This window comes from Salmo salar, chromosome ssa29 (assembly GCF_905237065.1).
Source record: "Salmo salar chromosome ssa29, Ssal_v3.1, whole genome shotgun sequence".
Lineage (NCBI taxonomy): Eukaryota > Metazoa > Chordata > Actinopteri > Salmoniformes > Salmonidae > Salmo > Salmo salar.
In genome coordinates this window covers 22,339,133-22,795,275 of record NC_059470.1, presented here as the reverse complement: position 1 = coordinate 22,795,275, position 456,143 = coordinate 22,339,133, and the positions used below count along the sequence as shown (strand labels likewise).

General features: G+C 43.3%; 9 protein-coding genes across 30 annotated transcripts in view; 3 read left to right on the top strand and 6 right to left on the bottom strand.

Annotated features, from left to right (window-relative positions):
* Positions 1-20,275: 20,275 nt before the first annotated feature.
* Positions 20,276-33,991, bottom strand: LOC106590361 (tomoregulin-1). Its single transcript, XM_014181300.2, has 10 exons — positions 33,263-33,991; positions 26,954-27,063; positions 26,421-26,550; positions 26,236-26,262; positions 25,951-26,047; positions 25,233-25,381; positions 21,969-22,025; positions 21,605-21,725; positions 21,264-21,425; positions 20,276-20,927 (listed from the first exon to the last, which is right to left on the bottom strand). The coding sequence occupies exons 1-10, from the start codon at positions 33,414-33,416 to the stop codon at positions 20,843-20,845; spliced, it is 1,092 nt and encodes a 363-aa protein (XP_014036775.1). The 5' UTR covers positions 33,417-33,991; the 3' UTR covers positions 20,276-20,842.
* Positions 33,992-68,455: 34,464 nt separating this feature from the next.
* LOC106590362 (melanoma receptor tyrosine-protein kinase) lies at positions 68,456-118,040 on the top strand. The gene is made up of 27 exons (XM_014181301.2): positions 68,456-68,717; positions 93,660-93,811; positions 94,211-94,418; positions 94,634-94,768; positions 95,020-95,088; positions 95,291-95,409; positions 95,578-95,719; positions 98,186-98,302; positions 98,456-98,582; positions 105,156-105,229; positions 105,335-105,425; positions 105,718-105,920; positions 106,234-106,366; positions 106,482-106,569; positions 106,760-106,917; positions 107,078-107,116; positions 109,991-110,135; positions 111,961-112,083; positions 112,321-112,419; positions 112,697-112,882; positions 113,864-114,019; positions 114,225-114,300; positions 114,431-114,577; positions 114,711-114,808; positions 115,311-115,463; positions 115,764-115,893; positions 116,028-118,040. The coding sequence occupies exons 1-27, from the start codon at positions 68,639-68,641 to the stop codon at positions 116,360-116,362; spliced, it is 3,582 nt and encodes a 1,193-aa protein (XP_014036776.1). The 5' UTR covers positions 68,456-68,638; the 3' UTR covers positions 116,363-118,040.
* A 3,062-nt stretch (positions 118,041-121,102) lies between these two features.
* On the bottom strand, positions 121,103-133,339 carry LOC106590363 (regulator of MON1-CCZ1 complex). 2 transcript variants are annotated; one of them, XM_014181303.2, is made up of 20 exons: positions 133,193-133,339; positions 129,498-129,574; positions 129,328-129,412; positions 129,159-129,215; positions 128,944-129,030; positions 127,975-128,115; positions 127,604-127,707; positions 127,390-127,479; positions 126,548-126,653; positions 126,098-126,206; positions 125,733-125,777; positions 125,547-125,600; positions 124,746-124,874; positions 124,497-124,603; positions 123,957-124,076; positions 123,770-123,847; positions 123,312-123,416; positions 122,707-122,775; positions 122,075-122,300; positions 121,103-121,282 (listed from the first exon to the last, which is right to left on the bottom strand). In XM_014181303.2, exons 1-20 carry the CDS (start codon positions 133,280-133,282, stop codon positions 121,203-121,205), a joined length of 1,959 nt encoding a protein of 652 aa, XP_014036778.2. In that variant the 5' UTR covers positions 133,283-133,339; the 3' UTR covers positions 121,103-121,202. The 2 variants fall into 2 exon arrangements, with proteins under 2 accessions (XP_014036778.2, XP_014036777.2); XM_014181302.2 differs by lacking the exon at positions 133,193-133,339 and adding an exon at positions 132,759-133,116.
* Positions 133,340-133,457: 118 nt separating this feature from the next.
* LOC106590364 (serine/threonine-protein kinase RIO3) lies at positions 133,458-142,490 on the bottom strand. The gene is made up of 13 exons (XM_014181306.2): positions 142,179-142,490; positions 141,045-141,163; positions 140,637-140,779; positions 140,063-140,170; positions 139,754-139,863; positions 138,674-138,817; positions 136,692-136,819; positions 136,174-136,356; positions 135,341-135,500; positions 135,080-135,160; positions 134,858-134,947; positions 134,472-134,579; positions 133,458-134,165 (listed from the first exon to the last, which is right to left on the bottom strand). Exons 1-13 carry the CDS (start codon positions 142,212-142,214, stop codon positions 134,058-134,060), a joined length of 1,518 nt encoding a protein of 505 aa, XP_014036781.1. The 5' UTR covers positions 142,215-142,490; the 3' UTR covers positions 133,458-134,057.
* An 8,099-nt stretch (positions 142,491-150,589) lies between these two features.
* LOC106590368 (clavesin-1) lies at positions 150,590-172,383 on the top strand. The gene is made up of 6 exons (XM_014181326.2): positions 150,590-151,180; positions 153,870-154,439; positions 154,810-154,984; positions 161,598-161,708; positions 162,252-162,484; positions 171,598-172,383. Exons 2-6 carry the CDS (start codon positions 154,051-154,053, stop codon positions 171,677-171,679), a joined length of 990 nt encoding a protein of 329 aa, XP_014036801.1. The 5' UTR covers positions 150,590-151,180; positions 153,870-154,050; the 3' UTR covers positions 171,680-172,383.
* A 5-nt stretch (positions 172,384-172,388) lies between these two features.
* unm_hu7910 (un-named hu7910) lies at positions 172,389-224,138 on the bottom strand. Of its 18 annotated transcripts, none has more exons than XM_045710648.1 (21): positions 223,664-224,138; positions 213,185-213,379; positions 211,049-211,117; positions 191,514-191,582; positions 190,511-190,708; positions 188,377-188,418; positions 188,145-188,177; positions 184,450-184,503; positions 183,857-183,886; positions 179,556-179,597; positions 178,957-179,042; positions 178,746-178,832; positions 178,362-178,512; positions 177,958-178,094; positions 177,577-177,675; positions 176,843-176,932; positions 176,468-176,605; positions 176,077-176,212; positions 175,825-175,916; positions 175,356-175,489; positions 172,389-174,653 (listed from the first exon to the last, which is right to left on the bottom strand). In XM_045710648.1, the coding sequence occupies exons 1-21, from the start codon at positions 223,701-223,703 to the stop codon at positions 174,503-174,505; spliced, it is 2,073 nt and encodes a 690-aa protein (XP_045566604.1). In that variant the 5' UTR covers positions 223,704-224,138; the 3' UTR covers positions 172,389-174,502. The 18 variants fall into 18 exon arrangements, with proteins under 18 accessions (XP_045566604.1, XP_045566603.1, XP_045566607.1 ...); XM_045710647.1 differs by lacking the exon at positions 223,664-224,138 and adding an exon at positions 219,426-219,682; XM_045710651.1 differs by lacking the exons at positions 188,145-188,177; positions 223,664-224,138 and adding an exon at positions 219,426-219,681.
* Positions 224,139-225,317: 1,179 nt separating this feature from the next.
* On the bottom strand, positions 225,318-235,055 carry LOC106590370 (WD repeat-containing protein 48). 2 transcript variants are annotated; one of them, XM_014181331.2, is made up of 19 exons: positions 234,982-235,055; positions 232,888-233,028; positions 232,401-232,479; positions 231,629-231,711; positions 231,294-231,423; positions 230,783-230,871; positions 230,473-230,574; positions 230,004-230,228; positions 229,644-229,718; positions 229,347-229,449; positions 228,694-228,791; positions 228,489-228,596; positions 228,297-228,393; positions 228,090-228,182; positions 227,861-227,966; positions 227,641-227,728; positions 227,431-227,507; positions 227,054-227,246; positions 225,318-226,956 (listed from the first exon to the last, which is right to left on the bottom strand). In XM_014181331.2, the coding sequence occupies exons 1-19, from the start codon at positions 235,027-235,029 to the stop codon at positions 226,861-226,863; spliced, it is 2,031 nt and encodes a 676-aa protein (XP_014036806.1). In that variant the 5' UTR covers positions 235,030-235,055; the 3' UTR covers positions 225,318-226,860. The 2 variants fall into 2 exon arrangements, with proteins under 2 accessions (XP_014036806.1, XP_014036807.1); XM_014181332.2 differs by having other exon boundaries at positions 232,401-232,476.
* Positions 235,056-241,304: 6,249 nt separating this feature from the next.
* On the top strand, positions 241,305-438,049 carry scn5lab (sodium channel, voltage gated, type V-like, alpha b). Of its 3 annotated transcripts, XM_014181333.2 has the most exons (28): positions 241,305-241,775; positions 283,176-283,484; positions 287,649-287,767; positions 291,564-291,653; positions 297,269-297,397; positions 300,040-300,131; positions 304,141-304,383; positions 310,151-310,214; positions 324,943-325,084; positions 325,341-325,538; positions 327,159-327,344; positions 329,497-329,835; positions 333,178-333,298; positions 335,586-335,824; positions 354,643-354,816; positions 356,448-356,804; positions 390,731-390,871; positions 391,104-391,439; positions 407,105-407,228; positions 417,393-417,547; positions 423,088-423,261; positions 425,829-425,951; positions 428,158-428,430; positions 431,981-432,034; positions 432,241-432,378; positions 432,497-432,601; positions 432,827-433,097; positions 434,914-438,049. In XM_014181333.2, exons 2-28 carry the CDS (start codon positions 283,218-283,220, stop codon positions 436,170-436,172), a joined length of 5,913 nt encoding a protein of 1,970 aa, XP_014036808.1. In that variant the 5' UTR covers positions 241,305-241,775; positions 283,176-283,217; the 3' UTR covers positions 436,173-438,049. The 3 variants fall into 3 exon arrangements, with proteins under 3 accessions (XP_014036808.1, XP_014036809.2, XP_045566698.1); XM_014181334.2 differs by lacking the exons at positions 241,305-241,775; positions 283,176-283,484; positions 287,649-287,767 and having other exon boundaries at positions 291,112-291,653; positions 327,159-327,320; XM_045710742.1 differs by lacking the exons at positions 241,305-241,775; positions 283,176-283,484; positions 287,649-287,767 and having other exon boundaries at positions 291,112-291,653.
* Positions 438,050-453,629: 15,580 nt separating this feature from the next.
* LOC106590374 (exo/endonuclease G) overlaps positions 453,630-456,143 on the bottom strand; it is a 10,383-nt gene continuing 7,869 nt past the window's right edge. Inside the window, exon 6 of the mRNA XM_014181339.2 lies at positions 453,630-454,959. Coding sequence (XP_014036814.1) covers positions 454,474-454,959 — 486 coding nt within the window. The 3' untranslated portion in view covers positions 453,630-454,473. The remainder of the gene's footprint in view (positions 454,960-456,143) is intronic.

Sequence of the window (456,143 nt, the reverse complement as noted above, 5' to 3'; positions counted from 1 at the left end):
ACAAATGTCCTCTGATCTATTGAAACAAAAATAGAACTGTTTGGCCATAATGACCATCGTTATGTTTGGAGGAAAAAGGGGGATGCTTGCAAGCAGAAGAACACCATCCCAAACATGAATCACAGGGGTGGCAGCATCATGTTGTGGGGGTGCTTTGCTGCAGGAGGGATGGCATCATAAGGAAAGAAAATTATGTGGATATAATGAAGCATCATCTCAAGACATCAGTCAGGAAGTTAAAGCTTGGTCGCAAATTAGTCTTCCAAATGGACAATGACCACAAGCATACTTCCAAAGTTGTGGCAAAATGGCTTAAGGACAACAAAGTCAAGGTATTGGAGTGGCCATCACAAAGCCCTGACCTCAATCCCATAGAAAATTTGTGGGCAGAACTGAAAAAGCATGTGCGTGCAAGCAGGCCTACAAAACTGACTCAGTTACACCAGCTCTGTCAGAAGGAATGGGCCAAAATTCACCCAACTTATTGTGGGAAGCTTGTGGAAGGCTACCCAAAACATTTGACCCAAGTTAAACAATGTAAAGGCAATGCTACCAAATACTAATTGAGCGTATGTAAACTTCTGACCCATTGAGAATGTGATGAAAGAAATAAAAGCTGAAATTATTCATTCTCTCTACTATTATTCTGACATTTCACATTCTTAAAATAAAGTGGTGATCCTAACTGACCTAAAACAGTGAATTTTTACTTGGATTAAATGTCAAGAATTGTGAAAAACTGAGTTTAAATGTACTTGGCTAAGGTGTATGTAAACTTCCAACTTCAACTGTATATATTGCTTTGAGCGCCTATAGCACAATCAAGAACATGCCTTTAATTGGAAAAACCTCTATAGGTCTATCATCAAATACAGTAGACCTTTTATACTAAGGTACATGCCAACTGTTGCCCCATTTAACATTGGTATCCAGAGGTCTATGCTGTCACCTGAGAGGTCTATGCTATCCCCTGGCAGATCCCTCGGAACAGAGGTTGGGCATGCGTTCCATGAAGTGTATGCTAGTATGGATGTTGGAACAGCCCCGGGCCTCCTACATACTATGGGAGTGACATCACATGTGTGACCTTGTGATACTGCATACAGACTTAAAACATGGGTCCAACAGGATTACAGGCCTAAGAGTTCAATAACTGTGTACTCCCTTGTGTAGTGTTGTGCCTTTTATGATATGAATGCTAAGCTTGTCTTCTACCCATCATTATATTTAGGCTAGTCCAAGGGAACTTCCATGATTGGGTATCTCAGTATAGCATGGGTAATGTAATCTCTGTTAATCATAGGAAGATTATTATTGGACAAAGAATTTGACTCAATACAGTGTGTCAGTACTCAGTATCCTCAGTATGAAATAAAGTAAACTAATCAGTTACTGATTGGTCCATTCAATTCTAAAGAGTGCATGGAAACCGTTATACATTATCAGTAGAATCAGAAGCCCTTGCGAGTTGTGGATCCCTGCTGTAGATTGACTTTTTCTCTTGCCACTGATAAAAATAGGTTTGATTTCTATTTCATGTGATAAGTTACAATTGAGTTGCAAGCAGGTTGTTCAGAGTGACACACGGAGCGACCCAGGCGCAACTTCGATGGAAGAAAACAAAGGACGTGTGTTGAATGGTTTTGCCTTCATTTCAACAGGTACGCTGATTGAGAACACATTCCCATTTACAACAACGAACACATATTTTTCTAAAAACCAAAAGGTCGGGCTGGATGAGTAGGCCTCCATCACTTAGCAATCTGTGCAAGGCGATCCTTCCTGACAGGGAGGAGGCTAGGCACCTCCAGTGGGAACTAGGGAGGGAAAAGGGGACTCTCCAACTCCTAAAATGATGCCACCAGCTGTTGTCTATAATTAAACTCTTGCCATATCTATAATTATCCATGTCCTGTCATAGTAGAGGGCAGGCTTACTTCATACAAATGAACTCTTCATCCATATGAAAGTTACCCCTCACTCACTAACATAACCCAGTGTAGATAATATCCTCCAAATACCATCACCGCCTCATATCCCCATATGTCCTTCCCCGAGAATTCTTACACTGTTTCACACCCCTGTTTTAAGATGACAGAATTGAACTCCTTACAATCACAGGGTAGGATCAGAGGGTAATCCTTGACAGGATTGGCTAAACCGGTCAAGTCATAATAATATATGCCATTCAGCAGATACTTACCCAAAGTGATAGTCATGCATGTATTCAGTTTACATATGGATGGTCGTGGGAATTGAACCCAGTACCCTGGTGTTAGAAGCAGCAGTATGCTCTACCAACTGAGCTACAAAGTGTCTGTAAGTGTAATGAATGTTGAGAAATGAAAGGGTCTGCTGCCAGACACTTTTGTACCCGTCAGCATCGTACCCATCAGGGTTCTGTCCAGAAAATGACATGTTGATTGTGTGAAAGGGGTGTTACACTTCATTTAATACTGTGTATAACATAAATAGGGGCGGCAAGTAGCCTAGTGGTTAGAGTTTTGGGCCAGTAGCCGAAAGGCTGCTGGATCAAATCCCCGAGCTGACAAGGTAAAAATCTATAGTTCTACCCCTGAACAAGGCAGTTAACCCACTGTTCCTAGGCTGTCATTGTAAATAAGAATTTGTTCTTGACTGACTAGCCTAAATAAAGGTAAAAAACCCCCCGTTATTATTCAGTGATGCCTCTTCGCTCTTTAAACTCTCCTCCACTGACCCACCTTCTAGGCTGGCATATTCATCCTTATAAAAACACTGACCTGATGAGCCAAGTGTAAATTTACTGCATCTTTGATGAGTAAGGTGTCTCCCTTTAGGTAATTGGCCCCTGTCAGTTGATAGCTTGAAGCTTCTTCGTGTGGGTTCACTTTGGCTCATTGCAGCAGGTTTAGTTGTCTTTGTAATGAACAAATCAAAAAAGAATTATGACATTTTGTCATTTCAATTCAACTCAAAGTCCACATTTTGAAAAGCTAAAAAGCTCTAAGATTTCAGCACATTCACCTTTGAATAGTCATTCACCCTAATCCTATTCATTGACATGGAATCTTCAGAGACATTTTGACAGTAATGGTCAGAGGTATAACGGATACTGTATGTGGCTTTATCTCCCTCTGCTGTAGCCTTGTGTCTACTGTAGTTACAATGAGGTCACCAATGTTACGGTTTTTTACCCCTACCCAAGTAAACCAAAAACATAGTTTTATTTATTTTTATCAAATCACATTTTTTTTGTCACATGCGCCGAATACAATAGGTGTAGTAGACCTTACAGTGAAATGCTTACTTACAAGCCCTTAACCAACAATGCAGTTTTAAGAAAAATACCTAAAAATATATATATAATAATAATAATAATAAAAGTAACAAATAATTAAGAGCAGCAGTAAAATAACAATAGAGAGGCTATATACAGGAGGTACCAGTACAGAGTCAATGTGCGGGGGCACCGGTTAGTCGAGGTAATTGAGGTAATATAGAGTATACATGTACCGTAATTTCCGGACTATTAAGCGCACCTGAATGAAAGCCGCACCCACTGAATTAAAAAATATATATTATTTTGAACATAAATAAGCCGCACATGTCTACAGGTGCCTACCGGTACATTGAAACAAATGAACTTTATACAGGCTTTAACGAAACACGGCTTGTAACAAAAATAAAGAGGCTTTAACAAAACACGGCTTGTAACAAAAAATACAAAAATTTGCAGTAAGCTTTAGTTGTCTTTTTGCACTGAGTCAATTCCTCACGCTGCTGTTTCCAATGTCTTATCATCGACTCATTAAGACCAAGCTCCCGTGCAGCAGCTCTATTTCCTTTTCCAACAGCCAGATCAATCGCCTTCAACTTGAAAGCTGCATCATATGCATTTCTCTGTGTCTTTGCCATGATGAGGGTGACAAAATTAGTACCGTAATCAGAATGATGGGAAGTTTGAGAGTGCTCGATTTAATCTAAACAGTAAACAAAAAAGTTGTTTGACCTTAAACCTCTTACATCTAGACGTTCCGCTAGCGGAACACCTGCTCCAATATCCAATGATAGGCGTGGCGCGAAATACAAACTCCTAGAAAATCCCAAAACTTCAATTTTTCAAACATATGACTATTTTACACCATTTTAAAGACAAGACTCTCCTTTATCTAACCACACTGTCCGATTTCAAAAAGGCTTTACAGCGAAAGAAAAACATTAGATTATGTCAGCAGAGTACCCAGCCAGAAATAATCAGACACTCATTTTTCAAGCTAGCATATAATGTCACAAAAAACAAAACCACAGCTAAATGCAGCACTAACCTTTGATGATCTTCATCAGATGACACTCCTAGGACATTATGTTATACAATACATGCATGTTTTGTTCAATCAAGTTCATATTTATATCAAAAACCAGCTTTTTACATTAGCATGTGACGTTCAGAACTAGCATTCCCACCGAACACTTCCGGTGAATTTACTAAATTACTCACGATAAACGTTCACAAAAAACATAACAATTATTTTAAGAATTATAGATACAGAACTCCTTTATGCAATCGCGGTGTCCGATTTTAAAATAGCTTTTCGGTGAAAGCACATTTTGCAATATTCTGACTAGATAGCTCGCCATCACGGGCTAGCTATTTTGACACCCACCAAGTTTGGTACTCACCAAACTCAGATTTACTATAAGAAAAATTGGATTACCTTTGCTGTTCTTCGTCAGAATGCACTCCCAGGACTTCTACTTCAATAACAAATGTTGGTTTGGTTCCAAATAATCCATAGTTATATCCAAATAGCGGCGTTTTGTTGTGTGTTCAAGACACTATCCGAAGGGTAACGAAGGGTGACGCGCCCGGCGCGTTTCGTGACAAAACATTTCAAAATTACCCATTACCATACTTCGAAGCATGTCAAACGCTGTTTAAAATCCATTTTTATGCAATTTTTCTCGTAAAAAAAACGATAATATTCCGACCGGGAGTCGTAGATTGAATCCCCGAGCTGACAAGGTGAAAATCTGTTGTTTTGCCCCTGAACAAGGCAGTTAACCCATTGTTCCTAGGCTGTCATTGTAAATAAGATTTTGTTTTTAACTGACTTGCCTAGATAAATAAAGATGTGACCTGAGAACTGATGCCAACACTTCACAGCCTTTCTCTTTGAAATGACATTAATTCAATCTGGACAAGAGAAATGAATGAGAATTATAACATTTGGGCCATGTACAATCGACAGACAACTGAAAGGTTTGATTATGAACAGCATTTGTCCCCTCAGTGTCTCCAACCTACAGTGTGGATTCCCCAGTCCAACAGAGAGCATCTTCACCCCTGAATCCTGCAGATCATTGTGCCTCAGGTTCAACTCTGTCAGAGTTTGAGCTGATTGCTAAAGCCAATAATTCACAGCCTCTCTGTGATGTGGCATCAATTCACACTAAATAAGAAAATAATATTACTGGGTTACTCAATCTAGATTGAAATATTAGACCACTCAGAGGTATGTTAGGGATGGGTGTGAATTCTTCGAATTGAAACAAAATGTACATTTGATACAGAATGCTAGCATTGTAATAGCCTATCTAAAGTCAGTCATAATATGACTGGTAGACAGAATTATACTGTGAATTATACAGTTCTGAAGGCTTTGACTACAGAGAAAAGCCTTAGAAGACCCTTCTCAGATCTGTAGTATTTCTTCAGGTCAAAGACTTCCAGCACCTCTTCTGAAGTCAGCAATACAAAGACCATTGCTGACCACAGTGCAGGTGAGAGTTCAGCTTCGAAGAAACTTCAAGTAGCTTTGGACCTCTTCCTCCAGAGAATGGTTATTCAACAGGTTAATGCACTTTTCTGGGGAGGGATTCTCCCTGATCCTCTGCTTGATGTACTCTCTTGTATCTTCATTAGTCTGAGAGATCTTTTTAGTTTTTGTTCGTAGGCCTATAATAGTCTGAATGGACTCTAGTGAGAGGCCGAGAAAGGAAACAGAGGAGCAGGTCCAGGTGTCCATACATACTCTGTAAGGACTCATCCACTGCATTCTTGTATACAGTATGTTGATTGATGGTTGACATTTCAACAATGTTGGACATTTGGAAACTAATCTCTGGCTGACTAGTGGATTCGTATTGCTGTCATTGAAGGTGAGAAACACATATAAAGCAGACAGAAACTCCTGGATGCTCAGATGCACAAAGCAGTAGACCTTTCCATGGTGCAGCCCATAATCCTCTCTGATGATCTGTGTACACACTCCTGAGTACACTGATGCATCTCTAACACCAATGCCGCACTCTCTCAGGTCTCCCTGAGAAAATCAGATTGCCTTTCTCCAGCTGTTTGAAGGCCAGCTTTCCCAGTGCCAGAATGCTCTTTTTACACCAGACAAGGTCCCCATCATGGTCTCCGACATACTACTGATTCCTCTGTTTGGTTTGAAATATCAACAAATATATGTACATTTGAGTAAGAGTGTTGGGGATCACTCCACTCTCCGCTTCACCTAACAGTATCTTTAGAACAATTGAAGTAATCCCGTAGAAGACAGATACGTGGCACATGATGTGGAGGCTCCTTCACGTCTTTATGTGTGAGATTATTCTTCTGGCTAGGTTCTCATCAGGGTTCTCTTCCTGAAGTAGTACTCCTTCTGCGGGCCGTTGAACTCTCGTACCTCTGTCACCTGGCCAACACACTCAGGAGGGATCTGATTGGCTGCTTCAGGATGGGAGGTTATCCAGAGGAGAGCAGAGGGAAGCAGATTCCCCTTGATGAGGTTTGTCAGCAGCATGTCCACTGAGGTTGGCTTTGTGACATCGTACAAGCTCCTAATTTTCTTGAAGTCTAGAGGAAGTCGGCACTCATCAAGACCATCAAGGACAACCAAAACCTTGTATTTGTCGTAGTTAGATATTCCTGATTTTTTTATTTCAGGAAAGAAATATCCAAGAAGTTCAGAAAGGCTGTGTTTTGTCTCTGTCATCAAATACAGCTCTTGAAAAGAAATTGGGAATATGAATTGGATATCCTGATTGGCTTTTCCAATTCAGAATTCATTTCTGCACAGAGACTGTTTTTACCAGTGACACCCTTTGTCAGTACAGTTCTGATAGGTTTGTCTTTTCCAGGTAAAGGTTTGAAGAAGTTGTTGCATGTGATTGGTGTATCTTGGATGGCTGGTCTCCAGGATACTGTCTCAATCTGTCTCATCTCATGTTCATCACGGACCTCTCCATTTCCACCGTCTGTGATGTAGACCTCTGTGTGTATCTTATATTGACAAGTGTTGGGTTTCCTTATACTGCAGTTCCTTCAAATACACTTTAAAACTTCTTCAGGTTGGATTTTAGTTTATCTTGGCCCTTGTCAATAAACTAATTTGTATGATGCACAAAATATACATTTTTATAGAACATTTGTTTGGCTGTTTGGTTTTACCTGTTCCAACTGATTTGTCTCCAGTCATGCTACTTCTATGTGAAAATACAAAGTATTGTATCTCTTACTTTTCTACAGCGTGTCAGCGAGCTCCATTTGATTCAAGTTTCTAATAATATTTTATTTATTTATTTCACCTTTATTTAACCAGGTAGGCTAGCTGGGCTACTTCTGATGTTCAGTGTCCATCACTTCCTCGTCTGTCCACTCTTGGTATGCTTTACGAAGAATCCCCTTGAACCTCTTCAGGTCGTTCCTCACAAAAAAGATGACATTTCCCTCAACCAATTGAAACAAACAATTAAAAATAAACTAAATAGAGAAGATAAGGTAATGACTTTGTGTGGAAATTTAGTTTGAGGCTCTGTGTATACATTAAAGGCATCAATTAAAGACATACTGTATCAAGCATAAACAAATTTGTCAGTCCAAATTATGTCAGGTGTTTATCATACGATCAAGGCAAACAGAAAGATGTTCACTGTTTACTAAATGTCTGTTTGCTGACATATTTTTTAGCTTACACTGAATGTGGAGTCCAGGTCCGTTTGATGACTCTGGGCAGATTGACCACTGGAAATCTGATCTCTCCTGTTGGTCTCTATGTAATAACACAAATGTGCATTCATTTTGATCAATTCATTGCACTGCCAAAAATATCTTAACAGGGCCCAGTTCTCCCATGAACACAAAGTCGTACGTTGTTACCCTTGTTCAGATAAAGGTCTCTGCTTGAATTCTATTGGTGCTTTCATGGCGCTGTCACTCTTCATAGACAGACAGCTGGGTGCTGGTGATTCTGGTCTCTCCTGATTGGTCCTTGCAGGATAAAGTTTAATTTCAAGTACTTCAATTGTATTTTTGCCAGGGCATTGTTATTTCAAAGGTGATCTGAAGACAAACAAGACTTTCTTACCTTTGTTCATGGGTGAAGTGAAGGTGAAATCTCCACCCTTGAATTGCATTGGTGCTTTCATGGAGATGCCACTCTTTATGGACAAACAGCTGGGTGCAGATGAGTCTGATCTCTCCTGCTGAACCCTGTCAAACACAGACACCAGCATTCCTACATCTTCACCAAGAGATTTTGTCTGTTTTTATTTCGAGTTCAGGATTTTACCATTTAAAAAACATGTAAAAGAGAAATGCATAAATAAAATGATCGAGGATGACACAAATGCATCATAATAAAACTATTTGGTTAATGTGTCCGTATATAGTATAGTCTGTCTTCTCACCCAATAGCTTCAAAGTGGGAGTCAGTCTCAGCTTCATAGTGGGAGTCAGTCTCAGCTTCATAGTGGGAGTCAGTCTCAGCTTCATAGTGGGAGTCAGTCTCAGCTTCATAGTGGGAGTCAGTCTCAGCTTCATATTGAGAGTCAGTCTCAGCTTCATATTGAGAGTCAGTCTCAGCTTCATAGTGGGAGTCAGTCTCAGCTTCATAGTGGGAGTCAGTCTCAGTTTCATAGTGGGAGTCAGTCTCAGCTTCATATTGAGAGTCAGTCTCAGCTTCATAGTGGGAGTCAGTCTCAGCTTCATATTGAGAGTCAGTCTCAGCTTCATAGTGGGAGTCAGTCTCAGCTTCATAGTGGGAGTCAGTCTCAGCTTCATATTGAGAGTCAGTCTCAGCTTCATATTGAGAGTCAGTCTCAGCTTCATAGCGGGAGTCAGTCTCAGCTTCATATTGAGAATCAGTCTCAGCTTCATAGTGGGAGTCAGTCTCAGCTTCATATTGAGAGTCAGTCTCAGCTTCATAGCGGGAGTCAGTCTCAGCTTCATATTGAGAGTCAGTCTCAGCTTCATATTGGGAGTCAGTCTCAGCTTCATATTGAGAGTCAGTCTCAGCTTCATAGTGGGAGTCAGTCTCAGCTTCATATTGAGAGTCAGTCTCAGCTTCATATTGAGAGTCAGGCTCAGCTTCATAGTGGGAGTCATTCTCATTCAGACTAATTTTGGAGACAGTTGATGTTCTCCCTTTATCCAGACAGACTCCTGCTGAATGAATGAATGAAATTGGATTTTCGCGTCAAATCGTCAATTGGCAACCAATCCCTTGATGGGACTAATTGACACATAAACAAACAATACAATAATTCACTGTGGTAATTAAATGATCATTCTTCTTCTGGTGTTCTCTGCATTGCGCATCACATAAAGAGTGAAAAAATATGTAAGGTACAAATCTGTACATTATAGTAAATAAGGTTATCCAAACAATAATTATATCCCTAGAGCAGTAAAATGATACATACATACATACATAGGTACATACTGTGGCAAAGAAGGGGGTCGAGTGATAAATGGCAGATATGTGAGGGCAGAACTAATAAAATGGCCACCCCGATCAGAACTACAGATCACAAAATGGCCGACTGCCAAAACTACAATTCCCAGAAGCAAGGGGAACCCTCAGAAGGTGGAGCCGACCCACAGATAAAAGGTCAAGAAAAACCAGGAAGAGAGAGAGAAGGCGGGAAGGATCTATGAACCATAGAGAAAGAGACAATCTACATTGGCTGGATTTACCGTGTACGAGCTGGACTGTTTTGGACTTACCTGTTGGCGTTTAGACCTGGACCTACCGAGAACCAGATTTGTGTACCGAACCCTGCTATCCTTGACCTTACCTGCGGCCTGGGTGGACCAGGACAGCGAAACAAACACACAGGTACTGTCATGTTCGAAAGAACTTTCATTCTGGGCTGACTTTGGTGACAGTTTCCCACTTAATTTGTGACAAACGCTCCTAACTTTGAAGAGGTTTGCCACAATACATACATACATACATACATACAGTCATGGCCAAAAGTTTTGAGAATGACACAAATATTAATTTTCACAAAGTTTGCTACTTCAGTGTCTTTAGATATTTTCATCAGATGTTACTATGGAATACTTAAGTATAATTACAAGCATTTCATAAGTGTCAAAGGCTTTTATTAACAATTACATGAAGTTGATGCAAAGAGTCAATATTTGCAGTGTTGACCCTTCTTTTTCAAGACCTCTGCAATCCGCCCTGGCATGCTGTCAATTAACTTCTGGGCCACATCCTGACCGATGGCAGCCCATTCTTGCATAATCAATGCTTGGAGTTTGTCAGAATTTGTTTTTGATTGTTTGTCCACTCGCCTCTTGAGGATTGACTACAAGTTATCAATGGGATTAAGGTCTGGGGAGTTTCCTGGCCATGGACCCAAAATATTGATGTTTTGTTCCCTGAGCCACTTAGTTATCACTTTTGCCTTATGGCAAGGGGCTCCGTCATGCTGGAAAAGGCATTGTTAATCACCAAACTGTTTCTGGATGGTTGGGAGAAGTTGCTCTCGGAGGATGTGTTGGTACCATTCTTTATTCATGGCTGTGTTCTTAGGCAAAATTGTGAGTGAGCCCACTCCCTTGGCTGAGAAGCAACCCCACACATGAATGGTCTCAGAATGCTTTACTGTTGGCATGACACAGGACTGATGGTAGCGCTCACCTTGTCTTCTCCGGACAAGCTTTTTTCCGGATGCCCCAAATAATCGGAAAGGGGATATATCAGAGAAAATGACTTTACCCCAGTCCTCAGCAGTTCAATCCCTGTACCTTTTGCAGAATATCAGTTTGTCCCTGATGTTTTTCCTGGAGAGAAGTGGCTTCTTTGCTGCCCTTCTTGACACCGGGCCATCCTCCAAAAGTCTTCGCCTCACTGTGCGTGCAGATGCCCTCACACCTGCCTGCTGCTATTCCTGAGCAAGCTCTGTACTGGTGGTGCCCTGATCCCACAGCTGAATCAACTTTAGGAGACGGTCCTGGCACTTGCTGGACTTTCTTGGGTGCCCTAAAGCCTTCTTCACAACAATTGAACCGCTCTCCCTGAAGTTCTTGATGATCCGATACGTGGTTGATTTAGGTGCAATTTTACTGGCAGCAACATCCTTGCCTGTGAAGCCCTTTTTGTGCAAAGCAATGATGACGGCATGTGTTTCCTTGCAGGTAACCATGATTGACAGAGGAAGAACAATGATTCCAAGCACCACCCTCCTTTTGAAGCTTCCAGTCTGTTTTTTCGAAATCAATCAGCATGACAGAGTGATCTCCAGGCTTGTCCTCGTCAACACTCACACCTGTGTTAACGAGAGAATCACTGACATGATGTCAGCTGGTCCTTTTGTGGCAGGGCTGAAATGCAGTGGAAATGTTTTTTGGGATTCAGTTCATTTGCATGGCAAAGAGGGACTTTGCAATTAATTGCAATTCATCTGATCACTCTTCATAACATTCTGGAGTATATGCAAATTGCCATCATACAAACTGAGGCAGTCATTCTCAAAACTTTTGGCCACGACTGTACATATGTACATACATACATACATACACACACAGATAAATAAATACAGAAAATAAGAAACAGAAGGCATTTGAACCCAGTCTGGCAAAAAGAGAAGATACATATGGCAGACAAGCCTATACACAATCTACATACTGTAACGATCGTCTGGAAGAGGGGACCAAGATGCAGCGTGGTAAGTGGTCATAATTATATTTAATGAAACACTTTAAAACAAACAAGAAAACGAAAGCCAACAGTTCTGCCAGGTGAACACACACAAGACAGAAAACAACCACCCACAAAACCGCAAAGGAAAACAGGCTGCCTAAGTATGATTCCCAATCAGCGACAATGATGTACAGCTGTCCCTGATTGAGAGCCATACCAGGCCAAAACAAAGAAATACAAAAACATAGAAAAAAGGACATATAATGCCCACCCAAATCCCACCCTGACCAAACCTAAATAGAGACATAAAAAGTCTCTCTCAGGTCAGGGCGTGACAGTACCCCCCCCCAAGGGTGCGGCCGCAAAACCTGAACCTATAGGGGAGGGTCTGGGTGGGCATTTCTCCGCAGTGGCGGATCTAGAGCGGGACGCAGACCCCGCTCCACCACTGGCTCACCCCACTTTGGTGGCGCCTCTAGAGCGGGGTCCCTCGCTGCGGGCCCTGGACTGGAGGGCAACTCTGGCTGCGCCGGACAGGCGGGCGACTCTGGCAGCTCCGGACAGGACAGGCGGGACTTTCCATAGGCCTGGCTCTGCGAGCAGGCACAGGACTCACCAGGCTGGGGAGACATGCAGGAGGCCTGGCTCTGGGCGCAGGCACAGGACGCACCAGGCTGGGGAGACTTGCAGGAGGCCTGGCTCTGGGAGCAGGCACAGGACGCACCAGGCTGGGGAGACATGCAAGAGGCCTGGCTCTGGGAGCAGGCACAGGACGCACCAGGCTGGGGAGACTTGCAGGAGGCCTGGCTCTGGGAGCAGGCACAGGACGCACCAGGCTGGGGAGACTTGCAGAAGGCCTGGCTCTGGGCGCAGGCACAGGACTCACCAGGCTGGGGAGACATGCAGGAGGCCTGGCTCTGGGAGCAGGCACAGGACGCACCAGGCTGGGGAGACTTGCAGGAGGCCTGGCTCTGGGAGCAGGCACAGGACGCACCAGGCTTGGGAGACATGCAGGACGCCTGGCTCTGGGAGCAGGCACAGGACTCACCAGGCTGGGGAGACATGCAGGACGCCTGGCTCTGGGAGCAGGCACAGGACTCACCAGGCTGGGGAGACTTGCAGGACGCCTGGCTCTGGGAGCAGGCACAGGACTCACCAGGCTGGGGAGACATGCAGGACGCCTGGCTCTGGGAGCAGGCACAGGACTCACCAGGCTGGGGAGACTTGCAGGACGCCTGGCTCTGGGAGCAGGCACAGGACTCACCAGGCTGGGGAGACTTGCAGGAGGCCTGGCTCTGGGCGCAGGCACCGGACTCACCAGGCTGGGGAGACATGCAGGAGGCCTGGCTCTGGGAGCTGGCACAGGATAGACCGGGTCCTGGAGACGCACTGGAGGTCTGGAGCGCACGGCCTGCACAACCCGTTCTGTCTCGATGCCCACTCTAGCATGGCACTTGCGGGGGGCTGGTATCGACCCCACCGGTCTGTGCTTGCGGATGGGCGAGACCGTGCGCACTTCCGCATAGCACGGTGTTCTCCAGGCCAAACGCTCCCCATAATAAGCACGGGGAGTTGGCTTAGGGCTAACCCTTGGCCCAGCCAAACTACCCGTGTGCCCCCCCCAAAAAAATTGGGGGGCTGCCTCTCAGGTTCCCATAGCTCCCTTCGCTTGTCCTCCCAGAGTTGACGTTCCAACTCCCATGTCCATCCTTCCCCCCGATGCTCCAAACCACGCTGCTTGGTCTTCTGTTGCTGGGATCTTCTGTCACGATCGTCTAAAGGAGTAGACCAAGGTGCAGCGTGGTTCGAGTTCCACATGTTTAATAAATATGAAACTCACCAAAACAATACAGAAGAAAACGAAGCGTCACGTTCTGGGCTGCTCACAGGCAGCTACACAAACACAAGATCCCATAAAGCACAGGTGGGAAAAGGCTGCCTAAGTATGATTCCTAATCAGAGACAACGATAGACAGCTGCCTCTGATTAGGAACCATACTCGGCCCAAAACAAAGAAATACAAAAACATAGAAAAAGGAACATAGAACGCCCACCCCAGTCACACCCTGGCCTAACCAAAATAGAGAACACAAACCCTCTCTATGGCCAGGGCGTGACATATACACATGCCATTTACCAAATAGAAGCTAAATATTTTTACAATTTAATTATACGTAGCCCTTTTTGATTTATTCCAGGCTTTATCTAAGTACTCCGCAAATGGAAATACACAATGGACAAAAAAAAACATTTCAGTTTCTCCTCATCACTCAGCCACATAATGCCAGGGTATATCTGGTGTGCTTTCTGGAATAAGAGCAAGCATTATTCCATGTGGTAGAAAGGGCAATAGAGGATAAAATTAGTTTCATTCTCTATTCCTTCGAGGTCACAATAGTTACATAGTTGTTCCTCTTCCATTTCACCTCAATACCGACCTGTTTCAATACACAGAGGCAATATCCCTGATCTTACCTGTGCACATAGCAATCTCTTGCTTTTAGGTAAGTTATACATAATATATCTCTCACATACGAATTCAACACACAGCTCTCTGCGTCTTCCCTCAACATGCATTGTTTGTAGTTTTGGACATGTAAGAGAATCTTACAGAACTCTGTATGCAGGGTGTGAATGGGGTGTTTTTTCCATTGGGGAAATCGTGTTTTGCAAGTGGACCCCACTGCCATAAAGTGCAATTGGTTCAATTACATGTTCAATTAGTTTTGGCTAAATTTATTTATCTGTCAGTTAATTCACTGTCTCATTTAGGTGTCCAGTTGAGCTTATTTTTAAACCTAAGTAATAGTAGTGTGTGCAGTACTCTATATATTTTGTACCACTTGAGAACTTTGGTCTAGTTCCCTGAAATCTGGATATTCTTCAGAAAATCATTATTTTTGTGTTTTTGGGTTTACTGCTCTAGCACGTACAGGCTCTGCTGTAGGCCATGTGCTGTGGGTGACAGCAAGCACAGGTCATCTGCGAAGAGCAGGCATTTAACCTTTGAACTGTGAACAGTCCTGTATGCCAAATAGAATCAAATGCTTTTTGGAAGTTGATAAAGCAAGCGTACATTTTGGTATTATTTTGGTGGAGATGTTTATATATCAGGGTGTGTATGGGTGTAAATACGATCAGTCGTGTGATGTTTTGGTATAAATCCAATTTGGCTTTTACTCAGGACATTGTACTTATTAAGGAAGTTTAGAACTCTTACATTTATAATACTACAGAAAACATTCCCCAGGTTAATGTTCACACAAATGCCTCTATAATTACTAGGGTCAAATTTGTCTCCGTTCTTAAAGATTGGGGTTATGGGTCCTTGATTCCAGATGTCAGGGAAATAACCAATATTCAGGATCAAATTAAACTGTTTTAATATAACCAATTGAAATATTCCACTAGTGATTTTTTTGAGCATCTCATTTGGGATGCCATCAGGTCTGCATGCTTTTTTAAATTTGAGGGCCTTTACTCCACACACAGAGATGCGTGATCACGCTCTCCGTAGCCAATGTGAGTAAGACCTTTAAACAGGTCAACATTCACAAGGCAGCAGGGCCAGACGGATTACCAAGATGTGTATTCCAAGCGTGTGCTGACCAACTGGCAAGTGTCTTGACTGACAATTTCAATAATAATGTAATACCTACAGTACATGTTTCTAGCAGACCACCATAGTCCCTGTGCCCAAGAACACCAAAGTAACCTGCCTAAATGACTACTGACCCGTAGCACTCACGTCTGTAGCCATGAAGTGCTTTGAAAGACTGGTCATGGCTCACATCAACACCATTATCCCAGAAACCCTAGACCCACTCCAATTTGCATACCGCCAGACAGATCCACAGATGATGCAATCTCTATTTCACTCCACACTGCCCTTTCCCACCTGGACAAAAGGAACACCTATGTAAGATTGCTATTCATTGACTACAACTCAGCATTCAACACCATAGTGTCCCCAAAGCTAAGGACCTTGGTACGAAACACCTCCCTCTGCAACTGGATCCTGGACTTCCTGACGGGCTGCCCCCAGGTGGTGAGGGTAGGTAAAAACATATTTGCCACGCTGATCCTCAACACTGGAGCCCCTTAGTGGTGTGTGCTCAGTCCCCTCTTGTACTCCCTGTTCACCCATGAAACTCCATGGTTTCTGATTGAGGTATGTACATACAGTCACTGTGGGGACGACGACATCGATGCACTTATTGATGAAGCCAGTGACTGATGTGGTGTACTCCTCAATGCCATCAGAGGAATCCTAGAACATATTCCAGTCTGTGCTAGCAAAACAGTCCTGTAGCTTAGCATCTGCGTCATCTGACCGCTTCTTTATTGACCGAGTCACTAGTGCTTCCTGCTTTAGTTTCGCTTGTAAGCAGGAATCAAGAGGATATAATTATGGTCAGATTTGCCAAATGGGGGGCAAGGGAGAGGTTTGTATGCATCTCTGTGTGTAGTGTAAAGGTGGTCTAAAGTTTTTTTTCCTCTGGTTGCACATTTAACATGCTGATAGAAATTAGGTAAGACAGATTTTAGTTTTCCTGCATTAACGTCCCCGGCCACTAGGAGTGCCGCCTCTGGGTGGGCGTTTTCCTGTTTGCTCATTTCCTTATACAGCTGACTGAGTGAGGTCTTAGTGCCAGCATCCATCTGTGGTGGTAAATGTCCAGCCACGTAAAATATAGATGAAAACTCTCTTGGCAAATAGTGTGGTCTACAGCTTATCATGAAATACTCTACTTCAGGCGAGCAAAATCTTGAGACTTCCTAAGATTTCGTGCACCAGCTATTGTTTACAAATATACACAGACCGCCCCCCCTCGTCTTACCGGAGTGTGCTGTTCTAGCTAGCCGGTGCAGCGTATATCCCGCCAGCTGAAAGTTATCAATGTTGTCATTCTGCCACGATTCGGTGAAACATAAGATATTACAGTTTTTAATGTCCCGTTGGTAGGATATTCGTGATCATACCTCATCTAATTTATTGTCCAATGATTGTACGTTGGCAAGTAATATTGATGGTAAAGGCAGATTTCCCACTCACCGTCAGCGGATCATTATAAGGCACCCCACCCTGTGTCCTCTATACCTGTGTCTCTTTCTCCTGCCAGTGACAGGGATTTTGGCCTTGTCGGGTTCCTGAAGTATATCCTGTGCATCCTTCTTGTTGAAGAAAAAAATCTTTGTCTAAACCGAAGTGAGTGATCCCTGTCCTGATATCCAGAAGCTCTTTTTTGCCGTAAGATGGTGGCAGAAACATTATGTACAAAATAAGTTCCAAATAATGCAGAAAAAAACATATAATAGCACAATTGGTTAGGCACCCGTAAAATGGCTGCCATTTCTTCCGGTGCCATCTTCCTCCATTTAAGTTTATGGAAGGGGGTGAGAACCATGCCTCCTAGGTTTTGTATTGAAGTCAATGTACCCAGTGGAGTACAGAAGCTAGCTATCCTCAGGCTACACCATGGTGCTACCCCACATAGTGCTGCTGAGGCTACTATAGTCCATTGCAAAACAGTGAGTTTTAATAAATTATTTGGTGACGTGAATATATTTAGTATAGTTTTATCTAAAAAGGATAACTTGAAAATGCTTCACTATTTTTATTTTTATGAAATTCGCTAAGATTGTCCTCCCCTTTTTCGGAGGAGCCTCCACTGCCATAACATGATTTAGCCACCACTTTGCTTGAAAATATGGAGTGTGGTATTGGATTTGCCCCAACATAACACTTTATATACAGGACAAAAAAGTAAATTGCTTTGCCACATTTTTTGCAGTATTACATTTGTGCCTTGTTGCAAACAGGTTTTAGAATGTTTATTCTGTACAGGATTCCTTCTTTTCACTCTGTCATTTAGGTTAATATTGTGGAGTAACTACAATGTTGTTGACCCATCCTCAGTTTTCTCCAATCACAGCCATTAAAACCTGTTGGGGCTAGGGGGCAGTATTTTCACGGCTGGATAAAAAAACGTACCCGATTTAATCTGGTTACTAATCCTACCCAGTAACTAGAATATGCATATACTTATTATATATGGATAGAAAACACCCTAAAGTTTCTAAAACTGTTTGAATGGTGTCTGTGAGTATAACAGAACTCATTTGGCAGGCAAAACCCTGAGACAGATTCTGACAGGAAGTGGATATCTGATGTGTTGTATTACCTTTAAACCTATGCCATTGAAAAACACAGGGGCTGAGGAATATTTTGGCACTTCCTATTGCTTCCACTAGATGTCACCAGCCTTTACAAAGTGTTTTGAGTCTTTTACTGTGAGAGCTGACCGAACAAGAGCCATGGAACGGTGATGGCCGATTAGACTCTGGCGCGCGAGTTCATGTTGGGTACCCTCGTTCCAATACGTTATAAAAGAGAATGCATTCGTCCACCTTGAATATTATTCATGTTCTGGTTAAAAAGGCCCTAATGATTTATGCTATACAACGTTTGACATGTTTGAACGAACGTAAATATATTTTTTCCCCTCGTTCATGAAGTGAAGTCCGGCGGGCTTAGATCATGTGCTAACAAGATGGAGATTTTTGGACATAAATGATGAGCTTTTTTGAACAAAACTACATTCGTTATGGACCTGTGATACCTGGAAGTGACATCTGATGAAGAGAATCAAAGGTAATGGATTATTTACATAGTATTTTCGATTTTAGATCTCCCCAACATGGCGGCTAGTCTGTATCGCAACGCGTATTTTTCTGGGCGCAGTGCTCAGATTATTGCAAAGTGTGATTTCCCAGTAAGGTTATTTTTAAATCTGGCAAGTTGATTGCGTTCAAGAGATGTAAATCTATAATTCTTTAAATGACAATATAATATTTTACCAATGTTTTCTAATTTTAATTATTTAATTTGTGGTGCTGACTTGACTGCCGGTTATTGGAGGGAAACGATTTCCTCAACATCAATGCCATAGTAAAACGCTGTTTTTGGATATAAATATGAACTTGATAGAACTAAAAATGCATGCATTGTCTAACATAATGTCCTAGGAGTGTCATCTGATGGAGATTGTAAAAGGTTAGTGCATCATTTTAGCTGGTTTTATGGTTTTGGTGACCCTGTCTTTGAATTGACAAAACATTACACACAGCTATTGTCAATGTACTCTCCTAACATAATCTAACTTTATGCTTTCGCCGTAAAACCTTTTTGAAATCGGACAACGTGGTTAGATTAAGGAGATGTTTATCTTTCAAAGGGTGTAAGATAGTTGTATGTTTGAAAAATTTGAATTTTGACATTTATTTGGTTTCAAATTTGCCGCTCTTGAAATGCACCTGCTGTTGATGGAGTGCACCACGGGGGGGACGCTAGCGTCCCACCTAGCCCATAGAGGTTAAACTCTAACTGTTTCATGGTGAAATCCCTGAGCGGTTTCCTTCCTCTCCGGAACTGAGTTAGGAAGGACGTCTGTATCTTTGTAGTGACTGGGTGTATTGATACACCATCCAAAGTGGAATTAATAACGTTACCATGCTCAAAGGGATATTCAATGTCTGCCTTTTTCTTTTTTTACCCATCTACCAATAGGTGCCCTTCTTTGCGAGGCACTGGAAAACCTCCATGGTCTTTGTGGATCAATTTGTTTGAAATGTACCACTCGACTGAGGGACCTTACAGATAATTGTATGTGTGGGGTACAGAGATGAGGTAGTTATTCAAAAATCATGTTAATCACTATTTTTGCACAAAGAATCAGTCCATGCAACTTATTATTTGACATGCTAAACACATTTCTACTCCTGAATTTATTTAGGCTTGCCATAACAAAGGGGTTGAATACTTATTGACTCAAGACATTTCAGTTTTTAATTAATTTGTAAAAATGTCTAAAAACATAATCCCACTTTGACATTAATAGGGTATTGTGTGTCGGCCAGTGACAAATAATCTCAATTTTAATCAATTTTAAATTCAGGATGTAACACAACAAAATGTGCCACAAGTCAAGGGATGTGAATACTTTCTGATGGGCACTGTACATGCAGTTTTATAACTAGGGCTCAGAGTCTTTCCCAACCATGTGATTTGTCCAGGGAAAACAAAACTGCAAGCTGCTACATGGTTATTTCCATTGGATAATGCTGTCTGATAAAATACCTGTTTGATTCCAAATGTTATACAATGTAATAGATTTTTTGATTTAACAAAGTAAATCAAGAACTGCATTAAAATCAGTGCATTTATTTTTACAATAACATCATATGAATACGCCTTTTCTTCCATAACAATTTTAACGTTGTGATAAATTATTTTCTGAAAATTATTTCGGCTCCGTCATTGAACTAGTCATAATAATATGAAGGCAACACGAGTGTTTGAAACACAGATAATTTAATACTACATCACTAAACACATTCACAGCTCATGCTATATGCAACTATTTCATTAGCAATAATACAAACAACATTAGAACATAAAAAATGAAATTATATATAAAAACATTTAAATTAGTACCTAGTCAAAAAAATTGTTCCATCCCCGGAATGGTATATTGAAAAGTAACCAAAAACAACCTGTACACATCAGCTTTTACCTCATTTATAGAAAACTGCATTTGGTATATAGTTGTATTTCATTAAAAAAAAGAAAAGGTACTGAGAGAAAGTCAGAGTCCAGACCCTAGGTATCCAAGGTTTGTGTGCCTAAAGATACCAATGCCACCTTGCAAACAATGGAAGGTTTTCTGCCCGTAGGAAAAAATAAATAATGCAGCAGTCTGGAAAAAAAAGCAGCAAGAGCTGCATATGTCCAGAAGGAAGAGAAAACTAAGGCCCCATTAGAGAAAATAAATAAATAAACATCCATTCAAAATAAAGGAGACAAAACAACAGATATCAAAAAATGTGATTCATATGGTGCAAAAATGCACACAAAAAAACTGCTACATCATCCTGGATGAAGTCCCAGAGGGAAAGTGTCCAAGGTGTTGCTGTTGTCTTCGTCCCCTCTGGGTTTTGGGACACCTCCTATTAAACAAAAGACAATGGAATAACATCAAACTCTCATTTTTGACTGCCTCACAAAACACATTACTCAGCACTTTAGAAATGAGTTTGAAAAATATGAAATCAATTACGATTGTAAAAATGTGTATACCTAAGTATACACCTTTTATAGAGTAACCATCTTTTGTCAAATGACACACATTGTCACATTTGGAATATCATCTTCCATAAGACTTGCTCATTTGTGCTACTGTATGTTGTTTACAAAACACGGCTTATAAAATACAGAATATTTCAATCTGCTTATCAGAAATGTGTTAATAAGATCAGATAGGTCACTTTGGAGAGCACACCCACCTTGTGAAACACATAACAACAGCGACAATGATGGCGATCTGTACGGCTCCGATGACGGCTGCTATGAGAACGTAGTGGAGTTTCTGTCCACTGGGCACCACGTACAGGATGTTGAAGTCTTGGATTTCATCACACTGCTGGCCAGTGTAGCCCGAGTCACACCTGGGGAGACAACCAAACCGCTAGCACTTCATTTCATGATACAGAAATTACCCGGTGTTTACTAAGAAATGACATGGTGAGATGGTAATTACACAATAATTATGTATGAATTAGGTCAAAAAGAGATGAAACATAGCATACGCAGGTATGTAAGACAAAAGGACACCATGTTATCTTACCGGCAGGTGGGGATGCTATACTTAATTTCACATTGGCCATGTTCACAGAAGTTGGCGTAGTCCTCTGTGCAGAGGGTGGGGACCCCTCCATAAGCGCTATCCTCCCCTATGTCTACCGTGTCTTTAAAGGTATACAGAAAAGAACAAATATTAATATGGATGATATAAATATTAAAGAGCGAGCTAGGCCTTGTCCTCAGTTGCAATTCAAAATATAACTGACATGACGGAGCAGAAATATGCTTTGCAGATATGTAATAGTACAACAGTATTATTTCCATATAGACAACATGAACCATGGTCTGAGGTAAATCAACTACCATAACAACATCATAACAGAGTGTGGTAAAAGGGAGCAGCATACCAAAAAGATCAGTCTTGCTGTTGCTACCATCGTCTTCATTTTTCTTCTTCCCTTTTTCTGAAAAAAAAAAACATAAATATTTTTGAGTGCAAGACAGAAATTTCCCAATATTGCAAATCGGTTCAAAAATTATTTTCTGAGCAAGCCAACCTTTCAGTAGCTACAGACAGCACCATTTTAAATGTGAAAGAATTCATTAGGATAGAGGTTGCTTAAAAATAGTTTTTCAACTGTAAGAAGTTGAAAAGAAATCGAATTGGAGGGACTCAAGGAAATAGTGTTCAAGCTCCATGTTCTAATAGATCCCTAATCACAAGGATTATACGATTATCTGAGAGCGCACTATGGCTTGATTATCAGAGAGCGCACCATGGCTTGATTATCAGAGAGCGCACCATGGCTTGATTGTCTGAGAGCGCACCATGGCTTGATTGTCTGAGAGCGCACCATGGCTTGATTATCAGAGAGCGCACCATGGCTTGATTATCAGAGAGCGCACCATTGCTTGATTATCTGAGAGCGCACCATGGCTAGATTATCAGAGAGCGCACCATGGCTTGATTATCAGAGAGCGCACCATGGCTTGATTATCAGAAAGCGCACCATGGCTTGATTATCTGAGAGCGCACCATGGCTTGATTATCAGAGAGCGCACCATGGCTTGATTATCAGAGAGCGCACCATGGCTTGATTATCAGAGAGCGCACCATGGCTTGATTATCAGAGAGCGCACCATGGCTTGATTATCAGAGAGCGCACCATGGCTTGATTATCAGAGAGCGCACCATGGCTTGATTATCAGAGCGCGCACCATGGCTTGATTATCAGAGAGCGCACCATGGCTTGATTATCAGAGAGCGCACCATGGCTTGATTATCAGAGAGCGCACCATGGCTTGATTATCAGAGCGCGCACCATGGCTTGATTATCAGAGAGCGCACCATGGCTTGATAGTCAGAGAGCGCACCATGGCTTGATAGTCAGAGAGCGCACCATGGCTTGATTATCAGAGAGCGCACCATGGCTTGATTATCAGAGAGCGCACCATGGCTTGATTATCAGAAAGCGCACCATGGCTTGAAAAGTGCCCCCACTTCTGGAGCAAGCGGTGGCTTGCTAGAGAGGAAAAGCTGTCATAGTATTTTACATACATTTCAGCTCCACCTCAAGGACGGACTATAAATACTATGTCTGCTTTAATATAGTTAATATCCCAAGTAAAAATAGCAGTTAACTAGCATTCTGACATGGCCTCATTAAAATACGTTTGGTTAATCAACAAACCAGTTGAATGTTAGTTATATGATGTAGATTTTGTACAAGATACCTACCATTTCTTATTACAAACTAATAACTGACGGTGCTGTTTAGGATGCACATTTCTGATACATAACAATAAGATGACCATAGATACAATGTGAGAGGTATGGCGGGTTTCTATTTGGACCAGTCGAAGCATGAGGCTGTTGGTAACATTACTCTGACAGACAGTTATTGTCACGTGTGTGTGTGTGTAGGAACGGACCAAAGCGCAGCGTGGGTATCATTCCACATATTTACATTTTCATGTGAAACTATGCAAGACATACAATAAACCATAAACAAAACAACAAACCGTGACGAAGAGGTACAACATACACTAACTCAAAATAATCTCCCACAAACACTATTGGGAAAAACAACTACTTAAATATGATCCCCAATTAGAGACAACGATGACCGGCTGCCTCTAATTGGGAATCATATGAAAAAAACTACCTAGAAAAAAGAACCTAGAACACAACATAAAAATAAATAAACTATACAAAACACCACAACATAGAAAAAAGAAACTAGAACCAAACATAGAAATAAATAAACTAGACAAAACCCCCCAGTCACGCCCTGACCTACAAGCTCTCTATGGTCAGGACGTGACAGTTATTGTAATGAGTGCATGCCTTTGCAATGCTCATTTGCATTACAAAATGCAATAAATGACAGATAAGTGGCGAGTGACTGGGTTTAACTTGAGGGCAATTTGGCCTGTTGAGATGTAGGGTGACACACAGGCATGCTTCACTACATTTAATGGCCCTCCTGCAAGAATTGGCCAACTGCACCATCAGCAGAAATGCCTCCAAACTGATTTAAGAGATAGACACGTACATAGGGTCACATGACAAATGTTGTTAAAAAACATCTCAGGACATGCACAACAATTACTCTCTGAGAATGAATGTAATATCGCTATGGTAACAAATAATATCACCATGGTGATTTAGCAGACGCTCTTATCCAGAGCGACTGACATTAGTAATGTGAAATGATAGGAATCCCATAGTAGGAATATTGGAACATCCACAACTAGTTCTCAGATTTCCAGGTTGAGATGTATTCTATTGCATTTTGAACAAGGTATGCAAGTTCATGTAATATTTAGGGTTAATGTATGCTCTGTGAAACCAAAAATATATAGATTATTTATGTAAATAGATATTTTAGCCCTAGATTGTGGGACGTTTTTTAAAAACAGGGCCATATTTGGGGTAGTAAATCTTCGCCCTCAAATGGAGAATGACATTTTTTAAACGGCTTTAAACAGATGTTCTGGTAAGAAACACCTTTGTAGTTATCGGACCAGCTGGTTTCCCAATGCCCCTTATAATGTGGCCCAAATCCTAATTGTGTGCATCCAGATTGAGGTCATGTCCACAAAGCAGTCTGCATGTGAAAGAAGAATCTTTAGTCTTTTGATGCGCAGAAGAAAGATGTTGTATTTCGGGACAAACCAAATAGTCTCAGTCATCACCACACAGCACACGGCATTGTCATAGTGAGGATCAATCAACCAATTAGGGTGGGTGTCATAAACATCAGAGATTGACAGGAACTAGCCATCATGTAGGTCACTGGCAGTATAAAGTGATAAAGATTCAGAGGAAAGTCAACACTGGTGGGTGGGATGCTTATATAAACACAGCACATATCAGGAATATCAGGACTGGCACCAGGAACCCATGCAGGGGAGGATGTCTAGGACATTGTGTTCAACTGTTAAGTAAGATGTCGCATTACAGCAGGATCCCCTCATCTCTACACCAAAAATCTCAGTCAAATATGAAATAGTGATTTATTTTCTTTCCCTGAGATTGTGAATAATAAATCAAATCCATTGAGAACCACGATCCATAGTTTTGTCCCACGATGCAGTGTAAATACAGTGCATGGGGCATAAAATGACATGTTTCTAAATTACATTTTAATGTTAGAACGTGGCATTACCTGGACACCTCCCTAGATGCTTCACGTCAATCTTCACCTGCTTCAAGCACGAAGCCTCTCTTACGTGACAGGGGGTAATGTAAGATTTTCCGTCTGTTCCACACACCGGGTTGTCATTATGGCCACTGCAGTCAATGTTGCACATACACCTGGGTGTCGTAGAAAACATTTATATAAAAATCTGTTTAATGAACACTGTATTAACACTGCGTTCACTAAAAGTGCTAAACATACATCATCAATCAATTTGAATCGAATGTGACGACCCAGGACCCCAGTATATGGAGAAAATAAGCAAAGATATCTATGAGGGACTAGTGGTCACTAGTGATCTTCCAGATGAAGACGAGTCCTCCTTTCAGAAACTACTGAGAGCACAACAGCTGATGAAGACGAGTCCTCCTTTCAGAAACTACTGAGAGTACAACAGCTGATGAAGACGAGTCCTCCTTTCAGAAACTACTGCGAGCAACAGCTGATGAAGACGAGTCCTCCTTTCAGAAACTACTGAGAGCACAACAGCTGATGAAGACGAGTCCTCCTTTCAGAAACTACGGAGAGCACAACAGCTGATGAAGACGAATCCTCAGAGACTGCTGAGAGCACAATAGCTGATGAAGACGAGTCCTCAGAGACTACAGAGAGCACAACAGCTGATGAAGACGAGTCCTCCTTAGAGACTACAGAGAGCACAATAGCTGCAGTGGAAAGTACTCACAAAATATCCTCAGAGTCCACATCGCATTCTGCTCCAAACTTGCAGTTGACGCATTTTGTGGGCTTTTTCCCTCTGCCTGTGCCTGATCCTTCATCATCTGTAGAAAAGGAGAGTATTTCAAAAATGTTAGCTGTCAACAGAGTTAATACTGTTCTATTAGTGGTTGGATCTGCAAAGCTTTTGTTTAAGCAGGCTATGTTTAACCAGCTTTTACTGTAACATTGTAACATGGGTTGTCTAGTCAAGCTTATTAAAGTGAAGCAAGACCAAGTTACGATACTGTACCTCCGTCGCCTGATCCGGAACTGCCATCTGTGTGTTACAGCATAGAAAATGAGTTAGCGTCAGCTTGGCCTAATATGACTAATAACAAAATGACTAGGGACAGAACCCGAGTGATGAAAAATGCGCTCCATAAAGGTGATTCTGTACTCTGAGTGAAAGTGTGCAACCTGCGACTTAAGACTCACCTGCATAGCAGGCCACATCAGACACCTGTGATATGGACTTCTGCTGCTTGCATGCTGCTCTCCTCAAGAAGCACTCGTTCTGATAGGTGTCTCCATTGGACCCACAAACAGGGATGTACTTCTTAGAGCACTAAGACACAACGGGCAATGAAAGGATGTTACTGAACCATCACAGCCTAGACCAGGGATCATCAAGTAGATTCAGCCACGGGACGATTTTTTTTCTTGAGCGGATAGTCAGGCGGCCAGAACAAAATTACAAATAATTTGTAGACTGCAAATTTACTGCAAGAAGCCCAAACAGATATAATATTTGACTAACACCCTGTTTACATTTGTATACGATCACATACAGTATATCTCTATATTATGTGTGGGAATACTATGGAACAAATTTCTGAAATTAAAATCAATTGGAGCTGATTTGCTTTGGCAAAGCCATTCCTGCTTGCTTTCTTGCTCATGGCAACGGCAATGACAGTCTTACTTGACAACAGAGAACATGATAGCCTTTATTCCACTGTGTTACTTACATGGAACTGGCAGACACATTTCAGGTCAGCCCCATTCTCTTGACATGCCCCCCCGTAACGACATGTCGCAGCGTCACACACTCTCAGGTCACTTTTCTTCTCAGACAAATCTGGTAAAAACAAGGTGTTCATATCAGCAAGGCAGTGAAATAGCATTATTTTAGTGGTCCATTTGTAAAACCATATGGATATCTAGTATAGTCTATGTTATGTACTAGTATTTATGTGACATTGCTTTTCTATCTGGGAAAGACTTTCTAACGTGAAGATTGGAGCAAATAGTGTGTGAAAACGTTCAACTCAAAGCACAATTCTTTCCCAAACTACAGCCTTTGAGAAAAAACTCCTATGGTATAGTCTACTTGGAAACACTTTTCTTTACCTAAAATACAGTTAGCCTTGAATGCAAAATGATATGCTCTGTTTCGTCACAAAACAGAGTAAATCAGTCTGGATTCCAGGCTAAAATACACTACGAACCAAAGCCGTGACAACTTAAGAGTTCACGGCCACTTGAATATATCTTCACGGAATGACTTTTATCCATCCGACACACCAAAGCCCATAGCTTCCCCTTTAGCCAGAAATACACTGGAACATCTCTCACTCTCTCACACTGGGCGGAATTTATCAGAGGAAGGAGAAGAACAAATCAATGTTAGAGAGGAGTCAATGTAGCGAAGACCCGGGTCATTAGCAACACGTAGCCATCCAACTCCTTTGCCACAAGACGTCAATAGTCATCGCCTCATTTCGTCAATGGTTGGACTAATGAGAGATCTGGTACAGAGAGAGCTTAGCTACGCATCGTTTGTACAACTTTATTGAGAGTCAGTGGAATGTGCAATGTACAACAGTGACTGCCCAGCATAACTGGACTGAGAAATGTAGTCACTACTGGTCATTTGGACAAGTTGGTCCTGGTTTACACAGTAATGCCTTGGCATTGCATGATCATGGGAAAGCAAAGCCAAGAACCATCAACAGGGACCAGAAAGCTGACTTGAAAAGATTGGAGAAGAGGGTCAAGTCCGATCTGCTAATCTTTGATCAGGAGCTCAAGCACTTTATGTGTGAGAGGCATTCCTGATAGGAATGATAGGATTTCAGGTTGCCAAAGTGGGCTTACAAGGCACTTATAGTAAAGTTGGCCATCACAATATTGTTTGAATAAGTTCATCATTAGCCTGGTCATAAGTAGGGAATTACATTGGATAACATCGTCAGGGTCAATGAATTTGGTCAAAACAACTCCTCAGTGCTGCAAGTCTTCAATATTAACTTTAACCAACCAGTAACAGTAAACTGTCAAAAACATTACGGCTGAAGTGAAATTACAGAGGATTTTATTTCCCCTGTTGACATTCAGTTGTAGTATAATCTGTTTTTCAATAGCTTTGATAACTACAGTAGGTGTGCAAAATGACTGTTGTGCTACTGTGCTGGAACAACTCAAGGTTCATGGACACCCTGAGGGAGAGTGTTTGAATCTCACAGAGCTCTAATGGAGGAATGACAAGACCATCCCAGCCTTCCAGGCAGGTTTGACAGCAGCCATTTACATCCTCCTGGGGTCAACAGCATTATCACCCAGCACTCCTATCAACTATCAGAACATTGGAAAACCCCTGGTCTGGGAGATTTACAGGGAGGGGGAGGGAGAGAAGGAGAGAGAATGAGAGAGAAATTAAGACATAAAAGGAGAGGAAGAGATAAAAGAGGCGCAAAGGAGAGAAAAAGAGGGAGCGAAGGAGAGAGAGAGGGATGGATGGATGGAGGGAGAGAGAGAAAAGAGAGAATAGGAGAGGTAATGGGAATGGAAGAATCCTACCCCACTGAGGTTTGAACTGAAGTTCCCTCCTGCTCTCATCGCCAGTCCCCATGAGGGAAGACATATCTCAACATGCAGTAGGAGCATTATGTTGTCTTATCCCCACTGTTAGAGAAGGTTTAAGAAGAGGAAGCCACTATACAACTAATCCATTGTCTTGAGACAGGTAAGCATGCCACAGGGACTAATAATAACCCAACCTTTCAACAAATGGGAGGCAAAGTAGTTCCAGGCCAAAGATTATAGTCAGCCACTCCTAACAATCCCCTCCTCTTCTAAATAGATCTGTGTTAATCAACCAATGGTCACAGTCTCGATATAAAGGGGCTAGCCCCGATCCCAGTCACCCTGTACTTAAAGGACTATTGACCAAACTGTTCATTTCCTCATTACAGTCACCGTCGCCCTGGGATCCCGAAGCTAGCCCATTAAATACAGGCCATGACCTAAAACTCCTCTGTAATCAATCAATACCACCACTGTATAGGAACACTAGTCTTTAAAACACTGCAGTAGAAGTCATAGTGGGACCAGGGCTTGAATTAAATAAAACCCTAATGAAAATAGCATTGATCCTGACCTGCAAAATAGGCGCATAGGTGCAGTAATGTAAGTACGGTAATTCTGGCTGTTTTACTGATGTTTGTTCTTTACAGCAGTGCAGGTTAACAACAACCACGCTTCCACTGAATTCAACCCAATCAATGCATGCCTTGAGAAATACAATCTGTATTTCTCAGTAACAGTGGGGAAACACCACACTTCACTGCATTTAAAGGGACAGTTCACTCTAAAATTAAAATGTTGTCCAATATTTTCAGAAGTAGTCTAATGTCAGGTCAAGCTTAATCCACATCCTACATTATAATTTGGGTATCCTAGATCCAGCAACATGCCTCAACCTGAAAACCATGGAAAAGAAAAGCCCCGAATAAAGGCAAGAAATGATACAGTGATATTATTTTCCATTCATTTCTGAAATGAATCTTTATATTGTCACGATCGTCGTACGAACTGGAAGCATACTCGGACCAATGGATCCGCCAGCATCGGTGGCGACTCTGGTGCGGGACGAAGAACCCGCTCAGCTCGCGGATCCACCAGCTTTGGTGGCGGCTCTGGTGCGGGCCGAAGAACCCGCTCATCCCGCGGATCCAGCCATGGACCCGGGCTGAACACTGTGCCTGGACTGGACCTCAGTGTCAAGGAAGGCTCCTGCCATGGAGCGGGACTGGACACCAGCCCTGGCCTGGAACTCGGTGCCGATTTAAGGCTCCTGCCATGGAGCGGGACTGGACGCCGTATCTGGACTGAGCACCGGCGCAGAAGACTCTGGCCATGGAGCGGGACTGGACATCATGCATGGACTGGACACGGCGCAGAGGAAGGCTCCGGCCTTGGAGCGGGACTGGACGCTTTGCCTGGAAGCGCCGGACCGTTGACCCCCGCTGGAGGCTCCGGAACGTTGACCGTCGCAGGAGGTTCCGGACTGTGGACCGTCGCCGGAAGCTCTGGACTGGGGACCATCGCCGGAAGCTCTGGACTGGGGACCGTCGCCGGAAGCTCTGGACTGAGGACCGTCGCCAAAGGCTCTGGAATGGTGACACGCACTTCAGGGCGAGCAGGCACAGGACGTACCGGACTGGGGAGGCACACTGGAGTTCTGGTGCGTGGAGCTGGCACAGGACGTACTGGGCTGTGGAGACGTACTGGAGACCTAGTGCGTATAGCCGGCATCAATGTTACCGGTTTGATGACACACTTTGTACGGTGAGTGCGAGGAGCTGGCACAGGACGTACTGGGCTGTGAAGGCGCACTGTAGACCTGGTGCGTATAGCCAGCATCAATTGTACCGGAACTATGACATACTTCGCATGGTGAGTGCGAGGAGCTGGCACAGGACGTACTGGGCGGTGGATGCGTACTGGAGACCTGATGCATGGAGCAGGCACAGATTTCACCAGACTAATAGCATGCTCCTCAGGACGAGTACAGGGAGCTGACTCAGGTGGCATTAAACTGATTACACGCTCCTTAGGGCAAATGTCGTGCATCTTCCACCAACTCAACAACTCTCTCTGCTCTTTCTCCTCCAATATCTCCATCCACTCTCTGACGGTCTCTGACTCTCTCCGTTCACTCTCCTCCAGTTTCTCCCTCTTCTCCCAGACTGGCTCTGGTTCACTCCTCGGTTCCGCCAACCACCCCTTGTGCCCCCCCAAAAAAAAAACATTGGGCTGTCTTTGTGGCCGCGAACCCCGGCGTCGTCGCTGTCCTCCTTTCTCTCCTTGCGTCTGCTTCAACGGCAGGATTTCGTATCTTACCAAGATTTCCTCCCAAATCCAGGATATTCTCTTCTCGATCTCCTCGTAAGTCCAGGAGGCCATCTCCTCCTGGGCACGCTGCTTGGTCCTGTTGTGGTGGGATCTTCTGTCACGATCGTCGTACGAACTGGAAGCATACTCGGACCAACGTACAGCATGATCTGGGTTCCACATATTTTATTTAAGTGAAACGCACAAAACAACAAAGAATAGACGATACGTGACGCTCAAGCAGTGCTCATAGGCAACTACACAGAAACAAGATCCCACAAACACAGGTGGGAAAAATAACTACTTAAATATGATCCCCAATTAGAGACAACGATTACCAGCTGCCTCTAATTGGGAATCATACAAAACACCAACATAGAAAAAGAAACTAGAACACAACATAGCTATACTAGATCACCCCCTAGTCACACCCTGACCTACTATACCATAGAGAAACAATGGCTCTCTATGGTCAGGGCGTGACATATATCCAGAATACTTACGGTTGCTAAGGTCACATCTGCTATGGGGTTTCCTAAGCGGTTTGGGATCAGTACCCAATTATAGGTTGTTTTTAGGAGCATTGAAGAGCAACCAGGACCATGGGGAAAAGGAATGGCCTGCTTATTGACGGAAGTTAGTCAGGCAAGCAGCAAATGTAAACAGATAGCTTGACAAGAGGAAAACAATTGGCTTTATCAGGACAGCTCACTCTTCGTTATAAATCGGACTGCTATTAAATAAAAGGGGAAACGTAGCCTACTGAATGAATACAATACATAGGCCTTCATAACAAACCGTTATTATGGGAACGAGAGGACATCACTCATGGTTTATGGGATTATGGAGAGGGTGGAGCTACATCCACAACGGGTTTACGTTTCCATTCATCTTAAATATCATCAAACATAGGCCAATCTGTCAAAGTCACACTGAATGGAACCCCTTAGAAAACCACATAGCAGATGTGAACTTTTAGCAAGCATATTATATATTCCGGATATAAAGAGTAAAATTAATTTACCCTCAATTTAACCCACGATGACACTGTATACCAGTGGTGTAAAGTACTTGAGTAAAACTACTTTAAAGTAATACTTAAGTCGTTTGGGGGTGGAGGGGTTATCTGTACTTTACTATTTATATTTTTGATTACTTTTACTTCACTACATTCCTAGAGAAAATAATGTACTTTTTACTCCATACATTTTCCCTAACACCCACCAGTACTCGTTACATTTTGAATGCTAAGCAGGACAGGAAAATGTTCCAATTCACTCACTTATGCAGAGAACATCCCTGGTCACCCCTACTGCCTCTGATCTGGCGGACTCACTGAACACACATGCTTCATTTGTAAATTATGTTGAAGGTTGCCACTGGCTATCCGTAAATGAAAAAAACAAAGTGGTGCCGTCTGGTTTGCTTAACATAAGGAATTTGAAATAATTTATACTTTTACTTTTGATACTTAAGTATATTTTAGCAATTACATTTAATTTTGATACTTAAGGATATTTAATACCAAATACTTTTAGACTTTGACTCCAGTAGTATTTTACTAGGTGACTTTTACTTTTACTTGAGTCATTTTCTATTAAGGTATCTTTCATTTTACTCAATTAGGATAGTTGGGTACTTTTCTGCAACTGGTGTATATAAACAAAAGTCATTACTCCTAACCAGGAAACTGAGAAATTACTGTTTCCATTTAATAATGAAACCCAAACAAAAACAGCAGGACAATCCAGGGTGGGGTTAAAATATGGAAAATTTTCCCTGCATGCACCTCACCAACAAGAGGGGACAGATCGAGCCACCCCCCAATAAACATAATCCTATGAAATCACATTTCCCAAATGTATACATATATATATTTTCAAAAAAACATGCATTGCCTCAAAGTGATTCCTCTTATGAAGCAGTGACACTGCCTGCCTTATGTCTGTCTAATCCAGACCAATTGAGCATGATGTGCTTTGTCTGCTGGTCAAGGAGATTGCCCAATTACCGACCAGCGTTCATTCAGCAAGGACGATAAACACCTCAGGAGCTCCTATGTTGCAAAAACACAGGATGTGTGTCTGATAAACACAAATTATTCCCATAGAAGTGCTTGCTTGGGAAAAGTTAATTGATAAAGAAAATGTATTTATACTCACCCAAGCAGTCCTTGCCTTTTCCTGAGATACATTCGCTGCTCTCGGGGTAAGAGGCTTGTGCTCCAGGCAGTGTAGAGACGGCCAAAAGGCAGAGGAGAGCGAAAAAACGGCCTGCTGAGGGTCCGTGAGATGAGAGGGGATATCCTATGGACATGATGCTTACGATGCTGTGTAGAGTGGACACCGTCTTTTCTCCAAATCACAACATATGCCTTTTTTCATTCAAATGGCAGAAATACATCAACGAATCCACCAGATGTGAATTGATGGACGGAGAACAAAACGCCTTGTTGTTGGCAAACTGTTTCACCCACGGCTAAAAAAAAGGTGTAATCTCCTTTGCAGAAAGGGGATTATCTCCCAGCATAGCCATAGCAAAAAACGGCATTATATCGGACTTTAGCTCACAAATTTCACAACCGAAATGTTGGCTTTGCTCTATTGATCGCTCGTCTGGCCGTCGTACGGGATAGGGTGTGCGATAATGAGCTGTTTTGACTGTCGCATTTACCTTTGACGCGTTTGCCTCTATTTTACCCCAGCGGCAAACAGCTGGTTTAAAATGTCCCTCCGAGAATATCTCTGCATCCTTCCACAACACAATCCCACAAAGGCGAAAATAAATGATTTTGTTGTAGCAATTTACCCAGACAATGTCTGAGTGAGGTTTTGTGAATCACCATCAACAAAGGACTTCGGTGACGCTTGGGGTATCACATGACGCGAGACCACCCCCAATCATTGAAGCACCCTTTGCCGTGGAGCGGCAAGATCACACCATGAAATGTGTGGGGAGGGGATTCCGGTTGTAGCCTAGTGGGATACGTTATAAAGCGACATTTGCTAAAACTGTACAAAGGCTACAGCCTAAGCCTACTAACTATATTTCGTAATCAAGGAGTAAGACAAGTACATTAATTAAAGTATAAAAAATGCAAGCCATATGTGCTCTTTCACATATAAAAGAATAAGAGGGATAGGCCTATCTGGAAGATAGAAAATACAGATGGACAGTTTACCAATCCATGTTAAATTGATTATTCCCATGTTACTTACCAGCTAGTATAAATTACAATTTCACAAATTGTGAATCATGACATGTCTAAATAATAATTATGTTCAAAACACTCAAGCTGATTGTTCTGGCACTGTCAGAAGCAGTTGAGCTCATTAGTAGCCTAACTAGAGGCTTATTACATGGTTTATTACACGCTTATACATGTTGGAAAGGGCTCGCAAGCATTTCACGGTCAAATATTTGGTACAATACATTTTGATTGGATAACATGGCTTACATATTACATGACTTATTACATGGCTCATATTGCGTCTCTATGGTTCTCTCAGTCCTTACACTGCAGTGGTGCAGCATGCCATGTGGTGTTGGACACCACAACATCAGTGGTATTATTGATTCTGATAACACAACCACTCTTTCCATTTCATGTTCGGGCTGCTGTTCAAAAGACACATTGATGAGTATTACCACATATAACAATGCAGCCACAGTCAAGCCATTGCCAGACACCTGAGGTTTCAGGATCACCGAAGAAATCACCAATTAGGACTAGTTTGACTAAAACATGGATTCCTTTTTTCGGAGTGAAGACAGTGCCTTGTGGGGCTGTTTTCCCAAACTGAGTCAGCTCACAACTGCATCAACGAGTTTGAGCAGCTAGGACTGGTGCAATTTAAAGATGTGAGTAAAACAATCACATTTCCAGTCAAATCAGTGGAAATGTGGTACACTGTGTTAACTGTATCTACCACTTTATGTTTCTCATGAATATGTTGAAATATGAATTTAGTTAATATTCTTTTCATATTCAATTAATCAAATAAAAAACGGATTTTTGTAACGGTCACCCCAGTTTAAATAGGTCTTAAACTGAGCACAATATGGCTAATGGCATGGAGGTTACATCCATTTATCTGCACACCAGTCTATAACGTATTGATTCAACCATGTACTCTGAATGCAATATCACTCTAAAATGTGTATTCGTATTAAAATGATACTGTAAGTTGAAATCATATAGTCATTGAAGGAAAGAGCTGAAACTATCCAATGTATAATGAATGCATTGTAATGTCAAATAACATGCGAAACGTGGATGGACTGTATTATACATGGATAGGCCTTTTGATTGCCCTCTCAGGTTAAGATTAATGGTTGTTGTCTGTGAAGCCTTCTCCAAAAAGCATTCACCATGCAAAACCACTGTAACGCTCGTCGTAAGGAGGAGACCAAGGTGCAGCGTGGTAAGTGCTCATGTTTACTTTTATTTAACTCAGAACACTAAACAAAATAACGAAAAGGAAAATGAACGTTACGTTCTGCAGGCTTACACAGAGCTGTACAAAAACAAGCTCCCACAACTGAAGGTGGGAAAAATGGCTACCTAAGTATGATTCTCAATCAGAGACAACGATAGACAGCTGCCTCTGATTAGGAACCATACTCGGCCAAACACAAAGAAATATATGACATAGAATGCCCACCCCATATCACACCCTGACCTAACCAAACAGAGAAAAACGGCTCTCTCAGTTCAGGGCGTGACAGTACCCCCCCCCCAAAGGTGCGGACTCCCGGCCGCAAACTTGAACCTATAGGGTAGGGTCCGGGTGGGCATCTACCCCTGGTGGTGGCTCCGGTTCGGGGCATAGTCCCCGCTCCGCCCGCTGATCCCTCCGCTTTTGTAACACCGGACCACGGATCATTGCCGGAGGCTCTGGACCGCGGATCATTGCCGGAGGCTCTGGACCGCGGATCATTGCCGGAGGCTCTGGACCGCAGACCGCCGCCGGAGGCTCTGGACCGGGGGACGTCGCCGGAGGCTCCGGACCGGGGGACGTCGCCGGAGGCTCCGGACCGGGGGACGTCGCCGGAGGCTCCGGACCGGGGGACGTCGCCGCAGGCTCCGTGCCATGGATCATCACTGGAGGTTTTGTGCCATGGATCATCACTGGAGGTTTTGTGCCATGGATCATCACTGGAGGCTCCGGGCCATGGATCATCACTGGAGGCTCCGGGCCATGGATCATCACTGGAGGCTCCGGGCCATGGATCATCACTGGAGGCTCCGGGCCATGGATCATCACTGGAGGCTCCGGGCCATGGATCATCACTGGAGGCTTCGTGCCATGCAGGCTCCGGACTGTGGGCCGTCTCTGCAGGCTCCGGACTGTGGGCCGTCTCTGCAGGCTCCGGACTGTGGGCCGTCTCTGCAGGCTCCGGACTGTGGGCCGTCTCTGCAGGCTCCGGACTGTGGGCCGTCTCTGCAGGCTCCGGACTGTGGGCCGTCTCTGCAGGCTCCGGACTGTGGGCCGTCTCTGCAGGCTCCGGACTGTAGGACATCGCCGGAAGCACAGGACGGGTCACTGTCGCCGGAAGCTCTAGACGGGGCACTATCGCCAGAAGCTATGGATGGGTAACTGTCGCCGGAAGCTCTGGACGGGGCACTATTGTCGGAAGCTGTAGACGGGGAACTGTCGTCGGAAGCTCTGGACGGGGACTGCGCACTGCAGGCCTGGTGCGTGGGGCTGGCTTTGGAGGCGCCAGACTGGTAACACGCACCTCAAGGCCAGTGCGAGGAGCAGGAGCAGGATGAACTGGACTGGGCTGACACACTGAAGGCCTAGTGCTTAGGCTAGTGCGAGGAGCAGGAACAGGACGTACTGGACTGGGCTGACGCACTGGAGGCCTGGTGCGTGGTGCTGGCTTTGGAGGCGCCAGACTAGAGACATGCACCTCAGGGCTAGTGCGAGGAGCAGGAACTGGATACACCGGGCCATGAACAAGCACTGGAGATCTGGAGCGCACAGCCTGCACAACCCGTCCTGGCTGGGTGGTAACAGTAGCCCTGCACGGGCGGAGTTCTGGCACAGGGCGAACTGGGCTGTGCAGAGGCCTGATGGCTGCCGTGCGTAGAGCAGGCATAGGGTAGCCTGGGCCTAGGAGAAATGAATTGTATGAAATGTATGCATTCACTACTGTAAGTCGCTCTGGATAAGAGCATCTGCTAAATGACTAAAATGTAAAATGTGCTGCACAGGCATACTCCTACCTGGCTGGATGCCCACTCTAGCACGGCACTCTGCACAGGCATACTCCTACCTGGCTAGATGCCCACTCTAGTACGGCACCATGGAGGGTCTTGTCCCCTGCCATTACCTCCTCCCATGTCCATGATGTTCTCCACTCCCTTCTCTCCCTGGCCCAGGACCCTTGCTCCTCCTGGGCCCGCTGCTTGGTCCGTTGGTGGTGGGTAGTTCTGTCACGATCGTCGTAAAGATGGGACCAAGGCGCAGCGGGAATGTGTGAACTCATCTTCTTTTATTGAAGGAACGTGAACACAAAACAAAATAACAATCAACGATGACGACGAAAACAGTCCTGTCAGGCTAAACATGGAACAACTACCCACAAAAACCCATCAAAAAACACCCCTACTAAATAGGACCTTCAATTAAAGGCAACGAGAAACAGCTGCCTCCAATTGAAGGTCAAACCAATAAACTAAGCATAGAAATAGATAAACTAGACACAGACATAGAAATAGACTAACATAGAACATTGCCCAACAAACCCCGAAACACATTAAACAAACACCCCCTGCCACGTCCTGACCAAACTACAATAACAAATAACCTCTTTACTGGTCAGGACGTGACACCCTTTTGATTGATACTTATAATATTTCCTCACTAAATTGTGTGCTACACTTCTACTAGGATTCCTGAAAAAGGAGGTTGTGAAGGCAAACAGCCCCATCCCAGCAGTGAGAGAATACCTTTAGCATAAGATGTTCTGGATTCAGAGGTGAGATCCTTGCTCTCATGGTTGGCTCCTACATAATATCTTTCCCAGCTTGTGTTATCATTAGTTTTAAGTTGAACTTGTTTATGCCAAGTTATGCCAACGACTATCCTTTGAAACAAACTGATTTGAATGGCATCCACATTCCTCTATTTCTGTTACCTCAGTCTATCTTTGATAAACTGGAGTAGGATCTGAAGGAGACCAACTCAAACTGAGACACTCAGGAAGAACTTCACTCAACTAATGGAGATCAACCATCTCCTGCAGATGACTGCTGACTTTTTTGAGGAGGTAAATGACCGACTGCATTAGACTTATGCCCTCCTACGACCAATACTGGGATGGCAAGTTAAGAAAGACATAAATGTCATAAAGAATAATAACATTACCAGTCCTGTTTTTTTCTCATGTTGTGCCTATTGGCTGAGTCCCAGCTGAGCTTCCTTCTGAGGATTCAATGTACTCGTCCAGGATGACAAGCCAACGCAACAGTTACACCAACACCAACTTGGGTGGCTTTTTAACCTCATGTTACTAGTCAGGCTAACCATGGTAAAAAGCACTAGAGTAGGTCTTACAGTGTGTGTGCCTGCTACCCAATGGGCGTGGGAAGTCATTATTACATCCTTTTCAGGTTGTTGAGAAGTCAGAGAGCCAGATTACAACCAAGTAACAACATATTTTTGCCCACTGGGAAGCATGATGACTTCCTCATCTTTCCTCTGGCAGGTTTGTGGCGGTTTTGACTGTTTTCTGCTCATAGGAGTTTTTGTTGTATTTGTCCAAGGAGACCAGGTCAGAGGAAAGATCAGAAAGCTATGTGATGGGTGAGTGAAATTAACCCTTGAGTATGTCAAAAGCCTTAATAGAAGTAAAATAATAAGAAAATAAAACTCCTCTCAAAGATTAACATTATGTTCTACTCTCAACAATGCGTATGCACAAAAGGAGATGAGAACAAATGTCAACACACGCACATTGAAGAACTTTGAATGGTAAATGGTCTGTTCTATAACCCTTTCACGATGTATGTAACTGAGGGATTGAAAATGATGGGTCAAGACTATTGCTATACTGTCAATCGCTATGTATTTTCACGGTTGCACAGATCACCGGTTTCAGAATGGAAAGTGTACAAGAAGATCTCATCAAATTAATAGACTTTTTTGTTACTTTGTTTCTTTTTTTCCCCTCCCTCCCTCCCTTTCTTCCACTTCTCCTTGCTTCTATCAGGTCATGAAGAGGACAGAACTGTTCCGTGCGACTGCCCTCACTACAGCAGCTGCAGCAGCCAACCTCCCGGAGTGGATAACTAAAGAAGATGAAGACCATCTATATTACACACTGAACCTGTGTGTCACGGGTGTCGTTGTGTATTGATGACCAAAACGCAGCGGGAATGTGGATGCTCATCTTGTATTTAATAATAAAGAGAACACGGAAAAAAAAGAACAAAACAAAGAACGGCAGACGACAGTTTTACAGGCTAATATAACTAGCAGTGCAAAAGACAACTACCCACAAAACCCCAGGTGAAAACAAGCTCCTTATATATGACTCTCAATCAGGAACAACGAAGTACAGCTGTTCCTGATCGAGAGCCACACAGACAACAAAGAAATACACAAACCAGAAAACACAAACCAGAAAACCCTAGAATACCAATAACCAGAACATACACCCAAAACCCTGGACCACATAAATAAAACACCCCTCTACAATACACACAACCCCCGGACCACATAAAACAAATACCCTCTGCCACGTCCTGACCAAACTACAATAACAAATACTCCCTCTACTGGTCAGGACGTGACACTGTGTAACATAGACATCACACAGAAGCTGATTGTTGCTGAGATTTGGTGTTCAGTGTCTGACTTAAACCTGCGCACCTCCTGCACAACCCGTCCTGGCTGGATGGAACTAGTAGCCCTGTACGAGCGGGGTGCTGGTACAGGGCGAACTGGGCTGTGCAGGGGCCTGATGGTTGCCGTGCGTAGAGCGGGCGTAGGGTAGCCTGGTCCTAGGAGGCGCACCGGTGACCAGACGCGCTGTGCAGGCATCCTCCTACCAGGCTGGATGCCCACTCTAGCACAGCATCTGCGAGGGGCTGGAATAACTTGCACTGGACTGTGCGTGCGTATGGGCGAGATCGTGCGCACTTCTTCAAAACTCGGCACCCTCCACTCCATACGGTCCTCCATATAAACACGGGTAGCTGGCTTATGGCTCATCCTTCGCCCAGCCAAACTACCCGTGTGCCCCCTCCCCAAAAAATATTGGGGGTGCCTCTCCGGCTTAAACGCCAGTCATGTTCCCCTGTAGCGTTCCCGGTCTTCGCTCCACTTTCTCCACGGACCCTCTCCGGCCATAATCTCCTCCCACGTCCACTTTTCCCAATAGTCCACATTATTATCCCGTTGCTCCTTACCCCGCTGCTTGGTCCTTGGTTGGTGGGAGATTCTGTAACGGTTGTCATCGGATATAGACCAAAATGCAGCGGGGAAATGTGCACTCATCTTCTTTATTATAAACGGACAAGAAGGAGAACCAAAACAAACACGTACACAAAGGAAACACAACGACTAATCACAGGCTGGTAAGGCACAAGGCTATACACAGAACAATCTCCCACCAAGTACTCAACAAACACACACCTATATATAGGACTCTCAATCAGAGGCAACTAGAACACACCTGCCTCCAATTGAGAGTCCAACCCCAATTAACAAAACATAGAAATACAAAAGACTAGACAGAACATAGAAATACACTAACATATAACAGTGCCCAAAAACCCCCGGAATACATAAATCAAATACCCTACTAAACAAACCACCACCCCGAACCACATAAATAAAACACCCCTCTACAATACACACAACCCCCGGACCACATAAAACAAATACCCTCTGCCACGTCCTGACCAAACTATAATAAAAAATACTCCCTCTACTGGTCAGGACGTGACACTGTGTAACATAGACATGACACAGAAGCTGATTGTTGCTGAGATTTGGTGTTCAGTGTCTGACTTAAACCTGCTATGATAAAGTGATCAATAAGTACACTGAACTTGATTTAATTACAAAGCATTCTGGGTGTACACAGACAGATTTAGGGTGCACATCAATGCAGATTTCTTACAAATGAACTGTGTGCGTGTGCATGTGTTAAGGCTTGGTAATTGTGGAGGAGGAATGAGGCGCAGGAACCAGCGAACACAGGGTAGTGGTGTTTTTAATATACACTCACCAAAAAAAAACAAATGTTCCCACACACAGGGGAGAAAAATACATGCGGCGTACAACAACGTCGACATGAACACAAGCCGTCACACAAGAAACAATCATTAATCCCGCACGAACAGGAGCGGGCCAGCTAAACTAAATAGCCCCTCTAATGGCTAATTGACCACAGGTGTCACAAAATAAAAAAAGGGAAAAGCAAAAGGGAATCGGTGGCAGCTAATAGGCCGGTGACGACGACCGCCGAGCGCCACCCGAGCAGGAGGGGCGCCACCGTCGGTGGGAATCGTGACAGTACCCCCCTCCTGACGCGCGGCTCCCGCAGCGCGCCGACACCGGCCTCGAGGTCGACCCGGAGGGCGAGGGGCAGGGCGATCCGGACGGAGGTGGTGGAACTCCCTCAACATAGATGGGTCCAGGACGTCCGCCGCCGGCACCCAGCACCTCTCCTCCGGGCCGTACCCCTCCCAGTCCACGAGGTACTGTAGGCCCCTCGCCCGGCGTCGCGAGTCCAGAATGGCCCTTACGCTGTACGCCGGGGACCCCCGATGTCCAGAGGGGGCGGAGGGACCTCCGGCACCTCATCTTCGTGAAGGGGACCAGCTACCACCGGCCTGAGGAGAGACACATGAAACGAGGGGTTAATACGGTAATAGGAAGGGAGTTGCAACCGATAACACACCTCGTTTATCCTCCTCAGGACTTTGAAGGGCCCCACACACTGCGGCCCCAGCTTCCGGCAGGGCACGCGGAGGGGCAGGTTCCGGGTCGAGAGCCAGACCCTGTCTCCCGGTGCGAACACGGGCGCCTCACTGCGGTGGCGGTCAGCACTCCTCTTCTGCCGCGCACTGGCCTCCTTTAGTGAGTCCTGGACGGCTCTCCAGGTCTCCTTGGAGTGCTGGACCCAGTCCTCCACCGCAGGAGCCTCGGTCTGACTCCGGTGCCATGGTGCCAGGACCGGCTGGTAACCTAACACACACTGAAAGGGTGATATGTTAGTAGAGGAGTGGCGAAGTGAGTTCTGGGCTAACTCAGCCCAGGGAATATACCTCGCCCACTCCCCTGGCCGGTCCTGGCAATACGACCTCAGGAACCTGCCCACCTCCTGGTTCACCCTCTCCGCCTGCCCATTGCTCTCGGGGTGATAACCGGAGGTCAAACTGACCGAGACCCCAGCCGCTCCATAAACGCTCTCCAGACCCTGGATGTGAACTGGGAACCTCGATCAGAGACAATGTCCTCCGGCACCCCGTAGTGCCGGAAGACGTGGGTAAATAGGGCCTCCGCAGTCTGCAGGGCCGTAGGGAGACCGGGCAATGGGAGGAGACGGCAGGACTTAGAGAACCGATCCACAACCACCAGAATCGCCGTGTTCCCCTGAGAGGGGGGAAGATCTGTCAGGAAGTCAATGGACAGGTGCGACCATGGTCGTTGTGGAACGGGGAGGGGCTGTAACTTCCCTCTTGGTAGATGCCTAGGAGCCTTACTCTGGGCACACACCGAACAGGAAGAGACATAGGCCCTCACGTCCTTAGCTAAGGTGGGCCACCAGTACTTCCCCCTTAGACTCCCCACTGTCCTCGCCTCACCAGGATGACCCGCAGTAGGTAGCGTGTGCGCCCACCGAATCAAACGATCACGAACACCGAGCGGCACATACATGCGCCCCACGGGCACCTGCGCAGGCGCAGGTTCCAACACCAATGCCCGCTCGATGTCCGCGTCCACCTCCCATACCACAGGTGCCACCAGCCTAGACGCTGGAATGATGGGAGTTGGATCGATGGGCCGGTCCTCCGTGTCATAGAGACGGGACAGCGCGTCGGCCTTAGTATTTAGGGAACCCGGTCTATAGGAGATGGTAAACCTAAACCGGGCGAAGAACATGGCCCACCTCGCCTGACGTGGATTCAGTCTCCTCGCTGCCCGGATGTACTCCAGGTTTCGGTGGTCGGTCCAGATGAGAAAGGGGTGTTTAGCCCCCTCAAGCCAGTGCCGCCACACCCTCAAAGCTTTAACCACTGCTAGCAACTCCCTGTCCCCCACATCGTAGTTACGCTCCGCCGAACTGAGCTTCTTCGAAAGAAAGCGCAGGGGCGGAGTTTCAATGGCGCACCCGAGCGCTGTGATAGCACGGCACCCACCCCAGCCTCGGATGCGTCCACCTCCACTACGAACGCTAAAGACGGGTCCGGGTGCGCCAACACGGGTGCGTCGGTGAACAGCGTCTTCAATTTCTTGAAGGCTCCGTCCGCCTCCGTCGACCATCGCAAACGCACCGGCCCCCCCTTCAGCAGTGAGGTAATGGGAGCCGCTACCTGGCCAAAACCCCGGATAAACCTCCGGTAGTAATTGGCAAAGCCTAAAAACCGCTGCACCTCCTTCACCGTGGTTGGAGTCGGCCAATTACGCACGGCCTTAACGCGGTCACACTCCATCACCACCCCCGTGGTGGAAATGCGATAACCCAGAAAGGAGACGGCTCGTTTGGAAAACTCACACTTCTCAGCCTTAACGTATAGGTCATGCTTCAGCAGTCTACCAAGCACCTTGCGCACCAGGGACACATGCGCGGGGCGGGTGGCGGAATATATCAGAATGTCATCGATATATACAATCACGCCCTGCCCGTGCAGGTCCCTGAGAATCTCGTCAACAAAGGATTGAAAGACGGCTGGAGCATTTTTCAACCCATACGGCATGACGAGGTACTCATAATGGCCCGATGTGGTACTAAAGGCGGTTTTCCACTCGTCTCCCTTCTTGATACGCACCAGGTTATACGCGCTCCTGAGATCCAGTTTTGTGAAGAACTGCGCTCCGTGAAATGATTCCACCGCCGTAGCGATGAGAGGTAGTGGGTAACTAAACCCCACCGTAATAGCGTTTAGACCTCGGAAATCAATGCACGGACGCAGACCTCCCTCCTTTTTCTTCACAAAAAGAAACTCGAGGAAGCGGGTGAGATGGAGGGCCGAATGTACCCCTGTCCCAGGGATTCCGTGACATATGTCTCCATAGCCGCCGTCTCCTCCTGTGACAAGGGGTACACGTGACTCCTGGGAAGCGCAGCGTTAACCTGGAGATCTATCGCACAATCCCCTGTCGATGAGGTGGTAATTTAGTCGCCCTCTTTTTACAAAAGCGATCGCCAAATCGGCGTATTCGGGGGGAATGCGCACGGTGGACACCTGGTCTGGACTCTCCACCGACGTGGCACCTATGGAAACTCCTAGGCACCTACCTGAACACTCCTCTGACCACCCCTGGAGAACCCCCTGTTTCCACGAAATACGGGGATTGTGACCAGCCAGCCAGGGGACCCCCAGCACCACCGGAAACGCAGGCGAGTCAATAAGGAAAAAACGAATGCGTTCCTTATGATTCCCCAGCGTTACCATGTCCAGTGGCACCGTAGACTCCCTGACTAGCCCTGACCCTAATGGTCGGCTATCTAGGGAGTGCACGGGGAAAGGAGAATCTATCGGCACCCGCGGAATGCCCAGCTTAATGGCAAGTCCACGGTCCATAAAATTCCCAGCTGCGCCTGAATCGACTAGCGCCCTATGCTGGGAAGAGGGAAAAAATTTAGTAAACAAAACAGGTAAAAACACATGACCAACAGGGGGGTTCTGGGTGAATCTGGTGCTGACTCACCTGAGGTAACCGAGAAGTGTTCTGCCTACCATCTCGACTCCCAGACTGGCTCCTCCGGCACCGGTCGGCTGTGTGTCCTCTCCGACCACAGCTGGTGCAGGAGGAGCCACCTCCTCCGGTGCCCCTTGGCACGGCCCCCCCTACCTCCATAGGGGTAGGGGCGGGGGTGCACGGGGGTGGAACGGGCAGGACCCTCTCCGAACGCCCGCGGGCAGCCAGCAAGTTGTCCAGTCGTATGGACATATCTATCAGTTCGTCCAGGGACAGAGCTGTGTCCCGACAGGCCAGCTCCCCTGCGGACGTCCGCCCGGAGACTGCAGCGGTAGTGGTCTATGAGGGCCCTGTCGTTCCACCCCGCCCCAGCAGCCAAGGTCCTGAAGTCCAGCGCGAAGTCCTGGGCACTCCTCGTCTCCTGCCTGAGGTGGAACAGCCGTTCACCCGCCGCTCTTCCTTCCGGAGGGTGGTCGAACACGGCCCGAAAGCGGCGGGTGAACTCCGGGTAGTGGTCCCTCGCCGAGTCTGGACCGTTCCAGACCGCATTAGCCCACTCCAGAGCTCTGCCCGTCAGGCAGGAAACGAGGGCACTCACGCTCTCCTCCCCCGTGGGAGCAGGTCTAACGGTGGCCAGGTACAGCTCAAGCTGGAGCAAAAACCCCTGGCACCCAGCCGCCGCCCCATCGTACTCCCTCGGGAGCGCCAGACGAAGCGCGCCAGAGCCAGACGTCATGGGAGGCGAAGATGGCTGTATCGGGGCAGGTGGAGGTGGAGAGAGGATACCACTTCTCTCCCATCTGTCCATCCTCTCCATCATCTGGTCCATTGCCGATCCGATGCAATGGAGGACTGTCGTGTGGTGGAGTACGCGTTCCTCCATCGAGGGCAGAGGAGTGGCCGCTGCTCCCGCTGATTCCATGCCTTCTATCGTGGTGCGGGATTCTGTTAAGGCTTGGTAATTGTGGAGGAGGAATGAGGCGCAGGAACCAGCGAACACAGGGTAGTGGTGTTTTTAATATACACTCACCAAAAAAACAAATGTTCCCACACACAGGGGGAGAAAAATACATGCGGCGTACAACAACGTCGACATGAACACAAGCCGTCACACAAGAAACAATCATTAATCCCGCACGAACAGGAGCGGGCCAGCTAAACTAAATAGCCCCTCTAATGGCTAATTGACCACAGGTGTCACAAAATAAAAAAAGGGAAAAGCAAAAGGGAATCGGTGGCAGCTAATAGGCCGGTGACGACGACCGCCGAGCGCCACCCGAGCAGGAGGGGGCGCCACCGTCGGTGGGAATCGTGACAGCATGTGAATACAAACACATGCACTTGAATACAAACACATTCATGTGCGTGCGTGCACACACAACCTGATATAGCCTTCGAATTCTGTAACACTCCATTCACACAACAGACCGGTAGCTTATTAACACAATTGAAGCAGCAATGGTAGCCAATACTGATGAATGAAATCACTACCACAATAAGACCAGACTTAAACTACAGTTTTTTGATATTTACTGACATTACGTTTTTATGTCTTATCTATCCTTTACCGGGTTCAATTCCAAAACAAGTTCTACAAAGAATCTGGGTACAAGTTCACACCACTTTACTTCGACAGGATGCTCAACATGCAGTGATTTCAGATAGAGAAACATGCTATTGCTATTGCTAAAAGTCTGTTCTCATATGCATTTATTGTTTATGTAGATATGTGTTTGTGTTAGTCATTGATCACATAAAGTTGAGCTCGATATGTGTATCCTATATGTAATCTATCACTGTCGTCATTGCATAAAAAAAGATGTGCAAGCAAGGTGTATTATTTGCCACAAGATGGCAGCACACAATCCTCAGTCAGTCATGGTTCTAAAAGTAAATTCAGCAACAAGAATGACCAAATACAGAGAGATGTAGATGAGCATATATATATATATATGAAAATAAAAAGTTACATGCAACAAATCTGTGAAATGTCTTGGGATAGAATATAGAAAGATAAGTTATTCTGTTGTGATTGCCTGTAGGGATTCTTCTTATGCGTGCTTAGTGCATTGAAAGTAAAATCCCAAACCAATCAGTGTATCTGTTGTCTTGCAATAGGATTCATATCAAGAGTCTAATGCTAAATAAATACTTGTATAAACTAATTGGTCCTAATTGGCAAAATATTAAATTAGAGAGAAAAGCTTGATCTGTAGATTTGGGGGACAGATTAGTTATTTGTGGATGTGATACACTCTGTCGTCCTCTCGAGGAAAGAAAAGTGCATCCTTACCTTAACATCGACATTAGAATGTTCCATTGAAGAAACCACCAAGGAATGTAGGCTATATCTGCAGAGTTATTTAGGCCAGTTGTTGTTCAAATCTAAAAACTGTCTAAAAAGCATTGTAAAAAAAGAACTAAAAAGGTTTACAGTTTTGGCTCACCTAACTTAATTTGCTTTCAACCGCTTGAGGAAAGGGGATTCCCCCAGTTACTTTCAAGCATAACAGTTGGCCTACATGACCATTCAGATTGACAATAACAATTAACAGCTACAAAAAAATATTCATATTCATAGCTCAATTCGATAAGGATGGTCACAACCCTCTGAAGACTGACCAAGTGCATTCAGATTTGAAAATGACCACATCTATAACACAGCTGTGAAACCATACTGGTCACAGTGGGTATCCTGGCGCTAGTCCAGCCTTATGTCTGCCACAGTTTATTCTAAGCATTGCAGTATATGTCTCTTTTCCTTTGTCTTTGTAAAAAAAGAGGCAGGTTGGGACTTGACTATGATGGTAATCCCGGGGATTGACTGCACAAGTGCTTCGGCCATTATTAGAGATGGCATAGGTACATTTTTATGTCTTATTTCATTACTATGTGACAAGGTGCATCTTGTGTGCCAAGACCTCGGAGTTCTGTCAACACACAACTCCTCCAAATGACTATAACACACAGCTCAGAAGACTTATTAATGCACAACATTCAAGTGTTGAGGTCAGTTCCATCTACTTACAAATATTCAATTTAATACTAATATATGTCAAATATGTCTACAACTTTGTTCTATCTCTATGGCATATGCAATGGCCTGCCAGTTATGGGCGTTTACTTGTCAAAACTGGAAAAAGGATGACTGGTGGCTTTGCCTAAATCAGTTTTCTTAATTCTGGAGATTTGGTTAAATCATAAATCTTTGCTAGCGAGAGGGGGAGGGCAATCAGTGGTTAAAGCTGAACTGTGCTTTTGCAGTAAGTGCAAGCTGCGAGAGGCAGGTGAAAGCAGGTTAATTGAATTGGGCTTTAAAAAAAGTGGATTGAATATGAGAGCAAGTGTGTGGTCACCTCTTTGCCCTCATTCCTTATTCTCCTCTGAGGGCACTTTTCCCACTTGCTGAGCAGAATGTGCTTCATGCATGATCGAATCTCACTGAGGGGTCTCAACATAAATGTTTTATGCACAGGTTTCATTCTGTGTGTGTGTGTGGAACAATGAAAATTCTCCCTGGTGGGGACATTTCCCACGTCCACATGAGAACAAAGACTATTTTAGCTTAGGGGTTAGGATTAGGGTTACAATTAGAGTTAGGGTTAGAATTAGGGTTAGGGTAAGGGTTTAGTGGGTAGGTTTAGGGTTACAGGTTAAGGTTAGGGTTATGGTATGGATTACGGTTAGGGTTAGGTTTAGGGTTTAGGGAAAATAAGATTTTAGGGCCACACAAGGATAGAAAAACATAACGTGTGTGTGCATGTGTGTGTGTGCATGTAAAGGTTATTAATTATATTATAAAACTGAAATGATAACTAATGATGAAAAAACAACAATTTAATTATTTAGTCAACTGAAGTAAAATTATTAACAAACCCATTTGAAAAACGAAAACTATACTGAAACTATTTGACTCCAAAACGAACTAAAATAAAATAAAACAATCACAAATTATGTTCGGGCAAAAACCTAATGGGGTTTTCAAGCTACTGAATCTGTTGGGTAAATGCTACCAGGAGAAGCTGATGGTTCAAATAGACCGAGCTTGAGCATCACTATTCTTAGCTATCGCTAGCTGACAGGGGGGAAAATTCCTGCTAGGTAGCTAACTTGATTCTTCTAACATGTACTACTAAAGCACTGGATTGGTGTAAACATGGGCATGAGAGAGTTTCTTTCCTCCATATTTTTTTACACCAATCTTGACGATATTCCTTTTAAATTCAAGTCACATTGAGATTTACTTTATATCTTAAACGTAACCTTAGCTATAGCTTTCTCATTTGAACAACTGACCACGGCAAGGCCGATGTGTACAACTTTTCTGACGGTCTGTCTAACCGTGAATAATCACTGCATGCAATACGGTTTTGTAAACCTCCGAAATTCAAAGCTTAATTGTTCTCAGAAGGTCATACCATGGACCATTTAGCTATTTGGTTTAGAATTTTAGGACCCCTTTAGGTATATCCATTTTTTTTATTTAAAAAATGTTTGATAAAATATTGAATTTGGCCTTTACTACTATAGCCCATAGAGACGCATTGCATATCACATTCATAAATGGCAAAAAAAGACAGTAAAAAAAATATATCATAAGGAATAAGGTTTTGAAATAAATAAGCTCTGGAAATAACTACATATTTTTTACATTTTTGAGCACAAAAAACTACCTCCATACTTCCATTCATTTTTGTGGGTTACCTATAGATGAGTCCATCGTGTTCGTAAGAGTCTCCCCTTTCTATAGAGTCATATTATTTTGTAGGCCAAACCGTTCGGATGCTAGAGGCTTTCGGGATGTTTCCTGGTCTGACAAATAGCGATGGAACTCTGCCACTTCCCACCGCAGAGACGGAAGGGCGACATAGGTGGATGTGGTGGATTGAGACACAACCCATACAAAAAAACAGACCTCTACAGTCGTGGCCAAAAGTTTTGAGAATGACACAAATATTAATTTCCACAAAGTTTGCTGCTTCAGTGTCTTTACATATTTTTGTCAGATGTTACTATGGAATACTGAAGTATAATTACAAGCATTTCATAAGTGTCAAAGGCTTTTATTGACAATTACATAAAGTTGATGCAAAGAGTCAATATTTGCAGTGTTGACCCTTCTTTTTCAAGACCTCGGCAATCCGCCCTGGTATGCTGTCAATTAACTTCTGGGCCACATCCTGACAGATGGAAGCCCATTCTTGCATAATCAATGCTTGGAGTTTGTCAGAATTTGTGGGTTTTTGTTTGTCCACCCGCCTCTTGAGGATTGACCAAAAGTTCTCAATGGGATTAAGGCCTGGGGAGTTTCCTGGCCATGGACCCAAAATATCGATGTTTTGTTCCCCGAGCCACTTAGTTATCACTTTTGCCTTATGGCAAGGTGCTCCATCATGCTGGAAAAGGCATTGTTCGTCACCAAACTGTTCCTGGATGGTTGGGAGAAGTTGTTCTCGGAGGATGTGTTGGTACCATTCTTTATTCATGGCTGTGTTCTTAGGCAAAACTGTGAATGAGCCCTCTCCCTTGGCTGAGAAGCAACCACACACATGAATGGTCTCAGGATTTACTGTTGGTATGACACAGGACTGATGGTGGCGCTCACCTTGTCTTCTCCGGACAAGCTTTTTTCCGGATGCCCCAAACAATCGGAAAGGGGATTCATCAGAGAAAATGACTTTTCCCCAGTCCTCAGCAGTCCAATCCCTGTACCTTTTGCAGAATATCAGTCTGTCCCTGATGTTTTTCCTGGAGTGAAGTGGCTTCTTTGCTGCACATCGTGACACCAGGCCATCTCCAAAAGTCTTCGCCTCACTGTGCGTGCAGATGCACTCACACCTGCCTACTGCCATTCCTGAGCAAGCGCTGTACTGGTGGTGCCCCGATCCCACAGCTGAATCAACTTTAGGAGACGGTCCTGGCGCTTGCTGGACTTTCTTGGGCGCACTGAAGCCTTCTTCACAATAATTGAACCGCTCTCCTTGAAGTTCTTGATGATCCGATACATGGTTGATTTAGGTGCAATCTTACTGGCAGCAATATCCTTGCCTGTGAAGGCCTTTTTGTGCAAAGCAATGATGACGGCACGTGTTTCCTTGCAGGTAACTGTGGTTGACAGAGGAAGAACAATGATTCCAAGCTTCCAGTCTGTTATTCGAACTCAATCAGCATGACAGAGTGATCTCCAGCCTTGTCCTCATCAACACTCACACCTGTGTTAACGAGAGAATCACTGACATGATGTCTGCTGGTCCTTTTGTGGCAGGGCTGAAATGCAGTGGAAATGTTTTTTTGGGGATTCAGTTCATTTGAATGGCATAGAGGGACTTTGCAATTAATTGCAATTCATCTGATCACTCTTCATAAAATTCTGGAGTATATGCAAATTGCCATCATACAAACTCAGGCAGCAGACTTTGTGAAAATGAATATTTGTGTCATTCTCAAAACCTATGACCACGACTGTATTTTAAACTGAAGGATTTTTTTTTATTTGAATTTTTTATGTTACTTAGATTAACGCACCTGGGCGTCAATAGACTAGGGGTTTAAACTAAATAAAAAACGACCAAATCAGGTCTGAAAACTAACTGAAAGTAAGCTGAATTAAAAATAAAAATGGAAAAACTCATAGAAATAAATATAAACACAAATGTATAATAACTTTGTTGCACATGTGCCAATGCCAGTGTGTCAGAATCCCTGCATATGAATCTCCTTATTATTGTAAAAAGAAAGAGTATGTACTCAGTCATATAAATTTAGGTGTGGATACACAGGGTTGGGTAGGTTACTTTCTAATTGTAATCCGTTACAGTTGCTAGTTACCTGTCCGAAATTGTAATCAGTAACATAACTTTTGGATTACCCAAACTCAGTAACGTAGTCTGATTACATTCCATTACTTTTAGATTACTTCCCCTTAAGAGGCATTAGAAGAAGTCAAAAAGGTAAGTTACCAATTGAACGACATCTATTGCAGGATAAATCAATGTTAAAGTTTACATAGTTGGCCATATATCGATGTTACATTTGACTTTATGGGTTGGTTATGTAGGCTTCTTCTAACTGATCACTTTCTACTACATATAATAATACGGTTAAATTATATCTTTACATTAAAAACCAAAGTCCAGTCATTCCAATAAATGTTATACCCTTTGATCTTCAAGAAGAGGACTTGGGAATATGTGTCACGTTCTGACCAGTATGAGGGTTATTTTGTTAGTGTAGGCTGGTCAGGACGTGGCAGAGGGTATTTGGTTTATGTGGTTCGGGGTGTGTGTATTATGTAGAGGGTAGTTGATTTATGTATTCTGGGGTTTTTGGTCACTGCTCTATGTTAGTCTATTTCTATGTTCTTTCTAGTTAGTCTGTTTCTATGTTTAGTTAATTGGGGTGTGGACTCTCAATTGAAGGCAGGTGTTGTCTAGTTGCCTTTGATTGAGAGTCCTATATATGAGGGTGTGTTTGTAATTTGTGGGAGGTTGTTTCTTGAATTGCTGTCTGTGCCTTCAAGTCTGTATTCGTCGTCCATCGGTTTGTTTTGTTTAGTGTTTTTTCTCATTAAAGTTAATTATGAGCACTCAACCCGCTGCGCCATGGTCCATTCCTGACGACCACCGTTACAGAACCTCCCACCAAATCCGGACCAAGCAGCGGAGGAAGGAGCAACAGGTGGACTTTGAGGAGCAAAGGGAATTTGAGTTGGACCAACAGGAGAAATGGACATGGGAACAGATTATGGCCGGAGAGGGCCCATGGAGAAAATGGAGCGAAGACCGGGAACGCTACAGGGGAACACGACTGGCGTTTAAGCCGGAGAGGCAGCCCCAATAATTTTTTTTGGGGGGGCACACGGGTAGTTTGGCAGGGCCAGGATTGAGCCGCAAGCCAAATCCCCGTGCTTATTGGGGGCAGCCTATTATTAGTCAGGTCCCGTGCGTTGGAGTGATGTGCACGGCGTCGAGGCCTAGTATTCACAGGCCGGTGTGCGCAGTACCTGCGCCCCGCATTTGTCAGGGGAAAGCGGGCATCCAGCCAGGAAGGGTGGAGCCAGTACTGCGCTCGAGACCGCCAGTGCGCCTTCACGGTCCAATATATCCTGTTCCCGCTCCTCGCACTAGCCGTGAGGTGTGTGTTTCCAGGCTGGCATATCCAGTACCAGCAACACGCACCAGGCTTCCAGTGCATCAGCCCAGTCCAACCCGTCCTGTTCCCGCTCCACGCACTAGCCCTAAGGTGTGTGTTTCCAGTCCGGCATATCCAGTACCAGCACCACGCACCAGGCTTCCAGTGCGTCAGCCCAGTCCGACTCGTCCTGTTCCCGCTCCACGCACTAGCCATGAGGTGTGTGTTTCCAGGCTGGCATATCCAGTACCAGCACCACGCACCAGGCTTCCAGTACGTCAACCCAGTCCGACTCGGCCTGTTCCCGCTCCCCGCACTAGCCCTGAGGTGCGTGTTCCCAGGCTGATACCTCTAGTACCAGCACCACGCATCAGGCTTCCAGTGCGTCAACCCAGTCCGACTCGGCCTGTTCCCGCTCCCCGCACTAGCCCTGAGGTGCGTGTTCCCAGGCTGATACCTCCAGTACCAGCACCACGCATCAGGCTTCCAGTGCGTCAACCCAGTCCGACTCGGCCTGTTCCCGCTCCCCGCACTAGCCCTGAGGTGCGTGTTCCCAGGCTGATACCTCCAGTACCAGCACCACGCATCAGGCTTCCAGTGCATCAGCCCAGCCTCGAGAGTTCGGCAATAGTGTGCAGTCCAGAGTATCCGGCAATAGTGTGCAGTCCAGAGTATCCGGCAACAGTGTGCAGTCCAGAGTATCCGGCAACAGTGTGCAGTCCAGAGTATCCGGCAACAGTGTGCAGTCCAGAGTATCCGGCAAAAGTGTGCAGTCCAGAGTATCCGGCAACAGTGTGCAGTCCAGAGGATCCGGCAACAGTGTGCAGTCCAGAGGATCCGGCAACAGTGTGCAGTCCAGAGGATCCGGCAACAGTGTGCAGTCCAGAGGATCCGGCAACAGTGTCTAGTCCAGAACCGAGGGAGTCTGCCTGCGACCCGGAACCGAGGGAGTCTGCCTGCGACCCGGAACCAAAGGGGTCGGCCTGCGACCCGGGACCAAGGGAATCTACCTGTGACCCGGAACCGAGGGAGTCTGCCTATGACCCGGAACCAAAGGGGTCGGCCTGCGACCCGGGACCGAGGGAATCTACCTGCGACCCGGAACCGAAGGGGTCTGCCTGCGACCCGTAACCGAAGGGGTCTGCCTGCGACCCGGAACCGGGTGAGTCTGCCTATGACCCGGAACCAAGGGAGTCTATCAGCAACCCGGAACCAAGGGAGTCTATCAGCAACCCGGAACTGAGTAAGTCTATTGACGATCCGGAACTAAATATGAGTAACTGTGTTTCAAATGAGTCTGCCTACAGAGTGGAACGGAAGAGGTCTGCCTATGATCCGGAACGAGGGGAGTCTGCCTACGGCCCGAAACTGAGCAAGTCTGTCTGCATTCTGGAGGACAGTAGGCCGGAGCCAGAACCACCTCCTGTATAGGTGGGTTGGGGAGGGGGGTGTAGCACAAGGGCCGTCGGTGACGGCAGCCACCCTCCCTTCCCTCTCTTTAGTTGAGGGGGGGTGTTGCAGGAGCACCGTCGGTGACGGTGGCAACCCTCCCTTCCCTCCCATGTACTTTGGGGGATTTGTTAGTGTTTTGGGGGTTATTTGTTGTTGTTGTTTTTTTTGTGTGTGAGGTGCATCCGGGGTCTGCACCTTTGGGCGGGGTAATGTCACGTTCTGACCAGTATGAGGGTTATTTTGTTAGTGTAGGCTGGTCAGGACGTGGCAGAGGGTATTTGGTTTACGTGGTTTGGGGTGTGTGTATTATGTAGAGGGTAGTTGATTTATGTATTCTGGGGTTTTTGGTCACTGTTCTATGTTAGTCTATTTCTATGTTCTTTCTAGTTAGTCTGTTTCTATGTTTAGTTAATTGGGGTGTGGACTCTCAATTGAAGGCAGGTGTTGCCTTTGATTGAGAGTCCTATATATGAGGGTGTGTTTGTTTGTAATTTGTGGGAGGTTGTTTCTTGAATTGCTATCTGTGCCTTCAAGTCTGTATTCGTCGTCCATCGTTTTGTTTAGTGTTTTTTTCTCATTAAAGTTAATTATGAGCACTTAACCCGCTGCGCCTTGGTCCATTCCTGACGACCACCGTTACAATATGGAAGTATAGATTAGCCAAATTGTTTTACCTGAGCATGACAACAAAACGAAGGACTTATTAGCCTGCCCTACTCTGTTGTTTATGGATTTGTCGTCATGGAGGACTGATTGAGCTCATTGATTCTAGTTCAAAAATAAATGCTGTGCTCATGGAATGGCATGCTTGAGCACTATTGAAAAGTGCTATTTACATGTAAAAATGAATGCCATATGCTGCATTTGCTATAGGCCTATTGTTTACCTTTTTGTTGGTGACACTGATGTCTTGATAATATGCAGCTGTTCAAAGGGAAAATCCACAGATAAAACAATAACAAAACGGACACCCTGCCTCTATTTTGGTAAAAAGCTGAGGGATAGGCCTGGAAAAATGTAACCACTCTCAGATTAATAGACAGAGCTATGGAAGCAAGGACTGACCATCCATGATATAAAAAAATATAGTTTTAACCATGTTATGAGGCTATACAGTGTTTGTTTACATTTACAATCTTTACAAACATTGGATCAAAACAAGCTTATATTTTGGGTTATCATGGAATGTGACAGTTGAACTAAGCTCATGAGGAATTTATAAGTTATATTCTTCAAGAATCAATGGATAAATATATAGAGTCCCACTCAAAAGTTTGGACACACCAACTTATTCAAGGTTTTTTCTTTATTTGTTTACTATTTTCTACATTGTAGAATAATAGTGAAGACATCAAAACTATGAAATAACACAGGGAATAATGTAGTTGTCATAGGTGTCGAAGAAGGGAGACCAAAACGCAGCGGCTAAAGTGCTCATCTTCTTTTATTATTTAAATAAAGTGAACACTTAAACAAAAATAACAAAACAACAATAAACAGTTCCGTAAGGCACATAGGCTATACCGAAAACAACCACCCACAAAGACACAGGAAAAACAGGCTGCCTAAGTATGGCTTCCAATCAGAGACAACGAAAGACACCTGCCTCTGATTGGAAGCCATACTTGGCCACACATAGAAAAATAAACATAGAAATAGAAAACTAGAACCGAAAACCCCTAGAACCAAAACAAAACGCACAAAACAAACAACCCCCTGCCACACCCTGACCAACTACAATTACAAATTACCCCTTTACTGGTCAGGACGTGACAGTAGTAACCAACAGTGTTAAACAAATCAAAATATATTTTATATTTGAGATTCTTCAATGTAGCCACCCTTTGCCTTGATGACAGCTTTGCACACTCTTGGCATTCTCTCAACCAGCTTCATGAGGTAGTCACCTGGAATGCATTAACAGGTGTGCTTTGTTAAAAGTTCATTTGTGAAATTTCTTTCCTTCTCATTGCGTTTGAGCCAATCGGTTGTGTTGTGACAAGGAAGGGTTGGTATACAGAAGATAGCCCTATTTGGTAAAAGACCAAGTCCATATTATGGCAAGAACAGCTCAAATAAGCAAAGAGAAACGACAGTCCAACATTACTTTAAGACATGAAGGTCAGTCAATATGGAAAATTTCAAGAACTTTGAAAGTTTCTTTGAGTGCAGTCGCAAAAACCATCAAGCGCTACGATGAAACTGGCTCTCATGAGGACCACCACAGGTAAGGAAGACCCAGAGTTACCTCTGCTGCAGAAGATAAGTTCATTAGAGTTAACTGCACCTCAGATTGCAGCCCAAATAAATGCTTCAGAGTTCAAGTAACAGATACATCTCAACATCAACTGTTCAGAGGAGACTGTGAATCAGTCCTTCAAGATTGAATTGCTAGTCTGAGATTCCAAATTTGAGATTTTTAGTTCTAACCGCTGTGTCTTTGTGAGACGCAGAGTAGGTGAACTGATGATCTCCGCATGTGTGGTTCCCACTGTGAAGCTTGGAGAAGGAGGTGTGATGGTGTGGGGGTGCTTTGCTGGTAACACTGTCTGTGATTCATTTAGAATTCAAGACACACTTAACCAGCATGGCTACCACAGCATTCTGAGCAATACGCCATCCCATCTGGTTTGCACTTAGTGGGACTATCATTTGTTTTTCATCAGGACAATGACCCAACACACCTCCAGGCTGTGTAATGGCTATTTGACCAAGAAGGAGTGTGATGAAGTGCTGTATCAGATGACCTGGCCTCCACAATCACCCGACCTCAACCCAATTGAGCTGGTTTGGGATGAGTTGGACCCCAGAGTGAAGGAAAAGCAGCACACAAGTGCTCAGCATATGTGGGAACTCCTTCAAGACTGTTGGAAAAGCATGCCAGTTGAAGCTGGTTGAGAAAATGCCAAGAGTGTGCAAAGCTGTCAGCCTTTTTCAAAGGGTGGCTACTTTGAAAAATCTCAAAAAGAAAATATATTTTGATTTGTTTAACACTTTCTTTGCATACTACATGATACCATATGTGTTATTTCATAGTTTTGATGTCTTCACTACTATTCTACAATGTAGAAAATACAAAAAATTAAGAAAAACCCTGGAATGAGTAGGTGTGTCTGTCACGACTTCCGCCGAAGTCGGTTCCTCTCCTTATTCGGGTGGCGGTCGACGTCGCCGGTCTTCTAGCCATCGCCGATCCACTTTTCATTTTACACTGGTTTTGTCTTTGTTTCCCACACACCTGGTTTTCATTTCCCAATTACTGGTCATGTATTTAACCCTCTGTTTCCCACATGTCTTTGTGTGTGATTGTTTATTGTTCAGGTCGGTACGTTTCCGGGTGTTTTTTTCTGGGTGCTGTTTTCACCCGTGTTTTGTGGCAACCGTTATTGTTCCCACATTGGTATGTTTACTGTGTGCTATTTCTTAAGTAAAGTGCGTTGTTCACTCATCTCTGCTCTCCTGCGCCTGACTTCATGCACCAGCTACACCCACCGCCTGTCAGTGTCCAAACTTTTGACTGGTACTGTATATTTAAGGACATGTTTTGCATTTCCAAAAGAAGAACAACTTCTGAGATGTATGGTGTTGAAGCAGATCGCATACTGCAACACGTTTCAAACTTCACATCCTCAGTCAGACTTAACATGGGGTCTTTTCCCACTGAACTTTTCTCACCTTATCATACACTGCAGGTTCTGCTTTTAACAAAACAATTGCATGAAAACATTCCGACAGAGCAATCGATTAATGTTGCTCATACAGTAGTCATCCCACTGGATGCTCACACTGGTTAAGACATATGGTGAACCTGTTAGCGTTATGATCCAGGTGACCTTGATTGGACTGTTTCTGTTATTTAGCAATGTGGGATTATGTTTCCTTTACTGTAGTCTTTTCCCAGCAACTGTAAGATAAGTAAACAAAATGGAAGACAGAGATATTCAAAAATAGTTATCCACACATTTCTTGGATAAATGCCGTTGTAATTGTGTTAAAAGTGGACATTTCAGTCAAGATTTTTGTTCTGCGGGTCTTGACTTTTTGCTTCCGCTCAGTGGGTAAGAATGCACTTCCAAATTAATTTATTTCACTGTCACCTAATGTACTAAAAGAAAAAAGGTAACCCATTTGCCTTAAAGCTTTGTGTACTCAGAAATGCGTTGTTCGCAATGTGATTCATTGTGCATGTTGAAAGCCTTTTAAACTTGAAAAAGTATAATCGAAACAGTTTAATAATGCATTTTGCATTGAAGGTCCAGTGAGTGCCTCTCATGTTTACTCCTAATCAACACAGTAGACCTCAAACTGCATTTGATGTAAAGTGAATTATTAATAGTTTTAGTGATAACAAATTGAGTGGTTCCTACATTAAATTATGTTTCTCCCCACTGCATGGATGAAGATAGAAACTGTACGAGAAATATGAGTAAAAAAACAAAAATATAAAATTATATCATGCCCTGGTAGGATGATGTATATTGCCACAATGTACTTGTTTTTTGATTTAGTAGTGTTGTATTGAATGTTTTGATTCAGTGTTCTGCATTAAGGGCGGTGTACATACTTGTTCCGTGATTGCGCCATCAGCCTGCCATTACCTGAATCTTAAACATATTGTTCAGACTTGTGGTGTGGTATTTTTCTTTCTTTCCAAAGAACTAGAGGATGTTGACTATTCGTCAGATGCATACATTTGTTTGTGCCATCCTAATCAAGTGACCACTTGTTTGAGGTCGTTTTTTCATGGAGACTGGTTCTGTGTGGGTTGATATCAAGACTGCCATCAGAATAATAGATAGCAAATAGAATACAGATGGGTAAAGGCAGCCTACAGTAGTTGAGCGGAGCATTGAACTAATTCTGCCTGCCTTGGGGTAGGAGGGTTACACAAGCACGTGTGGTTTGACATTTACATGCTCAGAGGAAATACAGGAGTGCATTAACCTGCTCAACAACAGACCCATCAACCTAGAAGGGCATGTTGTGATAGACATTTGATATGCATCGTATGCATGACTCAGGCTATCACATTGTAGCCGTTGCATCTACAAATGGTAGTAAAATGTATCTCTTATCCCTCCACTGTGTCTGCATTGAAACCAGATTTATTGGTGCCTCCCTGTATGCAGCTTATTTACCAGATATTCTTTCAAAATAATATTTATTTTAAGACAATTATTGATGCCATAAGTCAATTGTGCTACCTGTCAATGATGTTAGAGGCTGATATAATGATGATTTAAATGGTTTAACCATAGAGATTTGTTTACGCTTGATTGATATCGAGGTACAATGGGTCCCTGACTACCTCCGGAGGTGGTCAGGAAGATCTGATCACAATCAGATCACAATGTGCCTTTAACCGTCTATACCTGTCTAAAAATGGGGGCATAATCAGAAGGTGGACAAGATCTGGACAAAAGACGTATGTTAGAACCTGGTATAAACAAGTCTTTTATGGAATCAGACAGTGTTTACTGATATTCCATTGCAGTGAGTGAGCTGAAATGCCTTAAGAAACCTAAGGCAACAAACAAAGTGTTGTCTTAGACCAGCGGTCTTCAACTTTTTCTTACTCAGGGAAACCGGCAACCCAGGGACCTCAATCATTTTGTAATGACCTGGCTAGATCATAAAAGAGCAATTGTCCAGACAGAGGACTGAGTTTACGAATTCACGGTTTATCAACCCAACTCCACACAGGCTACTGTTTGGTCATATCTCACACCAAATAAATGAAAGATATCTGTATAAAACAACCGTGACCTTCTCTTGTGAAAACCAGATGTAAGAGAGAGAACAATGGCTAAACATGGTCTTAACTGTGATGGCTGTTGAAGGGAGTAGACCAAGGCGCAGCGTGGTTAGTGCTCATCTTGTATTTATTAAACTGAGAACACTATAAACAAAGAAACAAAAATGACAGCCCACAGTTCTGTCAGGTTAGACAACTAAACAGAAATTAACCACCCACAAACGCAATGAAAAAAAACATACTTAAATATGGTCTCTAATCAGAGGCAACGAGATTCAGCTGCCTCCAATTAGAGACCAAGCCCAAACAATTCCAACATAGAAATAGATACCCTAGAATAAACATAGAAATAGAAGAACATAGAACATAACCCAAAAGCCCCAAAACACACAGACAAACACCCCCTGCCACGCCCTGACCAAACTACAATAACAAATAACCCCTTTTACTGGTCAGGACGTGACATTAACTTGCAATGCTCCCCCCCATGCATTTTGCATTGAAGGTCCAGTGAGTGCCTCTCATGTTTACTCCTAATCAACACAGTAGACCTCAAACTGCATTTGATGTAAAGTGAATTATTAATAGTTTTAGTGATAACAAATTGAGTGGTTCCTACATTGAATTATGTTTCTCCCCACTGCATGGGTGAAGACAGAAACTGTGTACGGGAAATATGAGTAAAAAAAAGAAAGATTAAATTATTTCATGCCCTGGAAGGATGATGTATGTGGCCACAATGTACTTGTTTTTTGATTCAGTGGCGTTGTATTGAATGTTTTGATTCAGTGTTCTGCATTAAGGGCGGTGTACATACTTGTTCCGTGGTTGCGCCATCAGCCTGCCATTACCTGAATCTTAAACAAATTGTTCAGACTTGTGGTGTGGTATTTTTCTTTCTTTCCAAAGAACATTTACATTTACATTACATTTACATCATTTAGCAGACGCTCTTATCCAGAGCGACTTACAAATTGGTGCATTCACCTTATGATATCCAGTGGAACAACCACTTTACAATAGTACATCTATATATTTTTTTGTTGGGAGGGTAGGGGGGGAGGGTTAGAAGGATTACTTAATCATATCCCAGGTATTCCTTAAAGAGGTGGGGTTTCAGGTGTCTCCGGAAGGTGGTGATTGACTCCGCAGTCCTGGCGTCGTGAGGGAGCTTGTTCCACCATTGGGGTGCCAGAGCAGCGAACAGTTTTGACTGGGCTGAGCGGAACTGTGCTTCCGCAGAGGTAGGGAGGCGAGCAGGCCAGAAGTGGATGAACGCAGTGCCCTTCTTTGGGTGTAGGGACTGATCAGAGCCTGAAGGTACAGAGGTGCTGTTCCCCTCACAGCTCCGTAGGCAAGCACCATGGTCTTGTAGCAGATGCGAGCTTCAACTGGAAGCCAGTGGAGTGTGCGGAGGAGCGGGGTGACGTGAGAGAACTTGGGAAGATTGAACAGCAGACGGGCTGCGGCATTCTGGATGAGTTGTAGGGGTTTAATGGCACAGGCAGGGAGCCCCGCCAGCAGCAAATTGCAGTAATCCAGACGGGAGATGACAAGTGCCTGGATTAGGACCTGCGCCGCTTCCTGTGTGAGGCAGGGTCGTACTCTGCGAATGTTGTAGAGCATGAACCTACAGGATCGGGCGAGTTTTCCTCCATTTCTGCTCGGCTGCCCGGAGCCCTGTTCTGTGAGCTTGCAATGAGACGTCAAGCCACAGAGCAGGAGGGGAGGACCGAGCCGGCCGGGAGGATAGGGGACGTAAAGAGTCAAAGGATGCAGAAAGGGAGGAGAGGAGGGTTGAGGAGGCAGAATCAGGAGATTGGTTGGAGAAGGATTGAGCAGAGGGAAGAGATGATAGAACAAGAGGATATTGACTATTTCCGTGATTGGCAGATCACAGGGTCCGATATGCCAATCAAACTGCTAACACTGGGTACTGGTAAGCACAACACAACACAAAACACACAGCTGTCTGTGCGGGTCGCTAGAATATGTTTGTAAAAAAAATAGTTTTCACATGTCTTGTACATCAGGTGAATAATAAAGACAAGGAAAAGTAATCAACATTTTAAAATGAATAGATTTGGTAAATAGTTGTTCATTATTTTGACCTCATCCCCACGTTATAATTGGAAGTTGAAGTGTAAACTCTAACATAGCCTATTAGCTAGAAAGGTAACTCCAAACACATTTCCGCTAATAACAGCTGTTAAACAAAGGTTAGCCATGTGTTTTCAAAAATGTATGTCCTATTCAAAATCAAATCAAATGTATTTATATAGCCCTTCTTACATCAGCTGATATATCAAAGTACTGTACAGAAACCCAGCCTAAAACCCCAAACAGCAAGCGATGCAGGTGTAGAAGCACGGTGGCTAGGAAAAACTCCCTAGAAAGGCCAAAACCTAGGAAGAAACCTAGAGAGGAACCAGGCTATGAGGGGTGGCCAGTCCTCTTCTGGCTGTGCCGGGTGGAGATTATAACAGAACATGGACAAGATGTTCAAATGTTCATAAATGACCAGCATGGTCAAATAATAATAATCACAGTAGTTGTCGAGGGTGCAACAAGTCAGCACCTCAGGAGTAAATGTCAGTTGGCTTTTCATAGCCGATCATTGAGAGTATCTCTAACGCTCCTGCTGTCTCTAGAAAGTTGAAAACAGCAGGTCTGGGACAGGTAGCACGTCCGGTGAACAGGTCAGGGTTCCATAGCCGCAGGCAGAACAGTTGAAACTGGAGCAGCAGCACGGCCAGGTGGACTGGGGACAGCAAGGTGTCATCATGCCAGGTAGTCCTGAGGCATGGTCCTAGGGCTCAGGTCCTCCGAGAGAGAGAACGAAAGAAAGATAATTAGAGAGAGCATACTTAAGTTCACACAGGACACAGGATAAAACAGGAGAAATACTCCAGATATAACAGACTGACCCTAGCCCCCAACACATAAACTACTGCAGCATAAATACTGGAGGCTGAGACAGGAGGGGTCAGGAGACACTGTGGCCCCATCCGATGATACCCCGGACAGGGCCAAACAGGCAGGATATAACCCCACCCACTTTGCCAAAACACAGCCCCCCACACCACTAGAGGGATATCTTCAACCACCAACTTACCATCCTGAGACAAGGCCGAGTATAGCCCACAAAGATCTCCGCCACGGTACAACCCAAGGGGGGGCGCCAACCCAGACAGGAAGACCACGTCAGCGACTCAACCCACTCAAGTGACGCACCCCTCCTAGGGACGGCATCGAAGAGCACCACTAAGCCAGTGACTCAGCCCCTGTAATAGGGTTAGAGGCAGAGAATCCCAGTGGAGAGAGGGGAATCGGCCAGGCAGAGACAGCAAGGGCGGTTCGTTGCTCCAGAGCCTTTCCGTTCACCTTCACACTCCTGGGCCAGACTACACTCAATCATATGACCTACTGAAGAGATGAGTCTTCAGTAAAGACTTAAAGGTTGAGACCGAGTCTGCGTCTCTCACATGGGTAGGCAGACCATTCCATAAAAATAGAGCTATATAGGAGAAAGCCCTGCCTCCAGCTGTTTGCTTAGAAATTCTAGTGACAATTAGGAGGCCTGCGTCTTGTGACCGTAGCGTACGTGTGGGTATGTACGGCAGGACCAAATCGGAAAGATAGGTAGGAGCAAGCCCATGTAATGCTTTGTAGGTTAGCAAAACCTTGAAATCAGCCCGTGCCTTAACAGGAAGCCAGTGTTGGGAGGCTAGCACTGGAGTAATATGATCACATTTGTTGGTTCTAGTCAGGATTCTAGCAGCCGTATTTAGCACTAACTGAAGTTTATTTTGTGCTTTATCCGGGTAGCCGGAAAGTAGAACATTGCAGTAGTCTAACCTAGAAGTAACAATAGAATGGATACATTTTTCTGCATCATTTTTGGACAGACAGTTTCTAATTTTTGCAATATTACGTAGATGGAAAAAAGCTGTCCTTGAAACAGTCTTGATATGTTAGTCAAAAGAGAGATCAGGGTCCAGAGTAACGCCGAGGTCCTTCACAGTTTTATTTGTGACGATTGTACAACCGTCAAGATTAATTGTCAGATTCAACAGAAGATCTCTTTGTTTCTTGGGACCTAGAACAAGCATCTCTGTTTTGTCCGAGTTTAAGAGTAGAAAGTTTTCAGCCATCCACTTCCTTATGTCTGAAACACAGGCTTCTAGCGAGGGCAATTTTGGGGCTTCACCATGTCCAAGTCAAGAAAGCTTACCAGCAGCCAGTGGCACTTGCGTCAACTGGTACTTACAGTTGCTTTTTCAAAGCCTATTTCAGTAGTTGCCAACCTGTGGTCCGCGGATATATGATATTATAAGCAATTTTACATTACTTTCACAATGCAAATTGTTTAACAAACGTCTATCTGTAATATGTCTTAAAGGTAGACTCAGGGAAAATGTCACTCTCACACCCGGCATCTATCTACACATGTGTATGGGTTCGCTTCACGTTCTTACAGCGTGGGATCCACGACACCAAAACAGTGGAGAAGTTGAGCCTCATGCTTCAACGCTCTTAGTTGTTGCGGAAATTGACCTACTGTGCTGTTTACTTTCTGCATCTACGTCATATTGCTGAGTCTACCTTTAACTCTGTTACATTCACTGATAAAATGTACTCTAAATTTGACTGCTGATATTTTATGTTAAAGGCCCGGTGTAATCAGAAACGTGACTGTTTTATCATTTTTGTCACACTATGAGGTTGTAATCATACTGTGAAATTGTGAAAATTATGGTAATGTGCTTTTAGTGCAAGAGCTGTTTGAAAAGTTAAAAACAGGTGAGTCTAAGTTTGTAATAGTCGCAAAGTTGTCTATTGACTGTAAAATGTGAGCGCAACCAGAGGCGTCATGCCCATGCCAAGATTTGTCCTCTTAAAAATAAAAATATTCTGCATTTAGTTTCAGATGCACTACATGACCAAACGTGTGTGTGGACACTTGCTCGTCGAACATCTCATTCCAAAATCATGGCCATTAGTATGGAGTTGGTCCCCCCTTTGCTGCTATAACAGCCTCCACTCTTCAGGGAAGGCTTTCCACTAGATGTTGGAACATTGCTGCGGGGAATTGCTTCCATTCAGCCACAAAATAATTAGTGAGGTTGGGCACTGATGTTGGCCGATTAGGCCTGGCTTGCAGTCGGCGTTCCGATTCATCCCAAAGCTGTTCGATGGGGTTGAGGTCAGGGCTCTGTGCAGGCCAGTCAAGTTCTTCTCGACAAACCATTTCTGTATGGACCTCGCTTTGTGCACGGGGGAATTTTCATGCTGAAACAGGAAAGGGTCTTGCCCAAACGGTTGCCACAAAGCTGGAAGCACAGAATCGTCTAGAATGTCATTGTATGCTGTAGCGTTAAGATTTCCCTTCAATTGGAACTAAGCGTCCTAGCCCGAACCATGAAAAACAGCCTCAGACCATTAATCCTCCTCCAACAAACTTTACAGTTGGCACTATGCATTCGAGCAGGTAGTGTTCTCCTGGTATCCGCCAAATCCATTTAGTCCGTCGGACTGCCAGATGGTGAAGCGTGATTCATCCCTCCAAAGACACTCCAAGTTTCCACTGCTCCAGAGTCCAATGGCGGCGAGCTTTACACCACTCCAGCCGATGCTTGCCATTGCACATGGTGATCTTAGGCTTGTGTGCGGCTGCTTGGCTATGGAAACCCATTTCATGAAGCTCCCGACTAACAGTTCTTGTGCTGACATTGCTTCTAGAGGCAGTTTGGAACTCGGTAGTGAGTGTTGCAACCGAGGACAGACAATTTTTACGTGCTAAGCGCTTCAGCTCTCGGCAGTCCCGTTCTGTGAGCTTGTGTGGACTACCACTTCGCCGCTGAGCTGTTGTTGTGGCCTACCACTTCGCCGCTGAGCTGTTATTGCTCCTAGATGTTTCCACTTCACAATAACAGAACTTACAGGGGCAGACCGGGGCAGCTTTAGCAAGGCAGACATCTGACTTGTTGGAATGGTGGTATCCTTGACGATGCCACGTTGAAAGTTACTAAGCTGTTCAGTAAGGCCATTCTACTGCCAATGTTTGTCTATGGAGATTGAATGTCTGTGTGCTCTATTTTATACACCTGTCAGCAACGAGTGTGGCTAAAATAGCTGAATCCACTCATTTGAATGGGTGTCCACATACTTTTGTATATATAGTGTAGGTTATGAGTAGGCCTGTTGTAAAATAAATAACATTAGCCTAATTGCTGTCATTTGTTGGGTACGGTAGGCACTAGCCTTTGTTGGTAATTCATGCAATATAGCCTGTTCAAAACGTTTGGGAAGGTTTAAACCAGTTCATAAGGGTTTTGTTTAATTCTATTTAGCCATTTTCTTTGGCCAAATTCAGTTCCAACTGTGATGCTGTTTCCCTCAGTATAACAGCCTTCTCATATTTCTCTAATGAACAATGGCTTGACTTACATTTGATACTACCCTAATAAAGTTTAGAATGGTTTGGTGTGGTGTGGTGTGGCTATTATTCAGATTTAGCTACTGCAGGCCTATGAAGGCTGTGCTCACCGGTGCTCCAACTGACAGATGAACTTGAGGTGAGAAAGAATGTTTCAGGCCTACCAGAGTTACTCCTATAATATAACAAAATAATGCTTATCTTTATCCAAAATATTCAGATAATTTACGAATTAGCCTCCTGTACGGCTATATCTGCATAGCAGACACAGTAGCCATCTGACATAAGGCAATTTATGTCGGTGTCATAGCATGCCACTGGCATATCTCTATCTCTCTCTATTTCTCTCTGCAGCTGGGCCTAAGCTTCTCTTCCTTTTATATATATATCTTTTTTTTTTACATTAATATCATGCAGTGGACTCCAAAGCCTATAGGCCTTTGCATGCAATGCCCTCATTCATTTAGTGCTCAAATCACCGACAGCTGAACCGTGAGGTGGACGAATATTGTTTTAGGAAAAACGATTAAAAAAATAATAGACTATAAAGTTTTGTGTATACTACACATCAAAACACAAGGAATAGTGTTTTTGTAATTTGTTATAGGCTGTTTTTAAGGACATGTAAATGGGGCTCATTTGGTCAACATCACTCATTTATTAATGGCGCTGGCTTCGCCAAGTCGGATTTGAATGCATGTCCGGTAAGTTTTTCAAATGTCTGGTAAATTAAAATGTTCCTGGTCAAATTTTCCCGAAAACCTGAAACCCTGTACTACTAACCACCTACAGATGGAAATGTGAATTATTATTTGGATTATAATTAATTGACATTTTTGTAGGGGTTGATACATTTTTCATAAGGGAAAATAAAGTCTGTAATTTCAAAGTGGCCACAGTGGCCGCATATCATCTGGTAGGTCCATGTTGAAATGTTGACGTTTCTTACGATAGCCTACTTCCAAACCAAATGGTACATAGACACAAAGGTAGAATGGGGTGTTTGTTAAATGATCTTTTAAACAAGAAATGAATGGAACAAATTTGGAGCAGCAGTTGATTTTTTCTATGAGCACTCAAGCGATTTTTAGTGGAGTGGGGAAAGGAGGTTGAGCACTGGAGCGGTGCGCAAAGACGTGGAGCGATGAGTGGGAGCTCACATACCCTGCTCCAGTGAGTGTAATTATCTCTAATGAGTGCAATTTTCGCAATATTAGGAGTTTGAAAAATAAAGTTGACAATAGAAAGAAGATATTATCCTCTTTTCTACTGTAGGTAGCCTATGTAATTCAAAATGTGTTTATTCTGTTGTTGCTGGCAATATTCATAAAAACAGTTAAATAATGTATTTATTTTGTACTTATTTTTTCTTCAACATTTTTTGTTGTTCTTGGGGGGGCAGACCCCCTGCAATACCTCCGCGGACCCTAGGTTGAATACACCCCTGTTTAGACAATAGCTTGCAATAAGAAGCCTAGGCATGTAGCCTACTTGCAATATGAACATATCAACCTAATAAAATGTTATTTCAGCCAGGGATAGGACTATTTGAGATAAACGTATGCAATGGCCTATGCTTGTGAAAGACCATGCTTGATATAACTTTGCACTTGACTGCTTTGCTTTCGAACGATACTCCTTCCAAATGACGTCAAAACAATTGAAAGTTGCTCTGACTGCAATACTAGAGACGGAAGAGGACCAATCACCGGGAAAAGAGAGAGTGCCAGTTCAACGAAGTCCCACCCAAATAGACTACACCTTTTACCTCCCCTGGACGTAAAGCGGGGGTAGATACATCACATAAAGGGGTTCGCCCAAGACTATGGATAAGTTTCTCCTCTAATTTCATTGAATATAACACATTTTGGAAACAATGCGACCTGAAACTGGAATAGTTATTGCTGCCATGTTCTGCATGGGCTGCTGCGTGACACTGACAGCGCACAAGAAAGGTAGGTGTGAGACCGACTTTGCTTGTGGGGAATTTGGTAAAATATGGGAATTAGTACTAGGTTAGCCTAGGCTACTTACCTAAACGAAATGATTGACACGGAAACGGAATTATAAATGACAATGCTTCTTCTATTGGATATTACACAGAAACCTGTTTGTTGTTCAGGGGAAAAGTCTGCCAAACATTTTTTTGGTAAAGGAGACATACACATCATGTAGCCTAATTCCGAAGACGTGTCACATGATTTCAATCTCTATGGATCAGTAGACAAAGGCAGTAGGCTAATAAACTTATATAAACTTTAAACTTTAAAAATGCAAATTAGTAGCCTACCATTGAGAGCTATTTAGCCTACTTTTCTGAACACCTGCTTCATAGAGCTCTGCAATGTTTGTTCCTGTCACTGCGTTACTGTTTTAAGGCTATTTCTAACCAAAATAATACATTTCATTTTCTGAATAGAAACACTATGACTATAGGCCTAAACTAAAGCTGCATCATCACTCCTTACACATTAAACATTAGACATCAAACTTCAAATGAAATGCAATAGTCTATAGTTTATTTGTACCTAATTAACCCACAAGGAGTTCCAGGACTGCTCTGAGACTGTCCATTGCCTGTTCCATGTCTAAACTGTCTTGGCACATTAGCCACCACTGGGAAAGAGGAGACCAAATCTGGTCCTGTGTTGTGCCAAAGTGGGTCTCCAGTCCAGATGGTGGTGATGACAGACGGGGTCTCCCATGGAGCAGGGACTGCCCCTTGTCCCCCTAGCTCCTCTGTGGACAACCACCTGCAGTAGGAGACCCTCTGATCTGGCCAGAGTGCTAGCTGTCTGGGACTCCCGCTAGTTTGAAAACACACCAGATTGTTAGCAGATTGTGGAAGTGTCTGGTCTGGTTAGGCGTTTGACTGGGGTTGTTGGGCAAAAGCCAAGTACACATTTCCATTCTAACCAAAATGGATGGACAATTCTGGTATCTATTTTATTCTGCTCTACATTTCTCGATTTATAGTGCAGTCAGACAGTGTCTCTGGTTAAAAAATGATAATACTAGACATATTTAGCAGTCGTTTCCTTTATAAACTGTGATATAGAGGAAAGAACATATTCTGCTTGCCAGATGAATTCAGTCGTATTAGATGTAGGTGAATTGGAATTGGTGGTTATAATGTGTATTCCCTTTTTTCATTCACTACCTTCTACAGTGAGCCACTATAAAGTCTGACATTTTTGATCATTTACGATGAAGAATGATTTTTTTTCTTTTTGGGTAGCCTACTAAAATGGATGGAAATTCAACTATAAAATGCTGACGTGATTTTCTTATATTTTGTTTCTGTAATTAACAGACGTCATCATTAGAGACAATAATTGAGTTATTGTTCATCTTTGAGTAAGAATAGCTGACTGTTCCTTTTCTTTGACTGGCCTCACACAACAGCTTGAACAAAAGGAACCTCCTGGAAGGACCCTTGCTTAAGGCTCACACCCCAATTATCCTGGTTTGTGTCTATGGCAATTAGTGTTCATCTTCAGTACATTGTTTGAATTGATTGTTTGAATTGAATTCATTTGTCATAATTGACTTCTTAGACATGTTCCCTCTGTTTCCACTATAACACAGACTTCTAAAAATACATACGGAATTAGCACTGAAAATAACAAGTATCATTGGTTTATCAGTATAATTGTGATCCTCAATGTCTTAAAGAATTCAATAACTGAGTGTTAATAACAACGTAACAAGGTTCTTGATAACATGAACGCAATTATTTAATGCAAGTAAATAGCTAATTTGATTGGAAGACCCATCTTAAATTGGTGAATGTAATGACCTTCTCATATGACAGTGGTTCAGTGACGTTTGCTGCTGTTTTGATTCAATGGATGCTATTGTTCTCTAAAGCTCTTGCCAGGTTCTCAATTGCAGCCGTCTGCATTTCAGGGTAATTTCATTGTGTCAAGGGTCCATCATGGGTTTTGTTTTGTTGTGCAGCTGTTACATATTATTTCAATGCATTTGAGGAGAAAGCTTTTTCGCCTCCCATTTGTCGGAAGCATGTTATTCCTGGTTTGACATACTTAGCTGAAGAGATGCCAGTGTATTATTATTATTATTGTTCATGGATAGTAATAGACCTTACCAGATAGCCGTAGCATTGAGATTATACTCTCAGTAGAATGGTGTCCTCTTTCAATGCAAAGAAAAGCAAAAGAGGGAAATAAAACAGATTTGTTGTCCTGAAAAGTAGCTCTGCCCTTCACTCCACTAGGCACTTATAGGACTAGTTAGGTGTGCACGATAAGTCCATCAAACTCAATTTGTGGCATCAGTCTAATGACCAGCCCTGTGTTTTAGCCTCTGACAAGTTTTCCTCTTTGAGAGTCTGTTGACAGAGGACAACTAAAGCATTTGCCACTCTGAACCCTGTGAATTTACCTAGTAATACCCTGCCTGTGGCCTCTAACAGACTGCATGTGTTGTAAAAACAGTCAAACCAGCCAGCCACACTAGGCTCATCTGGCCTATACACATTAAGAGTGTCTGCTAAATGATGGCTCACTAAAAGGTCTCACTTGGTGTAGTGGGAAAGAACAACAACAGCAAACCAGACAGGTATAGGGCACACACATGACTGAAGGATTTTATAGTAGAAGCACCATAGAGTACCAGGTGCATGAAGAAATACTTTTTTTGTATCAACTCAAAGAAGGTACGGTGGAACTCAGAATAAATTATCATAAGGTCTTCAAGTGGAAATCTTCTACATATTCTGTCTGTATGTCCTTTCTTTGTGTCTGGTTTATGCGGTATCTCAATTTGAATTGCAATGCCGACACGGTAAACTCTTGGCTCGTGCTGCCTTTGCGTATTAAGAAGCAAAGAGAACAACACAAAGGTAACACACATTTTTTTAACGGAAGCAATCTATTTGAGAAATGGAAACATTTCTTTCTTTCTAGAAACATGTGGAGTCAAGTTCTGGGTGGAATTTCCCTAGGCTCCATTTATGAGAGTGTTTTACCCATCAACCTGTGCACTCTAACCCTACCTGGAATGCTTTTAACACCTCTGTTTCAAATGTTAAAAGTAAGTATCAATGTACGTTGAAAAGAAGTTGGTAAAATGCCAAACAACTCCCCGTTTCTTGGAAGAAAGGAACTGATTGAATATTTTGAATATTTTGTTTTGATATCACAATTATTCTGATTTTGGAAACGTGTTCAGTTGGTTGGATGACCAGACCATGCCTTTACTACCTTTTTAGTTGTTCAATCTTTTATATGTTCTTTAGACCCCTGTCTAAAGAACACAGTGTCCGTTTGACTAGTGGAACCTTAAACCACCTGCCATCAGGCGTTACAACAAGAAGTTCCAGATATATGACACTAAAGTGAGCAGCATCCAAGCTGGTAAACAACTAACTTTGAGATTTGTTTTTCTTCTATCATGACTGGGATTTTATTGACTTAGTGTTGTTCCGCATATATTTTACTAATCTGCCTAAATAGCTCCGTGGCTATGTCTACGGCATTAGTTCTAATCAGCTATGTCTATGGTACGACAAGGACACTGTCCAGCCTTGGCATTTGGCTCCAGAGTCTGTCAAAATGCTGGCCTCTCAAGCATATATCGGCTATTCCCCGAATTATATGTCCTCTCCAACCAAGGAGGGCAGCTTTCTCATTGCTGTTTTCAAAATACCATTTTCACTAGGCTAATCGAACCTTTTGAGAATTAACCATAAATCAGTATTTGCTAGAAATGAATTACAAATCAATTTGAACACTTTAACATTTGACACGTGATGCCACATATGATTCAAGAACAATGTCAATACAGCACTTGTTAGCCATTTAGGCATCATCTGTTATTGAGTGTGTGGAGAGTAAATAATGCTCCATTGATTTTAGGCCTGAATATCCCATTATATCACCCAGGGGGAGGTCACTTGTGTCCACTCTGTAACACTTATCGGTGTTAGTCCAATAACATCATATCTCACAAATCACAGCTGCTCTGTTGGCTGAATTGTAATGGACTTATTTAGCTTGAAAAATTCTGGCAAGCAACATTTTTGGCAAGTATATGAGGGAATACTTTTTTTTATGAACATAAAGATAAAACAAGGGTGAAAGAAGGTTTAATGCAAGGTCAAGTTTAAATTAAGAGTTTTATGATTTAGCTTTTTTCTTTGTGTTTTATTCCCAACTTAACAAAAACAAGTGCAAACTTTGCAGCTGGTGCAAACACTTCTAGATACTGTAGGTATAGGTAAACTGGCAATTCCAAGGTAATGGAATCTCACTTAAAATGTATGCCAAACAAAAACCATTGATTTCAAAGTTTAGCAAACCATACTACTCTATACACAAGGACTACTTGTAACAATTTACACATTTTGTTTTACAAAAACACATTTACTGGAAGAAATGTGAAGATGCAAAGTTTAGTAAAAAAAAAATCCTCCGTTTTTTTATGTGCCCAAGTTTTCCAAAAACAATGTTAAATATCTGCTCTGAATTAAGATTCAATGAAGTCTGCAGAAACAATGGTGTCAGCTATGACATGACACATTGCCTTTACAATACAGTACAGTAGAGAACAGTAGAGTTCAGTATAGTACAGTCGAGTATAACTAATTGATAGGTCTACCTTTACTTGTTACATCTGTGAACTTTCATTATCGTCCCTCATTAGGTAACGGAATTTCAAGGCAGAATGCAATGTTTCTGAAAAACTTACAGAAGGCAGAAAAAAATATCAAAAAGTACATGATGAAATTAGTTGGCAGGGATTTTGCAACAGTATTGTGTTTTGATGTGTTTCTAATACCTTTTAAGACCCCTTTTCCATGTTTGACCAGAAATCAAAGCCTTTGCTTATTCCTCATTTTTGTGATGGGAAATGGTTGAAAATATAAATATGCCTTAATTAAAAAAGATATATATTGACACTTTCATTTGACACCCATTTTTACATGACATGATCCTGTGAACTTCACGTTAGTGCTCATGGGTCCTTTTACATGGAAATGACCAAATCTCTAGTATCTATTTTTACATGAGCAGACTTACAGATTTCTGTTTCCCCCTGGGCTTAATCCCCTTATTTTCATTTAGCAAATCATAAAAGTAATTTATGGGACAGACCAGGCTGGATTAGTTTTGGCTGGAAAAAATACCACCAAATCCCAGGAGAAATAGCTGTAAATAAACTGTTTAAAGAGACCATGGTCAGGCTTAGGTTCATGTTGTCCTTATGTCCAGAAATAACTACAGCAATTGGTGTGTTGAAGTAGAACAGTAGTGGTCAACCCTCCTCATGGAGAGCTGCTGGGTGTGCAGGCTTTTGTTCCAGACCTGCCCTACACTCCTGATTTTTACTAATCAGCTGCTCTTTAGGTCTCGATAAAGAGCTGATACTGGTGTGTTAGGGCAGGGCTGGATCAATAACCTGCCTATCCAGTAGCTCTCTAGGAAGTGTTGGCCACCCCTGGAGTAGAGATTCTCTCTTGTCTTGAGTTTCAAGTATACTATCTCAAACCTGGTGCTAGACAGTTGTTCTCTTCAAGTTGTCTCAGTCCTATCAGTGTCAAAACAGGTTTAACTAAGATATACGCCAACACACTTTCAATATATGGCCCTTTTTTAGATGTAATATAAGTCATATGAATTTTAAGCAATGACCGCAACGTTAACTCTCCAATAACCCCTAGAAAACACACTGACAAACAAACCATTATGCTATTTTATTTAATCTGAGGCACTTAAGTGTTTCTATAGATACTACTCATGTGCCACCTCCTTGTTAACTGCACTATCTAATTTAAAGCAGCCTTAATGTAATTTGCTCAAATTCAATATAAAGCTGCTGTTACACATTTCTGTCTTTCTTGGCAACATTCTTGGACTTAAAGGGGGACGGCTCAGTGAATAATATTATTGTCTCTCGCTACATACGCTGTGAGAGACAGGGAGACCTTAACTGAAATTCTCCAGTCCAAAGGGTTGCGAAATTCCGGATTGGGGGCTGAAAAAACAACTTCCTGTCACTGGGTTGATTCTTCTTATGTGGTGTTCTTTTCATATGTAAAGTTTTCAGACCAGTCAGTCATGGTGATGAAATGCGAGACATTCACCTGGGAGAGAGGAAGAATTTTCGTGATCCTATTGAGATAAGAAGCAAAAAAGCCCTTCTCCTTTTCTTTCAGAGTGACAACTCCTCCTGTTGTTTCAGCTCAGGTGTCAGATTGCAGATGGCAGTTTTTTTTGGTGTGAAAGATTCCACCTAGACCCAATGCTTCGAATTAATCCGGATCTAAGATTGTTATCGCGTAGTGTACCACTCCTTCTCATTCACAAAAGACAGGAAATACATCCAAAATAGAGTCAAAAGAATGACAGGATGAAATATATGACAATGAATCTGTGACAGAGTGAATCCAGTTGTGAGACTTACTGGACGTGTGACATGACTATATGTTGCGTCTCTAATATGTCTCTAACGTCTCTACCCACTGGACACACACTGGTTGAATCAACGTTGTTTCCACGTAATTTCGTTGAACCAATGTGGAATAGACGTTGAATTGACATCTGTGCCAAGTGGGTAATATGTTTGAAGATCTAAACAATTATGTTGATTTTTCTTTCCTCCAATTTGAATCTTCCTCCCTGCTTTGACAAACAAGGCTTGTTTTTTTAAAAATCCTCATTGCCATGACATGTTGAAACATCAGGGTCACCTGCCTCTGGCTCAGTTCAGTGTTAAGTTTTGATGGATTTCACCTTTGAACGAGGGTCCGGTTTTCAGTGAGGTCTAGCGTAATTTACAGCAAATCCCAACTCAAACATCCTTGATCTGCCATAGCGCACATCCTAATGTCGGAATACCAGGCATCTGTTAAACAAGACATAGTGTACATAACAAGTGATAGATGGGTCACTTGACTCGTGCTTGATGTGGGAGGACAGGACAAACACTTTTGAACGGCTGCTCTACATCAGAATCGATAATGCACTTGCGACACTAAGTGGTGGGCGTCAATGTTAATAATCTCCTGTAAATCTCATTGATTCGTCCCTAGCAAATCTATCGATTTCCCACCCAAAAAGGTTTGTTTGACCGACATATGTCGGACTTCCATGAATGCACACAAAGTGATGTTCTGCATTCTAAAGTGATATGTCAAGTTGCTAATGTACATGTGTTATCCGTCGTAGGGTCTGACTGTAGAGATTTAGAGCATAGACACCAATACTGATGCCTTGTTATTTTACACTTATTGATTGTGAATGATGACCCACACTTGAGGTGAGGGATGTGCAAACAAGTGCCAAGTTGCCTCCTCTTGCAGGAAAGGACCAACGTTCATGTGTGTTCATGCATGCCAAGGTAAGAGAATGACTAGTTAGCTAAAGCCAAAACAGACTGGCACCCAAGCTAGTCAAGCAAAACCCTACAATTCTACAGACGGTAAAACTCTAGAAAGGGATTCAGAATTGGTAACACCCTCTATTTTTGACGATACCATGTTCCCACAGTAGACACAATAATGAGAGAAAAGCGTCGACTGGGGGGGGGATAGAGAAAGTAGAGTCAAAAGAATGATAGGATGAAATATGACTTACTGGATGTGTGTGGTGGGGGGACTGGAAAAAGAGCTGAGTGAGTGATACAGATGAAGAAGTTAAGGAGAAAGAGAGAGAGAGGGACAGAGAGAGAGACGAGAGTGCTTAGGGTTAAACGGCAAAGCACAGAGAACAGGGTGGCCGGTCATTTGGAAAAGGGTAAACAACAGAAAGTCCAAGTTCTCTGGCCTTGAGAGGGGAACACTGGGGATAAATATGTTGGCCAATTATCTGAACCATGTGCTTCTGCTGCTCCAAATGCAGCCTCCTGCCTACCGCTGAGATTTTCACGCTTTTCATTAACTAGAATCAAGGGGGATACGGTTTGAGTTATCAGCCCACAGCATATTTACAGTATATTAGTGCCTCAATGTGATTGTTTTATGCTAAAACACTTATCCCTACAACAACCTTCCTACACTGTGCACACTGCATCAGAAAGACTTGTCTTTCAAATACTTAAGCTGTGATTGACAGTGTTTCCCCTTTACTTTATTGTACCAGAGACATACAAGCTATCTGCCCTTTTCAGCTTAGAATACCCACCGATTCAACTTCAGTAAGATTAGCACTTGTGAACTGATTAAATTGGTGTCAGCTGACCGGTCACAGTATGTAATACCCTAAGGATCAGGAAACCCTGTTATAGTAGGAGAATGTTGTAGAGATGGAATGCACATTAACTCTATTATTGAGTTAATGAGGGGTGGCTAATGGCTATCATGCGCTTTCCTCGTAATAAGTGTCTACCACCAATGGAATAGGCTCGCTTTAATACATACAGCTGTAGGATCTTAATTTGATCAACCTGTTGCAGAAGGACTTTCATGCAATGCAGGAAATGTAAAACTTGTAGTGTATTTTTGAGGTTTAAAAAGGCTTCTGAAGTTTGTAATTCCCACCGACTTGATTTCCCTTACAAAAAAATGTATTAACCCCTACAAAAATCTCCATTAATTATAATTCACATAATAATTCACATTTCCTGTTGCTGCATGATTATTTTCCTGCTCTAGCAAACTGGCTCAAATTAAGATCCTACACACATACTACATATAGTTAGTGTCTTCAGAAAGTATTCATACCCCTTGACTTATTCCACATTTTGTTGTGTTACAGGCTGAATTCAAAATTGATTAAATATATTTTTTTTACACACAATACCCCGTAATGACAACGTCAAAACATGTTTGTAGAATTTTTTCCAAATTTATTGAAAATTATTTATTGAAATACAGAAATATCTCATTTACGTAAGTATTCACAACCCTGAGTGGATACTTTGGCAGTGGTTACAGCTGTGAGTCATTCTGGGTAAGTCTCTAAGAGCTTTCCATACCTGGATTGTGCAACATTTGCACATTATTCTTTAAAAGATTATTCAAGCTCTGTCACATTGTGTCACGTCCTGACCAGTATAAGGGTTATTTGTTATTGTAGTTTGGTCAGGACGTGGCAGAGGGTATTTGTTTTATGTGGTTCGGGGTGGTGGTTTATTTAGTAGGGCGTTTGATTTATTATTTCCAGGTTTTTGGGTAATGTTCTATGTGGTGTCTGGTCTTTTGTATTTCTATGTCTGGTTTATTGGGGTTGGACTCTCAATTGGAGGCAGGTGTTTTCTCGTTGCCTCTGATTGTGAGTCCTATATATGGGTATGTGTTTGGTTTAGTGTTTGTGGGAGATTGTCTCTTGTTTTGCGTGTCGATGCCTGACAAGACTGTATTTTCGTCGTTCATCATTTTTTGTTATTTTTGTATACGTGTTTGTTTGGTTTTCCTTCTTTCGCCTATTAAAAGAAGATGAGTATACAACCCGCTGCGTTTTGGTCCTCCTTTCCAGACGACAACCGTTACACATTGGTTGTTGATCATTGCTAGACAATCATTTTCAGGTCTTGCCATAGATTTTCAAGTAGATTTAAGTCAAAACTGTAACTCGGCCACTCAGGAACATTCACTGTCTTCTTGGTAAGCAACTCCAGTGTAGATTTGGCCTTGTGATTTAAGTTATTGTCCTGGTGAAAGGTGAATTAATCTCCCAGTGTCTAGTGGAAAGAAGACTGAACCAGGTTTTCCTCTAGGATTTTGCCTATGCTTAGCTCTTTTTTATCCTGAAAAACTCCCCAGTTCTTAACAATTACAACCATACCCATAACATGATGCAGCCACCACTATGCTTGAAAATATGAAGAGATTTGCCAGAAACATAACACTTTGTATTCAGGACAAAAAGTGAATTGCTTTGGCACATTTTTTGCAGTATTACTTTAGTGCCTTGTTGCAAACAGGATGTATACTTTGGAAAGAAATGTATTCTGTACAGGCTTTCCATCTTTTCACTCTGTCAATTAGAGTAGTATTGTGGAATATTTACAATGTTGTTTATCCATCCTCAGTTTTCTCCTATCACAGCCATTAAAGTCTGTAACTGTTTTAAAGTCACTATTGGCCTCATGGTGAAATCCCTGAGCGTTCCTTCCTCTCTAGCAACTGAGTTAGGAAGGATGTCTGTATCTTTCCAGTGACTGGGTGTATTGATACACCAGCCAAAGTGTAATTAATAACTTCAGCATGCTCAAAGGGATATTCAATGTATGCTTTTTTATGTTTACCCAATAGGTGCCCTTCTTTGCGAGGCATTGGAAAACCTCCCTAGTCTTTGTGGTTTAAACTGTGTTTTATACCTTACAGATATCAAATCAAACTTTATTTGTCACATGCGCCTAATGCAATAATTTGATTTGAGATAATTGTATGTGTGGGGTACAGAGATGAGATAGTCATTCAAAAATGATGTTAAACGCTATTACAGCACACAGAGTCCATGCAACTGATTTATTTGGCTTGTTAAGCGCATTTGTACTCCTGAACTTATTTAGGCTTGCCATAACAAAGGGGTTGAATACTTTACATTTTTTAATTTGTAAAAATGTCTAAAAAGATAACTCGACTTTGACATTAAGAGGTATCGTGTGTAGGTCAGTGACAAACAAATCTAAATGTAATAATTTTTATATTCAGGCTGTAACACAACAAAATGTGGAAAAAGTCAAAGGGTGTGAATACTTTCTGAAGGCACTGTCCATTTGCATCAGCAATTGCTCCATAACCTGTCATCTAGGTTCACAATGCAAATGATAAAGTGTCATTTAAATCTCTCTGTAACCAACATTGGGAAGGTAAAGGCTAATTATTGTGTGTACATAATGTATCTGCCACATTTCTAATAGAGGTCGACCGATTAATCGGAATGGCCGATTAATTAGGGCCGCTTTCAAGTTTTCATAACAATCGGAAATCGGTATTTGACACCGATTTGGCCGATTTAAAATATATATATATATATATTTTTTTTACACACCTTTATTTAACTAGGCAAGTCAGTTAAGAACACATTCTTATTTTCAATGACGGCCTAGGAACGGTGGGTTAACTGCCTTGTTCAGGGGCAGAACGACAGATTTTTACCTTGTCAGCTCGGGGATTCAATCTTGCAACCTTACGGTTAACTAGTCCAACGCTCTAACCACCTGCTTTACATCGCACTCCACGAAGAGCCTGCCTGTTACGCGAATGCAGTAAGAAGCCAAGGTAAGTTGCTAGCTAGCATTAAACTTATCTTATAAAAAACAATCAATTATAATTACTAGTTAACTACACATGGTTGATGATATTACTAGTTTATCTAGCCTGTCCTGCGTTGCATATAATCGCTTAGGTACACGTTGCGCCAACGTGTACCTAACCATAAACATTAATGCCTTTCTTAAAATCAATACACAAGTATATATTTTTAAACCTGCCTGCTAACATGAATTTCTTTTAACTAGGGAAAATGTGTCACTTCTCTTGCAACAGAGTCAGGGTATATGCAGCAGTTTGGGCAGCCTGGCTCATTGCGAACTGTGTGAAGACTATTTCTTCCTAACAAAGACAGCCGACTTCGCCAAACGGTGGATGATTTAACAAAAGCGCATTTGCGAAAAAAGAATGTATCTAACCATAAACATCAATGCCTTTCTTAAAATCAATACACAGAAGTATATATTTTTAAACCTGTATATTTAGCTAAAAGAAATCCAGGTTAGCAGGCAATATTAACCAGGTGAAATTGTGTCACTTCTCTTGCGTTCATTGCATGCAGAGTCAGGGTATATGCAACAGTTTGGGGCGCCTGGCTCGTTGCGAACTAATTTGCCAGAATTTTACATAATTATGACATAACATTGAAGGTTGTGCAATGTAACAGGAGTATTTTGACTTATGGATGCCACCCGTTAGATAAAATACGGAACGGTTCCGTATTTCACTGAAAGAATAAACGTGATAGTTTCCGGATTCGACCATATTAATGACCTAAGGCTCGTATTTCTGTGTGTTAGTATGTTATAATTAAGTCTATGATTTGATAGAGCAGTCTGACTGAGCGATGGTAGGCACCAGCAGGCTCGTAAGCATTCATTCAAACAGCACTTTCGTGCGTTTTGCCAGCAGCTCTTCGCAATGCTTCAAGCATTGCGCTGTTTATGACTTCAAGCCTATCAACTCCCGAGATTAGGCTGGTGTAACCCATGTGAAATGGCTAGCTAGTTAGCGGGGTGCGCGCTAATAGCGTTTCAAACATCACTCGCTCTGAGACTTGGAGTAGTTGTTTCCCTTCCTCTACATGGGTAATGCTGCTTCGAGGGTGGCTGTTGTTGATGTGTTCCTGGTTCGAGCCCAGGTAGGAGCGAGGAGAGGGACGGAAGCTATACTGTTACACTGGCAAAACTAAAGTGCCTATAAGAACATCCAATAGTCAAAGGTATATGAAATACAAATCGTATAGAGAGAAATAGTCCTATAATTCCTATAATAACTACAACCTAAAACTTCTTACCTGGGAATATTGAAGACTCATGTTAAAAGGAACCACCAGCTTTCATATGTTCTCATGTCCTGAGCAAGGAACTTAAACGTTAGCTTTCTTACATGGCACATATTGCACTTTTACTTTCTTCTCCAACACTTTGTTTTTGCATTATTTAAACCAAATTGAACATGTTTCATTATTTATTTGAGGCTAAATTGATTTTATTGATGTATTATATTAAGTTAAAATAAGTGTTCATTCAGTATTGTTGTAATTGTCATTATTACAAATAAATAAATAAATTTAAAAAAATCGGCCGATTACTCGGTATCGGCATTTTTTGGTCCTCCAATAATCGGCATTGGTGTCGGCGCTGAAAAATCATAATCGGTCGACCTCTAATTTCTAATGCCTGTTAAGTCAACATACTGTATCATTCGTTTACTCAGATAGGCCGACACATACTGAAGAAACGGTCTGCATAATGTGAAATTATGCAATATCTAGTCATTTTTCAATGGATGTGAAGAATGCGTGGAAAACTGCAGGCCAATTTCCCATGGTAGTGTTTTTCCAGAAGCGGCTTGTTCATTCAGATCCCCAGGTACTCTTTTCTCAGACTGTCAGATAGAGGAAAATGTGTGCACTTAGGTCAGGGTGGAGCAGGCCATACATTTTTAATGATTTTTTTTTTTTTAACAGTCACACTGCTGATTCAACAAATTCAGTTTCTTGAAGACTATTTTTAGCGGATTTGTTGAATCAGGTGCTTAGATTGGAGCGAATGCCTGTATTGATACCGGTCCTCTGTGGATAATAGTTTTGGGACTATTCCATTGGTTCCATTGAGCCAGCCAAGCTCAGTCAAGCACAGCTAAAGGATTTTAAAGATTTATATTTTAACGTAGCGTAGTATTTGAACCCACGTCTGAATTCAATTCAGTCGACACGGATTAGGCCATTAGTGCTTATGTCATTCGCTGGGTGCTGATTAGACCTTCAGTAGTGCTGTAAGTCAGTAGGTGGAAATTTTAGACCCTTAATGTAATTCTTGAGGCAGGCCGTCTCAGCAGAGCATTTGAGGCTATTTCTGTTTGATTACTTTAGGAGATATTGTGGCTGGGGTCAAGCATGCCCTATTATTGAATGAGACAGTTCGGTGCAGGAAGGCAGCCCCTGTCACCTGGAGGTGAAAATAGACTTAACACCATGTCGTACACTATGCCCATTGTTCATGGTACAACACAACAATAAATCATTATTGTTATCATCAATATCCTACTAGTCATACTGTCATTCTCTTAGGGCCTGATTCAAAGTTGTGATAAGCATGTGCAACTCAGACGCAAGTATGAAAAATGACTGTAGCTGGTACGTAGATAAAGTTTGATCAGAAAGTTACTGGTCCCTGCCCCTCGTGTCAAACACTTGGATTCAGGAGGCAGCCATTACCAAGGATTTACTTCCGGCATTATTCAACGTCACATAAATAGCTGAGTTCTGTCTTACTATCCAGGTCTGTAGCCAAACAATTCAAGCTTCTACTTTTAAAAACCCACCTTTCCAGAAACAAGTCTCTCACCGTTGCCGCTTGCTATAGACCACCCTCTGCCCCCAGCTGTGCTCTGGACACCATATGTGAACTGATTGCCCCCCATCTATCTTCAGAGCTCGTGCTGCTAGGTGACCTAAACTGGGACATGCTTATCACTCCGGCCATCCTACAATCTAAGCTTGATGCCCTCAATCTCACACAAATTATCAATGAACCTACCAGGTACAACCCCAAAGCTGTAAACACGGGCACCCTCATAGATATCATCCTAACCAACTTGCCCTCCAAATACACCTCTGCTGTTTTCAACCAAGATCTCAGCGATCACTGCCTCATTGCCTGCATCCGTAATGGGTCTGCGGTCAAACGACCACCCATCATCACTGTCAAACGCTCTCTAAAACACTTCAGCGAGCAGGCCTTTCTAATCGACCTGGCCCGGGTATCCTGGAAGGATACTGACCTCATCCCGTCAGTAGAGGATGCCTGGTTATTCTTCAGAAGTGCCTTCCTCACCATCTTAAATAAGCATGCCCCATTCAAAAAATGTAGAACCAGGAACAGATATAGCCCTTGGGTCTCTCCAGACCTGACTGCCCTTGACCAGCACAAAAACACCCTGTGGCGTTCTGCATTAGCATCGAATATCCCCCGTGATATGCAACTTTTCAGGGAAGTTAGGAACAAGTATACACAAGCAGTTAGGAAAGCTAAGGCTAGCTTTTTCAAGCAGAAATTTGCATCCTGTAGCACAAACTCAAAAGAGTTCTGGGACACTGTCGTCCATGGAGAATAAGAGCACCTCCTCCCAGCTGCCCACTGCACTGAGGCTAGGAAACAGTCACCACCGATAAATCCACTATAATTGAGAATTTCAATAAGCATTTTTCTACAGCTGGCCATGCTTTCCACCTGGCTACCCCTACCCCGGTCAACAGCCCTGCACCCCCCACAGCAACTCGCCCAAGCCTTCCCCATTTCTCCTTCACCCAAATCCAGATAGCTGATGTTCTGAAAGAGCTGCAAAATCTGGACCCCTACAAATCAGCCAGGCTAGACAATCTGGACCCTCTCTTTCTAAAATTATCTGCCGAAATTGTTGCAACCCCTATTACTAGCCTGTTCAACCTCTCTTTCGTATCGTCTGAGATTCCCAAAGATTGGAAAGCAGCCGCGGTCATCCCCCTCTTCAAAGGGGGAGACACTCTAGACCCAAACTGCTACAGACCTATATCTATCCTACCCTGCCTTTCTAAGGTCTTCGAAAGCCAAGTTAACAAACAGATTACCGACCATTTCGAATCCCACCATACCTTCTCCGCTATGCAATCTGGTTTCAGAGCTGGTCATGGGTGCACCTCAGCCACGCTCAAGGTCCTAAACGATATCATAACCGCCATCGATAAGAGACAATACTGTGCAGCCGTATTCATCGACCTGGCCAAGGCTTTTGACTCTGTCAATCACCACATTCTTATCGGCAGACTCAACAGCCTTTATTTCTCAAATGATTGCCTCGCCTGGTTCACCAACTACTTGTCTGATAGAGTTCAGTGTGTCAAATCGGAGGGCCTGTTGTCCGGACCTCTGGCAGTCTCTATGGGGGTGCCAGGGTGTTCAATTCTCGGGCCGACTCTCTTCTCTGTATACATCAATGATGTCGCTCTTGCTGCTGGTGATTCTCTGCTCCACCTCTACGCAGACGACAACATTCTGTATACTTCTGGCCCTTCTTTGGACACTGTGTTAACTAACCTCCAGACGAGCTTCAATGCCATACAACTCTCCTTCCGTGGCCTCCAACTGTTCTTAAATGCAATGAAAACTAAATGCATGCTCTTCAACCGATCGCTGCCCGCACCTGCCCGCCTGTCCAGCATCACTACTCTGGACGGTTCTGACTTAGAATATGTGGACAACTACAAATACATAGGTGTCTGGTTAGACTGTAAACTCTCCTTCCAGACTCACATTAAACATCTCCAATCCAAAATGAAATCTAGAATCGGCTTCCTATTTCGCAACAAAGCATCCTTCACTCATGCTGCCAAACATACCCTCGTAAAACTGACCATCCTACCGATCCTTGACTTCGGTGTTGTCATTTACAAAATAGCCTCCAACACTCTACTCAACAAATTGGATGCAGTCCATCACAGTCTCATCTGTTTTGTCACCAAAGCCCCATATACTACCCACCACTGTGACCTGTACGCTCTCGTTGGCTGGCCCTCGCTTCATACTCGTCGCCAAACCTCTGGCTCCAGGTCATTTACAAGTCTCTGCTAGGTCAAGCCCCGCCTTATCTTAGCTCACAGGTCACAATAGCAGCATCCACCCGTAGCACGCGCTCCAGCAGGTATATCTCACTGGTCACCCCCAAAGCCAAGTCCTCTTTTGGCCGCCTTTCCTTCCAGTTCTCTGCTGCCAATGACTGGAACGAACTGCAAAAATCACTGAAGCTGGAGACACATATCTCCCTCACTAGCTTTAAGCACCAGCTGTCAGAGCAGCCCACAAGATCACTGCACCTGTACATAGCCCATCTGAAAATAGACCATCCAACTACATCATCCCCATACTGTTATTTATTTATCTTGCTCCTTTACACCCCAGTATCTCTACTTGCACATTCATCTTCTGCACATCTACCATTCCAGTGTTTAATTGCTATATTGTAATTAATTCGCCACCATGGCCTATTTATTGCCTTACCTCCCTTATCTTACCTCATTTGCACACAATGTATATAGACTTTTTTTTCTACTATATTATTGACTGTATGTTTGTTTATTCCTGTCACGTCCTGACCATAGTAAGTTGTTATTTTCTATGGTAGAGTGGTCAGGGCGTGACAGGGGGTGTTTATCTGTTTTTGTATGTCTATGTTCAGTTCTAGTTTTTGTATTTCTATGTTGGTTGTTGTTTGGCATGACCTCCAATTAGAGGCAGCTGGTTGTCATTGTCTCTAATTGGAGGCCATATTTAAGTTGATGTTTGTCCCACATGTCCTTGTGGGTGATTATATTTTGAGAAGTGTGTTTTTTCCCTCTCTGCGTCACGGTTTGTTGCTTTTGTAATTCAAGTTCATTTATGTATGGCATTTAGTTTCACTGTCAATAAAAATGTGGAACTACGAAAACGCTGCATCTTGGTCCGCTCCTTATAACAGCCGTGACAATTCCATGTGTAACTCTGTGTCAAACTGCTTTGCTTTATCTTGGCCAGTTCGCAGTTGTAAATGAGAACTTGTTCTCAACTAGCCTACCTGGTTAAATAAAGGTGAAATAAATAAAAATAAAAAATAAAGCCAGAAATGTAGTACAGCAATGGTAACGTCTTATTGTAAGTCATTTAAATATACCGCCTTAAAACTGTCACCACATGCACCTATGCCTTGCTTTGGCTTTGTTTACAAACCTTAAACCAGCTACAGTAGCTCAAGTAGAACGTACGACCGAAGATACTGGTAGCCTTTCATCTGCGGCGTGACAGTTAGCTAGCAAGCACACTGTCTTGTGACTGCATGCCATAATGTAAAATTAACCATACACTATTTTCCTAAGAATAAAGACATCTGACAGCAGTGGCTGCTTTTCATTTCAGGTGGACAGGCTGCACCGAAATTACGATCATGTCACGCATGAGCAGTGCACATTTCGAGTGAAGTTGCTTTATCAAATTGGGGAGAACATTCAATGGGTCTTGCCAGGAAGCTAATCCTGAAGACGGCTGCTCAACCATAATTGACAGTGGATCTAGCAAGCGCTGACCATAATGTATCAGTTTGATGAGTCTGACACGGTAGACAACATTTGAGGGATTGTGGGGCTGTTAACACAACTGTGGCTACTTTGACTTGTGAATGGTATATTTTCTGTAACACACCTGATAGTACACTATATGGTTGTTGTTCTACCAGCCCTTAGCCCCCTACATTGAGTCTTATAACTTCAAGCACACAGCTGGCACAAAGGAATGTTGTCCACAAAAGGAGTTGCGGTGTGTGTAGTATTTGTAATTTACTCTTGCAAATTCTATTTTGCCATTCTAATGTATGGGTTGTTGTCTTACAGTGGATGTAGCTTGTGTCATGACGAGTAGGAGGAGGATGGTATTATTATTTTCCATCTCCTTTTGTCTTTCCACTATTCTGTCTGCACAGCTTCCCAGGCAACCGCCACAGCAGGAATGCTGTGATACATAATCAGCTTTCCCAAGGCACAGGGGGGATATGCTGTGTAGCCTGGCAAGACAGACCCAGCATAGTCAGTTATTCATTTAAAATCTGCATCAATTGAGCATTTCAGGCACAGAAAAAAATACAAATACAAAACAAGAAAAAAAAAAGGTGCACGACCAAATATTGCATATTTCAAATTGAGTACTTCAAAAAAATTACATCAACACTACAACAAATTGCTAGCATCATAACAGTAAATGAAAGGAAATTAAATTCACTACCCATTTAACAAACATTCCTCTTTTCAAGAACATTACAGGCTACAGTACGTAGATGGGCTCCTGGATCTCGTTTTAACAAAGTCACCCTTGATCCAGCGCCGTAGGTGGGGAAGCTGTGCGAGCTGTCCATCCCAGGACCCCTGTCTGTCCAGTGTGAGAGGTCTGGCAAGGAGGCCATAACTGGATTGGTCTCCCACTTCAATCTTGGGGGCGACTGAAGCCAAGTGGGTGACTGAAGCCTGCATGATTGAAGCGGGGTACATGGATCCTCCTCTCCTCCCCATCAATGTCTGTAGTTGGTTGCATTTCCTAAAGCCTAAGTAAATCACTTTTATGTGATATGATATCAGATTTTCTTACTTTGTATATATATTTTTTCAAGCATTCGGACGGGACATGAGTGTCACAAATTGTACAAATCAATGGATCCTGCACACTGTAGGGTGGCCAGACGCCTGTATTAGGTATATGGCTCTTTTCTTTCTGTCAAATGATCTCACCATTATTTCTCATATGTTCATGTAGATCAATATTTCAGCTATGCTGGCCTACTGCAAATGATCAAATAAATGTCTGATCGATACATACAATTCTGAACATATTGTCATCTATAATGCTAATACAGAGGCACCAATACATTGTCCAGTACACGTATTGTATCCTGTGTTCATGTACATTCTCTTACGTCTAAGCTTCTAAGGTGACTCAGGCTTTACTAATTATTGTGAAGTGTATTAGTGAACTGTATTCTGTAGTTAGTTACAAATGCAATTGTGTATTTCTGTTGTTTGTCTATCCAAACAGTCCATGATCAGCACTGTTGACATTTTGCAGAGGTGTGTTGAGGCATACTATTTAGGCTGAGAATGACATGTGGCCCATTGTTTATCTCGTCATTAATGACATGGCCTATTGTTTACCTTGTTACCTGGCAACGACCACAAGAGTGTTTCAAAGAGCTGCCAGTCAAGCTCCCTGCCCAATCAGGCTGTTCTTTCAGGCTTTCTGATAGTTAGAGATGAGAGAAGGTACAATTTCTTCAATTCTGAGCATTTTAATATAAAAAAAATATTATCGGTGATGTTTTGGTCATTCAAAGGCTATTATTACTTGGGAAATAGGATGCCTGTGTGGGACCTTATAAGACAGCAGGATTGAGGGGCATTCAGCACAACGGGCATTTTTAGCAGGAACAATGAATGAAACGAAAAGGCCCTTTCCTCTCATTTTTTCTTCTCCCTTGTTCAGCCAGCAGTCTGAGAGACTGTTTAAAGAGACAGCGGAGGTGAGTGGGAAGGCCGCAGTTAGTCCGCTCATCCCATTTCCTATGCGAATGAATGACTGGAACCAGGCGTGTTTCTGTAATATAGAGAAAGTGTGAGTGTGTGCATGTCTGCGTGTGTTTGTGTGCGTGCGTGTTGGCGTAGACTGTACAAACCCTCTGTGACCGTGAAGCTCCTCTTATCTCAACAACCAGTGTCCACTCACTCTTCCATCTCTCCCTTCCTCCCCTCCCTCCATCCCTTTCTAGCACTGCCCAAAGGATACATGGCACAGACTCAGGGAATTCCACACTTCTCTGTGAGGAGGGAGGGGAGAGGCAGGCACACAGGGGTGGACAGAGGAGAACTCTGGGGGAGGAGAGAGGTCATCTGTGGACCGTTACACATGGAAACTATGACAGCTAAGACAAATTCCTGTCAATGCCTCTTACAGAAAACATTGGATGTAATGCAAACACACAATTGGCATCATCAGTAGTTGCAATGTCAGCAAAATTGACTCATACAGTAGGTGTAAAGAAAAATGTAATTTGAAATTTTAAAAAAGAGTGAGATTACAAAATCTCTCTCATATAGACCCACCCAGTACAACACACACAGGAACTTCTTCCTATGAAGTCTGGCATGGCCTTGTAGTCGAGGAATTCCAAGTTAAACAATCAGCTGAAACCTGTTTTTTTTTCACAAACAAAGCAGGAGGAACATAGAGCTCTAAACCAATAGAGAGTGATTCCTCAGAAAAAAATACCATGATTTAGGGCCTTTTTACAAAATGTCTTCCATAGAATAGTCCTTTGAAGGAAGGATTGTTGACATATTTGACATTTGTATCCAAAAGCATAATTGAGAAATAATTGATCAAAGTTGGCATATTTCTGACACTTTGACCTTACCCAGGACTCCATAGGGTTTCTGAACGTGCTATGAGGCATTGGTGTCATATGAAGTTTTACCGCTTGCTCTGTAATATGAGTAGTATCACATACACACACAAAAGTTTGGGGTCACTTAGAAAATCTTGTTTTAGAAAGAAAAGCTATTTTTTTTGTCCATTAAAATAACATTAAATTGATCAGAAATACAGTGTAGACATTGTTAATGTTGTAAATGACTATTGTAGCTGGAAACGGCAGATTTTTAATGGAATATCTACATAGGCGTACAGAGACCCATTATCAGCAACCATCACTCCTGTGTTCCAATGGCACGTTGTGTTAGATAATCCAAGTTTATCATTTTAAAAGGCTAATTGATCATTAGAAAACCCTTTTGCAATTATGTCAGCACAGCTGAAAACTGTTGTCCTGATTTAAAGAAGCAATACAACTGGCCTCCTTTAGACTAGTTGAGTATCTAGAGCATCAGCATTTGTGGGTATGATTACAGGGTCAAAATGGCCAGAAACAAAGAACTTTCTTCTGAAACTCGTCAGTCTATTCTTGTTCTGAGAAATGAAGGCTATTCCATGCGAGAAATTGCCAAGAAACTGAAGATCTCGTACAACGCTGTGTACTACTCCCTTCACAGAACAGTGCAAACTGGCTCTAACCAGAATAGAAAGAGGATTGGGAGGCCCCGGTGGTGCACAACTGAGCAAGAGTACAAGTACATTAGTGTCTAGTTCGAGAAACAGACACCTCACAAGTCCTCAACTGTCAGTTTCATTAAATAGTACCCGCAAATGTTATTGTTGTTATTATTGTTGAACATAATATACTCTAGAGGCATATCAAAGTTTCAGAGTGGGATCTCTGCTAGTTTTATAGTTATGATCTGATTTGTTAGCATTACCAAAGGAGTGAATGTGAAAATTGATTCAAAATGGTCGCCCTGTGCTGGTGATTTGCAGGATGTGATTGGTTACATTGCATACAATGCAAATGTATCTGTATAAAATGGGCCATCACAGCTCTGAGACAGGATTGTGTCGAGGCACAGATCTGGGGAAGGGTACCAAAAAAATGTGTGTAGCATTGAAGGTCCCCAAGAGCACAGTGGCCTCCATCATTCTTAAATGGAAGAAGTTTGGAACCACCCAGACTCTTCTAGAGCTGGCCACCAGGCCAAAACGGAGTAATTGGAGGAGAAGGGACTTAGTCAGGGAGTTGACCAAGAACCCGATAGTCACTCTGACAGAGCTCCAGAGTTCCTCTGTGGAGATGGGAGAACATTCCAGATGGACAACCTTCTCTGTAGCGCTCCACCGATCAGGCCTTTATGGTAGAGTGGCCAGACGGAATCCACCCCTCAGTAAAAAAGGCACATGACAGTCCGCTTGGAGTTTGCCAAAAGGCACCTAAAGGACTCTCAGACCATGAGAAACAAGATTCTCTGGTCTGATGAAAGCAAGATTGAACTCTTTGGCCTGAATGCCAAGCGTCACGTCTGGAGGAAACCTGGCACCATCTCTACGGTGAAGCATGATGGTGGCAGCATCATACAGAGAGATCCTTGATGATAACCTGCTCCAGAGTGCTCAGGACCTCAGACTGGGGCAAAGGTTCACCTTCCAACAGGACCACAACCTTAAGCACACAGCCAAGATACTGCAAGAGTGGCTTCGGGACAAGTCTCTGAATGTCCTTGAGTGGCCCAGCCAGAGCCTAGATTTAAACATCTCTGGAGAGACCTAAAAATATCTGTGATGCAACGCTCCCCATCCAACCTGACAGAGCTTGAGAGGATCTGCAGAGAATAATGGGAGACACTTCTGCAAATACAGGTGTGCCAAGCTTGTAGTGTCATACCCAAGAAGACTCAAGACTGTAATCGCTGCCAAAGGTACTTCAACAAAGTACTGAGTAAAGGGTCTGAATACTTATGTAAAATGTAATATTTCCTTTATTTATAAATTTTTTGCTAAAATGTCTAAAAACCTGTTTTTGCTTTGTCATTATGGGGTATTGTATGAGGGGGAAAAAAACGATTTAATCCATTTTAGAAAAAAGGCTGTAACGTAACAAAATGTGGAAAAAGAGGTCTGAATCCTTCCCCAAATGCACTGTATAATAAATGTATAAGTCCAAAAAGGATGTAACAACTGCTGATTGCCCCTTTAAACAATACAGTACATTGAACAGAAATCTGGAAACACTGGGCAGTAACTAGAACCCCCCGACCCCAAAATAAAAAAAGATCAAGTTTAATTATTTGTGGAGCATCTGAGATCATTTCATTCACTTTCTTTTCATTCGATTAAAAACGAACACCACCAACATCTGTCCACCCCCATCATTCTCTCCAGAGTAGAGCCACATGTAGAAGTGATTGAGCTCCAGGAGGAGTACGACCCACCCCTCCGGCCCTCATCCCCCTCTTTTCCTTTGGGAATGTGTCTGTGGGAGGAGGAAGAAGAGTGGGAAGAGAGGATGACAAGGTTTGAGTGAGGGGTATGAGGCCGGATGACCGCAGATGATGATAGACTTAGGAAACAAGCTTGATCCTATTACAGGAAGTGTGTGGAGAAAGGGTTAAGGGTCAAGTCCTTCAGGGAGTGGAGTATCCAGAGGTAGGGGAGCTCTACAGTAGTGCAGGCTACAGCAGTGCAGAGAGTCTGCAGATCGGACACAGATATGCAGTTATGCACACATACACAGGCAAGCGTACACAGGCAAGCACACTTAGGAACTAAGGGCGAGGATGTGCTTCCAGATGTCAGATTGCCCCAGAATGACATTGACCTGAACACTGAAGCAGCGTGGGGGGAACAGATACAAAACCTGGGAGAGAGGGTGCAGCTGTGTTTACCTTAGTGACATCACTGAGTGAGGCCTGCTTAGAAGCACACACACGGACCTCAATGTACACTAATACTGTATGCATGTGAACTGCAGTTACATTAAAGTAGAGTTAGAGTAAAGTTCCATCCAGAACATTCTATTTAGAGTTTTATCTTCTATTTTGATGTAAATAAAAAGCCACCTATCAATACAATCTATGATAACAAAGGTGATCCTGCCAGAACATGAAATACGATGGCTGTGTAATCAACCCAAGGGTCAAATGTTATTACACGTTACAATGCACATGCATTATGATGGCAGTTGTTTAGTGGAACAGGAGGGGGGGTACTGAGGTTAGGGTGACGGAGCCATACCTACACACTAATATTTTGACTTAGTCAGAAGTGATTATGGCCTATGATTTTACTTATAATGTAGTTATAACGATTGTTGTAGACCTAGGAGCTTGCAACTTAAGTTAAAAGCGGTTTCTTGAAGAATGACTTTCCTGTCTGCCTTATTAACCACAGCATGACTCTCTGAAAAGCTCTCGCGAGCTAAACTAATATGAACCACAATTATATCAGACTTATTAAATGATTTGTTTGGCTACATCCTCGTGCTCATGCTGTGAGCCCTGTTGTCTGGTCCCAAGATAAATTACACAGGGACTTTGTCTATTCCCTTACCAGCTGCTTCCATCTTCTCCCTCACCTCCCACTGACTACAGCATCTGTCTCTAAAACTGTGAGTGTGCGCGTTCAACTCAAGATACCCTAGCACAGGCGGCGCGCAGCTCTCCACACCATCCACAACTCCTCCCCGAAATACACCCTTTAACAGTTCTCCTTGGAAGAACAGGTACATTCAAATAAGCATGTGTTAACTAACTATAGGTGTCCCCCCCAAAAAAAATCTGAGCGACCTATGCCGGTTGAGTCACAATGATGTTAAGAGATTCAGAGGGCAGCAAACTGCATGTCTGGGAGAGCTTTCTTTCTCTCCTTCCTGATGATGGAGTGGTGAAAATCCCTCCTTGGTTGGTATGTAGTCTGCAGCAGTGTAGATGTTAAAGATCAACCTCTCATCTCCTCAGAACCTGTCCGACCTGCTGCGGAGACTCTCTGTAATGGCATATCACTTTATGTCAGGACTGACAGTCATTATGTCACTATTACGTGCACCTCAATACCACTAAGCGGAACTGTGCCCACAGTAGGTTAGGTTTCATGGTGATGTTCAGTAGAAATTTGATTGGAAATGTAGTTTCCACTAAATGATGTCTCTCATCCAAAAGTGGAACTCTGTTGGAATCATTATGTAAATGACTCCTACAGTTAACATGAAAGCCAAAGTTTTGATGTATACAATTAGCAACTAAACTTCCATAGTGACACTTTTCCTCTCCGTCTTCTGGTTTCAGTGTGTCAGGGGATCAGCAACAGGCTGACGCTGCTGGCGACTGTAGACGACCACTACAACAACCTGGTGAAGATGTACAGCAACTGTACCGTGGTCCTGGAGAACCTGGAGCTCACCTACATCCAGGACTACCACGACCTCTCCTTCCTCAAGGTGAGGAGATGGAGGGTTCGATTCCTATACCTTGTTTGCAGTGGCTTCCTACCTATATACCTTTCCTATGTCCTATAGTTCCTCGCCCTCTCTCTGATCTAAAATGACCTGAGAGAAAATAGTGTTGCAGCCATTTCATTACTTTTCTTGCCGTGGCTTCTAGCTCCTAGTTGAATGCACTGGCTGTAAGTAACTCTGGATAGGAGTCTGCTAAATGACTCAACGTCAATGTGAGTGTAATAGTCAGAATAAAGCTTTTCTATCCTTTATGACTTCACTACCACCAACTGAACAATGATTGTATTGCAAGGTTAACGTAGTCCAGAGTAGGTTGCATGACCACCAGACCAAACTCTGGCACGTTCCGTACTTCTATCCATTTCTATGTTCTCCCTCCAGTCCATTCAGGAGGTTGGAGGATACGTTCTGATCGCCCTCAATAAGGCAGCCAGCATCCCTCTGGAGAACCTGCGTCTTATCCGAGGACACTCCCTCTTCCTTGACAAGTATGCCCTGACTGTAACGTCCAACTACGAGAAGAATCACTCCTCCGTGACCCTCAACTACACCCGGGGCCTGAGGGAGCTGAAGCTGAGTGGACTGACAGGTTAGTGGGTGACTGGGAGGTCCATTTCAGTGACTGTATCCTGGATTCTGTCCACACCTGAGTGGGTCAAATACATTATGTAATGTTATTTAAAGTACTTTGAAGTATTTGAGGTGCGCTTGATTTAGCTTGGGAGTTAGAATTTTTGGGTCTATGCCATTGGTTCCATTACACAGGCCAGACAACATATCTATGTGTCCTTCTATTTTGCACAGAGATTCTCAAGGGAGGTGTGAAAATTGCCCACAATCCTTTGCTGTGTAATGTGGAAACCATCCAGTGGTGGGACATGGTAAATAAGGCCATAAACCATAGTATGCACTTCAAACTGGAGAGCTATGGCCGTTACTGTAAGTATGCTAGCTTCATTAACACTTAGTATAGTAATGAATCCTTCTCTGCTTTGTGTTCAGTGGAATCATTTTGGGGTCGTTGTTTTTCATTTGATGTTGCACAACTATTATGATTATTCCATATGATACAGCTTTCGGGTTTGTGATTTACAACCAAACTTGCATGGCCAGGTTTAACCATGTGTAATACCAGTATTCTATGAATAACATCATTCAGATGTTAAGCAGGGTTTTTCCTCACCTTACAGGTGACAAGTGTGACCCGGGATGCTACAATGGATCGTGCTGGACCTCAGGACTAGAGAACTGTCAAACCTGTAAGGAGCCATTCTACTCTCCCTGAAATTAGTAGTGATACAAAACATCACGTGCTATTTCTCTTTCATGATATTGGTAGAAACTTTTGTTCGTGTTGAAAGTATTTTGTTGGTTGCTCGTTTTCTCACACAGACCCTTGCACTCAGTGATGGTTGTGTTTTTCTGACTGGTCCTCTCTCTCCAACTCCCATCTCTCCTCAGTTACCAAGCTGACGTGTGCAGAGCAGTGCTCTGGAAGGTGTAGGGGTCCTAAACCCAGTGACTGCTGTAACGAACACTGTGCTGCAGGCTGCACCGGCCCTAGGCCTACAGAGTGTCTGGTGAGAGACTCTTCTGACTTCAATGAATTCATAACTTACAAAAGTTATAATCACATAGGAAACACATTTAAAAAGACAACAGGCAGACCCACTCCTGGGCTGCTACAGATATCGTTGGCGATATTGCACACTCATTGTGATCGTAGTCTTTCGTTCTTGTATTCAAAGGCTTGTAGAGACTTCCAGGATGACGGCACATGTAAGGATGCCTGCCCCCCTACCATGCTCTACAATCCCAACACCCACCAGTTGGCTTCCAACCCTAACGCCAAGTACACGTTCGGGGCCACTTGTGTGAAGGACTGCCCACGTAAGGCCATCTACATGATCAAAGGGTTAATAAAGATGGGGTCTGCTCATAACGTTACTGAATGGCCAGACAAACATCTGTTCTACACCATACATGTCTGTCTGGTAGAATTGGGAATTGTGCTCTATTTGTTACTTTCATACAGTTGAAGTCAGAAGTTTACATACACTTAGGTTGGAGTCATTAAAACTCGTTTTTCAACAACTCTGTCACGTCCTGACCATAGAGAGTTCTTATTTTCTATGGTAGAGTAGGTCAGGACGTGACTGGGGGGGAAGGGGGGTTATGTTGTTTTGGTTCTAGTTTCTTTTTTCTATGTTGGGATTTTTGTATGATCCCCAATTAGAGGCAGCTGGTCATCGTTGTCTCTAATTGGGGATCATATTTAAGTAGTTGTTTTTCCCACCTGTGTTTGTGAGAGATTATTTTGAGTTAGTGCATTTTGCACTTCTTTCGTTACGGTTTGTGTTTTGTTTGTAGTTTGTTTGTTTTGCAAAGTTTCACATTAAAATACAAGATGTGGAACGATACCCACGCTGCGCTTTGGTCTCCTTCCTACGACGAACGTGACAGAATCTCCCACCACCAGAGGACCAAGCAGTGTGGCCAGGAGTGGACATGGGAGGAGATCCTGGATGGCAAGGGGCCCTGCACGCAGATTGGGGAATATTGCTGTCCAAGGGAAGAGATAGAGGCAGCAAAAGAGGAACGGCGACGATACGAGGAATTAGCATGGTAACGACGGAAACCCGAGAGGCAGCTCAACAAAAAAATTGGGGGGGGGGGGCACACGGGGAGATTGGCAGAGTCAGGGTTTAGACCTGAGCCAACTCCCCGTGCTTACTGAGGGGAGCGTGTGACCAGTCAGGCACCGTGTTATGCGGTGATGCGCACTGTATCTCCAGTGCGCATTCACAGCCCAGTTCGTCCTGTGCCAGCGCCCCGCACTTGCCGGGCTAAAGTGAGCGTTCAGCCAGGACGGGTTGTGCCAGCTCTACGCTCCAGACCTCCAGTGCGCCTCCACGGTCCAGTATATCCTGCACCGGTTCTACGCACCAGGTCTCCAGTGTGCCTCCACAGCCCAGTACGTCCTGTGCCTCCTCCTCGCACTCTCCCTGAAGTGCGTGTCCTCAGTCCAGTACATCCTGTGCCTGCTCCTCGCACTCGCCCTGAAGTGCGTGTCACCAGTCTGGTGCCACCTGTCCCGGCTCCACGCACTAGGCCTCCAGTGCGCCTGCCCAGTCCAGTGCGTCCTGTGCCCGCTCTCTGCCCTCGCCCTGAGGTGCTTGTTACCAGTCTGGCGCCACCTGTTCCGGCCCCACGCATCAGGCCTCCAGTGCGCCTTCCCGTTCCAGAGCTTCCGGCGACAGTTCCCAGTCCAGAGCTTCCAGCGGCAGTTCCCAGTCCGGAGCCTCCTGAGACGGCACACAGCCCGGCGCCTCCTGAGACGGCACACAGCCCGGCGCCTCCTGAGACGGCCCACAGCCCGGCGCCTCCTGAGACGGCCCACAGCCCGGCGCCTCCTGAGACGGCCCACAGCCCGGCGCCTCCTGAGACGGCCCACAGCCCGGCGCCTCCTGAGACGGCCCACAGCCCGGAACCTCCAGAGACGGTACTGTCACGTCCTGACCATAGAGTTCTTATTTTCTATGGTAGAGTAGGTCAGGACGTGACTGGGGGGGTTTATCTAGTTTATTAGTTCTATGTTGTTTTGGTTCTAGTTTATTTTTTCTATGTTGGGATTTTTTTATGATCCCCAATTAGAGGCAGCAGGTAATAGTTGTCTCTAATTGGGGATCATATTTATTAAGTAGTTGTTTTTCCTACCTGTGTTTGTGGGAGATTATTTTGAGTTAGTGCATTTTGCACCTCTTTCGTTACGGTTTGTGTTTTGTTTGTAGTTAATTATATAGAAAATTTGTGGTCAGAACTGAAAAAGTGTGTGCGAGGAAGGAGGCCTACAAACCTGACTCAGTTACACCAGCTCTGTCAGGAGGAATGGGCCAAAATTCACCCAACTTATTGTGGGAAGCTTGTGGAAGGCTACCCAAAACGTTTGACCCAAGTTAAACAATTTAAAAGCAATGCAACCAAATACTAGTTGAGTGTATGTAAACTTCTGACCCACTGGGAATGTGATGAAAGAAATAAAAGCTGAAATAAATCACTCTCAAGTATTATTCTGACATTTCACATTCTTAAAATAAAGTGGTGATCCTAACTGACCTAAGACAGGAAATTTTTACTAGGATTAATTGTCAGGAATTGTGAAAAACTGAGTTTAAATGTATTTGGCTAAGGTGCATGTAAACTTCAAACTTCAACCTTATCTATTGTTTCTTTCAGAGCGTTTCACCTCAGTGAATACGTCCGCTCCGCTGTACTTACATGGTGAAGAGACTATTGCCAATAATTGTCTGGATTGGTGAAGGTGACCCCTGACCTGTGATTGGTTGTTTATTATAGATAACTATGTGGTGACGGACCACGGGGCGTGTGTCAGAACGTGCAGCGGCAACACACACGAGGTAGAGGAGAATGGTGTCAGGAGGTGCAAGAAGTGTGACGGAATCTGTCCGAAAGGTAAAATATTGCAAATGTAACTTTTTGTCTGTGGTAAGCTGGGCAACATAAATGTACTTTATTTTCAAATTTGCTAGCTGTGTCATTTCTTAACCTCATAATGCTGCATTGGATCGTCAATGGTTTGAATGTTTTTGTGTTATTCTCATCTAGTTTGCGATGGACTTGGAATGGGGCTGCTTACTAAAGTGTTGTCAATCAACGCGTCTAACATTGATTCTTTCAAAAACTGCACCAAAATCAATGGAGCCGTTTCAATTATGCAGACATCTTTGGATGGGTAAGGATTAACAATCGCATTGTACGGTGTCCATGGGCTGTCCTAATATGTACACCGTAACAGTGAAATACAATGCAATTTGCTGTGTTCATTGAAATTATTTGGAATAAACTTAAATGACTGTGTTTTGAACTACTCCCTCTAATATACAGTACCAGTCAAAAGTTGACACACCACCTCATTCCAGGGTTTTTCTTTATTTTTACTATTTTCTACATTGTAGAATAATAGTAAAGACATCAAAACTATGAAATAACATATGGAATGATGTGTTAAACAAATCAAAATATATTTTAGATTCTTCAAAGTAGCCACCCTCTGCCTTGACAGCTTTGCACACTCTTGGCATTCTGTCAACCAACTTCATGAGGTAGTCACCTGGAATGAATTTAAATTAACAAGTGTGCCTTCTTAAATTCATTTGTGGAATTTATTTCCTTAATGCGTTTGAGCCAATCAGTTGTGTTGTGACAAGGTAAGGGTGGTATACAGAAGATAGCCCTGTTTGATAAAAGACCAAGTCCATATTATGTCAAGAACAGTTCAAATAAGCAAAGAGAAAGAACAGTCCATTACTTTAAGACATGAAGGTCAGTCAATCCAGAACATTTCAAGAAGTTTCTTCAAGTGCAGTCGCAAAAACCATCAAGCGCTATGTTGAAACTGGCTCTCATAAGGACCGCCACAGGAAAGGAAGACCCCGAGTTACCTCTGCTGTAGAGGATGAGTTCATTAGATTTACCAGACTCAAATTGCTGCCCAAATAAATGTTTCACAGAGTTTAAGTAGCAGACACATCTCAACATCAACTGTTCAGGGGAGACTGCGTGAATCAGGCCTTCATGGTTGAATTGCTGAAAAGAAACCACTACTAAAGGATGCCAATAAGTAGAAGAGACTTGCTTGGGCCAAGAAACACAAGTAATGGACATTAGACTGGTGGAAATCTGTCCTTTGGTCTGATGAGTCCAAATTAGAGATTTTTGGTTCCAACCACCGTGTCTTTGTGAGACGCAGAGTAGGTGAATGGATGATCTCTGCATGTGTGGTTCCCACCGTGAAGCATGGAGGACGAGGTGTGATGGTGTGGGGGTGCTCTGCTGGTGACACTGTCAGTGATTTATTTAGAATTCAAGGCACACTTAACCAGCATGGCTACCACAGCATTCTGCAGCAATACACCATCCCATCTGGTTTGCGCTTAGTGGAACTAAGCCCATCTGTGTAAGGGCTATTTGACTAAGAAGGAGAGTTATGGAGTGCTGCATCAGATGACCTGGCCTCCACAATCACCCAACCTCAACCCAATTGAGATGGTTTGGGATGAGTTGGACCGCAGAGTGAAGGAAAAGCAGCCAACAAGTGCTCAGCATATGTGGGAACTCCTTCCAGACTGTAGGAAAAGCATTCCATGTGAAGCTGGTTGAGAGAATGCCAAGAGTGTGCAAAGCTGTCAAGGCAAAGGGTGACTACTTAAAATCATTTTTTGGTTACTACATGATTCCATGTGTGTTATTTCATAGTTTTGATGTGTTCACTATTATTCTACAACGTAGAAAATAGTAAAAATAAAGATAAACCCTTGAATGAGTAGGTGTTTCCAAACTTTTGACTGGTACTGTATGTACAGTGCATTTGTAAAGTATTCAGACCCCTTCCCTTTTTCCAGAAATACCTTATTTACATAAGTATTCAGACCCTTTGTTTCTACAACTTGATTGGAGTCCACCTGTGGTAAATTAAATTGATTGGACATGATTTGGAAAGGCACACATGTGTCTATATAAACGTCCCACAGTTTACAGTGCATGTCAGAGCAAAAACCAAGCCATGAGGTCGAATAAATTGTCCGTAGAGCATCGAGACAGGATTGTGTTGAGGAACAGATCTGGGGAAAGGTACCAAAAAAATGTCTGCAGCATTTAAGGTCCACAAGAAAACATTGGCCTTCAATATTCTTAAATGGAAGTTTGGAACCACCAAGACTCTTCCTAGAGCTGGCTGCCTGGCCAAACTGAGCAATCCGGGGAGTAGGGCCTTGACCAAGAACCCAATTGTCACTGACAGAGCTCCAGTGTTCCTCTGTGGAGATGGTTGTCCTTCTGGAAGGTTCTCCCATCTCTGCAGCACTCCACCAATCAGGACTTCATGGTAAAGTGGCCAGACGGAAGCCACTTCTCAGTAAAAGGCACATGACAGCCCGCTTGGTCTGATGAAACCAAGATTGAAGTCTTTGGCCTGAATGCCAAGCGTCACGTCTGGAAGAAACCTGGCACCATCTCTACGGTGAAGCATGGTGGTGGCAGCATCTGTGGGGATGCTTTTCAGTGGCAGGGACTGGGAGACTAGTCATGATCGAGGGAAAGATGAAAGCAAAGTACTGAGAGATCCTTGATGATAACCTGGTCCAGAGTGCTCAGGACCTCAGACTGGGGTGATGGTACACCTTCCAACAGGACAACAACTAAGCACACAGCTAAGACAATGCAGGAGTGGCTTTGGGACAAGTCTCTGAATGTCCTTAAGTGGCCCAGCCAGAGCCCGAACATCTCTGGAGAGACCTGAAAATAGCTGTGCAGCGATGCTCCCCATCCAACCTGACAGAGCTCTTCAGGCTAGGGGCAGCATCCTGAATTTCCAGATGGCTGACGTGCCCAAAGTAAACTACCTGTTACTCAGGCCCAGAAGCTAGGATATGCATATACACTGCTCAAAAAAATAAAGGGAACACTTAAACAACACAATGTAACTCCAAGTCAATCACACTTCTGTGAAATCAAACCGTCCAGTTAGGAAGCAACACTGATTGACAATAAATGTCACATGCTGTTGTGCAAATGGAATAGACAACAGGTGGAAATTATAGGCAATTAGCAAGACACCCCCAATAAAGGAGTGATTCTGCAGGTGGGGACCACAGACCACTTCTCAGTTCCTATGCCTCCTGGCTGATGTTTTGGTCACTTTTGAATGCTGGCGGTGCTTTCACTCTAGTGGTAGCATGAGACGGAGTCTACAACCCACACAAGTGGCTCAGGTAGTGCAGCTCATCCAGGATGGCACATCAATGCGAGCTGTGGCAAGAAGGTTTGCTGTGTCTGTCAGCGTAGTGTCCAGAGCATGGAGGCGCTACCAGGAGACAGGCCAGTACATCAGGAGACGTGGAGGAGGCCGTAGGAGGGCAACAACCCAGCAGCAGGACCGCTACCTCCGCCTTTGTGCAAGGAGGAGCAGGAGAAGCACTGCCAGAGCCCTGCAAAATGACCTCCAGCAGGCCACAAATGTGCATGTGTCTACTCAAACGGTCAGAAACAGACTCCATGAGGGTGGTATGAGGGCCCGACATCCACAGGTGGGGGTTGTGCTTACAGCCCAACACCATGCAGGACGTTTGGCATTTGCCAGAGAACACCAAGATTGGAAAATTCGCCACTGGCGCCCTGTGCTCTTCACAGATGAAAGCAGGTTCACACTGAGCACGTGACAGACGTGACAGAGTCTGGAGACGCCGTGGAGAACGTTCTGCTGCCTGCAACATCCTCCAGCATGACCGGTTTGGCGGTGGGTCAGTCATGGTGTGGGGTGGCATTTCTTTGAGGGGCCGCACAGCCCTACATGTGCTCGCCAGAGGTAGCCTAACTGCCATTAGGTACCGAGATGAGATCCTCAGACCCCTTGTGAGATCATATGCTGGTGCGGTTGGCCCTGGGTTCCTCCTAATGCAAGACAATGCTAGACCTCATGTGGCTGGAGTGTGTCAGCAGTTCCTGCAAGAGGAAGGCATTGATGCTATGGACTGGCCCGCCCGTTCCCCAGACCTGAATCCAATTGAGCACATCTGGGACATCATGTCTCGCTCCATCCACCAACGCCACGTTGCACCACAGACTGTCCAGGAGTTGGCGGATGCTTTAGTCCAGGTCTGGGAGGAGATCCCTCAGGAGACCATCCATCACCTCATCAGGAGCATGCCCAGGCGTTGTAGGGAGGTCATACAGGCACGTGGAGGCCACACACACTACTGAGCCTCATTTTGACTTGTTTTAAGGACATTACATCAAAGTTGGATCAGCCTGTAGTGTGGTTTTCCACTTTAATTTTGAGTGTGACTCCAAATCCAGACCTCCATGGGTTGATAAATTGGATTTCCATTGATTATTTTTGTGTGATTTTGTTGTCAGCACATTCAACTATGTAAAGAAAAAAGTATTTAATAAGATTATTTCTTTCATTCAGATCTAGGATGTGTTGTTTAAGTGTTCCCTTTATTTTTTTTGGAGCAGTATACATTGATAGCATTAGATAGAAAACACTCTGAAGTTTCTAAAACTGTTAAAATAATGTCTGAGTATAACAGAACTGATATGGCAGGCGAAAACCAGAAGAAAATCCAACCAGAAATTGTTTTTTGAGGTCACAGGCCTTTTCAATACTAGCCTATGGGATATACAAAAAAAGGGTGTCAGTCTTTAGAAAGGGTTTCAGGCTTGTTTTTTGAAAAATGAACAAGTAGTTGTAGTTGATCCAAGGTGTTCTCATCAGGACAGGGAGACTTTTGGCGCGCGTGAACGAGGGCGCGCTCTTCGTTATTTTCCTTTTCTATTGAACACCGTTCTTTCCGACTGAAATATTATTGTTAATTTACATATTAGGGTACCTGAGGATTGATTACAAACATTGTTTGACTTGTTTTGGATAAAGTTTACCGGTAGCTTTTTGGATTCCTTTGTATGCATGTTGAAGGAGTGGATTACTGAAATCAATGGCGCCAACTAAACAGACTTTTTGGATATAAAGAATGACTTTATCAAACAAAGCGAACATTCATTGTGTAGCTGGGACCCTTGGGATTGCAAACGGAGGAAGATCTTCAAAGGTAAGTGATTTATTTTATCACTTTGTGATTTTTATCTAGCCGGTGCTGGTTGAAATAGTATTTTGATGTGGGGCGCTGTCCTCAGATAATCGCATGGTATGCTTTCGCCGTAAAGCCTTTTTGAAATCTGACAACGCGGTTGGATTAACAAGAAGTTAAGCTTTTAAATGATGTAAGAAGTATGTTCATGAATGTTTAATATTACAATTTTGTCATTTGAATTTGGCGCACTCCAGCTTCACCGGATGTTGTCCCTAAGAGGTTTTTAAGAGGATCTGCAGCGAAGAATGGGAGAAACTCCCCAAATACAGGTGTGCCAAGATTATAGTGTCATAACCAAAAAGACTTGAGGCTGTAATCGCTGCTTAAGTTGCTTCAACAAATTACTTAAAAAAAGGGTAGGAATACTTATGTAAACGCAATATTTCCGGACATTATTTTATACATTTGCAAAAAAATCTAAACCTGTTTTTTGCTTCGACATTATAGGGTATTTTGTGTAGATGGAGATTATTATTATAACTATTTTAGAATAAGGCTGTAACATAAAATGTGGAAAAGGTCAAGGGGGTCTGAATACACTGTATATACGTGTGTATAATATGCACTAGTGTTCGAAAGTTTGCGGTCACTTAAATGTCCTTGTTTTTGAAAAACATTTTTTTTGTCCATTAAAATAACAAATTGATCAGAAATACAGTGTAGACATTGTTAACGTTGTAAAATGACTATTGCAGCTGGAAACGTAAAAAAAAAAAATGGAATATCTACATAGGCGTACAGAATCCCTTTATCAGCAACCATCACTCCTGTGTTCCAATGGCACATTGTGTTAGCTAATCCAAGTTAGGCAGAGGTCCTCTGTCCAGTGTCTGTTCTTTTGCCCATCTTAATCTTTTCTTTTTATTGTCCAATCTGAGATATGGCTTTTTCTTTGCAACTCTGCCTAGAAGGCCAGCATCCCGGAGTCGCCTCTTCAATGTTGAATATGACTGGTGGTTTGCAGGTACTACTTAATGAAGCTCCCAGTTGAGGACTTGAGGTGTCTGGTTCTCAAACTAGACACTAATGTACTTGTCCTCTTGCTCAGTTGTGCACCGGGGCCTCCCACTCCTTTCTATTCTGGTTAGAGCCAGTTTGCGATGTTCTGTGAACGGAGTGGTACACAGTGTTGTACGAGATCTTCAGTTTCTTGGCAATTTCTCGCATGAAATAGACTTAATTTCTCAGAACAAGAATAGACTGACAAGTTTTGTTTCTGGACATTTTGGACCTGTAATCAAACCCACAAATGCTGATGCTTCAGATACTCAACCAGTCTAAAGGCCAGTTTTATTGCTTCTTTAAATCAGCACAACAGTTTTCAGCTGTGCTAACAATTGCAAACGGGTTTTCTAATGATCAATTAACCTTTTAAAATAAACTTGGATTAGCTAACACCGTGCCATTGGAACACAGGAGTGATGGTTGCTGAAAATGTGCCTCTGTACACCTATGCAGATATTCCATAAAATAAAAAGCAGTTTCCAGCTACAATAGTCATTTACAACATTAACAATGTCTACACTATATTTCTGATCAATTTGATGTTATTTTAATGGACAAAAAAAAAGCTTTTCTTTCAAAAACAAGGACATTTCTAAGTGACCCCATACTTTTTTAACGGGAGTATGTGCCTTTGTAATTGCTTCTCTCAGTGATAGGTACACATCAACACCAAAAATGGACCCCGCCAAACTGGAATATTTCAAGACTGTGAAGGAAATTTCAGGTAGAACAGCTATTTAACTTATGTTCAATTGCTTTGTAATTCATCCAAGCCTAACAAAAGCAAAGACGATGCTTGATTACATTTATATTTGTTATTTTCCTAAAGGGTTTTTGCTGATACAAGCTTGGCCCGAGCACCTCGACTCTCTCAGTCCATTTGAAAACCTAGAGATTATCAGAGGAAGGACCAAACAGTTGTAAGTGTATCTCTGTCCTACACTGCGGTGATGTTAAATATGTCTGCTTCAGAAGGTGCTGTATGATACCTCTGCTATTTGTCATACCTATGAAACTAGGTTTTTGAAAATTGTTTCAAATGGGATTTCGGTTCATGATTGATAGCAAAAACTCAGTAGCCTAGAAGATAAAACGTGAGCTTGCTTGAGAGGTTCCCTGCTGTATATTTCATTGTTTAATGATATGTTTGGGCTAGCTTGAGTAGCAGTAAGCTAACCTAGTAAACTAACATGACCTTTTCTTTTCTCCTAGTGGTAGGGTGAGTTTCGCTGCCCTCAACTTGGCCCATCTGAAGTATCTTGGCCTCCGCTCCCTGCGAGAGATCAGCGATGGCAATGTTGTGGTGAAGAACAACCCCCAGCTCTGCTACACCAACGGAGACCACTGGAAGAGCCTGTTCAGATTGGGCAAACAGTCCTCAACGGTGGGCAACAACGTCAACATCAGCACCTGTGGTAAGCAAGGACAAGGATAAAGAATGAATTCTGATCAATGCCTTTATACAAACACCGCTTTTCGAGAAATGGTTACAATGGCCAAATGCTAATTCATCCCAGTTAGTGCCTGTGATAGTCAAAAACAGCCCTATACCCATTGGACACTGGTACTTGTTGTTAGTTAACTAAGCTAACATTGCCATGATTGGATCCAAGCGATGAGGCAGTGACTCCACCTCCACCCTCTGGGTTCGATCGATTTTTAGCGCTATTGCGTACACCTACGTTGTTTCTGGATGGGGCCTATAGTCTTCCTCTCTCTTCCCTACAGCCAAGCTAAACAGTACCTGTGATGAGATGTGCACTGATGAGGGCTGCTGGGGGCCCGGCCCCACCATGTGTTTTACATGCCTGTATTACACCCGTAGGGGGCGCTGTGTAGGGGCCTGTAACCTACTGGAGGGGTGAGCTAGCCCAATGACACCAGGGGCAAACTATTGATACTTCTCTTATGTCAAATATATCTACTGTAGGCTTGTGCTGTGTTAATGTTTTAACAGTTTTCCCTTGCCTTTTCAGGGTGCCACGAGAGTATGTACTGAATAACAGGTGTCTAGAATGTGACCCAGAATGTCTGGTGAATGGACCACAAAGCTGCTTTGGACCAGTACGCTACTTTCACTTCAAATCCATCTCATCTAAAATGATCTTGACATTCTCACGTGATATTGAGTTCCATGACAAATTCAGAGAATTAGACGAGTTCTGTGTGACTTGGGAAATGTGGCATAAGTGATTATTTCAGTGAAGATCAACAATTCTAGAAACCTCTGACCCTCCTCTCTCGCCCTCTGAAGGGCCCTGACAAATGTTTGGCGTGTGCTCACGTCAAAGATGGCCCCCACTGTGTATATCAGTGCCCACACGGCGTTCTTGGGGACAGGGATAGGCACATCTGGAAATACACCGACAAGAAGCGAGAATGTCAGCTCTGCCATGAGAACTGCACCCAGGGGTAAGGCATAGGCTACCCATCTATTTCTAACTCTTTGTTGTAAAGCCAATGTCAGCCTATTTTGAATGAATGTCTGTTGATAGACCATGAACATTTTACCATGGCCAAGACTGTGTGAAGTAGTCTCCTGACCATAGTATCCCCTCCTTCCTGTCTGCAGATGCTCTGGACCTGGACTGAGTGGCTGCAGCACCAGAGGGTGAGTGAGGATCATCCTAGTTCCAGATCTGTTTATGCTGTTTAACATGACAATGACTATAGTAGTTATTTAACTAGGCAAGTCAGTTAACAACAAATTCTTATTTACAATGACGGCATACCAAAAGGCAAAAGCCCTCCTGCAGAGACAGGGGCTGGGATATATGACAACACACACCACGACAAGAGACAACAACATAAAGACCTAAGACAACATAGCAAGGCAACAACACAACATGGTAGCAGCACAAAACATGGTACAAACATTAATGGGCACAGACAACAGCACAAAGGGCAAGAAGGTACTGTAGAGACAATACATCGCGCAAAGCAGCCACAACTGTCAGTAAGAGTGTCCATGAGTCTATGAAGTGATTGAGATAAAACTGTCCAGTTTGAGTGTTTGTTGCAGCTCGTTCCAGTCACTAGCTGCAGCGAACTGAAAAGATGAGCGACCCAGGGATGTGTGTGCTTTGGGGACTTTAACAGAATGTGACTGGCAGAACGGGTGGAGGATGAGGGCTGCAGTAGATACAGTTGAAGTTGGAAGTTTACATACACCTTAGCCAAATACATTTAAACTCAGTTTCACAATTCCTGACATTTAATCCTAGTAAAATTCCCTCTTAGGTCAGTTAGGAACACCACTTTATTTTAAGAATGTGAAATGTCAGAATAATAGGAGTGATTTATTTCAGCTTTTATTTCTTTCATCACATTCCCAGTGGGTCAGAAGTTTACATGCACTCAATTAGTATTTGGTAGCATTGCTTTTAAATTGTTTAACTTGGGTCAAATGTTTTGGGTAGCCTTCCACAAGCTTCCCACAATAAGTTGGGTGAATTTTGACCCATTCCTCCTGACAGAGCTGGTGTAACTGAGTCAGGTTTGTAGACCTCCTTGCTCGCACACGCTTTTTCAGATCTGCCCACAATTTTTCTATAGGATTGAGGTCAGGGCTTTGTGATGGCCACTCCAATACCTTGACTTTGTTGTCCTTAAGCCATTTTGCCACATCTTTGGAAGTATGCTTGTGGTCATTGTCTATTTGGAAGACCCATTTGTGACCAAGCTTTAACTTTCTGACTGATGTCTTGAGATGTTGCTACAATATATCCACATAATTTTCCTTCTCATAATGCCATCTATTTTGTGAAGTGCACCAGTCCCTCCTGCAGCAAAGCACCCCCACAACATGATGCTGCCACCCCTGTGCTTCACGGTTGGGATGGTGTTCTTCGGCTGGCAAGCCTCCCCCTTTTTCCTACAAAACATAACGATGGTCATTATGGCCAAACAGTTCTGTTTGTTTCCTCAGACCTGAGGACATTTCTCCAAAAAGTACAATCTTTTTCCTCATGTGCAGTTGCAAACCGTAGTCTGGCTTTTTTTATGGCGGTTTTGGAGCAGTGGCTTCTTCCTTGCTGAGCAGCCATTCAGGTTATGTCGATATAGGATACGTTTTACTGTGGATATAGATACTTTTGTACCCGTTTCCTCCAGCATCTTCACAAGCTCCTTTGCTGTTGTTCTGGGATTGATTTGCACTTTTCGCACCAAACTACGTTCATCTCTAGGAGACAGAACGCGTTTCCTTCCTGAGCGGTATGACGGCTGCCTGGTCCCATGGTGTTTATACTTGCATACTATTGTCTGTAGAGGTGAACGTGGTACAAGGCGTTTGGAAATTGCTCCCAGGATGAACCAGACTTGTGGAGATCTACACTTTTTTTCTGAGCTCTTGGCTGATTTCAAGCAAAGAGGCACCGAGTTTGAAGGTAGGCCTGGAAATACATCCACAGGTACACCTCCAATTGACTCAAATGATGTCAATTAGCCTATCAGAAGCTTCTAAAGCCATGACGTCTTTTTATGGAATTTTCCAAGCTGTTTAAAGGCACAGTCAACTTAGTGTATTTAAACTTCTGATCCACTGGAATTGTGATACAGTGAATTAAGTGAAATAATCTGTCTGTAAACAATTGTTGGAAAAATTACTTCTGTCATGCACAAAGTAGATGTCCTAACCGACTTGCCAAAACTATAGTTAGTTAACAAGAAATTTGTGGAGTGGTTGAAAAATGACTTTTATTGACTCCAGCCTAAGTGTATGTAAACTTCCGACTTCAGCTGTATCTCAGGGAGGGGGGAGTGAGGCCTAAGAGGGTTTTATATAAATAAGTATCAACCAGTGGGTCTTGTGACGGGTATACAGAGATGACCATTTTACAGAGGAGTATAGAGTGCAGTGATGTGTCCTATAAGGAGCATTGGTGGCAAATCTGATGGCTGACTGGTAAAGAACATCTAGCCGCTCCAGAGCACCCTTACCTGCCGATCTATAAATGATGTCTCCGTAATCTAGCATGGTCATCTGAATCAGGGTTAGTTTGGCAGCTGGGGTGAAAGAGGAGCGATTACGATCGAGGGATTTAACTTGAGCCTGCAGCTTTGATATGTGCGGAGAGAAGGACAGTGTACCTTCTAGCCATACTCCCAAGTACTTGTATGAGGTGACTACCTCAAGCTCTAAACCCTCAGAGGTAGTAATCACACCTGTGGGGAGAGGGGCTTTCTTAGCAAGACCGCACAAATGGATCTGGCATTAGGCTAACATGAAACTGTATCATGGTGAAAGTAGCACTGATCAAGTAAATGAAGAGAAGTTATCTTGGGTGAGTTTCCCCCCAAAAATGATATAGTTTACAGTATATAACCATTTAGTCAGGTATAGGCAATAGATGAAAGATCAATCAAATGTATTTAAAGCCCTTTTTACATTAGCAGTTGTTACAAAGTGTTAGATTCTTAATACTACTAAGATAATCTAAGATCAATCAGGAAACTCACCCCTGTGCTGTTGCTACTCTCCCAGTGGTCACGTTGCGTCGGTGGTGGTGGCCAGAGTGGTGGGAGGCCTCCTGGTGTTTGTGGTCCTCGCCCTGGGTGTTTTCGTGCTGCTCCGCAGACGCCACATCGTCAGGAAGAGGACACTGCGCCGTCTGCTGCAGGAGAGAGAGGTAACAGACACTGGAAGGACACAAACTGTATACTTGGACATACATTAGACATGCGCATATAGGCTGCGTTCACAGTCACACATGCAGCTCAATTAGGAATTCTTTTCCCACTAATTGTTTTTTTGACCAATCACATCAGAGCTTTGTCAGAGCAGTATTTGATTGGTCAAAAGACCAATTACTGACAAAAAGATCAGAATTGGGATGTCTGTGTCACCATACCCTAGCTCAAGACCAAAAATGTAAAAGTAGGCTACAAAAAAGACTAAAATAATTCCAATCCCGATTAAAATGCAACAGCGGTTTAGTGTATTGAACAGCTGGCTTTAGGACCATGCAGCGCATCGCTCAGAGAGCAGAGACGGTGCCAGACAGTTTGCTTTGCCGGTCAGCGGTTTAGGCAGTGCGCGGATTGCTTTGAGTTTTATGTCGGCATTTGAGTACGGCCTTGTAAGCCTCGCAGCCAGCTGTTCTATGCACCAGTCACTTTCACATTGATGTCGGCATAGACGGCACATTCAATAGGCTAGTAAAGTAAATTGAAGGAAGTAAATTGAATTTGCCAAAATTAGCTATATAACTACTCGTGCCTATACAGAAATAAAATCATTCAAAATACTACACCAGAGATGGTGATTTAAATCAAATCAAATGTATTTCTAAAGCACTTCTTACATCAGCTGATATCTCAAAGTGCTGTACAGAAACCCAGCCTAAAACCCCAAACAGCAAGCAATGCAGGTGTAGAAGCACGGTGGCTAGGAAAAACTCCCTAGAAAGGCCAGAACCTAGGAAGAAACCTAGAGAGGAACCAGGCTATGAGGGGTGGCCAGTCCTCTTCTGGCTGTGCCGGGTGGAGATTATAACAGAACATGGCCAAGATGTTCAAATGTTCATAGATGACCAGCAGGGTGAAATAATAATAATCACAGTGGTTGTCGAGGGTGGAACAGGTCAGCACCTCAGGAGTAAATGTCAGTTGGCTTTTCATAGCCGATCATTGAGAGTATCTCTAACGCTCCTGCTGTCTCTAGAGAGTTGAAAACCGCAGGTCTGGGACAGGTAGCACGTCCGGTGAACAGGTCAGGGTTCCATAGCCGCAGACAGAACAGTTGAATCTGGAGCAGCAGCACGACCAGATGGACTGAGGACCGCAAGGAGTCATCAGGCCAGGTAGTTCTGAGGCATGGTCCTAGTGCTCAGGTCCTCCGAGAGATTTAGCTTCTTTTAAAAATGAGCTGTGGTTTGTTTTAAGTGCGCAGTTTGGTCAGCGCGCACTGACTATGCAATCTACTCATCACATTAGGAATAGTAGCCTATTTTACATTAGTCTACAGATGCATGCAATCCTTTATTATAAAGGTGCAATTTATATCGCTGCAGATGGATGTCGGCATTAGATATCGGCCTTGTGACTCGATAGTCTGTATTATGCATTTATTTCACGTTGCACTGCAAGTACATTTGAGGTTGAGTAGACGTTGACTTTGTATATGCCGTTCCACAGAACTTTAAACTTAATATTGAGGTCATAATTCATGGCTGGGGTCATTTTTGTTTTTACTGTAATCCAAATAGTATTTTAGAGTTTTTAAATTGTGTAGAAAGGCAGTAAATTAGCTTCAATTTACCCACTTTCCCATACCCTAGGTTTAACTGAACTGATGCCACTGGTGTAAACGCGGCCATACAAACTCAATCACAGACATGACACGCTCATGTACAACATTCAATCACAGGGGCCAACATGTTAACAACACTTTCACAGGGATGAATGACATACTGGAAGTAGATAAGACACTTTGCTTTGTTGTGGCTCCCATAGCTGGTTGAACCCCTGACCCCAAGTGGAGAGGCACCCAACCAGGCCCTGCTCCGCATTCTGAAGGAGACTGAGTTTAAGAAGATCAAAGTGTTGGGATCAGGGGCTTTTGGAACTGTCTTTAAGGTAAGCAAAGTGATCAGTGCTTTTTTAATGGAGGTGGTTCAGACAGTGAATGAGTAACCTTCCATGAGACCTGAGAAACAGTCTTGTGGCAGGACACCGGGGTCTGAATCCAGTCGATCACACTCTACACAAATCACTAGTGATCAAACTGATTTTATAAAACGTGTTCCTCGTCCAGGGATAGAGTTATGTGTCCATTAGTTTGTAAAAGGTGACATAAACGTGTTCTCTCCCCAGGGCATGTGGATTCCTGAGGGAGAAAACGTGAAGATCCCTGTTGCCATTAAGGTGTTGAGAGAGGCCACTTCACCAAAAGCCAACAAGGAGATTCTAGACGTGAGTAAACTGTTTGTATAGATGTTTCTAAATGCAGCCCGGTTGGCCTTCTTTTTTTCTTGCAGTTGCTGCGCTTCTCAGCATGTTTTTACATTTACGTCATTTATCAGATGCTCTTATCCACACCGACTTACAAGAGCAATTAGGGTTAAGTGCCTTGCTCAAGGACAGATTGCCATATCCTTTTCATGTGTTTTCTGAGATGTTAGACACTTCTCCAGGCATTGTGAGATCTGAAACGATGACCTGGAACATCCTCCATCTTTTCTGTCTGCAGGAGGCCTATGTGATGGCTAGCGTGGAGCACCCCCACGTGTGTCGTCTACTGGGCATCTGCCTGACGTCCACGGTGCAGCTCATCACCCAGATCATGCCTTACGGCTGTCTGCTGGACTATGTCAAGGAGAACAAGGACAACATCGGTTCCCAGTGCCTGCTTAACTGGTGTGTGCAAATTGCCAAGGTGAGCAAACAGGAAATGACTTTGCTGTGCTACATTGGTGCTTTGTCTTATTTTGTAAATAAGTATGCCATACTCATGACTTTGGGGAAAACAGTCCCTCCCAACGAATCACCAGCAAGCCTGTCAAAGAAGTACTTTGTCAGTCAATCTCGATCTGACTAAAGTGGCAAGTCTCAAATAGAACCATGCCAGCTGCTATCACACCTGGATAACCAGATACGTCTGCAATATGTAGACGAACGGCGGGTAGCGTGATTGATTATTACAAACGGGAGCAAACTTTTCTTTCTTCAACACTCACTCTGCTCTCGCAGAATTTCAGGTGTGATTAGGAATGGGTCTTTGACGGACTGATGTATTCACTTAACTTCTTTGTTACCCCTTTAAACCCCACCCCCCCACGCACATCCCCCCAAACCCCTGGCCTGAGTGGAGCTCTCTTCCCAGCCTTGGTTGTGACCTTGCCTCTGGTTATTCTTAAGTCTATTTGTACAGTAAGCCTGCTGAGGGCTAATTATTGAATACACAGAGGTCTATCTGTTCATGGCTTGTCTTGCTGTCTCAAAGAGCAACATTGTCTCATTGATTCTATGGAGATATGGATCAAAGCAGGGAGGGGCTGTAGCTATAAAGATACTAATAATGATGTGTTTTATAGAGAAGGGTGAATTAGGCGTCTGAAGCGGTTAAGTCCCACTCAAAGTAGCACTCTATGGAAGGTTAAGTATTGGGAGGTTACTTTAAAGTGCCTGGTGAAAGGGACCTTGTTCGTGTCAACATTAGTACAAATGCTTACCTCTGGATAAACCAATGTCAAATTGTAGTGATACTCTTTTTCTCATTATAAAGTGCTTTACATTGTAAGGGGATCCTCATCTCATCCACTACCAATTTGTATGTACAGTGTCCGTATCAGGACAGCCTCTGAGTCACAAGGAGTTGGTGTCTGACGTCCATATGTCTTTTGGATGTTGTCTGCAGGGTATGAACTACCTGGAGGAGCATCACCTGGTGCACCGTGACCTGGCGGCCAGGAACGTACTGGTGAAGACGCCTCACCACCTCAAGATCACCGATTTTGGACTGGCCAAGCTGCTCACCGCAGACGAGAAGGAGTACCACGCAGATGGGGGCAAGGTTGGAGCAACTAACATCACTGCCATAGTCACATTTAGTGTTTTTATACAAACAGTCATGCAAATCCTAGAAAATGTGGGAATTTTTCTCAAAATGAATGAACCCTGAACACAATTAACTTCCAATAAAGAATTGTTACAGGATGGGCAATGGACTTGGCTGACCAATAACCATGGCTGACCAATAATCCTCCCTCCTACTGTAGGTGCCCATAAAGTGGATGGCACTGGAGTCCATCCTTCACTGGACCTATACACATCAGAGCGACGTGTGGAGCTACGGTAAGTCCAACTGGACAAACAGTACAACAAATATTTGTGGAAATAGTCAAACTGAAATTCGGAACAACTACAGCTTCCGAAAGTGTCTACCTCTTAGTTCTACTGTTGGTGTTTCTGTAATGATATGCAGGTGTGACAGTGTGGGAGCTGATGACGTTTGGGTCCAAGCCCTACGATGGCATCCCGGCCATTGAGATAGCTGGAGTCCTGGAGAAAGGAGAGCGCCTGCCCCAGCCCCCCATCTGTACCATAGACGTCTACATGATCATGGTCAAATGTGAGTCATGTGCAGCATAGATGTGTAAAGGAAATACCTAGTTGTTTGCACAACTGAACGCATTCAACCGAAGTGTGTACACACACGCGCACACACACACAATCAAGGGGTTTTATGTCTTACCTACCTTCAGGCTGGATGATCGATGCAGAGAGCAGACCACGGTTCAGGGAGCTCATATCAGAGTTCTCCAAAATGGCCCGGGATCCATCTCGCTATCTGGTCATTCAGGTAATTTAAGAATACTTTACTCCCTCAGAATTAGATATTCTATTAGATGGTTGCATCAACTCTTATTTCTTTGATGGGACATTACAGGAAAGGTCTCTATCATAAAATAAATGTTTGATCTCAATGGGATTTTATCTATTTAGGATCAATCAAAATGAAATATTTACCCATATTGTAGTTTGGTCCCCCCTGGGTGCACATTTTGGTTTTTGCCCTAGCACTGCACAGCTAATTCAAATAATTTAAGCTTGATGATACATTGGTTATTTCAATCAGCTGTGTAGTGCTAGGGCAAAAACCAAAACTTCCACCGGGGGGGGGGAGCAGGACCGAGTTTGGGAAACTCTGCTATAGGCAATAAAAAGTATTGAAAGCTATGATGGTATGTCTACTTCCTTTGCTGATGAGAGCCATTGATGACTGAAGTGTCATTTTCTTTACGTTAAAAGCTTGGTGTTTTATTCTTTTTTTGAATCTAATTTACTCTAAATGTAAATTTCAGGGGGATGATCGCATGTACCTGCCCAGTCCCACGGAACCTATGTTCTACCGTAGCCTGATCAGTACATCAGAGAACATGGAGGATGCTGAGGAGTATCTTCACCCCTATAAGGACCTCTCCACCAGACAGACCACCCAGCACCACAACTCTAGGGTAAGCGCGCACACACACACACGCGCACAAACAGACATATGCACGTAACTGATGTGAAATGGCTAGTTAGTTAGCGGTGGTGCGTGCTAATAGCGTTTCAATCGGGTGACGTCACTCGCTCTGCGACCTGAAGTAGTTGTTCCCCTTACTCTGCAAGGGCCGCGGCTTTTGTGGCGCGATGTGTAACAATGCTTCGTGGGGGTTCAAGCCCAGGTTGGGGCGAGGAGATATACTGTTACACACACACACACACACACACACACACATCTGATGTTTGACGTCTCAATCATCTCACCACAGAATGGCCATCCAATGAGAGAGAATAGTGTGATCCTTCGCTACATCACAGATCCCACCCACGGTGGTTCTCTAGAGAAGGACATCACAGACCCCAGTGGTTCTCTAGAGAAAGATTTCCCAGCTCTTCCAGGTACAGTACAAACGTTATCTATGATGAGTTATTCAATTAACGTTCAACACATATGCATTGAGGGCGTAACACTTCACCATCTCCGCTCTGTAATGTAAGCCTGGGTATTTACTTCACCTTCGTCTGTATTCTAGAATACATGAACCAGAATGGGAACACCAGGCTCTCTGACGTCTTCAACCCCAGCTATGAGGACCCCACTGAGGCAGCCTGGGCTAGTAGGCCCTCCTCTGGGTACGACCCGGACGTCAAGTTCTTCAACTTCCTGCCGTGCATGCTGGAGATCCCGGAGTACCACAACATGGCCCGCAGTACCCTCCCTCGCTCCGTCTGCGAGCGCATGGACAACCCAGACTACCAGGAGGACTTCCTGCCTCAGGCCACACCCACCAGTAGTCACTTCCTTCCTGCAGCAGAGAACCTGGAGTACCTCGGGTTGAGCGCTGCTGTACACGCCCCTGTACGCTAGGGGTTTCCTCCCATAGAACACAGGGACAGTGAGGGACTATGGGACCTAAAGGAACTTGGATGGAGACAGATGTGGGACATCAGGGAAGGGTTTGGAGAGATTACAGTAGTGTGGTTGTCCCTTTATTTATGGAGTGAATAGGCTTTTTGCGTCGTCCTTGGACGTAAGTCAGCCGAAACCAAGATGGCGTCTGTCATGAACTGATGTTCCTGCGAAATGTGTACTCTATTTCAAATCCATGAAGCAACCATCCACAGGTGAGTTTGGGTGACTTTCCAATCAGAAGAATGAGCCAAAGCCTTGACAATACAATTATGTCATGCAAGTAATTTATTTGTACACTGTTGTTTGTTCAGTTCGGGTCGAGCGTGTGAAACAGTTGTTTTTTTATTTGTCTTGCCAAGAAATGTGAATGTGGAGTGAACTGGAGTACACAATGAGATACTGACCATTAAGGCAGTGGTGGACACTGACGGACCTTATGCTTACATTGTATTGTGGACACAGTTTATTAGATATTTTTACTGTTGTACACACTTGAATACCAAGACTCAAACTATTTTGGGTACCGAGAGCTACTGATAACTAAGGAGGGTCAATTCAAAGTATTTTAAAAAACGACACACAAATGTACAGATTGTGTTAGGCGTGCATTGATCTACACAATGACGGTAAATAATGGTGACGTATTCGGGTCTCACTCTTTATCTTAGAAAGAAAACTGGTCTGTAAGTCTTAACTCTTGCTAATATTAATAATTGCAATAAGGATTGAAAACTGGAAGAGCACAACTATAAAACAACTCTATTGGCCCGGTTCCGACCTGAGTTAAGTGCACGTAAATGGACCATCGGTCCTATTTTGTGCACTTTTCTCTGTATGCGTATTCTGAATTTATGCATGAGAACAGCGTGCTATTCACCTGCTATTCATTTTGGGTGGAGAACGATTAAATTAAGGTGTGGCGGTGTGCCATATTCTGACCTTGACTTAATACCACCACCTCAAACCCCTCCCCCCATTCATGGTTTCCTAGCGTGTAAAGATGGTGGAATTAAGTCAAGTTCAGAATACGGCGTGAAAAAAAAATACTATAGAAATACAAATATATGATTTTTTTTTTACTAAGTCTGGCTTTCAACTTACTCTTGAAAGTTGTAATAGTAGAATGCACAAGGTGCAATTTCAAAATTGGGTAGTGCATTATCAGTTTTCCTCGTCAGTCATTGCATACCTTGAGAGCTATTTATAACTATAACTAACGTCAAATGTCCAGATCAACTAGACCATGTTAGCTAAAGTTTTTTTTTAGCTAGGTTTTTTTTGTCTAAGAAAAAGCATGAGCTGGCGTATATTCAGAAAATTATTTAGTGTAGAGGTGCAGACTAAGGGCGAATAAACTGTAAGCTATAAAAATTGAGTTTATATATAAACTCCCACTAACTTATTGGGTAAAACACCAGGGTCACCCTGAAGAAGACAGAGTGATGTCGAAACGTTGGTAGTTTATCCATTACTGGGAGTTTATATAAAGAGTGTGCAACTCTATTTTAATAGCTAGGTTTTTTAGCTCATAGATTTTGTTGTAATGTTTGAGTCACTCAAATCACATCAATATACATCAGGCATAACAAAATGTGTAGAATTGCAGGAAATAAACTTTAAACCTTACATTTTATTTTGGCCAACAAGAGGGGAGTGAGCAGTTTGTCATGAACAGTGCTTGTGCCCATAGAAATAGACATGGCGCGAACGAAGGGGGATGCAGATGTTCCCCAATGCTGGAAGGGGGGCCTGAGTGAAAAAGTTTGGGAACCCCTGGTCAAGCGAACCTACCAGTTCCAAAAGCATCTACTTTATTTTTTTCAGATAGAAATAACAGCATTCTCCATGCATTATTGTTTACAACTTGATAAGAGCTAGGTAAATGAGTAATCCGTTTGGATAAGGGAATTGTAAATTACACTTGTTTTAGATAAACACTACATGACCAAAAGTGTGTGGACACCTGCTCGTCGAACCTCTCATTCCAAAATCATGGGTATTAATATATTCCTGCGGGGACTTGCTTCCATTCAGCCACAAGAGCATTAGTGAGGTCGGGCACTGATGTTGGGCGAGTAGGCCTGGCTCGCAGTCAACCCAAAGGTGATAGATGGGGTTGAGGTCAGGGCTCTAGTGTGGAAGAACGTGACTGGCCTGCACAATCTCGACAAACCATTTCTGTATGGACCTCGCTTTGTGCACAGGGGCATCGTCATGCTGAAACAGGAAAGGGCCTTGCCCAAACTGTTGCCACAAAGTTGGAAGCACAGAATCATCTAGAATGTCATTGTATGCTGTTAAGATTTCCCTTCACTGGAACTAAGGGGCCTAGCCCTAACCATGAAAAACAGCCCCAGACCATAGTTCTTCCTCCACCAAACTTTACAGTTGGCACTATGCATTAGGGCAGGTAGTGTACTAGGATCCGCCAAACCCAGATTCGTCCGTCGGACTGCCAGATGGTGAAGCGTGATTCATCACTCCTGAGAACACGTTTCCACTGCTCCAGAGTCCAATGGCGGTGAGCTTTACATCACTCCAGCCGATGGTTGGCATTGTGCATGGTGATCTTAGGCTGGTACTTGGCCATGGAAACCAATTTTATAAAGCTCCCGACAAACAGTTATTGTGCTGACGTTGCTTCCAGAGGCAGTTTGGAACTCGGTAGTGAGTGTTGCAACCGCGGACAAGACGATTTTTACGCGCTTCAGCACTCGGCGGTCCGTTCTGTGAGCTTGTGTGGCCTACCACTTACGGGCTGAGCCGTTGTTGATCCTAGACGTTTCCACTTCACAATAACAGCACTTACAGTTGACCGGGGCAGCTCAGCAGGGCAGAAATTTGACGGACTGACTTGTTGGAAAGGTGGCATCCTATGACGGTGCCACGTTGAAAGTCACTAAGCTCTTCAGTAAGGCCATTCTACTGCCAATGTTTGTCTATGGAGATTACAGGGCTATGTGCTCAATTTAATACACCTGTGAACAGCGTGAACAGTGTCACGTGGACTCTTAGCTCTTGTTAACAGCAGATACGTCAGATTGTTTGTTTGAAATTTCTACTTGTCTAACAAAACATTTTTTACAATGGGGATTGTTTTAACAACCTGGCTTTGTCTCTATCCTTGAGTTGAACATCCACATGTGAATTAATTTATGAGTGTACAATACCAATTCAGATGTATTTCCCTAGAAATCAGCAGTCTTAAGCAATGTTAGGAAAAAGTTAGTTACTTGTACATAAATGAGCATTCCCTGGAAATCCCTTCATTGTGACTCCATTCCTTTTGTTAAACCTAGAATTCATAGGCTGCGTTTACACAGGCTAGCTGTGCCACTAGAGATGCTGGGTTCGAGTCCAGGCTTTGGCCGCAACCGCAAGACTCAAGGGAGCGGAGCACAATTGGCCCAGCATCGTCCGGGTTAGGGAGGGTTTGGCCGGCAGGGATGTTCTTGTCCCATCGCGTACTAGCAACTCCTGTGGCAGGCCGGGCGCAGTCCACGCTGATGCGGTCGCCAGGTGTACGGTGTTTCCTCCGCCACATTGGTGCGGCTGGCTTCCGGGTTAAGTGGACATTGTGTCAAGAAGCAGTGCGGCTTGGGTGGGTTGTGTTTCGGAGGACGCACGGCTCTCAACCTTCGCCTCTCCAGAGTCCGTACGGCGACGAGGCAAGACTGTAACTACCATTTGGATACAACGAAATTGGGGAGAAAATGCAGTTTATAAAAACGAAGGAAAATACAACTAAAATATATTTTGATTGGTTAAGATATTTATCAGAATTGGGTTGCCTGTGTAAACGCAGCCTTAGTTGCTACATCAATTTGTTTTACTTATAAAGTATTGATTCTTGAAGAATATAACTTAGAAATGCCTCATGAGTTTAGTTCAGCTGTCGTACCACATCAGAACCCCAAATAAGCTTTTTACTCCATTGTTTATAAGCGGTAAACAAACACTGTATAGCCTCAAAACATGGTTAAAACTATACTTTTAAATATCATGGATGGTCAGTCCTTATATCCATTGCTCAGTCTATGAATTTGAGAGTGGTTACATTTCTCCAGGCCCATCTCTCAGCTTTTTTCTAGCCGATAACAGAGGCGGCTCGAGCACTGTTTTTATGATTGTCTTATGTTATTACAGAGGGGTTAGAAGTCAGTAATTCAAGTAGAAAATAGTCGGTAATTCAACTCAATTTAAGCAGTTGGTAATTGTGAGACAACTGCACGCTCTCTGAGCCAACAGTGTTTGACACGTTACCATGACGTTCTTCCTGTGTTTGTATACTGTATCTACTAGTATTTGGTGTTTAGGAGATCAATTTTAATTGTGCACTTCACACATACAAAAGTACAACATTCCACTGTAATGCTATGTCCTAGACGCTACAATGTTTAAAATAAAGGAATGCCATTGGAATTTCCTAAAAAGTAAAATCGACGTATAATCAAATTATTTCAGGTTTTCCGTCGGCAATAGAAGCAGACAGCATCATAATTATGTTTTTCAAACCATAAGCCAGGTTTGTGTTCATTAGGCAGAGGGACTACCTTGACTTGTCCAATAAGAAATGCTCCTTTTCGTTTACCATTGCAAAACGTTTTCTATCGAATGCCCTAATGAGCATGACCCAGGGTTAGTCAGAAGGACGTCTTGTCAAGCGGACTAACGCACAAGCATGACATGACACCATTGATTGTTAGAATATGTACAAATTATTTTATTAGCATGATTTGAACAATTATTTACAATAAGTTAATGGACTGTGGGATAACATAAAATATGTCTCGACTCAAACTGTTACTTGCTTCATGAGTGCCTGCTCCCCGAAAACTTGCTTGAAGTATACCACATGCTCCTCACAGTGCTCACCTATTGGCCAATCAAAACAGAGTATTAGGGCAAAGGTCTGTCAATACATGCCAGTGGCAGCTAGGTGGAGACTCATTCATTTATTAGCTATTCATGTGTTAATTAGTCATTTATTCCCAGGTTTATTTATTACCCCACTGCAAACACGTTGATTATGTCCTTATTAATTTATACATTTCTTAAAATTGTATACAGTATTTAGACAGGTATATGCTACACTGTTTGTCATCCTCTTGGATTGCAGTTTATGTTGATAATGTGGGTGTCTATTAAACCTGAAACCTATAGGACAAAGATTCACAATCACTGATACTCGCCCATTCACACATGTTCAAAGAAGCCATGCAATTGTGGTAAGAATTTTATGCTTGGGAACAATCATAGATGCATCCACATGAATAGAAAAGCAACAGTTTCAGCATATGCCTGTTGTTCCTGGCTTAGCAGAGTTATTATTTGGGTCAAGGCAATCTAATATAAATCACACAGAGGGAGGGCACTCATTCATTATTGAACACAACGGCATTACCAACATTTCTACCACAGAATAGAGTCCATGTGAGAGTTATTTCTACGGTCATTACAAAGGATTTAGTCAGACCAGAGCCATAAAAATACATAGTCTGGCGTCACTCCTACACAATTTATTCAACCTATCGGTGTGTATAAATCAAGCCATCTGGCTGAAGACAATGTGGTTCTAGATGAAGTGTTCTGCTATGTGGGCCATTCCCTACACAGGGAATAGGTGGCCAATTGAGCTGCAGACCTAGTGTAGTGGTGTCACATCACCTGGGTTGAAGCTGGGGCTGCCTCTCAGACGCAGGTTCCTCTGCTCAAAGAACCGGAAGATGGTGTAGAAGAGCATCTGGTCGGCCGTCTGGCGTGCCACGTCCAGGAACTTGCGGGCGGAGATGTTGTCGTGGCCACCCACGCTGCGGATGAAGCGCAGCGCACCCAGCACCTGCTGTCTGGACAGGAGCACCTCCACGATCTCATCATTGGCTGTGGACAGTCTCTGTCACACACACACACACACACACACACATAGATGTATGATGTTATAGATCAGCATGTTACACATCGATGTATGATGTTATAGGTCTGTATGTTACACACAGATACTGTAGATCAGAACGTCACATGGGAAACCATCACTGTGCTGACTCAAAAAACCCTAACTAGATGTATTGTTATAACTCAGCCATGAATGGAGTTTGTTCACTTGAAGGTTCCTTATTTCCTTTAATTAGCTGTACCAATACAACTAATGCAACTTTAAAATGGGATTCTCTGGAAAAACATTCAATTCTCCAAAGGACTTTGGATGTCCTGTGTGATATTCGATAGCTGTTTAAACAGTGTGTTTGTTTTTTGAGGGAGTGTGTGTGTGTTTGAGGGCGTGCATAAGTAAGGGATCCTACCTTCAACATATCCAGGGAGAGCTGGTGTGCAGGGGGGTATGTGCTTTCTAGAGACAGCAGCAAACAGGCCTTAGAGAGAATGATGATGCACATGGTAATTCCATGACCAATCAAAATAAAGATCTTACTGTAGAACTGATCCAAGGTCAGCTCAAACAATGAAACGAGAGAGAGAGAGAGTAAATAATCAACCACTATTGGAGCAACATCATGCCTTTTATCCTTCAAACAAAGTTATCTGGTGAGAAATGGGATCACAGGAGGAGTAGATGGGGGAAGAGTTCCCCACACATTATATTGGATTAAATACCATGTAAGAATGAATTGTGAAAGACCTGGGTCAAATACATATGTCAAAAAGGGATTTACTATTGTTTCCAATGCACCAGGAAAACCATATGAACTGTAGCTCAAGCTTTTTTTCTTAAGTATTTGACATGTATTTGACCCAGGTCTATTCTGAAGCATTGCATCTTCAGTGAATAGCTTGCTAGCCCTTTGTCCCAAATGTTGTATTACTCCACTGAATACCCAAAGGTTATTGATGACTATAGGACCAAACTACCATGAAATAGTTGAGCTGTATGTAGTAATTGCTGACTCACCAGTGGCTTGGAGTCGCTGAGGACGTGGTACTGGAGGAACTGATGGAGCATGTAGAAGAGGTTGTGCTGAACCAACATCTTAATGACCAGTTCATACAGGTAATGCTGGGGGGGGAAACAGAGAATGGTTATTAGGTTATTCAATTGTTGCATCTGAGCTAGAGCGCGCAGCTCTCTTTTTGAAGTGTTCTACTCCGCTAGCCAGTACCTCACCTAAACAGGTGTGCGTTCCTTTCCCCTCCGGAAACAGAGAGTGCACCTTAATATTTTAGACTATCTCCAGGGCAATATGGACCAATAAATATGTAGGATCTACAGGAACATAAAGTATACTAATGTAGCACTGGCAGCATGTTACAACATGAAACGGTGGCATCTCACCATAACGCATAAAAGAACAAAATAGGTTCTGATAGAGCCTCCACAAAAGACATATCTGCTTTTCTGCAAAGGAGTACCTGCACGGTGATCTGGACCTGGTTGAGTGAGCGAATGTACTCCATCAGCACAGCAATGATAAACTTGTGAGACGTGTCCTGTTGGAGGGGTGAAACAATATAATGTTCAGTCATCCTACATGTAATTGAGATTATTATTATTTTAATTATAAGGCAGCCATTGAAATATGTGCTTTGCCGCTGCCACCTTTTTCTCAGAGAAGGAGGACAGGACGTGGGTGTACATGTCCGACTGGTCGATAACCGCCCGCGTCCGGACGGGCCTCTCCCGAGCAGCGCTGCCTCGGCTGGGACCAGACTCCGTAGCCTGGAAGAGATCAACAGGGAAGAACAAAAGTCAAGTCACTGAAACAGACAGTGTGTGAGCTACTGATCCGCCGTAACACGGATGAGAAAACTCTAATCTGTTCAGCTGATTATAACATCTACATCCTTTGTGTTATTCAAGTTACAAGATCAACATTGTTAAGACATATCTAATAGTGAGATATCACTACTGTTCTAAATATCTTTTCACTGGTGTCCCTTGATTTTCAAATTACTTAAGTGAACTAACACAATTAGCTTTTCTGTGCATTTATAATATAAGTAATATCATTGAAGTACATCCATTTAGCCACATGCATACACACTGTATTCTCTGATCATGCCTTACTAGCAGTCAAGACAGCTGTGCTAGAAACAGTGTGGCTTTTCGTTATGCAGTGTTTTCATAGACTGTACTCACCACAGTGTAGGTCTGCTCTGCCTCCAAGTACTCTTTGTAAACTTGGTTGAGTTTGTCAAACACTGTGGCCACCACTGGTAAGCCCCCCTTATCTCCCCCGTTGAGCACTGAAACACAGTGCGTGAACACTATCTTCGGGCACTATGGTTTAGGGGTTCTCTAATCATGAACAAACTCGACTTCTTGTTTTATTAGTGTGCTTGCTTCAGAAACTAACAGTCTCCCCTATGTTTCACGAGGCAGTCTTACTTTGTGCGCACACGGACAAGATTACCATCTTGCAGTCTCGTCTGCGCAGGAGGAAGTCCATCAGCTTGCCCTTGTCCTGCAGGAGGTTGATGGTCGGCGGCAGCTTCACCTGCAGATACCACAGATACCCTGAAGCAAAAGGGGAACACACAGCACAGGTCAGACAAGCAGGAGAGAACCTGAGCCCCACCCGGAAACAACCAACTGTAGATCTGAGAAGTTTGGATAGGCGCAAGCAATATGGCAACCATTCTACATAGTCTACCAGAGAAAGAGGTGGCTCTCCTACCACAGTGGTTACTGTATACCTATCTGTTCCTATCAGATCTACAGTGAATAGGGGTTAAGGACTAGTGGTGGTTTCTTTTTTCTTTAGTATTTTACCCCCTTTTTTCTCCCCAATTTTGTGATATCCAATTGCAATACAATTACGATCTTGTCTCATAGTTGCAACTTCCCAAAGGGCTCGGGAGAGGCGAAGGTTGAGTCATGCGTCCTCCAAAACATGACCCGCCAAACCTCGCTCCTTAAAACCCGCCGCTTAACCCGGAAGCCAGCTGCACCAATGTGTCGGAGGAAACACCGTTCAACTGACGACCGAAGTCAGCCTGCAGGCGCCCGGCGCGCCACAAGGAGTCGCTAGGGCGCGATGAGCCAAGTAAAGCCCCCCCGGCCAAACCCTCAAACCCGCTGCGCCACTGGGGAGGCCTACAAGTGGTTGTTTCTGGTTCAAATGAACCCAGACAGTTTGCCAGGACATAGTCGTCTACGGTTAGATGTGTGGATGTTCTTCTCACTCACCTTCGCTTGCACTGATGATGATATCGGGTTGAAAGACGCTCCAAGATGAGGAGTCTGAAGGTCAAGGGAAGCATAATACCACCGCCTACCATCTCCATGCTAGCCGTCCCAATTATCATTGATACCATTCCATTGACACAAGTCTTGCCGTAGCTCATCTAGCTACTGGCATTTCATAAAGGATACAGAGCTCACAAGGCACCGGAGGGTGGGTGGGTACAGCAGCAGGACCTATGGAGACAGGGAGCCATGAAGTTCGTTTCTGTCATGGGTTTAAGAGACATGGAACATAAGGGAGCGCAAGGAGAGGAGAAAAACTGTTTTCAAAAGTGACAGATGGGAGTGAAGTTCTGAAAGTTCTGTAATGTCTCACACAGTATGACACATGGGGGCAGAAAAACAAAAATAACAGACAGAGAGAAACAGCTGGAGGGACAGGCAGACATCACAGGCAAAGAGACAAATATAAACTCAGACAGTCAGCCAGTCAGACAGCCAGTCGGTAAGGACCGGCATGGCCACATACAGTAGTCAATCCATGTAGCCTTTACCTGTTAGGGGAATCCTGTAGGGGTGGATGGAGCGACCAGGCAACACAGGCTGGTGGACGTTAAGGGCACAGTCAGGCTCCCGCAGCTTGATGTCAAATATAATGGAGGTCTGAAACAGAAGACATTATCTCCATCATTCAGGACTGAACGTGTTTGGACATTGGATATGGAACAACATGACAGTAGTCGTTTTTCTGTCTAACTTCGAGGCTGCCGCGAACTTGGGACTATAAGGTTATTGACGTACAGTAGCATTGTTCTGTTTAATGTTCTCTACCTATATAGTACTCTAAATACCCAAATTCATATTGTTAAATTCATAAGAATACAATATTAAAATTGCTGACACCATTCAAACCAATGAGGGTTAAGATCTTTAAAACCAATTATCTCAGAATCATCTTTTTGCAGATAGAATCTTATCTCGATTTCTTTCCAAAAGGAACTCACCTGAGAGCTCTGATGATGCACAACAACCAGGTTATCCACCACGTTGAGGGCAAACTTCCCTGTGGTGTTGAGTTTTAACACGTTGGTCTTCTTACAGGATCCCTCCCTGGGAACAACATGCTGTTAGTCAGGACCAATGACCTATATAAACCCTGGATTGCTGATGCTATGTATTGACCATTGAGAGGCTTTGATGCCACCGGTCGGCCATATTGGCCAGGGGGCGCTGTGTTGAAGCCACCGTGACTCCATCTTAGCACTCCCCCACCATTGTAAACAATATTTTGGAAGCTATATCAATGCATTTATTGTCTACATTTGCTTTTTACACGTTTATTATATTACAGACACCTTAATGCATACTTTTAAATTAGATTGTGAGCTAAACATACAAAAAAAATATATACATCTAAAAACATTTTCCTCAAACATTTTTTGGGGGGTCCTTGAAACATTTCATTGAAATACTGTTGAATTCTATTCATTCCAATGGAGGACAGCTCCTACTCCCCATTACGTTGTCTGTAATATAATTAACGTGTCAAAAAAGAATGTAGAGATTAATAAATGCATTTCTATAGCTTCCAAAATATTGTTTACAATGGTGGGGGGAGTGCCAAAATGGAGTCACGGTGGCTTCAACACAGCGCCCTCATCAGTAATCTATTGTATATATAAACCATTGGTCAGGACAGTGACTGACATAATATGTCACTTTATCCCTTCAGGTATTCCCTATTCATGAATAACACCATACATATTTAATTTCAAGGTTGAATTAATGTCTCTAGCAACTCTGCATATTAGGGTGATATGATTGCTATATGAAATGTAAGATTTACCTGGGTAGCTGATAGAGGACCACCTCAGCACAGGGACTGTCAGTAGTTCTGGAGTGATGCTTCAGATACATTACATACAGCTGACCGTAACTACCATTAGAAACAAAGTGAACAACTCACTTAGCTTTTTATACTGCCAAAAGTTGTTTGAAAATGTGACTTGAATATCGAGCCAAACTATGACATTTCAATTCAAACACAAATGCAAACTTACATGGTGGCCACAGCAATGTCCCTCTCTGTCAGATTGAGCTTGGCTGGCTTGGGAACCACTGGAAGCTCGATCTCAAACTTGGGCATTTTAGACATGGTCCCACTCTGGAGGTACAAACAACAACGGGTAAGTTAACACCATCAAAAACGAGATAACGACAGTGAGCTTGGACAACCACTTTAATCAAATCAATCAATCAAATCAAATGAAACACTAAAATATCAAATGTTTGATGAATAGATTTTCAGCAACTTGCGGCTGCTAATGCTTTCTAAAACATGAACATGAGCTTTGGTGGAATATATCATGTCTTACTGTATCAGGTTGTGGACATGTTTGAAACATTTATTATCTCAGTTGTGATCACTTACTTTGAAGGCAAACGGCTGCAGCACGTTGCCCTGGGCAGTGGTAGAGAGCAGGATGACTGCAGTCTCAGGACAGTACATGTACCAGTTCACATTGACGCTCTGACTCTTCAGCAGCTTCAGGCTGCGTTTGTCAGGAAGCACCTAAACACAGCAGGCATCTCAATGACATACACTTCATCATCTGTCTAATGTCGGAAAAACTGGCACAAGAAGACATTTTTCTAGAATGCGTTTGGAGCCTAGTAGACATCCAAATATACATTTTGTCAAGGTACAATTTGACCTTACACAGCGCAGCAGGGAAAAATCTGCCAACTTCATAGCTCAGTCAGAGCTAAATTGAGACCTCTAGTGGTTGTAGTTTGAATTGAGTTAAGCGAGTCACATAAGCTTCATGTGACAATGTTTTACTACAGAAAAGAACAATACAAGTTCAATTCAACCGATTGTGTTACAATAATCTAGGACACAGTGCATTCCTAAACCACAAAACAACTAGCTTATTACTCCCGTATCACAAGAAATAGGAGTCGTAAAATATACACTGAGCATATCAAACATTAGGAACACCTGCTCTTTCCATGACATAGATTGACCAGGTAAACGCTATGATCCCTTATTTATGTCACTTGTTAAATCCACTTCAATCAGTGTAGATGAAGTGGAGGAGAATTTTTAAGCCTTGAGACATGGATTGTGTATGAGTGCCATTAAGAGGGTGAATGGGCAAGACAAAAGATTTAAGGCGAACCGGTTTGAGTGTGTCAAGAAATGCCACGCTGCTGGGTTTTTCACGCTCGACAGTTTCCTGTGTGTATCAAGAATGGTTCACCACCCAAAAGTAATCCAGCCAACGACGAAGGAGTCCATGCCCTGACAAATTGAGACTGTTCTGAGGGCAAAAGGTGGAGGGGGGCAACTCAATATTAAAAAGGTGTTCCTAATGTGTTGTACACTCAGTGTAGTTACCTGGTAGAACTCAATTCCCTGGTCAGTGATGAAAACGATTTCATTCCAGTTGGTCCAACAGAAGCCCAAAATACTGGCATTCTTCATCTGCCAATCAAAACATTTGAATATCAAAACCACAAGTATAGAAGATTTGACTCATGCTTAGTTGCACCTATGTAGAAATTACAGCTATTTTTAACTTGAAACATTTGACACTGGATATGCTTGCATACCTTACATTCCTGGGAGCATTCCCAATGCGGATAATCCGGTATGAAGCTTATGAAATCCTAAAATAAAACAGATGCTTTCGGTCAGGCCATCAGCATGGAAACACAATGTTGGAATAACTTAGAGGTAGGCTACCTTCATTGAGTCGAGAATGATTTATGTAATGCTTACCACAGATTTTGGTGTTCTCTGGACAGCCAAAATCTTATTTCCGATCGAAAACTTAATGCACTTCACCTCTCCTTTGTCATCCATTCTGTGAAGAAAATAAATACTTTCATGAGATCATCATCACTGATCTTACAATATTCATCATCACAAGTTATGTGCAATGTTGTTACCTGAAGGCAACTGAGTTTTTGTCATCTGGTCCTTTAACCACAACCCCAGTGGCACCCCCTGATCGTACTGCAAACACCTGAATGGGCAAAAAGGGTAAACAGAGAAAGCTCAATATATAATAGGATTTGGGAGGTAAATATTACATTTAGATATGGTAGCAATAAAATGAGGGTTACTCCTTGTCTATTCTGGTAAATGTATTGCCAGTGGAGAAACATTTGTTAATGTTGACTATATACTATAGCTAACCAATTTACCTACCGAGGTAAAGTTCGTTTTATATTCACACATTCGGACATTCAAGACATTCAACAGACATTCGCCAAAAGCCATTTACAAATGTAAAACTCAATAACTAATTCACCTTGTCACAGAATCATCAAACTAGATATGATTTATTCTATAAATGTCATGCATACTTTTACAACCTCTGTTTTGAATACAAATTCCAGTTTTGATTTGATAGAAATAAATCAAATCTATAAAATGCAATTTAAAGCTGTATAAATCAATAACTAATTCACCGTTTGTCACAGAAATATCAAACTAGGTATGATTTATTCTATAAATGTCTAGTGTACTTTTACAACCTTTGTTTTGAGTAAAAATTCCAGTTTTGACTTGATAGAAATACATAACATCTATAAAATGCCATGTAAAGCTATACAAATCAATAACGTTTTCACTCATTATGACATAATCATCAAACTAGGTACGATTTATTCTTTAAATGTCTAGTATACTTTTACAACCTTTGCTTTGAGTAGAAATTCCAGTTTTGATTTGATAGAAATACATAAAATCTCCAATATTGCATTTAAAGATGAAGAAATCAATAACTAATTCAGTGAAAATATGCATTTATTTGCAATAACTTTAAAGAAATGTTAATTTCAAGTGCAATTTGTTCTATATGAAGTTAGACAATGTTTACATAAAGTTGTACAATGTTTACAATCTTAAATTGTATGCCCAATCAATGTTTCCATTTTTGGTGCAACAGTTCCACATTTTAAAGTAGTTACAAGGCACAACAGTCATTAATTTATGCGTCTAATTTAACAGCAGAGGCCCCTTCCAATCATTTTATATTTTGGCTTTGTTGAAGTCCTTCTTTGTCATCCCCAGACAAGCTGAATGGTACCATCTCCTGAGGTAATAGATTCAACTGTTCAACACTTACAGCCAAATGTTTAATACCCTGGGTATTCCCAGAACACATTCTGGAAAGTCTATAGATACAGTGGTCACTTTATTAGGTACAAAACCTTTCGCATTTGGAACAGCGTTAATTCGGAACTGTTGATGAAACTGGGAAAGGAGATAGACTGTCAAGTTTTTAAGTCCAGTTTGAGTTTATTACAGTCAGAACAAGTTTTGGAACTTTTCTGAGTTACAAAAGACCATCACAGACTGTGCTGTCATTTTGCACATTCTAAAGTTCAAACAAACAGTAACAGAATACCTGAATACTTCTCTGCATGCTTTAGTGTCTAGCAAGCCAAGACCACGGGACTTGGTGTATGTAGGAGCAATTTATTTTTGTGAATAGGGTGGTGAACCTAATAAAGTGGCAACTGAGTGCTTTTGAGCAGTGTCTGTCTGTTATACGTTTGATCAATGGGTATGATGGTACATCTGATCCCCAAGGTCCTCATAGGCTCATTTGGATATATAGAGTTGGAGGTAAAGAAGAAAATATAAAACTAGCACATTAAAACACTGGCAGAATTCCACATCCATTCACATAAAATATGTATTTTAATGTATAAATACCCTTCTAAGACCACTGTCTTTCTGGACATTTTAAAAGGTTTGCAAATAGTTCTTTCTGCAAGGCATGTGAATTGAAAGGGATATGGTAATACCTATGTAGGTGACTTAGTTTCTCCACTGGTATAATGGATATAATGTGTGGTAGTTGCACACCTCTCTGCTGAATTATGTACAGCTGATTTGGGCTAGTTGATATTGTTTTTGGTGAAAAAACTAATTTTCACGTAGCAGTTTAAGAGAGAAAGAGAGCAAATAGCATAGGGACAGCCTGGTTGAAGTCCTAGTTTTTAATGGTTAGTGCCAGTAGATTGTAGAGGGGTTCACATACAGTTCAGAGACAAATCATAATGTACACATTTAGCCCAAAAACAAAACATGTACAGTCCACTTCTTATATTAGTGCTTTTTTTGTTATCCACCCTCTGGTATCTTTCAATACCCATGCTAATACATATATACAGTATATACGTACACTACCGTTCAAAAGTTTGGGGTCACTTAGAAATGTCCTGTTAAATTAGAGACATAAAAATAAATGAATGTTGTACCTTGTAACTACTTTAAAATGTGGAACTGTTGCACTAAAAGTGCAAACATTGATTTGGCATACAATTTAAGATTGTAAACATTGAACAACTTTATGTAAATATTGTCTAACTTGATATAGAACAAATTGCACTTGAAAGTAACATTTCTTTAAAGCTATTGCAAATAAATGCATATTTTCACTTTTCTCTGCGACAATCACTGAATTAGTTATTGATTTATACCGCTTTAAATGGCATATTATAGATTATGTATTTATATCAAATCACCATTTTTATATTTACTCAAAACAAAGGTTGTAAAAGTATGCTAACATTTCTAGAATAAATAATATATAGTTTTATGATTCTGTGACAAACGGTGAATTAGTTATTGATTTATACAGCTTTAAATTGCATTTTAAAGATTTTATGTATTTCCATCAAATCAAAACTGGAACTTTTATTCAAAACATAGGTTGTAAAAGTATGCTAGACAATTATAGAATAAACCATATATAGTTGTATGTTTCTGTGACAATCAATGAATTTGTTATTGATTTTTAACATTTTAAATAGCTTTTGGCGAATGTCTGTTGAATGTCCGAATGTGAATATAAAACCAACTTTACCGACCATATTAAATTAGTCATACTGTATGACTACACCTTCACGGTTGACAGCCATCCTCGTCTAGTTAGCTATCTGTTCTTGCTGAATGAAAGGAAATGTAAACGTATTAAAAGTAAAAATTCACGGATTATGTATTTAGCTAGCTATGAACGAGCTAACTAAAAGCATGTAGCTATCTATATCAGTGTGGTGTCACGAGCATAATCCTGCTAGCTAGCTAGCGTTGGGAAACAATCGGGAGTGTGTATTGGTTGGACTAGTCATACGGACTCCCGGTGTGTCCCAAAGCCCTAGCCAACTAACGTTAGCTAGCCTAGGCTACTGTACCTGTTTATTCGCTTCGTCGAAAAACACATTGTTGACGCTTGACGTATTTTCGAATTGCACAGGGTTTTCACAAAGTTCGAGGTAGTGTTCCTCACTCATTGTGAACTTTCAGCTATGCTATGTCTTGTAGTTGTCAGTGTTCGTGCTGTATAACGATTTCAGAACTGATTTGTATTAAAGATAGGTCGTCACTAGTCAGTCATAAACCCCGCCTATTTCTACAATTGATCATCTTAAAATGTGATGTAAAAACTAACCTTAATCTACTGTTAATCTTGTGCATAACCCTAAAAATCACATTTCTGTTTTCATACATTTTTACATCGTCATTTTGATTTAGTGGCTGTGCTTGCTAACTAGCGAAACAAAGGTCCAAGATCCTCTCTAGGGTAAGTTCCGGTTTGAAAATCATGTAAATCACGCGAATCGCCTACCATAGTAAATGTCCCTTTCAAAATATAAATCCCATCGTCAAACTTTGAAATCAAACGCTCCAAAAAGGTACGGGTAGTTTCTGGAGGCATTAAAACGTTTTACAAGTTGGACTGCCTGACTAAGATATTGGTACGTTGTAGTTACACAGGTTGCTTGTCATATAACTTTTGTTTTATATTTGCTAGTGTAGGTGTGGTTTGGTGTCTTCCAGCAGCTTCTGCTCCATTTGTCCAGAGCGAAGCAAAATGAATGACAATGCATAACTTATTTGTACCATTTATTTCCACCATAATATTGAAATTACAGAGAGTACACAAACATGACAGCTCCATTGTATGAACAACGGACCTCAATGCATCTTGGAGACAATTACAAACAACTCATTCTGTCTTCAGTCACGACAGCACCTTTTCATGATTAAAATATTCACTGATACTTTGGGCTCTTCATCAAAATGTTGGATGACAATTTGTTCCATTCAGAACATAATGCAAAACTCTTCATTCGAGCTCAGTTTACTTGAGAAGATAACTTAATGTCATGAATGCTGGTTACTAATACTCTCTAATTTAAAAAGCAATTATTGTGTGTGCATGTAAAGGCATTGTCTGTCATGTACCCCTCAGACATCCCCATCCATTCCATCTACAGCCGTAGTAATGGAATGAGATGTTGACATTTCATGGAGGTGGTAGGGAGCCTTTTTAGCCCACTGAAGCCTATGACACCATCTTGGGATGCAGCGACCTTTCGACCTCTTGCATACCTCACTGTGAGACCATGGGGGGTTTACTCGACCCATTATCTCAAACAATCACCCAAACAGGTTCCATGCAGCTATTCATGGTGTCTAATATCTCATTGTTAATCATCCTCGTCGTGTAATAGGGGAGGTCCTCCGTCGCTGAAGGTGTACATTTTCTTGCCCCTTCTCTGCACGTGGTCCTCATTCATCTTCTCCAGTGCCTCGATCTAGAAAACGACAACTTTGTATGAAAATTACTATTTTAATCTCAGGTTTCTGGTAAGCACTGTGACGAATGCATTTGTGGCGCTTTATACAATTTCATTTGATGGATTAGGGTCAAATTCCAGTATAAACATCCCTACCGCAAAAAGTCACTTCAGTACATGATAGAATTGATGCTGTGTTGGACTAGATAACATGAGAGCCCACTTTAAAACTGCCTGAAAAATGCATTTCTGTAAATTCAATGCAACTACATACATCTTCACCAGAGAAATAAATGCCTCATATTGGCCTCAATGTTTTCTGACCTGGGCAAGGAACTCTGCCTCACTGTCACCACTGAGCTGCAGCCCAGACACGACGTTGAAGAGCTCGTACATGTTCATGGCCTCAGACACCCCGCCCTTCTGGAAGAACTGCGTTGAAGAAATAAAAAAACAATATATTGGTATTAAAACCAACAGCTTGTCACTGATACAAAGCTGCTCTAAGAATAGTTTACATCTTGGTTTCCACTTTCGCTCATTTTCCACCAACATTCATTGCATGTTTTGAGGAGTGACAGCTAAATATATTATCCATTCAAATGGATTGTGAATTGTTGTGACAGCAAATCAGGACTTTAGTCAGTATTTACTGTGAGCTATACATAATAACAGCCAATTTAAACCTACAGTACTGTGAGCTAACTTACCGTAGCCACGTTCCTGCAGTCCCTGAACAGGAACTCATGGCTGTGAGGGTGATTGGGCTCGATGGACTGACTCACGTCAATCAGCCAAACCTTCAAAAGACAAGATGATTACATCACTCAAGGTACAATCTCATGCCTGAATTTCCAGTGTAAAAATAAATGTGTAGATTGACCCACCTGGATAAAAAAAAAAGGTTAAGACGAAAAGGATGAATAGCGTACCTTGCCCTCATGCCACAGCATGTTGTATTCACTCAGGTCAGCGTGGACGAGGTTACACTCCTGATACAACTGTTGCATCATCTGCAAGGACAGAGACATCCAGGGGTCAAAGTAATCCAGAATAATGATCCGGGTAACTCTGTGGAGACTCATCACTATGGAACTATCGCTTACAACCAGGCGGATTAGTAAAACGTATGCAACTATATACCAATAGAACCACGTCTATGTTAAAGTGCATGGTGGTAAAGCTGCACTTACATGAACCACTTGGTAATAGGCCCTCTTCATGTCCTCAGAGCCCAACATGGCCTCCTTCAGTTTGGGAGCCGGCACATGGTCCTTGCCGATGAACGACATCACAAGGATGTGCTTCTTCAGAACCACCACCTCGGGGCATGGGATGCCAGCTTTCTTCATACTGATGGAGTGTAGGGGGGAATAGAGAGACCATGAGCCATACACAGTTGGAGCATTGGAATATTTTTTTTTTTATGGCTATAGGTGGTGATTGGCAACTTACTGTGGATAATTTGATATTAAAAAAACTACATGAAAAAGTTATTTGAATTGAGTTTAGATAAAAGTCAGGTGAATTAGTGTTGGTCCATATACAGAGTGTACAAAACATTAAGGACACCTTCCTAATATTGAGTTGCGCACCCCCACCACTTTTGCCCTCAGAACATCCTTAATTCGTCGGACTCTACAAGGTGCCGAAAGCTTTCCACAGGGATGCTGGCCCATGTTGACTCCAATGCCAGTTGTGTCAAGTTGGCTGGATGTCCTTTGGGTGGTGGAACTTTCTTGATAAAAAAAGAAGAAAAAAAAAAGAATCCAGCAGCGTTGCAGTTCTTGACACAAACCGGTGCGCCTGGCACCTACTGGCACACATTCACGATCCATGTCTCAATTGTCTCAAGGTTTAAAAATCCTTCTTTAACCTATCTCCCCCCCTTCATCTACACTGATTGAAGTGGATTTAATAAGTGACATCAATAAGGAATCACAGCTTTCACCTGGTCGTCTCATGGAAAGAGAAGGTGTTCTTAATGTTTTGTGCACTCAGTGTAGGTGACTTCGCCACCACCCACCGAGCCAGGTTGTGCATCTCCTTCTCAGCCCACAGGCGGATGATCGTGCGGGGGTTCAGCTTGCTGAAGCGGTCTATGAAGCGGTAGTCATCCTTGATGTACTTGTCACGGTTCTTGAACTCGTTAAGTGTGGTCTTGAAGACCTTGAGCACACACTCATCTGGGACAGCATTCTTCTCCATGCTAGGAGAGGAAAAACACACACGCAACAGTATTGAAACACTTAGAAACAAACATTTAAGGAAGTAGCTCTGTACCAAAACATGTAATACAGTTCAATATTTATTTTAATACAACTATGGCTAATGACATATGGCAAATAAGGCTACTGCTATAGAATCTCTGTCAATGATTGTCATCACAATGTAAATGTCATGCCATAACCTTAGGTAACCACAGTTGGGGAAATTTCTATTCAGATCTGACTCATCTTCAGGCAGGTAACAACACCTTTAGGGTCAATCAACCTTGTGTCAGCCAATTCAAGGTGTGGGTTCTTGCGACGATGACACCCTCACCTTCCCCCATTTGCGTGGAACACCACAGACTCCTTTCCAGTGCTGATGCAGCCGTTGATGTTCTCCAAAATGCCTGCGTTCACCATTTTGTACATGAGCAGACGGGTCCTTGGGTCCACTGCTTGTTCCTTAGAGAGACAAGGGGAGAAAAAAAACAAAGGGGAAAAAAAACAAAGAATCATGAGGATCAGGAGGAGAGAATTAGGAGAGCATGAAAGTGCATTAAAATAATACAGATCTGATTGTATAAGCCTTAGCACAGTGTTATTTTGAAATTGAAAGACTTCTATGGTGGTGAATTTTGCTACTTGTTAGTGCTGAGCGATTAGTGCTTTTTGAGGTCGGTTTCGTTTGATTATTTTTTCATAATCACGTTTTTAATTACGGTTTCAATTATTTGGGTTGAATGCTGTAACACAGAATAAAACAATTAATAAAAGTCCCATGATGGTAGTGACTGCCCATGACTGTTTATCACTCATTTACAGTGGTGGGAAAAAGTACCCAATTGTCACACTTGAGTAAAAGTAAAGATACTTTAATAGAAAATGACTCAAGTAAAAGTGAAAGTCACAGTAAAATACTACTTGAGTAAAAGTCTAAAAGTATTTGGTTTTAAAATCTACTTAAGTATCAAACGTAAGTGTAAATCATTTCAAATTCCTTATATTTTGCAAGCCAGACAGCACAATTCTTGTATTTTTTATTATTTACAGATAGCCAGGGGCACTCTCCAACACTCAGATATAATTTACAAACGAAGCATGTGTGTTCAGTGAGTCCGCCAGATCAGCGGCAGTAGGGATGACCGGGGATGTTCTCTTGATAAGTGTGTGAATTGGACAATTTTCCTGTCCTGCTTAGCATTCAAAATTGTAATGAGTACTTTTGGGTGTCAGGGAAAATGTATGGAGTAAAAAGTACATTATTTTCTATAGGAATGTAGTGAAGTAAAATAAGTCAAAAATATAAATAGTAAGGACAGATAACCCCCAAAAACACTTTAGTACTTGAAAGTATTTTTACACAACTTCTCATTCATTGACATAACTTAAATATTTTATTAAAGTAGTGTATATTACATTTGTTTTACTTGACTATTATTTTATTCAAAGTCATCATCTCATCTTTATAGCGTTGCTGTCTATGCTGTCTGACAAAAATCACTATTTTGTAGTTCTTCAAAGTAAATAAGGCATACTTTTATGACTGCTGAATACCAACTATCAATCACTCATGTATTTTTAGGTAGAGATACCTCGCGAAGCAACTGCTGCTCTCTATATCCTCTCACGATTGCACATTCTGACTCATCGATAGCATACATGAAAGAAACAGAGCGGACAAGTAGATGAGCAATGGATTATGGTCTTTGTAGTTAATTACCACATTTTATGCACTAATCTATGTAGAATATTGGCCAGTTGGAAAATACAACTCCCCATTACAGCCTTAGGGGCGGCAGGTAGCCTGCCTTAGGGGCGGCAGGTAGCAGGTAGCCTGCCTTAGGGGCGGCAGGTAGCCTGCCTTAGGGGCGGCAGGTAGCCTGCCTTAGGGGCGGCAGGTAGCCTGCCTTAGGGGCGGCAGGTAGCCTAGTGCTCAGAGCGTTGGGCCAGTAACTGAAAGGTTGCTAGATCGAATCCCCGAGCTGACATGGTAAAAATATGTCGTTCTGCCCCTGAACAAGGCAGTTAACCCATTGTTCCTAAGCCGTCATTGTAAATAAGAATTTGTTCTTAACCGAATTGCCTAGTTAAATAAAAAGGTTAAAAAAATATATATATATAATAAATAAAATTAAAAAAATTAAAAAAGTCAGTTATCTCTAGAGAAACTGTGCAACGTGCACATTGAGCTCAGAAAAAAACAAACAAAATCAAATTCTAGTAGTAGAACCTACATCAGTCAATTTGTTGTTTAAAAAATGTAAAATAACTGACGTTTCTGTAAATTGCTCAGCACTACTATTTGTATAAACTCACAGCAGTGGAGTGCTCCTTCTTCTCATGCAGCCGTGCACTGCGACGCTGCTCGGCGTAGCAGTGTTGCTTGAGGGAGTTGTACACCTGGTTGGAGAGCTTCAGGTCCATGCCAAGCCCATCTCCCACATTGATCTCTGGGGCAAACTGGGAAGACAAGATAGAGAGGGTGATTTCAAAATGACTGACAATTCAGAATATGTTCACCTCAGTGTGTATGCACATCAAGCCACACATTTCAAAGCTAATGAAGACAACTGCTAACGATGTTAAATACCCATGTGTCTGTCTTAGTGTTGGGGAGTAGTGAACTACATGTAGTTCAACTAGTAATTTAACTACATTTTGTAGTAGCTTGGTGGTAGTTCAACTAAATTCAAATCTAGGTAGCATTTTCAGTAGTTAATTACTTTTTTGCCATGTAGGGGTGTAACTAACTACAGGAACTACACGTTTTTTGCTAAAATAAAATATGGATGTTGGCAATAATAGCATTTGTTTTTCAGCATCAGACTCGCCTAATTCTCACTTGAAACAGTTTTTGTGTTTAGCAGGCTAAATTACACATTCTATTAACATATGACCCCAAAGTGATATGTTTTTGCAATTTGTAGTCAAAGACATTTTAGATTTGCATACGATAATTTTTCACTAAGTAGTTTGGATGGAGTGAACTACTTTATCAAAGTAACTTTAAGTTAACTAGATTTACCAAGCTACCAAGTAACACAAAAAATGCTAATGTTTCCAACAAGTTTGTAGTCACATGCATGTTGTAGTCATTGCGTGCTAGGACTATGGGACCAAATACTAAACTTCTGACTTTCATTGATCAATTTTTAATTTGGAAGAGTCAGCTTTTTAAACCAACATGGCTCAGTTTAAATTGTTTTTACATTGTAGTAAAACAAAATCTAATTTGATATGCATTTTGACATAAAATTACTACATTCTGTAGCAATGAATGTTTTTTTCATTAAAATTAGATTTGATTAAAGTTAATGCCTTCAACTATATTTTCAGAGTAGCTTCCCCTACATTGGACTGTACCAAGCCAAAAGGTTATCTTGTTATAACTCTTACATTGTCCATGCGTGCAGTATTCTTCCTGCCACACACAACCTCATCGTGCTTAGTAGTGATGTTCTTGCCTTTCCCAGTAAAGCCTCTCCTCGGAGTTGTCGTGGGCTTGTCTGGAATACATTGAACAAAAGTTAATATAGAAAGTTGAACTATTGCTTTAATATAACCAACCACCAATATCACAAAAAGACCAACAGCCACCAATATTCTATGCAGCAAGACGTTGTCCTGTTACATGTATACAGTAGATGTATAGGACCTAGCTACAATACTAGTATAGGTGTAAAATGACAAAGTGATAGACTTTACCAGCTTTGTAGGGGTCGTCACAACTATCTTGCCAATCAACTTCATCCTCGGAGCTGCAGCTGGCCTCGTAAGGGTGCACCATGCGATAGTTCTCAAAGGAGATGGATACTGCAACAGTATATAGCAATCATAGCTCAAATTCTTCATATTCCCACTCGATTCCTTTTTACACTACAGAAACTTGGTCGTGTTTAATAAGAGTACCAAACAGAAAATATTTTTTAACATTTTGCTACTGAAAATGTCTTCCATTTGATGCAGAATGAACACAACCCTTCGTAGGGTTGTCACGATACAAGTATCGCGATACGATACCAGATTTTCCATGGCAAAAAAGAAAAACTCTATGGTCCTATAAAAACCTACTTCATGTAAAATTGTGGATGCTACAGCTTGCAAAATAAACAAATGTGACAACATAATGCTCTTTGTTTCTAAGATTAGGACTGTTTTACCCAACAAATTAAAACCATTTCATGTTTTGTTTCATTGCCACGATAGCTCAGAGTATCGCGATACTGGTATAGCGACAACCCTTGTATGGTTTTAATACAGGACTTGTCCATAGGATTACGTTTGCTATCCCCATTAAACTTCTTTTCTTCTGTGCGTAGCTGGGTGTCAAACTCCTTGTCAAACTGCATCTGCAGCATCTGAGCCAGCATCAGATCACTGTCTGTCTCTCGCTCCTCACCGGCATCCAGAGCAGCGCTGACACTAAAACAGAGACATAGGATATCGGACATAGTTCTCAAACATAACCCAATGTCAGTGTGGTTTGACTTACAATTAGGATATTAGGTTGGCACATTAAATTGTTAGGAGCATATATAGTGTTCAACTTTTCTTTCTTTACAGTGACACTAACAATTAACACAGAAGTGTACACCGGCTAGACTAGAGGGTGAAAATGTCATTTGAAAATGTCCTTACAAATGAATGAGAATCGATAACACAGACAGGTGATATTGACAGGACTTACTTTGAGAAATCAGGGAAATAATGACTTTCATCATCCAGTTGCTTGGCCAGCTGCTCGCTCATGACATCAGTGAAGGAGCAGGGACACACCACCTTGGTTGTGGTGGCGCCCCATGGACTCTGAAGGACCATTCATTTACATTATTAGTTAGGTAATGGCAACACAATACAAGAGGATTTTTCCCTTTGCTAACACATCTATGTACCACGTGCTTGAATAAAGCAGTAACCAATTAACTTGTTACTGAGCTAGTGAATCTAACTATAACCAAATATTTTTTATAACTAAACCAAACGTTTCAAACGGAACAAATTAGTCATCCCATTGGCGCGTTCTAGCCTAGATTTGCATATTTCCGTTAAGGAACACCTGCTCTGAAGTGCGCGTGTGCAATATCTCAATTCGCCTTTCCTAAACAACGCAATTTTTGGGAAACTTTGGCAAAAGGTAGAGTCTACAAAACTTAATGCACTATATGTTCGTAACATATTTACATTTTGGGAAAATAACTGTATTGAGAAAATGTTTAATCGTTGAGAAAATGTGCAGAATGTCGGCCAAAATCCATCTCGTTCTATCTTCTCCCACTGCCGGTCACTGGGCTTCCACTCCCTACCCATATTTGGTAGGGAGTGGAAACGCCAAGCGGATGCTTCACATTTATACATCCGGTGAATTATCTGTCTCATTGTTCCATCTGTGCTATAACCACAGATAGGACAATCTCCTTGCTTTTTCTGCCCAATATGACTCATTTGTTCCCAGTAGAAACGACAAGCTGTGGTCTATCTTGGTTTAGTTAAATCTTTGCTATAACGTTACATGTCAGCCATACTGTAAAAAGAAAAAAAAAGGCAGCCTGGGACATGCCCTGACTTGTCTAACTAGCCATCGTTTGAAGCATGTCAGCCTGTTAGTTAGTATCAAACTTAGCTGGTATTGGTTGATAAACGTATGAATTAACTAACGAGCCAGTGTTAGTTAGATCAATTCACTTATAGTTGTATTTAAAACTAGGTCATGTTATGTCCTCCCCCAGACAAACTATTTAAAGGCTCGATTTTTGCCACGACCAGGGCCATTTTACATGTCCAGAATGTCGGATTGACTTCCAATCTTAACTAACCAACTCACCTTTGGTACTTCTGCAGTGATCGCTATTTGATCCATGACAGTCAGATGTTGGGCTTGATGGTTAATAATGTTTGCGCAAGGATAGGTTTAAAAGCAGAGATACGTAAAAATAAAACAACAACCGTTGGCTACGACGACAGTCTCTTTCGTTAGCTTTCTGAATTAAACACTTTAATATAGATGTTTAAGTCAAATTACTACAGGATTTAAACGTTAATGTCACAAAATAAGTCTTCAAGAGCTACAGCGCAAATTCTCTGACTGACGTTCTTTTTCCTGAATAAGAAAATGACGTCATCTTTTTCGTCTTCTTCCATGACATAATGGCGGTCCGCAAACCAACGTTAAAGATGAATGCCGCCACCCACTGTGCTGGAGTGTGCGGTCAATCACGGTTTGCAACATTTCAAAATCCTCCTACCTGACACAGTACCTCGTATAAAATAAAAATAAAAATAGCCCTACTACCTTCTAATAGACCCTCCCCATCCCCCAAAACCCCTCCAAACCCCACTATCCTTCTCAGTGAATTTTATAAAAATTCAAATTGTAAAACATAAAAAAACTATACTAAATATAATCACATCACCAAATAATTTATTAAATAAACTATTGTGCAAAGAAGGTTCTCACCCCCTTCCATAGACTTACACAGTAATTATGACAACTTCCAGAGGAAGTCCTCCAGCCTATCAGAGCCTTTGGTACTGGGCTTGCAGGGCTTGTAGGGCTTTCTCCTATAGAGCTCAATTTTTATGGAATGGTCAGCCTATCCATGTGAGAGACGCAGACTCGGTCTCAACCTTTAAGTCTTTATTAAAGACTCATCTCTTCAGTAGGTCCTATGATTGAGTGTAGTCTGGCCCAGGGGTGTGAAGGTGAACGGAAAGGCACTGGAGCAACGAACCGCCCTTGCTGTTTCTGCCTGGCCGGTTCCCCTCTCTCCACCGGGATTCTCTGCCTCTAACCCTATTACGGGGGCTGAGTCACTGGCTTAGTGGTGCTCTTCCATCCCGTCTCTAGGAGGGGTGCGTTACTTGAGTGGGTTGAGTCACTAACGTGATCTTGCTGTCCGGGTTTGGTGCCCCCTTCGGGTTCGTGGGCTATACTCAGTCTTGTCTCAGGGTAGTAAGTCGGTGGTTGAAAATATCCCTCTAGTGGTGTGGGGGCTGTGCTTTGGCAAAGTGGGTGGGGTTATATCCTGCTTGGTTGGCCCTGACAGGGCCACAATGTCTCCTGACCCCTCCTGTCTCAGCCTCCAGTATTTATGCTGCAATAGTTTATGTGTTAGGGGGCTAGGGTCAGTCTGTTATGTCTGGAGTATTTCTCCTGTCTTATCCAGTGTTCTGTGTGAATTTAAGTATGCTCTCTCTCTCCCTCACCTCCCGGAGGACCTGAGCCCTGGGACCATGCCTCAGAACTACCTGGCCTGATGACTCCTTGCGGTCCTCAGTCCATCTGGTCGTGCTGCTGCTCCAGATTCAACTGTTCTGCCTGCGGCTATGGAACCCTGGCCTGTTCACCGGACGTGCTACATTGTTCCGGACCTGCTGTTTTTAACTCTCTCTCTCTCTCAACCGCACCTGCTGTCTCTAACTCTGAATGCTCGGCTATGAAAAGCCAACTGACATTTACTGCTGAGGCGCTGACCTGTTGCACCCTCTACAACCACTGTGATTATTATTAATTTACCCTGCTGGTCATCTATGAACGTTTGAACATCTTGTCCATGTACTGTTATAATCTCCCCCCGGCAAAGCCAGAAGAGGACTGGCCACCCCTCAGAGCCTGGTTCCTCTCTTCCTAGGTTCCTGCCTTTCTAGGGAGTTTTTCCTAGCCACTGTGCTTCTACATCTGCATTGCTTGCTGCTTGGGGTTTTAGGCTGGTTCTGTATAGAAATGTGTGGCATCGGCTGATGTTAAAAGGGCTTTATAAATACATTTTATTGATTGATTGCAGCATAAACTGACATGTTGTCCACCCAATCAAAGGATTGGATAATTAATCTATTACTGAAAGCATAAACTACAGCTAGCTAGCACTGCAGTGTATACAATGTAGTGAGTAGTTGACTCACAAAGAGAGAGAAAGACAATAGTTGAACAGTTTTGAACAAATTAATTTCTTCCAAAATTAAGGAGAAGTAAGATAGAAATAGAGAGATTGTCTATTTTTTTCTTTTTACTTTCAGTTTCACTTACTTAGCACGCAAATGCAGCTAGCTAGTTTAGCCTACTCAAACACCCTGCTCAAACAGAGGGATGCTATGTTAGCTAGCTGGCTATGACTCTCCAACACAACACTGGAACACTTCCAAGTCAAGGTAAGCTTTTGGTATTACTGATTTATTGCCACCAGGGACTGCCGGTGTGACTGCTTACTGACTGTACACTGTAATGTTACTGCATGATTATATGGGGTTTACTAATGTGTTAGTTCTATTAGCTATGCTGACTATGACATTACTTTAGCTAATATGGTGACAACGATGTAGGCTGTGTGTTTGGCTTGCAAATGTTTTTTCACCTGGTCACATGCAGCTGATGTGTTGTGCAAGTCCAAAAGGGAAGGTGAGAGGAGAGAGGAGAGAGTGCATAGATGCGATAAGGAATACAACATGGCTGCTATGAAGGTGAACTGTGTTTATGAGTGATCAGGGGTGTATTCATTCTGCTGATTCTGTTGAAATATGTTTCTTAAATGGAATCAAACAGAATAAATGGGGATAAACATACCTGAATTTGTCCAATAGAAACTCTCGTTTGCAACTGTTGGACTAATGATTAAACCCTATTTCAGCTAGTTACAGGCAACAGTATGCAAGGTGGTATTGAATGTCACTGTCTGTCCATGTGTCCCTGTCTGTCACCTTAAATTTGTTTCTCGACCTGTGTGCACCTCAAAAGTTTGGACACACCTACTTATTCAAGGGTTTTTCTTCATTTTTAATATTTTCTAGATCGTAGAATAATAGTGAAGACATTAAAACTATGAAATAATACATATGGAGTCATGTAGTAACCAAAAAAGTGTTAAACAAATCAAAATATATTTTATATTTGAGATTCTTCAAAGTAGCCGCCCTTTGTCTTGATGACAGCTTTGCACACTCTTTGCATTCTCTCAAACAGCTTCAACTGGAATGCTTTTTCAGGAGTCTTGAAGGAGTTCCCACATATGCTGAGCCCTTGTTGGCTGCTTTTCCTTCACTCTGTGGTCCAACTCATCCCAAACCAGCTCAATTGGGTTGAGGTTTGGTAATTGTTGAGGCCAGGTAATATAATGCAGCACTTCATTGCTCTCCTTCATTGGTCAAATAGCCCTTACACAGCCTGGACATGTGTTGGGTCATTGTCCTGTTGAAAAACAAATGATAGTCCCACTAAGCACAAACCAGATGGAATGGTGTATTGCTGCAGAATACTGTGGTAGCCATGCTGGCTACGTGTACCTTGAATTCTAAATACATCACAGACAGTGTCACCAGCAAAGAACCCCCACACCATCACACTTCCTCCTCCATGCATCACGGTGGGAACCACACATGGAGATTATCCAGTCACCTACTCTGCGTCTCACAAAGACAAAAATCTCACATTTGGACTCCTCAGACCAAAGGACAGAGTTCCACCGGTCTAATGTCCATTACTCAGTTTCTTGGCCCAAGCAAGTCTCTTATTATTATTGATGTCCTTTAGTAGGGGTTTCTTTGCAGCAATTCAACCATGAAGGCCTTATTCACACAGTCTCCTCTGAACAGTTGATGTTGAGATGTGTCTGTTACTTGAACTCTGTGAAGCATTTATTTGGGCTGCAATTTCTGAGGCTGGTAACTCTAATGAACTTATCCTCCGCAGCAGAGGTAACTCTGGGTCTTCCTTTCCTGTGGCGGTCCTCATGAGAGTCAGTTTCATCAAAGTGCTTGATGGGTTTTGTGACTGCACTTGAAGAAACGTTCAATGTTCTTGAAATGTTCTGGATTGACTGACCTTCATGTCTTAAAGTAATGATAGACTTCTCTTTGCTTATTTGAGCTGTTCCTGCCATAATATGGACTTGGTCTTTTACCAAATGGGGCTATCTTCTGTATACCACCCCTATCTTGTCACAACACAACTGATTGGCTCAAACGCATTAAGAAGGAAAGAAATTCCACATATTAACTTTTAACAAGGCACACCTGTTAATTGAAATGCATTCCAGGTGACTACCGCATGAAGCTGGTTGAGAGAATGCCAAGAGCGTGCAAAGCTGTCGTCAAGGCAAAGGGTGGCTACTTTTTCGAATCTCAAAAATAAAATATATTTTCATTTGTTTAACACTTTTTTGGTTACTACATCATTCCATATGTGTTGTTTCATATTTTTGATGTCTTCACTATTTTTCTTCAACGTAGAAAATAGTAAAAATAAAGAAAAATCCTGGAATGAGTAGGTGTGTCCAAACTTTTGATTGGTACTGTATATTTAGCAATAACAAACAAGAAAAAACATGTATCATCTGCTATAACAATATAGTGACTCAAAAACAACCTTCAAATGGATACATCGTAGCTAGCTAGCTAGTCAGTTGATAGGCAAAATGTGGCTAACAGTAGTTTGTTTACTAGCATAAAAATGTGTGCATAAATAGCTGTACAATGATGAAAATATGACTAAAACATTGATAACTTTTTCAGGAAACATAAGGAAATAAATACTGTGCTCACAGTTCTTCTCACACACATTGAAGGATATAACAGTTAGAATAATAATGTTAGAAAACCGGAGATTCTCTGCACAGACACAGTTCGGGAGCTGAATTTGGGAGTCAGGCTAATTAACACTGCAAGCTCATGCTCACTGTGAAGTCATCTGTCACTCTTAAAGGGACAGGCTTTATTAAAGGTCAATTAAACCGAAATGAATATAGAACTGTTTATTCCAATCAACAAAAATGCTGTAATTAATGATGTTGTGTTGTACTGGAACAAACTATAATTTAATGGGTTAAGAAAAAAAGTCCAATAGGAAAAAAGTACTCAAATGGGAATCTGATAGAGGTGACACAAAATCCTACAGGATTGTGAGAATCCTATGGGATTCTATTGGAAAAATCAATAATCCTATGGGAAATTTTTTGCCAGGGACATACCGATCCAGGTCAATACATTACTTTCACCATAATTCAAGATATGCAGCAAAATATTGGTAAGTTATTGCAATAAATTCTAGTTTCATTCAGGTGTCAGGGTTTAGGTAGAAGGTATCTTGGTTTGCAGTTCCAGGGTTCAAACTTTGGTAGATGGTGTCTTGGTTTGTAGTTTCAGGATTCAGGCTTTGGTAGATGGTGTCTTGGTTTTTAGTTTCAGGATTCAGGCTTTGGTAGATGGTGTCTTGGTTTGCAGTTCCAGGGTTCAAACTTTGGTAGATGGTGTCTTGGTTTGCAGTTTCAGGATTCAGGCTTTGGTAGATGGTGTCTTGGTTTTTAGTTTCAGGATTCAGGCTTTGGTAGATGGTGTCTTGGTTAGCAGTTTCAGGATTCAGGCTTTGGTACATGGTGTCTTGGTTTGCAGTTTCAGGACTCAGGCTTTGGTAGATGGTGTCTTGGTTTTTAGTTTCAGGCTTTGGTAGATGGTGTCTTGGTTTGCAGTTTCAGGATTCAGGCTTTGGTAGATGGTGTCTTGGTTTGCCATGCTGGGATTCAGATTTTCATAGGTTTCCTAAAAATCAATGGAAATAACGGGCTGTAAAATAAAGGGTTACAAAAAAAAATAGACTAACCTATCCTACATTTTATGAAGTATTTTAATAGTTTCTCTATTCTATTCTCACCCCTTCAGTTTTTCCTGTGTGTGTGTTTGATTTGCTAGACTTCTGTCTGCTGGGAGAGACCTACCCTGTAGAACACACATAATTGTTTATTGCATGTGTGACTGTGTGTGTGCTCATAAGCATGCACATATGTATGTGTGTTTCCATGTGTAAATACCTTGCTCCTTGTTACATTTCCATCTGTAGACTATTAGCAGGCTGACTACCAGCAGCAACACAGGCAGACTCACAGTCACCAGTGAGATCCTTAAAACTGAGTTACCTGAAACTGAACACGAGAACACAAACCAGTAAGCGCAATCAAATAGAATGCACAAATGTGAATGAAGCTTGATCGGTTTCAAAGTAACTTTTACCATTTATCGAAAACATTTAGCATTGAAATACTCTCACAAACAAACCTCTTCCCACAGTGAGCCTGACTTGAATCAGCTTATCTAATCCCCATGATTCCACTCCACACAAGTATGTTCCAACATCCTCTCGGTTCAGGTTATCAATGGTCATAGTGAAGACTCTTCTCTCTGTGTCGTCATATAGCACATATCTCCCTTTATAAATCCATACTGGACTCTGGTTAGGGACCTTTAAGGTTTTAATGAGAATTTCAATTCCGTAGTCTCCTTTTAAGAGGTACTTTGGGAATGCCTCAGAGTCCTGTTCACAAGTACAGTTGATGTGAGTGTTTCCTCCCTCCATACCTCTCCATGTGATGAACCCTGACCCCACTGAGACCCCAGCTACACAAGGAACACACAGAATCACATAAGGTCACAATCAGATTATCAGTAATGTAACTTTGTCTCCAAGGACATACTCCAGACCATGGTGGTATGACAGAGGGACTTTCTTAACAGACATTTTCTGCACTTCAGGGTGTCACACTGAAACAAGCAGGGTCAGATGCATTTTTTGAATGAAATATATACAGTATATATTATATATACAGTATATATTAAATGTGTAATAAATATATATATATTTTTTTTTACTGCAACCTGTCACGACTTCCGCCGAAGTCGATGCCTCTCCTTGTTCGGGCGGCGGTCGGCGTCGCCAGTCTTCTAGCCATCATCGATCTACTTTTCATTTTCCATTTGTTTTGTCTTCCCACACACCTGGTTTCAATTCCATCATTACATGTTGTGTATTTAACCCCCTGTTCCCCCCATGTCCTTGTCCGGAATTGTTTATTGTAAGTGCTTATTCTGGTGTGTGACGGGTTTTGTTTCCCATTGATTGTTTGTTCTATTTTACAGTGGTTTTTATTATTAAACTGCTCCGTTGGAACACAGTTTTTTGCTCTCCTGCGCCTGAGTTCTCTGCCGCCAGTACGCACCCTTTACACAACCGCCAACCACAGGAGCATTCAGAAGCCCGCTTTCAATGAGTGTAGACAGCCTGCTGCTGCAGGCTGTTTTTAAGCATTATATTGGTAAGGTCAACTGCAAGGCTCAGGCTGCATAAGGCTTCCACTGATACTCTATCAAACTGGACCAGAGCTGCTCATTTTGGATTCTTATCAACTCAATCTGTAATATTTATTTATTTATTTAACAACCCCCCCTTTTGTTGAACATGTCAGTTTGTGTTGTTTTTTTGTTGTTGTCAAATCCGTAAAAAAATACATTAACAAAAAAATACACAAAGAAAAAGAGAACTTACCTTTGACTACCTCCAGTCTGATTTCTGTATCGATGTCTGTCAATGTTCTCCTCACTGTGCACAAGTATGCCCCAGCGTCTTCTAGGGTCAGGTTGGTGACAATTAAAGTGAAGAATCTTCTCTTTGTGTCACCATACAGAGAGAACCTGCCTTTCTCAGTGTGGTGAACACCACATTGAGTTTTAACTACAGTATCAGAGTAGTTCTAGTAGTTATCGTACCCACGGCCATAGTGGCACCTGATCTCTGCCTCTCCTCCCTCGTATCCAGATGCAAAGATCCCATCCATAATAGACACACTCCACACAGCAGCTGGAGAGAGATCACAAGTTCACATCAGACACAGAACTGCCCTTTAGTTACTAGCTGGTTCAGCACAAAGAACAATAAGTGAAAAGCAACAGCAAATCTAATGTGTTTAGCAACTGACAGTGTCCATTCAGTGTTCCTCAAATAAGCTTTACTGTATGCTCTGTAGATATGATGATGAACTCACCAGAGAGGAGGCTAAGGAGCACACTTTGAAGAGTTTTCATGATGAACTGCTGCCCTCAGTTTGACTAAAATGACTTTAAGCTGCTGTCTCCTGTATCTCACCAGTTAGTGTTAAGGTACTCTTACTTCTTCTTAGTTTGAGTAGGTTTCAAGAAAGAAAATCCTATTTTTGAAAAATGGCACGTTTGAAGTCTATTTGGAATTGACTTAATTTAAATGGAATTGACACTAACCCATGATTAGATCTACATGGTCCCAAGTAGACTAACCTATCCTATATACTTTAATAAAGTATAGTATGCTTATTCTGGCATTGTACAATAGGCTATAATAAGTTTCATTAGGCCTAGAGAAAAGGCAAAAATTAAAGGCTTATTTGTCAAATGTGAAAAAAATCCACTGTGTTTGAACTGGACATGGGATGCAATGCGCGCATCCTTCAGAAACCATATTCTAACCAACTGGTCGAAATTGCCGCGAACGGAACTGATTGAGACTGCGTACACGTTTTATTGGAGGTTTGAAAAGACCAATTGGATGAGAATAGCCTATGGTTTACGTCGTGAGAATTATGTGATACTTTGCGGCACACGGAATTGAGCACCGCGGGGTGATTCCCCACCTCTGTGCGTCTCCATCACTATATGATCTCAGTTTGTCTCGTATTCGTCCTCTAGGCAGAGTGCGTACAACCGTCATCGAAGCAGACACAGCCGCGCATGGCCGCCAATCTGTTCCGTTTATGGGGCACAGCATCCTTTTAGGCAGCCTACACCGTAGAATACATTCAGACAACGCAGTCCTTTAGGTTACAGGATTTCAAATATTTTTTTACTTGATAGCCTTTCAAGGAAATATATTTTTCTTTATTTACGTTTTCCTTGCCAACTGGATAAAAATAGGCTATATATTATTTATTGAAACCCCTTTATGGCCAGTATTTATAAATATCAATGGAATGATACGTCTGCTGTGCAGTCCTGCGCTTCATCGGATACCTGGCTGGTTTTACAGGGCGTGGTGTTCATGTAAGTATTTCATTTATCTCAATGTGGATTTATAACACTTGTATATAAAAAGTGTTTATCAATATGTGGCAGGTTTTCTTTGGGGTATATGGCAGTTCGTCCTGATTCACATTGTGGTCGGTGCGGTACGTCATGTAACGCAATTAATCCGTGAACGGCAGATGGAATAGGACTTTATGTTATTGAGCAATGGCATAATATTTGGCATGGTATTCACAATTTTATCTCTGAATAGCAAGGGAGATGAGGTAATGTTTCATAAATAAATAAACAGGGAGAGGCCCTCGCAGCGTTTGACCCGTAATTGGTGAGCGTCACAGTCACCGAGAACCTGCTTGGACCAGCAGGCAATCTAATGTAATGGCATTCGATCAAATGTAAAATTGAAATAAATAGCAAATAACACCATTGTGATTTTATTTCCGATTATGATTATTACTATTAAATAAAAATTATATTAATAACCTCGGTATACAGTGCATTCGGAAAGTATTCAGACCCCTTGACTTTTTCCACATTTTGTTACTTTACAGCCTTATTCAAATATGGGTTACAATATTTTTTTAAATCCTAAAATCTACACACAATACCCCATAATGAGAAAGTGAAAACAATTTTTTATAAATGTTTGCAAATGTCTAAAAACAAAACAGAAATACTTTGTTACATAAGTATTCAGACCCTTTGCTATGAGACTCAAAATTGAGCTTAGGTGCATGTTGTTTCTACAACTTGATTGGACATGATTTGGAAAGGCACAGGTGTGTCTATATGAGGTCCCACAGTTGACAGTGCCTGTCAGATCAAAAACCAAGCCATGAGGTCGAAGGAAATGTCCGTAGAGCTCTGAGACAGGATTGTATCGAGGCACAGATCTGTGGAAGCGTACCAAAACATTCCTGCAGCATTGAAGGTCCCTAAGAACACAGTGGCCTCCATCATTCTTAAATGGAAGAAGTTTGGAACCACCAAGACTCTTCCTAGAGCTGGCCGCCCGGCCAAACTGAGCAATCGAGGGAGAAGGGCCTTGGTCAGGGAGGTGACCAAGAACCCGATGGTCACTCTGACAGAGCTCCAGAGTTCCTCTGTGGAGATGGGAGAACAACCATCTCTGCAGCACTCCACCAATCAGGCCTTTATGGTAGAATGGCCAGATGGAAGCTACTCCTCAGTAAAAGGCACATGACAGCCCGCTTGGAGTTTGCCAAAAGGCACCTAAAGAACTCTTAGACAATGAGAAACAAGATTCTCTGGTCTGATGAAACCAAGATTAAACTTTTTGGCCTGAATGCCAAGCATCATGTCTGGAGGATCCCAGGCACCGCTCATCAACTGGCCAATACCATCCCTACGGTGAAGCATGATGGTGGCAGTATCATGCTGTGGGGATGTTTTTCAGTGGCAGGGACTGGGACACTAGTCAGCATCGAGGAACAGATGAACAGAGCAAAGTACTGAGGTATCCTTGATGAAAACCTGCTCCCGAGCGCTCAGGACCTCAGATTGGGGGCAAAGGTTCACCTTCCAACAGGACAATGACCCTAAGCACATAGCCAAGACAACGCAGGAGTGGCTTCGGCACAAGTCTCTTAATGTCCCTGAGTGGCCCAGCCAGAGCCTGGACTTGAACGCGATCGAACATCTCTGGAGAGACCTGAAAATAGCTGTGCAGCAACGCTCCCCATCCAACCTGACAAAGCTTGAGATGATCTGCAGAGAAGAACTGGAGAAACTCCCCAAATGCAGGTGTGCCAAGCTTGTAGCGTCATACCCAAGGAGACTCGAGGCTGTAATCGCTGCCAAAGGTACTTCAACAAAGTACTGAGTATAGGGTCTGAATACTTACGTAAATGTGATATTTCAGTTTCTTATTATTTTTAATTATTTTTAAACATTTCGAAACCTGTTTTTGATTTGTCATTATGGGGTATTGTGTGTAGATTAATGAGGAAAACAAGCAATTTAATATATTTTAGAATAAGGCTGTAACGTAACAAAATGGGCAAAAAGTGAAGGTGTCTGAATACTTTCCGAATGCACTGTATTTTCATAATATTTGGATTTTTCACAGTGTAAAATCCATAGCTGGTAGGCTTATTGTTGGTAGGGAAAATGCACTGCCTGTTATATTTGAACTCTGACCTGATGACCATGCACAAGAAAATGTAGCCCATGGGTTTATACATGATGTCAGCAATACCCGCCTTCCCAACTTGAACAGTGTATGTTGTTGAAATGGTCAGCCCTTACACATTTCCCAAACCAGGGCCCTGTTCGACTACTTTAAAAATGTAACCTTTCTTCGTCCCTTCCTTGGAACATTTACTGATCTGACCTGATTGGATCTGTGATGAAGTGGAACAAATATTTTCTCCTATCCAGTTGTGTTGGATCAGTGCTTAGCCAATTGGATTTATTAGGATCCCCATTAGCCGACACCAATGGTGACAGCTAGTCTTACTGAGGTCTGACATATAACGAAAAAGACATTACAGACAAAAGACTTTACAATTGACATACATTTAAAAACATTAACATGTAATGTGTGTGCATCTATCAGTTACACATACATGTCAGTACATACACACAACAAGTAGGCCTACTCTAAAGAAGAGAAGAAGGAAGGATGAATGTTTTTAGTCTACTGGTGGACCAGTTACTATGAATCTTCCATATCTTTTCTTCATAGGCTAAACACTACAGGTGACACAGTTCAGGAGGTGGTGTACTGGAGAGACGCGTGTGCCGGTGAGACGCCACCAAAAATGTACAGAACAGAAATCAAGACTGTTTACTAAGGAGATCTCTACAATAATATTTAGCCAAAACCCAGAAATAGAGAGAGTGTGAACTTGACTAAAGCCAAAAAAATGACTCACTTGCAAGCGGGCCTGAGCTCCGAGACCACAGAGAAAGCTCGCCAGGAGCTCAACGAGAACCCTGACACCCTCCACGCGGACATCCAGCAGGTGCGCGACATGATCGTGACACGGCCCGACATCGGCTTTCTGCGCACGGATGACGACTTCATCCTGAGGTTTCTGCGGGCGCGCAAGTTCAACCAGGCAGAGACCTTCCGGCTCCTGGCCCAGTATTTTCAATTCCGCCAGCAGAACCTGGACATGTTCCAGAGCTTCAAGGTTGACGACCCGGGGATCAAGAGGGCTCTGATGGACGGCTTCCCAGGTGTCCTGGAGACTCCGGATCAGCATGGCCGGAAGATACTCATCCTATTTGCTTCCAACTGGGACCAGGGCAGGTGAGTGCATATTTGTCTCACTGAAATGGCTTCTTTGATGTAATTGTTTCATTAATCAAGTAAACAATTGTTTTGTAGCTACTGATTGATACCGATTTGATAGAATTCTTAAAAAATTATAATTTGGAACTAAACAGCAAAACAACAACCACTCTCTTGCCCAAAGACTTTACTCCGGCCCTTTTCTGGCCCACTCAATGGTCAGACCCAGCAGACCCGGGACAGAAATAATTGAATTATTGTAATAGTCTTGATACAGAACAGTGCTGGATTGTCCTGGATTGAATTATTGTAATAGTCTTGATACAGAACAGTGCTGGATTGTTCTGCATTGTATCCCAATCTGATGTATCTTTCTCTCTCTGTGAAGGAGCTCTTTCACAGACATCCTCCGAGCCATCCTCCTCTCCCTGGAGGTTCTCATAGAGAACCAAGAACTCCAGATCAACGGCTTCATTTTGATCATCGACTGGAGTAACTTCTCCTTCAAGCAGGCATCCAAGCTCACGCCCAACATTCTCAAACTGGCAATTGAAGGCCTGCAGGTAGGCGTGACCAGGGTTGTGTTCAGTTTACATTAAACAGAACAAAACGGTCTGAAACAGAGTGAGGTGCTACAGTATCTGAACATGTCCAATAAGAAACGCTACATTTCATGTTGCTATGGTGTGCCCTAATGATCACCACCCAGCACTGACTGGGACAAATCGACCCAAAGCAGATAAATGTTGCTAAGTAATCAGCATTAAGCTAAATTAGATCATGGTTGCATTGTACAGTTGGACTGTACTCTCTTACCTCTATAATTGGTTAGCTGTAGAGAGAACATGTGGAAAGTGATGGGTATCATCAGCACCTATTGTCCTGATCATATAAGTGCCTGTTCTGAATGTTGAAATGAAGATGGATTTGATGGTTTAATGTGTCTCTATGCTCTGGTCTGAATATTCAACCCAAGTCTATTCCACTGGATTTTTGGACAGTTGCAATTTGACACATGCAATATGTGGACCCATCACACCACATATGGCCGATTCTACAGTTAATGTTTTTATTGCATAATTTCAGGGTCCTTCTTTATCAGTTCTAAGGACAGAGATAGATAGACAGTATTCTGCCTTGCAGTCCAGCGTATATGACTACATGTAAATAAAGATTACTCGACAATATGACGATAGTAGGCCTACATAAAGATGGGATGTCCTGTTGCTAAGTAACAAGGTAAAGCACAGTGGTTAGTGTATGCCCTGATCTCAAATGCTATGCTACTCAGACACTGAGTGATGTGGACACATTATATGGGCCGATCAACAAGCAGACAGTGGAGAGATCAGAGAATATACTTTTTTGTCTGAAATTCAATACAAAATTGTGTTATGTGTAATAGAAACACCAAATGCTTACGGCTTATGAGGGAATTATTTAGCAATGTCAATAAGTCAGACTGTACAATCAACTGGGTAGTAGTTTACCTCTTTGCATGAAACTATACTGAACAAAAGTATAAACAACATGCCACAATTTCTAAGATTTCACTGAGTTACAGTTCATATAAGGAAATCAGCCAATTGAAATAAGTTCATTAGGCCCTAATCTATGGATTTCACATTACTGGGAATACAGATATGCATCTGTTAGTCACAGATCCTTGCGACATGGGGCCGTGCATTATCATGCTGAAACATGAGGTGATGGCGGAAGATGAATGGCACGACAATGGGCCTCAGGATCTCGTCTCGGTATCTCTGTGTATTCAAATTGTTCGTTGTCCATAGCTTATGCCTGACCATACCATAACCCCATTGCCACCATGGGGAACTCTGTTAATAATGTTGACATCAGCAAACCGCTCGCCAACACGACTGTACTGATCACGATGGGAGACAGAGAGCTGGTTTCAAGCGCATGGCGCAGCAGGTGTTTATTTGTAAAGGACCACAGGAGGAGGCAGGTAGCTGGGACCAGTGGCAGGCAGAAGGTCATACACAGGGGGTCCAAAAAGGCAACAGTACAGGCAGGGAAAAGACTAGTAACGTAGTCCGGGAGATCAGGCAATAGGTTGATCAGAATTCACTCAGGTGATCAGAATTCAGGTGATTGGGATCTGGAGAGTGAGCTGCGTTCAGGGGATCTACGTGTTTGAGAGTGTAAGTTGGAAGCAGACATTACAACGACACAATACACGCTTCGCTGTCTGCCATCTGCTCGGTACAGTTGAAACCGGGATTCATCTGTGAAGAGCACCCCTCTCCAGCATGCCAGTGGCCATCAAAGGTGAGCATTTGCCCACTGAAGTCAGTGACGACGCCGTACAGCAGTCAGGTCAAGACCCTGGTGAGTACGAAAAGCACGCAGATGAGCTTTCCTGAGACGGTTTCTGACAGTTTGTTCAGAAATGTTTCTGTTGTGCAAACCCACAATTTCATCAGTTGTCCGGATGTCTGGTCTCAGACAATCCTGCACGTGAAGAAACCGGATGTGGAGGTCCTGGGCTGGCATAGTTACACGTGGTCTGTGGTTCTGAGGCCGGTTGGACGTACTGCCAAATTCTCTAAAACAACTTTGGAAGCAGCTTAAATCAAATTAAATCTAATTTCTTTGGTCACATACACATGGTTAGCAGATGTTATTGCGAGTGTAGCGAAATGCTTGTGCTTCTAGTTCCGACGGTGCAGTAATATCTAACAGTAATCTAACAATTCCACAACAACTACCTAATACACACAAATTTAAGTAAAGGGATGGAATAAGAATATATACATATAAATATATGGATGAGCAATGACCGAGCGGCATAAGCAAGACGCAATAGATGGTATAAAATACAGTATATACACGAGATGAGTAATGCAAGACATGTAAACATTATTGAAGTGGCATTTATTAAAGTGGCCAATGATTTCAAGTCTGTATGTAAGCAGCAGCCTCTCTGTGTTAGTCATGGCTGTTTAACAGTCTGATGGCCTTGAGATAGAAGCTGTTTTTTAGTCTCTCGGTCCCAGCTTTGATGCACCTGTACTGACCTCGCCTTCTGGATGGTAGCGGAGTGAACAGGCAGTGGCTTGGGTGGTTGTTGTCTTTGATGATCTTTTTGGCCTTCCTGTGCTGTAGGTGTCCTGGAGGGCAGGTACTTTGCCCCCGGTGATGCATTGTGCAGACCGCACCACCCTCTGGAGAGCCTTGCAGTTGTAGGTGGTGCAATTGCCGTACCAGGCGGTGATACAGCCCGACAGGATGCTCTCAATTGTACATCTGTAAAAGTTTGTGAGTGTTTTAGGTGACAAGGCAAGTTTCTTCAGCCTTCTGAGGTTGAAGACGCGCTGTTGCGCCTTCTTCACCACACCATCTGTGTGGGTGGACCATTTCAGTTTGTCCGTGATGTGTACACCAAGGAACTTAACACTTTCCACCTTCTCCACTGGTGTCCCGTCGATGTGGATAAGGGGGGGGTGCTCCCTCTGCTGTTTCCTGAAGTCCACGATCATCTACTTTGTTTTGTTGATGTTGAGTGAGAGGTTGTTTTCCTGACACCACACTCCGAGGGCCCTCACCTCCTCCCTGTAGGCTGTCTCGTCGTTGTTGGTAATCAAGCCCACTGCTGTTGTGTCGTATGCAAACTTAATGATTGAGTTGGCATGCATGGCCATGCAGTCATGGGTGAACAAGGAGTACAGGAGGGGGCTGAGCACGCACCCTTGTGGGTCCCCAGTGTTGAGGATCAGCGAAGTGGAGATGTTGTTTCCTACCTTCATCACCTGGGGGGGGCTTGTCAGGAAGTCCAGGACCCAATTGCACAGAGACCCAGGGCCTCAAGCTTAACGTTGAGCTTGGAGGGTACTATGGTGTTGAATGCTGAGCTGTAGTCAATGAACAGTATTCTTTCATAGGTATTCCTCTTGTTCAGATGGGATAGAGCAGTGTGCAGTGTGATGGCGATTGCATCATCTGTGGACCTACTGAGGCGGTATGCAAATTGAGGTGGGTCTAGGGTGGCAGGTAAGGTGGAGGTGATATGATCCTTGACTAGTCTCTCAAAGCACTTCATGATGACAGAAGTGAGTGCTACGGGGCGATAGTCATTTAGTTGAGTTACCTTTGCCTTCTTGGGTACAGGAGCAATGGTGGCAACCTTGAAGCATGTGGGGACAGCAGGCTGGGATAGGGAGAGATTGAATATGTCCGTAAACACACCAGCCAACTGGTCTGCGCATGCTCTGATGATGCAGATAGGGATGCCGTCTGGGCCTGCAGCCTTGCGAGGATTAACACGTTTAAATGTCTTACTCACGTCGGCCACGGAGAAGGAGAGGGAGGGCCTGCAGTCCTTGGTAGCGGGCCTCATCAGTGGCACTGTATTATCCTCAAAGCAGGAAAAGAAAGTGTTTAGTTTGTCTGGAAGCAAGACATTGGTGTCTGTGACGTGGCTGGTTTTCTTTTTGTAATTCGTGATTGCCTGTAGACCCTGCCACATACGTCTCATGTCTGAGCCGTTGAGTTGCGAATCCACTTTGTCCTTATACCTGCATTTCGCTTGTTTGATTGCCTTGCGGAGGGACTAACTACACTGTTTGTATTCAGCAATATTCCCAGTCATCTTTCCATGGTTAAATGCGGTGGTTCGCGCTTTCGGTTTTGCGCGAATGCCACCATCTATCCACGCTTTCTGGATAGGGTAGATTTTAATAGTCACAGTGGGTACAACATCTCCAATGCACTACCTTATAAACTCACTCACCGAATCAGCGTATAAATCGATATTATTCTCTGAGGCTGCCCGGAACATTTCCCAGTCCACGTGATTCGGATTGGTCAAACCACCGTTGAATAGTTCTCATCACGGGTACATCCTGTTTGAGTTTCTGCCTATAGGATGGGAGTAGCAAAATGGAGTCGTGGTCAGATTTGCCAAAGGGAGGTAGAGAAATTAACTTAAATTCTCTGCCAACAGCTCTGATGGACATTCCTGCAGTCAGCATGCTAATTGCATGCTACCTAACAGGGATGTAAACACATTTGTGCACAAAATTTGAGAGAAAAAAGCTTTTTCTGCATATGGAAAATGTATGGGATCTTTTATTTCAGCTCATGAAAGATGGGACCAACATTTTGCGTTTATATTTTTGTTCAGTGCATATGAACTCAGATCTTCATTGTAAAGGGTTTAAATACTGTTTCCCATGCTTGTTCAATGAACCATAAACAATTAATGAACATGCACCTGTGGAACGGTCGGTAAGACACTAACAGCTTACAGACGGTAGGCAATAATGTCACAGTTATGAAAACTTAGGACACCAAAGAGGTCTTTCTACTGACTCTGAAAAACACCAAAATAAATATGCCCAGGGTCCCTGCTCATCTGCGTGAATGTGCCTTAAGCATGATGCATGTAGGCATGAGGACTGCAGATGTGGCCAGGGCAATAAATTGCAATGTCCATACTGTGAGACACCTAAGACAGCGCTACAGGAAGACAGGACGGACAGCTGATCGTCCTCGCAGTGGCAGACCATGTGTAACAACACCTGCACAGGATCGGTACATCCGCACATCACACCTGCGGGACAGGTACAGGATGGCAACAACAACTGCACGAGTTACTCCAGGAACGCACAATCCCTCCATCAGTGCTCAGACTGTCCACAATAGGCTGAGAGAGGCTGGACTGAGGGCTTGTAGGCCTGTTGTAAGGCAGGTCCTTACCAGACATCACCGGCAACAACGTCACCTATGGGCTCAAACCCACCGTCGCTGGACCAGACAGGACTGGCAAAAAGTGCTCTTCACTGACGAGTCGCGGTTTTGTCTCACCAGGGGTGATGGTCGGATTCGCGTTTATCATCGAAGGAATGAGCGTTACACCGAGGCCTGTACTCTGGAGCGGGATCGATTTGGAGGTGGAGGGTCTGTCATGGTCTGGGGCGGTGTGTCACAGCATCATCGGATTGAGCTTGTTATCATTGCAGGCAATCTCAACGCTGTGCGTTACAGGGAAGACATCCTCCTCCCTCATGTGGTACCCTTCCTGCAGGCTCATCCTGACATGACCCTCCAGCATGACAATGCCACCAGCCATACTGCTCGTTTTGTGCGTGATTTCCTGCAAGACAGGAATGTCAGTGTTCTGCCATGGCCAGCGAAGAGCCCGGATCTCAATCCCATTGAGCACGTCTGGGACCGGTTGGATCGGAGGGTGAGGGCTAGGGCCATTCCCCCCAGAAATGTCCGGGAACTTGCAGGTGCCTTGGTGGAAGAGTGGGGTAACATCTCACAGCAAGAATTGGCAAATCTGGTGCATTCCGTGAGGAGGAGATGCACTGCAGTACTTAATGCAGCTGGTGGCCACACCAGATACTGACTGTTTCTTTTGATTTTGAACCCCCTTTGTTCAGGGACACATTTTTCCATTTCTGTTACTCACATGTCTGTGGAACTTGTTCAGTTTATGTCTCAGTTGTTGAATCTTGTTATGTTCATACAAATATTTATACATGTTAAGTTTGCTGAAAATAAACGCAGTTGACAGTGAGAGGACGTTTATTTTTTTGCTGAGTTTCTGTTTTAAAAAAAACGCTTTCACAAAATGAAATCTTGCGAGACTCATAATCTGCTGAATGATTCAGCCTTTGTCTTAATAACTGACCCATAAGCCTTGTATTTACATGGTTTTGTCATGGGGATTGCATTGTTGATGCTGCACCGCAATCGTTAAAGGTGTCGATTTACAAGGGTGGAAGGGGCATCCACAAGCAATGCACTGTAGCAGTATTGCACACTGTCGATGGCTAGCAGAGTTTTAAACAGCAACGGAAATCCTCCTAATCAGTATCTTGGAAGCTCTGTCATGATCTTGCGCTGCTCCCCTTGGTCCCTTTTGCTGCAGGGTACTGTACTGTTCTGTCCAAAAACCTCTTCAATAAAATAATGAATGCCATTTCATTTAGCTATAACGATAGAGAAGGACAGAGGAACTGGCTTAGCCTACCATTTTATCATATTTTATATTAAGATTTGAACTTTTATTATGCTATGGTATTTCAAGTCTATTGTAACTAAAATAATAGAGTTCAAAGCAAGCAGAGTTAATGAAACAACCTAAAAAATCATACTTTACTTGAGTATATCTCAACCTATATTCCCCTCCCTACTTCACTACAGGACAGCTTCCCTGCTCGCTTCGGTGGAATCCATTTTGTGAACCAGCCCTGGTATATCCACGCCATGTACACCATCATCAAGCCTTTCCTCAAGGACAAGACTAGGAAAAGGGTAATTGCCTTTTTCACTACTTCAGTTACATTCTCTGTGCCCTACCCTTTTCTCTCCACTCCTTTGTAACTGTTGCAGTCATATTGAGTGGTTAAGCTCAAGGCTGGTAGAGGTGGAACACTACTGAGCTGACAAAGCCAGATAGAGAGATGTCATTAAATAGCTTTGCTAGTTGAATAAAATGTAAATTTACACAAAGGGGATATATCATTTAGTCAGGACTTATAGAGCTAAGACGTAGTAGGAGTATCTGAGATTCACATATTTTGGGGTAGTTTCAACTTAAACTTTTCCTCATGATAGTGCAGGTTAGATTAATGGGAAAACTAAAATATATTTTGTAATACAGCTTCTAGCGTCAAATGTTTGAAGGGGTGTCTGATGACACTGGTTAAAAATAAGAAGGGTAAGTAAGACAGTTATGAAACGAATTGGCCAGGGCTCCCTTGAATAAATTTGAAAACCAGATAAATAAATACATTAAATAAACAAATGGGAATACAAATTAAAATAAATCAGATTTTTAAAAATTCTTCCCAACAGATTTTCCTCCACGGGAACAACCTCAACAGTTTACACCAGCTTATCCTACCCGATTGTCTGCCGTCCGAGTTCGGTGGCACGCTGCCGCCCTATGACATGGGCATCTGGGCACGGACCCTCTTAGGGCCCAACTACAACGACGAGACGGAGTACACACTCACCTACGACGCCCTCCATGTCAAAGGGAGCTATGGTGGCGGAGATAAGGAATGTGCCAACAAACTTCTGAAAAGGTGAGCTACAGAAAAGGTTGCAAATTCCAGGAATTTTTCAGATGGAAAATATCCATCAGAATATATGGGATTTGGGGGGATATAAAAGAATTTGGGTAATATTCCCCTTTTTTGCAACACTAGCTATAGTATAGTAATGCAAGAAGTTAACAAAAAGCGAAACAGAAAGTTAGAGAACACAAACGGATCAATCCAGTGTCTCGTTGACATTCTTCTTCATTAGTATCGACCGATTGTTTGAAGTCTGCCAGAGCAATTATGCAGTCCACAGACTTTCAGATAATGACCTCTATGGGGCTGACCACTGACCAGTGGCTAGTGTGAATCCTCAGAAATACCCATTTTAGTCCGAGGTGATCATTAGGCCTGAGTCTTGCCCACTACTGTCCACCAAACAGCTCACTCAGTCAGAGACCCACTGCAGTTTGACATTCACCCCCCCCAGCTAAAAAATACATTTATTTTAGATTCAGAGCTGTTCGAAACTGTGCCCTTTTACAAGTTAAAGGTTTATCTATAAGAGACTGAAAACAGTATACAGTATTGTAGATGGATTCTCTGTCCTCAAGCAAAGGGGAATGTCAGAGAGAGTGAGAGAGCGAGAGAGAGAGCAGTCATTAAAATAGACAAATCTTCTCCACGGTAGCAGGCCGCATGCACGACTCTCTTCCTCTGCAATCAACAGAAAGTCATGTAGGATCAGGTCTCAGGAGAGCAGGCTTCTCGGAATTGATATAATTAAAAAAGCACTTAAGAGACCCTCTCATTGACCCCGGCCAGTGTCTGCTCCAATCCCAGGGATCCCCAGTCTCATTTGCTTGCCACGCTCCCACTAATTAGGAGCCTAACCCAGGGGACAGCATCAGGAGGGGACGGGCCTGGATGGGGGATTGGTGCAGAGATCATGAACCTCCCTCTCATAATGGATAGGATAGATGAGGACTCCATCTATGTGGCCAAGCTTTAAAGTCAAAATTGACTATATTGTGAAAGTGTATGAATACAGAAAGTATCTTTGAGGTCTTAGTTAAAGGTTAGAGGTAGGCACATGGTCAGGAGTATGGTTGAGTTTAGGGTTCATTTTCAAATCAGATTTTTTTTTTTGATATCTTGTCGTACTGGTGATAGTGACAACCATCGATAAGGGATACTGGGAACGCTTGTGTGTTATTGGTCATCTGAGATCGTCCTCAGAGCATCCAGTGAAGAAATACCAGCCGTGATTTTTGACATGTCATGAACCTACTGATGGCCATGATCGGATGGCTAAATCAGATTATTGACAATTGGGTCGATTGTGGGTTTGTTGAATATTCTTAGTGTTTAGTGTTGTATCAGATCAAGGAGGTTGCGTTAGCCTTTGATTGCTGCTGTTTCACTTCAGTGTGGAGTAGGGCTGGACGGTAAACCGTACTTTACTAAACTCAGCAAAAAAAGAAACGTCCCTTTTTCAGGACCCTGTCTTTCATAGATAATTCGTAAAAATCCAAATAACTTCACAGATCTTCATTGTAAAGGGTTTTAACACTGTTTCCCATGCTTGTTCAGTGAACCATAAACAATTAGTGAACATGCACCTGTGGAACGGTCGGTAAGACACTAACAGCTTACAGACGGTAGGCAATTAAGGTCACAGTTATTAAAACTTAGGACACTAAAGAAGCCTTTCTACTGACTCTGAAAAACACCAAAAGAAAGATGCCCAGGGTCCCTGCTCATCTGTGTGAACGTGCCTTAAGCATGCTGCAAGGAGGCATGAGGACTGCAGATGTGGCCAGGACAATACATTTCAATGTCCATACTGTGAGACACCTAAGACAGCGCTACAGGAAGACAGGACGGACAGCTGATCGTCCTCGCAGTGGCAGACCATGTGCAACAACACCTGCACAGGATCGGTACATCCGAACATCACACCTGCGGGACAGGTACAGGATAGCAACAACAACTGCCCGAGTTACACCAGGAACGCACAATCCCTCCATCAGTGCTCAGACTGTCCGCAATAGGATGAGAGAGGCTGGACTGAGGGCTTGTAGGCCTGTTGTAAGGCAGGTCCTCACCAGACATCACCGGCAACAACGTCGCCTATGGGCACAAACCCACCGTCGCTGGACCAGACAGGACTGGCAAAAAGTGCTCTTCACTGACAAGCCGCGGTTTTGTCTCACCAGGGGTGATGGTCGGATTCGCGTTTATCGTCGAAGCAATGAGCGTTACACCGAGCCCTGTACTCTGGAGCGGGATCGATTTGGAGGTGGAGGGTCTGTCATGGCCTGGGGTGGTGTGTCACAGCATCATCGGACTTAGTTTGTTGTCATTGCAGGCAATCTCAACGCTGTGCGTTACAGGGAAGACATCCTCCTCCCTCATGTGGTACCCTTCCTGCAGGCTCATCCTGACATGACCCTCCAGCATGACAATGCCACCAGCCATACTGCTCGTTCTGTGCGTGATTTCCTGCAAGACAGGAATGTCAGTGTTCTGCCATGGCATGCGAAGAGCCCGGATCTCAATCCCGTTGAGCACGTCTGGGACCTGAATTGGCAAATCTGGTGCATTCTATGAGGAGGAGATGCACTGCAGTACTTAATGCAGCTGGTGGCCACACTAGATACTGACTTTTACTTTGTCTGTTACATGTCTGTGGAACTTGTTCAATTTATGTCTCAGTTGTTGAATCTTGTTATGTTCATACAAATATTTACACATGTTAAGTTTGCTGAAAATAAACGCAGTTGACAGTGAGAGGACATTTCTTTTTTTGCTGAGTTTATATACCGGTATTGATGCACGGACCGGTTTGGGTTTTTACTTGACCTTCGATAACGGTATTTGAATGTTTGGTTTGTTAAATGTGATACGCCGTGTGTAACGTCCATTTGCATAGTTTACTCCGCTACTTGAGTCATCCCTCTCCTCTCTCTCCATGCCATTTTCAATAGACCTAGTCCCACCCCGTCACTCAAGGAGCGCATTTGTTGCTTGACCACGAGACACTTTCTTTCAGTCTGCATGGTCAGTGCAGCACATGCAACAATGTTGATGACAATGATGTTGTTTCCACTTTGATCTTAATATAAATCCACAAACGTTCTATAATTATAATATTAGTTTGCAAACAGCTAGTTTGTATTTTCTTAGCAAGTTAAGCTAAATAGTGTTAGCCACTAATGCTAATCACTAGTTAGCTGTCTAACTAGCTAATTAAAGTACTGAGTCAGCGCAAACTTATACAGCCCTTATACCAGTGCTGGTGGAGGCCTAAATCAGCATGTTGTTTGTGCAACAGTATCCTCAAAATCAAAGAGGAATAGGCAAAGCAGGAATATGTTGGCTACATGAATAAAGATTTAATGTAGCCAAAGATTATAGGGTCCCCTAGGAAACACTGAACATCACTTTGGTTCCTAACCTGTCACAATAACTCATCCATGACATTTTCATTCGTTGTCATGTCAAACAACACTGTATTCAAAGTAGCCTACTATTATTTATATTTTAACTATAGAATTAGAATTTATATTATAGAATTATAGAATTTCCTCTTTTGTTCTCTATTGCTACTCAAGCAAGTGGAAGGCCGATGACATCACAGATTACCATCAGACCAACCCCTTGAATGCCCTTACTCCTTGAAGTTTGCAGTTTTTTTTTACCTTGTAGTGTGTGTACTTTACTTAATTATACTTCCAATATCACTTCTCAATGGTAAAAGTAAAAAAAATTGCTGGAGGACGTCTCTAATTATTATACTTTTTAAAAATTAAATCAGATTTTTTTTCCTACTGATCTACACAACCTACATCATATTTTCAAAATGATAGAAAAATGATAGAACATTTTCCAAATTAATAAAAAATGGATTTTGTGTATGTCTTCACACCCCCAGAGTTAATACTTGGTGGAAGCAGCTTTGGCAGCCATTACAGTTGTGAATAATTTTGAATAAGATTCTACCAACTTTGCACTACTCTTACACGGAACCCAAACCGGCTGCACGCGTGCGCCATCTTGCGCCATCGTGCATACATTTATTTTGTCCCCCCACACCAAACGCGATCATGACACGCAGGTTAAAATATCAAAACAATATCAAAACTCTGAACCAATTATATTAATTTGGGGATAGGTCGAAAAGCATTTATTTATATTATTTATTTATTAAACATTTATGGCAATTTAGCTAGTTAGCTGGCACTTGCTAGCTAATCTGTCCTATTTAGCTAGCTTGCTGTTGCTAGCTAATTTGTCCTGGGATATAAACATTGAGTTGTTATTTTACCTGAAATGCACAATGTCCTCTACTCCGACAATTAAACCACACATAAAACGGTCAACCGAATTGTTTCTAGTCATCTCTCTTCCTTCCAGGCTTTTTCTTCTCTTGACTTTATATTGCGATTGGCAACTTTCATAAATTAGGGGCATTGCTGCCACTGACCTCGTTCGTCTTTCAGTCACCCACATGTGTATAACCAATGAGGAGATGGCACGTGGGTACCTGCTTCTATAAACCAATGAGGAGATGGGAGAGGCAGGACTTGCAGCGCGATCTGCATCAGAAATAGAACTGATTTCTATTTTAGCCCTTGGCAACGTAGACGCTCATTGGCAGGCGCGCGCAATAATTGAATAACATAGATTTCTGAATTTATTTTGCAATATTCGCGCACGTGACACGACGGTGTAGTCAGCCTGTTAGGGCAACATACAGTATATCCATTGTTTTTTCTCTCTCCAAAATTGCTCAAGCTCAATACATTTGGTTGTGGATCATTGTTGGACAGCAATATTCAAACAATGTCTTTGCTTTTCAAGCAGATCTAAGTCAGGACTGTGACTAGACCATTCAGGAACACTCAATACCTCTTGGAACGCAATTCTGGAATTAACATTTATTTAATTGTCCCGATGAAAAATAAAACACTATCCCAGGGTTAGGTATCCAGAAGACTGAGACAGGGTTTCTTCAGGCTTTGCATCTGGGATTTCCTCAGATTTTTTAACCCATAACAGGATGCCTCCACCACAATACTTGAAGATACAGAGGATCAACAACATTGCATTCACTATACATTACTGGCCTGTATGACAAAGTGAAAAGAAGGAAGCCTTTGTTAAAAAATCCACTCCAAATCAACCATTCGGGTTGCCACAAGGCCGTTGAGTAATACTGCAAGACAGTGCAAAAATGCAAAAAGTGAAATCTAAGCAAGTCTAAATATCTTATATTGATTGATAATTCACATTATTATTTTTTCTTATCAAGCTAAATTATCTAACATCAATGGCATATAATTCAACTAATTTTAACCTAAAAAAGGCTTAGTACATGTCATTTATCTAATTTCAAGACATTTTTCTAGATATTTTACCTTAATCATTTTATTAACCTCCCTGGGCAAGGTGGGACGTTTGCGTCCCACCTAGTCAACAGCCAGTGGAATCGTGTGGCGCGAAATACAAATACCTCATAAATGCTATAACTTCAATTTCTCAAACATATGACTATTTTACACCATTTTAAAGACAAGACTCTCGTTAATCTAAACACACTGTCTGATTTCAAAAAGGCTTTACAGCTAAAGCAAAACATTAGATTATGTCAGGAGAGTACCCTGCCAAAAATAATCACACAGTCATTTTCAAAGCATGCATATATGTCACCAAAACCACAGCTAAATGCAGCACTAACCTTTGATGATCTTCATCAGATGACACGCCTAGGACATTATGTTATACAATACATGCATGTTTTGTTCAATCAAGTTCATATTTATATCAAAAACCAGCTTTTTACATTAGCATGTGATGTTCAGAACTAGCATACCCACCGCAAACTTCTGGTGAATTTACTTAATTACTCACGATTAACGTTCACAAAATACATAACAATTATTTTAAGAATTATAGATACAGAACTCCTTTACGCAATCGCAGTGTCAGATTTTAAAATAGCTTTTTGGCGAAAGCACATTTTGCAATATTCTGAGTAGATAGCCCGGCCATCACGGCTAGCTAATTTGACACCCACCAAGTTTGGCCCTCACCAAACTCAGATTTACTATAAGAAAAATTGGATTACCTTTGCTGTTCTTCGTCAGAATGGACTCCCAGGACTTCTACTTCAACAACAAATGTTGTTTTGGTTCGAAATAATCCATAGTTATATTGAAATAGCTCCATTTTGTTCGTGCGTTGAGGTCAGTATCCGAAGGGTGACGCGCGGGCGCATTTTGTGCCAAAAACTTCAAAATATTCCTTTACCGTACTTCGAAGCATGTCAAACACTGTTTAAAATCATTTTTTATGCTATTTTTCTCGTAAAATAGCGATAATATTCCAACCGGGCGACGTTGTATTCGTTCAAAGAGAGAAAGAAAAACATGGAGTCCTCTCGTGCACGCGCTCCAGTGTCAGTGTTCCCTGCCTGACCACTCACAAAACTCCTGCTGTTTTTTTGCCCAGAGACTGCAGAGCTCTCATTCCACTTTCTGGCGCCTTCTGAGAGCCAATGGAAGCCTTAGAAAATGTCACGTTACAGCAGAGATACTGTATTTTTTATTGAGATGCCCTAGAAGGACAACAAATTGTCAGACAGGGCACTTCCTGCATGGAATCTTCTCAGGTTTTGGCCTGCCATATGAGTTCTGTTATACTCACAGACACCATTCAAACAGTTTTAGAAACTTTAGAGTGTTTTCTATCCAAATCTACTAATTATATGCATATTCTCGTTTCTGGGCAAGAGTAGTAACCAGATTAAATCGGTTATGTTTTTTATCCGGCCGTGCAAATACTGCCCCCTAGCCCCAACAGGTTTTAAGGTAAAATATTTGGAAAATTTAATTGAAAGAAGGTGTGAAGACATACGCAATAAAGACATCTTAGATTTTTGATGAATTTTGAATTAGGAAAATATTATAGAATGTTTCTTTATTTTTGAAAATGTGGAGTAGGTTGTGTAGATCGGTAGGAAAAATATAATTTAAAATGTGTAGACTTTAACTAGGTACTGTATGTAGTATAGAATTACAGTTCCATATACATGATCTGTGAAGCATCTATAGTGAACAAAAATATAAATGCTACATGCAACAATTTCAACGATTTTACTGAATTACAGTTCATATAAAGAAATGTAAATTTAAATAGATTCATTAGGCCCTAATCTATGGATTTCACATGATTGGGCAGGGGCGCAGCCAGTGGGTGGGCCTGGGAGGGCATAGACCCACCCACTGGGGAGCCAGGCCCAACCACTGGGGGGCTTTATTACAGACAGAAATATTCAGTTTTATCAGCTGTCCGTGTGGCTGGTCTCAGATGATCCCGCAGATGAAGAAGCCAGATGTCCTCCTGGGCTGGCGTGGTTACACATGGTCTGCGGTTGTGACGTTGGAGGCGGCTTATGGTAGAGAAATATCATTCAATTCCCTGGCAACAGCTCTGGTGGACATTCCTGCAGTCAGCATGCCAATTAGACGCTCCCTCAACTTGAGACATCTGTAGCATTGTGTTGTGAGACAAAATTGCACATTTTAGAGTGGCCTTTTATTGCCCCCAGCACAAGGTGCACCTGTGTAATGATCATGCTGTTTAATCAGCTTCTTGATATGCCACACCTGTTAGGTGGATGGATTGTCTTGGCGAAGGAGCAATGCTCACTAACAGGGATATAAACACATTTTTGCACAAAATGAGAGAAATAATATTTTTGTGAATGTGGAAAATATCTGAGATCTTTTATTTCAGCTCATTAAACATGGGACCAACACTTTACATGTTGTGTTAATATTTTTGTTCAGTATACAGTATGTACGCCTGGTAAATGGTTTATGGCGGGTTCATTAAGGCTCATGAGCTATACATTATGACAAATCTGAATTGGGAACTTTCACTGGCATATAAGCATTTCATTTTGAAAGTTGCATACATGTGCACTAAGTATACTAAATATTAGGAATCCCTTTCTAATATTGAGCTGCACCCCCCCCATTTCACCCTCAGAACAGCCTCAATTCGTTGGGGCATGGACTCCACAATGTGTCAAAAGTATTCCACAGGAATACTGGCCCATGTTGACTCCAATGCGTCCCTCAAAAACCTACTACCATACCCTGTTCAATGGCACTTTTGTCTTGCCCTTTCACCCTCTGAATGGCACACAGACAATCCATGTCTCAATTGTCTCAAGGCTTAAAAAGCCTTATTTAACCTGTCTCTTACCCTTCATCTACACTGATTGAAGTGACATCAATAAGGGATCATAGCTTTCACCTTGATTTACCTGGTCAGTCTGTCATGGAATGAGCATGTGTTCTTAATGTTTTGTATACTCAATGTATATATTTGAAGCAACATTTGAATGGGTAATCATGCAATGCAATGCAAAACTCATCATCACATCAAATCTGAAAGATATTAAACCAAGCTAAATTTGGAATATCTAAATCTCAGTAGACAGAAGGACATGTTTGTGCCACTGTCTCTTTCCTTAGCAGAGAGAGCTCTGGGTAGGCTCCATTTTCATCTGCTGGTGATTTTAATCAGTGGGCTTATGAGGGGAGGGGAGCGGAGCGCTAAACTCCCCCACTGGTGTTAAAGCGCTCTAAACAGCACAGCACAGAGCAGGGAATCAGGGATTTAGTCTAGCCTTATCCCCATTGGATTGCCCTCCTCAGCTGGGCTGTTGAGCTCATCTTTAATGGACCAGTTATAACCTAGCATATTATGAGTACTTCCTGGTAGCTAAATGAGACAATAACACAGGGAGGCTTTGTGTTGACGCATGGATATGAGAGTTGAGAGGAGTATTATATCATGCATTTTACCATTGGCAGTCAAATGTGTTTTTAGGATATAAAACAGTGTGCTATTTTCCTAATCTGGATTACCCCCCCAAATGGTTGGTTCTCTGTTTATGTTTAGACATAGTAAGAGGGGTGATCCATGTTTAGTCTTGTAATGTATTATAACTGCATCATGACCACAGATACTGTATGTCTAGTTCTCTCTTTGATCAATATTACCCTGGTCCCTGCTAAACTTTCTCCATTATACTGCTGATAGTAATTACCATCTCTTACTGTTGTTGTTGTTTAACTCAGGTCCGAGTCAGCCGTGGAGCCGGGTACCCTACGGCAAGCTGACAGGGACAACACAGCACAGCCACTCCTGGCTCTGGACTGATCACTCCGATCCGTCCACATTTTATCCAAAGCACTCTAATTTGGATTCCAACCCCACTGACTCCAAAACCCTAAACTGAACTTTGAGAAAGTCAAAAACGCAGGCACTGACCCAAAATGGAGACTAAACCCTTGTTCACATGGAGCTGCTGTACTGAAACCCTCTCATCTCTTGACTGTGAGCCAGTGCCAGTTTCAGTTCAGGACCTTCAAAAGCTGTGCCATCCACTTTCACTGGCAAAACTATAGGTCACCAGCCATCCAAATCAATGCCGATAGGAGTAGAATGATTAAACTAATGTTTGTTTTAACAGTACCACTAGGAAAGACTGACTGGCCGAGTTAAATGTCCAAAAGCCCCGCAAACAGAATGCCAAACTACTGTATCTTACTGTTTTAGGTGCTGTCGTTTCTATGAAAGTCAATATATTTCAAGATTGTATATTTATCAGGGCTACTGCACTATCAGTGTGACCTCCATCGAACCAAAATGTATTTAAGTCAACTTTAAAAGAATGTATAGGAAATGTATTTTAAGTTATGTGTGTGTGTTAGTGTCTCGGTGTGTGTGTGTTCAGGTTGTCATCGAAAATCACACAACGGAGTATAATTTCAAATGAGATTAATCACATTATTGTTACACTATACAAATGAAGCTACCTATGTAAATAAACACAACTTTCTGTTTATGTTAATATCACTTGACACCATTTTGACCTCATTTTTTATTTACTGAAAAGAAGCTATTCAGTTTACAATTATTCAATGCAACTAATTACAACATAGAACAGCTCAGTGATTTCAACACTACAAAAAGTGATCAATTCATAAGAGTACCACAAAAGGTGAAATAATTCTCAAACGATGTGGCTGTTGTGAACGTGCTTGATTTACTACCCCATTGTAACTAAGAAACTATTTTGAAGCCAGGAGGATAACTTAAATGTGTTATCATCACAACCCAAACAGATAACCCCAAGACACCCATGTCCATGACTGACAGCCACACTTGGGTGAAAAGTTCATCCTTTTTTGGGCAGACAGGATGACATCCAGTGGTCCTAACGAATGACTCCGACCCATGGCATTCTGATGTGTTTACATACTCCTCTGAAGTAGGAAATGTGGGGTACAATGATGTTACCCCAGTTTCCCACTCGTATTTCCTACCTGTAAGATCAGTATGAGCGGTTTTGGACATCTGAAACAGGTAGCTATGATGAGTCTGTGGGCTTGCCAGGAATTTCTTAGTCCTGAGTTTCTGATTATTCTGATAGCACATGAACTCAGCATAATACCACTGGACTGATTTGGACATGATTTCATTGCTGCGATTAAGTGGATTACCAACGCACATAGAGAGTGATTAAATAACATCTAGAAGAATATGCTTCTGCATTTCTTTTTCCTTTTGAATATCAACATTGGTCAAGCAAAGACCCCTTAGTCAGCTTTGCTATACCTGGAATGCAGCAGACCTGGGTGAAATACTTTCTAATACTCAAGTATAGCCTATGTAGTGCACTTTATTTAGCTTGGAGTTCTCCTTTTAGGGACTATTGGGAAGTATTTGACATATGTATTTGACCCAGGTTTGGAATGCAGTGTGACAAGACTGGTGTACATTCAACATGCTCCTGCCTAAGTTTTACACAGGTAAATTAGCATTTTATAAAACGTTCAAATGTTATGCATGTACAAAATATATGCCTTCAGTCAAATGTTCATATTTGATACATTTAAGAATGTAAATACACAAGTTTGGCAGGACTTTAAATTACAAAGACAAGCCTGTTGAGTATAATGGGTTGAGTGTGCTCCCAGGTCAAGGCACAGTTGAAAATATATTGTCAGCGTACAAAAATATGTTTTTTTTTACAATATTAATTCTGCAATAAAAACATTCTTGGCATTGTGATGTCCCATCCATTAATCTAAAGTGACATGCGAAAATCATACGAGTGAAATGGAATGACCTAATAAGCAGTGTTTCTGTATTACTAAAAATAGAACCCCAAAATAAAGTAAGAGGCAGATTACTGTACAAAGCTATGGAAGTAACATGAAGTTAATGTATGACCATTACATGCAATAAGAGCTGTGTAATAACCAATCAAGTGTTAGAGAAACAACAGCTAGCAGAGGTTTAGCTAGCTTAGCAACATCTTTACGGGATAGTTTTCCGTGTTGTTACTCTAATCTTATTTGTGTTCTTACCTCACGTTTTTGAAGACTTGAACATAAAAATCATCAAATAACTTTTCTTGAGGAAAGAAAACGATTAAGATTGGGATAAAAACCAGGAAAACGATCTCTTTAAGAAATGATATCAGTAACTATAAAACAGTAAAACTCGCTAGCTGCAATACTAAAGTTTTTTTCAGTTACCGTTTGTATGTTAGGTATGTTTCAGACACATGGCACTTTGGTTGACTAATGAAAAACAAGAATGCACTTGTGATACATTTACAACACAGCCTATGTGATATTAAACCCACACCTTACTGTAAGTCCACATTTTGGCCTAAAAGCCTAGTTGGCGAGTACCACAGCAGTCAGTGTTCCAAAGTGTCCCTGTAAGGCTTTTTCCAATCTGCCAGGGCCTTCAGTAACTCTTCTAGATGGTTCCAAAATGGAGCCCTTGACTGAGCAAGGGCAAGTGTCACATTTGTCATCTTTGACCTAAAATGGCCGACTCTGAAGGAATGGGTGGACAGACAGAGACCAGATACTATGGACCCTTCCGTTCTAATGGGTCAAGAGTGTTAACCCCAGCACTCCAGTAGGTGACAGTCTGTCTGTCAGTCATTTTGCCGTACATTCTTTAAATGGGGGAGAGAGTCTGCCGTTGGTACTGGGTGAGCTCGGGGTGCCACACATCCACGATGAAGATGAGCCGGTAGCTGTCGGCGTCCTGCCACACCTCGTGCTCAAAGGAGTCATCAAAGATGAGCACTTTCCCCTCCTCCCAAGCCCTGGAAGAGAACAGCAGAGACCATAGCCTTTGTGTTAAAGCTAGAGTCCTTAATTGAAACAATAAAGTGCCACCACAGCTCTGTGTTGGTAAAAAGCTGAGGGATGGGCCTGGAGAAATGTAACCACTCTCAAGTTTATAGACAGGGACTGACCATCTATGATATCAAAATGATTGTTTAACCATGTTTTGAAGCTATATAGTGTTTGTTTACACTTACATTGTTTACAAACATTGGGAGGTAAACAAGCGTATATTTTGGGTTCTGATGTGGTATGACAGTTGAACTAAGCTCACGAGGCATTTATAAGTTCTAATCTTCAAAAAGTCTATGGGTTTATATCCTTAATTAATGAGTTGAAAAGTGGATGTAACAACTAAGAATTCTAGCTTTAATGAAGCCACATGCACGAGTTTTTATTTCATGGCAGCTCCTCAAGTTCGTTTGGTATAAAGCTGAGAGGGTTGGGGCCGGGGAAATGTAACCACTCAAATTCGTAGACAGAGCTATGGATGCAAGGACTGACAGTCCACAAAATCGACATAACAGTTAAATCATATTTTTCAGCTACATTTGGTCTCGAGTGACAATCAAGTACAGAGCACTCAAATGGTCAGTCTTACACTGTACCAAGAACTAACAAGTGGGTGATGTTGTTGGATGTAACAAGGGGATGACGTTGATGGCTGTGGAAGATGTTACCTGGTGTCGTTGGTGCACCTGATCTTGCAGCCTGTCTTTGGGATGACCAGGCCCAGGTGCATGCGCAGGCGACAATTCGTGGGCCCCGTGTGGGGCCAGACGTGAGTACCAGGCTGCATCACTGAGAACTTGATCTGGAACCCAGGGAGAAATAGGGAGGGAGGGGGAGACAGAGAGAGAGAGAGAGAGAGAGAGAGAGAGAGGCAGTCATACACCCAGAGAAAGTGAACAGAGCTGAAATTAAACATGAATTATGTAAAAAAATGCATTCAGACAATTAATATATGAAAACCTAAAAGAAAACAACAAACATTTCCTATTTTTACAACAGAAATTGAGAGAAATATCAGTGAGCGTAACATAGCCTTTGTAACTCCATCTATCTCCAGTAGGAGCCTGCAGGGCCAGGCTGTCTGTCCATCTGTCTGATAGTTGGCATGTCAGTCACGTCTGTGGTGGGGTGACCTACCTGTCCTCTCTTGCAGCCTGTTGCCTCTGGGTAGCGCTCCAACAGGCCACAGGTCTTTGGAACACTGTGGCAGGACTCCCCTGCCTTCTTGCCTGCAAGGAACAGGAGAAGAGAAACAAGGAATTAGAGGCCAGGTTCAGACACCGCTAAACCTATACTTAGGATTATTTCCATTCAATTACATTTAGTGAATTTCTGACATAGGGACTTGCCAGTTGCTAGTTGTGAAGGGTTTGATTGGTTGATTGGTACCTTGCTGCCAGAGTGTGAACTGGCCCCACTCCCCTTTTTCTCTGAGGTTCTCCTCTTCTGGAACAAAGAGGCCGGTGGTTTTATCCATCACTGACAGGGCCTCGTCCCTAATGGTCCTCCAGTTCCTCTCCAGGGTCTATGGCATAGACACACATTCATATTATTATATCTCTATGGTCAGTCCAAGCACAGCTTTACACCAGGTCAAAACTCAAATGAAGAAGAATTGACTATTTTAAGATGGGAGACAGCCCTCCATGTTTCTGCCCACGCTGTCACAGAACAGATCAAAGGAAAAGAGAGGACGTGCTGCCTGTAGACATTATTGAACTCCGTGACTATCAGGGGGAAAAGACAACCAGATTAGACAAGTTGTCATCATCTACAGTACCTTGACTAGATCCATATAGCCAGTGTCCTTGGGCGTCCACCATGGCTGGGCTTTGAGACCGTCCACATTGTAGAGAGATCGCTGCCATACGGAGGCAAAGTGACCTCTCTGGTGCCCTCTCTCATACCACTTGTAGGCCTGGAAGAGGAGAAGACCATTGTGCTTGTAGTATTCCAAAACCAACACATTTGAACTCAAATTATAAAGGTACATTTAAATACTCAGTATTTTTCCTCTGACAATAAGATAAAACAATCACGATAAGTCATACTGATATCATACTCTGTGAAGTTACTACATGTATCTAGTGAATACTGCTGGTGTGGATTCAGTATTGGTGTAAGCTTGGTGTCTGTGAGTTTGATCTTAACTCACACTGTCGTCTCCCATTCTTTGCAAGGCGTCTCCGAGGTGGAAGTAAAATCTGCCGTCGTCTGTGCCAGGGTCTCCTGATTCCAAACCATCCTGCAGTGCAGAGAGGGTTTTCAGTGCAGAGAGGGTTTTCAGTGCAGAGAGGGGGTTTTCAGTGCAGAGAGAGTTTTTTTTCTTTTTTTCCCGTTAGTTTACCAGGTAAGTTGACTGAGAACACATTCTCATTTACAGCAACGACCTGGGGAATAGTTACAGGGGAGAGGAGGGGGATGAATGAGCCAATTGGAAACTGGGGATTATTAGGTGACCATGATGGTTTGAGGGCCAGATTGGGAATTTAGCCACGTCACCGGGGTTAACACCCCTACTCTTACAATCAGTGACATGGGATCTTTAATGACCTCAGAGAGTCAGGACACCCGTTTAACGTCCCATCCGAAAGACAGCACCCTACACAGGGCAATGTCCCCAATCACTGTCCTGGGGCATTGGGATATTTTTTAGACTAGAGGAAAGAGTGCCTCCTACTGGCCCTCCAACACCACTTCCAGCAGCATCTGGTCTCCCATCCAGGGACTGACCAGGACCAACCCTGCTTAGGTTCAGAAGCAAGCCAGGAGTGCAGGGTGGTATGCTGCTGGCAAGTGTAGGGAGACGGGTTTAAGTGCAGAGAGAGTGGTTTCAGGATCAAAATAGTGGTTTGAATCTGTGGGAGCATGATTGGTTACAGTACTTACCCTGAGGAATGGGATGCTCTCTGCTATCTTATTTTCTGATTTGAGGATGAAGCCGTAATGGACTTTAGCAAAGCCGTTACTTGGTGCAATGGCCAACACCTACCAGGGGACACATCATTTAGAAATTGTCAATTGTTAATCAAACATTCAATCGTGACACTCATTCACATTTCCCTGCTGAAAATGTCACGCTAGATACATTCCATTTACTTGTAATCTTGCAAATTACAATTCTGTTAGTAATGTGTTTGAAGCAGACCAGGTGAAGATGTGTTGCAAAGCAAAATCACTACATTTTCAACACATTATTTCCCAGAAAAAAAAGAATGCTTGGAAACCCCAAAGCAGTCAAGAGTGGTGATGACTTGGACCACGGCTCACCTCCTCGTAGACCCTCTTGGCGCTCTTGTTGTCTCCGATGAGCAGGTGAGCCACGCCCAGATCGTTCTTCAGGGCCACGTCCTCAGGGAAGATCTGTACCAGCTTCTCCAACGTGGCTAAGGCACCCCTCATACGACCTACACCAGAGAGAGAGAGGGAGTCACAACACACTCTATGCACACAACCACAATCACAATTTCTCAATTAGAGAAAGTATTTCAAAATACTGAATGAATTATATGAAATACTAAATTAAATCGAAAAGACAACCACTACAACAACCACTTTACCAAATGACATTAATCGGAGTCGCGCAATGTTCTTCAAACTAAGTACACAAGAAAAATGTACAGTGTAATGTGTGTGTGTGTAGGCACTCCAGCATGCTTGGCCGTGTAGGTTACCTAAGAACTGCTGACGCTCGGCCCGTTTCTTCAGTGTGGCCTTGATGAGGTCAGGCGTGGCGTTGGGCAGCTCTGACGCCTCCTTGTACGTGATGAGGGCCTTCTGCAGCATGTCGTTGCTGCGCATCTTCTCTGCCAGGTCATCTTCGGCCTGGACATACATAATGGGCCCCAGAACATTTCAGGCGTTTTCCCTATTTTTACATGGGTGCAATTTTCACCCAGTTTTTAGGATCGTAGTAAACAGTATTTAAGCTTTGAAGTGTTTCGTTAAAGTGATAAACACACTTAGTGTTTAACTTGTTATAGGGTTAATATTTGTTTAATCCGTTCAAAATAAACCAGGAGAATGGTATGCTACAGTATTTAGACTGTGGTTCTCACCAGGGCTTTCCCATAGCGACACCTTGGACTCTGGGGGTACTGCTGAACTAGAGTGTCAAAAGCCAGGACAGCCTCCTCCACTTTCCCCTGGGTGGTGAAACAAGACATGGGAAACAACAGATCAGCATTGATTCATCCATTTACTTTCCAGATAAGAGCATGTTAATTAAAAACATCACACAGTGTTATAAATAGGACAACATAAGACTACCTTTTTACGTAACTTCTCAGCCGCGTCAATTTCCGTCTTGATCGTTTTCTCAAATGTATTCAGGAGTTTAGGCTTCTTCTTTTTGTCTGAAACGAAGAACAGAACATCATAAAAGTCAGCTATTGGGTGTATCTCTCAACATGTGTGTGTCGGTGGGTGCAACCTCAGACAATTACAGTGTAGTCTCTCAAGGAAATTGCAGACCAAACTGTAATCCCTCTTATTTTCAACTCTAAACGGACTTCCAGATGCGTCACTCATTGTGACTCAGTGGGTAGACATTTAAATGAATGAAAAGCTAGACACATTTTCAGTGGCAGGGCTAGGTGGGGCGACACGAATGCCAACTGAGGAGAATAAGTACAATACTACAGTGCTGGGGTGGCCAACCATCCTGGAGAGCTTCTGAGTGTGAAGGCTTTTGCTCCATTTCTACACGTAAACACCTGATTCAGCCGATTAGTAGAATAAGTAGGTGTGTCAGAGTAGGGCTGGAACAAAACTCTGCGGCAGGCTAGCTCTCCAGCAGGGTTTGCCACCCCTTGCTATTCTAGAAAGCTCATGTTCACCATAGAAATCCATATCAAAAGAACACGTACCTTTGTATTTGAGCATATCCTCTGGTTGGTCCTCTGCATTTCCTGAAAAACATAATAAGGGGTCATTCCATGTCATTTCAGCAAGCCATGACACCCACCATCTCTGATTGTTCTGAAATCGTTTCTGTAGTTAGAAACAGATAAGATTAGCATTCCTGCGACATTATTTTGCTGAAATATAATTTGATCTCTGAGAAATTAAGCTAATTGATTGCACCCAAATTATACGATTCATGTAATATTCAATAAATCTAGTACATAACATCCGATTTGGACCCCCACATTTTTTTTAACAATGAGTAAGACACGTATCAGTATACAGTATCAGTTCTCTATGTCTGACCAGAGATATGGAGCTGTAGCTCAGAGTATTGTTTATTCATCCTATGTGTCCTATGTGTTGTATTCTGATGAATTTGGTGATGTTTTTTTCCCCTGCAGAGAAATTAGTCATTGAAGTTGTTAGGTTTATGTCCCATCCTACATCCTGATATTACCAGGTTCTGACCACAAGATGGTGCTATTCCTGCTATTAGGTAAGTATTTCTTAAAGTAAACCACTTATTTTAATGGTTGGTTGTGACATGTCAGGGTAAAAACAAAATATTATATATACAGTACCAGTTAAAAGTTTGGACACACCTACTTAGTCAAGGGTTTGTCTTTATTTTTTACTATTTTCTACATTGTAGAATAATAGTGAAGACATCAAAACGATGAAATAACACATATGGAATCATGTAGTAACCAAAGAAAGTGTTAAACAAACCAAAATATATTTTCTATTTGAGATTCTTCAAAGTAGCCAACCTTTGCCTTTATGACAGCTTTGCACACTCTTGGCATTCTCTCAACCAGTTTCAACTGGAATGCTTTTCCAACAGACTTGAAGTTCAGACATACGCAGAGCACTTGTTGGCTGCTTTTCCTTCACTCTGCGGTCCAACTCATCCCAAACCATCTCAACTGGGTTGAGGTTGGGTGATTGTGGAGGCCAGGTCATCTGATGCAGCACTCCATCACTCTCCTTCTTGATCAAATAGCCCTTACACAGCCTGGAGGTGTGTTGGGTCATTGTCCTGTTGAAAAACAAATGATAGTCCCACTAAGCACAAGCCAGATGGGATGGCGTGTCGCTGCAGAATGTTGTGGTAGACATGCTGCTTAAGTGTGCCTTGAATTTAAAAACATATCACTGACAGTAGCACCAGCAAAGCACCCCCACAACATCACACCTCCTCCTCCATGCTTCACGGCGGTGAGAACCACACATGTGGAGATCATCCGTTCACCTACTCTGCGTCTCACAAAGACAAGGCGGTTGGAACCAAAACCTCAAATTTGGACTCATCAGACCAAATGACAGATTTCCATCGGTCTAATGTCCATTGCTCGTATTTCTTGGACCAAGCAAGTCTCTTCTTCTTATTGGTGTCCTTTAGTAGTGGTTTCTTTGCAGCAATTTGACCATAAAGGCCTGATACACACAGTCTCCTCTGAACAGTTGATGTTGAGATGTGTCTGTTACTTGAACTCTGTGAAGCATTTATTTGGGCTGCAATCTGAGGCTGGTAACTCTAATGAACTTATCCTCTGCAACAGAGGTAACTCTGGGTCTTCCTTTCCTGTGACGGTCCTCATGAGAGCCAGTTTCATCATAGCGCTTGATGGATTTTTCGACTGCACTTGAAGAAACTTTCAAAGTTCTTCAAATTTTCCGTATTAACTGATCTTCATGTCTTAAAGTAATGATGGACTGTTGTTTCTCTTTGCTTATTTGAGCTGTTCTTGCCATAATAAGGACTTGGTCTTTTACCAAATAGGGCTATCTTCTGTATACCACCCCTACATTGTCACAACACAACTGATTGGCTCAAACGCATTAAGAAGGAAAGAAACACAAATTAACTTTTAACAAGGCACACCTGTTAATTGAAATGCATTCCAGGTGAGATGACTACCTCATGACGCTGGATGAGATAATGCCAAGAGTGTGCAAAGCTGTCATCAAGGCAAAGAAGAATCTAAAATATTAAATTTATTTTGATTTGTTTAACCCTTTTTTTTTTGGTTACTACATGATTCCATATTTGTTATTTCATAGTTTTGATGTCTTCACTATTATTCTACAATGTTGAAAATAATACAAATAAAATAAAAACCCTGGAATGAGTAGGTGTGTCCAAACTTTTGACTGGTACTGTATATATATATTTTTATGAACTCAGTCGGGTCTCAACTTACTGGTTAGAGTTAGAATACACAAGGTGCAATTTGGAAATTTTGTTGTGCATCAGTACTTTTTCTCTTGTTATGTCAGTCACTGACAGTCACTCAATCAGCTATGTCAGCTAACAATGTTTAGATTGCTCAGTTAGTCTAGCCAGTCATCTAAACGTGTAGTAATCATGGCTGAATACCGACCGAGAACGCAGGCACTCTCACTCAGATATCATTAACATGGCATAAATCATGCAAAAATGTGCCTTACCTAATAGAAGGAACAGCACCATCTAGTGGTCAGAACCGGGACATAAACCTAATGACAAATTTCTCTGAACAGAAAATAACCCATCACCAAATTCACTGAGAATGCATTATATAGGATAAAGAAACAATACTCCGAGTCGCACCTCCATACTACTTGTCAGACATAGAGAACTGATACTCGTTGTTGGGGTGGGATTGGGGTGGGGTGTCGGAGGTCCATGGGTGGAGTTTGACAATTTCTTTGGAATCCTCGTCTTATTTCTTATTAGAATTTTTGGGGGTCCAAATCAGATATCGGGTACCATTTTTATTGCATATTATATGAGTCCTATAATTTAAAATGACCAACTTGGGTGCAATCAATTAGCTTAATTTCTCAGAGATCAAATTATATTTCCACAAAATAATGTTGCAGGAATGCTAATCTCATCTGTTTTTAACTACTGAAACGATTTCAGAACAATCGGAAATGGTGGGTGTCGAAATCCTCTTTCTTGTGCTTTTTGAGGTGGAATGACCCAAACGGAAGAAAATGACAGCTAGAAGAATGCTATGAATGCTATCAACACACAGTAGCAGCGCAAATAACAAATATTAAATCAAGCTTTTTCAGATCCATCTAACTAAAGCATGATTGAAAAAACATTACACGATAAAGGAAGACACATTTAAGCCCCAAAAACACATCTGGCTTAAAAAGCATAATGACTTTCTTGGAAAAAACAAAAGGTTTATATAAAAGATTGGATAGAGAATAAACTAGTGCTCGCCAATTCAGTAACAAGAATCATGACGTCAACAGCAGTAACACTCTGAAATACTAGAACCTTGAAATCGTAGAGGTCTGCTTTTTTCATGACTGTATGGATTGCTTATATTTTACAAATCTCACAGATTAAAATAAAACTGACGTCTCACGCAACCAGAATAAGCTGAAGAAAGAATTCATTTTAGGTTCTGACCTGAGCTTACATTTCAGAGCAGTGACATGAGAAGAGTGGTTATGTCACAATTTACCAGGCAAATTGGATAAATAACATAGGCCAGGGATCTGTGGGACTTTTCAAACTGCACCTTACTTTCCACTTTACAACTTCAGAACAGTGTTTTCCCTACTGCTGTATAGGCAGGGTTACTCCCACCATGACATTGCCCTTGCAGTTAATAACCAGAAGTGGGTGCTGATGGGTCGTATATCAGTCAAGGCTGATTAGGAGAAACTGAGTGACTTTGATACCTAGTCTTGTAGTGTTACACACCACGTCTATTGAACATCAAACTCCACGGTTAAGAGCCAACACATTCGTGTCAATCAGTGACACAAATACACTCTCAGCCAATACCACAGTTTCCAAGTGCTTGAGTCACAAATCAAAGCAAGAGCTACCCAAAAAGGAAGCCGGAACATTTCTAAAACCAAATGGCAAACGCGCAAACTCACACAACCCTAGGCATGCAGGTGAAGCCCTCCATAGAAATGACAGTCACATAAGTGGAAAGTGAGGTGGCCTTGAATGACTGGAAGCACTGGGAAACGCCAACAGGTGCTATAATTACATACACAGCTATATGTGACAGCTGCATTGAGCCGCCACCACGTCAAGCCTGCCTGTCAACAGCAGCTGTAGATGGCTGATCTGAACTACTCTACAAAACAGCCTGGTCTGCATCAGAGTACCATTAGAATACCTAAAGTCCCATACTATTTGACTGCCAACCCTAACAGATTTAACTGCTGCCATACGATGTGATTATGTCTGTTCAAATGTTTACTGTGAATAAAGCATAAATGTGTGTGTTGGTAAACCCACCTTCTGAATCTTCCTGTATTGTTTTCTCCTCTACAAGAAACCAAAACGCACAGGCAAGTAGGTACAGTACAGTGAGGAAATCGACATTATTCAATACGGCCACGTTTCAGTGAGACACAGGCGCTCTAACTGAGAATGTTCCTTTAAAAAACAATGGTTTAAGACTATGGTACAAGACTTGTTATACTCCTAAACTTTCAGTTCTGGGACGGCTTCAGCTTCCAGTTCTGGGACAGCTTCAGCTTCCAGTTCTGGGACGGCTTCAGCTTCCAGTTCTGGGACAGCTTCAGCTTCCAGTTCTGGGACAGCTTCAGCTTTCAGTTGTGGGACAGCTTCCAGTTCCGGAACAGATTCCAATTCAGCCTCCGGTTCTGGGACTGATTCAGCCTCTGCATTGTATTGCAATTGTAATCATACTAAAGATTTGATTTCAGTGCCATATAAGCATGTTTATATGGTACATGGTTCAGGAGGACTGATCTAAGATAACACATTGGTTTGTGTGTGTGTGTGTGTGTGTGTGTGTGTGTGTGTGTGTGTGTGTGTGTGTGTGTGTGTGTGTGTGTGTGTGTATGCGTGCGTGTACAGCACACCTGCTTCCCGTGTCTCCTGGGAGCCTGGCCGGTCAGTAAATTGCTTTGACTCTTCTGCAAGACAAGCAAATAAACACTTCATAAATACACTAACTATTCACAGACCATTTAAAACATCTAATAAACACACTGCAATAAGCTATGCTTACTGGTCAATGGAAGGTCACAGTTAAGACCAGTTAACCAAGGAGAAGGCAGGGAAGTACAGAGTAGAAAACTCTTTGGCCAATGAATAATCAAAACATTCCGTATATGGCATCGATTTCATCCTCTAAACAAATGTCATGCAAAACTGACTCATGTAAGTATGAATGTGCGAATGAGTTACAAACACACATTGTAATATATATATACACACACACACACACACACACACACACACACACACACACACACACACACACACACACACACACACACACACACACACACACACACACACACACACACACACACAGTTGAAGTCGGAAGTTTACATACACCTTAGCCAAATACATTTAAACTCTGTTTTTCACAATTCCTGACATTCAATAATAAAAATTCCCTGTCTTAGGTCAGTTAGGATCACCACTTTATATTAAGAATGTGAAATGTCAGAATAATATTTATTTCAGCTTTTATTTCTTTCATCACATTCCCAGTGGGTCAGAAGTGTACATACGCTCAATTAGTATTTGGTAGCATTGCCTTTAAATTGTTTAACTTGGGTCAAATGTTTCAGGTAGCCTTCCACAAGCTCCCCACAATAAGTTGGGTGAATTTTGGCCCATTCCTCCTGACAGAGCTGGTGTAACTGAGTCAGGTTTGTAGGCCTTCTTGCTTGCACACGCTTTTTCAGTTCTGCCCACAAATGTTCTATAGGATTGAGGTCAGGGCTTTGTGATGGCCACTCCAACCTTGACTTTGTTGTCCTTAAGCCATTTTGCCACAACTTTGGAAGTATGCTTGGGGTCATTGTCCATTTGGAAGACCCATTTGCGACCAAGCTTTAACTTCCTGACTGATGTCTTGAGATGTTGCTTCAATATATCCACATAATTTTCCTTTCTCATGATGTCATCTATTTTGTTAAGTGCACCAGTCCCTCCTGCAGCAAAGCACCCCCACAACATTATGTTGCCACCCCCATGCTTCACGATTGGGATGGTGTTCTTCAGCTTGCAAGCGTCCCCCTTTTTCCTCCAAACATATCGATGGTCATTATGGCCAAACAGTTCTATTTGTTTTTCATCAGACCAGAGGACATTTCTCCAAAAAGTACGATATTTGTCTCCATGTGCAGTTGCAAACCGTAGTCTGGCTTTTTATGGCGGTTTTGGAGTAGCGGCTTCTTCCTTGCTGAGCGGCCTTTCAGGTTATGCCGATATAGGACTTGTTTTACTGTGGATATACAGTGGGGCAAAAAAGTATTTAGTCAGCCTCCAATTGTGCAAGTTCTCCCACTTCAAAAGATGAGAGAGGCCTGTAATTTTCATCATAGGTACACGTCAACTATGACAGACAAAATGAGAAAAAAAATTCCTGAAAATCACATTGTAGGATTTGGAATGAATTTATTTGCAAATTATGGTGGAAAATAAGTATTTGGTCACCTACAAACAAGCAAGATTACTGGCTCTCACAGACCTGTAACTTCTTCTTTAAGAGGCTCCTCTGTCCTCCACTCGTTACCTGTATTAATGGCACCTGTTTGAACTTGTTATCAGTATAAAAGACACCTGTCCACAACCTCAAACAGTCATACTCCAAACTCCACTATGGCCAAGACCAAAGAGCTGTCAAAGGACACCAGAAACAAAATTGTAGACCTGCACCAGGCTGGGAAGACTGAATCTGCAATAGGTAAGCAGCTTGGTTTGAAGAAATCAACTGTGGGAGCAATTATTAGGAAATGGAAGACATACAAGACCACTGATAATCTCCCTCGATCTGGGGCTCCACGCAAGATCTCACACCGTGGGGTCAAAATGATCACAAGAACGGTGAGCAAAAATCCCAGAACCACACGGGCGGACCTAGTGAATGACCTGCAGAGAGCTGGGACCAAAGTAACAAAGCCTACCATCAGTAACACACTACGCTGCCAGGGACTCAAATCCTGCAGTGCCAGACGTGTCCCCCTGCTTAAGCCAGTACATGTCCAGGCCCGTCTGAAGTTTGCTAGAGAGCATTTGGATGATCCAGAAGAGGATTGGGAGAATGTCATATGGTCAGATGAAAACAAAATATAACTTTTTGGTAAAAACTCAACTCGTCATGTTTGAAGGACAAAGAATGCTGAGTTGCATCCAAAGAACACCATACCTACTGTGAAGCATGGGGGTGGAAACATCATGCTTTGGGGCTGTTTTTCTGCAAAGGGACCAGGACGACTGATCCGTGTAAAGGAAAGAATGAATGGGGCCATGTATCGTGAGATTTTGAGTGAAAACCTCCTTCCATCAGCAAGGGCATTGAAGATGAAACATGGCTGGGTCTTTCAGCATAACAATGATCCCAAACACACTGCCCGGGCAACGAAGGCGTGGCTTCGTAAGAAGCATTTCAAGGTTCTGGAGTGGCCTAGCCAGTCTCCAGATCTCAACCCCATAGAAAATCTTTGGAGGGAGTTGAAAGTCCGTGTTGCCCAGCGACAGCCCCAAAACATCACTGCTCTAGAGGAGATCTGCATGGAGGAATGGGCCAAAATACCAGCAACAGTTTGTGAAAACCTGTGAAGACTTACAGAAAACGTTTGACCTGTATCATTGCCAACAAACGGTATATAACAAAGTATTGAGAGACTTTTGTTATTGACCAAATACTTATTTTCCACCATAATTTGCAAATAAATTCATAAAAAATCCTACAATGTGATTTTCTGGATTCTTTTTTCTCATTTTGTCTGGCATAGTTGAAGTGTACCTATGATGAAAATTACAGGCCTCTCTCATCTTTTTAAGTGGGAGAACTTGCACAATTGGTGGCTGACTAAATACTTTTTTGCCCCACTGTAGATACTTTTGTACCCGTTTCTCAAGCAACTTCACAAGGTGCATTGCTGTTGTTCTGGGATTGATTTGCACTTTTCGCACCAAAATACATTAATCTCTAGGAGACAGAACTTGTCTCCTTCCTGAGCGGTATGACGGCTGCATGGTCCCATGGTGTTTATACTTGCATACAATTGTTTGTACAGATGAACATGGTTCCTTCAGGCGTTTGGAAATTGCTCCCAAGGATGAACCAGACTTGTGGAGGTCTACAATTTTTTTTCTGAGGTCTTGGCTGACTTCTTTTGATTTTCCCATGATGTCAAGCAAAGAGGCACTGAGTTTGAAGGTAGGCCTTGAAAAACATCCACAGGTACACCTCCAATTGACTCAAATGATGTCAATTAGCCTATCAGAAGCTTCTAAAGCCATGACATAATTTTCTGGAATTTTCCAAGCTGTTTAAAGGCACAGTCAACTTAGTGTATGTAAACTTTTGACCCACTGGAATTGTGATACAGTGAAATAATCTGTCTGTAAACAATTGTTGGAAAAATGACTTGTGTCATGCACAAAGTAGATGTCCTAACCGACTTGCCAAAACTATAGTTTGTTAACAAGAAATTTGTGGAGCGGTTGAAAAACGAGTTTAATTACTCCAACCTAAGTGTATGTAAACTTCCAACTTCAACTGTGTATATATATATATACACATACACTAACCATAAGGTTGTGTTGCTTCATCTCTACTGTCATCTAAGGAGAGATATCAAACATAATATTATTTGTTGTAGCTATCATACTAAACACACAGCAGCTAATGAGGCTACAGGTATGGTAAGTAGTTACAGTATGAGTTAGTCTATTTTGTGATTCATTATAAAATATTCTGATACACAATGTAATATCAATGGCTACGTCGTCACTTTTCATTAAGGGAAGATGCTAAACATACCTGGGATAAAATCATCTGATATCGGCGGGAGAGGGACAGCAGCTGAAATGACATTGGCATGAAGCTTGAGGAAGAGAGAATACATTCTTTAAACTGTGTTAAACCGAGTTAATTGGAATTCAAACTATGTGCCTTATCTAGCCGCATCCCTCAGCATGTTACAAAAATCGTGGTGTTACCCTTTGTTATTCTAAAACCCTTTGTTACTGAAATACAGATTGCCCCTTTAAGGTTGTCGCAGTTGCCATTCAGCTTTAGAAACACTCCCGCTGCCGTTTCGGGTGGTCCCTGCTTTTCTTTTTGACCAACCCAATTGCAATTTCTTTTTCCATGTGGATTTCATGGCCCCCAAATCAACATCCAGGGCCTATTTAACCAACGTTTCTAATTGGAATATGAGAGGGGGCACTGGGCCAAGCAGGTTTATGGAATAGCAGCTTTTGATTGCATTCCACTGAGGATAAGCAGTCAACTTAATGGATACTTCTGTAATGAAGCACAGCAACAGAATGGATTTTGGGTCCCCACAAGGGTGCGTTCTCAGCCCTCTTCTGTACTCCCTGTTCACCCACGACTGCGTGGCCATGCACGCATCCAACTCAATCATCAAGTTTGCAGACGACACTTCAGTGGTAGGCTTGATTACCAACAACGAAGAGGCGGCCTACAGGGAGGAGGTGAGGGCCCTCGGAGTGTGGTGTCAGGAAAATAACCTCGCACTCAATGTCAACAAAACAAAAGAGATGATCGTGGACTTCAGGAAACAGCAGAGGGAGCAGCCCCCTATCTATACTGACGGGACAGTAGTGGAGAGGGTGGAGAGTTTTAAGTTCCTCGGCGTACACATCACGGACAAACTGAAATGGTCCACCCACACAGACAGCGTGGTGAAGAAGGCGCAGCAGCGCCTCTTCAACCTCAGGAGGCTGAAGAAATTCGGCTTGTCACCAAAAACACTCTCAAACTTTTACAGATGCACAATCGAGAGCATCCTGTTGGGCTGTATCACCGCCTGGTACGGCAGCTGCTCCGCCCATAACCGGAATGCTCTCCAGAGGGTAGTGAGGTCTGCACAACGCATCACCGGGTGCAAACTACCTGCCCTCCAGGACACCTACACCACCCGATGTCACAGGAAGGCCAAAAAGATCATCAAGGACAGCAACCACCCGAGCCACTGCCGGTTCACCCCGCTAACATCCAGAAGGCGGGGTCAGTACAGGTGCATCAAAGCTGGAACCGAGAGACTGAAAAACAGCTTCTATCTCAAGGCCATCAGACTGTTAAACAGCCATCACTAACATTGAGTGGCTGCTGCCAACATACTGACTCAACTCAAGCCACTTTAATAATGGGAAAATTGATGTAATCAATTTATCACTTGCCACTTTATATTATTTATATTAGATAATGTTTACATAACCTACATTATTCATTTCATATGTATATACTGTACGCCATACCATCTACTGCATCTTGATGTAATTAGATGTATCACTAGCCACTTTAAACAATGCCACTTTATATCATGTTTTCATAACCTACATTACTCATCTCATATGTATATACTGTACTCTATACCATCTACTGCATCTTGCCATCCTGATGTAATGTATCACTAGCCACCTTAAACAATGCTGCTTTATATGTTTTCATACCCTACAATACTCATCTCATATGTATATACTGTACTCCATACCATCTACTGCATCTTGCCTATGCCGTTCGGCCATCACTCATTTATATATTTTTATGTACATATTCGTATTCATTCCTTTACACTTGTGTGTACAAGGTAGTTGTTGTGGAATTGGTAGATTACTTGTTAGATATCACTGCATGGTCGGAACTAGAAGCACAAGCATTTCGCTACACTTGCATTAACACCTGCTAACCATGTGTATGTGACAAATACATTTTATTTTATTTTATTTATGAAGGGACACAGTACGCATCTCCCCTCAAACTGTTTGCCAACAGATGGGCACATTGGTGGGATAGTGCATAGCTACACATGGAGGAAATCGAACAGCAGTTGGTATGAGCCATGGCAATATTTACCAGGTGATACTGGCACTCTTTGTATTCTTGGTGGGAGAAGGATCAACAATGTTTTCTCAAGAGGGGTACTCACTTTCCTCTACCTGGACAGCAGCCTCAGCCTCAAACGATCCTGCCTCAACCGCCAATATCCCCTCAAAAGCTTCCTCAGTTGCATCTTCTGATTTGGCTGGAGTTCCCACTGCGTCCGGACTCTCACCTTCAGGGGCCTGCTGCTCATCTTCCTCAGTCCCCTCTGTTGTCTGGATGACTTCCTCCACAATGGGCTCGGCTAAAAGTTGAATTTTACAATCAAAGGACATTAGTTTAGGCCAAGGACTATATCCTTATGAAGCCATGTTTGTCGAAACGCGTCGGTCTTAAGGGGGACTTTTATTGATCTTCAACATACAAATCACAAGTTACTTTGCTTTTGGACTGTATGTCCAGGCAGTGTAGCACAACCCCGTCGTAGTTTGTCATTGTAGCTCTATGGGATTCTGCCGGCCGGAAGTCATGCATGCGTTTTTCATTCAAATATCTTCCTACCGTGATGGTCTCTGACCAAACACCACCACCAGACCAGAGAATGTGTGTACAGGTTGTGGGTCATTTCATTGGTCCTACTGCAAACCCCGCCCACCCAGTACGATGGATGAGCTAATCTGAGCGCACCCATTCTACCCTTGGTGGCGTTTTAAGATGTTTTAATGATCAACTGAGAATATGTGGTCAATGGATGGTTAGCTGTAGGACAGGACAAATGCCTTTTCTGAAAACAAATAAGCCCATATGCCAAGAGGGCGTCATTTGAGTGACCTTTACAGCCACCCTAACCCATTCTATACCCACTCTAACCTGTCTCCTAAACCCCCCCCCAAAAGAAACAATACTGGTGAGGATATGTCCACAGGCATCCTTGACATCACATCCTCATTGTCGCTCGCATTATGCATCAGTGTTTTTGGAGTAAGAAGAGCATGTCTGGGTATGTGCTATACGGAAGATAATACCTTGCTATATGCATTGTGAAGGCACATTTAAGTTTGTGGGATTCAGTGCAGGGACCTATCAGTCTCAATAAGGTGTGTTCTTACTTTGTTCTTCCACAGCAGATTCCTCCTTGGCTTCCCTCTGCACCAGAGAAACTGGCCTCTCCTTCACTCCTGTTCGTTTGGAAATGTTCATGTGGGCATGTGAAACATCACATCAAAAAATATCTAGAATTTCCAATCCAAAAAATAACTGCATTTCACAAGAGTATAAATTTCAACTGTCAGGAATATGATTGATCCGAGAACATACATGAGGTACATTTTAAAATAAGTGATAATGACCAAAGAGGAAAGAGAAAGGCTAAAAAATGAAGTAAATAAAAGACTAGGAACATAAAAAGGAAATGAAAGAAGTCATATGAATACAACTGACTTGGGTTTACAGTTTGTTGTAACAGTGCCTGATCCAACAAGTATGGAAATACTTCCATGGGCCATCAGTCCCATAGCAGAATCTATGGCATCTTCAACTCCATGACATTCTGAACTATTAACGCCGCCTCATCGTGTTTGGATTATTGGATGGATATTTTAAGGGGACCCTTTCACAGTCCTGTCCTGCCCTAAGTAATGTCAACGTTGACAGTTAATTGATCACATATCACAGCTGTTGGCAATCTGAGAGAATAGGTCACTACTAATACTCAAGTGAAGAACATATAATAATATATACAGTACCAGTCAAAAGTTTGGACACACCTACTCATTGTAGAATAATAGTGAAGGAATCAAAACCATGAAATAACACACATAGAATCATCTAGTAACCAAACAAGTGTTAAGAAAAATCTAAATATAATTTATATTTGAGAATCTTCAAAGTAGCCACCCTTTGCCTTGATGACAGCTTCGCACACTCATTCTCTCAACCAGCTTTATGAGGTAGTCACCTGGAATGCATTTCAATTAACAGGTGTGCCTTGTTAAAAGTTAATTTGTGGAATTTCAATCCTTCTTAATGCTTTTGAGCCAATTGGTCGTATTGTGACAAGATAGGGGTGGTATACAGAAGATAGCCCTATTTGGTAAAATACCAAGTCTATATTATGGCAAGAACAGCTCAAACAGGCAAAGAAAAACAACAGTCCATCATTATTTTACGACATGAAGGTCAGTCAACACAGAAAATTTCAAGAAGTCTGAATGTTTCTTCAAGTGCAGTCGCAAAAACCATCAAGCGCTATGAGGAAATGGGCTCTCATGAGGACCGCCACAGGAAAGGAAGATCCAGAGTTACCTTTGCTGCAGAGGATAAGTTCATTAGAGTTACCAGCCTCAGAAATTGCAGCCCAAATAAATGCTTCATAGACTTCAAGTAACAGACACATCTCAACATCAACTGTTCAGAGGAGACTGCGTGAATCAGGCCTTCATGGTCGAATTACTGCAAAGAAACCACTACTAAAGGACACCAATAAGAAGAAGAAACTTGCTTGGGCCAAGAAACACAAACAATGGACATTAGACTGAAGGAAATCTGTCCTTTGGTCTGATGAGTCCAGATTTCAGATTTTTGGTTCCACAGAGTTTGTGAGATGCAGAGTAGATCTACAGATGATCTCCGCATGTGTGGTTCCCACCTTGAAGCTTGGAGGAGGAGGTATGATGGTGTAGGGGGTGCTTTGCTGGTGATACTGTCCGTGATTTATTTAGAATTCAAGGCACACTTAACAAGCATGGCTACCACAGCATTCTGTAGCAATACACCATCCCATGTGGTTTGTGCTTAGTGGGACTATCATTTGTTTTTCAACAGGACAATGACCCAACACACCTCCAGGCTGTGTAAGTGCTATTTGACCAAGGAGAGTGATGGAGTGTTGCCTCAGATGACCTGGCCTCTACAATCACCCAACTTTAACCCAATTGAGTTGGTTTGGGATGAGTTGGACCGCAGAGTGAAGGAAAAGCAGCCAACAAGTGCTGAGCATATGTGGGAACTCCTTCAAGACTGTTGGAAAAGCATTCCTGTTGAAGCTGGTTGAGAGAATGCCAAGAGTGTGCAAAGCTGTCATCAAGGCAAAGACTGGCTACTTTGAAGAATCTAAGATCTAAAATATATTTAGATTTGTTTAACAGTTTTTTGGTTACTACATGACTCCATATGTGTTAATTCATAGTTTTGATGTCTTCACTATTATACTATAATGTAGAAAATAGTTTTACAAAAATAACGAAAAACCCTTGAATGAGTAGGTGTGTCCAAACATTGACTGGTACTGTACATATGAAACATGTTGGGCTTGGGCTACAATATATTGTATGAAAGTTTCCATAGATAGTTATTATTGCTATTGAAAGAGCACACACGCCAATTTGAGGAAAGCTCTTTAATAATCAAAGTGGCTTGAGGACAAAAGCTTTACTTATATTACTTATCTGGCATCATTGCAATGTCAGCAATGACACGATTTAACAAAATACACCAACTTCATCCATACTGCCAGTACCTAGTGAGATTTTAGTTTCACCAAAGCAAGAAAAGGCCTACATCATATTATGGCTGTTTCAAACAACAGACACAAACATAAAAACAAAGATTTAAAAAGGTAGTATTTTTTCTGTCATGCAATTTCTAAATATTAACTTTACAGCAGTAAAAAAATACAGCAAAGGTACCATTTACAACTGGTAAATGACAAAAAGAGTACTCCAAGAAGTTGGTATGTTGTTTCAAACAGAGAGTTTCACACTTGCACATAAAGGCATCATCAAGTCTCTACGAAAAAGAAAATGTAGCTACGGCCTTGTTTCATGAGATGTTTCAAGTAATATGTAATGAAGTGCCCGGGCCATACTGAAGATTCTTCAGAAAGCAAAAGTAAATCTTATTGTCATCATACAAAAACACCTATCAAGTTAACACAAAACATTATTTAACTAGCATATAACTGAAAAGCAAGCAAAGAGTAGAAAAACACTAATTTGATTCAATTCAAAACGAATGAAAGAAAGAAAGACTGCTGATAGCACACTTTTGATCGTTTTCAATTAAGCATTAAGGCCTGAGGGGGTGTCGTGTATGGCCAATATACCATGGCTAAAGGTGGATCTTAGGCACAACGCAACGCCTGGATACAGCCATTAGCCGTGGTATACTGGCCATATACCACAAACCCCCGAGGTGCATTATTGCTATTTTCAACTGGTTACCAATGTAATTCAAAATAAATGTTTTGTCATACCTGTGGTATACGGTCTGATATACCATGGCTGTCAGCCAATCAGCATTCAGGGTTTGAACCACCCAGTTTATAGCACTCATTGTTTGCAAATCTGTGTGGCAATGCAAATGTATGATAGCCACTTGAACTCACTGAGAAACACCTTATACCAGTGGTGTCAAACTCATTCCATGGAGGGCCTAGTGTCTGCTGCTTTTTGTTTTTTGCTTTCAATGAAGACCTAGACAACCAGATGATGGGAGTTCCTTACTAATTAGTGACCTTAATTCCTCAATCAAGTTCAAGGGTGGAGCGAAAACCCACAGACACTCGGCCCTCCGTGGAATGACTTTGACAGCTGTGCCTTATACTAACATAAATATTCTGTTTAATTTTCTAATCTAAAAAAAACAATCACTTCAAGCCAATGAACATACTTTGTCTTTAGTCTGTATATAATTCAATATCTTTTGACATTATGACATTAACACTTTTATGTTAGAAAGTGATAGGATGATGTTACAATTTGTAGCAAAGTAAAAAATACAGTAAAACACACAAATATCAAAATTGCATTATAACTAGTTCCAAAGTAGTGTATTCAGTGACTTGCAGGTGAAGGGTACAGAACGTACAGTAATGAAAGAAAGACAGAAAGACAGACACACTAATGAATGCTCCCACAATTTTAATCAATGCTTCCGCAGGTGTATCTATGGGAGCATTTATCAGTGTGCAGGTAACCATCTTTCTTTAATGATTATACAGTATGTATGCATGCCTGCATGTATGTATGTGTATATATATCAGGGTACATGTTGGACACAGGTGGAATCTCTAGAACATGTTATCCGCTGGGTTGTACTCAGTGCATATTTTTCCCAATAAATCAATCAATCATTCGTAATGTATTGTGCCATAAAAATTTACAAAAAGGGGGAGGACAAAGCTCTGATTTGTAAGAACCAAAGACCAAAACCAAAGTTGATTATCACAGATCACCACTGACCAGCCATAACATATTTAGCATTGGCATGAACGTGATTTTAAATTCAGCACCATCAATTATATTGGCTCAATTGTAAATCAATTCCTAGCCCCTCCTCCTTAGACACACTTGTAGATCTGAAGGGGTTGGACAGTTGTAGCAATATGACAGAGAATCCATCCAGCCTATCAGAAAGAAAATGTGAAGCAAGCACTGCATTGCTTAGCTCTTTTCAATCCCTTCAGATCTACAGAAGTGCCTTTAGGGAGGAGGGGATAGTTGTCGGTTTTGTAATTGAAGGATCATCATCCTGTGAAGTTCCATTTCTTGTTCACCTTGGTGGCTTTAGGCTTCAGAAGGTCTTTTATAGCCAATATTTTTTCCTTCTTGCTTGTAGCTGTGAAGTTGTTTGCATTTTTCTCTGGCATCTCCTCTTTTGCCTGTTTGGCTCTTTTCTCTTTCACAACTCTCTCCCTTTCGAACTTTTCTTTGAGTAGACGCTCTTTTTCTGCTCTCTCCTTCCCTGCCTTCGCCTTAGGTAACTGTTCTCTCTCTATCTTGGACAACTGTTCTGTCTCAACCTTGGCCTTTGCAGTCTTTTCTTTGACTAAGTGTCCTTTTACCGCCGCTCTCTCCTTTTCTTTAGCAGCTAACTCTTTGGATTGTTGCTCTTTCTCTGCTCTCTCCTTCTCTGCCCTCTCTTTGGCTATCCGTTCTCTCTCCTTTCCCTTCGCTACCCTTTCTCTCTCCATCCTCTCCTTTTCAGATTCCTTTGCAACCTGTTCTTTCTCTGCTCTCTCTTTGGCAACACGCTCTTTCTCCGCCCTTTCGCTGTCTTCCTTTTCCTTCTCTGCCTTTTCTTTGGTTAGCCGTTCTTTCTCCAGTCTCCCCTTCTCTTTGGCGGCCCGTTCCTTCTCAATCCTCTCCTTTTCTGCTTTCTCTTTGGCGGCCCGTTCCTTCTCAATCCTCTCCTTTTCCGCTTTCTCTTTGGCGGCCCTTTCCTTCTCAATCCTCTCCTTTTCCGCTTTCTCTTTGGCGGCCCGTTCCTTCTCAATCCTCTCCTTTTCCGCTTTCTCTTTGGCGGCCCTTTCCTTCTCAACCCTCTCCTTTTCCGCTTTCTCTTTGGCGGCCCGTTCCTTCTCAACCCTCTCCTTTTCCGCTTTCTCTTTGGCGGCCCGTTCCTTCTCAAGCCTCTCCTTTTCCGCTTTCTCTTTGGCGGCCCGTTCCTTCTCAAGCCTCTCCTTTTCCGCTTTCTCTTTGGCGGCCCGTTCCTTCTCAATCCTCTCCTTTTCCGCTTTCTCTTTGGCGGCCCGTTCCTTCTCAATCCTCTCCTTTTCCGCTTTCTCTTTGGCGGCCCGTTCCTTCTCAACCCTCTCCTTTTCCGCTTTCTCTTTGGCGGCCCGTTCCTTCTCAAGCCTCTCCTTTTCCGCTTTCTCTTTGGCGGCCCTTTCCTTCTCAACCCTCTCCTTTTCCGCTTTCTCTTTGGCGGCCCGTTCCTTCTCAAGCCTCTCCTTTTCTGCTTTCTCTTTGGCGGCCCGTTCCTTCTCAAGCCTCTCCTTTTCTGCTTTCTCTTTGGCGGCCCGTTCCTTCTCAAGCCTCTCCTTTTCGGCTTTCTCTTTGGCGGCCCGTTCCTTCTCGACTCTCTCCTTTTCTGCTTTCTCTTTGGCGGCCCGTTCCTTCTCAAGCCTCTCCTTTTCTGCTTTCTCTTTGGCGGCCCGTTCCTTCTCAAGCCTCTCCTTTTCTGCTTTCTCTTTGGCGGCCCGTTCCTTCTCAACCCTCTCCTTTTCTGCTTTCTCTTTGGCGGCCCGTTCCTTCTCAAGCCTCTCCTTTTCTGCTTTCTCTTTGGCGGCCCGTTCCTTCTCAACCCTCTCCTTTTCTGCTTTCTCTTTGGCGGCCCGTTCCTTCTCAACCCTCTCCTTTTCTGCTTTCTCTTTGGCGGCCCGTTCCTTCTCAAGCCTCTCCTTTTCTGCTTTCTCTTTGGCGGCCCGTTCCTTCTCAATCCTCTCCTTTTCTGCTTTTTCTTTGGTGGCCCGTTCTTTCTCAATCCTCTCCTTTTCTGCTTTCTCTTTGGTGGCCTGTTCCTTCTCAACCCTCTCCTTTTCTGCTTTCTCTTTCTCTAGTCTTTCCTTTTCTGCTTTCTCTTTAGCTGCTCGATCCTTTTCCAGTCTCTCTTTCTCCATCCTTTCCAGCTCTGCCTTCTCCTTTTCTATCCTCTCCTTCTCTAGCTTTTCCTTCTCCAATCGCTCTTTTTCTGCCTTCTCCTCAGCTTCCCTCTGTTTCTCCAGCCTCTCTTTCTCTTCTCTCTCCAACTGCTCCAGTTGCTCTTTCTCCAGCCTCTCTTTCCCTGCTTGCTCCTGTGCTCTTCTCTCAGCCTCTCTTTTCTCTTCTTGTTCTCTTTCCTCTCGAAGTTGAGCCTCTAACATTTCCTGGGCTTTTTGGGCCGCCTCTTGCCTCTTGAGTTCCAGAGCATTGACCAATTCTCTCTCTTCCTCCTCTTTGGCCAGGATACTCCTCACTTCAGCCAAAGCCATTTCGGCAATTTTTTGGGCTTCAATCTTCTCATGGATCAATCTCAACTGTTCCTTTAATGCTGACTTTAATTTCCTCCCAAGTTCTCTTGTTGGGTGCTCTGGGGGTTTGAAACTTGTTTTAAAGGGCAGTATGTCAACACTCCTTCTATATCCCACTGCCAGTGGCACATGCCAGGAGGTTTATTATTATTGGTATGTATGTGCCTAGGAAGCTCCAATTCAAACTCCCATTAGACAGCTCTGCAAGACTTTTAATGTCAAAATATGTTTGTTACTCACAATATATGGATTTTTGCTGAGCAACTATCTTAATTTACTCCCGTTACAGCCGGTATGTACTTCCAATTAAAAAAAAAAAAAGAATGTATAAACAACCAAATAATTGCCTCTTTGGCACCTCCAATGTATTGAGCTGTTGTAGACTTCCACCTGTGCTTGGGGGTAACAAATAGGCTTTTTGGTTGCTTGTACATTTTTTTAGAACTTTTCGGAAGTACATTAATGGCTGTAATGGGAGTAAATGAAGACTGTTGCTCGGCAAAAGTCCACAGTGTGACTAACAAACGTATTTTGACAATGCTTGCAGAGCTGTCTAATGGGAGTTTGTAACGGCGCTTCCTGGGCATTAGAGGAGAGCCGTCATACTCAACGTTGACAACTAACGCACAGATACTGGGGCCTGTTCTATGGTAACTCAAGTCTTATTTGAATTAGTCGCTACTTTTGAGACTCTTCACAATTGTCACACAAATGATTTGAAAATACAACATTTCACGCCATGTTCATTTTGAAAACATCCAAAATTTGTTGGAGCAGAAAAAACGTTTCTGAATTAAATTGGGTTAGGTGTAAGGTTAGCAGTATAGTTAGGTTAGTTTTAAAATCCAATTTCTAGGAGAAATTATAGAAGTTTCAGCTATTCAAATTCATAGACATCACTCTTGATGCAAGGATTATGATGTTGATCTCCGAATCAGCTATCCAAATCATGCTGTAATTGGGTATTGTGGTTCTGCCATGACTCTTTCGCATGCATGCACTTTACCAATCGGCTATCTGATCATTTGAAAACATCAAACCTGCATGAGAAAAGCCATTGATCACTAAAGGGTGTTCACAACATTGTTAACAAAATTTAAGAAAAACTCCAATATGCAGGCTATAGTTTGGTGGTGCTTTATTGTAACAACCAAACCAGTGTAGGAAATTAAACTGAAGTGACTGTATAGTCTACAGTTATTCAGACTCTTTTTCTTCTCCCTCCTTGAACTACTTCAAAACGCTCTCTTTCTCTAGCCTTTCTTTCTCTGCTTACACCTGCGCTCACCTCTCAGCCTCTCTTTCCTCTTCCGAGTTAAGCCTCTAGCATTTCCTGGACTTTTGGGCCACCACTTGCCTCTTGAGCTCCAGCACTCTGGCCAATTGTCTCTCCTCCTCGTTAGCAAGAATATTCTCAGCCTGTCTTTTGTCTTCTTGTTCAATTTCCTCCCCCACTTTCTCCTCATTGAGTTCAGCCTGTAACATTCCCTGGGCTTTCTGGGCCGCCTCATGCTTCGAGCTGCAGAGCATTGACCACCTGTCTCTCCTTAGGCTCTGGTCGGGCCGTGCTTAAAATGTTCACGCTCGACTAAAACTCTAATTGTAATTTCCCTGCTCTCTTTATTTTCTCCTGATTGAGTATTAATTTCTCAATTTCCAGCTGCAGTCTTTTCTTCTGGAGTTTGAGGACTTCCCTCTGCAACTTTGCTACTTCTGCATCCAGACTGGATGGCTTGCTTGTCCTGCTATTACAATACATATGACATATTAGAGTTGATCAAATAGCTTTAGGACAATAGGCTAAAACAAGGCTGAGATTGAACATCTACAGTTTTCACCTTGTTGCTGCTGGTACTACGTTAGCACATTCCGGGTTATTTTCTTATTACATCACATCCATGGTAATAAGTGTTAAAAAAAACACACCGACCGGACTAGAGTTCAACATGTGAATCAACATGCTGCACATCTCATGGCGGACGATTCCACAACTCTTCATGGAGTTGATTCATCCTAACAACTCACTCCAGTCGTTTCAACACCACTAAATCAAACGAATCAAATCACATCAGAAAAACAAGGTTATTCAGATTAATGGCACACATTACGTATTAGGATTAGAGGTCGACCGATTATGATTTTTTAACACCGATACCGATACAGATTATTGGAGGACCAAAAAAAAAAAGCTAATACCGATTAATAGGCCGATTTTTATATATATATATATATATATATTTGTAATAATGACAATTACAACAATACTGAATGAACACTTATTTTAACTTAATATAATACATAAATAAAATCAATTTAGTCTCAAATAAATAATGAAACATGTTCAATTTGGTTTAAATAATGCAAAAACACAGTGTTGGAGAAGAAAGTAAAAGTGCAATATGTGCCATGTAAAAAAGCTAACGTTTAAGTTCCTTGCTCAGAACATGAGAACATATGAAAGCTGGTGGTTCCTTTTAACATGAGTCTTCAATATTTCCAGTTAAGACGTTTTAGGTTGTAGTTATTATAGGAATTATAGTACTATTTCTCTCTATACCATTTGTATTTCATATACCTTTGACTATTGGATGTTCTTATAGGCACTTTAGTATTGCCAGCCTAATCTCGGGAGTTGATAGGCTTGAAGTCATAAACAGGGCAATGCTTGAAGCACAGCGAAGAGCTGCTGGCAAACGCAGGAAAGTGCTGTTTGAATGAATGCTTACGAGCCTGCTGCTGTCTACCACCGCTCAGTCAGACTGCTTAATCAAATATCAAATCATAGACTTAATTATAATATAATAAACACACAGAAATACGGGCCTTAGGTCATTATTAATATGGTCAAATCTGGAAACTATAATTTCGAAAACAAAACCTTTATTCTTTCAGTGAAATACGGAACCGTTCCATATTTTATCTAGGGTGGCATCCATAAGTCTACATATTGGTGCAACGACAGTGCTTATTTCACGAATGCGCTTGCTAAATCTTCACCCGTTTGGCGAAATAGGCTGTGATCCGATGATAAATTAACAGGCACCGCATTGATTATAGGCAACGCAGGACAAGCTAGATAAACGAGTAATATCATCAACCATGTGTAGTTAACTAGTGATTATGTTAAGATTGATTGTTTTTTATAAGATAAGTTTAATGCTAGCTAGCAACTTAACTTGGCTCCTTGCTGCACTCGCGTAACAAGTGGTCAGCCTGCCACGCAGTCTCCTCGTGGAGTGCAATGTAATCGGCCATAATCAGCATCCAAAAATACAGATTACCGATTGTTATGAAAACTTGAAATCGGCCCTAATTAAATCGGCCATGCCGATTAATCCGTCAACTAATTAGGATAATCAATCAATCTTAAATTTCATTATCAATACAGCGTTTTGTCATGTTTAATAACCAAGAGGGATGCAAGCAAAGACACAATTCAATTGTCAGTGCACGTCAGGCAAAACATTCACACACCAACGAAGTTCACTTTCGTCTAACAACCAAATGCAACATGCTGATACCTTTTGTTCTGTTCTTTTTAGAAGCCACCTCTCCAGGACTCTCATCTGATTTGGGAGAGGAAGAACAGTAATAAAACACCAAGGACATTAGAGCTACTTCACAATAAAATTACAGCCATGGTTGATAGAATTCAGGCACCTTTAAAGCTGCAATATGTAACTTTTCGGGCGACCCCATTAAATTCACATAGAAATGTGAGTTATAGATCTGACACTTAGCTCTGACACTCATTTAAAGCAAGGCTAAGAAGCGGTAGATCTGTTCTATGTGCGCTATTTCTATGCTTCCCATGCTTAAGTTTTGTTTTTGCATCTTTTACTTTCGGTTTTGTACACCTGCTTCGAACAGGTGAAAATACAATATTTTTGCTTATGTAAAAATTATTGATACACTTGCCTGTTTTGTCACAAACTGAAATTAGGCGAACTATTGGAAGGGCTCCCGAGTGGTGTAGCGGTCTAAGGCACTGCATCTCAGTGCAAGAGGCGTCACTATAGTACCTGGTTCGAATCCAGACTGCATTGGGAGTCCCATAGGGCGGCACACAATTGGCCCATTTAGGAATGGATTAAAAATGTAACGCAGTAATTAGCAAGAAAATGTGTGTGAAAATGGTGGAACACATCCACGCAGTTAGGCATATGTGAATTATGTCAGGTATGTGAACGAATGTTATCATAATATGACATTTAGCAGACGCTTTTATCCAAAGCAACTTAGTCATGTGTGCATGCATTTTGCGTATGGGTGATCCTGAGAATGGAACCCACTACCCTGGCGTTACAAGTGCCATGCTCAACCAACTGGGCTACAAAGGACCACAAAGCCTATAAACTACTCACAAGTAAGACAATGGTGAGCTCTACTGTTAAACAACTACTCACACTAGTAGCTTTACAATAGCCACCCTCTTCATCCCCTAACCCAACATCTCTTAAGAATATTGAGAAATTAGACCCAAGTATGTGAAGTCGTCCTGGATGCAAACAAATTTGCTTTAAGGTGACCTGGAGCAGAAGGATGTCTCCATCGTATAGGTGTCAACAGTCATGGGTTTTAGGTCATTAAAAATACTTTCTTTCTCAACAGAGATCGTTAGCATTAGGCCAATGTACCTCTGACCCCTGTCCATGCCCCACAGAAAGTTTGGGGCATGAATACAGGTGTCATTACAACAACCACTACAGATTCAAAACTCAACGTCTTGAAAGTATGACTGATGATTATATTCATGATAAACCACACGCATATGCAACACACATTACCATTTTCCTGACAGATTAAAACTCAATGAAACTGGACTTAAACTAAATATCAGTTAAAGTACCTTCAGGTTTGACTTTTTTCATAGCATCCACAGGCTTGTTTAAAAAACCAAAAAAATGAAGAAAGGAAGAGCTTTTTAGCTTCACCAACGGTCAACAAGAATTGACTCATACAACAGACTCACCACCATTAAATAGTAGGCTACCTTTTGTCTTTTCTGTTTTTGGAACAGGAACCTCGACAATATTCTCAGCTGAATTGTTTTCAGGGTACAAAGAGAAACAAAAGTTAAGTGTGTGTCAAATGAAGAAGAAGTGATCATGCTATCCCAGAATGCAAAGTGCATCAATTATACCAAAGTCAACAGTCATTCAGTCGCTGAAAACACATTTAAGTTAATCAAATACGTTGTGCCGCTTTAAAAAAAAAAAGTATAATAATTTAACCTTTATTGTGCCTCTGCCTAGTTCATGGTCTTTCATGTAGGCTTGTTAAAAAGTCCAATAAGACCCAAAAGTAACCAAACTATATATTATTATATATATACTGCTCAAAAAAATAAAGGGAACACTTAAACAACACATCCTAGATCTGAATGAAAGAAATAATCTTATTAAATACTTTTTTCTTTACATAGTTGAATGTGCTGACAACAAAATCACACAAAAATAATCAATGGAAATCCAATTTATCAACCCATGGAGGTCTGGATTTGGAGTCACACTCAAAATTAAAGTGGAAAACCACACTACAGGCTGATCCAACTTTGATGTAATGTCCTTAAAACAAGTCAAAATGAGGCTCAGTAGTGTGTGTGGCCTCCACGTGCCTGTATGACCTCCCTACAACGCCTGGGCATGCTCCTGATGAGGTGGCGCCAACTCCTGGACAGTCTGTGGTGCAACGTGGCATTGGTGGATGGAGCGAGACATGATGTCCCAGATGTGCTCAATTGGATTCAGGTCTGGGGAACGTGCGGGCCAGTCCATAGCATCAATGCCTTCCTCTTGCAGGAACTGCTGACACACTCCAGCCACATGAGGTCTAGCATTGTCTTGCATTAGGAGGAACCCAGGGCCAACCGCACCAGCATATGGTCTCACAAGGGGTCTGAGGATCTCATCTCGGTACCTAATGGCAGTCAGGGTACCTCTGGCGAGCACATGGAGGGCTGTGCGGCCCCCCAAAGAAATGCCACCCCACACCATGACTGACCCACCGCCAACCGGTCATGCTGGAGGATGCTGCAGGCAGCAGAACGTTCTCCACGGCATCTCCAGACTCTGTCATGTCTGTCACGTGCTCAGTGTGAACCTGCTTTCATCTGTGAAGAGCACAGGGCGCCAGTGGCGAATTTGCCAATTTTGGTGTTCTCTGGCAAATGCCAAATGTCCTGCATGGTGTTGGGCTGTAAGCACAACCCCCACCTGTGGACGTCGGGCCCTCATACCACCCTCATGGAGTCTGTTTCTGACCATTTGAGCAGACACATGCACATTTGTGGCCTGCTGGAGGACATTTTGCAGGGCTCTTGCAGTGCTCCTCCTGCTCCTCCTTGCACAAAGGCGGAGGTAGCGGTCCTGCTGCTGGGTTGTTGCCCTCCTACGGCCTCCTCCACGTCTCCTGATGTACTGGCCTGTCTCCTGGTAGCGCCTCCATGCTCTGAACACTACGCTGACAGACACAGCAAACCTTCTTGCCACAGCTCGCATTGATGTGCCATCCTGGATGAGCTGCACTACCTGAGCCACTTGTGTGGGTTGTAGTCTCATGCTACTACTAGAGTGAAAGCACCGCCAGCATTCAAAAGTGACCAAAACATCAGCCAGAAAGCATAGGAACTGAGAAGTGGTCTGTGGTCCCCACCTGCAGAACCACTCCTTTATTGGGGGTGTCTTGCTAATTGCCTATAATTTCCACCTGTTGTCTATTCCATTTGCACAACAGCATGTGACATTTATTGTCAATCAGTGTTGCTTCCTAAGTGGACAGTTTGATTTCACAGAAGTGTGATTGACTTGGAGTTACATTGTGTTGTTTAAGTGTTCCCTTTATTTTTTTGAGCAGTGTATATATATTTAGGAATGAGATCTATTCTGAACAGGGAACAACTTCAAACCCCTAATGAGATTTAATTTTGCCTTACAACAGCCTGTACGAGTTGCAGTTCGTCTTATCCAAGCGGTTAGGAGCATTGGGCCAGTAACCGAACAGTTGCTGGTTCAAATCTCAGAGCCGACTAGGTAAAAAAAGAATGGGTGATCCCTGGCTCTGACCCCAGTCTTCTGAATGGAGTAAACAGATGAAAAGTGCGATATAAAATTGATGGTAAACAATAATCCAACCTCTATACTCATTTGAACAACAAGTTTAAACTCAGGCCTTGTTTGGCTACACACAAGACAAAACTATCTTCTCTCTCTTCAAAATGAGAGGCAACAGTGCAACACAAGATAATTTCAATCACAGTTTTGACCGAGGTGTTGCATGAAGTTAAGAGGCATATGATTTGCTTCTTGGTCAAAACACCACGTGAGTGATACAATATTTCCACGTATGAAGTCTTCTACCTCTGATCCCTGACTGATGCACTGTCTGTCAAAGGGCTGGTGGTCCATGGTGCACACTCAAACAGAGCGAAGATCCACAGTCCAGAGAAAGTTGATTCTCACACAAAGTGTGACCATGTCATGCCCACCAGAAATACATTTTCCAATTTAAAACACACGTACGCACACACAACACGCACAGACAAAAATTATACTTTTATTCCCAAAGAGAATAAAATCATTCTGGAAAAGAAATTCAAGGAAGAGACCTTTTTTCTTGTCCTCTAATTATGTCAAAGTAAGAAGAACATTAGCAACAGTGACACATATTTCGACACAGTATATTTTTGTTGTTGAGGGTTGGTCCATTTACTAGGCAATATTAAGGGTCATGAGGGAGTTTAGCAAAAAACTCCAAATGTAGACCAAAGTCAACACGCACAGGGAGCAACCAGCCGGGAGAATGTACCTTCTTTCAGCGTTTCCTTTTTGGGAGCAGCAACTTTGACCCCTTTTTCGTCTAACATACAAACAAAAACAAAAAAGATATTAGCCACAGCATGGACCATGTCGGAGGGGACTGTACGTGCCCTTTCAAAAGAGTGCATCACACCGCAAATATGACACAATCGCTCAATCTATATGAAACAGAAAGAAGTCACTTATTCCTGTCATGATCCACTCCTGTACAAAAGGCATAACACTTCACCGATGCCCATAATCTTTGATAGTGCCCATGTTTGTAGATAGTAGACACTACACATAAAATAGTTCCATCAACACTGATAGTCATATTTATTAGACAGGTGCTAAAACTTTACCTCACTACATAACAAACAAAATGCAGTGTTCAGATATTTTACGTCAAGATATTAATAGAATAGTACTACATATTGCAATAGGCCTACTTAAAATTGTTTGTTTTCAAAAATGGCCTAAACTCTGGCCTATTGTCCTTCCAGTCTGCAACAGAAATACACCCTCTCCTGGTCACCGTGACCTTCGGTAAATAAAAAAAACTGAAAACAGTCTGAAACCCCTCCGTAAATACTTAGCACACATGGCTTAAAGTGAATGTGGACGACATTCCTAAACTCTGGGGTTCAGGCTGAGCTTTGTGGGGCTGTTTGGCAAGAGATGGGTGAACTTTGGGAACTTCTCTTCAATCCAATAATAGCATGGTGGTTGATTAGCAGTTACAGTTTAACACACATTTCCTTCAAATAGAAATGCAAAAACACTGCGGAGTTGCAAATTCAGTGGTCATTTGGTCATTCACAATGCATTTGTGCATCATTCCAGCATCACGCCAACAACACACTCAGTGTTAGTCCTTTCCAGATGTAGGCCTAATACCATTGAGTCATAGGAATTTAGACAAAGTAGTCATCCTTGCTAAACTGAATTAACGTACTACTGTTGGGAAAAGCGAGACAACTGCTAGTCTTAGAATAGACAGTGCAAATAGATACAGCATGTTTTGAATGAAGATCACATCACTACAAATAGCCCAGCAAGCTAATCCAAAAAAGGTGAACATTGCTGACATGAGGATAGAAAACGGCATGTACTGCAGCATCCAATGTTGCACTGCTAAAAAGATACATGACATCATACTTTTTGGTGAATTAAACTATGAGACACATAAACTGCGAAATACAACGTTATCAGAAGCCTGAACAGTGTTATGTGGATGGTCAGTGGTTGGTTATAAAGATAAAATACTAAATTGACATTTCTGATTAAAGGGAATTACTGTAAGGCTTTTAAGAGTATAGATTAACTGATTACGTTCAAATCCCTTCTTCTTCTTTTTTACCAATGGTCTAAAAGCAGAAATGACAAATTCAGTTTAACTGGCAAAATTAAAAGATTTAAATAGCACATACATGACTAATTCAGCCAGAACAAAGATGTACAAAGAATATGTGCATCACAACGACGATGAGTAGTGCAAAAGCTTAGAAAAAGTGCAAAGCATAAAAGTCCACGCCAATATTCCCAATGACAAGCACCATAGCAGCAAGTCCAAAGTCGAGGAGGACAAAAACATAATATCCTCTTTTCAGACATTCTTTTCACAGAGACAATGTCCTTCCTTTGACACGACCAGCGCAATTTTCAATTTCCTCCAGTTAGAGTTGAGGGGTGAGGTGACCTTTGAGTGACCTTAGACCTCACACAGTAGACTAGTCTCGTTGTGCTCCTCATGGATGGGAAGCTAGGAGTGGAACGCTCAGGAGCTTTTGACTACTGATCCTGTAGGTCTAATATAACGCCCTGAACCCCAGCACCGTTCTGGGACGTACCAGCATCACCCTCCTCCTCTGCTGTCTCACTCTCTGGATCCTCCACCTTCTCTACGGGAGGAGTGATCACGTCATAGAGAAACGTGAAGAAGCCGTGAAACCAATCTGAGCCCTCCTCGGCTAAAATACTGAAGATTTCCTCTAGGGAATCTGCATTTTCATTAGTAATTTCACCGCCCTCTTTGGTCAAGCCTGACGAGAGAGAGGAGGAAAACAAGGGGGAAGAGAAGAGGAAAGAGAGGATAGAGGATGGAGAGAGGGAAGGGAAGAGAAATGAAGAGAGTGGATGGTAATGCAGGAAAGAGAGAGGCGTATAAGAAGAGCGACAAGAAAATACCCCCTTTAAAAGTTGAGAGTGTAGCTGTCTGAAAGTGTAGAATTTTGAAATGTCGCTGTCAGCTATGGACAGAGGTACTGCAACCAACCCTACTCAGTGTTTTTAGTCAGTCAGGGACAGTCATTAGTCCTTGTCTTTGATTGGTTAAGTCTTTATTAGTCCCTTTATTAGGCCACACAGGACAAGAGCTATTAGGCTAGGCATTATGGGAACGTGAAGTGTCAGTGATGAGCCAGTATTGTAGATACAGAAAGTATTCAGACCCCTTGACTTTTTCCACACTTTGTTATGTTACAGCCTTATTCTAAAATTGATAAAATAAAAATAAATCCTAAGCAATCTCCACACAATACCCCATAACGACAAAGCGAAAACAGGTTTTAGATTTTTTTTTATTTACATAAGTATTCAGACCCTTTGCTATGAGACTCGAAATTGAGCTCAGGTGCATCCTGTTTCCATTGGTCACCCTTGAGATGATTCTACAACTTGATTGGAGTCCACCTGAGGTAAATTCAATTGATTTTACATGATTTGTAAAGGCACACACCTGTCTATATAAGGTCCCCCAGTTGACAGCGCATGTCAGAGCAAAAGCCAAGCCATGAGGTCGAAGGAATTGTCTGTAGAGCTCCAAGACAGGATTGTAACGAGGCACAGATCTGGTGAAGGGTACCAAAACATTTCTGCAGCATTGAAGGTCCCCAAGAACACAGTGGCCTCCATCATTCTTAAATGGAAGAAGTTTGAAACCACCAAGACTCTTCCTAGAGTTGGCTATCCAGCCAAACTGAGCAATCGGAGGAGAAGGGTCTTGTTCAGGAAGGTGACCAAGAAACCAATGGTTACTCTAACAGAGCTCTGGAGTTCCTCTGTGGAGATGGGAGAACCTTCCAGAAGGACAACCATCTCTGCAGCACTCCACCAATCATGCCTTTATGGTAGAGTGACCAGACAGAAGCCACTCCTCAGTAAAAGGCACATGACAGCCCACTTTGAGTTTGCCAAAAGGCACCTAAAGACTCTCAGACCATGAGAAACAATTAGATTATCTGGACTGATGAAACCAAGATTGAACTCTTTGGCCTGAATGCCAAGTGTCACGTATGGAGGAAACCTGGCACCATCCCTACGGTGAAGCATGGTGGTGGCAGCGTCATACAGAGAGATCCTTGATGATAACCTGCTCCAGAGTGCTCATAACCTCAGACTGGGGTGAAGGTTAACCTTCCAACAGGACAACAACCTTAAGCACACAGCCAAGACAACGCAGGAGTGGCTTCAGGACAAGCCTCAATGTCCTTGAGTGGCCCAGCCAGAGCTCAGACTTGAACCCGATCAAACATCTCTGGAGAGACCTGAAAATAGCTGTGCGGCAACACTCCCCATCCAACCTGAGAGAGCTTGAGAGGATCTGCAGAGAAGAATGGGAGAAACTCCCCACTTACAGGTGTGCCAAGCTTGTAGCGTTATACCCAAAAAGACTCAAGGCTGTAATCGCTGCCAAAGGTGCTTCAACCAAATACTGAGAAAAGGGTCTGAATACTTAGGTAAAATGTGATTTCATATTTTTTCCCATATCGTTTTGTGAAAAGAAATCTAAAAACCTGTTTTTTTTTGTTTTTTTAAATTTAATTTACCTTTATTTAACCAGGTAGGCAAGTTGAGAACATGTTCTCATTTACAATTGCGACCTGGCCAAGATAAAGCAAAGCAGTTCGACAACATACAACAACACAGAGTTACACATGGAGTAAAACAAATATACAGTCAATAATACAGTAGAAAAATAAGTCTATGTACAATGTGAGCAAATGAGGTGAGATAAGGGAGGTGAAGGCAAAAAAAAAGTCCATGGTGGCAAAGTAAATACAATATAGCAAGTAAAACACTGGAATGGTAGATTTGTAGTAGAAGAAAGTACAAAGTAGAAATAGAGTTAATGGTGTGCAAAGGAGCAAAATAAAATAAATAAAATAAATACAGTAGGGGAAGAGGTAGGGCTAAATTATAGATGGGCTATGTACAGGTGCAGTGATCTGATCTGACAGCTGGTGCTTAAAGCTAGTGAGGGAGATAAGTGTTTCCAGTTTCAGAGATTTTTGTAGTTCGTTCCAGTCATTGGCAGCAGAGAACTGGAAAGAGAGACGGCCAAAGGAGGAATTGGCTTTGGGGGTGACCAGTGAGATATACCTGCTGGAGCGCGTGCTACAGGTGGGTGCTGCTATGGTGACCAGTGAGCGGGGGACTTTACCTAGCAGGGTCTTGTAGATGACCTGGAGCCAGTGGGTTTGGCGACGATTATGAAGCAAAGGTTTTTGCTTTGTCATTATGGGGTATTGTGTGTCGATTGTTCCCCCCCATCAATCTAATACATTTTTGAATAAGGCTGTAACCTAACAAAATGTAGAAAAAGTCAAGGGGCCTGAATACTTTCCTAAGGCACTGTACATGCGGCTGGTGGCCAATATTACAATCATAAGCACTATGGTTACATTGGTTTTCAGCTATATCTCACTACAGAAATGTAGTGTTGTTGCAGCTGTTGTAGGAGTTAAATAATGCTGTGAAGAGGCTGCCAGAGGACTTCAAGCTCTTCTGAGCTGCACACTAAACAAAAGATTTACTTCTGAACAACTGTGTCCAGGAGTACTTTCATGGAACTATTTTTTGATGTGAAGATTCATTCACAGCATCAACAAAAATGTCTGGTTTTAAAGTTACACACTTGAGTTTTTCCCATCTAAGTAAGCTCTAAGTAAGCTGTTTAGTTGATTGCACTGGTACTCAAACTAAAGAAACCAAGTCAGTCATGCACAAGTAACATTTACTGTAGAGGTCACAAAAAGATCATTATTAAAAATGCACTTGCCGAGTAGTACTTTGGCGTCCTCCACATCGAAGTCACCGTCGCCATCTGCGTCATACGCTGAAAGTTTACCTGCGAAAAGGTCATAGATAGGGTCATGCCATAAAAAACATTCAGAGTACAGTCCTTTCCACAAATATGCCTATTCTTGGCCTATCCATGAAAATCATTGTGGGACATTAACTTCCTCTGTAATTAGAAACAGTTAACAGATCATTTGCTTTCTTTAATGTGATCCTTTGGGTTGTAGTGATACATCACTACATGCCAATGAAGTCATGCTATGGTGCTCAAAGTGGAACCGTATCATATTTACAGCCCGCATCTCAGCTCTGAATTCTTATTACATTTCTGAGGGGGACATGGGGGGTGGGGGGGTGTGGTCAAGGTGATTCTGCTGAACTGCAGCAGTATAGACACACAGTAGACAAAGCAGCAGCCACTCGTCTCTGACTGCACTCTGCAGACATAGCTGTACCACAGACTGACTTCCTGTAGTTACACACACTGCCTGAGTGAGGTCACACAGACCAGTGACTACACACACACACAGATTTATTCAGAACGGAGAACTGATCCTTTAAATAATCAGGGAGTTCACAATCACAGTAAAACTAAAACTGTTTGGGAAATGAAGTGAATTTTCTGGTCAAAAGGTTGGGAGGTGAGGGGATAAGAAAATGAAGCTATAAGTAAACCTAAGCGAGTAAGCCTTGTCTGAGCTGAAGTGACCCATGGGCTCATGTTTATGTAGCGTGAGGCAGCATGATGTACAAGTACGCCCCTGGATAGGACGCTAGTCTGTCGCAGGGCCTTGATGAAATGGAGCTATACTTTCAATTCAAAGAATTCTGAGATATGAGAATGAAGCACTTTCAGTATGAGTCAAAGGTGGATTTACAGTATGGTGCATGCAACATCAGCAAGCCAAGACAAATACGTTGGTACTGCATATTGTTAAATCATTACTTTGAGGCATATTATAATGTAAACTATTCAGAACTAATAACAGATAGAATTTAATATATTTTTGTGAAGTATGACAGATGGGTTTGAGTTGTTTGGTGATGCATGCAAGCAAAGACCATAAATACCTTGTAAAACCTCTGAAAAGTTAAAAGGGAATTCCTTTGCTCTCGCTGCATGCAAGATTAAGACACACAGGCACATTGTGTTTTTAGGGGTACCATCCAGATCAAAAGTTCATTAAACAGTGTCAGTATTGTGCCTACTTCACGCTACACATTAAATTGGTTACTAAATTATTATTTTTTACAAAACCTTTTACTAATATCAGTACTAATTCATCTTTCCCCTTAAATATCTTATTGAAAAGTTAAAACAGTATGTCATGGCTTCCTGTCTGATATGTGTTCCTGTCTAAACCACATACAACATTTTGGTTCCTGTATGAGTCAGAGAAGGCATGAAGTGCTGTTCCTACGTGTCTAGAGTAAGCTATGAGGACAGAACATCATCTAGACCAGTGTTTACCAACTCCAGTCCCCACCTAATACACACGTTTCTGTTGTAACCCCAAACAAACTCACCTGATTCAACTCACCCAGGGCTTGATGACTAGTTGACAAGCTGAATCAGGTGAGTTTATCCAGGGCTACAACAAAAACATGTGCTGTTGGGGGTACTTGTCAACTGGAGTTGGGAAATACTGGAGTGGAGGGCTATACTCAATTTAGGCTAAACATGTACTGTAGCATACTAACACCCAATGCCCTATATTCTACATGATAGAAAATCATTACCTGCTCTACACAATATATATCAATACAAACATTTAGTAACGTTGTGCATTCTTATCTTGAGAGATAAAACAAGGCAATAGTTGTATCAGATAAAGGTTACAGCCTGCCAACACAGTAGTTATTTGTTAAAACAGTAACCTAATAAAATAATAATAGCATTGGAATTACACTGTGGTTTCTTTGGGATTCATTGACATAAGCGTCACTCCCATTTGGTACCAGGTAGTTACCAATAGTGTTGAATTCTATGAGGTAAGTATTGTTACAGCGTAGTGCATTCTTAGTAACATGTAAATACCAGGTACCAGCTTAAACCGGGCTGTAAAATAAAGCATTACTGTTTATCATAGGAATGAGGGGAGGTCAGGTGACTCACCAATAACGTTGTCGTAGTCCACCAATTCTAACCACACCACGGCCACGGAGCTCCACACCCCCAACAGAGCCAGAACCATGAACCAGGTGAAGATCTTAGTGCCGCTAAAACCACTAGCAGCACCTCCACCCCCACTAGCAATAGCAGCCTCCGCTTTCACACCATTCTTATTCACCACTGCTGCGGGCTTCACCTCTGGAAAAGAAGAACACAATGAGCATATGTCAATTATTCTGACTGGGGCATAGGGTACTGGACAGATCGCAGTCATTTTGGAAGATGTACTTGCTACGACTGTGTTATGTTGTTTTCTCGCCTAGACATCTTAAGGTGAATGCACTAGTGTAAGTCACTCTGGATAAGGGCATCTGCTAAATGTCTAAAATGTAAATATAATTTGGACTGGACTTTCAGTCATTGTGATTGACAGGACTGAAGGAAACGGGAGCCATTCTTAGCCCAGTGGCCTTCCACAGAAGCTGTGAGTTAGAGTGCGAGCAGATCAGAGTAGAGGACGAGTGAGGGGGATGCTGAAGTCCGGTTAGAAAATAACCCTGCCTGGATCAAATGACTGAATGACAGAGGCAGGCAGAAGACTTAAAGGCCCCAGCCCCTGACTAGTCCGACAGGCTCAACTCAAGGTTGCCCATAGTAGCACCAGGCAAGACAAGCTTTATGACAGGTAGGCCAAAAAGTTGTTGTTGTACCTTTGAAATGCAAGACGTCCCAGTATGAAACGTAATATTGGTTAACTAACCTATATCTCTACATGAGGAACAAGGTGTATGAAACACCAAGCGAGATCTGGTTCTCCCTGGTCTGGACCCCCCCATTACCTACACATGTTTAAAGTGAGACCTAGGAGGGGTATTCCACCTCTAATAGTTGAGGGGTAGTCTCAAGTTGGCATACTTCCTAGTGACATAGGCTATTCACACGAGGAAACTCCATAGGTTCGCAGAGAGGTGATGTCTGATGGTATAACTCCACATCATAGGCTCTTGTTCTGGATGTGTAAAGAAAGAAATGTCATAGTCTCCACTACAAAATAACTGGTTGATTGCCTAAAGGTCATGCTGGATCCTCGAAAGGTTATAGATTTCTCTCTTGGGTTCTTCAATGAAAAAGTGTATGAAACAGAGATGTAAGATATGACTGCACCGGTCCACAGACCCTAAACCGATCCAAATGTAGCGCGCATCGGTCAGAAAGTCGATTCAAACGTTACGATTCGCCATTTTATTTTGCTCATATTACTTTCTTTCTACCTTCCGAAAATACCTCATCTTGTGTGACAACTTATGTATCCTCTCCTTCAGTGTGGAACTAAGCATGTAACTGTGTGGACAGTCATTGATCTACAAGTCATTTTCCATTACATTTGACATTTTAGGCATTTCGCAGACGCTCTTATCTAGAGCGACTTGCAGTAGTGAGTGCATACATTTTCACAGTGGTGGAAAAAGTACTCAATTGTCATACTTGAGTAGAAGTAAAGATACCTTAATAGAAAATTACTCAAGTGAAAGTCACCCAGTAAAATACTACTTAAGTATCATGTATACTACTTAAGTATCAAAAGTTAATGTATAAATCATTTCAATTTCCTAATATTAAGCAAACCAGACGGCACAATTTATTAATTTTTTTCTTTACGGATAGCCAGGTGAACACCAACACTCAGACATAATTTACAAACAAAGCATTTGTGTTTAGTGAGTCTGCCAGATCAGAGGCAGTAGGGATGACCAGAGATGTTCTCTTGATAAGTGTGAGAATTGGACCATTTTCCTGTCAAAACGTAATGAGTATTTTTGGGTGTCACGGAAAATGTATGGACCATGTACACCATTTTCTTTAGGAATGTAGTGAAGTAAAAGTTGCCATAAATATAAACAGTAAAGTACAGATACCCCAAAAAAGTTTAACTTTAAAGTATTTTTACACCACTGCATTTTCATTTCTACTAGTCCCCCGTGGGAATTGAACCCACAACCCTGGCATTGCAAGTGCCATGCTCTACCAATTGAGCCACATGGGACCATGCCAAACAACCCTAAGGAATATCAGTAGCCTAGTCAAACTGCGCACTGTGCCCAGCTTCGCGCACTTCGCGCAGCCTGTTCCTGATCTTGCACATCTGCCTCGCACCTTCAGCATTCAAATTATAAAATGTTTTGCACAATATTAGGCTTTATTAGTTAAGTGACAACCTATGTAAATTTGCCAGGTTATTGTTATCTATTCGCTGTTGAAAATTGAGTTTTTTCCAGAATAAAAAGTAAGCTACCGGGGACAACTCTCATCTGGCTATACCTGCTGATCGGGGCTTACAACAGATTTTATTTTGATTGTTCAGGTTCACCATGAGCAATAGTTTTGGTAGTTTTGCTTTAAACAATCAGTGTATATGTTATTTTTAAATATACAGGATAAAGTTGATAATTTCATAACGAGGAATCACTTTTGTGAGGCTCACATTCATGGCCAACGCGGGAGGAGAAAATAATCTCACTAAAATCTTCCCAACGGTCAAAACAATTCAATTTTGAGATGGGGTGAAATCAAAAATGGTGCTATATATTTAATGCCTGTCATAGCTAATCTGTAAGCGATCAATATTGATACCCCCCCTCTGATAGTGGTAGTGGGGTAGTAGATGCCTAGTCTCCTTTATGGCTCAGATCAGGTACCTACATAGTATACACCATAGACACACACAACAGCTCAGACAGATCTAGCTCAGAGAGCTCATGAGCTCCATCAGTAGCAGATTCATTTTGAATGGAAAATGTGTGTTTACGCAACAAATGTTAGTGCATCATATCGCATCGCATCGAACCAAATTAATTTGTTCTCTAATCAAACCGAATAGCACCGAATCGTTTCAAATTAAAACGTATCTTTCCTGTATCGTATCAGAGGCCATGTATCTAGATAAGTATTAAATCGTCTTTAAAAAGAATGATGCACTACTTTGTATTGCCATTTCTGGGAGTGTGATATTCACACACCAAAATAGGCCCATCTCAAACTGGATAAATCAATTAGGTTAACCATATCTAAAATTAGCTTTAGACAGCTTTCACAAACATTGCTCATATGGAAGACAGAGACTGTACACAAGCACAAGCTCTGTAGGATAAGGTGAAACCAACGAGAGGCGTTGCAATGGCTCACTAGAACCAGCTAGGCTTACAATCACAATGTGTCCTTGAGCAAGGCACTTAACCCTAATTGCTCCTGTAAGTCGCTCTGGATAAGAGTCTGCTAAATGACAAAAATATGAATTTAAATGTAAGGAGTAGTTGGGACATGGAAACAGTGATTTGTTTCCACAACATAAATATGGACAGTATTCATTCTGGAAATTGCTAAGATAAAACCAGGAATAGAGAGAGTGATGGTGACAACATAACCGGCAGGGGGGTAGGGAGAGCTGGAGCGAGGAAGATCGAGAGAGTGATGGTGATGACAACATAACCGGCAGGGGGTAGGGAGAGCTGGAGCGAGGAAGATCGAGAGAGTGATGGTGATGACAACATAACCGGCAGGGGGGTAGGGAGAGCTGGAGCGAGGAAGATCGAGAGAGTGATGGTGATGACAACATAACCGGCAGGGGGGTAGGGAGAGCTGGAGCGAGGAAGATCGAGAGAGTGATGGTGATGACAACATAACCGGCAGGGGGTAGGGAGAGCTGGAGCGAGGAAGATCGAGAGAGTGATGGTGATGACAACATAACCGGCAGGGGGGTAGGGAGAGCTGGAGCGAGGAAGATCGAGAGAGAGATGGTGACAACATAACCGGCAGGGGGGTAGGGAGAGCTGGAGCGAGGAAGATCGAGAGAGTGATGGTGACAACATAACCGGCAGGGGGGTAGGGGAGCTGGAGCGAGGAAGATCGAGAGAGTGATGGTGATGACAACATAACCGGCAGGGGGGTAGGGAGAGCTGGAGCGAGGAAGATCGAGAGAGTGATGGTGATGACAACATAACCGGCAGGGGGGTAGGGAGAGCTGGAGCGAGGAAGATCGAGAGAGTGATGGTGACAACATAACCGGCAGGGGGGTAGGGAGAGCTGGAGCGAGGAAGATCGAGAGAGTGATGATGATGACAACATAACCGGCAGGGGGGTAGGGAGAGCTGGAGCGAGGAAGATCGAGAGAGTGATGATGATGACAACATAACCGGCAGGGGGGTAGGGAGAGCTGGAGCGAGGAAGATCGAGAGAGTGATGGTGACAACATAACCGGCAGGGGGTTAGGGAGAGCTGGAGCGAGGAAGATCGAGAGAGTGATGATGATGACAACATAACCGGCAGGGGGGTAGGGAGAGCTGGAGCGAGGAAGATCGAGAGAGTGATGGTGATGACAACATAACCGGCAGGGGGGTAGGGAGAGCTGGAGCGAGGAAGATCGAGAGAGTGATGGTGATGACAACATAACCGGCAGGGGGGTAGGGAGAGCTGGAGCGAGGAAGATCGAGAGAGTGATGGTGATGACAACATAACCGGCAGGGGGTAGGGAGAGCTGGAGCGAGGAAGATCGAGAGAGAGATGGTGACAACATAACCGGCAGGGGGGTAGGGAGAGCTGGAGCGAGGAAGATCGAGAGAGTGATGGTGACAACATAACCGGCAGGGGGGTAGGGAGAGCTGGAGCGAGGAAGATCGAGAGAGTGATGGTGATGACAACATAACCGGCAGGGGGGTAGGGAGAGCTGGAGCGAGGAAGATCGAGAGAGAGATGGTGACAACATAACCGGCAGGGGGTAGGGAGAGCTGGAGCGAGGAAGATCGAGAGAGTGATGGTGATGACAACATAACCGGCAGGGGGGTAGGGAGAGCTGGAGCGAGGAAGATCGAGAGAGTGATGGTGACAACATAACCGGCAGGGGGGTAGGGAGAGCTGGAGCGAGGAAGATCGAGAGAGTGATGGTGATGACAACATAACCGGCAGGGGGGTAGGGAGAGCTGGAGCGAGGAAGATCGAGAGAGTGATGGTGATGACAACATAACCGGCAGGGGGGTAGGGAGAGCTGGAGCGAGGAAGATCGAGAGAGTGATGGTGATGACAACATAACCGGCAGGGGGGTAGGGAGAGCTGGAGCGAGGAAGATCGAGAGAGTGATGGTGATGACAACATAACCGGCAGGGGGGTAGGGAGAGCTGGAGCGAGGAAGATCGAGAGAGTGATGGTGACAACATAACCGGCAGGGGGGTAGGGAGAGCTGGAGCGAGGAAGATCGAGAGAGTGATGGTGACAACATAACCGGCAGGGGGGTAGGGAGAGCTGGAGCGAGGAAGATCGAGAGAGTGATGGTGATGACAACATAACCGGCAGGGGGGTAGGGAGAGCTGGAGCGAGGAAGATCGAGAGAGTGATGGTGATGACAACATAACCGGCAGGGGGGTAGGGAGAGCTGGAGCGAGGAAGATCGAGAGAGTGATGGTGATGACAACATAACCGGCAGGGGGGTAGGGAGAGCTGGAGCGAGGAAGATCGAGAGAGAGATGGTGACAACATAACCGGCAGGGGGGTAGGGAGAGCTGGAGCGAGGAAGATCGAGAGAGTGATGGTGATGACAACATAACCGGCAGGGGGGTAGGGAGAGCTGGAGCGAGGAAGATCGAGAGAGTGATGGTGATGACAACATAACCGGCAGGGGGGTAGGGAGAGCTGGAGCGAGGAAGATCGAGAGAGTGATGGTGATGACAACATAACCGGCAGGGGGGTAGGGAGAGCTGGAGCGAGGAAGATCGAGAGAGAGTGAACAGGTGGTTATTCAACTACTAAAGGCTCCAGAGATACAGGTTTGGAACAAACACACTGCTACCCTAATGTAACTGTAAAAGTTCTAAAGCATTGCTGTATACGAGGTAACACTTTATAGTTACAAGCAATATACAAACATACACTAGCCTAAGTCACAAACAACAACCTAGCCTACATTTGCAACAGTACCCATGCCTCTTGACAAGTCACCATGTTCTATATTCTTTAGTCCTTTTACAAGTAGTTTGAGCTTTTAAATAGCTACCCATTTAGAATAGGTTGCTGGCCAAGGTTGCTCTGTCTACTACCTTTTGTAAAAGCCCTTCGTTACTGCCGACACTATCACACACTGCTCCATTACCCAAAATGACAACTCAATCCTCACATTGTCGGTTACCATTCCACATTTCTGAATGAAGCCGTTAAGAAGAACCATTAGCCTATCATTTACAAATTCCCTTGACCCTACCTGGGATTTCTTCAGCCAATATGGCTTCTTCACAGATAAGTTCCTCCATCACAGTTTCCTCCATCAGGTCAGAAGAAGTGGGATCCACGATGAGAGAACTCCTCGGTTTTTCCTAGTTTCTGACAAACCCCCCCGCCTGTATCAGTTGTAGAAGTCAGCTGGAACTTGATAAGGCCAAACTGGTCCGGGGAACTATTTTTAGAGCCGTCAAACAAATATGGGGAGGGCATGCCGAGTGTGTGTGTGTGTGTGTCACTACTCTGCCATAGCCAAATAGGACGGAGGGGGGACTGTGCAGAACGAAGTGCGCACGCACAAAGACAGTGGAGCAGAATTGGCACTTGTCCAAACACAGACAATGTAACAACATGAGAGTTGCCTCTTGAAATGTCTGCATGCTCAACTATCTTTAGAGAGGATCTGCTGCAGAGGTTGAACTTGAACTTCTCAAATTTGAGCATGTCATTACACTTCAGCAGGTATTCCCAAACCGGGGTACGCGTACCAATGCCGTCGGGGGTACGCCAAAGAAATTGTTTATTCACAATTTCAAACAGTCAACGAGGCTATACATTTGGGTGAGATTTTTCCCTCTGTCACGTCCTGACCATAGAGAGCTCGTATTTTTCTATGGTAGAGTAGGTCAGGGCGTGACTGGGGGGTTTTGTCTAGTTTATTTATTTCTGTTGTTTTTTGTCTAGTTTAAATTTGCTATGTTGTGTTCTAGGTTGTTTTTTTCATATGATTCCCAATTAGAGGCAGTTGGTCATCGTTGTCTCTAATTGGGGATCATATTTAAGTAGTTGTTTTTCCCACTAGTGTTTGTGGGAGATTATTTTGAGTTAGTGCATGTTGTACCTCTTCGTCACGGTTTGTTGTTTTTTTATAGTTTATTGTATGTATTGCATAGTTTCACATATAAATAAAGATGTGGAAAGATACGCACGCTGCGCCTTGGTCTCGTTCATACGACAACCGTGACACCCCCCCCCGCCTGAGTAGCTTCGTTTCACTGCCAAAAATCTAATTAAACCATCTAGTGTTCAGTGAAATAACAATGTCAAATACAGGTAGCCTAGTCAAATAATTAACATACAATCACATTGACCATTACGCTCTCGCGGGAATCCCACTAACAGTCCTTATGTAGCCAAACGTAGCTGCTGCTCATGTTGGTATCTGTACTGATGGAGCAAAAGCCATGACAGGGAGACATAGCGGAGTGGTAACGCACTTGCAAGCAGTTGCTCCTGCAGCTTCCACCGAGAGGCTCTTGGTGCCAAGGGAATGCCTGACAGCTTGAAAGACGTTTTGGCTACAGTGAAAATGGTTAACTTTGTTAAAGCAAGGCCCCTGAACTCTCGTGTATTTTCTGCACTATGCAATGATATGGGCAGCGACCATGTAACGCTTTTGCAACAAACGGAAGTGCGCTGGTTATCAAGGGACAAAGTATTGACACGTTTTTTTTTTTAAATTGAGAGACGAGCTTAAAGTTCTCTTTACTGACCATAATTTTCACTTGTCTGACCGCTTGCATGATGACGAGTTTCTCACACGACTGGCCAATCTGAGTGATGCTTTTTCTCGCCTGAATGATCTGAATTTAGGATTACAGGGACTCTCTGCAACTATATTCAATGTGCGGGACAAAATTCAGGCTATGATTAAGAAGTTGGAGCTCTTCTCTGTCTGCATTAACAAGGACAACACACAGGTCTTTCCATCGTTGTATGATTTTTTTTGTATGCAAATGAACTCAAGCTTACAGACAATGTCAAATGTGATATAGCGAAGCACCTGAGTGAGTTGGGTGTGCAATTATGCAGGTACTTTCCCGAAACGGATGACACAAACAACTGGATTCGTTATCCCTTTCATGCCCTGCCTCCAGTCCACTTACCGATATCTGAACAAGAGAGCCTCATCGAAATTGCAACAAGCGGTTCTGTGAAAATTTAATTTAATCAGAAGCCACAGACAGATTTCTGGATTGGGCTGCGCTCAGAGTGTCCTGTCTTGGCAAATCGTGCTGTTATTAAGACACTGATGCCCTTTGCAACCACGTACCTATGTGAGAGTGGATTCTCGGCCCTCACTAGCATGAAAACTAAATACAGGCACAGACTGCGTGTGGACAATGACTTAAGACTGAGACTCTCTCCAATACAACCCAACATTGCAGAGTTATGTGTATCCCTTCAAGCACACCCTTCTCATTAACCTGTGGTGAGTTATTCACCATTTTCAATGAACAAATAAGGTTTTATATGTAAAATGGTTAAATAAAGAGCAACATTATTGATTATTATTATATTATTATTTGTGCCCTGGTCCTATAAGAGCTCTTTGTCACTTCCCACGAACCGGGTTGTGACAAAAACTCACACTCATTCGTATGTTTAATAAATGTATCGTATAGTGTGTGTGTGGCAGGCTTACAATGATGGCAAAAAACAACATTTGAGAGTGCTTTGACCCTGGTGCTAGACGGGGTACGCAGCTGGACTATAAACGTTTGGGAACCACTGCACTACAGTATTTAGAGCTTCCTGTAAAAAGAAGTTGCTTAAATGTGTGAACAAGCAGCTCATGAACAGGCAGACACACCCCTTTTACTTTACTGTGCACTACACTACTGTAATAATAGAGTAATAATGTATTGTATCATGTATTGTTTTATGATGTAGGCTGTGTTACCTTTTGTTGTAATGTAATTGTTTTAATCCTGTTTGGACCCTTGGCATCAGCTAACGGAGATCCTAATAAAACATTTTTTAAATACTACAATTTTCTCACTAGATGGGTGGAAAAATGCATTATCGGCTTACAAACTTCCAACAATTGAACATAGTCTAACATTTTTGATACCATACCTTAATACTGTAAGTGGCACTCTCTCTATGCTTCTAACAATCGGGCACGCAATATGCTAGTTACCATGATACAGAAGCCATCACAGTCAGCATTACATTTTAAATGGTGGTGGACAACTCTAGTATTTTTGGAGTCACCCCCAGACTCCTGCTATCAGTGTCATTGGAAACGACTCTCTCTCGAATCCAATTTGACAAAAAGGACCCAAATGATCTAACATTAGCTACAGCTGCAATGTCAATGTGTGCATGCACACTAATGAACTGGTTGATTAATTAGCAATGCATAGAGCCGTCTGAAAATCTCCACTAACAAAAATATTCAATATCTTACGTCAGGAGCCTATTAACGACTCCGACTCCCCACCACTATATATTACAGCCCATTACGACAACACCTAACATGTAAGGCTATCCGCTAATCTTAGTTTGTGTTTAACATAATAATATCCTCTATAATAGGTGAGTACATCATGGTAGTAGGTACATAAAAGGCGGCCAAAGGTTTCTTTGGTTTGGGCTACAAGCAACCATGAAAATGAGGAACTGTCAAGCATGCACATGCCTTCAAAATATGTCTAGAGGTGGTTGATGTTGCCTTGGCTACAACCACTGGATCCAACCGCTGTCACCCTAGTGTAGACTCAGTGTCTCTACTGCAACACCAGCACAAACAACCCGTTGGAGTTCACAGCACGACAAACAGGGCCAAGCATTAGTAGGCTATGCCTTTCTGTGAGATATTACAATCACAGTACATGCTTACTTTTATGATACTTCAGATAAGCCAAGCAAGTCCGTGCAACTGTAACTGTTATCAGCCACTCACAACACAGGGCACTTTGCACTTGTTTAGACTCAGTGCTCACAATGACACTGTCCAACGATACTCTATGAGGAGTAGACTATTACTCATGTGTTAAACATGTTAGGTAACGCTTTAAGATCCCGGCTGCTTTAAATCACACAAAACCCAGTGCAGAGTTACACAGGCGTTTTACCAGATCTGCGTGTCCGGGGACGGTCTGGATGAATTACATGGTGTCCACTGAAGGGAATAATTTGATAACTATGAGAGAAATTCTCCCGTATTGCCATACACGTCAGCATTATTCATCATCATTTGAGAACAGAGAAACAAAAAGCCTAAACCAACCACCGAAGACAAGAACATTATCTAAGTCTTTGCCTCCTGCTCGTGCAGTTGCATAACTGACAAATACATATTGAACTGGTTGCAACCTGAAATACTCTGAGACCAGGTTGTTTAATTAACAAGCTATACTTGCATATTAACCTAGAATATAGTTGACTAGATATGCTGTTAGCTAGTTAGTATAGGGATTAGGGAAGGGTACCGACCTTTTTTGGATTGGTTTCTGGAATTCTTCCTTGGAGCCATCGTAAATGCACGGATGCTTACAGTTCAAAGGGTTAGAAATGTTCAAATATTTAGCCTGTAAGCCTTCTTGTTCGCTAAATAAAAGTCTGATACCTCCTTATTAGTGGAAGCTTCCTACTGCTGACTATCACAACACAAGTAACGTCCTCATGGATACAGACAAGCTAAAACGTACTAATGGGTGATCTCAAATTCGACCGGGAACGAGGTCAATGGCGGAGTTTCAACCGGATGATTTTTTTGCTGTAATTCTACAGCGTGGACCACTACGGTCCAGAGCGCCTAGAGAATCCGCCTTGAGGGTGTTGATAAATTGCCTGGCCACACGACTCCCTGCTCCAGACAAACGGCACGCCACGCCCACGGACGTACATTTCTTCTACGTAGCGAACTACAGCGCAGCAGAATCATTTCGTGTAAATTGTCAGGCTATTTGATAACAGCAAAAACGTGGCAAAAAAAGGGAACGTGTCCTCTGTCTATCGCGAGATCTTAACAATCAAAGGTTTAGGTGGCTGCTGGCTGGAAACGAGGGGTCCTATCCCCCATCATCAACATTGTATGTATCTTTCCTTTCAGATAGAGGCGGTGGATCTGGGAAGGACAGAGGGGACTGTATTGTATCTAACCTGGGGGGGGGGGTCTTCTCCGTGTCGCTGGTGGTGCCTCAGTGTGCTGGGAATTCCTGCAGTATCTTCTGGGGGTCAGATTTTAGGGGATTATAGCGGTTTCCTAGAGAGATGAATATGGAGAGAGAGAGAGAGAGAGAGAGAGAGAGAAAAAAAAATACTGTACATAGCCCTAATATGACATTTGACATATACACTCACAAGAACTACAGTGCATTCAAAATTCAGACCCATTGAATTTTCCACGTTTTGTTAGGTTACTGCCTTATTCTAAAATTGTGTCTGGGGCTGATTACGGCCATCAATTGTATTTAATGAACATGTGTACATGTCTAAACAATAGTGACCCATCCACTGAGCTAGATGTGGCTGACGGGTGGTTATAGCGTTTCCTTCACATGACCCATCAAAGTCTGTCGGGTAAGCGTCATCTAATAAAGATTTTAAAAAATCGAAAATATTTTTATCAGGACACTTTCTGTTTTTGATATTGCTACTATGCAAGTACTATCACTGTACCGTTTACAACTTCTTCGATCATGATTACAGATGTGTTGTTGTTGCTGACATGGCTAATTGAGTGACTGTCAGTGACTGACATAAGACAAAAACTGCTGACACACAACCACATTTCAAAATGGCACCTGGTGTATTCTACTATTCTTACTCTCAATAGTAAATAGAGACCCCAACTTAGCGTATGTCGCTTATGCCTAGAACCGGCCCTTTATAGACCCGCAGATGACAGGTCTCAGACCATGACAACTGCAGGCCTGCTTCCAGCAGCATTTGTATTCCAACTCGGTCAAATACACTATAGAAAAGGGTGGTCGAGAAGAAACACTTAAATCATCACACAAATATCACATCAACATTGCAATTGGTAGCCTGTTGTGTCCTGGAATTATGCAATATGATTTGTGACCGCAAGTCTCTGATCGATGCAATTCATCGTCCTCTGAAATTCAAAAGAATTTTATTCTCGTTGTCATGTTGGTTAATTTATTAAGCACTTATTTACCCAAAATATACTACATTTAATTACATCAACACGTGGGAGCACAGGGGATGTGGATATGGAAGCATATAATTCTGTGGTAGCTTTTTCATGTAGAGCTTTTTCAACAACCAGACAAAGCTTATCTTTCAACTAAAACCAAATAAATGATTTATTATTATACATTTGCTATAGCACTGTGCAATTCACATTGTTGGAGTAATCCATTTAGAGTTGTAGAGCACAGTCTTCATTTTGTTTGCATAAATAAAATAAAAAGTTGAGATTCCCTCCACTTCCCTCAAGAATATCTCCCAATAGACCTTCGTCATTGTATTTAAAGTAGATTTAGCTGCAGACTGTCATGGGTAATGCCAATGACAACAAATGTAGCGTTCCTCTAAAATACAGTACAGTAGCCTATAAACATCCTGATTCCGTGGGTGAGATCCTTTAGTCGTACATATCCGTTGCTTCTTGACACGTGTGGTTTTTCTTTCCTCTTTTTAACATGAGAAAGCAACCTTTTGAAAATAACACAGGGTTCTCAACAACAACAAAAATAAATATAATGTTCCTGATGAGGTGTACAACTTGTGCCAAGTTGCCTACAAAATAATGACAGTCTATTTACAAAAAGAAAGATAGGGTCAGTAATTTAATATCAGCGTTCGTTAGCTAAATAAATTCAGTTGTTTGGGGGATGTGTCCTTGTATGTGTCCATTTGGTGAGAGAAAAACTTTACCCAGCCGCCTTCAATACATCAGTCAGTTGCCAAACAGAGGAAACTGAAGGATATCACACATGCATACTATAGAGTCACGTCTTTACATTCTGTCAAGTCCTTGACTGGTTTGAATGGTCGCCTGACAATCCAGAAAATCTTCCTCAATTAACCGTTTCCTAAACATGGATTGGGATGAAGGGTAGTGATAGGTGGTTGGAAACCAAGCGTGTTCCTGGAATGTATAGGGGGAGAGAAAAAAGAAAAAGAAACGTGTGCAGTCTACCAATCAGGTTACAAAGTGAACCCCCAAGCATAGCGACTTTCTCAAGATGGAAGGGCACGCCTTCGCTCTCTGAAGATGGGCATGGCAATAAAACATATTTCTTACAAATAGGGGGGGGGGGGGGGTTAAACAAAAGGAGGCAAAGACATTGAATAAAAATAAACCTAAATGACAAAAACCTTAAAATGCCCTGGAATATTCCTCAGTCCATTCACTGTACTGTGTACACAGCAACAATTGTTTCTCGCCTTTCTCCTTGCGTGTTCTCACGCCTCTCTACATGGCTGGGTGTAGAATGGTGATTTTGTGTGACGCTCAGGCTACGGACCTTTTTGAGGGGTTATTAAGGTGTGACCTCTTATAAGATCTCATAAGAGTCGTTGAGCACAGGTTTGTGTTACTAACACATGATCTGGTGGGATGAGTTGAACAGTCCAGGTTTGGTGCCAGAGGAAGAAGAAAGGAGGAAGAGGAGGGCAGGCTAGCAGAAGATGAGCCTTCTTCGCCGACACAGGCGACCTCACGTGGACTTCTGCCGGTAGTGAAGGGTTAGGTCTCCACCGCTCTTCCAGATAAAATGCTTGACGGTCCGCAGGTCCATATTGGGATCCAATACCTATAGACAACGAAAAGTGATTTTAGGAACATATATTAATACAAGATGTAACACAAAGGCAAAAGATGGGGACTGTACCGTATAAGCTGCACAGTACCTGGTCCTGACAGAGCAGCTCAATCTTCTCCTCGGCCAGCACGGCCACGTCCTCCTCCTCCTTCTGCTCACTGGGCTTGTCGTTGTTCCCCGAGGCCCCCGTCTGAGACTCGTTGTCCAGGTTGATGATCTTCTCGTATACGTGCTCCATCACCTTCCTCACCTGGAGCATGTCACTGGCCGACAGGCGGTCCCTATTGGAAGGACCACAACGTTGGAATATAACTCAAGCTTGGAACATTGAACGGTGAGATAAATAGTAAATAGTTCCAAGTGAATGATCTCTTTAGCAAAATGTGGTTTGCAGGGAAGGATGAACATGCAACACCAATAGGAACAGAGAAACTGGTTCAATCGTTATAAACGTGTTTCACTTACTTCTTTAAGGTTTTTGCACCAGAAGAAGAATGAGGCTGGAGGTAGAAGGGGATTTTGTTGAATTTGGGCATGTTTTTCTAAAAGACAGGGAAGAAAAAGTTGAAAATCATACATGAGAATCACAGTGTATAGACACTACACAATTAGCTATAGTACATTACTGTAGAAAGACATTTATATTTATCATTAAATTAAAGGACGAGAGCTCACATCCACGGTGATGTCGATGACCCACTGTGGCACGGTCTCGTTGAGCAACATGGACTCAGTCTCACCACCGGAGTCTCGACACAACAACCTGGAGAGAGAGAGAGAGAGCGCGAAAGAGCCTTGAATAAGCCTGCCGGGAGGGCCATGTGGGTGGGGTTTGCACTTTTAGTACTATTTCATGCTACACTGTGATAGACAGAGATAGCATTGTGTATTTTACCTGAACAAGGTCCTTCCCCCTGCCTCTCCAAAGATGACTGGTGTGTGAGGGGGAACATGGAAGTAGCCGTTACCTTTCTGTATCCTGCTCTCATGCTCCCCGTTCACTGAACACACACACACAAACAAACACACACACACACATCAGAACATAGAATATCACAAAGGCTGTCTGCATTATACTGTTAGTAAATGCAATTGTATGTGTGTATATGCATATAGCAGCTCACTGTGGTTCATCTCTGTCTCTTCATCCATGGGGTTGATGTGGGTTCGGGGCCAATACTCCAGTAAGGCCTGCAGCAGCAGTCCGCCCAGGTTCACTAGAAAAGAATAGAACTCTGTAGGAATGATACTGCATGTACGGTAACTGTTCGGGTAACACTTTTTTAAAAGTCAACCATAGCTTACAGGGCAGTATAAAAATGATCACTCACACTTGGGGTCAGACCCATCAGGACTGGAGAAGCCTGCATCCTTGGCTGACACCCATGCAGCAAAGCAGTCGCTCTCATCCAGCGTGATGGTCAACATCTACCCAATAGAATATATGTATTAAAATGAGGACAAATCCCTGTTCCACTGACTGTCCAAAGCTTACAATGTAAAACAGCGCAGGATCAGCTTACCCCAGTTTTAAGATCCACTGAGAACCAGTTTGGCACATAGACCATTTTGAACCTCTTTTTAATCTCTTCGTCAAACTCCATCTTTCCCAGGTCTTCCCCTTTACACGCCTGGATGAGGACAAGAGGTATTCAATCATACAATACGACAAACAATGGAGAGATGGAAGATAAATGATAGATAGAAGAGAGAGCAAAAGGCACGCACCTTTAAAACATCCCAGTATGCAATGTTGTTGTTGGTGTCTTTGGTTAGTATGTGTCTCTTGTCGTTCAGAATGTGACACTGGATAATACTGGCTCCCCCTAGTGGACAGAAATACACACAACACTCATTTAAGCCTAGAACATATATATATATGTTTTTTTTATTTATCCAACTAGGCAAGTCAGTTAAGAACATTAAGAACAAATTCTTATTTACAATGACGGCCTACCCTGGCCAAACCCGGACAATGCTGGACCAATAGGCCGCTGCGCCACTCGGGAGCCCAAAATACACAAGGGGTTTAATATAGAATATTTTTGTGGGATCCTGAGTGGCGCAGCAGTCTAATGCAAGAGTACAAGAGACGTCACTACAGTCCCTGGTTCGAATCCAGGCTGTATCACATCCGGCCGTGATTGGGAGTCCCGTACGGCGGCGCACAATTGGTCCAGCATCGTCCAGGGTAGGCCGTCATTGTAAATAAGAATTTGTTTTTAAACTGTCTTGCCTAGTTAAATAAAGGTTCAAAAAAAGAAAATTGTAATTACAAAACTTGCCATGCAGTTTATTGGGAGATTTATGAAGTTTGAATCTATCAATCATTTTGAATGATTAATGGATTACAAAAAAGAAGAAGTGTGTGGTGTTTTTACCTGTAACGACCTGCTCGGGTTGAGTACAGAGAGGCGTCAGGGGAGCAGTGCAGTCGTTGTCGTAATCGCCAGATGCTCGGAAATTATGAATGCCCTTCAGAGACTGCAATGAGTCATGACGGGAAACATAATCAGGGAGTGAACATAGCATTAAAAGTATACAGCGACACACAGGCCTCACTGAATCCTGTTTTTTTCTGTGTTATATTTTTTACAGTAGTACTATGTCTATTTAATATGAACATATCCATTACTCATATAAAAACCCTGTTGCTCTACTTCAGATATGCTGCTTACCCATTTGTTGACGGTGGACTTGGTGGTGGAGACCCAGAGGGCTGTGGGGGGGTCTGCCGAGCGGTCCAGCTCCATCTGAATCAATGTGTTGTTAACAGAAACACTTAAGGATGACTTCACCTTGATATTACTTGCTGATTATCTTAAAAATGTCTCATTAATGCGTTCCTGACTCTACTAATTATTATACTAGTGTACTTTCTTGTATACAACAGTCTTAAAAAAACATTTGAGTTAATGTTACAAAATACTTAAGTCCAATAAACATCTAGGCCTAATATCTACAAGTTACAACCTTTTCAACTACGTTTCCCAGCATGCCGTCGGCTCGGCATATCGCAGTAACCCCACCCCTTTCACCTTGAGGACTGGGGCTTTCTCCTCGCAGATGAGAACGCGGAGGTCTGGATTCCTCAGGTCGGTGCAGTAGATCTTGCGGTCACGTCCGCCGGAGTAGACATGCGTGAAGGCTTCGTTGACCTGCAGGGCCCACACGCCCTCATCGTGCACCCGGTAGGTAGCGATGCACCGCTGCTGCCCCAGCGACCACAGACGGATGGTCCCGTCTGAGCTGCCCGAGAGACACTGGGGGGAAAAGCAGATGTAACATTAGGAATACAACATTTTCAAAACTTTCACAAAAATGTCCGGGTTATTCGAAATCCAGGTTGAAAAATTCCAGGTTGGCAGCTTCCTTCGCAGCTTATTGCCAGCAGATTCCAGAAATTACTGAAAAAGTCCTCTCCCTCCTATGAAACATAAGAGAGCCATTGCAGCTGACATTTTTAAGGGTGAGAAACGAGATGAGATTTCGAAGAGCCATCCTTACCTGAGTGCCATCCCTGTTTAGCAGTAATGATTTAACGTTGTCTGTGTGGCCTTTCAACTTCATCAGCTTGGCACAGGTTCGAGGATCCCAAACTCTCAGCACCTGTAGCAGGACACATTCACTCTATGAGGTATATGAAAACACAGGTTTAGGTTTTTGTTGGTGGCACACACTTTGTTCTTACACACATCTTCCTTTAGAACATGGAGGTGAAGTAACAGGTTCAGTTAGCTGGAAGTATTATACCAATCTCATCACACCACTAGAAATATTACAACTATATCAATACAAGTGTGATTTAAGAACCCACCTTTTCAGTGGACCCTGACACAATGACGGTGCCCATCTGATTCATAGCCAGACTGTAGATGGAGTCTTTGTTCCCACTCAGTGAGGAGGCTGGGAGACGACAACAACAGCATAGTTACCAAAACACTCAGGTCTGTCTCAAGAGTCCACTCGTCAGTAACCAGGAAAGTCCCACTGAGACACAGTGTATTTTACATATTTAAGATATCCATCATTCAAACTGATGTGTACTACAGAAACAAGAACATTGTCTTCAATGATGGTTCTCCAGATACACATCTATCTCATGTCTTCATTCCAAGTAGTGCAGTGAACATTTTCAATACTCAGTCTAGGATATGCCTGTGACATGACATAGCTGGGTCATGTTCATTAGGGCAAGCAATGGAAAACACTTTATGCAACAGGAAAAGAAAATGATCGTTTCCAGGTAGTCCCTCCCTGTTTCAGTTCGTTTTCTTCAGTTCGGTGGCCAATGTCTGAACAGGACCCAGATGAGAGAGCATACTCACTGGTGACAGTATTATTGGATGCGGTCAGTGCCGTTAGTGTGTTGACGTCCCATAGAAAGATCTGTCTGTCCAGCCCTGCTGAGGCCACCAGTTCCTTGTCCTTGGCATAGGCTAATGCTTTGACATAGTCCTGTACAGACAAAACCATAAGGGGTAACATCAATCAGGATGCCAAGTCAGTGCTTTTGAGTAAGATTTTGGTTCTGATTGCGCTTCAGCCTATACCTTGAGACATGCATGTTAACTCTAATGTAGCAGTAACGTTATGCGTATGTATCTTAAGTTTGGCCTTTGTGATGATTTTGGAGCTCAGTACATAGTATGCTATTACATACCTTATGTGTTCGCAATGTGGACATGCAGAATCCCTTATGCGCATTCCAGACTTTCACTGTGGTGTCTGAGGAAGCAGATATCACTGGAATACAGAGTAAGATGTCTTTATTTTTAAGACACAGGATAACTAGGAACAGACAATATGCCATTAAAAACATACATTTTCAAAGGCAAAAAAAACAACTATTTATACCAATGGCTTGCAGGCTTAAGTAACTGTCCAGTGTTTCCAGATTTCTATGAAATATGACCTATAATTAATTACAATATGAGTGAAATTGTTTTCCTTCCATAAAATGGTAATTAAGTATGTTAAAAAGCAGCTTTCTCTGTTGGAATGTGTGGGCATACTGTATACCGGTCATTAATAATACTAATGTGAGTAGACCGCTGATTGGCCAGCTCAGGAGGATGACGACACCCTCTATGACAAAATATAAAGTATTTTTGAAATGGTCTGTTTGAGGTATTTTTTAAAGTGTTTTTTCTCCAATTTATGCTTTGGCCACAAATACGAGTATAGGACGAGTCAACAACATTATTTGGGTATGAGTTAACAGAATATTAACTTTTAAAAGTGAGATTTTCCCTGGACATATAGGAGTAAATATCCATAAACAGGGTTTTGCCAATTTGCACGTGATGGAAATGTCCTAAAATCTGGTTGCTTTTCAGTGATAATTCTTTAATAAAAATATATGCTTTCCATTCTGAAGGGTAGGGCTCAATTTAACCCCTTCAGCTCTGGATTAATACATTACACTGACTCACATGTCTTCCCATTGCAACAGAGGACGATGTCATTGACCCAATCTGTGTGGTGTTCCATCGACGCAATGTACGGGTCCTGCTGCAATAAAGAGAGTTTACGCTGCAAAATCAGTGGGTTTATGCAAGTCTTCTATGACAATCAATTACAATAACAGCACAACAAATAAGTCTGGATCTTTTCATTTGAACATTGACCATAGGCATTGGTCTGTACATCTATGCATCTAAAATATTAGCTCTTCCTCAATTCATCTTTCCTCGACACCTTTAACATCCCCTCTCTTCGCCTCCTTCTCTAAACAGGGGAGGGACCTTGGACCTTCTCCAATACAGTTGAGAAGGAGACGATAGGATGTCAGGAATCAAGGAAAGGTGAGCGATAGAGCCATCAAAACCACAGTGTGACCTCGAGGGAGAGGGGTCAAGGGGTCATGATGATAATATGGCATTCTGCCTAGGTGGAGTGTTTAGGTGACGGACAGGTTACCTTGTGCTGGTTGACGCTCCATATCCTAATGATGGAGTCTCGGCCAGCCGTGAAGAGGCGGTTCAAGGCCGGGTCGAGCTGCAGGGCGTTCACCCCATTGCGGTTATACTTCTCCACCTCATCCCTAATCACATAGGATACCTGCAGAGAGAACTGGATATGAGTGCACTTTGAACCATATTACAATAAAATGAAGATAGATTGGTGTTGTTTCTGGTGAATCCTTGACATTGTCCTGTATACCTATAATAACATATAGGCGCTGGTGTTGGCACTGTTGCTGAAACCTTTCAAGTGTCATAAATGGCTTGTAAACACTGGTAATGTATATCATCGGTCAAGGATATCTGTTGAAATGGATGATGGTACCTGTGGAAATGAATGATGCTACAGCAGGAGTGTCAGGTGAGTCCTGGAAATACTATCCCTTCATCACCACTCTCAATTCCATTACATATAAGAGTCATTGGACAAAGGTCCCTTCTGTAGGAGGGAGTTTTGTTAAGAACCCCGACACTCAATCTGAACATTAACACGCATCGCTTGCGGTACGGTATTGGAAGCATAAGGACCTTATCTTTCATATCAGCAAGAAATAATAATAATAGAAAAATAGTTAAATTGATACACACCTTGATAGGTTTAGTGCTCCCACACAGCCATATCTCTGTGTTAAAGCGCTTGTTTACAGAAAACAGACAAGACGAGGTGCTTTGCTAATTAAGCAATAAGGCCCGAGAGGGTGTGGTATATGGTCAATATACCACAGCTAAGGGATGTTCTAAACGTTAAAACACAGAGTTGGGATTTTAGTTCACAAGGAAGTCTTGGGCGAAGCTAATAGAGCTCACCAGTCCTTGTAGTCCTAAAACCACAAAATGAGTTACCTCTGGTTCGTTCACCCATCCCTATGGGAAAAATTGGGTTTTGGAATAAATGCTGAAAATAAGGTCTGAGTTTAACACAGGCTCAGGAAATCTTATACGTTTTGTTGTATTTGATAATAGCAGTCATAACCTTTATGAAGCCTGTATGTGCTTCGTGATTTTTTTTAATCACAAATTCTTCAAAATTCAGAAAAAGTGACATTATCTGATTATGTTTATCTCATAGAACAAAACGAATAAAATCTCCTAAGCCTGTGTTTACCACAGACCTTATTTTTGGCATTTATCCAAAACGGCATTCATTTTTCCCTAAGGCTTTGTCCAACGATCCATTGTGGAGTTAGTGCCTACAAAAAGACAACCATTAGTATTTCTCTCTATGGCTGAGAACTGCAGGGAGAAGGCAGAATGCCGCCTAGAGTTTGAGAGTTGTGTAAATAATAGCCGTCCCATTAAACACAGCCTAAATGTATGTTCTGAGAGACCATAGCCTGCTGACAGACAGTGAAATTGTTTTTATTTCACTATATGCAAATTGCAGTGGCTCTGCAATACAAATCTGGAAAATTCAATGCAAATGGTTTTCCAGGTGCAGAATACACATTTGCAGATATCTACATACAAACATTATATAGCATCAACAGGGGACAAGGAGACTTGTTGACCATCTATAGTACTGTAATGCAGCACTCAACACACTGCATGCTATCATTAGTCTTGCATATGTGTGACTACAGTTTGATGACGTCGGGCAAAATAGGATCAAGCCTATCAAATTGTAATCAGACAAAAGATAATTGCACCATCCAACTGGTTGCATACTAGATAGCCAAGATAGAAAATCACGTCCTTCAGTTAGCTATCTCGTGAGGGTAGGCGCGGGGGGAATTCTTCCATCTCTAGCCGCAATAACACCCCATAATCTCACTTTCACATACAAATATCTTGACAACCCATTCAACTCGAAACACGGTCTCGGTCAACCGAATTGAGTAATTTGCAGCGGGTCGCAAAATCTTTAAGTAGCAGAAAGCTAAACTAGCTCTCTGCTAGCGGTGCCAGAGCCTGGGATTGACCAGCTGCACTTGCCCGCCACACGTTGAGTGATTAAAGACATCCATGGATAAGCAGGCAAAATATACATTTCCGCGGCCATGAATGCAACTTGAAAAATCCTTACTCTGCATGACAATATAGATACATTTACCTGGACTTTTCTCCGCCCAGCAGCATTTTGCCTGTGAAGAGTCGCCATCTTACATGTTGACAGCTTGACGTCACTTCCATAAGGCGCAAAGGAGGATACTTCCGGAAAGTGAGGGCCCAATCTTCGAGGCTCCGCCTACAAAATTGATAAGAGCCCAAATACATGTATTGCACAGAAATAATATATTTACACTAAACAAAAATATAAACGCAACATGTAAAGTCCCAAAAATATTCCTTACCCCAGGATACTTCAACTGGTGACTATCCGAGAGAATAAAGAAAAATGAGCACTGTTGCTGCATAAATCGAATAGATTTATTGACGGGACAAGTAAACAATTGGCAACATGTAAAGTGTTGGTACCATGTTTCATGAGCTGACATAAAAGATCCCAGAAATGTTCCATACGCACAACAAGCTTATTTCTCTCACATTTGTTTACATACTTGTTAGTGAGCACTTCGCCATTGCCAAAATAATTCATCCACCTGACAGGTGTGGCATATCAAGAAGCTGATTAAACAGCATGATCATTACACAGATGCACCTTGTGCTGGGAACAATAAAAGGTCACTCTAAAATGTGCAGTTTTGTCTCACAACACAATGCCACAGATGTCTCAAGTTTTGTGGGAGCGTGCAATTGACATGCTAACTGCAGGAATGTCCTCCAGAGCTGTTGCAATAGAAATTAATTTCTCTACCATAAGCCACCTCCAAGATCATTTTAGAGAATTTGGCAGTACGTCCAATCGGCCTTACAACCACAGACGGCCTTACAACCGCAGACCACGTGTAACCACCCCAGCCCAGGATCTCCACATCCTGCTTCTTCCCCTGCTGGATCGTCTAAGACCAGTCATCCGGACAGGTGATGAAACTGTGGGTTTGCACAACCGATTAATTTCTGCACAAACTGTCAGAAACCATCACAGGGAAGCTCATTTGCGTGCACCTCATCCTCACCAGGGTCTTGACCTGACTGCAGTTCGGCGTCGTAACCTGCTTCAGTGGTCAAATGCTCACTTTCGATGGCCACTGGCACTCTGGAGAAGTGTGCTCTTCAAGGATTAATCCCAGTTTCAACTGTACCGGGCAGACAGTGTGTATGACGTCGTGTGGGCGGGCAGTTTGCTGATGTCAACATGGTGGTGGTGGGGTTATGGTATGGGTAGGCATAAGCTACAGACAACAAACACAATTGTATTTTATCAATGTCAATTTGAGTGCACAAAGATTCCATGATGAGATCCTGAGGCTCATTGTCATGCCATTCATTTTCATTTATTTATTTTTATTTAACCAGGCAAGTCAGTTAATAACAAATTCTTATTTACAATGACGGCCTAGGAACAGTGGGTTAACTGCCTTTTTCAGGGGCAGAATGACAGATTTTTACCTTGTCAGCCTGGGGATTCAATCTGGCCCAACGCTCTAACCACTAGGCTACCTGCCGCCCATTCATCCGCTGCTATCTCCTCATGTTTCAGCATGATACTGCACGGCCCCATGTCGCAATGATCTGTACACAATTCCTGGAAGCTATGTCCCTGCATACTCACCAGACATGTCACCCATTGAGCATATTTGCGATGCTCTGGATCGACGTGTACGACAGCGTGTTCCGGTTCTTGCCAATATCCAGAAACTTCACACAGCCATTGAAGAGGAGTGGGACAACATTCCACAGGCCACAATCAACAGCCTGATCAACTCTATGCAAAGGAGATGTGTTGCACTGCACGAGGCCAATGGTGGTCACACCAGATAGTGACTGGTTTTCTGATCCACGGCCATACTTTTTTTGTATGTGTCTGTGACCAACAGATGCACATCTGAATTCCCAGTCATGTGATATCCATAGATTAGACCCTAATGAGTTTATTTCAATTGACTGATTGCCTTATATGAACTGTAACTCAGTAAAATATTTTAAATTGTTGCATGTTGCGTTTATATTTTTGTTCGGTGTACTTATATTATCACGGAATACATGCGTGGTCAAAAGCAATGTAATTACAATGTTATTGTAAGTTACCTAACATTTTTTATATTATTTTGTAGCACCTTCATTTTAGTAGTCTGATGCAGAGCTGAGTGGTGACAGATGGGCACCTCACCACACAACAATCAAAACACAGAGATTAACAAGGAATAATTTCGGGCATGAAACTATCCTGGAATCATGCCGGGTTTGCAATCTTAACAAAAGGCCTACATTTGTCTGTGTCCTGTCTGGATTTTATCACAGATATCTGTCTATTAATTTCTGTCTAGGACTATTTATCCAGTCCCTGTAAGATCTCAAAGGGTACTGGGAATTTAGTGACCATAAATGTACTTACATTCAACCCCTTGACCTGACAATTGGTCAAGGGTGCATTGTTTTGTTATTTATCCACCTGTCTGACATATTTGGCCCTGCTGACAAAAAAACAGTCTAGGCCAGCATAGGTCACCAGCCTTCGCTGTGTTTTTGCTGGTGACCAGCATCTGTTTTGGACATTGTGACAAGCATCTGCTGGTATAGTGGTCACCAACTAAACCAGCAACAAAGTACTTTCAGAGCCAAGCTTTCACCTCAGACATGCAAGTGACATTATGCTGGCTAGCAAAGTGATGTTTAATTCCTATCAGAATCCAGCCAAAGTGGGGATATCCCAATTTTTTTTAATTTTAGTCACCCACAATATGCATTCAGAATGACTGCCAGGTTTAGAAAGATAAACTCATGAGATTACCTAAAGGATCTAAACTAGAACAACCATTTCAGTAACGGGTACAATAAATCCAACTAACAGATTGGATTAGTTTAGAAAATGTATTTTATTTATCTTTGTGTAGCATAAGATTAATTAATCCAGCAATGTACATACAAAAATACAACAAACAAAAATGATATTGAAACAAACAATTCCCCAAAAATCTAACTGCAGTAGAGCATGCTGGGAAATATGATAATGTTGGGCATGGTTTTGCCAGACTACCTTGACCGGCTACCATGCTGGACCAGCATGGACTAGCTTGGTCACCAGCATACCAGCATCACCAACATTCCAGCATTAACTGGTCACCAGCATACCAGCGTCACCAGCATTCCAGCGTCACCAGCATTCCAGCATAAACTGGTCACTAGCATCCCCAGCTTGACCAGCTGGTCGGCCGGCCTAACCAGCTAGACCATGCTGCTCGGATCAGCTTGACCAGCACTGACCAGTGTAGACCAGAATGGGCCAGCTTGAAATGTAGGCTGGTCTATGCTGTTTTTTTCGGCAGGTTATACTGCTAGTGATAGATACTAATGTTTAGCCCCCATTGTATCAATGGGTGGGTTTAGAGGAAAATCATTCTGGGAACATGCCACTGTATAATTACCAGGAATTCAGCTCAAAAACTTTTTGGGTCATACCAAGATGACTGTGTCACTCTTCAAGTCCACCCCTGCTTCTATCACAATAAAGCATGAATTTAGTGTCATAGTGTAGAGGTGCTAGTCTCTCTAGTCAGATGTATTGCCTCCCACAATGTACCAATGGCTCCAAGGTCTGGGTTTTCGAAACTATAGAGGTGCCTCTATTACTCTAAGTGAATTGGAATTTAAACGTATTGGTCCTTTTCAATTCATTGTCTGTGTGTTCTAAAAGGTTGCAGATGTAACTCTGGAGAATGCTTGTTTCCTACAAAATGGTGGTGCATTTTGTACTCTGTAATGAAACCATCCACAGTGGTGTTTTATTTGCTTGGTATTTTAAACTACCACACAACATTCTTTGAAATGTCTGTCCACCACCTCAAGCTCAACCTCGACAAGATGGAGCTGGTCTTCCTCCCGGGGAAGGTGTGCCCGCTCAAAGACCTCTCCATCACAGTCAACAACTCCACAGTGTCCCCCTCCCAGAGTGCAAAAAACCTTGGCGTGACCCTGGCCAACACCCTGTTGTTCTCTGCAAACATCAAAGCAGTGACTCGCTCCTACAGATTCATGCTCTACAACATCCATAGAGTACGACCTTTCCTCACACAGGAAGCAGCACCGGTCCTAATCCGCAGCCCATCCACAGCCCACCTGGTGTTCAACCTTCCCAAGTTCTCTCATATCACACCGACCACTCCACTGGCTTACAGTTGAAACTCGCATCCACTACAAGACCATGGTGCTTGCCTACGGAGTAGCAAGTGGAACTGCCCCTCCCTACCTTCAGGCTATGCTCAAATCCTACATCCCAACCCGAGCACTCCGTTCTTCCACCTCTGGTCTATTGGCCGTCCCACACCTACGGGAAGTCAGCTCCCGCTCAGCCCAGTCAAAGTTATCTCTGTCCTGGCTCCCAATGGTGGAACCAGCTTCCCCCTGATGCTAGGAAAGCAGAGTCCCTGCCCATCTTCCCGAAAACATCTGAAACCATACCTCTTTAAAGAGTATCTTAAATTACAAAGTCAGTCTTATTGCCCCCAAATGCTTTTTTTTGCACTTGTCTTTTCCAACAAGCACTTACTTTGCTGATAACTTCTTTATTGAGGAAAAAATTGACTTACTACAACTGTGATATGTGGTTGTCTCACCTAGCTATCTTAAGATGAATGCACTAACTGTAAGTCGCTCTTGTCACGCCCTGACCTGAGAAAGACTGTTTATTTCTCTATTTTGTTAGGTCAGGGTGTGGGGTGGGCATTCTATGGTTAATATTTCTATGTTTTGGCCAGGTATGGTTTCCAATCAGAGGCAGCTGCCTATCGTTGTCTCTGATTGGGAACCATACTTAGGCAGCCCTTTTCCCTCCTTGAGTTGTGGGATCTTATTTTTGTACTGCTTTGTAAAGCCTGCAAGACGTGACGGTTGTTTTCCATTGTTTATTATTTTGTTTAAGTGTTCAGAGTTAAAATAAATATCAAGATGAACACATACCACGCTGCACCTTGGTCTACTCCTTTGGACAACCGTAACAGCTCTGGATAAAAGCATCTGCTAAATGTAAATTAATGGGGTGTTTTTAATGTACGCCACTTTAGATAGACCACAGTCAAGTGAGAATAACCTGTTTTACAAAACTAATATGACGAATGGTGCCCTTCGAGGGAACTGGGCAGAAGAATGTGTGGACTGGATCTGAACTGCAACACATTTGCTGTCTGAGTATGCTTGATTTATTCTGTGACCAAATGACTATGTGATAGGCTACCTCGGGGTCTGGGCGCAAAGTATCTCCATTTTGCAGGTAACTTGACAGCCTCTTAGGACCAGAGTGGCAGTGACGTCGACTTGAGGGTAGGCCTACATCATTTAGAACTTTGCTGATAGTAATAACTACCCATTGCTTATTCTGCATGCCAGATAATCAAGTGTAGCTGTTCTAAACAACACAGGCCTACGTGTAGGCTATTACTTAAATTACAGTGTTTATTCAATATTAACCCAACAAGTAGTCTTAGTCGTAGGCCTTTCTGTTATGTATCCTAGTCGGTGCAAAACACAAACGGTTGTTCTTACCGATTACCAGCAGAGGGGGCAATGAACCCAGGTTTGGAATACATTTGTTGAGACAATGCAAGGCATCAACACACATAGGCTACTGGATTGGTGGGTGAACTCAATAAAACATTGTATTACTGACTCATATTGTCCTAACCATTTAAACGAAGTTATAGACCTACTTTAAATCAACCCAGAATTAAAAACAAAGCATGTTGTTGTCATGAAAACATAATAATCCCCATTAGCCTCATGTTCCTATTGAGTCTAGCTTTTCAAAATAACATCCTAATGCTTACTTTCTGAAGAACAGGTGGTTACGTAAATAGGCTAGTTATGTGGTTAGCTTGCTAATTAAATGGGGAACATCGATTCCATAAATCACTATACAGTCTCCATCAGGATGAGGCATGCATTCACTGAAAGTTGAGTTAATAATAATATTCAAGATCAATCAAATGTCCTAATCCTTTTATCCCATAGGGCTAGGCCTACATTTCAACTGTAGGCAATTTAAAAGCATAATTGACTAACCTAGGCCTATCTGAGGGAATAATGTTCTGTAGCACATAATGTGTGACACATCTAAAGACAGCAAGATTACAGACTCGTCAAACAAGGAGTTTTTAATAACACTGTCTCACTATCCAGACACCTTTGCTCATCCTCATTCCGTCTATACATTGTTTAAACGTAGTAGCAATAGCATATTATTGCATGCTCGACTATCATTGTATTATGCCCTCGTGAGATGCACAGCCGGTGATGTGATGTGCTGTCCGAAAAGTACAGACGAATCTGAGTAGGCGTTACCTTGGGAAATCTTAGTTCCTCACTTCGCGGCTCAAGGGCAATCAAAATGGTTCGGACTGGTTTTTCGGAGAGAGGTTACAGATGTTCAAAACGTTCAATCTCTCACCGGCGCGCGTATGAAGTTGTTACAGCCTACTTGGACTAAATCAACAGCTGTGTGGACAACGACTGTTTCTGGACGGAGCACATTAAATCATTTATTTGGAGTCAATTTATTGGAAAGTGCTATAAAATATTAATTGGTCAACTCAGAACCGTAAAAAATTTGCCTAATGAGGAGTTGGGTTAAAAACTGGTAGAATTGAGTACGCGCGTTTTTTTTCATCCAACATGGGAAGCACATTGCATTAATTATAATGCTTTTGAAATAAGGTGTTTCGGATGTTCTGGAATTGTCTAAAGAGTGTTTGACAAGGCCTTACTTCGGGTATCTCTACCAGTGGATGGAAATTCTTAAACGTATTGAAGTAGACTGGGGGAAGCAATGCTGTAAATAAAGGAGTTTCACATGTAAGTAGCCTATTTTCATCTACCTTTGTTGTCGAGTGCCGGTTCCTAACCTCAACAAAATATGTCATTAGATGCCTACTGGCCCTACAATTTTTCTTTAATCTAACATTTAAACTGTACAATTCAGCTAAAGTGTATAGGCTATCGTTAACATGCGGCTATTGATTGTAGTTGACTCATAGCCTAGTTTGAACCTTTTGGAGAGGCCAATAGGCTATTTTATATTTCAAATAGGCTAATTAATATATAATATGGGATTAAATTCATGGGATTAAATTCATGGTATTATATTTAGGCTTATATATTTTAGGTTTTTCATTATAGGCTAAGACTATAATTCATGTCATATGTCCTGTATTACGCAGTTGACTTGGCATACGAAGTTGTGAAACAAAACTTGTGCTTTCAATTACAGTTAGAAGGTTATAGGGTTGGCTACTATTCATAGTTGTTCGTTGAAATAATGGTAATTTGGGAAAGGGTCTTCGAAATTGTGCGAACCTTACCTTAATGCGTTGCATATGTTGTTTGGAAATCACGGTGGCGCGCGCACCGGGGATTAGTTCCCCCACTCAGTAATCATGTTTAGAACAACTCTTTGGTTGATTACTTGGGTTGAAATGATTAGGGCGCGGGAGTGAAACATTAGGAGCAAGTCTTCCTAGCGGTATCGGGGTTGTTCTTTTCACATTTGCCCAAAATATTATTTAAGATTTGTGTTAGTTAGGTTTGTGTTACACTTTGCCCCTTCTCAGTGTTTTCAATGTAGGCCAGCGCTTAACCCCTGTGTCCTTTCTATATGTAATCCAAAGAGTGATTCCAAACTATATAGGCTACAGTATTTTTTAATTAGCAAACATCAAATAAGAGCAGCATTAGATACACTGCGCAAGACTACTTTTTTAACCCAGGGACAACAGGTGTCCGCAGGCTATGCCTCGCATGCAAGAGCCAGGGTACATCTGAGAGTAGGCCTACGGTCGCAGTTCAAAAGCCACGGGCGCTGAGATGTTTGTTCAGTGTACTAGCGTGCTATTCTCCCGAATAACTGACCTTTCGAGATGTAGTTGGCTAAGCAGACGCGGAAGCTTTCAGGGCTCAGAGCGCGCGGTGGTTTTGATCAACAACGCGGACCGCTGAGCTCTTGTCCAAGGTCCTGAAAGTCAAAACAATATACTGGTGATTCAGTTCAAGTCTAACTTCGGACTACGTTAAAGCCCTTTAAAGTGTATATACGTGTATATAGGCCTAACAGAACTGGGAGGAATATTGTTTTTTTCTACCTCACTTGTAAAAAGCATTTGCTCCAACAGCAGCAAAATAATATAGAGTTTAATGAAGATAAAAAGAGAGGAAAAACAAGAACTCATCAATGTTTTTATATATATATATATATATATATATATGTACAGTACCAGTCAAAAGTTTGGACACACCTACTAATTCAAGGGTTTTTCATGTACTATCATGTACTAACCAAAAAAGTGTTAAACAAATCAAAATATATTTTATATTTGAGATTCTTCAAAGTTGCCATCCTTTGCCTTGATGACAGATTTGCACAATCCTGGCATTCTCTCAACCAGTTTCATGAGGTATGCATTTCATGGAATGCATTTCAATTAATATGTGTGCCTTGTTAAAAGTTAATTTGTGGAATTTCTTTCCTTCTTAACGCATTTGAGTCCATCAGTTGTGTTGTGACAAGGTAGGGGTGGCATACAGAAGATAGCCCTATTTGGTTAAAGACCAAGTCCATATTATGGCAAGAACAGCTCAAATAAGCAAAGAGAAACAACAGTCCATCATTACTTTAAGACATGAAGGTCAGTCAACATGGAACATTTCAAGAAATTTTAACTCTTATGAGGACCGCCACAGAAATGGAAGACCCAGAGTTACCTCTGCTGCAGAGGATCAATTCATTAGAGTTAACTGCACCTCAGATGGCATCCCAAATAAATGCTTCACAGAGTTCAAGTAACAGACACATCTCAACATCAACTGTTCAGAGGAAACTGCGTGAATCAGGCCTTCATCAGGCCTTCAAATTGCTGCAAAGAAACCACTACTAAAGGACACCAAAAATAAGAAGAGACTTGCTTGGGCCAAGAAACACGAGCAATGGACATTAGATCGGTGGAAATCTGTCCTTTGGTCTGATGAGTCCAAATTTGAGATTTTTGGTTCCAACTGCCATGTCTTTGTGAGATACAGAGTAGGTGAACGGATGATCTCTGCATGTGTGGTTCCCACCGTGAAGCATGGAGGAGGAGGTGTGATGGTGTGGGGGTGCTTTGCTAGTGACACTGTCAGGGATTTATTTAGAATTTAAGGCACACTTAACCAGCATGTCTACCACAGCATTCTGCAACGATACCTCTTCCCATCTGGTTTGTGCTTAGTCCCACTATCATTTGTTTTTTAACAGGACAATGACCCCAAACACACCTCGAGGCTTTGTTAGGGCTATTTGACCAAGGAGAGTGATGGAGTGCCGCATTAGATGACCTGGCCTCCACAATTATCTGACCTCAAACCAATTGAGATGGTTTGGGATGAGATAGACCGCAGAGGGAAGGAAAAGCAACCAACAAGTGCTCAGCATATGTGGAAACTCCTTCAAGACTGTTGGAAAAGCATTCCTCATGAAGCTGGTTGAGAGAATGCCAAGAGTGTGCAAACCTGTTATCAAGGCAAAGGGTGGCTACTTTGTTTAGCACTTTTTTGCTTACTACATGATTTCATATGTGTTTTTTCTTAGTTTTGATGTCTTCACTATTATTCTACAATGTAGAAAATAGTAAAAATAAAGAAAAACCCTTGAATGAGTTGGTGTTTCCAAACTTTTGACTGGTACTGTATAAAAATGTGTGTGGTACTGTATAAAAAAAAATATATATATATAGGGCTACAGTATATATCAACATCCAATATATATATTACACTTTTTAATATTATTATCCCAATTATATTTAATCTTTATTTGATGATAACAGTACATAATGATACCAGATTATCTAAGACATTCGGGAATTAAAAACAGAAAAGTGCAACAAGTTTGGATGTGCTATGTCTAGATGGATGTTATGGCTGTAGCTTTTGCTTGTATTCCTTCAAACACACACCATGTTGCCCCTAAGTCAGGTAGCCAGAAGTGGCGCCTCTGACTGCGCTATGAGGGGGGTTTGTTGGTTATATAACATGCCTGGCTCATGTATGCATGCTATGTGGCTGCACATGAATAACAGCCTTTGAATTTACATAACACTGTCGAAACATCGAAACATCATCAAAGTCGTTATCAAGAGATCCACAACTCACACTGCCTCATTTGACTGTGCCTTCAGAAAGTTTTCACATCCCTTGAATTGTTCTGCATTTTGTTGTGTTACAGCCTTCATTTAAAATGGATTACATTGAGATTTTGTGTCACTGGCCTATTCGCAATACCCCATAATGTCAACGTAGAATGATGGTTTTAGACATTTTTACAAATTAATAAAAAATTATAAGCAGAAATGTCTTGTGTCAATAAGTATTCAACTCCTTTGTTATGGCAAGCCTAAATAAGTTCAGGAGTAAAAATGTGCTTAACAAGTCAAATAATAAGTTGCATGGACTAAGTGCAATAATAGAGTTTAACATGATTTTTGAATGACTACCTCATCTCTGTACCCCACAGATACGGTTGTCTGTATGGTCCCTTAGTTGAGCAGTGAATTTCAAGCACAGATTCAACCACAAAAACCAGAACAGTTTTCCAATGCCTCGCAAAGAAGGGCACCTACTGGTAGATGGGTAAACATTTAAAAAGCAGACATTGAATATCCCTATGAGCATAGTGAAGTTATTAATGACATTTTGGATGGTGTATCAATACACCCAGTCACCACAAAGATACAGATATCCTTCCTAACTCAGTTGCGGGAGAGGAAGGAAACCACTCAGGGATTTTACCAGGAGGCCAATAGGGACTTTAATGACTGTAATAGCAGAAAACTGAGGATGGATCAACAACATTGTAGTTACTCCACAATACTAACCTAATAGACAGAGTGAAAAGAAGAAAGACTGTAAAGAATAAAAATATTCCAAAACATGCATCCCATTTGCAAAAAGGCACTAAAGTAATACTGCAAAAACATGGCAAAGCAATTCACTTTTTGTCCTAGGTACAGAGTGTTATGTTTGGGGCAAATCCAATACAACACAATTACTGAGTACCACTCTACATATTTTCAAGCATAGTGGTGGCTGCATCATGTTATGGGTGTGCTTGTACTTGTTAAGGACTGGGGAGTTTTTCAGGATAAAAAAAGAAAAGGAATGGAGCTAACCACGGGCAAAATCCTAGAGGAAAACCTGGTTCAGTCTGCTTTCCAAAGGGCACTGGGAGATGAATTCACTTTTCAGAAGGACAATAACCTAAAACAAAAAGCCAAATCTACACTGGAATTGCTTACCAAGAAGACAGTGGATGTTTCTGAGTGGCCGAGTTACAGTTTTGACTTAAATCTACTTGGAAATCTATGGCAAGACCTGAAAATGCTGTCCCTCTGTCTACCAATGATTAAATACCAATTTGACACAGCTTGAAGAATTATGAAAAGAATAATGGGCAAATGTTGCACAATCCAGGTGTGGAAAGCTCTTATCGACTTACCCAGAAAGGTGCTTCTACAATGTTTTGACTCAGGGGAGTGAATACTTATGTAAATGAGATATTTCTGTATTTCATTTTCAATACATTTGCAAACATTTCTAAAAACATGTTTTTACTTTGTCATTATGGGGTATTGTGTGTAGATGGGTGAAAAAAATATCAGTTTAATCCCTTTTGAATTCAGGCTGTAACCTAACAAAATGTGAATAAGTCAAGGGGTATGAATACTTTCTGAAGGCACTGTATATAGAGAGAGATAGTTATGAATTCCTAGTTATGAATCTAATCAAAAGCTTTGCTCTGTTGAAGTGTTATTATCAGCAATATGCGCATCTAGATTATTCTCTCAAAGCTTGTCTCTTATCAAAATGAGGACAAATGCAGTCTCATACTCTAATTTCATTGCTATTGAACAAGTTTAACTGAATATGACTTATCATTTTAGCCTATGGTTTGTCTATAGCCTACATAAGGGCTATAGCCTGTGGGGAGGATTTATCCAAGTGTAGAGGTTTCATCTGGATCCCTATTGTTGTTTTTCCAAAGGCATCACTGTGCCATGCTATGAATGGTAGGCTAATACTTTATTGCTCTGGTGACGCAATGGAGTCCAATCCGTCACATATAATGTGAATACCTACATAACATCTCCTCTTCACAGAATCTCTGAACATTTATATAATATAACCCGCTCAAGAGTCTTTTACCTAGCTTGATACCTCGAGATATCCCCCACTTATCCCAAGATATCCCCTATTACTTTTTTTTTGTATAAGGCCTACATTTCAAGACTTGTGTCAAAATCAATCCACCCAGATGTCAAGCTCAGATGAACTGATTTATGGGTAATATTGTATAGCTTCTGGATAGAATACATGGAGGACAGACCAGGCCTGGTTGTTGTGAAACATTCTATCCCACATTTATGTGTTTGTTGTGGTTTTCAATGGTAGAAACATAATCCTCATGATTTTGACTTGACCAGTGGCTGTTTCGCTAAAGCAAAGCAAGCCATCCCACTGGGCACAGACATCAGTTCAACGTCAAGTTTTGATTTACATTTGGTTGAGTTGTCAACTAACGTGAATTCAGCGTGAATCAACAAAACATTTCACCATGTCTTTGTATTTATGTTAAAAGTTAGGTGGAAAAAAAGACGAAATGCCCTTACCTTAATGACTTTTTGCAAATCCAATGAGTTTTCCACGTTGATTCAAAGGTATCACATAGATTTTTGGAGTTGAAATGACGTGGAAACAACATTTCTCTCTCCACAATTTAACAAAATATTTAGTCTTTATGTTATATTTGTAGCCACCAATGGTGTGAATGTGTGAATAATACAGACATTTTTACTGTGATTTATCAGACAATGCTTGGTTTTCCTTGTTGTCCCTCTGTATTTCATTTTAAAGGCCCAGTGCTTTCAAAAACAAGATTTCCTTTGTCTTATATGTGTCTAGAAAAGGTTTTACACCCCATTTAACTTTTTTCACATTTTGTTGCGTTACAAAGTGGGATTTAAACAGATTTAATTGTAATTGTTTGTCATTGATCGACACAAAATACTCCATAATGTCAAACTGAAAAGAAAATTCGATATATTTTTACAAATTAAATAACTAAAGTATAAAATAAACCGACCTCATCTAAATATTGCAGCGATTTCCCTTATCGGAGAGGCACTGGCAATTGTATGCATCTAAACTAGCTAGGTATGTTAGCAAGCTAACTAAATGGCGTCAGATAGTGACACAGAGGAATTCTACGATGCTGCTGAAGACGTCAATTATTCCCCCCCCCGTAAGTATTCACCCCCTTTGTTAGGCAAGGCTAAATTAGTTCATAAGTAAAATTAACAAATCATATAAGTTATATGGACTCACTCTGTGTGAAATTAAAGGGGTTGACTTGAATTTTGAATGACTACCCCCTCATCTGCCCCGCCCCCCCATACATACAACATCTGTAAGGTCCCTCGGTCATGTATTGAATTTAAAGCACAGATTCAATTAAAATACCAAGGAGCTTTTCGAAAGCGCCATAAAGAAGGGCCGTGATTGGTAGATGGGTAACAATAACATGGTCATGTTAATAATTATGCTATGGATTATGTGGTAAACCACCCAGACACATCAATGATGCAGTCGTCCTTCTGAACTGAGCTGGCTCGGGAGGCAAAGGTCAAGTCATGAATCCTACAAAACATGCCCTGCCTCACCGTGATTCTTAACACTTAACCCAGAAGCCAGCCGCACCAATGTGTCAAAGGAAACACCGTTCACTTGACAACAGAGCTCAGCCTGCATGCGCTCAGCCAGCCACAAGAAGTTGCTTAAGCACGATGAGCCAAACCCTCTCCTAACCCGGACGACGCTAGACCAATTGTGCGCCGTCCTACGGGACTCCCGATCATGGCCGGTTGTGATACAGCCCGGGTCTGTAGTGACGCCTCTAGCGCTGCCATGAGGTGCCTTAAACCGCTGCACCACACGGGAAGCTGTCTCCTTATTTTCAAGGATGGTGGTGGCTGCATCATGGTTTGGGTATGCTTGACATTGGCAAATACTGGGGAGTTTTTCAGGATGAAAAGAAACAGGGTGGAGCTAAGCACAGGCAATATCTTAGAGGAAGTCCTGCTTCAGTCTGCTTTACACCAGACACTGGGAGAGGAATTCACCTTTCAACAGGACAATAACCTACAACACAAAGACAGATCTACACTGGAGTTGCTTACCAACAAGACAGTGAATGTTCCTGAGTTGCCAAGTTACACTTTTGACTGCCTTGACTGCTGTAAAGCTGCTTGAAAATCTATGGTCTAAGAATTGAAAATTGCTGACGTAGCTCGAAGAATTTTGAAAAGAATAATGGTCAAATAATGCACAATACAGGTGTGCAAAGCTCTTATGAGACTTACCCAAGAAGACTCACAGCTGTAATCACTTGCCAAAGATGTTTCTAACATGCATTGACTCACGAGGGTGAATACTTATCTAATCAAGGTATATTAGTATTTTATTTTTCATTCATCTTTAAAAAAAAATGTAACATTTTTCTTCCACTTTGACATTAGAGTATTTTGTGTAGATCGTTGACAAAAAAAAATGAATCCCACTTTGATACACAATAAAATGTGAAGAAATCCAAGGGGGAGGTATACTTTCTATAGGCACTGTATGCCAACAGTACGAGGTTGGAATGTTAGTATTTTATTTTTCATTCATCTTTAAAAAAAAATGTAACATTTTTCTTCCACTTTGACATTAGAGTATTTTGTGTAGATCGTTGACCAAAAAAAATGAATCCCACTTTGATACACAATAAAATGTGAAGAAATCCAAGGGGGAGGTATACTTTCTATAGGCACTGTATGCCAACAGTACGAGGTTGGAATGTTAGTATTTTATTTTTCATTCATCTTTTAAAAAAAATGTAACATTTTTCTTCCACTTTGACATTAGAGTATTTTGTGTAGATCGTTGACAAAAAAAAATGAATCCCACTTTGATACACAATAAAATGTGAAGAAATCCAAGGGGGAGGTATACTTTCTATAGGCACTGTATGCCAACAGTACGAGGTTGGAATGATACTGTGAAATTGTGAAAATTATGATAATGCATTTTTAGTGTAAGAGCTGTTTGAAAAGACTGCCTGAAATTTCTCCCTGTTTTGGAGGGATGGAGTTTTGGCCTGCCTGGTGACATCACCACGTGGTAAATTAGTTAATAGACCAATAAGAAAGAGAGTTCCAAACCTCTCTGCCAATAACAACTTGTTTTCAGGTTTCCCCTCCCCACTCAGACCTCTCCCAGACAGTCCTTGCTACATTTTTGCTTGAGAAATTGCTCTTGCTAAGAAGCTATTTCTATTTTATACAATTTTGATTGAAACCAATCACAGTAAGGTACTTACTTGTTACCCAGAAATGATTTGATATTGAGAATAAGAAAAAACAGCTGCATTTGGCCTTTAACAGAAATAAATCTTTCCTCTAGTTATGCCTATTTATATTCTGGTGAAATGCCTAAATATATATATATATATTTTAGCGCTAAGTCTTAGTATTTCACAGCTGCCTACATGTATGCCCCAAACTATAGGTCTGACTGCTTTTTGGTACACTGTGAGCCCTTCGTTGGCTGCTATCACCATATGATATACTGACTTCAGCTGCTCTGGGTCATATAGGTTACACAAGCTGTCAGCAGATCTTTCTTCACAACCCTCCTTGCTAGAATTAGCAGTGCACCATATCAGAACCACATTTGCATATATAGATTTTCCTTACTTTTAAATGGATTTGAGCATTTCCCCCCTCTGTTGCAGCTTTTGCCTTGATGCTACACAATGGGGTGGCAGGTAGCCTAGTGGTTAGAGCATTTGACTAGTAACCGGAAGGTCGCAAGATCGAATCCCCGAGCTGACAAGGTAAAATGATGTCGTTCTGCCCCTGAACAAGGCAGTTAACCCACTGTTCCTAGGCTGTCATTGAAAATAAGATTTTGTTCTTAGCTGACGTGCCTAGCTAAATTAAAGTACAAAAAAAAATCACATCTATATTTTTTACTGGGTTGGGGTGTGGTGTATTGTGGTGTGACCCACACTAATCGTGGTGGGGCCATTGCGTTGTTGGCCTGTCACTAATCGCCTGGGACATGATTGTAAACAACACCTTGTCTTATTTGTCAAGCCCCTCTATCTTTGTTACTCTTCTGTAATACCCCATCCCTTTTGGGTGGCCAATAAATGATCTCTTGAAGAGACCCATTAAAGGCCAAATGGAGTTTCAGTGTTTTGACATGTGCCTTCTGGAGGAGCCTCAGGTGGTTGACATGACGACTGGTTTAAAGGATGACCTTGATGCCCATCTCATTTGCATGAGGTGACCCCCTTGTCAAGGGATTTGTCGGCAGCTTAAGTTTAGTTATGGGTCTGTTTGATCTGAGGTCTCTCAGTGGCTAAGAGCACCCATTAGCCAATGGCCACGCGGTAATCTTGAATTTGAATGGTTCCCCCTGGGAACATGGCCGCTGGTGGCAGACTGCTCTATCTGGGTGTATATTGATCATGAAGCTTCTCAAGTCCTTTTTTAAGAGACAAGTCTTCGTCAAGGGACAAAGAAATGTGAATAATTTGTGGTATGGCCCCTTTTTACCAGAAAAGAAAACATACGTAGCAGTGTTTCGATGCTGTATTTAGGGTATAGCACAAACTCATATCTCACTTCATCCCATGAGATCATATGTGTCTAATACGGTCTCATGAGACGAAGGAAGATATAAGTAGACCTTGCCTGTGTATACAAATGGAGTTGGGATTTGAGCAATGACAGTTTTTGTTGAACTCAGTCCCATAAGAGCCCAATTAAGCAATAAGGCATGAGGGGGTGTGGTATATGGCCAATATACCACGTTTAAGGGGTGTTCTTAGGCACGACGCAATGTGGAGTATACCACAAACCCCCGAGGTGCCTTATTGCTATCATAAACTGGTTACCAACGTAATTAGAGCAGTAAACATAAATGCTTTGTCATAACTGTGGTATACGGTCTGATATACCTTAGCTGTCAGCCAATCAGCATTCTGGGCTCAAACCACCCAGTTTAAAAGACTAAATAAACACCGGGTGTCAGACAGCAAGAGATGTGCAACCACTGTTCTAACCGGTGTTGAGAATGTAATGTCTTTGGGAGATGGCCAAGTCTCACCAGCAGTAACAGCAATCAAAGTCCCCTGCCTTTTCATTTGAGATTGGCATACAGACCGGCATTCAGTCAGAAGGTTCAAGCGCGGTATGACCTTACAAGAATGAGTTGGAGATTGGTGGGTTTGATAATGCTCAAAAGCAGTGATAATGTGCTATAAATGAATGATAATGAAACATCAACATAAGACGCAGGAATAAATGCATTTGTGTCGACAGATGAAGTCCATTGCGTGATTCCCTGTGTGGTTTACCTTACAGAATGCCAACAGAATAAAGAGAAGAAAATGTTTATGTACCGCTGACACTCAAGTTTGAGCCAAATATCTTGTTGGAGTGAATTAAAAGGCTGTTTCAACGGTTCCCTCTTCAGTAAATAATTTCTCGGTAGCCATATTGATGTTTAAAACCAAGTTACAACGAGGAGCAGAGGGGACACTTTGCTTTCAGTCTATACATCACTGGTTTACCGACAGGACCGTTTGTGTGCTATCAGATATTCCCAGCTCCATTACTAGTGGTGCTTCAGTTGTGCTAGTTTTGCAGTTTCCCTTGGAATAGGTCCTATTCAACAGGTTATTTATTTTAGAATTTAGTTTAGTAACTTTTTTAGTTCATCTTACAAAATGATGTTTATTTTGAGAATCATTTATTTTGAGACTTTTTCAGAAACGGAAGGATAATTGAGGGTTATGAAGAGCAAAGGAGGAATGTTTTGTCAGCGTAAGTCGTCAATCATACAGCACATACTTTGAACAGAGTGAAATGAAGCAGGAACATAGGGGGGGATCCTAAAATATCTCCTGGGCAGTCCGTCCCTGTGATGCTCCGTAGATTGTGGCATCATCTCCATTGTACAGGAGCGGATACAACACAGCTATTATTGGAGGCCTGTTTGGATGCATTATGAATTACACACACATTGATTCTGGCAGGAACCCTGGCCTATTTGGGCTGTAGCCTCTGGGACAATATGGGTATCACACTTGTAGTAGCTTGCTGTGCTGCGCTCCAACCTTCAAGCTCTTTACCATATCTGACAGTGACTGGAGGTGGACAGGCGTCAATACTAGAAATCCTACATTCTGTAGAAAAGTGCAACAGCAATGTATGATTATCCTGTGTGGATGTGAGATTGAGTGTGTGTGTGTGTGTGTGTGTGTGTGTGTGCGTGCGTGCGTGCGTGCGTGCGTGCGTGTGCGTGTGCGCGTGCATGCTTGTTCAGTGTAGCAAGAAAATGTATGTTTGACCAGGAAGTATTTTTAACACGTTACAAGTCTATTCATACTACAGATGCAAATTAAACAAATGACAAATGTCAAGTCATGCAGAAGACCAAATGAGTAGATTAAACAACCCCCGAAAAACTGAAAAACAGCGTGAGACCGAGCCTCATGACAGTACACAAAGCCTTAGCCCTGCATGAGCTTTACCAAGCCACTGAGTTCTATTAAAGAGGCGACGCTGCTCTTTTAGCAGGAAACAAATGTGACAAGGTGCAGGGAGAAGAGGATCTCAAACAAGATGAATCTAAGTGGGTCGCGAGAGCGTGAGGCAATTCTGCATCCACAAAACAGACGGAAAGAGAGTGAATCAATGTAAAGGCTATTAGGATGATGAAGATCATGTCATTTTAGGACCAGATCGGGGCCAAAACAGAGTCTGTTGAATAGGCAAGACGTTCTGCGCTGTTGCTTTGTCTCAAATATGCACATATTATGTCAAATTTAATGTTGGGGTTTGAATTTTCTGTATTTTTCAACTATTACCAACACTAAATATGTATTCGATCTGTATGTAGGGGTGTTTGACTATGTGTAACGTAGTGTGCCAAGGAAATGAACAGAACTAACTAGCAGTGAGCTTTGTTTGATTCAACATTGGCATTGTAGGCCTGGTTCTAGCCTCTGGGGAATCCAATAAAACATTATTACTAACATGCACAATTGAATCATTTCTAATGAAGTGGATTATGAATTGCCTCAAAAGTGAAGTGCGTGCTTTATTATCACATTACATAAAGAGAATAAGGATAAGGAATAAGGATATCAAAGAGGGAAAAATCTGAGTGTGCTGTGCCGCTTCACTTGCAGAACATATTGCGCTGCCACATGGGAGGCAGTGAACGGTATGCTTTCAAGTTAGCTATCGCCTGTGTAAGCTTTTCCATGTAAACTCAGAATATGACGGAATGTGTTCCTCCTGTCACCTTCTCTATGGTAGATAAGCATTGATAAATAGATGACTAACTGTTCTTTAAAAATACACCCTTTGAGTGCTTGAACGTGTGTGTGTGTGTGTCGGCAGGTGACTGGAAATTTCCCTCACAGTAGTCGTGTGTGTGTGTGTGTGTGTGTGTGTGTGTGTGTGTGTGTGTGTGTGTGTGTGTGTGTGTGTGTGTGTGTGTGTGTGTGTGTAGTCATGTCTTTGGTCTTATTTGGTAATGAAGTAATGAGAAGGCGTATCAACCAACGGCAACAAAGATGGTAATACAATGTAACTCGGACCTTGGCTATGCTAACCTACATTACCAGTACCCACTTCCTCTTCTCACATCCCTACCTGTAGTACAGTCCATTTTGTCATCCCTTATAAAACACTAATGTGACAGACGGGGGTTCGAACCTGGGTGTCCTACATCTATATATAACGCAAGTGTATATGTCTCAGGATTGGTTACTCATCATGCAAGTGTTTCCGAAGTCGGGACAAGCAGGAGACATGGCTGTGTACAGTATGCTAATTAGCTTGTTTAGATTTACTGTGAGATATGTGTTATTATGGTTGACACTTCTGTTTTCTCTCTCTCCATCTGTCTACTGTAGAGTCTGAACTTTGATCTCAATGTTTCCCCCGTGGCTCTGAAAGTACTGTGATGGCGAGTGGAGACCACAGGAGGTTGGTGGCATCTTAATTGGGGAGAACAGGCTCGTGGTAATGAATGGAGCAGAATTCGTGGAACGGTAACAAATAGATCAAACACATGGTTCCAGGTGTTTGATGCCATTCCACTTGCGTCGTTCCGGCCATTATTATGAGCCGTCCTCCCTTCAGCAGCCTCCTGTGGCGGAGACTCATCCTGAACTACAGCAGACAGGTTGACAAGGTTTCTTCCCATTACACTATCACTCTGCTGCCTAGTTGACGTTCAAGGCTGCACAAGTAATTGGCAAAGACAGGGAACGTTGAACGATGATTCATATATCTCGCACGATATCCATATCTGTGGAATTAGATCTAACTGACTGTGGAGTGTGGATCCCACACAATAGCAAATAACAACCCGTCCTTTCTGACCTATTTTGAAGATAAAATAAAATGAATTTGAACATCGATGCCTAATGAAGAAGAACTGGTACTGTACAGTGGAGTCTTAAAGTAGAGCACTGTGTCACGTCCTGGCCAGTATAAGGTTAATTGTTTTGTAGTTTGGTCAGGACGTGGCAGAGGGTATTTGTTTTATGTGGTTCGGGGTGGTGTGTTTGTGTAAAGGGTGTTTGATTTAGTATTTCCGGGTATGTGTTTGTATTCTATGGTTAGTCTGGTGTGTGTGTTTCTATGTTTGGTTAATTGGGGTTGGGACTCTCAGTTGAAGGCAGGTGTTGTCTATCTGCCTTTGATTGAGAGTCCCATATATGAGGGTGTGTTTGTGTGTGTGATTTGTGGGTGATTGTTCTGTGTTGAGCCTATGCTTTGCAGACTGTCAGTTTATCGTTCGGTTTCTTGTTTGTTGTTTTTGTATTCGTGTTGATTTAATTAAATGTTGAAAATGAACAACTGCACACCTGCTGCGTATTGGTCTACCTTTTCTGATGACGATTTCGCATTATCGTCAGAAGACGAAGACACTTGTGACACACTGTGAAATTACTGAGCTAGAGGTACAGTATGTCTGAGAGTCTCAGAGCCATTTCTCACCATTCATTTTCAATTAAATGAGTAAAGTATTTTGCAATGTGGGGAAGGCCTCATAAAACCACTATATGTGACCAGCTGTCTTAAATAGGGCTCAGCAGCTGATTCGTTGATTTAATTTTTTTGCAGTTGTTTTAAGTACATTCATAATTGTTTATCGTACACTTTATTGGCAGTTTTGAGGAAAAAACCTCAAGCTGTTTTTGGGATGGTTGAGTCCAGGTATTAGAAACTGCATCCTAGGCCTAAGTCTGAAGCAGTACAATAGACCAGCACCATTGTGATTTTTCTGACCATATCTGGCATGCCAAGGGACACATATAAACTGCTGTAAACTGCCATCTGTGGACAGGAAGGAGATTATGGATTCCATCAGCGTTTCCTAACTGATTGGTTAGATGAATCACTGTCGCTGCCTGGATGATTTGCGAAAGAGAGAGAGAGAGACAGAGACTGAGACAGAGATAGGCAGAGACTGAGACAGACAGAGAAAGAGAGAGAGAGAGAGAGAGAGACTGAGACTGAGAGACAGCGAGAGAGAGAGAGAGAGAGACAGACTGAGAAAGAGAGAGAGAGGAGAGCTACTCATTTGAGATGGATGGATGTCAGGAAGAGGGGAAAATGGAAGGAATAGATTGCAGAAATATATAGCTATAGGTAGTGCTTCATCTATATGAAAATTGGACCTAGCCAGTTCAATCTCTTTCACTTTTACCAGCGTTAACCTGCCGGCACATTTTGAGATCATCGTTTTATCCCTGTTTTTAATCATTGAGTAGGCTTTTTCCTGTGTAGAATTGAAAAGAGACACCTAGAGGCCTGTGGTTAAGAGTCGGTGAGACAATGTCTGTGTTCCTTTGTCTATACTAGCGTACCATATACACTTGAAATAAGCAGCGTATTGGGCATGCATTCTAAGTTATATGCTAGTTCTGGTATTGGAACTGACTGTGTTGTGTTCCACTGGAGAAGGCCCCTGTGCTGTTGGAACAGAGACTATGAAAATGGACAATAAGAGTGTGCACCGTGCATGACCCCTCCAACCTCAATGACACCTGTCACTGAACTCCAACTGACCCCGCAGAAACTGTGTGTGTGTGTTATTTACTGTAGCTAGCACACGCAGTCTCTGTGTTCAGCAGGGCTCTAACAGCACGTCTAATAATATCAAGAGTTTGCCTTGTCCACCACAGAGGTCCTGAGATAACTTGTGGGTGGCTTTGGCCAGGCATGGTGCGAGAGTGGCTGAAACAACACCACGCTGAAGGGCGCAGGTCGCGGGTGGTGGGGGAGCCGCTGGTTGATCATCTTTTGACAGGGGGGCTGCTGTTGTGTCCTACTTTGAAAGTGACAGCTGAGTGACGGAGCACTACCACAGGCGAGATGGAACTATAAGGCTGAGGATATCTTTTTTTTCAATTTTTTTATTTGAACTTTTATTTAACTAGGCCAGCCAGTTAAGAACACATTCTTATTTACAATGACGGCCTAGGAACAGTGGGTTAACTGCCTTGTTCAGGGGCAGAACAACAGATCTTTACCTTGTCAGCTCGGGGATTTGATCTAGCAACCTTTCGGTTACTGGCCCAACGCTCTAGGCTACCTGCCGCCCCACGTCCAACGCTGTAACCACAAGGCTTTCTCAATCTCTCTCTCTATAAGGCTGGAGCTAGGGCCAAACCCAGGGCCGGGGCTGACCCAGTTCCTTTCAGCACATTCAAGGGCTTGATGAAAAGTTGAATCAGGTGTTCTCACTATGGAATAGTTGAGATACATGGAATGGCTTGGTGGTTTGGAGAGGCTGGGGAGGTTACACGGCTCCCTCACAACCTGCTGCCACCTGTACGGTGTCCATTTTAGGACATCCTCAGCCTCACGCCTCATGCCTCACCCCTCCTTGAGTCAATGGGCGACTCTCACCAAAAAGCAATGACATTTACGTTAGCTACCATCATGGAGGAGCAGCCAAACAGATCCAGATGGCAGAACAACAGTCACTGTACAGTGGCGGGGCATCCGTGGCTCGTGACATCCTTCTCTGGCTCCATGGCAATCCGTCTGGTCTGTGGTCTGACTCCCAGCTGCAACCGGGAGCCTCCATGCTCTAATCAGCATATTCATCACTAATTGCCTCCCTGTCTGTGGGAGAGGGGAAAAGGGAGGGTGGGAGCTAAGAGAGAGAGAGAGAGAGAGGGGTGAGGGAGAGCAGGCAGGGAATGATTTACATGTGATGGGCTGCTCTGGGTTAAGCAGGTTGGTTGGTCGTAATCACAGAACTACTGTATAGGCATGTTAACGCTAGCTCCCTCCCTCCCTCTATCCCTCTCTGCCTCTCTCCCTCTGCCTCTCTCTCCATCTTTCTCCCTCTACGGTTGTCTCTCTCTTCTTTTCTCTCTCTCTTTCTCTCACTTTCTCTTTCTCTCTCTTTCTCTCTTTCTCCTTCTACATCTTTTCCCTCTCTCTCCCTCTCTCCCTGTCTCTCCACTTCTACACACTGACTAGGGATTGACTGAGATGCTGCGTTTTTTATTGCCGTGATTCAACCCATTTTTTATTCTAATGTGTTTTCACCTCTTAGCACAGTCACCCTCTCTAAATTTGTGAATAACAGTCAAATTAATCAGAGCAAAATTATGCGGCAGCATTCATATCACCATAAAATTGTGTGAAACAAAAATTATATTTAAGAACCTCCGGTGGAAAGAGATCAAACCCAACCCAACCATCTGCTCAGGTGGTCTTCGTTATTTACCGTCCCTGTTTCCCGCTCTGACAGCGGTAATTTCTTTAGCGGTGAGATGGATGGCTCAAATGTTTAACCAAACGAAGTTGCGGCGAAGCCCAAGCTGCCCCATTGAGCTGTGAATATCCCTGTCAGTCAGTCAGACGGCAGGCGACCTTAATGACTCAGCTAACAAACACACACACACACACACACACACACACACACACACACACACACACACACACACACACACACACACACACACACACACACACGTTGGCATAAACGAATAAACACACACACTCACTGACTACAGCACCTATTAATTAATCCTCCCTTCCCATGGTCACTGGCCAACTCCCAGGCCTGCTGTCTCTGTATGATATCTCAGTGACAAGATTACTGGAGTATTCCACTGTAACATTTAGCGTTTGGTTGTTTTTTTGGTTGTACAAGGCTTTGTTTGTGTGGTTTTAAAGGTGTCGGATAACAACCAGACTACAACCAGACTTTTCTGTGATGTCATCAAGACGTTAGGGAAATAAATTATTTATTTTATAAATCAATGAATATATTAGAGGGTTCCGTCATCAGATAGATGTACAGAATATAATACAAAATGTATACTAAATAGGGAAATTCGATTTGCACCACAACACAGGCATACTTGACAGACAAAACAGACATAGACATCACATAAGACATGAAGGCAAGCGAGGCATACATAAATATAGTAAATAGGTGACAAAGTATACTGTACAGTCTTTGTTTGTGTATCAAGTGACACCATCCACAGTGCACAACCTGCCTGTCAGCCTATACGTTTGGTTGACCTACTCCTGTGAGTGAAACAGTAAATGAGGGAGGTCTGTGAGGCGTGAAACAGAGGCTTTCCTTCCCAGGAGTCATTTTTTAGGTGGTGGGTTATACACCAATACTCACTGCTTCCATCAGTCTTGTTGTGACATTCTATTGTACATAAGGGAACTCAAATCCTAGCTTGGCGGTCCAGTATTGCTCCCCCCCCCATAGTTAATTGATTGATTTATGTCATTGAATGGTCTAGCTTTTATTGTTAAAAAGTCTAAGCTTTTCTACCAGGGAAAAGCTCCTTTGGTTTTAGAAGTGGGGCGGACATAACCTGGCGGGTGTTCTGGGTGTTCTCCCCCAGAATTATTTTAGGCATCTAAAGCTAATTTCCTGCATTTTTACACAATTCAATATGCCATCTCTATTTAGAACAAAAAGGAAGCCAAAATGCCCACAGTGATCAAGTTAGATAAGAGATCATTATTAAATATGTTTCAGCGATTAATAACACCGAACAAGATCAAAGGTAATTCAATAATAAAGAACCAATAGTCTAAGAAATTATCAACTCTTCAAAAAATACAAAGACTTTTGATTGATTTAATTAAGACATCCTCTATATCAAATTTCAGCCAGACCGACCAGCCTGCCCAAGCCGCCTGCACGCCCGAAGCCCACCAGTCTAGTCAATAACTCAACTCTCTCCCAACACAATTTCCTTCCCAGTTCACACCTTACACTTTTTTTGGGAAAGGTTTAGAAACAAAAAATGAAACAAAAAAAAACACATATACCTCAAATATACATTAACACACAGAAACAGCAAATCCTCCATATAATTAATCTCATAGGACTAATAGTACTTTAGAGCTCTTTTTACTTGCACACGAAAGTGCTGGGCCGCCCCATCCTGTCCCTATGGGTCCACCTCACTGCAGCGCCCCAAACCAACACACCCCACTCAGCTTTAGAATCTTAGTGAAGCATTCATTATTGGTGTTGGGTGTGTTAGGTCAAGGCGAGAGAGACAACCCACAGGACAGCAGACCCCCAGGGCCAGGACTGAGCAGCCCAGCAGCTAGGGATTGCCTAAAGAGGTATCTCCCCTGACTTGGGCATGTTTTCAATACAGACTCCTTAAGTCATACTGTATTCCATATGAGGCCTCCAGAACTTACGAAACTTGCTCAGTATACCCTTAATCAAATCTAGTGATACATAACTTGACATTGTGGGAGGACCCAACCTTCCAATTAATGGCAATGTATTTCTTAGCCGCTATAAATGCTTGGTTACACAGTTTCGTCATATAACAGTCTCCAGTATCAACATTTCCAAGCAATCAAAAACTGTGAGAAGGGAGAATCTATAGACATGCTGAGATAAAAGAACATAATCTTTGACAGAATTCAGCCAGCCTTCATAATATGTCCTCTTTTGTGTTTTACACCTCCAGCAGAGGAATTACATTTCTAAGTGCATGTAATTCAGTTTCACTGGCATATAGTATGTTTTATGGATGGTCTTCAACGGTGGTAATTTATGTCTGAGATGATATGAACATGACTGGGCATTCAAACCTATCTGTATCCATTCATCATCATCAATAGCTTGTACCAGGTCTTTCTCACATTTCTGTTTTACATGTTTTGTGTCATCGGGAAAAGCCTCTATCAACCCTTGATGCAGTTTGGAAATCAACTTTGGAGGTTTGTCAGACTGTCTGTCGTAAAATAGCATCTGGCTTGTCCAGTGTTTGCTAGACAGAGAGAATAAAATGTGCTAAAATTCACCTCACCTCCTCAAAGACTGGTCTTCCCTGGCTGTCTGACCCTGCTGACACCCCTGTCACCATCTGATCCTCCTAAAATGAGGCATGACAAAGAATGGTGTACATTTATACATTTATTCAATAATTGAAATGACCGTTAGTCCATGATCCCAGATTGTAACTTTAAGATTAAACTGCAGTCCTGTAGCTACTGTAGGTCTAGCCATCAATTCAAGATGGAACTTTGTATAATTCCCTGATATTGTTAATATACGGCAGAATTCACCTGAGCTTTATAGACTGATCATCCCTGGCTGTCTGACCCTGCTGACACCCCTGTCACCATCTGATCCTCCTAAAATGAGGCATAATTACCTTGGTGTACATTGCATTATCCAATAATAGAATCATTGGTTCAATAAGTGAAATTACCATAAATCCATGATCCCAGATTGTAACTTTAAGATTAAACTGCTGTCCTGTAGCTACTGTAGGTCTAGCCATCAATTCAAGATGGAACTTTTTGTATAATTCCCTGATATTGTTAATATACGGCAGAATTCACCTGAGCTTCATAGATTGATCATCCCTGGCTGTCTGACCCTGCTGGAACCCCTGTCACCATCTGATCCTGCTAAAACCTGATCAGCATAAGATCCTGCTAAAACCTGATCAGCATAAGATCCTGCTAAAACCTGATGATCTGATGAGCATAGTGTTGTGTACTGACTGCACTAGATGGCTGCATTCCCGCGGGATGCCTGCAGGACCTGCGGGTCCGACAGAGATCATTGGGACGCGGTCTGCATTTTTCATGCTGTGGGCGGGAGCGGGCGGTCAGACAGACAACTTTGGGATGAAAATACTTTTGTTGTCCCACAGATTATTTGGAAATGGTCCTCTTTCTGCTTTGTATGCATTAGCCTACCTATTGTATTAAAAACACATATTTTCGGATTATTCAAAAGTTGTACTAAACTAAAATATGGAATTGTTTTATGATGGTCCTACCATGGATCATTTTTCTATTTGATTTAGAATTTTAGGACCCCTGTAGGTATAAAAAAAAAGTTTGAATATATACAGTTGAAGTTGGAAGTTAACATACACTTAGGTTGAAGTCATTAAAACTCGTTTTTCAACCACTCCACAAATGTCTTGTTAACAAACTATAGTTTTGGAAAGTTGGTTAGGACATCTAATTTGTGCATGACACAAGTCATTTTTCCAACAATTGCTTACAGACAGATTTTTCACTTATAATCCACTGTATCACAATTCCAGTGGGTCAGAAGTTTACATACACTAAGTTGACTGTGCCTTAAACAGCTTGGAAAATTCCAGAAAATTATGTCATGGCTTTAGAAGCTTCTGATAGGCTAACTGACAACATTTGAGTCAATTGGAGGTGTACCTGTGGATGTATTTCAAGGCCTACCTTCAAACTCAGTGCCTCTTTGCTTGACATCATGGGAAAATCAAAAGAAATCAGCCAAGACCTCAGAAAAAAATGTGTAGACCTCCACAAGTCTGGTTCATCCTTGGAAGCAATTTCTGAATGCCTGAAGGTACCACAATCATCTTTACAAACAATAGTACACAAGTATAAACACCATGGGATCACACAGCTGCCATACCGCTCAGGAAGGAGACGCGTTCTGTCTCCTAGAGATGAACGTACTTTAGTGCGAAAAGTGCAAATCAATCCCAGAACAACAGCAAAGGACCTTGTGAAGATGCTGGAGGAAACAGGTACAAAATGATCTATATCCACAGTAAAATGAGTCCTATATCGACATAACCTGAAAGGCCGCTCAGCAAGGAAGAAGCCACTGCTCCAAAACCGCCATAAAACAGCCAGACTACTGTTTGCAACTGCACATGGGGACAAAGATCGTACTTTTTGGAGAAATGTCCTTTGGTCTGATGAAACAAATATAGAACTGTTTGGCCATAATGACCATCGTTATGTTTGGAGGAAAAAGGGGGAGGCTTGCAAGCCGAAGAACACCATCCCAATCGTGAAGCACGGGGGTGGCAGCATCATGTTGTGGGGGTGCTTTGCTGCAGGAGGGACTGGTGCACTTCACAAAATAGATGGCGTCATGAGAAAGAAAATTATGTGGATATATTGAAGCAACATCTCAAGACATCAGTCAGGAAGTTAAAGCTTGATCGCATGCCATAAAAACGCATTGAATAAAAGATCCATATAAGAAAGATCAGGATTTTTTTATAATATTTTACCCATATTTAAAGTGTAGGTAGCATAAACATCACCACATGTAACATCTGGATTTGCAGTAGAAAACACATCAAAAGTCCCAATGCAAAATTACACCTCACTTTCCTATTTTTCAAGTTATTACATAAAATTGATCAGAATTCAGAAGAATGCCGAAGTCATGCCGGAAAAAACATTTGCGGGGTGTGATGTAATATGGAGGACCTGGCAAGCCAGCCTATTCCCTATAATGTTAACTCCAACAGAAATAACTTCAAATGTATAACTTAAAATTAAATCAAACCGTTTGCGCTCATGACTACTGGTTTAAGTAAAAATTTCAGCCAACTTATAAGCAAATACTTTCTCAGCTTGCACAGTTGCTAGCCAACTAGCCTGCTGATGTTAGCCCTACCAACCTGCTTACATTACTTTAGCACAGCGTGACTCAGACAGTTGCTATCAACACCTATTTTGTAGCCCAAACGGTTTGGACGCTACAGACGTTTTCGAGAGAAGACCAATTTTCAGGATGTCTCCTGGTCTGAAACACCGCTTTAGCTCTGCCACCTTCCACCGCAGATGTGGAAGGCCGACATTGGCGGATGTGGTGGATTGAGACGCAGCCCATGCAAAAGCAGATATCTCTATCTTAAACAGATGGACTTTGATGGGGATTATTTTATTATGCTAATTCAATTTGTATGCGGGCACGGATATCGACTCTAGAGGGTTATGAAAAAGATTGCTGTTTTTACACTATCTAATCATGACATGGGGTTGTTCAATGGCCAACATGTATTTCATTAAAATCTATCACTTGATGGTTTAATTTCAGAGACAAATAATTATGTTTTTTTGCTAAATGCTATATATCCACCTCACTCTCAGAGAAATTAGTAGTGCTGCTAGGTTTTACACAGTTAAATGTGACAAATAACTACAATTTTTACAAAGAAATGTACAAATGATACATTTGTGACATCAGTATTTAATTTAGCAGATGATTTTATCCAGAGCAATTTAAAACAATTGCATTAATCTTAAAATAGCTAGGCAAGACAACCACATATCACAGTCAAATATACAGGATACAAACATTCCAGTCCAGATAAACAATGGATATATACCATTTTGCAACCAAAAAAAACACTTTCATACACATCTAAAATCTATGAATTAAAAATCTTATAACATCAATATTTTACACATACATGAAGGTACTCATAAGCAATCATGAATATATATGGGTATAGCATTTTGGATATTGCGTTTTGGAAATACACTCTGCAAATACACAGCTTAAGTATTAGGTTGCCAGTTCATTTAGTTGCCAGATGTGGCTACCTACTTTGTCACAGTTATCCCCTTGGTGAAGGGCCTGTATTGGGTTGGGTCCCCCTTTCTCGCTAATCTCCGCTTGTAGTGTACACATTGAGATCTTGAGCCAACACCATGGACATCTTGAGCCAACACCATGGACATCTTGAGCCAACACCATGGACATCTTTAGCCAACACCGTGGGCATCTTGAACCAACACCATGGACATCTTGAGCAAAAACCATGGACATCTTGATCCAAAACCATGGGACATCTTGAGTGAGTGAGAGTGAGTGAGTGAGTGTGAGTGAGTGTGAGTGAGGTGAGTGAGAGTGAGTGTGAGTGAGTGAGAGTGAGTGAGAGTGAGTGAGTGAGAGTGAGTGAGAGTGAGTGAGAGTGAGGAGTGAGAGTGAGTGAGTGAGTGAGAGTGAGTGAGAGAGAGTGAGAGAGAGTGAGTGAGTGAGTGAGAGAAGAGGTGGGGCAAAATCTTCCCACATCATTACACAACAACTCAGCCTCCCAAAGCCTCATGGGACCAACGCAAGCTGAAAAAAGAAAGAACCCTGTCAAACAAATCAACAATCAACAATGAAGCAACATGTTGGCAAGAACACCAAGGAAACATTTGAATAATCAAACAGTGATTATAAACGCACACACAAGCTGTGTCGGAGGCCAAATTTGAGAGAGTCTGACTTCCCAAATCAAGTACCCCTATGTGAACCCCCCCATTCACAACGTGGTCTCAGGGTATTTCATTTTAATCTGTATGTAAATCCATTACGTTAGTTATATCATGAAAGGAATAGCAGTCGCACAAAATCATATGAATTAGAGGACGGTGACTAAGTATACCAAACATTAAGAACTCTTTCCATGAAATAGACTGACCAGGTGAATCCAGGTGAAAGCTATGATCCCTTATTGATGTCACTTGTTAAATCCACTTCAGTTAGTGTAGATGAAGGAGAGGAGACAGGTTAAAGAATGATTTTTAAGCCTTTAGACAATTGAAACATGTATGCCATTCAGATGGTGAATGGGACAGACAAAATATTTCAAATGGTAGTAGGTGCCAGTTGCACCGGTTTGGGTCAAGAACTGCAATGCTGCTGGGTTTTTCACACTTAACAGTTTCTTGTGTGTATCAAGAATGGTCCACTACCCAAAGGACATCCAGCCAACTTGACAGAACTGTGGGAAGCATTGGAGTCAACATGGGCCAGCATCCCTGAGGAACGCTTTCGACACCTTGTAGAGTCCGTGCCCTGACGAATTGAGGCTGTTCTGAGGTCAAAAGGGGTGGGGGGGGGGGGGCATCTCAAAAATAGGAAGGTGTTGCTAATGTTTGGTATACTTAGTGTATAGTACTTTACGTCTTACCCAGTCGTACAATAGCATACGAATTGGATGAAGTAATTTATCATATGTCTTGGAGGGCGTATAGTATTATACTTTTCTCTGAGACCAGGTTGCTTGTTGCGTCATAACAACCAAGGAGAATTACAGGGAGAATTTATGTTGGCGGTTAGGGGAACTAACGACAATGGTTAGGTGAATTTATGTAGCAGGTTAGGTGAATTGGGTTAAGTTTAGAATAAGGGTTAGGGGAAATGTTAGCTAAAATGCTATATTTGTCCGCGACACGAACACTCAACCTTTGGATTGCTAGATGGTCACGAATTACACCCACCCATCCTCCGCGACCAACCTCCCTTCTTTCGTTTCTGTCTAAAGTAACTACCTACCATTGGTAGGTATTATACATCTTGGAGGTGCTCAGAAATACGTAAAGTATGTTTCGTATGGCTCTGAGGCCAGGTTGCCCTTCAAGCCTCTTTATTTCTTAATTTATTCTCAATTCTCATCTTTTCCTCTCCTCCCCTCTTTTCTTCTCTTCCCCTGTGGTCAAAGCGAGGGAGTTGATTAGACAGAGGGTTCAGTTCGGGTGCAGTTGTCTTGCCCAAATTAATAATCTGTCACGAGGGGGTCACCAGTCATCGATGACAGTGTTTTTTCCTCCATCCCCTTGTTAATTAAGCATGTAACGGCTTTGGGGGAGGGTCAGGGTGTGTATGCACTGTGCATGCATTTGTGTGTACCTGTGTGTATGCGGTTTGTGTGTGTGTGTGTCTTGAAAGAACGGAGTTAGATTAAAGACAAGCTGTAATCCTATAGGGACATAAGGTCTCAATAATAACTAACTGATGATGAAGAAGCCGTCGATTAAGACGTCGGCAACATTGATTAACCATAATCCCTTTTTTCCCCTCATCACGGTGACTATGGAATCAATTTAACAAAGCCTGTATTTTGTGGGCTGATTTACAGCAACGAAAGGCTCAGTGTTTTTCCTAATCAGTGGTTTCTTTGAAAACTGAGCATCAAGGTTAGAGGTGCACCATACACTTATGATGAAGAATAACTCCTCTGTCAATCTCTGTTGACCGTGGTATGTGAGTGCGAGAATGTGATGTGTGCACGCACATGCACCCAAGCCTCTGTCCATTGCCCATCCATCTCAAGAGATATCTGGAATGGTTTACTCTGTTTGAATCCTAGAATAAATCGGCAATTGCACAATAACGTTACAAATAATGGTTCTTATCTACAAACCTCATTTTTTTCCCGGTTTATATCGAACACATCCCCATCCAGGCTACCATACGATGGTGAGACGTGAATGACCAAAGGTCTAAAGACGAGTCATGCTACAGGCCCATTCAGTCCCCTCAGGCTGATGACTCTTCTTACATCCCAGTTGTAATGGTCTAATAGGAAACCTAGATGAATAATGCTGACAGCGTGTAAAGTGACTCTATGCTTCAGCTGGATATGCTGGATAGAGGCCCTGACTGGGCCCTAGGCTGACAGCCTCTGGCACCGCTGGTACACTGCTCCTCCATGTGTTGCTCTTTATTGCTGATTTCCCAAAGGGATGCCAGGTCAATCCCCAGTCTCAGGCTAGGCGGGTTTGGGGTGAGGGCAGAGGATTTGTGGGGTAGTGGGGTGGTGGGCTTGACCCGAGCGCTGAAGTTAGGGGCCAGGTCTCCCTTGCAAAAGCGGTATTTTGACCTCGATGGGACAGCCTGTTAAAATAATGATTATATAAATAATGAATTTATGTCTGAGGTTAATTTCTGATTTACAGTTTTTTACAATCACTTTGGCACTAATTTCGGAACCTTGATGTCATTTTTCAAAACTCTAACACTTTTTCTAATTGCTTGGATACAGTACACATAAAGCTAAGATCATTTGTTCATTGAACTAAAATCACCTGTTCGAAATGACACAACTTAACATCAAAGTATTACCATTTCAAAATGCAATTCACCCATTACATCTGAGATGACTGTCTATTCACTTCATTTCAATGATCTATCAATTGATACAACTGCTCAAAATGATAAGTAACTGTTGCATTACTCTTAATGCATAGTTTTATGGAAACTGACAAAGAATAATACATGTTTAGATCATGAAAGTTTCAGGATAACAAGATCCATTGACGCCAATTACTGTGGATCATGAACCAATTGGACTACATTATCTATGGATGTAACATTTCATCATCATTCTTTATCAGACACTGTTTCTATGGTCCCATGTACCACTTTTCCAGATCATGTATCCAGATTTGACATTACTGTACACTCACCGGCCACTTTACTAGGTACACCTATCTAGTACTGGGTAGGACCCCCTTTTGCCTCCACAACAGCCTGAATTATTCACGGTGTTGTAGGTTAAGAGATGCCCTTCTGCTCACCACTGTTTTAAATGGCTGTTATTAGCATTGAGCATTTGTGGCCTTTCTGTTAGCTTGAATGAGTCTGGACATTCTCCTCTGACCTCTCTCATTAACAAGGTGTTTTTGCCCACAGAACTGCCGCTCACTGAATGTGTTTTGTTTATCGCACCATTCTCTGTAAACTCTAGAGACTGTAGTGTGTAAAAATCCCAGGAAGGCAGCTGTTTCTGAGATGCTGGAATCTCCATGTGTGGCATCAACAATCATACCACGGTCAAAGTTGCTTAGATTACGCATCTTACCCGTTCTAATGTTTGGTCGAACAACATCTAAAGCTCTCTACTCTATATACTCTATATATTGAGTTGCAAGCAGACACATGATTCGCTGTTCGAATGTAACCTTCCTTGATGAGCTAAATCAGGTCTGTAGAGCTGATTGCATGACCTATGTCATTGTGTGGGATAATGTCAGGTTCCACCATGCTCAAATGGTGCAAGCATGGTTTCAGGCCCATCCAAGATTTACCACCCTGTACTTACCCCATATTCTCCTTTCCTAAAACCCGATTGAGGAATTTTTCTCCACATGGAGGTGAAAGGTATATGATAGGCGCCCTCACGAACAAGCCACCCTTCTCCAGGCCATGGATGATGCATGCAATGACATCACGGCAGACCAGTGTCAGGCCTGGATTCGCCCGAAGATTCTTCCCAAGATGTTTGGCTAATGAAAACATCCATTGTAATGTGGATGCGAACCTATGGCCAAATCCACAAGACAGGGCTGATGGAAATATAGAAGTACAGTAATCAAACCTTTGTTTTGTTTTTTACAGCAAGCCAGGTGAGGAACACTGCAGTTTATGTTTTACTGTAGTTTTTTTCTTTTTTTGTAGGTAATTATTTTTGCTGTGATTCAAAGAAACCTATGTTGTGATTTTATTGTATTTCATCAGTAAATTCATATTTTGTTCAATGATTCCACTGTGTCTGTAGTATTCTCTCTACTAGTCCTTTTACAGTGACGTATTTACATGTGGTAGCATAATGAAACATGTATCACATATTTTGTACTACAATATTTAATGATTGTACGAACAAATACACAGTGAAACTATCGGTATCTTGTGTGTGGGTGATCTAAATGAATGTTCCTATGGTATTTCATGATAAATGAGTTATTTGAACCAATGATTCTGCAAGTGCAAGGTTTATTTAAAGATATGAATGCACAATGCAATGTTTTGAACATTGGACAGCCTGTGTTACAAGTGATGACCGTTTTGAGTTTTGTGTCTAGAATTTTGAAAAATGACCACAAGGTTCTGAAATTAGTGCCAAAGTAACTGTTAAAAACTGTAATAGGGATTCCCTGGGTTATGGAACAATAGCTAGTGTGTTCAATGAAGTGAAATGTTCATAACATTTCAGATAGAAATATAGATAACATGATTCCTAATTGAGAGAGAGAGAGAGAGAGAGAGAGAGAGAGAGAGAGAGAGAGAGAGAGAGAGAGAGAGAGAGAGAGAGAGAGAGAGAGAGAGAGAGAGAGAGAGAGAGAGAGAGAGAGAGAGAGAGAGAGAGAGAGAGAGAGAGAGAGAGAGAGAGAGAGAGAGAGAGAGAGAGAGAGAGAGAGAGAGAGAGAGAGAGAGAGAGAGAGAGAGAGAGAGAGAGAGAGAGAGAGAGAGAGAGACTTTGACTTTCTTTACTGAAACATTCTCATTTCATTTAAAACTCACCACCCAACCTCCCCCTTAAAAATAAAACCAAAAATACATCCTGTAATGCATACATGTACCATACTCACCTTTCCAGCAACCACATGATACAAGCCAACATCACAATACTCAAGACAATACCCACTCCTACAACCGTATATCCAAAACATCTTCCCCAGCTATACAGACAGCCCCCCCCAACACACCATATCTCCTGAAACATCTCCACACTTTTTATCATTTTATAGAACTCAAACTCAACCCTAAGGCGCGCAGAGACCATCCCATTAAACAATAATAAAGGGTCTGTTATCCCCCCACCTTTGACCCTGTTCCTCCTTGTTAGCCAAATAGCTAACTTTGCCTGAGCAAACAGAAAATTCAACAAAACACATTTTTCCTTCTCCTTACTTGAATACCTGTATCCCATTATGAACACCCCAACAGTAAAGACCACCCCCAACCTCTCACACAGACATTCCAACAGAGACATTAATGGCATTAATCTGGTGCACACAGAAAACACATGAATCACAGTTTCTTTCATTTTACAGAAATGACACTCCTGCCCGACTCCCGGTTCAACCCGTGCCAACCAGCTGTTAGTGGCCAGGGCTCCATGTAGAACCCTCCACTGGAGGTCCCCTGACCTCTTTGGTACTGGGGGTTTGTAGAGCCCCCTCCATCTAAAACCCACCATACTCTCCACCCCACATACCCCCTGCCACTGATGTGCCTTCACTCCTGTTAGGCTCCTAATGTTCCTCACCTTAACACAGAGGTTGTAGAGGGCTTTACCTCCCACCCCTTCAAACTCCCCCAGGCTCGGAGTGTTAAAATCTAACAAGTCCTCCAGACCACCTTGCCAGTCTCCAGTCTCTGCCGTCACCTGCAGTGGCGGAAACATTGGTGGCCCCTCTCCCTTTGGCTGCTCAAACATCCCCCTTACCGGCTCAGACAGTGCCTCCTGGACCTCCTCCAGGAATCTCTCCAGCAGCCTAAGAGACGTTATTCCTGTTTGCTGTGCCAAGACTTCCGGGCTTTTCCACCCCTCCTCTCCCAGGAGTCTCAAGTCACCCAGCCTTTTTACACCCCCTGCCATCAGTTGCCTCTGCAGGGTGGCCGACTGGACCGATCTCAAAGGGATGGCTGGGTTGTGGAAGATAGGCTCCTCCCACACCCACAGCCCAGGCTCCACACCCCCTTCTCGTGTGTGCCTTAGCAGCTGCCAGGCCCTCAGCACCGCAGAGTAAAAATCGGAGAGACCTGCTGTACTCAGCCTCTCCAGCTTCATGAGGAACAGCTGCCGGTCCAACCCTAAATCTCCAGCTCTCCTCAGCAGCGCGCATGCTGGTTCCCTCCAGCCAACATCAGTATGGTACAGCAGTCTCTGTGCCGCCTTTAGCCGGAAAGCAGCCATCCTGCTCTCCAGTTCCACCAGGCCCTGTCCTCCTTCGTGGACGGTCATATACAACACCGCCGCCCTCAGCCAGTGATGGCCCGACCAGAAGAAGTCCACCAGCTTGCGTTGCAGGTCTGCGAGCAGACCGGCGGGGGGGTTGAGGACAGCCAGTTTATGCCACAGGGAAGATGCCACCAGGTTGTTAATTATCAGCACCCTCCCTCTATATGACACTTGGGACAGGAGCCACCTCCACCTGGCCAGTCTTGACACCACTGCCTGTGACAGCCCCTCCCAGTTCTTCCTGACCCACCTCTCCGAGCCCAGGTACACCCCCAACACTTTAAGCCCTTCACAACCCCACTGCAAACCCCCTGGAAGCAGAGGAGGAGCCCTATCCCCCCATGCCCCACATAACAGAGCTTTGCTCTTGCCCCAGTTTACCTTAGCTGATGAAGCTCCCTCGTACACCTTCAGACTGGTCTCCAGTGCCTGCATATCTTGACCATCCCTGACCATCACAGAGACATCATCTGCATATGCTGACACTGCTATGCCTGTCACCACACCCATACCTGTCCAGCACACTCCCTGCAGTCTCCTGCGTAGCAGGCCTAAAAAAGGCTCAATGGCTAATGTGTATAACTGCCCAGATAGAGGGCATCCTTGTCTAATGCCCCGTCTCACCCAGACTGGCCTACTGAGCCCCCCTCCCACCTTAACCATACATGATGCCCCAGCATACAACAGCTTCACACAGGTCAAAAAACTCCTCCCAAACCCAAACACAGACATCACATTAAACAGATATTCATGGTCCACTCTGTCAAAAGCCTTCTCTTGATCTAAAGAGACCAGTCCAAAGTTCACATTAGAACCTCTCGACAAGTCCAACATGTCCCTAATTAAGAACAGGTTGTCCGTGATTGAGCGTCCCGGTACACAATATGTTTGGTCCTTATGTACTATCGAGTCCAAGTGGGACTTCAGTCTGTTAGAGAGGACCTTGGCAAATATCTTGTAGTCCGCACAGAGCAATGCCACAGGCCTCCAGTTCTTAAGTTCACACAAGTCCCCTTTTTTTGGGCAGGAGAGTCAGAGCCGCCCGACGGCAGCTCATCGGCAACTCTCCTACCCCGATGCATTCACGCAACACGCAAAAGAAGTCCTGTCCAATTATTCCCCAGAATTTTTTATAAAACTCCACTGGGAGTCCATCGACCCCCGGTGCACGACCGGGGGACATCTGGGTTACGGCCTCTGCCAGTTCATGGGACAACAGAGGAACGTCCAAATCGTCCCTCTGTGCCAGAGAGAGTTTAGGGAGTTCTGTGAACAAGACCTGAGCACACAAAGGATCACACTCTTCTGCCCTATACAATTCAGTATAAAACTCCACAGTCCGCTCCCGCATCTCACCCACCACAGAGGTCACCCGCCCATCAGACAGCCGTAGACAATGCATACCCTTGGCTTCACTGCTCTGTCTTTCCAAACCAAAGAAGAAGGAGCTGGGAGCATCCATCTCCTTGAGCATGGAGAATCTAGCTCTTACAAGTGCTCCCTTTGCTTTAACCTGGAAAAAACTGCCCAGGTCCCTGCGTAATTCAGCTAAATTAGCCTGGAGGCCTACATTGCCTTGCCCCACCATCTCTACCTCCATCTCACTAATACACCGCTCTAGTTCCCCCAGTACTCTCCTAGCCTCTGAGGATGAGAGAGCTGTGTATTGTTGACAGAAAAGCCGAATTTGGATTTTCCCCACATCCCACCATTGGCTCAGAGACTCATACTCCTCTATTTGCTGCCTCCACCTTTCCCAGAAGGTCTGGAAACCTGCGCAAAAAGTGGCATCTTGTAAGAGCTTTACATTGAATTTCCAATAGGATGCCTGCCGGGGCCCTGGTGAAATAGACAGCCGAGCCATGGTTATGTGATGATCGGAAAACCCCACCGGGAGAATGGTAGCGCCCAACAGCCTATTGCTCCGATTCCTAGACATATAAAACCGATCAAGTCGGGCTGCACTCACCCTGGCCCCAAAAACCTTCACCCATGTGTACTGTCTTGTGTTCGGATGTTTAGTTCTCCAAACATCCACTAAGTCGAACTGATTAATAATGTCCCTTAACACTCCCACTGACACTGAATGAGGCTCTTCCCCATTTCTGTCTTTTGTAAAATCCATTGTGCAGTTCCAGTCCCCTCCGACCACCAGTGTCTCCTCAGGCGCTACCTGTGAGAGTTCCTGTCTAAGACTCCCAAATAGAACCCCTCTTTCTCTCCCTGTGTTAGGCGCATACACATTTATAAAGACAAAACCCATGTTGTTAATTTCTGCTTTAACAACAAGGAGCCTACCCCTACACACCTCCTTTGAGGAGCACATTTTTACAGACAGACCCGGTGCAAAAAGGACTGCCACTCCTGCACTAAGATTTGTCCCATGGCTCAACACACTTGCCCCTTTCCACCAGAGCCCCCAATCGACTTCATTCAACACATCACTATGTGTCTCCTGCAGAAACAACACCTGTACTTTTTTTTGTTTTACATATTCACCCAACACACTCATCTTTCCCGCATCTCTGGCGCCATTTATATTGAGCGAGCCTACCCGTAGAGTCTCCATAAGAAGTGGGAGAAAAGCCAGCAGAGAAAAAAGACCAATAGCAAAGCTCAAAAGTCCCAGTGTCAGAAAGAAAGTATACATCTAAACAGTGTCCGAAGGTAAACCCTTACGCACTGTTGTGACCCACTTCCTCAACCTAAACCGTTTCCTGGGTGAGAGGACACCATGCCCCTCATTTTTCACAGCATGTTGTACTGATCGTACAAACTTTCTTGAATCAGGGAAAAAAGCCTCAAGATTAACTTTTTTTCCCTTGGTCTCATTCAGGAACCTTGTCAGTTCTCTCAATGTGTACTTAGACCCCTCTGCTTGACTGGCTGTCAGCTCCGGGCCTATTGAAGAGGAGTCTGAAAAAAATATCTCCTCATCCTCTTCCTCAGACTCACTTTCCTCCTCATCTCTATCTCCCACCCTGACCACCTGCTCTTCCTCTCTGGTCATGGCATCTCCCACAGCAACAGGCAAAATTTCCATTGTGCCTTTAACCACACCCTTTTTCCTTTTCCGCTTGGCACCCTCCTCCTCCCCCTAGTCTCTTACACTTCCCCACTATACTCTCCTCATCCACTAGCATAACCTGACTAGACCTAGCATCCTCTACACCACCCTCCATAGCATGACTAGGCCCAGCATCATTCACACCATCCTCCATATCATAGCTAAGCCCAGCCTCAGCTACCCCACCATCTCTAGCCTGACTAGGCTTAGCCTCCACTACCCCACCATCTCTAGCCTGACTAGACCCAGCCTCCGCTACACCACCATCTCTAGCCTGACTAGACCCAGCCTCCACTACACCACCATCTCTAGTCTGACTAGACCCAGCCTCCTCTACCCCACCATCTCTAGTCTGACTAGACCCAGCCTCCGCTACCCCACCATCTCTAGCCTGACTATGCTTAGCCTCCACTACCCCACCATCTCTAGCCTGACTAGACCCAGCCTCCGCTACACCACCATCTCTAGCCTGACTAGACCCAGCCTCCACTACACCACCATCTCTAGTCTGACTAGACCCAGCCTCCTCTACCCCACCATCTCTTGCCTTACTAGACCCAGCCTCAGCTACCCCACCATCCCTGGTATGACTAGGCCCAGCCTCTGCTGTCTGCATCTCATTTCCCCCTGCACTTTGACCTCGATTTCCCCCACCTGCGCTTGTACCCTCACTTTGTCTACGGCCTTTATGTGGGCACGCAAAGCTCTTATGCCCCAAATCCCCACACTCAAAACACCGTAGACTGTCTGTGCTGGCAAACCCTGCATAGAGCCCCTCCCCATGCCTCACTTTAAAATGCACATTTAGCTGTTGCTCATTGTTGTTCAGGAACATAAACACTTGCCTCCGGAACGAAACAACGTGCTTAACAGCAGCTGCCTGAAAACCTGCCGACAGTACACGAAACCCGCTAGCAAACTTACCAAAACGACTCAGCTCTTTCCTGATTTGATCGTCCGTAATAAACGGAGGTAAATTTGCAACAACTACTCTTGTCGAAGGGGTAGAAAGAGGTAAAACTGGCACCAACACATCCCTTACAAATATTCCGCTAGCAATTAGCCTACCAACCAAATTTTCTCTTTTCATGAACACCACCACCGCTTTGTTCATTCTAGAAGCAGAATGTATAAATTCAGCTCCTACCTGTTCGCTGACCGCGAGCAGAACCTCCTCCACCTTAACTCCATTCTCAGGAACACACCTGAATCCATGCCGTATCGACAGCGTCTCCTCCGCGCTAGGCTGAGAAGCCATCGCGCATACCACACCTTGCAAACCCCAGAAACCTTACTCTGTCTTCTTCCACCCTAACTCTGAAAAAAACGGTGGATACCGCTAAAACAAATATTGCATTAACCCTCCACCATAGAAAAAAAAATGTAAGAAAAAGATCAAGAAAAGAGTCTAGAAAGTTAGTTAGGACAGAGTCCTCCGCACCAAACACTCAAACTCCAAAAAACTCCCAGCATGCAGAGAGAGAGAGAGAGAGAGAGAGAGAAAACACACACACACGTGTGTGTGAGAATGTGTTTGTGTGAGAGAAACAGAGAGAACACGTGTGTATGTGTTTGTGTGAGAGAAACAGAGAGAACACGTGTGTGTGTGTGTGGCTGGGTGGGTGGGTGGCTGGGTATGTGTGTGAATGTGTTTGTGTGAGAGAGAAAGAAACAGAGAGAACACACGTGTGTGTGTGTGTGTGCAGTAGGCAAGCTGTTCTAAACCATCAACATCAGGGCCCACATCAGGCCCACAAGCTACATGTTCCTACCCTCAGGTAAACCCTATCTCCCCCTCTCCCTTTTGTTCAGGATTCACTTTAGACGCCTGCGCTCAAGTGCTGCAGCTGAAAGTACCCGAGTGGCGCAGGCAGCCAGCCTTTGAAATGAATCCGAGGCCCATTTAACTTGTTCAATACCCCTAGTGACCTACATAGTGCACTTTAGTGGATCAACCCTATTTTTGGAAGGAATTGCATTTGCCTAAACGGGCTCTTGGTCAAGCCTGACGAGCTGTCCTTTACATTTCATTAACTCCCGATATGCTGAGTGCTGGTCCTACGGGGTGCAAGACTACAGAGTGCAATACTACAAAATGCTAGACTACAGGGTGCAATACTACAGGGTGCAATACTACAGGGTGCTAGACTACAGGGTGCTAGACTACAGGGTGCTAGACTACAGGGTGCAATACTACAGGGTGCTAGACTACATTGTGCTAGACTACAGGGTGCAATACTACAGGGTACTAGACTACAGGGTGCAATACTACAGGGTGCAATACTACAGGGTACTAGACTACAGGGTGCTAGACTACAGGGTGCTAGACTACAGGGTGCTAGACTACAGGGTGCTAGACTACAGGGTGCAATACTACAGGGTACTAGACTACAGGGTGCTAGACTACATTGTGCTAGACTACAGGGTGCAATACTACAGGGTACTAGACTACAGGGTACTAGACTACAGGGTGCTAGACTACAGGGTGCTAGACTACAGGGTGCTAGACTACAGGGTGCAAGACTACAGGGTACTAGACTACAGGGTGCTAGACTATAGGGTGCTAGACTACAGGGTGCAATACTACAGGGTGCTAGACTACAGGGTGCTAGACTACAGGGTACTAGACTACAGGGTGCTAGACTACAGGTTGCTAGACTACAGGGTGCTAGACTACAGGGTGCTAGACTACAGGGTGCTAGACTACAGGGTGCAATACTACAGGGTGCTAGACTACAGAGTGCAATACTACAAAATGCTAGACTACAGGGTGCAATACTACAGGGTACTAGACTACAGGGTGCTAGACTACAGGGTGCTAGACTACAGGGTGCTAGACTACAGAGTGCAATACTACAAAATGCTAGACTACAGGGTGCAATACTACAGGGTACTAGACTACAGGGTGCTAGACTACAGGGTGCTAGACTACAGGGTGCTAGACTACAAAATGCTAGACTACAGGGTGCAATACTACAAAATGCTAGACTACAGGGTGCAATACTACAGGGTACTAGACTACAGGGTGCTAGACTACAGGGTGCTAGACTACAGGGTGCTAGACTACAGGGTGCTAGACTACAGGGTGCTAGACTACAGGGTACTAGACTACAGGGTGCTAGACTACAGGGTGCTAGAGTACAGGGTGCTAGACTACAGGGTGCTAGACTACAGGGTACTAGACTACAGGGTACTAGACTACAGGGTGCTAGACTACAGGGTGCTAGACTACAGGGTGCTAGACTACAGGGTGCAATACTACAGGGTGCTAGACTACAGGGTGCTAGACTACGGGGTGCTAGACTACAGGGTGCTAGACTACAGGGTGCAATACTTCAGGGTGCTAGACTACAGGGTGCTAGACTAAAGGGTGCTAGACTACAGGGTGCTAGACTACAGGGTGCTAGACTACAGGGTGCTAGACTACAGGGTGCTAGACTACAGGGTACTAGACTACAGGGTGCTAGACTACAGGGTGCAATACTACAGGGTGCTAGACTACAGGAAACTAGACTACAGGGTGCTAGAATACAGGGAGTTAGACTACAGGGTGTTAGACTACAGGTCACTAGACTACAGGGTGTTAAATTACAGGGTGTTAGACAACAGGGTGTTAGACTACAGGTCACTAGACTACTGGGTGTTAAATTACAGGGTGCTAGAATACAGGGAGTTAGACTACAGGGTGTTAGACTACAGGTCACTAGGCTACTGGGTGTTAAACTACAGGGTGCTAGACTACAGGTCAGTAGACTACAGGGTGTTAAACTACAGGGTGTTAGACTACAGGGTGTTAGACTACAGGTCACTAGACTACATGGTGTTAAACTACAGGGTGTTAGACTACAGGTCACTAGACTACATGGTGTTAAACTACAGGGTGTTAGACTACAGGTCACTAGGCTACTGGGTGTTAAACTACATGGTGTTAGACTACAGGGTGTTAGACTACAGGTCACTAGACTACAGGGTGTTAGACTACAGGGTGTTAGACTACAGGTCACCAGACTACTGGGTGTTAGACTACAGGGTGTTAGACTACAGGGTGTTAGACTACAGGGTGTTAGACTACAGGGTGTTAGACTACAGGTCACTAGACTACATGGTGTTAAACTACAGGGTGTATATCTACAGGGTGTTAGACTACAGGGTGGTAGACTACAGGGTGTTAGACTACAGGGTGTTAGACTACAGGTCGCTAAACTATAGGGTGCTAGACTACAGGAAACTAGACTACAGGTCACTAGACTACAGGTCGCTAGACTACATGACACTAGACTACAGTGTTAGAATATATGTCACTAGACTAGAGGGTTCTTGACTACAGGGTGCTAGACTACAGGGTTCTAGACCCCAGGGTGCTAGACTACAGGTGTCTAGACTACAGGGTTCTAGACTACAGGGTTCTAGACCACAGGGTGCTAGACTACAGGGTTCTAGACCACAGGTGTCTAGACTACAGGGTGCTGGACTACAGGGTGCTAGACTACAGGGTTCTTGACTACAGGGTGCTAGACTACAGGTGTCTAGACTACAGGGTTCTAGACCACAGGGTGCTAGACTTTATATTAACAGAGCAGAAATAACGCTGTTTTTATAATGCCGTAAACAAAGTGTTGTGGTATACTTACGGGATTCAATCATCTGGACTGACCTAGGGGACCCTGGCGGTACCTTCCCAAATAATGAACGCAGAGGTTGTGTGTGTGTGTGTGTGTGTGTGTGTGTGTGTGTGTGTGTGTGTGTGTGTGTGTGTGTGTGTGTGTGTGTGTGTGTGTGGGGGTGACCTGTGATTGGGTTACCAGGGTTACCAGGTCTCTGATTTGTGTTGGGAACAAAGGCAGCCCTGACCACCAGGCACTAGTGACAGTCAATGTAAATAATACATTAAGGTAATTGGACACACAGTATTTGGGCAAGTTTTTTAAATGTTTTGCAACAGAAATTGAAAATGAGTGTTTCTTATTGAATGAGTCCAAGTAGACCCTCCCCGTTTCAAATCATTTTCTTCCGTTTGGTGACTACTCACCCTGGTTCTCCCTTCTGCTTGGCTTCATGTTGTGATGTTAGAGTCAGTGATGACTGCATGCACACAATCACACATAGCAGGCCTGTTACGCAAATGCCTAAACACAGTACTATATCTTTTTTTTACTGCACTATAAAAAAAAAGTGCTATCTAAACCTCAAAGGGTTCTTCGGCTGTCCCCATAGGAGAACCCTTTTAAGAACCCTTTTTGGTTCCAGGTAGAACCCTTTTGGTCTCCATGTAGAACCCTCTGTAGAAAGGGGGACAGCCAAAGAACCCTTTTGGAACCATTTTTTCTAAATGTAGACCTGAGAAATGACAGGAGAAAGTAAATAAGCCGTGCATTTGTTGCTTGTGTTGAATGTACAGTACAGAACAGAACAGTCATTCTGCATCAATGTTGATGTGTTATCAGGATATCCAAGTTTGGGGAGCCTATTCTCTTCGCTCCATTAGGTGTCTTGTCTCTTCAGATAGCGTCTCTGGGCTCCATAACTACAAAGCATTAGAAGCTGAGGCGTCCATTGATTTACATTGCACATGCACACGCTTAACAATTTCATTTACGATGCACAACAATACATTATTAACTCTTTAAATTATCTTTATCTCTAATATTTTCCCAAATACACATGAATCGTGTACTGGTGGTTACTAAGATAATTATATAGGTTCTAAAAATGGGTATCAAAAAGAACCATGGGAATAGTCAGTACTGGTTATGAAAACATGGACACATGAGAGAGGCAGAATTCTGTCAAAGCAAAGGCAGACGCAAAGTTGCTTGAGATTATGCTGCGAGAGAGAAAAGCAACCCAAGCGTACTGGCGTTTTGTTCAGCCCTTCACAATGTCCGTTGCATCAGGGTCCGGGGCAGTTAATAGCTGAAATGGTATGGAAGTATAAGGCGAGACTTCACATGCATGGTGTACAGGCGCAGGGGGCCACACAAAGGCCATGGAATCACTCACAGATTGATTTAACCTGTTTATAAAGCTGCAAAACACGAGTGGATATTTATGTCATAGGCTTTAATGCAGGTCAGGCCTGATATATTGTATAACATGTATAATATCTTAATGTACAGTTGACACTCATGGAAGTACTGCATTTTATACTTTTGTTCATGGGGTTATTGACTCAGAAAGTGATTTCTGATTAAAAACATTCAGTAACACTTTATGAGCAGTCGTGCATTAATATAAGACGTTATGAATGTGTTTGCATTATATGAAAAGGTTATTCATGGGATGTGTTACCAAATAGTCTATATTTTCAATGAGGTTGTCATCTTCTGAGCCTGCATTAATATGGAATCGGATAGGTAAGGCCTTAGGCAGATCTAAAGTGGCTACAGTGATTATTTCGATATTTTATTCTCTTGTGAGCAGGTTGCTACCTGGTTGAAAGATTGTGTAAGTCTCCAGACTCTGATGGAGTGAGGTTGTAAGCTGAGGTAATGGGACGTCAGGTGCTCTTTTGATGTGGACTCTCACAAGGAATAAGGTGAAGAAACGCATGAATGGATGAAAAATGAGGCCTGTCCAATCATTCAATTAGAATACAAAACAGATGGCGTAGTCTGTTTGTGCACGGAAGTTTGTGCACCCACACAAACACGCGTACAAGCATTCACGCACACGCACACAAACACACACACCATTACACACCCACACCACGCATAACACAATAGTGCCACAATCTATTTTGGCGACAGAATAACTGTCCTCGGCTGAAGTGATGATGTGAGTGAAGGGGAGGCAATATCAATGACAATGACAACCGTTTCGTTATGATAACCCCCCCAAGCTTGGTCTATCTGTACATTACAATAGCAACCAAATAGGACCTTTCGCTGCAGTGGGCTAAATCAGGGTCACAAATCAAGTCTACTTTGAAACAAAAGTATACACCTCACACACATGGTTATGCGCTTAAAGAAAATAAGACACTTGTACCATGTCAGATATAGAGTTGAAAATGTATTACGTTTTGAGTTTGCATCCCAATATTACATTTTGTACACAGTGCATTCGAAAAGTATTCAGACCCCTTGACTTTTTCCACATTTTGTTACGTTACAGCCTTATTCTAAAATGGATTTAATAAAACATTTTCCTCATCAATCTACACAAAATACTCCATAATGACAAAGCAGAAACTGAATTTTTTGACATTTTTACAAACGTATTACAAAGAAAAAACCTTACCAAGATACCTTATTTACATAAGTATTAAGACCCTTTGCTATGAGATTTGAAATTGAGCTCAGGTGCATCCTGCTTCCATTGATCATCCTTGAGATGTTTCTACAAATTAATTGGAGTCCACCTGTGATAAATTCAATTTATTGGACATGATTGGACAGGCACACACCAGTCTATATAAACAAAAACTAGGCCATGAGGTTGAAGGAATTGTCCGTAGAGCTCCGACACAGGATTGTGTCGAGGCACAGATCTGGGGAAGGGTACCAAAACATTTCTGCAGCTTTGAATGTCCCCAAGAACACAGAGGCCTCCATCATTCTTAAATGGAAGAAGTTTGGAACCACAAAGAAGAATGGGAGAAACTCCCCAAATACAGGTGTGCCAAGCTTGTAGAATCACACCCAATAAGACTCGAGGCTGTAATCGCTGCCAAAGGTGCTTCAACAAAGTACTGAGTAAAGGGTCTGAATGCTTACGTAAATTGTATATTTTTTTAATGAAGTTGCAGAAATGTCTAGAAACCAGTTTTTGCTTTGTCATTATGGGGTATTGTGTGTAGATTGATGAGGAGAAAAAACGATTTAATACATTTTAAAATACGGCTGTAATGTAACAAAATCAAAAAATTCAAGGGGTCTGAATAGTTTCTGAATGGACTGTACATCACAAAAGACTGACATCTAATAAAAGCGTTTTACATAGAAACACCAGATTTTTAATGTTTATTTTTTTAATGCTTATTTATTATGAAGTTATGAAAAAGATGAATAACATTCCACCCATGAGGCCACTAGAGGGTGATTTGGTTAGTTGACTGTAGGAAAGGGGTCTATGTTAACTCAGGTCTGCATTTAGGAGTGATACCCTTGTGTGACTGCCCTGTTGATTACCTCTCCCTGTCTCTTTCTATCTCCCCCTCCCTACTCCCTCTCCCTATCACCTCCTCCCCACTCGCTACTCTCCCTCTCTCTATCTATCTCTCTCTTTCCTTCCCCTCTCCCCCCCCTGGCAGCTGGTGAAGTCAACCCTAGGACAGGTGACTCAGGATGAGAAGATGGCCACCCTGCTGCTACCACCGGGTCCTGACAGCTTGCACCGGTTCACCCGGGAGTCCCTGGCTGCCGTGGAGCAGCGGATCGCTGAGGAGGAGGCCCGGCGTACCAAGCACTACCAAGAGGACCTGGGAGACGTGGAGCTGCCCCGGCCCCGGGCCGACCTGGAGGCCGGCAAACAGCTGCCACGCATCTTCGGCGACATCCCCGCCGGCCTGGTGGGCGTCCCACTGGATGACTTTGACCCGTTCTACTTCAAGAACCAGAGAGTGAGCACTGGGGGGTGATGGTTGGTGGGAGAATGAGAGGGGCTGTGGGGGTGTGTGTTTGTGTGTGAGCGTGAGGTGGTGGGTGTTTCTCTCAAGGGTCCTAATACTTGTGTTCGAATGCCAGTGTTAAATGTGTTTCTAAGAGCATGTCACTTCTTATATCATCACTGACATCGCTTCCTTTGTCTGTTGGACCTCCTTGAAGGATTTCCTCTTTAGTACCATTCCAATTACTGGAACATCTTCCTGTGTTCGTTTATTCATCTGAACCAATTTCCCCTTCTGAAACACATCTCTGATGTACTCACAGTGACCCTCCTTATATAAAGCCTCTGAGATGGTGTGTGTGTGTGTCATCCGTCCTAATGGAAACTGGCTGTGCCCTTTGAGTCAGGTTGAAAGGATTCCCCATACCCATTTTTGGGCCCTGTGACTGGCCCTGTTTGGGCTGCTGATTCAGGATGTGTGTGTGTGTACGTGCACATGCACTCGTCTGCACGTGTGTGTGTTCTAAGAATGCAAAAGGTATGACTGATTTACAAATAGAAGGATCAGACAGACAGACAGACAGACAGACAGACAGACAGACAGACAGACAGACAGACAGACAGACAGACAGACAGACAGACAGACAGACAGACAGACCGATGATGGTTTACTGTTGCCACCATTATCTGTTTCTCACACAGTCCTTCTTCCTTAATAAGAGTTTTGAAATGGGTTCGTGTCCCCCCCCACTGTGTAGACTGGAGGTTGCCTCATCAAGTCATTCTATACAGTATGCATTACAGTATACCTCCCAGAGTGGCACATTTTTGTTCCAGCCCAGCACCAGCACATCCATACTGAACTACTCAACTTATTGTCAAGCTGCTTGATGAGTTGAATTAGGTGTGTTAGTGCATGGGCTGGAACAAGAATGTGCAACCCTGGGGGTACTGTAGGACTGTAGATGAGAAAAACGTGTATTCCAGGATGTGAATATTAAGCTTTTAAGCTGGTGGATAAATCAAATTGAACTGACAGCTATGGCTGTAGTTGGTGTGGCATCAGTTGGATTTAAGTGATTTGAGTGTGTAGCAATTGAGGAAATAACATTAGATTTGATTTAATCAGTTGCCCAGGGAGTGGAAATTGTACCGGTACAGTATGTGAAAAGGACAGAGGCTAGAGTACTGGTTTTAAGGTGCTCAGTTTTAAAATTGGCCTTTCAAAATTCATCAGTGTGGAGCTTTGGTTGGTTTGCTGGAGGATACAGAGGGAGGCTGAGGTCTGAAGAGCTAGTTCTCCTGGGGGTAGATAGTTCTCCTAGGGATATATAGTTATTCTGGGGATAGATAGTAATTCTGGGGGGTAGCTAGTTCTCCTGAGGATAGATAGTTCTCCTAGGGATAGATAGTTATTCTGGGGATAGATAGTTATTCTGGGGATAGATAGTAATTCTGGGGATAGATAGTTATTCTGGGGATAGATAGTAATTCTGGGGGGTAGCTAGTTCTCCTGGGGATAGATAGTTATTCTGGGGATAGATAGTAATTCTGGGGATATATAATTCTCCTAGGGATATATAGTCATTCTGGGGTGTAGCTAGTTCTCCTGGGGATAGATAGTTATTCTGGGGATAGATAGTTATTCTGGGGATAGAACGTTATTCTGGGGATATATAATTATCCTAGGGATATATAGTAATTCTGGGGTGTAGCTAGTTCTCCTGGGGATATATAGTTCTCCTGGGGATAGATAGTTATTCTGGGGATATATAGTAATTCTGGGGTGTAGCTAGTTCTCCTGGGGATAGATAGTTCTCCTGGGGATAGATAGTTATTCTGGGGATAGATAGTTATTCTGGGGTGTAGCTAGTTCTCCTGGGGATAGACAGTTATTCTGGGGGTAGCTAATTATTCTGGGGATATATAGTTCTCCTGGGGGTAGCTAGTTCTCCTGGGGATATATAGTTCTCCGGGGGATATATAGTTCCCCTGGGGATATATAGTTCTCCTGGGGATATATAGTTCTCCTGGGGGTATATAGTTCTCCTGGGGATATATAGTTCTCCTGGGGATATATAGTTCTCCTGGGGATAGATAGTTCTCCTAGGGATATATAGTTATTATGGGGATAGATAGTTATTCTGGGGATATATAGTAATTCTGGGGATAGATAGTAATTCTGGGGGGTAGCTAGTTCTCCTGGGGATATATAGTTCTCCTGGGGATATATAGTTCTCCTGGGGATAGATAGTTATTCTGGGGATATATAGTTCTCCTGGGGGTAGCTAGTTCCCCTGGGGATATATAGTTCCCCTGGGGATATATAGTTCCCCTGGGGATATATAGTTATTCTGGGGATAGATAGTTATTCTGGGGATAGATAGTTATTCTGGGGATATATAATTCTCCTAGGGATATATAGTAATTCTGGGGTGTAGCTAGTTCTCCTGGGGATAGATAGTTCTCCTGGGGATAGATAGTTCTCCTGGGGATAGATAGTTATTCTGGGGATAGATAGTTCTCCTGGGGGTAGCTAGTTCTCCTGGGGATAGTATAGTTCTCCTGGGGATATATAATTCTCCTGGGGATATATAGTTCTCCTGGGGATAGATAGTTATTCTGGGGATAGATAGTTATTCTGGGGATATATAAATCTCCCAGGGATATATAGTAATTCTGGGGTGTAGCTAGTTCTCCTGGGGATAGATAGTTATTATGGGGATAGACAGTTATTCTGGGGGGTAGCTAGTTCTCCTGGGGATATATAGTTCTCCTGGGGATAGATAGTTGTTCTGGGGATATATAGTTATTCTGGGGGGTAGCTAGTTCTCCTGGGGATAGATAGTTATTCTGGGGATAAATAGTTGTTCTGGGGATAGATAGTTGTTCTCGGGATAGATAGTTCTCCTGGGGATAGATAGTTCTCCTAGGGATAGCTAGTTCTCCTGGGGATAGATGGTACTCCTGGGGATAGATGGTACTCCTGGGGATAGATGGTACTCCTGGGGATAGATAGTTGTTCTGGGGATAGAGGACATGTCAGCTGGATACAGTTGTGGGTCCTCACCTCACTTTCCTCTCTCTTCCTGAATGTTTCTGCCTCCCCCTCCCTCTCTCTACCCCTCAATCTCTCTCTCCCCATCCCTCCTCCTCTCTCTCTTTCTCTCTCTGACTTTCCCTCAATCTCTCTCTCCCCATCCCTCCTGCACCCATCTCTCTCTCTTTCTTTCTCTCTCTCTCGTTCTCTCTCTGACTCTCCCTCAATCTCTCTCTCCCCATCCCTCCTGCCCCCTCTCTCTATCTCTTTCTCTCTCTCTCTCTGTCTCTCTTTCTCTTTCTCACTCTCTTTCTCCTACCTCTCCTCCAGAGAAATAAGAGCTCCTGCTAATTTCCCAAAGGTTTTGTAGAGGAATGGAACAAATAAACCAAACCAACCTCTCATTGTTTACCTTAACCGACACAGGCCATTTGATAATCCAATAGGTCTATGCAAGCCCACACCGACAGACTATGAGAGAGTGGATAAACCTGCTGGTATTATATGAACTACAGTTTAAGAGATGTTTTCAGATGACTATGAAGGCTTGGGATGTGGACACATCTTGAAATGAGTCTGTTTTGAGGTTTAAATACATTGGACTAGGGTTGCAAAATTCTGGTAAATTTCCCCAGATTCCCAGGTTTTCCACGAATCCCTGTTGTAACATTCCCGGAATCAGGATGGAATAGACAGGAAATGTAGTATTTCTGGAAAAGATGGGCTTTTTGGGAAAGTTATGCAACCCTACATCGGACACACTTTGAGTGTAAAGACATTTTACAGAGCAGAGAGTACCAGCATGGGGGACTTGCAATGTAATCAGTGATTTTGTTTGTGTGTGTGTATGTGTTCGTGTGTGTGTGTGTGTGTGTGTGTGTGTGTGTGTGTGTGTGTGTGTGTGTGTGTGTGTGTGTGTGTGTGTGTGTGTGTGCGCGTGCATGTGTGTATGTGTATGTGAGTGGATGTACTGTCAGTGTGTGGTTGTTGCCACTGCAAGTTTATTGTACACGTTTATTGCCATGCCATATTGCCCTTAACCATGATGCATCTCTCTGTCTCTTTCAATCTCCCGCTCTCTCTCTCTCACGTTCTTCCTCTCTCTCTTTGTCTCTCTCGCTTCCTGTTTCTCCACAGACATTTATAGTACTGAACAAAGGGAAGGCCATCTTCCGATTTAGTGCCACGTCTGCACTCTATATTTTTAACCCCTTTCATCCTGTTAGAAGAGCATCAATAAAGGTTTTAGTACACTCATATCCTTTCTGATGGAACGCTCACAGCTCCACCAACACTTGTCTGTTTTAGGGTTTCAAAATGAAAATCAGTGAGCAGAGACTGAACAACATTTGGGAGGGAACCAAAGCCTTAGAATGTACTCTGGTTCAGTTTGTCTAGTTAGATTGTCATGTCATTGTCGTTGTAATCATGTTGACATTGTGTACTAATGGGGGTAAATAGAGACAGGGGAGGGAGCTGATCTGCTCAGAATAGAATCGTTGGTATTGCCTGCTGTCTCTCACTATCAGTGAAGAGAGGAAATGTCAGTCTCACTATTAGTTTGTATTGTACTGTTTTATTACGCAAAATCAATGAATGAGAGGAGTCTACACAGGACTAGACTTGTCCTCTGCCTCATGTGCATTAGACTCATCTTAGAGGTCGTACTCCAAAACAGATTTCATCTCAAGCTGTCACTGACTCATAGACTCAGTGGATGGTTACTGTTAGGCTATGTATAGACTGGATGGTTTCTGTTAGGTTATGTATAGACTGGATGGTTACTGTTAGGCTATGTATAGACTGGATGGTTTCTGTTAGGTTATGTATAGACTGGATGGTTACTGTTAGGCTATATATAGACTGGATGGTTACTGTTAGGTTATATATAGACTGGATGGTTACTGTTAGGCTATGTATACACTGGATGGTTTCTGTTAGGTTATGTATAGACTGGATGGTTACTGTTAGGTTATGTATAGACTGGATGGTTACTGTTAGGTTATGTATAGACTGGATGGTTACTGTTAGGTTATATATAGACTGGATGGTTACTGTTAGGTTATGTATAGACTGGATGGTTACTGTTAGGCTATATATAGACTGGATGGTTACTGTTAGGTTATGTATAGACTGGATGGTTACTGTTAGGCTATATATAGACTGGATGGTTACTGTTAGGTTATGTATAGACTGGATGGTTACTGTTAGGCTATATAGGCTGGATGGTTACTGTTAGGTTATGTATAGACTGGATGGTTACTGTTAGGCTATGTATAGACTGGATGGTTACTGTTAGGTTATGTATAGACTGGATGGTTACTGTTAGGTTATGTATAGACTGGATGGTTACTGTTAGGCTATATATAGACTGGATGGTTACTGTTAGGTTATGTATAGACTGGATGGTTACTGTTAGGCTATATATAGACTGGATGGTTACTGTTAGGTTATGTATAGACTGGATGGTTACTGTTAGGCTATATATAGACTGGATGGTTACTGTTAGGTTATGTATAGACTGGATGGTTACTGTTAGGTTATGTATAGACTGGATGGTTACTGTTAGGTTATGTATAGACTGGATGGTTACTGTTAGGTTATGTATAGACTGGATGGTTACTGTTAGGCTATATATAGACTGGATGGTTACTGTTAGGTTATGTATAGACTGGATGGTTACTGTAAACTCAGTCAAGTGTTTTTTTGTTCTATTTTTAACCTTTATTTTTTGGAATCATTCCATTGGTCCATATGGACGTCAAGCCTAAACTCTTTCGTCCCTGCACCACACTCCCCCTAGTCCCCTCTTCCTCCACTGAGCCCTGCTATAAATATCTGGAGCGGTGTTTGCGGGTGTTGAGAAATACTAGGCTACCCGGACACTTTGCTCTTGTCAGCCCGATAAGCGGGTGGAATAGGTCATCTCTAAAGGTGTTGGGTGGGTGGGCGTGGGGGGGTAGGATAGGGTAGGGTGGAGGGGCCAGAGTTAACCCTCTTCTCATACACCCTATGGGCCCCAAGCGAGGGTCTGCCTCCAGTCCACCCACCTGACACCTATGGCGCCAGGCAGGGGCGGCTCTGACACAGAACCAGAGTCTTCCCAAGATGAGATGTCATAGCTCTGCGATGAAATACGAGGGTTGGGATTGAGGATTTAGGACCGTATGACTGCTCTGCCTGATAGCTGTCAAGACGGCAGCATGAGCAATCACATACTAAAATAAGTACCGTACATCAATCACATACACAGAACACGCGTACACACACACACATGATTCTGCGTCGGCTCGTCCTTTTGTGCGTGTGCCTATCTCTCTGGTCATGCCTGTATGTGTGCATGTATGAGCTGAGAGAGTGGTGAAAAGCGTTCCCTTTGAGGCGGCGTCACAGATGCCATGTGTCCTCACGATTGCTGATTACCCAGGGGTCCTTGGGCCAGGGTACATGTTTGATTATTAACTAGGGATCAATGAGGTTGTAGCCAGAACACACTTACTTTAAAGTGGGTACAGCACTACAAAGCTGTGATTGAAGTCATCAAAGCGAGACTATATAATATATCCTGTAGATTAAGCCGTCAGAGACCTAAGTAAGCATTCTATAAAAGGATGAGAATTCATGCAAAAGCTTCTGCCGAGATATGCTTCAACGACTCACAGTAGGCGCATAAAAAAATCATCTGTGTACATTTTTCTAGCGATTTATTAACAAACCCTGTGATTCCAGGCTCTAGCAGCTTTTGGCAGCAGTCTGATTTGCACATAATGCTGAAGTTGACTTTCTCATTAATAGTGTGGGTGCTCTGGAAGACTCTGTAGAGCCAGGGTGCTTATCGTTATGGTGACTAATTTGAGTAAAGTGCTGTCTGTGAGTGTGGGAATTTGAACGAGCCGTCATAGTAATGCTTGCTCAGGCAAAGGGACTTATGACACGGAAGCCATTATTTTGACACCTCAGTTTTGGTAGGGGAGTCATTTGATTGTGTAACTGACCAGGGATTCAAACTCTAGTTGCCTGCTGGTAGCCCTCTGACCTAAAGCCTAAGCACAAGGTTACTCATCGCAAGGGTTTTTCCGAACCACCTGTAAATACAAGCAACAATAAGAAAGCAGAACGTTCTCCCGTACGAATAGCCCAGAGCATTTGGCGTAGCATACAGCAAGCCATTTCCAACTACAAATACAAATGAGGGAATTTATTCTATCGAGAGATGTTTGATAGACGGATATCAACGGATCAACATTGAAGTACAGAGCGATATCAACTGATCAAAACCTTCTAAAATATAGGCCAAATTGAAAATTGGGGACAGGAAATCAACTTTCAAGTCACCTACTCAATTCCCCCTCACTAGCTGTGTTGAAGTTGCATATTTAATCCGTTTTTTGAATAGACAGTTTGGGTTCCACTTGCCACTCTCCACACAGCAAGGCGGATGTTTTAATCTGCCTATGGAGTGAGAAGGGAGGGGCGAGTGGGAGGATAATGCTATTAGCACCATGGTGGCCAAGGCTAACCAACAGCTGAGGTATCATTTTTGCCGTTAATTAGCTTTCGCCCCAGCAAATAGTTCGAATATTTGTTCTGTGCTTGCTCTTTGCCCCTGTGAGTATTTACAAGAGATATACTTACTTTGGACAGATATTTTCAATAGTATGTTTATTATTTCAGATCATTTTGAGTAATTTGGTTTCCTAAACATAGAAAATATTGAAACTATTAAAATGTACACTACACGCCTACAGTACATGCAGAGATGGTTTCTCAGCCTAGGCTTCACATACTGTATAATTCTGTGTCAATGTAGCTTTTGATCACTGAAATAGTATGTAACAACAATGTTGTTACTTGGGGTTATGTTAGTGTTACTAAACAGGGATTTTTTTCTTTCTTCTATTCACTCAGTAGAGTGATATGACAGCAGGCAAACCAAACCTAAATGGGATACTTGGGCATAAATAATCTCTACGAATTAATATTCAGAATAGTACTGTTGCAATTTATGTATATGTTGTTATTGAATCCACCATTTTCCTTAACCACGGGCACGTTATTCAGTCTGTTCATAATGTGCACTATTTTGACCAACTGTTGCTTCATGGCCATGTCGGAACCAGCATATTGGGCCAAGTATGTTGAGTAAGTATGCCTTGTTCACCCATCATCTCTGTCTCTCAGCATTGACGCTAGCTTCTTCTGTGAATTCTCTCTGTGTTCTTCTTGCTGTTCCCTCAACCCTCTTTGACTGTATTGATCCTCTGTGCCCTATGTGTCCTGATGTAACGCTTTGCCAGGTGTTTGTTGCCTTGCCAACCACAATTAGCAAGTAAGTTCACGATTTTAGTGTACCCGGCTAATTTGCTAATTGCACTCTTGCTATGCTACATCGGAATGAACAACCATGGTATGAGTGTCACATACCGTTTATACATTCTCAAATTTTCATTAAAGGGATTCATATTCCAACCAAACACTTTGATAAACAAACAATTGAAAGCAAAATCAATGATGGAATGGGAATTATCATTCAGTTGAATCTTTATCTATCTGTCTATCTGTCTATCTGTCTGTCTGTCTGTCTGTCTATCTGTCTATCTGTCTGTCTGTCTGTCTGTCTGTCTGTCTGTCTGTCTGTCTGTCTGTCTGTCTGTCTGTCTGTCTGTCTGTCTGTCTGTCTGTCTGTCTGTCTGTCTGTCTGTCTGTCTGTCTGTCTGTCTGTCTGTCTGTCTGTCTGTCTGTCTGTCTGTCTGTCTGTCTGTCTGTCTGTCTGTCTGTCTGTCTGTCTGTCTGTCTGTCTGTCTGTCTGTCTGTCTGTCTGTCTGTCTTTCACAGTCTAAGTTCATCTCACACTATGGATTTGCTGTTAGTCAGCGGCATGTGTTGTATGGATAGAGGGGATTTGACCCACAGACATGTAACCAACGTAGTCTAGTCTGCCATGTTGTGATAAGGAACTGCCCTTTCTTTGAAACAGTCTGTCCAAAACCAGAGTACACTCTTAGAAAAAAAGGTGCCATCTAGAACCTCAAAGGATTCTACAGCTGTCCTCATAGGAGAACCCTTTGAAGAACCCTTTTTGGCTCTAGGTAGAACCCTTTTGGTTCCATGTAGAACCCCTTTGACAGAGGGTTCTACATGGAACCCAAAGGGGTACTACCTGGAACCAAAAGTGGTTCTACATGTCCTATGGGGACAGCTGAAGAACCCTTTTGGAACCATTGTTTCTAAGAGTGTAAGCCCTCCAAGTTTACCTTTAATGAAGACAGTCTTTCAGCCAATGGAATCTGCACAGTCAACGCACTACCAATCGGCACGATCTGTAGCATGCAATGACTCCCAGTAAGTCAGTCTACCTTCTTAACCTTACAGTCAGTAACAATGACAAAGACTAAAAGGAATATGGCTGTGCACTTCCTCCGAATGCTGCATCCTCCATCCCAATCTCTGTTGCCTCTGAAGAGTCTCTCTCTCTCTCTCTCTTAATTTATTTTATGTTACAATGAAGTGACACACTGGATTTTAATGCCCATTCTTGTCTTGATGACCTGCTTAACTCATCAAGGAGCACTGCTGTCAAAGAGCTCGCTGTCTGTGACATTCCCTTCTGCTTCTCATTCTTACTGTCCTGTGACTCGGTCTCTTCCTAAAGTTGCTACATGTCTCTCCCTAAAGCTGCTACATGTCTCTGTCTCTCCCTAAAGCTGCTACATGTCTCTGTCTCTCCCTAAAGCTGCTACATGTCTCTGTATCTTCCTAAAGTTACTGCATGTCTCTGTCTCTAACCTAAAGCTGCTACATGTCTCTGTCTCTCCCTAAAGCTGCTACATGTCTCTGTCTCTTCCTAAAGCTGCTACATGTCTCTGTCTCTAACCTAAAGCTGCTACATGTCTCTGTCTCTTCCTAAAGCTGCTACATGTCTCTGTCTCTCCCTAAAACTGCTACATGTCTCTGTCTCTCCCTAAAGCTGCTACATGTCTCTGTCTCTCCCTAAAGCTGCTACATGTCTCTGTATCTTCCTAAAGTTACTGCATGTCTCTGTCTCTAACCTAAAGCTGCTACATGTCTCTGTCTCTCCCTAAAGCTGCTACATGTCTCTGTCTCTTCCTAAAGCTGCTACATGTCTCTGTCTCTAACCTAAAGCTGCTACATGTCTCTGTCTCTTCCTAAAGCTGCTACATGTCTCTGTCTCTCCCTAAAACTGCTACATGTCTCTGTCTCTTCCTAAAGTTACTGCATGTCTCTGTCTCTAACCTAAAGCTGCTACATGTCTCTGTCTCTCCCTAAAGCTGCTACATGTCTCTGTCTCTTCCTAAAGCTGCTACATGTCTCTGTCTCTTCCTAAAGCTGCTACATGTCTCTGTCTCTTCCTAAAGCTGCTACATGTCTCTGTCTCTAACCTAAAGCTGCTACATGTCTCTGTCTCTCCCTAAAGCTGCTACATGTCTCTGTCTCTTCCTAAAGCTGCTACATGTCTCTGTCTCTTCCTAAAGCTGCTACATGTCTCTGTCTCTTCCTAAAGCTGCTACATGTCTCTGTCTCTTCCTAAAGCTGCTACATGTCTCTGTCTCTTTCTAAAGCTGCTACATGTCTCTGTCTCTTCCTAAAGCTGCTACATGTCTCTGTCTCTCCCTAAAGCTGCTACATGTCTCTGTCTCTAACCTAAAGCTGCTACATGTCTCTGTCTCTTCCTAAAGCTGCTACATGTCTCTGTCTCTTCCTAAAGCTGCTACATGTCTCTGTCTCTTCCTAAAGCTGCTACATGTCTCTGTCTCTTCCTAAAGCTGCTACATGTCTCTGTCTCTCCCTAAAGCTGCTACATGTCTCTGTCTCTTCCTAAAGCTGCTACATGTCTCTGTCTCTTCCTAAAGCTGCTACATGTCTCTGTCTCTCCCTAAAGCTGCTACATGTCTCTGTCTCTTCCTAAAGCTGCTACATGTCTCTCTCTCTTCCTAAAGCTGCTACATGTCTCTGTCTCTTCCTAAAGCTGATACATGTCTCTGTCTCTTCCTAAAGCTGCTACATGTCTCTGTCTCTTCCTAAAGCTGCTACATGTCTCTGTCTCTTCCTAAACCAGCTACATGTCTCTGTCTCTTCCTAAAGCAGCTACATGTCTCTGTCTCTTACCTAAAGCTGCTACATGTCTCTGTCTCTTCCTAAAGCACTACATGTCTCTGTCTCTTCCTAAAGCTGCTACATGTCTCTGTCTCTCCCTAAAGCTGCTACATGTCTCTGTCTCTTCCTAAAGCTGTTACATGTCTCTCTCTCTTCCTTAAGCTGCTACATGTCTCTGTCTCTTCCTAAAGCTGATACATGTCTCTGTCTCTTCCTAAAGCTGCTACATGTCTCTGTCTCTTCCTAAAGCTGCTACATGTCTCTGTCTCTCCCTAAAGCTGCTACATGTCTCTGTCTCTTCCTAAAGTTGCTACATGTCTCTGTCTCTTCCTAAAGCTGCTACATGTCTCTGTCTCTCCCTAAAGCTGCTACATGTCTCTGTCTCTTCCTAAAGCTGTTACATGTCTCTCTCTCTTCCTTAAGCTGCTACATGTCTCTGTCTCTTCCTAAAGCTGATACATGTCTCTGTCTCTTCCTAAAGCTGCTACATGTCTCTGTCTCTTCCTAAAGCTGCTACATGTCTCTGTCTCTTCCTAAACCAGCTACATGTCTCTGTCTCTTCCTAAAGCAGCTACATGTCTCTGTCTCTTCTTAAAGCTGCTACATGTCTCTGTCTCTTCTTAAAGCTGCTACATGTCTCTGTCTCTTCCTAAAGCTGCTACATGTCTCTGTCTCTCCCTAAAGCTGCTACATGTCTCTGTCTCTTCCTAAAGCTGTTACATGTCTCTCTCTCTTCCTTAAGCTGCTACATGTCTCTGTCTCTTCCTAAAGCTGATACATGTCTCTGTCTCTTCCTAAAGCTGCTACATGTCTCTGTCTCTTCCTAAACCAGCTACATGTCTCTGTCTCTTCCTAAAGCAGCTACATGTCTCTGTCTCTTCCTAAAGCTGTTACATGTCTCTGTCTCTTCCTAAAGCACTACATGTCTCTGTCTCTTCCTAAAGCTGCTACATGTCTCTGTCTCTAACCTAAAGCTGCTACATGTCTCTGTCTCTCCCTAAAGCTGCTACATGTCTCTGTCTCTTCCTAAAGCTGCTACATGTCTCTGTCTCTTCCTAAAGCTGCTACATGTCTCTGTCTCTTCCTAAACCTGCTACATGTCTCTGTCTCTCCCTAAAGCTGCTACATGTCTCTGTCTCTAACCTAAAGTTGCTACATGTCTCTGTCTCTTCCTAAAGCAGCTACATGTCTCTGTCTCTTCCTAAAGCTGCTACATGTCTCTGTCTCTAACCTAAAGCTGCTACATGTCTCTGTCTCTAATCTAAAGCTGCTACATGTCTCTGTCTCTCCCTAAAGCTGCTACATGTCTCTGTCTCTTCCTAAAGCTGCTACATGTCTCTGTCTCTAACCTAAAGCTGCTACATGTCTCTGTCTCTTCCTAAAGCTGCTACATGTCTCTGTCTCTTCCTAAATCTGCTACATGTCTCTGTCTCTCCCTAAAGCTGCTACATGTCTCTGTCTCTAACCTAAAGCTGCTACATGTCTCTGTCTCTCCCTAAAGCTGCTACATGTCTCTGTCTCTTCCTAAAGCTGCTACATGCCTCTGTCTCATCCTAAAGCTGCTACATGTCTCTGTCTCTTCCTAAAGCTGCTACATGTCTCTGTCTCTTCCTAAAGCTGCTACATGTCTCTGTCTCTCCCTAAAGCTGCTACATGTCTCTGTCTCTAACCTAAAGTTGCTACATGTCTCTGTCTCTTCCTAAAGCAGCTACATGTCTCTGTCTCTTCCTAAAGCTGCTACATGTCTCTGTCTCTAACCTAAAGCTGCTACATGTCTCTGTCTCTAATCTAAAGCTGCTACATGTCTCTGTCTCTCCCTAAAGCTGCTACATGTCTCTGTCTCTTCCTAAAGCTGCTACATGTCTCTGTCTCTTCCTAAATCTGCTACATGTCTCTGTCTCTCCCTAAAGCTGCTACATGTCTCTGTCTCTAACCTAAAGCTGCTACATGTCTCTGTCTCTCCCTAAAGCTGCTACATGTCTCTGTCTCTTCCTAAAGCTGCTACATGTCTCTGTCTCTTCCTAAAGCTGCTACATGTCTCTGTCTCTTCCTAAAGCTGCTACATGCCTCTGTCTCTTCCTAAAGCTGTTACATGTCTCTGTCTCTTCCTAAAGCTGCTACATGTCTCTGTCTCTTCCTACAGCTGCTACATGTCTCTGTCTCTTCCTAAAGCTGCTACATGTCTCTGTCTCTAACCTAAAGCTGCTACATGTCTCTGTCTCTTCTTAAAGCTGCTACATGTCTCTGTCTCTTCTTAAAGCTGCTACATGTCTCTGTCTCTTCCTAAAGCTGCTACATGTCTCTGTCTCTTCCTAAAGCTGCTACATGTCTCTGTCTCTTCCTAAAGCTGCTACATGTCTCTGTCTCTTACCTAAAGCTGCTACATGTCTCTGTCTCTTCCTAAAGCTGCTACATGTCTCTGTCTCTTCCTAAAGCTGCTACATATCTGTCGCTGTCTCTGTCCCTTTCCTATTGGTTTCTTTCTTCTTTAAAAAATATGTTTTATTTGAACTGCGCTCGGAGTCGGGGAACCCTGTGGAGGAAGAAGAGCAATGTTTTGCCCCTCACCCTAGCTTATGCCATTTCCTGCTAATGTTTTGACTTTTTGTTCCCCCTTTCCCTTACTCCATACACCCGCCCAGGTACACTTTCACTGGCATTTACACGTTTGAGTCATTGATAAAGATTCTGGCGAGGGGATTCTGTGTGGGGCCATTTACCTTCCTGCGGGACCCGTGGAACTGGCTGGATTTCAGTGTGATTGTCATGGCGTAAGTATCTCTCTTGTTACAGTAGACCTCTCTGTATCGCTCCTGTTAGTGTCTGACCCTCTACTTCCTTTGAACCTACTTCCTTTAAACCGGTCCTCTCCTTCCTTTTAAACTGCCATCTACTTCCTTTTAACCTGCCCTCTCCTTCCTTTTAACCTGCCATCCACTTCCTGTTATCCTGCCCTCTCCTTCCTTTTAACCTGTCCTCTCCTTCCTTTTAACCGGTCCTCTCCTTCCTTTTAACCTGCCATCTCCTTCCTTTTAAGCTGTCCTCTCCTTCCTTTTAAGCTGTCCTCTCCTTCCTTTTAAGCTGTCCTCTCCTTCCTTTTAAGCTGTCCTCTCCTTCCTTTTAACCTGCCCTCTCCTTCCTTTTAACCTGCCCTCTCCTTCCTTTTAAGCTGCCCTCTCCTTCCTTTTAAGCTGCCCTCTCCTTCCTTTTAAGCTGTCCTCTTATTCCTTTTAAGCTGTCCTCTCCTTCCTTTTAAGCTGTCCTCTCCTTCCTTTTAAGCTGTCCTCTCCTTCCTTTTAAGCTGCCCTCTCCTTCCTTTTAAGCTGTCCTCTACTTCCTTTTAAGCTGTCCTCTACTTCCTTTTAAGCTGTCCTCTACTTCCTTTTAAGCTGTCCTCTACTTCCTTTTAAGCTGTCCTCTACTTCCTTTTAAGCTGTCCTCTACTTCCTTTTAAGCTGTCCTCTACTTCCTTTTAAGCTGTCCTCTCCTTCCTTTTAAGCTGTCCTCTCCTTCCTTTTAAGCTGTCCTCTCCTTCCTTTTAACCTGTCTTCTCCTTCCTTTTAAGCTGTCCTCTCTTTCCTTTTAAGCTGTCCTCTACTTCCTTTTAAGCTGTCCTCTCCTTCCTTTTAAGCTGTCCTCTCCTTCCTTTTAAGCTGTCCTCTCCTTCCTTTTAAGCTGTCTTCTCCTTCCTTTTAAGCTGTCCTCTCTTTCCTTTTATGCTGCCCTCTCCTTCCTTTTAACCTGCCCTCTACTTACATTTACATTTTACATTTAAGTCATTTAGCAGACGCTCTTATCCAGAGCGACTTACAAATTGGTGCATCCTTAAAATATTGATTTTGGCCTTTACTAATAAAACCCATAGAAACGCATTGAATAACACATTCATAAATGTCATAAAGGACAGTAAAAAAAGAAAAGTAAATACTTACTCGACTACTGGAAATCCCTGATATACTTCACTATACTTCAACCCTCTTTCTTTTTTAACCAATAGATGCAGTGCAAACTTTTACTTCCAACATTTTAGAATGCAACCTGAATTTAATGACCAATTACCGATGTTCTTAATCTTCAAATGTTACATTTTGCTTTGGTAGTGTGGGTGTAGAAAGCACCTTAAGTTGCTTTTGAATAATCTATTTTGCTCCTGACTTTCTACTGTGGATGGTCTAAACACTGAGGATATATGGCACCTTTTTTCTAAGGGAACAATTTTGAACATCCCCACCGTGCATTAACTGACTCACCTGTGAGAAAACCGTGTTTGAAGTAGGACTGTAGGTACGGCGCCAAAGGCTCAGGCAGTTTCCCAGTCACCCATAACAGCCTCTAAACCAATGACAGATTGTCCGATAGGGGACCTTAACCAGAAGCAGGTTCCAATGGAGTCATTAAGGATGCCTCCAGAGATTGGATTAAGCCCCCCCCCCCGATGAAGTGTTGATTTCTCGTTTGGCTCCTGCAGCTTTATTTCCAGTCGACCTTGAACTGGAAGCCTCTGTGGGGTCAGATGGATATTTAGCAGGACAGGGACACATCAGTTACCGACCCCCGCTGCCCTCCCACTCGTGTTGACAGACAGGCCACCTTCCTTCCCGCCGCTGGCTTTATTAAATCCAGACTGATGACCAGGAAAACGGATACCCCCCCACGCTGATAAATATCCACACCCCCAACCCTGGGGGTTCCCATGGAAACGGATCGCATGCCATGTTAGCTATGAAGCTTTCGGAAAACTCACCTCAGAAATGTAATAAGGAATGGAACCACTTAGATCCAGAAGACTTAACATACCTCATATGATCAGCACATGGACTGGCACCATATTAGTTTTTCAAAATCTTCTGGAGTCTCTTGATGTGGAGACATACTAACAGCACACATAACTGTAAAGAAAACTAACAGGAAATATATATACCTTGCTGTTTCTGTCCTGTTCTCCATGGAAAGCTTCACTAAGAGGCAGTGAGCAGTGCTTAGCCTGCAGTTGTCTTGCCATTTTTTGTTGTTGTTGGTGTTTGACCAAATAACTGTAATTTGATCCTGCAGGTTGCTAACCGAATTTGTTAAAGTAGGCAATCTCCAAGCACTTCGAACATTCAGGGTCCTCAGAGCATTGAAAACTATTTCAGTAATCCCAGGTAAGAGGGAGTCTCCCCTTGTGCTGCAGTGTTACCAACAAATGGGTTACATTGTCTATCGTCCAGTCCACATACTGTTACTGTACTGTACATGCCCCTTCACCCTCTTCCTCCTCTCTGTCCAATCCAAAGCCATCCTCTCTGACCCTTGACCTCACTCCAAGCCCCCCCCCCCTCCCCTCTCTTCCAATCCCGGCCCATTCAACTGTTGTGTTTTGCCTGTCGTCGGTGCTTTGTCATTGTGTCTGCTTGACTTTCACTTGTTGCAGATATGTTACTGAGTTTGTGGACCTGGGCAATGTCTCAGCCTTACGGACGTTCAGAGTCCTACGAGCACTGAAAACTATCTCAGTCATCCCAGGTGAGAAGGGAGTTTCAAACACTAAGACACCACCCACAGTTGGAAGAACTAAACCCCGGCTACGTTCCAATATGTCTATACTAGCACCCTACTGTACTTAGGATGAAGCAATGTATTGGGCATGCACCCAAAGTGGCCTGCTATTGTGGGTATTGGAACAGAGTCCCTTGTCATTCCCTTTTTGTTTCCGGTAATCAAACTAACCAGTGAGTGGAAATGAGACCTTTGAGTTGGGCAACGTCTGATTCAAAATGGAGGATTCTCACATTTTAGATTCTCAAAGAATATGTTTGCCCATAGTTTGTTTTAAGTTGTATTAGGCTTATGTACGGGATCCGAATGGTTTGCATCACCCTACGAAATGCATACCTGCAGGCTCCTTCTGGACAACGCAACAACAATAAGAAATAAGAAAAGATAAGAATACAAACATAAAGTAAATGGGTCAAAAGAATATAATAAATATTTTAGCTTAAGTATAATAAAGGAAGGCACAATTTATAGTCCAATATTAACACACGTATTGGGGAAGGAAGGGATGGGGGGCAATGTATAACGCACCATGTTATACATTACAAAATAGATGACAAACACCATTCCTTTATCAAAAGGCTTGTTGTTACATTGTTCCTTCTATAAGAGTGGTAGCAACCATTGTGTTCTGACTTGAATTCATTTTGTATTTAGATGTATGTATGCCATTCATTTATTAAAAATACAAATCTAGTTTCTTTCAAGGCGTAGTCATGCATCAATGCTTGCATCCACATGCTGTATGCAAACACTTCACTATAGACATCAACATAGTGAATATATAGTCCACAGATAAAGTTTCAACATGACATCTGGCCTTAAGCCCAAGGATTATGTTACCTCGTTATCTGACTCAACAGGTCTCATTCACCCTTAGTGTTTAACAGGCATGGGTATAGTCAAATACCACTTTGTATGGTAATAATATCTCCATTCACAACAGACGCTCCCATAGGAAGCAGGACATACAGTCCATTCAGAATGGATCTCTACTCAAATAGGACTAAAGCCCTTGTTTGGATGGAACAGGTGTAGTACCCTTAGCAACATATAGTGCAATTATATTTCTGAGCAGGGACCTTTATGTAAACTTACAGTGCATAAACTGTCCACTTGACCTGGCCAGGGAAAAACCCTGGACCCTACTTTTTACTTTACGCTATAGGACCTAGACTCCTAGATTTACCTGGTAGGTCACTTTGGGATGATCTGTACCATACAGTAGCTACCCGGTATCTACTCTGCAGGGGCTAACTTCCATCAGTCATGGCCCATGTATTCCACTTCTTCCTGTTGTCGGGTGCTGTTGAGACACATGGTGCGTCAGGCTCTTCATGGCTGACCTCCTTTGGCCCACACCATCTTCTGGAAATGCCAGACTGGAAGTGACGGTTTAGAGACTGAATTCCTCTCTGTGTTCATACTGTACAGCAGTCTGGCCCCTCACACTACCTTTAATCCAACACAAATCCTGGCCAAATATGAATCAGGATAGTGAGGTAATAGCATAGGATCAGATAAGCTAAATATAGTTAGCTAAGAAAAAAATGCTAGAAAATCTTGGAAATGCTTTGGGCACATTCTGAGACAGGGTTAAAGTCAAAATGTCAGTCAATTAGTCAGTTAGCCAGTCAGTCAGTTAGTTTGTCAGCCAGTCAGCCAGTCAGTCAGTTAGTTTGTCAGCAAGTCAGTCAGTTAGTTTGTCAGCCAGTCAGTTCGTTTGTCAGCCAGCCAGTCAATCAGCCAGTCAGGGTCAGTTAGTTTGTCAGCCAGTCAGTTAGTTTGTCAGCCAGCCAGTCAATCAGCCAGTCAGGCAGTCAGTCAGTTAGTTTGTCAGCCAGCCAGTCAATCTGCCAGGCAGGCAGTCAGTCAGTTAGTCAGTCAGCCAGTCAGCAATTCCGTTCAGTCAGTCAGTTAATTTGTCAGTCAGTTAATTTGTCAGTCAGTTAGTTTGTTAGCCAGTCAGCCGGTTAGTTTCTCAGTCAGTCAGTTAGTTAGTTTGTCAGCCAGTCAGTCAGCCAGTTAGTTTGTCAGCCAGTCAGTTAGTTTGTCAGCCAGTCAGTTAGCCAGTCAATCAGCCAGTCAGTCATTCATTCAGTTAGTTTGTCAGCCAGTCAGTCAGTCAGCCAATCAGCCAATTAGTTAGTTTGCCAGCCAGTTAGTCAGTCACTCAGTTAGTTTGCCAGTCAGTCAACAAGTCAGTTAGTTTGTCAGCCAGTCAACAAGTCAGTTAGTTTGTCAGCCAGTCAACAAGTCAGTTAGTTTGTCAGCCAGTCAGTCAGTCAGTCAGTCAGTTAGTCAGCCAATCACAAGTCAGTTTGCCAGGCAGTTAGTCATCCAGTTCTTTGTCAGTCAGTCAGTTAGTTTGTCAGCCAGTCAGTTAGTTTGTCAGCCAGTCAACAAGTCAGTTAGTTTGTCAGCCAGTCAACAAGTCAGTTAGTTTGTCAGCCAGTCAGTCAGTCAGTCAGTCAGTCAGTTAGTCAGCCAATCAGCCAATTAGTCAGTTTGCCAGCCAGTTAGTCAGTCACTCAGTTACTTTGTCAGTCAGTCAGTTAGTTTGTCAGCCAGTCAGTTAGTTTGTCAGCCAGTCAACAAGTCAGTTAGTTTGTCAGCCAGTCAACAAGTATGTTAGTTTGTCAGCCAGTCAGTCAGTCAGTCAGTCAGTCAGTCAGTTAGTCAGCCAATCAGCCAATTAGTCAGTTTGCCAGCCAGTTAGTCAGTCACTCAGTTACTTTATCAGTCAGTCTGTTAGTTTGTCAGCCAGTCAGTTAGTTTGCCAGTCAGCCAGTCAATCAGCCAGTCAGTCAGTCAGTTAGTTTGTCAGCCAGTCAATCAGCCAGATAGTTTGTTAGCCAGTCAGCAAGTCAGTTAGTTTGTCAGCCAGTCAGTTATTTTGTCAGCCAGTCAGTTAGTTTGTTAGCCACTCAGTCAGTTTGTCAGCCAGTCAGTCAGTCAGTTAGTTTGTTAGCCAGTCAGTTTGTCAGCCAGTCAGTTAGTTTGTCAGCCAGCCAGCCAGTCAGTCAGCCAGTAAATCAGTCATTATTTGGGAAGCGTCTGTTGTCAATGACCATACATTGTGAATTTTTCGGTGCATTTTTGATCTCTCAAAAAGAAACAAGACAATGTTTCTTTCTGTAGAGGTTAGTTTGTTTTTGTTAGCTTTCTTTGTATTTTGAATGCTATGTCGGTGTCTTCAGTTTCTGTGTGGCCTTCTTGCTTTTAATGTTCTGAATTTGTAACTGTACAGTTTATTTCATCCACGTCATGGTTAGTATTATTAGTGACGGGCACTGATATGAAAAATCGCTATCAATATCAGTTGCATTTTTTCAAACTAATATCAAAGATTGCAACTGTATGGACTTAACTTCTACGGCTTTGTGAAATTCAATTTCCCATTGGGCCAAGGGTGAATGTTCTGGGGGCCTAACCTACCCAACCTGTTTGAACACAATGGGCTCTACGTTGAGAGCCTGTGAGAGGGCTTTGTGCCTGCAGAAACACTAATGTTTCCTCTTTTACATAAATGTGTGGGTTAACAGCAAGGATAAGCCAATATCACGATGTGCCTTGCACATATCGATTACAAACTATCTTGATATCATATCAAATTATCGATAATGGTGCCCACCACTAATTATTATGGATAGTGAGTCGTTGTATTGTTCCTTATACAATTATTGTAACTTTTGTAACTTGTTATACAGAGTGATGCACTGTAGTTAAGTCACTGTAAACAAGCCCCACTATACCGTATGTTATTGTAAAAAGTAAGAGACCACTAACTTCCAGGATTGTTTATAATTATTTTTGTTAAATGTTTAAATTACATATACATAATAACCATTTTCAGTTATTAGATCTAAAACAGTTCCTTATGATTAGACAGAGCTAGCTAACCAAAGATAGCTTCTATTTACCCTGTGTCCATTTCTATGACCATGTGTGTGCGTGCTGACCTATTGACCTTGGGCAGGCTTGAAGACCATTGTGGGCGCGCTGATCCAGTCGGTGAAGAAGCTGGCGGACGTGATGATCCTGACCGTGTTCTGCCTCAGTGTGTTTGCCCTCATTGGCCTGCAGCTCTTCATGGGTAACCTGCGGCAGAAGTGCGTCCGCAGCACAGCGCACTGCGTCAACAACACCCTCAACACCAACACCACCTTCTTCTGCAACAACCGGACGTGGCCCTCGCTCAAAGACTTCATCGCAGACGAAGGTGAGCACTGTGCGTCAGTTAAACGCCTGCTTAACCTGTTATGGCTAGGGGGCAGTATTTTCACGGCTGGATAAAAAACGTACCCGATTTAATCTGGTTACTACTCCTGCCCAGTAACTAGAATATGCATATAATTATTGGCTTTGGATAGAAAACACTCCAAAGTTTCTAAAACTGTTTGAATGGTGTCTGAATATAACAGAACTCAAATGGCAGGTCAAAACCTGAGAGATTCCTTTACAGGAAGTGGCCTGTCTGACCATTTCTTGAACTTCTTTGCCATCTCTATCTTTTACAAAGGATCTCTGCTCTAACGTGACACTTCCTACGTCTTCCATGGGCGCTCAGAGCCCGGGAAAAACCTGAATGTCGTCATCCCAGCCCCAGGCTGAAACACATTATCGCCTTTCTCAAGTGGCCGATCAAGGGACTGTGGGCTTAGGCGCGTGCCCTGGCCGCCCCCATCTTTGTGATTTTTCCTCTGTTTGCCGAAAAGGAGATTCCCGGTCTGAATATTATGGCTTTTTTACGAGATAAATTGCATAAAAATTGATTTTAAACAGCGGTTGACATGCTTCGAAGTACGGTAATGGAATATTTAGAATTTTTTTGTCACGAATTGCGCCATGCGTGCGACCCTGATTTACCATTTCGGATAGTTTCTGGAACGCACGAACAAAACGCCGCTATTCGGATATAACGATGGATTATTTTGGACCAAACCAACATTTGTTATTGAAGTAGCAGTCCTGGGAGTGCATTCTGACGAAGACAACAAAAGGTAATCAAACTTTTATAATAGTAAATCTGATTTTGGTGAAGGCTAAACTTGCCGGGTGTCTAAATAGCTAGCCCGTGATGGCTGGGCTATGTACTTAGAATATTGCAAAATGTGCTTTCACCAAAAAGCTATTTTAAAATCGGACATATCGAGTGCATAGAGGAGTTCTGTATCTATAATTCTTAAAATAATTGTTATGCTTTTTGTGAACGTTTATCGTGAGTAATTTAGTAAATTCTTAGCCACTTCCTCCGGAAGTTTGCGGGGGGTATGCTAGTTCTGAACGTCACATGCTAATGTAAAAAGCTGTTTTTTGATATAAATATGAACTTGATTGAACAAAACATGCATGTATTGTATAACATAATGTCCTAGGTGTGTCATCTGATGAAGATCATCAAAGGTTAGTGCTGCATTTAGCTGTCTTCTGGGTTTTTGTGACATTATATGCTAGCTTGAAAAATGGGTGTCTGATTATTTCTGGCTTGGTACTCTGCTGACATAATCTAATGTTTTGCTTTCGCTGTAAAGCCTTTTTGAAATCGGACAGTGTGGTTAGATAAAGGAGAGTCTTGTTTTTAAAATGCTGTGAAATAGTCATATGTTTGAAAAATTGAAGTTTTTGTATTTTTGAGGAATTTGTAATTCGCTCATTGGATATTGGAGCAGGTGTTGCGCTAGCGGAACGTCTAGATGTAAGAGTGAATGAATGTATCATTTAGTTCAAAAGGCTGACCCTATTGAGAGCAAAGATCCCTTTTGCGAGAGAGACTTGTTGTATAGGGTGGCTTAGGGCTAAATGCCCCCCACGGTTAAACACCCCCTCCTGTAATTCTCATAATTCGCTGGATGCTACTAGTCTTTCCCTGGAGGCCACTAGTCGTTCCCTGGAGGCCACTAGTCGTTCCCTGGAGGCCACTAGTCGTTCCCTGGATGCCACTAGTCTTTCCCTGGATGCCACTAGTCTTTCCCTGGATGCCATCTAGTCTTTCCCTGGAGGCCACTAGTCTTTCCCTGGATGCCACTAGTCTTTCCCTGGATGCCTCTAGTCTTTCCCTGGAGGCCACTAGTCTTTCCCTGGATGCCACTAGTCTTTCCCTGGATGCCTCTAGTCTTTCCCTGGAGGCCACTAGTCTTTCCCTGGATGCCTCTAGTCTTTCCCTGGATGCCTCTAGTCTTTCCCTGGATGCCTCTAGTCTTTCCCTGGAGGCCACTAGTCTTTCCTTGGATGCCTCTAGTCTTTCCCTGGATGCCTCTAGTCTTTCCCTGGAGGCCACTAGTCTTTCCCTGGAGGCCTCTAGTCTTTCCCTGGATGCCTCTAGTCATGCTCAACTAAAAATATCTCAGCTTTGTAGATTATCCCAACAAAACAATATGGAGGTACATTGATCTAATATTTTGTCTTTTCGAAAAAGTGATATTTATCTAATCTAATGAAGTTAGATCTATAAACGTTTCATATACAGTACCAGTCAAAAGTTTGGACACTCTACTCATTTTTTAAACAATTTTCTACATTGTAGAATAATAGTGAAGACATCAAAACTATGAAATAACACATATCAAATCATGTAGTAACCAAAAAAGTGTTAAACAAATCCAAGTATATTTTATATTTTAGATTCTTCAAAGTAGCCACCCATTGCCTTGATGACAGCTTTGGAAACTCTTGGCATTCTCTCAACCAGCTTCATGAGGTACACCTGGAATGCATTTCAATTAACAACTGTGCCTTGTTAAAATTTAATGTGTGAAATTTCTTTCCTTCTCTATGTGTTTGAGCCAATCAGTTGTGTTGTGGCAAGGTAGGGGTGGTATACAGAAGATAGCCCAATTTGGTAAAAGGCCAAGTCCCTATTATGGCAAGAACAGCTCAAATAAGCAAAGAGAAACGACAGTCCATCATTACTTTAAGACACGAAGGTCAGTCAATGCGGAACATTTCAAGAACTTAGAAAGTTTCTTTGAGTGCAGTCGCAAAAACCATCAAGCGCTAGGATGAAACTGGCTCACATGAGGACCGCCACAGGAAAGGAAGGCTCAGAGTAACCTCTGCTTCAGAGGATAAGTTCATTAGCGTTACCAGCCTCAGAAATTGCAGCCCAAATAAATGCTTCACAGAGTTCAAGTAGTAGACACATCTCAACATCAACTGTTCAGAGGAGACTGCATGAATCAGGCCTTCATGGTCGAATTGCTGCAAAGAAACCACTACTAAAGGACACCAATAAGAAGAAGAGACTTGCTTGGGCCAAGAAACACGCGCAATGGACATTAGACTGGTGGAAATCTGTCCTTTGGTCGATGAGTCCAAATTTGAGATTTTTGGTTCCAACTGCCATGTCTTTGTGAGACGCGGAGTAGGTAAACAGATGATCTCTGCATGTGTGGTTCCCACCGTGAAGCATGGAGGAGGAGGTGTGATGGTGAGGGGGTGCTTTACTGGTGACGCTGTCGGTGATTTATTTAGAATTCTAGGCACACTTAACCAGCATGGCTACCACAGCATTCTGCAGCGATACGCTATCCCATCTGGTTTGCGCTTAGTGGGACTATCATTTGTTTTTCAACAGGACAATGATCCAACACACCTCCAGGCTGTGTAAGGGCTATTTGACCAAGAAAGAGAGTGATGGAGGGCTCTATCAGATGACGTGGCCTTCACAATCACCCGACCTCAAGCCAATTGAGATGGTTTGGGATGAGTTGGACAGCAGAGTCAATGAAAAGCAGCCAACAAGTGCTCAACATATGTGGGAACTCCTTCAAGACTGTTGAAAAAGCATTCCAGGTGAAGTTGTTTGAGAGAATGCCAAGAGTGTGCAAATCAGTCATCAAGGCAAAGGGTGGCTACTTTGAAGTATTTGTATTTGTTAACACTTTTTTGGTTACTACATTATTCCATATGTGTTATTTCATAGTTTTGATGTCTTCACTATTATTCTACAATGTAGAAAATAGTAGAAATAAAGAAAAACCCTTGAATGAGTAGGTGTGTTCAACATTTTGACTGGTACTGTATAAGAATCTTACCAAAACTGTCAGAAAATAGAAATGTCCCTTAAATTACCCTATTAGGAGACTGAAAATAGATTTTTGAGGGGTAAAACCATACTACAAAAAAACTAAATGTTTTGCTTTCACCAAACATTTGCCAATGTGTTGCTACAGAGAGGTCACACAGAGGCTGTGAAGTAAAGAAAGAATTCTGGGAAATGCTGGTCAAGTGTAATTGAAGAGCACAGCCATGTGACACGCCAGATTAAATATTTTTTGTGAGCAAATTCCAGCCCCCTCGTCTATTCGAGATTTCCTGTACTCGATAGCTTTTTGCCCAAAATTAGAATACTCTATATTCCCTGCCACTGACACAATGTAATTAGACATATGCAATAGCGTGGGCCTGCCTCAAGCTTTGGTGACGTTGAGCTTTTACTCAAGGCTACGTGTGTTATTAACGTGTGATATGAAATGTGAAGTATCCTCGAAATATGAAAAAATTAACAACACCAGAGCAGTAGATTATATGTTAGTGTATAAGATTAACATGCTGTAATATAGACCTGGTTTCAAACAATATTTGAAATCTTTCAAATACTCTCAGTTTTTGCTTTAACCTGCCTGGAGTGCCACTTGGACAGAGTTTGCACTTTTGGGATTCTTCCATTGAGCCAGCCAAGCTTAATCAAACACAGGTAATGTATTTGAACAATTTCAACCAGTTGAACCCAGGTCTGGCTCACATGCTGTTGTAGTGATTGATGTTTCTTAACTGCACTAATATGGTCATAAGGTCGTGGGTCTCTTAGCTTTGGGAAAGTCTCACAGTTGTTGTGTGACCTCAACCAAACGTTACATTTATTTTTTTTAAATTTAACTAGGCAGGTCAGTTAAGAACAAATTCTTATTTTCAATGACGGCCTAGGAACAGTGGGTTAACTGCCTTGTTCAGGGGCAGAACGACAGATTTGTACCTTGTCAGCTCAGGGATTCGAACTTGGAACCTTTTGATTATTAGTCCAACGCTCTAACCACTAGGCTACCCTGCTGCCCCACATGCAGCCATAGCATAACATGTTTGCAGAGGATAATGTGTAACCTAGAAAACGGCTCACACAGCAGTTGTTTGAGGCTCATTATGGACACACAGGACATGGCAGTGTTCTGTTCCATTGTCCTCTGTACTGTACTATCCAAACAGGCAATAACAGAGACAGCCCTGCAGCGATGGGACTACAAGGGTCCACCCTCACCAACACAAATCATTGCGTGCTAACCTTTGCTGCGCAACACTGACGTGGCACAGATGTTTAAATGGACTTAAATGGTGAATGATTGCCACATGACGAGACCGCATGACGCCTGACCATCATGATATAATGATAGTAAACACCACAGCCAAACAAACAAAGCAAAAACAAAGAACAGCTCAATATTGTTTCCTGAGATTGCATCTATTATTTTTTCTTTAACACAGCAACGATGTATAGCTCATAAAAATAAAAAAAAACAGACTTTTTTTCAATTTGTAAGACTCATCTTTTTTTTGTGGGAGTCGGCAGCAACACAGTTACTGGGTTCTGCTATTCATTCATTCATTCACCCCCCCCCCCTTCAACTTCAAGCAGGGTCCGCTATACATCACCTTAAAAATACGTAAAATGTTCTAAGCAGGCTACTGGTCCCTAAAAGTTCGGGTGAAACACAAAACGATAACATTTTCTTAATTTGATAAATGATTAAAATCATACATCCAGTGGGTTATTTAAGGGTGGGCTGATTTGAGATCAGTGATTAATATAATACAGTCAATAAACAACTTTCCCCAAGCAGGGAAGGCTGCCTTTTCAGGACAAGGAGTTCTGGTCATAAGGTCTGAGTACCATTGAAATACTTTTAACGTTGCGGTGCTAATGCTTTTGGACACATTCAGCAATACTGGGGCAATGTAATCAAATAAAATACAAATCTTTCTCCCTTTTTCAGACAACTACTACAAAGTGGAGGGAGCTAAGGATGCCTTAATATGTGGGGACGGGAGTGATGCTGGGTAAGTGACACTGCTCTTTCTCCTCGTTCTATTGCTATAGAAAATGTCAGTGAACAATAGCCAATAATTATGAATGTGCATCACTGTGAAGATAGGTTAGTACCATTCTGTATGTGCTGTAGCCAGCTCCCCTCTTGTTGATCTTGTTTGGCATGGTTAGGAACAAAAACAGAGAAGTGTTGGCGAAATACCAAACAGACCGGACCACCAGGCTAGTGTAATGGTGGCTTGTACTGTCGATGGTTTAACCATAGCCTCATGATCCATAGCCTCATGAACCTTAGCATCATGTTGTATGCTCTAGTCTAGTACATGCTGTTGAGCAGTACCAGAGGATGTCACAAAGGGGCCCTGAGGTTAGGGTTTAGGTGGCTGAGATGATGCCTGTCGCTGTGTAGCTAAGTCAACAGAGATAGCCTGGCTCTGAGGGTGTGAGTCAGCAAGACGGAGTGATGGCGACTGATGGTGACTCAGCTGCCCTCAGGCTGTAGAGAGAAGACACCATGGGCTTATCAACCACCATCCATCCTGTGAGAGCCAATAGGCTTTAACAAGCGAGTGGGCCTTGACAGTAACTTGAACTATGGTTGCGTTGCTAATATGGCAGAATTGGTTTCCTCAAACTATGCTTGATGAGTAACCTTGCATTGGACGGGAAGATGTGTTAGCACTAATGTGTGTTTAGGCTTTAGCTCAGAGGGATAATGCGTTTTTGAGTCATGCGGATTGACACTGGTGCGCTACACAGTAGGCTTGCAGGTCCAAGAAGGACCGCATCCCACAGTTTTTTGTAGATATTTTTGCTGTCATGATGCGTGCACCCCAAGTTATTATAGCACAGTTGGAGTAATGTGGATAGAAGTAAGCCCAGCTACGCCTCTCCCGAGCCCATTGAGGAGATGCAAAGATGAGCCAAGGGACCTAATTCAGGGAGAAAACAGGGTAAACAAATATGCTTTTAGCCATACCACCCTGGACATGCCTGTTCAGGGTTGGGCCTGGTTAGTACTGGGACGGGAGACTGCCTGGATATACCCAATGCCGCAACCAAAAATTATAATATATATACAGTACCAGTCAAAAGTTTGGACACACCTACTCATTCAAGGGTTTTTCTTTATTTTTACTATTTTCTACATTGTAGAATAATAGTGAAGACATCAAAACTATGAAATAACACAAAAAAGTGTTTAACAAATCAAAATATATTTTATATTTGAGGTTCTTCAAAGTAGCCACCCTTTGCCTTGATGACAGCTTTGCACACTTTTGGCATTCTCTCAACCAGCTTCACCTGGAATTCTTTTCCAACAGTCTTGAAGGAGTTCTCACATATGCTGAGCACTTGTTGGCTGCTTTTCCTTCAGTCCGCGGTCCAACTCATCCCAAACCATCTCAATTGGCTTGAGGTCGGGTGATTGTGGAGGCCGGTCATCTGGCATCCACAACACTTTTTTGGTTACTACATGATTTCATATGTGTTCACTATTATTCTACAACGTAGAAAATAGTACAAAATATGGAAAAACCCTTGAATGAGTAGGTGTGTCCAAACTTTTGACTGGTACTGTATATATAAAAGAAGTAAGCCCAGCTTATAAATAGTCATTTAGTTTAACTAATAACTTTGGTGTGCGTCACTTTGACATTGGATAATCTTTATGTTTTAAGGATTGGGGCCAAAAATAAATAAATAAATAATATCTCAGAAAATAATGGTCAGTTTACAATTCCTGAATATATCTCCCACATTCACTGAAGAGAAACGACATTGACCTCAACCCAAACCTGATGTATTTTGGACCAAGATTTGGAATGGCGAAGGGATGTATTTTAGACTGAGATGGGAATAGCAATTGGGAGAACATGCATGTTGCATGGCTGGGGGTAAATCACCAAACGTGTCGGCTCATCACCCTGGCCATGAATGTGACATGCTAGTACCCGGCTGCCCTCTGGATGACAGTATGAGGGGTTGAGCCATGGGAGACTGCAGTTAGCATATCAACATGTGACCTCTGACATCACTTGTGTACTGTGTACATTTTAGGACACCCAGTGGCAGTTGTATCCACAGAAAAGAAGGCGAGTCTGAACACAACTACACTGAGTATGCAACAGCGAAAAATGTGTCCATGAAGTGTGGCATCTTTCTTAGCCATTAAGCAACAACATGATAGTCACTTTCAGGGAGGATAAAGGGAGCATCTTTAATATTCGTCAAGTTAACATCAGATGGCAACTTTCCCAATCATTCTGATGTTGTTCTGAGACATTCTGAATCCCATTCTCAGCCCAACTACTCATCAAATGAATGTACTTTACATAGACATGGAATTAATGAATGCCCTCAACACTAGCATGACCCGTCCTGCCAAAACTCTAATCCTGTAACGCCAAGTGATTTTGGAGCAACGGGCAGGAGTGGCAGGAGAGGAGTGCCAGGGCTAAGATCTAGAGTTTTACAAAAGTAAATAATACCTATCTGTATTCTGTTGGGTGCCAAGCTCTAATGTGCCACACGGTTTCCATTTTGCTCCATCCACAAACACAGACAAAATAGTCCCCACTTTCAATTTAATCTCCTACTTTTATACTTACAAAATAATTATGGAAAATTAATACCAACGACATTTCATCCATGTCTTTTCCAGGCAATCACACAGGCAGTCTCCATCTTTTATGAACAAAGCATGCACTGTCAAATGCAAGCCTCTTCCAATGCCCTCAATGTCGCGTGATGCTAGCTCATGCTTTCAACACCCCCCCACCACAAATGGTTAAAAAAATCAAATCAAATGTATTTATATAGCCCTTCTTACATCAGCTGATATCGCAAAGTGCTGTACAGAAAACCAGCCTAAAACCCCAAACAGCAAGCAATGCAGGTGTAGAAGCACGGTGGCTAGGAAAAATAATTATCTTTAAAAAGCTGCTGTAATTGATACCATGACATTTCAACATTCTAATCTTCCATCCCCCCTCTTTTCTTTTTAAAAATTCCTGTGAGACTGGGAATCTATTGAAGATGTAATGGAAAGTAGGAAAGACATACAGGTTGTGAGTTATTGGGCGGATGCCTAAAGGGAGAGCAGAGTAATGGTCCCTTGGGGTGAGTTATGGCGGGCTGGGGACATGGTAAATGTAACATCTGCCTCCAGCCACACGGAGACAAAGGACATATTTGTCTGTCTCTCTGAGAGATAACAGCCAATCCAATCGCACGCTCCAGCTTGTGTCCACGAATGATAAAACAGCCAGGCTCCAAGCTTTGTCTGTCTGGTGCATGGTGATTGGTCAGCAAACTCCAAAGCTCTGATTTATGCAACGTTCACGTACTTGTCGGAATTAGGAAACTCCGACTTGCTAACTGGTTGTAGTTATATATGTTCCACGTTCAACCAGTTAGCAAGTCGGAAATTATCAAGTTTTCTAGTTCCGACTAACACGTGAACACGGCATATATCAGCTTTGGAGTTTGGTGACCAGTTAGTCGCCATATTTTAGCCATTGATTCAATTTAAATGGAACATTAAAGGTATTAAATACTGTGGCCTTACATGGCCTTAAATAATGTCTCACCTTCATTTTTTGTGCTATGATTTCTTACTCTTTAACAAAATGCCAAACACCCATCTAAGTGGTCAAAGGATGGAACTGCCTCGAAAATATTGAGTGAAATACACTATATATACAAAAGTATGTGGACACCCCTTCAAATTAGTGGATTTGGCTATTTCAGCCACACCCATTGCTGACAGGTGTATAAAATCGAGCACACACCTATGCAATCTCCATGGACAAAGATTGGCAGTACAATGATCTTACTGAAGAACTCAGTGACTTTCAACGTGGCACCGTCATAGGATGCCACCTTTCCAACAAGTCAGTTCGTAAAATTTCTGCCCTGCTAGGGCTGCCCTGGTCAACAGTAAGTGCTGTTATTGTGAAGTCTAGGACAACGGCTCAGCTGCAAAGTGGTAGGCTACACAAACTCACAGAACAGGACTGCTGAGTGCTGAAGCGAGTAGCGTGTGAAAAACACTCACTACTGAGTTCCAAACTGCCTCTGGAAGCAACGTCAGCACAAGAACTGTTAGTCTGGAGCTTCATGAGAAGGGATTCCATGGCCGAGCAGCCGCACACAAGCCTAAGATCACCATGCGCAATGCCAAGCATCAGCTGGTGTAGTGTAATGCTCGACGCCATTGGACTCTGGAGCAGTGGAAACGTGTTCTCTGGAGTGATGAATCACGCTTCACCATCTGACAGTCCGACGGATGAATCTGGGTTTGGCGGATGCCAGGAGAACGTTTCCTGCCCGAATGCGGAGTGACGACTGTAAAGTTTGTTAGAGGAGGAATAATAGTCTGGGGCTGTTTTTTATGGTTCGGGCTAGGCCCCTTAGTTCCAGTGAAGAGAAATCTTAACATTACAGCATACAATGATATTCTAGATGATTCTGTGTTTCCAACTTTGTGGCAACAGTTTGGGGAAGGCCCTTTCCTGTTTCAGCATGACAATGCCCCCATGCACAAAACGAGGTCCATACAGAAATGTTTTGTCGAGATCGGTGTGGAAGAACCTGACTGGCCTGCAGAGAACCCAGACCTCAACCCCGTCGAACACTATGAGCCAGGCTTAATCGCCTAAAGTTCCAACATCTAGTGGAATGCCTTGCCAGAAGAGTGGAGGCTGTTATAGCAGCAAAGGGGGGAACAACTCCATATTAATGCCCATAATTTTGGAATGAGATATTCGATGAGCAGGTGTCCACATACTTTTGGTCATGTAGTGTATATAATATATGTTATTTTTCTGTTGAGATGAACTGAGATGAAATGTTAAACGCTATTTGTGAGCTTGTATTGACACAACACCCTTTATGATAAATACATGGCAGACAATGGTATTTGTTTGTCTCTGTGGTGTTTATTTACTGGTCTGGCTACCTGTGTCTCATAGTGTCAATAAATGTCTGTAGAAATCAATGCTCCCATAGGCTCGTCTCACATTCAGCTGGTCACTGGCTGTCACTCACTGGAACCTTTTGCTGTCAATCAAAATGGACATGGATCTGGGCCAATATTTATCAAACTTCTGAGAAAAAAATGCTTGATGACTAGTTCCGTAGAACTACTACTTTAGAAATCAAGGGACAAAATGCATCAAAGCGAATCCTGTCCCTTATCAAACTGAAAAAAATAAACATTCTATTTAATATCCCTTCCAAGACAAAATCTCTGTCATAGATTGGCACATACATTTAGGCTGGTTTCACTCAGTACAAATACAATTGACATGAGCAGTTATATCTGGCATTCCAAATGGGGGTGTAGGGGTGTGTGTGTGTGGGGGGTGGAGAGGCAGCGGGAGGGGGGCTAGTGGGTTTGCCCCTCCACTTTAGTCACATTTGATCCTTTTTAAGCTTTTTGGCTTCACTCTAATGGCTTTGTTAATGGCTACCCTGACTGCAAAGTGAAGATTATTGCCTCTCACTTACGATCCACCTTTTTGCTCTCCCCCACCCTAGGCTCTCTGTATGTGCCATGTTCTTAACTCCTTTTATTTTTCTGACTCCAGTTCTACTTGATGAGTCATCAAATTGAATGTAACAGCTCGCTAATTGCATTTATATCAAGTGCGAGTTGAAGGGCCTTTATTTTTGTCGATACTAATGCTGGCTAGCTTTGCTGTTAACATTTTTTCGAATGACATTATCACTGGCCTATATCGTTAGGGTGGCGATTCAGAGCAACTTCACAGAATACTTTAAGATAGTCCAAGGGTATGCTAACAATTGCGCCGTTATTGCCCAGTTATGATACCAGCTGAAGGACTCCTTTGATGATTTGGTCTTTTCTTAGAACTGTAAATATTCTTATTATAAAAACCCATCAGTGAAGCATGTATTACACTGCTAATTACAGAGTGTAAAATGATGTTCATTAACATAGGAGATAGTATAAATAAACTGTAAGTAGGATGTATTTTAGATGCTTTAAATGTTACATGAGTATGTCCGCCTCCTATTATTTGACCCGGTTCACCTCAAAATAGCCCATTGGAAACAGAATAGTAATAGTCATCTGATGCTTGATTGTTTGTTTGTTTCTCCAGACCTTTTACATTATTGCTAATTGACCTAAGAGAACTCAAAAATCTATGAAATAATTATGCAAGGAAATGCATGAATAAATGTAAATGCATGAATAACATAGGAAATATTGTATGGCATTTGAACCTAATCAGACAATCCGTCCTAATCTACACAAGCTACACTGGAAACAAGAAAAGGCATAAAATACCACACAAATCATGACAAACCAATCATATTACCAGCCTCAACTGAACTCATCCAATCCCTGAGAGACCAATCCACATCCTCAGGAGAGGTCACACAAAACAATCTCCATGGGATACAACATCCTGGATACTGTTGCTATAGAAATGTTAAGTACTTTCATTCTGATAGACCTCAGTCCTAGAACTCTCTAATATTAGGCTAACTGGTTGTAACATCAACTTTTGTTTTTCTTAATGGTTTAGGATGAAGAAATAATGTTTTTGTGAGATGAGAGGGCCTAGCATTATGGATGCCTTGAGCAGATAGACATGTAATTCAGAAAAAAAATTCAACTTTAATTTCCAGTGAATATTGTAATTTTGTTAAAACACTTCTTATGGAGTGACAAAATACATATCCAAACTATTCATTTTCATTCTTGACGTACACATTGCGAACATCATTATTTCCAGTGTAGTTCTCCTTTCTTGCTGATTGTCATCCTCTTTTGCTGATGTGTTCACTCTGCCTGTATCAGTGCCTGAGGAGGAAGCGTGGTTGTGTAAGAGCTAAAGCCTATTGCAGAGTTCTTCATCACGATCCGGTTCGTACAGCAAACAGAAGAAAATGGACTAAAACAGGGAGGGACAACCTCGATTTGACCAATAAGAAACACGCATTTACATTTTCCACCTCAAAATTTTCAAAAATATTTTCCTTGGCAAGCTTTAATGAAGGACTCAGCCTGGCTATTCCTAGCCTGTGGTTGGTCACTCGGTGAAGCAGCCTGGGCAGAATCATGGATCATATTCACTAGGGCACACAATAGTAAACTAAAATGAACATTTCTTGTTGGACACTTCTAGGTAGTCCCTCCCTGTTTCAGTTAGTTTTCTTCCATTTGGTGCTTAAAGAACACTGACTTGGTAAACCTGGGCATAAATCTGAGCAGTGAGAACATCAGGTCTAGGAGGGCACCTTCCTCTCCCCGCCAGGCTTTGAAGCCTTCCCCGCCAGGCTTTGTTGTTTCACAGGGTGGAAGGGTTGGAAGGGGTGACTCAACTCACAGCCAAGCCAATGTTCCCTCCACAAAGTGACCGTAGGGAACACTCCCCTGCTCCCACTTCTGTTCACTTTTATGTTGTATCCTATCAACTATTGGAGCGCATCTGTGGCTGGGATAAGAGGGAGAGGGATGGGGGCGAGGGGGGGGGGTCATGTCTGATCTGATGAACACACATCAGAACTGTTGTTTGTCACATGGGCCATGTACTCAGATATAGCGATCTGATGTTTCAATTAATCCTCTCCAGCTGATTTGATACTTTTAACAACCTACTATTACCACGTATTCCAAGTACACCACCAACACTGTTTTGCTGCTGCCAATCTGTTTGGCCTCTCTTTTTCTCTGTACTGTTGTCAGTGGAGTACTGATGCTTCCTTGACAGTTTCCAAGGTATTAGGTCTACAGTATAGACCCAACTGTACATCACAGCTAACTTTTCAACAGTGTGTTGTGATGAACCGTCAGGTAGTCACTATCCTCACAGGGGTATAGTTCATCATCCACCAATCCTCCCACAACCCACCCGCACCTTCCCAGATCCTCCTAAAGGGATAGTTACCGGGGCTCACTGCTGGTGCCAAAAATAGCTCCATGTCAGAATGACCAGTGCCCTGGCGAGAGATAGGATAGCGGTCGATCGCACCCCCAGCTGCTGGAGTGCTGAGAGAAAGCAGTTACTCTGACAGATACTCTCAGTGACTCCTCTGTGTCAGGGTTCATCTCTCTCTCTCTCTCTCTCTCTCTCTCTCTCTCTCTCTCTCTCTCTCTCTCTCTCTCTCTCTCTCTCTCTCTCTCTCTCTCTCTCTCTCTCTCTCTCTCTCTCTCTCTCTCTCTCTCTCTCTCTCTCTCTCTCTCTCTCTCTCTCTCTCTCTCTCTCTCTCTCTCTCTCTCTCTCTCTCTCTCTCTCTCTCTCTCTCACAACAATACAACACGTTACTCATCATAACACAAACCGCAGGTGGGGTTATGATTGCTTGTGTCCTATAAAAGTGATCTGATTCTGTGGATGTTTTATGTTTGGGGCTCAACAACAGCTACATTTGTGTGACTGCTGTAGTGACACTTTCTGTGCAGTCCAATTAGACATAGGGTGAGAGCATTCATTTACCAAACTTGGTACTTTTAATTACAGTGTGAGGCGCTGTTAAGTTATAGCAATCCCAGGCACACTTTCCTGGTTTTCCTGAAAGATCACAAGAATTTATGCCCCTAGAAAAATAACAAAACATTATTCAGCTACCATATTTTGGTGGGTTACTATGGACGTGTACATGCACCCATGATAAACATTTACAGAAAACACAAAAAGGGTGTACTTAGAATTGGAAATCTAGGAAATGCATCTTAAAAACAATGCTAAATAATATTCTGCAGTTCAGACATGTCATGCCACCGTATGGGAATTGTGTGTGTGGTGGGTTTGAGGCCTCCCGTTAGCGGTCTCCCGGGGGTCTGAAGTGGGGCATGTCCATTGACACGTCCTCCAGATACACAGCGAGGTGTCTGGTGGGTGATAGCGTCCATCACCCCACACCCTCACACCCTCCCTCCGCATGCCGCGGCCACGGCCAAGGCCGCTGACAGACAGGTGTTGCCTGGCCGGGCAAGCAGGCTGCGGGTGTGGTGGGCATTGCAGGGATAGGTGAAGGGCTGGGGTGGTGTGAAGGGGAGAGTGACTGGCGTGATAGCAGGTTGGTGGCATCACGTCCTTTCAACTCCCCTGCCTCGCTCTTCCTGACGCCCACACGTTTCACCCCAGCTCCCCTAACCCGATCCGCGTCTGAAGAAGCCGGGGGTCGGTGTGACTCACCTTTTTGTCACAAGAAAATGGGGGTGGTTTCTAACGTGGGGTGGCATGCAGTGGCATTGCTCTGAACTGACGTCACACTCGCTGGCTCTTAAACTGTTTCTTACACAGTTAGTCATGGAAATGTGTATAAACCAGTTCCACTATGTAATGTACATTTGAAGAACAATCACAAAATACTCTGATAAGCTTATAAACTGTAAATTACATCCGTGATATTTCAGCTTATTGAATTAGTATTATCTGTACCACACGACGGGGATGACTGTGTCACGACTTCCGCCGAAGTCGGTCCCTCTCCTTGTTCGGGCGGCGTTCGGCGGTCGACGTCACCGGCCTTCTAGCCATCGCCGATCCACTTTTCATTTTCCATTTGTTTTGTCTTTGTTTTACACATCTGGTTTCAATTCCCCAATCACATGTTCATTATTTAACCCTTTGTTTTCCCCATGGTTTTTGTGAGTGATTGTTTTATTGTAAGTTCGGCCCGATGTTTGTGGGCTTGATATTACTTCATGTATTTGGAAATTTTGAGCAAAGTTCATTGTGTTACTCATCTCTGCTGTCCTGTGCCTGACTCCTCTGCACCAGCTACACCCAGAACCTTACAGAATCACTCACCTGAAAATGGAGTCAGCAGGAGCAGACAACCCCCCTTTGGCGGTCGAGGAGCGCGTCCAGCAGCATGCGACCATGTTGCAACGTCTCGGCACCGCCATGGATCGCGTGCTGCAGATGATGGACCGATGGGAGAGAGGAGTTCTGCCAGAGCCTCCACCGGCACCACTACAACAGGCACCACAGTTCACCCTTCCTTCACCCGGTCCCAGTGGGATTCGGCTTGCGCTCCCGAGGGAGTATGATGGGACGGCTGCCGGATCCCAGGGGTTCCTACTCCAGCTGGAACTCTACCTGGCGACCGTCCACCTGGCTCCTTCCTTACGTGAGAGCATGTCCGCCCTCGTCTCCTGTCTCTCAGGGAAAGCCCTGGAGTGCGCCCACACCGTATGGGGGGAAGGAGAAGCGGTGTTGGACAATTACGCGGAATTCACCCGCCGCGGGTGAACGTTTGTTCCACTTGAGGCAGGGGACGAGGAGCGCACAGGACTTCCGGACCCTGGCCGCCAGCGCGGGATGGAACGACAGGGCCCTGATCGATCACTACCGGTGCAGTCTGCGCGAGGACGTCCGTCGGGAGTTGGCCTGCAGGGATACCACTCTTACGTTTGACCAGCTGGTGGACCTGTCCATCCGGCTGGATAACCAGCTGGCTACCCGCGGACATCCGGATTGGGGCCTGTCAGTTCCATCCCCCAGCACCACCGCTCCGACGCCCATGGAGCTGGGAGGTGCTGCACTTAGGGCGACCAGAGGAGGGGCTGTTCCCTGTACCATCTGTGGCCGCAGAGGGCACACTGCTGGTCGGTGCTGGGGAGGTTCTTCTGGGAGTCGAGGCGGCAGGCAGGGCACTCTCGTGTCACCCCAGGTGAGTCGGCACCTGTTTATACATTTTCCTGAGTTTTCCCCGCATTCCCCGCATAAGTTGCTCGTAGATTCAGGCGCAGCTGGGAATTTTATTGACAGAGCATTTGCCCATAATTTAGGGATCCCTATTGTTCCAGTGGATATGCTCTTCCCTGTGCACGCCCTAGATAGTCGACCATTAGGGTCAGGCTAATTAGGGAGGCTATGGAAACATGTGTCTCCGAATCCCTGGGGCAGGTGTACATTCGGCCCTCCACTTCACCTGCCTCTTCGAGCTTCTTTTTTGTGAAGAAGAAGGATGGAGGTCTGCGCCCATACATTGACTATCGAGGTATCAACCAAATCACTGTGAGGTACAGCTACCCGCTGCCTCTCATAGCCAGTGCGGTAGAGTCAATGCACGGGGTGCGCTTTTTCACAAAATTGGCTCTCAGGAGCGCTTACAACCTGGTGCGTATCTGGGAGGGGGACGAGTGGAAGACGGCATTTAGTACCACCTCAGGGCACTATGAGTACCTCGTTATGCCGTACGGGTTGATGAATGCTCCATCAGTCTTCCAGGCATTTGTAAACAAGATTTTCCGGGACCTGCACGGGCAGGGTGTAGTGGTGTATATCGATGATTTTCTGATATACTCCGCTACACACGCCGAGCATGTGTCCCTGGTGCGCAGGGTGCTTGGTTGACTGTTGGAGCATGACCTGTACGTCAAGACTGAGAAATGTCTGTTCTTCCAAGGCCCTGTTTACACACGTCTTCCGGCACTACGGGGTGCCTGAGGATATAGTGTCTGATCGAGGTCCCCAGATCACGTCAAGGGTCTGGAAGGCATTCATGGAACGTCTGGGGGTCTTGGTCAGCCTTATCTCGGGCTTTCACCCTAAGAGTAACGGGCAGGTGGACAGAGTAAACCAGGATGTGGGTAGGTTTCTGCGGTCATATTGCCAGGACCGGCCGGGGGAGTGGGCAGCATTCATCCCCTGGGCAGAGATGGCCCAAAACTCGCTCCGCCACTCCTCCACTAACCTCTCCCCCTTCCAGTGCGTACTGGGGTATCAGCCCGTTCTGGCACCTTGGCATCAGAGCCAGATTGAGGCTCCTGCGGTGGACGAATGGTTTAAGCGCTCGGAGGAGACCTGGGACGCCGCTCATGTGCACCTGCAACGGGCCGTGAGGCATCAGAAGGCGAGCGCCGATCGTCACCGCAGTGAGGCCCCGGTGTTCGCACCGGGGGACCGGGTGGGCACTATGAGTACCTCGTCATGCCGTACAGATTGATGAATGCTCCATCAGTCTTCCAGGCATTTGTAGACAAGATTTTCAGGGACCTGCACGGGCAGGGTGTAGTGGTGTATATCGATGACATTCTGATATACTCCACTACACGCGCCGAGCATGTGTCCTTGGTGCGCAGGGTACTTGGACGACTGTTGGAGCATGACCTGTACGTCAAGGCCGAGAAATGCTTGTTCTTTCAGCAGGCCGTCTCCTTCCTAGGGTATTGCATTTCCACATCAGGGGTGGAGATGGAGAGTGACCGCATTGCAGCCATGCGTAATTGGCCGACTCCCACCACGGTAAAGGAGGTGCAGCAATTTTTAGGGTTTGCCAATTACTACCGGAGATTTAGCCAGGGTTTTGGCCAGGTGGCTGCTCCCATTACCACACTGCTGAAGGGGGGGTCCTGTACGGTTGCAGTGGTCGGCTAAGGTGGACAGGGCTTTTGGGCAGCTAAGAGCTCTGTTTACTTCGGCTCCCGTGCTGGCCCATCTGTATCCCTCTTTGGCTTTCATAGTGGAGGTGGACGCGTCTGAGGCTGGGATAGGAGCTGTGCTCTCACAGCACTCGGGTACGCCACCGAAACTCCGCCCCTGTGCTTTCTTCTCGAAGAAGCTCAGCCTGGCGGAGCGTAACTATGATGTGGGGGACCGGGAGTTGTTGGCTGTGGTTTAAGCGTTGAAGGCGTGGAGACATTGGCTTGAGGGGGCTAAACACCCTTTCCTCATCTGGACTGACCACCGCAAGCAACCTGGAGTACATCCGGGCAGCGAGGAGACTGAATCCTCGTCAGGCAAGGTGGGCCATTTTCTTTACCCGTTTTGTGTTTACCCTGTCCTACAGACCAGGTTCCCAGAATATGAAGGCAGACGCACTTTCCCGGCTGTATGACACAGAGGAGCGGCCCATGGATTAGATTCCCATACTTCCGGCCTCCTGCCTGGTAGCGCCGGTCATGTGGGAGCTGGATGCGGACATTGAGCAGGCGTTGCGTACAGAGCCCGCTCCCCTCCAGTGTCCCTTCGGGCGTATGTACATTCCGTCTGCTGTCCGTGACCAGTTGATCTATTGTTCCCACACATCACCCTCCTCTGGTCATCCGGGGATCAGTCGGATGGTGCGCTGTCTGACTGGGAAGTACTGGTGTCCCACCTTGGCAAAGAACATGAGAGTTTATGTTTCCTCCTGCTCGGTGTGTGCCCAGTGTAAGGCTCCGAGACACCTGCCCAGAGGTAAGCTACATCCCTTACCCGTTCCACAACGACCTTGGTCACACCTGTCAGTGTATTTCCTAACCGATCTTCCTCTTTCACAGGGAAACACTACGATCCTGGTCGTTGTGGATTGTTTCTCTAAGTCCTGTTGTCTCCTCCCTCTGCCCGGTCTTCCTACGGCCCTACAGACTGCGGAAGCCCTGTTTACTCACATCTTCCGGCACTACGGGGTGCCTGAGGATATAGTTTCTGATCGGGGTCCCCAGTTCACGTCAAGAGTCTGGAAGGCGTTCATGGAACGTCTGGGGGTCTCGATCAGCCTCACCTCGGGTTTTCACCCCGAGAGTAACGGGCAGGTAGAGAGAGTCAACCAGGATGTGGGCAGGTTTCTGCGGTCCTATTGCCAGGACCGGCCGGGGGAGTGGGTGGTGTTCATGCCCTGGGCCGAGATGGCTCAGAACTCGCTTCGCCACTCCTCCACTAACCTCCCCCTTTCAGTGCGTATTGGGGTACCAGCCGGTTCTGGCGCCGTGGCATCAGGATCAGACCGAGGCTCCTGTGGTGGACGACTGGTTCAGGCGCGCGGAGGAGACATGGGAGGCCGCCCATGTTCACCACCAGTGAGCCGCGCTACGTCAAAAGACCAGCATGGACTGTCACCGCAGTGAGGCACCGGGGGACCGGGTCTGGCTCTCGACCCAAAACCTGCCCCTCTGCCTGCCCTGCTGGAAGCTGGGTCCGCGGTTTGTGGGGCCATTCAAAGTCCTGAGGAGGGTGAACGAGGTCTGTTACAGGTTACAGATTCCCTCTGATTACCGTATTAACCCCTCGTTCCATGTGTCTCTCCTCAGGCCGGTGGTGGCTGGTCCACTCCAGGAATCTGAGGTGCGGGAGGTTCCTCCGCCCCCTCTGGACATCGAGGGGGTCCCAGCGTACTCTGTTCGTTCCATCCTGGATTCGAGGCGTCGGGCAGAGGGCCTTCAGTACCTCTTGGAGTGGGAGGGGTACGGCCCGGAGGAGAGGTGCTGGGTTCCGGTTGCTGATGTTTTGGACCCCGAACTGCTGCGGAAGTTTCACCGTCACCGGCCGGATCACCCTGTGCCTTGCCTCCGGGTCGTCCCCGAGGCCGGTGTCGGCGCGCCGCTGGAGCCACGTGTCAAGGGGGGGGTACTGTCATCACTTCCGCCGAAGTCGGCTCCTCTCCTTGTTCGGGCGGCGTTCGGCGATCGACGTCACCGGCTTTCTAGCCATCGCCGCTCCATTTTTCATATTCCCATTTGTTTTGTCTTGTTCCATACACACCTGGTTTTCATTCCCTAATCACACTGAATGTGTTTAGTCCTCTGTTCCCCTCCATGTCTTTGTGTGAAATTGTTACGCGCCAGACTTTTGTTTATTGTTCCGTGTTTTGGGCACGTTCTATGTACTTCTGTGCTTTCGTTTGGACCGGAATTAAAAGTGCGCCTGTTAACTACACTCTGCTCTCCTGCACCTGACTTCGCCTCCAGTACACACCCGTAACACCTTGTTTCTGGACTAGGGCCAAACACGACATTTTCTTGATGTTTTCTTTCTGTTTTCGCAACAGGCATTGCCCAGACGGGTTTGAGTGTTTGAAGGCAGGAAGGAACCCTAACTATGGTTACACCAGCTTTGACAGCTTCGGTTGGGCGTTCCTCTCCCTCTTCCGGCTCATGACACAAGACTACTGGGAGAACCTCTATCACCAGGTCAGTATGGACACCAGGAAATGACAAGGTTCATTTCAAACAATTATCCACATACAGGTCATAGTCTGCAAGATCATTGGAAGAAAATAAGTCTATTTGTTTACAGTAATGTATTTAAGGTCTTGGAGGTCTTCTACAATCTTCCACAATCTTAAACCTAAGCTTAAACCAACATTAACTTGCAAAAATCAAACCCTCTGTCTTTTATAACATACTTTTTGCCGAACCATCCATCCATCGATCCATCCCTCCCCAGACTCTGCGGTCAGCAGGGAAGACCTACATGGTGTTCTTCGTGGTGGTCATCTTCCTGGGTTCCTTCTACCTGGTCAACCTGATCCTAGCTGTTGTGGCCATGGCCTACGAGGAGCAGAACCAGGCCACCATCCAGGAGGCCTGGCAGAAAGAGAAAGAGTTCCAGCTGGCCATGGAGCGCCTCAAGAGGGAAGCGCAGGTAAGACGCAAGGTTTTACGTCATGGAATTTAACCTCTATGGGCTAGGTGGGACGCAAGCGTCCCACCCGTGGTGCACTCCATCAACAGCAGGTGCATTTCAAGAGCGGCAAATTTGAATCCAAATAAATGTCAAAATTCAAATTTTTCAAACATACAACTATTTTACACCCTTTGAAAGATAAACATCTCCTTAATCTAACCACGTTTCACGATTTCAAAAAGGTTTTACGGCGAAAGCATAAATTTAGAGTATGTTAGGACAGTACATTTACAAGAGTTGTGTGTAATGTTTTGTCAATTCAAAGACAGGGTCACCAAAACCATAAAACCAGCTAAAATGATGCACTAACCTTTTACAATCTCCATCAGATGACACTCCTAGGACATTATGTTAGACAATGCATGCATTTTTAGTTCTATCAAGTTCATATTTATATCCAAAAACAGCGTTTTACTATGGCATTGATGTTGAGGAAATCGTTTCCCTCCAATAACCGGCAGTCAAGTCAGCACCACAAATTAAATAATTAAAATTAGAAAACATTGGTAAAATATTATATTGTCATTTAAAGAATTATAGATTTACATCTCTTGAACTCAATCAACTTGCCAGATTTAAAAATAACCTTACTGGGAAATCACACTTTGCAATAATCTGAGCACTGCGCCCAGAAAAATACGCGTTGCGATACAGACTCGCCGTCATGTTGGGGAGATCTAAAATCGAAAATACTATGTAAATAATCCATTACCTTTGATTCTCTTCATCAGATGTCACTTCCAGGTATCACAGGTCCATAACGAATGTAGTTTTGTTCAAAAAACTCATCATTTATGTCCAAAAATCTCCGTCTTGTTAGCACATGATCTAAGCCAGCCGGACTTCACTTCATGAACGAGGGGAAAAAATATATTTACGTTCGTTCAAACATGTCAAACGTTGTATAGCATAAATCATTAGGGCCTTTTTAACCAGAACATGAATAATATTCAAGGTGGACGAATGCATACTCTTTTATAACGTATTGGAACGAGGGTACCCAACATGAACTCGCGCGCCAGGTGTCTAATGGGCCATCATCGTTCCATGGCTCTTGTTCGGTCAGATCTCCCTCCAGAAGACTCAAAACACTTTGTAAAGGCTGGTGACATCTAGTGGAAGCAATAGGAAGTGCCAAAATATTCCTCAGCCCCTGTGTTTTTCAATGGCATAGGTTTAAAGGTAATACAACACATCAGGTATCCACTTCCTGTCAGAAAATGTCTCAGGGTTTTGCCTGCCAAATGAGTTCTGTTATACTCACAGACACCATTCAAACAGTTTTAGAAACTTTAGAGTGTTTTCTATCCATATATAATAAGTATATGCATATTCTAGTTACTGGGTAGGATTAGTAACCAGATTAAATCGGGTACATTTTTTTTATCCAGCCGTGCAAATACTGCACCCTAGCCCTAACAGGTTTTAAGCGTTGATGCTTTCGATATTGGGAATTTGGACCGTAGACATTTCTTTCAATTGGTTAGCTGGTATGGGAGTTTAGAACATTTTGAATGACACAGTATGCTGAAGAAGGACTATGCCTATTTGAGCTGACCCTTTGCATTTCCTCCTCAGAAAGCTCAGGATACAGAATCCTTGATGTCCCCGGAACTCTCCCCGGGCCTGGCTCTCCCTGACCACAAGGAGCTGCAGAGCAGGAGGAGAAGTCTGGAGGAACTGGTGGAGGAGGTAGAGAATGGGGGAGACGTGGAGAAGGGATACGTGAAGACGTTGAAGGTGGATACAGTGGATGGGGGCAGGGTGAATATCATAATAATGCATTCTTAATATATTCAAATTTCATCATGATGTTTCAACATGGATAAAATACCATGGATAAGTACAAACATTCTGAATCTAATAGTATGCTTTCAGGTTTTGTAAATAGGTACAGTACCAGTCCAAAGTTTGGACATACCTACTCATTCAAGGGTTTTTCTTTATTTCTACTATTTTCTACATTTTAGAATAATAGTGAAGACATCAAAACTATGAAATAACACATATGGAATCATGTAGTAACCAAAAAAGTGCTAAACAAATCAAAATATATTTGAGATTTTTCAAAGTAGCGACCCTTTGCCTTGATGACAGCTTTGCACACTCTTGGCATTCTCTCAACCAGCTTCTTGAGGTAGTCACCTGGAATGCTTTTCCAACCGTCTTGAAGGAGTTCCCACATATGCTGAGCACTTGTTGGCTGCATTTCCTTCACTCTGCAGTCCAACTCATCCCAAACCATCTCAATTGGGTTGAGGTCTGGTGATTGTGGAGGCCACGTCATCTGATGCAGCACTCCATCATTCTCGTTCTTGGTCAAATAGCCCTTACACAGCCTGGAGGTGTGTTTTGGGTCATTGTCCTGTTGAAAAATTCATTATAGTCCCATTAAGCGCAAACCAGGTGGGATGGCATATCGCTGCAGAATGCTGTGGTAGCCATGCTGGTTAAGTGTGCCTAGAATTCTTAAGAAATCACAGACAGTGTCACCAGCAAAGCACCCCCACACCATCACACCTCCTCCTCCATGTTTACGGTGGGAACCACACAGGCGGAGATCATCCATTCACCTACTCTGCGTCTCACAAAGACACAGCGGTTGGAACCAAAAATCTCAAATTTGGACTCATCAGACCAAAGGACAGATTCCCACCAGTCTAATGTCCATTGCTTGTGTTTCTTGGCCCAAGCAAGTCTCTTCTTCTTATTGGTGTCCTTTAGTAGTGGTTTCTTTGCAGCAATTTGACCTGATTCCTGCAGACTCCTCTGAACAGTTGATGCTGAGATGTGTCTGTTACTTGAACTCTGTGAAGCATTTATTTGGGCTGCAATCTGAGGGGCAGTTAACTGCCGATTTCTGAAGCTGGTAACTCTAATGAACTTATCCTCTGTAGCAGAGGTAACTCCGGATCTTCCTTTCCTGTGGCGGTCCTCATGAGAGCCAGTTTCATCATAACGCTTGATGGTTTTTGTGACTGCATTTGAAGAAACTTTCAAAGTTCTTGAAATTTTCCAGATTGACTTACCTTCATGTCTTAAAGTAATGACGGACTGTCGTTTCTCTTTGCTTATTTGAGCAGTTTTTTCCATAATATGGACTTGGTCTTTTACCAAATAGGGCTATCTTCCGTATACCAACCCTTTTTAAAAATGTTTTATTTAACTAGGAAAGTCAGTTAAGAACAAACTCTTATTTACAATGACAGCCTACCCTGGCCAAACCCTAACCCGGATTACGCTGGGCCAATTGCCCTAATGGACTGTATCACATGGCAGGTTGTGATACAGCCTAGAATCGAACCAGGGTCTGTAGTGACGCCTCTAGCACTGAGATGCAGTGCCTTAGACTGCTGTGCCACCCTACCTTGTCAGAACACAACTGATTGGCTCAAACGCATTAAGAAAGAAATTCTACAAATTAACTTTTAACAAGGCACACCTGTTAATTGAAATGCATTCCAGGTGACTACCTCATGAAGCTGGTTGAGAGAATGCCAAGAGTGTGCAAAGCTGTCATCAAGGCAAATGGTGGCTACTTTGAAGAATCTCAAATATAAAATATATTTTGATTTGTTTAACACTTTTTTGGTTACTACACTTTTCCATGTGTTATTTCATAGTTTTGATGTCTTCACTATTATTCTACAATGTAGAAAATAGTAAAAATAAAGAAAAACCCTTGAATGAGTAGGTGTGTCCAAACTTTTGACTGGTACTGTATATATATATTTTGGGATATATATTTTTCTCCCCTAGTACCGTTACCAGTCTGAAACTACTGAGATCAATGGCAATCCTAATTTGTGAAACGATTATCTGAATTCCAGGGTTTGAGTCAGGTATCTTACTCTTTTCGAACATAGGACTTCCCTACCATATAGCCCACTTAAACTTTTCTCCACTCCCTCGCCAGCCAACACATCCACTCCTCGTCCGCACCATCTCTACGCGTACCAGACGAGGCAGCAACGTCAGCATCTTCAGCTTCCGTCCCCGGAACAAAGACTCGGAGGGTGACTTCGCCGACGACGAGTTCAGCATCCATGGGGACAATGAGGGAACACACAGTCGTACTGGGTCCCTGGTGATCCCATGGAGCACCAGACGCAGGCCCAGTACCTACAGCACAGGCAGCCGGGGTTCCCAGGTCTTCCTCAACGTCAATGGGAAGCTGTTCGTGGCCACGGACCAGAACGGGGTCGCCCCACAGGGGCTCCCAGCCTGCACCATGGAGAAGGTCAAGGAGGAGAGTGTGAGCACTGGGTTTCTGAGTTGAGTGTGTGGCTTTGCAAGCGTGTGTGTGTGTGTGTGCGTATGAGTCCGTGTGGGTGTGTGTCTGTGTGTGTGGTTGCATATGTGCATGCATCATGGGAAATCACCCTGTGGATAACTGGTGATACTACTGTGGCAAAAAGCTGTATCAAAGGAATGGCCCCAGCTCATATCCTGTAGAGTAGACTCAGGACTTAGTAGCCTCAGGCTGCCTGGAGTCACTGGCCAAGACCTCTGTGACCTGATACAGCCAACAGCTCCCTCTTCCCCGCTAGGCTACTCAACATTAACACAACACACTGTTTCATTTGCAGTTTCAAAACAGATGATTCATACTACCCCGCAGGGATGTTAGCAACTGTGTAGGAATGGAAAAGGGAAGAGCCTAAATGCATTTTCTCTAATACTCAATGGATCACTTGCCATGCTATCGTTGCCTTGTGTGTGTGTGTGTGTGTGTCTGTGTGTCTGTCTGTCTGTCTGTCTGTCTGTCTGTCTGTCTGTCTGTCTGTCTGTCTGTCTGTCTGTCTGTCTGTCTGTCTGTCTGTCTGTCTGTCTGTCTGTCTGTCTGTCTGTCTGTCTGTCTGTCTGTCTGTCTGTCTGTCTGTCTGTCTGTCTGTCTGTCTGTCTGTCTGTCTGTCTGTCTGAATAAAGAACATGATGCTCCTCTCTCCCAGGAAACAGACTGCTCTCAGAACAGCATGCTTGTCAATGCACTCCAATGATCCTATCTCTATTACTCTCTCCCAGGAAACAGACTGCTCTCAGAACAGACTGCTTGTCAGTGCACTCCAATGATCCTATCTCTATTACTCTCTCCCAGGAAACAGACTGCTCTCAGAACAGCATGGTTGTCAGTGCACTCCAATGATCCTATCGCTATTACTGATCCTTCTTGATATCTCTTGTTCATTCTCTCTCTCTCTCACACACACACACACACACACACACACACACACACTCATGTAAGCACGCACGCACACACACAGCTAGCAGAAGTGTGTCATGTAAACAAATTATGAAAAAGAAAGCTACAAATCTAAAGAATTTGACTAACAGGTTTGTCTATTTACCACAATCAAAAAGAACAAGCACAGTTAATTTATAATCAGCGGTATTGTGCTCTGGAGGTCACTGCAATATCACACCCAAAGGACTGGCCAGGAAGGGCACTAAAACCAGTGTGTTGCTGCTAATACAGATGAATAGTGGTGGAAGGTTATTGAGAAGTGTGTGTGCACATGTTCGTGCGGGCCTGTGCGTGTGCGTGTGCGTGAGTGGCACAGACGCCAGGTTGTCTCAGAAACGCAACCATGGCAACGCACAGTAGCAACAGATGCTAAATGAATGTTGTTGCTGGTGGCGATGGTAGGGCCACAAAGGAGAGAAATGGTGAATGGTCTTGTGGTGGGTTCCCTACTTGCCAAACAGTGAGTGGGTGGTTTTATGTGAGATCTGACACTGGGGATGTGCGTCACTCATGCCTGCCAGCCCGACTACCTGGGAGACCAATGAGACGTTATGTAATCATAGAGGGAGGCTGATTTGTGTCAGGGAGGCTTTGATTGGACTACCTTTAACCCCTGTCATTCACACCACCATGGATACATACAGCTGGGAGGTAACTAGTTATAAGGATATCACATGGCTCTAGGGATGATGCGTGTGCGTGCGCACACGTATGTGTGTGCGCTTGCGTGCGTATGTGTTTGTGTGCGTGTGTGCGCGCGTGCACGTGTGCGTTTGTGTGCGTGTGGGTGTGTGTGTGTGTGTGTGTGTGCGTGCGTGTTTGTGTGTTTGTGCGTGTGCGTGTGTGTGCGCGTGTGTTTGCGTGCGTGCGTGTGTGCGTGTGTGTGTGTGTTTGTGTGAATGTCTTAGATAACTGTCACCACCCTGCCTCTATCCTGAATCATGTTCCAGCCATTGACCCAACATAAATTGAAAAGCCTGTCTGTGGACTCAATGTGAGATATGTGTGTGTTAGCATAGCCTTGCCTAAGTGACTGCTGTGTTCAACAGCATGTGTGTATGTTTGCTTGTGTGTGTGTGTGCGTGTGTGCGTGTGTGCGTGTGTGTGTGTGTGTGTGTGTGTGTGTGTGTGCGTGTGTGTTCGTCTCCATCAGCCTGTCCTCTGGGAGGCGGCTTGACTGACAACTGGTGTTTAAAAAATGGGAAATTTTGATGTGGAAATATTTATGGTCCTCTCTCCATGGCTGCTGTGTTTGTTTCATTGACTTATTAATCCCATTTTGTATGAGTAGTAGACATTGCTAAGCCTGCAGGGAGACAGACAGAGCTTTATGACATAAGATATGAGCGGTGCTTTACAATGTACCATATGAGCTATGTTTTTAGCCAATAGAGACATCCATTAGTATTATCTGGTTAGAGATTGTAATTCTCTATCTGTCATCTTTGAATTTGTCTTACTCGTGCCGTTTCCATGGTAATCGGACAAGACAAATTATTAAATGAAAAATTATAGAAGTATAAAAACATAACTGCAACATTTGTACTAGAAGTGTAGTATATTTCCTCAGAAGTGGTTTCCAAGCTAGAATAATGTTGTATTTAAATAAATGTACAATTAATAATATAGGTGAAATTATGTCCTGAAATGATTATGCAAAGACTAAACTGAAGGAGATACAAATCATGAGATATTTGTTTAAGCTGAAACCCAGACACATGACTCAGTCATTTCATAATCACTTGCTGAGAATATAGATTACATTTGACTGCATAGAATAATCTAAATATGGCTCACCAATATGGCTGCCTCTCCTCACCCACATGGCTGCCTCTCCTCAAGACTATTTCTGCCTCACCTCACCAATATGGCTGCCTCTCCTCACCCACATGGCTGCCTCTCCTCAAGACTATTTCTGCCTCACCTCACCAATATGGTTGCCTCTCCTCACCCACATGGCTGCCTCTCCTCAAGAATATTTCTGTCTCACCTCACCAATATGCCTGCCTCTCCTCACCAATATGGCTGCCTCTCCTCACCACTACAACAGTTCTCTTCTCCAATATGGCTGCCTCTAATGTCCAGTATGGCTGCCTCTCCTCACCAATGTGGCTGCCTCTCCTCACCACTACAACAGTTCTCTTCTCCAATATGGCTGCCTCTAATGTCCAGTATGGCTGCCTCTCCTCACCAATATGGCTGCCTCTCCTCACCACTACAACAGTTCTCTTCTCCAATATGGCTGCCTCTAATGTCCAGTATGGCTGCCTCTCCTCACCAATATGAACGCCTCCCCTCACCAATATGGCCGCCTCTCCCTTACCAATATGCCTACCATTCTGTCTCCTCCAGGGGCCAAACTCCAGCACTGAGTTGAGCACCATGCTACTGCCTCGCCCGGTGTCCAGAGAAGAGCACGTGCGGAGGGACCGAGCTCTGAGTGGGGCCAGCTATCTCACAGATGCCTTGGAGGGTAAGGGGCCTCTGTACCGGTGTTCATTTTGGCACTCATTTTATTATTTCGTCTAATTTTAGTCATTTTGACAAAAATATAGTTAAGTCACATTTTTTGTAATTTGAAGAAGTATTTAGTCTAGTTAATGTCAAAATCCCGAAAACAGTGGGCCATTTTAGTCAACTAAATGCCCTTTCATTTTAGTTACATTTGAGTCACATCACATTAACCTATAGTAAACATAAATTACTGACTTCAATGTGCACACAATACATAGCCTTGCCATACCAACATATTTTTCTTTATATCATCCTATCGCATCTCTTCCAAACAACCAAATAGGGAGAAGAGCACATTACTCTGCAGCAGATTAAAAAAATCACACCCATTGACATACTGTAGCTACAACATATAGTAATCAAAGTTCTGTCATAAGTAGTGGTCTGATAGGTTGCAGCAAACCAACTAGCTAGCATTATCAATCTGTTACAATCTGTTTTTACCTGAGCATATTCAGTATATTGGGATCTTTCAGATGTGTCTTGAGGCTGGTAGTATATTTCCCTGTCAACTTGTGGGTGCAAATGCTGTCTTCTCCCGTGGAAATGTGGCATTTGGTCTTGTTTGAATCAAAACGGTAAGTTAAATGGCTCGCCCCCTTTTCTACCGGGAGCTTGTACCAAAGGGAGAGTAGCCATCTTATTTGTATCAATGATTTGTTGCCACCAGATTGGAGAGGTGACTTGTGAATGACTTGGGCATGGTATTTATTTTCCAGCAATGACAGCATCGCAAAGTTGCAATGAGAAAGCCTTACAATTCTGCTAATGTCATGCATGCTTTTGATTGGTCCAAACAAATATCACTGAAAAGCTCTCAATCTCTCCAAAAACTCTTGTCCAGTCCACTTAGGAGTCAGATTTGAGTCACAGAGATAAGTTTGAGTTTCAGGTTTTAATGTCACATGTACAAGTACAGTAAAATACCTTTCTCAAAACCCAACAATGCAATAATCAATAACAATGTAATATAATAAAAAACACACGAGAAATAAGAAGAAATATGAAGAACACAATAAGTAAGTCAGTAAGCATAGTATATACAGGGTTAGTGCCAATACCATATTAACAATGTGCAAGGATTCTGGAGTGATGGAGGTAGATATGTATAGGCTTAAGGTGACTAGGCAACAGGATATAAGATTTTCAGAGTAGCAGCAGCTTGTATGTGTGGGTGTCTGTGTAGAGTTAGGATAAATGTATGTGCATATTATGTGTGAATGTGTAGATGATGGAGTGAGTGTGTGTGTGAGTGTGTAGGACCCTGTGAGTGTGCATAGAGACGGTACAAAATACAAACAAAAGGTCAATTAAGATATTTGTCTCGTTTTCTGCATAGGCCCACCCACTTAGGAGCCAGGCCGACCCACTGGGAATTAGTTTTTCCCCACAAAAGGGCTTTATTACAGACAGAAATACTCATCAGTTTCATCTGCTTTCCGGGTGTCTGGTTTCAGACAATCCCACAGATGAAGAAGCCGGATGTGGAGGTCCTGGGCCGACGTGGTTACATGACGTCTGTGGTTGTGAGGCTGGTTGGAAGTACTGCCAAATTCTCAAAAATGACATTGGAGGTGGCTTATGGTAGAGAAATTAACATTCAATTCTCTGGCAAGAGTTCTGGTGGACATTCCTGCAGTCAGCGTGCCAATTGCATATTTTGGTCATGTTCCCACAAACTCTGATAGCCACTGGTCTCTGTGGACCATCAAGGTGACCATTGTGTGAGCACAGGAGCTCCTCATATCTGTTGAGGCTTGAGGCTGTCCTCAATTGTACACCATCCGTACCTATGGACTAGATAGAGGGTGACAGTTCAGCAGAAGCCACAGTGCAACACGACACATCAAGTAAATACATCAGAGGCGTCACGTGTTAGAGGGCCTTGCAGCTTCATCTTCAGCCTCCGTTGAGCTGCCGTCAATCTTCATCAAACTCCTCATTATGCACCCAAGCTTGGCCCTACCAACCAACATCTGGAAAAGGCATACTGTGCTTACCTTCCTGAAGAAAATGCATAAAGAGGACATTTTTGGTGGAATTTCCAAGTCAAGTTGGATTTTCAGAAAGAGTAGTCTAAGTAGTCTAAAATCACAACTGAGGGAAGATAGAAAAGTGGATAAGTAGCAGAGTGTACATTACTTAGACATGGAACAGTCTCTTACACCACAATGGCAAAGTGTGAATTTTAAACATGTAACCCCCCCCCACTCTCTCCTCCCCCCTCTCTCTTCTCCCCCTCCTAGAACTGGAGGAGTCGCGTCAGAAGTGCCACCCGTGCTGGTATGAGTTTGCCCACAAGTACCTGATCTGGGAAAGCAGTCAGCGCTGGCTGCGGTTGAAGGCGCTGGTCAAGGTCATGGTGATGGATCCCTTCCTGGACCTAGCCATTACCATCTGCATCGTGCTCAACACCCTGTTCATGGCCATGGAGCACTACCCCATGACCGACGAGTTTAACGGCATGCTGTCCATAGGCAACCTGGTAAGTGGAGAGGAGAGGGCACAGGGGTCAGCCTTGGCGGTCACACGTATGCGTTTTTGCTGTTGTTGCTGTCGTTGTTTTTTGACCACCACCCTCTTTGAAGTATCTTAGTCTAGGTTCAGAGTTTTTCCTGGTCATATTAGTTAGTCAGAAAGAAAGAAAACTCTTTGCTCCATTATGTCCTATGCTGTCATTGAGATGCATGCTCATAGGTAGGTAGGGAATGAATGAATGAATGAATGAATGAATGAATGAATGAATGAATGACAGACACACTGCACAGACACTATCAGCCTAAATTGAAATGTTGATTTATTTTGACATATTCTATTATTTTATATTGCGCTAATTTCCTGTAGGTGGACAGTATGTGTTATTACGTTACACAAGCTGACGTTTTGACCATATGGAAATGAAGGCAATTAGCTTTTTACCTCAGATTAGTGAAGTTTGGTCCTGCTTTAAATAACGTTCAGCTTATAAAGGCTTCATGTTTTAGTCTCAACATCACATACAACCTGATTTCCCATTAATCAATATGAGTGATTAATATCCACAAATGTTTTGGTGCTCGTTAAAAAAAATGCTAATAATATTGTGGCATGTGTAGATAGTACATTTCATGATTATGTTTTCAATATACAGTTTTCAACTGTTTCTGCATATTGATTACTGATTTGGACACTTAATTGTGTTTTGATTCATTTTCAAAATGGAATTTTGTCACAACGTCCACAGAAGGTGGCGCCACTCCCCGGTCGGGCGGCGCTCGGCGGTCGTCGTCGCCGGCCTACTAGCTGCCACCGATCCATGTTTCATGTGTCAGTTAGGTCTGTTTAGTGCGCACCTGTTTCTTGTTTGTAATTATTGGGAGGGTATTTAGTTTGTCAGTTTCTTGTTTGGAGTTGTGCGGGATTGTTTCGTGTAACGTTTTGGGCTTAGGGCTGGATTAATTTTCCTATGTGTTTGATTTACACGACGCTGATATTAGGCATTAGGGTTGCCGGGCTGCGTCCCGTGTATTTTGAGTTCTGGAGCTGTTCTACCTCCTGCTTGTGTTTTGCACCCTGCCTAATCGTTGTATTCACTCTGGACTTAATTAAATATTTTTCTACGGACCTTTTGTCTCCTGCGCCTGACTCACCCGTTTCCTGCTCCTTGAAAGACGTGACAAGTTTTGACATTGGGCTATTTATCAAAAGTTATTGTCAACGGGAACCAGCAACAGCATCATTTTCAACTTATGTTTTAGGAATATAAATGGAACTTTCAACATTAAATTCCAATAGTATTCCACTAGATTAGGTAATAACTGCTGAATGAGTCCAAAAATGTCATGTGATTTATTTATTTTGATGATCCACCAGAAATCATTAAAACAAACCTGTTTTTTAGAACGGGGTTGTGTGGAGATCTAAAAAGACTGTTACATGCACAGTGCCTTCAGAAAATATTCACACCCCTTGACTTTTTTCACATTATCTTTTGTTACAGCCTGAAAGAAACATGTATTAAATTCAGATTTTGTGTCACAGATCACACAAAATACCCCATAATGTCAGAGTAAATGTTTTTAACAAATACATTAAAAATGGAAGCTGAAATGTGCTTAACAAGTAACATAATACGTTGCTTTGACTCATTCTGGGTGCAATAATAGTGGTTAACATGATATTTGAATGACTACCCCATCTCTGTACCACAATTATCTGTAAGGTCCCTCAGTCAAGAAGTGAATTTCAAGCACAGATTCATTCATTAAGACCAGGAAGGTTTTGCAATGCCTCACAAAGAACAAAAAAAAAACGGACATTTAATATCCCCTTGAGCAAATCAAATCAAACCAAATGTTATTAGTCACATGCGCCGAATACAACAGAATACCACAACTAGCCCTTACAGTGAAATGCTTACTTACGAGCCCCTAACCAACAATGCAGTTTAAAAAAATACGGATAAGAATAGGAAATAAAAGTAACAAGTAACTAAAGAGCAGCAGTAAAATAACAATAGCGAGACTATATACAGGGGGTACCGGTACAGAGTCAATGTGCGGGGGCACCGGTTAGTTGAGGTAATATGTACATGTAGGTAGAGTTATTAAAGTGACTATGCATAGATGATAACAACAGAGAGTAGCAGCGGTGTAAAAGAGAGGGGGGGCAATGCAAATAGTCTGAGTAACCATTTGATTAGGTGTTCAGGAGTCTTATGGCTTGGGGGTAGAAGCTGTTTTGAAGCCTCTTGGACCTAGACTTGGCGCTCCGGGAACCTCTTGCAGTGCGGTAGCAGAGAGAACAGTCTATGACTAGGGTGGCTCTGACAGCGCCTGGTATAGAGGTCCTGGATGGCAGGAAGCTTGGCCCCAGTGATGTAGTGGGCCGTTCGCACTACCCTCTGTAGTGCCTTGTGGTCGGAGGCCGAGCAGTTGCCATAGCTAGGCAGTGATGCAACCAGTCAGGATGCTCTCGATGATGCAGCTCTAAAACCTCTAAAACCCATGCCAAATTTTTTCAGTCTCCTGGTGAAGTTATTAATTACACTTTGGATGGTGTATCAATACACCCAGTCACTACAAAGATACATGCGTCCTTCCTAACTCAGTTGGCGGATAGGAAGGAAACCACTAAGGGATTTCACCATGAGGCCAATAGTCATTTTAAAACAGTTACAGAGTTTAATGGCTGTGATAGGACAAAACTGAGGATGGATCAACAACATTGTAATTACAACATTGTATTCCAAAACAAGCAATAAGACACTAAAGTAAAACTAAAGTAAAACTGCAAAAATGTACTTTTTGTCCTGATTGCAAAGCGTTATGTTTGGGGCAAATCCAACACAACACATCACTGAGTACCACTCTTCATATTTTCAAGCATGGTGGTGGCTGCATCATGTTATGGGTATGCTTGTCATCAACAAGGACTTGGTAGTTTGTTTAGGGAAAAAAATACATGGAATAGAGCTAAGGCACAGGAAAAATACTAGAGGAAAAACTAGTTCAGTCTGCTTTCCAACAGACACTGGGAGACAAATTCACCTTTCATTAGGACAATATCCTAAAATACACGGCCAAATATACACTGGAGCTGCTTACCAAGACGACATTGAATGCTCCTGAGTGGCCTAGTTACAGTTCAGTTTTTACTTAAATCGATTTGAAAATCTATGGCAAGACTATGGCTGTCTAGCAATGATCAACTACCAACTTGACAAAACTTGAAGAACTTTTTAAAGAATAATGGGCAAATATTGTTCAATCCAGGTATGCAAAACTCTTAGAGACTTACCCAAAAACACACACATCTGTAATCACTATCAAAGGTGATTCTAAGATGTATTGACTCAGGGGGTTGAATACTTATCTAATCAAGATATATTAGTGTTTATTTTTCATCAATAAAAAATATTGTATATTGTGTGAGTATTGCATGCAGATTGTTGACAACAAAAGGACGATTAAATACATTTTAATCCCACTTTGTAATATAACTAAATGTGTAAAAAGTCTTATAGTTCCACCTTGCTAGGTATTGGGATATTGATTACCCCTGAAATCGCTCTCAGATCCTCACAAGTGCATAGGGCATAGGGGCTAAGGGTTCATTTGGGATAACAACAGTGCAACAACCGGTTAATCACACATCAATAGACATCATTCACAGCAATGAGTTTACAATCACAGTAAAAAGTCAATCGTGGTGGAATAAAGGCAAATCACCTGAATGGGATGGTATTCCTCCTGAGGTCTATTTACATTTTTGGAATATGTTAGGTCCACTATCGCTCAAATTATTAATACAGATATTCACAACGGTTCATTTGGGAGAGATGTGAATAATAGCTTTTGATGGACTAAAATTGTCATATCACTGGTCTGTCTTTGAACATATGGGAATTGGCTCCAATTTCATTAATATGATTAAAATAATATATGCCAATTCCTCAGTCATAGTTATGACAGGCAATATCTGCTCTGCTCCGTTCAGAATCACTAGAAGCAGCAGAGATGGCAATCCAATTTTGCCTTTGCTATTCTTATTATCCATGGTTACTCTGGCCCGGGCAATTCGTCAATCAAAGGAGATAACACAAATTTCCCTCAAATCTACTGATCCCTTCGTCGCATTATACACAGACAATATTTTACTATATCTAGATAATATATCTCAATTGCTCCCAAACATATTGAAGATCAAAGATAAATTCAGCTTCATCTCAAGTTATAAAATGAATCTAACCAAATCAGCCCTACTTCCTCTCTCAAGACCCCGGTGGAGGACTCCATCTATACTTATGGAATCCCAATCGTTTCTCATTTGAAATATTTTTGAGTATATATATTTATTTCCTTGGATAAAACCACTGCCAGAAACTTTAACAGAATGCTCAAATCAATTCAATCCGACATCAGAAGATGGAATAATAGCCCAGTTGCTTTAACCGGCAGAATATCTATTGTCAAAATGAACATATTACCATGACTGAATTTCTGAAGTTCAATGCTTCCCATGTTTTCCTTTTCTGGCTATTGGGATAAAATTCATAGTGCGGATTCAAAATGTATATGACAAGGTAAACAATCCCGGATAAAATTAACAGATTTACAAAGAGGTAAAGACATAGGAGGAGCTATCTGTACCCAACTTTAAATTGTATGTCCAGGCACTAGCATTTAGCCCCAGCCTAAATCGGTTTGGACATGGTTCTTACAGTATATAGTAAGAGTGAAATATGGTGTCTCCTATTGCCTGGAAGAGGGGGTCTTCAGTGATACTGTATATCCCTTAAACTATGTAAACTAGGCTTTGGTTATTGCTCACACAATTTATGTTTGGTGCAAAATTGAAAACAATTTAACTGGGAATCAAAACGGCATGCCCATACTTCAATATTTGTGATCTGGAGGGTGGCCTTTTACATTCCCCCCCAATGGTCCAAATGTGGAATTTGTACCTTTACTGATATCATGGGCAGTAACAGTTTGAGAACATTGTAAGATTTGAAAGATACATACTAGGGTTGGGCAATATCCAGATTTCCATACCGTTATATAATTTCTGTACCATACCGGGGTATACAGTATTACTGAATGTGCACACGAGGGGCGCTGGACTATGGAATACCTTGGGAAACCCAACTAACAATCCATCCAATGATGGGATTCATAAATAAATGATCTGGGCTCCCGAAAGGACTATAATATATAATCAACTTTTGGAAAGCTCATATTCTGAGCTAGCCATTAAAAAAGTATGATCCACAGATCTAATTGAATCTGAACAACCCGTTAACTGGAAGAGAATAATGAAAAATATGACTTTGGCATCCCTTAATCCGAACCAACAATTTATACATTTTAAGTTTGTTCATAGACTGTATTTAACACCTAGAAAACATTTTACAATTACATTTTCCCCAACTCCCAACTATTCACTGTGTCCCCTAAATCAGGTAGGCACATTCGTTCATATGTGGGAGTGTCCTGCAGTTAAATGCTTCTGGGGCAAAGTTACAAAATGTATTTTGAACAGCATAAATTGAAATATTCAATGCTTTGCATCTATTATGTTACTTAACGATGATAGCCCTTTGAATCTCTCAATCAATCAGAGAATATTACTGCTGCGAAAAAAATGTTGGCTCTAAGATGGCAACCACCTCTCCCATTTAATCAGTGGATACAGTTAATGTTCGAATTTATAACATTAGAATGATCAAAATCGAGAATTAATGGTGCTAGTCAAGGAACAATTGAGGCCTAGGCGGGGTGGGAAACATGGTTTACGGGTGGGGAGGGAGGAGGCGGGATGGGTGGATGGGGACTGAGAGGGGATGGGTGATGGGGACTGAGAGGGGATGGGTGGATGGGGACTGAGGGGGATGGGTGGATGGGGACTGAGAGGGGATGGGTGGATGGGGACTGAGAGGGGATGGGTGGATGGGGACTGAGGGGGGATGGGTGGATGGGGACTGAGGGGGATGGGTGGATGGGGACTGAGAGGGGATGGGTGGATGGGGACTGAGAGGGGATGGGTGGATGGGACTGAGGGGGGATGGGTGGATGGGGACTGAGGGGGGATGGGTGGATGGGGACTGAGGGGGGATGGGTGGATGGGGACTGAGAGGGGATGGGTGGATGGGACTGAGGGTGGATGGGGACTGAGCGGGCATGGGTGGATGGGACTGAGAGGGGATGGGTGGATGGGACTGAGGGGTAGATTTGTTTGTATGCATTTGTTTTTGTACCTGTAAAAAACAAAGAGTCACGAAAAAATATGATGTTCCCTTAAGTCAGTAAACCCAGTTATGTGTGTTTGTATATTATCTGCAGGTTCTCTATAGTGCTGAGTATGGGCCCTGGTCAAAAGTCGAGCACTGTAGAGCACTATACAGTAAAGGGCAGGGATACCCAACCCTCTTCCTGGAGATCTACCTTCCTGTGGGTTTTCAGTCCAACACTAATTTAACACACTTGATTCTACTAATTAGCTGCTCAACAAGACCTTAACTAGCTGAATCAGATATGCTAAATTAGGGTTGGACTGAAAACCTACAGGACAGTAGATCTCCAGGAAGAGGGTTGAGCAGCCCTGGTATAGGGCAGTCAAAGTCAACTGGCGGACCGCGGTCCGGGTCTGGACAACATCGCATTTTGTTATATAAAAGTAAATAAATTACTTTTTAGACAGCTTTTTAAAAATCAACCGGGCGCAGCGGCCTCTTTAACTCAGCAACCTCTCTTTCTTGCTCTCTCTCGAAGCAACGCCCACCTCTACTAGTGCCCTGTCTAATCCAATCGCGTCGTTATATGCAAATACAAGAGGCTGTGTCATACCCAATCACATCAATACAAATATCATCTGCTGAACCTTGGGAGAAGCAGGCAGAAAGAAACAGAAAGATTTGACCGTGGTTCAACTGTTAATATCACAGATAGGAGCTTAGTTACCAGTATCAAAAAAAGAAAAGTTGACTCTGAAAACCGTATATTCAAAGACGAGTGGACGGAACATTACACATTCATTCTCCCCACAACTAGCACAAAACTAATATTCCTGATATGCAGAGAGTCCGTAGCACTCGTGAAAAGTGCCAATGTTATGCACCATTATGACACCAGACATAGTAAATTCGATCAGACGTATCCCCTGAACACGGAGGTGAGAACGAACAAGATTGACCAACTCAAGTCCCAATGAGAGGTCCACCAAAGTCCTTGTCAATTCCCTGACAGCCCAACAATGTGCAACGGAGTGTTCACTGAGGATAGCTTGGGTTTTCCAGAAGCTGAGAAGGTAAAAGAATGCATGTGTGAAGTTGCTGAAACCTTGCTTGAAGTAAATAAAAAATATGAGCTCAGGGAAAATATCAAACAGATCCCACTGTCGGATTCCACAGCAATGAGGAGAACTGAAATAAACTCAGCAAAAAAACGTCCCTTTTTCAGGACACTGTCTTTCAAAGATAATTTGTAAAAATCCAAATAACTTCACAGATCTACATTGTAAAGGGTTTACACACTGTTTCCTATGCTTGTTCAATGACCCATAAACAATTAATGAACATGCACCTGTGGAACATTCGTTAAGACACAAACAGCTTACAGACAGTAGGCAATTACGGTCACAGTTATCAAAACTTAGGACACTAAAGAGGCCTTTCTACTGACTCTGAAAAACACCAAAAGAAAGATGCCCAGGGTTCCTGCTCAACTGCGTGAACGTGCCTTAGACATGCTACAAGGAGGCATGAGGACTGCAGATGTGGCCAGGGCAATAAATTGCAATGTCCATACTGTGAGACGCCTAAGACAGCGCTGAGACAGGACAGACAGCTGATCGTCTTGGCAGTGGCAGACCACGTGTAACAACACCTGCACAGGATCGGTACATCCGAACATCACACCTGTGGGACAGGTACAGGATGGCAACAACAACTGCCCGAGTTACACCAGGAACGCACAATCCCTCCATCAGTGCTCAGACTGTTTGCAATAGGCTGAGAGAGGCTGGACTGAGGACTTGTAGGCCTGTTATAAGGCAAGTCCTCACCAGACATCACTGGCAACAACGGCGCCTATGGGCACAAACCCACTGTCACTGGAAAAGACAGGACCGGCAAAAAGTGCTCTTCACTGACAAGCCGCAGTTTTGTCTCACCAGGGGTGATGGTCGGATTCGCGTTTATCGTTAAAGGAATGAGCATTACACCGAGGCCTGTACTCTGGAGCGGGATCGATTTGGAGGTGGAGGGTCCGTCATGGTCTGGGGCGGTGTGTCACAGCATCATCGGACTGAGCTTGTTGTCATTGCAGGCAATCTCAACGTTGTGTGTTACAGGAAAGACATCCTCCTCCCTCATGTGGTACCCTTCCTGCAGGTTCATCCAGCATGACAATGCCACCGGCCATACTGCTCGTTCTGTGCGTGATTTCCTGCAAGACAGGAATGTCAGTATTCTGCCATGTCCAGCAAAGAACCTGGATCTCAATCCCATTGAGCACGTCTGGGACCTGTTGGATCGGAGGGTGAGGGCTAAGGCCATTCCCCCCAGAAATGTCCGGGAACTTGCAGGTGCCTTGGTGGAAGAGTGGGGTAACATCTCACAGCAAGAATTGGCAAATCTGGTGCAGTCCATGAGGAGGAGATGCACTGCATTACTTAATGCAGCTGGTGGCCATATCAGATACTGACTGTTACTTTTGATTTTGTCCCCCCCTTTGTTCAGAGACACATTATTCAATTTCTGTTAGTCACATGTCTGTGGAACTTGTTCAGTTTGTGTCTCAGTTGTTGAATCTTGTGATGTTCATACAAATATTTACACATGTTAAATGTTCTGAAAATTAACGCAGTTGACAGTGAGAGGACGTTTCTTTTTTTGCTGAGTTCAGCTGAAGATTTAACCACACAACTTAATGAGGCCATTCAGAATGCTCCATGCATTTCATTATCTGTGGATGAATCAACAGATAACACTGATAATGCCCAGCTTCTGGTGTTTGTCAGATTTTATAACGAAACAAAGAAGGAATTCTGTGAGGAGCTGTTGGGTTTAACAAATCTAGAAACACACACACAGCGAGAGGATATCCATGATGCCATCAAAGGGATGCTGACAAAAAGGGGGATAGATCTTTAGTCAGTGGTCTCCATCAGCACAGATGAAGCTCCAGCCATGATGGGAAGAGGGAGGGGACATGTTGCACATTTGAAAGAGAACCACCCTGACCTGACATCATATCACTGCATCATCCATCAATGCGTCCTGTGTGCCAGTCTGGGAAAGGAGTATTCTGAGGTCATGACAATGATGATGAAACTGATCAACTTTTTGAGAGCATCATCAACTCTACAACACCACCTGTTACGAGACGTTCTGACAGAGGCCAATGCCAGTTTTGATGACTTACTACTACACAACAATGTCAGATGGCTCAGCAAAGGAAGGGTTTTGGAACGCTTTTGTGCCATTCAAGAGGAAGTCAAAACGTTCTTATCAGAGCAAAAGAGTGACAAGGCAAGTTTTCTGAGTTTTTGGAAGATGAGGAGAAGATGGAAACAGTTGCATTTTTGACAGACATTACATCACACCTTAATCACCTGAATGTTAAGCTGCAGGGACAGGTCAACACAGCTTTTCAAGAATGATCTCCAGGGAGAACTTGTTCACTTCCACAATCTTCTGGTGCAAATGCAGGGACACAAAGATGTTCCCAACCATGTTGATTTCATCCAGAAGCTGATGGATAACTTCAAGACTCACTTTGATTACTTTACTGTTGGGAGTGAACGGCTGCTGCTCATCCAGAACCCCTTCTTGGTAAAAAATGTGACAAAAGTTGTCAGAAGAAGCAAAACAGATCTTCAGATGGGTAGATGTTGCATCACTGCAAATGGAGTTGATTGAGCTGCATGAAAATGTGACTTTTGAAGGAGCAGGCTGGTGACTGTGACCCTGTCACTTTCTGGGGAAAGATGGTGCCTGCAGCTGATGTTCCTGTTCTCAAGAAACTGGACTAGACATCCTGACCATGTTTGGCTCCAACATACATCTGTGAATCAGCCATCTCCCCAATGAACTTTATCAAAAACAAACACCGCACCAGGCTCACAAACGAACACCTGCACCAGTATCTCAGTTGCTCTCACGAAGTTCAAAGCATTGGCAGGAGAAAGAGAGTGTAATTTCTCTCATTAATGCAAAGGCAAGGCCCAGAGTGACTTATTCATGAATATTGCACGGCCCAGAGTGACTTATACATGAATATTGCATGGCCCACAGTGACTTATACATGAATATTGCATGGCCCAGAGTGACTTATACATGAATATTGCATGGCCCAGAGTGACTTATACATGGATATTGCATGGCCCAGAGTGACTTATACATGGATATTGCATGACCCAGAGTGACTTATACATGAATATTGCATGGTCCAGAGTGACTTATACATGAATATTGCATGGCCCAGAGGGACTTATAAATCAATATTGCATGGCCCAGAGTGACTTATACATGAATATTGCATGACCCACAGTGACTTATACATGAATATTGCATGGCCCAGAGTGACTTATACATTAATATTGCATGGCCCAGAGTGACTTATACATGAATATTGCATGACCCACAGTGACTTATACATGAATATTGCATGGCCCAGAGTGACTTATACATGAATATTGCATGACCCACAGTGACTTATACATGAATATTGCATGGCCCATAGTGACTTATACATGAATATTGCATGGCCCAGAGTGACTTATACATGAATATTGCATGGTCCAGAGTGACTTATACATTAATATTGCATGGCCCAGAGTGACTTATACATGAATATTGCATGACCCACAGTGACTTATACATGAATATTGCATGGCCCAGAGTGACTTATACATGAATATTGCATGGCCCAGAGTGGCTTATACATGAATATTGCATGGTCCAGAGTGACTTATACATGAATATTGCATGGCCCAGAGTGACTTATAAATCAATATTGCATGACCCACAGTGACCTTCTGTGTATGCAGATTATTAATTTTGTTCAACTCTCCTTTGTTCTCCAGAAAACATGTACTTTATTATATTTACATTGTGTTCTTTTTTATTTATGGCCCATGTACATGGTTCACAGTGCACCTTTTGCATAGACAATTATGCAACCACTTTTGATCTTCAGCACATGTTAACATTCAAAAGAAAAAAGTTGTAATTCATTCAAATTCTTAGTCTCATTTAATGTATTTAATGTACATTTTATATAACAGCATGTTTCCTAAGTCGTAGATGACTATGTTTGTTACTACGCTGTACCACTGCACTGATAAAGGATGATATCCATCCAGACTTTTGACACCTAGGAAATTTGTGTCACTGGACCTTCTCAAATAGTAGTTGAGTACCCCTGGTATAGGGAATATGCTGCCATTTCGGACACAGGTGGTGTTAGGGTTATGTCATTTGTTGTGTTGTACCAGGAGTGGTCCAACAAGGAAGTCATTTCAGGCCAACGGGACCAAAATCAATAGAGCTTTTCCTCCACTTGGCTGGCCACAGTGTGCTACAGTGAACACTCCGGCTGGTGTGTGTGTGTGTGTGACCACAGCAGATACAGCATATGCTGTCTCATCCCTATCTTGTCCTGCCCAGCTTTTAGCAAGACATGTCATTGTCACCTTAGTCACTTGAGTCTGAAATGCCGTGGAGTGGTGGCTGTGTTGGATATGTCATGGAAATTCTACACACTGGGACACTCGAAGTCAGTTTTAAATTAATCATTGTTTATTAACAGTTAACTGGAGAGGTTCCAACAAACTTGATGCACAGTAGTGCACGTCTGTCAGGAGCTCAATCGGGGCAGTCCCGTTAAATCTCTTATATACTGCTTACAGACATGTTACATAGGCATGATTTAGCTTATTCATCATTCAGAATTAATTCATCATTAACGTTTGGTTCATGCATGTGACCGACCAATACTGGTTCATAACATGTAAGATACCAATACCGCACAAGGCTTCTTCTCTCCAAGCTGAGACCTTGAAACTGAGACATCCTTTCAAAGTTCTGGGCGTACTGCCAAATTGCAGATACTGATAGTGAGGATTCCTTCAATCAGTCACTTGCATGAACACAGAAATGTGTTATTAGAAAAGCATAAACTTAAAATGTTCCACCACAGATAGATAGAGCAATAAGATCTCATAGTTTCCCTTCGAAATGTGACGTATTATTGATGAACGCTAATTCTGTGTAGTTACAGGGTTAACCCATTACCATTAGGTATCATGAAGTATTCTCGCGGCTTGCTAGAGCATTGTGAACTGCGGTAGTGCAGTGGTCTAAGTTTGCTTCCAGTGCTGGGCAGTCATTTTTTCTTATTTTTTTGCATCGAGGAAGGTATATATCAACGTTCTCGGAACCTTTTCAAACGTTTGAAATCGCTGTCTATTTCCAGCGATCAGTCTGACACAGCAGACTAACTATCAGTTCACTGGATGCATCATCACACGTGTTTGTTTGGATGGAGGACATATCCCTCATCCCTCTTATAGTGGAGATACACTGTATATACAAAGTATGTGGACACCCTTTCAAATTAGTGGATTCGGCTATTTCAGCCACATCCATTGCTGACAGGTGTATAACATTGAGCACACTGCCATGCAATCTCCATTGAGAAACATAGGCTGTAGAATCGCCTTACTGAAGAGCTTAGTGACTTTCAACGTGGCACCGTCATAGGATGCCACCTTTCCAGTTAGTCAGTTTGTTACATTTCTGCCTTGCTAGAGCTGCTCCGGTCAACTGTAAGTTCTGTTATTGTGAAGTGGAAATGTCTAGGAGCAATAACGCCTCAGCGGCCAAGTGGTAGGTCACACAAGCTCACAGAATGGGGCCGCTGAAGTGAGTAGCTCCTAAAAATCGTCTGTCCTCGGTTGCAACACTCACTACCAAGAGGGCTCCCGAGTGGCGCAGCAGTCAAAGGCACTGCATGTCAGTGCTAGAGGTGTCACTACAGACCCTGGTTCGATTCCAGGCTGTATCACTACTGGTACCTGCCCCAATGCATAGTGCCAACTGTAAAGTTTGGTGGAGGAGAAATAATGGTTTGGGGCTGTTTTTCATGGTTTGGGCTAGGCCCCTTAGTTTCAGTGAAGGGAAAACGCTACAGCATACAATGACATTCTAGATGATTCTGTGCTTCCAACTTTGTGGCAACAGTTTGGGCAAGGCATGACAATGCCCTTGTGCACAAAGTGAGGTCCCATACAGAAATGGTTAGTCGAGATTGGTGGGGAAGAACTTTACTGGCCTGCACATGGCCCCGACTTCAACCCCATCAAACACCTTTGGGATGAATTGGAACGCTGAATATGAGCCAGGCCATCGCCAAACATCAGTGCCCGACCTCACTAATGCTCTTGTGGCTGAATTGAAGCAATTCCCTGCAGCAATGTTCCAACATCTAGTGCAGCGTTTCCCAAACTCGGTCCTGGGGACTCCAAGGGGTGCACATTTTGGTTTTTGCCTTAGCACTATGCAGCTTATTCAAATATTGAACTCATCATCAAGCTTTGATTATTTGAATCAGTTGTGTAGAGCTAGGTCAAAAAACAAAACATGCACCCAATGGGGTCCCCAGGACCGAGTTTGGGAGACACTGATCTAGTGGAAAGCCTTCCCAGAAGAGTGGAGGCTGTTATAGCAGCAAAGGGGGGACTAACTCCATATTAATGCCTATGATTTTGGACTGAGATGTTCGACGAGCAGGTGTCCACATACTTTTGGTCATGTAGTATATATTGTCTCTCTCTCTGAGCTTATTCGTGTGTTTGTGTCTGTGCGTGTGTCTTAGTGTGTGTGCGTGAGCCTGTGTGTGTACATGTGTGGGGCTGTTCATCTGAGGCCAGTTGGGTGTGTGTCGTTCCGTGGAGTATGTTAACTGTGAGAATGAAACCTTGTTGATGCCCCTCTGTGTGCAGTGTCATGCTTCCCAGAGAGAGCTTGTCACATGGCATCTCCTCTCTGCCCCCCTCCCCGTTGAGCCTGCACCCACCGCCCTTCCACTCGCATGAGCCTGACTCTGCGCGTGGTTGTGTGTTTGTGTCTGGATATGTGTGTGTTTTGTGTGTGTGTGTATGTATGTGTATATCTTCATACAGTATATGCTGAGCCATAGATGTTTCATATTGCCACCATGACCACAGTCAGCACAGCACAGGCCCTAGTTTACACAGCAATGGCCGACATCTCGTGCCCCTCGTCTACCCTTCAGCCACAAAGACATTAATGGACAGATGTACGGACGAACACTTACGGGTCAGGCCTGTTAGATAGTCACATGAGTGTGTCAGTTGCTGGCATGTTTTCATTTTCAGAAACGTGCGTGCACTGCACATCTGTATGTGTCTGTGTGAGAGAAGACAGGAGTACGTTTTTTAGGGTGGGAGAGTGACAGACAGGTTTGGGGTGGGAGAGTGACAGACATGTTTAGAGAGGGAGAGTGACAGGCAGGTTTGAGGAAGGAGAGTGACAGACAGGTTTAGGGTGGGAGAGTGACAGACAGGTTTAGAGAGGGAGAGTGACAGGCAGGTTTGGGGAGGGAGAGTGACAGACAGGTTTGAGAAAGGAGAGTGACAGACAGGTTTGAGGAAGGAGAGTGACAGACAGGTTTGGGGTGGGAGAGTGACAGACAGGTTGAGGTGGGAGAGTGACAGACAGGTTGAGGTGGGAGAGTGACAGACAGGTTTAGGGTGGGAGAGTGACAGACAGGTTTAGGGTGGGAGAGTGACAGACAGGTTTGGGTTGGGAGAGTGACAGACAGGTTTGAGGTGGGAGAGTGACAGACAGGTTGAGGTGGGAGAGTGACAGACAGGTTTGGGGTGGGAGAGTGACAGACAGGTTTGAGGTGGGAGAGTGACAGACAGGTTTGAGGAAAGAGAGTGACAGACAGGTTTAGGGTGGGAGAGTGACAGACAGGTTTGGGTTGGGAGAGTGACAGACAGGTTTGAGGTGGGAGAGTGACAGACAGGTTTAGGGTGGGAGAGTGACAGACAGGTTTGAGGTGGGAGAGTGACAGACAGGTTTGAGGTGGGAGAGTGACAGACAGGTTGAGGTGGGAGAGTGACAGATAGGTTTGGGGTGGGAGAGTGACAGACAGGTTTGAGGTGGGAGAGTGACAGATAGGTTTGAGGAGGGAGAGTGACAGACAGGTTTGAGGAAGGAGAGTGACAGACAGGTTTGAGGAAAGAGAGTGACAGACAGGTTTGAGGAAGGAGAGTGACAGACAGGTTTGGGGTGGGAGAGTGACAGACAGGTTTAGGGTGGGAGAGTGACAGACAGGTTTAGGGTGGGAGAGTGACAGACAGGTTTAGGGTGGGAGAGTGACAGACAGGTTTGGGGTGGGAGAGTGACAGACAGGTTTGAGGTGGGAGAGTGACAGACAGGTTTGAGGTGGGAGAGTGACAGACAGGTTTGTGGAGGGAGAGTGACAGACAGGTTTGGGGTGGGAGAGTGACAGCCAGGTTTGGGGTGGGAGAGCGACAGCCAGGTTTAGGGTGGGAGAGTGACAGACATGTTTAGGGTGGGATAGTGACAGACAGGTTTGGGGTGGGAGAGTGACAGACAGGTTTGTGGAGGGAGAGTGACAGACAGGTTTGAGGAGGGAGAGTGACAGACAGGTTTGAGGAAGGAGAGTGACAGACAGGTTTAGGGTGGGAGAGTGACAGACAGGTTTAGGGTGGGAGAGTGACAGACAGGTTTGGGGTGGGAGAGTGACAGACAGGTTTAGGGTGGGAGAGTGACAGACAGGTTTAGGGTGGGAGAGTGACAGACAGGTTTGGGGTGGGAGAGTGACAGACAGGTTTAGGGTGGGAGAGTGACAGACAGGTTTGTGGAGGGAGAGTGACAGACAGGTTTGTGGAGGGAGAGTGACAGACAGGTTTGGTGTGGGAGAGTGACAGACAGGTTTGGTGTGGGAGAGTGACAGACAGGTTTGGGGTGGGAGAGTGACAGTAGGAGAGTGACAGACAGGTTTGGGGTGGGAGAGTGCCAGACAGGTTTGGGGTGGGACAGTGACAGACAGGTCGTCTGAGGCACCAGGTTAGATGAGTCATACGTGAGTATTCAGCAGATAAGCATTTTCAGACTCTCTACTAACTTGTATTTACACTGTTGGCGACACCTATTTGTTATTTTGGTCTTTCAGCTAGGTTCATCTGTTGTAATATATACTTTTAATAATCCCATTTAGACTGGAAACCAAGCTAATTTGTTTCAAAGCTGTGGGATATTAAATACGGTATAGGCCTACCCAGTAACAATATTGTTTTATTAGGTTTTCTACAGAAAACAGAACAGGTGCACCTGAAATAGCATCTATTCCCTATAGAGTGTACCATACTTTTGTTTACCAGAGCCTGGTCGAAAATAGAGCACTTCTGCTCTAGGGAATAGGGTGCCATTTCAGTGTTTCACTTAACCTATTCAGTCGTACCTCAGTCTCCTTAGCTGTGACAGCTCTTCGGGCAGAAGAGGATGGACTACACACACAACCTGCACACTTTCTTCTGATTATCACGGGAGATATGAATCGTGTTGCCACGATGCCGTGACATGCTCAGACCAACTCATATGGATTCCTCAATTACCATGTTTGCCTAGGGATCCTAAACGCTTACTCATTACTTCTGCTTTGGCCTGACAAAAATAATTACCCAGCATGCCTTTGGGGCCGTGTCCCAAACGGCACCCTACTCCTGAATAGTGCACTATCGGCCCTGGACAGTAGTGCACTAAAGAGGGAACAGGGTGCCATTTGTGATGTAGTCTTGCTGTGATAATGTGTATCACACTGACTGACCCAGTGCTGATGTAGCCTTCCTCTTTTTAAGGTTTGCCTACATAAGTGTTAGTACAGTGTGCTGCTCATTATCCGAGTTAGAATTACAGAGATGCTAATTTCATTTGAAATGAAACACATTCATAAAAAACTGACGCTGACCATACTGACCCTACAGAAAATTTCACCCAGATTAATACATTGCATTTGCATTCCAATAAAGTACTTGTGATAATAAGTTGAATTTGCATTCCAATGCTGAATGGAAAATATATTTCCAATAAAGTACATGACATAAACTTACAAACTGAAAATGTTGTGTTTGCTGAAGTACAGACATTATGAAAATGTGTTTGAATTACATTGCAACACAATAAATGCATTTTTCAACACATTTGTGGAGTGTATTTACAGTAGTGGAATGTCATTCTCCCAATGCTGTGCGATAGACCATTCAATTAAGTAAACCGGAATTATTAACTCACATTAACTTTTGCATCACTCTGGGCATCATCAACATCATCCTAAAGACATGAAATAATTGTCTGCTGCTCCAAATCTCCCTGCAAACCAGTACAGTACAGTGCAGTACACAAACCAAATCAATTCATGCAGTACATGTCCATGTCTTGTCCTTCTCTGGGGGCTATGCCATGTCATGTTGGACTTTCTGACTCAATGTTGTCACATGATCTCTGCGATAGATGCTCTTCCCAATCATAATGAGCGGCCCGTCTCGTCCTTGGGTCCTGACAGCGTAATAACGGTATGATTGTGAAGAACCTCGTCATCGATAACGAGCTGTGTGCAGAGCCTAATGAGCCCCATGTAAATGAGAATGGAGACACACACGCCAAAGCAGCAGGCACACACGCACACACACACACACACACACACTGACATTGGGCCACTCCAGGCAGCTGAAAGTGCCAGTCAATATCCCAGCGGTAATCATGCTGTCCCGCTCACTCAGCTACTCAGTGTGTGTGTGTGTGTGTGTGTGTGTGTGTGTGCCACATGACCTACGAGTCTAAACAGACTCTAGATCAGATCCTTTCAAGAGTCCCCGGTCGCATGGGGCCGGAAAAAAATGGACATCAGTGGCCTGGTGTCATCGCAAAGGCTACCCAGACGTGCCCTCTGACGCTTTCGCCTTGTCCCCCTCCCTCTCGCCTCCCGCCTGTGTGTCACGTACTCCGTGTCACATCGAGGAGCGCATCTCCCAGGAACAACTAGCAGAGAGGCACTTCTGGAGCTGCAAGATGAAAACACCAGATTACAGAAGCACGCACACTTGCACGTACACACACACACACACACACATCTAAACTGCAGACCTGTCAGCTGCTTCAGCTTTGACCACACAAACACAGAGCAAGAGATCATCTCCACAGAAGTCCAGCAAATGTAGAAATAGATAGAGATGAGGATGCTCCCAAAACATAATCTGAAAACTGATTCAAAAGCATTGCATTAACTGTGGAGTTTGATGTCGTAGTTCCAGACACTCCAATGAAGAAAATACAGAGACGGGGATTGAATCAAAAGTGCATTGTTGACAACGTAGTGCACTGGCAATTTCCCTGACGTTCGCTGAAATCACATTCACGGTAAATGCTCAAGCGTAAATTACTAGGACAGTTTGCTTGTCAGCAATGCACATTTGATTAATTCCCAGCCCACATAGAGCTACTATGTTAGTATGGGTAGGAATTGGTCCTTCAAGTTAGTTGTAAGTGGGAACATTGTACAGCCCTGCCTTCCAGATAATTCCAGAAGGTTCCACGTGGATAACATCAGTAGATTGGGAGGCAATGCGAAAGACAGCAGTGTTCTATTGCAATGCTTCATGAGCAAGGGTAGCCGGGCCTGATTCTGACTCTAACCTGCTCTGAAGTGTCCTACCCCCAGGCTGAGCACTCCCTCTCTCTGTGTGTCTGTGTGTGTCTGCGTTTCCTAGGTATTCTCCGGAATCTTCACCGCCGAGATGGTGTTAAAGATTATCGCTCTGGACCCCTACTACTATTTCCAGCAAGGTTGGAACATATTTGACAGCATCATCGTGTGCCTCAGCCTCATGGAGCTGGGCCTGTCCGATGTGGAGGGACTGTCCGTTCTCCGATCCTTCAGACTGGTATTTAAGCATTAAGCATGTCGCCCCTCCGGCCTATCTGTCTCTCTGTGTGCTGTCTGTGTGTTAGTAGATGATGTTAGTCTGGATATAAGTGTTGCTGACTGCAATGTTTGACAGTGTGACTGGTTAGCTCGCCCTCCCGATGCTAATGTACGAATACTGTAAATCCCCTTAACTGTGAAATTGGCAAGTCCTTCTCAACAGTTACTAAGAGGCTATTCTCATTAACGAACATTTAAGGAGAAGCAGCTCGATGAGATTTCAATTTACATTATATGTGCATAAACTTTTCAAATTACATGACACTATTGCTCTGCACCTCCAAATTTACCGTAAATACCAGTATCACAGTTGCCACTAGCCAGTAAGCTTGCAAACTATTCAACAATGCAAGCAACTTTTCCTCTAAAACATGTTAGCTACACTCTTAAATAATGCAACTACATCGTACTACACTCTTAAATCATGTTTTACATTTAACCTTTATTTAACTAGGCAAGTCAGTTAAGAACAAATTCTTATTTGTTGGCCTACCCCGGCCAAACCCGGACGACGCTGGGCCAATTGTGCGCCGCCCTATGGGACTCCCAATCACGGCCAGATTTGTACACACAATAACACAGCTATCTATGCTAGCTAGTAACGTTAGCATATCAAACATGAACGTTTACCACAGGAGGTTGGTGTTACCTTAATTGGGGAGGATGGGCTCGTGGTAAAGGCTGGAGTGGAATTAGTGGAATGGTATCAAATACATCAAACACATGGTTTCCATTTGCTCTGTTCCAGGCATTATTATGAGCCGTCCTCCCTTCAGCAGCCTCCACTGACATTTACACCTTTCATATGAATATAAAAATACGTTTCAGCATATTAAAGGTTATTTTAGAACAAACCAGGCATTTTATCAATATCATAGAAGTTATTATATGAGGTAAATGCAAAATTTAGACTGAAAACGTTGATAATTTCCCTGGTGAGTTGATCAGATTCTTGCTGCATTCTTCTTGCCTGGAAGGTGGCTCACCATTGTTGAACTTTCCTTTCTTAAAGCTACGGAAATAATTTCAGAGTGTAACAGGCTGTAACTGCAATTTCAGGTGACAACTCAATAAAACAAATCTATAATATAATGAAAATATATAGATTCAAGCTGTTTCAAAAACACTGCTCTGCTATTAGTATTTTTGCTGTATGAATGTTGGGCTCAACGAGACAATTCTGTTTATACTGCCAGGCTTAGAAGGGTGCAAATGTTGTGCGCGACCTCCGGAGGTATCGTTCGAGACGTGAAAAATACGCAAGTTAACATTACAGTTATGTCTCTCAAAAATCGAGACCTCTCGAGAATCTTGTGGAATTCTCCATAATTCTCGTCAACGAGAATACAATTGTAGCCAGTAGCCACTTCTTTATTTATTCACTTTTAAAGGTTTAAAGTTAAAGATGCGTATAGGATAAAGTAAAATAAAAAACAACATGGAAGAATACATTTATCATGCATTTCTAAGTCTTTTGATTCAACTTCTAGATAACATACATTTTTAAAACACACACATATTGACCATGTCTCAGATAACGAACAAACAGCGGATCTCACTATCCCATCTCCCCTCTCCCCCCTCCCACAGCTAAGGGTGTTCAAGCTGGCCAAGTCATGGCCCACCCTCAACACGCTCATCAAGATCATCGGCAACTCGGTGGGCGCTCTGGGAAACCTGACCCTGGTCCTAGCCATCATAGTCTTCATCTTTGCTGTGGTGGGCATGCAGCTGTTCGGCAAGAATTACCAGGACTGCGTATGTAAGATCTCCAAGGACTGTACGCTGCCACGCTGGCACATGAAGGACTTCTTCCACTCGTTCCTCATCGTGTTCCGGGTGCTGTGTGGCGAGTGGATCGAGACCATGTGGGACTGTATGGAGGTGGCAGGGCAGCCTCTCTGCCTCCTAGTCTTCATGCAGGTCATGGTGATCGGGAACCTGGTGGTAAGTCATTCTTCCACTGTCAGTCTCTTGGGTAGTGTGGGCAGTAAGGTCCATGTTTTGGTTGACTTTTGAATGCACCACCAAAGTGCGTGCGGCCTCTATATTTTGTGTGATTTTAGTGCTTAGAGGCTACTCAAATGTTAAATTAACGTGTGTAATCCTGTCCTAAAATTGTGAAATTCGGGATTACATTTATTAAGCTGAACATTTACCTCTGCTATTTACGTCAATTTAGCTCAGTTTTGAGCAGGACACAAGCGTGGTTCATTCATGTCTCTGTCACGAGCCCACTGTGGTGCTGGGGGTTGGCTGGGAGAAGGGGTGGGGGTGAGTGCCTCCTCTAGCTCTCTGCCCTTCCACTTTATCCCCTTCCTGCCAATGGCTTCTATATCTGCCATGGTTGGAGCTTTTGGAAGGGTGGGTAGGGGTGTATGGGGGTTTGTGTGGCTGGGAGGAGATGGAGGGGCGAGCTAATCTCCATGAATTGTTTTGGTAGCAGAATGACAACATGACCCTGACAGTGGCCCTTGTTGAACGCCCCACCGTCCACCACTTGGTCCAGAGCTGCAGGGGGTCGGGGGAAGGGAGTACGTTAAAACAATCCCCCTTCCCCATAAAGCTCAGACGCATCCCCTATGGGGCACGATTCAGTTTCACGAAGATGCCTGCCTGTTAGTGGCTTGCCATGTTAGCCTTGACAAAAAGAACACACAGGGAAGAATTGTTGAAATGTCACACAGTACTGTTTTGTGACCATCAGAAATGAATCAGGTTTTACGGTCCTGCTCCCTATAGACTTTATAGATGCAACAGGTTCCCTTGGGCATGTATAGTAATTAAAAGACACCCCTAACATCCCATATCATCCTATAATGAAGCTGTTTATTGATTGGTCAAGACTGGTAGTGCTGAACTGTGGGCCAGGTCAGGTGGTCAGCTGTTGAAACTGACAGTAATAATGAAGGAAACAGGATCCTGGGCCCCAGCTGGTCTAGATACCGTTTGTCAAAGAAGCCTATGCAGTGTTTTTGAGCTGTGTTGCATGGTTGCATGTCGTGACGCTTCAGTAGTTTAGCTAGGTTATGGGGATATCTGCACACTTCCAAGACTTCCTTGACTGTATTTCTGTTCTCTCTCTCTCTCTCTCTCACACACACACACACACACACACACACACACACACACACACTCTTTGTCCTGGCAGACGTAATGCCATGTCCTTAAGGCTGTCATGGGTGAGGGGTTTTCCACACTAACTGACATGTAGACAGGTGTTGTAGTTTACACTGGCGTTACTGCATAAGTCTCCTACTGTATGTGTTACAGTAGGATTGTTGAAATACAAAATGTCTCATGATTCCTGTGCGGGAGGTGAACTTACATTCTTGCCACTGCCGGTGTCCTACCACAACCCACTGAGAAAACAAATTAGAGACTAAATGGGTAGACAAACTCTACTATATGGAGTGGTACACAGCCTTGCCAGTTACACTTTCTACCCACAGTATCCTCTCTGTCCTCAGTGCTCCAGTACATGCTGCAGTACTGTTCTAATCCGCGGGGCAGGCAAGCGATGAAGTCGCAATTACCCAGCCTGCCCCCGCTAATATTATCTTTCACTGCGGGGTCGCCCCAGTCCCTGAGTCAAGTCAGTCAAGTCAGTGCCTGTCATTTGCTTACACACTTGTGTTAGAGGCCTCCTCCCTCTCCTCCTCTCTTCTCCCTCCTCCATCCCTCCTTCCCACTCCACCTCCTCTTCTCTCTCTCCCTCCTCCTGCGTCCCCTGTCTTGTTTATTTTGGCTGAGCAGTCAAAGGAAGTCGTTGAGACTGAGCTCTGCCTGGGCTGCGAGACGCCGTGTTGTGTAAAATAACATGGCTGCCGATGTCGCGTCGGAATATTAACAAGGCTGACAAAATGTCTGATGTGGGACGGCGTGTTAACGGATCCAGATGCATGACTAAGCATTATTATGATTGCATAGCATCATGGGATAAATAGGGGAGATACATTTGATACTTAATTAATTGATAATGCCCTCAAAGCCTGTGATGGAGAATATTTTGACACGGGTGTTGTTAGCATCTCGGGCCAGCAAACCGTGCCAATATATCCTCCAAACACTAGCTTTGTGGTCATTATCACTTTTATACAACGGGTTACCAACATATTTAAATAATGATTAACATATTTTCATTAAAAAAAGTTATTTTGATGAATTTATTCATACTAATTTATCCATCCAAGAGATATAGTCCCAACGCAAATCTAGGGTTGCTACCAAGCTGTCTGGATCATTCATGCTATCAGTTAGGTTGCCAGAGACGTGACCCAGTCGAGATGGCTTTTTGTTCTAAATCTATGGACTCAACCCAGTCGTTTGTTCTAAATGTTTTGTTGCCATGCTGCCTGGCAATATTCTTATCCCTTGCTTGCTAGCTAGCCAACTATGGCTTTTTCACGGTTTTGTGGAGAGACGGACCAAGGCGCAGCGTGCTCTGAGTTCCACATATTTTATTTTGTGAAATTTACAAAAACAAAAGGAAACAAACAACTAACCGTAACATCAGCGGTGCTACATGCACTAACTCAAAACAAGATCCCACAAAACACAGTGGGGAAATGGCTGCCTAAATATGATCCCCAATCAGAGACAATGATAAACAGCTGCCTCTGATTGGGAACCATACTAGGCCATCATAGAAATAAAACACCTAGATAGAAACACCACCCCTAGTCACACCCCGACCTAACCAAAACAGAGAATTAAAAGGCTCTCTATGGTCAGGGCGTGACAGGCTTACAGTCAGGTCAAACAGTGTAGCAAAAATAACAGCAAAGTAGCTGCATTTGTGTTTGTTTAAGCTGTTTTCTGGTGATGTTTTTTTGGGATACATCCATAACAATGAGCTAATGATGCACAATTTCAACTGGCATAGAAAATGTGCTCTCTTGTCTGGACACTGTTCAGCGGAGGTAGCCAACTACACAGCTAACACAATCACTTAAAACTGTAGCTAGAAAGATTGCAAACTACCTGCATTTCATTTCATTTCACCTGTTTTTCTATTGACGTATTTGGATATATCCATAAAAATGATGCTGATTCATGATTTTGACTGTCTAAGAAAATATGTCTGTCTAGTTGCAAAGGTCGAAGAGACAGACAGCAAGGTTTATACAAATCTCGCCTGTTGAAAAGCAAATGTTAGTCTAAAAGAAATGTGAGATAACGTCTAGATGCTTTTAACTGTGGAGGTCAAGTGTATAAATTGCCTGGTTGGGCTGATGAGACAGTGGATTGTGCAGTGAGATGGAACCGTAAATAGGCATTTCAACGTCATAGCCTAACATAGGTAACTTTTGGAATAGACACAGGCTGGAACGCCTTTTTAACCAATCAACATCCAGGATAAGACCCACCTATTGTATAATATTCCTATGAGCTTGCCTTAGAGTTGTTTGTGTTTGTATATATGGGGTACCATCTCTGTCAGTGTTTTAATTTAAACTGAAGAAATGTTTTCATGTCACAGTGTTATTATGTGAAACTAGCACAATGAATTAATATTCTATGAAAGCATAAAGGGGCAGGTATTCAGATGTAGGATCTTAATTTGATCACCTTGTTGCAGGAGAACTTGTAGTTGCAGGAGAACTTGTAGTGTATTTCAAGTAAAACAAATTAAAACTTGATTTTCCCTTACAAAAAATGTATCAACCCCTACAAAAATGTCCTGTTGCTGCAGGATTATTTTCCTACTGTAGCACACTGGCTCAAATTAAGATCCTATAGTATAGTGGCCATTTTTGTCTTGACATCAAAGTTGACGTCACTCGTGATGATGTCTGGTTCTAAGAACTTAAAACATTGAACTTATTTCCCCATTGGGATAAACACATTTAGTGATTATAAACAATATTATGATTTCTTAGTATGTTATTAACAACGTCAGAAGACATGAATCATCCTAAGGTTAATTAGAAAATGAGCACTCTTCTAGGTATCCAGATCTGGCCTCGAGAGAGCTTTTCGCTCTGCTCCCTGTTGTCTCAAGTGTTCTGAACCTAACACTCCCCTCTCCTGCATGGTACTCTGTGTACTCGAGTGGACCAATAAGAGCCATCCAATAGCTCCCCTGTCTGAGCTTGTCCCTCCACACACTGGGGGGAGAGAGAAAGAGACCGAAAGAGAGAGAGTGAAAGAGAGAAGGGGGGGCTATGAATCCTAGCCATCCATGGCGATAGCATTCTCTAATCTGTTCTGTGAATCCTGTGAATGCAGTGTTTGTATGTGCAGCACAAACACAGGTCATTACGCCACCGCCTGCCACTCTCATTCCCGGCAACAACCTTCAGAAGCAGGCTGCCTGGAGAGTCTAGAGAGTCTCTCCTCTGTCCAGGAAGCTTACCAGCGTAACCCTACTCCCCTGATCTCTACTGTAGGTGGGCCGGGGCCAGTAAGTTCAGGTTTACTGTGTGGTCTTGGCTTGGGGGACTTAGTGGATAGTTATCTCTTTTAATCAGCCCTTTTCATCTCAGTGGCCGTGTTACTTTGCCAGCCCTGTACCTCTCGTCCCTTCCGTGTCTGACATGAGATGGGCCGTCAGTCAACGGAGATGTGTGTGTGTGTGTGTGTGTGTGTGTGTGTGTGTGTGTGTGTGTGTGTGTGTGTGTGTGTGTGTGTGTGTGTGTGTGTGTGTGTGTGTCAGACCATGGACAAGACCTGCATGGGTCTGGGTCAGATTGCTCTCAATCTTTCAGCCTGGCTGGGTCATGGCATCATTGCCAATCAGGTGCAGGTTGGTTTTCTCTTTGCATCACAGAAATAAGACATTCATCATTACGCAACTGTTTAATTCTATATGGATTCCGTACATGGAATGTAGAGGTAATCCTTGTTGTTAACAAGATAGCCTCAACTTGATATAATCCATTGAGTAGACAAAACATTAAGAACTCTTCCATGACATAGACTGACCAGGTGCATCCAGGTGAAAGATATGATCCGTTATTGATATCACTTGTTAAATCCACTTCAATCAGTGTAGATGAAGGGGAGGAGACAGGTTTAAGAAGGATTTTTAAGCCTTAAGACAGTTGAGACATGGATTGTGTTTGTGTGGCATTCCGAGAGTGAATGGGAAAGACAAACGATTTAAGTGCCTTTGAATGGGGTATGGTAGTAGGTGCCAGGCAAACCGGTTTGAGTGTCAAGAACAACAACGCTTCTGGGTTTTTCATGCTCAACAGTTTCCCGTGTGTATCAAGAATGGTCCACCACCCAAAGGACATCCAGCCAACTGCAGGCCAGTGGTCGGAAATGGGTAATTGATGAGGACAATGGAGGCTGACATGAATTGTGCAGAGCAACAGATGGGCTACAGTTAGCCAACTGACAGTCCAGTACAACATTGGTGTCCAAAGACCCATAAAAGAATGCACAACTCTTTGTACCTTGACACAAATGGGGTATGGCAGCCGACCACCTTCTACTTCTTTCAGCAAAAAAATAAGAAACTGTGGTTGCAGTGAGCTAAGGAACGAAAACACTGGACACTAAATCATTTGAAAACATTTCCTGGTCTGATGAATCGCGGTTCCTGCTGTTTCACGCTGATGGGACAGTACTAAGATGGCGCCGAAGAACATGGCTGATGTTTTACATTCTCCCGATCAATTGTACAATTTTGTTATTTTTTTTGCATTTTCGTAACATATTTAACTTATTGTGTACATAATGTTTCTGCTACCATCTCTTATTGTCACGTTCGTCGTAAGGAGACCAAGGCGCAGCGTGCGTAGAGTTCCACATAGTTTAATAAATGAAACTCACCAAACAAAACAATAAAGCACAAACGAAACGTTAGTTGCGTGTTCACAGGCAACTAACCAAAAAACAAAATCCCACAAAAACCCAGTGGGAAAAGGCTGCCTAAATATGATCCCCAATCAGAGACAACGAAAGACAGCTGCCTCTGATTGGGAACCATATCAGGCCAACATAGAAATACATAATCTAGAATGCCCACCCAAATCACACCCTGACCTAAGCAAATAGAGAAATAAAAAGGCTCTCTACGGTCAGGGCGTGACACTTATAACCGAAAATAACTTCTGGACATCAAAAAAGCGATTACTCACCACGGACTGGAAGAAACTTTTTCCTTTAACGAGTCCGACGAGAAGGATATCCTGCTTTCACTGGAACAGGCCCAGATCCATGTCTTTTGCGTGAAGAAAAGACGCCGGAAAAGGGACGCAGATCGGGGATCCTTCTGAGAAGCTGGAGGCGAGCGAGTAAACTCCCAATGCCTTCCATTCTCCTTGATAACGTGCAATCGTTAGAAAATAAAATTGATGCCCTACTATTAAGATTATCCTACCATGTGACATCCTATGTTTCACTGAGATGTGGCTGAACAAAGAAACGGACAATATAGAGCTGGCGGGATTTTCCATGCACCGGCAGAACAGAGACGCTACCTCTGGTAAGACGAGGGGTGGGGGTGTGTGTCTTTTTCTCAATAACAGATGGTGTGTGATGTCTAATATTAAAGAAGTCTCGGAGGTATTGCTCGCCTGAGGTAGAGTACCTTATGATAAATTGTCAACCACACTATCTACCAAGAGAGTTCTCATCTGTATTATTCGTAGCCGTCTATTTACCACCACAAAGCGAAGCTGGCAGTAAGACCGCTCTCAACCAACTCTATAAGGCCATAAGCAAAGAATAAAATGTACACCCAGAAGCGGCGCTTCTAGTGGCCAGGGACTTTAATGCAGGCAAACTTAAATCAGTTTTACCAAATTTTTACCAGCATGTCATATGTGCAACCAGGGGGAAAAAAATCCTAGACCACCTTTACTCCACACACAGAGATGCATACAAAGCTCTCCCCCACCCTCCATTTGGCAAATCTGACCAAAATTCTATCCTCCTGATTCCTGCTTCCAAGCAAAAACTAAAGCAGGAAGTACCAGTGACTCTCTAAATACAGAACTGGTCAGATGACGCAGATGCTACACTACAGGACTGTTTTGCTAGCACAGACTGGAATATATTCCGGGATTCATCCAATGGCATTGAGGAATACAACACTTCAGTCATTGACTTCATCATTAAGTGCATTTTTGACGACGTCGTCCCCACAGTGACTGTACGTACATATCCCAACCAGAAGCCATGTATTACATGCAACATCCGCACTCAGCTAAAGGCTAGAGCTGCCGTTTTCAAGGAGCGGGAGACTAATCCGGACGCTTATAAGAAATCCCGCTATGCCCTCAGATGAACCATCAAGCAAGCAAAGCGTCAATACAGGATGAAGATTGAATCCTACTACACCAGCTCTGACTCTCGTTGGATGTGGCAGGGCTTGAAAACTATTACGGACTACAGAGGGAAACCCAGACGCGAGCTGCCCAGTGAAGTGAGCCTACCAGATGAGCTAAACGCTTTTTATGCTCGCTTCGAGGCAAGCAACACTGAAACATGCATGAGAGCACCAACTGTTCTGGATGACTGTGTGATAACGCTCTCCGTAGTCGATGTGAACAAAACCTTTAAACAGGTCAACATTCACAAAGCCGCTGGGCCAGACAGATAACCAGGACGTGTACTCAAAGCATGCGTAGACCAAATGTCAAGTGTCTTCACTGACATTTTCAACCTCTCCCTGACCGAGTCTGTAATACCTGCCTAAATGATTACCGCCCCGTGGCACTCACGTCGGTAGCCATGAAGTGCTTCGAAAGGCTGGTCATGGCTCATATCAACAGCATCCTCCCAGACACCCGAGACCCACTCCAATTCGCATACCGCCCAACAGATCCTCAGATTACGCAATCTCAATCACACTCCACACCGCCCTGGACAAAAGGAACACCTATGTGAGAATGCTGTTCATCGACTACAGCTCAGCGTTCAACACCATAGTGCCCACGAAGCACATCACTAAGCTATGGACTCTGGGACTAAACACCTCCCTCTGCAACTGGATCCTGGACTCCCTGATGGGCCACCCCCAGGTGGTAAGAGTAGGCAACAATACGTCTGCCACGCTGATCCTTAATACTGGGGCCCCTCAGGGGTGTGTACTTAGTCCCCTCCTGTATTCCTTGTTCACCCACAACTGTGTGGCCAAATACGACTCCAACACCATCATTAAGTGTGCTGATGACACAACAGTGATAGGCCTGATCACCGACAATGATGAGAAGGCCTATAGGGAGGAGGTCAGAGAACTGGCAGTGTGGTGCAAGGACAATAATCTCTCCCTCAATGTGAGCAAGACAAAGGAGCTGATCGTGGACTATAGGAAAAGGCAGGCCGAACAGGCCCCCATTAACAATCAACGGGGCTGTAGTGGAGCGGGTTGAGAGTTTCAAGTTCCTTGGTGTCCACATCACCAATGAACTATCATGGTCCAAACATACCAAGACAGTCGTGAAGAGGGCACGACAAAACCTTTTCACCCTCAGGAGACTGAAAAGATTTGGCATGGGCCCCCAGATCCTCAAAAGGTTCTACAGCTGCACCATCGAGAGCATCCTGACTGGTTGCATCACCGCCTGGTTTGGCAACTGCTCGGTATCTGACCTTAATTCGCTACAGAGGGTAGTGTGAACGGCCCAGTACATCACCGGGGCCAAGCTTCCTGCCATCCAGGACCTATATAATAGGCGGTGTCAGAGGAAAGCCCATAAAATTGACAGAGACTCCAGTCACCCAAGTTATAGACTGTTTTCTCTGCTACCGCACAGTAAGCGGTACCGGAGCTCCAAGTCTAGGACCAAAAGGCTCCTCAACAGCTTCCACCCCCAAGCCATTAGACTGCTGAACAATTCATAAAAATAGCCACCCCACAATTTACATTGACACCCCCCCCCCACCCCCCTTGTATGCTGCTGCTACTCGCTGTTTGTTTGTTACCTATGCATAGTCACTCCGCCCACACCTACATGTTCAAATTACCTCAACTAGCCTGTACCCCTGCACACTGACTCGGTACCGGTGCCTCCTCTATATAGCCTCGTTATTGTTATTCTGTTACTTTTTATTATTACTTTTTATTTTTGCCTACTTGGTAAATATTTTATTTTTCTTGAACTGCACTGTTGGTTAAGTTGCATTCGGCGCATGTGGCAAATAAAGTTTGATTTGATTAGAGTGTGGAGAAAACCACGAGTACATGCATCCATCATGCCGCATGTCAACATTAAAGGCTGGTGGTGTGATGGTGTGGGGTATGTTTTCAAGGCACACATTGGGCCCCTTGATAAAAGTGGAGCAGCATTTGAATGCCACAGGATATCTGAACATCATTGCCAATCATGTGCATCCTTTCATAGCAACAGTGTATCGATTTACAAATTGGTTTTGCACAAGACTAGGATTGTCTAGGTTCCACAAACATGACAGTGAATTCAGTTTACTGCAGTGGCCTGCCCAGTTACCAGATCTCAATCTAATTGAGCATCTGTGGGATGATATGGAACGAGTTATTTGGAGTAGAGATACTGTTGCAGGCGTCAAATTTCAAAGGGTTTAGGGTACGTTTAGGCATTAACTCCACGTTTTTAAGGTCAGGGTTAAATGTAGGCATTAACTCCACGTTTTTAAGGTCAGGGTTAAATGTAGGCATTAACTCCACGTTTTTAAGGTCAGGGTTAAATGTAGGCATTAACTCCACGTTTTTAAGGTCAGGGTTATATGTAGGCATTAACTCCAAATTGTTCTAGTAAGGGTTAAGGTTTGGGAAAGGCTTAAAACAAAAATCTCAAAAACAACTTTCTATTGCCGGATTTAAACTTGCGACCTTTGGAATCAGAGGCAGATGCTTACGTCCATCCTCTTCAACAATGCCCTAGCAATACCGAAACCGCCTTGAAGGTAACAATGCTCACTGTTTGTTGCCCCTAGTGGACGATTTCCACGTCATCTCCCAACACCGAATACTGACTTGTGTCACGGGTGACCTGGCTGCTACTTTATGTATGTGTTCGTGACTCCAGTGTCTATTTTTAAAGCTCCATGTCAGGTGGTGCCCTTCCATTGGACCATGGCCCTGTGTAACTTAACTATGCCAGGTGTTAATACCCAGGCACAACTGGCAGCAGTTAGCACCTCACTAACTGTGTATCAACCAGGAGCTCACCACGGTACAGCACTCTCGTTCCAGATTCCTCTTCTGATACTCCCATACACACAAGCTTCCGATGGCAATAGTTTCAGGGGATTTATTGTTGTTGTTTGGTTTTGATCCAAGTACAATACAATAGAGTAGAAACAGCCCTCACCAAATAATTCCCCAATTTGAATTAGAATGTAACTACTGTGAGAATGTACTGCCAGTGTAGTCTCACGACAGTCAAATCAAATAACACAGTGGTTTAATGCATACTAACAAATAAAGCTTTGAAAATCATTTAGCAAAAGGTATTTGAATAACTTTGAACCTGAATCATGTGTCTCAAATCACCCCTTAGGGGGGCTAGCCACAGGCTAAGACTGGTTCTAACTGTAACCGTATGAGTCATAGGAGAACTAGCCATGTTTTTAGGAGGTTTTGGGTTAGAAAGGGTTGTGTTAATCAGTGAGAATGTGGGCCACACTGTCCTGAGGCTTATGCCTTCCACCATTCATGTGATTTATCCGCACAAAAATGCTCTCATTTTGCATGGATGGGCAATGTAACCACGCAGGGTGTGAAGGTTAGTGTGTGCGTGGGTGTGCGTGCGTGTGCTTGGGTGTGCGTGCGTGTGCATTTGGTTGCAGTTTCATATTCAGTTGCCACAACAGTCTTTGCTTGGATACAGACGACAGTGTTTCGGACTATTTTTTGGACTCGGGAGCAGATTCAAATGTCAAGTCAAATGTCAAACGTCAAATTTTATCAAACACAATATTGAGATTTCGTTTGGCAAGATATCCTAAAATGTCTGTGGTCAAAGGTGTTGGTTGGTCGTACTTGGATGACTCATGGCTATTGGCTAGACAGTGTCTGGATCTAGATGACTGGAAGTATGAGTTGATGAAATACCAATCAACAGTGCATGAAAGTCAACCCTTTTGGTATTTTGCCCTTGACATTTTGCTGTTTCTCCTCTCTGTCAAGATGTCACTAGCTATGGAGAGAGTGGGAGGCATGAAAACAATATTTGCTCCAATTCTGTTGGTTGTAAGGCTTTATATCATATACATAAGAGAACACAGAGGCTTTTACTAAGTTGACAAAGGGTGTGTGTGTGTGTGTGTGTGTGTGTGTGTGTGTGTGTGTGTGTGCGTGTGCGCGGGTGTGTGTGCTGGGCCTGTAGAGACAATGGTCTATTTATAGTGAGTAGTCAACTCATGTTGCTCCCCACCTAGAGCCAGGGTAGGTATGCAGCTATTTAGCTATGCAGAACAGATGACACTATGACCCCAGAGCTACCTGCTCAGTGAGCTCATACTAATCTGACCTCATCCAAGATGGCCGCCCAGGCCCACTACTGACTTCAGAGTTGCCGGACCACTGATACACTGTCAGATATTTGTTATTCCCATAATGGTAAAGGTTGAGAGTAGAGTAATATGACACTAGACCTGTGGTTATAGGAGCATTTTCTACATTGAGCGCATGCTTCACTATACATTGATGTACTTGGTGAAGGTAAACAGACCGTGTTGAGAATGAGAGTGGGACAGGGAGAGGAGGAGGGGGTGAGGACTGGCGAAGGGTATGGGATATTATTAAAGCACTAATTAAATGTCCCATGTCTGCGTCTAAGCAGGGTTAGGATGTAAATCTCCTGGTGGCCTGGACCCAGGTGGTGGCTGTGGTGGCTGGGACTGGGGTGATGGCTGGGACTGGGTGGTCTAGACCAGGTGGTGGCTGGGACTGGGGTGATGGCTGGGACTGGGTGGTCTAGACCCAGGTGGTGGCTGTGGAGGTGGCTGGGACTGGGTGGTCTAGACCCAGGTGGTGGCTGTGGAGGTGGCTGGGACTGGGACTGGGTGGTCTAGACCCAGGTGGTGGCTGTGGTGGCTGGGACTGTGGTGATGGCTGGGACTGGGTGGTCTAGACCCAGGTGGTGGCTGTGGAGGTGGCTGGGACTGGGTGGTCTAGACCCAGGTGGTGGCTGTGGAGGTGGCTGGGACTGGGTGGTCTAGACCCAGGTGGTGGCTGTGGAGGTGGCTGGGACTGGGACTGGGTGGTCTAGACCCAGGTGGTGGCTGTGGTGGCTGGGACTGTGGTGATGGCTGGGACTGGGACTGGGTGGTCTAGACCCAGGTGGTGGCTGGGACTGGGGTGATGGCTGGGACTGGGTGGTCTAGACCGAGGTGGTGTCTGTAGTGGCTGGGACTGGGGTGATGGCTGGGACTGGGTGGTCTAGACCAGGTGGTGGATGTGGTGGCTGTGACTGGGATGGATAGGAGATGCCTGGTTTAGTTTGGTCACCCAGATGCTGGGTCTTAATACTAATACGGTATTATAATACCCACTGGGTGCTGCAGACTGGACACTAATGAACATGGATCAAGGCACGTTCACCTATTTTTAGGTCTTAGAACGCACATGTGTGTATCGGTGGGGGAGGACGTGAGGAGACGATGGTGGGGGGGACGTGAGGAGACGATGGTGGGGGAGGACGTGAGGAGACGATGGTGGGGGAGGACGTGAGGAGACGATGGTGGGGGAGGACGTGAGGAGACGATGGTGGGGGAGGACGTGAGGAGGAGATGGTGGGGGGACGTGAGGAGACGATGGTGGGGGAGGACGTGAGGAGACGATGGTGGGGGGAGGACGTGAGGAGACAATGGTGGGGGAGGACGTGAGGAGACGATGGTGGGGGAGGACGTGAGGAGACGATGGTGGGGGAGGACGTGAGGAGACGATGGTGGGGTAGAACGTGAAGAGGAGATGATGGGGGAGGACGTGAGGAGGAGATGGTGGGGAGGACTTGAGGAGACAATGGTGGGGGAGGACGTGAGGAGGAGATGGTGTGGTAGGACGTGAGGAGACGATGGTGGGGGAGGACTTGAGGAGGAGATGGTGGGGGAGGCCGTGAGGAGGAGATGGTGGGGAGGATGTGAAGAGGGGATGGTGGGGGAGGACGTGAGGAGGAGATGGTGGGGAGGACGTGAGGAGACGATGGTGGGGGAGGACGTGAGGAGACGATGGTGGGGTAGAACGTGAGGAGGGGATGATGGGGGAGGACGTGAGGAGGGGATGGTGGGGGGAGGACGTGAGGAGGGGATGATGGGGGAGGACGTGGGGAGGGGATGGTGGGGGAGGACGTGAGGAGACGATGGTGGGGAGGACGTGAAGAGACGATGGTGGGGGAGGACGTGAGGAGGAGATGGTGGGGAGGACGTGAGGAGACGATGGTGGGGGAGGACGTGAGGAGGGGATGGTGGGGGAGGACGTGAGGAGACGATGGTGGGGGAGGACGTGAGGAGGAGATGGTGGAGGAGATGGTGGGGGAGGACTTGAGGAGACAATGGTGGGGGAGGACGTGAGGAGGAGATGGTGTGGTAGGACGTGAGGAGACGATGGTGGGGGAGGACTTGAGGAGGAGATGGTGGGGGAGGCCGTGAGGAGGAGATGGTGGGGGAGGATGTGAAGAGGGGATGGTGGGGGAGGACGTGAGGAGGAGATGGTGGGGAGGACGTGAGGAGACGATGGTGGGGGAGGACGTGAGGAGACGATGGTGGGGTAGAACGTGAGGAGGGGATGATGGGGGAGGACGTGAGGAGGGGATGGTGGGGGAGGACGTGAGGAGGGGATGATGGGGAGGACGTGGGGAGGGGATGGTGGGGGAGGACGTGAGGAGACGATGGTGGGGGAGGACGTGAAGAGACGATGGTGGGGGAGGACGTGAGGAGGAGATGGTGGGGAGGACGTGAGGAGACGATGGTGGGGGGAGGACGTGAGGAGGGGATGGTGGGGGAGGACGTGAGGGAGACGATGGTGGGGGAGGACGTGAGGAGGAGATGGTGGGGGAGGACGTGAGGAGACGATGGTGGGGGAGGACGTGAGGAGACGATGGTGGGGTAGGACGTGAGGAAGAGATGGTGGGGTAGACCGTGAGGAGGAGATGGTGGGGAGGACGTGAGGAGACGATGGTGGGGGAGGACGTGAGGAGGGGATGGTGGGGGAGGACGTGAGGAGACGATGGTGGGGGAGGACGTGAGGAGGAGATGGTGGGGGAGGACGTGAGGAGACGATGGTGGGGGAGGACGTGAGGAGACGATGGTGGGGTAGGACGTGAGGAGGAGATGGTGGGGTAGGACGTGAGGAGGAGATGGTGGGGGAGGACGTGAGGTTGTGTATGTGTGTAACTTCCTAAGGTTGAGAAGCTCGTTGTCAAGAGATAGCTAGCATTTTAGACATAATACGTGTCAAATCCCCAGAATTGTATTTGGTTTAATTAATTCCAAAGAACTCAAAAATGTTGAATCTTGAAAAACAAAACAGCACTGTTTAATGAAAGCTTAAAATAAAGCTTTAAGGCGAAGATGTCTTGCTTATAATTCTGAGGTCTATTTATGTCCCTCTCTGTCTTTAGGAGCCATGTTATTCACACTACACATTTCTACCAATCAGAGGCGTATGAATCAAGCTAAATGGCATCGTTAACTATCATGGGCGCTTAATGTTTTCTCAGTGCATCATTTCATTATAAAAAGCCTCAAGTGGACTGGAAGAGTTGTCTTTATGGTTCACTGGGCACCTTTATTGACTGCTGTGTGTTTTGTGGCAGGCTTGGGCACTAGACTCTCCTCCACTACGTTTATTGTTACCTAATAAAACTGAATTTACTCTCCTCTCTTCTCCAAACAAAGACACCGACACAAATATACAATCATAACACTACTGAGCCAAACTGAGCTGTGCTGGGCTGACCTGGTAATGTATATGTCAAGCAAATATCAGAGCCAGCATAGCATGGTTCGGGTTGGTAGTTGTAATATGAAAATGCTATTGGAGAAGTATAACCCCTCTCTCCATTCTAATATTGCCACTACCAACACTATACAATAGACACATTAGATTGTGTTATCCTTTATCCAAGCCCTAGCTGGATTATGCAAAACAATCGAGGCAGACAAGTTTAAAACCAGAACATAGAACATGCACAGAAAGTAGGCTGCATCACTCACCACATGACATGAGACTGACTCAAAGGCTCCTATTTTGTCACGTGTAGCCAGGGCCGTCCCCTAAAGTGACATGTGAAATGTCAGTCCTGTGTCTAAACAGGTGAAGTGTCAGTCCTGTGTCTAAACAGGTAAAATGTCAGTCCTGTGACTAAACAGGTAATATGTCAGTCTTGTGACTAAACAGGTAAAATGTCAGTCCTGTGTCTAAACAGGTAATATGTCAGTCCTGTGTCGAAACAGGTAATATGTCAGTCTTGTGACTAAACAGGTAAAATGTCAGTCCTGTGTCTAAACAGGTTCAACCCAGAGTCATCTGTGAGGTAAGCAGCGGCTTGTAACTCTATCATATTGGCGAGGTTCACGAGGATTGCGCCAACCTTTCCCGCTTAAGCTACACCCCCCCACCTCCCCCACACACACACACACTACACATGCTGTACACACACACACACCATACACACACACACAAACACGCACAGCACACATGCCTGTGTGTGTGACCGTCAAGGCCTTCTGTGCCCTGTGTCTCGGAGTAGACACAGATGCCCTAGGCGCCCTGAGTCACACTGCTCCAGAGTCGGTGTGGACTGTAGCCACAAGTGTGTGTAATGCAATAAGCATTGCATGAATGATATAGAAAGAACGTGACCACAACATCCAGAGGGATGTGTCCCCAAAAAAGGATGGGATATGGTTAGTGCTGTGACACACACATTATTCACTGTCATGTGGCAGAATGATAATGATAATGTTCATGTTTTCTGTTATGAAAAGTTTTTCTGAATTTGTTTGAGCTCATTGATTATTCTAAATTATATGGGGAGTTGTTTCAGAGAGAGAGAGAGAGAGAGAGAGAGAGAGAGAGAGAGAGAGAGAGAGAGAGAGAGAGAGAGAGAGAGAGAGAGAGAGAGAGAGAGAGAGAGAGAGAGAGAGAGAGAGAGAGAGAGAGAGAGAGAGAGAGAGAGAGAGAGAGAGAGAGAGAGAGAGAGAGAGAGAGAGAGAGAGAGAGAGAGAGAGAGAGAGAGAGAGCCACCGTGTATTATGACCGAAAAGAGCTTCTTGATATCAGGGCAGCGATAACTCACCCCATACTGGAGAGATTCTTCAACGAGTCGGATGGGAAGGATTTACTCCAGATACCCGACTAGGCCCTCATCCCCGTCATTCGCAGGAGGAAAAGACGGAGGTATCATGGACGACGGTCCGGGTGCCTTGTAAGGATCCGTCGCCGAGAGGGTAATCTACCTTTACCATCGGTCCTCTTAGCCAATTTACAATCAATCGATAACAAAATAGACTAACTACGAGCACGTATATCCAACCAACGGGACATTAAAAACTGTAATATCTTGTGTTTCACCGAGTTGTGGCTGAACGACGACATGAATAACATACAGCTGGCCGGTCTTAAGCTTTTTCGGCAGGATAGAACACCGGCCTCTGGTAAGACAAGGTGCGGCGGCCTATGCATATTTGTAAACAACAGCTGGTCCACGAAATCTAAGGAAGTCTTTAGGTTTTGCTCGCCTGAGGTAGAGTATCTCATGATAAGCTGTAGACCACACTATTTACAAAGAAAGTTAACATCAATATTTTTCATAGCTGTCTATATACCACCGCAGAGCGATGCTGGCACTAAGACTGCACTCAATGAGCTGTATACGGCCATAAGCAAACAGGAAAATGCTCATCCGGAGACGGCGCTCCTAGTGGTTGGGGACTTTGATGCAGGGAAACTCAAATCAGTTTTACCTCATTTCTATCAGCATGTGAAATGTGCAACCAGAGGGAAAAAACTCTAGACCACCTATACTCCACACAAAGAGACACGTACAAAGCTCCCCCCCCTCCATTTGGCAAATCTGACCATAATTCTTTCCTCCTGATTCCTGCTTACAAGCAAAAACTAAAGCAGGAAGCACCAGTGACTCGGTCAATAAGAAAGTGGTCAGATGAAACAGATGCTAAGCTACTGGAACATGTTCCGGGATTCTTCCGATGGTATTGAGGAGTACACCACACCTGTCACTGGCTTCATCAATAAGTGCATCGACGACGTCGTCCCCAGTGACCGTATGTACATACCCCAACCAGAAGCCATGGATTACAGGCAACATCCACACTGAGCTAAAGGGTAGAGCTGCCGCTTTCAAGGAGCAGGACTCTAACCTGGAAGCCTATAAGAAATCTCGCTATGCCCTCCAAACCATCAAACAAGCAAAGCGTCAATACAGGACTAAGATTGAATCGTACTACACCAGCTGACGCTCATCGGATGTGGCAGGGCTTGCAAACTATTACAGACTACAAAGGGAAGCACAGCCACGAGCTGCCCAGTGACACAAACCTATCAGACGAGCTAAATTACTTCTATGCTCACTTCGAGGCAAGTAACACTGAAACATGCATGAAAGCGCCAGCTGTTATGGACGACTGTGTGATCACGCTCTCAGTAGCTGATGTGAGTAAGACAATTAAAACAAGTCAACATTCACAAGGCCGCAGGGCCAGACGGATAACCAGAACGTGTACTCCGAGCATGCACTGACCAACTGGAAAGTGTCTTCACTGACATTTTCAACCTGTCCCTGACTGAGTCTGTAATACCAACATGTTTCAAGCAGACCACCATAGTCCCTGTGCCCAAGAACACTAAGGTAACCTGCCTAAATGACTACCGACCTGTAGCACTTACATCTGTAGCCATGAAGTGCTTTGAAAGGCTGGTCATGGCTCACATCAACACCATTATCCCAGAAACTGTAGACACACTCCAATTTGTATATCGCCCCAACAGATCCACAGATGATGCAATCTCTATTGCACTCAACACTGCCCTTTCCCACCTGGACAAAAGGAACACCTATGTGAGAATGCTATTCATTGACTACAGCTCAGAGTTCAACACCATAGTGCCCTCAAAGCTCATCACTAAGCCAAGGACCCTGGGACTAAACAACTCCAACAACTGGATCCTGGACTTCCTGACAGGCCGCCCCCAGGTGGTAAGGGTAGGTAAAACACATCTGCTGATCCTCAACACGTGGGCCACTCAGGGGTGTGTGCTCAGTCCCCTCCTGTACTCCCTGTTCACTTATGACTGCATGGCCAGGCATGACTCCAACACCATCATCAAGTTTGCTGATCACAGACAACGATGAGGCAGCCTATAGGGAGGAGGTCAGAGACCTGGTGGTGTGGTGCCAGGACAACAACCTCTCCCTCAACGTGATCAAGACAAAGGAGATGATTGTGGACTACAGGAAAAGGAGCAGAGCACGCCCCAATTCTCATCGACGGGGCTGTAGTGGAACAAGTTGAGAGCTTCAAGTTCCTTGGTGTCCACATCACCAACAAACTATCATGGTCCAAACACACTAAGACAGTCGATTCCCCCTCAGGAGACTTAAAAGATTTGGCATCGGTACTCAGATCCTCAAAAGGTTCTACAGCTGCACCATCAAGAGCATCCTGACTGGTTGCATCACCGCCTGGCTGTGGCAACTGCTTGGCCTCCGACCGGAAGGCACTACAGAGGGTGGTACATACAGCCCTGTACATCACTGGGGCCAAGCTTCCTGCCATCCAGCACCTCTGTATCAGGCGATGTCAGAGGAAGACCCTAAAAATTGTCAAAGACTGTAGCCACCCTAGTCATAGACTGTTATCTCTGCTACCGCATGGCAAGCGGTACCGGAGCGCTAAGTAGAGGTCCAAAAGCCTTTTTAACAGCTTCTACCCCCAAGCCATAAGACTCCTGAACAGCTAATCAAATGGCTTCCCAGACCCCTATTTTACGCTGCTGCTACTCTCTGTTTATAATCTATGCATAGTCACTTTAACTCTACCTACATGTACATATTACCTCAACTAACCGGTGCCCCCGCATATTGACTCTATACCGGTACCCCCTGTATATAGACTCGCTTGTTTACTGTTGCTGTTTAATTATTTGTTACTTTAATTTTATATTTTATATTTTGATTTGGAAGAGGGCTAGTGAGCTTTAGCTTGGTGGCTTGTTACTCAACAGATGGCCAATTCTGAGAAACATTGATACAAAAGAAAGATACAAGTCATAAGTCTTTATAGTCTGACAACCTTAAATATTCTGCCTTGGTATATATCAGGGTTATTGAAGGTCTTCCTAACATATCTTTGTAACATAATCCAGTCAAAGTGTTTTGTGGTGGGTAAGCATGAATGACTGCACACTGTGATGAGCGATTTAGTTCAGGTTATATTTATGCTGCCCTGGGTCTGAGAGGAAAGCAGACATGCCCTGGTTCTCAGAGAGGGAAGCAGAGAGGCCCTGGGTCTCAGAGAGGGAAGCAGACAGGCACTAGGTTTCAGAGAAGGAAGCAGACAGGCCCTGGGTCTCAGAGAAGGAAGCAGGGTGGCCCTGGGTCTCAGAGAGGGAAGCAGACAGGCCCGGGATCTCAGACAGGGAAGCAGACAGGCCCGGGATCTCAGACAGGCCCTGGGTCTCAGAGAGGGTAGAAGGCAGGCAGGCATGGGCTACACTCTTAGAAAGGTAAGGTCTCCCCATAGGAGAACCCTTTGAAAAATCATTTTTGGTTCCAAGAAGAACTCTTTTAGTTCCTGGGAAAACCCCTTTGGAACCCTTTCCACAGAGTTCTACCTGGAACCAGAAAGGGTTCTACCCAAAAAGGGTTCTCCTTTGGGGACAGCCATAGAACCCTCTTAGGTTCTAGATAGCACTTTTTTTCTAATAGTGTTGAATGCTGCCTCCTTAGGGAGCTATGGGGCTACACTGCTGCCTTGTCATTCAGGCCTTAGCACCTCCAAGGCCCCGACGGCTACCCCAACATATCTATTTTCTTTGTATTCTTGCCTAGTCCTGAGCTAACCTCTTCTGATGCATGGTCCTTGCTTGGTTCGTTCTGTTTCTTTGCCCCAATACAGCAAATAAGTGGTTTGGTTTGAGCCCCAGTTTGTTGTTATACAGAATGTTTCAGGGTCTATATATACATGGGTCTATGTATACATGTACCTGTAATCTGGAGCCGGTTAGCTAATTCAAACTTTTTTTGCGTCGGGCAGGGGCGGACTGGCCATCTGGCATTTCTGGCAAATGCCATATGGGCTGGTCCATTTTTAGCCCAGTGGGCATGTCTAACTATTTAGTTTTTTGCAAAATTATCCTTATTTGGCTAATAATGGGGGCCTCAAGGAAAAAAATGGTCCGGTGTGTTAGAAATGCCAGGGCCGATTACTGGTCCTAGTCCACCCCTGGCATCAGGGACCCCTCATAATATCAGAACACAACTCCTGCTTAAAGGAAAATTCCACCCAAGAACTATCTTTTGGTATTTTCTTAATTAGTCCATTGTTGATGCATCATATTGGGATGATTTCTGTACTTTGAAAGTTACATATCTTGAAAACTTGATTGCTGACAAGCTTAACATTTTGGGACTATGTCAACAATGGACTAATGAAATAAATACCAAAACATTGTTTTTGTGTGGAGTTTTCCTTTAAGAATGCCATATGAATAGCATACAAGCAGTTTTACTATGACTTCTGCATTGTGAAGGCCCCTCTCAGAGATAATGTTTTTGCGTCTTTAAAGCTAATTCCGTGCAATTCTAATTTGATGATGGTGTAGAGAAAAACATTTGCCGTTTGAGAGCTTAAATTACAGTGCATTTATGTTCAAAACATTATTTCTGGGGAATACCATTGTGTAGTACTGCTTTGGGAACTACTGATCGAGAGCAAATGCCGGACCAAATCGAAACTAATTGGTACAATCTGACTAAACGAGTTGGGCTCAGGTGGGATGGGACTCCCAACATTTTGTAATCCTTGATTGATGAATGCATCACGGTTTTCGTGCCTTCCCCCGGTGATCTGTGAGGCTGTGTGGGTGTGCATGTGCTGCAATTTTAGAGCGTTTGTGGGTTGAGGTCTTCATTTGGCGAGATTGCCTCTGGTCTCGAACAGTGTCAGGGGTCCAAGGTTGCAGGCTGGAGAAAGGGGAGGGGCTCCGTTCATATTGAAATGTTTCAGGTTTTTATGCGACGTGCAGAAGTAGAGTGAAATGCCTTTCTTGCATGCTCTAAACCAAGCAATGCAGTAATCAATATCAATGTAGCACTAAAAATAATATAAGGTAGAACAAAAACACACAAGAAATAAAAATAAGAAATAAAAACAAAAGAAAGTAGGAACCTATATACAGGGTCAGTTACAATACCATATTTACAATGTGCAGGGATACTGGAGTGATGGAGGTAGATATTTCAGGGCTAAGGGGACAAGGCATCAGGATATATGATAATCAGAGGTGTGTGTGTGTGTGTGTGTGTGTGTGTGTGTGTGTGTGTGTGTGTGTGTGTGTGTGTGTGTGTGTGTGTGTGTGTGTGTGTGTGTGTGTGTGTGTGTGTGTGTGTGTGTGTGTGTGTGTGTGTGTGTGTGTGTGTGTGTGTGTGTGTGTGTGTGTGTGTGTGTCGCGCGGACCATTTTAAGTCCTTAGTGATGTGGACACCGAGGAACGTGAACCTCCCAACCCTTTCCACTCCAGCCCTCTCAGTGTGGATTGGGGCGTGCTCACCCTACCAGTTTCCTGTAGTCTACGATCAGCTCCTTGGTCTTACTGACGTTGAGGGAGAAGTTGTTATCCCGGGACCACACTAATATGCATGTAAATATCTCATGGCTCAAAGTGGAGGACAAATTGACTTCATCACTACTTGATTTTGTAAGAGGTGTTAACATGCTGAATGCACCGAGGTGTCTGTTTAAATTACTAGCACACAGCTCGGACACACATGCATACCCCACAAGATTATGGGACTATGGGAGGCATACATGGGACTATGGGAGGCGTACATGGGACTATGGGAGGCGTACATGGGACTATGGGAGGCGTACAGTGCTACATAGAGTCATGACTACATGGAGCTCTATTCCACATCAGGTGACTGATTTTAAGCAGTAGAATCAGATACAAAAAACAGATAAAAATACACCTTATGGAACAGTGGGGACTGTGAAGAAAGAAGATAGGCTTTTGAAAAATAACTATTTTTCATAAAATTGTAGTAATCTTAGCTAGCTGAATTGTTTACCAGTTGCTAAGCAGTTGCTAGGGACTCTTTTGGAAGAAGCTAGCTAGCTAACGAAGAACAACAAAGAATATCTAGTTAACAGAAGAAAAGAAAGAGAAAATCAGGACAGAAGAAAAAGGATATCAAAGTGAAACAGTTCTCTAAAGACACAAGAGACAATAATACAAGAAACAACACTTCTGTAGCTTGTCAACTATGTGTCTGTCTATCCCTGTTCTCTCCCCTCTGCACAGGCCATACAAACGCTTCACACCGCGTGGCCGCTGCCACTCTAACCTGGTGGTCCCAGCGCGCACGACCCACGTGGAGTTCCAGGTCTCCGGCAGCCTCTGGAACTGCCGGTCTGCAGCCAACAAGGCTGAGTTCATCTCAGCCTATGCTACCCTCCAGTCCCTAGACTTCCTGGCGCTGACGGAAACATGGATTACCACAGATAACACTGCTACTCCTACTGCTCTCTCTTCGTCTGCCCACGTGTTCTCGCATACCCCTAGAGCATCGAGCCACCGGGGTGGTGGCACTGGAATCCTCATCTCTCCCAAGTGGACATTCTCTCTTTCTCCCCTGACCCATCTGTCTATCTCCTCATTTGAATTCCATGCTGTCACAGTTACCAGCCCTTTCAAGCTTAACATCCTTATCATTTATCACCCTCCAGGTTCCCTTGGAGAGTTCATCAATGAGCTTGACGCCTTGATAAGTTCCTTTCCTGAGGATGGCTCACCTCTCACAGTTCTAGGTGACTTTAACCTCCCCACGTCTACCTTTGACTCATTCCTCTCTGCCTCCTTCTTTCCACTCCTCTCCTCTTTTGACCTCACCCTCTCACCTTCCCCCCCTACTCACAAGGCAGGCAATACGCTTGACCTCATCTTTACTAGATGCTGTTCTTCCACTAATCTCATTGCAACTCCCCTCCAAATCTCCGACCACTACCTTGTATCCTTTTCCCTCTTGCTCTCATCCAACACTTCTCACTCTGCCCCTACTCGGATGGTATTGCGCCATCCCAACCTTCGCTCTCTCTCTCCCGCTACTCTCTCCTCTTCCATCCTATCATCTCTTCCCTCTGCTCAAACCTTCTCCAACCTATCTCCTGATTCTGCCTCCTCAACCCTCCTCTCCTCCCTTTCTGCATCCTTTGATTCTCTCTGTCCCCTATCCTCCAGGCCGGCTCGGTCCTCCCCTCCTGCTCCGTGGCTCGACGACTCACTACGAGCTCACAGAACAGGGCTCCGGGCAGCCGAGCGGAAATGGAGGAAAACTCGCCTCCCCTGCGGACCTGGCATCCTTTCACTCCCTCCTCTCTACATTCTCCTCTTCTGTCTCTGCTGCTAAAGCCACTTTCTACCACTCTAAATTCCAAGCATCTGCCTCTAACCCTAGGAAGCTCTTTGCTACCTTCTCCTCCCTCCTGAATCCTCCTCCCCCCCCTCCTCCCTCTCTGCGGATGACTTCGTCAACCATTTTGAAAAGAAGGTTGACGATATACGATCCTCGTTTGCTAAGTCAAACGACACCGCTGGTCCTGCTCACACTGCCCTACCCTGTGCTTTGACCTCTTTCTCCCCTCTCTCTCCAGATGAAATCTCGCGTCTTGTGACGGCCGGCCGCCCAACAACCTGCCCCCTTGACCCTATCCCCTCCTCTCTTCTCCAGACCATTTCCGGAGACCTTCTCCCCTTCCTCACCTCGCTCATCAACTCATCCTTGACAGCTGGCTACGTCCCTTCCGTCTTCAAGAGAGCGAGAGTTGCACCCCTTCTGAAAAAACCTACACTCGATCCCTCCGATGTCAACAACTACAGACCAGTATCCCTTCTTTCTTTTCTCTCCAAAACTCTTGAACGTGCCGTCCTTGGCCAGCTCTCCTGCTATCTCTGAGTGCTAAGAACCTTGGCGTGATCCTGGACAACACCCTGTCGTTCTCCACTAACATCAAGGCGGTGACCCGATCCTGTAGGTTCATGCTCTACAACATTCGCAGAGTACGACCCTGCCTCACACAGGAAGCGGCGCAGGTCCTAATCCAGGCACTTGTCATCTCCCGTCTGGATTACTGCAACTCGCTGTTGGCTGGGCTCCCTGCCTGTGCCATTAAACCCCTACAACTCATCCAGAACGCCGCAGCCCGTCTGGTGTTCAACCTTCCCAAATTCTCTCACGCTCCTCCGCTCTCTCCACTGGCTTCCAGTTGAAGCTCGCATCCGCTACAAGACCATGGTGATTGCCTACAGAGCTGTGAAGGGAACGGCACCTCCATACCTTCAGGCTCTGATCAGGCCCTACACCCAAACAAGGGCACTGCGTTCATCCACCTCTGGACTGCTGGCCCCCCTACCTCTGAGGAAGCACAGTTCCCGCTCAGCCCAGTCAAAACTGTTCGCTGCTCTGGCACCCCAATGGTGGAACAAGCTCCCTCACGACGCCAGGACAGCGGAGTCAATCACCACCTTCCGGAGACACCTGAAACCCCACCTCTTTAAGGAATACCTAGGATAGGATAAAGTAATCCTTCTAACCCCCCCCTTAAAAGATTTAGATGCACTATTGTAAAGTGGTTGTTCCACTGGATATCATAAGGTGAATGCACCAATTTGTAAGTCGCTCTGGATAAGAGCGTCTGCTAAATGACTTAAATGTAAAATGTAAATGTAATGTGAAGAGACACACACACAGACACACAGACACACATACACATAATAAGACACACACTCTACACACACGTACACATGGATTTTGTATTGTAGATATGAGTTAGTAGAGTAGAGGTCTGAGGGAACACACCTAACGTGTTGTGAAAAGTGTTATGAAATGTAATGTCATGTAAAATGTTAAATTATATGTAACTGCCTTAATGTTGCTGGACCCCAGGAAGAGTAGCTGCTGCCTTGGCAGGAACTAATGGGGATCCTTAATAAATACAAATACAATACCAGGTCACTGACCTCCTCCCTGTACGCTTTCTCATCAGCAAACTTGATAATGGTGTTGGCGTCGTGCGTGGCCACACAGTTGTGGGTTAACAGGGAGTACAGGAGGGGAGTAAGCAAAGCGCGCAGCCCTGTGGGGCCCCCGTGTTGAGAGTCAGAGTGGCGGAGGTGATGTTACCTATCCTCACCACCTGGGGCCGGCCCATCAGGAAGTCCAGGATCCAGTTGCAGAGGGAGGTGTTCATTCCCAAGGTCCTATGCTTTGAGACAAGCTTGAAGGGGACTATGGTGTTGAACGCTGAACTGTAGTCAATGAACAGCATTGTCACATAGGTATTCCTGTTATCTAGGTGGGTGAGGGCAGTGTGGAGTGAAATTGAGATTGCGTCTGTTGGAGCTGTGTGCAAATTGGAGTGGGTCTAGGGTATCTGGGATGATGGAGTTGTGTGCCATAACCAGGCTTTCAAATTACTTAATGATTACAGATGTGAGTGCTACAGGGTTTTAGTCATTGTGGCATGAAGCCTTAGAGTTTTTGGGAACAGGAATGATGGTGGTCAGCTTAAAACGTGGGGATTACAGACTGGGACAAGGAGAGGTTAAAAATTGTTGTAAATAAGCCTGTTCGCTGATCTGCTCTGAGAACACACCCTGGAATACTGTTCAGCCCGTGGCCTTGTGAGTTTTGACCTGATTAAAGACTTTTCTCACGTCGGCCTCTGAGAGTGGGATCACCCAGTCCTCTGGGCCGGTGGGAGCCCTGTCGCACGGCATGGTGTTGTTATTGTCGAAGCGTGCATAAAATGCATTGAGTTCGTCTGGTAGAGAGGCATCGTTGGGCAGATCACAGCTGGGTCTTCCTTTATAATCCATAATGGACTGTAGCCCCTGCCACATGCAGCGGGTGTCAGAGCCTTTGTAATATGATTCCACCTTATTCCTGTATTGTCCTTTTGCTCGTTTATTGACTCTGCGGAAGTCGTAGCGGGACTTCTTTTACTTGTTCCTGTCCTCAGCCGAAGCCTCAGCTTTTTCTGTGATAGCCCTGTGAGCGGTAGCCCTGTCCCAACCTCAGTGTTAATCCAGGGCTTTTGATTGGGAAAGCAGTGAACCTTCAATGTGGGGACAACGTCGGCGATGCATTTCCTAATGAAGCTGTGGCTGTTGAATGTTAAAGGTGATTTATTCTAAAAGCTGGGTTTAATCCTTTACACAGGCCTTGGCTCAGAAAGGCAAAAACCTGTTTGTTGTTGTTGTTATGAGTGCAGTACATTGACATGATGGGTGGGATGTTGGTTTAATGTGTGTGTGTGTGTGTGTGTGTGTGTGTGTGTGTGTGTGTCATGCAAAATTACACAAACACACACGCATACATCCAAAAAATCCATACAAAGAATCCAAAAACATGTAAATGAATCCATGCTGATATGGACGCACCAGTCCCAACATTGAGCGTCAGATTTTCTCAGGGAAGGGATTTTGTTATTGACCTAGTGGCACAGTTTATTCTGGTCCCTTATGCCATGAGGTGATGTTCACCACCAGGGATGTGGTGACATTGACCTGTCATTGACCTGGCTACATGTGACAAAATATGTCACTGCTGTAATAGCAGAGTTGACGCCATAACATGAACTCCCCCCGATTTCTAATTGATTTGCTGCCTTTTATGTTTTTAGAAATGACACCATAACGTGGTAGACTGCTAATGGTTTGACTGATGTTATGTCAGAGAAAAATATTAGCCACAGCATGGTAAAAGCCCTCAAGTGAAAGGTCAAATGCAAATTGGTAAAAATAAATCTATAATATGTGTGTGTGTGTGTGTGTGTGTGCACGTACAGTATGTGTACTATATATACTGCTCAAAAAAATAAAGGGAACACTTAAACAACACAATGTAACTCCAAGTCAATCACACTTCTGTGAAATCAAACTGTCCACTTAGGAAGCAACACTGATTGACAATAAATTTCACATGCTGTTGTGCAAATGGAATAGACAACAGGTGGAAATTATAGGCAATTAGCAAGACACGCCCAATAAAGGAGTGGTTCTGCAGGTGGTAACCACAGACCACTTCTCAGTTTCTATGCTTCCTGGCTGATGTTTTGGTCACTTTTGAATGCTGGCGGTGCTTTCACTCTAGTGGTAGCATGAGACGGAGTCTACAACCCACACAAGTGGCTCAGGTAGTGCAGCTCATCCAGGATGGCACATCAATGCGAGCTGTGGCAAGAAGGTTTGCTGTGTCTGTCAGCGTAGTGTCCAGAGCATGGAGGCGCTACCAGGAGACAGGCCAGTACATCAGGAGACTTGGAGGAGGCGGTAGGAGGGCAACAACCCAGCAGCAGGACCGCTACCTCCGCCTTTGTGCAAGGAGGAGCAGGAGGAGCACTGCCAGAGCCCTGCAAAATGACCTCCAGCAGGCCACAAATGTGCATGTGTCTGCTCAAACGATCAGAAACAGACTCCATGAGGGTGGTATGAGGGCCCGACGTCCACAGGTGGGGGTTGTGCTTACAGCCCAACACCGTGCAGGACGTTTGGCATTTGCCAGAGAACACCAAGATTGGCAAATTCGCCACTGGCGCCCTGTGCTCTTCACAGATGAAAGCAGGTTCACACTGAGCACATGTGACAGACGTGACAGTCTGGAGACGCCGTGGAGAACGTTCTGCTGCCTGCAACATCCTCCAGCATGACCGGTTTGGTGGTGGGTCAGTCATGGTGTGGGGTGGCATTTCTTTGGGGGGCCGCACAGCCCTCCATGTGCTCGCCAGAGGTAGCCTGACTGCCATTAGGTACCGAGATGAGATCCTCAGACCCCTTGTGAGACCATATGCTGGTGCAGTTGGCCCTGGGTTCCTCCTAATGCAAGACAATGCTAGACCTCATGTGGCTGGAGTGTGTCAGCAGTTCCTGCAAGGGGAAGGCATTGATGCTATGGACTGGCCTGCCCGTTCCCCAGACCTGAATCCAATTGAGCACATCTGGGACATCATGTCTCGCTCCATCCACCAACGCCACGTTGCACCACAGACTGTCCAGGAGTTGGCGGATGCTTTAGTCCAGGTCTGGGAGGAGATCCCCCAGGAGACCATCCGCCACCTCATCAGGAGCATGCCCAGGCATTGTAGGGAGGTCATACAGGCACGTGGAGGCCACACACACTACTGAGCCTCATTTTGACTTGTTTTAAGGACATTACATCAAAGTTGGATCAGCCTGTAGTGTGGTTTTCCACTTTAATTTTGAGTGTGACTCCAAATCCAGACCTTCATGGGTTGATAAATTGGATTTCCATTGATTATTTTTGTGTGATTTTGTTGTCAGCACATTCAACTATGTAAAGAAAAAAGTATTTAATAAGATTATTTCATTCATTCAGATCTAGGATGTGTTATTTTAGTGTTCCCTTTATTTTTTTGAGCAGTGAAATATATGCCTTTTTATCTATTTCTGTGTGTGTGTAAATCCCATTCTACATGAAGCACCTGTACAAGGCCCAGTACGGTGCATTCAGAAAGTATTCAGCTGTCACGATCACTGTCCTCGAACTCCCTGTCATAAATAAGCCAAGGCGCAGCGTGCCAGTAATTCCACATCCTTTATTTAGAAGTGAAACCGAAACAAAACAATAAACAGGATAAACAGAAAGAAACGTGACGTTCTGGGGCTGCTCAAAGGCAGCTGCACAAAAACAAGATCCCACAACTCAAGGAGGGAAAAAGGGCTGCCTAAGTATGGTTCCCAATCAGAGACAACGATAGACAGGTGCCTCTGATTGGAAACCATACCTGGCCAAAACATAGAAATAAAATACATAGAATGCCCACCCCATATCACACCCTGACCTAACTAAACAGAGAAAAATGTCTCTCTCAGGTCAGGGCGTGACATCAGCTCCCCTGACTTTTTCCACATTTTGTTACGTTACAGCCTTATTCTAAAATGGATTAAATATTTTTTTCTTCCCCTCGTCAATCTACACACAATACCCCATAATGACAAAGCAAAAACAGATTTTTTGAAATTTTAGCAAATGTATTAAAAATAAAAATGAAATAATACATTTACATAAGTAATTAGACCCTTTACTCAGTACTTTATTGATGGACCTTTGGCAGCAATTACAGGGTATGACGCTACAAACTTGGCACACCTGTATTTGGGGAGTTTCTTCCATTCTTCTCTGATGCACAGCTATTTTCAGGTCTCTCCAGAGATGTTCAATCGAGGTTCAAGTTCGGGCTCTGGCTGGGCCACTCAAGGACATTCAGAGATTTGTCCTGAAGCCACTCCTGCGTTGTCTTGCTGTGTGTTTAGGGTCGTTGTCCTGTTGGAAGGTGAAACTTTGCCCCAGTCTGAGGTCCTGAACGCCCTGGAGCAAGATTTCATCAAGGATCTCTCTGTACTTTGCTCCATTCATCTTTCCCTTGATCTTGACTAGTCTCCCAGTCCCTGCCGCTGAAAAACATCCCCACAGCATGATACTGCCACCACCATTCTTCACCGTAGGGATGGTGCTAGGTTTCCTCCAGATGTGACACTTGGCATTCAGGCCATCTTGGTTTCACAGACCAGAAAATCTTGTTTATCATTGTCTGAGAGTCTTTAGGTGCCTTTTGGCAAATCCTAAGTGGGCTGTGATGTGCCTTTTACTGAGGAGTGGCTTCCGTCTGGCCACTCTACCATAAAGGCCAGAGATGGTTGTCCTACTGGAAGGTTCTCCCATCTCCACAGAGGAACTCTAGAACTCAGTCAGAGTGACCATCGGGTTCTTGGTCACCTCCCTGACCAAGGCACTTGTACCCCAAATTTCTCAGTTTGGCCGGGCGGCCAGCTCTAGGAAGAGTCTTGGTGGTTCCAAACTTCTTCCATTTAAGAATGATGGGAGGCCACTGTGTTCTTGGGGGCCTTCAATGCTGCAGACATTTTTGGTACCCTTCCCCAAATCTGTGCCTCGACACAATCCTGTCTCGGAGCTCTACGGACAATTCCTTTGACCTCATGGCTTGGTTTTTACTCTGACATGCACTGTCAACTGTGGGACCTTATATAGACAGGTGTGGGCCTTTCCAAATCATGTCCAATCAATTGAATTTACCATAGGTTGAATCCAATGAAGTTGTAGAAACATCTCAAGGAGGATGTGAGTTCAGGGTCTGAATACTTATGTAAAGGAGGAATTTCAGTTTTTTATTGGTAATAAATTTGACAAAATTCTAAAAACCTGTTGTCACTTCGTCATTATGGGGTATTGTGTGTAGATTGATGAGGAAAAATAAATAATTTAATCAATTTTAGAATAAGGCTGTAACGTAACAAAATGTGGAAAAAGTCAAGGGGTCTGAACACTTTCCGAATGCACTGTATATTATGTAGCTGTCATAACATTATACTTGGAGATACTGGAACAAGAGCATACAGTCCAGTACTGTAGAATCCAGCAGACCTACTGCATCTACAGTATAACATCACATGTAATTAGACAGTTAGAGGAAGCCAGATTAACCATTTGATCTCGACTCAGTCATCTACCGTCATCTCGCTGTGGACACACCTCCCAGTCAATTTGGCTAAGAGCACCACACTTAGAATTATTAAAGAGCCAACAAGAGGGCCCTTACATGATTAACATAATTACAGCACAATTAAGTTAAAGAAAACACTGGGAGGGAGGAAGGCTAATGAGAGATCTAAAGAAAATGATTTTTCACCAAGACTGTGTGTTTGTGTGTGTGTGCGTGCGTGCGTGCGTGCATGCGTGCATGTGTGCGTATGTGTGGATGTGTTTAACTATACTTGTGGGGACCAGAAGTCCCTACAACAATATTAAAGGGAAAAAATGTGACCAACTGTGGACGTTTTGTTGGTCCCCACAAGGTCAAACGCTATATCGAGGGGGTTTAGGGTTAAGGTTAGAATTAGTGTTAGGGTTAGAATTAGGTTTAGGGTTAGGTGCTAGGGTTAGTTTTAAGGTTAGGAGCTAGGCTTAGGTTTAGAGTTAGGGTAGGTTTTTGGGTTAAGGTTATGGTAAGGTTTAGGGTAAGGGGAAGGGTTAGGGTTAGGGGTTGAGGAAAATAGGATTTTGAATAGGATTGAATTGTATGTCCCCACAAGATTAGCTGCACAAGAATGTGTGAGTGTGCGTGTGCCACACACGTTTGGCATTGAACAAGTGCTCCTCCTACAGGGGAAGCCAATGTACTCTCTGTCATTAGCTGCATAGACAACTGATTGACTGACTGACTTATCACCAGATAAAGAGCATCCCATGGGAAGAAACTATCTATCCACAGGGTGTTTGTGAGTCCCTATTAATCCCATTCAGAATTCCACTTTACAATATATCCAGTAACGAAGTTGGACGTACAGTCGTTTTTTTCCCCCTATGGGCTATAGTAGCCACGCAATGGAAATTGATCTTTAAATTAAAATGGACACATTCAGCATTATAGCCAACATAGCAGAGGTCTAGGAAATAGAATTATCTACCACTATTTCAGCTATATGATTAACCTTCGTATTATCTTAGTGTATAAGGTTTAGCCCAGCGTTATAGCACTATACTGTATCTTAAATTATACTACCCATTGGTAACTCCTTAGTGGGGATTTCATTGTAACACCATTGGGATGGATGGAGGTTGGAGGAGGGGTGAGCCAGCTAACTACGCCATATATACATAATACATTAACAACTGTAAGTGCTGTTATTGTGCAGTGGAAACGTCTAGGAGCAACAACGGCTCAGCCGCGAAGTGGTAAGCCACACAAGCTCACAGAATGGGACAGCCGAGTGCTGAAGAACGTAGCGTGTAAATATCATCTGTCCTCCGTTGCAACATTCACTACCGAGTTCCAAACTGCCTCTGGAAGCAAAGTCAGCACAAGAATTGTTCATCAGGAGCTTCATGAAATGGGTTTCCATGGCCATGTAGTGTGTCATCATGCGAGGTGAGTGTGGTGATTTGACACACAGTCATCTCACCAGTGTCACGCCCGCTAACATGCAACTCATGGTTGACGTAAGAGTCAGCATCGACCATAAACAGTCTATGTTATACTATTGACTTATTTGTGCTATTGTGGGATGATACATGAGGTGTTGTGATGCGTCTCCTGTAGGCTGTCTTGAAACGGGGGAGTGTCGGGTGTAGATTTGTGTGTTGGTCATTTTTTAAGGTCAACCTTAGCCTGCAAACTTAAAGGGAACATTCTAAAATGTTCAACATCAAATTGATCATCTCCAGCACCACTACAATGTCAACAGATGTGAAACAGCTGGTTTTATTGTTTCAAAATAACAATAGAAGGAGCCACTGATGACATCATCGAGTGTGCATCATGTGATTTTAAACAGCTATGGCAAGCAGGCAAATGTTAGTAAGTAAGTAAAGCCCAGTCCCAAAAAGTAAAGCCCAGTCCCTCTTCTTGATCTCAAACAATTGAATGAAGACGGTTATTCAGTGGACTCTATGGTGTTTTAGCTCTATCACTCTCTGAGATGGCAGCATGGCATGGTGGTGTGTTTGTAGGACAAGTGTAGCGGGGCAGAAAATAGAAAAGCCAGACACCTAATTACACCTGTCGCAGCGGGCACCAAGTGTGGCGAGACCGGCACAGGGTGTCCAGGGCTGTGTCGCTTCCAACTCCCATCCTCAAACACACACATGCACACACATACATGCACGCATGCACACATACACACATGGTTTGTTCCCCTGGGTAATATGGGGACATGCTAGACACTCCCACATAACATGTTTGTTTCCCTTTGCCAAAAGTAGTGTGAAATCTCAGAACCATAGAACATTGTCAATGTTGATTGACGCTGGCTGCAAAGATATAATAGATGGATGGTTACCAAGAAACGGATGAATGACATGTCAATTCATTGATTTGGATTGATTTGATTGATGCGTTGGTACGACACCAATAAGCCTTTGGAGAAACACAGAGAGAACAGTCTCAGGTAAACCCAAAACATGCAGTTTTGGTCTAGGATGTTTCGTTATTATAGGCCCTATTAAATCACAGTTTCATTTATGAAGCTCGTGTTAGGATGTGGGAAGAAAATCGAAATTTGACTACAAAATGGTGTTTGTAATCATTACACGATGGTAATGAAATTCCATCATGAAACTGCATGCACGGTTGACATTTACTAAACTGAGGAAAAGTGGCCCTGTGTCTAAGGGGCTATGGTTGCCATGTGCAAATTCAGGCAGGCAGGCACGGAAGCATGGAGGCACGCGGACAGATGCACACACACACACAACCCCCCCCCCCCCACACACACACACACTAAACACACACAGCCCTACAGCCCAGAGGAGCAGGTTCTCTTGTTTAACATGGACATGGAGAGCTTCTGTTCCCGTTGGAGGCTGACATTTAAAACCAGGCCCAAATCACACCTGCTGTTTACATTCCTAGTGTTACACATCAGGGCCCTTCTCCACACTCTGCCGCTTTCAGGAACCAGACCTGCTGGCTAGCTTTTTATAGCTATTTGATCTAGCAGTCTTGTTTACATTAAGATGTTGTTTGTCACTAACTTTTTAATCAATATGAAAGTAATAACATCTTAATTGTCCAATAAAGCTTCATTAAAACTCCTCTCCTTCTCTCCCACTCCCAGGTGCTGAACCTCAGCTTGTCCAACACGGCTTTATTAAAACTCCTTCCACTCTCTCCTCCCAGGCTTTATTAACACACCTCTCCCTCTCTCCTCCTTCCAGGTGCTCAACCTTTTCCTAGCCTTGCTGCTCAGCTCGTTCAGCTCGGACAACCTCTCAGCGCCCGACGACGATGGCGAGATGAACAACCTACAGATTGCCATTGGCCGCATCAAAAGCGGCATGAGCTGGCTCCGAAGCCAGGTTGGGCACTTGATTTTAAACAGCTATTCATTGTTATTCTCTACTTTTTTACTATTTAGCATAGACAATTAGATTCAAAATAAGATATATCATGAAATGTAGTATGGGCTATGAGTAAAAATTAAACAACCTATATCAACCAAACAAACAAATTAATCACAAAACCCTCAAAAAATAACATGAAAAAAAGTGAATCACGTCTTCTTAAACGTAGTTCATTACTTCGTTGCAGATCTGCGACTTCTTCAACGGCAACTTCAAGCGGCGGCGGCAGAAGAGCAAAGAAGCCGAGGCCATGCTGAAGCTCAAGAGGCTGAGCCACGGTGCTCCGCTTGGCGAGGTTGGCAACGGGACAGTGGTGGCGGTGGCGGGAGGGATCGGACGCCACGGGGAGAAGATTATGGTCCCGGAGGTGGACGACAGCTACATGACCAACCCCAACCTGACCATCAGCGTGCCCATCGCTCCTGGCGAGTCGGACGTGGAGTTCCCCGAGGACGAGGATGAGGAGGAAGAGGGGGAGAGCGAGAGCTCAGAGGCGGAGGAGGAGGAGGAGGAGAGCAAGCAGGTAGGATGGGAGTTTAGGTTGGTGGAAGTGAAGGGTACCGATATGGAAGTCTATATCGATATCAGTCACATTTTTGTGATACAAGCCATTAATGGGCCACTGTAATATATCAGATATTGTTATCCCCAAACATTAAATAAAATACAATTTTATTAGTCACATACACGTGTTTAGCAGATGTTATTGCAGGTGTATTGAAATGCTTGTGTTTCTAGCTCCAACAGTGCAGTAATATCTAACATGTAATATCTAACAATTTCACATCAATAGACACAATACACACAAATCTAAAGTAAAGGAATGGAATTAAGAATATATAAATATTTGGGCGAGCAATGTCAGAGCGGCATAGACTAAGATACAGTAGACTAGGATATAATACGTATGAGATGAGTAATGCAAAAAACGTTAACATTATTAAAGTGACTATTATGTATATAGGGCAGCAGCCTCTAATGTGCTAATGATGGCTATTTAACAGTCTGATGGCCTTGAGATAGAAGATGTTTTTCAGTTTCTCGGTCCCAGCTTTAATGCACCTGTACTGACCACGCCTTCTGGATGACAGTGGGGTGAACAGGCAGTGTCTGGGGTGGTTGTTGTCCTTGATGATCTTTTTGGCCTTCCTGTGACATCGGGCACCCTCTGGAGAGCCCTGCGGTTGTGTGCGGTGCAGTTGCCGTACCAGGTGGTGATACAGCCCGACAGGATGCTTTCAATTGTGCAACTGTAAAAAGTTTGTGAGGGTTTTAGGTGCCAAGAAACATTTATTCATCCTCCTGAGGTTGAAGAGGTGCTGTTGCGCCTTCTTCACCACACTGTCTGTGTGGGTGGACCATTTCAGTTTGTCAGTGATGTGTATGCCGAGGAACTTGAAGCTTTCCACCTTCTCCACTGCTGTCCCGTCGATGTGGATAGGGGGGTGCTCCCTCTGCTGTTTCTTGAAGTCCACGATCAGCTCCTTTGTTTTGTTGATGTTGGGTGAGAGGTTATTTTCCTGGCACCACACTCCCAGGGCCCTCACCTCCTCCCTGTAGGCTGTCTCGTCATTGTTGGTAATCAGGCCACCTACTGTTGTGTCGTCTGCAAACTTGATGATTGAGTTGGAGGCATGCATGGCCACGCAGTCATGGGGGAACAGGGAGTACAGCAGGAGGCTGAGCATGCATCCTTGTGGGGCCCCAGTGTTGAGGATCAGTGAAGTGGAGGTGTTGTTTCCTACCTTCACCACCTGGGGGTGGCCAGTCAGGAAGCCCAGGACCCAGTTGCACAGGGCGTGGTTCAAACCCAGGGCCTCGAGCTTAATGATGAGCTTGGAGGGTACTATGGTGTTGAATGCTGAGCTGTAGTCAATGAACAGCATTTTTACATAGGTATTCCTCTTGTCCAGATGGGATAGGGCAGTGTACAGTGCGATGGCGATTGCATCGTCTGTGGATCTATTGGGGCAGTAAGCAAATTGAAGTGACTACTCTCTCAAAGCACTTCATGATGACAGAAAAGAGTGCTACAGAGCGATAGTCACTGGGCCGGCAGCCTTGCGAGGGTTAACACGCTTAAACGTCTTACGTCAGCCACGGAGAAGGAGAGCCCACATTCCTTGGTAGCGGTCGGTGGCACTGTGTTATCCTCAAAGCGGGCGAAGAAGGTGTTTTGCTTGTTCGGAAGCAAGACGTCGGTGTCCGCGACAGAGGGAATAACATCACTGTTTGTATTCTGCCATATTCCCAGTCACCTTGCCTTGGTTAAATGCGATGGTTCGCGCTTTCAGTTTTGCGCGAATGCTGGCATCTATCCATGGTTTCTGGTTAGGTTTTAATAGTTACAGTGGGTACAACATCTCCTATACACTTCCTGATAAACTCAGCCACCGTATCAGTATAATCATCAATGTTATTCTCGGAGGCTATCCGGAAAATATCCCAGTCCGTGTAATCAAAACAATCTTGAAGCGTGGATTCCGATTGGTCAGACCAGCATTGAATAGTCCTTAGCACGGGTACTTCGTGTTTGAGTTTCTGCCTATAGGAAGGGAGTAGAAAAATGGAGTCGTTACATCATAGAGGCTAATATTTTCTACTTTAATTAGTGATTGACTTCAGACGGCAGACTGCTGCTAGATACGTAATTATGACAGAGTTGGTCTTGTCTCACACTGTAGGCATTGCCATGTGTGCTTGTCCCTCTCATGTTAGAACTGTGATGTTCATTGTGTCTACTAAATGGGGGTCAGATGCATGTATGAGTTCTTCTAGTCTTTTGGTCCACCCTCTCTTTTCTCTCTCCTCTCTCTCTCCCCCCTCATCTTTTTCTCTCTCTCACTCTCTTTCTCTCTCTGGCCTGAGAGGTTGCTTAGCGGTCCAATAACTGACTGTTGAGCAGACTGGAAAGAGAGCCCTTATCTCCCTCTCTTTTTCTCTCACCCTCCACTCTCCACCCTCCACCCTCCTCCCTCTCTCATTCCATCCCTTTCCCTCTCCCTCTCTCTCCGTCTGAAGTGAGCCGCTCCAAGCCCACGCACAAAGGCTATTTTCATGCCCTGTTTTGTTTTCTCACTTCCTCCAGAGCAATTTGGCCCTGAGCGGACACTTCCCAAAATGGATGCCCTGTCCAATTGTACACCTTGTAAAGATTTATACTACTATTTCTGTAGTTGGGTACTTCTTCCATTTGGTAACAATGGCTCCGTATATTGCCGCCCAATCAGGAATATGGAATAAGATCCTTGAGGCCAAAGTGCATTTTGTTGCCAGCATTTGTCTTTCACCTGTCTCTTTGTCTGCATCCATTAAAATGGGTTGAATTGAACGGAGCTAGATTGTGGCCCATTACCTTGTTGTCTGGGGGTTAGGGTTAGTTTCAAAGATGAATTGATGTTGATAAGGAGACGTGAAATGAGCCAGGCTTCTTGAATAAATATAAAACTTTGTTGAAGTTGAAAAGGTTGGGAGCTGGGAGAAGGAGAGCGAGCTTATACTACGTGGTATGCAAACGTTTATGGAGAGTTTTGCAAATGTTTATGGAAACATGATACAGCATTCTCAACATGTATGGAACAGGTTGTTAATATATATACACTACCGTTCAAAAGTTTGGGGTCACTTAGAAATGTCCTTTTTGAAAGAAAATCACATTTTTTGTCCATTAAAGTAACATCAAATTGATCAGAAATACAGTGTACACATTGTTAATGTTGTAAATGACTATTGTAGCTGGAAACGGCTGATTTTTTTATGGAATATCTACATAGGCGTAGAGACCCATTATCAGCAACCATCACTCCTGTGTTCCAATGGCACGTTGTTTTTAAACCAACACTCAGTTTAAATTTTTTTGTGTACATAAATTACTGTAGCTGTTTTTCCCATTACTAAAGTTAATGCCTTCAACTGCAGGTGATCCATGTTTATCATTTTAAAAGGTTTGAGCCTGTGATCGAATCCACAAATGCCGATGCTCCAGATACTCAACTAGTCTAAAGAAGGCCAATATTATTGCTTCTTTAAATCAGCACAACAGTTTTCAGCTGTGCTAACCTAATTGCAAAACGGTTATCTAATGATCAATTAGCCTTTTAAAATGACAAACTTGGATTAGCTAACACAACGTGCCATTGGAACACAGGAGTGATGGTTGCTGATAATGGGCCTCTGAATGACTATGTAGATATTCCATTAAAAATCAGGCATTTCTAGCTACAATAGTCATTTACAACATTAACAATGTGTACAGTGTATTTCTGATCCATTTGATGTTATTTAAATCGACAAAAAAAAATGCTTTTCTTTTAAAAAACAAGGACATTTCTAAGTGACCTCAAACTTTTGAATGGTAGTATATACAGTTGAAGTTGGAAGTTTACGTACACCTTAGCCAAATACATTTAAACTCAGTTTTTCACAATTCCTGACATTTAATCCTAGTAAAGATTCCCTGTCTTAGGTCAGTTAGGATCACCACTTTATTTTAAGAATATGAAATGTCAGAATAATAGTAGAGAGAATTATTTATTTCAGCTTTTATTTCTTTCATCACATTCCCAGTGGGTCGGAAGTTTACATACACTGAATTAGTATTTGGTAGCATTGCCTTTAAATTGTTTAACTTGGGTCAAATGTTTCGGGTAGCCTTCCACAAACTTCTCACAATAAGTTGGGTGAATTTTGACCCATTGCTCCTGACAGTGCTGGTGTAACTGAGTCAGGTTTGTAGGCCTCCTTGCTCGCACACACTTTTTCAGTTTTGCCCACATTTTTTCTATAGGATTGAGGTTAGGGCTTTGTGATGGCCACTCCAATACCTTGACTTTGTTGTCCTTAAGCCATTTTGCCACACCTTTGGAAGTATACTTGGGGTCATTGTCCATTTGGAAGACCCATTTGCGACCATGCTTTAACTTCCTGACTGATGTCTTGAGATGTTGCATCAACATATCCACATAATTTTCTTTCCTCATGATGCCATCTATTTTGTGAAGTGCACCAGTCCCTCCTGCAGCAAAGCACCCCCACAACATGAAGCTGCCACCCCCGTGCTTCACAGTTGGGATGGTGTTCTTCGGCTTGCAAGCCTCAACCTTTTTCCTCCAAACATAATGATGGTCATTATGGCCAAACAGTTCTATTTTTGTTTTCTATCCAGCTATTCTCCAAATAGTACGCTCTTTGTCCCCATGTGCAGTTGAAAACCGTAGCCGGGCTTTTTTATGGCGGTTTTGGAGCAGTGGCTTCTTCCTTGCTGAGCACCCTTTCAGGTTATGTCGATATAGGACTTGTTTTACTGTGAATATAGTTACTTTTGTACCCGTTTCCTCCAGCATCTTCACAAGGTCCTTTGCTGTTGTTCTGGGATTGATTTGCACTTTTTGCACCAAAGTACGTTCACCTCTAGGAGACAGAACGTGTCTCCTTCCTGAGCGGTATGATGGCTGCATGGTCCCATGGTGTTTATACTTGTGTACTATTGTTTGTACAGATGAACGTGGTACCTTCAGGCGTTTGGAAATTGCTCCCAAGGATGAACCAGACTTGTGGAGGTCTACAATTTCTTTCTGAGGTCTTGGCTGATTTCTTTACATTTTCCCATGATGTCAAGCAAAGAGGCACTGAGTTTGAAGGTAGGCCTTGAAATACATCCACAGGTACATCTCCAATTGACTCAAATGATGTCAATGATGCCTATCAGAAGCTTCTAAAGCCATGACATACTTTTCTGGAATTTTCCAAGCTGTTTAAAAGCACAGTCAACTTAGTGTATGTAAACTTCTGACCAACTGGAATTGTGATACAGTGAATTATAAGTGGAATAATCTGTCTGTAAACAATTGTTGGAAAAATTACTTGTGTCTTGCTAAAAGTAAATGTCCTAACCGACTTGCCAAATCTATCGTTTGTTAACAAGAAATTTGTGGAGTGGTTGAAAAGGAGTTTTAATGACTCCAACCTAAGTATGTGTAAACTTCCGACTTCAACTGTATATATATATATATATAGATAGAGAGAGAGAGAGAGAGAGCAGTTGTTTACATCTGTTTTCTCTTCCGTTCTCTCTGCCTCCATTTGTCTCTCTCGCTCTCCCTCCGTCCCTCTAAACAGAGCTGACTTATCTGTGTCGGTTTGTCTCTTTGCACACCTGTGCTCCAATTAGTTTTAAGAGAGCGGTCACGTCTTGCCCACCCGCTTTAATCTTACTATGCACCTGTCCTCTCACCGTCCCTTGTTCTCTCTTTTATCCCTTCACTCACTCCATCTCTGTACACCTGCCTGTCCACCCACTCAGTCTGTTTTATCTTTATCCCTACACCTGTCACTGACTCCTCCCTCCCTCTCTCTTTCTCTCTTTCTCTTGCTCTTTCTCTTTCTTTTTCTCTCTTTTAAGACAACCTGTTATATGCATGTCACCCATGGAGGCTGTTTCAGGTTTGCTGTAGCTCACTGTGTAGATAATCAGGAAGTACACGCAGGGTTCCCTAGCCAGTCTCCCGTACAGAGCGGCCATCTGCATCTATCCAGCTAACCGTGGCCTCAGATGCATGCCTGTCGCTATCCTTTATCAGGAAAAGGGCAGCGAGAGAGAACATTGCCCTGAAACATTAGTTAGCACCTAAAAGATAATTAGAACAATTCAAAACATTGTAAACAAGGCAACAGTAAACAATTTTGTTCCCCACAAATGATTGGGCCAATTTCAGTTATCGTGTGTAACCACAGACTATCCATTAAATTGACCACATACTCTGGTGGCCACTCTGACAATGCTAGCAGTGCCAGCTGTGTCACTAGAGATTCTGGGTTCGAGTCCAGGCTCTGTCGCAGCCGGTGGGCACAATTGGCCCAGCGTCGTCCGGGTTAGAGGAGGGTTTGGCTGGCAGGAATGTCCTTGTCCCATCGCGCACTAGCGACTCCTATGGCGGGCCAGGCGCAGTGCTCGCTGACAAGGTCGCCCGGTGCACTGTGTTTCCTCCAACACATTGGTGCATCCAGGTTAAATGGGCATTGTGTCAAGAAGCAGTGCGGCTTGGTTGGGTTGTGTTTCGGAGGACGCACGGCTCTCGAGCTTCGCCTCTACCGAGTCCGTATGGGAGTTGCAGCGATGAGACAAGACTGTAACTACCAATTGGATACCATGAAATTGGGGAGAAAACAGGGTAAAAAAAATAAAAATAATTAAAATAATAAATGAGAAAATGGAAGGCTAACCAGTCTCTTTAGCTAATAATCTCCCTGTACTCCATATCATGTGCCAAAGAGACTGGCCTTTCTGCCATCTTCAAATATGAACATTCGATCACCCTCATTGCTATCATCCAATTGGAACTCGCTTTTTTCTCTCCACAGAACACAGTTGGTATCTGGTTGCTAAACAACCATTTTTTGTTTGTCCAGATGAAACTATTCATCTGGGGCAGCAGGTAGCCTAGTGGTTAGAACATTGGGCTAGTAACCAAAATGTTGTTAGTTCAAATCCCTGAGCGGACAAGGTAAAAACCTGTCGTTTTGCCCCTGAACAAGGCAGTTAACCCACTGTTCCTTCGGCCGTCATTGTAAATAAGAATTTGTTCTTAACTGACTTGCCTAGTTAAATAAAGGTCAAATAAAATTGCTAGCTCAGGTATACATTCTCAAAGTAAATAATACTTCAATTCCAACCACAAAATTTCTTCGTTTTGATTTCAAGCCTCAAAATACAACAACAACAAAAACATGTTTTATTGTCACATACACTGGATAGGCGGAGTGAATTTAGTAGTTTTACAGGGTCAGCCAAAGTAGTACAGATCCCATGGAGCAAGGGTTGTGTCCAACGCTCTAACCGCTAGGCTACTGTACCTGTCTCCACAGGTTACATGCCGCCACTTGTCTAGCTAAGAGTTCATGTTTGTTTTTTACTTTCTTATGAATTCAAATTCTATTTTCGAGTCTCCACATGTTGTCATGGAAAATATTTATGTTATTTCCAACAACCAATGAGCAACTCTTACCCTAAATCCAGTGCATATTTAACGTTGAGATTGCCGAAATGCCAGTCTCTTTGGCAATGACCAGGATCGAGTGGCAAGGAGTCGAATGTTAGTTAAAGAGATTGGTACTCAGACTGAGGGGGTTCAATTCATTTCGCCCGGGCACCCATGTAGAAGTGTTTTGCACCAGCTTAAAGTAGACAGTCATGAGAGGGCATAACAAAGCCTATTCCCCCTCAGGAAACTAAAAAGATTTGGCATGGGTCCTGAGATCCTCAAAAGGTTCTACAGCTGCAACATCGAGAGCATCCTGATTGGGTGCATCACTGCCTGGTACGGCAATTACTCGGCCTCTGACCTCAATGGACTACAGAGGGTAGTGCGTACGGCCCAGTACATCACTGGGGCTAAGCTGCCTGCCATCCAGGACCTCTACACCAGGCGGTGTCAGAGGAAGGCCCAAAAAATTGTCAAAGACCCCAGCCTCCCCAGTCATAGACTGTTCTCTCTACAGAACACCCCCTCTTTTTACGCTGCTGCTACTCTCTGTTTATCATATATGCATAGTCACTTTAACTATACATTCATGTACATACTACCTCAATTGGGCCGACCAACCAGTGCTCCCGCACATTGGCTAACCGGACTATCTGCATTGTGTCACACCCACCACCCGCCAACCCCTCTTTTATGCTACTGCTACTCTCTGTTCATCATATATGCATAGTCACTTTAACCATATCTACATGTCCATACTACCTCAATCAGCCTGACTAACCGGTGTCTGTATGTAGCCTCGCTACTTTTATAGCCTCGCTACTGTATATAGCCTGTCTTTTTACTGTTGTTTTATTTCTTTATTTACCTACTGTTCACCTAATACCTTTTTTGCACTATTGGTTCGAGCCTGCAAGTAAGCATTTCACTGTAAGGTCTGTTGTATTCGGCGCACGTGACAAATAAAATTTGATTTGATTCTGCCTTGTTGAAAACATGCCCGAGTTGTGCAGATTAATGTTAGATTTGAGAAGGGCGCGCTTCCCTCCGCGCTTTCGCCCGATGACGTAACGTTCAACTGGGCCAGCATAACATAGCATCAGTATACTAGTAACAACCTAAGTATTACAAAACTTATATTTGATCAAATAAGCCACATGTAGCCAAGCTTCAATGTTTTCTTAAACAAATTCAACACTCTCATTGACCTCCATACAAACACACAACAACAACAAAAAGCCACTTGCTGGAGAAGACAGATTTTAGGCCCAGTTATCCCTCTCGCTTCACCTCATCCTCTCTGGTTTGACTCACAAATGTCAGTTACTGTATTTACTATAGCTTCCGCCGTGGGCCAATCAGTGTCATTTTATAAATGCCGGATCTCTATGGCAAGATGCATCATTCACCCAAGTTTTGTCAAAATCGGGCCAGTGCTGTCTGAGATATTGCGTGTGACTAACATATGGACAGACGAACAGATAAACAGACGAACGGACGGAGACCGATCCACAGTTCCCTTCTCGATTTCAAGGTGGAGGACAATTAAGAGTTACAGTAGGTTAGCAGCAGGCAAAAAGCGTCTCCGCTCTTGTTTTTACTATGAAGAGACTATGCAGCCGAGGCAGACACAGGCTCGTGCCTTTCACAACACCTCAACGTCAAAGTATGGCTGGGAGGGTGTGATAGAAAAAAGCAGCGCCCGGCGTTAGCTCGCACCCGGGACAAATCTCCCACATGAGCTGTAATGCCACAGCCAGCTGAAAGACTGGGGAAATGTAGATGGGATTTGTTTCACCTCTGACGCCCACCTTACCTCTTCTTCAGTCAACAGCCTGTCTATCTGATTCATCACTACAGGGGCCAAGGCCCGGGCCACTATTTACACTTCGAAGGGAAGGGTGTGTGTGCATGTGTGTGTTTGTGGAGCCTGGAACCCTAGCTGCTGTTGACCATTCCTCACACCATTGTGCCATTGAGCCCTTGTACATCATAAGCATAGCTTTCTAACTGTAAAGTCAACTCCTTCGCTAATGACTTGATATTGTTTTAGCGGGAGGCTTATGTTGATTATCCCACTAACAGGGTTATTGTGCAAGGCTAATCTTGCTCAGATGAGCGTGGAGCTTAACATAGAGAGACCATGCTCATAATACAGTGCTACACATCCTGCCGCTGTGTTTATAGTTCCCTTCTCCTAAAGGTTATACCTCAGCATACTCCACAACATGTGGTTTGTTATGATACAGATTTGAAAGACAATTTGGGAATGGTCTTTTCCTTACAAGTCAATTATGTGATTTGCACGTTATTGGAAATTCACAGTTGAGTCATTCAGAACTTTCTGAAAGTAATATTATAGCATGAAGCTACTGTACTGTATGTATTGCAATGCTTGCATTCTAAGTGTCATACTAGTATGGATAAGAACATCTCGGGCAGCAAAGTGACGTTGTGGGATTTGGAGAAGAGCAGGAATTGATCGGTGGGAGACACCAGGCGGCTGGTGGGAAGGCTGAGAGGCTTGGGTTCTCCAGGGACCAACGGTTGTGTAACGGCACACAGCTGTGTCCGAGCGCCGCACAGCGCAACCACGACAACGCTGCCACGGCAACAACCGGGTACATCTCAGATCCCAGAGGCTCTGAGACTGATGAGGAAATGGGATACATGATTTATCATTTATTGACGGAAAACATGCTTGAAATTGTTTTGGCAGGAATTTCTCTCATAGCATATCAATGGCTCTAATGTAATGTCTAAATAAGGGTGAAAGCCAAGCCTCTTCTTAGAGAAATGGGTTTGCAGGCTTTTCCTCCAACCCTGCTGTAACACACCTGATTCAGCTTATCAGCTAATCAAGATTCTGGTGAACAGCTAATTAAAACCAGAATCAGGTATAGACACTTTTCAGAAATCTCCTTATTGTTTATGTTCTATAAAACATACACCTCCGTTTTCGACTAGCCAGGTCAAGGGTGGTGTCACTCGGGCAGTGACACATTACTTTTGGAGTTTGTCATCAAGCTTATTGTGTTGGTCTTTGCAACCCCTTGAATACCTAAAACCGTTAATGTCTGCCACTACACCCATAACTCCTGATCCTTAACCTAGGGTGACCACCTTTAAAATACCCAAACGAGGGACAACAGGATGATTTTGCGGGACATTCGCAGGACATTCGCAGCAAAATCCTGGAGGGACTAGTTATATATACATTCAGGGGAGTCCTTTTTCATAGAGTTTGAGGTGTGTGTGTGTGTGTGTGTGTGTGTGTGTGTGTGTGTGTGTGCGCGCGCAACACTGCTTAGTGCCCAATTCTCTCCCCAGAGGGGCTATTTATAGGTGTGTTATGTGGGGGACAATGCACCTGGTATTTGTGATAGTTTCAAGTTTTATTTGTCACATGCACAAATACACTGAAATGCCTAACTTGCAAGTATTCAATATTAAAGTAGTATGACAAAAACAACATAAAAAAACACAAGAAATAAGAGAGAGAACTAGAATATCATAAGAACGTAAGCTATGTACAGGGTCAGTGCCAGTAGCAAATGTACAATGTGCAGGGATGTACATGTAGGCAGGGATTTGGAGAAAGTGACTGGTAGCACGATAAACAATAATAATAATAATAATAATGATAATAATAATGACAATGACAATAATAATAATGCAAATAATGCAAATGCTAATGATAATAATGGTAATGATGATAATAATAAAAATGATAATAATGAATAATAAGGATAATGATAATGATAAAAACAAAAATTATAATACTAATTATAATACAAATGATAATGCTTATTATAATAATAATGGTAATAGTAAACAGTATGTCAGAACTATAAGTGTTGGGTGGGTATGTGAGTGGTGTGTGTGTGCATGTAGGCGTATCTGTCTATTGGGACCATGGGCGTAGTATACAACCAGTGTTATTGGTTCAGCTATACCAGACATACCAACTCCCCTGTCACCCCTAAGCTGAGCACGATGGGCCTGTAAAACACAAAGGCTCATGGGATGCCCGCTCGACAGGCGGAGCAGTAATGTACATCTGATGATGTGTTGTTACAAGCCTGACATGGGTATGGAATGACCAGTAAAACTCAACAGATGACATGAGATGACATAAAAGGTTTATCTGTGTATCTAGAAGGAAAAGCAAAAGAAAGATTCATAATCATGAAGCTGACCAGGACAATGACTGTATTGGTTTTAGGTTGATGTCGTTGTTCTCGTCGGGCGTTCGTGGGTTTATTGACAGTGGTAATAGAATACTGATCCTCTAAAGCCAAGAGAATGTAAAAGTGAAATTGGAGTAAAGGTTGTTTGTTGAAGGGCCCCCTCGCTGTATTGTCTGCAGAGAATGGCTGTATGACTGTATTGGTGATGAACAGTTGAGAGGATCTACTGTTAAGTAATCCCTCTCTCTCTCTGAGCTGTGCTCTCCAATGATAGAATTCTTGAGGTTGGAGGGAATGCATAGAGAATTCCAAAATTCCAAATTACTTTAGAGAATAGATTAATAAAGGTATGGATTGAACTTCACTTTAGCCGACTTTAAAAGCATGAAAACATCAGTCATAATTCTGGTTTGGGGTGCACAATCCCTTTAAATGACACATGGCCATGGACATGAAGGATATTGTTATATCTAGCCTAGCTGTAGAAGAACGCACGTCTGCACGGTTTCACATTGTACATCACTCTGTCGTTTAATGACATGTGCCACTCATCCTGACAACCCATTCATCCATAAAGCAGCACACTGTCGTAAACCATAACAACGTACAGTATGACGTACAGCACGTCGTACCATACATAACATTTCCCCCCCCTTTCCAAAACCAGGGACTGGTACCATATATAAAATGTCCATAGGGCAAGAACCTAGAGTGATACCTGTAAGAAATAAAACATTAACCTTTAAACAGAAGGACTCTCCAAACTAACCAGTTCAGTCCATTAACCTGGAGGTTGACTAAGACACCTACCGGAGCCTAAGAATGAAAAGAGGTTAAGTAGTCCCCCAGATGAGCAGGGCGAGTTCGTGCCCGCATAGGCCTTTCTTCAACCGCCACCGCTTGTGGCTCTGGCCCTTGGGGAGCCCGTAGAGGCTGGGGCTCGGGTGGTAGTGGTGGGGGAGGTCCATCCGGTGGCGTCTCTGGCCTGCATGTCTGTTCTGTGTGCATTCGTATTCCTTGAGGAGCAGGGACTTTCCTGAGGCGGCTGGCGTGCCAGCGTGATCCATTGCTCAACATGAATGTGTCGGGCCCCAGTTGTCGACTGACCTGCAGGTGTTCCGACCAGAATGAGGCCATTTTGTTGCACCGCTGAGGCCGTCGGGCTCGGACCCAGTCAGACACTTGGATGATCGACTTCTTCACCCTGTGTGCCTTGTCAAAACGCTGTTTCATTGCTCTTTGGTGCCTGGTCACTGCCTGCTGTTCTTGGGTGCACCTAGTCGCCGGTTCTGCAACTCTCTGTGTTCTGAGTCTGTCCAGTGGCAGTTCCATCTCACGACCTAGCATGAGGGATGCCGGGGAGACCTGTGTTGTTGTGTGTTTGCTTGCTCTGTAGTGCATTAGCGTTTGATTCAAAGCAGTTTGGAACGTGCACCCCTGGACCAGGTGCGCTCTGATGCCGTTCTTCAGCGTTTGGTTGAAGCGTTCCACCCCTCCGTTAGCTTGTGGGTTGTAGTAGGCCGTGCGGATGTGTTTGATTCCCTTGTTGCTGAGATATGAGGAGAACTCGGCAGAGATTAGCTGGGGCCCATTGTCCGTGGTAAGGGTGAGGGGCAGGCCCCACCTTGTGAACAGGCTGTCTAGGATGTCCACGATGGCCTGTGCTGTGACAGTTCCGACAGGAACCACTTCTGGCCACTTAGAGTGGAGGTCATACACCACCACCAGGAAGCGCTGATGGTGAGGGACTGCGTGACCATGGATCTCGCCACAGATGTCCAGTTGGATGTGCTCCCAGGGGCGGGACGGCCATGCGAGAGGCTGCAGGGGGGTGGGGCGGACTGTCCTGTTTTCCCACTGAGGAGGCATGCAGCACAATCCCTGACCAGGGCTTCAATGTCGTGGTCGATGCCTGGCCACCACACAAGGTCTCGACATCGCTGTTTGACCTTCACTATGCCCAAGTGCCCCTCGTGCGCCATGGATAGAACACGCGCACGCAGACCACTTGGGACCACAGTGCAAAACCCTCGAGAGACACAGACTTCTTCCCAGCAAGACAGTTCGTGCTTCACCCTGGCGAAAGTCGCCAGCTCTTCCGGCACGTGTGCTGGCCATCCAGTGCGTATGTAGGTGCGCAGGGTAGACAGTGTGGGATCCTGTTCCGATGCTTGCTTCAGCTCCTCCAGTGAGACAACTGACTCCAGGCACAGTTGGATGGATGAACGCACGTCTGCACGGTTTCACATTGTACATCACTCTGTCGTTTAATGACGTGCCACTCATCCTGACAACCCATTCATCCATAAAGCAGCACACTGTCGTAAACCATAACAACGTACAGTATGACGTACAGCACGTCGTACCATACATAACAGATATGCATTAAGTAATGATTTAACGTTGAGGGTTCATTATGCCCAAAGCTGACTTTTGTCACCCTGGAACTTCCTCTACCCACACTTTACTCTGAGTTTATGCTTGACTGTCTTCTTGACTCTGGTGTTGTCACCTCACCTGCAGCACAGACACTACAGTTACCCTGGAAACAGTCCACAGTGTCCCAGGGCAAATATTTAGTTCAAAAGTAGACGCAGCATTTTTCCATGTACAAGGTAACAAAAGTATATCATAAAAAATATATAGATATACACTGACTATACAAAACATTAGGGGAGTTGGTGTTGGGACTGTGACCCTGAGAGGGCTGGGTGGTGAGAGGGGAGTCAGTGTCGGGACTGTGACCCTGAGGGGCCTGGGTGGTGAGAGGGGAGTCAGTGTCGGGACTGTGACCCTGAGGGGCCTGGGTGGTGAGAGGAGAGTCAGTGTCGGGACTGTGACCCTGAGGGGGCTGGGTGGTGAGAGGGGAGTCAGTGTCGGGACTGTGACCCTGAGGGGCCTGGGTGGTGAGAGGAAAGTCAGTGTCGGGACTGTGACCCTGAGGGGCCTGGGTGGTGAGAGGGGAGTCAGTGTCGGGACTGTGACCCTGAGGGGGCTGGGTGGTGAGAGGGGAGTCAGTGTCGGGACTGTGACCCTGAGGGGGCTGGGTGGTGAGAGGGGAGTCAGTGTCGGGACTGTGACCGTGAGGGGTGGTGTGTGTGTGTGTGTGTGTGTGTGTGTGTGTGTGTGTGTGTGTGTGTGTGTGTGTGTGTGTGTGTGTGTGTGTGTGTATGGACACACACATCTGGAGCTCATAGCAATATGAGCTCGTGTCCAACCCTGCCCCACCATGACAGGACCCAGAGTGTGATCACATGTTAGCCTGCAGGGCGTCAACAACAGGAAGGAAGAGCTAGAGCCAGAAACCAGACAGAATATCCTGGGTAGGATATTCTGTCACATCACCCTGATTACATACACCCGACACTGATTACATAACAGACACACAATGTCAAATGGATGGTATATTATTAAGCAGGGTTACTGAAGTGTGTCTTCAAGTAGCTTGGCAATGTATTTCCTCAGTGCTTACTGTAAAAGGTGAATACTGTAACCTCTAGCTTTACACAGTATACAGTATGTGTGGAGAAACAAATATCACACTGAATACCCATCTAAAGAGTTTCAGGAGCTTGCCTGTATTCTGTCTAAATATCCAGCCGACTACACCTCTTCTGTCTATCATGCTATAATATCAGTCCAGATCGCTGATAGCTTGATTTGATTTTGCCAGATTAGATTGAAACAAATGCTGCAGATTATCGCTTTCCAAGCAAAAGATTAAGATGTGCTGTAAGTTACAATATGGTAAATGCCACAAAGGTAACACCAGGTTAGGTTCTATATGAGACTTTGTGCCCAGGCTTTATATGTACCAGGACAGAAGTAGTTATTACTGGGAGAATTATAACCTTCTGAATGTTTCTCATAAATGGAGAAAAAGACTGAATGACTCTCTCCATATCTACCAGATCCCCTTCTGTTGTCAATAAATCACCAATATAGCAATACACCAGTCATCAATCACCTGATAACAACTATTTTCATCTAGCATGGCTCTGATTTGTTGTTATCCTCAGGTAAAGGATGACATCAGCCTATCCGAGGGCAGCACGGTGGATCTGAGGAAGCCAGGGGAGGAAGAGGATGAGTATTCAGAGATGGCCGAAGAGACCATGGAACCTGACAACTGCTTCCCCGATGGTAAAGTTTATTTGACTTTGTTACATTACTGTTAGGCGAGCCCCATTGAGGTTGTGTTGCTAAGCGCTGGGTTTAGATCCCACTTCTGACACCAAATGTCGGTAAGGAGACAGGACGCCATTATGTTTGCTTCAGAACATCTTTACTAAAATAAAACTGGATATGTTGTACTCTACTACATCATGTACTCTACTACATCATGTACACTACTACATCATGTACACTACTACATCATGTACTCTACTACATCATGTACACTACTACATCATGTACTCTACTACATCATGTACTCTACTACATCATGCTTCAAAGAAATTCATTGTATTTTTAAGGGAGTGGCACCAAGAGGTAGCAGCATGAAAAAGCATACAGCTAACAATTTACATGCACTAGTAATGTATTACAAGTGATACATGTGACCAAGTAAATACATGTATAAGCAAGCACATTTAAGGAATATAATTTAATGTCATGTTTGGAGAGAAAAAAACAAGATGGGCAACTAGACCTGACAATCTGTTTATTTTGTATGTGGAAATCAAAACAGAGACACGTCAAACAGGTCAATGAATGTGTTTCTATCCAATTTCAAATGTGTATAATAATATGCCATGATGGCGGGGATAACTTTGCAGTCCAGCCTAAACATTTGTATATTTTTAACAGCTTACATTAGTATAGGGTTTGACTCACTCTCACTGCAAGCCCGAATCTAAACATTTACACTGGGCTACCCCAAACAGTTGGCTTTCGCTTCAAGTGGAGGCCATTTGATATAAAACATTAAACAATTAAGTGACATTTGAAAGGGTAATGGCGCATTAAATTGAATGTCCTGTGTCAGCAGAGATTTGAAAAGGCATCTCAGACACTAAATGGACTCTGGTTAATTTGATGATGACTGACTACCTGAATTAAATTTGGTCGCAACTAATCAACTCCCTCAGCCGGTCTGAGGTAACTTAGACCAATCACGTTATGTCTCCGAGACAATCGTGGTAAATGTTTGAGTGTACATTGAAAGGGTCAGCGTCGTTGGGGGTTGTTCTAAAAAGCTTTTGACATGTTTATGTTAGAGCGTGAAAATCATTACTGAAGGTCTTGTGAACGTTGACACGTATTTTGAATCAAGATTTAATTAGGGGATCACACTCTTTAATGATGCATTCATTTTTACACACGTATTGACTAGTTGTGGTGGGAAGTCATTTAGTTGTTAGTGTTTCTAGGTTCATGTTTAAAGGTGTCTCCTGAATGCTGACACTGATAGGTTTTTATTGAATACAGTCTGACTTGTGTATGGGGTATCATATTACTATGTGTACGTGTTCATTTGACTACACAGGGAGCACAGTATCCATAGAAACAACCGTTGCACCATAACTCCTTTAATAATGTGGACTACAATAGAGGCTGAAACCTTCTATCCCTTTCAGTGTAATACCTCATAACGCTAGTAAACACAGGGGTGTGGGTCGTGGGTGGTCGTACACAGGGGATTTATATAAGGTGACTTAATAATATACAAAATGCAAGCCTTATCACGTTTCAGAAGACCCAGATGCAGACAGGGTCGAAGTAACAAAAGTGTATTACTAGAACAGTGGGCAGGCAAAACGACAGGTCAAGGGCAGACAGAGGTCAGTAATCCAGATCAGAGTCCAAAAAGTACAGAACGGCAGGTCGTCTCGGGGTCAGGGCAAGCAGAATGGTCAAAACCAGGAAAACTAGAAAACAGGAACTAGAAACAGACAGGAGCAAGGGGGAAGCGCTGGTAGGCTTGACGAACAAAACAAACTGGCAACAGACAAACAGAGAACACAGGTATAAATACACTGTGGATAATAGGGAAGATAGGCGACACCTCGAGGGGGGTGGAGACGAGCACAAAGACAGGTGAAACAGATTAGGGTGTGACAAGCCTAATGGTTTCGATACATCACCATGGAAATCCATTTGTGTTCCTTGAACGCAACCAGGACTCTGATCTAGGGCTGCGGTGGTCATAAAATGTTGTCAGCCGGTGATTGTCAAGCAAATAACTGTCGGTCTCACGGTAATTGACTGTAAATTAACATAAACACATTTAGCATCTCCTGGCTTCCACACAATAAACCCACTATTTATTTTAGACGAGTCTAAAGAAGCATGATATGAAGAAAATGTAGTCTATTTCAGAAGAAAAGAATAGCATACTCTGAGTTGTCATTTTAGTTATGTTAGATCCTGATCTGGCTATGCAAGATGGCTGTGGGCTACACTAGTTAATTTAGCAGACAAGATTTGCTTATAAGATTTGCTTATTTTATATTATTTTATAGTATGAAGAAAGCAATTGAACAAAGCTGAATAAAATAAATATTTTCTCCAAATGATTTGAGGGAGAGCGCACTGTGTTGAGCGGTTAACAAAGAAATAGGTACTGCTATATGCTTAATTTAGAGTTATTAATGTAACTTTAGTTGTTCTACAAATGTTGGGCTATATGTTTTGATTTTTTCATACATTGTAAGGCTGCAAAATGGAACTCTAATGATGATTTGAAAAAGTCGCTTGAAAGGCATGAGCTCTACTTAGTTTTTTTGCGTGGGCTGTACACACTCCAATAGTCTCTCATTTACAATTTGACAAACACTTGATAATGCCTCGAATTTCACAGCAGCATCCCCTTTGTGGCCGTAACGCACCCTAAACAAATCCATGCTTTTTGTGGCCGGAGTGCTGCGTTGTGCCCTTCTCCCTGAGCGTCCTGCGCAATCCGAAGTGTCTCTCACTCACACAGCTCTCCGTCACGTGATCGGGTCTTTCTCACAGGCTACAAGTTAAGACAGACACATCAGGGATGCAACTGCTCTGCTCCGAGGTGCATATTGAAGATATTGGATGAACTGTCCACATTTACTTTTCGTCAGCCAACAAGATGAATAGGCCTCACAAACAGCAAAAGCACTAGCCTGTCAATCTACTATCCCCCATAGTACAAAAGTTGACCTATTCTATTCTGTGTGATAAATAAATATTCCAAACAGTCTGGGACAGTTGTGGGATGCGATAGATTAAAAATTAATACAACCAATAGCATCAAAAAAATGTTTTTATGCTATGTGGCTGACGCAACAGATCAGAACGTTTAGCTTAAAATGTTATTATGCATGTAATGCTTTTATTATAAAGGTGCATTTTTATGGTAAAAATTATCTTCCCCAAGTCGCAAAAAAAGGCTGTTTCTTATGCTGGGCATCATTCACAAGTGATAATATATAAGTGATAGGCTAATATTGTCACCCATAAGACTATTCTTGATTTAATTTTGTCTTTACATATACTAAATATTATATGTGAAATTTGCTTTGATTTAGAATGGACCATTATCATGCACCTGTATCGAAACAGGGGCAGCGGGAAGAAATACATGTCATCTATTCACTTAATAAAAAGAAAAATAAACCCTGGTTTAGTTTCATGCCTGCCAGGTAGTCTATACTCATGTTGTAAATATAAGCAATGTGCTTAATATTAGGAAAGTTGAGTAATAAATATAGTAGGCCTAGCCTCTAGAAAGCTCATGGGATCCTACTCGTTTTATTAGCGGCCATCACTCAGTTTTCTCCTGCATTTGCATAGCCTATAGAAATGTTGCGCAACATGAGCTCTCATGAAGCGTTTGATACAATTTTTGAACACATTTGCATTGATGTCAGAGTGGTTATAGGTACAATAGAGTGCTGAGTACCAGGCAGTTAGCACGGTTGGTAGGCTACTAATGACCAGCAGCATCAGAGCTTGGAGAAGCCTAATTACCGTGACTAAACGGTCATGTGGAATTTGACTGCCTTCATGACTTGTGACCCCCGGTGCGGCGGTAATATGGTCACCACAACAGCCCTACTCTGATCCCGCCATTACCGCAGGCTCTTAGTGACACGATGATTTATTACCAATCATATGATACTCACAGTAGGCTTCATGTGTCACTGTTTGTTTGCTAGATGTGGCCCCAAAAAAGACGACTTTGACAAGCCGAGTGGTTCCAGCCATGGTATATCAGACATTATAAACTGGGTGGTTTGAGCCCTGAATACGGATGTGCTGACAGCGTGGTATATCAGACTGTATACCACGGGTATGACAAAACATGTATATTTACTGCTCTAATTGCATTGGTAACCAGTTTATAATAGCAATAAGGCACCTCAGGGGTTTGTGGTATATGGCCAATATACCACGGCTAAGGGCCTTATAGCTTAAGTATACCACAGGTATGACAAAACTTTTATTTTACTGCTCTAATTACATTGGTAACCAGTTTATAATAGCAAGAAGGCACTGGAGGGTTTTGTGGTATATGGCCAATATAGACCCGCATGGGCTGTATCCAGGTACTCCACATTGCGTCGAGCATAAGAACAGCCCTTTGCAGTGGTATATTGGCCATATACCACACCCTCTCTGGCCTTATTGCTTAAATATAGTATAGTTATGCCCAATAAAGGCATGTAGTAGTATGCTATTCCGTTTCCACACCACTGTTACGGTCTCCATGTCAATACTAAGAACACTACATGTTTCTGTGCTTCCCCAAAATGTAAAAACTGTCCTGGTATAGAGCAGGAGTACTGTCACTGGAGTATAGTTGAAGAGGCCATATTTACTTGGCCATATTTCACACATTTCTGGGTTGCGTAAGAAGGGCAAAATGGCGGCGCTCCACCATAATACACAAAATAAATCAAATTAGATAAATCATGGAGCTATGTGGGTCGTTCCATGAAGAGTGCCTTGTACAGTACGTCCCTTTGGTATTTTAATATGAAAAGCCTGTTATATTAAATGAAGTACACTTTAATATCGACCACATGGAGAATTCATTAAATGAAGAAAGACTTACGAAAGTGCAAAACTTCTGCGTTTTGACATGTCCCTCCATGCCCTCTCTGTCACATCTAGGAAGATTTTAACACACTTAACCCAAAAATGTCTGTCAGTTTTCACCATCATTATCATCTCATTATATTATCACTATCATATCAGATCATCAGCAGACTCCATCACCATCATCTACCATACTCTGACCAGCTCTCTCCGCTCAAGCCATGAACTGACCTTCTCTAACTTTGTGGGATGCAGCTTTCAAAGACTTGGCCTCTATTGGTTGACCTGTCATGATATATTTCTTGATTGTTTTTTGCTCTTGAAGTGCTTTGAAATTCTAGAAAAAAGCGCCTTAGAAATGTAATGCATTATTATTATCATTGTGAAGCCCTAGTTATTTTGTTGCTTAGACAAAGTCATTTCTGAAGATTATTATTTACTTAGTGTCATTATCGTCAATCCTGTTATGGACAGGGTAACTTAATTTGGCACTTAATAGGCAATTACTATGGTATTTTTTTTATTTGACCTCTTGAAAGGGGAAAACTAGGTTTTAATAAAGTTGAACATTTGCTCTTTATGACAGAATGTAAAAATAAGGTGAAATCCCCCCCAAAAATGTTACAACATACAATTCTCAAAAGGCACCAAATTGGTGGAACAACCCATGTATTGGTACATTACAGCAGCCTAACAATTCCTCTGTCTACACTATTGGATAAAAGGGTTCCAAAATGGTTCTGTGGCTGTCCCCATAAGATAAAAATGTTTGGTTCCAGGTAGAACTCAGTTAAATAGCCAAAAATGTGATAGTTGTTGTTACTGGATCCGAATAGTGTGGGATTTAACCTTAACCTGACCCTTTTGTGTATTCAACTAAAGAAGTTGGCTAAAGCGGAAAGAGTGACACCTAGGCTACATGTGATTTAGGTTCAAATGATGTAATGTCACCCATGGCAATACAGTATATTCCAATGCATCATCTTTCACTTTGATGGAATACTGTATGTAGACTAATTTGCAAACCCATAATGCTTTTTTTCTGTTTAAAGACAGTCCATCTCTGTTGAGTGTAAACTATCAAGTTGACAACCTAAAGGAGGCCATTTTATAAACTCAACAGCTTGGGCTGTTACCTCCCTGTTGAAAGAAACATGGAGTTCCTTAGGTTAAGGTTCAGCAGGGTTTCAGAGCTGGAGGAGGCAGCACTAGCACTGTAGTTTGGCTGGGGCAACTACAGTGCCTTCAGTTAGAATTCATACCCCCCCGGGGGTACGTGCTCGGTCCCCTCCTGTGCTCCCTGTTCACCCACGGCTGCATGGCCAGGCATGACTCCGTCACACATTCTGTTATGTGACAGCCTGAATTAAAAATAGATAATTAAATATATGTTCTTTCTCACACATCTACACACAATAACACATAATGAAAAGGTGAACATGTTTTTAGAGATATTTTTGCAAATGTATTGAAAATAAAATACAGAAATATACTACATGACCAAAAGTATGTGGATACCATCGAACATCTCATTCCAAAATCATGGACATTAATATGGAGTTGGTCCCCCCTTTGCTGCTATAACAGCCTCCACTCTTCTGGGAAGGCTTTCCACTAGATGTTTGGACATTGCTGCAGGGACTTGCTTCCATTCAGCCACAAGAGCATTAGTGAGGTCGGGTGTTGAGCGATGTTGGGCGATTAGGCCTGGCTCGCAGTTGGTGTTCCAATTCATCCCAAAGTTGTTCGATGGGGTTGAGGTCTCAGGGCTCTGTGCAGGCCAGTCAAGTTCTTCCACATCAATCTCGACAAACCATTTCTGTATGGACCTCGCTTTGTGCACGGGGGCATTGTCATGATGAAACAGGAGAGGGCCTTCCCCAAACTGTTGCCACAAAGTTGGAAGCACAGAATTGTCTAGAATGTCATTGCATGCTGTAGCGTAAAATAAAACTGCCCCAGACCATTATTCCTCCTCCACAAAACTTTACAGTCGGCATTATGCATTGTGGCATGTAGCATTGTCCTGGCATCCGCCAAACCCTGATTCGTCTGTTGGACTGCCAGATTGTGAAGCGTGATTCATCACGTCCAGAGAATGTGTTTCCACTGCTCCAGAGTCCAATGGCGGCAAGCTTTGCACCACTCCAGCCGACGCTTGGCATTGCGCATGGTGTTCTTAGGCTTGTGTGCGGCTGCTCAGCCATGGACACCCATTTCATGAAGCTTCCGATGAACAGTTATTGTGCTGATGTTGCTTCCAGAGACAGTTTGAACTCAGTAGTGAGTGTTGCAACCGAGGACAGATGATTTTAACAAGCTACACGATTCAGCACTCGGCGGTCCCATTCTGTGAGCTTGTGTGGTTTACACTTCACTCTAACAGCACTTACAATTGACCAGGGCAGCCCTAGCAGGGCAGAAATTTGACGAACTGACTTGTCGGAAAGGTGGCATCCTATGACGGTGCCACATTGAATGTCACTGAGCTCTTCAGTAAGGCCAATCTACTGCCAATGTTTGTCTGTGGAGATTGCATGGCCGTGTGCTCAATTTTATACTCCTGTCAGCAACGGGTGTGGCTGAAATAGCCAAATCCACTCATTTGAAGGGGTGTCCACATACTTTGTAAAAGCACCTTTGGCAGCGATTATAGCTGTGAGACTTTCTGGGTAAGTCTCTAAGAGTTTTCTACACCTGGATTGTGCAACATTTGCCAATTATTATTTTCAAAATTCTTCAAGCTCTGTCAGATTGGTTGTTGATCATTGCTAGACAACCATTTTCGGGTCTTACCATAGATTTTCAAGTAGATTTAAGTCAAAACTGTAACTCTGCCACTCAGGAACATTCACTGTGTTCTTGGTAAGCAACTGCAATGTAGATTTGGCCTTGTGTTTTAGGTTATTGTCCTGCTGAAAGGTGAATTCATCTCCCAGTGTCTGGTGGAAAGCAGACTGAACCAGGTTTTTGCCTGTGCTTAGCTCCACTCCATTTCTTTTCTATCCTAAAAAAAAACTCCCCAGTCCTTAACAATTACAAGCATACTCATAACATGATGCAGCCACTACTATGCTTGAAGATATGGAGTGGTACTCAGTAATGTGTTGTATTGGATTTGCCCCAAACAAAGTTAATTTGCTTGCAAATATCATGCATGTTTTGGAATATTTTTATTTTGTACAGGCTTCCTTCTTTTCACTCTGTCAATTAGGTTAGTACTGTGGAGTAACTGCAATGTTGTTGATCCATCCTCAGTTTTCTCCTATCACAGTCAACTCTGTAACTGTTTTAAAGTCACCATTGGCCTCATGGTAAAATCCTTGACTGTATTCCTTCTTTCTGGCAACTGAGTTAGGAAGGACTCCTGTATCTTTGTAGTGACTAGATATGTTGCTACACCATCCAAAGTGTAATTAATAACTCCACCATGCTCAAAGGGATATTCAATGTCTGCTTTTTTTACCCATCTACCTATAGGTGCCCTTCTTTGCGAGTCACTGGAAAACTTCCCTGGTCTTTGTGGTTGAATCTGTGTTTAAAATTCACTGCTCGCCAGATATAATTGTATGTGTGGGGTACAGAGATGAGGTAGTCATTCAAAAATCATGTTAAACACTATTATTGCACACAGAGTGAGTACATGCATCTTATTATGTGACTTGTTAAGCAAAGGGGTTGAATACTTATTGACTGAAGACATTTCAGCTTTAAAATTCGTGTTAACTGGGAATATTTCAAAAATATATAATTCCACTTTGACATTATGGGGTATTGTGTGGAGGCCAGTGACAAAACATCTCAATGGGGAAAAAGTCAAGGGGTGTAGATACTTTCTAAAAGCACTGTACATAAGGACCCATGTTTACGTTTAAGGCGTTTACGTTTAATGTCACATTGGTTATGTCAAGCTTTGTCTCTCTTGCTCAGTGCCATTACTAATGGCTTCTCATACAAAATGACCGCCAAGCTAACAAACCACAACTCTCTGGACTTGTCTAATGATAGTTTGAGGGACTTAATCACCAGAGGGACCCTTCATACACTCAAGAGAAAATGTAGCAGCATTTCAACAAAGGCATTTTGCATTCTTTGTACTCTCAAAGAACCCAAAAATCTACATCCCATAGGAAATGCCTTTAATCCGAGGTCTAACCGTATATCGACAGGCCGATAAGTGTAAATGTATAGTCAATAGGGCCTCTTGATTTCTTCTTGATGGCCATTAATTGCTTGGCAGACGTCGGCGCCAGGGCGCTAAAACGTCCACGGTTTCCAAGAAAGACCCTGAGAGCGTCGTTACAAATTGAGTTGCAAGTGGTCCGTTGCCATAATCCCGTCATTATTAAGTTTACAGGCAATAAATTCATTTGGACGGGGGGCTCAGATGACTGTAATGGAGGAGTCCGGGTCGACTCGGCGGACATTATGGGTCGACGTCGCAAATGCGATTTCATAGCAGCCAGCCCGAGCCATTGTTCTGGCTGGAAAGCTTTTAAAGAGTCACTGATACCAGGAATATGTCGCTCCAAAACCACAGTCTCTTACCGAGTGAAGCAGTGAGATTAGCAAAGACACCGGGTCCTTATCCTCCTGGCTAGGCTGAAGCGGTAGCATGTATAAGTAGTCCAAGGTGCGCTAGCTAGCGCTCGCAGGGGCTATGATCTCTGTTTGCTCACTACTTCCTGACATTACTTCCTGCTTTAGGTGTATTAATAAATTGGTTGATTCAATTAGTATTTATGCAAACACATCTTAAAGTAACTGTCCAGTGTTTCCAGATTTCTATGAAATATGGCCTATAATTAATTCCTTATTAGAAATTAAATAGTTTTCCTTCCCGAAAATTGTAATTAAGTATGTTAAAAAACTTTTCTGTGTTTGAATGGTGTTGACGTACCACAACAACAGAATGGTGTGGGCGTATAACGGTCATAAAAAATATTCAGTAGACCGCTGATTGGACAGCTCAGCCAATGAGCCAACATGACATCATGATCTATGAAGAAATAGCATGTTTATTTTTTATTTTTGTGTGTTTTTCTTAGTGTTTCTTCTCCAATTTATGTTTTGGTCACAAATATGAGTATATGATTGATCAACAACATTATTTGATTGTGAGTTAACAGAATATAACAGATTTTCACTGGACAGTTACTTTAAATGCATCTGGAAAATGTTGGCCTTCAATACAAACTTGAAGAAAGAGACATGACGTGTCACAACGCTTGTCATTAATTCGAATTTTAATTATTTCTTTAAAACATAGATTTTTCTCTCTATCTTCCCCAGTGTGCTTACGCCATTTCCAGTGCTGTGATATCCAAACCACGGAGGGCCTGGGCCAGGCTTGGTGGCGGTTAAGGAAGACCTGCTTTCAGATCGTGGAGCACAGCTGGTTCGAGTCCTTCATCATATTCATGATCCTGCTGAGCAGCGGTGCTCTGGTGAGCAGTGTGCATGCTGGGTAGGGGTTGTGTGGGAGTGGCACCGGGCGGTTTGCTCTGCCTGCTGACTGGTTAATCTGCCAGGCTAGGCTATGGGAGAGAAACCGGGGAAGATGTTGCCCCAGATCAGTCTGACACAAACGGCTACTGTAATATGGTAGAGGCCTCAGGCTGTGTGAGATGTTTGTTACCAATGTTCCCCCTAAACTGAGGGCAGCTCCCCTCAGATTGCAGCGCAGAAGAAATATGAGCCAACACAGATAAGCACGAGATTGAACTTCACCCAACTTTCTACAGTTTTCCCCTTTAGTTAACACTATCAACGTTTCGTTCTACTGTGAGAAGTATAATCGAATCAACGCAATATTAGACACTTTCAATGTAACATACCGAAACAAAACGAACTGTGCAATATCTAGTATGCAAAACTAACTGTGCAATTTTCTTGTAGGCAGAGCACATTGGAGTAGGATTCTATTCTATTGACAGTCAAGACTCAGGCCTATACTCTACACTGACTGGTGCTCCATAACCCAACAGAGCTGCAGTAGGCCTATATGTAAAGCCCCACCTGATTTGAGCCCCACTTGTTTAGCTAAAATATATATATATATATTGAAAAAAAAAAAAATGGTCCATTAAAATATCAAATTGATCAGAAATACAGTGTAGACAGTGTTAATGTTGTAAATTACTATTGTAGCTGGAAACGTCTGATTTTTTTATGGAATATCTACATTATCAGCAACCATCACTCCTGTGTTCCAATGGCACGTTGTGTTAGCTAATCCATGTTTATCATTTTAAAAGGTTAATTCATCATTAGAAAACCCTTTTGCAATTATGTTAGCACAGCTAAAAACTGTAGTGCTGATTAAAGAAGCAATAAAACTGGCCTTCTTTAGACTGGTTGAGTATCTGGAGCATCAGCATTTGTGGGTTCGATTACAGGCTCAAAATGGCCAGAAACAAATAACTTTCTTCTGAAACTTGTCAGTCTATTCTTGTTCTGAGAAATGAAGGCTATTCCATGTGAGAAATTGCCAAGAAACTGAAGATCTCGTACAAAGCTGTGTACTACTCCCTTCACAGAACAGCGCAAACTGGCTCTAATCAGAATAGAAAGAGGAGTGGGAGGCTCCGGTGCACAACTGAGCAAGAGGACAAGTACATTAGAGTGTCTAGTTTGAGAAACAGATGCCTCACAAGTCCTCAACTGGCAGCTTCATTAAATAGTACCCGCAAAACACCAGTCTCAACGTCAACAGTGAAGAGGCGACTCCGGGATGTTGGCCTTCTAGGCAGAGTTGCAAAGAAAAAGCCATATCTCAGACTGGCCAATAAAAATAAAAGATTAAAGAACACAGACACTGGACAGAGGAACTCTGCCTAGAAGGCCAGCATCCCTCTTCACTGTTGACATTGAGACTGGTGTTTTGCGGGCACTACTATTATCCTTTCAAAATCTTAACTAGTAAGCTAGACAAGCAGTCATCATCATGAATCAAGTTGACAATCTACTTGCAAATCCTTTTCAACCCTTGTCATATGAAGAGAAATTATAGATAAAACATATCGGTGCTCATCGGCCATAAACATTACACAACAAGTTAGAAATTGCAAATTCAACAATGAGTGGTTTGGAAGGAATCAGTGTCTAACTGCAAGCATTTCAAAGCAATCACTAGCTTACTATTCAGGGGAGTGTGTGTGTGGTCCAAGTCTGTGTATAAGGGTCTCTTTTCGAAGCTCAAAGGATAAACATTCAACACCATAGGCCAGAAAAGGTTGAATACATTGGCCATGCTGTCAATCCAGCATGACTTCTGCCGCGTTCTAAACAAATGGAAACTTGGTACTGGGAAATCTCAGACTTCAGTGAGTTCAAGACAACTGGGAACTCTGAAAAGAATGAGCACCAACTGGGGAAATTGTTTTTTTCAGAGTTCTCAGTTGTCTTGAAAGCACAATAAATCCAGAGAATGCCAGACTTTGATGTCAAAGTTTGATGACAAAATTTTCCCACGAGAAGGACCGCCACGCCACCTTCCTGTTCAAGTGAGCACAACACAACAAGGTGAGTCCAAAAATGTCTTGTATGCGGCTGCATAAATTATGTAATTTGCCAGGGATATATGTATACTGTAGCTAAGAAAGTAATACTAAGTGTATGTTGTGTAGTAAGCTGTTAGTTGCCCATTTTCCTCACTCATAATTTGGTCCCTTTCCCCTCATAACTTAGCCTACTGTTCTGACTTGGTGGTGCACATGTAGCCTATAGCCTGTTTTAGATAAATGTTATTATTGAACATTGTAAGAGCTTTCATTGTCTGCTTATATGCCCCCTTTATTTATCCGGCGGTTTTGACTTCGTATACAGGGAGAATACTGTAAGAATGGCCCATGTTCTGAATTCTGTTGTTGTAAATTTCAAAAGTGCTGAACAAATAGTTATAATGACTACGTCCGTCCTACCTCGCTCATTAATGTCTTAATCAAAATTACGGATTCCCTCTCCTCTGCTTGTCATCCCCGTATGCCATAGTTTGTACATCTCAATTGTCAGTAGAAACCACATTTGTTTAAGCAAGTCAGCCATATCGGCTATGTTTTTTTAAAGGCAGTAAATGAGGCTGAATGAACTGTTTCGCTGCCAGACAAGGCTCTGCTGATAGCCAGGTGTAGCAGTGGTAAAGGTGCACTCCATTGTGCTGAAAAGAAAGCTCTGGTGTTGGGACAGCTTTATGTAGGCCGTAACAGCTTGTGTGCACTGTTATAGTGCAATGAATGTATTGTTAAGTGTTGTGTGGCTTTTTTTTAACCTTTTATTTTACTAGGCAAGTCAGTTAAGAACAAATTCTTATTTACAATGACTGCCAAACCCGCGCGATGCTGGGCCAATTGTGCACATGCCCTATGGGACTCCCAATCACGGCCGGATGTGATACAGCCTGAATTGGAACCAGGGACTGTAGTGACGCTTCTTGCGCTGAGATGCAGTGCCTTAGACTAATGGGCCACTTGGGAGCTCTTTGCTGGCATGCATCTAACAAATGTTTTTGTGCTTTCCCCACCGAGATTGACACGCTAAAATCACCACTGGTTGCTTCCTACAAGAGCACAAAATGTGTGCATTTCTAGCCATCTTTGAGAAGTGAGTCAGGTAAAGTTTTTTTATGTCTTAAAGGGGAAGTGCTGTATTTTGAGACAGTCTTGAATAAGCTAAGCTAGCGAATAGGCAGAGCGTAGCAGCATTTGTCTGATTCTCTGTAATAATGGAATGGTAATAATCATTTCTTTTATTTTGTAAAGTGGTTTCTTGCATCAAACACAACATTTTCAGTCACCTCTTTGTCTGAGGGACAAGTGGACAAACAGGTTAATGTCAAGCCCTGCATGTTTTGTTTTTTCAAAAGGCTCATGGAATGTAGGCATTGAACACCACACATTGGTTGCTACTGCAGGCTGAATGACAGAACAGCTATTTCCATGTTAAAATATTATGGAATGCGTTTTTCTCCATTGTTTTTGATGGTAGCCCACTCTGGTAGGCCTACATAATGATCAAATAGCCTACTTGGTCACTGCTAAAACTGTCATTTAAAGCGGGTACGGCATCAGTGTTCACAGTAAACGCAAGCCAGAAGTAGCACATCATTTTCACAACATTCAAGCTTGCGGTCCGCAGACCTGAACTTTGTTCAGTGACCCAAAAAATGTGAGGGAACATTGTTTGTTACTCTTTTTTTTGCTCTTTGTCTCCACAGTCATTGATTTACTCTAAGATCGAAGCTATTAAATAAGATAATAATAAGATAATCTCATCAAAAAGAAGGTTAGCCAATAAACTTTGTACCAAAAACAATAATAGTCACAAAGTCCCATATTTGATGACGGGTGGATGCTAACATGGATGGCCGACTCTTAATCAGCATGTGTGATGTGCTAACCTTGGTCTTAGGTTGTAATAACACTAACGCTGACTGGTGTTTTTTGCATGAGCAAAAGAGAGCACCCTACAACCCTCCAAGGACTAACACTAACAGCATTTGTTCCAGGGTGCAGCTCACAAACAACGTCAGTGACCTGCTATTACAATCTAACACCAAGGTTGGCAGGCATGAAATGCCCAACATGGTAGAATTAGCTGATCATTTAAAGCAGGCGACATTGAATATATATATATAAGACAAAATTGTGGTGTATATGAAAACATTGAATATAAAGTTTCTATTGCAATAAATTGGGCACACAGAATCAAGGAATGATTGGTTGAGGTGCAGCTTTTCTTTACCTCTGCCCGGGCCCTCCTTCTTCTTCTTCCTCCTCAGTGATGTAGTGCATGAGCAGATATGCAGCTGAGGGGAGTCAGGTCAATGATTGGTCAAGCCTTCTCAGCTCTCCTCCTAATTAGCAGCGGATTGGTTGGAGCCCAAACCTCAGCTGTTCTACCAGTGCCGGCCTCTCCCCTCCACCCTGACCCCTAGTCCATACCGCAACCGTCCTCCTACTCCTCCTGCTCCATCTCTGTCCAAGCAGATTGTTGTTTCTCCTGGGTATTACCCGGTCTGTGCCCGTGTGACGTTAATTTAGGGCGCCTGGTGGCCGAGCTCACGAGAGCAGAGAAAACAGTTTCCAATGATGACGCGTCTAGCTGGATAGGGCTCTTGTTCAGCAAAATCCCTCCATTTTGTTTGTTTGTTTGTTGTTTTCCCCTCTCTGAAAGCACTTTCCTTCTGTTACAGAAAACCACGCAGAGGCATATTCTGTATGAAGTATGTTAGTCATTATAATATAAAGAATAGCCACACACTGATGCATGCCCATGTTGTTTATTGTACAATGTTTCAACCCAAAAAGGTCTTTGTCAGGTTTATTCCACATGAAAAATGCAGTGATATTTATAGTTTCAACATAAGCAGGTGATACAAGGTCTGTCATTAATTAGACTTTGTCATATAGACACACGTTGCACAATAAAACAACAGGAGCATTCATCAGTGTATCTATTATTTCAGGAGTTTATTTTTGTACCCAGCACCTGCAAGTCATTGGCTGTGCGTACACGATGTTTGAAACTAGTCATTATACATTACTAGACATTTTAGAGGTCAAAGTCCCTCGTTCGTGAAATGTTATTATAAGCAAAATGCCCTGTTTTCATCCAACTTTATTATCTGGGTAATATTTATAATAATTGTGATGCAAACATTGCAGCATTATTATATACTGTAGCATATAAACATACCCTTTTTCCCGATTGTAAAATCAAATTACTGAAAGGGTTTTTGGACAATAACGTGTAGACTTCCCTCATGGGTACATACTGTACATACTTCCAGTGTCCAGTGGTCAGAATGAGACACTGCTACATAGTCAGTAAGTATGTCACCATGATACTGCATAAATATTGCTATGTACGATTGATTGCCGAGTGAATATGAGTCTAGGTGCGTTCCACTGTATTACAACATGAGATTAATTTACTATTTAAAAAGCAGTCCCTAATCATGACTCGTCTCTCTTGAATCTTTCGCAAGGCCTTTGAGGACATCTACATTGAACAAAGAAAAGTGATCAAAATGGTGCTGGAGTACGCCGACAAGATCTTCACCTACATTTTCATCCTGGAGATGCTCCTCAAGTGGATTGCCTACGGATTCAAGAAGTACTTCACTAACTATTGGTGCTGGCTGGATTTCCTGATTGTGGATGTAAGTACAACTTTTATTTCCAACCCCTCAGACATGATGATGAGATGATCATGTAATTTGCTCAAGCAGTGGCCCACTTCACTTGATTGTGTTGTATAATCTGTCCAGGCATTATCAATCGAGCTTGATCAATTTGTCGTGTGTAATCTGTCCAGGCATTATCAATCGAGCTTGATCTGTTTGTCGAGTGTATTCTGAAATCCCTGAATTCGTTTTGAGACATGGACAGTGTGGAATCCTGATGTGCCTTTGTTTTACTTTGTCAATAATAGTTTTCCAAAACATTGAACATTATTGAGCCACTTCACTTTCTGGGTGATTTAGCTGTCTTGCCAGACAGGATGCTCAATGGAGAATCTTGTCCGGGAATAGGCTTAATCTGTGTGCTGGAAACCGTTTCATAATGTAAAGTATACTGGTAGATACTGTCTGGGCAGGACTAGATGAATTCTCACCTGACCTACTGCGGTTCTCAAAAATTATTTGTCCAAACAGCACAACCCTGTAGTGAGTTTAGCGACCCACAAAGCCCTGAGTTTATACGTCACTTATTTACATGATGTTTGTTACCACTATCCTCAGGGAGAAACATGAGAGGTGAGTTCACGTCAGTAGTTTGGACATATTGGTCTGTGGCAGAGAATCTTTGGGCAGAGAGAGAGGCTTGAGCAATTAGTGTTTGCTCTCTGCACACAGACATACCGCACACAGGGAGGGAGAGAGTGTGGACAGGGAAGCAGGGGAGGGAAGAAAAAGAAATAGATGGAGGGAGGGAGAGAGAGAGAGAGAGAGAGAGCTGACTAGACAGATGTAAACAGCAGTTTCTCCCCGGGAAATGTTTCCCGCATGGCTTCATGTTTTATCATTGCCATGAAAACTGCCCAGTCAATACATATTCCCCATACATAGCAAGTTGGGTCTATTTATAATGATAGATTATATCTTAATGTGTCTTTGTTTTGGATTTGCAGCAGAAGTTGTTCTATTTAATGTGCCATGTTGTCCTGTGTTTCTACAGGGCTATACATTGCCTTTTCTTCATGAAATGTGAGATGAAGTGAATTGAAAAGATGGCATTCAAAAGGATAATGTCTTCCTATTGTCCACCAAAATAATGGAGACATGCTGTATACAGGTGTACTATCTTAATTTGACCAGTTTCTCACAGCAGGAAACAATTTATGTGGATTCAAATTAATATACATTTTTGTAGGGGTTGATACATTTTTAGTTAGAACAAATAAAGTCTGACATTTTAAAGTAGAAATTACACGTTTTAGAAGCCTTTTTAAAACTCACTACATGTTTAACATTTCCTGAAATGCAGGAAAGTTCTCCTGCAACAGCGGGATCAAATTGAGATCCTGCATCTCTATAGTTCCCTCCTGAGTGAAGTGATTCAATATTCTAAATTGCTGATATAGATGACAAGTGAAGGGGGAATCCCAATGTGTACATGCACTCGCTGAATCTTTTGAAAGCCTCCTCAACAAAGTGTTTTAATGCATCCTGAAATAGTATGTGTAATGTCAAAAGGTCTCCAAGTGCTGAAGTACCAAACCCCTTTGGCAAGAGGATAACGAATGAGTTCATCCCCTTTATCTCAGTGTGCTCTACAGTTCATGTTCAACAAATGATTACAAGTGTTTTCTTACACTCCGAGGCATAGAAGCTCAAAAAGACCCTGCTCTTGAATCAGTGATTCATTAAAACAACATGACGAAGTGCAGATGTCTGTGAACCTTTGACAATATTATTTATCTGATTGTGATATTAGTCTCATATAGTGTCTGGAAGGCAGTTGAATATGAAGTTGTGAGGGGTTTTGGGGGGGCTAAAAGTACAAAACCACCCGCTTTGCTCCATGCAACGTTTGCTTGTGTAGAAACCTGTATGTATTGGATAAGTCTGTACTGTATATTAATTTAAAAGTAAATAAGCAAGTAAGTAAGTAAATAAGTAAGTATCTGTTTTCACTGAATTAACTATAATTTAATTCACACAGATATCAGTGATTGGCCTGTTGGCCAGTGCCGTCAATATAGAGCAAATTGGCACCATGCGAGTTCTCAGGACCCTGCGAGCATTGCGCCCGCTGAGAGCGGTGGCCCGCTTTGCCGGCATAAGGGTAAGGCCTGATTTGACTGCTGTCCACCGCCACAACCATCCACAATAGACACCTAGAGCTGTAGTTTCTGGTTGGCTTTGCAGTTGATTTTCAATTGACCTCTATTCCTCCTTCTCTTACACAGATCCAAGAAGAGGTCTTTAACAGTCCTATTTCTATTTCAAAGTCTGTTAACAGGCCTCTTAATTTCTTCAGCTATGAAATCAACTAATTTTAACATTATATTCCCTTGAATAGCAGATAGACGTCCTCGATGGGTGACAACACACCTTGGAGTCTAATGAACTACCCGTTTTTCCCTTAGGGCTGTTGCTAACAGGAGGGACTCACCAGGGTGGTCCAGTGTTCCCTTTCAGGTTCTGTGTATCGCAATTCCTTTGAACAGGTTGTGGCAGCCCCCTTAACCATGTGGGTTCTTGCGCTTTCTGTCCCCACCTAGGTGTCTTTGGTGAGTCTAGTAGCTAACATGCTGGGCTACTCCGACTTTGCTGCCATCAAATCACTTAGAACCCTCAGAGCTCTGAGGCCGCTAAGAGCACTGTCCCGATTTGAAGGCATGCGGGTAAGAGTCGTCTCTCCTCTCTGACTCATCAACTCCCGATTGTCCTCAAACCGTCTTCATCATCACTCTCTCTACCTCTGTTGCCACCCTTTCTTTCCCTTACCAGCAGTTTCTATTCAGAAAACTCAAAATATTTCCCCACTTTATCTCTCCACTTATAGTGTTATAATGCTGTCAAATCCAATTCTCCAGCTAATGCCACTAATCCCTTGACATACTTTCCCTTGGAGCTGGCAGTGGCAATATTAGCACAAAGTGGCAATATTAGCACAAAGAGATAATTTGTTTTTCATATTTCCCCTCAACTCTCCCCTCTACCTGACATGACTACCTCATTATCCGACTTATCAATTTGGATAAGCTTTATTTCATATTAATCTTTATTTTGTAGTCTTTTCTACCAGTTATTTACATAGAGCTTTCATGGTAAAATGATCATTAGGCCCTACATCATCATTTGGGAATCATCAAAACAGGCAGTATAAAATGTGTAAAACATACTGAAGTTAGAACAGAAAGTGGCCAATTGTTACCACATAATTACCAAGTAAATACTGGACAAACACCTGTTGTAACACATATGTCAAATACAGCATCAGCATCCATTTCTGTTGGATCCTTAACATCTTTCATGACCTTCCATGCACCAAATCATGCCTAGTTCTATCATGTTGAATTATATATAATGGTTCAGATAATTATGAGGATAGACTGGAGTGCCTGAGCAGAGTAAATAAAGTAGATAGATTGAATTACAACTGCAGTCTTAGAGCTCTCCAGCAGTATTACATTTCATGTCAATTCTTCAACCCTAGGCTCTGCCATGTAACATCACCACACGTTTTCTTCCTTAGATTCTTCGATAGATTCTTTTGAAAGGAGAGATAGCACATGTATGTGTCTAATGAGAAAACCAGTGTAATTACGTAGTAGCTGAGAAATTGCTTGGTAATGGAACTGAGCATTTTTTGTAATTACAAGTGTGCAGTTAGATAGACCAGTTCTTACTAAATCGATGTTGTTACAGGGAATTACAGCGTTATCACGCAGGAATATGGACAAATGTATGTAGTGTTACCAGAAAGCTGATGAATATAGCAGTATTATTCATGTACATGCCTAATCCACTTAGTATGGACTATTTCAATTATCTCATTCCAATCTTTCCATCCTTTCTCACGTCTATACTTATCTGTGATATTACATTACAAGTTGTTGCTCACTTCTGACAGTATTAATATGATTCTCCTTGCTGTTCCACTGTTTGTTTTAGCTGTTGATTTTCTTATCACGTTCTCTTGCATGCATCCCCGTGTTCAGATATTCTGATTCATGTTTAGCCCGTAACATTTCCATAATCGTTATTCATTCCCTAAAGCACATCCTTAAACCCTCTTGAACATTTCATGCACACTATAGTTAGGATTTTGGGCTATTGTTCCCTCCCATTACACAGTGTTTGTTTTCTAAGTCGACACCTGTCAGCCTAGCTTGTGGCCTCTAATATGTATATCATTTCCCCTGACATCCACTGGAATTCATTTGAATTCCTGCCCATGAAATTTGCATGCTGTCGGAAATGGGGGGCTGATGTCCGCCGAGCTCGCTGCTCTCCACCACTGTAAATCTGGCAAATTGGATTAGGCGTCACGCTGCTTTAAAATGGCTGGGTCTGCTACTCAGTGGTAAACGCAAAGTGGAAGTGCAGCCCGGCTATACAGAGGCGCGAGTCTGAGTGAGCAGCAGATTTCTTTGTGACACCCTCTTGAGGGATGCGCGGGGCTAAACCCCCTATCTACTGGTTCCATTAGAGCGGTGATACTCAGGATCTCCTGGCTCAGCACTCATTTCCTCTCAACCAGGAAATCTCTTACCAGGGTGGTTTGAAAAGCTGCTGCTGCTCCTGATTGTATATAAGACACACACTCTTAATAATCTCATTTGCCAGATTCAGTAGTTTGCATGAACTTTGGAAATTTGGGGTTTGATTATTATCTTGTCATTAGGATCTCTTTTGTTTGAGTGGTTTGATATTTTGTGTTTTGGGGGATATGGATTGGGTAAGCTCTTAGGGTAGATGAATTGAACCACAAGCATGTAGACACTGAGTTTTTCTGATTGAGTGACTGTCGTGTATGAAGTGTGGCACGTGACAGCAAAAGGGGGCCGGATGGATACCTGACTTGATGTGTTTCCATGGAAACAGGTTGTGGTGAACGCCCTGATCGGCGCCATCCCGTCCATCATGAACGTCCTGCTGGTGTGCCTCATCTTCTGGCTCATCTTCAGCATCATGGGGGTCAACCTGTTCGCCGGCAAGTACGGCCGCTGCGTCAACCGGACGGGCTACATCCACAACGTGTCCGTGGTCAACAATAAGACCGACTGTCTGGCCATGAACGACACGCAGTTCTACTGGACTAAAGTCAAAGTGAACTTCGACAACGTGGGCGCTGGTTACCTTGCACTCCTACAAGTTGTGAGTTTGGCTTTTTTCCCCTTTCCTTTTATTTTTCCTCACAGTTTGAGACGTTCTTTCCTCCCACTTTGTACTTTATACTTTTTGTCACTGCCCACCTTGTCTGTCCAGAGAGCCCCGAATCAATCAACAAGTCGCTAGGCTCTTATTTTTAGCAGCGACGGGGGCCATTACAGAGAATTGTGTGATCAGCGAGAGTGCACTTCATTCTTCGTTTTAACTTAGTTGGCGCGGTAGCCTAGCAACAGTTCACTTAGCTCCTTTCTGTCACCTTCTTGTGACTTGCCTCCATGCAAACCTCCCATTTGCATCTGGAAATAGTTTGACCCTCAGTCATTCACAAAAGCCAGTAATAACCCGTAACCAAAGGGAAAAGGCCCACCGCCGTGATTTCTCGCTGATAAGAACTCACTTGTGTTGAAGTGGGGCTCCCCACTCACTCTCCTTTTTCCTCCCTCTAGAAAGACACTCCATGCAGTCAGGAGGAAGCCCATATAAGTCCTTTCCGCTGCCATTCATAAAAACATAGCTCTAACATGGCACACATGCAATATTTATTTTGTACAGACTGTAAGTGTTTTTCTCTGGGCGGCGGCGGCGGGGGGGGGGTTCTTCCTTTAAGGAAAGATAGATTCCCCACTCTGTGTCATAGTTTGGAAAAATCCAGAGGCTGGAAATACAAACATACACACTATATATACAAAAGTATGTGGGCACCCCCTCAAATGAGTAGATTCAGCTATTACAGACACACCCTTTGCTGACAGGTGTATAACAGTGAGCACGCAGCCATGCAATCTCCATAGACAAACCAACTGGAACAACTGTCTTCACTGACATTTTCAACCTCTACCTGACCAAGTCTGTAATACCTACATGTTTCAAGCAGACCACCATAGCCCCTATGCCCAAGAACGCCAAGGTAACCTGCCTAAATGACTACCACTCCGTAGCGCTCACGTCTGTAGCCATGAAGTGCTTTGAAAGAATAGTCATGGCTCAAATTAACACCATCATCTAGGAAACCCTAGACCCACTCCAATTCGCATACCACCCCAACAGATCCACAGATGATGCAATCTCTATTGCACTCCACACTGCCCTTTCCCTCCTTGACAAAAGGAACACCTATGTGAGAATGCTATTCATTGACTACAGCTCAGCGTTCAACACCATAGTGCCCACAAAGCTCATCACTAAGCTAAGGACCCTGGGACTAAACACCTCCCTTTTCAACTGGATCCTGGACTTCCTGACGGGCCGCACCCAGGGGGTAAGGGTAGGCAACAACACATCTGCCACGCTGATCGTCAACACAGGGGCCCCTCGGGAGTGCGTGCTTAGTCCCCTCCTGCACTCCCTGTTCGCCATGTGTGTGTGGCCAGGCACGAATCCAACACTATCATTAAGTTTGCTGATGACGCAACGATGGTAGGCCTGATCACCAACAACAATGAGACAGCCTATAGGGAGGAGGTCAGAGACCTGGCAATTTGGTGCCAGGACAACAACCTCTCCCTCAACGTGAGCAAGACAAAGGAGCTTATTGTGGACTACAGGAAAAGGAGGGCCGAACACACCCCCATTCACATCGACAGGGCTGTAGTGGAGTAGGTCGAGAGCTTCAAGTTCATTGGTGTCCACATCATCAACAAACTATATGGTCCAAACACACCAAGACAGTTGTGAAAAGGGCATGACAAAGCTTATTCCCCCTCAGGAGACTGAAAGGATTTGGCATGGGTCCCCAGATCCCCACCATCGAGACTGGTTGCATCACCACCTGATATGGACAACTGCTCGGCATCCGACCAGAAGGCGCTACAGAGGGTTGTGCGTATGGCCCAGTACATCACTGGGGCCAAGCTTCCTGCCATCCAGGACCTCTATACTAGGCGGTGTCAGAGGAAGGGCCAGAAAATTTTAAATACTCCAGCCACCCAAGTCATAGACTGTTCTCTCTGCTACCGCACGGCAAGTGGTGCCGGAACACTAAGTCTAGGTCCAAAAGGCTCCTTAACAGCTTCTACCCCTAAGCCATAAGAATGCTGAACAATTAATCAAAGTGCTACCCCGACTATTTGCATTTTTTTACACTGCTGCTATTCCCTGTTTATTATCTATGCAAAGTCACTTTATTCCCCTACCTACATGTACATATTACCTCAATGACCTCGACTAACCTGTAGCCCGCACATTGATTCGGTACCGGTATCCCCTCTATTTAGCTTTGTTATTGTTATTTTATTGTGCTACTTTTTATACTTTAGTTTATTTAGTAAAAATGTTCTTAACTCTTATTTTCTTAAAACTGCATTGTTAGTTAAGAGCTTGTAAGTAAGCATTTCACAGTAAGGTATATTCGGCCCATGTGACAAATCAAATTTGATTTGAAACATTGGCAGTAGAATGACCTTACCGAAGAGCTGAGTGACATTCAACGTGGCACTGTCATAGGATGCCACTTTTCCAATTAGTCAGTTTGTCACATTTCTGCCCTGCTAGAGCTGCCCCGGTCAACTGTATGTGCCGTTATAGTGAAGTGGAAACGTCTAGGAGCAACAACGGCTCAGCCACGAAGTGGTAGGCCACTCAAGCTCACAGAACGGGACTGCCAATTGCTGAACCGCGTAGCGTGTAAAAATCGCCTGTCCTCAGTTGCAACACTCACTACCGAGTTCCAAACTGCCTCTGGAAGCAACATTAGCACGAGAGCTGTTTGTCGGGAGCTCCATGAAACGGGTTTCCATGGCCGAGCAGCCGCACACAAGCCTAACGCTTCGAACATGCTGACAGCATTTTGGTACACCAGAATCACATTCATTTCCAATGAAACACTACGTTTGCCTCACAGCATTGCGTTGCAGAGGCAGTTGCAGTGCGTTCGGTGTGGTGCATATGTTGGATTTATCAAACGCATGCGTCAAACTGTATGCGTAGACGGCTTGACAGAAATAGTAGCGGAAGGTGAATGTTGAACTTTTGTTGCATTCATATCCAGATGATGCTGCATACTATTTTGCACAACGACGCTGTGGGTGAGTTCGATCACCATGTGCAATGCAAAGCATTGGCTGGAGTGGTGTAAAGCTTGCCCCCATTGGACTCTGGAGCAGTTGAAACGCGTTTTCTAGATCACTCTTCACCATCTGCCCCCCATCCGAGCCAGGCCTAATCGCCCAACATCAGTGCCCGACCTCACTAATGCTCTTGTGGCTGAATGGAAGCAAGTTCCCGCAGCAATGTTTCAACATCTAGTGGAAAGCCTTCCCAGAAGAGTGGAGGCTATTATAGCAGCGAAGGGGGAAGCTGGTCCATATTAATGCCCATGATTTTGGAATGAGATGTTTGACTACCAGGTGTCCACATACTTTTGGTCATGTAGTGTATCTTCAAATATGATGTCAAAAGCGAACATCTTTTACTGCATGAACGTTGTGTATACAAATGCATCTTTTGTCCTCTGCATGTGTTTATATGGCAATAATAGTGGCACACCTCCTCTAATTACCTCCTCATGCTCATTGAAGTTTATATCCTTTGTTACAAGGCTACATTCAAAGGCTGGATGGACATCATGTATGCAGCAGTGGATTCTCGTGCTGTAAGTATTAAATGCCAATGTACTTGTTTTGTATAACATTATCGAACGGGTTTGGTACATAGAGCTTTGGTATTTTCATTAATGGCTGTCTTTGTCATAACCATGCCTTGATGCAATATCACAATAACATTTACCAGAATAACACAGATTTCAACTGATAAAAATGTAACTGAATGATGTATTGCTTTTTCCGCTGGGTGGACTAGGTGGAGGAACAGCCTATCAGAGAGGTGAACATGTACATGTACCTATACTTCATCATCTTCATCATCTTTGGCTCCTTCTTCACCCTCAACCTCTTCATCGGGGTGATCATCGACAACTTCAACCAGCAGAAACGAAAGATAAGTATCAAAAGCATCATGGCCAACAAATGGTTTGATGTGAACAAACCAGATACCTGCCATGAAAAAAAAGTGTTATTTTCACAGTGAAAATAACAGAAAAGGGGTGTCTCTTTACTTAGGTGGGCAAGACATCTTCATGACAGAGGAACAGAAAAAATATTACAACGCCATGAAGAAGCTAGGGTCTAAAAAGCCTCAGAAACCGATTCCAAGACCAGTGGTAAGCTGGAGCTAATTGAACCCTACTTTCTTGATCTTATTAAAGGGATAGATAATTTCTTTGAAAGTATTAACATGTTTTCGATAACACCCCAGATAAGTCGAAAATAAGTTAAAACCTAAATAAAGTGAACTATTCCTTTAATTTTCTTCGCCCTAGTGTATTAGCCTCTTGGGTTCCAAATGGGCTTTTCACCCACTTCTCACTCCTCCTCTCTTCTCCCAGAACCAAGTGCAGGGCTTCTTCTTCGACCTGGTGGGCAAGCAGGCATTCGACATCATCATCATGGTCCTCATCCTGCTCAACATGATTACCATGATGGTGGAGACGGACGAGCAGCCGGCCCGCATGGAGTACATCCTCAACAAAATCAACCTGGCCTTCATCATCATCTTCTCCTGCGAGTGCCTCATAAAGATTGTGGCGCTGCGCTGCTACTTCTTCACCATTGGCTGGAACATCTTTGACTTTGTGGTGGTCATCCTCTCCATCGTTGGTGAGTCCGTTGCTTGGGCTTAATCAGAGGTTTTCAATTATTCTCATTACAATGTAATTACATGGGTTCATCAACTGGAATAAGGTTGCTATATGTAGCTATATGTACCTGATGTCTGGCCAACGGTTTGTAGTTCTCTTCTAATGTCACTGTGTCCTTGGGTGTCCTTGGGTGTTACAGTTGATCACATGACCTTGCGTTGGCTGACAATGTCACAAAAATAATGCGTGCACATCGATGGGGCTGGAAGCCGTGCTTTGTTATGATTCTGAGTGGTCAGATAGCTAGCAACAATGACAAGAAGCTGCCATGTGGGGAATCGTAGGTGGCTCGTTTCAGCTAGTTTTATCTTGTTCTTGATACCATGTCTTGTTTTGCGGTGTTTTGACTGATTTCATGTCAATGCTAATATGGCTAAAATTCGCTAGCTAGCTAACCAACAATAATGTAACAATGTATTTGAGAGACAACAAGTGCTCCGTGTGCAAATGTATGTCTATTTTCAATAAACATTTGGAGACTAAATATAGTTTACATGTTGTCAAAAATCTAATCCAACCCCGTCTGTTTTGCCTCATACTTGCTCACATACTTGCTCACAACCAACCCGTCTGTATAAGCAAGGCATTCCACGTCACTAGCTGGCCCATACACAGATTGTGACATTTAGCTTGGGACCTTCAAATTTACAACAGATTACAAATAATTAGCATTTAGTTCCAAACAATATCATGCTCAAAGAAAACATTTCAGAATCTTAATTGTGTTTTTCAATGCAACGGACAATACACCTTGGCCATCAGCCAAGATTTGAGTGTCCATTTGGCAAGGTTATCTATCATGTCAACCAAGTCATTGAAAGTAAGTGGGGCTATATCTGATGAAACTAGGGCACTGTGCTTACAGTAGGTAATAGCCTCTGTTCAGTATCCGCCAAACGAATTTCCCTTTCTGTGAAAATATATGTTCTGCATTGCCCCGGTGGGGAACTGAAGCAAACCAAAGGGCCAGCACATAGATTGAAGCTAAGTAGCTGCCCCCATGCTAACTGACGTATGTGGACAAGGATGCCCCTGTTGAGGTGAAGGTAATCCTAGCAATCAGGGCTGACAGTGGGGGTGATTTGGGCGTGATTGAGGTGCTGCATCAGCTGACTGTAGTCAGTGGGGGGGCTGGGGGCTTGACATATGGCTCTAAAGGGTGGCTCCCAACCCCCCTCTCCAATCCATCTCAGGTGACAGTCTTGTTCCATGGGGAGAGGAGGGTCACAAATCAGGGACAGATGGTAAATTGGTTGTGGGGGTGAGAGGGTTGGGAGGCAACATGAATGTCATTTGAGGGCAGACAGACTCTGTAGTAAGAGTGGAAGCCTTTATCATGGGCTCATTGGTGAGTGAGATTGGGGAAGCTGGAATTTACATGGAGGAGAACGAAGCTTAATAGTGATGGCAAGGAGAACCTCTCCTTCAGCCTAATTCACTCCTGGTTACCAATTGTCAACCTAATTTTATAAGATATTGTGTACATAGTGTGTAGGGGTGGCAGGTAGCCTAACGGTTAAGAGCGTTGGGCCAGTAACCAAAAGGTTACTGGTTCCAATCCCTGAGCTGATAAGTTGAAAAATCTGTCGATGTGCCTTTGAGCAAGGCACTTATTCCTAATTGCTCCTGTAAGTCACTCTGGATAAGAGCATCTGCTAAATGATGTAAAATGTGTGTGAAAAAGCTGACCTTACTCTATGCCGTTAAATGGTTCATGATGGTCTATTAGAAGTACAGAGATCTCATTCATGTTTTTTCCCCCTCCTTTCTTCCAGGTATCGTTCTCGCTGACATCATAGAGAAGTACTTTGTGTCGCCCACTCTTTTCCGAGTCATTCGATTAGCCAGGATCGGACGAGTACTGCGACTCATCCGCGGAGCCAAAGGAATAAGGACCTTACTCTTTGCCTTAATGATGTCCCTTCCCGCCCTGTTCAACATCGGCCTCCTGCTCTTCCTGGTAATGTTCATCTACGCCATCTTTGGCATGGCCAACTTTGCCTACGTCAAGAAGCAGGCAGGGATCGACGACATGTTCAACTTCGAGACATTCGGCAACAGTATGATCTGTCTGTTCCAAATCACCACGTCGGCAGGCTGGGACGGCCTGCTCAGCCCCATCCTCAACAACTCTCCGGAAGAGTGCAACCCCAACCTCATCCACACAGGCACCAATGCCCGGGGCAACTGTGGCAACCCCTCGGTGGGCATCACCTTCTTCGTCACCTACATCATAATTTCCTTCCTCATCGTGGTCAACATGTACATCGCCATCATCCTGGAGAACTTCAGTGTGGCCACCGAGGAGAGCACCGAGCCGCTGAGCGAGGACGACTTTGAGATGTTCTACGAGGTGTGGGAGAAGTTTGACCCGGAAGCCACGCAGTTCATCGAGTACGCCAAGCTGTCAGACTTTGCAGACACGCTGTCGGAGCCGCTGCGCATCGGCAAGCCCAACAAGATCAAGCTGATCTCCATGGACCTGCCCATGGTGAGCGGTGATAAGATCCACTGCCTGGACATTCTGTTTGCCTTCACCAAACGCGTGCTGGGTGAGTCGGGCGAGATGGATGCTCTCAAACAGCAGATGGAGGAGAAGTTCATGATGGCCAATCCGTCCAAGATCTCCTACGAGCCCATCACCACCACGCTGAGGCGCAAGCAGGAGGATGTGTCGGCCGCTGTTATCCAGAGGTGCTACCGTAGGCATCTGGTGCGGAGGCAAATGAAGCAAGCCTCTTTCCTGTACAGATCAATGCAGATCAGTCTGACGCAGAGCCCCACGGGCGAGGGGGGCACCGCTCCAGAGAAAGAGGGCCTCATAGCCTCCATGATCAAGGAGAACTACGGGGGGCCTGAGATGGAGCTGATGGAGACCCTGTCCTCCACCTCCTCTCCGCCGTCTTACGACAGCGTCACACGGGCGACTAATGAACTTTTCCAAGTTTTAATTTCCGAACAGTCCAGGAACAGTGACTTGAGGGAACATTGCCCCACACCCGACAGAGAACCAGACCGTGAGACATTTCTGTAATGGCAACTAGGAAATTCTTTTTTCTCTTTTCTTTTTGTTTTTTTTTGTTTACCGAATGTAACATAGCTCAAATGACACTGGTTTAGTACTTGTGGTTGTCCAGAGAATCTGCAGGGGTTTTCATAGAGAAAAGGCTAACTATTTATTTCTTTTTGGAGAACATTCTTTGAGGGAGTACACAAAGGCGGCGTGTGTAAATCCTAGATAACCGTTGACCCTGCTCATGTCAACTTTGCTTCACAGTTAATATGCATGAATGACCTCTGCAGGGTCACAACAATTATATCACTGATGTAATAATAATTTATTAGACTGAAGGAAAAACAGTTTATCAATATTTACAAAGTATGCCTGACCTTATGAGTTCATTAAAGGTCTTACTATTATTGGTGTGATTACTTATAATAAATAGTTTTCAAACTGTGAGATGTGAGAAAGAAAAAAACTAAGGGATACAATTTTTCGTAGTAAAGTATAACATTGTTGATGTTACCAGTCTTTCATAGCAGTACAATAATTACTATTTTTTATATTTTTAGAGTAAGAAAAAAAACATGGCCTCTTCTGAATTGCAGTACTACCACATTGTATTTGAACTATTTTGAGCATTTTTGCATTTACGTTTACACATAAAGATATGCCGGGATATCCGGGGGCCCTGCATTTTAGTTGTTTTTCTTTCATAACGATCTGGTCCTAGTTACACAAAGCTAAGAAGCAGTGCAGTAACCAGGATCTTTATGTGACAATCAAACCTACATCTATCTCGTGGTTACGATTGACAGATTTTTCTTTCTCCATAACTTCTGTAGGTTTAAAACTGCCCCAATGGCTATATATTTTATATGAGCATCAGCGATCATATTCACTATTAGTCAGACGGATAATCGTCCTATTTATTTTTTATTTAAAGTGTGTTTCGCATGTTTTGACTGCATCATATAGAGACGTCGCGCTCAAGACTGAAAAACAATTATTTATCTATTTTGCACAAACTGTGTTTAGCAATAATTTACTACTTTTTAGGATAAAAGGGTCAAAGTTTGTACAGCATTTATTTTGCTTGAACTCTACAAACCGTTCAGCTTCTCTTGGTTACCCATAGCTTAGGCCTACTCTCAACTATATCACTGACACTGGTTTCTATTTGACTCAAATAATAATAAGGACACCGCTCAACTTTAATATGATATATATTTTCAGGTTATGGTTGCAGGTGTGTTGAAGGGCTGTTTTCTGTAGCAATAGATCCAGTGTGTGCCTGGTATATACCCCTGTCCTCTTTCTAAATGGACCTCTACTCACATCGTTCCCCCATTAGATGCCATGGGTGTGTGACTGGGATCACACTGCTATTTACCAGTGTCTACGGGGACTTTTCTAAAGACATTTCTGATTGCATGCTTTGTATTGGGAACATTGGGGAACATGTTTAAAAGTCGGGAGCGATCCTATTCGTTTTTGGGTGGGACATTTTTATACAAAAATGTCATGGTGAAAAGTCAACTCTGCACATCTCTGTCATAAATGTACTGTTTTCATCATAACGAGAGCTGCTTCATCATAAAAACATCCAAGACATGCACAGAAAATGCTTATTTTTCATTCTTAGAAACTGTCAGAAATGCAATAACCTACAACAGGTATCTTCTCAGCAGTCAGTATATAATCGTTTTGTTGTTATAATGATTATTCTCAGAGCATTTCTCACTGCTCAACCACAATGCAGTGCCTCAGTGAAGCCCCCATTGCAGTAAATATTATTTAGAAATAAGTTTTACTACTTTCAGTTGCCATTTTTTTTAGAACGTTGCAAACACATGCCTCTGTATTTAAGATAACAACCTCCTGTGAAATAAATGAGAAAGCCTACAATATCACTGATTATTCTTTTGATTTCAAAGTCATGTATGTGGTAGTAGTGCGCGGGTCAGCTGTTTGTTCACCCGCACCCACCCACAATTGCTAATAACCCATCTGCAATTGCCCGACTTCATGTGATAGTGAAAATCTGAGGCCCACATTCAACCCTAACCCGCTAATATAGAAAATGCGCTGTAAGCTACAGTCAGAGATGGCAGAACGATTTCTTTACGGGGGTGCAGGATTTGTTTTGACTGATTTAGATATGTGTCTGCTGATAATTTCTGACATTTTGGTACGGTATTTGTTAGTCAACTTGTCCATAATTAGATACATGCAGCTTCTCTTCTGTCATTATATGTTGCCCTAGAAGACTAAATAAACCCTTGCTAACCAGAATAATGTCATAAATCAATAGAATGAATGCTTCTGCTTCTTTCACACAGCAAATACATTTAGGGACCAGGGAGAAAATGCAATAACTCAACCTCAAAAAACTGGAAAGATTTTCTGTGCAAAATGTCCAAATTACATCAGTTTGATCGGTTGTAACGAAATAGAAAACTGTGAAAACGACCCAACATGTTTTTGGAATCATATTTTATGTGGTTGAAATACTATCAACTTTTATGATGCTGATAAAGATGATGCACCTACATATGGTATCTAACTGGCATTCACATTCTCAAGATGCTGAAAGAAAGAAATCATATTTCTCCACTCCTGTTCCGAGTCAAACCTTCGCCTACATTTGGAGTATCATTTTACTTCAATAAATGCTTAATTCTGCAGGAGTTAATATTAAGGCTATGTGAGAGGATATAGACCTACAGTCAGTGTCCGGATTTCAGTTTCCATTTAACCCATCTGAACAGTAGGCTACAGTTCCCTTGACGTGCCATAGGCCTATTTGAAGTCCCCATCTTGTGACTGTCGAATTTGTATAGCGCCTCACAATCATCACACAACATAACAGACACTCCTATCATCCTCTTTAGCCACTTTGACAAATCTTTCCCAAACATGACTTTTCTGGGCCTCGATTCTCTTTATTTTCAACTCTCCATTTCGCAGCTTTTCTCTAATTGAATTAAACTCAGACATTGTCCTTTTGCCTACATGGATCGATGTTAACATTTTCTGTCAGTTCCCAAAGCATTTGGCGATTGGCGTGTAGTCTATTTGGCGCATGTACAGTTAGGCCCTAAAGCTGATCGGCTTACACATTAGTGCCAGATAGTCTACAATTATAAAAGAAAAACTCAATGCAGCCTATAGATATAAATTGTAAAAGAATGATACATTTATGGATTTCTAAAAGGTATTGTTTTCAACCCGCCCGCCTTTCATCCAAACAATATTTAATGACCCTATACCCACCAGCCCCACACGGTGGACTGGGGTTATGACTCAACCTCCTCATCACTAGTATGTAGCAGACCTGGGTGAAAATATTTTCTTTCAAATACTTTGGCTGCACCTGATTGAGCTTGCTTGGCGCAATGGAAACAATGGGATAGTCCGAGCTCAAGTGCGAGCTCATCCCATCTGGCACTGCAGAAAGGCTCCATTGAACGCTCAAAGTTTCTGAAAGAAACAGATACTCTTTGAACCCACGGCTGGTATGTGGTACAGTATAATGCAAGCAATCTTCATTTTGGCAAATGAGAGGGGCATTATGTTGAGAAGAATGCAATGGATTGTACTATGACTCCGCAGCATGAAGAAGACATTTGGATTTGGCATACAGAAGGGATGCAGCATCATGCTACAGTAGCTCAGAACATCAACTCAAGTGACCTACTATGATGTAGGTTACTGGCTGTCAGTAAGTATTACATGTCTCTATTATGGCTGCGTTTAGACAGGTAGACCGATTCTGATCTTTTTTTCCACTAATTTGTCTTCTGACCAATCACATCAGATCTTTTCACATCAGATATTTTTCAGAGCTGATCTGATTGGTCAAAAGACCAATTCATTTAGAAAAAGATCAGAATTGGGCTCCCTGTCTAAACACAACCTGTTTGGTTATACCAGGAGAATTGGCTACTGAAGCAGAAACCCCACCAGGGCTACAATGCAGATGTTCCCACCGACCCTCAAAAGAGATGATGTAATTTGGAATCAGTTGGGTTAATTCTGGCATCAGTAATTTGGTAATTCTTTTTTTTCCAACACAGATTGAAAGGGACTTAGGCTACCTAAGATGATCAAATCCTAAAGTAGGACCAATAATACAGAAACTGCAGAAAAAAACATTACATTAAAGTCTGGTCTTGCATAGATGTTAAAAACAGTAGAGGAAATGTCTAAGCCTATTTTCATTGTGCTGTGCATATCGTTATGTGCAACAAGAAGGAGTCAGTCAAAATGGATCCTAAACCTGTCTTCGGGCTCAATTCAGTTCAAGCGTAAAACACAGTGTTTATACAGTAGCATATATAGAAATATGTTTTTTCCTGTAGTCAGAAAAATCACAGAGGATGACGCTGAGGTTCTCTGAGGATAATGAGAATGCACATCTGTAATTACTGTAACAAGAAAAACCTTCACTCGTCATTGCTTATGGTTTTCCAAGTACGATACACGTGTGCAAGGACAGTGATTTTATACTGCAAGACATTGCATGTTTGACTGGATTCTGCCCAAAGTCTTATTGCTATTGCACACAACCTGAGCTTTTATTATATAAGTGTGTGTGTGTGTGTGTGTGTGTGTGTGTGTGTGTGTGTGTGTGTGTGTGTGTGTGTGTGTGTGTGTGTGTGTGTGTGTTTGTGAGCTGATGTGCGTGTACTCAGGTGTGTGCTTCTAGATTATACAGTATGTGTATATCTTGTGTATTGGGTGTTGTGTGTGTGTGGTTGTGTTTTCTTGTACGTGTGTGTACTTGTATTTGTATGTGCATGTGTATGTGGACTTCACCATACCATGGCATACAGTGCTGCGTCTGATCAGCAGGACGAAAGCGGAGCGATGCTGCTATCTCTGTGATCTGATGCTTTCAGATGGGTTCTGTGCTGGAGAAGAGGAGCAGATCGACTTTGACACCTGGACGCAGGGCACAAAGGCCCCTTCTGTTCAGGGCTTTGTTTAACAGCACATTGCTCTGGCTGCACTTCTTATCTTTGCAGTCTAGAAGACCAGGAATTCACTGTTTATGTTTTTCTCATTTAAGCAATTACCATTATTTAAAAATATATATCTTATGTGGATGTTTATGAAGCATAGTAACTTGTGCAGCATGAGACCCTACACCTGATATGAGTGATCAAAGCCTATAATAACAATGCTGTAAATGCAGACAATTTTATTTCGTCAAAACAGATGTATTTAGTTTTTTACTTCTATAATTGCTAGTCCTGTCAATTTTACACACACACACACACACACACACACACACACACACACACACACACACACACACACACACACACACACACACACACACACACACACAGCTGTCAACCTCCACTGGGGACAGACCTTGGAGTATTTTGTCTGGATTGAGGGACTTCAAAAGTAGCACTGTTTAGGTTATATGGTGCCAATTCAGATGCACCCCCGACTCTTTGAGATGGTGACCCAAAAAGAAAAGAAAGAGTGCACAGAAACTCTCTCTCTTTCTCACTGTCTTTTTTTTAAAGAACGCCAGATGTCCTCAACATATGAGCAGAGAAAAAAACACTGTGAGCGTGAAATAATCTGCGTCTCTCTTTGCCTGAAACCAAGTTGTGCAACCAAGGTAAATAAGCCAATGCCCTTAATGCAGTCAGCTACTCTGAGCATGTTCACTTCTTCTGCAATGAGGCTTTATGAGGAGAATATATTTAAATCATCTATTTGTCTGAACAAGGATGTCTATATTGAGTTGTCAACTAACTGCAGGACAAGAGGACAGGAGATATTGTGGAACGCAATGCATAATTGTGTAGTCAATTTTTATGTTGTTATTGTACTATTATGACAGTTTTGTAATTCAACAGTGGTCCAATTTCTAGTTTCAGGCCATGGCTAATCCAGGAATGCATCTCAATAGTCTAAAATAGGTTCTTCTCCCTTTCTCTTTTCATGAATCTCCACTGCTGGGAAAGAACTGGCGAGGTGAAAGCAACTCCTTACGAGGCATCAATCATATTGCTTTCACCTAATCCTGTAGTTTCAGATCAGTGCAGTTGAAGAAGATTGAAGGAAGACTATTGAGATGCGCCCAGGGCCGGCTCCAGGCATAAGCGACATGAGCAGACTCTTTGGGCCCCAGGCTGCTAGGGGGCCCTTGACCCCCCCCCCCCAAAAAAAATTATTTGTTTATATATATCTCTATTGTTTTTAATTAAGAAACTTACTGTTGAGAGCTAGAATAGTAGAAAACATAAGTTGCAAGTTCGAAATTTGGTTGTACATCAGTACTTTTTCTCTTGTTATGTCATTCACTGACAGTCACTCAATTAGCCATGTCAGCTAACAATGTTTATATTGGTCAGTTAGTCTCGCCAGCCATCTAAACTTCTAGTAATCATGCTGAATACCGACCTCACTCAGATATCATTAACGTGGCATACGTCAGCCCCAAAAAATGTCTCTGCCCCATAGCAAAATGAATAGAATTGCATGAAATTTGTTATAAAAACACTCCAATGTTTGGGGGCAAACAAATCTCGCTTAGGGCCTGGACGCACCCCTGCAATAAAGATGTGAAGAACTGTCTGGGCCTTAATCTGACCCTGGCCTGGTAAATGTCTAAATGCCCTGGACAATATCGACACATGGGCTCTGTGTGAACTGACTGAACGTACACGACACACTCAACCACTGGCAGGACACAGACACACAAAATGACAGGAAACGCACGCACGCAGACATGCACGCACATGCACACACACACGCACACATGCACACACACAGTGGCGAATACCCAGTTTGGAACACCCCCTAAGGGATTTGAATATTTTCCTCTGCAGGGTGTTTTTCAGTGAATGAGAAAGACACCCATACCCATATCCACAACCTGGAGCAGATGGCACCCACAGTGAGAATCTGAACCTAAAAGATCTTACAGTAAACATCACTGGCTTTAATTACTGTTTTACACAAACACACACATGCTGTACGGGAGACATGTGGCGTAGCCTTGCCAAGTGACAGACAGCGGCGGAAATGTTGACGTTAGCCTGGCAACCCACTCACTGTATGTCCTCATCAGTGTCGTTGGGAAGGAAGTTGCTTTGATGCTTTCTATTAGATTAGTGTTTGTACAGGAGAGAGATTAGCTGTTCCTCCACGATGACCTGGTATCATCTGAGGACAAAGCCCTTTAGAAAGCCTCAGTCCCTTCGGTTTGCTCAACTTTATTTGACTATAGGTGAAATAAAATGATAAAATAATTCACCTGTATTAATACTACTCCCTCCTTTTATCCATTATGATCTCAAAGGCAAAACTGATTCTAGATCAGCACTCATAGGCATTTTCAACAGTCAAAACAATAAGTTCTAAGCACATGCAGGACCATGCTGTTTTTTTGTAAACATGTACAAAATGACAAATTATGAGACACTTTGTGTCCTGGACGAAAATACATTTTAAATGCAGATTCTCACTTGAGAATGCTTTTTAATCAAGGACTAAGCTTAATTTGGATCCAGGAAACAGGCCCCATATATATATATATATATGACGTATTTATATGTGTAATGTAAACACTGCCCATGTAGTCATCTCACCTGACTGTTTGGTGGTCACCTTGGGTCGTGTCTGTCATTAAAACACAGTGACAGCTGTCACTTTGGCTCAGTGTGTAACCTGTTTGTCTTGTGGTTAAGACGCGGTGCTTATTACCATACCTGCCCTGGCTCATTCCTATCAATCAGACAGTGCTGTCGCACACACTCTGCCACAGCACGAGTCAGGACTATGTATCCTCGTTATGTCAGGTGTATAAACATCGCCCAGCCCCCAACCACGCTTCTCACGCACATACATGCATATGTATATGTAACGTGCTGCCACAGTATAAATTACCTATAGTATAACAGTATAGCTTCCGCCCTCATGAGCTCTCACTGAGACAAGATCTTGGGATGTCTTTTTTGCAAACACAAGTGACTCTCGAAACACCGGTAGCCAGCTGCGCCACAGAAAAGATAGCAATTTCATGGCGCGGGTCTGTGGGGGTATTTCAACATGATCAGTGAGTTTAACCAATCAGCAATGGGGGCATGAGGGGCTCAGCAGATAAAGCTGAACATCACAATATTGAAAAGTATTCCCATGTGACATACCAACCAGTCTGCTGTATGACTGTGATGGCTGAAATGCTTAACAAGTCAATCAGGCATTGTAAGTCAATCTCTGAATGGTCATTAAATCAAAAGAACTTGTGTGCGTTTCGTATAGTGATATGCTTTAACATGAACCTTAGACAACAGAAACCGTGAAGGCCTGCATAGTTGATTTGTATAAGAGCTGGCCTGCGGTATGTGCCATCCATCCCATACTGCACTGTGTCAGTCTCGCAGTCCTTTCTCATGTCAAAGTGATATGACTGATGTGGCGTCTTGGTCAGAGACTGGATGGGGACTAGGAGAAATTGGGTGCCTCATTTGGGCTGTCAGTGAAGGTTGATGTGGGTGGTATTGGGGATGGGAGGGTTGGACATTTTAAAGGGGGGATGGCTAGTCGCTAGTGGTGCACGGGTCAGCTGTTGCAATTGCTAATAACCCATCTTCAACGGCCAACTATATGTGATAAAGTGAAAATCTGAGGCTCACATCCGACCCTAACCCGCTAATATAGAAAATGCGCTGTAGGCTACAGTCAGAGACAATGGAGCATTTTTTGACAGGGGGTGAGGATTTTTTGACAGGGGTGAGGGTTTTTTGACAGGGGTAAGGGTTTTTTGACAGGGGTGAGGGTTTTTTGACAGGGGATGCAGGATATTCTTTTGCCTTTTTTATGTCTTTCTGACATTTTGGTAGGCTATTTGTTAGTCAACTTGTCTATAATTAGATTCTCTCTTCTGTCATTGTACTGCATGTTGCCCTGGAAGACTAAATAAACCCTTGCTCACCAGAATAATGTCGTAAATCGATAGAATGAACGCTTCAATCTAGTTGACATCGGTAAGGTTTTCTCTGTCATCTGCTTTTTTCGTGGACCAAAGGCGTTTCGGGACCGTGGAGAAAATGAAAAAAAGAAAGTAACAAATTGAAAATATGTTTCTGATATGATTTCAGTCTGGCTTAGATGCATATTTTATGTGGTTGAAATACAATTAGCTTTTATGATGCTGATAAAGATAATGCACCTACAGATAGTATCTAACTGGCATTCACGAGATCTTCAGTTTCTTGGCAATTTCTCGTATGGAATAGCCTTCATTTCTCAGAACGAGAATAGACTGACGAGTACAAGAAAGTTATTTGTTTCTGTCCATTTTGAGCCTGTAATCGAACCCACAAATGCTGATGCTCCAGATACTCAACTAGTCTAAGGAAGGCCAGTTTTATTGCATCTTTAATCAGCACTACAGTTTTCAGCTGTGCTAACATAATTGCAAAAGGGTTTTCTAACGATCAATTAGCCTTTTAAAATTATAAACTTGGATTAGCTAACACAACATGCCATTGGAACACAGGAGTGATGGTTGCTGATAATGGGCCTCTGTACGCCTATGTAGAGGTTCCATTAAAAATCAGCCTTTTCCAGCTACAATAGTCATTTACAACATTAACAATGTCTACACTGTATTTCTGATCAATTTGATGTTATTTTAATGGACAAAAAATGTGCCTCTCTTTCAAAAACAAGGACATTTCTTATTGACCCGAAACTTTTGAACGGTAGTGTACATTCAGCCTCTTGCAAATTGAAGGAAACACAGAGAGACGAAAGATAAATAATTGTATGCTTGTATATTATTGGTCAATTTTTGGGGCAAGCCTGGCTTCCCTTGGCATCCATGAATACACACCACTGGGGATGCAGGGGTGTGGGGATAGAGGGAGACAGTGGCGTGAGAAGGGGAATGGGAAAGGGGGTGGGTATATGGGAATGGTACGGGAGAGAGAGACAGATAGATGAAGATTTGGACTAGTACACCACCAGTTGGGCAAACGTTGTCCTGTGCCCTACCCAGAAGCTGGCGTGCAGTTGTATGGTCCTGGTAGGCAGTTTGTCTTGGGCTCATTTGCAGTGTTAATGATGAAACCAACACAAGTTGGTTAGATGTTAGAGTTGGAGAGGTGAGTTGGTTAAGAGGTGAGATTAGAGAGACCACAGGGCATGGGGCGCGCACACAATAGGTTGGTTAGAGGTTAGTCTTGGTTAGGAGTGGAGGTTAGAGAGACCTCGCGGCATGGGGCACTCACACGACAACAGCTGACCACACACTAAAGTCTAACTCATGGGAAGGTTACAGGTCCTACTGTACATAAAGTTATCATCATTCTAGCTATTCTATTCTATTGCTCCAGCAATGATTAGGCTTGAATAGTACTTACTTCAAGCTGAGGGTCAAATATATTAGGATATCAGCATATTAACACAGAAAATACCAAGTCAACAAAAATTATTGTGGTTTAAGTAAGAAGTCACTACAACAAACAAATGGCCATAAAAATGAACTAAAACTTGTTGTGTCAATGCAAAACCCTTAATCAACTGAAATAAACTGACTAAACCTGCCATTCACCACAGGTCACTGCTGTGAGGAAGCAGAACAGAGCAGTAGTCAAAGAGTCCTGGGTCCGGTCTTTATCTCTCGCCCTCCCTCTCTTTCGTCTCTCTTTCTGTAATTGCCTCTCCTTCTCCCTCTATCTTCCACTCCTCTCTCCCCGCTCCCTCCCTTCCCTCCCTCTCTCCATGTGTTAAGAGATAAGCGTATGTGTCTGCGGTGGGTCCCGGGGGAGCAGTGTGTTGCTGTATGACGTTGCCATGGCAGCCCCGGTCCTGATGAGGTCTCAGGATGGCCCGGGAAGATGACTGTGTTCTCCCAGGTGGAAGGCTCTGACCTCACTCTCCCAGGGTTAATCCTCCTGTTTGTCTCCCGTCGTACACAGACAGAGATGACTACGAACCACACCACTCATTCACACACACACACACTGTACATGTATACAGTATGTACAATACACACACATGTACACACAATGCGCAATACACACAGTACACAATTGTGTACACACACACAATATTGGGACTATAAATTGTGCATCCTGTATTATACTTATGCTAAAATGTTTATTATATTCTACTGAGCCATTTTCTTGTATTATTTATTGTTGTTGTTGCGTTATCAAGAAGGAACCTGCAGGTAAGCATTTTGTTGGATCATGGGTATCCTGTACATATGGCCAATAAAACTTGAAACTTGAGACACACACATACAATAAGCACAGACACATATGCAGGTCCACACATGTACGCCATTCCAATGTGCTAACACATGCCCACAGCCATAGAGAGAAAATACCCTATAGTGACAGAGAAGGGCATCCCTTACTTTCAGAATCAAGGTTAGGAAAAGTAGCATTTCAAACTTCTGCAAACGGACTCATTGGTGACACCGTGATTGGCCTCGGACTCATTTGGGCTGACATTTTGTCGATGCAAAAAAGCTGTGCAGTTGTCACAACAGACTTCATCACTTCACTTCAACATGGCTTATATTAAAAAATTCAACAGTTGTGCAAATACATTTTTGTGCATCAAGTGTTAACTGTCACATTCTGAACCTAAATGAATGACTACTACTCTTGGAGGGAGTGACATCACACAGAGTACTGTATTTTGAAACATCCTGCTACTGGTGCTTGAAGTGATACATTCTATTTTGATGCTACCCCTTCCTTATTTAGCTAATACTGCTTATTTTGACGCTAACAATACTTATGTTGACGCTAACACTACTTATTCTGATGCTAACACTGTCTATTTTGACAGTAACACTGCTTATTATGGCACTAACACTGCCTATTTTGGTCTTAACACTACCTAATTGGGTTGTCAAAATGAGACCCTGGGTGATTGTTTCTGGAGGACCAAAACTTTAGGCCCGAAAGATATGAAAAGAAGAGGGACAGTTTGATCATACACTCTAGGTGGATGGGACAGTCAATCCACTCTGGTGCGCTTACCCTATGTGTTCTTCTCAGTGTTGAATAGCGTTCAAGTGTTGAAAAGTATTCAAGTGTTGAATAGTGTTCACGTGTTGAATAGTGTTCACGTGTTGAGTAGCGTTCAAGTGTTGAATAATCGCCTTTCTCAAAGACCATCCCACATACCCCCCTGAAGTTTAACAAGATCTAGAGTAAACAATTCAAGCCGCTACCAAATCGTGTGGCAAGTGCCTCTCCTTCACGAGCTTCCAGGAAAGTCAAGCCAGCAAACAGTGAGTAGGGCCTAGGAGGGCCACAAATACAACAATACCGGAAGCCCCTCCGACAGCATATCGGCTGCAGCCCTCCTCACTCAGACTTAATGCGAGTGGTCCTCGGAGCCGAGCGTGTTGTGCTGTCCTCTAGAATGCCTGACCTCAGAGCGTCTCCGTGTTTTCCAAATCTTTCAGGGTGGCGTTGTCGCGCTAATTCAACGTGACAGCTCGTCAGGGGAAAGAGAGAAAGAGGGAGAGAGAAAGAGAGAGAGCAACTGAAGTTCATTATGTCGACTTGCAAGTGTCAAGGGAAAGAAAGAGAGAGGGAGAGAAAGATAGACTGAGAGAGAGAGAAAAAGAGAGAGAGACCGAGAGAGAGACTCTTCACGAAGTCCATTACGTTGACTATTATCAGCTGGCCTAAACTTCTACACAAAGCATAATATTATCCGGCCTACTTCACAGCACTTAAAAAAGTTAATTGTTTCTATTTTTGATAGGTCTAGTTTTAAGAATAAGACGAAGGAGGCAAAAGTGGCCTAAAAAAATGGAGATTCGTATTACAGTAAGCAGAACAAGTCCATTGTACAGGGCTAAGCTATGAATATTAATGAACTGTTTAAGTCTGTGTGGACAGACATGCCTGGGTCGTATTCATTAAAGCACCAAACAGAAGAAAACAGACTGAAACAGGGAGGGACTAGATGAACTTGTCAAATAAGAAATGCTTGTTTTCGTTTTCCATTGCAAAACGTTTTTCTACAGTGTGCCCTAAAGGACACTAACATTTGTAAACCAGGAACCAGTTATTCTTACCTGTGTGGTTCTTGAAGCACCTTTAGGAGGATGATATTAAGGAACAGGGCAAAGGTCAGTGTAATTTACATGAATGGGAGAAAAGGCTAGTCTTAATCACAGATCCTTTGACCTCAATCCCCTCAAGGAGTCTGGGCTTGTTCCCCCCCCCTCTCCTTCTCTTCATCTCCCTCCATCTCTGCCACTCCTGCATCCTCTGTATCAACACATGCACGCACGTACGCACGCACGTACGCACACAAACACACACACAATTCAAGACTTCTGTGCTCCAGAGCAAGATCCTAAACCTGCTGGTATTAAACTGCACTGTTATTACCATCAACTCTAAAGACGTGTGGTAATCAACTCACTAATAATATAGCACTGATACTGTCAGTGCATGGTCTAACATCTCCCCCTGCTGGCTTCCCCAGGTAGGAACCAAGAGTGTCCTGAACACAGATAACCTGCTCTCGGCTGAAGGAGACACACCCTCGAAGGAATTACCAACAGTTTCCCTTATATCTGTTTTGACTGAGCGGAGATAGAGTCAGTCGTACTCATTGTCAGTAACCAGTGTTTACAGATCGGGAAGGAGATGAGGAGAGGAAGTTGTATTGAGCCTATAGAGAGCCCCAATGGTAATGCACTTTATGGAAGTGTCACAGTGGGGGGGGGGGACAGTTAGAAATGGATGAGTCAGGGTATTTCAATTAGCTATAGCGTTGCCAAGCTTGGAAAACACTGGATTAAAGACAGTGGTTCAATAAATTGATGTCAGATTCACAGCAACTTTGAGCTTGGTCTATGACGGGACACAGAGGAAGTGAGGGACAATGTGAGAGAGTGAAACTTTTTTTCCCCTCCCAGAAGTGTGTAGGCCTACATACATAGCAATGTTGATTATAAGTCAGCACAGTAGCCTTGTGCAAGCCAGATCACCCCTCCTACTGTGCTGTAAACCAGAGGACGGGCAGAGCATAGATGGACTAATTGCTTACATGGCATGTTGTTCTGAGGGGGAATTCACTCCGACACCGTGGCAGACTGGGGCAGCTAATTACAGCCTTGGGTTGGCCAACGCAGCTGCTCCACACACAGTAACAGCACAGTTCTGCATGGGGAGGAGAAACACTGCAACATCACACATACATACACGAATGTGCATGTACACACACATGCATGAAAGCCTACACAGACACACACTTTCACATGCATGCAGGTACACACACTCACTTGCAGATATGACACACTCACAGGACTCACAGACGCTACTCAAAACCGCCCATGCCACCGCCAAAACCGCCCATGCCACCGCCAAAACAGCCCATGCCACCGTATAAACCGCCCATGCCACCGTCAAAACCACCCATGCCACCGTCAAAACCACCCATGCCACCGCCAAAACCGCCCATGCCACCGCCAAAACCGCCTATGCCACCGCCAAAACCGCCCATGCCACCGCCAAAACAGCCCATGCCACCCTATAAACCGCCCATGCCACCGTCAAAACCACCCATGCCACCGCCAAAACAGCCCATGCCACCGTATAAACCGCCCATGCCACCGTCAAAACCGCCCATGCCACCGCCAAAACAGCCCATGCCACCGTATAAACCGCCCATGCCACCGCCAAAACCGCCCATGCCACCGTATAAACCGCCCATGCCACCGTCAAAACCACCCATGCCACCGTATAAACCGCCCATGCCACCGTCAAAACCGCCCATGCCACCGCTTGCTCCCACTATTTCCTGCTTTTGGAGATTTGAAGTCCTGTGGAGGTCGTGGGCAGCAACTAGTAGTTTCTGCATTAACTTTCTGATTGCTCTAAGGGGTGGAAAGACACCCGATAGTGCTACAGTAGTACTTTCTGATGACTTAAGCTGCACTGTGAAAAATATAGTTCATTTTATGTTTAATGCACACGTGCAAAAGTAACCTGCAATGCTTGATAGAGCCCTGTGTGTTATAAAATCTGGTCTAATATGAATAACAATGCCTCCAAACAGGGCAGTAATATATTTAAGCTTCATTTTTGGGTGGTGCAAATAGCAGGCCTACATGAATTCAGCCTGGCCTCAAATGTTAGCCATAAAATAGTAAACGTAAGTCTGTGACACTCAAATTAGTATGATTTGTTACGTTTGGTATGGTTACATAAGACAGAAGGTTACTTAAGCCAAAAACCAAAGGAGGGAGGTTGGTCAGGGAGGTGTATAATGCAAAAGTCTAGCAACCCAAAGGTTGCGGGTTCGAATCACATCACAGACAACTTTAGCTAATTAGCAACTACTTACTACTTTTTTGCAACTACTTAGCATGTTAGCTAACCCTTCCCCTAACCTTAAGCCTTAACCCTAGACTTAACCCTTAACCCTAACCCATAACCTTAACCCCTAACCTAGCTAACATTAGCCACCTAGCTAATGTTAGCCACAACAAATTGTAATTAATAACATATCATACAAAATGGGTGATGGACATCCACAAATTAATAAATACCATATGAAACGTAACATTTCATACAAAATGGAGGGAGACAAGAGTTACACTTGCTATGTTACATCTACCCCTGAGTCCAGCTTGGAATTAAACATACCCTTTTCCACGCCATAGTTCCTGTAACCATGCTGAAAAGGAAAATGTGAAATGAAAACAACCGAGCCAGCACAATACGGTTTGGATCTGCCTTTATTGTGTGTATCAAGCATTTCTCTTACTAGCCTATTCAGATTCCAATCAAATTTTTAACACCTGTAGCCAACACCTTTGAAAATATTATGATATCTCCCAAAGGCCATGTGAAGGTATGAACTCTCTCATGTAATTTACAATGTAATGACCTGGATTACACAAAAAATGTGATTACATTTGATCCAGCTGAATTCAATTTCCTTTATAGCGTCTGCCTTAGTAAGGTTAAGAGGATATAGGTGATAAAAAGGTAAACACAGTAACATTCATCTCTCTCCATATAGATGTCCCATGCAAATCGGTCAGTCTGTGTTAAGCACACATACAGTTCCTGAATCACTGTAAATGGGAAAGCCTCTCTTTACCTTCAGGGTCATTTACCATGGAAGGTGAAAATGGCAGCATTTTACCATATAGAGTAGGATTACAATTACAGTAAGAGCACCAATTTGCAGTGTGACTGGTTAGAAATCATGTTCACGGGTGAGGAAAATCTACTTTAAATGGGACAAGGTCCCATCTTACAAATGAGAACTTCTCTGCTCTCCATATTTATTAGCTGTTGGGAGAAGTTGATCTTAATGTACAGTTGATTATTAATAAAACCATGCCATACATTGGAAAAGTAACAACGTATTTCTACATAATATATCATCACATGGTTCCCAGTGCCACCCTTGCTCCTGACCTTCCCTGGCTGGTGATCCCTGACAAACAGGGTGGCACAGTGGGACTCTAACCGGTAAAGCAGTGCCAGCTGAACTCAGACTGGATTACTGTCGCCCCCAACCTACTGTAAAGTGGCATCAAATCATTAAAGCTAGACGAATGACAAATGTAGTATCTCAATAGTTGAAAATGGCCACCTATCTATCCCCTGAGCTACAGGGCCTCTGTTAACCCAGGGTTGTGGGTTCTCCCGGGGGCGAAAAAAAATGTATGAAATTGTATGTATGAAAATATCCTTTCATTCACCTTTAGTAATCTTTATTTTTTTTAATATTCTTTTACTTTTACCCCTTTTTCTCCCCAATTTCATGGTATCCAATTGGTAGTTACAGTCTTGTCTCATCGCTGAATCTCCCATACGGACTCGGGAGAGGCGAAGGTCGAGAGCCATGCATCCTCCGAAACACAACTCAACCAAGCCGCACTGCTTCTTAACACAATGCCCACTTAAGCTGGAAGCCACCTGCACCAATGTGTCGGAGGAAACACTGTGCACCGGGCAACCGTGTCAGCATGCACTGCTTCCGGGCCGCCACAGGAGTCGCTAGTGTGCAATGGGACAAGGACATCCCTGCCAGCCAAACACTCCACTAACCCGGACGACGCTGGGCCAATTGTGCGCCGCCCCATGGGTCGGCTGCGACAAAGGCTGCACCTTTAGTAATCTCACAAGCTGGAGAGGTCCAAGCAAATTTCTGGTAGGCATCAAGCATGAGAGTTTCAAGGAGAGAACACAAGCAGAGGAATCTGCTTTATAATATTGAGATGCAGCTCTGGTCTGCCAGACAGTGTGTGTACAGTAGACAGAGTGTGTGTTCATGTGTTCTCATTTGTCAATTACACTGCATTAGGGCTAATAGTTCTCATCCTGATTCCAATAGGCTACGGTTGATAACAAAATCGCTGAGTAGGATCCTGTGTGTGTGTGTGTGTGTGTGTGTGTGTGTGTGTGTGTGTGTGTGTGTGTGTGTGTGTGTGTGTGTGTGTGTGTGTGTGTGTGTGTGTGTGTGTGTGTGTGTGTGTGTGTGTGTGTGTGTGTGTGTGTGTGTGTGTGTGTGTGTGTGTGTGTGTGTGTGTGTGTGTGTGTGTGTAGTGTGGATGATGGGTGAGTGATTGGGTCTAGGCTAGTCTTTAGTGATGTGATACTACTGTATATCTGATATCCGCCTGGTCCATTTGGAGGACGGCAGTGGTTGAGTGGTAATGTCCTGAAGTCATCTATGAGGTAATACAAACAATAAAGCGACCCATAGTGCTTCTCGGTAACAAACTGATCCATTACACTGGTGATACATGTGTCCTTTTCCTGCGGTCCAATTGAAATGTCTCAATGCAATTAGTAGCGACAGGAAACGCATGATTCCGCCTGGGTCTCTATTAACGATTAGTACCCATAAAAGCCTGATAAGCTGATTGAGTTAGACAGGGGGACAATACATTTATTTAAATTGACTGATTTCCTTACATGAACTGTAACTCAGTAAAATGCTGAAATTGTTGCATGTTGCATTTATATTTTTGTTCAGGGTAAATAAAAGAACTATCCACATTTTTAAAAAACTTTTTTGTAATTCTGGCATGGGAAATACACTTTCCAATGGGGGAAAAAACGTTAAGAAATATACAGAAAAATCTGTTCAATAAACAATCTAACAAACTACGTAACCCATAGCAAAACAGCCACTTGACCAGTTGCTCGTTTCACAGAGCCACAATGGACATTCCATCCAGGGTTGTGTTCATTAGGCACCAAACCAATGAAAACGGGAGGGACTATGTGGACTTGTCCAATTAGAAACCCTAATTACATTTTTCTGCTACAAAATGTTTTCTCTTAGTGCCCTAAGGAAGATGAGCCAGGTTATGCTCTTTGTTTTCCAGCTCCTTCTTCTTCTCCTGGTACAGTTTGAGTATGTAGTCGTCCGGGGCGATGCCCTGCTCTTTCAGCTCCGCCATGCTCTTCTCCAGCTTCACCGTGGTGCGGGCACTGCCCACCTTCCTGGCCGTGAGGTACAAGGTGAAATCCTTAAAGTCCATCAGGTGGCAGGAATCCCTATCGCACAAGTTGGGGAGGCTCGGAGTTGTCCGCTCCACTTTGGGGAAGAAGGTCAGGCCCGAGATCTTCTCTAGTTCCGATAGACTCACCTGGAAGTCCGTCAGTGGGCGCTTGAAGCCGATTGGCTGGTTGGGTATGACAAAGGCCCCGAGGGCCAAGGTTTTTGATGCCGATTGGTTGTTAGTCAAATCGCCCGATGCCGATTGCTCCTTCCCGACGAGGATGACTTTGAAGAGGTGGGTGGGGACGGCCACGTCGTCTTTGCCTATGACCTGCACAAATAACAACACATTACGTTAAATCATGTTAAAATGCACTTTTTTTTTGCATTTTGCATATTTTGGTCTACCCGTGCCTCGATAGATTGTGGACTAGGCTGTTCAGAGATACGACAGTGTTAGTTTATGAAGGCCTCGTAAAGAACAGATGGACTTATGCCTTCAACGCCCTGAGATCTCAAGGAGAGGTCCACGCTGATTTATGGTAAAGGTTGTTTGTTCTAGATTAAAGTAGCCTCTAATGGCCACATCAAATAATCCAGGAGCCAGGCAGATCCGCTTCAGCTGACATCCGCATATCTGTAGCTGTTGTTTTGATGGTGTCTGAGGTGGAACTGCATTAGAGCTGTCAAATCCACAAGCAGCACCTAAACAGGACATTGCCATTGCTTTGTTAGAGGGGCAATAACCATTCAGTTAAAGGGAGAATCATTCACCACACCTGCCCAGTGCCCGGGGCTCCAACTAAGGCCTTGACAAATCAGAGAGACCTCTCAATCGGTTACATTACTCGAATAAACGGGAGTACAGACTGTACACTAAGATCACATTTCCCTTCATAAGGTCATAAAATAAAATTGGGGTTGTGAAGGAAAGTACCGAAAATAAAACACATATAAACACATAAAAGACATAGTATCAAGGGTGGCTACTTTGAAGAACCTACAATATATTTAGATTTGTTTAACACTGTTTTCGTTAATACATGATTCCATGTGTTATTTCATAGTTTTGATGTCTTCACTATTATTCTACAATGTAGAAAATAGTAAAATAAAGAAACACCTTGAATGAGTAGCTGTGTCCAAACTTTCGACAGGTACTGTACAGGTACTGTACATATACAGTGGGGAGAACAAGTATTTGATACACTGCCGATTTTGCAGGTTTTCCTACTTACAAAGCATGTAGAGGTCTGTAATTTTTATCATAGGTACACTTCAACTGTGAGAGACGGAATCTAAAACAAAAATCCAGAAAATCACATTGTATGATTTTTAAGTAATTAATTTGCATTTTATTGCATGACATAAGTATTTGATCACTTACCAACCAGTAAGAATTCCGTCTCTCATGTCACGTTCTTAAACTAAAGTGGTGATCCTAACTGACCTAAGACAGGGAATTTTTACTAGGATTAAATGTCAGGAATTGTGAAAAACTGAGCTTAAATGTGT

Coding starts and splice junctions, on each gene's coding strand:
- LOC106590361 (XM_014181300.2), bottom strand. CDS start 33,416: ATGTCCATAGGATATCCCCTCTCATCTCACGGACCCTCAGCAGGCCGT. Junction 27,064..33,262: donor AAAAGGCAAGGACTGCTTGG/GTGAGTATAAAT, acceptor TGTTTTTACCAG/ATTTGTCTGAGAAGAAAAGT. Junction 26,551..26,953: donor AATGTGTCTGCCAGTTCCAT/GTAAGTAACACA, acceptor GTTGTGTCTTAG/TGCTCTAAGAAGTACATCCC.
- LOC106590362 (XM_014181301.2), top strand. CDS start 68,639: ATGCGACCTGAAACTGGAATAGTTATTGCTGCCATGTTCTGCATGGGC. Junction 112,883..113,863: donor GGTGTGTGCAAATTGCCAAG/GTGAGCAAACAG, acceptor TGTTGTCTGCAG/GGTATGAACTACCTGGAGGA. Junction 115,464..115,763: donor CCCAGCACCACAACTCTAGG/GTAAGCGCGCAC, acceptor ATCTCACCACAG/AATGGCCATCCAATGAGAGA.
- LOC106590363 (XM_014181302.2), bottom strand. CDS start 132,857: ATGAGTGAGGAACACTACCTCGAACTTTGTGAAAACCCTGTGCAATTC. Junction 128,116..128,943: donor AGGGAATTGAGTTCTACCAG/GTAACTACACTG, acceptor TGCTGTGTTTAG/GTGCTTCCTGACAAACGCAG. Junction 123,848..123,956: donor CCTCCTTCTCTGAGAAAAAG/GTGGCAGCGGCA, acceptor CCCCTCCAACAG/GACACGTCTCACAAGTTTAT.
- LOC106590364 (XM_014181306.2), bottom strand. CDS start 142,214: ATGGATCAAATAGCGATCACTGCAGAAGTACCAAAG. Junction 141,164..142,178: donor TCACTGCAGAAGTACCAAAG/GTGAGTTGGTTA, acceptor ATGGTCCTTCAG/AGTCCATGGGGCGCCACCAC. Junction 134,948..135,079: donor TGCTGTGGCATGAGGGCAAG/GTACGCTATTCA, acceptor TGTCTTTTGAAG/GTTTGGCTGATTGACGTGAG.
- LOC106590368 (XM_014181326.2), top strand. CDS start 154,051: ATGACTCACTTGCAAGCGGGCCTGAGCTCCGAGACCACAGAGAAAGCT. Junction 154,985..161,597: donor TGGCAATTGAAGGCCTGCAG/GTAGGCGTGACC, acceptor ACTTCACTACAG/GACAGCTTCCCTGCTCGCTT. Junction 161,709..162,251: donor AGGACAAGACTAGGAAAAGG/GTAATTGCCTTT, acceptor TCTTCCCAACAG/ATTTTCCTCCACGGGAACAA.
- unm_hu7910 (XM_014181309.2), bottom strand. CDS start 219,489: ATGGAGGAAACTGTGATGGAGGAACTTATCTGTGAAGAAGCCATATTG. Junction 213,380..219,425: donor ATTGGCTGAAGAAATCCCAG/GTAGGGTCAAGG, acceptor CTTCTTTTCCAG/AGGTGAAGCCCGCAGCAGTG. Junction 201,760..203,165: donor TAGCCTACTATTTAATGGTG/GTGAGTCTGTTG, acceptor CTCCCAAATCAG/ATGAGAGTCCTGGAGAGGTG.
- LOC106590370 (XM_014181331.2), bottom strand. CDS start 235,029: ATGGCGACTCTTCACAGGCAAAATGCTGCTGGGCGGAGAAAAGTCCAG. Junction 228,792..229,346: donor ACCCGAGCAGGTCGTTACAG/GTAAAAACACCA, acceptor TCTGTCCACTAG/GGGGAGCCAGTATTATCCAG. Junction 228,597..228,693: donor CATACTGGGATGTTTTAAAG/GTGCGTGCCTTT, acceptor GTCCTCATCCAG/GCGTGTAAAGGGGAAGACCT.
- scn5lab (XM_014181333.2), top strand. CDS start 283,218: ATGGCCACCCTGCTGCTACCACCGGGTCCTGACAGCTTGCACCGGTTC. Junction 417,548..423,087: donor TGCTGAGCAGCGGTGCTCTG/GTGAGCAGTGTG, acceptor ATCTTTCGCAAG/GCCTTTGAGGACATCTACAT. Junction 423,262..425,828: donor TGGATTTCCTGATTGTGGAT/GTAAGTACAACT, acceptor GTCCCCACCTAG/GTGTCTTTGGTGAGTCTAGT.